At 38.8% G+C, this 450035-nt stretch overlaps 10 protein-coding genes and 1 long non-coding RNA gene across 23 annotated transcripts in view; 3 read left to right on the forward strand and 8 right to left on the reverse strand.

Annotated features, from left to right (window-relative positions):
* Positions 1 to 215, reverse strand: part of CBLL1 (Cbl proto-oncogene like 1) — a 12870-nt gene extending 12655 nt beyond the window's left edge. For both annotated transcript variants that reach the window (XM_027679314.1, XM_027679313.1), the window contains exon 1: positions 176 to 215. In XM_027679314.1, coding sequence (XP_027535115.1) covers positions 176 to 188 — 13 coding nt within the window. In that variant the 5' untranslated portion in view covers positions 189 to 215. The remainder of the gene's footprint in view (positions 1 to 175) is intronic.
* A 964-nt stretch (positions 216 to 1179) lies between these two features.
* SLC26A4 (solute carrier family 26 member 4) lies at positions 1180 to 27917 on the reverse strand. 2 transcript variants are annotated; one of them, XM_027679316.1, is made up of 21 exons: positions 27751 to 27917; positions 27245 to 27384; positions 24952 to 25062; positions 24459 to 24518; positions 23159 to 23349; positions 22529 to 22693; positions 19818 to 19970; positions 19629 to 19711; positions 18548 to 18695; positions 16051 to 16164; positions 15185 to 15262; positions 14894 to 14989; positions 13314 to 13420; positions 11890 to 11959; positions 11475 to 11567; positions 11277 to 11372; positions 9344 to 9574; positions 7864 to 7918; positions 7406 to 7551; positions 4535 to 4618; positions 1180 to 4026 (listed from the first exon to the last, which is right to left on the reverse strand). In XM_027679316.1, the coding sequence occupies exons 1-21, from the start codon at positions 27903 to 27905 to the stop codon at positions 4003 to 4005; spliced, it is 2400 nt and encodes a 799-aa protein (XP_027535117.1). In that variant the 5' UTR covers positions 27906 to 27917; the 3' UTR covers positions 1180 to 4002. The 2 variants fall into 2 exon arrangements, with proteins under 2 accessions (XP_027535117.1, XP_027535119.1); XM_027679318.1 differs by lacking the exon at positions 24459 to 24518.
* Positions 27918 to 33561: 5644 nt separating this feature from the next.
* On the reverse strand, positions 33562 to 56415 carry BCAP29 (B cell receptor associated protein 29). The gene is made up of 8 exons (XM_027679330.1): positions 56317 to 56415; positions 55949 to 56052; positions 52437 to 52537; positions 50169 to 50319; positions 46495 to 46630; positions 43788 to 43899; positions 36110 to 36210; positions 33562 to 34542 (listed from the first exon to the last, which is right to left on the reverse strand). The coding sequence occupies exons 2-8, from the start codon at positions 56038 to 56040 to the stop codon at positions 34504 to 34506; spliced, it is 732 nt and encodes a 243-aa protein (XP_027535131.1). The 5' UTR covers positions 56041 to 56052; positions 56317 to 56415; the 3' UTR covers positions 33562 to 34503.
* A 4663-nt stretch (positions 56416 to 61078) lies between these two features.
* DUS4L (dihydrouridine synthase 4 like) lies at positions 61079 to 70645 on the reverse strand. Its single transcript, XM_027679329.1, has 7 exons — positions 70529 to 70645; positions 70276 to 70410; positions 69910 to 70031; positions 66378 to 66495; positions 64789 to 64911; positions 63398 to 63624; positions 61079 to 61921 (listed from the first exon to the last, which is right to left on the reverse strand). The coding sequence occupies exons 2-7, from the start codon at positions 70383 to 70385 to the stop codon at positions 61674 to 61676; spliced, it is 948 nt and encodes a 315-aa protein (XP_027535130.1). The 5' UTR covers positions 70386 to 70410; positions 70529 to 70645; the 3' UTR covers positions 61079 to 61673.
* Positions 70627 to 252834, forward strand: COG5 (component of oligomeric golgi complex 5). Its single transcript, XM_027679319.1, has 22 exons — positions 70627 to 70768; positions 71585 to 71724; positions 72685 to 72742; positions 75664 to 75718; positions 75829 to 75898; positions 80978 to 81098; positions 144791 to 144921; positions 188975 to 189140; positions 190204 to 190316; positions 190411 to 190488; positions 204371 to 204452; positions 206770 to 206974; positions 207676 to 207837; positions 209612 to 209711; positions 227621 to 227731; positions 228941 to 229003; positions 229802 to 229905; positions 231230 to 231467; positions 240202 to 240278; positions 240764 to 240890; positions 241426 to 241505; positions 251191 to 252834. Exons 1-22 carry the CDS (start codon positions 70714 to 70716, stop codon positions 251303 to 251305), a joined length of 2451 nt encoding a protein of 816 aa, XP_027535120.1. The 5' UTR covers positions 70627 to 70713; the 3' UTR covers positions 251306 to 252834.
* GPR22 (G protein-coupled receptor 22) lies at positions 102018 to 108314 on the reverse strand. Of its 6 annotated transcripts, none has more exons than XM_027679324.1 (4): positions 108273 to 108314; positions 107666 to 107918; positions 105606 to 106659; positions 102018 to 103627 (listed from the first exon to the last, which is right to left on the reverse strand). In XM_027679324.1, the coding sequence occupies exon 4, from the start codon at positions 103600 to 103602 to the stop codon at positions 102301 to 102303; it is 1302 nt and encodes a 433-aa protein (XP_027535125.1). In that variant the 5' UTR covers positions 103603 to 103627; positions 105606 to 106659; positions 107666 to 107918; positions 108273 to 108314; the 3' UTR covers positions 102018 to 102300. The 6 variants fall into 6 exon arrangements, with proteins under 6 accessions (XP_027535125.1, XP_027535124.1, XP_027535129.1 ...); XM_027679323.1 differs by lacking the exon at positions 108273 to 108314 and adding an exon at positions 108066 to 108120; XM_027679328.1 differs by lacking the exons at positions 105606 to 106659; positions 108273 to 108314 and adding an exon at positions 108066 to 108120.
* Positions 252051 to 269663, reverse strand: HBP1 (HMG-box transcription factor 1). 2 transcript variants are annotated; one of them, XM_027679320.1, is made up of 11 exons: positions 269574 to 269663; positions 265483 to 265675; positions 264175 to 264409; positions 263139 to 263271; positions 262240 to 262351; positions 262011 to 262123; positions 261531 to 261687; positions 260827 to 260971; positions 258069 to 258398; positions 254650 to 254791; positions 252051 to 253162 (listed from the first exon to the last, which is right to left on the reverse strand). In XM_027679320.1, the coding sequence occupies exons 1-11, from the start codon at positions 269586 to 269588 to the stop codon at positions 253145 to 253147; spliced, it is 1593 nt and encodes a 530-aa protein (XP_027535121.1). In that variant the 5' UTR covers positions 269589 to 269663; the 3' UTR covers positions 252051 to 253144. The 2 variants fall into 2 exon arrangements, with proteins under 2 accessions (XP_027535121.1, XP_027535122.1); XM_027679321.1 differs by having other exon boundaries at positions 265483 to 265671; positions 269574 to 269623.
* Positions 269664 to 276718: 7055 nt separating this feature from the next.
* PRKAR2B (protein kinase cAMP-dependent type II regulatory subunit beta) lies at positions 276719 to 366462 on the reverse strand. The gene is made up of 11 exons (XM_027679332.1): positions 365963 to 366462; positions 335126 to 335161; positions 298272 to 298324; positions 297062 to 297145; positions 284822 to 284928; positions 282532 to 282685; positions 281212 to 281313; positions 280721 to 280795; positions 279913 to 279978; positions 279616 to 279754; positions 276719 to 278931 (listed from the first exon to the last, which is right to left on the reverse strand). Exons 1-11 carry the CDS (start codon positions 366282 to 366284, stop codon positions 278798 to 278800), a joined length of 1272 nt encoding a protein of 423 aa, XP_027535133.1. The 5' UTR covers positions 366285 to 366462; the 3' UTR covers positions 276719 to 278797.
* On the forward strand, positions 321790 to 329254 carry LOC113965639. The gene is made up of 3 exons (XR_003533592.1): positions 321790 to 321864; positions 322172 to 322243; positions 329229 to 329254. It is a non-coding gene; the product is annotated as an uncharacterized LOC113965639 (long non-coding RNA).
* A 23687-nt stretch (positions 366463 to 390149) lies between the features above and the next one.
* PIK3CG (phosphatidylinositol-4,5-bisphosphate 3-kinase catalytic subunit gamma) lies at positions 390150 to 423687 on the reverse strand. 5 transcript variants are annotated; one of them, XM_027679335.1, is made up of 12 exons: positions 423331 to 423687; positions 418582 to 418820; positions 415338 to 417353; positions 411020 to 411085; positions 410690 to 410915; positions 406784 to 406887; positions 405121 to 405267; positions 403795 to 403885; positions 400585 to 400715; positions 399855 to 399966; positions 397803 to 397960; positions 390150 to 392147 (listed from the first exon to the last, which is right to left on the reverse strand). In XM_027679335.1, exons 3-12 carry the CDS (start codon positions 417339 to 417341, stop codon positions 391866 to 391868), a joined length of 3321 nt encoding a protein of 1106 aa, XP_027535136.1. In that variant the 5' UTR covers positions 417342 to 417353; positions 418582 to 418820; positions 423331 to 423687; the 3' UTR covers positions 390150 to 391865. The 5 variants fall into 5 exon arrangements, with proteins under 5 accessions (XP_027535136.1, XP_027535137.1, XP_027535138.1 ...); XM_027679336.1 differs by lacking the exon at positions 423331 to 423687 and adding an exon at positions 422772 to 422864; XM_027679337.1 differs by lacking the exon at positions 418582 to 418820.
* A 25744-nt stretch (positions 423688 to 449431) lies between these two features.
* CCDC71L (coiled-coil domain containing 71 like) overlaps positions 449432 to 450035 on the forward strand; it is a 2621-nt gene continuing 2017 nt past the window's right edge. The window contains exon 1 of the mRNA XM_027679338.1: positions 449432 to 450034. Coding sequence (XP_027535139.1) covers positions 449559 to 450034 — 476 coding nt within the window. The 5' untranslated portion in view covers positions 449432 to 449558. The remainder of the gene's footprint in view (position 450035) is intronic.

A 450035-nucleotide genomic window follows, 5' to 3' on the forward strand; every position in this document is an offset into this window, starting at 1 on the left:
CGCCGCATCATGGACCACAATGGTGAGCGGGGGAGGCGGGGGCCCGGCCGGGCCGGTCCCGCCGCCGCCCCGGCGCCGCCCCCGAGCCCACAGACCCGCGTGGCCGCCCCTCGTCCGGCGGCGGGCGCGGTGCGAGCGGGACGGGCCCGACCGGGCCCCCGCCTCCCCCGCTCACCATTGTGGTCCATGATGCGGCGCGCGGCGCTCTGGGAGCGGAAGGGCGCGCCCGGAAGCGGCCGCGGCGGGGGTGGGGCGGCCGCCGGAGGACCCGGCACGGCGCGGGCGACGGACGGGATGGGACGGCGGGGTCACGACGGGAGGCCTGGCACGGCGGGGTCACGACGGGAGGCCTGGCACGGCGGGGCCGCCTCACACTGAGACCCGCTCTCGGCAGCCGCGGCGCCTGCAGTGCCGCGAATAGTCGGGAATAGGAGGCGCGACCCTGTGGGTTCGTGGAGAAAGGTGAAATTATAAAATGAGAGGGGTCTCTCAGTGCACAATCCACGGCGGCCCCCCCCGCCCCCGTTTGTAGTGCACACTGGAGAGGTCTGACACCGCATGGTCAGCCTTGAGTTTTAGCATGGGAACGGCAGATTCCTGACAATCGGGCTGTAGAAATGATGGAACGGTGAACCTCCACAGCACTCAAAAGCTTCACAGCAATGGAGCTCAGTAGCTCAGGAGAGGACTTAACGTAATTTCCATAAACTTGGCGTTTTGTAATTCCTATGTAACTCGGTAGGATTCTGTCTATATTTATAGACAGCGCTTCCATAGCGCTGAAGAAAGAAATATAAATAGAACTGAATCGTAGGTTATGAGTAGAAAATTGCCTCAAGCAGTCCTTCCCCAACCCTAAAGCAGGGATAACTCCATGCACTTCAGATTGGTGATTGTCTCACTAGAAGCCTCCTGGATTGGGATCTTGTGTCCCTGCAGACAATGTCACTCATTATCTTTATAGCCTCAACATTTAAAAGCTGCCATTTAAGTCTAACATTTATTGTCTTACTCCCACAAGGCAAACAGAACAGGTTTTCCATTTTGTCTTCGTTCCTCAAAACTCAGACCTAAGTGAGGTGTGACACTGATCCCTTCATTATATCCTTTATCTCCCCATAATAAGAATTAATAAGAAGACTTAACCCAAAACCAAACAAGAAACCCCCAAATATGCAGATGCAAGGAGCATGTTTACAGTGTGCACAACTTTATTTTCTAGTTAATGGATACAATTACTTTTTCAAATGCAGCTTTTTAAAAGAGTAAAGAAACTTAAAAATACATCTCCAGATTTAATACCTGACATGCAAAGACAGAACAGTAATACTCAAAATGCATACAAAAATACCGCTTCTTCATCCAACTGGAAAAAGATAAGCACACCTAGTTGTATTATGGATGTTTGAATTAGTACAAAACTGTAGAGAATTTCAGCTTTGTTGCAAAATCCATTATTTTGGTATCCTTCATTTTGATGGATACATAGAAAATTAAGCACATACTCCCTGACCTACTGAAAGAGGGATTTGAATGCATTCGGCGTATTACCCTCTTACCCTTCTATGCCACTGTAGGCTTTGTGTGAAATGCTGTTTTTCAGAAAACGCTGAATATTTTGTGCCAGTTAAATTAAGAACAGATACAGCCATGCCTGGAAGAACTATGCAGGCCAGAGACAAGTGCATTTCATCATACTTTATCACAATCACAGCTGAAATGTCATATTTAGAAAGGAACTGGAAGACTGTTGAATATTTAATTGCTTTTTAAATACCTGAACGGTCAGGAAATAGAGAAAGTTCAAAAAATAATGTAAGCCCACATGTCTGTCAAGTAAGAATCTGTGCATATGTTCCCTTGAGAAAAAAAAAATCACTGCTACCATTTTTTTACCATCTTTTCCATAGTATGTGTCCTGCATGACAATTAACTGAAAGCTCATTTACCAGTCCCTGGTAGAAAATTTTACTTTTTACATAAAATGTACATCTGTTTTAGAAAGGCAATACAGCTTCTAAGAAACATATCACTGGCCTTGTCCTTCTGTTACTGGCCTTGTGCACTGGCAAAAGCTCCTTGTAGTCAAGTTTAGAGGAGCTGGGGCCATGGTCTAAAAGGAACTTCAGGTCAGTAAGGTGGGCAGAAGTGCCACCTAGCTGGCAAATGGGAGAGGAGGAGGACAGGTAGCATTAAAAGCATGAATTATCAAATCACAGCCTGGGCCAAAGCATTAGTGTAAATAAAAATTATTAGTACCATCTGAAGAGGTGCTGATTGCTCTGATTTGCCTCATTCTTGATGGTGGAGATGCCCATCTGACATACAAATGGCCTATGTCCATTATGAATACAATGCTGCGTTTTACTGGCTTGGACATCACCTAAGTTCAAGCCTGTATTGTGTGTGAAATGAGAAACTTCACTGACTGTTGTGAAGGCTGAATTTTTTGCCTTAATTAAGAGAATAAAGATGTCAGTCTGGTGCTGTTACCTACTATGTAAGATACTGCCCTACTGACTGAAGTTTATAGGATTTTTTCCCCACTGATTTTGATGGAGTTCATTTAGGTCCTTAGGACAGAATAATTTATTTAGTGCTTAGCTTTACACCTGGGATTTCCCACTGACATTAACCTGCAGCAGAAATCTTTGTGCAGTGTGATGTACGAAAATTTCTCTGATGTAATCAAATAAGGAGACTTAAATATGTGAAGATACTGAAGCTAATTAGCCCACATTGTTAAAGACATTTTATAGCAGGGCATTTCTTACACTGTTATTTTTATCGGTTTCCTCACCATGAAGGGTTTTCTTCTCTTTAAAAAAATTAATGTAGTGCTAAAAAATTTAAGGTAGCAGTCTGTTTTACATCAAAATACATTTCTTCTTCATGAAAATTAGGAACATTAATTTCCTGCATATCTACTTTATATAGTCCGAAAGTAAGAATTAAGGTTTTGCAGGTCAAATCCTTTATCTTTTGTAAATGATTGCACTTGTGCGTTATGGACATTCAAATGTAAAAGAACAGCAGCAGTTTGATGTAAAATATTAAAAGAAAAAAATCTGCTATATAAAAAATATAACTATTCATTAAACAAAAAAATACTCCTATATTCCATTTAAAAAAACCATAAACCTCTATACTAGGTCACATTCTGCCTTTCTGGCTTGCACTCAGTAGCAGCTTGTTCTACAGATTCCATTAAGCACATGGGCACTAAGGTTTCCCTTAATTTATGTCATGATCTGCCTCTTGATGAAGGTTATGTAACCTAGCCAAAATAACCTGTGTGTACTTCATTTTAGGAATGATCATAAGTAGTAGTGCATGATTTGCCACAATGGGATTAATACAGAACTAATGAGCCCATATCCAAGTGTCTTTTGAAACTTATCCTATTTAAAATTTTTTAGTAGTTCAGTGCTGTTTTCTCTTCATGTGACTGTTTCATCTATCACCTGTTTCAGTGATCTAACAACCTGCAGCAATTTAAGGAATTGCTTGGAAAAAATGATTGTGACACAGCACATATTCTCATACTAATGTTCTACAATTCAAAGCCTTGGCCAGCTAGAACTCCTGCCCTTTCTCTAGGCATTGTACAAATACTGAACAAAAGGCTTGCCATCCAAAGATTTTGGTCTCTTCAACTCTCCTGGGCAGACCACAAAGGAGCGTTTCATCCTGTACACAATGATAAAAGTGTAGTGCATCTTCTGCCTGGCTAGTCCCAAAACTCAGTAAATCTTCTGTAATAATCTTCTGATTTTCTTTTTTATTAAAATGTATCATATTGGAAAGTGCTTGCTGTCCAGAATATTTCCAGGACAATGTTAGCTAAAATTTGGAGAGTTATAGAGATCTGTATCATTCAGAAAAACAATCAGGGTTTTCTTCCAGTGCAAAGATTGGTTTCATTGCAGAAAATGTTTATATAGTACTGGTGCGTAAATATTGCTGTGAGTTCACAGGCAGGACAGTACCAGAAGTCCATCTTCATGAAGCAAGTCTGCGCATAGCCTAGAGAAATGGTTTTTAAAAGGTGGAGAGAAACAGGCTATGGTTAGTTCTGAGTATACACCACCTGGGAAAATAACACGTTTGTGTATGTGTTAACTAAAAACTCAGTGAAAGTACAGAGAAAGTAACTTCGGTTAAAAAAAAGCAGATTGTGCAAGAAGGTGTCTGCTGTGTTAAAAGGAGGAATGAAAGGGGGATGTTGAGCGTAATTTTGGACTCTGGTGCCTCAAGCCTTATCAAGTCTTCTTTTAGGCACCTAATGTGTGTTTAGATCTATTTATAAGCCTGTGTAAGGCAAAAGTAGCCCTAAAGTGGCAGAGATGAGATGCTTATGCAGATGTAATCTACTACCATCTCAAGAAAAACTTCACTTCCTCCACTCAGCACTGACATCCAGGTATCCAGAGAGGATATTTATGGAGAAGATAACAGTTAAGGGCCATACTATCACAGCATGACTCAAAGCTACAGGCAGAGGGATAGACACATTCAGTTCTAAAATACGTACCTCTTCCTGAACATCAAGTTCATCACCAGGCTGGCTTGTTTCTGTGAACTCTATGGGTTCTTTAGACTCCTGCATGAGTGCAATCTTGGAAAGAAATTGAGAAACATGATGAGTTGCATGTTGTCCATATCACTGAAATTGATTTTTTACTCTGAAGTACCTTAAGATAACTTCCACAACTTACAAGAACTGTTGTTTGCTATTCCTTGATGAAGATGTTGATTTAGTTTGCTGAGAGGAACTTAAAAATTGCAGAGCTTTTGGTCTTGTCTCTGCTCACATGTCTAGTTATATCTTTGTAAAAATAATAAAAACAGAATCTATCTCTAAACTGCTGTAGTGTATACAGTGTAGACTGTATACACTGCATTCACAAAATGTTGATCTCTACTATAAAATAGTAGTATGCAAAAATTATAAAAAATAAAGTCCTGTCCTAGTTATTTCTCAGTAATACTAATTGTGATTGCTATTTATTCGTAATACTGTAATAGTGATTGCAAGGGAAGGAATTGTGGTGAAAAAAGAGGAGGACATTATAAGACCATTTTCCTAACGTGGGCCCACATCTTTACACGCTACAGAGTTTTCTGGTTATGTAAAAAACTACAGAATGCAACCAGGAAGTGCACAGAAAAGGGCAGTAGGAATGAACACTAGCTTGGAATAGCTTCTGTACACATCCACACCAAGTAGAATGAGATCGTAGCTTTGATCAGAGGTCTATGAAATATGAATAGTATTGGGAAAGGGAGCAGGGAATTCATTGCAGCTAACAATCCAGAAGTCCAGCAGGCTTAAACCAAACAAGAAATATTTGTCATATAACACATTTAAAAGGAGAGAACCCATCTCCACAGGACAGTGTCAAGCTAAAATGTGTGAAGAGGTTCCAAAAGGAGTATGACAGACACACTGAAGAAAACTCCATCTGTGACAATTAAATATAATGTTACAAATGCAACCCTCCAGCTGAGGAAGTTCTTAAGCTGCCAGTTGTCAGAAACTAGAAAGTGTGTCTTAGGATGAAATGTTCTCCATACATCCTGCTTCTCATGTTCTTTTCACAGACAAGCTCCTGGAGTAGATGGACCTTTCCTTTGATCTAGAAAAATATTCATGTACTACAGAAACTGCCTAACTTACTACACTCTCACTTTTTTTTTTGTTCTACAGTTCTATGTGAACCCACCCTTTAATCCTAAGGTTCATCTGCCAGGGCCGAGCAAGCTTGGACGGTGGCAGCGAGGTCCTCAGGACGTAGGTTTGGTTAGAGTGACCTTCTCTTAGATGGATGGCCTTACAGGGCTAAGCGAGCTCCATCTACCCAGGTTTGAGATTAGAGTTGTCCTTCTCCTAGGATGACTGCCAGAAGGCTAACGAGCTCATCCTGCCCAAGAACGTAGTGTATCTGGTCCTACGGTTTTGACCTGTCTGGCATGGGTGACCCTACTGAAGGCATGAACCAACACCAGCATAGCTCGCAACCATATAGGGGTACACAGGCTACATACCTGTTACAACAATTTCGGCAAGTCTTACATTTCCTGCTTTACTAACACATACCTATACACAATCTCAGGGAGAAATCCAGGAACAACCTCGCTCCTACCCTATTCACAGTCTTCTTCAGCATGATGCTCCAAAGGGCCACGGCAGACCTTGATGATCAGGACGGTATCTACATTCGATATCGTACTGATGGAAGCCTATTCAACCTAAGGCGACTGAAGGCCCACACCAAGACCTTAAACCATCTTGTCCGGGAGCTGCTTTATGCTGATGACGCCGCCCTTGTTGCCCACACAGAAGCAGCTCTGCAGCGTTTAACATCCTGCTTTGCAGATGCTGCTGAGCTCTTTGGGCTGGAAGTCAGCTTAAAGAAGACAGAAGTTCTCCATCAGCCTGCACCTCAGGAAGTCTTCCATCATCCCCACATCACCATCGGCCAGTCAGAACTCAAATCAGCCCAACAGTTTAATTACCTAGGCAGCCTCATCTCCTCGGATGGTAAGATTGACGGGGAGATAGACAATAGGTTAGCGAAGGCATATAGTGCTTTTGGAAAACTCCATAAAAGAGTCTGGCGTAATAAACACTTGAAGAAAAGTACCAAGATCAGTGTTTACAGAGCCATAGTGCTGTCTACTCTTTTATATGGTTCCGAATCATGGGTCATCTACTGCCACCACCTGCGTCTCCTAGAACGCTTCCATCAACGCTGCCTCCGTACAATCCTAAACATCCACTGGTCAGATTATGTGACCAACACATCTGTTCTCGAACAGGCAGCAATCACAAGTATTGAGGCCATGTTACTGAGAACGCAACTGCGATGGGCAGGGCACGTCTCCAGGATGAAGGACCACCGCCTCCCCAAGATCCTGCTTTACGGTGAACTTGCCACTGGCTGCCGCAAGAGAGGAGCTCCGAAGAAAAGATACAAGGACTCCCTGAAGCAACAACTCAGCCTCGGGCATATTGACCACCATAACTGGTCCACTCTGGCCTCTAATCGGGAGGCCTGGAGACACACCATTTATAACGCTGCTGACGCTTTTGAGAAAGCACGCAGGATCACCCTTGAGGAGAAAAGACAACGCAGAAAGAATCGAGCCTTGCAGAATATACCATCTAAGGAGTCTTTCTGCTGTGTCTTTTGCAACCGGACTTGCCTCTCTCGTATTGGCCTTTTTAGCCACCAACGCGCTTGCAAGAAAAGTGGGTAGAGCCCTTCCCAAATCTTCGTTCGCGAAGCCTAGCCATGACAGTTCTATGTCTAGTTTTCAAATGTGCCATGCTGTAATGGAAATTGCAGGAATGAGTGCTAGATGATACAAGGAAGGGAAATGTACTACAGGATATCCTTACCTTCTCAAATATAGGATCTTTGTTGTCACTGTATGTCATTTGATTCCTTATGTAGAGCACAGCATCATGGACAGTCAAAAAGAACATGTCTTTTCTGACAGTGTCATCAAAGAAGGCACTCCGTTCCAGCTGAGATATAAGGTTGTCTGAATAAAAGAAAGTTGTAATAGGTTTATACAATCTGAAGTAATTTAAAAAATATATGTCAAAATGGTTGCAACAATCAGAAATCAAACAGCCAAATGAATCCATCCATCACAGCTTTGGCTTGACTTTTACTTTCCGTATTTCCTTTAAACCCCACCATTCTTTGTGTCCCACAAGAGTCCAAAATGTTTATCAGCATGATAATTCACATATTTATTAGCACAAATGCTCCCACAGACACATCTAGTGATTCCTTCTTATCTTCACTTTATTCTTTGCATGAGTGATAGTAGCAATATTTGGGTATTTACCTTGATATGAAGCAAAGTATACTCTCACATCAATTCTCTCAAACTCTTTGATTATCTAAAAGAAAAAGTTTACAACAAGTACATAAATGAATAAAGTCTGTAAGGAATGTGTAGGCACACACACTTCATTTTTTTCTGAGTGTCTTCATTCTGAATTGTATATTCTGTTTCTTCATTGTAAATACGGTACTGCTGTACTTTGCAATACTTAACAATCCAGTTGTTAAGTGCCTGGTTGCTGAAGTGGCCTATCTTTGACTATGTAAGTGGAACTATTCATTTTACACACGTAAATGTTGCTGCCAATGAAGGTCCTCGTTCTGTTCTCATAATATGAATAATCATCTCTCGAAACAAGAGCATGTGGGCCTGAGCAAGCTTTTTCCCCCCCATGTATGTGTGATACAATGCCATCATTCGCTGGCACATGAAGGTTTTTTTACACAGATTCTTCCCTCATGCCATGCACCAGATGGACCTGTTCTTGGATGAAGAAGCTACATACGGAAAGAGTCATATCCATGCACCCCATATCTCTTTTGTCTCAGGAGCCAGAAATGAATTGAAACTATGCAGAAGGCTAAAGCAAAGCACACACCACTCCTGTATTTCACTGAGTTAAAAGGTGGGAGACTGGAATCTACTCCTGTCTCCCTGGTGTCAGGTAAGTCTCTTAGAATAGTGTTTTCAGAGGTGATTACCAATTCCATTCCTTTCTGTTCATTGATAAACAAGAGTCCTGGTAAAAATCTGATTTATATATAGGCTAAGCAGTCCCAACTGCAGAATTAAGTTAGTGAAAGCAGCAATCTGAACATACAAAATATCCTAAAATACTAAAGTCTGAACAATCTGGTCCTACAGGCTTGTAACTCGGTGCCAAAAAATAAGGGAAATACTTGGCCTTAATCTCTGCACCTCATTTCCCTCTCCCTAAACCAGGAATATTATCTCCTTATTATGTAGTGTGATGTTTGAAGATGAGTATAATGAATGTTGATGAAGCCCTTGATACTAGCCACAGAAAATACAAAGAAATTAATCATTCTTCCCTCCTTCATAATTTATTAATGAATAAATAAATCAGTGGATAAATACTGAACAGGGATGGTAAGATGAAATTTTTACTACCTCTGTATTGAGTGAGCATCATCCTGTGCCCAGATTAAAGTAGGAGGCATGTGGAAAGAAAATATATAACCAAAATATTTCATAACATATGCATGTAAGGGGACCACATTTTGCAGTTAAAATTTTTGAGTACTTGACTATGCAACCTTCATATTGTTTTTTAATGCATTTTTTTTGCCACCTAAAATACACACACACCAACATTTTACCTTTTGCTGTATAAATTTTGAAGGTATTTTTCAACAACAGACTTTTAAAAACTCGGAAATTAACTTCAGCTAACAGCTCTTGATTTACATAATACTGACTAGTTTCATTTTCATGAAACATCAGAAAAAAACGCCCTTACCGTTTTTATTGATCTCACAGCTACAATATCCAAGAAGGTTACTGCTCCAAAATCAAGAATGAGACTGTGAATGGGCACCTTGGGGATGTTTACTTTGACTGGCAGTTCTGAATTCCAGTCCACCTGGATCTCTACTTCTTTGGTGGGAACTTGAAGATCTTGGTTGTCTTCAGGATCCTCATCAGTCTCAAAAGCTTCATTATGAATACCAGGTTCACTGATGATGCCATTCTAATGTGCAGATAATATACATGGAATATAGAATTTAATCATGGAGAAAGTTTTGGAGTTACAGAAAATACTTCCCTGTGATACCTTCTGTTTCAAGAATGAACAGGACAGATACTTGTGACCAGCACCCCCTGCTCCCAATTCTGGTAATGTGGTTAGCATAACTAATGCCATTTTATAAGACAGGAAGCCATTCTCTATGGCTGAGCAGGTCATGTATTTGTTCCCTTTTCCCTTATTCTCACGCCTTGAAGTCCTGTAAATGAAGCAGACAAACCAAACAGATTTCTTCTTCCCCTCCCTACTGTCCTCAAGATTCCTGGGCACCAGACTCATTACTCCCTTCCTTACCAGCCTTGCAGGTCCCAGACACCTGGTTGTTCTTGATGACCCCATCACAGAACAAGGAAGTGTAACAGTGCACAGAGCGCTGTCTATAACAAGTCTTAAGTGGGAAATTCGGAGCAAAACTGCTGCTGGAGAGTGAGACCTGTGACACCCCCCCCCCCAGTGGTCAGGGACACCTCCACTGTTTTCTGTTTTCTCTGAGTATTGGTGACTCATCTTCCTGTATGTAATTTTGAAGTCTAGATTATGATTGTTACATTGATGCATCAGACCATCTGACCTGATCTGCGGAGAAACCCTAAGTTAAGTTAGGGTCTAGGTGATTAGAGACTGTAATTTAAGTTGTATTATAAATTCTATATTACGCTACTTATAAATTGTACTACATTAATCCTGTTTATAGAAATCCTGTGCCATTCCAATCTTTAATTCTGTGCTATACTAGTCACAAAATTCTGTTAAGAAAAATAAAGATATAATTGTAACTATAATTCAGTGTCATCACCATTCTGCAAGAATCCCTAAAAGAACCTGTCTGTCTCCTGTTGCATGACATATAATAATTTAAAGAAAAACAAGGTAGAGCACATAATTACTTCCTTTCCTTTTATTTATTGAAAGAGCATCTTCCTGCAAATAGGCCATTATCCAGAAAAATAAGTACCTCAGAGTGATTCCCTCCCTCAATAGCTTCATTTCTAGGAGATATTTGAGACCAGTATTTTCAGCTTTGAATTAGATTTACTATATATGATTCTGTGGTAAAATTACCAGGTCAAAAGCTGGAATGTCACATAAACTGAGCATTTAACTGCAACACAAATTGAAATATATACAGGAAATACTGCATCCTTCACTGAGAAAACCCATATCTAAATTCCAGTTCTGGAGATTTACTGTACTGCCCACAGCTGTCCACTTCTGTAAGCATTTAATTATTGAAATGCACAATCCATACTCGAGAAACATATGCCACTTTCTCTGAAGAGGATGTAGAAGGCTAAGTCTACCAGCCAACTGATACAGCTCACATGGACACATTCAAGAGCCAGCACCTTCACTGCACAGAGACAATCTGAGGTGGTGAGGGGTAGAGGTAACATCAGGGTATCTCTTGCTTCCATTCCTGCTAACACTATGACTGTCACAGCTGCCTGAATCTGTGGGGTCTTTGGCAGTAGGCACACTGCTCTGCCAAGTCTCCTGCAGGTCATAGACTTCCTACTATAGTAATAAGTCACACTTTTCATCTTTATTTTAAAGATTGGTACAGAGAAATTAATAATTAAGGCTAAAGTAATAAGCTGCAACAGTAATCCTTTGAGAAAGAATCAAAAGAAAAAAAAGGGTTTACCTTAGTAGCTTTTAATTTTCCCTTCTTGATTAGCTTTTGTATTTTCCTCAGTGCTTTGAGTCTCTTATTATATACCTTGACTGCATCAAATCCCACCTACAGAAAAAGAACCAAAATTATTTAACTTACCATAGATATAATTTTGAGGAAATCTCAGGGTGAGTTAAGAGGCTTCCAAACTCATCACATATCACTTACTGTGGATTTGAGGCTGCTTTTCAGTCCATCAATGTTAGCATAAAAAATTGGACTTGCAAACTTGAGAATCTTCACGCCTTCTGGTTCTATAACCTGTTGCCAAAGAATATAAGGTTTAGCAGCAACAACTATATTTTGACTAATAACAAGCAGTTTAACTATTTCAACAATTCAACTACATATCTAATTCACAAAAATTGCGTATATTTGCAGATAATTTAGCGGATTCAGTTTTCAGAAGCTTACAGCCCCAGAAACGATATGGACCAACCATCTGGATCAAGATGAAAATTTAATGCTGAAACTTGTTATCTTCAAGGACTCCACTTCCAAATTCAAGTCCACAATATGCAAAGCACAACTTTTTCTTACACTGACTTATGGACTGAAGGGAAACAACTCAGCAATGACTTACATTTTTGTAGTCCTTGACCTTCTTGTAGATGTCTGTGCCAGGAATGTTTCCAAAGCCTCCCCATGAAGGACTAACAGAGACAAAAAGAAAAGATATTGGAGATAAACGTCATACACGGGCACTCACAGAAGTGAAGGGATTGCTGCATACAGATTGTCTTAGACTCTCATAGTTTGTTTTCTAATGCCAAACTAACAGACTCATTGCAAAAGTGTTGGATCTATTTTGTGTTACTGTAGTGAATGGGCCTTTTAAAGACAAGGTACTTTAGTCTCCCCCTACTTCCTGCACCATTTTGATTTAGAGCTGAGTGGATAACTTGTTCAGTTTGTTTCCCGAACCAGAAAAATATTTCAAAAGCAGATTAATTTGGTTTAAATTAAAAAAAGAAAAAACAACCCACACAATTTTTTTACTCTGGAAAAAACTGATCATTTTTTTCAATTCATATCAACTGAAACAATACATTTACATTCTTTTCAGGTTATGTAAATCTTTTTGTCCAACCTTTTTAATTTTTATTTCAGTCAATATTAAAACCAAAATATTTTGCAGTCTCCAGTATAAATTTAACAGTTGAAGTAAATTGAAGTTTGTAAAGCCTCATCTCCCTTTTATATTTTGATTACATATATCTGAATTGAATTTGGGAATGTTTTTTTGAGGCTCTTCAAATTCCATTTTTTATAATCTACTACTGTGTAACAACTTCTGCAAGGCTTTACTTTTATGCATTTGCTGACAGTGCCACTATCCTCTGGTAATGCTAGTAACCATATCTGTGGACTTCAGGCTGAAGGTAAGGAGTTATGTTGTATTTTCAGACAAAAGATCAATGAAAAGTAACAAGATGATCAAATAAGGTACTTCAAATCTACCTTTTCTCAGCATTCTACTACTATACATTCTTTAAGCAGAAACAACTCAGCCATAAGCACAAAACTTTTTCTTATTCTCATGCTTTCTCTTGTTCTTTTTTTACAGGCATACAACCTTGCATAAGCACCAAGTGAAAAAGTTATTGGCATGTGCAACATACTGTAGTACTATTACCTGCTAAGAGTTACTATAGTGATCAGTTAATTACAGAAGCCATACATCTGTTTATATTTTATCTGGAATGTTCCTATCCCTTTCCAGAACTCAGCTATGTGGCTACATAGATAACATATGGCTAAGTACCACCAGAGTGGCCAACATGATATGAAATAAATACTGATAAAATAATGCAGCTTCTCTTTTATCAGTTTAATTAAATGATAGCACGCAAAGAGTGCTTTTTCTAAAAAAACAGATGTTTTTAATTTCAACATTTTTGTAAACCCAAGCAGATTTTCTGCCACAAATCATCTTGCTTTTCAGCATATTGTATTCCTTTTTCAAAATATAACACTAAGAATTACTTCTGATCTTGTGTTACTTACAACTGAACTCTCAGCACAACTGTCAGCAATCCAAACAAAAGGCCAGCAAGTAATCCCAAATCAAGTCCCAGAACGATGGATGCTATACAAGTAAAAACCCAGATCATCTGGAAAGGAAATAACAAATGTGAAGTCTCTTAATTATAACATATGACTCCTGGTCACACTAAAGATTCAGTAGACCAGACAACATGAGTAGCAGAAGAATTTAATTTTGGAGATGATTGCAGCACACTGGCAATTAGCTGACTTCCATACAGAAGTCTTCCTCTTCCTTCAAGATGTTTCTATCCATCACTATCTTATTAGGCATGGTTAGCTTTTTAGGAAATAAGGGGTTTCTTTAACATAACAACATTTTTCAAGGATCCAGTTACTTTGGTGAAATTAAAGGCGATGCAGTTAACCATTGCATTTACTTCTTTCTAATGGTGGCAATATTTGTTAATCTTTCTTTAGAAATTGGGAAGAATTTATTTTACCAGTATGTAAAATACTGTAAGATGCCCCACCTGCAGATATATAGAGAGGGGAGGGGATTACTCAGTGATATCTAAGAATCAGAACTGTTGCAAACAGAGGTGTTTCATATTAACAGGTTGATGGCACTCTCTAAAGCCTCCACTGAATATTCAGGCAGAACAGCTGAAGTGCACTCCTCAGTTCCTTCCTACGTCACTGCCCAGGCAGAACACGCAGTAGACTCAGTCTCTCAAAAAGCTGAGTGTTCGCACTTCTCACTGAAGTCAGGGGGATCTTTTGCCTATAAACTAGTAAATGATTGACTAAAATACCTCAGATCTGTCCAAGGCAGGTACTGCCCAATGACACTACCTGTAACATCTAACCACAGTAAGGACTGCATGGAGAAAATGTCTTCCATGCAATCTTTTCCTGCCCTAACAGCCACGGTGAAGGTCTATTCCATGGAAAACACAGTGGGAAATGTGAGCAAGTACCCTGAGATATAGTTATAGTGGTTCATAAGAAAAGTCTGTTCATACATCCCTTAGCATGCCAAATGAATCCATATTCTAGCTTGGATTAGTCTTGCTACAAGAAGAAAACATATTTTCTGAGGGCTACCTGAGATTATGCAGGCAAATAGGATGCTAATGTGGTAACAATATATGTACATGAATTAAGGAAAGGTCAGCTTTTTTGACTCAAACTGTGCAAAAGATAAAATCAGAATGGTAAAGGTGGCAACTGGGCATCTTTATTCTGCTTTTCAAGCCATATCAACACAAGATTGCTGTGTCATCACTGCACACAAATACCCTGATTGGCACCCTTACTTGGGGTATAGAGAATAAAGAAGATAGCAGAATACTATGTCAAACCCTAAAATGGGGAATTTTTAACTGACTTCATGGCACTTGCATTTCAAGGACGCACATAAAAGTTTTCTGACGTTAACTCTACAAAATCCTGTTTATGTGGTAGTTAGAGGAAACTTGATAGCATTAAAAAGCTAAAAAAAAAACCCAAAATCCCCACAAAACCAAACCAAACCAAACCAAGCAAACCAGAACCAGGAAAAAAAACTCCTGGAGAAAAGAAAAAATTAGGCCACTTACAGCATCCACTTTATTCTGTCTCCACAGACGCGGAACATCAAACACTTGCATGAACATCCCTTTCAAGTTAGCTATGACTACAGCTGCCAACACAGACTGTGAAGAAAAATGATGAAAAAGTGGTATTCAGAATCAAAGGTGCATATTAAGATAGTGCTCAACATTACACACTATAAACCACAGCCTTGTCTGTAATCAGTCACCATAGTTTATAGAGGGATATTAATCTTGCCCATCATAGTTGAGCATTTGCATCTGATGTGGCTGTGCTGCAGAGGAAGAGTACAGTACCTTTTGTAAGGGCTCTAGCAATTTCCCCAGGGCAACAATAGAAATCAAAACAATCCCAGCTGAGATTATACCAGCAACCTGCAGAGAATAGAGTGTTTATAGGAAATGAACTTATTAAGACTCTACCGTATCTTTCTAGGATTACAAAGACAAAGGTACAAGTAGTTGCACATTCATTTATTTAGGAACAAGAAGACCCTCCAAAATGTCATTGTGTTTAGGCATATGTGGGCAATCATTATACACACTTCAGCTAAATATAGGGAATTCAATCAAGCAGGTAGTTTAAACAACTACATGCAAGGTAGTAGCTCTTGGAGAGGTTACGTTACACAGATAGATGAATGGAGCAATCTGTGTGTCAGCTGGAAAAGAGGTTGCTGGATAAACTGTAGTTCTCCAATGTTAAAAAATGCAAAACTGTAGTATCGTTAAACAAAATAGCTTACTCAACATGAGAAAGATGGCACATGGGCTGATGGTGAATGGCAAATGGCAGCGCTGCTCAGGCCAGCACATGGGAGCTTCAATATAGCATAGCCAGCTGAGAGAGATTTCCTCCCTCATTCTGAATTCCTACTGTGACAAACTCAGTCCTTTAAGTGGGAATGAAATTCTGGGGAAACTAGAGTTGCGGGATTTCTGACCTCTAAGGTAACTCGTGTAAAACTTGATGGCCCTCTTCTGGCAGAGCTACAAAAATGATTCACTACCAGAGCACGAGCTGCTAGCTAAGATACCTGTGCCTTTCCATGTGCCAGCAACACAGTAATTTTAGGACTATTTTCATCCCTCTGTGAAATCTGTGCACTATCCAAAATTAAATTTACCTGTACTAGTAAGTACTAGTAAGAAGAGGTTATTACCTGAGTCTTTCCACCGGTACTTTCTTGGACTGCAGTCCGTGAAAGAGCAGTAGTTGCAACAAAACAAGAAAAGGCACCTGAAAAAATGTTGCTTAACCCAAAGGCAATAAATTCCTGAAAGATAATTGGATGATGCTGTAAATACAGATGTCTGAAGATAGTTCTGCAATGGAGAATAACAATAGTTTCTGCAGTAGTTGATAAAGTAGCTAGCATAATAATATTGAGAAGAGTATGAACTAGTAATAGCTATTAAATGTTAACACAAATTCCTTCTGTGACAGTGCACAAAACAGTGCTCTGTTTGAAAACCAATACAAAGAAGTTGGTATACTCCCCCTGACATGGACATATTTATCTGAGTATAAAGGTGTTTAAAGCTTATTTCCATCAATTTTCCTAACATTTCTAAGAATTACACTTGTATAATTCCATCAAGAAATCATAGTAGTATAAATTTAACTCCTAGGTATCATCAGCTAAACAAATTATTTTGATCAGTACCAAAAGGCTGAGTTTAGACAAGCCTTTAACTAATACAAAGCATTGTGTTATTAGTAGAATTAATAAGGAACTTTGCAAGAAAACACAATTTCACTGAAAACTTCTAGTTTCTTGAGCCAGAAGTTTTTCACTCTAAACATCCCAATGAACTCACACTGAGTCCCAAACAGAATTCTCATATATTAGCCCCAGAGTCAGAGATGCTGGTGCCTATTGATGCTCATTGTTGTGCGTAAATGCCAAGGACCATGGGAGCTTTATGTCCTGAGATCTGGGCCATTCATCTGCTGGGAAATAAGGAATTTGGGACCTGCCTGCAACCAACCCCATATAATTGACAGAAACATTGTTTTCACCAAGATGACACAGGCGCAGGAGCTTTTTCCTCACTGCAAACTTCTAAAAATATAATTTAAGATTTGAATCCCTTCTTTTCTCCAAAATTAAATTTCCTGCAAGTTTTTCATTAAGCTTCATCTAAAAGAGTAGGATTTTGAAGTCATATTCTTTAACAGAACAGACCTACATGATTCATGCCCATTCCTGTGTAACAGTTGTGATTTGTGAGAAAATGTTGGAAGTATAGTTCCTAGTGTTCTTAGGTCTTATTAATCTATGAATCTGTGAAGACAATATAAACACTGGCAGATAATAATATTGACTCATCCTTCATAATTATTTTACTACTTGCTTTTATCCTTCATAATTATTTTACTACCTGCTTTTATGATGTTATTTTAATTTCTCCTGATCAAGTAAACTATTTGCCCATCATTGGAGGCTGCATTTAAACTTTGCTATATGTAAAATTCATAGTATTGAAAGGAAGGCAATTTGCTTTTATAGACTGATTCTTCTACTACAATATTTAACAGTATTGTTAAAGCACACCAGTGCTGGCAGAACATATTCAACAACAGAACAGCATAAACAGCACTTCCAAGATCATGTATTATTGTTTCAGATTTATTTTTGGGCAACTTTAAGACAAAGCGTTACCAGATATGAACTTCGTGGATTGTAAACTGACGAACAGAAGCATCATTTTCTTATGGACTGCAAAACAGTGTTTCCAAAATCAAACTTTATGTAATCCATTAGTACTAAAATAAAGGACTCATTAGACAAAGTACTCAGCTTATCTATTTATGTAGTGAGTGCATTTTCTAATATGCTCAAAGGATAAAATTAAAAATTACCATAGATGTAGGACAACGAAGCTTTCTGACATTTTTCTTCCACGCCCATGGACAAGCCACAAAACCCCCAGTGAACATTGAACAAGTGCAGGAATCCTGTAAGAGCTGGTGACTGCACAGCTCATGTCACATTCTAGCTATGTGTCCTTAGAAACCAATGCTTAAAGCAGTTCAGCCATTTATTGCAGACAGTTACTCAAGGATGTTCACATGCTGGTAAGCATTAAGTTTTGTGAAACTGCAGGACTGATCTATTAGGTTACAATTATATTTATAGTGATGTAACTGGTGTCATGCTGAGAAGTACAATAATTTAATAACTGAAAAGTTCAACTGATACAAATCCTGCATGTAAACTAAGCCTAAATAAGGCTGTCCAAAGCAACTTCTTAGCTTGACATTGCCTTTCCCTTCCCCAGCAACACACCTCAAAATATGCCTTACAAGAGGAAATGAAAAGTAGCTTGCTAAAGCTGGCCATGTCAACTTGACATCAGCAGAAAATTCCCCTGTACAGTGCTTACCCTTTCAGAGCTACTGAAGTCACTAAAGCAACACAGAAGGAAGGAATTAGAATGAGAAGCCCATACTGAAGATAGAGCACATCTGGCTCATCTCTGTGTGGCCATTCCAGCTAATTTTTTTTTTCAATAGTTGAAAGAATTTCTCCTGTCAGACTTCAGCCCTCGTCTGAAAAACATGTGTGAATGGTGTTTCTTTCATTTGGCTACATAAGTCAACATGAAACAGAACTTACATTCACTATGTTTATAAATTTTTTTTGTTATACATACCTGGTTTCCATCAATAGCATAGTCATACTTGGTTGCATATACTTTTCCCACAGATACGGCAATAGCATAAGCAACAATAGCAATGGAAAAGGAGGCTGCTATCATCTGGGAAAACAGGCTGACATTTGGAGGTTCAGGAGGCAAAAATCTAACATTTAAAAAATATATTAGTGTTACCAATTTTGATTAAATTCTGTTCTTACTAGAATTGTCAAGGAGTTTGAGGTGGAGGCATACAGGTTGCTTATAATATGAAGTGTAATGTTTCAAGTTAATAAAAAGGTGGAAACAGGCCATTGACATACAGAACATGCTTATCTAGCTCACCATAGCCCAAATCCTGGTGCTATTAGTCAGCAACAAAGCTCCCATTGTTCTCAGCATGACTGAGATTTGGCCTTATGATAGCAAAGTGAAAAACTACATTTTTTGAAGCACTGAATAAAGAATGTATTGAATAGTATGATGAATTACATAAATATGTTAATGACACTTCATACTATTAACGTATTTCTTCAGAAGATCTCAAAAACATTTTATCCCCTACTGTGTTTCCACAAACTTTAATTAATCAAGCCCCGAATACCAAATGGAATGTGAAGGTTACTACTGTGAAGTGCTCTGAATCTTTCAAGTAGAAGTCTCTACCAGTGTAATACTCAGCATCCTTGCTCCTATGACTGTGGAAGTGACAAGATTGATTGGGATAACAGTAGTGGCATGAATATGAACCACAGTGGGATAAGTTAGGTCTACAGAAACTAAATCTATGCAATTCCTTATTTTTTTGACATTTTCCATAGTCACATAGTCACTTCATGAGCATGAAGCAATTAATTATCAGATGAACTTAATGAATCACACAGACATTCCCAAGCTCGTTTTACAGAAGAAGGAAAGCTATGCACTATATTTAGGTGGTATAATTGACAGAGGTAGAAGTAAAACTCAGGAAATCTTCAGATCTGAGTTCCAAACTCAGGTTACAGCTCTCAATGTTTCTTTCATGTCTTTTCTCTTAGCACTGTCATTTTTAGCCAATTAAAAGAATACCTATTTCCCAGAAAACAAAGACACTCACCCTCTTGGAATGCTCTTAACAATGCCTGCATTGTATTTTTTTTCCAAGTCGGCAGCATATGAAATGCCAGTGGCTACTATTGTCTGCAATAAAATAAAACAAGAGTTTTAAAACTTAAAAAGGTTTCTCATCTTCCTGTAGCTAGACCCATCTATTTTATCTGTTTTCAGATAATGCCCCTTTGCTTACCACAATAACTTCTATTGGTATAGGTATTGGTATCTTGTGTTTGAACCGATCATTCAGTTCTTTAACTACCATGCAGACAAAAATGGTGAGAAGTCCAGCAATAAGATCTGCAATGTTGGTGGTACTAATTTTTTCAAATGTTTCAATAAGAGTCTGAAAAATAAAAATTACAATGTAAAACATGCCCATGTCCACTTGAAGAATGTGAAAATACTCATGAGATGATCCAGATTCATGAGGTTTTGGAGAAGGCCAAGTAACTTCTTTGTTCAGGCTTGGAAAAGCCTGAGGGTAATGTATTGTCAAGGTGCTACAGAATCAGTAAATGAATTTAATGGGGAATTTAACAGAAAAAGCATAACTGCAAGAATTGTCCACATAGGGGGCTTCTGCTTCCTGATTTTTAGGCGATTAATACTAAGTAAGAAGAGTTAACTCCCTACCTGTAATTTACCTCTACCTGTATGGGAGCAAGGAGGGGAAGATCTACAGCTTCTTCACTTTGATTAATAGCAGGGAGATCCTCATTTTTCTAATCAAAAGAGAGCTACCAGATCCATGGGCAAAACTCTGGTTCACTACATGCCACAGTACATGTGGTCTGTGGATTACGTTTCCTATTTCCGTTGCTGACATACAGAGAATGAATATGAACACATAGGTCCTACCAGGCTGTGAAGAATCCTACACTTCAAAAAATGTCACTAAACCTCACTTTACAGTATGTTAACCCTCCCAGCAGAGTTCAGTCCCAGACTGAGTTGTGAGCACTCTCACAACTGGGCTCCAATAGGCAGCTGCCTTCTCTATCCTTGCTATGCCCTCGTTTGGTCCTATTGTCTATTGCAAGTAAGTGTACAGAGAAAACAAGAAGGGATGATTACAGAAAACCCACAAATACTCCTCTGTCCTCCTCCTAAGCATCAGGGTAGTTCTCACTTGCCTGCTGTCTTCAAGAAAATGTAATTATTCCATGCATAGTAAAGCAGCTGTAACAGAATGATCTGGTAGAAAAGGGGTTAGGAACAGACTTCTTGCATCCAGGTTAGCTACCTCAGTACTGAGCTGTTGGTTTAAAGAAAGGGGAGGTTTGCAGCAGCAGCATCCTTCTGAAAAGACTCCGGTTTTGAAATAAAACATCTAAGTGTTTAATCAGCTATGTTTTATAAGCTAAAGAAGCAGCCTTCCTGAAACACTAGATCAGATGCCCTCCTTTGGTTGACTGAAGCCACTTCTTGCTCGTTGTACTGTTTACCATGGACCCCAAATTCTTACTGACCATCTCTTGCACTGCCCCACTTCACAGGGAAACAGTAACTTCATAACTTTGGGCCGTGGATTCTGCTAATGTTGGATGTTTAGTGCTGCAGTTTGTTAAACACCACTTTTGAAGCAAGTCCAAAATTTGCTGAAGCTGACACAGTCAGTCACTGGTTGAGCAGACCAGAAATCACAATTTCTCTGCTCTACATGCATCTGCAAACACACTGACTTGGCTCACTTATAAGAACACAGAAGCTATGAACTTTAACCTAAAAAGTCAGCACTCCACTCAGGTTTGCAGGAGCTGGAAGAACCATGTAATTCCTTTTAAAAAATGTGTTCTACTAAAGGTAGTGCCCATTCAATAAACATAAAAAAGAGATGGAAAAAACTGCTGGATTAACAAGACCATCACCCTGCCAGGTCTGCTCTAGGGTATATTAGACAGTACTTTGTTGCACCTAATTTTCCTTTTTCTGAGGGAACAAGTTTTCATTAATTCTGAAAAGGCCCATAACATAATACTTTTTTCCCCCCAAATAATCCACATGATTTTTTTCTAAATTTTACCTTGCTGCTTGTAGTTATATTCATCCTATTATTGCTAATCTAGATGTCTGATGTATTTTTGTTAGTCTGGTTGCCAGAACTGGCATGTAAAATCTCTAAATACATTTCTTTTCCTAGAACAGCCTCTTTTAGAACCTGCTATTCTAATATGAAGCCCTATGGAAGATCTAAAATAGTGTTAACCTGATTAGTTTCATGCTGAAGTCAGTGACAAACTCAATAATTTTCCTGGGAAAGGATACTATTCTGTAAGGTAACACCTCTAGGAATTCAGTATTTCTGTAATGCAGCCAAGACATTTCTCCCTTTGATCATATTCTGTAAGATCAACAAATGGGGCTATGATAGCAACATTTAAGCTCACATTTGCTAACCAGCAGGTACCTGGCCCAAGAGTGGGAGTCCACATCCTTCTTTGGGTATTCACAAGCATGGCTACACAGTGGAATGGAGAACAATGCCCTCCACCAGAATGGCCTGCTTGGGACTGGCCAGCTTTGGAAGATGACCTGACAGTGTTAAGAAATGATGAAATATCCTTCACAGTAAGCCAGAAAGCAAGGGGTGGGACAAAAAGTAGTCTCCAGAAGTGAAGAACTGTTTTGCTGGATAATTACATTTAAACTTTATGTGAAAAACTGCTCTGCCCGAAAAAGGTGGCAATAAGACTTTCTGTCTGGGGAACCCTGAAAGCAGCTACTTAGAGCCTCACACCTATAAATGAACAGCTGCAGATCTTCATGAGAGTGAGAACTAAATGAATGCCCTGTACTTACCATATATATATGAAGCATTCCTGTGTGAAATGGAAGCAGAAGATAAGCAATAATATAAAAAATCTGTCATAAAACCAAAACAGATTAGAAGGGCATACTTACATATATTATGGAAAGGACACCATTATAATTTTTAGTTGAAACGTTCAGGACTATTTTCAATTGTGACACAAGCACTTGAAAAGCAGCTGCAGTTGTGAATCCTCCAACGAGTGGATCTGCAAGGTACCTCACAATGAAACCAATCTGAAGGACTCCAAATATTACCTGGAAAAATCATGAAGAATAACAGTTTGTTGAACAACAAAAAGGTACATTTTTATTTGGGGATTTCTTATGCTTTGTCTTTTCTCTTTGTTGATACAGAGTCTTAGGACTATATTCCCCCATTTCAGCCTAGTGTAGCTTAGTATCATCCATCCAAGGAACTAAAAGAGACCTGAAGAAAGGTGTGAAAGGAAGGTCCAGGAAATGCACCATTGCACTTAGTTCTTCTGGTCTGCAATCACAGGGCTATTCTGTTCTCTGTGCTCCCAGTCAGGCTGTCACAGATGCCCAGGATAAGAATAATAATCCCCCAAAAGCTCTTCAGAGTTTGAGATAACTTTACTCCATTTTTGTGTTTTACTACAGGAAAATGTCTGACTGTCCTAGTAGGTATTTTCCTGCCATAGGTTTTCCCATTAAAATTAAAGCACTGTCAACCTTGTATCTTCAAGTCAACTATTTTACCTGTAAAATTCCAACCAGGAATGTGAGAGTACTAGCAATCATTACTCTCTGTGCATCTCTGGATTCAGTGTCTATCAGTGTCCCCGTAGCATTAGTCCCTGTAGCATTAATGCCTTCTATGAGAAAATTCTCATCAGGGGCCATGCTCAATACAACAGATCCCACCATCAAACTGACTACAGGGAATGGACCTGTAATGACAAACAAAACACACTAAAGTTTAATATACATTGAAAAGAAGCTTTTATCAGACTAGGCAAGAAACTCTAAATCAGAAAAACCATGTAATATTTTAATTGGGCTACATTAGTAGTATTAGGGGGCCCAGAGCTGCAGCACTGCATACATGACACAAAGATACAACTCTTTTCTTAATTAAGTTGCATTGCTCATACAGGTACAGGTGCAGTTTCATGCTTTGCTTGAGCCAATTTAGGGCTGTACCAAGGCAAAAAGGGGCAACATGTTCAACATGTTCCAACCATCTCCCTTGTATCAGCACCACAATGAGAAAAAGCAGATCACCAATCCAGGTGAAAGCAACATTTATTTGAGTTTTGGGGTTTGTTTGTTTGCTTGGGTTTTTGGGTTGGTTTGTTTGTTTGGTTTTGTCATAGTTTTCAGCTGATCCAGAGTGCCACATAGCTACATGATCAGGGATCCCAACATGATGGTGGTGGTGGGACCACATCTTTTGGCAGCTGTGTGCTATTACATTGGCTAAAGATGACTGAAACTATACATTGGGCAAGATATAGAGGGAGTGATCATTGTGTCAGCAACACACAATGTAAAAGTAATCATATTTGTTGCAATTATTTATTAAAATTTTGCAGGAAAGGAAAATATCTCAAAACGTCTTAAAGAAGGATAAGTTAATTTTACAGATACCTTAGAGGACACTTCATGAATAAGAGTATTGGGAATAGCATAAAAAAAAGGAGTGCTTGATAATCTAGAAAGTAGGAATGCCACCATAAATAGACATAACAACTTAGATCTGGATAGCAAATGTGAGCTGATAGGGTAGAAAAAGGCTAACAAAGTTGAGAAAACATACAGAGGCATTTGAAGCAGCAGAGAAGAAAACCGATGAAAAAGCGTAATACCATGCCAAAGCTCTGGGGGGTGGAAACAATCTATTCTTAGTAGAAACGAACGACGACGAAAGACTAGATTTTGTTGGAATGAAGAGAAAGGAACTTCAGTGATCAAGCTGTAACAAGAATTTAAAATGTGAGAACTAATAGGAAACAAACCTTATATTTAAAAGTATTCAGAAAGAATCAACAAGGTTTACCCATAGCCTTGATGTGAGGACCTAGAGCGAGGCTGGAGTGCACACACAGGTTCTGGGTCTCCGCGACAGGAAAGAAGAAGATACTGTCCACAGTAATCAAAAAGGATGCAGCAAGTAAGGCATGTAGAGAAGACTAAAAGAGCTCTGTTTTAGCCATCTTGAGCTTTAGCTGATAGACAATATGTCTGTCATTCATACTGCCTACTGAGGCCTCGATCTTGTCATTTCTTGCACAGAGTGTAGCCAAAGACAAGATTTAAACTTCAGCACAAATTCAAGCAAAAAGCAGGGGCACAACTGAAGTTAGTTATTATGCACAATTGCCTGTATAGAGAACAAATAAGCCTTAATTTCCCTAGATCCACCAATATTAATGTTCAGCATAGCCAATTTGGTTCAGAAAGTAGTTATATTTTATGAAATATGAATGTCCACAGTAAGGATTAACATTTTGTAATAGATAATTCACTGTAACTTGAACACACGCAGTTACCAACTGAGATGTGCCTTGATGTTCCCAGGAAAAAGTATGTCAGGATGGGAAAAAAAGCAGAATAGAGACCATATCCAACAGGGACTGCAACCAGCAAAGCATATGCCAAACCTGAAATGATAGATCATCAAAATATCAGATTTAAAATCTCTCAGAAAACTCCTGTCTTTTCTAGAATAGACTTTCAGAAAGATTTACTCCTTTTGTCCAGATGCAATTTAAGAATGTGTTTTGTCTGTAAATCAGTTGCAGGCACATAGGTGAGTATCAATGACTGTAAATGACTGTATATCCCACACTGGTAGTTCGATGACTAAATACTGAAAGTTGTTCCTATATTCACACAGGTAGTACAATATAGAGGCTCAGATGGGAAGTTTAAGTGGGGAACATTGTTGCAAGAGTGAAAGGTCTGCCTCTTGAGAGATAAGGGGGGGGATATATGAAGTGCTCTAGTTACAGACAGAAATTTCAAGCACAGGCTTTGAATTATTGCACTACAAATATGCTTCAGTGTGTTCAGGCCCTGCGAAAATTAGGCTACTTCTTCTTCCAGTACCAGCTTATAAACTGAACTACCAAAAGTAAGTCACACAAATTTGAGAGTTTTGGTTCTTCTTCCTTTGTATACCTGTGCAAGCTGTCAAATCCAGCAAAGAATAATAAAAAAAAGTTGCCTTCAGTACCATATCCCACTAGTTAGCTCCCACTGCAGAGTATAGTATTCTCCTTCAAAGATGCTGCAAAAACCTGTAATAGTTCAAACAACTGAAGTCCTGGTCATACTACTATGACTGGTGGGAGGGCTGGAAGCAACACACACAGCTGTTGGGAGTTAAGGACTTCAGGGACGTCAAGATCCCAGAAGCCTCTTTTTCGGCAAATATTTTGGCCGATTTTCCCTATAATGCATGTTTTAAAATGTCAGAACTATTATATTTTTTTTAATTATAGCTAGGTTTAGATTTGCACTAATTTGGTTTTTTTTCCTTTTTTCTGTTTTTTTGGGTTTTTTTTTAATACATAGGTGGGATATCAGACAGTATATTTCAGAAATTGGTTTTTCAAATGGATTCTATTTGACAGAAAATCAAGCCACTGAAAAAAATAAATGAGGAGATTACAATCAGAGCATAATAACTGTTATAAGTCATATGAAAAGTCCATCTAGCCCAGTTCATTTTAAAAAGGCAGGGGAATCCTGTAAGTGTGCCACTACCTTCAGCAAAGATCTTCCAGTTCTGACACTCTCTTTGGGAATTTCTTCGGGAAAAAAATCACTTGTTTTATTCCTCAGGTCACCCCCTGTCTGAAGCAGAAGTTTGTAATGCTTCTTTTCTGCCAGTCTGTGCTTTCCTAGCATGCTCCAAGGGAACAGACAAGAGGGAGTACTTGTGGCTAATTGGGAATGCGTAAACTGCTTTGTTTCCGATGTAAATCTCTGCCCCCTTCTGCAAACGCTGAATTTTCATTGAGGTAAAGCGTGGGGTTGATACAGCTAGCTTTGCCTGCCTCAGTCCTCAAAAATTGTGAAAATAGTGTAAGAACTCTATTGCGATGAAAGAAATTAATGTAGTGGATGTGTCAGAGTTATAGCTAGTCTTGTTTTTGATGGATGCTGTCTCAGGCTGGATAGTTCAGCCCTTCGAGTCTTCCTTAAGTAGCTTATTTTAATTAATTTCTGCTTATTTCTGCCACTTCCTTATATGTTCATCTGCTGAATGCTTTACTAATAAATGCAATAAGGCAGTAAGAAAAAAATATTGCAAGCCATGTACCATGAAAATCCATCAAGTTTAAATTTTTTTTTAAATGCGAATATGCCACCACATCCTTAAGGGTTGTCTTCTGTAGATATCTGAACAACCTTACAAGGTGAATTTTAAAGGAGTAGGTATCAAAGTTGCATTATTTTAGGGCAATAACCAGATTTTTGTAGGCAGCTGCAGGAGAACTATAGACTTAGATAACCAAGAAAGAAATAAGATCACACAACCTATCTGATTCATCGCAATGTAATTAAAATTTTAAATATTAGAATGGATACTCTTTGAGTAAAACGCTTGGAAGAAAAGTTAAATACATCTTGATAGCATCTGAAATGAAATTTAAATCTTCTAGCCAAGCAGAGGAAAAGGAATAAATTAATTATTTATTGCAAAATAATACCTAATATCTAGTATTAAATAACAAGCCCCAGATTTGTAATTCCATCTGCATAACGTCCCTGTGTTGAGCCAGCTCCCTCATAGGAAGGTCCTGGAGAGTGGGGCGCCGGCGTGCCTGGCTTTACCTTGAAGGGTGGCGACGAGGCCGGTGCTGACTCCCGAGATGATGTCGCTGATCAGCCACTCTTTCGCCCGGTAGTTGGGCAGCCACTCCAGGATGGGCAGAAAGGACTTGGCAATTTGAAAGGCCCTTTTTCTAGAACATCTGCGAGAATAACAAGTAATGAACACACACCATGGGGCTGCAATTGGAGAGCCCCAAGAACCCCGAGACTCCCAAGCTGACAGAAAGTTGAGCTGAGCTGATGCACATCAGTCATCCCTTGACAGAGACTGACACTGTCGTGTCTTCCAGACAGGGACGGGGCACGTACTGGTGCCAAAAGTGCGGTCCCTGAAGGAAGCACCCTGCCGGCGGCTTCGATATGCTGAGGAGCAGGGATGGGTCCACCGACGAGTCTGGCGTTGTTCGGGCCACTCCATCCCTCGGCGGGTGAAGTTCGTGGGCGCCGGGACCGCGCGTCCCCCGGCGCCCCCGGGTCCCCTCCCGCCGCCCCGCGCCCGGACCCACCTGCAGGCCGCCTGCGCCCGCTCGCGGAGCGTGGGCGGCAGCGGCGGCCGCCGCTCGTTCTCCTCCTGGAAGCCCGGCTCGCTGTAGATGGGCCGCGCCACCACGTAGTGGCTGAGCTCTGCCGGCGGCTCGGCCGCCCGCCCGCCCGCGGCCATGGCCCCGCCTGAGCCGCCGGGCGGCGAGAAGCGCCCGCGCTGGCCCCCCCTGCCGGCCCCGCCGCCCTCAGCCCTGCAGCGCTGTCCGCGTCCTGAACCGCGGCTCCGACGGCTCTGCCCGCGCCCGCTCCCCGGCCTGGGGCAGGGCGAGCCAGCCCCGCCGCAGCCGCACTTATACGGCCGACCACGGCCCGGCGCTTTATTTACGGGCAAACAGAGAGACCCGGCTCCGGGCCGCGCCTCCGTCCGCCCTCCCCCTGCGGCCCCAGTGCCCCTTCGCCAGCCCCGGTCGGGCGGACTCTCCCCCCGCCCCCAGCCCCGGCACGTCCCGTCCCCTCGGGCGGGGGCTGCACTTCAAAGGCGGCGGCCCGCGGGCAGGACGCGGGCTGTGTCGGGGGTCACTGGGAGCGGGGCTGGCTGCACGCACACGGACCCCGCCGACAGGTGATGGCCTCTCCCCCTCCTCACCTGCTGCCCCGAGGAGTGTCCTGCCCGCCGGTGGCCAGAGCGCTCGCTGTTAGGGCGAGCCTAAGGGGCTGACATAGGACCGGCCGCCTGCTTAGCCGGCACCGAGCTCCCAAAGCCCTGCTGCATCCCATGGCCCAAGTTTTAGGAGTCGGCTCCGTGCATAGATACAAACGCCTAATAAACAACACCTGCTCTCCAAACCACCTCGGAGCTCACCCAGCCGCCCCGGTGGGAAGGAAAAGTGGTTTGAAGCCTGCAGGCTCTTTGTGTCACATCTGAAACGACAGAAGCTGGTCCGGGGCTGCAGCTTCTTGTTTGCCCAAGGGGCGGGCGGGGAGGGAATGGTCGTAGGGAATGAACTCCTTGGCAGCTCTGCTGTAATTTAGGCTTGGAGATAGAACTGGGGCTGAAAAAGTCAGTCCTGCATGCCGAATACTGCTGGCTACATTGTAGCTCTTCCATGCTACCTGTGGAAGACAACCTAGCAAAGATCTTGTAGGAGTGAAGCAAAGTACGTGTGTGTCCTACTCACCCGGGACACCTCTTGAAATCAGAATTAGTGTCAGTGTTTCAGCTAACACCAAGGAGGTGTCGAGGGCACACACTGAGGGTACTGCATCAAGCAAAGTATTTCTTCAACAAACTACTCAGGCGCGGATATTCTTCACAGCCTTGGTTTCAAAGCAGTTTAGTATAGTCCTAACTTCAGACATGTTGAAGCCAACATTACTAAATTGTAAAGAAGCTATTTGCTGAAAGTATGCTTTGTAGTGTTAAAACAGTTTTCTAATTCTGCAACTGGCTTTCCTTCTGCTGCATTGTAAGGAACGTCTGGGTAAACTGCTGAACTGTTTTAATCTGAGCAGTGTTGTACCTCGCAGTGAAGCACCCAGCTTCCCAAAATGAGTGCCAACATTTTGTAGAAATAAACACAAGAAGACTACAGTCAGAAGAATCTGAATTGACTAACTCACACTCCTTGCAAATTTGTTTCCTGGAGCATGTGTCTGCCTGAACAGAATCCCAAACTTCAGCACCTCAGGTGATGAGATGCTGTAGGAGCATCTGCAGGTGATGTACAGATGAGAACTCTGTATGACCATGCATATTGGCAGGACAGAAGGATACAAACTCGAGGACAAGAGGGTTCAAGAAAAAAAATCTCCCTCTGTGTAACACAATGCATTTACCAGAATTTGAAAAGACAATTGTTTGAGGAAGAGGCTTAAGAATGCAAACCCTAGCTCAGAATGGATCCCGTACACAGAGACCAATCTGTGTCAAATAAGACGCAATGTGTTTTTAAACTGTGATGTTGCTGATCCCATTCAGGATGCGTCCCCTTCCTCTGGAACATTAACGCTAGAATGCTCTTCCTTTATTTTTCAACTTTAGCTTTTCTGTTTGGTTGGGGTTTTTTTGGTTTTTGTTTTCCTTTTTGATAGCTTGAAATCTGCGCCAGTCTTCTGAATCCTTTTGTTTACTTTGCTACTATTTTCTAATTAGTTCATGCTCTTTTTGTACTTGGTATGAGATGAACAACCTGGGATAGATACACAGCCTGTTTCCAAGTCCCCTGCTTCACAGTATGCTCTCTTCTCAAGACCTTACTTCTAATGCCTAAGTCATGCCTGGAGAAGAATCAAAGCCTAAGATTTTGTCCTTATTGGCCAAGAATAACAGTTCCTCTCTTCCTTCCTCTCACATTGTCTCTTTTCTGTACCATGTCTTAAATTTAAAAGGAAAGGAGTAGTTTAGCACCTTCCCAGCTGATTTTGTTTCTTGTTTCTTCTTCCATAGTTACAGGAATATGGATTTAAACCTTAAGCTAAGTAAAATGTAGAGTATGGTCTCACCACTGAGGTGAGTTACAGTATCTCACAAAACACAATTATCAGCAAAGCTAATGCCTCTTCTGTCTGTATTTTCAAAGAGAAGAGCAAACCCAATCAGACTACAGTGACAGTCTGATCTCGGGCAGCAGGATGAAGGGTTTAAGTTACAACTATTTAAGCTGAGGGTCTTACAGACATGCTTTTATCACAACAGTAATTGGTGTCCAATTTCCAAAGTGAGTTTTGAAAGATGCTTCCCATTTTCATTCTCCCTAGTAGCTGGGTTTGTTATCTCCTCACTTCCAATAGACACACTAGTGCTAGTATCTTAACTCCCCCTAGCCACTATACGTAAGGGGGAAGTTCCTCCTCGCTAAACCCTGGGGCACCCACGTGTGTTTGGGAATCTGAACATCCCAGAAATGGTTCATGCAGACTACAGTCCAGCAGGGAATCCTTTAGCTTATGCAATACTAGACTGTATAGCCTGCTCCCTGCTCCATCCAGCACTCCCAAAGCTGGAGATGGAATAGCTATATAATTTTAGGGTAGACTTGCCCTTGCAGGTAGGTAGTAATAGAAATTTCCTTTGGACCACAATAATATTTTAGAGTGGACACAAAATTAGAGGGAATACAACCTCACTAATACATCTTGCAATGCCTGTCCCTAGTTGCACATTACCTCATGAGCAAAACACAAGTATTACATTTTATCATAGGAAGTGAAATATTCCACATTATTTCTGAACTGTGAAGGCTCAGTTCCAGAACTATGTTTTCAGACGTTCCACAATTAATGCACACAGCAACAGTCAGCACAGAGTACTGGAGGACTGGAATGACAAAACTGAGAGCTGATTTTCCAACTGATCTGTAAAATTACTTGTATCAGGTTGCATCAGGACCCAGCTGCCAGCAGAACAAGCACTGTCCAAAGGCAAGGCAAAATGAGGGTTTCTGTCCCAAAGAGTAAATTCAGAATTTCAAGGAACACTCAAGAATTGACGCAGGCGTAATACTTCTACAGTAACTTCACATTTGGAAAAAGAAATGTTATTTCAATGCAGAGAGAAAAGCTGAGCTTTCACCCTTTACAAAAAGCTAGGAAAGCACAGTGTCTTTTCAATGAGGCTACGTAGCCAGGGACTACTGTGGCAGCTAACACAGGGAGTGTTAATGCAAGGGTACATTTTCAGAAAAGACTAGGCACAACTTATGTTATTAAAGAAGATATATTATCAGATGTTTGTTGCAAAAATAGAAGAAGGGGGGAAAAAACCCTGCCTAGCTACAGGTGCTTTTATTTAAGGACACACCAAGGCATGCAGTTAGGTCTATTAATATTCAGGTCAGTTCTCATGCACCCACCATGACCTCACTGCTTTCTTGACTCAGCAGAAAAAGGGGTTTATGAAAAAAGATGGATAGAAAAAGGTGGATTCCCCACCCCTCAATTTTTTGAAAGCTACTATCAGGTAAACCTGTGCAAATATATTTACAATACTCTCTCCTCCTATGCTTCCCCACCAAAGTATGGAAAATGCACATTCCTGCCTTTTTAAAGAGGAGAAAAAAGGCTGCAAAACAACTAGACAATTACTATGACATTATTTAAAGAGCTCTAAATTCTTACTTCTGGAGACATACCCGGAATAAATCAACTGTCCAACATGAGTACAAAAGTAATTTTGATTCCATCAGTGGAGATTTAGCTTTTTTTCAGCTCTTTCCTACACAACAGACATAGTGACCAAAATCTGACCCAACAGCCTGAAAGATCAGGAGTTAAAAGCATGACAATTTGATTAATTCTCTCCCTGTGTATCAACCATAACTTAAAACATGACCAGTCAGAGAACTGTACTTAGAGTTGATCAACCCAAACTCCCACAGCCCGGAAAGTAAATAAAGTGATGCGAAACAATGCAAATGAAAAATATGCTCAAGGATTTGCCACGTACTAGGATTTACAGACATGCTATTTATACTTCTACTTTTACAAAAGAAACTTTGTTCTTTCCAAAAATAGAGTTCTACATAGCAGATATTACAAAACAATTTAAATCTGTGAACAAATCTGGGACTCTAAAGAGCTGAGCATGTGATAATGCAACTCAAATGTGTGTGACCATCCACAACAGACCAAGTACAAAAATTATGATGGTCATACGTTGCTCTGTGACAGGGAAATGAGAAAAGTGATACAAGTTATGGAACACGACAGAAGAAATGACTGAAGCCAAACTAGAAAGTCTGTGTGTTTTAAGCAATCTCTAATTAAGGGAACATTCCCTGTGGCCTGATATGCAACATTTTTTGTGTTAAGCTGTTGTCTCCTCAATAAGTGGATTCATGTCTGCCAAGTAGCCAGAAGGAAACTGTGAGGCTGAGGTGACTGATGTATTAGAGGGCAGGGTGCAAGTACCATGTGCTGAATGGCTGCTGCACATCTAAAAACACCCAGCCTCTTTTCAGCTTCTGAGGGAGCAGTGCGTACCACCCTGCACTTCTTCACACTTCAGTCATGACCTACACCAAAAAGCTGTGTAAAGTATTCAGACTTCCTCCTCAAGGAAAAGTATTGGTAATATCAGTGCACTCACAGCTACACATTTTTCATTCCGTTTTAATTTTTCTAAGATAAAGGATGAAGAGCGCAGTGAATGACATCTTTTAGTAAGCTGCTAATTTTCTACCCAATTATTTACTGGTATTACAGGAGGAAATGTTTGAAATTTAATGAATAGATAACAATAAATAATAAGCAAGTAATATTTGCTTTTGTTTGGTGTCTTAAAGTAAGAATCAGATGTGAGTTTTTTCATTCTGTTATTAAAACCAGCACTTGCTGTTATACCTCCAAGGCTTCCAACCATAGCCTTTGGATTTGACTGGAGATAACATTCCACCACAATTTTAAATATTTCAGAAAGGAGTGGGGAAAAAACCCAAAGATGCATTCAACTACATCACCAAAACATGTGTATGCAGGTATGAAAACCTGTAACTTTACCTGAAAGTTTTTATATTAATAAAAAAAATCTGCAGTGGCACAGAATCTCTGAAAACACATTCTGTACAACTTCAGCAAAGATAAAATATTTTTTTTAAATGTCTGCATTCTTATTTAATATGCTATTAAGCGTTATACTACTTGATAAGCTGTGTTTAAATTCTAAGCTAAACAAATTCTATTCCCAGAGCAATCAAAACTACCCCTATGAAGAAGACTGTGCTTTCAAGAAAAGTTAACATCACCAAGCCAGAAGTGTATTTTTTTCCTAGTAACATACCTGTTAACTATGATGAGATAGCATACTGGGAGAGATTTATAAGAATAAACCCAGAAACTCAGGAACTTAAACAATCCCTTTAATATAACAAACATATCCAACTTCCAAATATAAACTGGGACCAACTAACAAATAAGAAACTCAAAACAACTTTCTGAATACCAAAAAGGTCTTATGCAAAACAGTGCTTATTTATTTGAGGTATCGTATCCATGAAAACAAAACAAAACAAACCAAACTGTCTACATTTAAAAAGATTTTTTACTTAGCAAGGCAAAAGAAGTTAGGTGGTACATACAGAGTAAACAGATGTAAACAGTGTAAAAATACAGACTGCTAATACCAGCCAACCCAAAACTGAAATAACCCAAATATTAAAGAAAAATAAACCAGAGGCATGCAAAATATTGTTTGTCAAAATACACTCAAATCCATGTGGCTAAGTGGAAGTCAAAAGCTAGTGAGATGGATTTAGAAATGCAGTTTTCCTTTCTTTATTTTCCTTAGATTGATTGTCATTCAATTTTCCACTGAAGTGGAATGGCTGATGAAAAGCTTTTAACCTTCTTCAACCCAGCAGTAACTGAATTTTTAAAACTCCTAACAGGTGTTGAAAAGGAGGTTTAGATAATTGCGTTTTTATGATATAGTGTGATATACAACCTCACTCAAATGCTACAAGCAAATGGTGCATGATCTGTTACCCTTATGGGAGGCAAAAGCTTCGAAAACAGTCAAGTTGCTTCAGGTGGATTTTTGAATTTCTCCTCAGGAGAGCAGTGACAAACTCCATGGTAAATCCAGTACACCACCTAACATTTTATTTCAACACAGAACATTTTGGCAACCAAGATATATTAGAGGAATCTGAATAATGACCTGCAATGCATGTGCTTTTCAGAAAAATCAAGTTTTGTTTCAGATATGCATCAGGAACATAAACAGCACAAGGCTTTTCTCATTGAAGCAACTGTACTGATGCCATTCGTCTTAGTTGCACTTACAGGTCTTTCTTATCTTCTGCTTTATTTAAACTTTGCTGAAAAGAGACAGATAAATAATTTAAGTTTGGCCAAGATCAGAAACCACTGACTTCAGATGCTGCATTTTGCTCCCTTGCAGCCACACCTGATTTGTTCACCATACACCTTTCGAAGTTCCCATCAATACCACCCCACACAACACTTGTGCTCTGATCCCAGGATAGTCAGGGCTGTGCAACCCTAGGTCTGCTTCCCATTCATGTTACAACTGAACTGTGCAGCAAACTCAGCAGAAAGCATTTTCTGCTACCAACCGCTTCATCCCTGAGTGCTGCACCCTCTGTGTGCCCAGTACCTTCTGTTCTTTCCATTCAGAGGTAAACACAGAAAATGGTGAGGATGTGTGTTCTAGACCACAAGCCTGTTAGAAATGCAGCAGGACTACTATGGCTCATTACACAGGGAAGCACAACAAGGACAGGACATGCATGGTGGTCTTGATTTGAACACACAGATCAGTTGAGCAATCTCTGTAGTACAGGGTGAGGCTGGGAATCAGTAAGTGGTTTCACAAAGTGCAGGAAAAGATTACAACCACCTCAAATTTGCCTTTTTTTGTTTATTAATACAGGACCAAACAGCTCTTCTTGAAAAGCAGATCACCATAATTTTAACATCAATCACTTACTTTCTCCCAAAATCACTACTTGTAAAAAGGATAGTTTTCATTTTTATTGAATTTTGGTTGAGACAAGATGTTAGGCATGGAGCGTATGAACATCTGTCAGACAACTTAAAATAACAGAGAGGGCTCCCAGTTCTATCAGAAATCATCATGGCTAGGCTTCGCGAACGAAGATTTGGGAAGGGCTCTACCCACGATTCTTGCAAGCGCGTTGGTGGCTAAAAAGGCCAATACGGGGAAGGCAAGTCCGGTTGCAAAAGACACAGCTGAAAGACTCCTAATAATTACTGTATATTTCATGGCTGTATATTATGGGTATTATGACCATGCACATATGCAAACTCAATCAAACAGCTAACTGAACTTTTGGTTATGTGTTTGTTTTTTTGTTTTTTTTTTTTTTTTTTTTTAATTATTTTGTACTTCAGCTTGAATTTTATAGTAGCCTTTTTTTTAGCCTAGGCTGTTTGCTGTGTTTTTTGGTTTTCTATTCTTACATATCAACAGTATTGCAGCATTTATAATCCAGTATTGCAAAAACATGTTTAAAGAGCAAACACAATAAAATTATTTTTATAAATGATGTATATACTCCCCCCCACTACTACTCCTATCATTTTCTTACAAGATTTCAATTTGATCATCACATGCAAAACTATCTGAATTTTATTTCCCAAATGACAATAAAATTGAATCTAACAATTTTGACCTGAGCTTTGCCACCCAAAGTGCAAAAAATAAAAATGCTAATAACTTTGCCATTCTTGTAAAACTAAATTCCACTATTTTGATGAAGTTTAAGGACTGCTGCCCATTGTAACCTAATACTATACTAAAAATTTTGGTAAATTCTCTTGCACAGTAAATACCAAACAAGCAGAATTTTGCTGGTACAATTTCAAAACACAGTGCTTGTATAGCAATCTGGAGCCACCTACCTGAAGCCGTTCATATTCCTTCATCAGATGATCATATTCTCTTCTAACACCATCAGATTGCTTTTTAACTGCAGCCACTTCATTTTTTGCCTTCTGGAAAGCTGTAAAATATCAGAATTGGTGTTTTAATTATTACTTGTATTTCTGCAGATCCTCAGAGCCCTGGTTGTGTATTAAGGCTCCACTGCAGTAGACATTCCTTCCTCTAAAAAAGCTTGAATTTAAAACACAGCATCACAGATGTACACAGGAAGAGATGCTCAGGACAGGGAAAGAGAATGACTTGTGTTCAGTAAGATCAGCACAAGGAACAGGAAGGGTCTGTAAGACAGGTAAGGGCAAGACCAATAAACTGTTGAAAGAGGTGACAAGTTACGTCTGTTGAAAGAGGTGACAGTATTCTGTCACATTGCAGGAGACAGTTTTAGAAAAACTCCACAAAAACTCCCCAACTCCAAAATCAAAACTGTCAGCCCTCCTAAAATAAAGAGGGAACTCAAACACTTGGCAAGATTTTCACAAACCAGCTGAGACTATCTACAAAACACAGGGGGAAGGGAGAGAATACATTATTATAGGAGCACAGACCCCTCCTTTTCACCCTGCTCTTTTACCATGCATGAGTTAATTGATTAGAAGCATCAGTTTATGGATGAGAAGGCAGAAATGATGGTGAGAGGACAGACAACTGTGAACAAACTTTTCACATCAGAAAAAGTAATTATTACCCTACTCAATCTCAACACAATAAACCGAGAGATGTCTACGCTGCAGTACCAAGCAGCCCAGGACCTTACAATGTCATTTAGACATTTTCGTATTCCTCTGCTATAGGTATCTCAAGTATCATTGTATTTCTCTGCTGTAGAGCACAGGCATACTCTAAAACTTGATATATTCATGCTAAAACAAACGTTGCTAATGACATAATAAGGCTGGCTCATATAGCCACTTAAAAAACCCCAAACAACCAAATCTGATGGTACAAATAAAAAAAAGAACATTTGCAATCCAAAAATGTGGATCTGTCCTTTGACTGTGAATTCCCTGAGACAGAGCCTTCTTTCCCAGAGACCTCCAAGACACTCAAGAATTGCAGCACCTCTAAGAGCCTATTCCCAAGAAGAGGAGCTAGATCTGTTTGGTCTGAACCAGATTTCTCTTTGGTTGCTAGTTCCTGAAAAATCAGAAACTAGATTTGACCACTCTTTTATATGCAAAAAGGAAAATTCCCTCCCCATTTCTGCTATTTGTAATTAATTTGAACGCATAGATGAAAAGTGATTCTCATTTCAGAAGCCTGCAAGTGGTTTTCCAGTAATAGGACTTTTACCTAGCCTGAAATTCTGATTTACTGAAGTTAATAACACTTCTGTCTATTCATTCCAACACGATAAAAAATTCACCCCATCTCTTTACATCCTTTCTTTGATTTCCATACTCCCACACAGTTATCCTTCATCCTTTATGGCATTCTTGACAGCATCAATACAAATTTTCTAAAGGTATTGGTATTTGGAATAACTATAATTTCCACACCTGTGACAAATCAAACCCCAATGCATTTAGTCTTTCTCTGATCTTATTACTGTTTAAAATATTCAATAGTAAAATTTGGAAATCAATAAAATAAATTTTTGACAATTTGATAAACTTCTGAATTTTAAGCTGTAGACAAAAAACTGTACGTATATGCCATTTCACTTCTTCAAGAATCTACTAATTAGAAAAATAAATTCTGCTTTTGTTTGAACATTCTTATACATAGTTATAGTAAAAATTAATGAGAACTTATTTCTGAAGAAGTAGGAACTCAATGTTTTTGATCTGATACTATTTAGTTATTTGTAAGCAGCAGCACAGTACTTTAGTTGCAACTGAAAACTACTTTATCTTCAAAATATGAACAAAATATCTAAAAACATCTACAAATCAAGAAAGCTAACAAGCTACTGCATTGTTTTAATGTTTTGACCAAAACAGATGTATGACAGGAATACCTCACCTAACCCTAGAAGACGAAAAAGCAGGGAACAGATTGTCCTTTCCACCTGTGTTGGCTATGGACAAAAAAACGAAAACATCAACAAAACACTAAACCCAGACTTGTTCCTATTAGGACCACACAATTAAAAGGAGCATCGCATCTCTGACAATGTGAATTCCTCAGTACACCAATTTCTTTGGATGCCTTCTTGTCTAGCAACAGAGCCTGTTCGTATCTCACTGCTCAACTCTCCTGTACTGCACAAGCACTGCAGTGCAGCTGAGTCAATGGCACACGTACATTGTTTGTCATATGGACTGTATCATACGAACACGGATCCAGCAGGAAACAGAAAATCCTTTGTGTGCACAACACAGTCAGTTATTATTTCTGGCTTCCATCTGGCCTGTTGGTTTGCCTCACAGGAGACAGAACAGCTGCACTGGCAGCAAGCAAACCCCAACAGCTGACTGTTCCTACCAAGAAAAGGCATGAGCAGGCAGGAGGTGAGGATGCTGCTTCTACATTAATGCAACTAATGAGAGGAATAGTCAGTAAGTCCCAGAACTCAAATCCAGCCTCAGTACTGTGAGAGGTAGGCTATCCTTTTTCATTTCTTCCCCTTCCCTTCAAATAAAAATCAACAAAACATTCCTAGGGCAGTGTTTCAGTGGAAGACATTTGTGGCAAACTTTATCCCTTTACACTTGTGTTACATGTGTGACTGGAGATCCATAAACTAATGTAACATGTACAGTCTGGCAGAAGTAGAGAACTAGTCCTTCTCTCACCACATTCTCTGTATCCTAATCCAGCACAGATAGTTTACTTCATATTGGTCTGAATTCGAAGCAGGATGAGGAGGTTACCACAGCCCAGCAGCTGTAGCATTTCTATGATTCTCTCATTCAATGAGCATGGAGAAGCAAACACTAAAACAAAACCAAACAGCAACAAAACCAACTGATGATTCTTTGGGTGTTTTCTTGCACAAATACTAGTCCTGGTCTGACTAAATCACTTGACTTACAGTGCTTGCTACTAAGGAAACCATCTGGAACTTACATTAGCATTGCTCACAATACAAGCCTACAACCCAAATGATTTGGACTAGTTAAAGAGTAAGAAAGAGCCCCCTCTTTTAAAAGTTTTCAAGTTGAGAAAGAGCTATTCACACTTAAGAATTTAGGCATTTACGGCACAAAAGATTTGCCAACAAATACGCTTGTAAGGCTGGGAACAAAACTCCAGTCAAGTAATTCCATACTAATTCTGAATTCTCTTCGTAAGATATAATGGTCAAACAGAGTTTAAAACAAAAAGGCAGGGCCAAAAAAATCAATCACAAATTTGCTTCAAGTACCTTCTGTAACTGCAAATGAAATTTTGTTACAAAATGATATTAAGAGAATCTTCCGATGGCATAAACAGCCTTGTATAACAAAACCACGCTTGTGTATGCAGCGCCATCCCTTCCAATCAACTCTTATTGCGTGTGACGTCATGCAATGTCTCCCACCAAGCTTATGATCCCACAAGTAAAAAGTAAGGTTAAGTAAGACTGACTTTATTTCTAAAACCTCCCTCTGCCATTGGCTAAATAACACAAGATAGTGGCCAATTCCTTTAACTTGTTTTTTTTAAAAACTGGAGTGCATCAGTGGAGCTCAACATAGTTTTCATATATGGCACTAGCCTGCCTGGCAACACAAAGGCCAAGCTGAACTCTCCCTTGCAGCCAGTTTTATGAAATGCATTCCCAATGTCTGTATTGGTTAATTAACTAACACCTAATAATCTTCACTTTTAAGTGAAAGCTGTACATCTGTACATTCATACCTTCTAGAACAGTTAACAATTAAAAGCTATTTCAAAACCAGCCCTCCACATAAATTATTGCTCTCTTCCTGTCTCCTACAACACTATGCAACCATGAAATGAAAAACACTTGTGACACATTCTGTACACAAAACAAACCTCAAAGGATGCACGGAAGTTTCATCAGAATTTCCTCCTGCTGCACTGTATGCCTATGACAACGATATATAAATAGAGAGTATTTTCAGAAAAAGTTGAACTAAACTTCAAAAGCATCTAAATGACTTCGGTGAGCCAGCACATATTTCACGAAGTGGAATCCTAATGGAACAGATTTTGTCTCAATGTGGCACTACAGACTCAGCTCAAAGATGCAATTAATGCCACAGCTCAAATAACTGCACACAGAGATACTGGGACTTCAATGCCTGTTGTGCTACATCAGCTGCCAACAGAAACTTAAGGTGCATGCCATTTGCTATGAAATATTGTTAGAAAAGCGAGGGGTCAACAAGCTGGACAAGAGTCTGTCACCAGTCTGTTCTGCCACACAACTTGATCGATATTCCATGTTCTGTATAAATTTATGTTGTGTAAACAAAGCTGTAGCCTTTACCATATATTAGGAAAGTGTCACTAAAAATGATGTGACAGAAGTTGAAATAGTACAGCATTGCAGAAGTCTCCCTCCTGCCCAAAGGGTCCAATAATAACAAACTGACATTTCACACACATTTCCATAGTTTGGGATCTGTGAGCAAGAAAAGAAAGTTAATGCACCGCTAGCCCTGTTACTGCCCCCAGCCCCAGTCGCTGTAAGGACTGCTGCTTTATGACACTTCTCTCAACTCTAACTTCATTTTCAATTCCATGTAATTTATTTTCTTGTGGCTTTGTGGACAGTTTTCAAAACCTGGAACAATATCCTAGCATCTCTTTCTTCCCCAGAAAAATCCCTGTAGGTCCAAGATTAGCAGTCATACTGAGAGCCTTTAATTATCTGAATCAACATTTTGTTAGAAATATGTCTAATGTGTAGCAGGAGAAAAATTCTCACCTATGCTGCGTGCTCCAACGAGTATGTGTATTTACTTGTAGGTATCAATGAGACATTTTTCATCATATACAACTTTATCAATAAATTACCATCTCAAAGGTTTCTATACAGTCATGTTATTACATGTCTAGGTATGCTAAAAATGGATTTAGGCTCTCAAAGTGCTAGCCCCACTGCTGGGTGCTTATAAAGCCCTGACAACCATATGTGGAGCTGCAATAAAGTAGTGAGGAACTAGTCCTCTTCATTTCTGGAATAAAACAAAAAAAGGCATCAAGAGGAATAAGAAAGTCAAGTCTGAAAAGGAAGCAAATTTGGCTGAAATCTTTGTCATTTATTTCTAACCTTTCCTCAGATTTTAGTAATTTCACTACTCAGTCTTCATACTGTTTTTTCAAAGCACAGGAGGTGGAAAAATGTCTTCTTAACTTAGGATTTCACTTACAGTTAACTGAGAAAAGAAGCTGTGTTTCCTGTAAAAAGTGAAGAACTAGAGATGAGTGTCCTGAAAGTCTGCAATAATTTCTGTCTACACTATAATTTTAGTAAGAGGAGACATACAGTATTTTCTCTGCCAGTTGTAAATACTGACTCAAAACCTTAGAGAAAATTTGGATCTCCAGTGAAGTCATAGCACCGATCTGATACTAAACTGTGTTCTTAAATGTGAAGCAGCCTTACATTTAGGACTCCTCCTGGGTGCCACTCTATTGAATTAATCGACATTTCAACATGTGGCCCAGTATAAAATAATGTACCACCATGCATCAGTAGCTTAACATATGTCCCAGACCAGAAAAATGGATATTTGAAACTACCTTGTGAAAAAGATTAAACATGTTTTTTCTTCCAAACAGCAAAAAACCCCCCAAATGCAAAACCCCAACCAAACAAGAACAAAATCCAAACTTATTACTTGCACTGATACTATCGCTGAAAAATAAACAAAAAGAAAACCTCCGAAATCAAATCCAGTGAAGTTTTAATATTTATACTAGTTTTGCCTTGTTTCATTACTGGTGACACCCTTTACACTCTTCATTTCCCCCCCACAATTTCATGGATTGGACACAAAGGAAAGGTCACTTTAGTCATGTGAGCTTAGTAGCATGAAACAAGTAGTTTAAAAGAGGTAAAACAAGCTTTTATATCTCAACTTTCATTTTGTGTAATGCATTGCTCACACTTAGTGAGCATGAAACTCAACATTCACCTGCTCAGTTGCAGGAATTCCAAAAGAAAACAGTAAATTCAATGCACTTTCTCTAACACTCCGTAGAAACCTGTGTCTGTGGATGTGGGATTTGAAACCTTCTGGTTATCAGTTTGCTCAACATAACATACAAGAAAACTTACTTTTTGTAAGACAGACATACCTTAACACCACCTAGCTGCTGATAGTAATGCCTATGGGGTTTTTGGCAATGAGGAGGATGGCATCAGCGGAAGGGTTGTAAATATTTTCCTATTCATTCCTAAGAAAGACTCTCTCCCCCACCTTTGCCCTAACAAAAGATTCAAGCATGCCTTAATTTATACATGTTTTGCATGGACAACAGCTCACAGGGAGAATGCAGCTGAAGCAGCATGAGGTAAATCTATTTATTCCTTCACTTTCTCTAGCATTCCTGTCTGAAAAGCTTACATTATATTAGTGTTACATACCACCAGTTAGTTTAAATAAAACATATGCATTTAAATTTTCCATTGATCCTGTCACTTCAAAGGCAGTTTTCCCCCCCTTTCTTCAAGAAAACAGCAGGAGAGGGAAAACCCACTACCAAACCTGCCTGAGAATGTGAACTAATGAGACTCTCTATTTAAAGATTGTTGTTGCTTCAAGCCTAGCTGAAAACAGCTGTTCTACAGTTCTAGTTTGAATTCCCAGTGAAAAAAGACAACGAAAAAGGATACATGAAATATATGCTGTTATTCTTACAGCTCTGTAGCACTGCCACGCAATATGAAAGCAAGGCTATGTTTTGATGACAACACACAATCTGGTACCATGAAAATCTGTATTTTGTTACATTCTGAACATCTGATTAATGTTTACTAGATCACAGCCAGTGTTATCTTAAAAACACCAATCTCAGAGGAGCAGGTGTTCATAAGCATCACACACCTTGACAGATCCCAGTAAGACAGAACCAAACAGGTAAAATCTGCTTCTATCTCAATTTGGGTTGCCTATAAAGCAGTTTTGACAACCTAAACCTTAAACATGGAAGCTGTAACAAAAGTGTTATGTTACAAATTGCAAGGTATGTTTTCTTGTAGACAAAAAAAAACAAAATTAGAAAAGCTTAACACCTTAACACCTCTGCTGCAGAACAGATATAAATTTAGAATACTTGTCAAGGACTTTTCTGCTATCTGACAGAAACCCTATGCTACAGTAAAAAACCTCAACCACATACTTCCCCATTTCATACAGTGACAGTGGCTGCTATGTATGATATGAAAGATCAAACTCATGCCTATAAGCAACCTGTAATTGATTCCACATCCTGGTCATGTCACTGAAGAAGACAAGTCAACATCACTTAAATATATCCTTTCAATTTGTTAATAATTATAATTTAATTAAGGTGTTCCAATTACACTGTACACATTTCATAATGAAACATTTACTAAAATACAGGGATGGCAGTGATGTTTTGCCAGTTCCTAGTCAAATGTAAAGAAACACCATGCCAAGTGTTCTGGAAATGGATGAAGTAAGTTAATTAGTGCTATACCTAGAATACATTTTTGACGTTCAGTGTTGAAATCATCTTTTTCTTAATTGCAAAGAAGTCCTAACTAATACTTACCAGTCGATGTCTTCTGTAGTTCTGCTTTCAAATATTCAACTTCCTCCTTCAACTTTTCCTGAGTTGCTTCCTTTGACTCTTTCTTTTTACCGCTTCCTTGCCCGCCCAAGGCCTAATAAAAACCACAGTTGCTACAATTAGTTTTATTTTCATTAGTCTGACATTAATGCGAAACACCCAAAGAACGTCAACTTCAATCTTGCAAACCAACAGGTTTTATCAAATGTCAACATGATACAGGCAGATGATCATTCTAGAAAAAAAATCCCCCTGAATTAAAAAAAAAAAGGAGATAAAAAAGCTCAATGTTTTAGGTTGATAGTAATGGCATACACAGGAAATAATACCATTCTGTTACAAGTAAGAGTATTTCTGCATCAGGTGTACAACTTCTGTTTATGTTATAAATGAATTTTTCAGAAGATATATGCTGGGACTGCCAGTGACAGAACACTGTCATATTTATGTGCAACTTGTTCTAATAGTTTATTGCGATTTCTCTCTTTGTAGGTTTGCAGCTACTTCTTCCATCTTCAGAATACCTCAATATCTAGATCCAATTTCCAGTGAAATTCAAGAAAAAAACCTAGGAAAGGATTCAGGAAGAGCCCTGTAAGCACTAGGCACAAGAGCAATATCTTCCCTGTACTATAAAACTGCTGGCACTACTATACTTATGCATGTTATTAAGATGTAAGATTAGACCCCATCATTAGACCCTTTGCTCTACTTGCCTCTACTGCCCAACCACACATGATCTCTGTTATGAAAATGGTAAAAAAGTGGAAAATGCTTAATGGAAAAAAGAAAAATGAAACAACTGGATAAACAGCTGTTAGGTGAACTTGTGATAGCAGAGTTTACCGGGCACAGGTGGGATAAAGGGGGAAAGATTACTTTAAGAAGAAGAAAAAGACCGGTTTATCAAGATGAAGGAAAAGAACCTTTTCTAGAGACTGGTAAACAATCCATGGAAAAGAGCTGAAGAAAAATTTCCAGAAGCTATTTAATCAAAGAGTGGAGATTACATTGGACTGCTGGTAAGAAAACATTAGCCAACTGTCTCCTTTACTTTGTGATCACCTCTTTCTATTAATATGCAAATAGCTATTTCTGTAAACTTTCATCTTAAGTCCTGTGCTCCAAGGAATCTCTGAACAGGAGACAGTGCAGACCTCGCACACCAGAGTAAACTTATAGTATTTATACTTGCAGCCAGTGCCTTCTATGCAATTGCTCTCACCTCTCTCTGATGGCAGAATGAAGCACACTTGCAAATAAACACAAATGCAGGGGCCAAGCCACTGGATGAGAGAAATCTAAGCCACAGTATGTCTATAAAGTTAAAATATTCCAATTCCAAACACTTCACATGTCCGTCACAACGGAGATCCAGCCACAGCATGTTGCCTGGACCTGTGGCTACCAGTGTTTTTGCAAACTATGCAATCAAATACACAAACAGAAACAGACAGGAGTACAGTTCCCAGTTTCTGGCTATCGCTTACAAGCGGCTAAGAGAATGTGTTGCTAAGGGAATATGAAAGCAGAACAAAAAAAGAGGACTTCTGGCCAAATCCCAACAAAACAGAGAAGAAAAAAAAGTACCATAGACAGTAAAGGGACAAATTCCATGGCTGAGGGAGGGAGTCTGGATCATTTTGACAAAATACCAAATCACAAAATTTTGTAATAATTGCATACTCAGGAAACACCTAACGTGCTCTAATGATCCCTGTTTTACAACAGCTCTCAAACAACTGCATTTTTTTACATCCCTTCTTGTACTTTTTTGTCCAGAATCTGTTCTCTTTGTCTGAAGATTTATTACAAAAAAATTACAGTATTGGTAACCATAGACGCTGTGTTAGACAAACTCGAAGGAAACCTGTACACACGTGCAGTGAATTTTGTTTTGACAATGAGCCAGACTGACGAATGCTCTAAAAGTCTTCATACCCCACATATCTGCGCATTAGCTTATGGTTCGGTCTCTTCAAACAGAATTCAAACTAATCAAGGAAAGATTTCATACATTTATCTTGATTATCTTTGATTACTTCCCTTCCTGCATACAATTGTGTATTGAACCATAAAAGAAAAATGATAGCTTAATTTTCTCCATTCTTCTCATAAAAATAACATCTCTTTGATCCCTTGGTGGTTCTTTTAAGTAAGACTCATTAATACTACGGTAGTGTCTACTAAAAAAGGAAAGTATAAAAAGATACAAGAATACAAAATACAGTGACTACAAAATATCAATTTTACAAGACTGGAGAAAATCCTATTAAGAAGAAACACCCAGCATGAAAACAGCTGTATTGTAGGATTTTTCATCCTGCACTGCTATAGCCTTGACCTAAACAGCCAATTTTTCAGGATAAAAAGAGTTAAATTAGTGTCTCCCTCTACTTCATTACGATTAAATTCAGAGATATTTTAAGAATCTCTTAGTACTTCGATGAAATTTGTCCTGGAAAGACAGAACATCATTTATTTGGATTACTTCAGTTTCCTTTGTTAGTAAAATGCTACTGAAATTTGTTTTCAGTATTCTGAATTACATATTGTAAGAACATAGTTCTTCCTTTTTCCACCAGAGGGAAAAAAATGAACAAATATTATTCAGTAGCAAATCATCCTCATAGTATTTTGTACTAACTACTTGCTGAATAAGAAAATAACTAAAGAAGCTCAAAGATACCTCCTGCAGCCTTTCATTCTCGGCCATGTATTTTTTGGCTGCTTCAGTAGCATCATTTACTTGCGTTTCCAGAGCTGCATGAGATGCCATTTCTTTTGCCAACTGAGTGAGAAGGGTGACAGTACGTCTCAATACACTGTGAAGAAATACAGTGAATAGAACTATAATTCATATCATAATTTTTTTTTTTAAACAAAATCAAAACCAACAAAAACCAAAACAAACCAAACAAGCCAGAAAACCAAAGCAACCCCTTTTCATTTGCTGCATTAGCTATAAAAACAAAACCAGAAGAGAGCTGTTCAAGCACTTGAAGGGAAACATCCAGGTTCATCCGTGACAAATAACAGTAAGAGGAGAGACTGAAAGTATTTTCATCCATCAACATTCTGATTTTTACTTTATGCGGAACCTCCCTCCTCCTAAATATCCACATCCATTAAGGGGTCAGACATGCTTGCTTAAAGGCTGAATTACTCTTAATTTTAAATAGGATGGATCTCCAAATTCAAGACCCAAACAACATGTTACAGTGAGGAGTACAGTGCAAAAAAAAAAAAAATTCCCACAACTTTATAAAAGGCCTTACAAGAATAAAATTAGCAATGTGAGCATATTAATCTTCAAAGTACTTTGTCAATACAATTAAATCAAGAGCATGCATATGGCACCTCAAATCTAAGCTTTGCCTAGATTTGATCTAATGATTGCCTCTTTGCATCACTACTTTTGTTATTCATCTTGGAGTCTTTCAAAGTAGTACGTTGCTGAATCAAGCCAAAGTAACACTAAATTAAATTAATGCCTGTAATATAACTATGCAGCTGCTCTTCAAAGAAATTTGAAAATCCAAGTAATTAGCTTTTTCATAATTGAAAAAATATTAGTAGACCTTTTCAAAGTAAGCCTCCCCTCACCCCCCAGCTTCTTCACTGAAAGTTCATTTTCTTACTTTTTTGGGGATTAGTAAAAAAGTTAAGGTCCCCATGTCACTACTTTTCCAAGGCTTGGCATGTTTTACTATTGCTTATTAATTTATAGGAGTCATTAAAACACCACAACTAAAACAGAATCATAGAATCATGTAGGTTGAAAGGGGCTTCCAGAGGTCATCCTGCCCAGAGTAGGGACAGGTTGAGCAGATTGCTCAGATCCTTGTCCAGTTGATTTCCTGCCATCTCCAATGATGGGTGATTCCACCATCATTCAGGGGCCTTGTTCCAGTGTTTAACTGCTCTTGATAGTAGAAGTGCTTTTCTACCTTTTCTATCTGAGGTTCCTGACCTGTTACCTCTTGTCATTCCTGTGTGGATCCACTGAAATGAGCTCACTCCATCTTTTCTACAAGCTACTACTAGACAGACATAGCAACCAATAGGATTTTCCCTTCAAGGGCTCTTCTTTTCTGGCTGAAAGACAAGCTCCCTCTTCTCTCCTCAGAGGTCCCCGTGGGTCATCACAGCAAGGACACATGCCATCCTAAGATAACACAGACTTTTATGTGCCCAATCTGCTTATGTACTCCCCAGTTGCACCTGCTAGTGGGGGTGATGTTACATTACCCACTGACTATCGCAGAAGGCTCAGGGAATTGGGAGGCCAAACAGCAGAACTTATCAGTATGAAACAAAGCAACCTAAGGTTGATCATGAGATACTCAATGCCTCACTCTTTTCCAAATACTTAATCATTTGGTCCCAGTGACCAGTGGGCTAATGTTTTCTTGAGCTTGCCTTTAGTTTTCAGCCCTTCTTGTCCCTCTCCGGTTCTGCATGGGGTAACAGAGGGCCAAACAAGCCTTGGTAGGCTCTCCACATCTTCCAAGACATCAAGTCAGACTAGCAGATGGGTGTCTCTGTCCTACCCAAGGGACAGTCTCTGGAGACTATGACCCTTCTCTTTTCTCTGCAGTTTGCATATTAGGGCTCAGCTGGATCCAATACCTCCAAACACAGGAGACCATTTTCCTCATCCTTACCCAATGTTCCACAATTGTTGAACCACAGATGAAAAGCTTTTCTTGTCCTGTTATGTGTGACAAGCTCCCAGCCTCCTCCATATTGTGAATCTCTGTCTACCACTATTATGGAATTTTCCTATTGGCTGATGTGCTGAAATGAACTAAAACTGACCCAAAGAATAAACCAGGGGCATCCAAGTACCCGTTCACACCTACATGTGGTCTGAACTTGGTTGGGTGATGGTAGTAGCAGTGCAGGATAAGACAACCCAAGGAACACTTTCCTCACCTTCTCTGACAGACATTTTGCCTGTTTAAGAGAGAAGCAAAATAGCTCTACTAAGAAAAGTCCTTTCCTCTAGCTGCTACTGTAGGAGTACTTATTTCCTCTAAATTTTGGTGAAAGGCCAATAGCCCAAAAAAACACTTCAAGCAAATCTCTTCAACAGTAGAACTTTTATGCACAATAAAATCTGCTGGGGCCACGTGAAAAGTCTTCTTCCTTGAAAGCTGAGTGGGAGTAGGATCCTGGGGGACCAGCTTCCAGCTCTTGTGCAGGACACAACCCAGCTATTCCTCTTGGAGCAGAGATCAAAAACATATTTGTGCATATTTACTCAACCTTTCTAAAGGAAGACAAAGAACATGATGCATTCATATCACTATTGTGCAAGGCTAGAACCACCTTTGTTTTTTCCAATGTTTTCCTGCTCAAGTTTCATATTAATTTTTCTTTGACACTTTTTTATGTTCAACGCTCCTCAATGATCTGCTAAAATGGCAATACGTCACTCTAAGGGGAAGAAGTTTGTCAGAAGTCTCTGTGATTTTCTTGATCTGTGTTCTTCTTGCATATCTAGGCAACGTCAAGCAGCTCACTGAAGTAACTCAGAAGAGGACCAGCATTCTTTGCCCAGTCACCACAAAAATGTACAAATAGGAACTCATTTGACCAGCACATCCGTTTCGATTAATTCACATTATCTGTGTCCAATGAGCTCATGTGCTCCCTGCCCACTGTTAACACCAGCAGGTTGTTGTGGCTACTGATTCACAGGTTGTCTTGGCTGCTACTGCTGGGCAGTATAGAAGTGTCCTTTCCTTTACTTATTAGCTGTATTTAAACATCCTGAAAGGGACACCAGATTTAAGATCATAACACCATAGGAGGCAAGTTACCACAAAGTGCTTGATCTGAAATATATCTGAAACTTTCCTTGAAGGCTGGAATATTATCTTAAGTTCTTAACTTATTATCAAAAGTCTTAACTTTGAGCTTGAGATGAAGTGGTTGAAGTCAGGCTCCAGTTTTGCTTCTTAACACAGCAGGATGCAAAAATATCAGCTTGCAAGATATTAACATTATTTTAACAGTACTTTAGTTTCTGATTTTTTTTTATTTCAGTTTTCCATGTTCAAAAAAAAGGGTGTAATTTTAAGGAAGGAAATGAGTATTCCCTGAAGAAACTTCTGCAAAATATATGTTTTCTCCAGCATTCAAAATGTTTCTTTCCATGTGTCGCTCACACATCCTTCCAATCTTCAAATATTTGTAAGGTATTATTTTCCCTGATCTTACTTGCCTCTTATCCAACCTGGTCACACTTAATTCTTTAATCTCTTGAAATTGGCCTTCTGATCTTTACTTTACAATTTGTGCAACAGTTCCTGTAATAAACATACTGTGCAGATATTAGAAAAATCTCATACTTACAGCCAAAGAAATAAGGAAAAACCTGAGAGATAGAGGTTTCTTTGCGATCGAAAGAGTTTCATCTGAATGTGATCAAAGGCACTACTATTGATGTTTGCAGCCTTTTCATTCACGTGAACGGATGAGTACTTCCTGACTTCTCTAACAGCATCTGCAAACAAAACCAGTCCGTTCTTATTCACATCTGTGGGTGTGCACGTATGATAAACCACACTTAGTACTAGAAATATGTATTTGGACTTTCTGCTCAGCAAAGAGAAATAAGACAAGTAGTGGCACTGCTTATGGTATCTATACATTTTAAAGGCTGGTCTTGATAAATCACTGAAGCACTCCAGCATATTTCCAGAAATATGACAAACTATTGCCCAAAACATGCTTGAACGGTCATTTCTAACACTTGCACCCAGTCCCCAGTCCCCAGGCCAAAGCAACACACTACAAATGTTACCAAAGACCCCATAGTGTTGAAACATCACTACTGACAACTGAGTTAAAATCCTCCCCTGGACAAACAGTGAGAAATGAGGAAGAGAGGGGAAAAGAAGAAATATTTTCTCAAGTATTTCATATAGAGTTTGTTAGATAAGCATGTGTTTTAGTAATGACACAAGTGTCTACTTTATGCTTGAATCACAGAGGGAGAAAATTATTTCTGTAACATCCATCAAAATAGAAAGACTGTAGTAACACAGTAACATCAGTAGTAACCACTAACTGTAATAACATAATAAACAGAATGGAGGAGGTAAGCTACACCTCAGCTTTCAATCATCTTTCATACATCTTTCAGCTTCTTTTCATTCATCATATACTCCTGATAGTTCTGCAAAAGGGCTAATATACTGCAAACACTTTTCAAAGGACAAAATAATTAATTAGGACTTACATCCACACAAACCCCAAATCTAACCCAGTTAAGAGTTCATATTACAATATATAAACTTAAGGTCGTCATACATTCCTATGACGAATACAGCACCTTAAATCTCCCTCTGCGCATCAACAAATATACACATTTCATGACATCGTCAGTTCCTGCAGAGTATTTTGGCCATGTTATTAAACTGCTGCTGCATTTGTCTAAGCAAACAAAATCAATTCCAAAGAAAAACACATGTGAATATCATCACTTATGACTGCCTCTTTCATATGTCTAAGTTATTAAGAAGGGAAAAAAAACCTGAAGTAAAACTTCAAACAATGCATCACACACTAGGAGTAAACAAATGCATGTCCCTGTGCTATAGGAAGAGTCTTGTCCTGCAATAACCTATCACTTTATGCTATGGGGCAAGCATCTCATCACTGCTTTACTTTAGCTCAACTTCATCTTTCTGCAAAATCAATGACTATCACCAACTCAAAAGCAAACTTTGTTCAAGAGAGTAAATGAAATCCATTAGTTTTCAGTCTTAAGCCATTTACTGAAGATCTACTTATAATACTAAGCATAATCTTAAATAATGATTTTAAAAATTTATTTGTATTTCTGGTACATTTTTAATATTAAGAATGTAGTATTGCAGTCTGGCCTAACATTGTTATTTATGTAGTGCATCTGTATATTTCCCTCAGCAGAAAATAAAACCATGCATTTTTTCTTCCTATTTCAAGTAGCTTGGAATCAAATAGCATGTTCATTCTAAGGTGCTGGAAACACTTCTGTCCATGGAGAACTACTACTATCCCTAAACACAGGAGAACTATTTTCATCACTGAAAGGTGCTTACCTCACAAAGCAGTCAAGAAAGACATTACACGAAATAAATCAGGCATATGGTCACCATTCAAGCTCCAGTTTCATTAAAGCTTTACTCCTACTTCATGGACCTCAGGATCTACTCATAACAGAGGTAGCCAACAGCTGTTTTGTATCTGAACTGAGGAAAAGTAGTCAAATAGCCCAGTGTTTTGATATATTCTTCAACAGCAACAAAGGGAAAGAGTGCCATCTACTGCATAAGGCACAGTTCAGCCAAATTCTTGTGTGAAACACGTTCATTTACCTGTCTGAGAAAGTGAAACCAAGCAGCAGCCTAGACTCAGCCCCATTTTTCCTCCTCATTCACTACTATATTAGTATTGCATTTGGATTCCCAATGTGGATGCAGTATAAGCCCTGTCCTCTTTCATTCCATTGTATAACTTTTCAATAAATTAGCTGATTTACATTAGGCTTGAACCCTTTCAGTTAATTTACTGATACGAACTCCATGTACCAGGTTTTTCCCCCATTTCTTAAGAAACTGAATATTTAACACTTACCAAGAAACAAGACGATCAGTAAAACTATTATTGTAAGGAACATCTTGTTCCAAAATACTGCCATTTTGCTCCATAGAGGAATCATAAAAATCTTCTGCCATCTGTAAAACAGCACTGTGTTATTCAAAAATAATTAAGCAGTAAAAGAAGAGCATAACAACCTCACAGAAGAGAGCCTTGTTATTGATAAGAGACTTGTTAAGGTCTCTAAACAGCTGCTTTAATTGCAATACAATTTAGGAGTACACTTAACTTTTCCAACAATACAACTTGCTCATCTCTTTTTTATTTGTTGTCAATATAGGCAAAGATAGTTGGTTCAACTTAAAACACACCTGCTATCATGCAAGGAGTTTGCATTTCAGCTTTTACTTTGGCTAGAATTACTTGATGTTCAGTCCTGACTACAATAAACTTAGGGATGGGGTAAAGACTGTAAAATCCATTCCATCGTTTTTATTTCTATCCGCTTATACCCCTTGTTGCCAAATAAAATTAAAAGCTTCCATGAATTAGGATCATCTCTACCATCCTTCTTCAGAAGGCTTATCTTTTACGCTGATGAATCTGCGTAATTATGAGGTACAAAGACTGTTATAACAGTCTAACCTGTAATGACAACAAAAAGACAAGTCTTATGCTTATATTCTGTCAAGGGTTAAAATCCCTTTCCCTAGCATAAATTTGCTGGCTACAGAAGCAACTTCAGAGGCCCAACGGTGGTTAAGACAATTATTATTATTTTTTAAAACAATCATCTATTTGATATTACTGCATGGAGTGTTCTGTAAGAATTCACACTTGCGGCACAAACGAAGAACATCTGATGTGCTCAAATGAATTGCAACCAGTGATAACAGAGCACCTACTTGTCTTTTGCTGCAGGTTAAAATCAGTCCTACTAAACAAATGAAATAATGCCTAGTCACACATTAGGGATGTAACACAGACATGCTACTCACTGTCTGATTATATGAGGTAAAATTTCCAACTTTTGTTAATGCTATTTACATTTCACAGAGACTGTTAAAATTTGGCCTCTAACAAATCAGTTTCCAACCTAATAAGAATTTAACTTAAATTAGACTGTAGCATCATCTCCTATGGTTCTTTCTGAATGTTCACCAGAAAGGATTAAAATGTTTTAACATTGTGCATGCAAAAAGCTCCTTTAAATCTTTTAATATAATCTGAGTTCTTTATAGCAGACAGCCTCGGTCTGTATCAAACAAAAAGCTTACTTCAAGCTACAACTCAAACAAAGCCAACTTATAGACTCTTCAAACACGCAACTCTCCAAGCTCCATACTGACCTCCACTTCAGAAGTGACTCTCTGAGGTACGACCTTACATCGACTACACTGCCAAGTTATAATCAGGCTAAAAATTAGATCTCTTTACTGCAAAGTCTTCTTGTGTACTATTTTCCCACTTATTTTTCCTCAACAAGTATTGACATTTACATTTCCTAATGCTCCATTTCCTTTTGGTGACAAAAGTCAGATAAATATAATCCTTCCAAACTATAATACCAGTCACCACTGTGGATGTACTACACTTAGTAGTACAGATCTGTCTTTTTGCGTACTTGCATTTTTACACTGTCAATTTACTTGCTCTCTGGGAACTTAAAAGCTTGTTAGCAAATTTCAAAAAATTAACCACAAAAAAAAAAAGTGTAGGCACAAAAAAGACAGAGAATCTTTTTGAAGACAGAGAAGTGAATAAATCAAACTTCAAAGAAGAGCAGTTTCACACCTGTCAGTATCCACGCATGCTTTGCTGCTCTGACAGAACCAGCTCTCAGGCCAGCAAGATGAGTACAGCAGAGCTGTTACCCCCCGGTACTGTCACAGCAGCTAAATCTACGCTTTAACCCCACAAGATTCCTGCAAGTTTTATTAAGAAGATAACTGGCACATGGCACATAAGGGATAAAGCTATTTCACGCTTTCAGAAATCACTGTTGAGAGGAAAAGCTCAATGCTCCAAACAGAGCACAGGAATGTATCCTTTTAATATAATTTAAAGCCTTTCAGGCACACTGGATTCAAGCCCTGTTTGCGCCACAAGTGAAACATATTTCAGTATTCCCAAAGTACTCTGCTTGTGTCATCAGCCTGCAGAAATTGTTGCAGCAAGTTTCCTCACATAAACCATTAATAACCTGATGATTATGACTGCCATAATCCTTCTCCCCTCTTACATACAGTTGCACTTTTGATTAGAAAACAAGAGAAAGTATGAGAACTTAATAATCTGTGTTGAAATGCTTAACTCCCCACAAGCCAACTTGTAAAAATGGGAAGTTAAACTAGATTTTTAGAATAGTTTCAATTTCTGGATCTAAGGAAACATGACTAATTATTGGTATCTGCTGTAGAGAAGCCAGTCATTTTCAAGACTTCTGCAGGTTTAAGTAGTTAAATTCAGACTCTCCACACAGCAGGTTTTATTTCTTAAGATATTACAGTAAAAGCTGCATACTTCATTCTAAATACATCTAAAGATGCAGAAATTAAACATGCAACAATTTTTACAGAGCACTGAGACAGCAGCATTTTTAGTTCTTCTGAAAAAGCTTTAAGGTTTCATCCTATTTGGTTTGGGGGCGTTGTGAGTTTTTTGTGGTTTCTGGCTTTTTTTTTTTTTTTTTAAATCCTGATGTTCTGAAAAGAAATCCTAAGTCTGCTTCTCTTGCCTCTTGTGGAGAAGGTAGCTTTCTTCAAATCCTGTAAAGAAATTAACATTACCAAATTTGAAGACCTACTTACAGGAAACAATCTTAAGATAATGCTGTAAGCCAGGCCTTCGCAGAGAATAAGAGTAATGAGCATATTTTGTTTTTTTCTCTTACTATGTGCATTTATTTTACAAGAATTTACTGTTTTCTTAATGTTTGTGTTGTTCCAGAACTACTATAATTTCGTTAATCTATATATAAGCCTATAGAGGCCTTTATTTCAGTAATCTTGAACTTTCTGCATCAAACTCAAGTTCAGTTTTTCTAAACTAGTATCACAGATTTCTTGCAGCCCTTAAATGTGCTTTATGCAGCTTGCTTTGAGTATCTGACGTCTTTTATCTGTCCAGTACCCACAATGCCTCGTGTACAACCAAAACATAAAGTTGCTCGTCACAAATTTGACAAACGACTGCCGAAAAAGCTGAATCCTCCTCTCATTTTTTTTTTACTGCTAGATGCCTGCCTTCATGCTGGCTACTCGAGAACCCTGGGAGAAGCCGTCCCACCTGCTGAAACAAAGCAGGGGGGCTCATCTGGGCACCCCGACCGCTGTTCGGATGAATCAGCACTACGCAGAAATCATAAAGCTTCTTCAAGAGGCTTGCAACTCCTGATGATCCAGTCCCAAACAGCATCCCTTCAGCTTTGTTCACAACTAACGTAAGACGCAGCAAAGCTCCGTATTTACAAAAACGGAGGAGTAAAATAAACTCAAAGTGGTAAGAAGCACCAGCTGGGCTGCCCAGCAGACCGAAGACCTCCCTACCTGAGCGGGGAAATGAACGGCAGGCAAAGCACGAGAATTACTGCGATCTCGCCGTACAGGAAGCCAGCCACTGCCGTCCACTGGAAAGTCATGGTCCCGGCGGCCTGCGGGGGAAGGGGCGGCTCAGGCGGGCGGCTCCGATTTCCCCTTCCAAACTACCCCCGAGGCAGGGACGTGGGGGCTGGGACCCCGTGGGGGCCGGGATCCCACGGCCGCCGCACCGGCCCGCCGGGCAGGGCAGAGCAGAGCAGGGCCGCCGGCAGAGTCCCCGCCAGGCGGCCGCAGGCCCGGGGGTCCCTCCCACCGCCCCCCGCACGGCCGGGAAGCCCCAGGGTCGCCCTGTCCCCCCGCCCGCCCGGCCTTTGAACCTCCTCGGCGCCGGCGCCCGGCGGAGCTGATGGCGGCGCAGGGGCGTGAGCGGGGCCTCGCCGGCCGTGGCTGAAGAGGCGCGGGCCAGTCTCTCCCGCCGGCGCTGCGAGGGCGGGCGGGGAACGGGGGGTGTGTGCGGGCGCGGAGCCGCCCTCGCCCTGCCCGCGGGCTGTGGGCAGGAACGGCGCTGAGTGACACGGCGGGGGCGGTGCGGAGCTGCCGCCGGCCCGGCCGGGGAAAGGTGCGGGCGAGCACCGGGGAGAGAGGGTCGGTGCCCTTCGGTGCCGCCCCGTTGGAGCGGGGCCCCACCGCCCCCTCCGCCGCGCTCAGCCCCGGCCCGGCCCCGCCGGCGGGGCAGGTGAGCTGGGTCTGGCGGCAGCGCGGAGGTACCGAGGGGCCGCACCTCTGCTGGGAAATGCGTGGATCTACACGTTGAGAAAGGTGGACATGAATATTACCTTTCTTTTTTTTCTCCCCATCTAGGGAATGGTTGTAAGGATTTTGCTGCGGAATCCTGCTGTGATCATCCCACTGCTCCATGACTCGAGTTTATTCCATCTGGGACTTCAACTCTGCTCTTCTAGCTTTCTCAGTTTCTGAAGTTCAGTTAAAATGCTGCGTGTCTGTCCATCCCCTCTCCAAGCCTAACACTAATGTATTAAGACCCAGCAAATCTTTTTCTCGAGGAAAATAGGCCCACTATTCATAAGGACACCACCAATAACAACAAAGCAACAGTCTCAAACACTGTCAAACAGGCCTGTTTGGACCTCATGAATAAAACAATATTCCTTTAGAAAACCCTGTTCTATCATACTGTCCTGTGCAGTGTTTTTTATCAGCACACCAAGGCTCCCAAGGTATTATTTCCGTGCTTTGGTACTCATTTTCCCACTTCTTGACCATCTCTTTTGCACCCATCCAACTCTCCTTTGCCCCTGCATAAGGGCGCCCCCCTGATCACCTTGTGATCCCCTGATTCCTTTTTCCTGTTGATCCTAATAGATGCTGAGGTGCTGCCAGAGGAAGAGGTAACCCTGTCTACCTGGGCATCACCAGCCACCAACACAACTACCTGTTTCAGAGAATTCTCTTCCAATTAATTTCCATCAGAATGAGACATTAAATGCAGTGAATAGTAGTTCTTTGTTACTCTAATCCAGTGGAACTGACATGGTGTAGGAAGTTCTTGCATAAGCAGTTTTGAGCAGAGCTGTTTGCAGCTGCTCACAATCTGAAATTGTTTACTTGAAATTTCCCAAGTCTGCAGCCTGGGGATGGAGCCAGTGTGTTAACATTTTCCTAGCAGCTGCCAAGCAATGTCTGGATGAAAGGTTACATCCCAAATAATTGTTTATGCATAACAAATATTGGAGAGTGATATAACCAGCCATTTCAATCCAATCTATGCAGTGGCAACGGCCTGGGTTTTAAGTAATATTTCTAACATATTTTCATAAACATATTTGATCAGCAGCATAGAGAAAACATAACCTCTTGTCCTGGTTATTACATTTTAGCTATTTGCCTACAGCCACTGTACTTCACTGAAGCTGCTAAAGCGTTAATACACTTTCCCTCCTTTAATTCCAGTGCAGTTTCGATTTCTGAGCTGCTTACTCAGCTCTTACTAGCACTGTAAACTGTCCCTCCCAGTAGCCCAGCCTCATACTCACAGGACTATATTTGCTCATCCCCACTGCCAGAGACTTGGAGTCTGCTTTTTTACTTCAGTGGCTTCATAAGATCCCAGAAAAACTCACACTGCAGTGACTGCTGTGCACTTCCACTGCAGCTGATGTGTGTTCCCCACCAAACTGGAGTGAGATCAGAGGAACAGAGAGAAGCCCCCTGCAAACATCTGTGAGACTTCCCTTCTCCTGTTGAATGCACTCTGCCACTCCTGGAAGGAATTCTAACTGAAACTGTAGAAGTCTGGGTTGTTAATCTAAGGCTGCCTATCTTATAGTGAACCAATGTGTGATGAATATGATACCATACAATATATGCAAGGGCTGGCTGCTTTAGGGAAAAAACTCACAAACCTTAAAACATTACAGTTACAACTATGCGGACACGTTGTCCAGGCAGAACTAACTCATAATTTTATTACTCCATATATGTACAGAACAGGGGTCTGAGCTATCAAGCCAGGCCAGATGTTTCTTATCCCCACACATACCACACACGCCCACGTGACTGCTTTCAGTCATGAAGGACAATAATGCCTCAAGCAGCTTTCCAGCTTGACCTCATGATTCTTTTCACACTCACTAATCTTAGCTTTGGCTAGCTCAGGACCACGATACCTTTGCTTTAGTATTTTCTTCTTCTTTCATCATCCAGGTGGCTGGTGTTGTCTGTCTAGGTGCTCCTACACAAGGAATACCTTCTTCTCCCACCAATAAGGTGACAAAGTATTCAGAAGCAGAAATAGGAAATGCCTGTGTACTAGCAGATGGTTAGAGGACTGAAATCAGACTAATTCACTGCTGAAACAATGGCAAAGTTTAAACTTGTTCTATTCTACTTTGGCTCCTATGATAGCTGTCTCATCATCACATGCTGCGTTTGCCCAACCATCAACCCAAGACAGAGAAGTGACCTAAGAAATGTAACAATAGGGAATAGAGAAAATGGGATTGTATAGTCTGTGTGAGGGACCTGGGGTAATTGCAGCAGGGTAAAGCTGCAAGAAAGTACAGCTGTTATGAGCATATGGCGTTGTTGTGCAGGGTGGCTTAACATAAAGAGTGAGATCAGCTACAGGAGGCAAAGGTCCTAAATTAGGAAACAATGCTTTGTATCTTAGATTACTTGCGGAACAACTTTTAAAAATTTGAATATTAGAAAACAGGAAGACTGAGCACCTAGTGATGTTACAAGTAATACATACAAGGAACGACTACATCTAGTGGCTTTAAACTGGAAATTAAGACTTTTTCCATGTTCATATGGTTTACAATGAGAAATATGACCATATTCTAAAACAACACTGGGTATTAAATAACTCCCATCTTTAGCAATTTATGTATATTAGAACAGTATTTTGTTCAGAGCATGGCTTAAGACTTCAATTTTGCAGTTTATTCTACAGCAACACAGCGAATTGTGTTCAGATACATGCAAAATTCAAAAGGGAAGACATACAATTCATTTCACCCTCAAAAAGGGATGATAAACATCCGCTGACTTTTATGGTGGATAAAAGGCCAGATCAAGCACTCCTTAATTATAACCAATATTAACAGCAACCTAAGTCTTGTACTTCAGGCAGGAATCCCTGTGATTGATCTCACACAGGCACAACAACTGCTGCCTTCAAAATCATCAAGTATTCAGTTCCTAAATAGGTCAAGGTATTTGAAGTCCTCTAAAATTCAATTTTCCCACTACTAGAGGGAAAAAAAAATTGTGTTGATTATAATAATTTTTTTTCTCTGCTCCTTGTGGCTAATGGGACAGTTTGCAGCATGTAACAGTTGGTACCCAACATCATAAAAATCTTAAGAAAATGCTAACAAAGGGCTTAGTTAATACTTTCACAAGTCCTCTTCTACAATTCAGCTGTATAGTTTTACTTTTTAATTTGTGGCAGAAGGCTGGAGACATTTTCAGAACTGAGGAGAACTGAGCTGCACAATAATTGGATGAACTTGAGACTGGAAATTCGACAGCACAAAATACAAAGTCATGCAGTTGGGAAGTAAGAACTTTTTCTGTAAAACTGGAAGCTCATAATTTACATGATGAATATTAGTTGAGGAAAAGTGAGGCATTAGAAGAAGTATTATCTGCAGAAGATATTGCTGTGAGTTTACCTGGAATGTTATACAAATTTGTGCTCATCTAATGTCAAGAAAACATCAGAATCGAGATGAGTGAAAAAATAGTTGTCTGAAGGAATGGAGACACTATCATAACAAAAAAAGTTGCAGAGACTGTCTCAATTAGCCGAGGATAGCAAAGCACGTCTGTAGTTTTCCATTTATTAACACATCAGGAAGGTGATCGTATCAGAAGAGTTATGTAACTTTGCTATCTTAAATAGTGAACTAGACTTGATGACTCAGGTCACGCCTTTCAAACTTTTATTCATATGTCTAAATCAGACATATTCATAATGAAAAATGACCAAGTATTTTATGACATTGCATTAAAAAATTGAGAGAATTTAAGATATTTAAACTATTGAGTAGCATCAAAAGCAGCCTTCCCTCCTCAAGATTGTTGCATAATAAATAAAAAAAATAATCACAATTGTATAAAACCCAAGTAATTTATTTAGAAAATTTGGAACTATTCACAAGTATATTCATAGAACAATCACAGTCAAAAAACTAGGCAATTTTTGGTATGAATTTCTGTGTAAACATATAAAGAAAACAAATTATTTGATTACAAGTAATTGTACTGCACAGTTTTGTGAAATTTCCCTTGCAGAACAAATGCAGCTGGTGTGTAATGTTTATCATCCTATTCTAATTTTCACTATTTCACTCCTATACAGTGATTCAAAGCCAAGTGGCTGTCATGCTTTGATAAGCAACATGCCAGTGGGCAGAAAGGACTGCAAGAGCCCTACTGAGAGAATCTGTCAGCTTTTCTTTGACCTAAAAAGTTCTGGTGTGGTAGATGATAGGGATCTTGTATACAATTATTATACAGTAGATTAACAAAACTGAATTTAGTTTGATTGAACTCTCAAGTCTTGTGTTTTAGTTTCAAGCTAAGTTTGTACTTAGTTTAAACTGCCTCTTCATACTTCTTCTGCTATACGAAGTACGGAATTTTTCTAAGTTGTAAATAAGTTTAGAAAGTTTCAATCTGCAAAAGGAACATCTAATTTAAAAGAGGATAGTATGCTGGGTTTCAAAGCCTCACAGTCTTAAAGTTTGAAAATCTACTCAAATTTAAATTTGGCTTATGTCAGTTAAAGCAAAAACTTCTATAATTGCTCCCTTTGTATTCTTTTGGTCTGAAATTACTGGCATTATTTAGGAGGATTTTAGGAGGTTTCATGTAAGAAAGGCCCTAGTTTTGCAATAACATTGCTGTAAGCAATTGTCTGGTGAAAATTTAAATTACTGGAGCCTTACAATAATATACCCTCTATGTAGTAGTGCATTGTAAACTGAATTCCACATTTGTGGAATCTGGAATATTTTCTAGAGAGAAAAATGTACACATAAAAATACTAAAAAAATAAATTACCATTCTAATGATGTTATGCTGTGTTGAAAATACTTATACAGTAGATAAATGTGACTAAGAAGTAGGAACCCAATTAAAATTTTAACAATGTATCGACAATTGCAAAATACAAGTTTACACAGAATTAAAATAATTCCATTTATCACACACCATAATGGTCATTCAGGTAATCTAGTACTGCTGAGGTACTGGATAAAACATTAAAAACTTTTTTTTCTTGTTTTGAAGTTATCCGTTCCATCATGTACATTAAGTGGTGGTGGAAACATGTAAAAGGAGTTCCGTGCTCAAGAGCAATGTCAACCCAGTCCTGGATGCACTTAAAAGGTGTCTCTTCGTATCCTGCAAACATAGCTGGATTTGCCAAGAGTCCTCTAGCCACCATTATACCTTCAAATTGGAAATTAAAGCAGTAAGTTACATTCTACTTGAAATTTTATGTTAAATCTTCCTGTAGATTTTGTATAGCATCCCTGAGGACAACCACCCAAAGCTTACAAACAAGGAATTGGAGAACAATGGGGATTAGTATTACAGCTGTATGAGAGAAATCCATTTAAAAAGGCAGGCCTCAGAGAGTCTGCAACACCTATCAACACATTCCACATTCCAGAAATTTTGAAACAAAACACAGGACACAGAGTCCTTTCTTCCCTACTTTTGAAACTGCACTTAAATAGTATGTTTTTACTTGCTATACAAGCCTGCCCTTATAACATAAAATTACGATAGACACGAATATGCTAAATTTAGGATTTTCTTGTGCAATTCAAGTCTATTCACTGACCTACAATCCTTCTTCCAGTAAGAGCTCAATGGCTCAATTCAGTAAATATCAGGACTCTTGATCTGCAGTAAATCTTTCTGAACAAGACAACTGTAATCCCATATTGTCAGATAATGTCTACCCTAATTTTTCTGTGATTAAGAGACAGTTTTCCTGCACTGTTGATATATAATCACTTAGTATTTTCTTTAAAAATAAAATGATAAAAAATGAAAAATTTCTGTTGCGATTGTACCTGACAGAAAAAAACTTAATGCTTTATATTTTTGCTACTGAAGAAGGTCAGATGGACTAGGAGAACATTGTTGAGCATGATGCATTTCCTTCCTGCTTTGTTTTTGGGGGAAAGCAGAACGGCAGTTTGGTTCAACCAATTTTTGTTGTAGCTAATAAACCACAACAGTGCCAGCAGAAACCTTCCACACGAACTTTTCCTTCTACCACTGTTCTCTATCCTGTTGCTCTCTAATGTGGATACAGATCACCTCTTCAAAACATATACCAAAATTCCATATTGTCTTGAAACCACAGACAGTTGCAGGAATCTATTGTGACTAAATAACTGCAGAACACAAATTTTACGACTGAAATGAGAGTGCAATGCCTCACTGTGTCCTTGAAGCTAACCATCTCAACTGTTAAGTATCTGGCTTAACAGTATTTCTTTTTCCACTGTATTATTACTGCAAGAAATCTGCTCCCATGTTCAGGAAGTAGAGATTTCCAAGTGGAAGTTTACAGTCCTTTAAAAGATGATCAGTTCCATAACGAGATGGAATAAGTGTCTGAAAGTCCCCCTGAACTCCACTACTGAGTGATGAGATAGCATAATTAAGCAAAGAGCTTTTGTAATTTGCCACAGAAATCATTATTTTGTGGCTTTGAACAGCAGTGCTCTAGTGCTCTGATGATTACAAGTGATTCTGTGTATGAGTTTATAAGGCATCTAAAACATGCTCTTTCGTTTGTCTCCTCAAAGAGTGAAAATCACTCAAATCATGTCCTACTTACAGCGAAAATAAATACTTTGAAATCTGATTAGTAAGTTTACTTTGAAAATAGAGTATGTTCAATCTTACCATCTGCTTCTGTCAACTGATGAACACTTTCAGCATCTTTTAAAGTTTTAATGTCTCCATTAGCCACAATAGGTATAGACATGCTTTGTTTAATTGTTTTAATTGCATCATAATGTACAGGCTGATGCCTTTCTTCTATACTTCTCCCATGTACTGTAATCCATGAAACTCCAGCTGCTTCAGCTTTTTGACACAGGTCAACTGTTCTTTTTAAGTCCTCATGGATCCTAAAATTCCAAGGAAAGTAGTAAGTTACCTGGACTATAGGAAAAGCCGTCCTCCATAAGAAGTTACCACGGATTTGTATAAATAAGAGTATAAAGACAATATTATGTTGAAAGACAGTGTTTGGGGGTTTTTTAAGACATATGAGTTTAATGTATGGAAACTGCTATTTAATTTAGCATTTCCCAATTACATCACATCTCTGTAATATACATGGTAAATTTTATAGACATTGAGCAAGGGTACCCAAAAATTCCAAAACAAACACCACAATTTTGCATATTCTGTGAAAAAAAAATCCAACTTATAATAGTTCCCCTTTCACAAAGAACTGGAAACTGAGTTGAAACTTAACTGACAAATATGCAAAAGCCACACAGGATATGTGGTGAAATAGTGAATCATGGAATGGTCATAGAATCATAGAATGGTTTGGGTTGGAAGTGACCTTAAAGACCATCTAGTTCCAAGCCCCTGCCATGGGCAGGGTCACCTTCCACTACACCATGTTGCTCAGAGCCCTGTCCAACTTGGCCATGAAAACTTTGAGGGATGAGGCATCCACAGCTTCTCTGGGCAGCCTGTTCCAGTACCTCACCTTCCTCACAGTAAAGAATTTCTTCCTAATATCTAATCTAGATCTGCCCTCTTTCAGTTTGATGCCATTTCCCCTTGTCCTATTGCTACGTGTTCTTGTACAAAGTTCTTCTCCCGCTCTCTTGCAGCCCCCTTTAGGTACTGGAAGGTGCTCTAAGGTCTCCGTGGAGCCTTCTCTTCTCTGGACTGCACACAAAGCAATGCAAAACAAGTCTACAGAAGTTTAGAAACTGATGAACTGTGGAGAACAGCTCAAAAAGTAAGTTCTTGTAATGATACAGACTATGCATTGCGTTTCTTTTATGGAACCCTTTATCTTTTATCTTGTACTTTTATGTAGTTTGGATTGCAAGAAAACTTTAGCCTACAGTATTTTATCTGGGTAAGGAGTCAAAGGCTGTGCTAGTTCTGCTATCTAAGTTTGGGACTACTTGCCCCAGATAGTCACATGTAAGGAAATTACTATAAAGTGTAATACTACATTAACAGAATATTATAACTATTACACTAAATTGTTTCTTTAAAAAAATAAAAAGGATTCTTCCACATACCACTGAAGTTAGACCTACCTTATTTTAATAGACACTGAAAATTTAGGGTTGTCGATCTGATTTCGTACATGTCTCACCATATCTTTAACAAGTTCTGGTTTATTTATTAAGCAAGCACCATAACCTTCTGCCATGGCCCATCTTTAAAAGAAAAAGAACATTTGTATTCTAATTTGAAAAAATGCAGATCAATTTCAGTGAAATACATCAAATTTCTTTCCTTATGACCTTCAGAAACCCATGTGGTTGAATAACAAGAGATAGTACTAGCTGTACACTGATTATTTGTTTGCAGTTTCATACCATTATTTAGAGCCTGGTTCAGTCTGCATCGTGCTGTTAGAACTTTGGACAAGTTACTGATCTCTTTCAGTTCAATTTTCTGTCTGCAAAATGGACTCACAAGGAAGATAAATTAAAATTTAATCAACTTTAGATCATACATAAAATAAATAGTTTGATGTTTCCCCTTCCATTGGGTCATGGATTTCTTCTAAACAGAAAATTACTTTGGATTGAAAAGGAAGATTTTTGTAGTGCAAGCGAGGATATTATTTCTGTTCTCTCTCAACTACAAAACACTATTTTGATTGGCAGGAAATAACCTTTGTTTCCAGTTAAGAGCAGCACTTTTTTTCTTAAATAATTTTTTTTATAAAGGCACATGAAGTACACAAACTTTTGTTATTTTCAAACCAATATGCAGAAGAAACAAAGAACTCAAATGTAAGCATATATTTTTGGCCTAAAAGGTAGTTATAGTTTGGCATACTTAATGGTAGTAAGCTTAGGAAAAAAAATACACTTCCATTCCGAAGTCTCAGATCTCTCCAGAAAAGATTTTTCTCAAATACTGTAATTTTATGTCAAGACAACCTAATTAGAATAGAGAAATTAAGTATTTGTACCATATTATTATCTTTTAATTTCCTATCTTATTTTTCAGGTCTTCATTTAGAAAAACACTGCCTGACAAACATGTAATAGATGATTCTTTATTGAACCAGTTAGCAAGGATCTTCATTTGTTCATTACTACTCTGTTTCACTGTTAAGACAAGATCTTTATCAATTCAAGTGAGAAGCAGATCACTAATTCGCTATACTTATAAATCTCATACAAGATAGAAGAAATTGTTTTCTGCACTTCTTGAATAACATAACCTGTATAATTTTATATTACAGACTATCGTTCACTTGCAGAAGTTTGAGACATCGGGGACCTGCCTCACTGTTTTGGGAATTGCCACATCATTTCTCAAAACACTCTCCAAATTATTTGCAGCAAGCTCTTTTTGGTAATGCATATTTAACAGCTGTTGAGAAGGGATGGACACTTCACTTCTGAGCCAACACTGAGTATCTCAGAAATGAAAAAAAGGCAAGTTGGTAAATTGACATGCTTTTCCCAGTCTCACCATGGTGACAGGTATTTCAGAACACTCAGAACAGTGTCTTGCCACATAGACATCTCTGACAGGTTAAAAAGCTGTTTCTCTCTTGAAGTCTATTTTTAGGTTAAGACAGAAATTACAACGAAAATGAGGACCAGCATTCTTTAGTCTCAAATTATTTCATCATATTTACCCATGTTTTTCAAAACTTTACCTCTGAGGACAACCACAGTTTAGGTCTATTCCATCTGCAAAAGGACAGACGATACGTGCAGCATCACACAAAACCTGTGCTTCTTTAGCAGCAAACTGAACAATCAATGGATGATCACCTACTCCAATGAAAAGATATTTAGATTTAAAAATTTTCAGAAAATAAAAAGAACAAATTCTAAATTTTGAATGTTTGTTTGTGTATTGAACAGCTGTCTGACCATGGTCCTGGGCAACCAGCTCTAGGTGACCCTGTGTGACCTGGGGGGCTGGATAACATGACCCACAGAGGTCCTTCCAAACTTGACTGTTTTGTGGTTCTGCAAGCCCCAGATCACAAATAAATAAAGGCAGCTTACTAGGGGATACTAAATGAGTATGTCTATTAAGAGAGGTAGAAATTCAGACAAATATATGTGCCCTACAAAGCTGCTGGCTCTACATACACTTTTTCTGACTGAAACCAGTCAGTTGATTATATTCCACAAAGACCACCTATGAAACTAAGTATTCTCTACATTTCAGCAGCCTTCATGCTTCCCCTCCTAGCCTGCCCCTTCTTGTCTGCATGCTGCTCGTTTGCTGTGCTGACATGGCTGTCTGTCTTGCCAGGTGGGAAACTTGCTTACAGAACTAAAACCCTTCAGAAAGGAGCTAAACCACCCACAAGCTTTGCCCTTCCTCATCTCATCCCATCTTTTTCCTCTTCTGTGCCAGCATGGCTGGTTTTTATCCACAGTGTGATAAGCAGAGTTGGAATGAGCGCACATGCACAGAGGCAGCTTCAGCAGCTTTATCTCAAGTGAGAAACCAAAGTGTCAGTGCTCCTTAGCTTGGGTCTGCTGAACTACTTGTGATTTACTAAGCCCCTGCAGAGAGCCAGATGGTCATTTGGAACATGCTTTCCTCTTTTACAGCTACTGCATTACATTAAAGGCATCTAAAAATATCTCAAGCAGTCTTAGCACTCGCTTTCCATATAAACAATTGCTGCAGTTAAGAAGGGGGATATCTGAGCACTGATGGAAAGAGATGATCCAACAAATACACAAAGCAAGTGCACTTCCAGCACTGAAGAGACCACAAGTGCTTCTGAAGATTTTTTTTGTTTTAGAGGAAAGTAAATAGTTCTTCAAGTAGTGGAGCTTAAGTCAGAGAGGCCAGCAGTACTCTCTCAATCAAGCTGAGACACTTCTAGGAATAACCTAAAAATCCAGCAAGCAAAAAAACCCCCATATGTATTTTCAAAACAGCTACAGTGATGTAGCTGAAGATGTACATTGTTATAGCTAATATTTTAGAATAATCCTACACTCCTAGATTTTTTTTGTTGAGCATTAAGTGATAAAAATATTGAGTCTAGCCATACAAAATTTTTTAGCAGCAGCCACAAAGACCATGTATCTCTATCTGAGAAATACATAACAGAGAAACATTAACACAGAAGAAAATGGAAAACAGAAATTTCAAACATACTCCGCTAATTAGAAGACAAAATCCCCAAACAGCCAGCAAGTTAAACACAGAACCACAGAAAATGTATAAATGCTAATAATGTAAATACTATAATCTGGGCAAAGTATGAGGCAGAGTGTTTCAGAGGCTTATAAAATTAAGGCCAGCATGAAAGAAGGGAGAAGGGAAAAAATGTTGTTTATAATCCTTAAACATTTAATTCTGTATCCCTTGTTATCAGGTAGCAAAGCTAGAGCACGTAGCTGTAAAGGAGAACTTCCTTTCCCTGTCCCTGCACCCCTCATAATATACATTTCGGACCTGTGGAACTTCAGTGCCACCAGACTTCAAGTAGATCAGAAGTGTAACTAAATTTGAAGGGGACCAATTAGTAACTGTGGACCTTTGAGCCATATATACTGTCAGTTATGTTCTTACTCATTTATTTTTACACACAATGAATTATTCACACTTTTTTGAAGTTGATTTCTACTAATAAGAGTGTGTCTACCTCTGTTTCCCCATGTGACTTTTCTCTGTAACTGCTCTGTTCTATTTGAATAATGCACCATAGTAGTCAGTGCATTTCAAATAGTGAAATGTACTTCCCCTATCGCATATACTTATGAAACCACAAATTCTGTGGTCTGAATAGATTAAATCATCACGCTTCATAGATCCTACATGCTGATCTTACTAGCCCATTAGCACATTAGCAGCACTCTTCATTCTTCGTTGCAGCTTATACTTGTTCATTCCTTGTTATACTGTTCTACTGCAGTCACTTCACATCAGCAGATCTGTATCGTTCTTGCCACCTCTTCCCATGTATTTCATACCACTTATGCTTTACAGCCACAACACTCTACAACTCCTTATACTGCTTGGTTTTGTATGTGTTCTGTTTATGTTTCATTACCATGCCTGAAGCTTTGCTTCTCCCCATTGACCCCAGCCATGCTTCAACTTCCCAGTCTTTGTGCCTTCTTGCTCTCAACATCTCAAGTTGTCCATCAACAACCCCTTCCACTTTCCACTCCAGCTAATATGAAATCCTGCTTCTTTTATAAATCCTTGATTCCACCGTATCAATGCCTGGTCTATTAATTTTTTCACCTTTAGCATCACTCTTGATTTTGCTATAGACCAGAAAATTTTTCACAAACAACAAGTTAAATGTTTGTAACTGAAACACACCTGAAACAATTGCTGGGAAAAGAACCTTGCTGCCATCTTGTACTTGGTCTGGCTGGGATGGAGTTAATCTTCGAATTTATTTAAAGTTTGTTTATAGCAGCCTGTGTGGTGCTGCAGTTTGGATTTAGTGACAAAACCGGTGTTGATAATTCACAAACTGTTTTGGCGATTGCTGCAAAGTACTTGCACAGTGCCAAAGCTTTCTCTTTTTCTCACTCTGCTTTCCCCTGCCCCCAGCAAATAGACTGGTATGGGCAAGAAGTTTGTAGTGGACACAGCTATGACAGCTGACCTAAACTGGCACAAGGAATATTCCATGCTGTATAACATCAAGCTCAGCAACAAAACTGGAGTGGTACGGAAAGAAGAAAGTGGGTTGGGATGTGGAATTTGTGTTCCAAGGTGGCTGTTGCTTCAAAACTGACTGGGCATTGGTCTGCCAGTAGGAAGTGATTGCCTTTGCATCACTTGTTTTTTTTCCCTTTCCTTCACATATGAAGCTGCCTTTATCTTGACTCATGATTTTTTCCTGTGTTTGCTCTTCCTAATCTCCCTCTGTGCTGCTGGGAGGATGGAGGAGGAATGAGTGAGCAGCTGTGTGGGTGCATGGCTGCTGGCCAGCTATGTGTGGTCAACCCATCATGGATCTATGTCAGTTTGGAGGCCTTGATTTCAGGTGGAGCCAAGGTTTTCCACTATTTCATTTGACCCACTATCACTGGATTGTGCTTACTCTCACCTAGAATTTTTACAATCAATAAGACACAGTATACCAAAACTGTTTAACGATGTCAAGTTGTGACGGACTTCATACACTTGGCCGATTTGGCTTTTCACCACTTAAAACAGTCTGACAAGGCAATGGTTTATTAAAGACATACCTTTGTTTGTAGTGAATTCGCTGTCTCTTGCTTTTGCAGATCTCACAAAATCTGCTGCCACTATCATTGGTGTGTAACACAAATCGCAGCTGTATTTCCTTACCAAGGTTCTGAAAGCCAACCTGCAGACATAAGAAAATTATGAGGTAAATTGTAAAGGCATTTTTCTGATGAGCTATTCTAAAATGTTGTTGACATGCAGTACCGTGGGGGTGTTCAATCGTAATCGTAAGATAAAACATGTCCCATGTCTACCTCTGTCTTAAATAATTAAAGAAAAAAAAGATAATCACACTTGTTTTTACAGTCAAGATAAACTTCCTCAGAGAAAATACACTGCAAACAGCTGACATGACAGCTACTCACTTTGAATAGCGGACCATGGGGGCACATATCTTCACAACTTGCCCAGAACGAAACAAATCCATGGGATCTTTTCGTTGGCATTCTTTAGCTTCTGTGATGTCACCAATCATGTATAATTAACAGTCCTTTCGGCATCTGGAAAAACAAACAGCGTTTGAAACGTAAGTAATTCAGTTGCTTCTCACAGGCCGTGCTGCAAACATCAAAAAAAAAAAAAGCGTTCCGCTGAAGCGTCCCGCAGGACGTCGCTCACTTGCACAGCGTCAGGAAAAGGAACTCCCTCCGCAGCCGAGGCCCCGCCGCGTCCCGGCTCCCGCGCCGCTCCCGCCGGGATCACCACGTGCCGCCGCCACCGCCCGCCCGCTCCGTCGCGCGCCTTCGCCATCATCGCCGCGCGCCGCGTTCCGGGAGTGACGCGCGGGCTCCGGCACCGCCAGCATGGAGGAGGCGGGGGCGGCCCCGGCCCCGGCCCTCGCCGAGCTGCGGGCGGACGGTGAGGCGCGGGCTGGGAAGGGGCAGTGCCGGGCACAGCCCCCGACGGCCGCACCGCCCGGGGGGGCCCCCCCCCCGCGGCGGCCCGGGGAAGACGGAGGGTCCTCGGCGAGGGCGGTGTCGGGCCGGGCGGGCGGAGCCCGGGGAGGGGCGGGCAGGGAACCCCCGCGCTCTGGAGGCACGGAAAGTTTCGGTGGCGGGGGAGTAGCGGTGGCCGAGGGTCCGGGTGAACTTCCTCTGCCTCCCAAAGGGAAGGAGTGCACTGGAAGGAGAGGCGAGGGTGCTCGGTGGAATTAATAGTCGGTGTCTGGGAATCCGAGTCTTGCTTGATCCACAGTCATCATTGCAGTATCATTTCTTAATGGTTTTATAAACTCACACTGCTGTGAGAGTCCGGTATGATTTCATGAAGTTGTGCCTTGTGCCACGTGTCAGTTGCTTGGAGGTGACTGGCGTGTGTTTGGTTATGGGTACAAGCTCAACAGCCTCACCCTGATTAATGCTGTAAAGTTTCAAAAAGAAGATATTGACACTTTTTAGTGTTTTCCACTCAAGGTTGTCGGCAATAAAGGAACAGGAGTCTTTACCACCATTTACAAAAAAATCCCAAAACAGCAAACCCAACCCCCAACCTCATTTATTGGCTCCAAACCTGTTTCTCTTGGTTGTGGTGCCTTCTCACGTTTATATTATGTGATGAAGATAACATACACTGTGAAGTTGGAGGAATTGAAGGTCAGATAGCTGTACGTTCTAGGTCCATAAATATTATTTAACTGTTCTGATGCATGAATATAAAGTCTAAATCTTCTTTCAGAATGTTATGCTGACTTCTTCAGAGAAGACTTTGATGTGAAAGCTTACACTTCCCAGTCTATCCATCAGGCTGTGATAGCTGAGCAACTGGCAAAACTTGCCCAAGGTATCAGTCAGTTGGATAAAGAGCTGCATTTACAAGTAAGTTTAAAGCATACCTGTTATTCTGGGGTGATGGATGTAAAATATTCAAAGACTCAGTAATCTTATGATCTTGTAATTTCTGAAATTGCCCAGTGTGCTCTGCAAGTAGTAACTAAAAGTACAATTTGCTCCCAAACTATTAGTGATTCTGAAAACTCAGTTAAGCCCACACTTCCTGTCAAGAAGCTGCATACAGTTTCAGTTGCTGTAGTCTGTATACTGAGATACATATCTCTGCAGTCTCTCTGTGTGCTACTCTTCCTTGCAAGAATGTTCCTTGAGTCTTTCTAAATGATCATGTCAACTAACAGGTGTTTTGGAATGACGTTGTGAGCAGATAGGGAGAACTTACACCCTTTCATCCTCTGCTGGAAAGTAGCTAGACTTACCTGTAGCTAGGCGAATATAAAACCTATGTTAACACACCTCTACACCTTTAGAAAGGCTTTTGAGTTTCAATAGTAGAAGACATTTTCTATGTGGAAACTATGAATCCACAGTGGACCTTGCAATGGGTTTGTGTGCAGTTTCATAACCTGCTTCCTGTCTACCCCTGCCCCTCTTGGCCAGTTCTTTGGGAACTAGTTTTTAAATGTCATAAATAGAAAAAAAAGTGAATATACATTATTGTTGTGAGATTAGTAAGTTCACGTTTACAATTATGTATGAAGGTGTGTTGAAATGTGATTGCTCTGTTGACTTTAATTAAGTTGTCAGGTACGCTGCAGTTACTTATCCTCTTCTTGTTCTGAGCTTGCTGCTTTTGTGAATTAAAACTCTTGTGTTCTGAAAACCCCTTCATCTTTAAGATGTACCTGCTTTTTTCTGTGTCTGCCTAATGTAGGGATGGTGATACTTAAATACCTAAGGTAGGAACGATGACAATATATTTAATCCTCATTTTAGGTGCATGGCCCCATTTTTCTATGTTGATTTCTATATTCCGTTTTTTTCAAGGTTGTTGCAAGACATGAAGATCTGTTGGCCCAAGCAACTGGAATTGAATCCCTGGAAGGTAGGTACTGTTATATTATTCTTGCTATTCCTACAGTGCAGGAAGCATTTTTAGAATCTATGCAGGGAATATCATTCACTGCCAACTTTGGCCCCTCACGTTGAGGCTAGAGATCTGACTTCTGAGTAACATGTGGCAGCTTTTTTTTCGATGTCAGTAGATGGAGCTCCAGGGAGAAGATTTGGCTGATACTTATCTGTAGTAACTGCTTCGCAGGAAAATGTGTTTCAATAATCAGTTCTGAGGAACTTTAGTAATCAAGCCTTTTTTGGCCTTTTAAAATATTTTCCTAAATAAGCCTAATTTTGTTGCAACATTGGCAGATATCTGTTGTCGTAAGCACCACTTTATGTTACATATGCATGTGATGCATAGTTTGCATATCTTAACCAAAGAGGCTTTAACACATAATCTAAACTGTGTTGAGATGTTTTTTCCTAGTAAGGGGCTACTAAGTTAGATACATACCTTTGTTTTATTCCACTGTTTTGAGATCTGGTTTTGAACATAAACTGCTGACTTTCAAAGACCTTACTTAGGAGCCACTGAATCTGTATAGAAAATGGTTGCAATATATTGGTCTCATGCCAGGAGCTCATTAAACCTGCCATTCTACTCTTTATCTCTTGCTGGGAACTTCATATGGTTTTGTTCTGGTTTGGGGTTTTTTTTGTGCAGACCTCTATAAAATGCTAAATTGCGTATCCTGTCAGCTCCAAGCATATCCCCTTTTCCCCTTCCATTTTGTAACTTGCTAAGTAATTTATCTTTGCTCCTTTTTTTGCTTTCAGGTTTTGGCATAACCAGTGTTTCTGGTTACTGACAGTTATAGTATATCCTTACCCTTTGGAACTTCTTGGATACAGTATTTGATTGTCAGCATTTGCCTATAGCTGTAAAATTAAACAGGTGGCTATTTAATCTAGCAATGGTAGCTCCTGAATAACTTTTCAAACAGTTGGAGAATCAAGCGTAGAACACTGAAATATGTGTTCATTCTCCAAATAAAAAGTAGATAGGAATGTGTAGTAAATCTTGTGATTGATAGATACCGTTCAGTCATGATCTTCAACAATTTGTGCTCAGTGAAATTGTGTTTTCTGAAATTATGGTTGTTTCTGAAGGCATTCCTTCCTAAAATTGCTCTGAGGAAAGAATGATGTACTTCAAAACAACTATTCAGTTAGAAAAGTTTTCTGTAAGACAGGTGTGGTAAATAATGCATGTTTTACAATAATAAACCCAAGTACAAATAAAATCCAATTCACCTAAAATTTGTTGAAATTAATCCATTTACTTAGGGCTATGTTCTTAAAGGAAACACTGAGTCAATCTTAATGAGAAAAGAAAATGTGGATATCAACAGATTTTTTAATTACGAAGTTAGAAATGCATAGCTTTTGGTATGTTTGTCAAGAAAGTTAGCAATTGAAGATCATGGAGCTAATTTGCAGCATACATAGTCAGTTGGTTGTATGAATCTCATTAAATATCACCCAGCTTGTAGAATCCTTTCTTTTTTGGGCCTGCCCACTTTTTTAATGATACACTGATCTGGAATACATATTCTTCTCTGTCTAGTGGTGGTTCTGTAGGTATCTTGAGCTGCTTGTTATCTTAAGATAGGCTAAATGATATCATCCTGTATCTTCCACAGCCTATGGAGAAGGTAGATTGCCTTTTCACCCATCCTTATTCTGCCCTCTGGGAAGAGGCCTGCTGTATGCTTGACAGCAATATCACAGCCATAGGTGCAGCAATGTTGTGCCACTGGCCCCTCCCCCATTATTGCAAAGTAGAGTAGAAAATGCAGCCTATTTTGCCAACTTTTCACTGTATCTCATATCTTCATCCTCTGATGTGGGAGAATTGCATGCTGACCATTCCATGTATAAATGCCAGAGAACCCATCAGTCTGTCACTAAGCCAAGTTAATAATTCTGAAATAGGGAGAAGATGGAAAATTACATATTTATACAAAGTAAGTGAGATATAGTCACAGTACAAGACAACCTGAATGTAACTATTAGCAGTAGTTTTGTTTGTCTTCCATCTTACTGTATCATGCTGCAGTTTTATGTAATTTACTGATGACATACTTGCAAACAGGGCTCTACAAAAATGTAGTAGGTTTGAGTATGCTAACAGTAACTGGAACAAAAATAATTTCATAGGCCTGGGTTTGTGTAACTTAATTAAATTTTCAGCAGGCTGATTCTGTATTGCAAAAATGACTGCTATCCTTGACTACTTTGTTTGCAATTTAACAAGAAAAAACAAGCATGCTTGTTGGCTTTCCTTGTGCTGCTCTGCCAAACTAATCTGGAATAAACATGATTAGGGTAGTTTGCTCTGTTTGTAATCTAAATTAGATGACCTTACAATGACATTGATACCTTACTTTTTGCTAAAGATGCTTATGCAGAGGAAGAAAACCTTAAAGGAGAATTTTTTATTTTCTCAGTCCTCTTTGTCCATTGGTTTCTCTGAACCATCTAGTCACTATGTCAAATAAATAGTGTTAAATAGATTGGGCCATTTTTGTGTATCATTTTCAGGTGTTTGTGCCAGGTTATATGCCTTTGAACCACAGCCCTAATCGTCATTCTTTCAGAAAGTAACATCCCCTAAATATTATTTGAAACTTCACAAGTGATGGATTTTGGAATAATATTTCTTCTGTATATTTATGTTCTCTATCAATAAATTTTCCATAACATTCAATAAGTGACCTATTACCTGCTCAGTTTATTCCCTAATATGCTGCATTAGTCTGTATGAATGCTTTGTTGCCAAGGGGGAAACTGTTTTGATTTTTTTTTTTTTATGCTATGGTAGTCTGCAGTAGTTACTATGATCTGAAGAAAAACTCCTTGTAATTGATGAGTGTTCCGTGTAAAAAAATCTGCTTTATTTTGCAGGTGTCCTCCAGATGATGCAAACTAGAATTGGTGCTCTACAAAGTACTGTTGATAGGTATGATGTTGATGATGCCGTTCCTTCTGTGATTAGAAAGTATAAATTCTTATGTTCTATAATGCTATTTATTAATCCTGTTACAAATAAATTTCTCTTCTTATTTTTAGAATTAGAGTCAAAATTGTTGACCCCTACAACAAAATAGTGTCTCGCACAGCTCAACTAGCAAAACTTCAAGTAAGTTGCATTAAAAACATATTTAAAAAAAAACCTTTTTGAACCTGTGTTATTTCACAATTGTCACAAATGAGTGGTCTTTTTCAACTCCAGTAGCCATTAGTTTGTTGTCAGTATTTCTCAGTGAAAATCAGTATTTGTGTGTCTCTTCATGAGCTACTGAGAAGTGCTTTATATTGCAAAGTAGGAAAATGACCTTTGCACTTGCTAAGTGAGAGATGGAGGGAAGGGTTATCTGAGTACAGATTAATTAAATTCTCATTACTGCTTGTGTAATTTCGGTATTTAATGGTATGGTACTGTTGTGTAGAAGATGCTTTTTGCCCCTAAGTTAATGCAAGTTTGGCTGCAGTTTAGTAAAGAGTTTGGGAATTAATTCTTGCGAAATAGCAGGGATGCAACTTAAGGAGTCATTTGTGGTTGTGGAGTTTTGTAAGCCCACATTCATAGTTGTCCCTGTCATTTAAATATAAGTGGATTCTACAGGGGAATGTAGATCGCTGTTAGAGGATAGCAGTGAAACAGAGCTTATCACAATCATGGTGAGATAAGTGTCAAACACTTCCATGGATAATTTTATAACAGTTGAAAACTATTCCGTAGATCTTCAGGAGTCATGTGTCTGCATTCTGTTAAGTTTATGGTTTGAAAAGCAACACAACTCCCACCCCACAAGTGTTTAGTGAGTTATTGTTTGAACTATTTGTCTTTGCAAGTTTACCTTAGCTTTGCAGAACTAGGAACTTATCTTTTAGTAGCTGAATTTTGAGCTGTGGATGTACACTCAAGTAGATTGCCATCTGCAAGTGACTGCTGTTGTAGAGTAGATTAAGCTGCAGACTCATGCAGTTTCTAGTCTGGGGGCTGATGGAGCAGCTGCACTGCTCTCTTGGCTGAACTGCTCTTTTCTACATCAATTTCAGTACCAGTGAGGTTCAACAGGAAGCTCTTAAAACTCTGTTCAGCCAGTTTGGCTGGCCACTTATCCTGCTGTTTTCAGTTCCAGCTGTTACAGTTTTTGTCACTGGGTAAAATTCCGTGACTTCCATGTGGTGGGTTAGGTGCAGATTTTTTGTTGTTCTCTGAGGTATGTTGAATGTGTGGAAAAGATTGTGGGAATTCGAGGCTAAAGATGAAGGTAATTTCTGCCCTGCCCTTACACAAAGTCAAACTGCAGAAGGACGTCTGAGAAGAATGAGTCCCTCAGCTTAGGAAATGTTTCTTGGGTGCTCTTTGCTTTCTCTTGGCAGTAGCAGGGTTACATGGGTTTTCCTGTGGTGTGAAAGCAGCATCCATCCAGGGTCAGCATTATTCAGGCTGTGCCAGGGGATTTGTAATATCTGGCTTTTCTTGCTGTAAGTCAGAAGCCTACTAGTCTATCCTTCCTAGCATTCAAATCCACTTGGATGGGTACCTCAGTGTGTACAGAGGAATGATGATTCCAGCTTTTCTGCCAGTGAGAGTCCATCCTCAGTATGAGGGCAGCTCTCCCTTCCTTATGTTGGCCGGTACTGAGCGAGTACTTTATGTTGCGCTACACTGCAGGTCAAGACACCTGAATTATGACATGAAGCTGGACTTATGGAGAACTGAGTCAATAGGAAATCTCAGCTCTTCTGCTTCCCCAAGATGCAGTCCTGTGGAGTCCTTTACCTGTCTGACTCATTTGTTGAGGATGGGAGGGGAACAGCCCAGGACACAGTTTGCTTCCTGGCGGTGGCAGGGCTTAGGACATGAAATTGCTTCTAAATGCAAGACTTGTGGCTTGGGACATTTTCAAACACAGTAATTATATCAGCTGATGTACAATTAGTAGAATAAGTAGAAAAAGGTAGATAGCTAGTAAAAGAGGTTGCTTCTATCAAAATCTGTAGGGTTGGCAGGTATGTTTTGCTGAAATGTGTGGTGTTGCAGGGCCTCTTGTACTCGTGATGGTGTTATTTTAGTGCCTCTCCATTGATTGCTGGGGGACTACTCACAAACTGAAGGAATATTTGACTTGCATAAAGCTAGATTTTGCCATCCTTAATTGTTTTTAATATAGTACAACATTCTCACTTCAAGTAAAACTTCAAGTCTAGTCCTGAATTCTAAATCTCTGCTGTGTGATTTTGTATATTATGTCTTGCTCTTCTTTTAGAACTTCATGGCATCCCAAGGGAGCAGCAGACTCAGCAGGCTTACTTCCTGCTTTAAATCATACTGTCCTCTTCTGACTCTTTCCATAGTCGATCACAAGCTAAATGGGAGTAGTTAGCAGCTGAAATGTGTAGACAGAGAGTTTGTCCTTCAGAGGGTTATTTTCTATGCAACTCTGTTTAACCGAGTGTTTCTACATGGTCTCTTGGTTTCAGATATCTTGGTGTTTAAAAATACTTACAATACCCAAATGTTTAAAACATTTTAAAAAGAATAATCATTCTTTATTTTAAAGTTACTCTCTCTTTAAAATATTTACCAGTAGTAGCTTGCATCCTGATGCTACTGTAAATAAATAGTAAATGTAGTCTGAAGATAGTGGGCAGTCTCCTCTTTCTTCAGGCTTCATAAACAACAAAATATACACATTGAAGTACCTTGCACATATGACTTACACACTGGCACATTTTCAAGTGTCCCTCTCTTTATAATTAAGTCTTCTTTCAATAATTTCTTTAAATTAACTTGAGATTAAAAGTAAGAGGCTTTTCAATGTCTTGAATTGTAAGCAATAATGTCTGTTATTGGTAATATGTTGTTTTAAACTTCAGGAGATAGCTAACATGTAACCTCAAAAAGAATGGGTTTTTATTTTTGATTTTACTTAAACCAATGTAACCAGGGCCACTAGCCTTTTCCAAATTAATTCTTGTTTCAACAGTGGAATTCATTTCTTCTTGGTTGAAAGCATCTCCTTTAGAAAACCATACTGTATCAGCTCAGGAATGGAATGTTTCCTGAATTAATTCAGACTTCTGTTATGGAGGTGGTCAGGTTAGAGGATCTGGCATCCGTGAACAACTCCACTATTAGATATAATTTTTTATTTCTGTTACATGGTCCTTATATATTGCATTCTTTTACAGTGACTGGGAGTTTTATTAAGTTGAACAGCTCACATAAATGAAAATACTTGGGTGAAACAGGTTCTTTGTCAAGGGCACATTGCAGTAGCAATCACTGTGAAGTTGAGCGCATCTTCAGTGTCTTTGGATTTTTCTCCTCCTCCTAATTCACAGGGCCAGAATTTTTTTTTCTCCTGTATCTAAATGTAACTTTTCCCATCTCATACTCAGTTTGATAGTTGTTTTAAAAGATTATTTCTTGGGACAGGAGATAATGAGCAGCAATTCAATGAAAAAGACATAATCTTTTGGCATGTAAAGTAAAAGATGGTCAGAAAATAACTGAACTTAAATTCTTAGGGAAAAACGTTAGCGAGAGGTACACAATTGGATTAGAAAGTAATTAAATTTGAAAGCAAAGTAGTAATACTATGGCCTCTTTTTTGGCAAAGCATAGTGCTCTATATAAAAAGCTATTTTTGATTCATCTTGCAGAAATTTAGTTCACAGATAGGAAAGTGATATGTGGATTAAGATTTTTCTAATTAAAGAAATGAATTAATAAAAATTAATATATTAATCTCTCAAAGCAGTATAAGCCCACTTAGTTCTCACTAATGGTAATAGAAATCATGTGGTTAAGTTGTCTTACAGTGCTTAGGAAGCTTGCACTTCAGACTGTGGTAGAGAGCCCAAAGCAGAGAGAATAATTGGGCTTTTCACTGATTTGCCTCAGGGGGGCTTTTTCTAATTTTTCCTTTTTGTTCTGTCTAGATGTTTAATAAAATTAAACTATAAATATTTGTGTTTTCATTGTTTTGTGCTGGCATAGGGAAGAGACTATTAAGTTGTGAATATTGGTTGAAATGATTCACTTGTGTATGTTTTCCTGTTACACTTTAACATTAGTTTTCAAGAAATTAATTGAGTATGAAAAAGAGGTTAAAAGTCTTTTGGATACTAAATATTTTTTAAAGTAGTTTTAAATTAATTTTTGATATCCATAATTTTAAAACTTCAGGAGACTTTGCCTTCACTACCAAAGAAAGTACTTCTAGAACAACTATGTCTTAACTTGTTCCAAATTTCTTACCATTCTTGTTAATCTGATTGCAGATGTTGGACTGAACCTATGACTGTAATGAAATCTGAGTGACATTTCTGAATTCTAGTTTAGATATTACCCACTCCAGAATGTTGCCGTTCCCATAGCATGTACCTCCTAACCCCACTGACCCAGTCCAGTCCTAGAGGAACTCTACGCTTGATGTAACTCTTACAGTTTCTCTATTATTATCTGTTTCAAGATCTTAGTTGAGTGAACAATTATGAAACTATTATGTTTGATTCAGATGTGCCTTTTTTTCTGATTTGGTGCTAATGAAAACATATACAAATGTGTTTCCTAAAAATTTGTGTCTTACATCCATCCTCCATTTTTAGTCAAGAATGTCATGTATTTAATAAGAATATGAAAGAATGTGAACTAACAGTTGGCTGAGTGAAGGTCACTGGCTTTATGAAAGTTTTGCTGAGAATTAATTTTTATGTATATTCCTACCATAAGAGCCAATATTGTAATAACAATTTAGCCATTAAGTTTTATTGTCCTCTGAAGTACATGCTACCATTTTGCTTATTTTGGATCAATATTTGATTGGCAAGGCCAATTTCCTAATTTTACTAGAGCTTAAAGAGGGGAGGAATATTGAGGACAGATGTACAATATAAAATAAAGCTCGCTTCTAGTTAGAAATAGAACATGCCTCTGTTGTTGGGTTCTGAGTTGCCTTTGTTTTTTGCACAGCTGATGACAGTGTAATCTCAGTAGCCCCATAAATGTAATTACCAGCTTTAGAAAGTATTGGTCTTTATAACATATAATGGTGTTCAAAATTCTGAAAAAAGGGATTTCAGTGTTCTAAAGTTCCTTGGTTTTGTTCACATACATATTTCCTATTTCCACATTTGTGGCCTAGCATTATGTGATCCTGATATACTGATAATAGCCCCTAATGCTACAATTTCCCTGCAGGCTGCCTGCGACTTGCTGCGCAGGATAATACGCATCTTGTATCTCAGTAAGAGACTTCAAGGACAACTGCAAGGAGGAAGCAGAGAGATAACAAAAGCTGCCCAGAGTCTCAATGAACTTGGTGAGTCCTTCTCAGTTACTTTTAGAGGCATTTTTAGCTTGCAGTCACATGACTCACACTAGCATTTGACTTAAAGAAATACTCAAAACTTTTTGCTGTGGTTTTTACTGTCTACTTCCTGATTTAAACTGAGAAATGGCATGGACAGAACTTATTAATACTTTCCATTTTTCCATGTGACTTTTCTAGATACAGGTATTTAATAACATGAAAATTCTGTGATAATAACTTGTGTTCTTTTGGGCAACAATTTCTTTGTGAAGCAATTTCTTTTTGTTTTATGTTTGTATAAAATGCCTTTAGAGGCAGCAGGTGGGTATTTGGCTTTTGGAAGACATAAGACATAGTTTAAATTACAGTTCACATCCTAAAGAAAGTTATTGGCCCTGTGACCTTTATGAAAGCCGAATGATACACAGGTACCTAACAGAATACAGATACTGGGAGCATCCTGGTGCAGTAGTGACTAATTACCCTGTATTTTATTGACGTTATAGGAAGAATGATGAGATAATTCTCATGAATCATGTTACATTGCTACATTGTTTTCCGTACTTGAGCTAGTTTGGGAAGTTCCACACTGTGCTGCAGGATGCAGTGAGGAGCATCCCATTAGTCTTGGAGATCAGTTGGTGGTGGTGTATATGGTATCTTGCCAACTGTTTCTCCTTTGAGTCAATGGTATTCAAATTTCACCTTCCAAAAATAGGTTGTGGGAGGGCTGAACTATCAAATGTTCAGATCATCCTGAGGTTTATTGTGCATATTTGTCAGTACTGCTCTTTTTATACTATGTAATCAAAAAATTATTAGACAATGACTTAGTCTTATAATTGGCAGATGCTGTGTTGCAAACGGAAAGTCTTTATATTTATTTGGTGTATAAGTTTGACTGGAGCACTTAAGCATCAACTGCAGCATTCTAAGATAGAATATTTTTTCTGATTTTTTAAAAATTTTCTTTCCATTTTGGTCTCTGTTTATGTATTCAGGATATATAAAGTAATACAGTCTTTGAACTACCTGAATACAACTCTTCTGGGATGGAGTGCTAGATCTTATTAAAAAATTAGTACAATTTAATGGTAAAATCTGAGATGTGTATCTTGTGTAGCTTTTAGGGTTTCTTTCTTTGAAAGAAAATACCTTTTACTACTCTCCTTCCTCTTTTATTTTTTTATTTCACTCTTTCAAAAAAGAACTTGCACTTTCTTTTGTTAAAGTGCCACAGTCTTTTGAGTCTCTTGTTTTCAAATACTTGGTCTTTTCCTGAAGCTTAGCAAAATCTGAGTAATTTTTGTTAAAGATGAAGGGAAATGTGTCTCTTCAAGGGAGCCCTTTTGAGTTTCATCCTATGGTCTGTGGGGGTAGCCAAGGCTTGTGGTCCTTAATTTAATCCTTGATTCTACATGGTTTATGGCCAGGTAAAGTCTTTTATTTGCAGGAATGTAGCGTGTTGCAAGGAGACTGGGTCTTAGGGTATGGCTGGGGCGTTGCTGTGCTATGCTATGCTTCTGGACTTGAAAGGTGTTGGGACATGTGAGAGATCTGTGGGGGGGGGGTGGTGGTGGTGTGGGACAGGAGAACGGTGAGGCTGTGGTGGCTTGGGGTGAGTTGTGGAAATGCTGTGCTGTAGAAAGATGGGAAATGTGATGCAGTGCTCAGTGGTGGCAGGAGGGTGGGAAGCATCGGAACAGACAGTGGGCACTGGTAATTCGGTGGTGAGATAGGAACACTTTGGGAGGGCTTCGAAAGTACTACAACATCTGGTGGTAGTAAATAGGTGGTGTGAGAGCCTGGTATTGGGTAGGAACCTCATGTCAAGGAGGCTTGCTTTTGAGTTGGGGTTCATGGCCAAGATGAATATTAACTTGTGGTTTTAGCCAGATATTTCTGAATATCTCTTTCATCTCATTCAAAGAAAAAAATCTTCCCATTGTTTATTACCTTTCTGTTGTATGTGTGGTGCAGTATAATTTCTGCTTTGTCAAAATCAGCGCACTGTGATCTCACTGTGAAAGGTTTGCACTTCCTGTGGCTATAATATACCTTCCATTGTTTATAAGTTATTCTGGGTAGAATCTTGGGATAACGGGCAATTTATTTTTATATACTGTTATACTCTGTGTGTATGTTTGGGGGACACAAATGTACATGTGCCTATTTAGGTATATGTATTCCACATATATTTCTGCAGCAAATCTATGTTAGTTCACTTACAGCTTTTACTTTGTTGTGTCTTGAAGTTTATTTTGCAGTGATAGGAAAAGCTATGGTAAAAATATAAAGTCTTTGAATTAGATAGAAATATGGGTCAATCAGAGAAACTATAAGAAACAATTAGCTTTTACTGAGAAGGTTTTTTTATTGGACACTCTAAGTTGCTAGTAGTCTGCAGATCTTCAACTTCAGTGGATGATGTTAGGAAGTTTCTCTGAAAGCATTTGGTAATATTTTGACTGAGATCTCTACGTAAAGCTAAAGTAGATCTCAAATTCCTCTGTGTTGGAGTTTCACATTCTTTGAAATTAACTTTGCACTTTGGCACAGTAAGAAGGAAAACTTAATTTCCTATGTAATTTTAGAGAATAATTTGTGTGTGTGTGTATGTATATATATATAAAATTAAAACCCGGACTTCTGCAACTCTTCCATCTCCCAACATACTTGGGTTCTCTAGCAAAGTAGAAACAGAGTTGTGATTGTCTATTGAATTAGCTGTTAGGTGCTTCTCTAGTGATGATTCTTCACATTATACAATTCAATTCAGTGTATAGATAGGTAAAACAAGCAATGGTATTCAAATGTCACACAGTGCCTAATGCAGTGAATTATATGCCCTGACTACGCTCCTTGCTGATGTTTAAATACAAATATTTTATCAAGTGGAAAAGAAACATTCCTAAGCAAGATTAAACAATAGAATGTGACAGGAAAATGGTACGCTATATACAGTTCCTTTCACAGAAGAAATTCTGCAGGCATTAAAATATCTACTTTCTTCCATGTGGGTATACAGAAATTACTGTCTTTAACAGCAGCCAGTAACTTATCAGATTAAGTTGAAAAAATTCTGAGTTGTGAAGCAAATGGCCAGCATAAGCATGGGCAGGTTGGTAATTCCATCTGTCAGTTACAGAGCTAGCTCTGGAAAACCAAGGATGTCTATTTTTCCTTGCTGGATACCTATAAATGATGTCATCATTATTCATATAAATGCTTAGACTTCTTTTAATGATCATAAACTCTTCATCTCTGTATATGGTTGTATTATAATTGACGTCACAGCAAGTTAATCGATTTGTTTGAATGACCTTGTGAGCATATATTTGTAGGCAGGCTTTTGCACCAGCCATAATTTTGCTCTTTTGTAAACTCAGACTGAGCCTATGACTAAGCTATGCAGCCATAAAATAAAGGAGAAGGAATCTATTAAAACACAGTTTTGGGTGTCTTCAGTATAGAAGTTGCTCCAGGACAATATTTCATGTAACTTAAGAGAGGATGGACAAAGGTAGGACAATGACCTTACTTTAAAGCTAAATAATTGTAGAGAAATGGCAAAATATTGTTAGTTACTGAAGTCTAGCTAAAATGGAGAAAACCCTGTGTATGTACTGTGTTCCCATTGTGTTTTAACACCAGCCAGCAACCAAGCCCCATGCAGCCTTTTGCTCTCTCATCCCTGGTGGGACTGGGAGGAGAATCTGAAGGGTAAAGAAAGAGAGAAAACTTATGGGTCGAGATAAAGACAGTTTAATGAGTACAGCAAACCCATGCATGCAGGCAAGGCAAAACAAGGAATTCATTCACCAGGCCTAACATGGCAATACAAGATTTAAGGGAAAGTCAAGAAAATGTATCTTGTGAAGAAGTGTAGCTGTGCTAGAGAAAACCGAAATTAGTTAGGATATGCATGATAATGGGTGAAATACAATTTGAAAGAAGCTATCTGACAATGCCTGGAAGGCCTCTTTGTAGCTGGCATAGTATAGGTGGTGGTAGCTTGGTCTTCTGAAGTGCACCCCAGAACCAGTGACATCTGCACAAAGGTGACAGTGATCTTGAGCCTGAAAAATTGTCTTGTGGAGACTAGAAATAAATTGGACTTAGCACCTTTCTGGGGTAAATGATGTGAGTCATACAGGATTTAAACAAGAAAAAGCCTGGATATAGCTGGTATGTCCATTAGAATAGAAATTAGAGGCAATGGAAGGAGGAAAACAACCTCATCTGCCTGTGATTTGCCTTGGTGGGACCTTGTCTTGTTCAGTATTCAGGTTTCTCTGTTTCAGTGGGCTTTTCTGGTGTTACTACTACATCTAATACCCTGGAGTTTCCACTGAAAAGGAACATTGTTGTAAAGACTGTGAAGTTATCTATAGTACTGCAGCTCATCACCTAGTTTGTGTCATACAGTAATACAAAATATTGCTTAATAGAGGGAGACAATATGGTCTGTGTTTTTCCCATCATTGAAAATGACATTAATTAGAGCAAAATATTTCCAAATACTTTAAACCTAAAAAGTCTATTTTCCCCCTTTTTGTTCTCTGTTGCTGTTAAAACATGGACCTATTTCACAAAAAAGGAGAGCATGTTCCTTTGTGTACATGTATGTTGTATATATATGTATATAAAGGTTTATAATATTTATAAATACAAATATAAACAATATGTATATTCATCCTAATGTATCTCAGTTGCTTTTGAGAGTAGTCTTGTCGTTCTTAGTGGTTATCTTTAGGAATTCCTGGGGGGAGAGATTAGATTCCAGAATCTAATGGAGATCTTGCTTTATTGAAAATAGAACTTACTGCCACCAATTTTGTTTAGACAATTCAAACTAACTTGACTTCCATAAGCAAAGAAACTCTAGAACAAATAAACTATTTGTCGGAGTCTATAATATAAAAGTACTATTAAATAGTTGGCCACAGATTTATCAAGAATGAATCCTGTTTAACCAACTGTATTTTCTTTGTTGGCAGCATAACAGGCCTTGGGACTAGAGAGATCAATGACTGTCTTGTAGTTTGATTTAAATAGGGCTCTTGACACCATTGATTTAAATAGGGCTCTTGACACTGTGTCACACTAGCAGGATCAGCAATAGAATCCTGATGAAAATGTGCAGTGAATGCAGGAGTTTAGAGAAAGCTGTACCCCAAAAGTCTTTATCAGTTGTTCACTGTTGCCCAGCAATATGTCAAGTGGGGTGTTGTTGAAACGTGTTCTGCAGCTGGCTAGTGTTTTCATTCATGGTTTGAGTGATGTAATATGGTATATATGCTTATTAAATTTACAAGCAATAATCAAGCAGAGAAGAATGGTAAGTGTGTTGGGAAACAGGATTAGAATGAAAAATATTCTCAGTGAATTGGAGATACGTCTTAGCTGAACTGATTTCATTTCTCTTCCGGGCAAGTGCTAAGTCCTGGCAATAAGTAGTTAACAGAAGGAACAGGAGAAATGACTGTATGGGTAACAGTTCTGCAGAGATGAAGATCAGTGGGTAGAGGAACTGAATGTGTGTGGCTCTGGTTTGGAGAAGAAAGGTCTGAGAGGCAGACCTTTTCTTTAGATAAATAAAAAATTTTCAAATGGGAAGGGACTAAATGGCTCTCCATATCCACTGTGATTGAAACAGTAAGTAAAGGGGCTGAAATGTAGCAAAGAAAATTTTTACCTTAAATGTTAGGAAAGGTTTCTGTCGATAATGATAATTTCAGGGGAGCTGTGAAGTCAGTATTTGAAGCTGTTTAAAAACAGTTTAGACAAAGCATATACCAGGAATAAAATCATAAAGTCATGGAATAGATTGGGTTGGAATTGCTTTAAAGCTCATCTAGTTCAATCCCTCTGCAATGAGCAGAGACAATTAGATAGGGGTGGTTTTGCCTTAAAGTAGGAGGACTGAGTAACCAATCCTTTGTTCCTCCTGGAGATGCTGCCCCCACCCCCAACTCTGTTAACAGAAAATGTAGTATAGGGAAGTTTGGGGTTTTTTTGGTGGTGTGTGTAGTTTTTTTGTTGGTGGTTTTTGTTTGCTTGTTTTTTTTTAATTGGAATGCTCAATGTAAAATGTGCTTCAGAAGTTGGTTTGTCGGGCATTGTGCCCAGATACTTCTGGGATTATTATTAGGACAGTGTGACTGGAAAATTCATGCCATCACTTTAGTTCAGCCTCTTCTTATCACTCCTTTAGATGAAATAGTAGATAAATATCCTCAAAGACCTTCAGCTTGCCCCTCTGACACAATTACTTCTCTTCTGGTTGTGACTGACATTCACATAAACTTCACACAGTTCATGATGTTACTTGAGTGTTGCAAAAACTGACCCTCAAAAGCTATAATGTCAGTGTTGTCTAGGAGAATGCAGTGAACAGGAAAAAGGAAGGTGATACTGACTATGTGAATTTGAATGTCAGAATGCAAACTGCTTGACTGTTTATAAGAAAAATGTTAATTTACTCCTGTAAGTTTTTTAATATTTGGGATCAGTGATGAATATTGGTTTGCGTTTTTCAAAATACTAAGCGCTATTAGTCAGTATTCGGGAAGCAACAGTTCTAATTTGTTGAAAACTTAAACAACTAATTTTAGTAGTAGGTGTTCCCACTGGTTTGTTTTATATCAGTTAACCATTTCTATTGCAAGATAGAATTACCTTTAGTGTTTCCCCAGTATGCCTTATTAATTGAGCATTAAAGTAACATAAATAATCTGACTAAAACACGGAGACTTATTCTGAAGTGATTGCAGATTGGTTGACTGTAATATTTGTTCCCCAGGTAAAATATTGTTGTGTAAAAGCCATTTCCTTTTAACTGCTGCAGTTATTGAAGTAACATTAAATATGTGTTATGTGTCTGTACACAAGTATCACTGAACTTTCGGTGGTAAACTGTCTGAACACCTGCCATGGATACTATGGCAGCTCCCTTTCACTGCCACCTTCTTCCTGTATCCTGTTTTTTTCTCTTGCAAGTGATAATTTACCGTGTATGATTGCCAAGCCAGATCTTATGTTGAGTGCTATTAAAGTGAGGATGGACTTGGTTACTCATGTCAGTGTAGTCTTCCACTGCTAGTGCACGGAGCAGACAGATTTGTTGATATTAATATTGCCATGCACATTTTCTCGTAAGAATCAACACACATCGATCTGGAGGGAAAAGTTGCTTTCATGGTGCTTTTTCTTAGGGACTTAGATGCATTACAATTGACTGCCTTGTGCAGGACCTAAGTGTCCTCTAGAATAGTACAGCATATGTCTGTGTAGCACAGTGCATTGTTCTGTAGGGGTAAGTGAACTGATTTGATTAATAGAAATTACATGGCTTTGCTCGCATGACTCTTTGCCTGGGGTAATTAGTCCTGCTGAGAATGACTGAATTATATTACTGGCTCAGAGCCATCTGTATTATTTTTGAGTGCCACTGCTTCAGGTGGTGCATCTGCATCCGTAGTAAGTGCAAATATCCCGCTAAAACATTTTTCTTCTGTCCCCGGTGGTGTTAGCAGTAACACTGCCAGACCTTCACTGAAATTGTTTGGACTAAAAACTATCTGTGCCTTTCTGTACCTGAATGTAATCTCCATGTTCTTCAATTTCATGTTGTCCCTTTCAGTTGAGTTGTTTTTTATTTTGCTTTGTTTTGTTTCTCCTGAGGCTCTGTTGCCATAAGATGGAAGATTTTGCAAGAAGTAGTTGCGCAAATTTTTATTCTTAGTATTCCAGGCCAAAAAAACCCCTCTGGTGGGAAGGTGAATTTATTTCTTGTTGACTTTTGAAATAAAGAAAAATCTTGATAATATGTAACAAGTTCATTAATTTGAACAGTTGATTGTAAGATACCGAATTAATGTGCGTGTAACAAAATTACTTTCAAAAATTAATACAGTTTTTCATTTTTTAGTGAGAGACCAATGGTGTAAGACCTCTTTATCCTCTTAGAACAAGGCAGAGAGAACATATAGGTTTCACCATCAGCTTGTGCTTTGCTGTGACTAGGAATTCTAGCTTGGAAACCTGGTGTTAGACAAAGCATTTTAGGTAAATATTTAGTATGTTTTACTTCATCTCTGGCATGCATTCCTTTTCTAACCATTTTCAGTAGAAGACATTAAATAATTACAGGAACATGAGAGAAAAGACTGAAGTTTGAATTGATACAAGAAAAAAATGTCCTGTTGAATTTTGTTCTTCAGCATAACCTTTAAATTACCAGGCTTGAATTTACATTTCAGGTTTTTTCAGGTTTTTAAAAATTTGATTTTGTGTTAATATAGCTTCACTGTAGTTTCATTTCTGTGTCGGTTTTCCAAAGTCATACCTATTCGAACCTATGGAAATGTAATTTTCTTTATGCATACAGTTCTAGAAAATTAATCCAAGTATAATTGTGACAATGGGCTTTCTTGATGTCTAGTTTCCTTTAAACAACTATAAACAAGTTTCAAGTTTGCCATATTGAGTGAATTGTGAAACTACTTTTTCATGTAAGCATTAAGCTGATTCCTACTTTTGATGAATCTTTTAGCTATAACTACTCAAAAAATTAGATGTTGCTGTATTATTAAGTATTTTGTAATTTCAATCTCAAGTATACAGACCTTGTCAGAGGATCGGAAGTGAATTACGATGTGTTCAAGTTGCCTTTACCGTAGCATGTGGAGTATTTCTAACAGTTTTTGCCCTTATTCCAGGCCCATCGAAGACTTTTTTCCGTCTTTTGCTTTTTCTTTCTCTCAGTTACAGATGTCCACACCTTTTGTTCCTTACATTTCTGGAAAGCTTTGTACTTTCAAACTCCTTGTCTTCCATTACCCTGAATCTGATTGCTGCTATTTCATTATTAATATCAGTTATGATTGTTATTGTCATCTAATGTATAGAAGTTTTGGTTGTAGGCCAGTATTACATTAAGCTAGGTTTCAGCAGGTACAGCATAAAATCTGGGGCCTGACAGCTCTGATTTATTTCCTTCTAACAGTTCAGAAACTCCAGTGGGAAAGAAATGGCAGTGGACAATTACTAAGGAAGCGGAGAGGGGATGTGATGGACTGCCACAGTGTTTTCTTCTAGAGGAGGAATTATTATCAGGACAGCAGAGAAGCTGCACCCATCATGCAGCTGATAAGTTGTTATTCATTTAAACTTTCTTGTGTGTGGTCAGGCACCTGAGGCAAGAACAGTGTTTGCCTTGGTAGCACATTCAGTTCTGTGTTTGAGATTGAGCCAGTACTTCATATGAACTGCAGTATTTTCCATTTGCTCTGGTAATGTATCAGATGTTCTGGGGCTTTGAGAGCTAGAGGATTTATCTGGAGTTTGTAGTCCCACGGGGACTTAAACAGAGGGAATTGGGAATTTTGAAAGATGAACTGGTTGGAAATGAAGAATAGAAGGAGTGATGTAAAGGGAAGTTATGAAAGGTCTTGGCAATTACACTATCCTCTCTTTTCTCATTAATGGGCTTACATGTAAAGGCCAGGTCTCGTAAGATAGGTTTTTTCCAGTTTTTGTTTGTTTATTTTGCAATTAGTGAATTTAAATGTGTAATTCTAAATTCTGAAAACTATGCTTACATTGTTTCTTTAATTACAAAATTCTCCTTCTACTCTCTTCTCAAAAGTATTCCTGTAGAGCAGAAAAGAAATGATACCAAACCTGTTTCCATTTTACTGGTGAGGGTCATTTGTTCCCCACCAGAAGGATGGTATTCCAACAAGGTTTAGACCTTGTTTTTGCTTTACCTCTTGACTATTTCAGGTGTTTGAACAGTAAGTATTTTTATGTTTGTTAGCTAAGGTGTGTCTTAAGAGTGGAGATGGGAAAGGATTTGAGGGAACCAGCAACACATACAGGCTTGTAGTTATGAATGCTTGTGTTCAGCCAAATACAGGATAAATACAAATTCAGAGGTTTTTTTTGGTATTTCTAATTGGTATGAAACTGTTATTGTTGTGTAACTAGTACAGATCTTAGGGCATCTTTGAGTTTTGAGACAGAGTATTGTTACTGGATAGTCATAATTTTAAATAGAACTACATAATTAAAAGTAGAAAGGAAAGCTATGGGTTTCAGTTTCCAGGGGACATACAGATATTATCAAGACCCAAAAATATCTGCAGGCTATGTCTGTCTGCCTTTGAATCTAGTAATTTTTTGTGCACTGACTTTAAAAAGTCTGTATTAGTTAAAAAAAAAGAAAGAAAATTGAACAGACCAAAGATGTGAAAAAAGTTTAAAAGAAATATTTCTGACTGAGAGAAGGGAAGAGAGACAGATGTTAGTGGTGAATCTCTGAAAGATTATTTTTATGTGTCTTGTAAATTACCAATATATTGTAGGAAGTATGAATAGGTGGCAAGACTTTGAAAATAATTTGTATTGTCTCTTACGTATTACATAAACAAAGCAAAAGATATCTACTCAGGTATCTGTGTATGTTCATGAAAAGAAAGGCAGGGTGGATTACATAATTTCAGAAAATAGATAAACTCAGGGATATCAACAAAGCAGAGAGATGTCATCTCTAAATTGGTGGTGTATTCTTACTGTATTTCAACAGGTATAAAAGCTTAAGTAAACAATTAACAGCTAGGACTGTACCTATTATAAACAAGTTGGTGACACTAACAACTATTATGGAAAAGTTTAGTTCTGTAGCTCCATTTACAGCTGGAATGATACAGCTGAAGCTGTGGATCCAGTTGTGTGTTCTATTCTGGGTAGAGGTTCTGCAAGGAAATGGCAATTTTATGTTTCAGGTAGGTCTGCATGTGCACCATCTGAAGCTGTGATAGGAGTTGGCATTTATAACTTTCTCTGTTCCCCTCTTCCTTTCCTGAGCATTTATATACTTGGAAATTCAATAGTAAATAAATTCAGGGTAGTCCTCCCAGAACCAAAGTAGTGATCTCTAAGGTGAGCAGATTTGGTGGTTTGAGTTCAATTATGATCACTTCCCCATGGGAAGGTATGGAGAAATGTCACATATTTTTTTAGGTATGTGGGTTGAGAGTAGCTGGGAGGATGTGCTTCTTTTTGTTTATCTATGGCCAATGGTGCAATGAGTTGTTCAGTGGTCAAGGAAACAACACTGAGAAGCAGTTCATAATATTGATCTTTGTCTTTCTTTTGGGACTGAAGCATTTATTAGTGTATAATCTGGTGGTTGTATAGAAGAACATGGTTCATTCAGAAATAACACTTCAGAATGGTATGTCTGAGGAAACAGAGGTTTTTTTTCTTTTTGAACAGTCAGAATCAGCAACAGGGTGAGAGAGAATAGAAATGGATGAAATGGACAGGTAACCTTTGATCACCAAGGAAAAGAAGTGAGTATTTGCTAAGAATGGTTACTAGAAGATCAAATAATGATGGTAACAAATCATGTTTGGAAAATTTCATTGGAGGTAATAGAAAGAGAAGTTTCAGTAGAAGTACCTGTAAGTTTATATAGATCTGAGAGCCAGCTAACAAAACCCAAAAGATGTTACTTTCACAACCCACTGAATTAAACTAGAAAAATAGAATCATTGCTGTCAAAGCGTGTTTCCGAGATGTGTGGAAGGGCGGTGTTGGGAGCCTAGGCTGTATGTCCTCTGCAGCCAGTGGTAAACAGTCAACACAGGAATTATCAACAAGGAGAAACATTATTTTGGATTCTCTTATAATAAACTTACTGGATTTGGAAGCCACTTGTTGCCAGAGTGGCAAGTCATGATGCATAGGGCAAATTGAGAGTAAACTCAGTGTTTAATGTTTCATTTTTGGAAGAGTTAATTTTCCAGTGCAGAGGATCTTCTTTTCAGTAGTTGGGGCAAATGTATTTAGACAAACTTGAAAGCTGAAAGCTTGCTGAGAAGACTGTATTAGATTGTGAAATACTGGCTTTTTGGCAGTTGAGAAAGAGGGTAGTCCTGGCTGAAGGCCTATTCTAATGTAGTGACAAAGCAAACACAATAACCACAATTGGAAAACAATGTATAAACACAACTGAGTGCTATTACAAGTATAGAGTATAGATATGAAAAATTTAAAATACTGTAGAAAAATCCATTACTGACTGGAACCAGAAAGACAGCTATCATGGAACAAACTTTTTAATGTACTTGTTTCCAAATTGTTCATAAAAATTTAGAATAGGAGGATTTTTCAGTAAATGCTCTTGCTATCTCTTTGGAGGCAGGGTAATTTGTTCTTCCAAAGAGTAAGAATACATTGTAATCCAACAACGAGTAAGGAGGATGGTATACAAAAGTATTAAGTTCTCAGAACCGTTAGTTTTTAATACCTTACTGAATGGAGAAGGAGAAAGTCCAACTTACGTTGTTCCAACATTCAGGAGGAGAAGTGCAGTATTTATGTTGAAATCAAGGTCAGGTAGATAAAAAGCTGCTCTAGAAAAGTAGTAGACAAGTTGAGTTCATTTGAAAGAAGAATTCAGGGCTGTAAAGCTGAATTAATGATAGTCAATTACCTTTTTATGAAAAATATGGATTGTCAAACAAATTTGTGTGTTTTGCTTAGTTGATTAAAGAAATTGTGTAGATGCACTGTAGATTTATTTTGTGTGCATAATCCCTTAATTTATTGTTCCCCTAAGTAGGTATTTCAGTAAGCCGCCATCTCCTCACCTCACTGTTATTCTACATTCTTAGTAGATAATTTGTTACTAGGGGAGCTGGAAAGGAGGAATAGGGGTAAGTAAGGTACTAAACTTCTGTAAAGCTTTAGAACTTGACTGCATTCTTGCTGGGATTGCTTTACCAATGTTGTTTCTGTTCTCGCATTTATACAGCTGTGTCAAGCAAATCTGTACTTTGGAAAATTGCATAGGGAATTGTGCTCTACAGATAAAAACATAGTTTTGTGGTTACCTGTTAATAAATGCAATTATACGTATCACAGTAGGAGATTAAATGTGCTGTTCTTCTTGAAGATTAAGACTGTAGAGGTGCATTCATGGGGAGAAAATAAAGGGCTGCAGAAGGGCTCTTGGATTATCAGAGAAAGAAATGACAAGAGCTAAGGGCTGGAGAATGAGGCCTGGCAAATTCAGAAGTATAAAATAATTGAAAAATTAGATTATATAAACAGTTTTGTTGTAATTTCTCAAGTAAATACTCGTTGTTCAAATCTTAAACATAATAACCAATTTTATTCTGTTAATTTCTAGTTAAAGGGTGAGCCAGTTCAGGCTAAAAAATCTAACCAAATAGCTAAAAAAAGAAGACTGAAGACTAATCTTTGTTCAGGTCCTGGATGGGAGGCAGTATCCGTGTAACTGTCATTTCTGTCTTGCCTAAAAGATCATTGAAGGTGTTACTGTATGTAATACAGAGTAATGAGAAGTGTAAAGTAAGATTTCATTCATCATAGGAAAAAGCTTTAAAAATAGGCTGTTTTCACAGGAGTAGTTTTTCCTCTTTGACTCCCAACTCGTGCACATAATTTTCAAATATTGATCAAGAATTTTATGTACTCTTCTCAGTTATGGTTTGAAACATAAAGCAATCCAGTTGTATTACATGTTTACCATTTGGGTCTAACCTTCAGTTATCCACAGGCATTAAATCTGATTATCTTAAAGGTGTTATCTTAAAGATGAACTCTCTTCAACTGAAAACCAGCAGAGTCTCATATCTTTTTCCATGTAAGTTCAAGGAAAGATATGAAAATCTAACCTCATTAAAAGAATGAACTTCCCATTATCTTGAGAACATACTGTTTCTCTGACAGGTCTGCAATTCCATGTCCCCCCAGTTTTAGCTGACCTGACTCGCAAACTAAAGATGCAGTAGAAACATGAAAAAAAAATTGGCGCATGACAAAAAAAATCAGTGACTGAATCAAGTGATTCCCACTTTTATTCTACTTTAAACTGCTCTGGAATCTTCACTGTACAACTGAGGCAAGATTTGTTAGGAGCTTCTTAATATATTAATCGTTTTAAAGATGTCTTTAAGTTGTCTTCATGTGCACTTTTTTGTACTTCAGTGTTTGATGCTACTGCAGATGAACTGTACAGCTCCTTTTTATATTTATGGACATATAATGTCATATGGTCGAAATTATTAATCTTAAATGTTTGTTCCTGATTAAACATAGAAAATGAAGTGATTCACTCAATTTGAAAATTTTGTGTGATTTGATGTTTGCTTGGTAACTGTTCAGAAGATGAATTTTTAAATAAATTAACACTTTTGTTTCTATTACATGGAAATATGCTCCTAGAAAGTCTGTTGTCTCTGAAAAAAAATCTCATGAATGCTTTACTTACTGATGGCAGTAGCATTAAATATGCTAAATCTTATTTTAGCTCCATATTATGTGCAGGTTTGTGATATTTTGACAAAACACAAAAAAATTAGTTTTCCATTGCATTCTTTTTTTGGGTTTGGTATGCTATTGTTGGTGAACCAAAGAACTGTGTTAAAACCTTTCCTTTGCCCACAGGCTCTTTTCATAGAATCATAGAATGGGGTTCGTTGGAAGCAACCATAAAGGCCATTTAGTTCCAGCACCCTGCCATGGGCATGAACACCTTCCACTAGACCAGGTTGTTCAAAGCCCCATCCAGCCTGGCCATGAACACTGCTAGGGATGGGGTGTCCACAGCTTCTCTGGGCAACCTGTTACAGTACCTCACAGTACCTCAGAGTAAAGAATTTCTTCCTAATATCTAGTCTAAACCTTCCCTCTTTCAGTTTGAAATCATTTCCCCATGCACTGTTGCTCCATGCCCTTGTAAAAAGTCTTTCTCCGGCTTTCTGTTAGGCCCCATTGGTACTGGAAGGTGCTCTAAGGTCTCCCTGGAGCCTTCTCCAAGCTGAACAACTCCAACTTTCTCAAGCCTGTCTTCATAATAGAGGTGCTCCAGCCCTCTGATCATCTTCATGGCACTCTGCACTTGCTCCAGCAAATCAACATGTTTATTGTGTTGGCGCCTCAGAGCTGGATGCAGTACTCCAGGTGGGATCTCATGGGAGAAGAGTAGAGGGAGCATCACCTGCCTCTGCCTGCTGACCAGATTCCTATGATGCTGGTGAGGCCAAGGATACAGTTGGCTTTCTGAGCTGGGAACGAACATTACCAGGTCATATTGAGCTTCTCATCAACAATTTTTCACATCTTTTGTTTTGTTCGTTCTCATTCATTGATAGGTCTCACTTATTAGCTATTAGAGCTGTTAACAGGAGTAATAGATCTTCCTCATTATTGTTAAGGTGTTTTACAATAGCAGTGTTCACATTAATCTGTTTTTTTGTGATGATACGTACATTGCAAATAGTGTTCCTTTCCCGTTTTCTTTTGCCTTATGCACATTTTCAGCCCATAGTAATTGCATAGTGGTACACAAAGTATCACTGATATTTGTAATTTACTAATGTGGGAAGCTGTCCTTTTTTATTTACTTCTCCCTTTTTCCTTCTCTGTTTATTTGTGACAGGGATTTATGAAAAATATCTGAATTAAGATTTGGAAGAAAACCACGGTACATAGTAGCAATAGGTTACTGTGCTTTCCCCCCCCCACTGATTTGAAGTGGAGTTTAATTTGAAGAAAAATCTCACAACAGATTGTGAGAGATCCTGGTACAGTTAAAAGTAAAACCGTGCTAATATTGCTTTGTTAATAACAGTCTGACATAGCCAGAGTGACAGATTTTACAGCAATGTTGTTTCACCACTGACATTGATTTGTTTATCAGATACAGTATCAAGGTAAACTGTTACAATATGCGGTAGGAAGTTAGAGATTGTATTAGGGTAACAGAAACCGAAAGTACATTTCCAAAAACCCAGCTTGAAAAGGAAACAAGAGTGTGCTGTTTGCCAACAGCTTTGTGCTGTCAGCCTGCCTGCCTGCTTGCCTGGCTGTGCAGTGTCAGGAATCAGAATGGCGATATACAAACACTTATATTCAAAGGATATAATTAATTCCAACTATTAAAAAAATACATTTTAATAATTTCAGGTTCTGTTCCTATCACAGACCTTTCGCTGTGAATCTTCTGTTTTTTCATTTTCAGTGAATTCCTTTTCATTTTGTGAGAGTTTCTTTGTAAAATATGAAAACAGCTGGTACAATAATCTATAACATAAATGTACAGGAAGATATTTCTTCCATTCTGGTTCAATTTATAATAATCACTGAAGTGTGATTTTAGCAAAGAACATAAAGATGTTTAATGATATTTCTCCTTCAATGTATTACTCTACAAAAATAATTAAATTGAGATAAAGAAGCAGTAATTGAAAACATACTGTGGTAGTGAAACACACTCGAAGCATCCAGACAAACTGAAATTATCTGACTAAAGGGAAAATTCAATAGCCTTTTTTAAAATTTATCACTGGAAACAGACACTGAATAACCTTTCAGGTCTCTTCTTGTAATGCATGCACTCTACAGACCTTTGTACTCAGTAAAACGTATACTTTATCTGTAGGAAAAGAGGTAGTAGAATAATGCATGCCCTTGTTTTGTCTGTTATCTGTTTATAATTTTTTAAATCAAAAGCCTTTGTTTGTCTCATTCTCCCTTCTCCTCCCAGCAACTTTGGCACAACCACGTATCACACTCAATGATTCAAAGATAAGTTCTTGTATTTTTGTCTGTTATAATCTAAAAAATAGGGTTAGCATTCTTTCCACAGCAAGTGCATGTTGCCCTCCACTTTTCTGTGGTCCTGATGACCATAGCTGCCTTACAGTGGTTCCTTCTACCTTCTGCCCTTTTCCTCTTCACCTATTTCACATTCTTCTTATTTAACAGTTACTAGCTGTGAGTGATTTTGATTTTCCTGCTAGTCAGTTATGTGTTTTTTAGTTGTTTTTTTTTTTCAACCTTATCCCAGCAAAACAAAACCCAAACCTTGTGTTTAATTTTGCTTCTTGAATTGCACAAGTGTTCTATGAAATAGAAAAAGGAGAAAGTAGTAACAGAGTCAGATTCTTCTTTCCTCTTGGTGTAAGACAATGAAATTCAGTGATGTTATGGCAGAATATGTGAAGTGGGGGTGGAATTCAACTGTTACAAAGCTGGAAGGTTTTAAGACAGAAGCTGATTGTCCTTAGCTGTATGTTGGAGGTATTTTGTTTGAGCAATGGGTGATGGAAGAGTAATTTAATGTATTCTAGGTTTTTTTAATACTGCATTGAAACTTTGCTAAAGAATGCTGTATTCTCTCCTTTCAAAAGAGTTTAATGGCAATTGGCAACTGAAAGTTTCTTCAGAGGAAACAAACACATGTCTAGAATATTCAGTTATCAATGAATTTTGATGACTAGCACATACATTGATGTTGAAAAGTATTATGTGGACTGCAAATAGTATATGTAATGGTTAACATAGTAGAAAATTTTTTCCTTGTGTCCAGGTAAATCTTATATCTTGTTGAGTTTATTATTTCATTTAAAAAGAAAAAAAAAGCCCAAAACCCAAGGTGGTTGCGGGAAAGATAAGATATTTAAGTCTATGCATGGTGGGACATAGTGCTTGTCTGTCCAGTGCAATGATGCTCTTATCGAAAAGTCCTCTTACGAATATAAAATAGGTGCTGAAGTTGAGCCTCACTTTTGGTGTCTGTGGATATATAGTAATTATGTGTTACGTACATGTGTGTATTTACGTAACATTGAAGGGAGATGCATTGATCTGATGTGTATCCAGATGCATACATTTTTAATCTAATGTATTTAGAAAACACTGAAGTGACTCCTATTCCCCTGGCACTAATAAGTAAACAGAACTTCTATCTATATAGCAGTACCTTATAGTCCATAAAAATTGTTGCCTGCTGGAAACTAGATATTTGTGATGTATTTACATTTCTGTACTACTGGTTTGCGATGTACTAGTGTGTAGAGGTGTGCTTCTTGAATATTCTAATAGATACTGACACTGTACTCATCTCTTTTTTTTTGGTATTTTCAGTGTGGGATAACCTCATTTTACAGTGTAAAATTGAATGGAAATGCATTTGCAGTTAGAAAACAACATAGTAAGCTAATACTTCAGGGACAGAGAACATGTGGAAATTGGCAGTGCTTGCTTGTGTTTCTGAGATGTATTTGCTGGAATTAGTATTTTTGTAGTCCTGTACAATTCTGCTTGCCTTAGGCTGAGCGGTGTGAAATGTAATTGAACTAATGACTCACTGTGGTGAGATCATTTTTAAGAATGTAGTGGGCTTCTGATTGTACAATACTGTGGCATGTATTTGCCCTTTTTTCTCCAGTGATGCTACCTCTTTTTTGCATTCTGTTTTAGTCTATCTGTCAAGCACCCACGGCACACCTTCATATCCCTCTTGAAATCCTTTTCTATGTCTGTAGGATATGCAGTGTGTCTTCACTATTTACTCTTTAATTTTGTGTTGTTTGGGTTAAATCTGTTGTGTGGTATAGATCATGTATGATTCTGTTTTGTAATGGCTTCTGTGTGTATATAGGATTGCATGTATCCTTTCTTATATTGCTCCCTGCTGTATGCAGAATTTTCTTCTGCAACCCTCAAAGTGTACTCCAGCATGGTATAAATCCATTTTTCTAAAGTTTAATGAAGATGAAAGATAATAAATGTAAGAAGGAACTTGCTTATATTCTTATAGGCAATGAGTGACTGTGATCGACATAGCCTTTAAAACTGGACTTAATCTCTTTGACTAATTCCTATGCTGCACTTTCTCTTTGCTATGAAGTGCGTCTTTGTTGCATCTGACTTTCTAATGAATGAGCTTTAGCACTAAACGTGGAGTTCTTGAGGATTTATTTAATTTCAAAAAGTAAAGTCATATTGTCAAGAAACCTTTCAAATCTGAAAGCTTTTCTTACATGCTGATTTCAGATAAGGATGTAAACTTATTTGTGTTTTGTGTTCATTATGATTTCTCTTTTCTTTCTTTTTAAATAAATGAATAATATTTTTGATATAAGAATGCTTTATTGGAAATGATAAGTAGTCAGTGAAATCATGTTATGCCGTTAACCCTCAACATCCCGCTTTCTCCTCCTTCTAGTGTTCAAAATAGAGAGAATAGCTTGAAAGGGAAAGGAAGAAGAGCTACAAAAAAGAAAAAAACAATAGTTTCTACTTAGATATTTTGGGTACATTTCTTTTCAGAAGAACTTATTCCCGAAAGAATGTTTTTGAAGTGATAAATGTAGAGCATATGGGGGAAAAAAAAAGCTTATTGCATAAAACTTCTGCAGCCTCTCAAATAAGGATTTCAGTTCTTGAAGGAAACTAGGAGTAGCTTAGATGAAAACAACACAGTAAATGGATACAGTTGAATGCAGGTGTCATTGGGCTAGTTTTCACAGAAAAGCTGGTGAAATTATATTTGAATATATGTTACACAGTAATTTCAGCTAATCAATTATTATCAATCAGATAACAAAATTTCTAGGTAGAATTTGGATGATCATAAATGGCTATTCTTTGTAGAATATGGAGCTGTAGTATTATTTTTTGAGTGTTCTATTCTGGTAAGCTAAAGCCTGAGCCCAAGTAAACTAAGGTACATTACAAGCACTGGGATTTTTTAACCACAAAACCAGTTTTGGCAATAAACATATGATTAATAATTTAGGAATGTAACAAAAAAGAACCTTTTGTTCCCGTAAAACAACACTTTTTTTCCGTATATGCAACTTCAGAAAAATGCTTCAGAAATCCTCATTTTCTATGTAATAGTCTAGTCAAAGTAGCTCTCATATTCAAGGCTCTGCTCTGCTTTTCTTTTTTTGTATAAGTTAATACTTATTGAGAATTAACCTTTTAAGTATACTGGTAGCTGGTGACACACTGATCAGTATATGTAACAAGACAAGTGAAATCATGCTCATTGATTATGCAGTTTTTTGTTTTGTTTCCCTTTCCTCCCCCCCTTTAACTGGTAACTCATTCAATCAATGTAGCCGCTGTTCATTGAAATTACGAAACTTTTGCGGATGGCATGGTGCAAACAGCTTGTCAAACTTGTTTGGGTGAATATCTTAATTCTTGCTTACAGTGTTAGGGTGGTGGTAACTTCTTAACCTTTCTTGATTCTTCAATGCAGGTTTAAGAAGAAATAGAAAAAGAGAATGTAGAAGAAAGGTATACCATGGTCACCCAGGAAAAACAAGAGTAGAGTAGCTAGCAGTATTGGTGATTGTAACAAAGTAGTTGCATAGCTAGAACTGAACATCATTGAAGGAGAAGTGAAGTAAAAATAATAAAAGAGTTATTGAGAGCAACAAAAATTACCATCATCTTTAGCTGTGGCACTTAACAGCCATATCCTTCTATGTAGATGGATGAAAGTGATTGAAAAATCTCAGTATAAAAGGTCCCCATGTCACACTAGAGGTCTAGCTAAACCCCTTCAGATTTGCATAGGAATGTTGGTTGGTTGTCTTTTAGCATCAAGCCCAACAACTTTCTTGTCCGTGTTTTTTTCCCTCATTTAACCTGTCCTTTGCCCTTAGCCCCTACTGTGTAATTATTCAAATGTAGAAACTGTGGATCTGAGATTGTATACATAAGACTTTCTACTTTTCTTAAAAATACTTTCAATTTTTGGACGAGCATGAATTTTTTCCCCCCATATAAAAAGTAACTGATTCTAAACCATTAACTGAAGGACATCATGTAAATGGCTTTGTCTATATGTGCATGCTAGTCACATGCTGGAGAAATTTGAAATAAGTAGCTATCTAAATATGAGGTCAAAATGTGTCCAGGTTGTAGCTGCATAGCATTCAGAATACCTCTGATCAATACTATTTACGAGTTAAATTTAAATATACCGTATCATGCAAAATGTTGTATTGGTGCTCCAGAAAAGTATTCCCAAGTGCAATTTTTCTTTAAAAATTCCTTTATCCTTACAGAGAAACTGAGCCATACAAATATTTTTAAAAGTTTGCACTTCTTTAAGGCTATTTATTTTCTAAAAAAAGAGGACTTGAATATTTTTGACAAATATACACATGGTGTTACGCTAACAAACAGCCATGCAACATATATCTTACATAATGAAGAAATTGAATATACAAGATCTAATCTATTTAACATACATATTGAAAATATACAGTCTCGCCAATAGTTAAAAAAGTTTTTTTTCTTATTTGGCAGTATTTTTCTACAGTTTGTTCAAATATTCCGTTTGATGTGTTTTGGTGAATACTGAAATCTAGTCAGTGACAACCTGAGGTACTAAACATTTCTGCCTTACTTCATTGTCTTCAAAGGTAATCTTTTTGTTCCTTTTAGGCTCTATCCATGAGTTGTGTATTACAGCATTATTTGGCATGGGATCTGCTTCCACTATTGAAACCACTCGCTTTTTCATCTTACTTTTCAGAACTTTCTGAAACTTTTGCCTTGTGAATGCATAAAGTAGAGGGTGAAATATAGTTGTTCCATATGCCATTACTAGAAAACATAATCTCAACTTTACCAAAAGGTCACTTGGGCCCAAACATAAGATGGTGGTGTTTAAAACAGAAATGGGTGTCCAGCAGAGAAGGAATGTTGAGATAATCAAGAGGGACATTCTGAAGACTCGCTTTTGCCGTTCCCGTCGCTCCCGGTGCCGTTTTACAGCTCGGCGCAGAGCAATTATGACAGACACAGAAGTCCTTACACCAAAGACAACATTTTTCCCTCCACCGCTCTGGGACACATCTGTAGTCTCATGCTGGGTGGTCAGAGAAATAGTTTTTTTCTTTCTGGCTTTCTTCTTTTGTCCTGTTGTAAATCTTGTACCAATCCGAATATTTAGGGCCTGGAGTATTTTGGTGTATGTAATTAGCATTACTACAACAGTGAAGAAAAATATTGGAATCTGAACGAGAATGTGGTAGTACATTCCTAGTTCAGTGTGGTACTCATTTGTACTCACACACAGGAGTGTCTTATTTTCCCAAGTACTTGCACTTCGAAGACTGAAAAAGTTGACTTCAATGAAAGGAATCAGGAAGGAAAAAAGTGAAATGATCCATATTGATGTCATTAATATCACAGCCCTTCCCATGGTCAGAATTCGATTGGCAGGTTTTACAGAGATGTCGTATCGGTCCAGGGTGATAGCAAAGACGTTGATTGCAGTTGAAACGCTTGCAAAAGAGACACAAGCCTCGTGGAAGCAGCAGATGAGAGCAGTGTTACTCTCCAGTGAAAGCAGAAGGATAACTATAGTTAGAGGAATACATCCCACACAAATTATTACATCAAGTACATGAAGGTTCATTGTAATTATGTTACTGACAGAATTGATTAAGTTGGATTTCATACAGTAAAGTACCAGCACGGTGAGGTTGCTGCCAAGTCCCAAAACAATTTCTAACATCAGAAATCCAGTGAGAGAAACTTGAAAGCTTAATGGATATGACAGTGGTCGGTACATGTTGGTATCGATGTCATCAATGGCATCTCGAACTGTAATGTTAGATTCGGACTGCATGTTGACTTCCAGAATGGGGGAGAAACACATTCTTTTGTTGCAGTTGGTTTTTCTCCTGAAAGGTGAAATAAAATATGGAACTATTTGATTTCTTTTTTTAACACTTATTTTAGACAAATCCTGGGGAAGGAGGAGGGAGGAAAAGCAACTATTCTTACCAAACTCTTCATTTACAGTATGTTTAGAGCTTTAGTTGGCATGGACTCAAAAGCCTGAGGATCTAGAATAAGGTCTTTCCTTTTAAAAAGAAAGCAGGATTTGTTTAAAAAAGAAAAAAAAGTGAAAAGCTTCCACTTAAGGAGGCAAGGCTTTGTTTATAGTGATGTGGTTTTTCACAAAAGGCCCATTTGTTGAATAAACTGTACTTGTGCATAGCCTTTGTATTGCTTTGAGGGTCATTTTAGGAGCAGGTTGTTAAGTATTAACAAATTAGTGCTCAAGATCATTTAAAAAAGCTCTTGTGGAAGAAGAAAGTGATAGGAACATGGAGGACTGTTGCTTATGTATCATAAAAAGAACATTTTAATAATTTATGCCAATTAGCCACCTCTTTTTTATGTAATCTACAGTTGTGTTGTGGGCTGAAATGGAAGTTCTATAATTCAGGAGATTTTTACAGAGCTTGATATTTTCTGTTCACTTTTCTCTTTTTATTTTTTATCTACATGTATGATGCTTGCCACTGCAACAATCTTATATAAGTATATAAAATGCAAATTTATATGGGTTTGGGGAAATGGAGTTTATTATAAAATACTACATTTCCTTTTTCTGATTTGAATATTCAATTTCTTTAAGAAATCAGTGCCTACATGGAGTGGCTGAGTATTTAATTTTATTCCGGAATAGATTTAAGAGAATAATTTTAGAAAATAATACTTAGAAAATTGTTCCTTTTGGGTTTTGGTTTTGATTTTTGTTTTGGTTTTTGGTTTTTGTTTTTGTTTTGTTGTGTTTTTTTTTACAAACTGCAGTTAAATCCAGCAGATTTACATACATAGCATGTTTCTCTTAGGAATAAGTGAGGTTCCAAAAAGTAGCATTTGTAACATCTAGGAGATTTTTTATTTTGTGGCTCACCTGCTTTGTTTTAAACATGCTGGTGAGTTGTAAATGGAGCATCTGCACGTAATACCTGATGTTTGCATTGTTTATATTGTCAGGCAGCTCTTGAGTTTATAATTGAGTGAATAAATAAAAGAGATTATTCAATTTCTTGTTATGATACTTGAGGGTTTATTTTTTTTTAGGTAGCTTTAAATTTAAGAGGGGACGTACTTGGCATGAAAATAACTTTGAATGCCGACCTTTGTTCTATTCTGAATACATTAAAATGGATAGCACTAAGGTGAACAAAAATGAGCTCTCTTAAAATGAAAGTATGAATTAAGCACACTTGGGATACAGTATGCAAATGGATTTCATCTGCAGTTCTGAAAAGCCTCAATTGAACAATACTATTAATTGCAAATTGTATGATGAAAATTCTTGTTATTCTTCAATAGCTATTTCACATGTGCCTTTTAAATAAAAAAAGATGTAAATTAGAATGTATTAATCTCAGGTGCGAAATGAAACAAAAAGTATTTCAGAAGCTTTGTTTCATTTCTAATTTAGGCAACCTCTATTCTGTTTATATTAACCCTCAGGAATACGATCTCCTCTATGTATGCTATCCTGGCTGTGAATGGATTTCAGGAAACCATTCCAAATGCATTGCTGGATAAATGAAGTTCTTTTGTATTAGCAAAAGCCAGGAGGAAATCAAAAGCAGATCTGCTAAAACAAATGACAGTCTCACCGTAGCATTATGCCAACTGAAATTTTGTGAAAACAGAGAAGTTCAGATGTGCAGAGTCTTAATGAATAGATTAAACATCACCTCCTTGTTGCATTGATTCTATTTCAGTTAAATAAAAGCAGAAACGTGAAGGCAGGGAGCTCATTTACCCAGCGCATCCATCGCCTGTCTGGGTAAGTCCCTGCTCTCTGCAAGTGCTGAGCAGAGGTGGGGGCATGGACTGCCGACCTACCTGTTCTCTGAGCCTCAAGGGCCTTTCAGATCGTGGCAGCAGCTTGTCATAAATTGATACATGGTGTCACTGAGAGATTTTTGACATGCACTGTAACCTGGAAATCAAATGGTAGCCGGGCTCTTATTTCATTCCTTGCAGGTTTTTTTTCCTTTTTTTTTGTTCCTGCAGTTCAGCGGCAAAAATTTCTGATTAAACACGGGGACTTCTTAATTGCCTCAGATACTTCTACAGAGCAGGGCATATTCTGCGTGTCTGTTCTGAGTTTCAAGCCAGCAATAACAAATAAACCTTCTTTTAAGTGATGTTAATTTCTTTCCCCTGTTGCATTTTGTAGCAGCCTGCTTTTATTTTCCAGGTTTAAAGAGAAATAATTTCTGATCTCTGTTTTCAGAGTGTATGTAGACATCCTTTAGTTTATGGTTGCGTATTTCTTTCTGTAATATTCCTGCTCATTACTTTTGAGTGATGGCTTAGTCAAAGAAGTTGCTATACATCATAAAATCCAGTTCATGTGCTTTGAGAGTAACCATGAGTTACCTAATTTGGTTTATTTTGATTTAAGGAGAATACATAGCATCATAAAATTGAGGGAAAAATATCCATTAGTCATTATGACAAATAAGTTATTTAATGAGTAGTATAGAAAAAGCTTGGTTAAATCTTTATTCAGCTTGCTGGTGAAGTGTGCATATTTTCCTTTTGAGATTTCATGTTTCATTGTCTCTTCATGCATCAGTAGTTTCCACAATTCTGGTTTTAAATTATAAATCCCTCTTTAAGAAATGCTCACCATTTTAAGAATCAATCATTGCACTCTTCTTTTAATGAAAATCTGAGCAGATGTGTTAGTCTTCCATGTATATTGTTGAAGTGTCATGCACGTAAATGGTAATACAAGTGTGTTCCATGTTTTGTTTCTAATTCCTTTATGTCTTAAGAATACATTTTATTGATGCATCCTGCTGCTTGTAGGTCATACAGCTACAAAGATACCCGGTCAACTGCATTCTTCATATTGTCAGTTGTAAAACTGAATTAGTTGCTGCATGCCCTTGTGAAGGGGAGGAAAAAAAAGGTTAAAAGTAGGGCTTATAATTTCAAAATAAAGTAATGCAAGAATATATTTTCTAATATCACTTAATTCATGAATAACAGATCTCTAAAATTGGACCTTACAGTTTACATAGAAAATCAGTTAGTGTGTTCTCTATTTGCTAGTAAAGTCATATTCTTCCTTCAGCTTACATGAATTTAGTTGTTTTGGACAAGTTTCCTGTTCTCTGGATAGTGCAGGTTATGAAAACCCCTGACTAGAAGCAATAACTGTTGGATATAGAGTGTCTGTGACTACAGCTAGAAAATGTAGTTTTATAGCTCTGGTGAGCAGGTAGTTTATACGTACAACTCTCTTGTCTTTTAATGAGAAACTGAACACAGTTAATGAGCCTTATAGGAAATATGCTTTTGGTTAATTTGCACACTGCTACAATTCCCTTTCTTGAAATAAATGTTCAGCAAATCCATGCTCTTAGTAAATGGCTTGAATATACAGGATAATGAAAGAAATGAGTTTAAAAGAAAACAACAAAAAAGGGAGATTTCTTAAGCAGAGATTAGTCATATTAGCCAACCTTCATAAAACAATAAGTATACACTAATTACAGACTATCTGATCCTTCGAAGAGTAACTGAATAAATCTGAAGCATATTTAACTGCCAATATTTGGAAATACTGCTGAGGGAAGAAAAACATATTCCCAATTGCATTATGTGGTTGTTTTCCCAATACTGTATGAGCTTAAACTGTACTGTCTTTATGTTGTATGAACAAAACAGCGTCTTAATATTCTATAAGACTTTCATACAGAACAACATTTTTCTACCATTGTATTTTTAATGGGGAGAGGGAAATAGCACTTGAATATTTCCTGACCTCAAATATAACAATATATCAGTACTTAATATAAGTTGAATCTGATCTCTTGCTTTTTTCTCCTGTTTTTTAATTTTGTTAAATGTTGCTTATTCTGTATACCATAATAAGGAACAGATCTTACCTCCACTAAAGATTTGGTAAATTCTCGATGCAGGTGAAGCAGTTCCAGGTTGGAGGGATTCATTTTGTTCACTTGTTAGCAGAGTAGAAGGGAAAGAGGGTAATAAGCATATCTTCAAAAAATGACCTTAATGAAAATTTGTGCCTGTACTGTGCCATTGTTTCAGCATACTGCTAATGTATACAACTGCTTTAGTTCTGGTTTACAGGCTGCTGCAGTCTCCCACTCTTCCTACGGTAGAATCAATAAGCATCTGAAAATGCATAATGAAAGTAATTTAACATACTGAAGGCTTCTTGTCTCCAGAGACACCACTGAGATTCAAGCTTTCTAAAAAAGAAGAGCAGTGCTTCTGAGAGGAAAGCTTGCGATGGGCAGCTTTTGCAGAATGACAGCCTACCTTGTCGCTTCTCCTCACTGCAGAGAGATGCAGTGCATTCACTAATTTTGATTGGTCAGTGATGTTGGGCTTAAATTGTGCTTCATATATGGGATTGATGCCCTCCCTCCCCCCGATTTATATAAGGATTCTTTTATAAAAGGACTAAATTTACAAATGATTTATGAATTCTGGAATATATTAAGGGTATGCCTGTTTTATTTTTACCTTTTCACTCTTTACTTTGTGTACACTGGAAACCACATGACACTGAAAAAAAAAGGATTAAACGTTTATTACTTAAAAAGCTTCCAACAATCTATATTTGAATTTGCCTGCTTTCCATTTCTGAGGGTTTTTGGTGGCTTGGGGTTTTTCCAGTTTTTGTCCTAAGAACATCTCTGAAATAATGCTGCTTCTTTAAGCCATGCTGGATCTCACCTTACATGTTTGTATGCAAGTGGTCGCCTAGGTCTTCTGTTCAAGAAATTATTTTCAGCACAACTTGGTACCTGCATGTATATTAGAAAAATTAATGTTAGGATTCACAGTGATTATTCAGACCCTTAAAATGACTTGATAATTTAGTTAATTCATGAATCAGAAAAGAATGATTTTTAGGATCCATCACCATGTACAGTGTATGTATAGTGGTGAATGTTGTTAATTTTGTTGAAATGTTAACTTCTAAAAAAAAGTCTTGTCTGTTCCTCATGAATTTTGCTAAAGACTTAACAGGTTTTTGTAAGGATGTCTTACATGATGTTCTTGACCTTCACTTTGCAGGAGGTGTCTTCATTTTCACTTTTTGTTTCATAACTTATTTCTGAGTCTGTTCTATCAGTATAGACAATGCTCACAACCACATAATGAGAAATGTAGCACAATATCTGTTCTGACTAGTACTTGGCTAAATAAACCTTGGGAATAAATTCAGTATAAATCCCAAAATAATATTTTTAAAAATCTGTTTGCTGAAACAAGTAGTTAAAAATACCTGAGTATAAAATGTTCTATGGATAGTTTTTAGTCTCAAATGAGTATGGGGAGTGTGGGGCTTTTTCTTTTTTTTTTTTCTTGTTTTAAAAGATTTTTAATTTTTTAAAAAAATTTGATAAAGTATTAAATATTAAAGCAGGGTTCTTAAATAAGCATTTATTAAGATGGCAGTTTGGGTCAAATTTTGATGGGCTCCTTTGTTTTTAAGTTGTTAATGCAATTATAAAATGCATTTGTGTAACTCAGACGTGTTTATTTTTTCTCTTTACTTTTTTTTTCAGACATCGGTCCAATATGTTATTTATCTTTAGGTAATGGCATACTTTATTTATTTTTTAAGATGGTTGCATATCCATCTAGCATGCTTCCTGTTCTGTACTCCTTTACATTCAGAAAATATGTAAATAAAGGTTGCAGAAACTTTGAACAAAGATCAGTAGGTACCAGCTGGCTATGCTGAGTAGCAACTGATTGAGCCCTTTGAACTGTCCCTGTATCCTCTACCTCCCAAGAGCTTGAAAGCAGTGATACCAGCATAGCTCTAAAGGGTTGATGTGATAAAGAGGATTCCTGAAATGTAAGCGTAAATACTAATATATTAAAGAGGTTTACTTGCTTCACTTTCAGTGACTTAGGATAAGTAAGGAAACCTGTCTAATTTAAACAGATGAATCTTCATCTCCCTTTCTAATTCTTCAGTGTGTGCCTGAACAAAGATGGAGGTATTGGATGAACTGTACTGTTAGGAAGAAAAAGATGTACACACGGAGGAAGATTGTAACAGGATTTTGGATACAGCATGGATATATGGTTCAAACACAGGCAAAAGGGTCACGAAAGACTACCTGTATCACAGGAGGTGATATTGGCAGAAGTTTTATCTGCAGAAAGTGTTTGAGAGAAATGATAAGGAGCTGAGTTGTGAACATATATTAAGCTTGAGTTTTCTGGAGAGAAAATCAGGAAAAGAAGCAGTACCATATGGAGGCAATCAGGAGTAGGTGGATGGGTAGACATGCTTATAAGCCATTGCTGTGCAGATGCTAGTTAAGATGGTGTGAACAGATGACATCATCCTCAAAGGGTAGATAGGGAAGAGTGGGCAAAAAGAGCCATGTGCAGGCACCCAGCATAAACAGAAAAATGTGCTGTTCTTATACCTGTTTCTGTGTCAGTACAGAATGGAAGAGAAAGAATTTGCCTTGTATTTTGGCTTTTAGGGTAGTGAAAAGTGAGGTGAAAGGATAATGAAAAGATAGAAACATCAGGGAACAGCAGGAGTCCTGAACCGGGAGACTGATGGTGAAAGGTCTTAGGACTGAGAATGGCAACACAAGGGGAGAGGGAGACCCAGATGGTGACAGAGAATAGAGCTGTGAAGGGTTGAGGCTGCTGGGTCTGATGTGGGGGGAAAATAAATGCAGAGGCAGGAGCTTGAAGCAGAGTGGAGCATGAGGGAACAGAGGCAAGTGCATTTACATAGACAATGAGTACACAGGGGTAGAGAGAATGGCAATTGCGATAGCATACACCCCTGTAGTACTTTTAATTCAATTCAGGAGTCATAATTATCTGTTAGAATATGTTCTGCTTTGCTGGGAGCAGGAAGTCCAAAAATACGGAAGTCGTAGAGTATTTCTTGGTACTCTTCCACCTTTTATCTACTGTCTTACTTTCTACACAGAGGAAGTAGTGTCCTAGCATTGACTGTTACTGCATTCCAAAATGGTGGTAGGCCATCTGTAGATCTGGAGGTCTAAACTCTGCTGGGGAGTTGCTAAGATCACCTTGAATGCAGCTTCTTGCATTACAGTGTTTTAAATAAGCTTACTTTGTTAAAAAGACTCATTAGGATCACAAAGTCTAGCAGGGCCAAATGAAGTACCCAATTCTAATGTTTGCTATCAGAGTCCTTGATTTTGGAGCTTTAGCATTCTCTTAATGCATTTTAGGTTTTAACTTTACATAAAACCTACCGCAAACTATCTTAACATCCAGATGTCCCGGGCGTTCATGAAGATCTTTATTGGCACAGTTGGGAGACTCTGTCTGCTCACTTCCCTTGTTCTCTGCATTGTTCTTTTTTCAGTTTCTATGATTATGCCCCCTGAATGCTTCAGCAGCACTTTCTTTCTTTGTACTGCATGTCTTGTTTCCTAGCCTGAATCTTGCTGCTCATTTGGTGACTGTTTAGAATTTTACTGCTTCTGGGTCTAAAAATGTCATGTATTCTCATATTTGCAAGAGACTTGGGCTCCTAACTCATACAAATTTTTTTGTGCCACGTAATGTCTTTAGAGCTTGAATTACTTTTGAAAATGAATATCGGGTGATTTTGGACATCTTGCCCTGGGGTTGTTATTCAGCATTATTTACATGGTGCATCTGCACAGTTCCAGCTGGATAGATCCTTCTGTACCTTGCACTTACCTACTCTGGGCAGTGTGATGCCTAATTCTAACATAGCTCTTCTGGATATTTTATGGTTTATATCTGTTCTAGCAGCTTGTGATCCATATCTAAAACATGTTTCTTACCTTGTTGCATCTTAGTTTCCTCAATAGTCAGTTGCAAAGAACTTTGTTAAATGTTGTTGAAAATCCATATCAGGGAAAAAAAGCAGTGGATAATAGCTGTTTGGGTTTGGGAGTTGCACTGATGTGTCCTTGTTATCCTGAATCTGTAAATGTGTTCTGCTTTACCTGATACTGAAATTATGGCTTGCTGGCCTGGATCATATTGCAGCATGCTTTTATGTTGAAAAGGTGTAAATCTGATTCTCGTGCAGTACACAAGTTCTAGTCATAAAGGTTTTATTATTATTTAAGAATGATATGCTGAATAGATGACAAAAAAGTCTGCTAGAATTTGTATATAAGTACCAGTCTGAGTCAGAAATAACAGTCTTTTCTTTCTTTTGGCACAAGTACTTTATTCTCATTTCTTTATTCTATCAAGAACTGTTCTAAGGCTGTTATTCCTTTTCTGTAGTAAAGACTGACATCCACAAAATTAATTTTCCATTCAGTGTCCTATTCTTAATGCTTATTTTTTCTCTCTTATTGTTGATTGCCATACAGCTTGCTTTGTTTTGTTATTTTTCTGTAATGACTTATTTAGGTTGGGTTTTGAGTTTTTTCGCCTTTCTTACCTCCATATTTCCCTTGTCAGGAAACAGTCTTACACATAGGACATTGTTGATCTTGATTTCTCCATTTTAGAATTACATCCATAGAAAAATCTGGATTTTCCAGATTAATTATAGGTTGTTTCACTGTGCTTCCTCTTGTGTTTGCAAAGATGAAGACCTTTGGAAGCAACGCAAAGGCGAGTATTTTTACACTGATATTAAAATATATTATACATAAACCATATATATAAAATACTATAATAGTATATATATTTTGTATTTTTCTATGTAATGTATGTAAATTCATTTTTCAAGATTCAGAGTTCATGTTAGCATAGCAGCCTGAGTACGGAAAAGTTAGCTACTTATGCCACGAAATAAGAATGTCTTATAAGATTCATTTGGGTTTGTGTAATTGTTAGGCATAGGTTATTTGTTCAGTAGTATTCCATGTTAGTTCAGCTGTTGACCTTTTCAGCACTGGCAGGTTCTGTACTCATGAGGAAATGTGTAAGTTACAGAATGCCCTTTAGCTATTTAGACTGAAACTGTATCTTCTTTTAGTTTTGCACGACAAGGTGATACCAAAGAAGAATTGCAAAACCGGTGCTGGTTATCATTCATATGTAGAGAAAGTATCCTTTTCATATCATAACAATAAATTTGGTGAAGTGATATAGCTAAATCACAGTCTTGGTGTATTATTGCACAATTATTTCAGTGAAAAGAAAAAAGTATTATCAGTTATTCTCAGGAAGAAAGGATGGCTGGTAAATTTAATAGTAATTTAAATAACATCAATCTGACTCCAGCTTTTCCCCATGGAGGTGATTTGTCCTCTAGTATAAACATTCATAGTTAACGGTGCTGCATCTCGTAGTAGTTCTTGGCAAAGCTTTAATTAACTGTAAAATTGAAGATTTTTTTTCATTTTTCTTTAAAAATTGTAATATTGCTGTGAATTTAGTTTTTCCTTCATTAAAATTGTGCTTTGACTACTCTGAGAATTTGAGAGATTTCTGTTTTTGTAAAATATTCTTAGCTCTAAGTTGGCAGTTGTACTGAGTTCTAGTGAGGGTTTCCATATTATGGAAAGGCTTTTGGAAGTTCTGGCATCATATAATTTGCATTGCTTTGAACATACAAAGAAAAAAGCCACCTGCTTGCGTTGTGTGAGCTTGTGCAAGTGGGCCTGAAAGAACGTTGATTCCCAAAGTTGGAAAGTAGTTTAGCATGGTAGCTGGAATGTGCTGGAGCTGGAGTCCTTACCCTGTGTGACTGTAGAATGAGGAAGTACTGCCTTATGGTTTGAAGTCCCAGATGGTTGCTTTCCTTGCTTTCATCAAGATATTTTGTATGTTGGAAGAAGTTTTTGGTATTATTCCCTGCTGCTGTGTGGCTGTGTCTCCAAGTCGTAGCTCCTGACAGCTCTGTGCTAGTGCATCGCAGATCAACATCGATATAGACATGTCAGTAAGCTTTCTGCCTGGCTTATTATATAGTGCACTGGATTCACTGGTAGCTGAGCTTAAATGCAGGGTTTAAACTTCAGGATCTGGTTCAGGATTCTCCATCAGATATCTTTGTTGCTGTGAATGTCATGCCTAGCCAAGTATGTGGGATGGGCAGCTGTAGCAGCACTAGATACCCCATTACAATCCCCTGATGCAGGAGTTGGGTTACAAACCTTCCTGCTGTAACAGCAAATCCCTTATGTGGAATTGCTAATTTAAAACAAAGTGACAAAAGATGAGGGTTTTCTGTAGAGTTGTTCATCAGAGATCTTGGATGGACTTCGCTTCTAGTAATTTTTTAAAATTGGAAGGGAGTACCATTTTCTCTTAATTAAGACAAACTGTTCAGATGGCATGCCTAGTAGTGACAGTTCTTCTAGCTGAAATCAAGAGACAAGTCTTATGATCTCAATTGCCCATGAGTAAAGAGTGAACACAACATGAATAGGTATCACATAAATTGTGTCCCTTTAATTTTGTTAAGATCACCCACAGTGTAAGGTTTACTACTAGGGTGACTTTATACATTGCAGTTTTGCTCAGCTCCTTGGCTGGTTTGGTTTGAAGAGCTACAAAAACGATGTGAAAAAGATCCAGTAGGCTTACTACCCTTAAAATCAAAGTTCAGTGACCACACACAGTAACTCTGCATGTTTCTACATAATTGCAGTGACAGGAGCATACTTTGCTTTCTTCTGGCAACAAAATAAAATCTATGGATGGTAGTTAGATTCCCTTTCTTCTTGCGAATGACAGGTGTAAGTGGTTAAAACCATGTCAGCCCCTGCATCCAGTTCAAGTGTAGGAAGTTGTTCACATCAGTCTGATAGAGGTGAACTAAGTTAGTGCAGTGTGTTGGATTCACATTTACTCTGCTAAAGAAAGTACTCAATTGATGTGCATGTTGATCTAAATTGAGATTTATGTTGGTATCATGTTCAGTTTATTTTCTTTCTTCCTCTGTTGTTTGGGTTCAGTCATTTTCATAATCTGTATCCGTAATACAGTTAATTTTTTTTAATTGATTATTGAAAAATACCTCTTATTTTCTTCAGTGGATAAGTGAAGGAGAAATATAATACCCATCATATTTTCTGGGGTTTTAAAAAACATGTATATTGTAGCTCTAGAGTCTAACATAAATACCTAATCTATGTTAAAATGCATGCATATGCATGCATATGAAGAGCTAATTTTGTCTGTGAAGCCTTTCAAATATCAAGGATTTTTGTACCTAAACCATAGTTTCAGTTTTTTTCCATCTTCTAAAGTATTTTTAACTTTACTGCATAATTGTTGTCTTTGAAATCACTTACTGTAATACTGAAGCAAACCAGAGCTTGTATGAAAAATGCTTTCATTTGCTATTTTTTGGGAGAAGGCTGAGAGCAGTAGTGTCAGTGGTATGTACGAGAAAGGAAATACTGTTTTGTTTTGTATGTAGTTGATGCCTGGAAGTGGCTTTGCAGTCATTAGGCTTGAAGCCTACATTTTGTTTTGCTAATAAAATCTTGAGAAATTGAAAGTGGTTGGAAGTGTAACATTTTTATTACACTGATGGATGATGAACAAATACATGTTTATGGAGAAAAAACTTGTCAAATTCTTCATCATCCTTCACTGTGTAATACACTAATCTGTGTAATAAATTAAAAAGTATAGGTAAAATGAGTTGCAGTGATAGGAGCTATGAAGTGTAGTTGGAGTAAGAAAGAGGAAGAATGATTTGCATTATTTCTTGCACCTTTCAAGGTGAGAAGCTTCACTATTACTAGGTAGGCTGGCAACTCTTCAAATTGATAGCTTTGGTTAGGAGCTCCTGGAGGAAATGTGGAAGATGGAATATAGCAACTGAAACAACCGATCAACAGGAAAACCACGTGAGTTATTACATACTGACTCTGCCTGTTACCATGCTGTTTTTCTAAAAAAGAAATTGCCGTTCTGATACAAGTAGAGGTCTCTTCTAGTTCTCATTCTTTCCACAGTAGATACGGTGCCCAGTGAGAAATTACTCCGTCTGAGAGACAGCTGGATATGGAGAACATTATTTCTCTTATTAATCAAGCAGATTAGTTTTAATGTGAGGAAAGAATAAAAGGAAAGGAGAGTCTGCCCTTTGAAAGTGGTTACTATTTTAAGCTTGCTGGTGGTTAGATTGGAAATGTTTTTCTTTAAAGTTGTTTAATGTTGTAATACCTTTTCTGCTGTCTTGCTCTTGAAGGAGAAACAAAAACTCAGCCAGCCTTTGCTGTTCCCCCCCACCAGGGCAATTATTTTTTTCCCTGCAATTTTTTCATATGTTCTTCAGAAACTTACTTTGTTCACTGCCATCAAAAATTTCTAGGCATCTACCTGTTTATTGGATTCTTGCTAATACCCTATTTAACACTCCCACTCCAAAATCTTTAAGCTGGCATTATCACAATAAGCAATACAGGTCTAGGGTAGAATACTTCAATGGGGATTTTCCGGTGGTTTTTGAGTGCATCTGTATGTAAGGACTTTATGGCTCTCAGTTAAATGCATACCCTGATAAATGTTACAGGCTGTGATGATAGTGAGTACTTCAGACAGTTTGTGAGAGTATAAAAGCCACTCTCAGTAATCTTGAAGCCTGTAGGCAAAGCAGCTATTGCAGTGTACTTTGTGGCAATAAAGATTGATATTAGACACAGAAGTTTTGTTTGTATTCAGTACCCTTAATCTAGAGCAAATTTATATGGACAGTTAGAGATAGTGGATTAGCATTTAAACTAAGGATTTTAGCTGCTTGTCCAGTGTCCATGACCGCAGTGCCTGAGCATCCTGTATCTGCTTCATAGTTTCTCTTCACATTATTCTGTTTTGTAGAAAAACAGTTCAGTTCTGTGCTAGAAGCCTAGGGCGGATCTGGAAAGTCTGTCTGTATTTCATGAATCTATCCAGTCTCTATAATACAAGACCAATTTCTTTCTGAAGAATGGACAGACTATAGAAATTTTCCACATTTATTCTCTTAACAGGTCTTTAAGCACAGATTTTTTATGTCTAACTAGACTTGACAAAGAAAGTTAAGCCAAGGCAATGCTTTGGAGTAATAAGGAGAGAATTGGGGTTTGAGTGAAAAATAGTTCATCTATCTATCTCTCAAGACATTAATTTATTTTTTCTAAAGTAAAGTAATGTATTGGCAAAGTCAGAATATAAATTATTTCTTGCACTAACTTTACTTCTATCTAAATTGCTTTAAGCCCTCAACTGCATTGGAAGGGAGGTAGGAGAGCAAAACAAACCTCCAGAACATGCAAATAATTAATGAGATTTTAAAAAACATATTGATGAAACACTATAGAATTCTCTACTTCGTCATCCAGCTTTTTGAAATTAAACCCTCCCCTCCCACATCTCTAAAGAAACAGGCCTTGCAGTATGCATGGAAGATTATTAAACACAGGACAAAAATACAGAAACCTGTTTGGAGAATATTTCACCTGGATTTTGACTTTGGGGAGTTGTTGCTTCCACCATCAACTAGGAATTTAAGGGTAAATATACTTGATAAACAAAACCTATAAACATATAGGACCTATATGTTAAACAAATCAATATTATGAATGGAACAAACTGGTTATAGTGCTTTTATGTTTGGTACTTTGGGTTATGCCATACTGAAAAAACCTTTTCATTATTATGTAGGTGCTTTGTATTTTGGTGCATTTCTGCTTCTCTTATCCTTCCCAATACCACCTGTATCTTACATGTTTGTGAGATGTGGCAGGAGGAAGAAGAAAAGATGCCTATTTAGGATGAGCTGGGCATGGAGTTAGTAGCATGAATATTTGATGAGAACTAAAGGAGTCTCACGCAAGGACAGGGAAGTTGTGAGAATTGCTGTAAGGGTGACTGAACTGCTCTTCAGATTTCTTTATATAGGCTTCATATAGATCATTTTTTAATGATATTTTTCTATAAATGGACTAAGAGTGTTGAGTGTTGAATTTTATGATCGCTTTTGTACAAAACTGCTAAGAGCTTGACTTGTAAACCTTGCTTTAAGTTTTTGGGATTTTGAAAAAATTCTTCAGCAATATCAATATTTCTTCACTTTGGTATCACAATGTAATTCCGTTGGGTACGATTGCCATGTATGGCAATTTGCTGGATAGCATCCTGTGATCAGCTGGGCACAAAATTGCCTTGAGTAGATTTGCACATCCACAACACAAAGAAATGAGAATGCAAATGGGATTGATCCCAAAAATTTCATGGACCAGCAGCTGCAGAGAGAACTGTGGACTGTAGAGAGTCCACATAAAATTGCTAATCTGTAATTTTAAATCTTTGTTTAAATCTGTGATTACGATGCAAAGTTTATTTTTCTCTTTCTGTGCTTGCCTGAAAGCGTCTGTATTTTCAAAGTATGTTTTAAGATTGCCGAGAGCTGCTAGTCATAGATGATGAAGAAATGAATTCACCAAATCACTAATCTTTTTAATTTTTTAGATTCTTTTTAGAAATACATCCAGCTGATATAATTTAATATTCTGTTTTTGTGCAGAATCTTGGCTAATGCATCTGTTGAATGAATAAATAAATGGGAAGAAATGCAGTTTAAATTCTGGCAAAACCTATTTTTATTTTTTGCTTGTAAAATTGGCAGTAATATTCTACACTGGGATAGCATTATTGGTTACTGACACAGTGGAATAATAGTAGCAGTTAGAAATAAATTTGATTGTAGTTGAATTTTATAGCTTGAGCTTTTATTTATTATTTTTAAGTAATTTTAGCACCTGCAAAATAATGCAAGGTTCTGGTTTCTCATTTGACAAATATTATACATTCACAGATTAATGTATAGCTTCTAGTCTCCACTGATTACTATTATCTAGGAAGTGCTTGTTAGATGTTAAAGCAGTGAACACTGAGCAGGTCATAGATTGGGCCAGCCTGTTCTTTGACTGAGACTCAAGAAAGCAACCAGGCAGCTATTGTATTGTATTGTATAAAAAAATGTATTCCTTTGACTGCCTTTTGTCTTTTGAATTCCTACTGAGTTAGTAATTTATTTATTTGTTTTGATATTTGAATGATATTTGAGCTTTTAATGAGGAAATTCTGTTATGCTGATTGTGAGAGAAGAAAATCGTATCCCAATAGTTTTAATTGCAGTACCCAACTCTTTGCTGTTCAGTTTAGCTGATAAATACTGGGCTGCTCAAAATGCCTGCTGTGTCCACCTCCCAAGGCCTTCTCAGCACTGTTCTGGATCCTCTACCAAACCTGGGATTTTGGGGTACTGATTCAGCGGGCACAAAACACTCTGGGTTGCTCTTGAGAAAATCTGTGATTGCTTGACTTGATTAAAACTGCTGTCACCACTGCCACTGACAGGCAGCGCTCACTGCGGGGCTGACTTGTACAGCTGAACAGTGTGCACAGACTTGTTATCCTGTAACTCCTGTGATACCTATACCATGGTTATATTTTGTGTGAATGTGTATATGTATATAAAAAAGTATATAATATTTTTAAAATTGAGTTAATTCTCTGGAAGTGGTATGAATTTGCACTCTTTCTGGCAACAGAAACAGTATAAGCATTCTCCTAATGGAGATTCTCCAGTGCATAATGCATTCTCCGAAGTGGAATCCTACTTGCAAAAAGGTACCAAGAAGGAATGCTGAATTTAAGATAATTTACCCTTAGCCCAGAGGCTTTCCAAAATGAGCTTTTCTCCAAGGATGGGTCTGCTGCAATGGCAATGGAAAAATAAGTTCAAGCCGTAGTTTGAGTGGATTTTGACTCTGGTTTTATTTATTTGCACAATGGTGATAATTTTTTCTCCTCTCTTCCAATTAGCAAAGTCTTTCTTTTGGCATTTCTTCTGCTTAAATGTGTCAGAAGTAGTATCATTATCTATGTGAGGATTGGGAAGGAGAAAAGACAGACGCAAATCTATTTACAATACTAGAATCAATCTCTGCTGAAATTTAGATTTTTGTACTAATGAAGTAATGTCATTCCTGTCTTTTTATGCTTTTAATCTGAAATAATGTCATAGAATCATAGGTTCATTAAGGTTGGAAAAGACCTCCAAGATCATCAAGTCCAACCTTTGACCAAACACCACCATATCAGCTAAGCTACAGCACTAAGTGCCACGTCTGGTTGTTTCTTGAACACTTCCAGGGATGGTGACTTTACCACCTCCCTGGGCAGCCTGTTCCAATGCCTGACCACCCTTTCATTAAAGTAATTCTTTGTGATTTGGGATTTTCACTTGTGTAACCAAGCCGGTTCCTAAAATTTAAAAAAAATTACATAGTTGAAAGTGTAAGAAAGGTCTTTTCTTCACCTTTCCCACTTTGGTAGACTTCATAACTCTCCATTTCTTCTCATGGGTAGAAATAAGTCAAAGAAAAAAAAACCTGGGGAAAAATTAATTAATCGGCTGGGCATAGATGAATCATTGGACAAAATCCCAGGACAGTATTAGTAAGGAGACAAAGAATGATGCTTCTGTTACAACACTGTTCACAGGACTTGTGTGGTAAACTGGATTTAAATATGAACTTGTTACTTGGACAAGTTACTTGGTGTTCAACTTCTTCCCTTTATAAAAATGCTTAAAATGGTAGCCAAAATTGCTGTAAGATCCAGAGATGGGAACTGTAGGCAAGTGCTGTCTTCTAAAAGTTATTAAAAAAATGCAGTCTCTATCATGTTTGAGCAATTTTACAAACTGCAACCTTGCATGATGAATGAAAAGTAGTAGGAAAAATCATTTCACTTTCAAGCTTCATGCATCAAATGCTCTTTTAAATCTCATGAGAAAGTGCTGTAGCAATTGCATCTGAATGTGGTCCTTTCCTTTCCTTAACTATTTAAAAGGTGAGCATCATTGGCTGTGTAAATATACAGCTTTAAAGACCTGAGGAAAAACTACTGTGAAAAACAGAATCTGGGTAGACTCAAATACTGCAACTTCAAGACAAGATTTTAAACAGAATGTACTAGAACTAGTTTTAAGTAATTCTCCCTTAATAATAATAAAATATACAAATCTCCATGGTACCCCACCACCTTTGTGGAGAAAATGGCAGTAAGGAAAAAATTTCCACCGCTCAAAGGATCTTTTACAGTTACAATTGTTAAGAAAAAAATTACCAGTCCATGAAACTCACATAAAGTTTCTCTCTCATTATTTATTAAATATTAACTTGTTTGAAATGTAGACTGTCTTTCATCATTACCTACAGAGTAGCACTTTACTCATACTTGAAGAAGGAAACATCTGAGTGTAAACCATTCTGTGTAGTTGCACATGGTTTAAAAATTATCTGAAAACATTATATTTTCTCTGGCTCTTTTTAGACTTTCCTTGCTTGAACTTATGTTAAAGTAAGCATGACTGAAGAAGTGGTGTTGAAGTCATGTTCTCCTTTCTGTTTATAATCTAGATATGATCTTTGATACATCAAAAAATATTAATTATTGCACTAGTACCCATAATTACTAGAATGAATTCTCTGCTGCCTACCTCAAGCTTAAAAACCTACTTTTGTAGTTGCTCATGGTAATATAAGAGACAAAATTATAATTCTGCCATTGTGAGTGTAATGAATACTGCTCCTATCTGTATTACCAAGGCGCACACATCTCTCTGGTGAAATGTAAAGCATGATGTTGACTTTCTAGTAAAAAAGTAAGTATTACAGGTAATTCTCTTATTGGTGTGTGCAAAATGTGAATAAATCGGATCTATGGTAGAATTTTCTTTATTTAAAGTTTCTGTCATACTGTTATGCCACACTTGCAGTTAAAATAGTTATGCATTGAGTTATAAGTAGAGTGATCTGGTTCTCAGACTGAACATACCAGGCTGGATTTTGAATCAATTAGAGCATTTTTAGGTCTGGAGAAGTTTATTTTTAATCTCCAAGGGAATTCAATAGGCAAAGATATCTGACAGTTTCTACTTTATGTTTATTATAACTATATGTCGTCTTGGACAAATCCTTTTTTACCTTCATTTGTGGACGGATTAAATAAATCGGCAGCTTGCTTAGGTTCAGATAGAATCTAAGAAAAGCAAAAAGAAAAGGCAGTTCTGCCTTGGAACATTACTGCAGCCCTTTCACCCATCTGTGAATTGCAGTGAATGACACTTTTTTTTCTTTTTGATCTGAAACTTTATTTATAAAATAATGGTCTACTGTTCTATAGCAGCACAGAAATCGGGGTTATGAAGCTGATTCAGAGAAAGGGTAGATGGAAAGAAGAACTGGTATACATACCTGTAGAAGGAAAATAGTTATGCTGCTCAGTTTCCCTGGATAAGATATCCCACTTGAGAAGGCACGAGTGCAGTGATCCCACACCTAGGGAAGTTCTCTGAATTCTTGCTTGGAAAATAACAAGTCATTGAACTCCTGAAGTTTCTTTGCTCGAGCTTCTGTTTCTAGCCCCAGTTTCAGGTTTGAAAGTCTGAGCTGTGAAAGTTTTGGTTCACCGGTTTCACAAATTCTGAAGTGCTACTTATTTAAGGCAGGTTGAGGTAGTTGCACCAATGTATTATGTAATGTTATACTCAAAAAGATTCTCCACACCAAGGTACTCAAAAGAGAATTTGGTTTACATTGCTGTGTTGTAACACATAACAGGTGACCTACTTTAGTACTTTCTACAAGGGAACACAAAGAACAACACTATGTTTATGTGCTTTGAGATCTTCCCACACATTTCTCTGTCCTTTCTTTCTTTAGGTTTTTCTTCCTTTTTTTGTATTCTATGCCCAGAAATGAGAGATTGAAATAAAACAACTTAACAATTTTTTCATTTGATTGGTGTACAAAATGTGCATAAATTTCTGTATAATGTAATCCTAAATATTCATTTTCACATTTCTTTGAAAATAAAAAGGAATTTTTTTTTTACATCCGTGTCTTACAAATACCTCTGTAATTGTTTGAATTTTAGGGGTTTTTATATATCTCATATAATTTAAAAAAAATTTTTAAAGAAATTTTTGGATCTTTTTATTTAGTTTTTAGGGTTTTTTTCTTGGCAAGGGAGGAACTTGACCTCTGCATGATTGACTGTGAAAAATGTATTATTAAAATTGATACATGCAAAATGCTATTAAATGTATAGCTCTAATAACACTTTTCCCCTTGCACTGGCCTTTTCTACTTTGTAATGAAACATACTATTGTAACCAAGTCAGATAGCATAAAATTTTCAGGCAGTAATGTTTTCCAGATTCGTGGCATCTGTTCAATTGGCGTTTATGAAGCACTTTTAGATACTGAGATGAATGAGGCTGTGAGATGTGTGTGTGAGATGGCACTGTTCGAAGGAGCAGCATGTCTAAATAAATGCATCTTGGACTTCTATAAATTCAGTTGTACACAAACCATCCTAAGTAAAATAGCCTATGAAAAGCAAAACATAAGCATTCAATTCCTTGGATGCCTTTTATTGGGAGAACAGGTTTGATAAAGGCACAATATGTTGCAGGCTTTATTTCACAGTTCTGCCAACACGAATCCAATCTGAGCTAGAGCACAGCTGCTATTCCTGCCAGTCCTCCTCTCTCTCCTGATGGAGCTTGATCAGCGTTCTTTGTTTTCTGTGTTCTCTTAAAACGAACGCTGTTTAATGATCATCACTAATGAATTAGTGATGTCCTGTTCAGGGACTGTTATTTATAGAGTGCTTCCCCCCAGCATTAAAATATTCTTTACTGACACAGTATAGGGTAAGGTAATGAGGAAAAATAGATGTGAAGTTGAAGATGGATTGTGATGGATAGAAATACATAGAGAAAACTAGATGTTCTTACAACAATTGTGCTATTCTTTTTATCCCTGTAACACAGTTACTCCTCCTCCGCCCCCCACACAACAGATTTGTAATGAAAGAATAGAATCTTGTGCAGGCTGCAACTCCCAGAGGTAAAACCCACAGTACTAGACTTCCATCTGTATAGCCTATTTTGTTTCAGAGAGATTTCATTTAGTTTTCCTTGGTTAAATTAGTCTGAAATGCTGTCTTTGCAAGTTCATTAAAATTATTCTATAATGGGTGTCTACTGTAGTTTTCGAAGTTTTGTATTCAGTTTCTTGGTGGTGGTTCTTGCTATTTACCTGATGTTCTCGTCATCCTTTCTGCCATGTCCCGATATCTGTCTTGTTCTCTTGCCTTTGCACTCGCCTTCATGGCCAGTAGTGTTACTCCTGACCTGTTCTCCATAGAAGTCTCTTTCTCCCTCCTCTCCCACCCCCATAATAAAACACTGGAGTAAAAAAAGTCACCTGTTTTAGTTACATGTAATTGGAGTGGGGAAAGGAATCCTCTTTGGTTGAATAATATATTTTTAGAGAATTTAAGAAGATTATTTCACCAGAATACTTATCTGTAATGTTCACATTTACCAAACATAGCCCTTACTGATTAGTAAAGGCTTTTATCTGCTTGGAGAAACCTGGATTTGAACTAAAGCTATACATGTTAAAAAAACTCCAAGCTTCCTAGGGAAGGGGATGGTGCTTGGTTTTGTTTTTACTCTTCAACCAGCATGTTAAAATGTACTGAATCAATACTTTGAATCAATACACAAGTATTGGATAGTTTCTTAAGAGCAGTTAGGAACACAGGAGGCCTAATCCTGATGAGATCTGTGCACGTGGATCGTTTAATAACCTGCACACCTACAGAGGCAAGTAAAGCTGCAGTGCCGAGTGTAGGACTGGGCACAGGCTGGTGAGAACTTTGCTCTCCTGACACGGAGCGAGCACTGCATCATTGCTCCACAGACCAGGAGTGCTCCAGGGGTTACGGACTTCTGCTCTTCTCTGGCTTGTAAAACAGTGAAGCATTATCCCTCTCCTTTGCCAAGTAATAAATCCCTCTCCCTCTAAAACATGAGCAAATAGCTGAATTAGGTAAGTGAATTACTATGAATATACAGAGGATCCACCTAAGCTACTTTTGTGAAGGGCAGTGATTGAGCAATTGAAGAAGACTGATAACAAGTATTATCTGAATAATCTGAATTTGTCTAATTTCCATTTAGAAGTTCCTTTACTTTTCCCACTCAGAGTTTACCCTTACTGAAGGTATTTGTTTCAATAACAGATAATCTGACACTTTTTCTTCCAAGTTTGTTACTTTGTTCAATTCTGTTTTCTAAAGAATTTCCACTTCTGATTTGAAATTTTTCAGTGCTTTTGCCACAACTAATTTGTGCATTAACTTCTTTATATGTTGTAGGCATATGCTAATTAGTACTAATTAGTTACTGAGTAAATGGAAATCAGAATAGATGTTAACTGCTGACTAAGATGGTGAAAACTTGATGTCAGTACAAACCAAAATTTTACCAAAATTTCTGTATTTTATTGCTTTAATGTACAGCTTCATACACACAGTGAATTAAAGATTGACTTCAATCTCTGGTTAACTGATACAAATTGTTCTTCTGTGGTTCTTTTCTCCTTGCATCTCTGCCACGCACAGGTACTTGTTCCTTGCATGGGTGCTGATGAACATGTATCCAGGGGAGTGAGGCGCTTATGCTGAATGATGGCTGAAAGCTGGAGGGGTCATCTTCAGGAGAATGCATGTGTGGGTGTAGAGGAGGGAAGGAGATGACGTGGCTGGGAGATGAGGAATGGAGAGAGCCATGGCAGCCCATGGCAGCTGGAATTCAAATTGTTAGCATAAACTGATGTGGAACTGAATCACAAGAGACTTGGGTCTGGTACCAGATCTCAGTATCTTCTCTTTCTTAAAATCTGTATTAAGGTCAGATTATATACAAGTAAGTGTCTGAATCATTGCTGTTCCCTGTTTCCCCTGGAGGTCTCTGAAGACTTGGCAAATTCCAGAGAGGTGAGAAAAAGCTGACCTTATGACACAACTCAGAAAGAGTAAATGGAATGACTCTTAACCTGGGCCAGTTGAACATTTGCTTATGACAGAATAATTTTTGACTAATGCTATGGGACATAACGAGTAAAAAGGACAATCTGCAATCTAATCAGATTTCCTGAAAATAATTTTTTCCAATTAAATTTTGCTTTATCTCTGTTGTGATAGCATTCTTTAACACTGCACATAGATATGAGGTGATCTGCATGCTGTGAATTGAGATTACCATGGTATCTGTTATGATTTTAAATACATTTTTCTAAATGTGAATGAGAAAATTAAAGAAATGAATTTTACATGGACTCAGACAAGAATTGAGCAGAGCCATTTTGCGAACAAAGCATGTATCTTCCTTTTTTCACCCCTTTGTCATTAATTTCTGTAACTACAAAAGGTAGTAAACTAATATGATTTTTTAAAGTAAGATTACAAGTCTGATAAAGCTTAACTGTATTAATACTGTTGAATTCTGTTGGTGAATTCTGAAGTCTTAAAATAAATTTTAAGAAAAAAAATCAAGTAAAAGATAAAAAGACAAACACTGAACAACTGGAATGATAAGAGTCAATGGCAGAGCAACTTTTCCTTGTAAAGAATGGTTTCATCTTTGTTGTCCTCTTTTGTAGAGTTTATTCCATCCCAAACCTTCCAACTATCTTCATATTTGAGCTGGAAATCTTTTGTGAACATAATATGTTGAAGAAATTATGGTATAATTTTTTCCTGAACACCCCTAATTTTTATTGTGATTTCCTTGTCCTGTATTTTTGAAACTCTTATATAATTCTTCATTAGCTGTTTTTGCAGCACAAAATACCCTGTCTATCAGAAGCTGATTTACAATTCCATTCTTCATCCATACACCAAGCACCTATTGTTACTTTTTGAATTTATAATTATGTCTTGATGTCATAAAACAGTGTAAGTATAGTACATCTAATATAAGTATTAATACTATTTTTAAAACTTATGGGACGAGAGAAGAACAAAAGAGAGTGGCAGTTTGTATAGTCGCTGGGTCAGGGTGTAAGGGATTCATGGAGAGGAGCCCTGCTGTGTGAGCAGAAGCAGTGAATTGGAGCGAAGCATCAGACAATTATCTGCAGTTTTCTTCCTTGATCAATAGGCAGGTGCTTCTTAGTCATATTGATCCTTTTTGGTTATTTAATGTACTTTCGTTTTATGAGACCTATACAATCATTAAATGGAGTAGTTTGAATTGGGTTTGAGTATTTTCACTTGCTGTGATATTGTTTTTAACATACTGGGTTCATTTACTGGTTATCTGTACTTTAGCTGCCATTAAGATGAAAATAGCTCATCTCCAAAACCAGGTAACTGTCTGTAGACAGGTGTCCCACGTTAAATCATCTGACCTACTTGAGAAAGTTGCACAGACTCAGTATCTCTCTTTCAAAATGTCAGGTATTGTCCAGTAGTTTGTTTTTATTATATGTATTCCCTTTAGTTGTCGTCATCGTTGTTTGTTTACTCTGAAAACTGGGGAAATACTAATTCACAGCAGAGTGATTTGATTGCAGTGTGAACTGTGCTGAAGATGAGTTTGCTTATAATAGACTTTTTCTGAGCAGCAGCCCATGCACTGCTGTGTGACAGCATCATTCTTAATTCTCATCTTGCTGTCTACCTGGCAGGGTGTGCTTGAGGGGCTACCTGGAAATCAAAATAGGTGCCTCTTACAGAGCCCAACTGGTGAATATGCCGATATCATGCTCTGTCAGTGCTGAGGTGCCTGCGTAGCTTAGGGCTGGTCTACATTAGAAAAGCTTTGCTGGCATGGCTCTTCCAGGTAGTCCTTTCAGCATACATGTAGTGGTGTAAATGAAATTTTTGCCAAGTCAACCTGTGTTAGCTCTGGAATGAAATAAGATACATTACACCAGCAAAAGCCCTTTTGTGCACTTTTGCTTTTTGCTGGCGTAAAAATGTAGACCTTTCACTTCATCACAGTTATGGTGCAGTAAGAAAAGTTTGTTATCTAGAGGTGGATTTAATATATATTAAGAATAGAACATAGAATAACTGTGTTACACTTAGTAAGCAAAGCTAGTGAAAAATACTTGGTGAGTCATAATGAATACTGTGAATCCTTTTTTCTATCCCTCTTTTTTGTCCTCAAAACAATTTGATAGGGCTGGTTTAACAGATGGGCAGAAAACCTATCACTGTGTGTTGGAAAACTGTTTCCAGATGAAGAACAGTTTTCTTAAGTCATTTGCACTCCTGTTCTCTTTGTTCAACATTGACTGAACTAGTCAAAACATTTTAAGCATATTAAGCAATAACATATTAAGCAAGTCTATAAAATAATTAAATTGAAACTAGAAGCTAAGAGTCCTTAGAAATATTTACATTTATATTTGACTTAGTATAAATCTTATGATAACTACTTTTGAATCTTGTGGGAACCTTGTGCTGAAGATAAAGTTTGTTAAGGTTGATGTGCTGTTTCATACTGAAATATTTAGGATTATCTCCTAAATTTATTTCTAAACTGAGAATGAGCTATGCTTTCACTGCTGTAGATGCTCAGATATGATGAAGCATATGATGTCTCTTCAAAGAGACATTTTGTAGAGTTATTAAGGTGTTTTGTTTTTCATGGACTATTTCAGTTCATTTCCTTGTACAGCAATTGCACAGCACTGCTGTGCCTGAATTCAGGTGGAGGTTTTAATGGTTCTTCTTTGTCTGTTTTGGTCCTGGTCTCTGCTGTTAAGAACTTTTATGAGTCTGCCCTCTGCATGTTCTTTGGGAAGACCCAGACTCTTAAAATTTATGTCAGGTTAATAGTCTGCATAATTTTGCAGAGTATGAGCAAGTACTTGGCAGGAAGTGCCAGAAAGCTGTGGCAGATTTATGTTGTGCTCTGTAGTCTCAAAACAGGTTCAAAGGACACCATTGATAACAGGTGACTAGTACTACACCATTAAATAACTCTTCTGTGGTGATGAGTCAGGTAGTTATCAATTTCTAAACACATTTGCAAAACAAAATCCTTTTAACAGAAGAGGTTTTGAAGTTTTTTGGATCTGTGATTTGCTGAAATGCTGCTAAAATGTGTACGCAGATTTTGGGGTGTTTTAATTCCTATCCCCACTGTGTGAAAGGGAGTAGGAGAATCCTGTAATTTATTTTACGTCTAGTGTCCAGTAAGTCTCAAGTCCTTGCAGTGTCTCTGCTATGTTTTTCCTTACACGAGAGAAATCTCTGGTCTGCAGTTTCTTCCCCATTAAGATGCTCTCTGTCTTACCTCTGCCTGCAGGCTCTCTCTGCAGTTCTCCTTTGATTCCTCTCAAGCCCTTGCTGGAGGGGAGCCAGCAAAGTGATCACTTTTGGGAGGAGGTAGTGAGAGAAGTGTAGCTGAAAAACAGCTCCTTAATCTTTCTTCATAAAGCATGTCACTTCCAAGTGGGGATACTATAGCATCCTTTGTTGTCAGGCCCAGACTTCTCACGCTGTGCCCCTGTTTTTTGAAAAAAAAACCCTTTGAAGATCTATCTCAGGTGCTACGTGTTCTCTGGAAAGGGTAAAGACAGTACTGTGCCTCCACAGCTATTGCCAGCTTGTAGCAATGAGATTGAAAAATCTCATGCTAATTATATTGTACGTAATTCCAAATTTTTAGATGCCATTATCAAGATAAAGTTAGAGAATCTGAACTTCAAAGACCCCATTTGGTTCTCCGGACTTCTGAAAACCTGGGGAATGCAGAGCAACGGTTCTGTAGAAGTTCAGAAATAGAGAAACAAAGTAAAATAGACATACCAACATTGTTTTAGAAAACTTAGAACTGTGCCATGGTTTCTTGAAGACTGACTGATTTTTTAACTCTTGACACAATTGTTGCTGATGTTTCTCTGTCATTTTCTAGGGAAAGAAATGGGAGTTAGGTCTCTCTCTCCCTCTCTTCATCCTCTGCTTCCTCTTTCCTGATTATGCATCAAATTTACCAGTTTTACTTGGCATAGGGTAAGGGAGTCTGAGACTCACAGCAACATGAATGGTTAGTTGGAGAGCACAGGTGGAAGGAAGAGCATGCATGCAAACAGTCATTAAACTCCCAAAATATGGGTCCTCAAAGACATACATGAAGCATGAGGAGATACTCTGAAATGTTCTGCTTTATCAGACCAAGGATTTTTTTTTTCTTTTTCTGTTTTTTATTTACCTCAGAAATGTACTTCTGGTGGTTTATGCATTTTATTAACTTAACATCATTCCTTCTGTGAGGCCAGACAGACATCCCTCCTCTTTAGTTGCTGTGGGACCTTTGATATTCAATTTGAGTTTTTTCACCTCATTGTATTTCTAAAATGGGAATTGTGTTCTGCTTATTTTACCCCTGCAACAGACTTCATACAAAACTTTTCTGTCATTTCTTGTAGTGTATGAATTGTGAATGATTATTTGTAAATACCCACCCCTCTTCCCCTTTTTTGTTTTCCTTTCTACTTACAAACCACTACTTGTTGTACATGAGAAGATGGAAAACTGGCATTCTCTAAATAAGCCAATGGAATTATTTTCCTATTTCCTGTTATCAAATACAAAATTTTATTATTGAAGCCTGATGCTCCTAAGGAGTGCTCTGTCTTACCTAGAATGACTTTGAAGACCTGTCTGATTTCCCCTTATGCCAGCAATTTGCCTTGATCCCTAATGCTGCTTGCTGAAGTCAGATCAAACATAATTAACTTTGTGGTTGAAAATGAATCTTCAGGAGAGTTAGATGAAACTTGTAATTGTTGCTTTCTGGGAAGGTTTGACATATTGAAGTCCAGTTTTCATCCAGTTCATGACAAATAGGCCTTACTTGCTTTTTCCTCCAAAATTATTTCATAACATAATATGACATAATTAAAATATATTTTTTCTTTAAATAGAAAGCATTAGCTGCTTCCAAACAGTTACTGAAATGTCTTATAAAATGCATTTAATTTTGAATTCTCATTTATGACAGCATAAATACATGGATTTATAAAAAAGCCAGTGCATTGCAGAGGCTACACTTTCCATTCTTAGATCCTTTGTGTAAATGAAATGGAAATTTTGTTAAACCTGGAATACTTGTACTCTTGTGGTCCTAGAGCCTTATTCCCTCTTCAGTGCTTGCCCTTGGAGAGTGAAGGAGCTGAGTTCCATGGGAGCTGTCCCAGCAGACCCAGGTAGCTGTGCTGGGTGTCACGGGAGGACCCAGAGTTCTGAGGACAATCTGATGGGTGACTGTGCCTCTTTGAAGGGTACCACTAACACGAGCATCTCTGCGGCCAGTCCTAATAAGTTCTTTTATTTACAAATATGTTCTGTGTAATGTCTCCTGAAATGCAGTCAGCTAATCCTGCCTTTTTAATTACTTGCAATGACTTTAATTGGATCAGAAAACAGAAAAAGATAAAGAGTAGTGATGCAATAGAGTTTGCACTGTGGGAGGAGTCCTGCTGTGAGCTCCCTGTGCCTCCGCTGCCTCCACTTGTGGTGCTGTCACCTGCCTCCTTGCCCTGCCGCAATGCAGGGTTTGCTGTGATCCAAGTACTGAGAAAGCCATGTTCATTTAAGATCTTCATTAGCTGGAATTTTTCAGTGTTTCAGGCTCTCAGGCCTTGCAAAAAGCTTTTTGTACTGAGAATGACTGACCAGTGTTGAACCCCAGTGTGCTGTCGTGTCTTGCTGATGCTTTTGGAGTAGTTAGACCTTAAGGCTCTTCTGATGCTTTGTATTTGCCACTTTCTCACCATTTCAGCAATCCAGTAAGTACACCAGTGTCTTCAAAACCAAACTGCTTCCTTTACTAAAGGGCATTGGATAGGTTAGGTTAGCATAGCTGCTTCTCTTGAAGTCAAGCCAACCTTCGTAACTGGCTGGTTACTGGTGGCTCTGGCTGCTTTAGTGGAAGTTGGGTTTGGGAACCAGTATCCTAGAGCAACTATTATTGCTCTTTACTTTCTGACCATCTCTGTCCACACAAGTGAGGCATTTCACATGTGTCTCTGTGTGATGTACTTCCAACTTTAGGAGTTCTAACTTTTCCCTGAATGGCTATTTCTGATTTTTCTGTTATTTTAACCCCTTTTTTTTTTTCCTTAGAAGTTCCAATGCACAAAAAGTAATCTTAGGCCATACCCCCAAAGTATCCAAGAGTTCATGTGTTTCTACAAATGCTCATGTTGCAATGCTTTTCTAGTGTATTTTTTCCTAAAAGAATGTCCCTTTTCACATACTTAGTTTGCAAATAAAATGGCAAAAAAGGTCATAAAATCAATTAATTGAATTAAAAGTTTTATTTGATAGAATACTCACAAACTGTTGTTGTTTTTCTTTGTTTCTCTTTCCTTGCATGGTGTTTAGAGTCACTAAGGGTCAGGCTCAGCACTGCACTGTGACTGGCGTGCCTGCTGTCTGTCAGAAACTCTCTGTTGGGATTCTTGTGTCAGAGAAGTAGTTATGTAGCATCTGTAGTTATGTAGCATCTGGTAAATCCATTACTTGCTACCCCCAAGATTATCCAATGAAAAATATATGGCAAACGCTCCTCCAATAATGTGAGGGTGGAGAGGTCAATCAGCTGTTAGTGGCCACCACCTATAAATGAGTTTAAAATGGCTGAGGGAGAAATGTGATGGAGGTGTATAGAATCATGAATGCTGTGGGAAGAGCAAAGAGACATAATGAATAGTCAGCCCCTTCCATTACAAGTCCTAAAAGGAGTTGAATGAAACCGTTGGGTGGCAGGTTCACAACACAAAGTTGCTGCTGCATACAGCGATTTCTTTACTTCAAGATTGTGCTCCTATATGAAAGTTGGGAAATTGCTTTCCCCTTGATTTTTTTTCCCCTGAAGGAAGAGGTGTTTACTTTAAACAATGGTAATGTTACTTTTAGAGAAAATTCTGCTTCTTTCCTGATCTTGAAATGATTCATGACTATCAGCAGTAAATTCCACAAATTATGCTTTGTGAGGCTTGAGAAGAATCTGTTGCCAGACTAAATATTATTTAGAATTAGAAGAACTGTAATAAAAACTATGCTAGAATCATATGAGTACACAATGAGTCTGTATGTTTTCTCAGTTTTATTTTTAAGTACTAAATTGCTAAACATCTTTTATCCTTCAAGCAGTGCATTTTTTTGTCCGTTAAACTTTTTTGTGTTAATTATTAGATACAATTGGCTGACAGATGTAGGTAATAATAATTGGCTCATAGATAATTATGAAATTCTACAAAGAAAATATCGTCATTATTTAATAACAGTTACTCTCTAAATTAAATGTTTTCACCCATCTGTTAACAATTTGTGCCTTTAACAACTGAAAGACTTGCTTGAACTTAACTGGTTGCTTCCCTGGATATGCAAACTTTAAAAAAAAGTAATTTATATTTTTAGCATTTAGCTCATTATTTTGAACTCTGCTACCAAAGATACTGATTTTTAATTTTGATCTCCGTGGCATTAATGACAGTAGAACTCAAATGTTTCATCAGTACTATATCTGAGAAGACTTAGCTTTTCATTTTTATCTGTTTCAAAATAATAGGAGAATAACTGTGGCATCTGTTTATGTCAATATTAAATAATTTTGAGAAGACAAGTCCCGTTTTATGAAATCTTTAATCCATGGTAACTCTCAACCTTCGTACTTGTATGTGCTTCCTAATTTTAACAATATAAGTGTGTTTTCTGTGGCGAAAGTCATGGTCAGTGTACATGCAAGATCATAGACTAGTAGTGATGAATCAGAACTATTCTTTTAGGTTGTCAAAGAATTTTTGCAGGTAGCAGACCAAGTATGTGCCACAGCTGTCCAAAGGCAGACATGGTGCGTGCATTCAGCGATTGTTCCCTTTCGTTCCATGTTTGAGGAGCAGCTGTGCAGGGACGCTCTTCCAATTCCCTTTCACTGGTGTTCATAGCTGGGCACTTACTTGGGTGTGAGACCTCTCAGTTTTGGGGGCTTTGGTGAACACTACAGAGCAGCTCCTGTGAGGTGGGTTGAGAGGGATGTAGCATTTCCTTCAGTGTCCTTGTGCCCTTGTTAGTGCATGTACAGCTAAACATTATAATAACAGTAAACTTTTTTATCAAGTTGCGATGACTGTTGTGGGGGTGACAAGAAAGATTTAAAGCTGCTTTCTGTTTTCATCCAAATCATACAAGATAGAAGGTATTAAAGCATCATCAGAGGCAAATGCTGTTAAATACTTTTATAGTTGTATTGGAAGGTCAAAAGACAGGCACCTGTGAAGGCTAACTTTAAATGCAAGTACTTGAAATATGAACACTGTTACATTCAGTTTGGCTTTCAAACAACATTCTTTTCTTGCCTATCTTTTTAGTACTGTTGATAAGTTTTATTATTGCTATAAGAATTGGCAAGAATTCTAGCACACTGGGCAGATTTCTGCCATAGGCTGATTTCTAAATTTCAGAAAGGCTTTGCTGTAGGAGATAAGATGTATTTCATCAGGTTTTAAAATTTTGCAGTTATGTTCAAATTGTCTACAGAAGCACTTTGAGTAACACAAAGTTCAGTTTGTTCTCCCACAGAGTATCAGAGGTACATAAAACCTGTGTGATTTATAGCCTCTGCAACTATTGTCAACTTATCTGTTGACTATAAAGATGATAAAAACAAGTAAATCTGCAGCCAATTGCAGGAAGTTATTGATGATATGCCAAGTGAGAAGTGGGAGGAATTAAATGTGCATTTATTAAAGACAAAAATTACATGTATTCTAGAGTACCGAGGGAGTTAACATAGTTGATACAAAAGAAAATGTAGTTCTGCTTTTGCAGAAGTGTTTTCCTGAAGGTGTAAGTATGAAAGGGGTGAATGGTGGTGTTGAAAAGAGTCAGGAGAGACCCATAAGGAGAGAGGAATATGAAAGAAATATTTGCAGCTTATATATATAGTAAAGAAAAAAAGTAGTATTCCCCTTTATCCAGGGGCCTAGATAGCATGACTTTATTTATTAGTTTGATTTTACAGCACTGTAGCACTACTGATCTTAAAGTATCCCCTTACATTTACAAATGTGTGTTAGAAGTGACCCCTGTTCTCTCCTATGCAATCTGACATATTTGGATGCACATATTAGTGCAAAAATAATGATAAAAATGATATGTCACTAAAATGAGAAAAATGAAGTGCAATTAGAAATACCTAGTTCAGTGTGGTAATAGTAGACTTGTAGACCTTTAAGTCTGTAACTGTCTGTGTATACCTTTACCCAGATGTAAAGTATTCAAGAATTAGGTCATCAACCATTAGCATAATGAATTAAAACTCACAAATGAACCATCTCTACTGCCTTCCTTCAAGGACTGATTCAGCGAAGAGTCAACCATCTTTGCCATCTCAGCAACTGGTGGGATGTTTAAAAGAAGTTATTTTTGACTAAATTCTTGAGACACATCATCATTTTCCTTCATTTTTTTTTATCATGACATGTGTCTGTTGCAACATGGGCTGGTACTGATGGAAACTGAATCATCACACCTTTACATAATGCTCTATATTGAGAACTTCTACTTAACTATTGAACAATAACATATTAATAGTATTTAAAAGCTGCCAAAAAGACTAGTATTTTCAGGTCAACATGTAAATTTAGGTTATCTTTTACATCTTTCTGCTCATAACTATTTTCCTTGCTTTCGTGGCTTTAGTTACAACGCTAACTTAGGCAAACAAGAGACAGCCAAAGTCATATACCTTCATTTAAATGAGTCCTTGTGTTTGCTCGGGAAAGAGACAGTTTCCTTCATCCACTCCATTTGGAAGGGCATAATTCTTTTACATGGGTTTATGATGCAGTTGCAATGTATTTTCAATGCAATTATCTCTGGTAGATGTGAGAGTACATTTTTTCCATCCTGCTTCATTTTGTATACTGATGTGATGCTCCATTTCAAGGAGGACTGCTTATTGTTCACCTGTTGAGATTTTAAGAAATATTTTCCTGACAATAAAAATCCCGATTACTGTCTACTTGAAATTTATTAAAAACAAGCTTTATTATCCCCTTTGTTTTCCAGTTTTGGATGCTCTCCTGAAATTTGAGCAGAAATGCCGTTGGCATCAGTAATGAGCAAACAGTGCAAAGCTGTGGGCTTAGGTGGGGGTGGGGAGAAACCTGTCAAGGTGGAAAACATATGATGGCACTGCATTACTCTTACAGATTAATAAGACCAAACTGTATGATCTGATTTGTATTTGTATCCTTTCACTACATTCCTTCGCATTTTTCTGTATGTTATCACTGAGCATACTGTCATTCACTCAACTCTTTCAAAGCATAAGTTCATTTCTTCTGTAATGCCCCACTTGGGCTACATCTCTCTCCTGTTCCATATTATCCCTTTCTGTCCCCCTTTCTGTTTCCATCTTTTTCACACATGCTGTACATTTGCTTTGCGTCTGTGATGCTATGAAGTCTGTGCAAAACTGAAATAGGACAACTAGATTTTTACTGGCAACATATTTTATTTTTACCTCACTCTAAAAAAAGTCCAAGAAGAGTATTGACTTGTAGAGGTATTATTGCTTTGTAGGCAGAATAAATTTGATTTTGGAAGTCCATATGTGTCTGAAGAGCAGTTCCTTATCTGTGCAGTGTCTAAATTAAACTTCAATGAATTTATTAAGGAGAAGTAGGGGTTTTTTTCTCTGTTTGTTTTTAATGAAGAACAGTCTTAATTATCAGAATAAAATATGGACTTTGTAAATTATATAGATACTGGGTTTGTTTTCGTGATGATAGATTTTGTTTCATGTTACAGACCTCTGGTACTTGTAATTTATAGCCATTGGTGTAAGAAATTTTCATTCAAATATTTTCTATTTTTAGGCCATAGCTCAGGTAGAATATTTAGGGTGAAGTTGGTTTCACCTCCACCCAAATGATAACGATGAATGGCATGAATATTACAGTTCTTTGTCAGTATCTTATCACAGAGACTTTAGGAAAAAAATTGCAGTTTTAATTACTAAAATGTTTTGGGAGCTCTTGAGGAAGTTTCTCAAACCAGCTTGTTTTGAGGAAAGGCTTAAGATCAGGGTGATTTTTAAAGTTCTAGGTCCTAATGTTTCACAGTTTAGCAATTTTAATTATATTAAAGTGTAATGTGTGCATTCCTGAAGGTTAATATCCTCCATAGGTATGGTGTATGGAACCACAAATTGTGCCCACATGTCTAATCAGAATTTCCACAGTGCTGTAGCTTATGTCTCTTGCCTTTTGTTCTATCCTTGTGCACCTCTGAGAAAGGGCTGTCTGTCTTTTCCTGACCATCTGTCAGGTAGCAGAAGATGCAGTTAGGTCTCTTCTTAGTCTTCTCTTTTCTAGGTTAACAAACTCAGTTTTCTCAGCCTCTCCTCACATTCATGCTTCAGTCCCCTGTCTTGGTGGTTCCCTGAACTCACTCCAGTTTGTCCGGATCTCTTTTACTGGGAGGCAAGGAGTACAGGGCCTTAAAAGTGCCAAAAAATAAGAATAATAACTTCCCACAACCTGCTGGCTACACTTGGTCCAGGACAGAGCAACCTCTGCCACAAGTGTGTACTGCTGGTTTATGTTAAACTTTCTGTCCATTGGGTCTATTTCTACAAAGCTTCTTTCCAGTCAGCGAGCACCCGACCTGCTCCTGTGGACAGGGTCAAGCCATCCCAGGTGAACAGGGATTAACTCACTTTTGTTGAGCTTTGCAATGTTTTTGTCTGTCCTTTTTTTGAGGTTGCTGAGGGTCTTCAGAATGGCAGCCCTGCAGCGTACTGAGCTCTTCCCCTGAATTGCTGTCACCCATAAACTCACAGGGGGTTAATTCTGTGCTGTCGCTCAGGTTACTGACTATGACATTAAGCAGTATCAGCCTCAGGGCTGATCAGCCACCGTCTGCATGTGGGGTTGCTGCCTGCTCCCCTTTGAGCCCGCAGTCCAGGCAGCTGAGGAGACAGTGGGCAAAATTGAAAGTAGCAGGCTTAGTAGGTCGTGGTTAAGTAAGGTTGTGAGTCTGTATTCAAGGATGAGGGGGAGGGATGGGGGAGATCTAATGGTGCGTGGGAGGGGGAACCTTAAAGGAGTTCAACAGCTCTTGCTTTAGGCCTAAGTGAGTGTGGGAGTCGTGTGGTATAACTTGTGATTAGACCTAAGTAATGTTTGTCTTGGTGTGTTAAGCTATTTTCTGAATCATGGCATTTTCACAGGAATGTCTCCAAAATTTGGTTCTCATTGTTAAGTCAGTGATGATGATAAAAATAGATATCAAACTCATTTCCATCAAATCCAGATCCCGCGTGGCATCTGATTTTCAGCCCAGAGAGCAGTAGGAATTAACTCTTCCATCAAGAGAACTTAAACACAGCTTTAATATAATGTAGCAATAGCTAGTCAGTCTTCCTCACTGCTCCTCCGTAATTGTTATCAACTTGGGGTGTGTTTTTGGTATTTCTGAATGCAATCTGGAGAGAAAAAGCAAGTTTCCTCTGTAGATAGGATTGGACATAGATGATTATTAAAGCACTGCTACATATTTTAACACAAACCATATCCTATAAAAAAACCAGGAACAGTCCTTTGGAGGAAACAAAGCTGATCCCAAGTGCAGAATGACAACCTGCCTGTACAATGAAAATTTTACCCTTTGTTTTAACATGCTAGAAAAAATTCAATTTTTTCATACCTACATGGTCTGTAAAATTAGAGTGTTGAATTCTCAGTTTTCTTCTGAAGTAAAGCTTTAATCAGGTAAGATAATTCCCCATCATTGGAAGTGTTCAAGGTCAGGTTGAACAGGTTGAACAGGGCTTTGAACCTTCCACTTTGATAAAGTGGAAGGTGTCCCTACCCATGGAGGGGGCTTGGACTAGATGATCTTTAAGAGCCCCTTCTGACCCAAACCATTCTATAATAACATAATGTAGATGGCAGGTCTGTTTTATGGTACAAGGTAATGGTGTTTAAATGAGCAGTTCAAGTTTTGCTTTCCACTAGTTTGATTTTGGTACTGTTAACCTTGTTTCTTTAAACCAGTCTTGGCATGTGATTGATGTGAAAAGCTGTGAAGTGCTTTGCTTTGTTTTTATTTTTCGTGTCCCCCTTCACTAGGGACATCTATCAGATTACTAAACCTGGTTGTCTAATACATTCTATTTCCTTTTCTGGACTTAAACAACAGCAATGTTGTAACGTGCTGTCTGACAAAGCAAATGGAAATACAGCACCAAAATACAGTTTCTGGCTCCATCAGGACAGTTTTGACTCACTTAATGTTGCCAAACAGCTGAAAACTGAAACCTTATGTATTATGCATACAAGTAGTTAATTTTTAAGATGGTAGATATTGGTTAAGTAAAGACCAGATTTCGTAGGGAGTTAATGGCATTTTAGTGGCACAGAGAGATTTTATTCTCAGTTGTTTCACTGAAGAAATGTTAGCAGGAATTTTGTCCTATAGGAAAAGGAAAGAAAGATACCAAGAGTTTTCCAAGAAACTGACATTTTAGTAAAATAAAACTTTCTTCCTCTTTAATAATGAATTCATAATACCTGCAGAAAAAATCCAAATTAAAAATATAAGATTAAAAATTAATAATTTTGTAAAGTATATCTGAAATATACAACATTGTATATGGCACATAGTGTAGAGCAATTACATTCTTGTTTTGAACACTTTACAAGGCACCGTATACAGTTTTTATAGGAATAAACATCTTTTTCTGAAGAGCTCATGTTGTATAAAATGGCTGTAACATGTTGTTTCATAGTAACTGTAGTGGAATCCCTTCCACTTGATTTAAAGGCTTAATATAAGCCTTACTTCAGCAAGTACTTTGGTGCCTGGTGCAGAGTGTGGGGCAGTCATTTTAGCCTAAGTGGAGAATTAGTCTCATTAAAACAGAACATGAGTAAAGGTTCTTTTTGGAAGCATCAGCTTCCAGTTTAAAGACTTAGAAATGTGCCTACTCTTGCCATTCCCCACCTGCCCTATGCATCAATTGCATGGCAAATTTAAGTGCCTTCAGGAAGCAGACTATTGTCCTTTAAGTTACATGTTTGCCTATTCCACTTACAGACTAGGTATGTAATATAAAACCTTAGGTTGCTTTCACCAAAGGGTGAACATAGGTTTTCTGCTGGGGAATTGGGATCTCACACTCTAAGACTGACTTTGGTTTTACATTACCTGCATTGATGAAAACAGACAAATCGGCATATTCAGACCCAGCAGCATCCTGGGTTCGGATACGAGTGAGGCAAAGAGGATCTTGTCCTTCCTTTTCAGTAGCTAGTGCTATAACTGACATTTCCATTAAGACCATGGAAGCTTCTGTGCTGGATTAGATTTGTGGCTCATTTGAATTAGTAAATCACTTTGAGGTACGTAAGAAGCAGATGAAAAAAAGTCAAATGGATTCTCAGCAATTCTAACAAATCAATCCACTCGGGTTTTTTGTGATTATATCTAGGCACTAGTATAGGACCAAAGACTGAACTTTTAATAACCTCCTTGAAAACTGAAATTAATTGCCATTACTGAATACTTGTCCCTCATAGGAAAGATGTTATGTATTTTTACAGTATCTGTCCAGTCCCTCCTAATTTTGTGTAACAGAAATAAATATTGCAAATAGCAGTTTAGATTCAGTTTCATGAACATCTTCTACCAATGTACATATGAGCTTTTTACAATATTTCTTGATAATCATGTAGCCTCTTGTCTGCTGCATACTTAAATCACAGCAGAATTCGTGGGTATCATTTAGATCTGTTGACTTTTTGAAGTTTAAATTAGCAGTTTCTTAAAAAATTGTAATTTGTCTTCATTATGGAAAAATAACAGTATCTTCTTAGAGTACAGATATCACCAACATTCTCTGCAACTAAGACTGAAGAAACAAAATAAATAACCAGTGCAAAAGAAATAAGCCTCAAACCTTCCTCAAACGGGCAAAAAAAGACCTATTATTTTATCATTCTATGATTTTATTTAGAATTTCAGAAATGGCTTATTTTCCTTTAGTACCCTGCCCCTTCCCAATCTCCCATAAAACACCTCCTAATTTGTCGTCGGATTCTTGCATTTGGGGGGGGGGTGATGTGTGTGCAGATCTTAGGTGTTTGCTCCAAGGGAATCTACTTTAGATGTTCTGAATTTCTTTCTTTCCCCCTCTTTATTGTTGTCACTGAGGTTAGTTCTCAGAGCACAGAAGGGTTTCTCTTTTGACTCAAGTAACCTCCTGTGTGATGCAGCCTAAACTCGTTGGTTTATTACTGGCTGTCCTGTTTTCCTCTTTGTTAGGGGACCTGATTCTTCTCAGTAGACTTCTCTTGCTTCTCTAATTTCTAGCAAAAGCTCAAATTCAACTCGGTCTATATAAAGAGCCTAATACAGTCATTGTGGAACTCATATGGATGCTTCATAGTTATCTCTGTTCCAAAACATATTTTAATACTGAGAAAAAGTCTTAATTCAGATTCTTTCCTATCTTGTTTCTATATTATCACAAAGAATATTTGAGGTTAAAAAAAGAGATCACATAATAGAAAGATTATGTGTTGGTGAGTCACTTAGATTAAGGAAAGCTAACTGTGTTGCTCAAAGTATTGTTTTTCTACTTAATGTACTATGTACATTTTGGATTTGTCTCTGTGAAACTCCTCTTATATAACTATCTGGGAAATATTGGTTTGAAAAATGCATTTTCAAGGAGCATCTCAGACAGTAGATTAGAAAATCTGTTCAGGTTTTATAAATCAAGAAAATTTAGAATTGTAGTGACAAAAATATTTGTTTTATTAAGAAATACAAAGTTCTAACCCTTTGTTAGGCTAGGGTAGATTATAAATGTCACTTACTCCTAGGTCTTAGTGTATTCTGCCTTGACATACCGTATTTTTGTTCAAGAAGAGGATTCAGCAGGCAGTCTGTATTTTAAGTCCTTAAAAAGTAATTTGCAGCTGTGCTTTCCAGCTTAATAGGGTGTGATAGAAGGGAAGCAATACCAGCACCCTATGGGAGAGTTAAGAATTTGCCTTTATGTTCATGAACCTATATAAAGAGGTAGAGTTATCAGAGGGATGAGAGAGGTAGAGGAATGATTTTAGGACTAAAACTCTCTCCTCTAATTTCCTCCCTGGCTCTGCTGAGCAGAAGTGACTGGGGCAGCAGTCTGCATGTTGTGCTGCTCCATGCGAGGGCAATGCCTTGGCATGTGTTGCTATAAAATATTTAGACTCTGATTTGTTTAAGGCACAAGTCTTCCCAAAGTTAACAAAATGTTATATATGTGCTTTTAAAATCTGTTAAGGGAGAGATGTCAGTTATAAATACTATAGTCACTAAATCTGTTAGGGTTAATATAGTTTTACTCCAGAGCTTTAAGGTTAAAGTAGATGGAAAGCTGACAAGTTTTAAACTGGGCCCCAGTCCCCAGAGTCTGTGCCAACCGAGGAATGAGCCATTGTGTTAGCTTAATTCCTGACCAGAAGACACAAATACCTTACAGTCCATGTCCCGCTCACCTCTGATCATGACCACAATGTTATTGACTGACTGTGCCTGGCAAGAAATAGAATAATGATCGCACAAGTGCCTGAAGCAAAATCCTACATTTGCTAGTCCCTGGGTTAATAACTGGTAGTATCTTTGTTGTATTTCACTTGACAGAGTTTTTTTTACTAACTAGAATCGACCGGTTGAAATGTGCAAGTTCCTCTGCAATATTTTAAATAAACTGGATCCTAAATGCACAGACGTCCTGGCAATGATCTGGCTGCCCTTGTGTCAACTGCCCTTCTGCTCGGTTTAATTGTGCTGTCCATGACAGCACCATCACTCTCGAGAGTACACAGGTGTAGAGATTTCTAATATTATGTTGTCTGCTTGGACAATAAAAACTATCAGAAGGCACATACCCTGCCTGTATTGCAGCTTCTGCTCTCACACAGGAATGGCACTTGCAGGTGTTTCTGCCACAGACCATCCTGTCCTTATGGAAACTGCATTTCTTTTGAAAAGTGTGTAATATGATTGTTAGAGCTTCCCTACTGGTTAGAATAGCAACTAAGAGCATCCATAGTCGGATGTCTAGCCACTGTTTTGAAGTCCTGCTGAAATGCATTGTCCCAAGGCATTTTGTTAGGATTGCAGGAAATTTGGAACAAAGCTGCAGATTTTAGCAGTTTAGCAGGAGGTGGCTGGCAGTCTGAGGCACAGATGGAGGTTTTTGGAGAAGCCAAAGCAGCATGGTCTTTCTGTTCTTTTCTTAAAACCATCAGAAGGATTAGATTTTTAGCACTTGAAGTGACTTAATTTAGATTTTGAGATAAAACACAGCAGGGAGAAACAGTCTCTTTTTTAGTTCTCTTCCTCAGATTTTTCTGTGGATTTAGGATATCAGAACTATATTATAATTTTATTTTGTTTAAGGAGCCTGGGATTGCAGAATATGATATTATGCCGTAAGTGAACTCCACAGCAGTTCTTGTATTTGTGGGATATAAATTTTTGGTAATATTTGCACCTTTTTTAACCTCGTGTTGCCAAGAAACTTCTTCAGAGTTTACTGTGGCAGTAGACTTAATCTGTGGGTAGTTCTTTGCTCTTTTTTTTTTTCTGTGCAGCTGAAAGGATGGTGGCGGAAAACTAGTCTTCACATTCAAGACAGTTGCTCGTTGGAACTAGTGGGAGTTTAATATTAGTTTTAATGAGTTCATATGCAAGGCCACCTGTAGAGATGCAGCTTAGTCACAGCAAAAAGTTGCAGGGAAGTAATGGGTAAGTGTGGGTGCTGTAGCCCCTGGCAAAAGCAGCTTTGTAAGCGCACCTGCATATAGGGCTTCATTAATGGCCTGTGCAGTGTGATGTGTGCTATCCTGCTGCTTGGCCGTCCTCTGACTCCTCTGATCCATTTTTAAACAAATGCATGCAGACAAAAGCATTTGCAGGCCTTTTTTTAGTAGGCTAAAACCCATTGACATAATGTACTGTTAAGAGAGATAATTTCCTTTATGTCTTTCTAAGCTTTACAGTGGTTTTCATGTGCAGGTACAGGGATGTTCTCTACATAGCTGTGAAATGACTCACTTGGAATTTTGTGTTCAATTGTGAACATGTGATTGCTAAAATTAATCTGAGAATTAGTTTATTGTGAATAAACAAAAATAAAAGGCTACCAAAGTGAAAGGTTATTTGTCAAAGATTTAACAGTTTGGTGAATTTAGGTCAAATTTTTAAGTCTGTGCCTTAATAAACTTTCTGGGAAGACATAAAAGGAAGATAACTTTATTAGGAAGTCATAGAGGGCTGGTTATAAGTGGAAATAGTGGAACATCATCTTATGAAAGAAGTATCTGATACTGGGTGAAATGCCTTGGCCATTATTTTATTAGTTTTATTTGTTTCTTTCAAAAGAAGCAGTGGACAACCAGCTTGATTAAACAAAATGCTGAAATATGTGTAAATGAGAGTAGTCCTGCGTTGTCTTGGAGATAAGCAGTAGCGTAAAGGACTAGGCTACCTTGACATGGGGAATTGAGTTATTTTAAATCCAGAAAGATCAAAAAGGAGAAAAAAAAACCATTGAGAAAAGTTCAGTTTGAATAAATTTTATTGCTGCAGTTGCCAGTCCAGCCCAGTAATCTGTAGCTACTCTGCTGATGGTGGTTTCCATAGTGGTAATAAATTTTGTGATGATTCTGTGATTAGAAAAGAAAAAATATATATTCTTTTCTTCTCTTGCCATTCTTCTCTGTTTGATTCCAAATGTGTAGAAGTGCAATTTAAATATTTGAAGTATAATTTAAATTTTTTAACGTATAATGCATCTTTAATTTCAGACCTTAAAACAAATTATGCTAATTCAAATATGTCTTTAGAGAAGTTTAACAATCTAGTTACTGCTTTGCACCTCTTTGACAGTCTCTGGGTCTAGAGAATTACATTGAAGTAAATTCAGTGTATTCAATATCCAGGTTTTCTTGAGTAATAACCCTTTGATTTTCAGTTTTTCTGGTATAAGACGTTACTTTGATGTACTCTATTGTCAAGTGTTGTATACAAAAATGTCCCTTGGAACTGACTGTAATTTTGAAAGGTTTTAACATGCTTAAAGTGTTCCATTATCCCATGTCATGCTTATCAATGTTTTGTTGCTTTTACAGATTATCTTTCTCAAGGAATAGATCTGTCTGGAATAGAAGTAATTGAAAATGACCTGCTTTTTATTGCAAGAGCTCGGCTTGAGGTGGAAAATCAGGCTAAAAGGTTGCTTGAGCAAGGTGTGGAGACTCAGGTAAAATACACTTTCTTCTTTACTTCCTTTCAAAAGTGGAGTTGAGCTTGATTTCCTTTGCTTTGTGTAGCATTGTCTAGTGGAAATTAAACGTGAAAAAAGTCTTATGTGAATAATTCTCACACATGACAATATTCAAAGAAATTGACAAAACTGGTCTTGTACAGCATTTGCAGGAAAAAATTTTGCAGGATCTGACCCTGAAATTTGGGAGAAAGTAGGTGCTGATATGAAGACTTTAAATGTAAACACTGTCACAAAAGCTTGATGCATTAAACACCATGTACTACACTGCCAAAATTGCCAAGCTGTATAGAGAAATACGAAAAATGCAGTTTCTTAAAACTATAAGAAGATTTCTACATTTTAGCTGTACAGAAATATATTGAAAAGATTTGAAAGATTTTGCATTAAAACTTTTAAGAGCATTTTAAACTTTGAGGTAAATATTCACTGTAGGGAATATAAAAATGAATATGCATAATTACATTCATCCATATTAAATGTAGTTATCTACATTTTAATAACCTGGCTACATTTATTAACTATTTGTAGTATCTTTATTGCTATTTTTTGTCTTTTTAAAATGCAGTGTTCTTTTGTCTATACTTTTTAGAATTCTTTAAAAATGAAAGTATTTTAAATCCCCATTTCTAGTAAGAAGAAAAATCTAGTACAAGTTTCTATCAAATTTGGATTTTAAATTAGAGAACAAAGAGGCTTAGAGTAAGACATTTTTATGCAAGAGTTAAACTTCTCTGTAAGTCGATGTGGCATTTGTTTATACTGTTGAAGGTTGATATGAAAATAGAATGTATACAGAATGGAAAACCTCTTCAATAAATTGGCTTGGTTAAACAATTGAGGATTAAAATTATCAGTATGTTTCAAACTTTTTCTTAGACCTCTCATTTCAACTAATTTTCTGCAGTAAGTCATGGTTGTGGTAAATACCCTTGACTATTACTGATAGCAAAGCGGTAGATAAAATCACTGTCATTTTTCACCTGATTACAATTCCAGTGTTGAAACTCCTGGCTATTTGAGAATGTTGTCAAGCTGTGATTATACTCATTGCAAGCTATGAAACATATAAAATGTTAAATAAAAATTGACCAAAGATACGGCCTAAGAAAAAGCAAGTTGACACTTATTTTAAATGTAGCAAAAGTCTTCATCCGTGTGTACTCCTTCTAGTTTTTCATGTCAGATTTGACCTTCTCTAATACTTTTCTCTTCATATTAAATACTAAAGTGAAACTGACAAAGAAACCCTGGGGAAATCAATCCCACTCCACCTGAAAAATTGACAGATTTATTAGGTGTTCCAGGCTGTATCCAGGTAATCAAGAGATTATTAAAGTATATGCCTGTTGTGCTTTAGCCAGGGGCCTGTTTCCAACAAATGGAAGATTGTCTGGAAGAAAATTATTAGTGCTTAGTCATATCAGAAGTGGGGATGTTTTCATGAAGAGGTGTTGGGTTATGCTTCACAGATTTGTTGTTGGATATGATTCGTGAATTTAATGTTGGGAAAAATAGTGTGCTTTAGAAAATGCGCATGCAGGCACTGCCTAAGAAATCTAGACTTTGAAATATGACTAGTAGATCATATGTCTTTGATTCCTATTATTGTAGCTGTGTGTTTTATTGACAAGCTGATTTACATTTACACCTTCCACACCCTGAGATTTCCTATAAGAGGACATGGCATCTTTGTCTTTTTCCTGCATTCGATACTACAGAATTCTTCAGATGGACTGTCTTCCTGCTAGTGTCTATTCTGGTATCCAAGTCTGTACCTTTGGAAATAGTGCATCTCTTTTTTTTTCCAGGTGGTTCTTCACTTATTTGATATTCATATCTGCAATTGCAATTCTAGTTTTCACCTTTGTTTTGATCTGCTGTGTAAATAATACATGAGATCAGTTGCCTACGTAAGAGTGAGCTGTATTTCTGTATTCCATCTAGCACTTTTCAGCAATGCCTTAAGAAGAGAGTGTACCTTATGTCTCCATTTCAGAGTATTTCAGTGTTCACCTGGAAGAGAAGTGGGAAGTAGAAATACATAAAAAAACTATAAATATCTCCTTTTAAGCAAAAGGCATCACAATTTGGCGAATGCTTTCTCTAGAATTCAGGTTTTTTTCGGAAATGCTGCTAGAAGTTACTCTGACAAAAAGAACAGAACTAAAAAGTTTAAACTGGCATTTTCAACATTTTTATTTATCTCCTTTGGTTAGGTTAGAAACTATTTTTGTTATTTTGGTTATTAATTTAATGATGTATAAACTAATGAGCTGTGCATAGATTTCCCCAAATAACCTTCAGCAGTAGCACAGGAAACCAGATTCTTACACCTAAGTAATACATTGTCTTTTTCTCTACAACGTAATACATGTTTTTATAGCATGTTCACCACTGTGACACTTGTGTATTTCTCAGAAGAAGTGAAGTCTCTTTCCCCCTTCCTTTGGAAGTGTGGCATTAGCCATTGACTGCTTCGGAAGTGAAGGCTTCAACTCATGTTCCCCGTGGTATCTTAAAGCTGCCATCTGGGTTAAAATTAGAAGTGTCTGTCAGTGTGTCTAGACTTAACAGGCTTTCATAGAGCTGCCAACCATACTTGTCTTCCTAACCCTTTTAGAAAGAGTAATGTCTCTTTGCTATTGTTGACAAAAGTAATACAAATAATAGCAAACCCGATCACACAGGGGTACCAGTGGCTACAGGCAGGTTTTTTTATTGTCATATATGCTTTGTTAGCCACTCCTAATGTACATAGCACAGATTGATGATTTTTCGTGACTCACAGAACAGTTTCAAGGAAATAGATTCAAACCCCTGTCCTTACTGTTTAGTCCGGACCTCCTCACTAACTTTCCTTCACACTGTAAGCAGGTTAATGGCAGATAGCATAGAAAGCAGGAGAGACTCCTTTAGCAGAGATGCATTGAGAACTTTAAAAAAAGTCACCCTTCTAAGAGACAGCAATGTTTTCTGCTTTAAAAGGAAAAAAAAAAAGAGGTACAATATCCATCTTGGAACCACCTGAAGCATCCCCAGCTTTCTTTTGCTCCCAGGATGAACCATAGGCTGGAGAATCTGGATTTGCTCTTGGCACCACTTCACACCTATTTTCAACAGCAATATTGTGTAAAGATCTGAATAATAAGAGATTACTGGGAACAAGAGAAATTTGTTAAGATCACCGTAGCTCAATTCCAGGTAGAACTGTTTTTTCAGACACAGTGTTGGGGCTGCTGTGCTTACAAAGAAGAAACGTTTCTCTGCAACTTAGCTCACCCTTCAAACTCTTTCTGCTATATACTGACATGCTTAATGTCGGCCTTACAGCCAGGGATGACCAGACTTAGTTCCATCTGCTAGTGACAGCATTGGTAGCATTAAGAGCCAGGCCATGTGTGTGCAGAAAAGAGTTGGAAAAGAGGATTATGTATAATTAAAGATTGATTAAAATATAAATATCCATATAGGTCAAGCAAGATGTGGTGTGGAAATGAGAGTAGAACTCATATTTCTGTGGGTTTGCACCTTAAAAAGTTTGTCCTTCTGTGTGTTACAGAAACATTCTGTATCTTTCATCATAAAGAGTAAAAATTTTCTTTCTTTGTCTCCTGAAGGCATCTGTAGATGTAAGACTACTTCTTTTTTGAGGTTTTGGATAAATTATGTGATGTTTGTTGTCCAATTTCCCTTATTTAAGGTGTGGGAAAATTTATTTACCTGCCTAGCATGGATCTGGGGAGAATTAAATTCACTGATAATTCATTGAAATTGTTCTGGTGATCATGTAGTGAAGTGTCCTGATCATGTTAGAGAAAGAAAAAAATAAATGTAAACTTAATAACTGTCCTTTGTCCAAATGCATGTTAAATTGTGTCTGCAGGTTTTTTTTAAATACATAGATTTATTTTTTCCAAAATTATGAGCTTTGCTCACAGAATAAAGGAGAGGGGGAAAAAAACCCCAACATAAATAAATCTAAACTCTAATTCTGAAAGATATTCAAATGCTGGATTTGTATTCACAGGATATAATAGGTAAACAATATTATCTGAACAAAAATTTTTCAGTTATTCATTGTAACATCTTTGTACTGTCATCATTTTGAGCATATTTGGGAGAATTTTGAGTTTTCATATTGTAACTCACCGAGTAGAATTTGTTTTGTGAATTGTTCTGTTTTGAATTCTTTTTCATACTGCACCATTCCTATAAGTTGTTGTCTCTGGAACAAGTACAGCTTTTTTTTTTTTTTTAACATTAAAAAATTATTAACTAGATGTATATGTAATTGTTCTTGACTAATGCTATTCAGTGCCTGAGAAAAGTGATGGGTGGATGAAGTGTCTGCATAATTAACCAGTTGTCTGGAGGTGATTATCCAGAAGTTGCTCAATTTATCTCAGTTCAGATTCCCTACACTAGGTGTTTGTATAGTACATCTTACAATGTTATGGAAAAATTGGTGAAATTAATCTGAGATCTTTCATAGACCAGCATTTAATCTCTTGTCAAGGATCTCTTAATAGGTCTCTTCCTTATCCCCAAGGGATTGGAGGGTAAAGTATGCACATAATTGACCAGTTTTCCAGACACAATCATCAAGTTGCATAATTTATTTCATTTCAAGGCCCTCTGAGCTGAGTGCTTATGTAGCACAACTTGCAGTGTTATGGCAAGATTGGTGAAATTAATCTTTAGTGTGTTCAATCTAATGTCAAGGATCTTAAGCAATACATGCTCTTTATAATCCTGTGGCAGCATTTTCCAGTTGTGCAAATACACTTGGAGGTGTTTGAGATATTTAGATATTAGGAATGGCTGGCGCTGGGCTCCATTTTTTACTTTTTTGATGAAACATGAAAAATATGATAATGTTGCATTTTTTAATTACTTCCTATTATTACTGCCCAAGGTGTGGATGGTTCTTGGATCATGACTCTCTCGGCAGGGTCCTGTGATCTTGAGTTTCAATCTTGCCTACTTCAGCAAGAGTATATATTTCACTGAAACATCCTTTTTTCTAGATTAGTTTACAATATTTTTACACTTTGATTTAAATCAAAGTATGCCTGCTTTTTTTTGTTAGTTTAGTGTCATCTTCAGATGAATGCTTTATAGTAAAATGGACTGTGTAAGTGTATGAATATGCTGTTTAAAGTTCTTGTCTCTATGGAGAAGCGCTTGACTGCAGAGCAAAGTCTAATGTCATAGGAGGATGTCACTTTGAGTGTTCCACGGTTGTGTTGTGGCCTCTTTAATGTTCATCTTTAGTTCATTTAGTTTAGAATCTGTTACATTACCCACACTGACGTACTAAGCTAGTCAAAAGCAAAATTTTAGCTTCCAGATGTTTTTGCCTGCCCTTTGCTGCTTTTACATATTAGCTTTCATATTTTGTCATACCTTTTAAATGATTTAAGCCCTTGTGTACTTCAGAATGTCAGTAGAATTGATTGCTGTTATGTAGATATGCATAACTGCATATGTGTGCATAATTACAAAATAATCATTAGAATAGCAAATAAAGTATAAAAAAATAAGAAAAGAACCCCTCCAATTTGGCACACAACCATTCGTCTTTTTTATCCATATACTGTTATTTACCCTCATAAAAAGCCTGGAATAACTGGAGTTGAAATGCTACTTTTTTTAGTCATAGAGTAATCATTGCTTTTTTCATTTTTTTTTTTTCTTTTTTTGTTCTGGCATTTATTTCTACTTTGAAAGCTAGTGGTTGGAATTTAACTTCATCACTGTCAAAAATTTAACCAATATAGTACACTTTACACAGTAGTTGTTATGTTTCCTTATTATTCCACAATCTTGATTCCCTGGGGGAGATCCTGATGGAAACTAGACTGAGACAGTTATTTCATAATAAAGTGATTGACTACAATATGATATAGAAATGGAAGGCATTTTTGATTATTCAGTTTGAAGTCAATTTCTTGAATCTAGAGTAAGAAAATGAAGTCTTATCTGTAAAAAAGGAAAATTGGAACCTGCTTGCTACTTTTGGCATAAGGTGAGGATGGTAGCTACAGTTGACTTTAAATCGTCTAGTTTTGCTGAGTGAAGGCAGAGTACGAGATCCAAAGCTCTGTATTTAAATTCATTTTAGCCACCCATTTTACTGCTTTTTCTAATTCTACTGTAGACAGAGAAGACTTATTTCAACATGCCGTAGCTGTCATATTGGCTTTCATTGTGAAAGATTACAGTGGCATTTGAGTCTGTTTAATTAAAATCTTACTAACTTATACTATTTCTGTTCTTTCTTTTACAATAGCTTAGTATAGAGAACTTTCACATAATATGTTTAAATACCTTAGCAAGTTTTACTCTATCCTAACCTTTAAGTTTCTTTGTCATAGAAATATACTCATGTTGCATTATTCAATTTTATTTTTCATCTTCAGTCTTATGCTTATGATTTTCATGATCTTGTTAACTTGCTAAATCAGATTCCTTCATCTGGCCATCTGGTGCATGGCACTACTGAAGGAGTTTTCAATAAATCTAAATTATTTTTTCCTTGAACTGTTCTGTTAAGATGTGATCCAGCATAGTATGGCTCATCTGACAACCAAAAAATACCTTCCAAGTATGTATTCTTTATATCCTACATCTGAATGGTGAACTTCATGGGGATTAACCAAACCTTATGAAATTTTCCCTTGACTATTCTGGTCTAAAAATAATTCATTTTATCTTAAAGTATGATCTAATGGAACTGAAGTGTTAACTGTGCCTCAGTAATTCAAAATCACCAAGCTAAACACTAAGAATGAATTTATACCTCTGAACTCTGGATTAAAATAAACCACAGATTTCTCTGTAACATAATCGGCTGATACTGATATAACCTAGAATATCCTTTCAGTTTCCATAGGAACAGATGATAGAATGTTTTGAATCTTGGAATAGCTAAAATGAAAGTCTGACTTCAAGATAGTTCACTTCTATTTTTCAGCTTGCAACCTCTGCATGTAATGGCTAAAAATGTGCCTTAAAAAAGAAAGGTGAAATATTGGCATAACACATATTTAAGTGGTTTTAAAAATAATAAAAATAATATTAAAAATAAAAATAAGGTGGTGTTGTGCATAATTCTTCAGGTATTACCTCTGTGTTTTGTTATACACATACAAAAAGTATTTTCAATTCCATAGGAGAAGAGAAACCATTAATTATTCAATTTTGTTAATGGCTCATTAAATGTTGTAAAACAACAAAAAAAATCTATCTTGTTGGTCATCTCTAAATTTCATCTCCAGTCATCGCTTCACCTCACTGCATTACACTGTATAGGTGTATTTTCTCATTGGAATAATTTGTGCAGCACAAGAAAACTTCATGTAGCCAGAAAGAAATGATCAGCCAAACTTAAACAGAATATATAGTGTGTTATTTAGGTGACTTTAGCAAAACATGATTATTGAAGAACAGGCAGATGATTATTGAAGAAAACATGCTAGCCGTAGAAGTACTTGTTTTATTAGATGTTTGACATCGCTTTAACAGGTCATGTTGCTAAATCAGAGAAGACATGCTTTTAGTGTAAAAATATTAGCAAGATTTAAAAGATACCTCTTTCTTTGAGATGAATGGATATCTAACTCCAATATTTATGTAGAGGGAAAATATGGAGGTCTTGTTAACAAACCATTGAGAGTCTGAATGTCTGTAACCTGAGGCATCGTAAATGCAGGTGGAAATGATAGTGTGTGACTGACTGTTCAGTACTTGGGCTCTTTTTATTTGCTGTACCTCCAGCATTTAACATATTTGATCTTTAAACATTTTATATATAGAAATTAGGATGGTTATGAAAGAAGAAAAAAAAAGAAATAACAAAGAAGCAAACAGGGAAGAAGTAACAAGTTAACTGTGATTCTCTTTTCAGTGAGAAAAACATTTTCGGTCTGAGAATGGATCTGCACTGTGCTAATGTAGTTCAAATAGTAACCTTTTTCAAGTGTATTCCAAGCCTATTTTCAACTGCCATTAATATAGAAGACTCATGAGAGCTGTAGTTTTTGCAACATATGGGCGAATTTAATAGCAACATTTCGAAAATAGAAGGATTTTTAAATCCTTTCCTGCTCAGTATTAGAATATTATTACTGTGGTAAATGTGCAGGGGACCCTGTGTCACATGTTACTTTCTGAATATTGATAGTTTTTCATTAATGATTCTGGTTTGCAATTTTGCAGCACTCTTTAGGAAATTCCTCACAAAGTGTGTAGTAGGTGGTTTAGGAAGGTATTAGAAAACCTCACTGCCACAGGTGGGCAAATTTGGTGAAGTTCTGAATGACAAGAAGTAAACAGGCAGGTTCTTAACGCAGTATTTGAGTTCACAAGTTTCTATGCCTTAACATTTAGACAACACTGACCCTTTTTAACAGGCCTTGTTTCATGAAGATACCTTTTTTCCCCCATATGAATGTAACATTTTTTTCTTAAACAGATCTTGGAAGCCTCTATTTTCTCACCCAGTAATAGCAGCAACTGTAATTGTTCAACTTTTGAAGTACTTTGCAGTTAAAGTGGAAAAAGCATTGTGACATGAATGTAAATTTTAGTTCTTTAATTTATGTTCAGCAGAAGGTTTCCTGGTGTGGGAGTGAGCACAGGGGGCTCACTAATTGGGCATGGAGGAGCCCCTTACCTTCCGTCAGCCACTTTTCCCAGTTTAGCAGCTCTTGCTGAGAGCCTGCCTTCCCAGCTCTGGGCTGTTCCCTGGCTGTGCAGCATTCTCACCTGCATTTGACTCCACATCCACTTCTGATAAACTACTGCAATATTCAGGGTCAATTTTGGCTCTTATAAAGATGAAGATTATTATGTACCAGATACTGAAGTTATGAAGTGTCTGTTAGTAAAACAAACAAAATGCACAGATTTTCCTTTTTGTGAGGAGGCAGTATGGGGAGATATTGTGTTACAATATATTAGGGGTATGGTTTTGCAATCAAATTTAATTAGTTTGAGGCTAGAGAACATTTTTTCCTGGTCCTTTGGATTTATGTTTTTTTCAAATCATATTAAAGCAAAGAACTGATAAGTGGAACAATTATTGTTTCCCAGATTCGGATTTGCATTGCCTGACTACATCTGGGGTGGTGGCAATGACAGCAGCTTCCGTCACAGTACCTAGGCATGTCCAGGGTTAGGGCATAGAGCCATCCTACCTTGCTCCATTTTTCAGCTGGATGCTATTACACAAAGGCCTCAAAATGCCTTCAAAAGCATCCAAATTAAGAAGTCCTCTCACACTGGCCATCTTGCAGTATTACCGCTATTGATTTCTAAGCTGTGACCCCAGCTGAACCCACCACCTGCCATCTGAGAGCCCTGTATTTGTATTTGAAGCGATCCTGCGGACTCCCATGGCCCAGGCGAGCCCGGCAGAACTGGGAACTGCCACCTCCTTTTCTGTTAGTGTCCCCTGGACCCTTCTGGAGGAGGGGTTGGCTCAGAGGTTTGGGTTACTTGGCCAGGGGAGTGATGTTTCTGCTTGGTCATCTGTTAGCACTCCTGGCTGTTAATTGTATGCCTGCTGGACACATGTTCCACAGAGTAGTCTGCAAAGCAGACAGCCCCACTGAGATGTTGTCAACAGCAAATGGAGCATGAAACAGCCTTCCCTTTTCCCTTCCCTCAGTGGCAGGTTGCACACTGTGGTGTAAGGAATTCGCAGTTAGTTGATATGAGGCATTTTAAGCAAATATTGAAAATAGAAGAAAGCAGGAGACTGCATTTTGAGGAGAAACCTGCTTGGATAGACACATGCATATTTAATCAGTCTTCAATAATTCATATAATAATAATGTGATGCATATGGTAATACAAGTGTTTAGTAATGGTTTTGACTGAAATTTTAATACCTAATTGGGAGTTGTTGCCTTTTACTTTGTACCTTAAAATTCTTTGGGAAAAGGTAGAATTAGCTTAAGTAAATTACTCTAATATTACTTCAAGTATGTGTGTTATACATATTTAACTGAAAATAATTAATTCCTGAAAGTCATTAAGTTTTTCTTAACTAAAAATTGTATCTGATTTTGTACAATATTTTTGTGCTGTGACCTCTTTCAGTGCCTTTCCCAGAAAATCCATTGCTATCTAAACTGTCGTCGTTTCCTTTAGTGTTTTTCTTCTGACAGGGTACTGCTTTATATTTGCTAGTCTGAATTTAAAAAAAAAAAAGATAGCTGCAGCAAATAGCATAAAATGCTGATTTATGTTCTAAAAACAGCAAAAAAGGGGGAGACGTTGGGATTGGTGCTCAATTTTCTAGTTTTCATAACAGTTTAAACATTTGTGATACTTTATTAAAATCATGAAGTTAAAGTTGTATCTTTCCTTTCTAACTTGATCCATTTTTATAATGCCATAAAATTCCTCAAGTTTTCATTAAATGGACTTTGGAGAATTTTGGTAGCATCTCTTTTACAAGCTCTTTAACCAAGTGTGGCGTTTTTTTGTGTACAATAAGATGAAAGTTGTTTCAGCAATTACTTGAATAATCAGTAATTTACATCCTGAGGCAGGTCCAGCATTTCTGCTGTGTAAACGTGTTGGAATTGCAGAAGAAAGGAAAGCATAGTTGTCTTTGGAGATATCTCATTCAAGAAATCCAAATATGCAGATTTTTGCAGGTCCCCCCAGTTCATTTGCAGAGCCGTAGTTTTGCCCCACTTTCACTTTTGCAGAGTGAAAGGCTTTTTTATAAGTGAGGAGGGAGCGATGAATTTCTCATTGAATACTGTTGGGAAAATGGGACTACTTGGGAAGTACCTGAGCATACATTTTTAGAAGCCCACATTTTAGGGAGCATCTCTTCAGAATAATAGAGATAGCATAGTACCAAAAATAGTCATGAGAGTGTTTTATCTAATCTAGCCAGAATTAGTTCATGCCAAAATATATCCCTTGTACTCTGTTTGCTGAACCACGCTGAAGTGTGCATGACTGTTGCTGCCTCTGTTAGTCTTATGGAACATAAGCATGGAAGTGAGTGCCCACGCCACAAGTTAGATGGGGCAATATGTTGATGTTTTCGTTCTGTTCTCTTTGATCACCAAGCATACGTGTAACCAGTTTTTGGGTGCTGATACATATTCCCTCTCCTGAGCTCAGGTGGTGCTCATGTTTGTGCAACTCTTCCCCTCCAGGAGTGGGGAAGAAGGGCAACTGGAAGGTGAACTCCATTCAATCTTTCCCTTTCCCTCCTCCAGCACTGTATATGAGCAAAGCTGAAATGTATATGCATTTGGGGAGGAATGTGTGCTGTAGTGGGAGTTACCAGCAAGGAGGATGGGAGGGTGCCATATGTTCTCCTGCACTGCAGGTTTTACTCTTCCCTGGAGACTTGTTCTAAAAGCCTACTGATTTCTTGTCCAAAAAATGTAGTTGTCGTGCTGTACTTGATCAACATTGTAGAAGATTTGGCTGTTATTGCTTAGTGTTGCAATCCTTGTATTTTTTTGGGATGTAAGCACTGACTTAATTGAGAAAAGCCCAAGTCACCTTGTTCTTTGTTATTGATGTTAGGTGAAGGATTTTCCTGAATTCAGATCTAGGCCAGTATTAATTTATTATTGCTATTGGTTTTTTTGTGTACTGCATATTAAAAACCATGTTCCTCAAGCATGTACGTATCACTCAATATAAACTTTTGGTATGACAATGTTACTCAGTTGCTTTTTGCTGCAGTTTTTTTTTCTGCCTAAGGAGATGTTAATGCATGAGGCCTTTTTCATTCTGTCTGTCTTTCTACTTGACTCTTGTTTTATCCCCTTTTAAAATGCTAACTAGGAATCTGAATTTCAAAATTGTCTGCAAATAAATATAAGCAACCTTTTGACAGACTGAGGATTTTATCAGTTGCTGTGTTGTTACAGCTTATTCTTCTATACATTTGGGAAATTCACTCCCCTTAATTTAGCATCAGCCCTTCCATGATACCTAAGAATTAAATTTAATCTACCTCATGATCAAGGATATTTTTCTTCTTAATAGCAAATAGCATTCCTCATGAAGACTCTCTGCCCATGTTTTCGTGTATGGTGCAGTGGGAAAGCATCACTGTGTCAAGTTTGTGTTGCTTCAGTGCAGGCTATAAAAAACCCCATAAAATTAATAAATTCACGGAGTTCTACAGTGAACTGAGAAATCTTGTGCTGGTGTAGTCTGACCTGTACAGTGCTGGACACAGACTTAAATTCATTAGATGTTGAGCTGTAAGGTGTGAAGAATAAAAACTGTTATGAGCTGCAAATTACATTCTAAAGCAGGGGATTTGATAACTAGTTAATTTTTATTGGACTGAGCAATATTGAATTTATTTATTTTTATTTATTTTAAAATAAATTGTATAGCCACGTAAATAAAGTCGTCTTTCTGAGGTGGTTGTCACAGCAAAACTGGTGACAAAAATAAAGTGGATCATTGAAATAATGTCCTGGCATGTAAACATCTGAAAATTGATCCCATGCATATTATTTAAAAAGACACATTTGTTAATAATTGGGTCTGTATTTATACTTTATGTTCTGTAGTCAGTTTAGAAATCTTACAATTTTATAGATTATCTTTTGGATTTTCTCTTCAGAAGAGGTAGATTTTATCTTAATTCTAAGACAAGTGGCAAGAATTTTTAAAAAATGTTAGATTGTTGACTTCAACTAAAACGTAGATCTTAGATTAGTTTTTTTTTAATCCACAACTGAAGTCTTTTTCCCTACGCTGGAAGTACCTCATACTTTATGCCTTCATAGTGGTATATGGAAGAGGGAACTTAATCCTACATCTTGATACATAACTGTACTTGCATATAATTTCTCTTGCACACTAAACTTTTCCTGTAAAGATTATTTCCATTGTGTCTGTATACAATTTTTATGAACAAGTGATTCATTCCCTTTTTTTTCTTGAAAATTATATTAGTAAATAAAGTGTGCCCCAGGTAAAAGTACTAAATGTTCTGAAACACTGCTATGTTTTTCACACATAATACTATTATGTATTCCAATTTCTATAAGGGATGTTTGCATCTTTATTGTCCGTACCACACTGTGGCCTTATTTGTATTTCACAGTAGTTGAGTTCACAGTTTATGTATCATTGAAACAAGGGAAAATACCAGGGGGATACCAGCTGAATTTTAATAATGGATGAGGAATTGAATTGTAGTTGCAGTAGTTTTCCTAAAGCTCTTTTAGTTAAGGGTCTCTGTCAACAGTCCCTTTGAATATTTTATATGTACTGAAGTTTTTTACCTTGGCTCTGAGTATTCAGAGGAGGTCTGGCAAAGCTGATAATACTAGTCATCATTTTTTAGCATCCATTTCTACCTCTAGGTTTGTGGGGTTTTTGGGATGAGGGAGGAGCTGGGCTGAATTAAAGTTATGGTTCTAATTATTGTCCTCGTCTTATGCATTAGGCCCAGGTTGTTCCCTACTGTCAACTAACACATCTCTTTTGTAGACAAAAACTTGTTGTGCAGGTTTCATACAAGTGGAGACTTTGACACAGAATTCATGAAAACCTGTCAGACAGTGTGACTGTACATATGTGCTAAGAATATTATTTTAACTGAGAATTTATTGAATTTTGTCTCTGAGGATCATTATTGTTTTTGTTTTGAAGTCACAGGGAATTTTCACACGAACTAGTGTAAGTGTATATTACACATCTTAGAGAACCCTACCAACCCAAACTGTTCTATGATACAATTTACATAGCATCCAGTTATGCAGCAGCATCACATGTGAAGCTTAGACTGGAGCACTAGGCACAGTGTCACAGTCAGCCAGTGATGTTGAGAGGTAGCCTTTTTTATATTCCCTGGAACTGGGATAAAATTACAGACCAGTGTTACAGGCACTGTATTAATGTTTTTAATTAAAGACAGAGGTCTTTTTTTCTTCTAAAAATATGTGCCCCTAAACCAGAGACATTTCATAGTTATTGTGAGTGGAATTCATATTCCATGTGCCTTAATATGACATTTCAGTTTGTACAGGCTACAGTGTCTTTGCTTTGTGAATTCTAAGCCTGGCTGCCTGTATAAATTGTGTACCATGATGGTCTGTTGTCATTGGCAATTTTAATAGTCCTGTCATCTCTTCTGTCTTTTTTAGATCCATGAAGAATGTTGAATAGCACCAGAATTAGGACAGACAGTGAGAGACACAGGTGTTCCAAGTGTTGTACCCTTTCAGTTTTGAAGTGAATCATATAAATACTCTTTCAGTAGGGTTATCCTACCCTATTCTTTATGTCCGTCTTATGGCAGTTCATGTTTGCTTGGCTTAACTAAGAAAGAGTCACTTAAAATAGTCTCAGCCTTGCTTCAAATCAAAACATATTACATCTTCTATTCAAAGGTATGTTTCTCTGTCACAGAAATAAATTACTTCAGTTTGGCATGAGTTGTTTCTGACAAAGCCATTTTGGCTATTATTTAGCACCATATTAAAATTTACTTGTGCATATCAAAAGGTAATTTAACTGTGCAGTCAAATGTAAATAAGTTATTACTTTGTAGCAATAAGAGTTACAATATTACTGTGCTGTCTGATAGTACAGTTTTGAAGAACAGAAACATATGAGATGCTAATTTCAGAATACCTCCAGTGTTAATGACTTTGTTATATGAGAGCTTTAAACTCCTTAATGTATTGTTTGGGTTTCAACTAAAGTTTCTGGGAATTTGCTCAAGTAGGTTGGCAATTAAGGTACTTTCTAGATGTAATTAGTGGAGCATACTGTAATTAATGAACTTGCAATCACAAAATATAGATGTGTTCCTAAAGTACAACTTGGATAATGAAAACATTTACAACCTATATCATTCATGGAAAACAATAGTACTCCTTAATATAATTTGCAATGAATCAGTGAACTCTTTTTCTCCTTCTTCAGCCCCCGCTGCTGGCAGTTATTTTAAGATGAGAATTAACACTTACGTATATACAGCTCCTGTAAATTAGATGGATTAAAGAAAGCACATTTTTGACAATGCTGAAGTACCTTTTGTAAGGTGGGCTACACATCAACTGTAAATGTGTAGCAGAATTCTTCTATAATAAATTGTTTATGGAAAGCCTGGGTCACTTGCTAGCTAGAAAGCATATTATTCTACTTGTTCTAGTCTTTTACTTCTGTATGTAGCTGTACATATCCATTTAAGAAGTGGGAACAGACATTTCTGTGGGCTACTGTAGTTGTTTCTCTGACACCCAAGTGAGATGATAAAATGGAACTAGCATCATCTACTCTGAAACTTTTTAAAAAAATTCACATAGTTAAAGACAGTTTCTGACCAGCTCTTGGTTGTAGAAGTATGTGCATTCTAAAAGAGTTTCACTTCTCATTCCCTTCCCTCCCCAGATGTTGGAGAAAATACATCTACTTTGAAAAAAAAACAAAGGGATGTAGAAGATACTAATGTAATGATGTAAATTTGGAATATGGCCAAATTCAGAATACTCTAAACTGTGCTCATTCTGTCTCAGTAATAGGATTTAGAAGAATTTAGGAAAAGAGCACAGGAAATTTTAGGAATATGAAGCCATTGTCACAAGAATAATATTTGAAGTATTGAGGTTATTTAGTTTATTAGGCAAATAAGTTGGGCAAGTAGCATATGGGTAAGCATATAAAACAGTGACTGCTACAGAGAAAAAAAGGTGGAATCTGTAACACTTCAGAGCATACACTAGTTGTCCAATAGAGAGTTTCAGAATAGTAAGCCACTCCTACAACATGTTTCTGAAAAAAGGCACAGCAGTAAGAAAATGGATTTGTTAAGTATTAACATCATTACCTATGAAGATGCTAATACAGAATGCCTTTGAAACAGTGACATTTAAAATGTATGTTTCAAGAATTTTAATTTTTATCATTTATGGACAGTATTTCCATTTAAAATCTGAAAAATCTCTGAAGAGGTCTCTGTATCTCAGAAAAGGTGCAGGCATCTGCCTCTCTTAAGAAAGATGGAACTTTGTTCCTTTTAGTTTTCAACATTAATTCACACTCAAGTGAATTAGTCAAGTTAACGGAAAATCAATGGTGTATTGTAGAGGCTTGACAATACTTTTGTGTCATGAGGAGCTTTGGTTAATCATTTTACAGTTATATTTAAAAATAAAGTACACAGTCATAATACTAATTTGCTCTGCTTTATCAGTAAGGCTAGAGAACTCAAAAAAATGCAAAAAGAGATTAGCAAAAATTGCATTACCATTGTTTTTGTAATAAAAAAAGGAAAAATTGTTAACCACTAGTAACTTCTTTGCTTATGAGAATATTAGACTGCATGTGCCTGCATTTAGGACAAAGGACATGCTAGGATGTGTTTTACCTCTTGAAAACAGCAAAGTACTGACCCAAGTGGTATTATTGTGGTAAGGTGTTCACGTGGAAGTGTTCTTGTATATTTTGCAATTTACTTTTTTTCAAGGATATCTTCAACAGCATTTCAGTGCTTATTACCTGTTTCACAGGCATTGATGACCTTTACAACAATGTGAAGGCGTGTTTATATATGACAACTGGCTAGTCTGGAGAAAAAGAATGGATTATTGTCAGGAGGTTATAAAGTTCTGCTTTACTACCTTCTTACACAATTTATTAAGTAAGATAACAATATTTTAACAATGGCATTCTTTTAAAATTAAAACTCTTTATCATGCTTTAATATGTCCATAATGCCAAGACTTGGCTGGCATACATGTTGTCAAGAGGTCAGTGGAACATTACTTTCAGTTGTAGCTTAAGTGTGCAGTGGTTACAGTTTAACTAAGTAAGGCAGTAATTTTGGTATATTGTTCAATTAGGTTCCCTTTCCTATTTAACTGGCATTATGGACCCATAGAAATACAAAAAGTTCTTGAGTTCTCAGATTCGTATCTTCTACTCAAATTTTTTCATGAAAAATAAGCATTAAAGGACACTTTAACTTATATATATAAAATTCATCCTTGGTTTCTCATTGCTGCAAGTTAAACTCATTGCAGTCTACAAATTCCTCGTGAGGGGAAGAAGAGGAGCAGGCACTGATCTCTTCTCTGTGGTCACCAGTGTCAGGACCCAAGGGAATGACCTGAAGTTGTGTCAGGGGAGGTTTAGGTCGAGTATTAGAAACAGGTTCTTCATCCAGAGGGTGGTTGGGCACTGGAACAGGCTCCCCAGGGGAGTGGTCACAGCACCAAGCCTGACAGAGTTCAAGAAGCATTTGGATGAAACTCTCATGCACATGATGTGACTGTTGGGGATGGTTGGGGATAGCAGGGCTAAGGGTTGGACTCGATGATCCTTGTTGCTCCCTTCCAACTCTGCATATTCTGTGATTCTGTAACATAAATGGTGTCACAATGTTTATCCAAATGGCATTATCACAGGAAATAGCTATAATTAGCCCAAATGTTTCTCTTTTAGAAGAACTTGAGGGTTTTTTGAGTTTATTTTGATACAAGTCCCTGAAAAGCTCATGCCCTTTTACTACAAAATCTTTTGCCTCTCTTTTTTCACTTAAAAGAGCAAACTAAACAATACCTGACCGTAATTAAGTCCTCTGTCATGCAGATGACCCAAACAAGTATTTATCACCCAAGAAAATTATGTAAAGTCCCTGATCTAGAGGTTTCGTTAAAGTGATATCATATTAGGTGTCAGAAAAGTTCCACAAAGTTCAGAGGTGTGAGGAATTATGAGAAAATTTGTGTAGGGCTAACCTAGGGCTAATTTAGCTTGATCCCAACCATCTGGAGTTGTGAAGTCAGAAATTTCTGCAAGAGTCAAAAATCTGTGTGCTAAACACACGGTTTGATGATTGGTTTTGTTGGGATAGGCTATCTGACATTGAATGAAGTGTAGGAAAATAGGTATTCCTTTGTCTGTAGCAATATAAGGGAATGGACCTGACTCTGAACAAATGCAAATTTTATTTTTTTTACATGAGGTCCAGATGGTTTTTGTACCTTCTTGAGCGCTTTTAAATGCAGAATTAAGACTTAAAACTTGTAGTAGAAACAAGGCTGAGCATTGAAAATGATGTTTTTGGTTTTTCTTAATGAAAACCATCCTGTGTTTTAGGATATAAATCCATGTTTAAATTACACCTCCTTGGAGAGTCATCTTAATGCCTGCTGATGAAATGTAACACTTTATTGAGGCTAGAACCAATCAACATCCTTTAGTACAAGAATTGAAATGCAATTCAACTGTACTGTAGTACAGTTTACCATACTAGATCAGGATTAGGGTTACTCTTTCAGTTCTCATTGCCAGTTTGGAGTGGTTGCATAGGACTGTGCAACACTTAGGCCTGGGGAAGAAGCTGATGTATTTTAGGATTTATTCATACATTATCAAATCGTCCTTTGATCCCTTAAGAAGGTTAAAGAATATTTTATTGCCCTTGAGATTTGGTATGCGGACAGACACAAGCATTTTCCCTGATGTAACGATTCAACAAGCAAAGTTCAAATGATCAATAAAAACCCATAATTTCTGCAATGCTGCCTTATGTTCTTTGTCAGCAAACAAGGAGAGTGAACAACGATTCATCACCTCTCTAGAGAAACAGGACAAGTCAATAAGGCAAGTGTAGGATTTTTTTTTGACTGACATTAGATCATAGGAATCCTTGCCATAACTTGTCTTAAGTTTGCCAAAAAAAGGGAAGAAATTATAGTCTGTCCTTCTAGAATAGTACAGTTTTTTAATACATTGCAGATTGTGCACTTTGTCTCTTAAAAATAAAACCTGTTTTAAAAAAAATTGTATTTCTGTGACTCCCATTTTAAATCACGGGGTGAACAGAAATGCCAGCACTTTAGTATGTTTTGCTAACAGATACCTCTCCAGGGAAGAGGCTCATGAACCAGGATTTAATTCAGAAAAGAAGTCTAAATTACTATAATCAGTGAATTTTTATTCAGATTGGTGATAAATGAGCTGATACTTTAGAACTTTAATATATGTATCAATGTCTGTAAGGATTCTAAGGATCAGATGGATAAAGAACGAGCAAAATATCTAAAGCCTTCTTAAGTGATGACTGTCCATTAGGAACAAATAAACATCATTTTGTTCCAAACAACAGAGCCACTGCTTCTGTGGCTGTCCTGGATACATGATGGATGTCATAATTTTTTTCTTCAGGCTTAGGCAATAGATAGAAGGCCTGTAGGAGAGATACCCATTTGTAAATCAAAATCTGGATCTAGAATCTATCAAGAGAGTCAGAAAGTGTGCCTGGGATGGCTGGGAAGCTGTGGGTGATTCCAGATGATAGCATGATTACAGTGTGTTACTGACTTCTGTTGGCTAGAGGTTAGAGGGATGTAGTGTTTCTGTAACAAAGAAGCCTTTATCTGCTTATTAATCTTACAGCCTGAGAAGTTAAACTGTATGTAGTTGTTTATTTGGCTCAAAGCTACCTCTGTGTTTCTGCATAGAATGAGATGTTACAAGACAGCTTGCTGTGGAGTGGTAAAAAGCTGGCATGTTTCTACAGTTCATTTATTTTGCATGTTTTGTATAGCTTTTAGAGCAGTCTTCCCTGTCTTGACCCTCTCACAGCTTGTTGTCTGAATGTTTTGACTGTGTTTTGGTGTTAAATATTTGTTGATAGATGCTTTTCAGTAAACCTCTTGTGTTTTAAATATATTCAGAACTTATCTCCGTCTGATACTAGACCAACTGGTGCTGGAGTCAGAACTCCTAATCAGATGTTTATTATTATTATTGTAATTGTTAGAAGTTTATGAATATACCAGATATTTCCTTCCCCAAAGAACTAGCTGTGCAAAAGCAGTATTCAGTAGCAAACCTTTTAATGGACTGTGCTTAACCATGCTGTGTTAATGGGCTGTTTTAAGTTGATTCAACCACTGACAATTTTTGTGTAAAGCTTCCCCTCTAGAATTCTGCCAAAAAATAGTAGTGTGAGACAACTTGAAAATACTCTGACTGCTATGTGCTTATAATTTGGCTAGATGCAACTTTGGAGAAATACTCTTAGGCCATCTTTGAAATTGTTTCTTCCCACCCAAAAAAGGAAGCCATTGTGCCTTGGAGAAGAGTATTATTTATGACCTGCTGCAGGCAGAGGATACAGAGTTTTACTGCTCTACCACAGACCTGCGCATGGTATGAGGATATAGAAAGCAAAACGGAGCTGCTTTTTTTCTGAAAAGCTGCAAGAGAAGATTTGTGGAATATGTAGTTTCACATACATACACATATGAAGGCTAGGAAGATCCAGTAAAACCACAGTAATCTTTCTCACATTTTGGAGAAATGTGCTGTAGATTTTTGTGGAAAACATGTTTTTCACATGGCTTTCACAACTATTTCATGGTACACTCTCTTTAGAATCTAACACCTTTTGAAGAGATGTTGGTCAGTAAAGAAAGACTTTATAATTAAAAAGTAATCTTGTATTTTCACTTACCTTTAATTTTCTCTGGAATAATTAGAAGTTGTTTTGTACCTGTTAGCTGAGCATTAGAAAAAATAAAGTAGAGGAGGGAGAAGGCAAGGAAGGTGTCAAAATAGCTGAAGGTACAGTAGAATATAATCTGTGGTTATAGTGAATATCTGTGGTAGGCTTTTCAGTGGAAAAAACCCACAATTTTTATTTCCAAGGATTAAAGCACATAGCTTTTATTTAATTTTGTAGTAAGTCTTTATGTTATTTGTCTTAATCCAGCCTTATAACAAGCAGCAACGTGTCATCAGAATAAGGACATAAATTACAGTTATATTTTCTTTGTTTTGCCCCTTTTCTATCAAGCCAAAGAGAGTTGGGCATTCTTTTTACCTTTTCTTGATCCTTGGCTCATCTTTTTCAGTTTGGCTTTTAGGATGCTGCTGTTTGCCTCCTCCTTCCCAGCTGTTCACTAGAAGATTCAGGATTGAAGCCAATTCCTTTGCTTTCCTACTTTATTACCAAAAATGGCAAAATTTTGCCAATGTTGTCATTTTCCCATTTCAATAATAGATAATAAAGTTGCACATGGTAGTTTTTGCATATCTTCAATTTTTCGAGTGTGGGTGGAATACTATTTCAGGCTCTTACTCTGAAATGCTAAAACATGAAAGACTGTATTATGGTTTTTTTTTCTATGATAACCAGTATTTTTAGCTTATTTCTGATTCATCTGAATCTGAGATAAACTATCAAAGGCACAGATACAAATGGTCATGTATATGCCCTGGGTTTCCTTGCTCTAAACTCCTTGGGAAGACGAAGTGTTTCCGACACTTGCTGTGTAAAGAAGAGGGGGCAAACCTCCCCCAACTTCTGGAAATGTATGTTTTTTCTTTTTGCATTTTGCCAGAGGAGGAATTTTCTTGACATCAACTGTAATTGAGTTTGATAGGGACTAGTGTGGAGGACAAATTCTGTTGAATGTAAGGACATCTAAATACTCTATTGTACAGAATATTTTGTTTTTATTGCATTTTTAAATGTTGTATAGCTTTATTAAGAAAACGTTTGGACAAGAATTTTTTAAAAGACAAGTGGAGAGCAAAAACCTGTTCAGAGCCCTATACTATATCCAGGACCAGATATAGACATTGTGAGGAGTTACTAACATTACTAACATGACAGAGGTACCATGGTAATTAAAAAGAACTTCGAGGTGCTGGGTTAATTAATTAATGGGACAGGAGCACAGATGGTGTTCGCCTCAGTTTCTGCAGTAGCAGGAGAGGAGAGGAGTAGGAAAACCCGTCTTATCAACAGGTGGCTAGAGGATTGGTGCTGCTGGCAGAATTTTGGTTTTTTCAACCACGGGGCAAATTCTATGGTACGTAGCCTGCTAGAGTCAGATGGGCTTCGTCTATCTAGCAAGGGCAAAAGAACTGTAGCCCATAAGTTAAGAGGCTGATCAGGAGGGCTTTATACTAGGTTTGAAGGGGGAAGGGATTGAAACCAGGCTCTCCAGAGATGAGCCCAAGAGTGGAAAGCCAGAGTTAGAGGTGATATCAGCAGCCCAGCTGAAGTGCATGTACACTAATGTACACAGTTTGGGAAACAAACAAACAAGAGGAGCTGGAAGCCATTGTGCAGCAGGAAAGCTATGATGTAGTCACCATCACGGAAACATGGTGGGATGACTCGCATGACCGGAGTGCTGCCATAGGTGGCTACAAGCTCTTCAGAAGGGACAGGCAAGGTAGGAGAGGTGGAGGGATGGCTCTGTATGTTAGGGAGTCTCTTGACTCTATGGAACTTCAAGTCAGTAACAATAAGGTTGAGTGCCTGTGGATCAGAATCAGGGGGAAGGCCAACAAGGCTGATATCTTGGTGGGAGTCTGTTACAGACCACCCAACCAGGATGATGAGGGACTGGTGGGAGATGTGGTGATCAGAGGCCATCTGGGGCACAGTGACCATGAAATAATAGAGTTTTCAATACTCAGAGATGCATGGAGGGCCATCAGTAAAACCTCTGCGCTGGACTTCCGGAGGGCAGATTTCAGCCTACTCAGAAGACTGGTTCAGAGGGTACCTTTGGAAACAGCCCTTTAAAACAAAGGGGTCCAGGAGGGATGGACATGCTTCAAGAAGCAAGTCTTGAACACACAGGAGCAGGCTGTCCCAGTGTGCCAAAAGGCAAGCCAGCGGGGAAGACAACCGGTCTGGCTGAACAGGGAGATTTTGAAGGAGATTAGGGGGAAAAAGACAGCTTCCTGACTATGAAAAAAAGGACTGGCTACTCATGAATAATTTAGGAATATAGTTAGATTATGTAGAAAGAAAATTAGAGAGATAAAGGCACAATCTGAACTCAATCTTGCCACTTCTGTTAGGGATAACAAGAAGTGGTTTTACAAATACATCAATAGCAAAAGGAGGGACAAGGAAAACCTCCATTCTTCGTTGGACATGGGGGGGAACATAGTCACCAAAGATGAGGAAAAGGCTGAGGTACTTTACACCTTCTTTGCCACAATTTTCAACAGTAAGACAGGTTATCCTCAGGACAACTGGCCTCTGGAGCTGGTAGACAGAGACAGGAAGCCGAATAGCCCCCCTGTAATCCAGAAAGAAACAGTTAGTGACCTGCTGAGCCACCTGGATCCTCACAAGTCTATGGGACCAGATGGGATCCATCCCAGGGTGATGAGGGAGCTGGCGAAAGAGCTCGCCAAGCCACTCTCCATCATCTACCAACAGTCCTGGCTCAACTGGGGAGATCCCAGATGATTGGAAGTTGGCAAATGTCGCACCAATCCACAAAAAGGGCTGCAAGGAGGACCCGAGAAACTACAGGCCTGTCAGCCTGACCTCAGTGCCCGGCAAGGTTATGGAGCAGATCATCCTGAGTGCAATCACACAGCACCTACAGGATGGACAAGGGATCAGACCCAGCCAGCACAAGTTTAGGAAGGGCAGATCCTGTCTGACCAACCTGATCTCCTTTTATGATCAGGTGACCCATCTGGTGGATGAGGGGAAGGCTGTGGATGTAGTCTACCTGGACTTCAGCAAAGCCTTTGACACCGTCTCCCACAGCATACCCCTGAAAAAGCTGGCAGCCCACGGCTTGGACAGGGGCACTCTGTGCTGAGCTAGGAACTGGCTGGAGGGCCAAGCCCAGAGAGTGCTGGTGAATGGTGCTGCATCCAGTTGGCGGCCGGTCACTAGTGGTGTCCCACAGGGATCAGTGTTGGGACCAGTTCTGTTTATTACCTTTATTGATGATCTGGATGAGGGGATTGAGTGTACCATTAGGAAATTTGCAGATGACACTAAGTTGGGGGGGCTGTCGATCAGCTGGAAGACAGGAGGGCTCTGCAGAGGGACCTGGACAGACTGGAAAGTTGGGCTGATTCCAATGGGATGAGGTTCAACAAGACCAAGTGCCGGGTCCTGCACTTTGGCCATAACAACCCCGTGCAGCGCTACAGGCTGGGGACAGAGTGTCTGGAGAGTAGCCAGACAGAGAGGGACCTGGGAGTTTGGATTGACAGGAAGCTGAACATGAGCCAGCAGTGTGCCCAGGTGGCCAAGAAGGCCAATGGCATCCTGGCCTGGATCAGGAACAGTGTGGCCAACAGGACCAGGCAAGTGATTCTTCCCCTGTACTCAGCACTGGTGAGGCCACACCTGGAATACTGTGTCCAGTTCTGGGGCCCTCAGTTCAGGAAGGATATTGAGGTGCTGGAGCAGGTCCAGAGAACAGCAACAAGGCTGATGAAGGGACTCAAGTACAAGTCCTATGAGGAGAGGCTGAGGGAGCTGGGGTTGTTTAGCCTGGAAAAGAGGAGGCTCAGGGGAGACCTCATCACTCTCTACAACTCCCTGAAAGGAGGTTTTAGCCAGATGGGCGTCAGTCTCTTATCCCAGGCAACCAGCAGTAGGACAAGAGGACACGGTCTTAAGCTGTGCCAGGGGAGGTTTGGGTTGGATATTAGGGAGAAATTTTTTAGAGATAATCAGACATTGGAATGGGCTGCCCAGGGAGTTGATGGAGTAACCATCCCTGGAGGTTTTTAAGATGAGACTGGATGTGGCACTTAGTGCCATGGTCTAGTAACCATGGCAGTGTTGGATCAAGGGTTGGACTTGATGATCTCGGAGGTCTTTTCCAACCTGGTTGATTCTATGATTAATTAACTGGAAGTAGTAAACTCTGGCACACCCTGTTAATGATTTGAAGGGATCTGTAGTTTTCACACCAAATTAACATTGAATAATGTAGCGTGTGTCCAAATTAACATTGAATAATGTAGCATGTGTGTGTCTTCCTGCTCCAACTTCGTGATGGAATCATGCGGCTTACACTATTCCTCCTTTAGTTTAAGATTATCTCCATTCTTATTAATGAAAACATATGTGACTCTCAAACAGTTTTGTTTAAGAAAGACTCTGAATTGTGAGTTACTATAGATTTTAAAGTGAAAGAGAAGAATTACATATACGACTCAAGAATCAGTAAATCAGTGTAATTGTAAGTGTGTACATATAATCTCTTACGTAAGTAAAATTGTATAATCTTCAAGAACTAAGGGATGTTTTTGTAGAGGAGATGTAATCTGATTTAAAGAATGAAAAAAAAAGATTAGCTAACCTATCCATTAATTTATCTATTAGGTTGTTGTTTTTATGTGATAGAAAATGTTCATCTTTCGTTCCTTGCCATCAGTAATGGGTGCTTGCTGTAGCGTAGGCTTACCCACTCTCCATTGGGGATGCACTCCTGAAAAATGTAATTCTAGTGTTTCAGCAGATAGCAAAGCAATTTTCCCTGTCATAGGCAATGTGACAGAGTGCAGATGCATGTGAGGACTTCAGATACACAGGGACAATATCTGTGTTGTGGAGGACAGACGAGCAATGGTAGGATTTTCAGGATTGTCAGCTGAAGGCAGTGCTGGTTTAGCAGCAGCTGACTTTTCTGACCAGGCTATCACTCTGAAAGAGCGAGCTCAGCTGCTTCCTACAGGAGGTTAATTGTCCAATTTTCATTTATTACTGTGGGCATTCTTGCATTCTGGTACATTTTCACTGCAAATCATCTTCCTCAGAATAATCGAGATCAATTAAAGCAGTCAGCGATGAAAATCTGAAAACTGGGGGTTATTACAATAATTTGCAGCAATATGGGATATTAGGTAATGGGTGATGAAAGTCCAAAACTAAACATATTGATGAAACCACTAGTGAAATGTTCCTTTATCACTTAACAGTCATGTTACTTGGGAGTGTCAGCAATTAGAGGTTAGGCTAATCATGAGTTAGTACAGCACCTGTAATTTTGGAACATGTCTTGAAGAGTAAAAAATCTTTTAAATACTTCTTTTAGGATTTACAATCATGTTGCTATGTTAGTATTTCATATTTCTGAAATCAAATGTTTTTCTGAGGTAACAAATCTTTTGGTCTTCTAAATGTATTGACCGAATTTTACTTTTCCTTCTAGCATCTTTGTTAAAACACATTAAATATTATATAAAAATGGTAATGTGTCACAGGAATATGGAATACAAGAAGACAACTAGTGTACCACGTGACAGTTCAATGATTTAACTGTTGTTCCTAGAACTTCTGAGCTACCACATTTAATCCTTAAAAGGAAAATTTTAGAGACTGTCTAGTTTGGATTTCAAAAAACGAATTGGATGTTAGAAAAGAATATGTAGCTTACTCTCTTCTGGAAAAGGGAAATACCTTTCTGATAATTTTCCTGGAGTGTTCAGTAGAGAATATTCTTCCACAGAATATTCCACCTCAGTGTAATTCTTTGAGTTGTAGATTTTAATCAGCTGATATATGTGCTTAGGATGATGTGCTCTAGTGGCAATTAACCTTTTGTCTGTGAGCCACATGTAGCCCCTCAGGACAGTGGACCCAATCTGATATCTGCTTCTGAGAATTCACTGTATGCCAGGCCATGCGGTGATGGCAGCTGCTTCCTATGGCTCATGTCTTTCATAGTGCTCCCCCAGTATATTCCTATGTGGAGGCCTTTCCTTTATGTTGTGTGTATGAACACAGACCCACACTCACATACTTTCTTGGTGTCCTAGAAATGCCTGATAACGTACATGTGCTGAGTCTACCTTGTGATCGGCACAGGTTTCTCAAGAGTGAGTCCTGTCAGACCAGCTTACTTTCCTTCTGTTTATGGGTGATTGGTTTACTGTATGGAGGTGTGAAAGGTGGGGTCTGATATTTTGTCTGTAATACTTGCACCTGTGGCATTTTCAAATTTAGACTGAGGAAGGATAAAAATCTGGATGAAACTGCTACAAGATCAATGCAGAACGGTTTGGAAAACCGTACACAATGTCGATTCTGTTCCAAAATGGAAGAATGTATCAAGTAAAGTTCTGCAGGGATTTGCCCCAGGGCCAGCACTATTCAGTGCTTGCATTAATGGTCTGGATGATGGAATACAGAATATACTTATTAAATTTGCAGGCTGCACCTGTCTAAGGAGGATTAAGAGGTCTTGTAAGGACAGAGTTAGAATGATCTTGAGAAGTTGATTTGAAAACGTAGGGTGCTATTGAAAAGGAATAAGTGTAAGGTACCGTATGAAGAAAAGGAAAAAGGGAAGAAAAGCATAGCTATTTAGCAGAAGCAGCTGTGTGAATAGTAGACCTTCAGAAGAGGATTTTGAGGTTATAGTGGATTACAAGCTGAATATCAGCCATGTCATGCAGATACAAGGAGAAAAATATTGTACTGGGAGGTGTAAACAGAAGTATACATGGAGTAATGCCCGTGCTCTACTCCTGTATAGTGACCCTTGTGCTCTGCTTGGTCCTGTGAGTTCTAGTAGTTAATTCAACATGTCAAGAGGGATGTGGATTATCCCGAGAGATAGTCAAGTGGGGAGCAATGAAAACTAGACTTACGAATAACAGTGTGGGTAAATTTCTGCTAGATGTTTTATATTTTTATCTGTAGATACCATTGTTTTAGAGGAGAGTAAGCTTGAGTTACTTCTGAAGATCTTTCCAATCTGTGTGGTAAATTTAGTAGCTTATTGATGACATGGGGCCCTGGAACTGACACCAGCACCCTGATTGCAGTGGGTGCACACATAAGTGATAGTTCAGCTGAATGTACCTCAGGACCAGCATCACATCTCTGACACGCACAACACTACTAGTGTGTGTGCCTTAGTCTCCTCATAGAGTAGGGAATGTGGCCTATGGCCTTTGTCTATACCTGCACAAAGGCAAGAGGCTTCTCCAGCCAGAACGGCTGGGCATCCCTGTGTTTGCTTTATGATTTACAGTTGACAAGACACTCATATTTTTAATGGATTTGAAATTTCACTACTGAAAAATGTTTGCTGCTATAAACAAAGCAAATCACCTTGTTGACAATTTAATACCGTATTTCACACACTGATAAGTTATTTCACTCACTGATAAGTTTGTAAATCTGTTGACATACCACTTGATGGGGTCGAAGGGCATTCAATACCAGCAGTTTGCTCTCTCGTGTATATAGACCAGCAGCATGCTTTGAAAGTGAAGAAAAAAAAAAAAGGAGAATCATTGTGGTTTGTCAGAATGCTGGAAATCTGAATGATTTTAGATAAAAGGTACCTGGAGCCCTCTCATCTGCAAAGTGGCTGGATGTGATAAGCAAACCACAAAAGAGACATATAATGTTTATGTTAAATAGAAGATGAAGAAACTTTTAAAAATAACTAATAACTGATAAAATTGGCTGAAGAAAAAATGTGTCAGGTTTGAAATTAGGAAAACAAGAATGTTAAAATAATTGCTGGTTGGACTGGCAAAATGGGTATTATGTTTGTTAAGTAGAGCAGGGAGGTATTTTGGGTCTTGGAAAAAAAGAGTGGTGTCTGAGAAAAGGATGCTCCAGTGATGAGTGCTGTAGAGATCCAACCTTGAATATTGTATTGTCCCAAGTAAAAGTGTATGTTTCAATAATACTAGGCCTTTAGAAATATATGTGAATCTGTGTGCTTAAACTATCAGTTGATATTTGCTATAGCTTTTAAATTAGAGCATGAGGTTGAAATGCAGTGCATATGTTTGTAGTTTCCTGGGACTCTATATGTGTCTAAGAAATGTTTTGCACACAATGTCAGGAATAATCAAAGAAACTCTGTTGGTCCTTTGAGGGGTAGTGTTCTTTTAAGATACTGCAAATAATCTGAAAGGATCCAGTCAGGAATTTCTCTCAAAATATTTGTGCTGTGCTCACCACACCCACTCGCTTAATATAAGATTGCGTTGAAAAGGTTGTGTGCAGATGTAGAGATAATAGAGTCATGTAAAGAAAGGGTATACTAAAGCTCACATCTTAGGAACTTAAATGCATGTTATGGATAGATAATTTTGTGTAGGTAGTTAACACATGTAACCTAATAGGTTCCACTTTCTATATTGGAGGTTGTTTCTTGAAAATGAGTTATACTGGAGATCACTGAAGATGGACATGGTAATTCTGTAGGTTGAGTGAAGCTGCAGAACTTTAGCAGTAAGGCATAATGTAAATTTATACATGAAAACCTCAGTGTACTGCAGAACTTAGCACTTGCATTAACAGAGCATCATACTGTATTAATAAACTGAAGGGGACAGTAGACAGTTTGCTTCAGTTGTCAGTTCCCCACATCTCTCCATTCCATCACCTTTTCTCCACTGGTGATACTGTAATTATTTTTAAACTGTAATTGTAGGGTTTTGATTAAATTATTTAATGTGTGACATTATTAAAAATGTGTATGATATACTAGTGATCCACTTGAACACAGATAAAGCACAGTATTGCATGTTGAAGATCTGTTTCTGGGAATTCCTCTGGACTTCTATTAAAAAAAATTAGTGAACTTCAGTCATCAGACATTTTGGCAATAGTCCATGATTTAAATGGCATTTTAATCGCTATTCAGGATGTCAGAAGATGAAGACAACTTTTTTATATTTAGCGTGGTAATTAGAGGTACTAAATTATGTATAGATAACGTAAAAGCTAAAATATTAATTTAATTTTCTCCAGAAGTGAGTATCTGATATCACATAAAACTTATCTAATGTCTAAAAGAGACCTTGTGTATCTTTTAATATCTTTACATTTTGTCAGTCCGCGTGGTTTTATTTACTGGTACATAACTAGAAAAATACAATTTTTAGCTGACATGCTCGGCTGTCATCTTTTGTTTAGTCCTTGTGTAAGCTGTTACAAATGGGTGCATGTTTTGTAATGGATCAGTTAATTCAAAGATAGTAGTAAATTGCAATATTTAAGTCAATAAACATCTCGTTTGATCATGTATGTTGGCCACGTTTCCCACAGAAGGAAACCAGCTTCCAAGATTGAAAAACCTTTATGCATGTTCCAGAAATTCCCTGTGCCAAGTTTCATATTTACTGCATATTGTTACCAGATGTACGTGGCAAAATGGAGCCGCTCTTCTCTGGCATTCTGGATTTTCTGTTTTGAGCTGAAAGACTGGCATTTTCAGTAAAAGTTTACCTGAATTTGATCTGTCCCTCTACATTAGATAACGCTATAACCCACATTACCAGAATTCCTTACCGTTCCTGTTGCTGTTGTCCCTATAGCACCTTTGTGACAGAAGTGAAGTAGCAACATCTGAGTTTTGCAGGTGAAGAACAGAAGCCCAGAGAGAGAGAGAGAGATCATGCACCCCACTTAAAAAGCTTCCAGGTCTTACCATGCACAGTAAGGATTGTGGCAGTGGGGAGTGTGGTGTGCGGCTACAAGAGTGGGGTTTGCAGTACCATTTCAGTCTTCTGTGTGAGATAAGTGAGCTGAATTAAGCACTTGGTGAATTAAGCACCAGAGAATGAGATTTGCAGCAGAGAATGTCAGTATATCAGAGCCGAACCTCAGCACGCATTTGCAGCTCTTCTAGGGGTGGTTTTGCTGGGATTCACCAGCCTCTGCCTTTCCTGAGCATAAGTACCTAGGACTTCCTTATAGGCCTGGGTGACTGCTTGTTTGACTGCACAAGTGAGGAAAACAATGAAAGTGCTGGTGAAGAAGTGTTAAAGCACTTCAGGAAGTGGGAACAAAACCCAGGGTCACCCTAAGCCTGAAGGGCTTTGCCTTGTGTCTCCTTTGGCAGGGAGTGACCTGCCCTTGAGCATCAGGCAGAGCTGGGGTGCTCGCACACTGCTGTGGCTTCCAAAGGGCTTGGGACTAGGGCATGGCACTAGGTCATCTTACATGCTTATCATTTACCTGTGCAGACAAGACAATTCATTTGTGCTTAGAGGTTGGATCTATTTAATAAAGATGGTGTACACCCAAGGGATGTGATATTCATGTGGCAAAGGGAAGAATAACTGTAGTCCAGTCTGGGCAGTGTATTTGGGAAGTGTTTGGCTCATTTTGTGAGTTTAGGCCTCAGTGACTTGCTGAAAATCACATCTTATATGGCTGAGTCTAAACTCTAGTAAGTAGATTTCTTTTTCCTCCCTATAACTTAAAAACAGACTTAAGCCATTGAAAAAACTGCTGTTTCACAGACTGTTCATTAATTGTGCTGCTATAACTTCTTACCCAGGAATTCACATGGTTGAACGATGGTTGATGTTAAAAATAAGCATGCCCATACTCTGGTGATTTAAACCTGCAAAGAGGGAAGGGACAACAAACAGCATCTTTTAGTATCGCTTCCTTTCTGCTACTGCTCTGACTGTGATGCAGAAGCAATTTAGTTAGGCATTCCCCTCGTCCCTGCTTTCTTTTTTTTAATTTCCCCTTTTTTGCTACTCAACGTTATTTTTTAAAATAGAAATAGAGAAGGCAGAAGCAGTGATTGCTGAAAGAAAGTACTATGGAAACCTGTCACGACAACAGTTTCAAATGAAAGTGAATCTTCAGCAGTTTAAAAAGTCCAAGTATTTGTCAGATTCTAGTGTCTCCTCTTCAGGCAGAGTTGATGAAGGAAGTGCATAGAGCAGTGTTGAGAAGAAAATACATATTCTTGCCTTTCACTGGGGGGAAATGCATTTCTGGGCTCAGCTTTGCTGTTGTATATCCTGCAATAGACTTCTTACCTGGGACCTAAAACTGCTCAGTTGTGTAATCTGTTATAATGCTCTAGTAGCAATATTGTCCTTTGTGGTTGGTGAGACACGTTTGCTACAAAATCTAGCTTGTAAGTGTTTCCAGCTGTTTTGTTGATTGGTTTGGGTTTTTTTTAAAGTAGACATAGGCAGAGGAATTATTCAGAAAGCTCAAGAGGTGGTGGTGCATACAGAAATAACTAAATAAATATAGCATACATTTCAATTCTGGATGATTGTATATATTTTCCAGATGAAAAATGCAAAGCATGATGTGAATGTATTAGATCCCAAATCAGTTGATATTTGTTCTGTGTCCTTGCTAAAGAAAACACCATCAAATATGCTTCATTGTTGTTACTATAGCATGCAGAAGGTAAAAAATGACACAAATATGGTACTGCTAGTGATGTTATGATTGATAGATTGACTTTGGTCTGTTTCAGCACTATGCTGATGCATAACAGTGTAGATATATCTATATGTATTATGCACATTATTGTTTCTGAATTCAAATAAATGTTTGGAATGCCAGTGATTAATCACTTAAATATGACACTTCCTGGGGATGTTCCAAAAATATAAATTCAAATACCCAAATATTTCATCTTCCTGTGGTCACTGAAGTTTCTGGGCATACTTTGTAGTGTTTGGTCATCATGTTCGTTGCTGCTAGAAGTATTAGAAAGCAATATCTAATAAATAGAGAATACATAAGGAAGATTTATCTTTTTTAAAAATTTTAAAAATACTGCTATTCTTAAAGAAAAAAAAAAGACTTGTTGGTGGAGAAGTCATTCTGAACTAGTAGATTAATCTTTTATACTGTGTAAATTTAGGAAAATAGAGGCTTTCTTTTAAAATTAACAGGGGGTTTATTTTCACATTTTGACTTCAACTTTTTACTGCTGAGTTATAAAGCCTTGACAATAAGAGACATGGTGATAGTCTCTTTTGTCCTGTGAGATCCTGATCTTTCAGATTTTGATGAGTCTGTGCCATTTATTAAAAGATGCATACTGAATTAGAAACAGATTATGGGATTGTGCAGACTTTCTCTGCTTTCAGCTGTGATATAGAAAGCTTTGTATCACTTTGCCATTGTGCACTTGCCCTATATAGAGGTAATTTAGGAAGCCTAATGCAATTGATGTCCAACTGTGACATGGTAAAAGGAAAATTCTTCACTGCTCCTGGCCTGTCTAAATGGTTAATCAAAGTGGATTGACAGATTATGTGTCTGGGTTTTTTTCTTTCTTTCTTTTTTTTTCTGTGTAGGTGTTGGTGACTCATAAATGCAGAATTAGACTAAAAATCTGTGACTGGATAATGGAGTATTTGCAAGCACTTTATTGCACTTTTCAGTGCAGCACAACAAATAGCCTTCACTTTCCAGCGTTTATTTGTAAGGATTTATTATTGTGTGGCCCTACTAATCTCATAATTTCTGCTCCTGTTTTTATGATAGTGCAAGAAAGTGGTTTATAAATAGTTTCTATAAATGGGTATTCCTGAAAATGTGTCTGATCTGAACAATATTTTTATATAACTGTCTTTTATGGTAAAGTAATAGGTGAAAATTGAGAAGTCATTAATGTTTTATATCCCTTCACTCTGCTATGAATCATCACTTAGCTGTTTGCCAAAATCTTTGTATTCTGTTTAGTGACAATTTTATATGAGGATCAGCTGGATAATTTTTAAATTCACTCCTGGTCCTTTTCTTTGAAGATTCATAACAATTAATTTGGCCAGTTGTCAACCAAACATGAAAACGTAATCTTCAGTTGTAGATGATGTTTTAAATACATATTAACTTAGAGTTAGATAATGCTTTTTGAAGAATTTGGATAGCGTCACTGGTCCAAAAATATTAGATACTAAATAAGTTCTAAGAAATTAGGAGCTATGCAGTGTGTGTATGTGAGGGGAAAGAAAAAGAACACTTTAGAAAGCTATTAAAAATGACCTTGTGTTTTAGATCTCCCCATTAAGACTAGTTTGGTTTGATACCAATTCGTAAATGTCATTTGTGATCACTAAAAATTAGTCCTCATAGAATATCCATCGTGAAAACACAGGAATGTTTAATAATATTGAGTTCAGCTTTCTTTGCAGACAGAAGTTATTTCAAATTAGAGGCTTCTGCATAGTCTGCTTCTGTGTTCTGGTTGTCCATCTGTTTAGGTGGTTTCTCTGACCTGGAAACATGTCAACCATTATGTCTTGGACAGCTCTGACCACACTGAGAAACTGAAGCTGCAGTAAGACTAGATAATACCTACAAGGACAAGAATGTATCTGATTCTAATACTTTACGGTAATTATTGCAAATATGATAATTGATTCATCTGTTTATTTGCAGAGAGACATGGGTCACTGCTATGAACTGCTCAGCTGTGAACGGCTTTGTAAATAAAATATGCTGTAGGGGTAGAATGGAGGACACTGGGAACTGTCTGTGTCAGTACGGAAACTGGAAACTAAGTTTCGGAGTTGAAGGTAACTCCAAAGAGAAAGATGAATGAAAGGAGCTGTTAGGAGAACAAGACTACGGAAAGGCTGGAGGATGGACTCAGAGATGGATAAGGTGGAGCTGTGAAATAAGGAAGTGGTGTTTGCTTTGCTGCAGATGCAGAAAGGCAGGCTAAGATTAGATCTTGTTGAAAATAGTTGAGGTAAGATTGGAATGAGAACCATGAAGGTTTTTCTTTATCAGACATAGCAGTGTTTTAATTACATGGGTCTAGTCATTAAAGAATGAGATTAAATAAGATAGTCTTCTTCCAAAATCTTTGTTCATTTGATGTTTTATACTAAATTGATTAAAATATTTCTGATTTGGTTTAAATAGTCAAAGGTAAAAAGTGTGTATGAAATTCTGCTAAATTCCAGGGATGCAGCTGAGCAGAGACTGATCTTGGCTTTGGCTGGGTCTCTGTATAATCCATCCCAGTCTTTTTAATTGGTACTTTTGTGTATCTGTCTTTCTTCAAAACTGAAGCTACACTGAGGTTCTTTTTCTCCAGATAAGATAGTATGTTATTGTTAAACGCCTCTCCCAGACTGTAATTTTATTTGTGGTTTGTACTGTTGGCTGTTGATTGTTAACAGGTTCTGCAGTAATGCAATTAGGTGATCCAAGAAGAACATACAGAGCATTAATAAGCCACATCTGCATAGAGCAGAGTGAAAAATATGATCGACTAGCCACGATACTCATCTAAATAAGATAATATAATTCATTTTGCCTCTTTCTCAGGTTAAAAATCTGCTTTGTCTTAATCTTCTTGGGAGAAAAACGGTGTTTCATTGTATTCTTGATCTGCTACTCTGCCACATGAAATTCTGCATTATTGTACATTTGGAGGTGTTCTTATGGTAAAATAGGTTTAAACCTTTGGGTTAACTTGAAATGGCATACAGAACTGAACAGAATGTTGCATTAGAAAGGAGAAATCTTGCATCAAAATGGTACAGTTCTTAGATGATGAATGATGTCCTCTGTGTGGAAGAAGAGGTGCACTTAACTGCTTTTTCTTCTCCTCTCTGTCCTTCTGCAGGTAGCACCCTCAATAAATTCCCATTTATGTGAAGGTTTCAAAATGCATTACTGGCTGATAACTGAAGTGAGGGGTGGGGACTTGCCTTTTTCACTAGTAGAACTGGATCCCAGTGCATGTGCAAGCTGCAGGCAAAGCTACGTGCAGTATTTCTTTTTCTTTAGGTGACTTCAGATTTTTTTCCTTCGTAGTAAAGTTTTTGCATAATATAGCATTGCCCATTTGTTTTCCAAGAGACTGACCATTTATTTTTTAAAAAATACTAGAATTATAAAATGTATTTATTTAAATGTAGAATCTGTAGCAAAAAGAGGCCAATCTTGTCATGCTTCTCCCAGTGGACAAATTTACAAGAGGACCTGGAAGACTGATATTGCTGTCAGGGCATGAGTAACACTACCAGCACTGAAGAAGTGTTTGGTGTGTATACATGTGCTTGCTTTCTTTCAAGCTGGCTTCAGTGAAACTCAATGAAAACGACTGCACGAGTCCATTGTTGCATTTTCCTGGAGTGAGAAGAACTAGGAAGGAAAAATGGAGCAGAAAGAATGTTTTCTAGCTCGTTCCTGAGCAGCCAGTCTGGTAAACCCTCCTTTGAGCAAGCAGGTGAATTAGTTCATCTCCAGAGGTCCCTGCCAACCTCAACTATTCTGTGGTGCTGCAGTTCTTCACCAAATTACCTGCAGACTGTCTTGTAGGTGGGTGATACAATGAATTTGATCTTTGTATTAAGAAGAAAAAAAATGTTTTGAAATGTGATCCAACAGCAAATCTGACCTTGATGGAGGTCTGTCTGTGACTGACTATGAAAGTATTAACTGAAAAGAATTTAAAATAAAATAACTTCTTAAAGTTCATTCCTTTTAAATACTTGAGGGCACTTCAGGGCTGTTGACAATATATGCACAGATTCCAGAAATGAGATGTCGTCACTTGCATAGGTAATTATTATCTTGTTGCAAAGACTAGCAGCAGACCACGAAAACTTGGAGGGTTTTTGGTAAATATTTAAATCATTCAGAGCATACCATTTAGGATATTCTGTTTGAAATTTTGGGGTTTTTTTGTAAACAGAGAAAAAAACATGTTATAACCCTTCAGTATTAAGTCTTAATGTTAATTGTTAAGACTGAGTTAAAAGTAAAACCTGACATTTCTGTTTTGTAATGTCTTTGTTCAACCAGCTGGTGGAGGGAGCATGTACATAATGATGATGTGAGGTAGGAGAAAACATCTGGTCACAAGCTTCTGTCCAAATATCAGAATTGGTAATGAGATTTTGTGTCCTTATACTTCTGTTCTTCAGTGGTGAGACTTGAGTCGGCAGGTGCAAGTTGAGATTGCTCAAGGACAGGAGAGGTGCTGCAACCTTGTCTTCTTTCTGCTCTCTGACCTTCATCAGAAAGGAACAGCTGTGTTTTTAATAGAGAAGCCACATCTTCAGATGTGAACTGGTTTATTATCAATAAGGGCTTTAGAGATTGGTCAAGTTGTGTAAGAGGTGAGAGAAACATTTTAAGAAGCCTGATTTGGCTCAAACACTCCCATTTCCTTGTTGCCTGTTAGTTTTTATAATTTTGTATCATTTCTACTCTGAGTTTATATTCTTCCTACACTCAAATACAACATTGTAGGATAAAATTTGTAATTTTTATGGGCTAGTTGATCTAGCTGATCTGTCCTCAGAGGTGCCAGATAGTTTCTTTGAATTTGCTGTCACATTGATAGCCTAAGGCTTGGTAAACTTTGGAACACTGCTTGATGTTTCATGAGATAATTCTTTACAACAGTTCCTGATGCCTTTCTGTTCCATTAGCTCTTAGCCATCTGTTGCTTTGATTACACTATTATAGTGAATAAGTGTTTTGGCAAGCTATTTAGCTGTGTTGAAAAATCTTGTTTCTTTGCTTTCTAGTATTTTATTGCTACTGTTTCATTTTTTTTCCCCCTCAACCTTTGTAGTGCAATGCTTCTTGCTATTTACTTATTGCTATTCTAAGAAACAAAAGGCTGACCTAGTTTGAGGACATGATTAGGTTTATAACTGTGCTTTATCGCTGTTTTCCTTCATGTGAAAGTCCTTCTACCAGAAGAAGTTGTGTATTCCAAACATGGGCTCACAGAAGGTAGATATTATAACCTAACCATATTTAAATATTTAGCTTTGGGACTCTTGCCTCTTAAGGCTTAAAATGTGCTTTTCTAGTCTAGCAAATGTGTTACGTCAGTATTACCTATTACATTTCTGTAGAAAATCATAATATCTTAACTTCTCATTCCTCCCAAAACTGCAAAGGCCAAAACAGGAAGAACTGGAATATCATTAGAAGGAAGCCTGTATTCTCTGGCTTTACATTGTCAATTTGACCTTTTCATTTATTGCTCAGATTTTAGAGATGAACAGAGTAAAAGACAGATGGGATGATAATGAACATAGAGATGTGCTTCCCTAAGTAGGCTCATTTTCAGGAGTAGTGATATACCAATTAATTTTCTTGAGGCATGGACTTTTGGAAATGAAATAAAATACTGTTTTTACACTGCAGCTGAATTTCATTGCCATTTAATTTCTACTTTTAGATTTTTGTTACTTTTCATTGAAATTAAAATAGTTGAGCGATATCTCAAAGCAAGAATTCCAACAATTCTTGGTAAATTATTAGTTCTGCTCAGTAGGTCATTTTGTCTTGACGGTGACTGAAGTGGCCAAATTTTCTTCACTGCTTACCTACCTGCTTGAGCTCTTTAAATTGAACTGCAGTTTTTTGTGGAGTAACTTCTTATTTTTTCACTTTTGATGTCTGTAAGAAATGATTAAGAATTACTTGTAATTGGTAGCTTCAAGTGCTTACAAACCTTTCTCCATCCCTTGATCTTCAAGTAGTACTAGTCATTATTTATGGGAAAATTATTTGAAGAAGGCAGCTGTTGTAATGATAGCAAGATGGGGAGAAGGGGCAAATACTATAAAGGAAGATCTGACTGGGGATTTTCAGTCTCACAAAGGGGTCTCTTTTGGACCTTATAAAGCTCTACTGGGTTGGAAATAGCAACTGCTCTCTCATACAAACAAAATAAGCTGTGTGAAGTAAACTTAGAAAAGTAACTAAAATAGTTCCCAATATAGCAAATCTTCTATTAAATGAAATTAGTTAATATTAAGTGCCAGTCAAAGATACTTATAAGTATAATCTGGAAACTGTTTTTACACTTACTCTGGAAAGACTGCAATAGCTTTTTGTATCCCCTGTCAGAGAATGTACATTAATTTATCAGCTGGTTATTTCAATGTGTGTCCTGTTCTAGGGTTACTGTGTTTTAATGCAGATTATTTATTGATGGCTAGGGAATGTTGTGGTATTTCTTGCTTGCCGTGTTGTCAGACCACTCTGTTTAAGCGATTCCTGGACTAATTAGTAATTATGGATCTTCCTTCAGCTAAGCAACATATATAATTCTTTTTGTGGTGTACTGCTTGTGTATGGGATGTGGCAGCACATGGAAATCACAGCTGTCGAGTAGTATATATACATACATACATATGCATAGGCATGTGTGTGTGTGTGTGTGTAGTGAAAATTTTCATTTGAGTTCCTGCCACAGCCTTTCCTGAACAGGGTCATTAGTTCTCTGCAGAATGATATTCAGTCAGAGTCACTGTTCTGATTTTAATAAGCAAAATAGAAATGTTCTTGTGTACATTAGTAGCTATGGAACATAATTTCTAAGTGAGGAACTAGTCTGAGTTTGACTTCTCTGTATGCAGTCCTTCCAAACTGTAACGTGTAAGAACATTTCCTTGGAGAGCTGTTCTGATTGTTGGTAGTGGAGGTACTTGTGAAATTTAACTACATGAAAGTTAACAATTAGTTACATTTGTAACACTACTTCTTCATGAAAGTTGTAGTAATTGTCACAAATAGTATTGACCATAAATATTTTTGCCAATCAACACATCTTCATTTGAGAGGGAAGTTGATAGTCCGCACAGGTGAAAACCCTCAGGCATGGGATCTTAGGGACAGATTTGCACTGGATAAAGAAATAATGATGTGAAGTTCCCTAAGACAGAACTGGGTGGAGAAGAAAGATCCACGTGGTGAGTCTGATACCCTGAGAAGGTGGAGTGTGAGTTTGGAAGCTGTGTTTGTAGCACTGGAGCCAATCAGTTTTGCCTGTTGTTCAAGTTTCTTGGTTTTAGTTCAGCCTTATGCTAGGAATCTTCCTGTCCCCAAATTAGCTCAGTGTCATTACCACACTCCCTTTTGAGCACCAGGCTTGCTCATTCAAGCTGTGTTTCTAATGATGAAAAAGCATCTTGCTTTTTTATTAGCCATGCTTTCATGAGTTTGTTCTGATAACACTAGTGGCAATTGTAAAATAAAAGATTAAAATCTTAGACATTATACAATAGTTGCAATATTGGCAGTTGATGGAAAAAAATGACTTGGTTTCCTCCTAGGAGGTATTTTCAAATTAGAATTGTGATATGTATTTATTTAAATCTCTAATTACATTTCTATTTAGTCTTCACAGGGTTATTATCTTTGTGGGAAAGGAAGTGATCAAAAGGGGTTCTGCTGTGCAGAATGACTGCTGGTCTGGACAGCATCTTCTGGGTTATTGAGTCTGGTTGCTTTTGAAAACAGCCACGTGATATAATTGTGAAAAACACACATTCTACTAATGACTGCATGACACTTATTTTTCTGCTTGTCTGTGATTGTCTAAAGAACCAAATGTGATGAGATGGGATAAAATGAATCAAAAATTATGTTAATAAAATGAACAGTTCTCATTGATAGGGAAAATGAGCAAATATATCTGGTATGAACATCTCTTCAGAGTTGCTGCTGAATGAGTATCTTTATGATTTGCTAAAACATAAATTGAAGTACCCAGACCTTTTTTTCAAGTGGTGGCTGATACCACCCTTGTGACCAAGCTATTTAATGTATTCCCTGAGGGATGCTGAGAAACCTTGATGTTTTAAAATATTTGAGAGAGTTTTTCATGGTAGAACTAGCTTTTGAGCAAGTTGATTTTTCTTTTATTTCCTTCATATGTTGAACTGATGATTCACTGAGCCTTCGTAAGCTCTTAAATTTGTGGAATTTAGTTTCAATGTATCTGTAACATATTATGTTATGGCATGCCAGATGGAGAAGTGCTTTGAGAGGAGAAGGGTATTATTGGTGGACTTAACGCCATCTCTCCTTAACTCCCTGATTCATTATGATTTTTGCAATCTGAGGATCACTGTTGTTAATCTTTGAGTAGTTAGTGTTGTGGGCTTACAGTTTGTGGGGTTACTGTTTTATTTCACTTGTGTATGATTGTGTGTATGCACTTTATATTATGCTCTATTGCTAATATATTACTAAATGCTGCTCTGTTTTTCTTTGCCCCCTGCTCTCTTGATTGCCATAGCTTAAAGTTTATAGCATATGTACAAATTTTTTTACTATGCTAATTTGTTGTGTTAAAGGGTTTTTTGTTGTAAGATACAACCTTGTGAGAAGCAGAAATGAGTCTTGTTGTTGGTCTAACTGTCCATACACTTTTACAAAGCAGAACCAATCTGCTTTGTGTTTGGTAAAAACTGCTGCTTCTGAGTCTTTATTCATAAAATAAGACACTTAAAGCAAAAAGTAATGTAGGATTTTATGGACAGAAATTCTAAGGAGAACACTTCAAAATTGCTAAGTGTAGTTGCCTGCAGTGGCAGACAACTTGGTTATAAAATACTGCTGATGAACTCTTTAAATTCCATCTCAAAAATAGTTATATTATTTTCCCTATTGTTCCTGTTGCATGGCTGTTCTGAATATTATTCTCTGATGTGATTCCATTTTCCATTGTAAATCACTGTTGTAGTCAGTTCTTTTTAACTTTGAATGCATGCTTTCCATTTGATAAAAATTGTGTCAATCTTTTGAATCTCAGAACTATTTAGCTTTAAGCTTTGTCAAATAGAAGGAAAATGTTAGGGACAAATTCTTATCAATGAAGTCTGTTGGTAGTGGCAAATTCTGTAATACTGATTCAGAACTTTTTGTATAGTGTGTATTATGATAAACAGTTTAATTTTAAGGTGTGTATGCAAGCATGAAAATACAATCATTTGTTTCCTTCCTGCTCTTCAACATTCTCTTTTCACATAATTTTTTTTCCCAAGAGATGCTTCATTTTCTTTTTAACATATTGTCTAAACCTAGAAACTAGCTGTGCATAAAAATTGCAATTCTCTGAGGATTAGTCTTAAACCAGCAATGGACTGTTACATAGCCTGTACAGGGCATATAAAACAAAAACTGTTTTTTGAGGTGAGAAAACTACTATATATGAAACAAAAAAAAGACACTTTGCTGTACATTGTCAGGAATTTGATGTATCTCTAGTTCCTGTTATACAAGGTGAATACGTGAGCTAGAATCCCTGTCTGTGGCCATGTCCACAATTTAAAGCAAATAAGAAATAAGTCTCTTGCATAATCTTTGTTCCATTCTGATTTTGGTACTAGATTTGGAAGACACTTTGAGTGAATAGCAGGTTTCCTATGTGTTTTGGTTTGACAACCTTTGGCTAAAACCAGTTCTTTTGAAATGTAGTTTCTTTTTGACCAAGCTCTGTCAAAGCATGGTTTTGTGTCTTTCTTGACCAGTAGCTGCAGAGTTAGTTTGCTAAACTATGATATGGGACCTCTGAGATTTGTCTTTTGCTTGCAATTATTTGTGCCCGTACTGCCTGTTTGACAGGAAAATAAATATCTGGTCATTGATTATTCAAGGCTGGATAGTGCCCAGCTCACCCTTTGATGCTGTTCTGCTTTTTTTTTGTTATTTTATATATGAACATTAGAGCCTGACTGAAATCCGATTGAATGCTTTCTCTTACTGGAGTAGTAAGGTATTGATTTTGTATTACTGACTCTCTACCTGGTTTCATAATTTTGTAAATATTCTGTAAAAATTAGAACAATTTAGAAAAGGCTGATAAATGAGGTGTGTCTTTTCTGTCTTTGATTTCTTCCTTTCAGTTTCATTCTCATTCTTCCTTCCAGAGTCTTTTCATTCTATTCCCCATCCTCTTCCCATTTTTATTTTCTTTCTCTTGTTCATTCTGTCCCCAAATTCCCTCCTTGCATTATACTACTCTTCATTTTCTGACATCCCATTAATCTTCCAGTCTTTATGGCTTACTTTCCCACCTCCACAAGCACACCCACAGGATGCTTAGAAATTTTACAGCATACCCAGTTGTCAAAAAACTAAACCTACAAGTCCCAGACCCGTAATACTATGCTGGGAATGCTCATTAACTCCCACACTGTTTGGAAAAAGAAACCAGTACAGTTAGTATAAGGTCTGCAAACCATAATACATGCCTAATACTCCGCTAAACCTGGAAACTCCTCATTGGAGCTGGGGAAGAAGATGGGATCTGGCTTTTTTGCTTCAACTGTGCTTCTGATTTTTTCCAGAAACCCTAGAAAGAGTGACATGAACATGTAGTTATAGTGGTGTGACCTCTGAAGCATCAGGTTTGAGGAGAACACATTGTTCACCAATGGATCAGGAAACCTGTTGCAGTAGGTGGATGTACCAGCCAGTGTATCCTCTGCACAGAAGCTGCATTGTGTCTTTGCTGCCCTGGTTTCAGTGCGAGTTGGAAGGTAGATAGTCACGCCCTCTTTCTTTGACTCAGAAGTGTGTGTCTGAAAAAAACTGTGACCTGAAGAAGATGAAGCAGAGTTGTGTTGGTTCTGCAGCAGACCCCTTCAACGTTAGTGGCTCTACTGCTGCAGCCACAAGCAGGAAGAAAGCAGTGGTGAAAGGTCTCACTGCCAAAGCCGAAATGGACTTGGTAGTGAGAAGTGCCTGTGGTCTCAGATGCTTCTGTCCAGTCTGGGTGCCAGGATTTCTGTCAGACCATGTTCTTTACTGCTGGCAGAAGTCACTGAAAAAAATGACGAAAGACTGCATCTCTCTAATGTGCGTATGATCAACTGATCGCCCCCTTCGATAATTGCCTGTGAATGCTAATTAAAAAAGCAGTATTCAGTGTATGGATGACAGTGCTTTGTTTTCAAAGGCAATAATTTGAGGCTTTTCTCTTGCTAAATAGCACCCATGCCAGTGTTTAGTGTTGCTCAGTGGAATTATCATCAGATTCAATCTTAATCAAAGGTCTCTTAAAAGTGGACCTGAACAGTTTTTGGGTAGTTTTCACTCTCCTGTGTTGTCTGTTTGTTTGTTTTTTTTTTTGTTTTTAGGCTTTGGAAATAATCACTGTGTTGCTTTGTATTCTTAATTCTTCTGTGAGGAAGATGAAGTTATAATCAGTGTTAGAAATGTAGAGATACAAGCTTAAATTCTACAGTAGTCAGTAGGAGGGGCTTGACCTGCTTGCTTCTGCTTATCCTTCATTAATACTCCTTTTTAAGTATCACATTTAATTAACTTTTCGGCACTGACAGTACTGTAACAAACACTGCATGTTAAAACAATATTACTAGCTACACCATAGCTGCATACAGCTGTGCTCTAACTAACCCCAGAATTACTGGATCAATCACTGATAACCCACCCCAGGTTAGGTATTGCCAGCTGTGCCTCCAGTTCCCTTTTTTCCGTTTGTCGTATTCAGAGGATAGCACCAAAGGAAGCCAAGTAAAGCATTGCTAAGCAGTCAAAGGAAATCAGTCCTCTCCTTTACCCTCTGTTCTCTGTTACTCAGTAAGGATGCTGGTTACTTAAATGAGATGAATTAGCAGAACTGAACTTAAAAGTTGAACTTACCCACTAAAATGATGTCTCACCACGGATAAAAGCCCCCAATACTACAGTTAAAGATAACAGTTATGTTTTAATATGTTCTTTTTCCAGAATCCTACTCAAGTGGGAACTGCTCTTCAGGTTTTCCATAACCTTGGGACTTTGAAGGATACCATTGCTAATGTGGTGGATGGATACTGTGCAGTTCTGGAGGAGAACATAAAAAATGCTTTGGATATCAAAGTATTGACCCAACCATCTCAAACTGTTACAAGAGGTGTGATACTTGTTTTACAGAGAATATCTGGGTTTTTTTTGACAGGAGTACAGTATGTTGTCAAATGGAAGAAACTCTCACATCCAAACCTGTTATAGGAATGTTTCCCTGCTTGCTTTAACCAGTAGAGGGTGGGAGTAGGCATATCTCAGAAATCATCTAATTTGGCTTTGTAAGACAAAATTGAGTCTGTCTGTTATGGGGCTCAGAGTTTTACCTTTATTCCTCCATACCTCTCTCTACTAACTTGCCCAGAAAATTGTCCTCATTAGTTTACAACTTTGCAGCATTTTCTTAGCATTTTCTCATGGAAATTGCTTTCTGCTTTCTTGGTATTGGTGATAGAATCACAGATAGAAATTATTTGCAAGGAGTGGAAGAAGCCTGCAACTACATTGTGATACTTTTGTCAGATAGAAATTGTTTCAAAGCAGAATATTCAATATGAAGGAATGTTGCACTATTTAACCTTTAGTTCCCAGTTACCTCAGATACCGAAGAATAGTGAGGAATTGGGTGGGCAGGCAAATTTGAACTTTGGCAATATGAATATCTAAAATTTTTTTTTAAAAAGTTTTGCAACGAGCTGGAGGTCCAAAAATGTAATAAAGAAATGCAGCCCCTCTGAAGAGAAGTGATGGTTTAGAGGCTGCATGCCCTCCAGCTGGAATATCTCTTCTTTTAGAGTTGGTCTATACTTTTAAGTACTGAGCTGGTAATTACCTATATTTTTCACAGCTGGTCTCTCTGCCGTTTCACTTTGGTATTACAGCCTGCACAACTGCTCACTGGCATTACCTTGGTGTTTCTGTGGAGGTCTGAACTGTAGAGTGTGTAACAGTGACAAACACTGAAATATCTCCACTGAACTTCAGAGTTAGTTGACTTCTCAGTTGAGAAAACTGAGGCCATTCACAAAGCTCTGTTTTGAAGGTGTTTTAGGCTGCTTTGATTTAAAAAAATAAGTCTTTGTCAAAGTGCATAGAGATCTATATTTTTAATATTTTAATTTTCACATGTAAAAGCTGAAATGTGCTGCTTTGTGTTTTTAAAAACCATTTAGGTGGCCCAGGAAGAGCTGCTATGCCAACACCTGGGAACACAGCAGCTTTTCGAGCAGCCCTCTGGACAAACATGGAGAAACTCATGGATCAGATCTGTGCTGCATGTGGACAGGTACTCTGTAGTTAATTCTTGTTTGTCTGGTCATGCAATTTTGGATATAAGAATTCAGGTGTTACTTTTCCTCTCAATAAATTCTTTTTTACAGGTGCAGCATTTGCAGAAAGTATTGACAAAGAAAAGAGATCCCGTGTCACATGTCTGCTTCATAGAGGAAATAGTTAAGGTAAAGTTTTAATTTAGCTTAATATGCTTTAGTAATTCTGTTAAGGAAAACGTGGTGAGAGAATGGTTTTGTTTACAATTTTACAGTTCAATTTTTTTTTAAAATTAAATTGATGAGAAAGTGTTGAAAGTCAAACTAACGTTGAAAGATATATTTGTGGTCTGTGGGTTATTTCTGTAGGATGTAAACATGTTCTTTTTGTAATAATTTCTTTTGTTTTGTTTTAAAGGGAGCTGATAAGGCACCACTGTCAGTTTTTATTATGGATCATTAATGTCATTCCATAATACCATGTGATTTGAGTAATTAATTAAGTCTGTTAGTTTGCATAGGAGAATGTGCCTTCATCCATCACTTTCAGCCATCTGTTTCTCACTTCTTGACAATTTCTTCCTTGAAAAATAATCATGGCTGTTCTTTTGAATACCTATTATTTTCCATTCAATTGCATTGCTTTATATTCATATTTGGGATAAATTGATTAATGGTCTCCTTCAGTGTTAGGAACAGGATTACTGAAACTATCTTATCTACCTTTGTAAAAGCAGTGTTCCTGCTGACATCTCTTTTCCAAGAGTGTAACTGGGTTTTTAATTTACATTGACTTAATTTTTGAAGTAACTTGGGGAAGCTCTTCATATGCAAACGTGGACTTCCCAACAGTGAAAGCAAATAATGAAGGTTAAATACAGCATTTAATTTTATCTGTCCGTTAAGCCCATCTCCAGAAGATGTTGCACAGAGAATCACTTTTTTATGAGGCGCTTCAAGCTTCTCTTTCTGTATTAAAAAAAACAAAACAAAACAAAAAGCACCACCAACAAAAATAAAACCTAACCAAAAAAAACCTCCACAAAACTCCTCAAAAAGTTTATAAACTTTTAGCATATTTTCTTCATTAAAAAGTTTAATCTGGCAAAAAATATTTATTGCTGCCTGGATGGATTGGCCTGTCAGTGGATCAGCAGGTTTAGAGAGAAACATAGAAACCTGGAGACAGACCAGAAATTTGAAAGGCTCAGGAAGAGTTTGTATGGAAAGGGAACTTAGAGAAATAATCTGTTGGTGTTCATGAGTGCCTCCCACCCTGTGCCCGTGCATCTCACTTTCACTCTTCCATTCCATAGAACAGCACTTGAAAAGGAGTTTTTCCAGTTGTTGAGGCCTCCCTCTATTAGAACTCTCTCAGCATGACACAGTACTGCTGATGACACTGATGCTTTACTTACTTCTTGCCTGAGATGGTTCAGAGTATAGCACACTGTTTTTCTTGGACATTCTCACAGTTACACCATTTGTTCTAATGTTCTCTTGAAAAAGGTACAGCACCAGTGTGCAGATGGGTGAGGTCACACCAAACAGTAGTTGTTGTTTAGACAAAACTATACAAGTACTACATGCTGCTGAAATTCAAGAGTATATGTACAGATGGCTGTATGGGAGAGTATGAATTGTTTTGTACATTGAAAATAGATATAAATAAAAAATTGGTATTTTGCCATTTACTAATGAAGATTCCCTCCATTAAACCAAACTGAAACATGCTTTTGTCAGCAAGTGTTCTGGAGAGGGAGAAAAGTTGGATTTTCTTTATTGTATTCAATTCCATTAATAAACTGAGCAAATGAACAAAACAAACTAAAGGTACTAACATTGTACCCGTTTGCTAGGGCAGCATGCCCACTCCAGAAGATAGGAAAACGAATCATCCACTCTACAGTCTGTGCACTAATTACTGTTACTGATGTCAACATTATTATTATAGTCATCTTCTGCAGCAGCTGCAGTACCACTTTGCCTGTCCATCTGCTTCCTTGTTTTGATTACTGCAGTGCAAGTATCATCCTAGGAAGCACAAGAGAGGAGGAGACCCAGCCTTTTTAAAGCACAAGTCCTTTAATAGCAAGGAACCTACTTGCCTTTTTTTTTTTTTGTAGTCATCATTATCCTTTTCTATTGGGGATTTTTTGTGTCTTTCTCTTCACAGATAGCACAGCCTGCAGTTTTTCTAATTTTGTATTATGATCTCAAATATGTGCTTTCTGGCCTTCTAATTACCTGTTACCATAATAACATTTAGTAGTGTTGTATCATGTTGTATCCAAAAATGTATTTTAAAAACAGTAACTAATTAATTAAAGGATTCACAAAAACTCTCTGTTAAAACAAAAAAAAAGGAACAAAACAAAACATGACAGATGGAGAAACTGAGGTACAGAACTTGGAAAATTTATAAATACTGGAGTTCAGAAAGAGGGCAATGACAACACCTGCATCTTTTCTACCCTATGGTTTCTCTTACAGAATTCCCTTTCAATTTTTTCCAACATTAGATGTGTCCAAGAGTTAAGTGACGTACTCAGGCTTACTTGAATATCATGGAAGAATCTGGAGATTAAATTTATACTGCACTTTTTTCCACTCTTTCCCTTTGCAGACCTAGATTTTGGTATTTTTCCTTTCCACAATAAGAATTTAATGTAATTTTGAAAAGCAGTCATGCACTTGATAGTACCTTCTAAAAACTGCTGCATTTCATACTAGTAATGACCTATAGATTTATTATTAATCTGTACATATTAAAATTACATATTTAATTTTTAAAAAATCTATGAACTATTTAAAGGAGAAATACATTTTGTTTAGGACTGAATGGTCATTTTTGTGGGTTTTATGTAAGAAAAAAAGGCCTTTAATGACTGGATTTTAATTGAGCAAGGCTAAAATAATTCAGGCTTCGTGGAGTTCCGATTTCTAGTTTGGGGGAAAATGAACAGAGTTTTCATTGTATACATTTTTTAAAAGATAGGATTATTGCTTTCATTTTGTTAAGGGTAAAAATTAAAATTCCAGTTAAAATTTAAATACTGTAAATTTGATATTTTTGTCCACCTAATGACTGGTTATTTATATTACTTCTTTCAATTGCATAATTCACCTTCAGAGAGCTAATAGGCTACTCCAGTTTATTCTGCCTTATTGCTTCTCTCTTTCAATGTGTGGTGACTAATCCTTCTTCAGCTGCTGTAATACCTAAACTACAATTGACTTCAGCGTAAGTCGCAGCAGAACATATCTTTCTGTGACAGCCACCTTCCTAATTAGAGATAAGAGTCCCTCTAAGCCCCTTGTAAAAAAGTTGAAAATGATCTCTGATCCTCATCTATTTTGGGTCCTTTACTCCTACATAGGCATCAGGGAGCAGTTCTGCAAAGTGAGAAGCAGGCTGAAAAACAGCAAATCATTTTGTAGGGGGGATTTGGGGTGGTCAATAGAAAGGGTGGGCTGGGGTCTCTCTGCTGGGCCAAAAGGTACTGACTCCCTGCGAGAGGCCAGATCTGCCCTTGATTGCCTTTGGATGTCCCATTTGTTAGCAGCTGAGGCACATCACAAACCCTGTCATTTATGTAAGCCTCTGGGTGAAAAAGTGAGCTGAGAGTTGTAGGGAGTGTTATTATGTACTTTGTGGAGGGCTCTTATCATTGCTTCTGCTGATGAACGTTTGGTGAGTAAGCAGGCTATTTTCCTGAGTTGTCAACACTGGCAATATGAGGTGTTAACAATACAGAAGGAAATGTCCTCAGCATTACATAAGATAAAGAAAATAAATGGAAAATATAGATGTATATTGACAGAGTGCACTTACATTTCACCTTCTTATTTCTCCTCCCCGTCCAAACTTGTTAAAAAATGTTGCTGCTTTGAAATTGTTCACATCTATCATCACATATTCACATTCAGTTGACCCAATTAAAAAATAATCCCAAGTGGAAAAAATTGAAAAATAATCTAATTATTGCCTTATGAGAATTCAGAAAATATGATTATTTTCACCTATTATTACAAGTATGTTATTTATTTTTCAGTGTTTTTTATAGGAGCAGAATTGGATTACTTGCTCATCATTTCTACTGTGATTTCTGTTATTTAAGCAATAATGTGGTACTTTGTGGAGATCTAAACACAAGTGGATGAGCAGGTTTTTGATCCAAAAAATATGAAAGATACTCTTTATTTCAGACCTAGAAATTGCCCTGCTGAATTCACTTGCAGGATTTTTGAGCACTTTCTTAAAAAATCAAGAAGGCCATAGCAGTTAAAAGTCCTGATTCTCATTTTGAATGGATCCGTGTGCCCAGACAGACACACTAAAAGTAATTTGATTCTAATTCACATGGGAGGGTCAGAGCCTGTGCAGTGGTTTTCTAATGACACTACGCTTTCTCTAGAACTTTAATTCTGTTTCTCTGACAGAAATATGCAGCTGTGAAGAAAAGGGATGCTGTGGAGGTTGTGTGGGTTAGTAGGTAATAATGACCTTCGTTCTTTTTCACTTCTGTTTTGGTGGCGTTTGTGCAAATTGCAGATTGGTGATGACTGCAAATCATTAAGTTGGTTGGTTTTCAGTCAGCCTGCCATTGGAAAAGAAATACATTTACCAGAAGTGTCGCCTTTTATCATCGTTCTTGTCAATCTTACCTGAGCAGCTATGGGCTGAGCGGACGTGGTAATGAACCACCCCTTTCATCCTTGGAGCAGGGATGGAGTAGTCAAGGTGAAAGCATAGTTTGAATTGAAGCTGTACATACTAAATCACTTCTCTGGATAGAAGAAAGCTGTCAGATCCCTTGGGTAGCTACTGGCTTTTGAACACTAAGTTCATTTACTTCCAGTTGATGCATATCTTGCAGGAATATGGAAGGATTAATTAATGGTTTAAGTAGTTTTGAAGATATAGGGCACTGTTTAATACCTAAGTATTTCTGTTCTTTACAAATTAGGTTTTCTGAGGAATCACATAAGAATTCTAGTATTCTAGTTGGGAAAATGCATAGTCTTAACTTTATTTTCTAGTTAAGAAGGTTATATTTAAAAAAAAAAGCAAAACAGGTTTTGCTTTAAAATGTTACACTACTGCTGGAAGTCTAGAAACTATTACACCTTGGGTATAAACTGATCAACCCAGTGTAATGAAATTCTATGCCCTGCAGTAAAACAAAAAAATCAAGGTCATTTTTAAAATCACAGTGCCATTTATTGACATCTGTTCACCTGTAATGTGTAATGTAAACAACATTAGAAATTTAAATTCACTCTTATTTTAAGAAATTTAATCTTGACTAAGAATATAGAAAAGATTTATTGAAAACACGCTTGGAATTTGTCTGTTTCTTTACTGATTAATTGGAGGATGATGGCTTTTTGTTCACAGTCTAACATTTGGCAATTGTGTTGCTATAGAAATAGTGCAAATAGATTTCCTTATTTCTGTCCCAAAAGATCTTGCTGTACAGAATTGTTAAATCATTTGTATTGTTGCTTTATTGGCGGAAAAAATATTTAGATTGTCCTTTAAATGTCTTCTGTTTTTAGAGCAACATTCACAAGTCCCGTGTTTCTTTACGGCAGAGCCTTTGATTACAGATAGAAAACACTGTATGTATTAGTATGCAAAGCCTGATTTCAGGAGCCTGCAGCAACTAGCTGCATGGTAATATTCACTATATTGTTTTACATTTCAAAGAGGCTTCACAATAAAGATGTTTTTCAAATTCTACTCAAAGTATCAAAATTTCTACAGGGAAAAATAAGTTGGAAGTGATTGTCATGAAGTGGGAGCCAGTTTAGAATCAGTGGGTCAGATTTATTATTTGAATGTTAAAATAGCTATTTTAGACACACACAAATATGATAATTCACAGATGGGAAATTATACTCATTAAGTTCTAAATTTACAGTGTGGAGGAAATAGAGACATTTGTGAAAATAAGTATATGTCCTTTCAGCATCTTCTTGCATTCTTGTCTTTTACTGAATAAGGGGGGTACTTTCATTCTCATTCCTTGAATTTAGATTTAATGTCAGATACTAAATAGTTATATTAAGAGCAGAGCTGAAGAGATTTCATTTCATTTCAATAATAGCAAAGTTAATTAATAGTTTGATTTTTTTTTTTGTTAAATGAAGTAAGCTGATCTGTTTTTATGTTTGAGGAGGCTTGAAATCAGTCTTCCAGGATGCAGCATTAATATTATTGTGTAGTAACTGAATACAGATCTTCTAATATCTTTGCTCTGGTTGTACTGGTACTCAGCCCACTATTGTTCAGTGGTTTTATTAACTTACTAGTAGCTGTTAGTAAAAATGGGTTATACTTTTTGAACTGGGAAATCAAATTACTTTCATGTGAGTAAGAAGGGGTTTAGCTCATGAATTCTGTCAGTCTGTAGTTTTTTCCATAATCTTGCAAGCAGGCAACATTGTATCTAAATTTCAAATCTATACAGCTGAGTAATAATGTCGCTTCACACTATTAACAAGTCTCCTTATGTGCTGTAATGCAACACACTAACGATATGAAGACTACTGAAAAAAGAATTAATAGGCAAGTATAATTTCCCCCCAGAGAGTGGTGATCAAAGTATAGCAGGAGTTCAGTGGTGAACGTAAGGGGTCAATATGGGGTCCAGTCTTGTTTAAGACCTTTATTAATGATCTGGATGATGAGGCAGAGTGTACTCTCAGCAGGTTTGCTGATGACACAAAATTGGGAGTAGTGGCTGATGATCCGGAGGGTCATGCTGCCATCAAGAGGGACCTCAAGAGACTGGAGAAATGGGCTGACAGGAACCTTATGGAGTTCAACAAGGAGAAGTGCTAAGTCCTGCAGCTGGGGAGCAACCACCCCAGGCACTAGTACGTGCTGGGGGCCACCCAACTGGAAAGCAGCTTGGCAGACAAGAGCCTGGGATCCACCAGTTGAACATAGCTAGCAATGTGCCCTGGTGGCAAAGAAGGTGAATAATATCCTGGGATGCACTAGACAAAGTGTTGTCCGCAGCTTGAGGAAGCGATCCTTCCCTTTATTCACCATTGGTGAGACCACACCTGGAATACTGTGTCCAGCTTTGGGCTCATCAGTACAGGAGAGACATGGACACACCAGAGAGAGTCCAACAAAGGGCTGCAAAAATGATGAAGAGGCTGGAACATCTCTCCTGTGAGGAAAGGCTGAGTGAGCTGGAACTGTTCAGCCTGGAGAAGAGAAGGCTCAGAGGGATCTCATCAGTGTACACAGATACCTGAAGGGAGGGAGCAGAGAGGGTGGAGTCAGGCTCTTCTCATGGTGCCCAGTGACAGGACCAGAGACAATGGGCGCAAACTGAAACACAGGAGGTTCCTCCAAACATCAGGAAACATCTTTTTACTGTGAGGGTGACCGGGCCCTGACACAGGTTGCCTAGGGATGTTGTGGAGTCTCCCATCTTGGAAGTGTACAGAAACATCCTGGACACAGTCCAGAGCAGTCAGGTCTAAGTGGCCTTGCTTAAGTAAGGGTGTCCAACCAGGTGACCTCCAGAGGTCCCTTCCAACTTCAACCATTCTGTGATTTGTTGACTTGCAGCTTAAAATCTCTGCCAGTCTGCTGCTTTGAATTTGGCACCTATTAAATATAGACTTTTTCTGTCTTAGACTAGCAAAAGTGTTAAACTATCGAATAAGTAAGTATTAACTATTAAATTTTTACATTTAATTACATTTTACATTTAATTTTACAATTAAATATTAAATTTTGCTTGTATTATTGGGGGAAGACTCAATTTTATTATTTTACAACAGAAAGATTTACTTAAGAAAACCTTATCTTAAAATACAGTTTGCTAGCTTGTATTCATCTATAAGAAGTCTACATTCAATTTTGCCTTCTTGGGCTGGGACAGAGAGCAGGATGAGCTAGCACTGTCTAAATGTCTCCTGGCACTGGCATTATGCAGTATTATTACACAGTCTTAATTATTTTATCTAAAACCCCTTCTGTTATAGGAAAATAGCACAGTATTACTGTTTGCGAAGAGTATTGACAATAGTAACTTTATAGTAATAGTTGAAATGAAGTAGTTATATAGGGTGAAAACATTTTTAACTGATTGTTGGTTATGGCCCTGATTCAGCAGAGCACTTAAGTACATTCTTAATTTTACATTAATAGGGTATTCCATGGAAGTCAAACAGACTACTTCCATCTGTTATTCTAATAAGAATAAACTTTACCCAGTTCACATACACAATAAAGTGAGCCCCACTGTTGAGAAAATGCATTGCCGTTTGTGATCTAGCCTGCTGGGCGTATTTTGTCTGATTTATGGGTATAATTTTCATGAGAGAGTAATTCCTATGTGAATAGTGTGTGTGACTGAGTACCAAATTTTTAAACAGCATGGAAAAGGGTAAAATTGCAGTGGATAGGCCAAAGTGGAGTTTGATTGTTGTATTTTTCTATTTCACTCTACACAGATGCAAGTGGGTTCCCTAGAAATAGCATTTTCAAAGTAGCTGAGTGTTTATAGTCCGTAGCTCTTTCAAAAGCATCTTTCTGTTTCCCTGGTTGTGGACAGATGTCCAGCAGGTCAGAATGACAGAGGGTTGTCCTAGTTTATGTTACTGGGCGGTTGTTCAGTTCATTTCTGAAAACAATTAACAAGGGGAAGACAGATCTAAGCTGTCTTGCACTGCCTAAGGAATTGCATAGGGGCTACTAAATCATATGAGCGTCTGCTCAGCTGATCAGTTTTAGGGAATAAAATAGTCATTGGGCACAGGAACAGCAGTGACAGTATTTTTAATTCCCAGTTTGGGTTGGTAGATTATTAGTTTATGTAGGTATACTGTAGGTATAGAAGCATTTTCACAACAGATTTTTATATTAGAAAGGAGCCGGTTATGGGGCTGATCTTAACCTCCCAACCATTTTGTAGTGGTGCAAAGTATGATTTATGTGCAGATTTTCTCTGCTGTGAGATCAAAATAAATCTGTGAACAGATAGTACCATTAATTCAAAAATGCTGAGTTAAATGGATCTGTTTTTGGGGGAAAGTTCTGGTTTGCCATTATAGTCTTACAGTTGCTTGCAATTAATGTTCATAGATTTAATTTGGTTGTATTCCATGATGAGGAAAATACGTATATGTCGACCTGAATCTTGCCCATCGTGAGTTTTAGATACCATCAATTACAGTTAAGGTTCCTTTGTTGAAGAAAGAACATATTGCCTGAAAAGAGGAAATAGCATTTTATTTTATGCTGAAGTGCAATAATTTCCTTCTGAGAGACTTTCAATTATGTACGGATGTTTTATGTAGGCTTTCTGTATATGCAGTGTGCACCTGAAACAGCTTTGCAGCAGATAACAATACCTCTTAACTTCCAAAGGTTTATGTGTTCTCTGTGTTATTAAACACATACACTGATGGGGTGTGGGGGGGAATATGACAGAACGATGACCTTTTTCCAGTGTTGTTGGTTATGGCATAGGAAGCTGTTGGAAAATGATTGCTACAGAGCTGAAAAGATAATCGGATGCAGTTCATTACTCATCTTGTCAGCTGCTCCTGCTACAAGGGATTGTATCACAAGATGTTAATCTGCTTGTGACTAGATTTCAAAGCAAGCATTTTTATTTTGGAGGGGGTGTATGTAATTTAACATCCTTCAATTTTATTTCATTTTCAGAAGCAAGAGAAATGGAAAATTCCTGATTTAAAGTCTCAGAATATTAATTGATAGAAATATTAGTACATCCTTGTGGGTTCTGTTACAAAAATATGATGATATGCTGCAAAAAGCAATTTAATTGCATAAGTTGTTCTTTTTAAGCTGATTCTGAGGTTGAGTATTCCTTGAATAGTGGAAGTTAGTGTGCTAGCACACTTCAGTGTGTTCTGCAAGACAACAAGTACAGACACAAGACAGATTTGGACCATTAAGAGTCCTATCTACACATTGGATCACTAATGTGGATGTACCCAATGCTCCCATACATTGTCTACCAGTGGGATATTTGGTTTAAGTGTAGAGGAGGACCATATTCATTAGTTAACGCTCTGCAGATGGGAAGATGACAAGAATGCAATTTTAGCTAGATGGCATTTTCTAAAAGTGAAAGGCCCAAAAGAACAGTTACTTTCTGATACTATGTTGCTCACAAAGCTATATGAAGCATAGGGGAAGGCTTATAAACTTTCCATGATATTAAGATGAGCCAGTAGATTGGCTGTGTACATTTTAGGGAAGTGATACTGCCCATTTCTCTTCCAGCTTCATCCTGTTTATCTTGTTAAGTCATTGAAGAAGTTGTCCAGTACAAGGGGCATTCCTTTAATTTTCTGCTGAACTGGAGAAAAACGCTCCCTTTGCTGCCATTTTTGTGTCATTTACTAGTATTGATTGTTGTCAAATGGTATTGCACGTTACATTTTAAATAGTTAAATTGTAATTTTCATTGTGAACTACAGGCATCGATGTAATCTCTGTTAGAATACATTATTTAAAAAATAAGCAGTGAGACACTTAAAAGTAGTTTAAAAAGTAATATACTAAAGTAATATACTAAAGTCTAAGCAAAAGAAATTACAGATTTAAACAAAATAAATTGTTTCTGGATGCTCATGGTTACATATGGCACTTCTTACTCCCGCAGGAGTATCTCATGCTAATGCCTTCCTGTATTCCAATTCTGGTAGCTACAGTCCACCCACTTAAATACCCCCTGGTGTATGCGTAGGCACCAGTATTCTCTGGTTTCTGCCACAAACTCTTACATGGTCTTCTCTGTGCTATTAATCAGCAACTATATTTCACCTCCAGAGAGACTGCATCTCAGCACTGGGCAAAGTGAAATATTGTATCATAGGTTATAGAAGCAGCCAGTAATGACTCTGTAGATAGTAGTTTTAGTTGATTCAAAACTGGGACATTAATTATTTTTGCCCCTGAACATTTTTGACTGAGTAGTCAATCAGTATGAAATGTTACTTGAATTTTCCATGTAGCTTTTCCTGTCTCTCTCTCCTCATACATAATACAGTTGTCTAGCTGAGACATGAGGGCCTTCTTCACTACAAAATTTTGATAGTTAACACCATTTGCCCGGGTCAGAAGACACAAGCTGATGGGCAGAGGCTTAAGTGGTATGGCTGTGGCTACCTATGCAAATATGTGCATGACAACATAAGTATGTAAGTCTGACTTATAATATATAGACAGAGGGAGGTATATACAAAAGTTAAATATTTTCACTACAACATTAAATATCATCACATGTATGTTACTCTTATTTGTTACCATGTTGAATGTGACAGCTCAGACAGGAATGTCAATGTGGAGAGGTACATACCTGTTTTTTTTTCTGGGCCCTTTAATCATTGTGCTTTCTACTGAGACTGTGCAAGAGATGTAGATGGTGATTACAGTAATGAAAAAAAAGTTGTTTGAAAATGCACTGTAAATATTTTTCCACCTCCATTTGATTATTTAGAATTTGAATTCAGTTACCACGCTGAATAGGCAAACATTTCTCCAGGTTGGGATAGAGAATATGAAAACCAATTAATCTATAACTAATGCAAAAGGCTATTTCTTTTTAGTAATATTCATATTCTAAATTTGAAACTGTGAAATGAAGAAGTAATTTCACATTTATGCTATAGCAATAAATTTTCCAAAAAGAGATTCAATGTGGTGAACCTTCTGATTCATTTTTTGATATAATAATTTTACTTTGCCCGTTTATGAACGTCAAGTACAATTTTACAGAAAATACAAACATAACTATAAAATAAGTTACTTCAATTTCTGAATCCATTATTGTCTTCAAGCAGTCAAAAATGAGCTTCCATAATCCCAATTTACTTTAGCATTTAGTGTTAATTATCATACATTTTATGAGTCCAAAGCATGAAAGATATTCTCTCTCAATTCTTAACCCATGACCCATAAACTTTATCTTTCTTTTCTTTTTCTTTAAAGATTAGGGGTAGGATTGGATGAATTCCTCATGTAATCACAGAGTTTGTGATGATAATCCTACTTTTTATTATTATTACTTTTAAATGTATCAGTGTTCTTTTGACAGATTTCCAGGGTTTATATTAATTCTTTAAGATGATAGGTTTTTTTTTTTACTGCAACTTGTGCTTGAACTTGCAGACTAGATCTTCAAGAGGAATGCAGTGGTACGTACTTATGGATGAAATTTTAAACACCTTCATTGCTTTGCATGCTACTCTCAATGCAAGTGAATAGAGTGCATTTTTTGACCTTTGTGGTAATTCAGTTTTACTAAGCAAGTTTGCAGATGACACAAAACTGGGAGGAGCTGTTGACTCCCTCAAAGGCAAGGAGGCCCTGCAGAGAGACCTTGACAAGTTAGAGGGCTGGGCAATCACCAACTATATGAAGTTCAGCAAAGTGCTGGATTCTGCAACAGGGATGGGACAACCCTGGATGTCCGTACAGACTGGGGAATGAGATGCTGGAAAGCAGTGCCACTGCTTTCCCCAGGGCCATCCACCAGGACCCCAAGATGGCAAGTTGAATATGAGTCAACAGTGCCCTGGCAGCCAGGAGGGCCAACCGTGTCCTGGGGGGCATCAGGCAAAGCATCGCCAGCCGGTCGAGGGATGGGATTGTCCCACTCTGCTCTGCACTGGGGTGGCCTCACCTTGAATATTGTGGCAGTTTTGGGCACTACAATATTAAAAAGATATTAAGGTATTAGAGAGTGTCCAAAGGAGGTCCATGAAGATGGTGAAGGGCCTTGAGAGGAAGCTGTATGAGGAGCGGCTGAGGGCGCTTGGTCTGTTCAGCCTGGAGAAGAGGAGACTGAGGGGAGACCTCATTGCAGTTACAACTTCCTCATGAGGGGAGGAGAAGGGGCAGGCACTGATCTCTTCTCTGTGGTGACCAGTGACAGGACCCAAGGGAATGGCCTGAAGTTGTGTCAGAGGAGATTTAGGCTGGATATTAGAGAATGTCTCTTCACCTAGAGGGTGGTTGGGTGCTGGAACAGGCTCCCCAGGGAAATGGTCACAGCACCAAGCCTGACAGTTCAAGAAGCATTCTGAGAATTTAGAGTAGTTGGACTTTTATATTTAAAAGATTATCTTCTCCATTTTGTGGTGCTGGGCAGTGCAGAATTTGAACTGACATGATATTCCTCTTTATTTTTTTTCTGTTTATCATAACTAGAGTGATTTTGTCAAACTGGTTAATGTATGCAGTAGGGTCGGTGGATGACATGTGTACCTTGCAATGAAGAAAACTGTGCTGTTGAGAGCGAGTTTCCCCTTCCCATGAAAACACTGGACAGTCTTGCAAGTAGTGGGCAGGACAGTATACCCATCCTCATCTCCTGTAGTTTTTTTTCTACTTGAAGCATGCAAACAGGGACAAAAAAACCAGAAAGCAAAATCATACTTCAATGCATGACCGTTAAGTACCAGATGTTGGGAGCAGTAATGAAACAGCCATTGCCTCCCTGTCCTTTTGGCAACAGTGTTTTCACTTCTGACAGCAAGCCCTGTTGGCACAAGGCAGTGAAGAGTCAACTGTGAGGTTTGCTGTATTTTCATGTGGTTTATGTTTTTAGAAACAGGAACTCTGTGTGCAGCAGAGCAGCATGCAGTGGTGTTGGTCCCTGGTCGGAGTTTGCCAGCACGTTTTAATGGCAGGAAATAATTGCTGTGATGTAGCTGGCATGAGAACCCCCACGGAATGTGAAGGTCACTGCAGTGCAAAGAGATTTTCTAACACGTCTCCTGAGGTGTGCTGCTTTGGGCTGCACTTGTACCCCTAGAGAGCTGGGAGCGTTTCTGTCAGACGTGGAGGAAAATATTCCATTGGAGACAAGACCAAAGCTTTTGTTTTTGTTTCCTCCAGTACTTTTTCTAGCTCTAAACCTGAGAGAAACTTCTCAGATTTCATTTACTTTGTTTTTATTCTCAATGATGAAGAGCAGCTTTGACTAGAAGCACTTGCATTGTTTAAGATTTTTTTAAAAGAGTATGTTTCAAAACTTGTATTTCTTTTGTCCCTTTGTCTTAGGATGGCCAGTCTGATATTTTGTACAAATTTTGGACTGCAGTAACTCAGACACTTTCCTCTCAGTTTCAGTCAGCAACAGACTGTAAGTATTCACTATAAATGATGTGTAGTGTGTTCTGTAGTTATTTTGAATCTCTGTTTTCAGTAAGTCCTTCGCTCATTATTTCCTCTATCAGAACTATAGCAGTGGTTCCCTCAGTACAAGGTCTGTGAATTAAAAACTTCCTGGTTTTGTAACCAGACAGGACGATCCTCCTAAACTGTGGTTGAATTTTCAGAAAGAAGTATTTGCTGTTTCATTAGGTAGTTATTACCTAATAACAAAAAAGTATTTTTATGTGGAGGTAAAATTGGTTGGAATGGTAGATTATAGTTCCTAAAGCAAAGGGGTTGGCCAAATTCAAAACAGTAATTTGATTTTAAAGAGCAATTCTTACAGTCTTTTCTTGTTATACACTGATTGGTTGTAAAAATCTGATTTTAGACATTTTTTGGATACCTTTATAAGTAGGAGTTGAGTTTCTTCAAGACCTTCATGTCTGAATAAGATAAATGGCTGCTGTTTTGACTATACACAATATTCTGTACATATGTACAGATAGCAGATGCAAACAAGGAATATTAAATAAAAATAATGTAAACATAAGACAGTTCTATTACTAGTACATACTAATGCAGCATGCAGTTGGATCATAAGTGATTTTGGTGCTTTCATAAACGTATCTTTCACGTTTGCATGCAGTGTATTAAATTAGTCTTTTGCACATAAAGTGCACGAGATGTGCATTTATCTTTGTGATCTCAGCTATTGCATTGGCCCTTCAAAATTTGGTCCTTCCAGGCTTTATAGCAGCAGCATAATTTTGAGGCTGGTGGATTCATGTTCACTGGTTGCTAAGTAACTAGATGATCACAAAAGAAAATGTATTCATCCTCTGTTAAAACATATTAATTTTACTGTTTTCCTTATGCATTACTTTAACAGCAGAATGTACATACCCCGAAACTCCTGTGTTCAAACCAAACATGTGCTACCTGTTTTCAGCACTCAGTTTTAAGATTATAAAATTGTGACATCATTAATGGGATCAACCTACATTACAGAACTGAGGGAACACTTACATTTTGTCAGCTGTACTTTGTCTAACATCTGTCCAAAACTATTTATTACTTGCTATTTTTAAACATGTTTTTTATATAAATGTTTAGAGGTGGTTTTGAGTGGGAATGATGTTTTTACTTTTTTTTTACTTTTTTACTTTACTTTTTTTTACTACAGCTGAGTTTTGGGGAAAAAATGTTTAGAGTGAGTAGACTTTTTATGTAAATGAGGCATCTGTATGAGAATGTTCATTTTTAACATGCAAATTCCTGGTGATTGAATCAACTGACATCAGTCATAGACTCTGGATCGTATAGATCAGAGGAAGCTTAGATATTATCAGAAAAAATAGTGTAAAAATAGGAATTCATGGCAGTTTACAGTGTTTGCTGATAGATCGTGATATGCTTTTGTGAAGTTGGGACAGTCTTTATAAACTTAGCTTCATGACCTAAAGTAACTCTGAGCTTGATAATAATAATGTGAATCCTCCAGTATTCAAAATTAGAATATATCTGAGTTGAAAGCACAGGCTGGGTGAAATGGGGCAGATGTCTGGAACCTGAAAAACCTACAAATGAATGGAACAGTGTTAATCTCCTAATGTAATGGGAAATCCAGAGTATGAGTGATGTTAGGTCAAGATTAAGAGTTGCTAAAACAGTTGTACATTTGTTTCATTTCCTGTTACTTGTGGCAAGCCTTTCAAGCTGAAAATAATGCTGATTTTTCTTCTGGCTTTGTCATTCTTTGACAAGTTTAGGAATTGCATGTTAAGTACCTCGTTTTAAGAACTGTGTGCAAAAGCATATGCTTCTCTCATCACATTTCTGAAGCCTTTGGTTCATAGGACTTATCTTTTTTTGCTTTAAATGGATATCTTCAAAGTAGCACAGCCCCACACTTTTCTTCCATCAAACTATTTTTAGAAAATCTCTAGATTTAGAGAGTTCTAATCACACTTTGGCCTTAAATGCATGATGATAATTAAGTTTGATACCAAACTTTTCACAACCATGATTACCATCTTTATTGTACGAATAAGTTTTTTATGTCTAGTCTTCCAGTTGTGGATTTTATGCTGTTGCTTTAGATACATACCTTTGTCAGGTACATTTAATGTGATAGCTCTTGCCACTTTGAAATTAATATTAAATTATTAAATTATTAATATTAAACTTAGGACAACACTGTGTAACACTAATTGATATAAATGCAAGGATAGAGGTTGTTTATATGAGTAAAAAAAATTAGTTTGAATTTCACACTGTGTATTGCTTACTGCTTTATTTTGCAGCCTCTATGTTTTTGAAACAAGCATTTGAAGGAGAATACCCTAAATTGCTGAGGCTTTATAATGACTTGTGGAAGCGCCTCCAACAATATAGTCAAAATATTCAGAGGAATTTTAACACAAGTGGAACTACTGATCTTTTTGCTGAGCTACAGCAAATGGAAGAAGATGCACAGGACATATTCATACAAAAAAATGAAGATTACGAGTAGGTATTATGAACTGTAAGGCTATAAAACATAAATCTTTGAACCCTGTAAGAAAACAGAATATTTTTATAAACTTACTGTTACTCAAATTGTCAGAGCGGGAAAATTTTTAAGGGTTTTTCCCTCTCTTTACATTATTGCTTTAATACTTTTTAGAACTGTAGGGTTTTCATTAGGCTATGTAATTAACAGTGTTGGGTTGTCTTGTCTTTCACAAAGTCTCTGACTTTTGAACAGGCTCTATCTTTTTGTCTCTTTGGGTGAAAAAAATAGCAGAATACTGAAAATTCAGTTTTGTATGCATTGCGATTACGGCAGTAGCTTTCTGCTAATGACACTGCAATCATTTGAGTGTGACAAATGCTCACTTGTTATGATTCACAGTTTTTAGTTTATACATCATAGAATAAATGTGATCTAAGTGGTAGATATCAGAAAGATCAAACTGAAACAGGTTCATGAAGTCTATTAGGACTTCTAGGCTTATATAAGAAAAAAATGAATATTTAATATGAGAATTTTATTGACTTAAATACATTCTTGAGCAGTCAGTGGGAGACTTATAAGAATGTTTTTCAAGTGTATATGTTTGAAGAGCAGAAGGAAAAACAGGTTCAGTATTGCAAGGTTTGTATGGTCTGGAAAGATTTAATGCTATTGTGTATTTAATTTAAAATGTAATTTTTTCTTGTACCCAAAGTCCAGAAAAGGCCTTGAAAGATTCACTGCAACAGTATGAAGCTGCTTATTTGTCAAAATCCTTGTCTCGACTCTTTGACCCCATCAATCTTGTCTTCCCTCCTGGAGGTCGGAATCCTCCCTCTTCTGATGAGCTTGACAGCATCATTAAAACTATAGCCAGGTATGCACATGCAAGGCATTGCAAAATGTAATACTCAACAAGTATCAGTAGTTTTTCGTAAGTTACCATTTTAGAAATGAGACTTCCTTAGCAGTAAAAGGTTGATTACTCTGTAATTATAAAACAGGTTAGTGTAAAAATTAAGTAGGATTAAGGATAGGCTAGGCTAGGCTAGAATAGCATTGCATGGTGGAGAATAGTTCAGCTGGAAAGGACCTACAATGATAATCCAGTCCACCTGCCTGAACACTTCAGGACTGACCAAAAGCTAAAGCATGTTGTTAAGGGCATTGTCTAAATGCCTCTTAAACACTGACAGTCTTGGGGCATTGACCTCCTCTCTAGGAAGCCTGTTCCAGTGTTTGACTACCCTCTTGTTAAAGAAATGCTTCCTAATGTAGAGTCTGAACCTCTCTGGTGCAGCTTTGAACCATTCCCACACCTCCTCATACTGAATCCCAGGGAGAAGGGCTCAGCACCTCCCTCTCCACTTCCCCTGCTTAGGAAGGTGTAGAGAGCAATGAGGTCACCCCTTTTTATTATTATTTATAAAAAATACTACATTTTATTATTTATTTTCTGTATTTTGTTTTTCTGGAATAAATGAAATTTTAATTTAAGTTTTAATTTGTAAGCTTATAAAAGATCAGGATATTGTAAATACAGATATTGTAAATGTCTGATATCTTAATTATTCTGACTGTCTCAAAGAGAAAATAATAGTTGCTTGATTGCAAGTGATAATACCTCGTGTAAGTATTCTGTTAGAGTAAAACAGCAAGATAATAGGTAGAGACGACTAGGTAGAATTTGTAGAATGAGATACATAAATTACCAGTGGTGCATTTTCCCTCATAAGGTTTTGGTAAGGACTACTATGTGTAATAATTCTGAAAATGATGGGCAGCATTCACAGTATATGTGTGCGTGTATGAAATATTAAGTACTGACACTGTACTTGTGGCTGGGTGTTGCAGATGCTCAGAACATGTCTGTTGTGGTGATTGATGTTATTTTGCTCCTTGCAAAGAAGAAAGGAAAACAACATGAAAATTATGAAATCCCAGCTGAGTTTTCCAGAGTGACCTTTAGCTAATGATGTTTGGGGCCTGCAGATTGAGTTCTTGGAGAAGGTTATTCTAGGTCAGGGTGCCTAGTGATTCTCCAGCTCTTGGGAGAGAGTAATCTCATCACCAGCAACGTGACAGTTCTTGTGCTGGTCTGAATGCAGCCCCAGCCAATGGAGATCTGGGGAGGTTCCTGAACAAGAAATGATGGAAGTGATTTAGAAGTCTTTTCCTTCTTCGTTTGTTCCCTCTCATTCCTTTGGGGCCTCTGTTACTGTACAGGATTGCCTAAAACACGGCTTATTACTTGTGTCAAGCTAAGGCGTCCCCTGGGTATTTCTGCACAGCTCATGTAATTCTGGAGTTGAATGACTGTGTATTCACCTGTAATGTTTGAAGGCAGCTGCCAAAGCCTGAATGTAGTTAATTGCTGTCAATATTTTTGAATGGCTTACTAATAGTGATTTCATACTGAAGTGTCATTCCTAAACTTTGCTCATTTTTACTAGAATAGGAACACTGAACGTGAAATTCCCAAATGACTTGTTAAATTGTAAACTGAATTACTGTGCGTGGAAAGACTTGGTTGTATGTGTTACTCTCTCTGAATTGACGTGCCACGTAACTACGTATTCATAGTTAATTCTTTATTGTTTAAATACAGCACTGTTCAGTTGTTAATTAAGATTTGTAATCTTTGCTTCCAGTGAGCTAAATGTGGCTGCTGTTGATCCAGACCTGAGTTTAGCTGTGGCAAAAAATGTGGCAAAGACCATTCAGCTTTACGGTGTAAAGTCTGAGCAGCTTGTAAGTAATTTTAAATTTCTAAAAAGTACTGGGTTTTTTATGTACAGTGTTTTGGCTTTTGTAGATTTACAACATAACAATAAAGCAATTTAGATAGACAAAAGCTTCCAGTTGGCTTTCCACTGTAATTGGAAACATTTTCAGTTAAATTCTGCCTTCAAATAAACACAGTCTATTGTTAGAAGTAAAATTTGTTGGTATAACTCCAATTTGAATTTGCCATGTTAATTTTAAAAAATCAAAATTGTAGCTGTCATTAAGTAAAATACACAATTAAATCCAGTTTTTTGTTAATCAACATTTGATATTACATCAGTTATATGATGCATCATCTTTATGTTATTAAAATCTGGACTATTCAAATACAATTTTTCACTATTTGCAAGAATTTTTGGGTATTTTTTTTCCATATATTTATTATTTGCTATATATTCAACTGACCTTTGATTTGTTCGCATTTGTCAAATGTTTCCAGTCGTTTGCCATGCATTGGTATCTAGTGTTCAACTGAATAAAGGAAGGATCCCCAAAGCCTTATCCTTTGGTTAAGAGTCCCCAAAAAGCCAGTGAAAAGTACAGTGAATGTTGTCATCATTAAAAAAAAAAATTAAGATCAACAATTTTCTCTGCAAGTCTGTTGCTGAAATTTTAATGCTTTTTTTATGAAGAGATGAAATTAATTTTTGCAATATGCAGACCCACAAGAAATGACTAACTACTTGTATTTGTAAACAAGATTTTCTCTTAATAAACAACATTAATTCTGACAGCAGATTCAGACTCCAGCAACATACATTTACTAGCTGGTTTATTTAAGGAGAGATGCTTGCTAACAATTTTCTGTACCAATTGGCTACAAAACATTGCAGCAATTAAATTACTGTGATTTCTATTTACCTTTTACACACCTGCTCTCTCTGAATAGCTTTTAGAAAGTTGAAATTCAATAACACATCCTTGTTTACCTTGTCTGTTGGATGAATTGTCTTGGAAGTTTGCAAACTAGTGTATAGAAAAGGTACATAGGTGAAGCAGTCATGAAGGCCATAAAGAATATTTTAAATTTCAAAATAAAAATATATGTTTATATTATTTTGTTAGCTACTTAAAGCATAATGCTTAAGTTGGCTCTGCTTTTAAAGACACCAAATCATGGCTTCATATTTTCGGAGTGAAATTTGCTTATGACAGAAATGAGGATTTTTAGTAGGTTGCAAGAGTCATCATAAGTAAAAAAAATTACATTTGTGTCTATATATCATGGAGGGTAGTGTCAAATAATGGCGTTCAACTGGAAAAAAAAAAGACGTATCAGCTGTAACTGTGGAAGGACGAGGGTCTGTTGAGCTCATCATCTCTGTTAGAGCTTGATTCTGGCCACTGGCTTGTTTTGTGATCAGACAGCTGGCAAATTCTTAAGAAACCCTGGAAAAAGAGATACATAGAAACAAGCTAATAACTATATGATTTGTGGCTTTATATTAGCTGACCTTAAAGTAAGGGAACGTAGGAGTAAAGAGGGAGTCTGAGCCCTTAAACTTCTTGAATCAGACAACTGAAAATGCAAACCTGAAACTTTGAAAAGCTAAGTGATGGAACTAGTCAGACTAGCAGGATGAACATGTATGTCCTTCAAGCACATACCTACAAACTGTAAAACAATATAAAAAATGTATTACGCGGCAACTTTTTATTTTTAAACTTTTTTCTTTACTTGCTGATACACATTACAAAATTAAAAATCAGAAGTACTCAACACAGTTGCCAAGGCATAGGTGTGAGTGCCATCTCTGAAGTGCTGGAATATCATTCCTAGCCTCCAGCTGCCTCTCCAGCAGGTTATGGCTCTCCCACTTGTCCTGCACTGTGCTTGCCAGCCCTGGGGATGTAATCTAGAACATCTTAGCCTTTTTTTTTGGTACCTATTTTTGGGCAGACAGATTGAGCTTGAAATGTGCACCATGTGTAGAACAGGAGCTATGTCAGACAGCACTGTTTCATTATGTTTTAGTGGTGTAGCCAAGAATGCAATCTTAATTCAATCTTTCAATCCAGCCTCCAATGATAGCTTTCTAAAGCTGAGAAGGGTGACCATGTAACATATCCACCCAGATGCTTCGTGTCTGATAGCTGTAGTAGAGCAGTGCTAAAGATGGAAATTTAATTTCCTGGAGGAATTTGGATTTGAGTTCTCTTCCAAATTAAAAGTAAACAAAAGCATCTCAGAATTCTCAGTGAAGAAAGATGGGGGTGGGGCTTTTACAAGTAATTAGAAAAAAATTTTTAATGTTGTTGTAATATTGCAGGTAGATTTGAATGGTGAAAAACTGAAACGTGCAGTCCTAAAAATATTGAAACATTCTGATGTCAGGTTTTTTATTTATTCAATTTCTCAAAAGAAGGAATTGCAATTCCCTTAGATTTCATCACTGTTTCTCCAGATATCTTTAGATAGGATAAAAAACAAGAAAAATGTTACTTAAGATTCAAAAGATTTTACCTTTGAGCAAAAGCAGCATCTAGCAGTCTGTACATATAGTACTAAGGCAAAAATGTGTAAGAAAAAATGGCCTCTTCTTGTAAATCCAATCTTCTTGTAAATCCATTTGTGTTACTTGTGGCTTTGTATGCTGCTGGCTTTTGGTTTTCATCTTTCTTCACACCAAGAACTTGCTCTTGCTGTGCCTGAGACCTGTTATTATATTAACCAGTTCAAAAGCTTTCAGAGCAGATATAAGTAACCCTCTGGCAGCAGTAGGTAGATATATTGTGCTTTTGGGTGAATCTTCGCTAACCCCTTGCTGAGGCTTGATGCGGTTGGTGTATGCCATGCAGCATTCAGAATTATTGTCCTAATTTTGCTCAGTGTAATTGCAGATGTTCTTACTGTACAGAGTTTGAAAGGGTAATTATACATTGCACTAAATTCAGAAAAATATTTGTTAATTTAAGAGTAATAGCTTTCATCTTTACCACCTATCCTGTGTTTTGTTAGATGATGCTGAGGAAGGGTGCTTGTTATATTTTCTCTGTTCCATTATAATTTTGTCTCTTCTTACTCGTATTTTCCTGAAATGAGGTAGCCCAAACATCTTCATAATCATTAGAGACACCACGAGATTTCTGTTTAGTCACCATTTCTACATCCTTCTCATTCCAGATTGGAAAAGAGATTAACAAGTCCGATCATCATGTTTTGCATTTTTCCTCTTCTTGTAATCCATTGCTTAAACTTAACATAGCAGCCTCTTACTGAGCCAGATTTTGTTCACTGGCCACTCTTCTTGCAAGTGAGGTAGCCCAGATAAAAAAAAACACTAACTTTTCTCCTTTATTTAAGAGTTTTCCAGAGGGGCCATCCATTCCCATTTGCAAATACCGTAAGTTACCTGTCTTCATTGACACATGCAAATGTTGTGCTCTTGTTTAACTGGCCACATAAGGAGAATTAGCTCTTTCATCAATTGGTTACAATAAGTACAGTGGAGGGAAAAGATTTGTGAGAAACCAGTAAGTTGAATTTCCTGAAAACAAAGAAAAAGTTGAGTAATTTGCGGATTTTATGAGAATCCATGCTCCTTAACAAAAGATAGGGGCTCAAAAACCTACTTCCTAGAGACATTTTTACCCATTTGTATAACTGATAGTTGAGAAGTGCAAAAGAGAGCTTATATCTTACCAACATCGTCATTAGATGCCTTTGGCATAGCAGCAGTAATTTTGTGGCAGGATTCTCTAGGGCAGTGGTCTCTAAACTTCTTTGGTTATGCATCCCTATCACTATAAACTTTTTGATCATGCACCCTCATTATGTGTATATTTATTTATTTATAACTTTTATAGATGTACTGTTGAAGTTCTGATGTTTTCATGCAGCATCCCACTGGATTTTCTTGCTTGACTCATGTGGTACAGGTGCCCCACTTTGAAGACCACTGCTCTAGTGTAATGCTCTGCAGTAATCATCCATAATAAGTGAACAGATTTTGTCTGTTCATTTTTGGAAAGGATGCCTGGTTGATTGCAAAAATCTTTTGAATTCCTGTTTGATTTCATTCATGCACTACTTTAAAAAAGATTTTCTCGTTTATTTATATAAAAATGAGAAAGAGAGTCACCTGTTGATTGGAATTAAAACACAACTGTGTTTCTGCGGTTGATTACCTGTAATTTTGTCATTTACTGAGCTGAATTTTAAACGTACTTGGTTTCTGTTATAATTAAAAATCTCTTTGTTGCAACTTTGCAATCACTGTGTTTTGGTTTGCTGCTGATAGCTATTTCTTTTATTGATACTTGAACTGGATGTCTCATTGAGAGAAGTCATGAAGCATTGAAAGCTAAAAGCTCTGAAAGTTTACAAGATATGTAATTTTGCCAACAAGCAGAAAAATAAATTGCAAGATCCGTTGTCCTTCTAGAGACTGAAGATGGAAGAGCCTTATTTGGTCCTCTAGTCTATTCCCTTCCCAGCACAGGACTATTTCAAACAATATTTATTGTTGGGGGTTTTGTTGCGTTCTTTCTGGTTTCAGAGTGATGATTTTAGTTATCTGAATGTAAGTACTGTATGTTCTCTTACTTTTGTGCTGTTTTTGTTCAGCTTGTCATGTGGGTGGATCGAAATACACTAACACACCCACCAAGTGCACAGAGATGAAATGTGTTGTGCTGTGAACATGAAAATGCAGTTGTTTAGAGAAGGTGTGATTCTCCTACTTTTTGACCTGGAGACCTCTACTAGTTTCCTCCCTAGAGTTGCAGTCAGACTATCTTTATTAATTGTGATCAGAGTCCCATAACAATCCTTCCTGTCTTGTCTGATGGAGGCTGTGTCTTGCTGCCTCCTCCCACCACAGGGCATCACTAGAGAAGTCATCAGAAACAACGTGACCTGTCATATTTTAGCCAATAAACAAGCAAAGAGTCATTTGCAGAAGCAGGATTGTAAAAATCAGGTTGCCTACTTGCTTTTCAGAACAGGGAAGGGTGACTGTGCTGGCAAATTCTGGTGGATCAAACTATCTTTAAAAACATTTTTGTATGTGGATATGTAATGATATGCTTACATGATTTAGGCAGACACAAACTCACTCTACTATGTTCCCAGATGGCAGAGCACATTTTAGCTCTGCTTCAGTCTGGAGTGACCAGCTTAGCCGTGGCACCTTGCAACAACACTCTAATTCAGCCTGGAGCACAAGCAGGGAAAGTTCACATCTAAATGAGGTACAGACAAAGCAAGAATCTGCATGACCGTGTTATACTAGGCAGATTTATCCTAAGGTTAGGGTAGATAAGGCTAAAATCAGTGGGAGCTGTGATTGCCTGTAATTGGAGAGTTTCCTAAATATGGAATATTGTATTTTATGGAGTAATATGTTTGTCTAAAAAAAGGGATCTTTCCAACAGACAAGAGGCTGCAGGCAGATGATATAATGGAGATCGTTCCCACAGTCAGACTTGTAAGCAGTCATAAAGAGGAAGCCCTCAAAAGGTAGAAATGGAGAGTGGGTGTAATGAGGGAGGAAGGAAATAGAGAATTTGAATAATTTTTTTATTCTCTTAACTAAATGTGGTTGAACTGATGCCATACATCTCACAAAAGCTGATGAATGAGATGGAGGTCTGAAATACAGGCTGTGGGCAGTGCTCTGGGAGAGCTACCAACCTATCCTTTGCCCACAGGTCATGATAGAGGCTTGGCTTCTCATAAGCATTTTAGCCTGTGAAATGGTTGTGACATTTTCTGATTATCAGGTTTGCCTAGCATAAACCACTCAGAAACTTTTAAGCGCTGTGCAGAGAGCACAGTCCTTCCTGGCATTTTGAAGAATTCTTCCCTGGCCTTCTTAAGAAAACAGAAAATGATGCTTGGTGTATTTTACATATTTTGAAGTTAAAATGCTAAAGACCCAGTAATAGAAGCGAATTTTGAGATTAAAGATTAAACAGAATACATATCAGTCTCAAAAATTAAGAGTCCCTGCACCAAGGTTCAGATGGTTGTCACATATCCTCACAGGGCAGGACATCGATCCACATATTGACAACCTCTACTGCTGGACGTGCCAAATAGCAAAATGAGAGAGAACTTGTTATGTTGATCCCAAAAACAATGGATCACTGTACACTTGGGACATAAAGAAATTTGTGTGGATTTTCTTGGGCGAATAAGGTTTTAAGATTCTGGATTGTTTTGAGGGAAAAGTCAGCATCAGCTAATATCTGTGATACAGAGTAGGCAGCCTCTTTCTCACTACCCTGGATATCGGTGGTATATTGAGATTTATTTACATCTACTTAAGTAAATACTTGAGTTATGTATTGTTATGCATGGTTCTAGAGTGTGCACCAGTAGCAGAGCACTAGAGCAGTAATATCAGCAGTAATATGTGGGTACCTGCCAAGTACAAAAAGTTTCTTGGGAAGTAACTGGGAAGCTTTGATTTAGCCTGATCCTGTTTTTGAATGCAATGGTGAAACTGGATTTCAGGTGTAAAACAACTCTGAATATTTAACCGGATTAATGTTTAAATGTAAAGTGACTATAACATAAAAATTCTATTATTAAAACTAATATACATTATTTCTAAACTTCTAAAGGTTTACTGAGATTTACTTTTCAATTAACTGGTACTAAATACTGTAATTGGGACCATGTTATTGTAAAGTATTATTGTCATAATGATGAGTAGCATGTACTTGATGACAGATGTTTTTAGTGCATTAGTATTTAAGAAAGTAAATACCAAAAAGAGCATAAGAAGTAGAAAAATGTAACTGTTCATTGCTGTGTCAGCCCCTTCTTCAGGGTCAAACACTATATACATATGTAACCCAATCACTGACTTCTTGTCCCCAAATGGTCTGGGTTTGTTTTTCAAAGAGGGTATGGCTGTGGAAAGAAAAACATAACTGTCCTCAGAACAGTAAATGTAAGTAAGTAAATGAGCTTGATCTCATCTGTTTGAAGGCAAATTAGTATCACTGAGGCTTGTTCTGATTAGTGTTGGCCTCACTTCAAGGATCAGCAAAACGTGTTTGTTTTTGCCACAGAAAGGCTGTGTATTGAATTGCTCCACGTGGTCGCCCTGGTGTTTATGTTAATGTCTGCTTCTCAGTTCAGAGGACAAGGTCAGTAAAGGTTTATGATTGACACTCAGGACTTAATTTGCCATCCCAGCTGTGAATATCTCTCCGAGATGGGAGATAACAGTGATGTCTGTACCAGAGAGCAAGAGGTGTCTGGGAACACCCCTGTGGCCAGAGGGGCCAGGCAGTGCCTCACAACTGGGGAGGTCTCCTCTTCCCCAAAGCACTGTGGCTGCCAGAGCCCTTTTGGCAACAGTCTGCAATATTGCCTCTCCTGAGCCGTGGCTGGAGATCAGGGAAAATAGTTGTTGGCCCAGGCCAAGAACCTGCTAGTGACTGTCCTAACAGCTTAGCGGTACAGACGGTCACGTGCCAGATCCAGGGACTTTTCCTGGCACCATCTGATTTACTGCTATGGGTGTAGCCAATATGTGAATGAGACTGAACAAGAGCGACATGCAAAATCTGTTCAAGAGGAAGCTTAAAATGTTGACAGATTGGGGTAATTTTTTTTCTTGCATCTGGAATTCATACTTTCTTCCTTCTGCTGTGAATAAATCTCTAAGGCAAAAGTTAGGAGATGCTGATTTCTTCTGTAGTAACACTGCTTTTGGTCTTAATATTTTCTTAGATTTACAGAACTACAAAATACATGCTTTCCTAAACATGTTTTTCCCTCTTTATGTATTGTCAGCTGTACCTGACTTATTTTCAAATAGCATTTGGTGTTTCTACCAGAGTTTAGTCCTTGAAAAGAGTACATTGTGGCTAATTGGCAACTGCACATACTGCTGGATGGGTGCAAGAAAACTTTTGGATATTAACTCTTTTCAGAGTTCAACACTTTCTTCAAGTAGCCAGGTATTTCTTTGAGCCAACTCCAATGACACCTTTTTGGATGCCAGTGCAACCAACCCCTTCTGTAATTTAATATTCTATTTTTAGTGAATGTAACGGATGGAGAATATCTATCTATCTGTCATGTTCAGATATTTTTAGAGCACTGATCTTTGTAATGCTGATCAGCACCAAATGTATTACATAAGATTAGCATCAAAATATATACAGTGGAAAGTCAGCTCTGCTGCAGTTGTTCTTAAATTATTTTTAGTATTGCCCGCAAAACTTGTGTAGCTCAGTGCATTGCCCTGCTGTTGTACTCTGTCTCTACTCTGTAGGAATCATTTTAAAAGATTAATTTATCTCCTCTCAGACCTTTGCAATCACAGGTCTCCTTCCTGAGGCTGCAAATAAGATTGTCAGTCAGTGATACACATTACAAAGGTTTTAATAAATGCCCACTTTCCACCAGGACTGAAACTGAGACAAACAATTTATCTCTCATCGTCCTTCAATCCAGTTAATATTTGAATTTGTGATTTGCAGGTGCAAGATTCCAAATTCTGCTTTACTTACATCCTCAGCTAATGTTGTGTTCTTTAATGCTGCTCAGGTGGCTTGATTTTTTGCAGTTACTCATAGTGATTTTTGCAATTTTCCACTTTTGGTGGATACTCAGAATTAATATCTCCTTATGAAATATATCTAGTCCACTAGCTAACCATTTAGGGTAGGAGTAGATTATTTTGAGATTTTTTGAGTTTAAAGAGGCAGACTGAGAGAACAGAGCATATTCTTTTCACACCACTCGAGAAAATTTATTTTTGTCTTTCAAATTTTCTGAAAAAAGCTGATCCTTGGAGTGTTTTTAAAAACTAGTTTGTAATTACTGAGGTTTAAAATAGATCTCAACTTTCTGCACATCTATCCCATCATCATAACTATTTGTAGCAGATGAGTTTTGATTTTTTCTCATTACTTCTTTCTTATGATGCATCTGATATATGATAGTCAATAGAAAAAAGGCTGCTGTTTGTTTTTTGATGATGTAGTTTTGAAAGTGTAATGCTACCATGCCATGGCTTCACAGATCTTTCAGCATCTCTCTTCCTGAGATTGCAATTAAATGTGCTCTGATCTTGGTTTATATTATTACTGTTTAAAAATAATCTCTACTTTATTAATGCTTCTCCTCAGTGGTTTGTAAACATTTGTTGCAGTGAAGAGAATGAAGAAAGAAAGACTAGAATGCCAGGTGGAATACAAAAACAACAATTAGTTCAGCTTAAAACATTGAGCTGAGAAAGAGACAGAATCTTTACAAGGAATTTTCATAATGTCATTTGTAGAAGAGAAAGTGTCTGTCATGCTTGATCAGGGCAACGAAGATTTAAATAATCTGTTTTCAGGGAGTTATGGAGACGATAAGCAATATGAAGGCATATTTTGTTCAGAATCTAAAAGGCTAAGTGTATTATAACTTATCCAGGGACTATATTGGAACATCTTGGCTTAATCAGTGAAATTATTAAGAAAAGTAGAAATGCAAAGGAGGATGGGATTTAAAAGTTAAAAATATTTCAATGAGAAAACACTTAGATGAGAAGGATCAGTTCTTAGTTTTCTCTGAGTATTCATGGAGATAGGAATTTTGTTCTGACTAGGAACAGACTAGTGTTTGACTAGGAAAAGGCAGAGAGGGGCTGGACTAAGCAAACTCTCCATTGATTTTTCCCCAGTCTGCCTAGTGACAAGAAAAATATCCATAACATGTTGCAAAAAAGACAAATGTTGATCTAGGAGGGCTATAATTCTGGTTTCTTCTTAGGGAAATGAAAAAAAATTAAGATCTCATTTATGAAAAAAAGCATTCTTTCAGTTGGCATTAGTCATATGTATTTCAAGAGAAATGTACCTTACAACTCCCAAATCCGTTGTTTTGCCCATTTAATTTATACAAGTTCCTCAAATGAAATACTCCAGAGTAGCAAGAAAATGGATGTGAGCTGCATCTCTGTTACGATGTTTATGTGGTTTGGGGTATCTGTGATTTTTTTTTTCCCCACCCATCCTCTTATTTGACATAGCTAAATTTAACAAGCTGAATAATTCAATGAAGTAGGGGAGAACAGGGTAGAGAGGGAGAGAGAAAAGACGTCCTGGAACCAAATTCTTCCAGTGAAGGGATAAAGATGCACTGGAATTCTGGCACCAGATTTAAACTCCAGCAAATTTATGAGGCCTGTGATGGTTTTGAATTGAAAAGCATGATGAATCCTCATTGTAATGGCATACAGTGAATTTGTGATTGCCTTTTTTATTATGTGATCTTATAAGAATTAATCCATGTCTCTTATTAGATGGTGTTACATTGACTTGCGAGCTTTCATTTGCGGGTGAATCATTATTCAGGACATATTCCAACAATGAGATTTGTCTGACAGTTCCAGGGAAATGTATCTAGTCCTCCTGTCTCAATGTCGAATATTGTGAACTTCGGAGGGAAGTATGAAATCTAATAAGCTCACAAATCATCAGGAACAGTAGTGAAATGACACCTCAGGAAAGGTTTATGTAAATAAAAGGTCAGTTACAATGGTATAAGTAATGTGAAAGATTATATTTTCTCCACTTCTTTTTTGAGGTACATGAATTAATTGTCTTATACCAGTACCCTGAAGACATGGTATTACTGTCAATGAAAAACTTGTATACATGCTATTTAAATGAGAGAACCCAAAAATATGAATTCAGTGTTTGGCACATTAAAGGAATTCATTAATAGGTATTTAAATAGAATGTGTGGGAGGCTATTATATAATAAAATAATTTCAGAATAATTACTATTTCACTGTACAGTAATAAAAGCTAAAGATGGCAGTAGGTCTAATTTAAAAATAATCAAAAGTCAGGTAAGGTTTTGTAATTTATTTTTTTTGATGGAAAGATGAGAAGAGCTTTGTTGAAACAGTCATTAGGAAGCTACTTATATTGGTCAGAGAATACTTAGAAATGTCTATCTGATAAATCACTTCAAAAAGCATTTAAACTTTAAAAAATGGAATTAAAAATCTAGAGGAGGGAGTTACATGAAATAACTTCATGAAACATTCTCTTCTTTCTCATGTTGTCTTTTGCTGGTTAGATCGTGACTCACATAACAAATGTGTGATTTTTTTTTAAGGTATACTGGCTAAACTCCAGAAAAAATCATCCAAGCATAAAAGCTGGTTTTAGGAGTACTGTGTACTTCGTTTTATCTTGCTGAGAAAGTGGTTAAAAGATTTCTTTATATCTTGTATGTTATTTTGTTTACAGGTAGAAAAAGAGCATGATTGCACAATCCTTACGGTATTTTGTTACATTAAGCTCTTAAGTTATTTCATACCAAATTAAATGATTCAGAAAAGGATTTTGTTAAAGGTATGTTGATATGGTAAAGGATTTGGAATTTTGCAATTTTGGAACAACTGTAATGAGAGTTGGACCACGTAAAGTTCAGTTATAAACTCCTGCAGGGTGGAAGTCTAATCTCAATTAATGCCTGGACTTGATACCACAAAAGGCAATTAAATAAGTTGATTGTATTTTTTATGTATAGGTGAATATCACCCTAACATGTTGGACCCCTCTCCTGTGTCTTGGGGATGATGTCTGCTCTTCAGCTCTGGAGATGCATTCTCAGTAGTTGGTTGAAACCAGCAGCTAATGGGATTTCATATAAAATATGATTAATCATTCAGTCATTAATTTGGCAAGCATGAAAAACTCAATAAGCTGTTACAGTCAGAGGTATCAGGATCAACACACATTGTCCTCAGACTTGGGCTAGCTGGATAATACAAGGAAAATAATTTTCAGAAGTTGAGAAATTATTCCAAGTGTTTCAGGTTTAGGATTCTCTGAGATTCCTTAAAGGAATTCCTTAAGCGCTTTCTGACACCAGTTGTTTTAAAGCATCTCATTATTTAAGCACCATGAACCATTACCCACTTTTGATTACTTGTACAGTGCTTTTCTTCTCAGAGGATTCAAAGACTTGGAGATAAATCCTGTCTTTTCTATTACAGAGAGCATTTGCTGTTTTTCTTCTATTTCTTTGGCTTTTGAAAATATTAAGGAAGAAATACCAAAACAAAACAGAAATACCCCTGACGGAATGGTTCAATGATTGCTGCTTGTTCTAACATGAATAGTATGAGTATGATGTTCAGTCTTTTTTCCTGGTCAAGGACTTAACAGTCCCTTCAAATTTTTCTTCCCAAAATATGACTGTGTTTTATATAAGATTTTGAATTTCTTCACTATAGAGCTCCTTTTCTATATTCCTAGAATATTAAATTTTCATTTTTCCGAGGAAGCTAAATAAAATAAAATAAAGAGATATTCTGGAAGCTACAAGAATGTCCTGAAGGTGCAATATCAATGTTATTATGTACATTTTAAATTATTGCCTGAACTCAGAGCTTATTGCTTTCTTTACATCTTGAAATATTTCTTCTTTGCAAAATTAGAAGCCATTCCAAGAACATAAATTCTTACTTATGATTTATTCTTAAATTTTAGTTAATGTATTTTTTTAAAGCAAAACATTTATTTTAATTCATCCTCATCAGTCAAGGACCTTATTTGGTCTGACACATTCATTCAAATTCTACACTTGGAACCTCTAAATTATGTCTCTTCTTTTTGCAAATTATCCTTTAAGTAGCTAATATATTAAGTGGCATAGCTAATGGAGTTCAGATTCTTCTGTGTTTTTCTGCTAAATGGTTCTTTTTTTTACAAAAAGTAGTGAACTGATCCTACCAAACTTCTGTGTTTCTTGGGTGGAAAGAGATTGTAAAAGCCTCCTTCTGCAGTATGGAAAACATTAAACCTAATAGTAAAGCATCCCAATTATTTGTAGTTTATGGGAGAAATCCCAGAGCCAAGCCCTATTGACGCAGAAACTCTGTAAATGAATTCTGTGCTTTATAATAAGTTGTTATGATCAGGCAGGAGGCCAATAACCAGATGGATTGATTGCCTTCTGCCAGAGGTATGGCAATATCAGCTGCCTCTATTAGGAATGTATTGATTGTTGACAATGTCAGCTTGGCAATTGTAGTTCAGTTTGTGCTATCGAAATATGTTAATCTTGTGATCCTGGAGTTAGATCGAATGCTTTGTGGAAAAGCACTGCTTTAGTCTTATTTTAGGGTCTTCTCCATACTCCTAAATTATGGTGCTGTTTCCTGCTCTAAAGAGAATGCGTTTGCTGAGGCTGTTTTAGAGAAATCAAATAAATGGAGCTTTCCAAAACTGTCTGTAAGGATGCACACAAGACCTTAGTTACTTTGTGTGAAACTGAGCTTTTTCATAAAATGTGTAGTCTGTGAAGGGAGTAGTAGCAAACCAGCTCACAAATCAGTGTCTCTTCTGAGCTTCCACCTGTTGAAAGAGGGGAATGTTAGTCACTTTGAAGCATTAAACAAATTATAGGAAAATATGTATCAATAGTCTGAGCTTTTCTATAAGAAAAAGACAAACTTGGTTAGCATTTTTTATAACCCTAGGGAGAACTGATGATTTGATTAATGGCCTAATCTAAATTCTACATTCATTGCTTCATAGTGAAAACAAGATTTTAATCCAAAAGCAGTCTTACCATAGCACATGTCTCAACATGTGAGATAAATCCATGCTGTCAAATTTCATGTCTGTTCTTAAGTATTAAACATAGAAAAGTGTAAAATCCAGAACACTTGATCTCATTATTTCCAAGACATATTTCCAAAGTAGGTCTATGCAAAGGAGTGCAAATACATTTATAGGGTGAGAATGCATCTGACATGATTTCAGGCACTGTTGCTACCTGTGTGTATCTGTGGTACTGCTTTAGATTCCCTTTATAACTAGTGAAGAGAAGTAGGTCCACACAGTATGCATTTACTCTCTCCCTAAAGCAGAGTCTTTAAAAAGGTGAATTACTCAATAGAAGTTCTTATTTCTCTGCTTAGTGGTTTCCTGCAGGTTGGTCAGGTGAATCATTCCTGAAATTTTCTGTGTTGGGCAATTTATTGACCCAGAGTGAGGCATCTGCAGCCTCTGCAGGTGAAGCAGTGTAACCATGTAGATGCATTGAAAGATACAAACTAAAAGAAACTGTTTTTCAGAAGGATTTCGGGACTTGGTGAAAGCACAGTGCCAGTCATGGCTTACAGTTTCTCCACCATGTCAGGCTGAAGCAAATTAGATGGCCTTAAGTCAGCTTGTTCTGCTTCATGACACATTCTTTGTGTATTGTCTTCTGGAAGTGTCCTTTTTTGTTTAATAAACCGCCTAATCTCAATCTACTGCTTAGGCCTCACAAAATGTTCAATTAGGTAAAAAAAACCCAAAACTCTTCTGAGCAGCTTCCTCCAGCTAGTCAGCTGCTGGATTGAACCTGCAAATTACAACCTCCTACTTCAGAGAACACCCTCATATACATGTCAAAACGACAGTATTTTCCAGTGTTTCTTTCTCATTTTAGTTTAGCAGCTGCCCTTTGAGTTTTCTTTAAATGCTGCGTGGGACAGAAGCTCACGTTCACATTTTTTAGGGCACCACAAGACACAGCCTTTGTCCTGGTGCCTGGATGCATGATACAAAGTCCTGGCTAGTATTTGCTGGTGGGACACTTCTGTGCCTCACCCCTCTCTTCCTCATGAGCATCTCATGTTTGGCAGTGTGATTGCATCTCCTGTTGGCAAAGGGAGCCCACACTGACGTGTCACCCATTGTAGAATTGCTGCTTTCTGGGGAATGGGTGTCAGTGCTCTGCTACTGCCCATGAAATTACTGTAAATAGTAGACAGGTTGGAGGTAAAAGCAGAAACAATTTAACCAACTAAAATGAAGAGCGTAAGAAATCCATTGCTATACTTAAGCTGAGTGGAACAGTTACAGTCCTTGTTACTGTTCATTCCGATCTGGCTTCAGCATAGCTTCTTTTCCTGTTTTCAGCTAGCATGCTTAAGCCAGTCTAACTCCCAGGGTGACTGACAGCTCCCTGGAGATGAGATCTGGCCTTCAGCTGCGCTTTGTCTTTTACTCGTTTCCCAAAATAGATTCTGATCTGGGATGAAGTCACTCCTTCTGTCCTCCCTATTTCTGTTGAGCATAAATTCACCCTCCTGGCCTTCTGCATTTCAGGATATAACTGACTGACTAAAAAGGCATCAGATTTTGTCATCAAAAAGAAGGCCTGTGGACTCTGTCTTTCAGCTGAGTGGATGTTGCCAGGTTTCACACTTATTTAACTTAACCTATTTACACAATGCAATCCCCAGTGGGCAGATAACAGAGGAAGAGTTACATTACTACCAGGTTTAACTGCATAACCTGTGTCTAGCACAGAATTTTAAAAGTACTTTCTATATAAAAGAGAGTGATGAATGTGAATCATTGATAGAACCTGGTAAGATGGAAGGTAAACTGAGGGAGGTTTTGTAACTGTAGTAAATTGGCCATAAGCGTGGTTTATGGGAACTCGGGAGATACAGTGATGGCATTTTTCCTAACTGGATGCATGATTTTACAATGGGTATAAGATGTGTCAAGAATTCAGTCTGAGATATTAGAATATTGGAATAATGATAAACTATCTGAAATCCAGATTCATGCCAGTGACAAAGAGTATGTACGTGAACCATATTGGATAGAGTGCAAACCTTCTTGCCTCGAGGCAAGGTCCTTGTGGTGACAGCAAGAGAGACTTCTCCTGTAAGTGGTAGGGTACAGGTACCCCATGCAGATTCCAGGTGTTCCCATGATGGTAGGACACAGCTACCCATGTAGGTGCCAGGTGTTCCCATGGCACACCTTCAGGAGAAGTGGTCCTAGGAGCCCTGGGCTGCCCAGTTCCAGCTCTACAAGAGTAGAGTTTTTCAGTTCTCTTGGCTTTATACCAGTGATTTTAAGGGTTCAACACATCTTAACTGACAAAGTTCAAGTTGATTAGTTTAAGGAAATTTAATATGGTAAAGAGTTTTAGAAAGATTGGTTGGTTTTAAGGCATTTTTAGATTTTACCTGTGAAGCTGCTGTGCCCTATTGCTGACTGGAAGAGTTTCTTGTTACTGCAGAAGGATTATGTTTGTACTTGTTAATGGGTTTACTTACCAGTTAAGCTTTTTCACCAGCAGAAGAGACACAGTCTAATGTCTAAGAAAAACAAATTTCTTTACAATGAACTCTGAGGAACTGAAATTTAAGTGTAATTGGGATGTAAAATTTTGACAGTTTACTAGTATCTTTTATGTTTAATAGTTGTAAATGTGCAAAAAACTCAAATACACTACCGTACTTAAAGGTGTGGAAAAAAAAGGTTATTTATGTCTGGGAGGGTGGTCAGCTGGGTGGATGGGTCTTTCTTTGCACAGCTGTTTTGTTATTAATCTGTGAAGCTGTTAAGTGTGAGAAGCAGAATTCTCGAAACAAGTCAGGTCTGTCAAATAGAAATATATGGGAGAAAACAGGGATGTTGATAGCTCACATGGCTGTTCTCATCAGGAAGGCAGGAAGATGCTGAGATGATGTATTTGTCAGCTAGTTTAAAGTTATACTTCGATGTCAAATAATTGAAGATACATTGAAAAAGATCTTTCCCTCTGCAAAGGCCTCAGAAACCTATTTATCCTGAAATAATCCTTGAATTTGAAGAAAGGGAAACGAACTGATATTGTCACTATAGTACTGTGAATAAATTCAAGTTCCTCTGTGCTTGCAAGAACTTGTCTAAATCTGCATTTTTGGCAGTGCTGGGTAATACTAGGTAACTGTGCTTGTATGATGTCTGTGTTTATGCTGTGTGGAAGATATGGGAAGTACAGGAATAGTCTTTCACTAGTAAAGATTCTTAAAAATTTTCATATTATGTTTGTTTCTTTTGTTCTTAAACAATTATTATTGTATATTCAGTTTTATTTTAGGAGCTTTCTGTAGGACCTACACCTGTGTTTAAAGATGCACTCCATAAAGTCTCTTGACCGCTTGTTCAGTGAGTTGAACATATTTTTACTGAGAGATTTTTGGAGCTAGGCATCTTCACAGGTTTCCTGGAGAATAATTCTGTGTCCTGAAATATATATAACTAGTCAGATAATTATATCTCAGTAAAGCCTTCTATTAATAGCTATTCTTGCTTTAATGTTTAGATATACTTCTAGAATTCACATAGCCTTTTGTCAATTCTTTGTATTTCTGCAGCTTTCAGTGCACAAGAAAATTTCCATTTGTTTCCCAGTTACAATTTATCATGTTTTAAATTATAAATATATGCTGTGGTATCCTTACGGAACTGTTCCATAGTTAGTGGCTATTTATGTATCATCCTGAAACTTTGATTTCTGTGGTAATAATAAAAAATGCATGCTTTGAGCAGTTTAAATATGAAGAAATAATTTTTTTATTTTTGCTGAAAGATTCATGGATAGAACTCTCTAATGACAGATCTAGCAGTTTTGGTGCTGGCGGTTCTACTTTTCTGTTGACTTATAAGCCTCTAATGTGTACAAAGTTCTAAGCCATCTATTTGAAAAAACAGAGCTTTTAAGGAGAGGTTTGAATGGTTGTCAGAAGGACACACTGAGAATATACAGAAAAGTGTACACTATTATACAGAGAAGCTGCTGCTAGTTTATCATGCATCCTCAGGTAGGTGATTTCACCTGACTCTTAGATTACAAAATTGAAGTTATGCTGGGACTAGGTATCTCCAGGAGGTCTGGGTCTCAGTGCTGTGGTTTGGGAGCTGAGACAGTCTCTCGTGGTTCCTGTTGCTGTTCAGTTTCTTTTATCTGGAGGTAGAAATCCTATGAATCTAGACAAGAGTTAAATGGAAGAACATTGGGTACTGAAGACTTATGGCTTTCTGCTGTGATCTAAGTTTAGTCTGGGGTGATGCACTGTTTAAAGAGTTGGTAGTAACAATTTCTGTGATCACTGCAGCTGTCTACTCAAGGAGATGCCAGCCAGGTGATTGGGCCACTCACAGAGGGACAGAGGAGGAACGTGGCTGTAGTTAATTCGCTGTACAAACTGCACCAGTCAGTTCTGAAGGTAGGCTTCTTTTGGCATTCTTCTTCCTGCCATTGTGACAAATAGTCAATATTAGAAGAGTGAAAGATGTGTTTATAGAGAATAATCACGCATCACAGCCATTACTTTATGAACATAAACAATTGAACTCTTTCTACTTTTTCTTGTCTTCGTACTGGTCAACCTGATAGCCCTTGTCTGCATCTGTCTCAGCCCAAGCATATATTTTTTAGAAGAACCTCACTGCTTTCCCACAGTTGTGACTAAACTGAAAAGGTGAAGAAAAAGGTGAAATCAAGAAAAGCAACACCTCTGTACATTATTACTGTGACCACAGTCTAGCCTGGAAATTTTTCAGGACTAAGCACAGTTGTGAATAATTCCAATTTACTGGTTAGTGATGCCAGTGGGTACACAGTCTTTGTAAACTAAAATAAACAGATATATTGATAGTTGCAGTTAATTGTGTTTGAATTCTAGCCTGATTAGAAAAAAGATCATGAGTACTCCTGACTCTGGATATGTTTAAAGAATGTTAAAAAATGCTAAAAAGCCCATAAAATTTGCTTTCATTTTGCAGACAGATGGTAGATCAACTTTTAAGTCTGCTTTCTCTGATGTATTTAGTAATGAACCTCATGTGTCTTAGTGTTGGAGGGAGATCTGATATGATTCAGTCTTTGAGTTCAGTACTTATCTGGCTTAAAAATACTATTGTATAGCATGTTTGTAACTGTAAGAAAATTGGTAGAATATTTCTTCATTTCATTCCTTGACTTTCAATTCTAATATTTTTGTAGCTGTACATAAACAGTTATTTACAATTGGCAGTATAATAGTCATAATACTGAGAAAGAACAACCATTCTTTCAATTATTTGCCACAGAGCTGCTTGTATAGTCCTCCATGAATTCTATACTTAGCAGTGGGAGAATACACCAGTTATTTTTATTCTGATTTTGTTAGCCCTTCAGCTAAATTTCAGCTTAACTCCATTGAATCATTTCCTTGCCAGGGCAGAAGCAGAGTTGATAGGAGATTTGAGAGTGAAGGAGTGATACTGGTGCATTGAAAATTCTGTCTGTGTAAAACACATATGAGAGTTATCTCTGTCTATGTAAACCACTCATTAATAGGGATAAAGCAGTATGTTTTGCAATGAAGCTGAATATTATGGATCCTAATAATTTGTTGAATTCTGACTATTAACAATTATTTTACAATTTTTAGGTCATTACCAATCAGAGCTCATTTCCAGCAGCCGCTGAGCAAACAGTCACAACTGCCTTAAAGGTAATTGAATGTCCATATGCTGCAGGGATAGGGGTGAGCTTTGCTTTGTTTTTACGTTTAAAATAGGCACTTATTTCCCACATATTATTTTGTGTCAGTATATTTAGTAACAGGTATACAAATATTCTGACATTTCTAATTTGTTATATCTGCAGCTACATATGTGTTGCGTGTGCCAAATCACTGCCTGAGTAGTGTTTGTATTCAGAATATTCTTGTAATGGTCAGAACACAGATGTCATCTTGACTGTGAAAATAAACTTCTCTTTCCAGCATTCACACAGCAATTGCTGGATCCTTTATCACCCCCTTCCTCCCTGTGACAGATACATCAAATTATGATTTTTATGCTACCTGGTACCTTCCTGGAGGGGGATGCAGGTGGCAGTGCAGCCTCTGTGGGTGACAGCTCTCCACATCCGTCCTGCTGGGCGCTGACCTGGGAGAGGTTGTGTGCAGGGGAATGAAGGGCAGCTTGTGTCTGGGGAATTAACAGCTGAATCAAATGTGTACACCAAAACATGTATGCCAAATCAGGAATGCTGAGTTGTTGTGCACCTTTTTGAAGGAAGGCTTTACACAGAAGTAGCAGACAGCTTCATTTCTGCACTTTACTGGTAAAATCAATTAGAGAGAAATGTTATGTTAGGCTTTGGTCCTTCTATTTAGCATTTTTTAATGCAGAATAATAAAAAGGGCTGATAAAATGAACTGTTTCTCAAGGTATTTTTGAGGTGTCAAAATGCAAATGCTTCTAGTTTTGGTTCCTTACTTGTGCCTTTTTTTTTTCTATTTTAGGCAGTCCATGATCTAATGGGTAGTGCTGTTCAGCCGCTACTGAACTCAGTGGGAGATTCAGTGGAAGCTATTATCATCACTATGCACCAGGAAGATTTTTCTGGGTAACTAGAAATATCTCTTAAATTTACCATTGCTCTAGTAAGATATCCTGCATATGCGTAATAGATTGTTGTTGCCACAATGTCCTTGAAGCAGAGTGCTTGTTTGTTGAGAGGAAGGTGATGCTTTATGGTCAATGAACAGAGAAAGCAGAATTACACCTACCTATTGAAACAAATTAATCAGGTAGCGCCTGTCTTCTTCCTCCCTCCCCCTCTTTTTTCAGATCTATTGAGTAAAATTCATTTTAAATAGAAAAAGAAAGGCAAGCAGAGGCCATTTTTGTGCTTTTAAAAACTGCCTTTTGCTTTTGAAACTTACTTTTGGTGGACAGTCTTGAGAACTGTCAATACTCCTGTGTCTCAAAGCATATAGCCTCTGATGAAATAGTTAATTTTGACTTTTTTTAAATTTAAATCTCAAATTTAATATGTTATGCTATTTTCCCATAACATTTTCATTAAAATTTGCAGTATTCTTTATGCGTAAAGAATCTTATCTATAATTGAGACTTCCTCCCTAAATTTTGTTTTGGTTGTCATGTCTGTTCTGGCATTGCTTATATCATCAGTTGCCCTGCTTTCTGTCTTGGAAATTCACTGAAAATAGTATATTTTCAGAGGCGTTTTAAATTTTCCCTTTGACTTTTTTTTTTTAACAATATTTTATTCTCACCATCTTTCTTTTGGCACCAGTAGCAAAATACCTCTGTAGGTGGATGAACTGTTTCCAGCCAAAGGCTGTGTTTTGTTAGATAGCCTTTATGTTCAGGTTCCTGAGTTTGGAAGAGCTCTTTTGCCTGACTGTGAGTCTGAGAAACAGAAGGGGGATTGATTTGTGTCCAGGGGCTTCTGTGCTGCTTCTGTGATATTGACTTTATAATGCTGGGTTTGGAGGAATCTAGGAAACTAATTCTATACAGACAACAGGTTTGGGATAGGCTAAACTAGTAACCCTGTGACATGTGTTTGTATTTTACGATCCATTATTAGAGTTTTAAATCAGCAACTGGGATGTTTAAATTTAGGGGCTGGATTTGGGGTTTAGGCTCTAAACTGCTGGAAGCTCTTCAGGTTGAGTAGGAGTGGGGGGATTTCCTTTATCTCGTTAGGATGAGAATGGCTGATAAAGAGATGTTTTTTGACTATGGTGTCAGAGAGAGCTATATGCTCCTTATGCTAAGTAGAAATTAGACTCTGCAATTCATGCCATCACTGCATGGGGTAGGAATAAAATTAAAAAGAATCCAATAGGTTTTAGCTGTGTTTTAAAGATGAATTTAGCTACCCCTATTTCTTTTTCTTTTCTTTTTTTTTTTTTTACCAGATCATTATCCGGCTCAGGAAAACCAGATGTCCCTTGTTCTCTCTACATGAAAGAGCTACAGGGTTTTATAGCAAGAGTCATGAGCGACTACTTCAGACATTTTGAGTGTTTTGACTTTGTCTTTGATAACACTGAAGCCATGGCTCAAAGAGCAATTGAACTTTTCATTCGCAATGCCAGTCTAATAAGGCCCCTCGGTGAAGGTGGGAAGATGCGGCTTGCAGCAGATTTTGCACAGGTACCCTCAGTACTGATTTCTGTTTTTTAGTGTTACTTCACTGATTTCAGTGAAAAGTGTCAATACTTTTGCCCCCATCAAAGTATAAACAGGCAGTTGTAGAGATTGGTGCATTCCAGGTCTAAACATCCTCTCTGATAGGATACTGGATCCTGATAAATGCATCCACCAAGTAGTTGAAGATCCCTCATCACCGTGAGGCGCATTCAGGGTGATCTGACAGCTTCCTGTCAAGTGACTGTTGCATTTAAATTCAGCTGCATCTTGACATTTTATCCCACTTGACTGACCTCTTTGGCACGTCCATCGTTTGCCACCATTCATTTCCTTCATCCTTTCTCTCTCTTGGAATGGAATGGTGTGTCACTTTCTTAATCGCTCCATATATCACAGTGCCCACAGTGGTTAATGGCTAACTCAGCTGCTTTGCAGTGAAGGAAACAAGCTAAAGAAATACCAATATCCTGGGGAAGAACAGCCCTATCGGAAACAGAAGGGCAGTTTTCATGTGGAATTCTCTTCGTGATCCCATGGACTTACCTGCCTCTCAGCTTTACCTAACTCCTGCACTGGACTAAAATGCAAAAGAAATTGCCAGATTCATATCCACTCCCTGTCTGTGTTATCTACTATATTAAAATTTAATTAGTAACGCTGTGTGGTTAACTTGCCAAAGAGTCAGGCATCCGCTAGATTAAGCTGAGGGTGCCGGTTATTATTATCCAAGTGGAAAAGGGAGTTAGCGCCAACTGTCTGCATACTGAGTGCTGCTTTTGGCTGGTAGGTAAGTGAGGTAGGAGAGGAAGGCAGGGAGGGAAAAATTGGTGCCACCTCCACTCCTGCTTGTGGCTTCTTTTTATCATTTGCCTGTGAGTTACATACTCCTGAGTAAAATTTTTTTATTCATTACTCAAAAGTAGCAAATCAGCCTTTAACCAGAGAAATTAAGGGGAAGTTCTCAATTGCTTTCAGTGAGAAGGTTCCATTCTCTTCTGTATTTTGAAGACAATGGCATAAAATTGGAAGAAAAAAAAAGGACACTTGACTTTTCGCGTGGAAGGAATAGAGATAATTTTTGTAATTTATGCTATTTATACTGATTTTAACTGAAGTAAGTCATATGAATTTGGGAAATATCTTCCCCTGGTTCTACAGTAAGAGCATCTGATCTAAGCAGCTGTTATAATCTAAAAATATTGCTTATTTATCATTTTTTAAACACTGATTTTTCTCGTTCTGAGATAGGCTGCCTTTTAAGTGAAAAGTGAAGGTATGTTTTCATCTGAGTGTAGACAAATTTGCATGGTCTTCCCCACTGTGCTGAGTATAACTCCTGGATGGACAACTGTGTAAAGATGTGATTTGTCTTCTTCTGTACCATGGAATCAAAAAAAAAGGGGTTTGAATTCATTCTTGTCTCCTGCCTTCAACTATTGCTTCATCTGGGGGCTGCCTTGTGTTTTTCTTATCTTCACATTGCACCATATTCTTGCCTTGTTTAAAAATGGGCTTAAGACAGGAAATATGTCTGTGTCCAGTCAGCCCCATACAGCCAACTCAGTGCTCACTCTGCACCCTTGAATGTCTCTGTGCAGAGCTCCTCAGGGTGTGCCAGGCTGCACAAAGGTTGTAGTGTCCAGAATGGCCTGGGCACTATATTCTGTTGCTTGGCATAACGGAAAAAGGACTGAAACATTTTGTATGTGGAAGCTGCCTTATATCCATGTGTTCTGTGATGTATGTGCTCCTCCCAAAAACCTGGTGGGTTTTGGGCATGGGTCCATGACACCAGCTCCTGGTAGCCCCATGGGAAGGTTCTTGTTGCTCTGACCCAGACAGGAGTTCTGGGCACATTTGCCTAAATGCGGCTATAATCCTGATCAGGACTAGAGGAGGTTGCTGCTACTCTGGGCTGAGGAGAGCAGGGAGCAGGTATTTAGCTGGACTGCTGGCTTGATGGGAAGTATAAATTTTTCCAAATGGCCATAAATGCTGTGTGCAGGACTCTTTTCAGTTCCGGAGGAACCCAGAGGGAAGGACCTGCCTGGAAAGGCACTGTGTGAAGGCCATGGTTTGTTTATAAACTGTTTTAACTTTTCTTCTGTCTTGTAGTTATTTTGAATTTTCTCTACTCAAAAAGGTTTACATGTTCCTGCTCAGAACTGACTTTTGAGATCTAAAACCCCGTTTGGTATTTTGGGGTTGTTTGGAAACAAAAGACCTGGGCAGAAATCTGTCCAGAAGTTTTGGTTAATTTGAGGTTCAGTTATAAACATACATGCAATAAGTCAAATAATGGGTATCTCATGTGCTTGTGCACATTTCTTTCAGGGCACTCAGAGTTACAGCTGCCTTATACTCAGCAGAATAGCTTTGGCTAAGAGGCAGATTTGAAAATTTTTGCACTGAAAAAGTGTTTTACTGATAAATTGCCTCAAAATAACAGGTGTCTACACAGAAGAGAGAAAACAGATTTCAAGTTCTCTTCATTCAGAACTGGGTTTGGTGAGGTGCATAACAGCCAATTTTCTTCAGTGAGGCTCAGCTACTTAGGAATTACTGCTGTAGCTCTCTTGAATTCTGTCTTACCCTGTTTTCAGTGTCAGTATTGCATTTGGTTGTCCTATGCATTGTAGATTTTTCAGCAGTGAGATTAGGTGTGTGCTGTAAGACTAGTGTGGCAGCTGTAAACAGAGCTATGAGAGGCTTGAAATATGCCTGAATATCATTAATATGATTTCATGTAAATGAGTGCTTACGGGAACACAGGAACATTGCAAGCCCTAGGAAACGTGTGTAACACTACAAGGTTTTTATCGCATACTATGCTATGTTCCTTGGGAGTCTCATTTGAAATATTTCCAGTCGACAGGCTGAATTCCCCTCTTTACATACTCTCCATTTTTATGCAGGCAATTGCGCAAGATTGCTTTTCAGTTCACTCCTCTGTGTTCCCGAATGAGTTTGCTTTATTTGGTTTTGTATTGTTAAGATGCCCAGAATTCAGTATTCACGTATTTAATACCAAATTTCACTTTTTAATTCACTACTAGTCAGACTGAAAAAAATGTTCTCCTGGAGGCAAGCAAGCCAGCAAGCCAGCAAGCCCTGATGGTTTTCAACATTTCTGTTTCTGGGGAGTACCAGTTCTTTTCCAGAGGACCTCTTAACTTTGCTTGGTATTCAGAGTTGTTATAGCACTTAGGCATACTTTGGGCTTGTGGCTTGTAGTTCAGGCCTTCCTAAAACCCGATGGAAGTGCTGGACAATTCAGCAAAGCATGAAGTGTAAACACAATCAGTTGAGGAATTTATTTAGAAGAAATGAGGAATCTACAGTAATATTTGGCATGGAAATTAGTAGTCTGCTACACGGAGTTTGTAAGCTGATACAGGAAAATAGCTGTTTATTACTAGCAAATTCAAATCACAACTGCATTGAAACAAACTAGTCTAGTAATTGCAAAGTAATCATTACGCTTCATGACATGAAGGCATGACACGATTTCCCGTCTATTTTGGAGCAACATATAAGGCAGGAGCCACTGTCTGTGCCAAAAACTCCGTCTCATGTCATGACTGATTATTTTCAGCCTTGTAGAGTGAACTATTTTTATTGGTCCTTTTTGAGGTAATACTTTTCTGCATATGCTTTCCTATATTTCTTATCTAGGTGTGATTTATAGTTGGGGTTTTTTGGCATTGTTCAAGTACTGTGTTCAACCAGTTTTGGTGGGATATAGTTAACACTGCCATCAATTCTTCAGGTCTTTCTCAAAAAATTACTGCAAAATGTTTGGGGTTTGTTGAATTTTCCTAGAAAAATGATTTTGTGGTAGAAGTTGACAATGCTAAACTCTAGTGTAGAAGAAATGTTTCTATCTGCTGGCTAGCCTATGGTCAGAATATGGTTTCCTGATTCAATATGTGGCATTAAAAAGTAGCAAGAATATTAGGCATTTGGATTTTTAAAAATGTAAACAGATTTGCTCATTTGATCAAAAATAATGATAAAAGTATAAAAGTGCTTTTTCTCATTTTTCTTAAAAAAATTCCTTTTTAGTTTGTTACAGAGAAGTGAAAGCAGCAGGATGCTGTAATCACAGTTGTAATCATAAGGACAGAAACTACTAAAGCTAAAATGCATTTAATGTTTAATGCTAATTATCTTCCTGGAAAGAGGGAATTACTTTCTGTTGTGTGTTATTTTAGAGGTGTTACAGCTGAAGGATTTACTTAAGCGTCAGCTGTTTTGGAATTGCTGCGCTGGAGAGAAATCAAATTCCACTTCCCTTGCAGGCCAGCCTCTTTCGTATAATAGTTCAGGGCTCTTCTGCTCCCTTGCTTGTTAAAGCATTCTGTTCTGTTGAATGGCTAGAAAAAAGCATTTTGAGTTAACATTTAAAAACTTGGAATTCATCTTGGCCAGGAGGAAATGCAATTGCTAAAAATTTAATGTTAAGATTTTCCAGCTGAAAAAACAGCGGTTTAATAATGAGAGATCCTGAAAATACCACAATAGGCTCTAAACAATAACTTCACTATGGGGTTTTTCAAAGCGCTCTTCAGTGTATATGCATTATCTGTATCTAGACTGCATATTAACTTCACCCTTGAGTTGCTGAACATAATCCAATTAGAGAAGCCAGGCATGTGATGTATTTTTTACAATATGGCCATCCAGTGAATAGTTCAACAGATAATTGACCACCTAGCCATGGGCTATGGCAGAGTCATGTGAGAAGAAAAGATAATATAGCCTTTTTGGGCTTAGAGAGCAAGAACCATTGAGAGGAAGCATATGTTGGGCAGGAGTCTACCACTGTGTTCTGCAAAGCATAGCAAACTAACATGAACAAAAGCAATGAATTTTGAACAAAGTTAGAAGAAACGAGTCATTAGGCCTTCTTCTGTTCTATCTGCTGCTTCCCTTTGGCAAGCATGTACATTTCCTACTGCTTCCCTTGGATCCTGTGTTAATGATTATCTCACTTCAAGCCTCTGTGGTTGCAAATTACTGCTTGGACACCTGATTTATCACTGAATTTAACCTGGATATCTGAATTTTCAAATTTGCAGTTCTGGAAGGGAAATTTGGAAAAGAAACAAAAAATACTGCTTTGCCCTTTTATATGTAAATTCTGCAGGACGTGGCTGTGTGAAAGGCCTTGCACGCATAATACAAGTACTGGCTTGTCGACAGCCGAAACCATCACCCAACCTGTAAAAGCTCACCAACATGCTTTGGAAACTGTAGCTGTGTATCATAGCAAGAGCTGCTACTGTATAAACATGTTGCATGAATCAACAGTTGATGCCATTTCAGGTGATGACAGGTAGCAAAACCCAGCAGTGAAGTACACTCGATCTGCCGCCCGATTCCAGCACCTTAAAAACAGCAGCTGTTCCAGTGGAATAGTTTCTCCCCAGCACTTGCTCGCATCGCTGGCATAATGCTCAGCAGAGACACAAGAAATGAATGTAACAGCAGAAGGATGCTGTAGCATCATTGACTCAGACGAATACTTAAAATTAAAATGAAGAAAACAATCTTAGTTATTATGTGTATTATACTTCTTATTGGAGAGATTGGGTTATAACACATAGCAGACTAGTATTGTAAATTAGAGAAAGAGTTTCTGTGGTTTCTTTGCATTTTTACCACATTAGTTTTCGCTCATTCCCACTCTTCATGAGTCAATTTGAGATAGTATAGTATGTGGCAAAGCTTAAAAACAATATTTTTCTTTGGCAACTAGTACTTCACGAATCAACCATCTGCTGCCATTAAATCTATCTAGTTCTAGCGGTACTAATAATTTCCTACGGTTAATAAAGGTTGAAGATGAAGTAATAGAATTTTCCAAGGTAAATTTTCTTCTTTAGTACTTAAGACTAAAAATGTTGATTTATGGAAACAACAAAGTATATTCAAGAGAACTCATTTAAATTTGTTTTAGTAAGGAATTGGTTAAACTGTAGAGAGTTTCACTTACACCTCATTGCTTCATATTATGTTTCAGGAGTGAAACAATCTTTTAAAACTTATTAAGCAAAATTATATTTTTGCTGTGCTGCTATTTCTTCCCCTCATGAGTACAGTTTGATCCACGCATTTCTGTTTCCACAAGTCAGACTGGCAGTTTGTTGCCTTTTATCAGAGTCTCTAAAGAACCTAAAGGAATTATGTTCTCCCTGGTCCCTCACAGCTACAAGCCCACAGCTCCCACCAGAGCTGGGACACCAGCTCCTGCAGGATATCAGTTACTTCCAGCTGCCCGCAGCCAATACTGACGCCTGAAAAGAAGCTCTGGAGAAATCAGTCTTGCTCCCATTTGGTTTTCAGGGTCTGTAGGGTTCTTGTAACATGATGCAGCAAAGCATACTTAATTATCTCCTCCTTTTGGCTCCCTGCTCCTGATGGTGTGTGGCAGACTGGCCTCGTGGCTCCCATTTGTGCTCAGAAATGTCTGGGGGAACCTGGGGGAGCAACATATTGAACTTGTTGTAAGGTTCATCGCAGTCTGGAGTTGGAGCACCTCCCTGCAGCAATCCACAAGGAGAACCTTCCTTTCCTGGGTGCGTGCCCTCTACCTCGCTCCCCTGGATTCAGCGCACGGCACCGCACCTGATGGCTCCTTGGGCACAGGGATGTTGACTTCCCACCTGCCTAACTTGGGCACAGTCTGGTGGACAGCGTGCCTTCTCAGGAACTGTGAAACTGGGTAGCACGTGCTCTGCAGCCCAAAGAATGGGTACCCCTTGCACCTGCAGGCAGGAGAGGTGACTTCCCCCTCAGGCTGTGAGGGGGATGAGTCAGGGTTCCCAGCTGGCTGCAGAGAGAGGCCTGGTCATAGCCTAAAGATCTGGGGACCAGGAGGGCAGCAGACAGGAGGAAGCTGGGGTGTTACCCAGGGCTGGAGCCTTATTTCTGCTTCCTGGATTTTTATTCACTTTCTGCTCCTGTGAGTTCCTGCAGATTTCAAGTGTCCTGGAAGTGCTTGATGAGGGTCATGTACTCTGAGAGCCCTAGGCTCAGGCAGTGGCTGTGTACAGCCCCTGGGATAGCTCTCTGGGACATTGCCCATTGCCCTCCAAAGCCACCAACCTCTCCAGGTCTGCAGAGGAAGACGAAATGCTTGGGTTTCCCAGCTTTGTCTAACTGAATTTTGTGTAGGTAGATACTCCCACAGCATGAACCACCTGACCTTTTTTAGGTGTCCACCTTGGGGACAGATGCATCACCCCGCAAGAGTGGCTGTTTCTCTCCACTGGGTATGAAGAGAACCAGTAGATGTTGAGAAGTAGGTGAGATGACTCCCATCCTGCCACCTGCTTTTAGATATGGGTGCCTGAAATATATGGCCTTGATTTGCATTAATTGCTAATTTAATTTCTTCTGGGTTTAGATGAACTATGGCATCACAGTTCACTACACCATGTTTCTTGTTTATGCTGGAACCCCAGGATGGTTACATGCTCTTGGTGAAGCTGGTGGCCCAGCAACCAGCTCTGAGGAAATTTGGCAGCTGGAAAGAATCATATAATAGCATTAAGGACTTCACTGTAAATAGTGTCATATCACAAACACTTTGAAAGTCGTTCAGCAGTATTACTTAAATGGGAAACTCGTATGATGGTTTTGATCTTGTTACTTATTTTAGCTGTCATCCTTTGAAACTTAGTTTAATTGTGCATTATGTGTAAATCAAAGACTGAGTAGTCTTTCAAGTTGGGGGTTTTAAAAAGTGTACATGGAGAATAAAGCTTGATCCCTCACTTGCTTAACACTTCAGGAATGCAAAAAATAAAGACTTAATCCATATCTGACTAAAATTACCTGTGGGGTTTTTTGGGTGGGGTTGTTTGTACTGATGTGCATATTAACTGAAATTTTGCTGTGTAATGTTCAGTCTGGGATCCAGAAAGGAAGTTCTTTCTCACTTCTGTGTCTTCACTGTTAATGAAGAGCCTGTGACAGAATTTAGACGTAAAAACCCAAGTGGAACCTGGCTCTTGTTCAAAAGAGCAGGAGAACTTCAGTGCTTAAAAAACAGAAAGTGTTTTGAACTTGTTTGTTTTTAAAGATGGCTGCTGTAACTCAGAAATCAAACAGTATGAAAATAAGTATGAAAATAATACTCTTATTCTTTCCATATGACCCTGTGGCAATAGGTCCCAGCTGCCTTCTATCTAATCTGCATAGGTTTTGTGCCCCAAAATTTGGGGCCCGGTGTTCAAGAAGGAATCATTTTAACCTTGTCCTTCACCAAGGGATAGGGTGCCCAGCTGAAATGGGTCTGCAATGTAAATGCTTTAGCAGTGGTTTGTGGAGACTTGCCTAGATTTGCTTTCTTCCCACAGCTGTGGTCAGATTTTTGGGATATTGACATAAGTGCTTCAGCAGGAAACTCATCACCAACAAAATATACTTGCTGCAAGAAACAAAGCTTCGGTCTCAAAAAGCTCATGAGACCCCTTCTGTTCTTATCCACAGACTGACACTGTTGTTTTTCATTAAATGCTTACTGTGTTGCCAAGAATTAGGCAAAAGTCTCGGCTTGCACAACATAGTATTGAAAGGAAAAGATAGCTTCTTGTCTTAATTCAGCCACTGGGAAGAAGTCACTGACTTGGTCCGCAAGTTTGGATTATTGGTTAAAAGCAGGCCACTTCAGTACCAAATTTTATGTTTTGGGAGAATCTAATTAAAATGGAAATGTTTGGTTTTACAGATGGAGTTAGCAGTAGCACCGCTGTGTCGGCGAGTCTCTGACCTAGGAAAATCTTACAGACAGCTGAGGTCATTCAGGTGAGTTGCAGTCGCAGTATGACTAAACTGCATTTCTGAACTGATTTATTACCTCGTGTTAGTTCTGATTGAACTGAGAGCTTTTTTGGCAACACCCACCTGCAAATTAGAAATAGATTAAATTTCTTTTAAATTTTATGCAGAGTATAACTATGATTTAACAATCTTTGTCATGCAAATGTTGGCCAAATTGTACTTTTTTGTGTTGCTTTCAGTACATCTTCTGTATGACAGTGAGTTCTATAATTACCTTAAATGTTTTCACTGAAATATAAAATTTATAGTCCTGTGTTGATTAATTACAATAGGCAACTGCTGTAAATTTTTACAAACTGGACCTGTGTTGGAAACCTAAGATGCAGAGTAGTGGCAAAAAATTAGATTATTCAATCCTAATGCAATATTGCCACCACGTAGAAGCATTTTTCTAATGCATAAGATAAGCTTTTTCTTCCTTTCACAAGTATATTGTTACATTTTTCCAGACCACTGCTGTTCCAGACCAGTGAGCATATTGCCAGCAGCCCAGCTCTGGGAGAGGTTATTCCATTCAGCATTATTCTTCAGTTCTTATTTACAAGAGCACCACCAGAGTTAAAATCACCCTTCCAGGTAATAGGATCAACCTGTCTTTCCTTTTCAGATGCCCTAAGGAGAAATGAGCGTTGTAGTTTGCCCTAGCTGTTTTAATTAAAAATTATTCAAGTCCGTATTTTATATGATTTGTGGGCATTTGTTTTTATTGTGGCAAATTTGTTATGGTCATTGACTTAATATTTTGATTATTAACAGTAGGAATATGTTGACCTGATATTAAATATACTCTCAATTCTTTACTATTCTGTCAGCTCATAAAAGAAATCGCAGATCTTTTCCCAGACTGCAGATTGCCCAGATCCTACTCATCTAAGATGCAGGAAATCTAGATAAAAAGCCCTGTCAGAAATGGGCCATCAGCTGAAGTAGATCACCTCTGAGCTCCCAGATAACATTAATTGTCTCTGATTCCTTAACTCTTTCTGCATCACTGCAGTATTAAGAGAGCCGCACGTGGCCTTCATTTATGTCATCTTTGATTCTGAAATTGGTGTATCTGTTTCCTTTTTCACATTTGTGTGTAATTGGTGTTTGTGTTTCTCTGTATCAGAGGGCTGAGTGGTCCATTGCCCGTTACTCCCAGTGGCTCGATGATCATCCATCTGAAAAAGACAGGCTCGCTCTCATACGGTAAGAATCATGCTTCTTTCTTCTCTACATTTATGATAATGGAGCAGTAACTTATCTGCACACTAAGACTGGTCTTGAAAAGTAAAAAAATGTGCCTCAGGAGATGTATCATAAATACCATTACCCTCTCTCTACTCGTGGGATGAGTTGCCAAATGGCAGAATATGTAAACTGAACTTTCCCCTCCACCCTCCCATACCCAAGCCCTCCAGTGCTTTTATAAGGAGCACATACTCGTCTTGCAAAAGAAGGAAACCAGGCACAATGAAGGTTTAAATTAATACTGAGTTTTAGCAAAACTGCCTCCCTCTCTTACTGTTGGAAAGTCAAGGCTGCAGCTGTCCTGTCTTCTGTATAAGGAAAGAGAAGCTTTGAAAGCTTAACCAGTGTAAATGTAGGTAGAAATCTAAAAATGGGAGACCCTTGTTACACCCCTGTAATGTTACTCTTCAGGAAATCAGCCCATGATTCACAGGGAAGTGACAATTACATCAGATTTTTAAAATCTTGCTTTATAGCTAAATACTATTTTGCAACTTAAAATGTTAGGAAAAGTTAGAAGAGTCTTGTTTTTCAAAACAAGCAGATTTTTTGAAGTATGTTAGGGAGAACAGATGAGTTGTATGAATGTGACAGGGCCAGCCTGGGGATCCTTAGGATTCAAGACTCAGGTGATCATTTGGCTCCTAATGGCCTAAATTTTCCAGCCATCTTCTCAGTGACCTCAGTGTCACCTAGTCCAGTGGGATGGGAAAAGCTGTCACACATAGCTGCAGCAGGCTCCATCTGGCCTGGGAGCCAACTCTGTCCTTGAACTTATGTGCGTGGATGTTGCCAGCTTTTGCTGAAGTGATAGAAGCTGACTTTTAAGTTCCAGCCAGCAATGGTTGTGCCTGAGAAAGTCAACCGTTATCTGTCCACACTTCTGAAGCAGCCAAGAGGAGTCTGCTATAAATATTTACAGTTCCTGAAGATGATAGCACCATGCAGTCCCATGTAGTGATTGGGCCAGTTAAGGAAATAACTGGTTGATCACCAGTAGACGTTAGTAGATTTATTTCTGAAATATTAAAATACAAACAGTGTCTCTTCATACTTGTATTTTTTTGAAAACCATACATGTTGTTAATCTAGTTTGTGTACAAAACTAGGTTTTCTTGAATCTCCAGCCATGACACCTTGAATTACAAGGGCATGAGTAATAGGTACAGGGCCGATAGAGCTGTATATGTAATTAGTTATGAATATTTTGATTATAATTTCCATCCTGATAGTACTGACAAAACTGGAAATGTTGAATTTCAGATATATTGGGGAAAGCCAAAAATGCGAATCATTTGAGAACTGATGAGATTTTGTTTTCTTCAGTCCTTTTTCACAAATTCGAAAATGCCATTCTTAAATTGCCACAGATTTTTGTCTTTGCTTGCAATTAAATTTCATCCAGACTGATTCAGTTAATGGGCTTGCTGGTGGTCATGTTCAGACATTGATAAATTTCTCTGACCATGGAGGTATTAAGGAGCAAACCTTGGGACAATGGTTTTAGGCAGAGACAGTAACATCCATTAGACCAAATAGTGAAGCTGGAATACTTAAGTTTTTCCTTTCAATCCTTTCATTGAATCCTTTATTCATTTTGCATGAGATACCACTATTAAAATATTTTAACTTTGTAATCTCAATAATGTACTGCTACAAGGTTATCACTTGGCAAGGTTATCACCTGAGCATTTTGCAGTGAGGCTGTGGTTCCTTTGCTTCGCACTGTGGAGTGCTCAGACACTGCTTGGACATCCGTTGTCCCAGGGCATGGAGAGGGCAGCTTTAAAGATCTGCCCTTCCCAAAGGCCTTTGTTGGCACTCCAGTGGCTCTTCCCTGCTCTTGCTATGCCAGAGCTAGTCTGTTTGTCACTGCCCATGCTTGACTGCTGTTCCATCCACCCATAGCTCAGCGCTTGCAGGTGCCACTCCTGCAGCTTTGCTGAGCCACAAGTTAACTGCACTGGGTTTGTCCAGCAGACTCATCCCTCAGGTGTTTTAGTTGGCAGCTCGTGTAGCACTGCAGTCTGGGAACAAGGATCTGGGGCTGGCCAGCACTGAGATGCAATGAGGGAAGGGGATGGTTCTCTTTTGCAGACACCAGTCATCTCTGTAGGTACTGCTGTGTGCACTCTCCTTTTCACCATCTCCTCTCACACCTGTAAGACATTTCTAAACAGGCCAGTTATCCATAGGTAAGACAGTCAAGCAAACATCAGTCACTAGTATGACCATATCTCACTCATATTTTGTTTAATATTCTATTGGGAGACTTCTGAGCCTGCTCTTCGTGTGTCTCATATGAACCTAAGTTGAACTACAGGAGTCTTGCTCTTTTATTAGTCACCCTCTTCAAGCTTTTTCTGCCTGTAGTAGTTCAGCTGTGCTAATTGAAATTTGGATGTTTGAAACCTTCAGATCCCTGCACTGGACTACATCAAGATATTATCTCACGTTTGCTGCAACCTTGCAAATGGTAATTTTCTGCAACTTCCCTTTGTAACAACTGTGCAATTACTCTAGGGACCTGCTGCTTAGATATTAATTTACTTGTGTTACCAGGATCCTTACAGCTTCACATTAAAGCTAATTGGAGTGCTTCTTCCGCTCTGTAGGTCTTAAATGCTTCACTTGCAACATGGTGTGAATGGTATTAGTACCATTCTGAGCGTTTTTGTGCATTTCTTTCTGCTTGTATCCAGCATGAAGGGTGGGATTTACCTGGCCAGAGGTATATTTGCTAGACTCCCTTTATGGTCAACAGAGAGAAACAGGTGCTGCTGGGGCTGATTCATCTCATCCTGAAGCAGGTACCTAAAATAGGTCAGTTGCATTGTGTCCTGAAAGCTCCATTTTCTCTGCTCAGTGAAGGGAGTGAGGGCTGGGACACAGGAGCACTCTCAGGCAGCCAGCTGCCTTGTAGACATTTAAAGTTAGGTGAGATGACCCTACTGCAGGCATCCTCCCTGAGCAGGGATTGTGTTGAAAGGAGCACTCCTTTAAGTGGCCAGGGCATTTTCTTCTTTGTAAATTAAGCTTGAAAACTCAATCTTTCTTCCATAAAAGAAACCCTATAAGACATGGCAGGATTTGAGCCAGCCTAAATAGTTTATCCATTCGAGGGCCACTTTCTTACCTTTACCATTACAGTGTGGGTTAAGTCCCCTTGAAGCTCACCCTTGCTGGAGCAGGGTTGAAAAGCAGGCCCAGTGAAGGGTTCATTTTCATAATGAGCTGATGTCCTGATCTGGAGAGTGGCTCTGACCGCAAACCAGCCAGGGGCAGGGACAAATGCCAGCTCTTGGGCCACCACAAAAGGCCCCTCTGTGCACTTGGTTCAGTCTCGGGGGGCGCAGCAGCCCGACAGCTTTGCCACAAGCAGGAGAGCCACGCTGGGTCATTGCTCTGCTCACACCAAGCAAGAGCAGCCAGGAGGGGTGGCCAGAGCCTGCCGGCGCCTCCGAGCGCTCCGGGCCAGCGTCGGGCCATTCATTAAAAACCCTCAGCGACACTGAGGCTTGTCTGTCAGTGCACGGTCCTTGTGACCTCTTTATTATGCACTCTGGAGTAACCTGGAGATGTCCCCTGCCAGTCTGTTGTCCTGCAGGTGATGCTGTTGGAGATTTTACTGTCTGTTTTTACAGTAATTTTTATAGCACTGGATTAAATAGACCTGGTGTCAGACAGATGTGCTCTTGCACAGCGTATTTCCCATTTTCTGCTTTGCCCTGAAGTTTGCAGAGCAAACAGACTTTTAACAAAGTACTAAAGATAAGTCTGGCCCTGGGGTCCTTCAGCTGCTCTGCTGATGGTTCAGGACAGGAGTGCACAGGGTACTACCCCACTGCTGAGCAGAAAGATGATCCCTGCCTCCTCCAAAGCTTCCAGTGTAAATCAGGCTCCATTTGACTGAGGCAGAGCCCAGGAGGGGAGCGCTAGTATTCACGATTCCATATAAAATTAATTAATTAGAGTAATTCTAAATGATATGCATTAAGATCCCTTAAGAACCACAACCCAAATCGTACTTTTTTTTTCCTTTTAACTGTAGATATAAATCTTCATGGGTTGAAATAACATATTAAAGAAGAACTATCTGGGTCTTATATAATCAGCTTGTCCTGATTTCCAAGAAAGCTCATGGTTTTGCTCATGCAAGTGAAGTAATTTAATAAGTGCTTTAAAATCCTTTTCCTTATGTGGGAGGGCACCTTAAACTTAGGGTTTTTTTTTTTCCCTTACTTCTTTTGGCATTTTTAATGAAGCATTAATATATGCAGAACATCCCACCAACCCTCTTTCCGTGGCTCTCTTTTACAAACAATATTTGTAATGTATACCATAGCTTGTCTTTAAAATAGAAACAGATTGCTGAACAGGTTTTATGTCCTTTATTAGACTGGAAGATGCTGAATTTAGGGCATTATTTAGTCTAATCTCTTCAAGAGTATGTTTTGTATATTACATAAACAGGGTTTCTTCCATCTTAAACATCGATAATAGAACTATAAATTACATCTTTTTATATGACAACAGCTGTGATCTCTTCTGTGCTGGAGACCTGATGATACTGCTTTCACCCATGGTGCTGTTTATTTTTCCACAACTACTCAGGCACTGGTGTTTTTACAGTGTCCTCTACAGGAGTGAGCCTACCTTTTTAAAGACAAAATTTTAGTGCTAAACTGGTGCATCTGAATTGAATTCTGTACTACCAGCATGTTTACAAAAGCTTGTTTGAGCTAGGACTGGTAAAGTTTACAAAAATGTCATCATAAATTCTGCATTTCAAGTGTTAACAAAGCCTTTAAACTCATTTATCTCCCCAAATGAGGTACAGTCAGGTAGGCATTTCAACAGCTCCAGCGATGTGTATTGCCCAGCTCAGCAACTTCCTGCACTGTCCATATTCCTCTGTGTTGCAGTCCCAAAATCCCCCCCTTAAGACTTGGTAACTCTCTTCAGAGAAACAAAACTCTCATCCCAGATGAACTTCTGGAATCATATATACTCTATTGACCATTGCTGCCTTCAGATACCTCTCCCAGCCCATTCCTCCTTCTCACTCTGGAGCAACCTCATCATTATTCTCTAGACTCCAAACATCCTTTCTACCTGGATTCGTGATTTGTGCAATTTTATTACCTGGACTTTTTTGTTACCGGTGTGGTGTTCCTAACAGAGTGGACAGACTTCCTGGCCTTCCACCATGGTGTCGTTACCACAGCCAGCAATGCGAAAGAGTTTCCTGAGCTTGACCGTGGTTCCCTTGTCACCAGGAAGGGTGTGGAGCTTCAGGTGACTGCACTGCCTCTTCACTCCCAGCCTTCAGCAGCTGCAGCAGCTTTTCATCCTCCCACTCAGTGTGAGGCCCCTCAGCTACTTTCCTACACCTGCCCATATGGGAGCAGGTTCCCGGGCTTCCCATGGGGAGCAGGGAGTACTCTAGGCCAGTTCACTTCACTGAAAACACTGTTCTTTCAGTGCTTCAGGTAGAGTTGCTGATAATGAATGGCTTTTTAACATTCAGCTTCAGAGTGTTTAAATACTTTTATTGGGCATGCAAGTGTGGGACACAGGAAAATAGTGAATGCAGTTAGTGTGTTCAGAAAGCTTTTATTTTCATTGCTTAGTGTAAAGATGTACAAGGTCTGTTTTAGAAAAATGCCTGAGAACTCACCTTATAGTATTGATGGAGTAGTAATTACTGGTTGTTTTTTTGAGTGGGTAAGAGAATTAGTTAAAATGCTCCTGGGTGGGTCATACTGGTGAAGTTTGTCTCTTTGAAACAATGCAAGCAAAGCCACAGTAAAAGAGCAAGTGCAGCAGAAGGGAGCTGACAAAGACAACTTCTGTCAGCTCTTGGAGGAGGATCTGGGCAGTTCTGAGGTCACAAAACAATTCCTTTGAGCTGGTTTTTACGTTGCAAGAGGATAGTGGCTGCCACTGATGAACTTGGTTTTGCCAGTTAAATCGGATTCTTTTGGGGCAGGAGAGAAGGAAAAAGACATAAAAGCTGCTGGAAGGTGTGACAGTGGGACTCTAATAGTGGTGTTTGGCACTTAGCGTAGCCTAAATCTCATTCCATCTTGTTTGATCTGATGGGAATAACAGTCTGGCTAAGGATTATCAAGGGATGACATTGAGTGGTTTTGGGTGCTGCTTTTAGGGTAAAGCTTCTCCCTTTCATCTCTCTGGTTATCTCTGTAATCTTTTTCAAGGGCTTTTTCAAAGCAAGGAGATAAGTCAGAGAGGGATAGCAGTGTTACCATCTGGATAATGATGCCAACCCACAACTTCACCAAGAGGTGTCAGAGCTTTCTAAGTTAAGCAGGTCAATATGGTTTTTCTATTTTCAGCTTTTGATGACTTCAAAAAACTATTTGGGCCCAACAAACTTCTGAGTATATAGACAGGAAAAGACAGGGACACTGGTGAGTGGAAGGGGAAGGATTTAGCAAGATGAATGCCAGTTACAGTAAGAAAACTGTCACAGGAGTTTCTCGACTGTTTTTTTAATACAAGGGACTATTCTTTGTAGCAACTAACTAACATCTAACATGTTTACTGATAACTGCTGACCAGAGTACTTGATTACTGACCTGAGTGGAAATGTGAAACACCTCTGACTCTTCTGAAGCATTTCCCCTCATCATGATGGCATCCATGAGCCTTCTTTGCCTCCATCTCCCACCTGCTGCTCAGTTTGCTCATCCCATCTGATTGCCACAAGAGGCCAGTTCATGTATGCCACAAGAGGCCAGTTCATGTAAAAAGCGCACTTTCCTGATGTTTCATTCCCCAAGTCTACTTCTTCTCTTTAAATCTTGGGATTTAAAATGTACCTGTGGATGTGCATAATCGCTCTGCCATTCATCATGCTGATGGCCTTTGCTGAGAGTGAGGTGAGCTGCACTCAAAGCACTTTCTGGATGCAGCAAGCAGTTTTTTAGTTACTGCTTCTTTCCCTGTAGACCCTGTGCTGCTTCCCAGGGACCATTGGGAAGGAGCAGGCTGAAGGTTTTCAGGGAGCTGACCAGGTGCAAAAAGTCAGCTTTATTTTGGCTAGATAAAATAAATATTCTTTCCCTGCCTTTCTGGCTGCAACAAGGGATTGCTTCTCTCTTGCTGTTTGTTGATGTGCAAAAAATTCAGGGACTCCTCACAGTGTGTTGGTATCTGGTGTGGACTGGTGTGGACTGCTCAGCAGTAGGTCACTAGTAAGTTATCAAAACTGTAGAGCTCTCAAGTGCACTAAGGCCAACACTAGGGACTGTTTCAGTGCTCAGTCACTTTATTCTTCTGAAGCCTCTCAACTTTCCAGTAATCCAGTCCATCCTCTTACATCCCTTCAGTCTCAGACAGTATGCCCTGGGCTTCAGCAAAGAGCGACTCTGAAGTCCAGCTGCTGCCTGGGGACGTCAGGAGCTGTGGTGGGTGGTGGGCAGCTCCTCGGGCCTATGCTTGTTTCATTTCCATCCCGTGCTCAGAAGGAAAGCTGCCTCAGGTTCTTTGGTTGCACAGTTGCTTCACTCTCTCCCTGTCAAACTCCATTAGCAGGAGATGCATGAGGGGACACCCAGCTCCTCCTGTTGTGCTCTGGCAGTGAGGCTGATGGATCAGCGCCTGGATTTGATGAGAATGGGAAGTGCTGGCAGGAGCAGGTGCAGCCCCAGGACCAGCTCATGGGGCCAGGCTGTCATTGCTGTCACTGGCTTCTCAGAACCCAAAGCTCAGACTTCTCTCTCCAGCAAACTGAGCACAGGCTCTTGGCCTCAGGAGCATCTTCCACTTGTTAATAACTGAACTTTGTTGGAAATTCCCAGCAGTGCTCTGACACAGATGGGTTTGAGTCATTGAGGAAGGGTCAAGCCCTTGCTGATTCAGCAATAGCTTTATTCACAGGCAACCAAGTGTATTGTGACTCTGCATCCTCCTTCCATCTCTTCTGCTTTGCCAGGTTTGGTGGGCTCATCTGACCCTACCCAGAGCTGCAGCACCACACAGGGATCTTGGCTGCTCCTCTCTTAACATATATTCCAGGAGAAGCCTCTGTATGCGTGAAACATGGGCTGAATCTCCCTCTTTAATGCTTCTGCTTTCCTTAAGCCTTGTCTAATTAAATGCCTATTTACTGCCTATTGCTTCCAGCTGCCAGCAGGCACGTATGGGTGAGCAGTGCTGCCTTCAGTCCGTGAACTCTTTGGGTGGGAATGCAGTGTTTCACCAAAAGCTCATCTTTTGGGAGTAGCAGGAAACATAAATCCCACTCTGCCTCAACAGCCCACCATCTTCCAGCAGTTTATGTGTATTTATAGGCACAACACTGCAGTTGCTCTGTGTTACCATCTCCCTTAACCCCTGTGCCCCCCGCTCCCTTCACCAGATGTGCATGACAACCATCTGCCTTCCCACAGTGTGACTGGGAATGTTCCTGTTGTGTTACCAAAAGCCAGTGGGCCCTCTCCCTGGCAGAGCAGCTGTGCTGGTGTGTCCTGCACATCCATGAAGGAATGCATGTGACAAAACCCAGGACTGCCCCCCCCCTCAGTGACCCAGAGTGACGTTTGCAGCTCTGTCACTTGCCTTAGCAGCAGGACCTGCTGCCCTCTGGGATGGTGCCTGGGAAGGGCTATGATGACGCTTTGTATTAGCATTGCTGCTGTCACCAACCGGAACAGGAACAGCGAAGTACCAGGAGCTGTCTTGTCCCAACTTGAAGTGGGGTCTGTGGTTTGTGCATGTGTTTTCTTAATGTTACGGTTTTGCTTTAAATAGCACAAGTATAAAAAGTTTTAGAAGAAAACTCCAAGATTATTTTATCTGTTACACAAAGAAATAGGAGAAGCAGCAAAGGAGAGGAAAATTAAATTAGAAGCCATATTTATGTGTGGCAAGACTAACTTCGCCTACTTAATGAGACAGTAAGCTGGAATCTGAACAGATCAGCAAAGTCTTTGTTTTATAAATATGCTGTCATTCAACAATACTGTGTACTAGAACGTTGGCTAAAAGGTGGCCCTGTGTTGTAAAGCAAGTTATGTACATACGTCATCACAGTTGCCCCTTTTAGCTTTGCAGTGTTTTATTTGTGCAGTTCACACAAGAGGACTCTATGGGTGACATCCTGTGACAAGGTCTAAGAAAGCCACATCCAAGCTGCACCTCGCACGCACACTGTCTGTGGTTAGCACAGTGTTTCCCCGAGGACCGCGGTAGTTCAAAAGGCTGTGCCAGGAAATCACCTGAGGGCACCGCAGTTGTTCACCAGTGCCCCAGTTTTCATGCTCCAAGTTGCACTCTTGGCGTCTGCAGCAGCTGGGGACTGTTCTCTCCCTTCCTAAAGGCTGCCACTGTGCCTGAGTCTGTGCGTCAGAGCTGTCATTTCAAGCCATCTGCAACGTGCTGCTGCTTATTTAAATGTTAACTTGTTTGCTTCTCAAAACATGCAAGAAAGGAGAAAAAGATCATGAAACAATTATATAGAGCTTTGCAAGGCCTTTCTCACTCACTTCCTTCCACAGAAACAAGTAAGGACCATCTGATGAAAATTCTGCAGGAGGGAAGAAGGCAATTAATTTCAGTTGCAGATCCTGAATTTACCAAACTTAATTGCTTTAGCTACTCTTCTTTTTTTTTTCAGTGGTGCACTGGAAGCTTACGTTCAATCAGTCAGAACAAGAGAGGGGAAGGAATTTGCACCAGTCTACCCCATAATGGTTCAGCTGCTGCAGAAAGCCATGTCAACCCTTCAGTGAGCACACTTGGAAAACACTCTCGACATATGGAATGGACACATTCACAGTCGGGGGTCTTTGGTGCCACAAATGTATTTACGGTTCATGTAAATTATTCCCAAATACAGAAGCTTTACAATGAAACGTGTTTACCTACTTCATCTCTGAAACTTGTCTTCTTGCTTTACTTTCACATTGCAGGAACTTATACAGAAATATTATAAGGAAATTGCACAACTTTTATGTGCTGTAAGTCTACATCTAATTGAAACATTCTTAAGCATTCCTTTTGAATTTAGAAAAGTGTAAAATTAGAACTCAAATATTACAGTATAATTGCTGAATATCTCAAATAAGGAAGCAGCTCTTTTCCTACAAGTATGGTTTAAACAGTTGGATACATTTTAGCCTTATTCAGAAAACTGAACTTCTGAAATGCTAGAATCATCAGTTTCCATCTAAAAATCACTAATTTTAACAGAAGGAAAAATATTTATAACTAACCTAAATGATTCTCTATTGCACTGCTACTTGCTTAGAAATAATTTATATTTATTTCAACTCTCTTTTTGCTTAAACTGTAATAAAGAACATTGACTATCGAATCTTGAAATCAGTATTTGAAATTCTTCAACATCTTCCTAATGGCAAAGCATAAAAATATACTTTCGATGGGTTCATGTAAAGACTTCCATGCAGAACATGCTCACTGCTGCAGGGCTGAATTAGTGATTGGTCTTCTTCATTTTATAAAATACACAACACCAAATTTTAATGAATTTATTTGAAATAATATACAAGAATATAGTGTGCAAAAATCTTAGGGGCAACATCATGTAGACGTGTCATAAACTGAAATTTACAGTTGTGATTCTTAAAAAAAAAACAACGCACAGCTGTTTAGTACAGGAAAAGCCATGATTGTAAAAGTTCACAGCAGAAGCAAATTGTAATCCTAATGCAGCTGCTCTAATTTTAGACAGTTGGAGAAGAAAAAAAAGTAAAGTGCAAGTGTTGCACGTAGAGTTAAGTGCAAAGTTTGCCCCCACCATAAAGATGTCTTATGGCAAAATAAAATATTGTAGAATATGTGGCAAAGACAAAACACAGAGTTATAACTATGATGGTGATGGTATCAACAGCACCATTTTTCTTGAGATAACGCTATTTTTTCGTTTCATCCTCTCCCAGGCCATTGTTTCCACCATGAAATGACAGCTCTCACTAGTGCCAGCTGATGCAAAAATACCTCCCTTGTGGATACGGGTTTTATAAGTGGCATCCCAAGCAGCAGCTCCTTTGCTACATCACACCATGCTCTCCATTCCCACACGTTCTGGTAACTTGCTGGCAGCGGGGCAGGCTGGGAAGCTGGAGACTGATAATACACTTTGCCATTTCAGAAAACCCCAGGCCCCATAATTGCAATTAATAATACGGTTGTGCAATACATATTAATCAGCAATAAGAATCAATGTATACAAACAGCTGTTACATATTTTAAAATTCCCCTTTTTGTACATTTTCTTTTAAAAATAAACATTTATACACATCTCCTTCGCCTCTTTCTAAAGTACTTTAGCACCACAGGATATCCATTTTCAAGCCTATATTACCTGATACATATATGAAGTTTGGAAGAAAAATAAGGCAATTTGGTTTAAAATGCTGATAGTTTTAGCTTACTTAATGTTCTATTGTAAAAAGCAAATCTGCACTCCGATCATTTCCAACTTGATGGTGCCAGTATTTTATGGTCACACAGAGTCACAAAAAATAGTAAGACCTTGATCTTTTGCATCTTCTTGCCATTGAGCAACAGCCATTTTGCAAACACAGAGTTAACAGAAAAATTCTGGCTTAATGCTGTTGTGAGCCCTGAGAAAAGAGAAGAGAAAACCAGGTTAGCAGTTACCAAGCAAAGGGGAAGCAGATCTAACCTTAAAACTAGCAAACACTTGTTCTGAAAGCCACAAGTACTTTTCACTGGTCAGTTATTCAGAAGAAAACAAAAAGGCCAAAACCAGACATCAAGACTTCTCTGTCACAGCCTGGAGTCCACCAGTCATTAGTAAGGTAACCAAGCTGCAAACATTTCAGTTCACTGAACTAAAATAATTTAAAAAGGCATTTCCTGATGTAACACTGAGGTTCTACAGATCCTGTTCTCTTGGCCTGAAGCCCCTGAGGACAAGGAAAATCCTACTACAAGGCAGTGTAAGAAAGCCATCCTTCCTACTGAGGCCAACTCATCACTACTCCTCTCAGCTACACAGAAATGCCTCTGAGTTGCCTGAAGCTCACAGGTGAGTGTGTGATCTCACCATCCAAAGCCCAAGACTGCAGTAGTGTAAAAGCAGAAAAAATAAAAAGTAATATTTTAACTAAACCCACAAGGAAATCTAACATAAGATGACACTGTTGATAAAAACAGAATGCAGTGAAAAAAAACCCAGCTTTTTCCTAGCAGCTGGGATTTGGTGGAACCTTCTGCAACAAGGGACTGGAAACTCAGCAAAACGTACAGCAGAAAGAAGCAACTTAAATGTAGGAGCATTTCTTATTCAGTCTTAAGGCAACACTTGTATATACTCTTGAGAAAGCAGCCTCATTTACACATGAAAGGAAGGGGGGTAACTTGAGGATGAAATCTTACACCACATGGATGGTTTCACCAACCATGAAGTCCACACCACACTTCAAGCTCCTGCCCAGGCATAAAATGGCTGATGAAAGCACTTGGCATTCTGTGCACCTCAGTGATCTCTCCTTCCAACCTACTCCTCTATTTGAACAAGCTGAATCTCCTTTTTTTTGATGTGTGCTTTATATGATGGTTCAGCTTGAAAGCCGTTCTCTGTAATACATCCACCACCTACTAATCCACACCTACAATCTTAGACTGATGGCTTTCTACAAAGTGCAAAACAAATTATTTCCCTACAGAAGTAGCGTTATCTACTGTATTTATTTTACACTTAAACGCAGTCAGAAGTCAAAGGGATTCACCGGGAAAAAATTATTTTGCTCCCTTAATATCTTCATATATGCTGGTATAAATAAGGATTAAAAAAACAGAAAAAGGTAAAGAAAAAGCTTTTACTGAACAAAAAAATTTTAGGTACAACCTTATAAACTCATTTACTTCGAACAAAAGGTCATGTGCCCTTCCTCCACATTTCACAAGCACACTCACTTCTCAGTCCAACAGAATTCACAAAACTCTCAAAATATTCAGAGAGAAAACCTCTCCTGAAGAAGGTCTGGGCTACCAAGCATGCAACTTATACTGCACAAACCCCACTGTAGCTACCTGTATGAACACATATAAGTGCATAGTGAAAAAGACTGCTTCACAAACATACAGAATTTGTTCGTTTTCTTTTCCAACAGTCAGGATTTAAACGTTTCTGCTCTTCTGCCAAGGCCTTGGCTTCTAGTGTATACATCCGTCTTTCCTCATTTTTCATCTTCTTCCACCTGTCCCCGAGTATCACACTTATGGCTCTGCAAGATAAATGTTTACAATGTGGTCAGGACGGTGCTAAGAAATACCCTGATTTGTTTCTTTTTTTATCTGAGAACTTTAAAAAAGACAGAAGTTAAATGGGGGAATAACACACAAGGAAAAATCAAGTGTAGCATTTTTAACAATCATGTTTCTGGTTATATTCTCATCACTCTTGTAACAGTTAAACAGCTGAGACTTCTGTGTTAGCTGAGCATGGGTCAATGCACATTCTAACATTTCAAAGGGTGTACATTTGAATACACAGCAACTGGCATAAACCAGCAAAATAGGGATGTTAAAAAAACCACCACCAAATGGTAACTCACATTTGTTTTGCTCTACTTTCATATTAAAAGATAATATGACAGATTTGCTGAAAATATGTTCTCTAATAATTAGGGCAATGAACTGAATATGACCTCAGCCAAACAAATATTTGATTAACTCCAAGCCCCAATGTCTATTTAATCAATATGTGTAGCTTCCTCCACCTTTAATCCATGCTGGGCAGAACACAATGGTAAGTTCCCATTCCTGTGCAAAGGGACCCATTTGTTCTAACACATCTATCACCATTTCCAGAAGCTAAATTAATTCCTTTCCTACTCTCTCTAAACTCTAGGTCTTTTGAGAACATTTCCCTTTATTATCGTGCCATATTGCTTAACTGCACTCCCAAATGTTGGATCAATATCCCATTAAAGCTTTAACTCCATCCTTCAGCTGAACAAAAATCTCTAAACAACAGCTCTTTTATCAATGACAATTACAAGCTAATGAGTAGTTTGAACACTTTGGCTTCAGATTACAGGGATGAGAGTTCTATGATGGGCTTTAAGAAAAAGGTGGACACAACTAAGTCCTTTGCTTTCTACTATTAACAAGTTCCTTGCTGGCAGCAAAGCTATTCATAGACTTTCTAACTGACTGTGGAGTGTCATCAACCATTTCCATAACATGACACATACAGCAATTCTGAAGGCTTTTCTGCACCACACCAAGAAAATGGATTTTGAATCCTGCAAGACTTTTTGGTACCATTCAGACTTTCCCAGAGCACTCAGGGAGCACAGCCTGACCTGCACTGGGGCTGCCCTTCAGCCTGTGCTGTCACATGCTCTGGTGACTACTCAGAGCAAACTCCTCAAGCTGCCACCAGACCCCACCAACATCAAACCCATTTGCACAGCCTGTCTCTTTGGCGATGGAATTTCTGGTTTTATATCCTAACTGAGAACCAGTATCTTTGGTCTGTCATCAGAAGCAAACACACCCCAGTTTAATCAGCAGATTTTTCATGTTTTGACAGTGTCCAGAGGCAAATCAACAGAAACCTGTCTGCTTTGGGTCACCAGTTTGTACTGGGTCACTCACACCCCCAGGAAAGAACATGGTGACCCAGAGAGAGGAGGTTTGCTGAAAAAGCAAATCAAAATGCACTATGAAATCTTTGTGTTTCAAAACAAAAATATTATTTTCCTCATCTTTAGAAGGTTCACTACTCAAATTATTCAAGGATTTCTGAATGCACAACTAAGTCCAACAACGGTTACAGTGAGAATATCTAGAAAATAAACAAGTGCACCCTAACACCAGTTTCTCAAACATGGTCTTACAGCCCACAGTAGTTTTAAGTATCCTGTGACTCTTGACTCCTGCTTTGTTTGTTTACAGCTCTCTCTCTTGCTCACATGGCTTGAGAGCTTCTTTGTCTCTGAACAGACTGTTGAACTCTGAATACCTCAAGTTCTGTCCTGTCTTACAGGGGTAAGAAAAATAAAGTAACTGTAACAAACATAACTCCAAGGTATAGAAGTAACTACTACATTGTAACATCTACTCAGTAATCTGAAAATGACACAAACTTACATTTAAAAAAAAAAGAGTTGTCTCTGAACAGCCAAATAAATGCCTCAGCAACACTTTAGCAACAGTAGCTAAATTTCTGCAACATCAATTATCCCTAACTCTGTTTGTGCTGTACTGTGTTTTATGTATGCCACGAAACTGCACCCAAATGCACTGCCTTCCAAACAGGGCAGTGAGCAGTGAATGCATTCTGAAGCTCACTTGTAACTTTGTCATCACTTTCCTTCAAGGTAAACCTCCTCACTGAAATATTCAGCTTATTTTCACATCCATGCAGCTGCAGCTCCAGTTCACGGCATCCATTTGAAATCAGCATTCTCAATTAAATGTATAACCATCATAAAATTTCCTGGCTGATATTCGGTTCCATTTCTCATTGATAGTTGCAATGAATGTGAAGGCAGCAGATCTGCTTCACTGAACTTACTATAAACATTACAGAACATCATCACTGGGATACACAAGACTGGCTGGGATTTAAGGATGGGCTGTTTACAAAGCAGGATTTTATTTCTCAATAGCAGTTACAGCCTCCTTACTAGAACATTATAAAATAGCCAAAACCCCTTTCAAAGCACTGTCAACTTTAATTTTTCTACCAGATTTAGTACTAGAATTTTTATGTCACAATGCAAAGTTTTCATAACATTACATACATTAAAAAAATCTAAGATCAGTGCGTGTTCATGTGCTTTAGTTTCTATTTACATATGCATAATTAGCACAAAATATTATTTAAAACATATGTACTAGAGATCTTTATAAAAAACATTTAGAAGTGAATGTACCTATAGATTAAGAACAGAAGAACAAACTAACAAAGACCCGTCCCCCAAACAGTCATACAGCTCTTCCTGCAAGTTTCAGCAGATTGTTGAATGCCTTTAGGACAAGCAAAATTTGGCAATGTACTGTCTGGATTAAGATCTTTCAGATATCCTAACAATCAGTACTCCATTATTCAAAAGGATATACAGACTGGAAATAAATGCTTCTAACTTCATGAACAATTTCCAATATTATGTCAAGACATAATTAGAAGAACCAGAAATTCCCTTTTTTCCATTACAGCACACAAGCAGAGCACTTCCTCACTCATCAGTGAAAACAAAGACTGTTCTGCATTTGTGACTCTGCTGATGCACACATATACATGTATCTGTTGCTTTACCCAAATGCTTTCTCAGAAATTAAGTTTGCCAAAATTGGCTTGTATCAAGTTCACTGCATACTGTAAATATTTACAGTCCACCCCTAAATTACCCTTCATGTTAGCATCTTTCAAAACTTGTTCTTAAAACAATATACACACATTGTATTTTAAATGCAAAATTCAGGCCACAGAGGGAGAGAGAGATTCTGCTAGCTCACCCCTAATAGCAAAAGTACAGTTTATATCATTACCTGTTGTCTTTCCCTGGATACATCTGAGTGTATTCAACTCTGTATTTTTTGGCAAAAAGCATGAAGGCATTCATTGGTCTTTTGCACTTGTTTGGAGAAGTGGCACTCACAGTACTTGCAGTCCCTGAGCTGTGGCTTTTGCCAGCTTTGCTGTACAAAGGATTGGAGGAAAGATGTGACGATGCAGGAGAGGCACAGTTTTTATTACTGCATTCTGATCTCTCAGCATCTTGATTGTTTGATCCTCCACAGGACAGAGACGCGCGGCGCTGGCGGGCCATGCTGCTGAGCACATACACTGCAGAGGAGTCCATCGGTGTGAAATCGTAACTACAAGAAAAAGACATCATAAAGTGATCCGATTAGGGATTTTCACGTAAAATCCCTAAAATATCTGTTCACTCTTCAAACTGTACTACATTTCTAGTATCCTGGTCTCTTTTGTGTGATATAAAGATTTGTGCTTGATGCAGATGTCAGTGCGAAAAACAAAAACCCACAACAAGAGTCTGGCAGATAGATTAGTATTTTCTTCAATGTGATGGCAGACTGCAACTTCACACGTTCTGCTGTGTACTTTCAACTCCCCCACCTGTGTATCAATTAACTATACACTGTCTTCAAATTCCATCGTCTTTTGAAATACACTTCTTTCTTTCTGCTTCTGTCCTTACCATAAATCAAGCCTGGTCAGTGAATGACAGGTACTGAAAGGGACAACTGATGTGGAAAGAATAAGCATTGAGTTCACTTGCGTATACATATTAAGGACAGATATGAAAGCACTAAATTAAAATAAATTACATGCATTGCTGTGCAAGTAACTTCTCTCGGCAGTTAAATACACACTATGTGACACACAAACCTTCCACTGAGATAACACCACTTTTTAGAGCCCCGTGACGTCTCACCATTTGGTGCAGCGCTGACAAACGCCTGCCCTCTAGTGACAAAACCGCGACATTCCTCGGCATTTCAAGGTATTTGAACAGCTTTGAGGAGTTGTTTCCATAGTATTTAGACCTCCAAGTACTCCAAACTCTTGCAATTTTTAGTTGACCGACAACTACAATTAACCTCTAAGCGCTACTGAAGAAGTGTAATTCCACAGACTATCTGTTACCATCTCCAGGTGTGCAGATACAGCCTAGGAAGCAAAGGCTATGCTGTCTTCAGCACACTATATCGATAGAGCACACTTGGAAAGGTGCTACTCAATCATAAATCACTAAGTTACCACCACAAAATAAACACAAAACATACATATGCTAAGGCTCCACTCACACACTGCTCAATGTGGCTAATAATTGCATAATTTAAAGTCAAAATAAGGGCTCTGAAAAGCTTTTTTCTGAACACGAAGTAGAACTACTAGCAAGGAAATAACTGCATGTGGTAGTCCAGCCCCAATCTGCAAAGGTAGCTCCTTTTGTGGGACAGTACCACAAGGAAGAGTGGAGCCTGAAGGGTTGCTTCTAACATCCTTAGGAAAGTACAAAGCAGCGAAGAAGGGATAATGCTGACAACCTTGCAGGCTATCACGAGACAAGGAGAAATGACCTCCCTGTTCTACAACAGTCCAGCACTCTCCCTATTCCCAATCTCCTTCCCTACTCCTCATCTCCTTCCCAAAACACAGCAACAGGATTTTGTTTTTTAATTCTTCTGTCCTGTTAACCACAACTGCTGCTGCACACTTCCTTCTCAGTCACTTACTCCCTTCTTCCCAGAAAGAAAGGCAAGGAATTTGAAGTGTTCAGGCAGAATTCAGCTGGGCTGCAGGATTAGTAAGGAGCCAGAAGTCCAGTTTCTTCAGTGATATGTAGCTATAGTGATTCTAACAGCTCTCTATGCATGCAGTTCAGAACAGGAGTTAGTAAGAAGAAAAAAAAAAACAGACAGCAAAGGAGTGAAGCCAAGCAATCTGAACTTGCTTTCCATGCCAGATTGAAATCACACAAGAGCTCCCAGGGCTTGAACTGCAAATGGCATTTTAAATTCCTTTTTTTCTACTGTAAAAAAACCCAAAAAGCAACTGGACTAAAAACAGATGTTAAAAAGGCACTAACATACAGGAGAAGATGGATTCTACTAAACCTAGAAATCTTAAAATAGTATGGAAAAAAATCTTTAATATTTCGTTTGAATCTTAGAATCACTTATTTTGGACAGGACCTCTGAAGGTTATCTGGTTGAACTTCTAGCTCAGGAAAACCTCGAAGTTAATCAAACTCTGAAGTTAGGTAGGTTTGCTATAATACAAAAGAATCCCAAGAAAAAGAATATACAAAAATAGGAAGTAATTATGAAAGTACTATATTCTAAAGCCATAGCACAAGCATTTATCACTAAAAAACTACTCAGATAATTAAGATACGTAGCTGCATAGGAAGCACAAGGTTAACAGCTGGCAGACATACTACTATGGGAAAATTGTACTAGGTTTTTCAAACATAATTCACTTTACCTGAAGAATTTATACAGGTAATATATATATTTTTACTGCTCTATCCAATCTGGCTTAAAATATTATAAAAAGAGGCTGAAGAGTTATTTTATTCCAAGGTACTACTTTGCAGTTTAGTGGAGTACATCATTACACAGCTTTTCTAGTCCTGAGTATTCATTTTTCCTATCATTTATCTTATATTACCAAAACTATTCTCTCTTTGCTCTATATAATGCTTCAAATTCTTCTAGACTTAAGGTGCCTACATTAAATACAAGAACCACTGAGGCCACTTTATCCAAAAATTACCTTTTAAATGTATCAAAAACACCTGAATCATCAAAGTTAATGGCATCAGGGTGTCCAGGAGGTAGACACAGATCTCCAAGATGCATTTCACAGCATGGAATGCCATGCTGTACCACAGTCAAGCTTGGATAAAAAGATGACCAACCTGAAGTGGTAAAGAGTTAAATTAGACAAACGGCCAGACAATCTCTCCGGTTCTTCATGGAGCAATCCTATATCTCTAAATTACATAATTTTATAAAAATGTTCTGATGTAGTTTCTTTCACCCAAAAGAAAAATCAGAAACACTTAATTAGGGAATTCTTACTGCAAACAGTTCATTTTTATCTCAAATAAAATCTCATTCTAGCAAAAAGTATCAAAACCTGGAAACTTTTACCATCATAAGTTCCATGTCTAGCAAGTGAGAAAAGCCTCTTATTTGGAGCTCTTTCTCCCCCGCCCTCCCAGTTTTTCTGCTTTCCTGAGCTCCATTTATATATTCGATCAAATCTTCCCTTAAGATATAGGCAGTCTTCCTGTAGCTTTATGGCTTTACAGTTTTGTTTGTTCAAATTCTGGATTTCTTTACAAAGACAGTAAATTGTTTCTACACCACAACTTTCTATCAATTTCTTGAACAATATGGGATGCCAATAAAATCTGTAATCACTTACTGAGAATATTTTAATATAAAACCAACCGTACTTGTAGTATTTCATACCTTTATTTTTAACATAAAATGGATGGTCGAGTCTGCATTCTACGGTAAGCAAGCCATCCTCCACTGTGCCAGGATCAAAAGTCAGCTTCAGCACTGACTCACCACAGGAAATACTTTCTTCGTGAGAAATCAACTTTAGACCATTGGAACCATAGTCCTGTAAACACACACACAGTTCAAAAAATTTCCCCCCAAAAAAGCCTATACCTGTGTATACTACAGGTGTATATTCATCATCGTACACTGTACACCAACATTTTAATTAGTATTTCTATCTTGCTGATCAAGATGATGTAACATTCAAAACATACCTAAATGAATTAAATTCAAGTACTTTATAGTAAGATACTTGAATAGCTCTAGACATCTTAAATGTCAACCTGTCTTCCTGAGATGGCAATTAAAAGCACAGGGATAATATAAGAATCTCTAAATATTTGCTACAGGTATTGAAATAAATTTATTAGAACTTATAGTTACCTTGTAAGGGCTCACTGGGAGATCTCCCTCTTTTCCACAGCTTTCAGATCTTGCAAACTCTTCAACATCCTGCCATTCTTTATTGCGTCCTTTATGAAAGCACAAACGAGAGCCTAACATTTTTTCAAGGGAAAAAAATTAGTGTTAGGTAAAAAAGTCCTTCTTACCAAAAAAAAAAAAAAAAGACAAGACAAAACAAATACTTATTTGATGGTACGTGTTATTTTACCTTTTAGAAAACAATGCCAAACAGTTGAGGGCCAGGAATGGCACCATCCTAAATCATCATCATCTGAAAGTGATGACATGCAGAAAATGCCAGATTCTGATTCACTATTCGCCTATTAAAAAAAAGCAAAACAGTGTTGATATTTTACTGCAGAAGATTTAAGATTTTAGGGCTGGTCTTATATGTCTTAAGACAGTCACTAATTGCACCTGTGGCGTCATTTTGCCTCAAATACCAATAGGAATGTAACACAGAGATTTAAGGAATGCAGTAAATATGAATGGAGCATTTTCATCTCCTTTTCTGAGATGCATCCCGAAATTTTTGGGTTTCATTCTCTGAGATTCATTTTTACACACCTATGGATTATCTAATGCTTAGGTGTAAGCCTTTTACAAACTATCACTCTTTGGTCATCCACAGATTCACTCAAAGCACATGTTACTCTATGGTCCAATTACTGGAAAGCTGCAGGTTCAAGCTGGTTCCAGATAAATCTCTTGGAAAAATTCAGTACCATTAACAGACAAGTTTCAGATAAAAATTAATACTCAGGAAAGGGAGACATGGGACAGACAGTATTTGTGCGTCTAAAAGGAGAGAGATCCATATTTCCTTTTGAGGTTGCAAATGAGTTAAGAGAGTTTTTTAAAGCTTGCTACAGAGGGAACTACAGCAGTAGCAAAGTATTCTTAGAATGTGATCTCTTCAGAAAAAATGTGAACTCTATGAAGCAGCACTACAAGCCTACCCTGTGTGGTAAAAAGAAACAGAAAATCCAGCTTAAATAGAAATGGTATTGGTACTAAACAGATTATTTTTTAAACCAGTTTCCCTTTTCAAAGAACTTAACTCATTACTCATACATCTTCATTTTAAAATGTTTCAGAACAACTCACCCTTTCGTGTCTGACTGGTGTTTCATCCACATCATTCTTGGAAAAGTTAGGATCGTTGTTTGAAGATCCTGGTGGAGGACGTGCATAGGAATGTAAACTTTTGCTTGTAGCTATTATGTGAACAGGAGATGATCTACAATAAAAACAAGTATTTTAAAATAGCTCAGATTAAGACAACTTGGGACTTCGCTGCCGTTACTCCAAAATGCTTTTATTGCAAATATTTCTGTTTGAGTGAGCTGAACACCAAATAAACCTCCCACACACTAGTATTCAAATGGGATGATTAAAGAGTGCAAGCTCAGGCAAAGAGAATATTTAGCATAACTCCTGCGCAGCTTCTATACAGCACCCAAATGACAGTATTACTTCCACAACAGCATCTCACTGTCACAATGCTGAAGTTTTTACAAATATATTGAAGTGAATACCCCATTCTTAAGAGTACACAAAGACATCTGCTCTGCCCTAATAATTAAATCTCAACTGCATTACTATTAACAGCACTGCATTTAATTTTCTAAATATAAACCTAAGACTAAGATGTAAAATGAGAAGTGAAGCCCACAAATTTTCAGGATTCCGCACTGCTGCTCACAGCCTTATGGAATTTACAGATCACAGACCTGAAACAGTTAGCACTAAAATATACTTTGCATTAGGTTTCCAATTAGCTCTGTTAAAAAAAAATCCAAAGTCAGTGCACTAGAAAGCATTAGGAATTTAACACAACAAATTCTTTTTAATTTTTCATCTGCTGCTTCACATGAAGTAAACATCCATAATTTCTGGGCCTGCTTTGACTAGGCAATGTCGTTATATCATCCCACCTCATTCACGGGTGGAAACTAAGCAGCTTTTGCACCAGACTCTGAGATGAGTCCTGTGCATACTTTCACAGAACAATAAAGATACTAAACAGATCAAAGAATAGAGCTCCAGTTCAAATTCAGAAGGTATAAAGAGTGAAGGAAATGTTTCTGGAGACACAGTATTACAAATCCCCATGGTTCAAAATTGAAAAGAATGTCAGTACCTGTTATAAAAAGCGCATTGCATCAAAGGACTCTGAGGACTTGTGGCTATATTTGCTAATTCTGTCAACCAGTTCACCCCATTCTCACAAGAATAAGCATTTTCTGGATTGCTGTTTGAGGTATGTTGGCTCCATGAAGGCCTTGAACATTCCTGATGTGAAACATCAGCACCAAGCTGAAAAAGTGCAGGTGGGGTAGAATCTGTCTGCACAGCCTGTAATTCAGGAAGATCATCTACAAACAAAAGCACAGATTACCATAATTATACCCAATTCTAGTTGACATCAAATATTGCAAATTTAAATAAAAAAGGAACCACAATATTTTTATTGTTTTGTATCACAACTACCAACATTTTACAAATCCTATTCGTAATCCTGACAAAATGGCCACAGAAATAGCAACACCTCTAGTCTAGCGTACAGTCACACAAGAAATTTAAGAAAAAAATAAGTAACTATATAAAAATGTAGTCCTGGTACCAGTTTACACAGAATTGTACTGCAGAACTATGCAAAAGGTAGCATAGTTACACGCTTAACCGAAATATCAAAACATTCAAGAAAAGGCAACTAAATTAATCTGTCCTAGCAGGTGTAACATTAAAAATTATCAATATCAAAGGCTATTCAAAATAAAAGTTTTCCTCGTTCCACCAGGGAACTGGAATTAAGTAAGTCAGAAATCATGAAAGCTGAGTATACAGCCTGGTAGGGGTGAATTCCTGTCAGTAACCTACACCTTCCACATCCCATACAGAATAGCAGAATAGAGCCCAGCATGTTAACAGAAGCCTGTGTTATGCACTGCTACGTAACTAAGTTTCATTATTCTTAACCACTCCATGAGTTCAATTAAATGTGTTAATATTTCACCGATTATATCAATACTTTCTAATGTACATGCTATTTTTCTCCAGTACATAAGAACTGAAGTTAAATGTTCCTCCAGCCCAAAATCTTTATTTGCAGCAGATCTAAAGCAGCATAATTTCTCTTTAGGAGGAGCTCTTGAGCGTTGTGTTTGTTATTCTTGTGCCAAAAAATTGTTTCTCTGGGGATTAGTAGCAGAAATTTGTGGTTCTGAGTTCAAGAAAACATTTGAGTCAACAGGTCAGTGTGTAAGAACTGAAAATGGGTTAAAGGGAAAAGTGACTTCAAAGTAAGACCTTCAGATGTCACAATTCACTGTCACATTCCCTGTCCTACTTAAGTCAAAAATCAGCATCAGCTTCCAGTAATTTCAGTACAGGAAATCTGCAATGAACTTCAAAATTCAGCTTCTCTTGAAAAAGTCATGTTATTTACCAAGTTCCATGTGCTCATCACAGGATGCATATCCAGGAGAAGAGGGCAGGTTTTCATTACACTTCAGCAACTCCAGTGACTCGTTCATTCCCGAAGTTCTCTTGTCCACTACCAGAAGGAGTTTCTGAACTGCATTAGGCATTTGATTTGTCTTCACTTCCCACACCATGTTAGGATGCTCCAAAGCATCTGACTTTAAAGAGACAGAGGTTAAAAACTTGTATGCATGGGAACTGGTTTAAGTTGCATCTGACACGGTACTTCATTACCAGAACTCCACAGTCCTTTGAGTATCACAGCATAATTTAGGGAAGTCTACAGATGATCTTGTACAATCCCTGCAGAAAGCAGAGCTAACTCTGAAGTTGGGAGGCTGCTTGGGGCCCTGGCAACTTGAGTTTCTAGTATCTTGAAGGATGGAGATTCCCTGACACTTCCTGGGAACCTGTTCCAGTGACCACTCTTGCTGTAAAGAAGCCATTCCTTACACACATTTGAACTTTGCTTGCCACAGCCTGTGCCCACTGCCTCCAAGATCTGAGGTTATCTGCTCAACCACCATTCAAGCCAATGTAAACAACATTCACTGGTACCCTAAGCCTCTCATCCCATCACAGAAGGCAATCAGACGGGTCAGACAAGATTTGACTTCAGCTAATCCATTCCAGCTATTCCCTAACCCAGACAATTTCTTGCCTTGTAAGACATGGTTGTCAGGAGGATTTGCCCCATAATATTCCTCAAGGTTAAGGTTAGGCTGGCCAGCCTGTAATTTCCTCATATCCTCTTCCTTGAAGCCAGATGTGACATTTTCTTTCTTCCAGACATTGGGAGCCCTCCTGCCAACAAATCCACTGCCTTTCGGAGACCCTCCTCACAAGGTGTCCCTGCCCACAGCAAGGTGCTTGATGATCTTTAAGGTCCCTTCAAGCCCAAAACAATCCATGAATGACACTGGCCAGCTCCCTTGGAGGCATCCATCCAGTGCATGCCTCACAGAACTGGCCTGCCCCTGACTTGCTCCTCTTCTACTGTACACAAAGAAGTGTCTCACTCTGTCAGACCCATGTGGTTGCACCCAGGGACTTGCGGAAGCTGGAAACAGGCCTTGCGAATAAAGATCAAAGCAAAAATGTTGCCCTCAACCTTGTGACATCAGGTCTCCTGTGCCACTTAGCACCAGCCCCAAATTCTCCCTAGTCACCATTTCACCACTGTGGCGTCTCCACAGAAGCCTTTTCCAGTGCCCTTCACATCCCTTGCCTCCAGGTGCAGTCTCAAGCACAGTGGACTGCAAACATCCTGAACAGCATTGCAAAGGGAAAGAAAAAGAAGCCTTTACTAGTAGATTTCACTGCAGTTTCATTTCCCTAAATCTCAGCACTGTAACATTTATCCCAAAAGCATTATTTTAAATTATCTTCAGCAGAGCACTGCATGCTTATTCTACACAACCACTGCCTCTAAAAGCTGGCAAACAAGGTTATCCAATCTTTAGTAATTTCGTTATCTACTAGGTTTTTTCAGATGATGATGAATTAAAGCTACTATAACATGATTACCTTGTACTTTAATGAAGTGTCATTGAAAAAGTAATCACAAGACCCTCATAAAGGAGCAGGAAACACAGCTCAGTAAGAAATAAAATCTGAGAAGTCTACCTCCATGTTCATGTCCACTAAGTAAGGCACATTAAAAAAATAAAAACAACAGCTAAAAACAGTCTAATATTTTCACATCACAAAATGACTGGGGTTGGAAGGGACCTCTGGAGATCATCTAGTCCAACCCTCTCACTGCTACAGCCGGTTCACCTACAGCAGGTTGCATGGGATTGTGTCCAGGAGGGTTTTGACTGGAAAATTTTTAACCTTCTCATCTCTTAATCTTTCAAATACATGCAAAACTTAGAGAAACTTGCATGCCACACATAAAAGAATGTTTGATTCTACTCAAATGGCACTACTACAAAGCTAGGTCAGTTTATTCTGATTTTAAGGAGGTGGAGCAGAAAGTTTATTTGATTTGAATTTGTTTTCATTTCTGTGGCCAGTCAGTGACATTAATTTCACCTCCAAGAAACATCTTTAATGCAAATTATTCCTCTATCACCCATGTGGGACAGTAGAAGTACAGAACACCACGAGAGCAGAAAGCTCAGCCATTTCTGCAGAAAGCTCAGACCTCAGTAGAACAGGTCAGGACCTTGAAGATTATCTCCAACTAATCAACTCTGAAAAGCCACTCCTTGTTTTTCTGGCTTGTGTACGTCCTTCCTTTCCCCCTTTCTGCTTTGCTTTTTGCTCTATTTTTTCCTCTCTTCTTTTCCCATTTTCCAGCCGAAATGAACAAGCTAACTTATTTTTGTAACGCTACCTTCTCCCTTCTTCCTGCCAGGTGCCAAGATTTGAAAGCACCTGCCCTGGTATCCCAACATACTGAAGGTCAGCAATAAGGTAGAGACACAACATGCTAATCTGACAAGAAAGATACTTGCTTGAGAAATGAAGTGTTCCTCCAAGTCACAAGAATTTCTCTAAACCAAAGCCACCCACGTACAAAAGCCAAAAAATCCTCTAACAAATGAATTACAAAGAAATCATAAAAGACTTACAAAGAAAAACAAAGAAAGTGCCCAACTTTACTTTTTAATGTTTTTATTCTACTTGATTAAAGCCTGTTATGGACATCACGTGTTTCTCTTGTCCTTAGCCTTTCAATGTTTTAGAACATGAAACAGAATGGTCATTAATTCGTCTGTAAAGATTTTTTAAAATTCAGCTTCATGTTCAAAACTTGTTGTGTCAGATGTTTTTTGGAAACATGCTTCACGGGACTGTAATTACTACTGTCGTCTTTAGAGGCTAAGCGAAATTATTTATTGTTTTGTGCTTTAAAATAACTTGTCATGCTAAAACAAACAGCAGTATTAACAAAGACATTATTAACTGAACCATGTCTATTTCTGAGGGACAAAAATAAATGTGTGACAAGAGTAAATAAAGGCTGTGGCTGAGAAGGGGTTCAGCAGGAACTGGGCAGCATCCACCCAAACCGCACTGCGCAGGAATGCCTGGGTGGAAGTGCTTCCCGTGTTTTTTTTTCCTCCTGGTATTTGCCCTCCTTCCCCCAACCCACCGCCGAAGACTGAGGCAACATCTAACGCCTGAGCAACGCGCTGGATGGAGTTTAATTTGAACAGCTTCTCCAAGCAAAACACAGCATACTGGCAAGACTGGATCTATCCCAGGGACTTTTCCTGGCGCAGCTGCTTTAATCAGGGATCCCCGCTCCTCATTCCCGGCCGTGCCAGGGAGCGAAGCGCAGGCAGAGCGTGATTCACCATGTTTTCCAAGCCCGGGCGGCCCGTTCGGGTGACGCAGGGCGGGCCGCGCTCCCCCCGGGGCACAGACACCCCCCGGGGCCCTGAGGGCGACGTTCACAGCCCGATCCGGGCCCGGAGGTCTCTGGGCACACCCGGGGAGCCCTCACGGATCCCCCGAAACACCCCCGGAGCCCCCACGGCTCCCACCGCCCCCCCACCCATCACGTGACCTTGTTTACACCCGCGGCCACAAAGCGCATGCGCGCTCGGCCCCATTCATTCGAACTGCGTAACAGGGGCCCGGGGGGGCCCCCCCGCCCCGGCCGCCGCTCCCCCCGCGGGGCCGCCTGGGCCCCCCGCACCCCGCACCCGACCCTCTGCCCCCACAGCCGCTGCCCCCGCGCCGGACACAGCGCCCTCGCTCTGACAGATCGCGGCGAGCAGCCGCTCCCCTAGGGAAAACAAGTGGGGGACGCCCGCCCTGCTCCACTTCTTTTCGGGTCTGCAGGGCCCGCAGGGGGGCCGGCGCACCGCGCAGGTTTCATCCCAGCGGCGCGGGCCGCTGGCGGCTCCGCCAGGCTGATCATGGAAGGCGCCCAGTAAACAATGTCCGGGGCTCCTTTCGCCGCCAAAAGCCTGCCCTCGCGGCTTCCTCGGCTCGGCCCGCGGCCGCCGCCGCTCCTCTCCAACCTCGCGAAACCGGCCCGCCCCTCGCGGGCGCCTCGCAGCCCCCAAAAGCGGCAGCTGCAAACTTTGTAGCACTTACCGAACCCGTCGCCATTACCGAGCTCCCCTCGGCTGCCCCCCCGCCCCGGCCCTGCCGCGGGTCCCGCCCACGCCCAGCGTTGCTCGGCCTTTGAGTGGCCAGAGACGACGTTGCTCAAGCCGTAGCCGCTTCCTATTGGCCGCCCGGCCTGCCTGTCAGGAACTCACCCGGAGGGCGGGCATGTTTTGACTCTCCCGCGCAGCGGATTGCACCGCGCTGCACATCAATCACCCGCACACGGCGTCCCGATTGGCCGGTGCCCCCGCTGACGCGCCGAGGGGCACTCTGGGAGTTGTAGTGCTCGCCGCCGCCCTTCCTTGCCCGCGGGGCGGCGGTGAGACCACAGCCCCCAGGGTGCCCCGCGCGGCGCCCGGCGGTGGTAAACAAGCGGTGTAGGGACACGTGTACCCGGCCCGGGCCGCGCCGCGACCCCCGCCCGCAGAGAGTGGGTTCTGTGGGATCCCCGCTGCCCCCCGCGACACCTCCGCGTGTCAGCGCTGCACCCAAACGGGCCGCGCAGCGCCCCGGGCACCGCCCCGGCGCGGGGGGTGAGGGAAGTTACTAAAGGTCAGGCAGTGAGTCAGCACAGTCGGCCCTGCCCCGGCCTCGGCCCTCCCGTCCCTTCCATTGAAAAAGCACCGGCCCAAAATAAAAGTTGGTGAGGGGGGAAGAAAAATAAATTAAATTCATGCAGGTTTATAAGTCCAGTAGTGTCTCCCGTACATTCCCATACATTTATTGCCAAAATAACAACGTGGTTTGGTTAAACATTACTTTTGACAGAGAAATGAAACTACAGATACTACGAGATTTGCCCACTTATCCAGTTACTGGGAGATCTTAGAGACAAAGCTCCTCCTGAGGCCACGTCCTCGTCACAAAATACAGTAATTACTAAGCATGACGTGATACAAAGCAAATGTACAATTCAGAAACAGTCAATATTTTAGAAACTGATGGAGAGTTTCAACATTTTGCAGCTGTTTGGATTTTTTCAAGAAAAGCATTTCTTTCTTATCATTCCAATAATGAATATGTGTCCTAAATCCTGTCTCGGAGCTTTTGCTGTAATTTGCTATCTGCAACAGCTCTGCCTTTCAGGCATGCTAACACAGCTGTGCAAGAAAACAAGAAAAAAAAAGTTAGCACAATTAAACAAGAACTGGTTCCGTGTTCGTTGTCCCATGACAAACGTGGTTAGTGGCCACTAGAGGGAATGCTAGATTATTGTTCCCACAGGCCTACAAGGGTAACACAATTGAAAAGAAAAAAAGAAAATTAAATCACGTACACCGAAATTGTACTTAGCATTGAAACACACTCAGTATGCAGATGTCATTGGCACATCAGTTTAAGATTTGCCTTTTCCAAGAAGTTTCTCTGTTAGTAAAGTCATTGCCATCTGTAGGCACTGTTTGGAGAGATACATTACTTTGAAAAACACACAGTATCTTCTGCACTGTGAACTGGAAACTATTATTTTTTATATGCAAGTTAGCTTTAAAAAAAGAGTAGAAAAGCCAGTGCCATGGAATTTAATTCAAAATCTTATGTGCTTAATGACCAAACAAACCTACCCTTTACAGAACATTTTCCCAGTTTGAAAACACAAGTTAAACAAGTGCCTTGAGGAAAAATCTTAATATTGAAATTCAAATATTAAGCGACTAGACAGCTTATTATAACATCAACTGTCTACCCCATGTCCCACAAGCTCACATTTTTCCTATATTTACAATTCAGGCTTTTCCTAAATAACTGATATATCTTTATATAAGAAAGACTTTGTGGCATCCTCTCTCTCAAATACATTTTTTTAATAAATAGAAAACTGGTAAAGCAGGAATCATCTTTTTTACACCACTCCACAATAAAATTAATTTTAAAGCTGTGCTACTTCCCCTTTCTCTTTTGATCTCCCTTATGTAACTAAACAGCCTTTAGGCCCTTTTGGAGAGACACTTGAGCTTCTGGGGCTTTTAATGAATTTCACTGCTGACCCTGCATCACCAGATGGAGGCTTGGCAGAAGACCTGTGCATGCAGATGTCTCCCTTCTGTGAACAGGCTTCTCTGCTTACGGTGCAGCCACTTGCAAGGTAAAACTCACAATTTACTCTTCTGAAAGCTCCCCATGCCACAGTGTGGAAGACAGAGAGGGCAGAGGCTGGATCAAGCAGATACAGAAGATATAAGATCCTGTCTCAAGTCCCCTCAGATTCTTCAGAACAAGTTTGCTGGCCTAAAGATTCATATCATGTTATGGAGCCCATTTCCACCCTGTTATGTACTTTTTGAACCCAAAACACCCAAACAAAATAGCTGCACAGCTATTTGCTGTGAAGGCTCACAGTTCTCTACAAAACCTTACAAAAGTGTTAGATGTGAAGCCCAGTCCTTTGAGATCCACTGGCCCAGATTCCAGACATAGGTCTAGACAAGTAAATACCACTGCTGAATTAGAGCCTTGATATCACACTGGAATCTATAGCATACCCAGAAAGCACAAAAATATGAATCCTACCTAGGACCAAGATTACAATCTTGTAATGATGAGTGTCTGAATTGTTTTGAGATTCTAAAAAGAGACATGTAAAACTTTCTTATTTTCAAATATACCTTTTCTTCTTTGCATATAGTAAATTAACATTTATTCAGTGGGATGTAAGAGAAAATGAATCAAAGGACAGGTAGTCCATGAAGTAGATGACAGCAGAAAACTATCAAAGCTTACTTATTAACCCCCTTGGTTCAAGGCAAATATGTATCATCTGAATTTCAGAATTAAGATTATGTCAATGCCGTACTCCTTGAGCTGTATGTCTAGTCTCTAATTAAATCATTACACCCCCTCCACACACCCTACCTCGCCTTAGTCCATGCCCAAAATGAATGGGTGCTCAGAGAATGAATCAATACTGTGTAACATAGACACTGTTGGTAGCTTTGCTGATTCAGTTGCTTCTGCTGTTGTAAGAGGTAGAAAATAAGGTGGGGGATTGGGAAGTGTTAGTTGGGAGTTCCTGTCACATTATGGGTGCAGAAGCACAAGAAGCACAAAAAAATCAGCAGAGTCTACACTATTAGAAAATACTGATTAATTTGCATCTTAGCTATTTACTTCTTAAAATTGCCAGCCACAAAGTTAAGAAACCACAAGGTAGATTTTTAAAATGAGTAATATTTCAAAGTCATATTAATAAAATGTTATATATTGGGTTTGTGCCTATCTCCACTTTTAATCCCTCCTGTCCAAAGCCAATCCTGCCCTTATGACACAGCTGTTACTACTGACTCTCTGAAATCCAGCATATCATTATTTTAATTCTACTACAGGTGCTTTCTCATCCACATGTAGACATCCACCCTCAGTAATTAACTAATAGTCCCCTGGACATCAGAGGAACCCTGCTCACCATAGCTTCCACTCCTACCCAACGTGGCAGCCTCTGTTCTGCCAGACCGTCTCACACCAGTTTTCTCCTGTCACAATGACTCCTGTATCTCCTAAAGCTATTTGTACTCATTCCCTCTTCTCACAGCTGTTTGTGGCTGACTACAATGGTGGTAGGCTCCCTCCACCTTCCTAAGGACAACTCTAGGCATGCCCATCCCCACATTTCACCTCTTCAATTTCCTCACAGAAGATGCTGTTGGGAATGAAAAGCAGAGGAACAAAGAACTTGTTGCTCTCAGGAATTGATTTTTCCCTTGAGTGCTAGACGGGAAACTTCACTTGCTTCCTGCAGTCTGTTCAAGGTGGGGAGAAATGGAATAAGTAACAGGCCAGAGATGATTTTTTTCTTCTAAGACAGGTCAGGAACTAATGAGAAATTTATTTCATGTCATTAAGGCACAGACTCCAGTTTTAGCTAAATTTTATCATCTACAAAAATAAAGCAAGACAAAGATGACAATAGTATTAGGCAAAAAACAAAGGCTTGATGTATTGTAAAAACAATCCAGAAGAGCGATAAATAAGAAAACCATCTATCCCAGCTCAAAGCTTTCAGAGAAACAACTCAAGAAGAGATTATAGAAGATCTGTAGGTTTTCTTTATGCTGATTGGTAAATTAAAATGCCCGGGAGTGTTTCTGGGCACTGGAATACAATCATCTGTAATGAAATTTGTTTTAGAATTTTTTTGGTAAATGGTAAATTTTTGTGCAGGCCAATAATAAATAATTTCCGGATAGGGTTTGGGAGCTACCATAGGCCAAGAGCTGTTCTCAGTTGGACATCTGTGTATGACCATCCCTTATGGAAAGCTGGAAAAAAGCTTCCAAGACAGCTTATACATGAGCCCAGACAAATACTGGAAAAAAGTATGAGTGCTGGTTATTCAATGCGTGTACCAGCAAATAGTCTCAGGCACATAAGATTTCCTATGATAGATTTAACCATACAGATGCAGCAAAAAACTAAAGGTAGAGTGAAGCTACGGTTGCTTAAGATAGTCACACCACCTGACTCCACAAGGACAAAGCAACAAAGAGAAAAAGAGGATAGAGCTTTGTGATAAGTTGGATGGCTTTTTCCAGATAAGACATTTATCAGAACTGAATTTCCAGAATCTTCAGAGATATGAGGGAGCAGGTCCCAGAAGCTCACTTGGCTGCCAGGACATTAGTCATCCACAGAGACCTGCACAGAGCGTTATCATCTCCCAAAACTTCATAGCTGCTCAGATGAAATAATTCAATACCTTCAAAGAAGAAAGGATGAAGTATTCATATCATTCCATTATGCTCTTTTTAGGCTGTCCTAATTTAATTTATGTCAGTAAGAAAAGGTTGAGTCAGCAGATACTGTCACAATGGCCTAGTATAACCTAATGTCAGAGTTTTTCACATGGTTTTGACTGGGCAGCTTCTTTTGTGTAATAGCTTGGTCTTGGTCTCTTCCCTGTTCCCCCTATACACACATATGCCTCTACCAGTTCTAAGGAAGAAACACAACCCTACCCACGGTATTCCCACAGCCATGGCAATGCCAGTACTCCACTCCAGCACATTCTGACTTGCTATCAGAGAAGAGACAAGGGTGGGACAAAGGGGATGGGGAAAAGCAAGTTTCTGCCCAATGGACCAGACCTAGCCAGTCACTCCACTTGCCTTACTGCCACTGGCTCTTCACATGGCTGTCAGAAGAAAGATCTTTTAGAGGGAAAGAGAGAAATGGTGTGAAGGAAGAGACAATGTTGAAATTTAATTTTCTTTGGGCTTTTCATATCCTACCAAGATTATTCAGGCAGTCAGCAGCAGAGATCTGTATGTACTCAGCATACAAAGAGGCTATTCCTCCCACATAAAACTGCAAGTAATAATTGAGAACTACAGACACAGGAAACTTAAAAAAAAAAAACAAAACAAACAAAAAAAACCAACCCACACCTATAGCCTTAGAAACTCAAAAAACCCCACCAAACAGCACACCTATAGCCATCACATGTATAATTGGATAAAAGAGCTTTGAACTAGCATAAAAACTTTAGCAAGAGCATGTCCATGCTGTGGCAAATTGACTTTCAGCAAAGCACTTTGTTCAGCAAAAGCTATCAGATGCAGTAAGCATCTGAAAAAAAGAAGACTAGGAATTGCCAGTTCTGTGGAGGATGACCAGCAGATACTGATTTTGCACATCTGGGAACTCTTGATATTGAATAAACAATAATGTTTGCCACGGCAAGTGTGTCATGAACTACAAGAAATGGCACAATCATGACATAACTATCCCAGAGTCACCTTACAGAAATCTTAAAGCACCAAACATTTCAAGCAAAACCAAACCAAACCAAACCACTAAAACCAAACACACCTTTTCAGCAAGGACCAGAATAGCCTTTACTGAATAAAAAAGACAACATGAGGGAAGAAGATGGAGTGACAGTGGTTTAGGTAGTAAATGGTTTCACAACACTCTTCAGAGGTTTGCCTCAAGACTTCCACAATTGGTCACTTCTGGACCTCATACAGGAGATCCAGAAGGGAATGATTTCAGAAGTGTTTATTTCAGATGACTTTGAATTAAATCTCATGGAGCACAATGTCATTTGACATTTAAAAAGTGATGGCATCAGCACTAGGACCAAGGAAGCTTGCTTTCCTCAGGGTTTGTGTCTTGTGATCGACTTCGGAGCTGTGGTCAAATTCTTTTCCCCCTGATTAAGGCATTTGTAAACAAACACTTGCTGCCACGTGGATTCTCTTTCACTTAGTAACATGTGAGCCATGAATGGCTCTCCTACAGGATTCCTCAGGCTTTTCTCTCCTCACTCAGTGGGGCATATTTTCAACAAACTTTCCCTCCCCCCTTTTTTTTTCTATTTAGAACTTAACCGTCTGTCAAATTAATTTAAATCATGTGCAGAATTATAAATCACTGTTAAGGCTGGGGAGAAAGGAGAGAGACAAACCAACACATAGGTGCCAAGTAATTGCCAAAGTACCATTCCTTTAGTTACCTGGCTACAAACAAGGACAAATCAAGGATAAAAATCTTTAATAACCAAAGCAAGAACACAGATAGTCTCATAAGGTAAACCTGACATAGTATTGTTTAAAATTATGAGAATTATCTACCTTTTCTTGAAAGGTCTTTAAAAAAACCAGTGACTTGGTATGATTTCCTTCTTAGGATGAACACTCACCACATTTATGATATGAAGACTGGCATGTTTGAAGTGTACGTATGAACAGATAGATCCAGGAGAGATCCCAAGTGCTGACTGATGAACGATACAATGATTTGGATGAAACTTAAAAAGTGACAATTTATTACTGTCGGTTAAGACGCCCTGAATTCATCAGCAAAGAAAATTCCAGAAATCATCCAGTGCCAAGAGCAACACTATAAAACTGCTCCAACATGAAGCTGTACTTTGGGACTCAGAAAATCCAAAGTCACTCCACAGCTTTTTCCCAGCTATAAACTACCGAGCAAATCATCAAATACAAAGTAGTTATGACAATTACCACACCAACATGTTGTCTCTTCTGAGTAGACAGAGCATCCGCATAATGTCATTTATTAAAATCAACATGAAAGTGTTAAGAATTATGAATTTTTTTAATAAATGAATATAAATAGGTCACTTGTAACTTTATGATAATGGAATTAAAAGACAACAATATCAATAAACATAGATTTTTATATATAAAAGTGTTGTTTATTGTAAGGAAACTTTAAATATAACCAACAATATTGAAAATATCATGACTGGCATTTATGGCCTTGATTGTAGTTTACTGCCGTACAAGTAATTTCTAGCATTTTTCTTAATCACATCAAGCCAGTGCAAAATATAGGTAGCTTTTAGAAATTAAGCATACAGAATGACAAGAGTGTAGATTTTGGTTACCTGACATTTCCTTCTAGTATAACAGGCTTCTCTTTTTTTCCATAAATCAAAAGTACAAAGGCAAGTTATCATATGTGCAATTATTCACACCAGGTTTCTAGGTAAAAAAAACCTTACATTTGTAAATTTTGCTCAGATTGTACTTTTTTACGAATCTGACATAATTTATACCATACTGCATGATATAAATGATATATTATCATATTATATAATCATAATTTCATATACAGGTATGATTATATAAATTGTTAGAACATATCACTAACTGTAGGGTAATGATTGCATCAACATACACAAATGTATGGCATTAGAAAAGTCATTATCTAAGAAGGAAAGATGTTATAATTCAAGTGTTTGAAACAGGGCATAAGCAGCCTTCCACCAACTCTTGCAGTGTTATTTTGGCAGAACTACTGCCCATTGCCAGTATGTGCACGAGTTTTCCATGTACATCAACAGACAGGTAAGTAAGCAGTATTAAAATTGGGCTGTGCCTGAAATTTCCAGTCACAGACTCTTGTAAGCAATGAGCCCTGTGCTCCTAATTAAGATGATATTCCCTCTCCTCAGTCTCAGAAGGTATCCCATGCTATTATGGTTGAAGACATTACTTTGTGATGACCTACAGGTTTTTAAAAGCAAGACATGTTGGGTTTAACAGTAACAGATGTGTGCAAAGCTTTGGAAGTACTGATCTTTTAAATTAAAAATACTTTTGCGCTTCCTGATAAGGATTTTCAAGGACAAGCTTAGTTTAGCATGGCTTTCAATATCAATCACTTCAGTAATTGACTCTGATCTTTGATAGCTAAGATTAGACTGCAAGAAGAGAGATATACAGCGATCATTTCATTTGAAACAGGTAAAAGATTTAACATAAAAAAGGTGAGATCTAAAAAACAATTAACTAGAGAACGAGCATAGATAGAGAAGACAAAATGCATAAATATAAAACAAGGGAGAAGGAAAACAATATAGGTTATGTATGATTAGGTAGAACATGACAATGACCCATGCCTTTGCTTTGAAAGCATTAAGGTTAATTTGTCAGCTGTCCTCACTCATGTACAGAATGCATATAACTAATAAAAAATGCGTTTATTGCAAAGATACACAAGTCCTCTAAATTGCATAAGATATTACAATGTCGTGCTGAAACATGACATATTAAACAAAGAGGACTTTAAAACAAATTACAAAATGTTAAAAATCAGATTTGGGTCATGAGCGTTACACAAAACGCATTGTCATGCTTTATCATACGATTAATCTTGTGATTCACTACATCTGTGATAAATGCAACATAAAATCATGACAATTGTAATAGAAAGTAATATCTACTGTATATCTTCTGTATTAATACATATAAACACTTTGTGTGCACTAATACTTTCAACATATCACATTCAAACTAACAGTCTTTCCAGAAAAGTTGTAACGTTTTTGAAGAACAGAAGCTGGTTTAACAAGTTCATCGCATGTGAGTTTTTTTTTTTAAATCTGTTCTTTATGGAAAAGCTGTGATAAAGGATTTGATTTCCAAAGGTGCTGTGCTTATACATGTCATCCTAATAGCAGGTGGAACCATCAACTCTAAGCACTTTTAAAAATCAACTCCACAATTTAATGAATTGCTATTTTGTTTACTAGTATTCCCACTGTAATAAGTAAAAAAACCAGAACAAAACAAAAACAAACAAACAAAAAAACCCCCAACCAAAATCAAACCAAACCAAAAACCCCAAACCCACTCTTAAAATCACAGAAAATGCTTGGCATCTATAGGAAGAGAGACAATTTCTCAGTGGACTAACCACTACTGTGCTATATTCTCATAACAGATCTTGTTGCTCCACTGTTTAGTTCATGCACTGGTATCAGCAATGTCCATGTTTGTTCCAAACAGAGCAACTAGCTGCTCTTCATAGTTTGCAATGTTTCTTTTCAGAATTTCCATACAAGGTCCCAAAAGCCTTTCAAATGCCTGCACGTCCATAACTAAGATAAAAAGGGAGAGAAAGAATATGATGTGCTCATCAGTTACAGACACTAACCCTGATATTTATGACATTCCAATGTAAAATTTTAAATGACAACAAAACAGATACTACTGTATAATTAGAAAAAAATACTTAGGAGCTAAACATCAGACCCTGAAAAGCAATGTATGCAAAGGGTTGTCTATGAGCACAACTCCTATAGTCTTCACTTTTCCTGTGCCTGAGATTATAGTGCGATGGAATGATTAAATTAACAGCTGGTGAAGACAAAGAGTTTGTTAAGAGCTTAAATCATGGTGATAAAATGGGACAGGATTTTTAAGAGTTATTTCTTAGATGAGTCAGTCTACTGAGAAAAGAAGTACTTTACCTTTCTGCAGACTATGAGACATTAATCTGATAGTTATAAATGGTTTGCAGCAATACTCTGCACAATTTTTAATTCTGTGCAATAAGAGAAATGTTGGAGAATTTGTGTTTAATAGTATTTATCGATTGCAAATAATTTGTGCAGCTAAATAACATAAATAGGAATGCACAGCAATAGCTGATGTACTTAAACAGCCTTATTTAGGTAAATGTTATTAAATCTTATATTCTGGAGAAAGACAGATAAATACAAATAAAACCAAGTAGATTATGTATTATTTTATATTAGATATAAAATATTATTGAACTATACCTAAACATTTGACAGTGCCAAGAGCAAATGCAGAAGCAGCTCGTGGTTTGTTAGTTACAAGAGCAAGTTCTCCAAAATATTGTCCTCTTGAGCATCGAGCTATTTCAACTGCTCCATTCTCTTCTAGATCTTGTTTACCCTGAAATATCATGTAAAAAAGAAAGAAAATTATGAGTATGAGGAAGAGACTTGCTGAACTCAGGACTGAATAAGCGAAGTTAGTGACAATGGTAGCATCACCCTCTAACACTTACAATAAGTCAATATAAAAAAAAAAAAAAGTTTAGGGATGTTTACCTTCCTTGTCATTATAATCCTTACTTCTCCAGATTCTACAATGAAGAAAGAATCAGCCAAGTCACCCTGTGCAAGACAAAAAGTAAAGTGAGTAAAGGAAATATAGTTTCCCTTTTAGTTTCATTAACATTAAAATATTTGCAACCAGTGCCTTGAAGCTCATCTTTTTGATACCTGTTGCAAAAGAAATCACTTTTAATGTGAAAACCATGCTCTGGGCACATAATCAAAACATCTATATGGAACTGCCAGCAAGGACTTTTCATGGAACAACATAGCTGACTGTGCCTTACACAAAAACCAGAAAATAAATGTTATAGAAGATTTTTAGGATCCTTAGTACTGTTTCTCCACTTCTGTATTTCTTCCAAATTATTTCACTTACCGAGTTTCCAGTATAAAAAGCCTCCAAGGGCTATTTGATATCCAGTATTTATCTTGGGGTAAGACAATCTCAGTTGCCTATTCTGAAGAGTTTATTTCTGCATTCTTTTTCAAAATATTACCGTATTTTAACAATAAAAGCAAGTTAAGTCCTCAGAGCTCCTCAATGGAAACATGTTTACATAGTTTGAGTTTCTAAGTATACTAAAAGTGTTGACTCCTTTATTATACCAACAAAGAGGGCTGTTTTTCAAAGTACTGTAAGTGAAAAGTTAGCTTTTGAAATGAAATAATCACCTCTCTTAGATACAATATTCATTGGTTTTGTTAAGGTGAGAAAGAAAAATATAGTTTAGAAGTATGCATTGTCTATAGATAACATACCTATTGGAAAAGAGAAACTAAAACTAGAAATAAACTGTACCTGAGCAATGATTTGTTCTCCATCTTTGTACACTTTGGTACCAATCACATCAACCACTTTTAAACGCTCAGACATCTTCATTTAGAAAGAGAAAATGTAGAAATATTTAGTTAACATTATTATACTATATATTTAGAAAACACTTTCATATTTCTTTTCATGGATCTTTGCACAGAATAGTGTATCTTGATTTTCCTGCTTTGATAACCATTAAAAAAAGAACTGCTGAACAATGTTCCAGAGGGTATATTACAGTTTTAATAGCCAGGTATTTTGATAAACTTCCATTTTTGTAAGAAATCCCAAATCTTCAAAAATTATTTTTAAATACAATATTAACAATAATTCTTTATCCCAAATTTAAAAAACCGCAAAAGTATGCAAACTTTTATAGTAGAGAAACTTTGAATTCCAAATTTAAACTCTTGAAAACGAGAATCTTAGCAGACACCTCTGATACAGCCATCAAAATAATTCGATAGAAATCTTACTTCTAAAGATTTAAGGAATGGCAATGACTCAATAAAACTTTCATACATTCTTCTCTTTTTGGCATTATTTTTTACAATGATTCTTCGGAATGTTACCCTGTCCTGAAAACACAAAAAGAAAAAGAGAGTTTATTAAAAGAAAATATGTGTGTGCTAGCAAATACTTTAGAAATGGCTGAAGATGTTCAAATTACCCCATTTTAGTCACTCAATAGAGCTGTCAAACTACCTGGCCAGTCTCTCCCTACAGTTGCGAAAGATTCCTCTAGAGGTCAATCAAGAGCTCCTAAAGTTAAGCTCCTGATCTGATTTTTGTTATGAAAATCTCTGCCCTTTGGCAGAGAGTACATGCTAAGTTCACATACAGAGGGTAGAGAGTTTACATTAAACTGCGAACACTCAGTGTGTAATTTAAGATATTTAAGAAATCTTCAATATTTAAATGTTTCATTTACAGAGTTTATTTATTATCCTGAGGTCCCGCACATATTGATATGTACTGCATTAGGATTTTATATTATTATATAAACAAAACCAAAATACATGGGTTTGGGTCTTGGGTCACAGTCCACTTTCTGCTATTTCAGCAGAACAAGATTCACTGCTGCCCTAAACAGCCAACTGGACATTCCTCGGTATTTGGCCATGCAAGTGAACCAGACAGATGCAAAAACTACATGAATGCTGTTTTCTTCTCTTGATTTCATATGACTGTATTGTGGTGACAGAGGGGAAATGCACTGCAAGCCTTCACTGATACAAGTGGGACTTACTGGCCAATACAACCCAATTCAATTTAAAGCCATTCTTACAGTGTCCTTATAAAATCCCCAAAGTCACATGGATTAAGCTGGTGGAAAACCACGTTTCATTCAATGGGAAAATGTAATCTTGGATCAGTCATTAGATTGGTATGTATATCTTGAAGAAGATGGCCATTGCAGTTTTACTCTTTAGGTAAATTCTATTACTGTTGTCAAAGATCCAGTCAGTATAACCTCATACTGGGAATTTGACTCTGGAACCAAAGGTGTTTCCAATCAAGATATGGGGGAAAAAAGAAAATTATATGCAATTGCCAATTGGGTAATTATAATTAAAATAAAATTAATTTTTTTTTTAAAAATCAGTGTTTTCTTAAGCCTCAGATTTGCATCCGTAGATTCTGAAAAAAAACCAGCATTGTGTTAGGAGTTCTCAGAATTTTTGGAATTAAACTTTCTGAAACTATGATTTTTTTAAAATGCTGATAATAGCACGCCAGTGCAATTTATATAAAATAGTTTTTTTAAAATAGCTTAAAACAAGTATTCCACTTACCAAACCCCAGATGGCACCAGGAGAGGTAGCTATAATTGTAGCTGCTCTGGGTGTATTGTACATTAAGGCCAACTCACCAAAACATCCTCGGTTATCATAGGTTCCAACACACCTCCCAACACCATCGCATTTTACATAAATATCATATGTACCTCTGTTAATAAAATACATAAATACAATGAGTAGAATCCACTATATTTTTTATACCATGAATTCCAAAGATAAAGTATTTGAAATGCACATTTGTTTGTTTATATGGTGTTAAATACCTTGTAGAGATATCTCAATGACTTCCATAAATAATAAAAGTGGGCTCTTTTTAAAGGGAAGGATAGGGCTATTAGTTTTTACATTAACTCAGTTTAAAGACAGACTGGATGTACAGTGATCTATTGATCATCAGAACTTATTAAAAATTAAGATTTAACTTACTATCTGTTTCTTAATTTCACTTTAACCACACTAAACACAAATGTCACAAGTCCTTGGAAAAATTGTTATTACAAGATCACTGAAATAATAATACAGGTTATTTAATATTTTAAATATTTTACAGTAGTAATTTATAATGAAATAAATAAAGGAGAAGCAGGAAACAGAAGGAATGTACCTGAAAAGCAACATAAGGTTATGAAATAAAGATATACACGAGTCTAATATATTGTGCATTTCTTCTCCTGAGCATTAAATCAGTAACTTTTTTTTTGCTTTGGGAATGCAGTAAAATCTGGTATCTTGTAAAACATGATATTATCACCCCCATTAGTGCTGAGCCATCATTTTGTTCAGCACTGAATATTTGTATGCTATGTGTTGATAAATCATGTGAATGTAATGCAAAAATCTGTGCAATTATTTCACTGATAAGGGACATAGAGGTGATTCACTGCACTTAAAAACTGCAAGGCTGACAGAATATTGTGAAGTCCCTGCAGCCTTTTGCATAAGAGATGACAAACTGTAACCTCACAAAAGCTGAAAAATACTGTCTTTCCACTCAGAATCTTGATACACTTCCATGGTCTTCTTATTTAATATTTCAGGTAAAAGAGTCCTACAACAATCATCTAGTCCAACTACCTGACCGCTTCAGGGCTCCCAAAAGTTAAAGAACGTTATTAAAAGAATTGTCCCAATACTTCTTATATACTGACAGACTTGGAGCATATGACAACCTCTCTAGGAAGCCTGTTCCAGTGTTTGACCACCCACGTGATAAAGAAATGCTTCCTAATGTCGAGTCTGAACCTCTTCTGGCACAGCTTTGAACCATTCCCATCAGTCTTACCACTGAATATCAAGAGAAAAGCTCAGCATCTCCCTCTCCACTTCCCCTGCTCAGGAAGCTGCAGAGAGCAATGAGGTCGCCCTTCAGCCTCCTTTTCTCCAAACTAGACAAACCCAGAGTTCTCAGCTGCTCCTCACAGGACATTCCTTCCAGCCTTTTCACCAGATTTGTTGCCCTCCTCTGGACACATTCAAGTAACTTCACATCCTTCTAAATTGTGGGGCCCAGAACTGCACACAGTGTTCAAGGTGAGGCCACACCACCACGGAATACAGTGGGATAATCACGTTTTTTGACCGTCTGGTTGTGCTGATCTACACTGATCAAAAGCCTTTGCATTTCTTTTAGAGTTCTAGCATAATCTTCCTATCAAACACTCCCAGAAATCACTGCATTAGCCTAAAACTACAGGTACAATTAAGAAAAGGTGGTTTGGGACAGCCTGGCTGGAACCCGTGCCAACAGACTAGTGAAATATGCCAAAATAAATCTCTTCCTAGCTCACTGATTTCAACAGTAATGATTATCTTGGTTACCTGCTTTGTCCATACAGATCTCCAAATGAAAAGTAAAGACTTAGCTCCTCGAGGTCTTATAATATTCATGCAAGCAAGAAAATCTACAGGTAGTACTGAAAAGCAGTAAGATATCAAATATTGAGCTGTAAAACTTTTCGCATTGTGTATTGTGTTAGATCTCTTTCCGTGTTAAAAAACAAACCAAACCAACCAAACAAAAAAACCAAAACAAACAAACAAACAAAACAACCCCCCACCTTTGGAATCTAGCAATACATAACAGGAACATATTTCCATATAAAAAAATCTGCCGCCTTTTAGAAACTGCTCTCCATAGCTCAGACAAGAGCTATACTGGTTCACATGTGCTCTTTTTTTTTCTCCCATGCAGATATATGTAAGAGTTTAATACAAGTTCACAGAATATAAGTCTTTCTGAATGACTTTTGCATTATACTTTGTGCTATAATGAGACACAATTCACCTATCAATGACGTAGAAGTTGTCACCATCATCCCCTTGATCAATAACATGTTCCCCTCCTTCAACCAGCTTTTCAAACATTGCATCCAACACCTGAGACATCTGTTCCTGTTTAAAAGAACACAAAGACAAGAAATTATCTTCTGCTTTTAAACTTTACTCTTCAAATTAACTAACTGGCCAGCTTCCCAATATGCAGATAAAAAATGTTAATGGGTGGAAAATATTCATGCTACAGAAATGTGTGGATCAACAGAAAGACAGTTTCATTTAGTATTCAGTGTTATCTTTTTCCTCTTCCAGTGTTCAGAGCACAGCTTCCCTTCTTGTCCTTGCAAGTAATAAAATAGATCTTCCCTACTCATGACCATCCAAAGAGAGAATTCTCAACTGAGTAATGTTATACCATTGAAAGAAAAAAGTGTATCTCTTATTGAATATGATAAACTTACCTGATTTTGTCTTCACAATTATCTCATAGAATTTAAAGTTTCAAAATGATTGTACAGTATTTTGAAAATCTAAATTATGTAATGCCTGCAGAATGTTGGGCCAGATGTAATAATAAAGGTCTGCAGTGCTTTGGTTAAGTATGTAAATGCTGGACTCATTGGGAAGTAGAAATTTACACACAGTTATAAAATTACTTTGTTAATTTGAATGGAATACAAATGTTTAGAGAGAAATGTTAAAAGACAACAACATGTGATCACCTGAATTATAACAGTCTAATAACAAAACCAAATCACTAATTACATAATTTGTGTTGTTTGGTGTAAATTTGCTAAAACTTGACTATTCACATCTAAAAAAACCAAACACAGCTCACTGCAGATTAACAGTGTGGCTTCTAAAAAGATAATTTAAAAATTTAAATTTTATTTTCAGTTTATCCCACAATATACCTAAAATTCTACCAATAACCACAAAATTATACTTTACTTGTTGAAACTTATTAAGTACGTATTATACTGGAAAGAGCAGTTTCTAGTGAAAACCATGGTAAAAGAAAAGCCTGTAGATTTGCAATGGCTCAATTCATAGCCTTTCCAGTCACTGAAAGATGGATGGCATTTGCCTTTCTGGAGACAACCAGTCTAAACCAGTCCTGTAGAGTCTTTCTGCAGCCCATGGACAGAGATAACTATACAAGATAGCTCAGAATGAATTTCAGCCTTGTGCTGTTGAATTTCTTCACTTACTGAAAGCTTTTAAAAATATTAGCAGTACCATGTTATCTAAGTCTTTTTGAAAAATGGAAGCTAAATAAAATTTTACTTCACAGAGTTCACTGTGTGTGGGCACAAAGAACAACGGAATGGCAGCATCCATCCCTTGTACAGCTGATCATGGTAAAGTACAGTAAGATATCATGCAGCCCTCCTAGGCCAGCAAAGAATCATTTAACTATGTCTCTATTTAGGTGGTACATTTGTTAGTATAGACAGGTATGTATTTGCAAAAGAAGGATCATTGTAGGTATCAGTGAATGTGTTATAGTCCATTTCAGAGAAAGAGAAAAGTGTGTGTGGGTGCCATTGGGAGAGACTGAAAATTAGGGGCAGGACTTGCCTTTTAAAAACTTTCATGTTTAAATAAATAGGTAATATTACTTCATTTTTTACAGTCCTCCCTATGTGAATTAAAAGAAACTCCTACAGAATCTGCAAAACTGACCTAACCAGTTAGTTGCCTAAAGCATTTGAAGCAGCACCTTCCCTTTTCTCTTGCTTTACATCTGAGTTTTCAAAGTGGCTCTACAACCAACAGCCCTTGGCTGCCATTTGAAAACAAGTAAGAATATACAGAATGCTCCACACTTCACGGAGGCTAGAGGCTATATGTTATCCTCTAAATGCAAGTAATGCAAGAAAAATGGATTATAGGGGCCTCAATCCTTGAAAATTAAAATACTTTAAAAAAGATGGTTATTTGATGTACTGGAGGAATAATACATACAGTTTAAAATCTTTATTCAGTGTGCTTCATCTCAGATTTCTGATTAAAACATTTTCAATCTCATAATTATGAATAAAGTTCACTAAACCACGACTTCTCCGGAATGTAGAATTCAGAGTACAGAGTAGAATTCAGCAATACAACTGCCTTTTAAAAATGTTTTAAACACTTGGAGGTATTTATAAGTTTGAGAACAGTCCATTATCTGCTGAAGCACTGCACATGTATTTTAACTTTCTAAATAAATTCCAACTAACTTAAAGACAAGTGGTCCCTTTTCTAAAGCTTTCCATTTAAAACTAAAACAGAGCAGACTGCAATAACCAAACCAGGAACACGGTCTTCGCTTTTACCATGAGAATTACACAACTTGCTTGCCCAGTTTGCTCAATGCGAATCCTCTTGAATCTCTGCCAGACTGAGGCTCAATTTACTGGCACCCTCTGTAGTTACTTTAAAAAGATAAAGATGGGTAATTTTAGATTTAAAAAGCAGATTTGTTTCATAAACAGAATTAATTCTGGTATTATGTAAAATGGTGCAATCTAAACTCTTTTCTTCCTTAAAGCAGTTCTATCTTCAAAAATACATATAAAATGAAAACAGGATGAAGTTTTTTATCAGTGTTTGTAAAGATACTGTATGTAATGTTTTGGCAATTTGTTAATTTATATTCTAAAGACTGATACTTTAAAAACAAGGTAATTTTTTAAAAAGAAATACAATTTATCAAGACTCTGAAGTATTAAATATGTATGTTGTGCAACCTTCGTGACCTCTGCTAAAATTTCACTATCTTAATACAGCATCAGCCAACATAATAAATCCCCTCGTTCACCTAAAGTGGAGATGACATGGTTTTCTTCCCTCTCTTAGACGAAGATGGTACCTTACCCTAGTTTTATACCAACTTAACTATGCACTGAACTGTGCTAGTGAAGTTCTTTTGCATATTTAGATCAGTCAGAATCAGAGACTACAACTGTGAAGTACAAACTCAACAGGACCAGGGGATGGATTCAAGCACTGACATGATATAGCCTGGTTTGCTCTGGTGCAGATGTCAGCACAGCTGGTACAGTTCCAGCTTGTGCCAACTATCACCCCTCCTGACAAACCATGGTCATGGATTGGAGGAATGACTGAGCCAGAGCTTCTGCACAGTAAAGGCAAAGCCACACTGGTTAGTTGCTTGGTTTGGTGGTGTTGGGAGGAGAGGAAGGTGCAAGAGAGTTTAGCTGTGCGTATGTATGCCATACTGCACTGCACAGTCTCAGGGACAGAGAATGTCCTCTGATCTAGTTTGTTGTTAGAATGGAAAATTTCAAAATAACCTACTGCAGTCAGTCAAACTCTGCCTTTGGACATCTTTCTTAGTTTCCTGACAAATAAAATCTGTCTCCAAAACTGGACACAGTGCTCCAGGTGGGGTCTCACAAGAGCAAAGGCGATGGGCAGAATCATCTCCCTGGACCTCATGGCCACACTGCTTTTAATGCAGCCCAGGACACATTTGGCTTTCAGGGCTGCAAGTGCACATTGCTGGGTCATGTTGTGCTTCTTGTCAACCAACATCCCCAAGTCTTTGTCCCCAGGGCTGCTCTCAATCCATTCTCTGTCCAGCCTGTACTTGTGCTTGAGATTGCATTGACCCATTTGCTGGACCTTGCACTTGGCCTTGTTGAACTTCATAGGGTTCACACAGGCCCATCTCTCAAGCCTGTCAAGGTCCCTCTGGATGGCATCCCTTCCCTCCAGCATGTTGACTACACACAAAGTTTGGTGTCATTGGCAAACTTGCTGAGGGTGCACTCAATCCCACTGTCCGTGTTGCTGAAAAAGACGTTAAAAAGTGCCGGTGCCAGTACTGACCCTTAAGGAATGCCACTCTCCACTTGGACATCAAGCCATTGACTGCAACTCTTTGAGTGTGACCATCCAGCCAATTTTTTTATCCATCAAGTGGTCCATCCATCAAATCCATGTCTCTCCACTTTAGAGACAAGGATGTCATGCAGGACAGTGTCAAATGCTTTGCACAAGTCCAGGTGGATGACATCTGCTGCCCTTCCATCAACCACCAACTCTGTAATCCTGTCATAGAAGGCCACCAAGTTTGTCGGGAATGATTTTTCCTTAGCAAAGCCATGTTGGCTGTCACCAATCACCTCCTTATTTTCCGTGAGCCTTAGCATAGTTTCCAAGAAGATACGTTCCATGGTCTTGCCAGGCACTGAGATGTGACTGTAGTTCCCTGGGTCTTTCTTATCTCCTTTTTTAAAAGTGGGGGCTATGTTTCCCTTTTTCAAGTCAGTAGGAGCTTCACTGGACTGCCATGACTTCTAAATTACAATGGACAGTGGCTTAGCCACTTCCTTGAACAGTACCATCAAGACCCATGGATCTCATCAGGTCCTTCAGCTTCCTTAGATGTTCTTGAACCCAGTCTTCTCCTAGAGCAAGTGGTTCTTCATTCTCCCAGTTCCTGCTTTCACCTTCCACAACTTGAGTGGTATGGCTGGAGCACTTGCTGGTGAAGACTGAGGCAAAAAAGCTGTAGAGTACCTCAGCCTTCTCCATGTCCTGGGCAACCAGGTCTCCCCTGTCCTTCCTGAGAAAACCCACATTTTCCCTAGTCTGTCTTTTATTGCTGACATACTGAAAAAAGGTTGTCTTGTTACTCTTGATGTCTTTGGCCAGTTTTACTTCCTTACCATCTCCATGGTTGTTCAGACAATTTCTCTGTATTCCTCCCAGGCTACCTTCCCCTGCTTCCACCCTCTGTAAGCTACTTGTTTATTTTTAAGTTTGTCCAGGAGCATCTTGTTCATCCATGCAGGCCTCCTGGCATTCTTCCCTGCTTTCCTCTTTGTAGGGTTGCATTGTTCTTGAGCCTGGAGGAGACAATCCTCGAGTATCATCCCACTGTCTCGGGCCCCTCTTTCTTCCAGGGCACCCCTCTATGCCATGGCACTGTACCAAGGAGGTCCTTGAAGAGATCAAAGTCTGCTCTCCTGAGTCTAGGGTAGTGAGCTTGCTCCTAACCCTCCTCATTGCCCCAAGGATCTTGAACTCCACCACTTCATGATCACTGAAGACCAGGCTGCCCTTGAACTTCACATTCCCCACCAGCCCCTCCTTGTTGGTGAGGACAAGGTCCAGCACAGCACCTCTCCTCGTTGGCTCCTCCTCACTTAGAGAAGGACATTAACATCAACGCATTCCAAGAACCTCCTGGACTGCTGTGTTGTCCCTCCGACAGATGTTGGGGATGGCTGAAGTCCCCCTTGTGGACCAGGGAATGCGAGGCTGCTCCAATCTGTCTGTAGGGGATCTCATGTACTCAGTCCTCCTGGTTGGGCAGCTGTAGGAGACCATCACTATAATGTCACCTGTCCCTGCCTTCCCTTTAATCCTGACCCATACGTCCTCTGTCAGCTCCTTATCCATCCCCAGATGGAACTACGTGCACTCCAACTGGTCATTGACAAAGAGATCAACGCCGCCTCCTTGTCTCCTCTTCCTGTCCTTCCTCAAGAGCCTGTATCCTTCCATTCCAACACTCCAGTCATAGGAGTTGTCCCATCATGTTTCTGTGATGTCAGTAAGGTCACAGCCCTGGATAAATAAAGTGTGTGCAAGCCTGCTGTATTGCCATTCCATAGCTGAAATGTACAGAATTGTGTGCATGTTTACAATCAGTTATAAAAGACATGATGAGATCCAGAAGAACAAAGCCCCAGACAGGAATGACAACTGCTTTACCAAGGACATTCCCCTGGAACAGTGCGTGATTCCATCCCTCCTGCTAGGTCAAGTGAAAAAGTCTAACTAAACGCTCACTTCTCCTATCTTTGTATCACACAAAGCACTGTCCTCTAGATGCACGTTGTTTTATTTGAAATAGTACGTTAACCTCAATTTCTCTCCAGTCAACAAAACAAACATAACACTCACATCTCAAGATAATTCCTTGAAAAAAAATAGTTAGTGAGATAATGGACATTAAGTATAATTTAAACTACATTTTATTGGCATAAAACTTTCACAGATTAAAAATCCAGTCACTTGTATGTCCTTGCAAGACAGATTTTGATTCATTCAGGAGAGCTGGTAGACCATGGCATGTCCTTCCCAAATGTCAAAGGCTCTTTTAACTGCCAAACTACCAAGTGCTTTCCTACTGCTGTGCCAGGTACATGTCTTCTTAATATCAATTTATAAATTTACTGTGAGCTATTTTGTAAAGGAAAAAGGACAAAGTTCTCCGCGCTAAACTCAAACACTGGGGCTTCCAAGAAGCACTGGTGTTTAAACTGCTGATATAAACATTTGTTGTTTGACAAAGTGCTACCTGAATCAATGAAGACACTGTAGATAAAATGGAAAGTAGGACATGATCATCACTGGTAGTCATGACAATGACAAATATGGAAAGTAAGTTCTGAAAATTTTCCTTTCCCACTATTTAAGAAAAGGAATTTGAGAGATAGAAGGCACAGCTATATTTCTACAATTAAAATGATGTGGTGTCTAACAGCAAACCAACATAATCTTAATCTGGCATTTGACAGGAGCCAGTAAAATCCATATATTAAGATGGGTGCAATAAATCTCTAAAGTAATGGATGGTATGTTGGGATTATATATGCTTGGAAATCCCCAAAAAGAAGGATGAGTTTGCTGCTGGAGTGCTCCCTGGTACACAGGAAATCTCAGTTAATTTCCCTTTTAGATCCAAGAAATCCTGCACAATTAAGTGGGCATAAGATTGCCTTGCACTTTAGTAAAACAGTAGCCTATCTCATATGACTTGTAAAAATTATAATGTTCTGAGACACAACCATAAGCCTATCATGAGAACAAAGTGAATCCACACTTCTTCTATTGTCCCTGAGTTCATAAACCACTTCATGCTTTCCTCCTACAACCATTCTACTAAAATGAGCCCCAGTTAAAATGGCATCCTGCTGGCCACCTTATCCTCACTATGTGCAATATAAAATATCAACGAATTAATATTCAACATGATATTAAGAAGTCAACAAAGCAGACAGAATACCAAAATAAGGAGCAAGAGATGGGGAGGATGAGGGGAGTGGGGGGAAGAGAGGGAGAAAATGTTGGTAAAACAGGCAAGGAAATCATGGGAAGAAAAGGACTTCTTAATCAACAAGTCAGGACCTTGCAGAGGAAGAGTAGATCACAGAATTCATGTCTACACCTCTCTGCATTTGTTTTTCACAACAGAACCATGTACATACACTCCTCAGAACTCTGATATAAATGTCAGCAGCAATATTGATCCAATTCAAAATATTTAGTTTCCTTGTGTAATATCCACTTGTAAACTAATTAAAAGGCATTTATTTCTTCACTATCAAAGAATGTACTTTGTATTTCAATGTATAATCAATATTTTCAAGCGATAATATTTTTCTTGAGAATATACCTTGACCTTTCTCTACATGTGTTAAATATCATGCACATGCCCATCAGTCAGGCTCAGTAACATATTTCATACTTTGTAACTAGCCCTCTGAGCTAACTGGTTGATTCTTTTTAGCAGTTTGTTGAAAAAAATTAAAAACAGCAGAAATAATTCAGAGTTGCAAATAGTTTCCAAAATTCTTAAGCCAAATATGAAGGTACCTTACATTGTGCCATTCTTTTGCAGAACATCTTCAACACCTGATTAGAGAATCACAGAATAATTTAGGTTGGAAAAGACCTTTAAGATGATTCAGTCTAACCATTACCCAGCACTACCAGGTCCACCACTAAACCATGTCCCCAAGGACCACATCTACACGTCTTTTAAATACCTCTAGGGATGGTGATTCCATCACTTTCCTGGACAGCCTCTTCAAACGCTTTCACAACCCTTTTGGTGAAGATCTTCTGTTAGAAGTTACAAGGAATGCTTTGGCCTTAAGTATAAGAATCCACTATTCATAAAACAGTTACATTATGCTCTCTTTCATCTTCCTTCAAGTTAATCAATTCTAATTGATTAATCAATATTTGTGCTCTCTTATACTAATTCCCCAGGTACATGAGTGGCAATATGCCCAGAAATTGCTACTGCTTATTTGTGAACAATATGTATAATTTATTATCTTTTGTAAAAGGGTCAAGACCTATTTTAAATATTCTCTACAAGCATTAGCAGGGCAAAGCTCTCCAAAATAAAATTTCCCTGAAAGAGAATAGATGATCTAACACTACTTCTGAATTTTTGCAAAAGAAAGGATTCAAACTTTACATGCAAGGGCGTGGCATAGATTTGATGGTACCAGTCCATTCAGCCACGTCATTACTCTGATAAAAGGTTTCTCAGGTTTTTTAACTGCTGCCCTATTGGCCATAAAAGCCAAACTAAATAGCCTGCTGGTAATCACCCCAGCAGATTTTCCTCTTAAGAGATAAACCCAACAGAACAACAACTCTGAATTGCATTGTAAAAAGGAAGAGTAGAAGGCTGCCTTGGACACTAGATGAGCTGCTGTTGCTATTCCTCCTGGTGACAAAACAGTTTTTAGGCTGAACAGAGAGAAATTTCTGTAATAGCGACTTAGGGCTTGTCCTAATGGCTCAAGACATTTGTTCACCATCTTGTTTTCTCCTTGCTGGCTTACACAAAGTGGAAGTGGAGGGGAAAGAGGGCATGCAGCTTCGGATTCCACTGCTAGTAATCTCCAGCATCTGGAGCACAAAGGAGGTTGTCTGGTAACATGCTGTGTGCATGTAGGTAGAATAAGCAGCCTTGCACACCATGGCAAACCTAGGAGAACAAAAATAATATGGTTTCTGGCAATAGGGTGGCAGGCAACTGAGAAGAACAATAAATAATATTACGGTCTAAGAGGAAGAGGTTTTTCTGGGAAGAAGAACAGGAAGAGATGTTTTAAAAGAGGAATGAGTTAATCTAATATAGGTTACATTAACAGCATGGGGAGAAGAACACAAACATCTGAATAGACCTTCCTCTTCTAATTCACTCATCCACATGGTTCTGCTCCTAGAATTTCTCAATTCTTTTCTGATCTGGTCCTCTAAAACTAGCCAAACACCTCTGCAAAACCTTTTTCCCTCATCTTGTTGCAAATGCATGTTTCAATCAATATTTTTCTCTTCAAGTAATTTTTTCAATACTGTTACACACTAGCTAAAACTGATATTGAGTAACAGCAACTAGATGGGAAGGCAAAAAGACTGCTAACATTGCTTTAGGGAATTTAAAAGAGTTGGCCTTTAAAACATAAGTGCAGCTCAGGGAAATGTAACAGAACTGCTGTACCTTCACACTACTATATTTTCAACCAAAGCCAATATGTGAAATATTGATATTTATAAATATTTCTGTGTAAGTTTACCTGTCTGATATTCAAAAAGTGCTATAGGTAAATGCAGGCTCAAGACAGTGTTGTGTGTAGTTGTCTCAAAGTCTGGAGGTTATCTTTTTGTCCTCTCTCTCATTTAGCCTCATGTTCAAATGGTTCTGCTGTTCTTTAATTTTATGTGATGGCTCTTGTCTGTTCAGATGATACCCTTATCTCATCCTTCCATTCAAATTACAATACAGTCTGTGAGGGTGGGATGAAGTTTTAAGAAAATGTGGACTCCACTGAGCATCATGTACTGAACACAATCCTGATCACACTATAAGACATTGTAATTCTGTATTTGAGAATGGTGTTTGACACCCTGCTAAAAGGCCACCAGGGAAAAGCCATTAAGTGCTTTACATTGTCTCTACCTCCATAACTGATCTCTGGAACAATGAATTTGATACACAGAACTATAGCAGAAAGAGGCTGAAGTTCAATGCAAGGAAAAAAAAAACCCAACAGTGGGAGTAGGAGATGCTATCAATACAAAGCTTGACTTTTGTTCCAGACTTGAGCTTTAGCAGCTAAAGATGTTATCTCTCTCCAAGATGAAGGAGGTTTTTGCTAATACACCACTCTGCAAACTGCAGCAGCTCTTATGCTGCAGGGTGGAGGAGCAGAGGTGAAGAAGAGAGCTGGCATAGGAACATTTAAATTACTGCAACTACAGTGGCAGAGCCCTTGAGTCACTGCCTAGAAAGAGAACAAGAAGGAGGAGTGGGAGAAGTCCCCTGAGGACTACAGATCCCGGCTCCACAGAAGGAGCATGCCAGACTTAAGAAGGCTACATTTTAATACCCTTGCTGTCTTCAGAGCTCAGTAGTTTTCCAGTGTCTTTTATAAGTAAAATCATTATAATGAAAAACTCTTCTACAAAAATTATCTTATTCCACTTCCCAGAATGCTGTCTGTAAAGAATTTCAAGCAGGAGGAAGTGTTCTTAATCCAGTGGACAATCTGAGCAAAGGTGGGTGAACAAGACTTGGGAGATCCCAGGAGCAGATTTCAAGGCTTTGGATTGCAGAGATCCACAGGGGGAGAACTCAGCTAAGCAGTCTTCTGCTAAACGCCTGGAACGGGCTATGGGAACTCTTAGCAATTACAAGTAACTGATTCAGAAGCAAAACCTAAAAAAAAAACGTTCAAAACATCAGTATTGAGACACCAAGCACAGTCCTGAGAAGACCTTCACAAACAGGAAGTAACCCCTCAATATTTCTTGGAAGAATCCATCCCTGGAAAAAGTCCGTCAAGTGTCCACACTGGCGTTGTGTCTACATAACGTTACGATACAGCTGATTTGATGCCAACAGATCCCTATCCTGCAGACCAAGTGGCTGATGACTATTTACACAGAAGATCTAGTTCTTGCTATAAGGGCAAGCAGATCCCATCCAGAGGATAGATACTGTAAGCACTATTAACATCACAGTAGGTTCTAGGAGCACACGATAATCCATTGGGTCACAGGGCTCATAAGAGAGAGGTGCTCAGAGACTAACCAAGAGGGGCCATTGGCAGACTAATGTAGTGATGGTCCAGACAAGTGGAAGCCAGGACACAGAAACAATAAGGAAAATATATAATAAAGCAATTTCACATCCAGAGCAGACACCCACAAACAACTTTGTATCCCTGAAGCTATTCAGAAAAATAATTCAGGAGTAGAAGGGGTAAATCTCTGCAAGACTTTAGCTTGAAAAAGTATAGTGGAACAGCTGATTAACTACCTATTAAACAGATAGCATGATGGAATTAGGAAATCTTCTGTATTAGGATCCCTAGTGTCCCAACAATGCACATGTATTATTAGCACCCACGTTGAGACTTCTGATGCCCTCCTATAATGCTAACTCCAGGGTTCTGCAAAGCTGGGAGTTTGTGGCTCACTGCTCTCCTCAGGGCTTCTCTGGGAAAAGGTACCTAGGGTCAGGGCTCAGCCTTTATGCAGACAGAATCAGGAGCTGGAAACCTGCAGCACAGATTAATGTGATTCTCTGTAAGAGCACCTGATTTCTGAACAGAGCTGCAGACTGGCCTTTCCATTAGCTACCTCTTGAATCAAATTTTAAACTTTCTGTTCTAATACTTAAAACTCTACATAATTATTTTCATTTCCCCCATGCTCCCTCCCCTGACAGCATCAAATCAATTCCTTTGAGAAAGCATTTGGTGTGCTGTGAGTCATCCCAACCTCACTATGCATGTTTTGATTGATACAATCACCTCTTCCCTTAAACAATCCTGTGCGTTTTTTTGGTAGCGTTATCACCTTTGTCTGATCCAGAACGCTCATTCAGTTCATTTAAGCTTTCATAAAAGCCCATAGTTATTCTTATAGGCAACAGAAGGAAATTATTTGCATAGAACAACATTATCTGAAGCTTTTTTATGCTATCTGCATTAAGCGAAATAATAATGTAAACACTTCACTATTGCCTTTCTCTTTCCCCCTATTTTATAACTCGCTTGTTCAATTACATCCAGAGTTAAACTGTAGGCTTTAGGTGTAATTTTCTGTTTTGAGGGAGCACTCAGCACCTTTTGGATGCTAAAAAGTAACTAGTAGAGACAACTTAAACATTCCAGTTAACTGATGCATTTACACACATCAATGTACAGCATGATTTAAAATAAGAAAATACAACATTTTACAATCATAATAATGCATAGATTCATATTACTGTACTTCAAGATTATCATCTAAGGTGGTGAACAGAAGACTATATGATGTATCGATTATAAAAATGTAATTTCTGGAATTTATGAAACAGTCAAGAAAGCATATGTAAGAGCTTACAAAAGTCAAATCTGTAAATTTCTGTTCAAAAGCTCGAGAATTAATTCTTAGTAGCAGTGCTAAATGCTGTTCATTACACAGAATTTCTTACCGGGTCTAGGTTCTTAAAAAGAAGAATTTCCTTGCACGCCTCCTGCAGTCTGTTTCTTTGATCATCTGTTTTGGGGTGAATAATCTGAGGGATATAACAAAATCTCTTAAGGTGGTTATCATATAGCAGCACTAGCTGAAGGACTGAGCTAATTCAGCTCTGCATTTTACGCAATATTTTGGCCATGCTTCATAACACTTTCATTTTAGAACCTTCAGGATTTGAATAAACACTCAATGATAACATGGTATCACCACACCATTAGCAAATGTGACACTGTTGTATTTAAGCTTACAAGATCTTTACACCTGTAGAATCCAGTTCATTTCTGCAAGCCATTCTGGATGCCTTTATCTACACTATAGTTACATAAACATTACTCTAGTACTCTCTGATCGTATTTGGGGCATGCATGTTTTATAAAAAGCACCACTGTTATATTCAGTCATTTGCCATGACTACTTCCTAAAGAGTGTTTTGTGAAATAGTATGTGTGTAAAATTCGTATCAGAAATTTCACAGAAGAAACAACAGACTTGACACTATCCGAGCGAGTCAGAGATTTACTAAATTACCAATGTGTGGTTCATGTGAGTATCAATCAAGTTGCTCAACTCATATGCTTCAAAAGATATGCTAAGTATAGCTGTGATAGTATAGGGTAACCTTTTTGACAGTGTTACAAACCAGAAATTAAGTAGAACATAAACAATTAAACTTCTCTTGAAAGTCATGCTATTTCATCTTAAAGCGAAATAAATATTTTTAAAAGGGTGACACAAATAAAAGAAATAAACACAGTTCATTAGTTATTGCATTGTACACCTAAAAATCTTAGCAATTTTATAGTTTACCTTTTTCTGCCTTATGAAAAATACTAGAATATTGAGGAAACTACTGCAAGATTGTGAGGACACCAAATAAGTGTTTTGAGGAGCAGGTGCTCTCTACATAAATATAATTGCACAAAAATGTTTCCTTAACCACATATCACATGTTCGGTCATTTAGAATAATACATCAGGTCCTATATGGATGACTGTAATCAGAATTTTCAAATGTTCCTTTAACACAAAAACTGATGAGCTTACTGAAGTATACTATAATAAGGATGCTTTTGGAAAGGAATGATAATGCTGGTTGCATTTTTCTTCTTAAATTTGATGCCCAAGATTTGAAAAAATAAGTAGTTGTCTCTAAGCATTAAGTACCCTAGATTCTGCGTCGTCCTCTTCCTCATCAGGATTGTAAGCTTCTGCACACACTGAAATAAAAAAAAAAGTATAATCTTAATTCAAATTACATTACTGTTTCACAAGATTTACAGAACAGAAAATGAATTGTGTGGCACAGGAATAACATGCAGTAATACACTCAATAGAGAAGATACTGCTGAGAGGGTCCATAGCAGCTCCAAACTCCGCGTGAAACAAAGCTACATTTGTATAATTTTTGGACATGTTTTCCTTGGTTTGAAAGACCTTTAATATAAGTTTCTCACCTAACCTCTTCTAAATGATCTTATCTTACTATCAGAAATTTTTTCTGATGTCTAAGTTAATTATTTCTGGTTAGAATTCAACCTATCCATATAGGATGGAGAGATCACATAATTCCCTTCATCTGTGTAGGTTCAAGGTGGTTTGGGGTGTGTTTCTTTGGTTGGTTGGCTGGCTCAAGCTGCTTTACTGGGGTTTTTTTGCATACTTGAAAACTTTTCACTCCTTCCTACCTTTTACTTTTTAGGCTAAATAATTCTGGTTCTTCAAGTTTTTTCCTTACAAGGCACATTTTTCAGCTCTCTAACTCTCCTTATTGTTATTCCCCGAACTCCCTCCAGGTAGCCCCCTTCATTGAAATGTGATGCTCAAATCTGGACCCAGTATTTGAACAGAGCAGAGCACTGAGTATAACACATGAATTACTCTGCATATTTTGCAGGCTGTATGACTATTTCATCCATCATGCCTTCTTTACAACAGGTTGACTGCATTTACTCATGTAATATTTATGACATATATAATTTTCAAAACTTAACCACTGCTTAACCACCTGTCCTATGCCTGTATAAGGCTGTTCTGTCCAAGTGCAGTACCATGCACTTAGGCTTGTTAAATATTACCTTATTTTCAAAGCCATTTCAAGATAATTTTCAATTCTAATCCTGTTACCTGGCATCCTTCCAATCCCTTCTCAACTTTGTGACAACTGCAAATTTAATAAGCATATTCTCTAAAACATAATCCAGATTATTACAGAAAAAAACAGAATAGTGTCTTAAAAAACTCTAGCAGAATATGGATGAATGAAACAGCAGTAGCTGCTTGGGGTTTACCTTATCCAAACAGTTTTGCAGCTATATCCCATGCAACTTACATTGAAACACTGCTTCATATTCCTTAGCTTGTTTATAGGGCAGTCTTGTAAAACAGCATTCAGAAGTTTCTTTAAATGAAAATGTAGGACACTAGCTCCTTTTCTTTTATCCACAAGTTTTAATCTCTTGTTATAGGGTATTAGATAGTTCCAACAAATCCATGCTGATTGCTATCTGTTACCTTCCTCCAGGCATTTACAAAACAAATATTTGTCTGTAATTTTTCTAGGAACAAAATGATCTGTAAACCTATGATAGGCATATTCTCTCCATAGCTCCCCCATCCTTTTAAAAATGAGTTTTTCTATTTTTCTGGGAGGGTTTTCACACCTATTTTTTTTCTTCAGATTCTTAATGGCTATTGCTAACAGGGCTGAGACTAATTCAGACAATTCTTCCAGTTTCCATGTATAGAGTGCCTGAGGCACAGCTAAATTGGGAACACCTAACACATAAGTTACTGTTTGATTTTTCCTTTCTCTGTTCTAGGCTGTTTTCCATATACTCTAGTGGAAACTGATGTGCTTTTGTTAAGCAGCAGAGCAACACCTTCCTGGAACATGCTCTTACCAGAAATATACTTCCAGAACAATTTCTGTTACTCCTCATGTACTTACTACTACACAATCTTTTCTTGTTCATATTTTTTGGTCTTGGCTTCTTTGATGTGTTTTGGTTTGGTTTTTTTTCCTCTACATCTTTTTCTATTCTTTTGTACTTGTTCTGAATAATCCAAACTGGTTTTAATTTAGTGCATGGTTCCTTCTTGTGCTTGATATAAATGAAGTGCTTATATTTTAGACAGATTTATTTCACTATGCTTTTTGTCCTTCTCCTGTCTTGTCTCAGTTTGCATTTTTTCTCTTTATAATTTTTCTTTGAGGAACAAACAATTCTTTAATTTCTTTTCTCCAGACTCCTTTTTCAAAGAGGTTATGCCCACAGTCCTCTCATACCCCCTTGAAACCTGTTGTTTTGACTCTTTTACCTCATTCCCTCCCTGAAATCTGTGAGTCCTGTCATCACAGGGTAACTCACTCGACCTGCCCTATTCTTGCAACAGCTTCTCCCTTAGAGTTGGTATCAAATATAATAGCTTCCCTTTTGATTGCTTTTCCCACCATCTCAAACTTTGGTTTTAAGTGCACTGCAAAACATGTTGGGCAGTTGGTATTCTCCTTTATCGGCCTCCAGCAGATGACTGATTGATTTAAATCCCTCACTATCACCATCCCCTGTACCCTGACAATAACAAATACCCTGAGCTATCTGATCTCTTTGGTGGTCTGTGCAACACCTGTGTAACAACGGAGCCCATAAGCTTTTCCCCTGTTAGTATTACTCAGAGCATTGGCACGTCTAACTCCCTCTACGGTTGGGTCACAGCACAAGCGTCTGAACCAAAACATACAACAGCCTCTTCCTCCTCGCTGTCCTCTAACCACGTCTCTCCTATGCTAGTTCAGCCACAGTGTTGTTCATGGATTGAGATTTGGTGTCCTCTTGTTTATTCCCCATACTTCCTATATTATTACACAAACAACTTATGAAGTAGTGACCCCGTAGACACATTAACCTCCTCATTACCATACCCAATTAAGATGATTTCATGGTAAAGCATTTCATCACGTGTATTATACACAGTCCCACAGGAAGTCCTGGTCCTCACTGTATCATGCACTCAGCTAAAATGTCAACTTTTTAAAACTTGGCATCTTCAAAAACTTGGAGAAATTTGACATAAGTCCCTGACTGAAAGATTCCTGTGCAGTTTACTAGGAACTGGATTTGGTCCCAAATAATTACAAATGCCCACAAAAGGAAGTCTGCAATCTCTTGAACAACTATAGTACTTTACCTCTACATAAACAAAATTCCTACCAACTATTTAATGGTACTACATTTTATAGTTACTACAATCTTGTCAGAAATAAACTTTCGGGGATTTTATTTAAATAGCAACAATATTAACATGCCAAGTAAGCACCATATAACCCATCATTACCTAAATCAGTACTTTGTTTCAGCTGGTATCAGGTTCTGTGCTCTAGTGCACATATGTGTACATGGGAGCCAACAAATCTGTGTCACAGTCCAGTGTGCTGCTGGGTGTATGAATAGTCTACCTCAACCTGATGTACAGGTACATCCTTACCTCTGATAAAACCTCTACATCAAAAAAGTTATACAAACCAGGAATTTAATAGCTTTGATATCATTATCCCAGAACTGACAGGTCTCAGAGGGCCTGGCTAAACAACAGTCTTCCAGACCACACAAAGGAAACTGAATTTAGCCTCATCCATGCCCATCCTGATTCATCTTATCCAGTCCCTTTCACATAGCCTGAAGCCAGGATCAGTCCAGAAACAGAGTGTGTTCCTGAGCTATTCTGTGTCAGTTTGTGTCTCTGCTCTAAGGTCACTCTTCTCTGCTAGCAACTCATTTCAGTCAATCTCATTAGCTACTATCAGCAGGTGCCCTCATTAAATATTTCTTCTCTATCACTGGTTACAGACAATATATTTAAGAACTGCAGTTTCTTGTGCTAGTGCCCATACGTCCGAATTCTAAAAGGATTTCTTTTTATCATCTGTGATAAGAAACTTAACACTTGTGGTTACAAATCTGTATTTAATTTTGCCTTGGCTTATCTTTTTGCCATAATCAGGGATGCATCTTTCATTAGAGTCACAACTTAAAAATTATACCAATGCTGTGATCTGCTGTCTTACGGCATTTCCTTTCCTTCATTGCTTATTTCAGTAACATTAATTTCTAAGTGCATGCCACTAGATGTCTCATGGAAAAACTTGATACATTTTATTTTGGTTCTTAAAATACAGCCTCTGACATTACTATGGTCCACTGAATTTCATGACATGAACACTGGGGTTTGGCACACAAGAATCCCACTGACATAAACCATCTAAAGCTAAGTAAGATGCCTCTTAGGTAAACATCCACATATGCACTGGATTCCAATTACAGGCAATGCAGAGAAACCAGCACATTTACGAAGAGATTTATATGATCTGTATTACATGTCCAGATAAAGATGAGATGAATTAAAAATGTGACTAATTGGCTGAGATAAATACTATCCCTCTTGAGATGAGTCCTAGTAGTTACAAGAAGCTGCAAGACTGGTTTTCCCCACTTCTCTATTTAGCATATATTTCCTGGAAAACAAAGAATTTCATCATATGATGATGATGACAGGTTGTTCATGCAATAGCACACCTTCTGTATTCATTTTGTATATTCTGTGGTCCCCATCTCTTTTGTCTAAGCCTTGACTGGCACCACAGACATTAATGATTCTGAACCATTGCACTGCTGGTGGCTGCAATACTCACTATGTTCAGTATTTTATTTTTCTACCTCTCTAGCTCATTCCACGCTCCCAACAGTACCTGGTGACTTTATCACGCTCAAATGTCCTGCCACATTTTGCTACAAGTCACTGCTGAATGCAATACATCATTGCTCAAAAAGCAGTCCTAATACTGTTCTTAGGGACCTATTTCATCCCATGCAGAATTATGGCATTAACAAATTGTGATACAAACACTCTACATATTTCTCCATTGGTTGCTAAGCTCAACTAAGTGAAATTATTTTTATTTGCTTTTTCCAGGTGAGGGTTACATTTCACATATATCCATCCAAGATGGATATAAACACAAACAAGCTCAAATACATCAATGCAAAGTATTTGTAGGAAAAAATCTGAACTGTCAAAAGGCAGTGCATTATGAAAATACACATGCAATGAAATCTGCACACAACTCAAGATGGATTGCTTTGTCAGCAAGAATAGGTAAGCTTTTAGAATTTCTAACTCATCACTCCAAGTGATGAGTGGTTTTCAGCTAGTAAATATGTTTTATATTCAAAATCAGCAACATAGTCACTTCAGACATGAATGAATTCTAAAATGAAAATTAACATGCAGTTAGTAATTGTAAGATCACAAAACATGTTAGTCATGCTCTCTCTATTGCCTTGACGTATCAGGAAATAAGGTTATCAATACATAAATGAATGAAAATTCACATATAATTACTGAATATTTTATTATACTCAAAACATGGCAGGAAAAATAATCAAAATGTGTGTACCCTTTCCAAAGTACAGAACCTCTGAGTCATAAAGCATATTAGAAAGAATTTCTCAAGAGAAGAAGAGCTTTGGAAATATTTTTTCATCCCATTAGGGGCAAATCAAGACCACAGTTTTGCCAGCATGACTATCAGGGTGGAGCATGAAAATAGACCACCTCTACCTGCTGTAGTTACACCAGCATGTCTTACATCTGTACAAACATCCCTAACTATGACAGCTATGCCCATCCCCTCATACAGCAAAAACGTCACTTCCCCAGTTTAACTCTATGAGAATTGCTAAGGTGACTTAATGGCAGTGTGAGATTTTTTTCCAGTTTGTCAGGATTTACTTCTCCTGTATGAGAAACACGGTGCACAGAGACCCCTTGCACGGCAGGTAGTAGTTTCAAACTAGACCAGACAAATACTACTGGATCTCCAAAGTTTCTGTGTCAGAAATCCATTTTTTTAACATCTCACCAGTTCCTACCACTACAGGAGGAACTAGAAAGAGAGCCCCAGCCCCCAAAATCCCAATTCCATAATTAGTTTTCATTTAAACAAAAGCAACCCTCTGGGGTGATACCAATGAGAAATAACCAGTTGTAGTCTCTGATGATTGCAACTATCAAGTACCATATTATTTCTATTTTCCTAGATTTGACTGGACCACATGGAAGATGAAATTGAAGAGCTGTAAGTAAACATAAGGACTGAAGAACACCCCAGAGAAAGGAGATTAACTTTCTCCTCTATCTGAGCATACAATAAGATGAGGTATCATTTATCTGATTCCATACGATATAATAAGGCAATACCAACTGGCTCTGCTGCTGAGACCCACCACTTGTGCAAAACCCTGGACATATTTCAAGAAGTTAAGTTTACTTTAAATACAAGCTCATTTGGAACAAATCAGGATCGGTGTGGCTATCATTTCCCATGATACTGTCAGAAAGAAGGAGCCTACTCCTGATGGGGTCACTATACTGAAACTTCATCTAGGCATAATTAGGTGAATACACAGAATGCCTAATACTTTGCAGTTCTGTGTCATTATTCTTTTAGACATAGAACATTTACATTACAAACACTACCCAAATTGGAATAAAAGTATGCATACTCAGAAAAAAAAGGTCTGGCAAACACAGAGACATGCATATTCTAGATATTTCCTCACAAGCAATAAACAAAAATTGAAGAAATTCCCCTCCAATCTACCAGATTAGGGGGTAACAACTTTTGAGCGGTTGACTACATAGCACAAATCACTAAGTGCTCAGAACACCAGTCTAAAAATCCAGAGCTGGATAAAATCCAGGCAGCTTGTTTCTTCTTAATTATCAGGAAGGTGGTCTTCAGTTCATTAGGCAGGAATTGATTGAATCAGAGTCTTGGGAGCACTGCCAAGGCAGTCTGTTTTAGTATCGGCTGCTCGTGCAGGACAGTTCCACTCTTGCTTTCAGTGCACAGACTCAAATTCTCCAAAGACTGCCTCATAGTCATAGTCATGAACACCCACCAAGCACCAGGCTTGTGCTCAGCTATGCAGCTCTGTGGCAAAACCTTCGCCAGAGCTGAAAGACCTTGCTCAGCTTGCACTATATGCTTGAAGGAAATCAAAAGACTCACACAATCAACTTTTCTACAGCATTTTCTCTTGGCCATCTGCTACCAATGCTATTTCTAATGAGTAGAACTACAAGCTATTTCCTCCAGCATTTCTAAATAACATGAAGTGTCTAATATAATACGTAGCATCTTGAATGAGGTTCATGCCAACAGTGAGTCACAAAGCCTTCCAAGGATTCTCCGTTCAAAAGTCCACATGGGTTTATTCATATTTCACCAATCCTCTCAACAAAGCAGGAATTTCATCAAGATGGTACTGATCACTGTGAAAGCCCATTTGAAGAAACATGACAGCCCACACAAGACATTTTTCGATAACTATCCCTGTGAAGTTATTCTTGTGTGGGCAACCTTTGCACAAGTTCCCTAAAATTATTTGGTATGTAAAAGTGAAAATTTAGATGTGTTAGACAACAGTACCTTTTTCTACTTCAGAGTCCAAAGCACTCTGCATCACAGGTAGCATGCTCACTGCTGGGTCAAAGATGCACACTCTGCCCTGAAATCATAGGGGTTTGAATCACTAAATAGGTTCCTTCACAGAAACTGTCTATTCAGACTTCAGCACAAGGAGCTAAAAGACTTTCCTATTTTTAAATAGGGCACGAGAAAGGACCTTTAACAGAATTTCCCTAAGGACTTGCATAGTACTCAGTCCTCTTTCTAGTCCTATTTCAGTTCTTTCCATAATGGTGTAATTTGTCAAGATGGAGATAAAAAAAAAACAGCCAGGCTTCTGGCTGATGGTAGGAGACAGTTTCACTTGGCATCTCAGGACATGCTTGATTTCATCTGTCTGGCTGGTGAAAACCAGCACAAACACACATTACAGTGTCCAGAACACTGCACGTAGTTATTAAACAATAAAATCATTACAAAACTAAAATGTACTTCCACTAGAAAAGTTTGCCAGTATACACCATGGACTATAGTACTTACTCTATAAGCTTTCCCAATATAGCATATGGAGTAGCAAAACATATAGCAACATATTGTACTCCGATGTTGACTTGTATAACCTTCTGTTCCCATTCTCATACAAGTCCCAGCAGTTCACAGTGCTACAGTGTGTTATTTGGGATGCAGCTAAAATATGCATAAATATTTGACAAACTCTGAGCAGACACAGAGCTCTTTGCATACATTTCAACTTTATATTTGCTAATACTACAGAATAGAAACAGAAATGCACCCAGCTCTTCCTACCATATTTAGCACTTCACAGACATCAATTGCAGATATTTTTTCTTATTGAACAGTCAGCATTAGGATGATATCAGTGTCTACATTATTTTCCCACCAGAAAAGTCATGCCTTACATACAATGTGAGCAAATATAAAATGCAGCTATTAAGAAAACATATTCTGAACAATGGAAAGTAATCTTTTTGCTATTTTGTAACCCATTTAAAGTGGGTTAAAAATGAAAACTGTGTGCAGAAAGAAACCAATTTACAAACCTAGTAAAACATTAAGTTATCAATAGAGCAGAACAAAAGAACAGAAAATGGGAAAAAAGTACAAGTAGAGAGAAAAGCCAGAAAAGGATGTACTCAAATTCTGGAGGTATGAGAAGACATTGATGGACAAATGTAAGAATCAGTAAGACATAGGACATTGTGGGTAGAAAGAACTAAGAATTATTGGAGAAAAAGAAAAAAATAACCTAAAATCATAGAAGTAATTTAAGTTTATTTGGGTAGGTTTTGGTAGCTGGGGGGGCCTGCAGGGGTGGCTTCTGTGAGAAGCTGCCAGAAGCTTTCCAATGTCTGGATGGAGCCAATGCCAGCTGGCTACAACATGGACCCATCACCAGTCAAGGCTGAGCCCATCAGCGACAGCGGTAGCACCTCTGGGATAATGGATTTAAGAAGGGGAAAGAACCTGCTGTGAAACAGCAGCCAGAAGAGAGGAGTGAAAATACATGAGAAAATCTGTGTTACAGATCTGCAAAGAGTTATGAAAGCTAATGAAACAAAAAGGTGGTGGTTGTTTTAAGGAACCACATATTATGGCTTTTATATGCTGGTGTTTAAAGACTAACAAAAGATCTTGATAGACTATAGGAAGAATATATGAGGGAAAGAAAATTATTAAGAGTGACACACAAGGAAAATAATTACTGGTGACTGGACATGTAAAGATATGAGAAGATTCATGAAAGTAGAAAAAATTTAGATTAAGGGCAGGCAACTGAAGGTGACTTCTAAGACAAAGACTCATGCAAAGAGGGACTGTAGGGAGAGTAGAGACAAGGTCAAAACTATTGACTCTGACAAGCTTGTCTCAGTGTCCTACCAGCAGACTAAACTGATTTGTCCAAGACAAAGTGAAAAACCTACCAATAGCAGGTATTACAGTATGATAGTATGGTATATAGCACGATTGATATATTCTGATCAATCATCCAGCAAAATGGGGAAGGTAGAGATAATACCAAATCTAGAATACTCCTATGAACCTCTGGGATGATATCTAAGGCATAAATGCAAGAGTTCCTCAGAGGCACATGTCAAAGCCTGTGATCCCACATAAGGGGTAGACTTGGTTTGGGCAGCTAAGGGAGCGCAAAATTCAATCTCAAACAGGCTTCACAGAATACCCTGCATCTATATGGCATTCAGAATAGCAAGCTGAGAATAGGCACCGAAAAAGGAGGTGGAATTATCCTTTTAAAAGAATGGTTGCTATAGCAAAGTTACCTTTGGTTTTCACAGCTATGGGACCAAGGGAAGGAAGCTTGAATCTACCTTTCCCCTTTTCCAGAAGTGCCCTACATTCTACATTACAAAGTACTCTGTAAGGAGATGCTCCTCAGTCCTCCTTGGCCCAGGCTGCTAAGCAAAATGAAACTAAGGAATAAGCTAATGGAACTTGTCTCCTGGAATTTTATTGTGCTGATTTTAGGTGGCTTTGGTCAAATGGGTAAGTCATGCTCACATAATCCTCTATAAGAAATATGATAAACCAAACTTACTAAACAGGTTCCAGATACAACAGGAAGACAGGTAGACAAAAACATTATGGAAAATATTTCTGCCAAGTTTTGAAATGGTTGATTTTGAACATCTGTTTTCTCAACAATTCCAGAAAATTAATTTAAGACTTTTTGCTGACAGGATTCTTTTCAGAGAGACAAAGGAAGTTCAGAAGACAAATAAAACTATAAAATAATATATATGCTGTTTTACTTTTTTGTAGTCAAAATATAAACTGCTGTTATGAAATAATACTGGTAACTACATACTGAGGTAAGAAAGCAAGCACCCACACAGCAATCAGTACATGCTCGCCTGCATTTGTAATGATGCGGACAACTATAACAAGCCAAAAGATGGGCTACAAATATTATCATTTCAAGAACAGGGACTGTAATCATCCTGAGAACACAGATTACCACATTTATATTTCCTAATAATACAAGTTGTCCATGACTGTGTGACTGCTTATCAATCAGAACAAGAAAGAAGGCATTGACGTCTCACAGAACTGATCTTTTCCTAAAAGGTAAAGAACCTCAAGCCTCCACTCCTTCAGCTAACAACCTGTCACTACTTGAAACTATATTTCTCAGAAAGTCCTTAGTCAATGGTAAATACAGTGTACTCTAATGAAAAAAAAGCATTTTTTATTTTCAGCTTTCTAAACACCCTCCATCTCTCCCACACATACACATTTGGTACCATTATGAACTAAATACTACTGTATTCAAAAGACTAAATGGATCTAAACACAAACTGATCAATCTTTTTCCTGCATACTGTAAAGCCAGATTTATTTCTTCTTCTATCTATAGATATTGCAGACATCCACAGTGCTGTTTCATTCCCTTGTTTTCTACTATGACAAGACACAAAAAGGCTGGATGAGGTGTCACCAACACACATAGGATGCTCCAAGATGCATTATGCTGGTCACCACCACGTAACTCCATTTTCTCAGTACCTAGTTAAAACCACATCGCACTTGAAGAAAAGATGAACCCAGGAAAAACTAACATATGTATGTAGAAGTTCACCGATGAACACAATATGACCTCAAACAGCATCAGACTTGTAAGACAGTTGGTTTCAATTTCCCAGTCTACTCCATACCTAAATGACTGTGATGACAAAAGCATCCTTGTCCACATGCAGCTGACCAAGAAAGATAGTGCTTTTTTCACTAGAAGAAGAAAGGACTAAACTGCATGAATGGCCTCCTCACTTCAGCAACAAATCTCTAATAATTACATCACATTATCTTGGAAAAAGCTGACCATATCTCCACAAATACTTTGCTGCTATATTCCCGTCCCTGTTCCAGTATTCTCCATTTTCTGCAGAGTTCCTTGTTTTACACAAACCTCAACCCCTAGTCTCTTGCCTTAATACACAGGATCTCCACTGGGACCAGGTCTTGCATTCCCCTGCACAACCACGGCCTCGCACCGTTTCAGCAGAAAAGGAAACTGTCAGACAACAGAAGAAAGCTCACAAATGCACATACAGCAAATTTCTCAGAAACTGAATCCATGCCAGAAAACCTCTGAACAAAAGTGGACTTGCCATTTTGAAAACGAAACATAAAATTCTAAGTTAGTTTCTTTTGGTCAACTCTGCATGCAAAACAGATCCACACGTGAATTATTCTTACTGAATGGAAGGAAGGAAAGATTTTTATTTCTATTTTTACTTAATGAGAGGAAAGATAATAACACATATCTCCTCTGTAAACTACAATTAATTCCTTTAAATTTGGGGGGGGGAATAAAAATCCTAATGTGAGCTAGATACGTCATATTTACTGAAACCAATATCCTAGGAAATCACATATCCCAGGTAACCACTTTTCAGAACAGCTCCTAGAGTTACAGCACAAATTAAACAAAGAGTTAATATCTCACTTTGCCAGGTGCTAGAATTCAGGCTTACAGTGAAGTTCTTTTCTCCCAGAAAATGAAGTACCTACAGCTGCTTTTCAGCAACAACTCTGTTAAATATCAAAGAATAAATGAACCCTTAGGGTGAGACACAGTGACATCTAGCTTCTTTAGCCAAAACAGTTATTTGTAACAGAATGTTCTTTTAGGGATCAAACTTAGAGGTAATGATCAAGGCCATAGAGAAAGATGAAGGAACCCCAAGGAAATTATATTCCTTTATAAATGCCCTGTGTGTAAGTAGCAGTGCTAAAGAACTTCTTGATTTAATTTGTATACAGTTCCCTTGAGACTTCCAGAAATTTCAGGTTTAATGATTAAATAATCATTTCATATAAAAGTTACCAAGATAACAGCACAGCTAGGAGATAACAAAAATATCCTTGTTGAATGAACCAGACTGCTGAGGTACTCACTGCTGGTATGCTAAATAAAGCTATTCTAATTCTAAAGAAAGAGAAAACAATAAAAAGCAATAAAAATTAAAAGTGCTGCAAGTAAACAGTTCCAGGCTTGGACTACTGTAATAAACGAATTTGAAGGTACTACACCTGGTGTAACCATTTGCACATCAACATGGGTTTTTTGCACTCTCAGGGGCCTTTCCGTGCGCAACCGGTAAAGCAAAGGTAACATTATTTACAACTAGTTGAAGTTCTCGAAGTTGCACAATACACACAAGCCAGTGTATAGATCAATCAAGTCTGGTGAGCAATTTTCATCTTAGATTACCCTCAGAAGAAGCATGTGCACCCAAACATCTCTCATTCTCCTCCTGAGCCCTGCAACAGCACAGCCTGGAAACCCTCTGCTCAGGGAGCTGCTCCCCTGGAATGGCCCTGGAGGTCCTGGTGGGCAGCTGCTGACCACAAGCCAGCAGTACCCCAGTAGCAAGGAGGACCAGCTGCCTCCTGGGCTACAGGAACAGGATAAGTGATCATCTCTCTACTCACTAGACCGCATCTGGAATACTGGATCCAATTTGGGGGCCTCCAATAAAGGAAAGACACTAAGAAATTGTAACGAGCTCAGCAGAGGGTCGCCAGGATGGTCAAGCACTTGCTGTGTGACCAGAGTCTGAGGGAGACGGGTTTGCTCAGCCTGGAGAGGAGACAACTTTGCAGTGTCTGACAGCAGCCTGGCAGTACCTATGGGGAGGTCCCTAATTCTCTGCACACTGGTGTATAGTGGAAAGATGATAGGCAAAGGCATTAGTTGAAAAAAAGAGAGTTTCAGGCTGGATATATGTGAAACTTTTCATCATGAAGCCAGTTTGGTGGTGGAGCTGGCTGCCCAGAGAGGTTGTGCAGTCTCTCTCAGTCCTTGGAAGTTTTCAAGAACCAGCCCTCACTGACCTGGTCTGATTTAAAAAATGGCCTGTTTTGATCTGGAGGTTGGACCAGAGACTTCCTAAGGTCCCTTCCAACCTGAATTATTCTAGCATCCAAAAGAATTCCATCATTGGGAAATTATCTTTTTTTACTTTGAGTCCACAAGTATTATCTGTAGTTTCAAGTCATTTCCCTGATGCCATCAATTACCTGGCAAAGGCTACCTTAACAGTTATCCAAACCAGTAACTACAGGAACCACTTTAGAGCATGTCACAGTGAAGCTCAAGGCTTTTTTGTCATCATTAAGTGAAGGACACATTTGATGTCACTGTTCTTGAAGACGGGTGAAAAAACTGCAGACATTTCCTGTCAGATTTTGGCCTCATCCTGTCATATGGAAAGTGTTGCAGAACCTAGAGAATAGTGACCTGCTTGCTGTGTAGATTTATCAGACTACAGTGAAACTAGAACTGGAAGTAAAATCTAGTGTGAAATATCAGAAAAATTCAGCACATCACTTGTCACAGGAGACATTGAAGCTGGGTAGTTGACCAGAAGGTAAACCATAAGATTCCCAGTTACTATAAACTAGAATTTCATGTTCTAAAGTCAACAACTGATGATACAAGGATTGATTTCCAAATGCTTGTCTTCAGAACCAGATGCACAAAGCAAAATCAATAATGTGAAGAAACTGAAAAGTCTGAATAATAATGGGATATACAGAAGCATGATCATTAAAATATGGAAATAATATTTCCAAATGCTTAACATGAGCAGCATCTACCTTCAGCATGCTGGTGGAAACTGCAGGAACTGTAGAGAGCCAAATGCATAAAAGACAAAAATGCTATTGATTGTAGCTCAGAGCACATTATTGATGTTTATGTCCCAATGCCCCTAATATTAGAGGGACCAAAGTTCAATACTGTTTTAAGATAAAGAAACTTCTTTTTCTGTGTAGGTCATTTGAAATTATTATTTTCACAGAATCACAGAATCAATAAGGTTGGAAAAGACTTCTGAGATCAAGTCCAACACTTGACTGATCACCACCTTGTCAACTAGACCATGGCACTCCTGAACACCTCCAGGGATGGCGACTCCACCTCCCTAGGCAGTCTATTCCAATGCTTAACAACTCTTTCTGGGAATAAATTCCTCCTGATGTCCAACCTCAACCTTCCCAGCACAGCTTAAGACTATGTCCTCTTGTCCTGTCCCTGGTTGCCTGGGAGAAGAGACCCACCCCCACCTGGATACAACCTCCTGTCAGGTAGGTGTAGAGAGCGATAAGGTCACCCCTGAGCCTCCTTTTCTCCAGGTTAAACAACCCCAGCCCCCTCAGCCACTTCTCACAGGACTTACCCTCTAAAACCTTCACCAGTTTCATCGCACTTCCCTGGACATGCTCCAGCACCTCAATGTATTTCCCGTAGTGAGGGGCCCAGAACTGAACACAGGGGTCGAGGTGGGTCCTCACCAGTGCTGAGTACAGGGGAATGATCACCTCCCTGGTCCTGCTGGCCACACTATTCCTGATACAGGCCAGCGTGCCACTGGCCTTCTTGGCCACCTGAGCACACTGCTGGGTCATGTTCAGCTGGCTGTTGACCAGCATTCCCAGGTCCATTTCCACTGGCCCGTTTTCCAACCACTCTTACCCAAGCCTGTTAGTCAGAGAAAACTGGATTAAGACAACACAAGCTCTCCATAAGCTGCCATCTTTCAGAACAAAGAATCTGATAAATCGCAAGTCAGAATCACAATGATGAAAATAAACACTTTTGTTTGTTTGTTTTTCAGAAAGTCCACATTCAAAAAACTATGATTTTTCTTCAGCAATTCTACAGACAGTAAAATGGCAAAAGATGGCATTTCTCCTAAGGAAGTCAACAGATTTCAGAATGACTTTATTACTGGAGAGCAACACCAGACCTGCAGACAACTGATACAAAATACCCATGGGGTCTCCATATGTTTCAATTACAGAAATCTTAAACTGACCTTCCACTCACCTGAGCATAATCTGACAAGAACATTGGCCACTGTAGTGCATTAAACACTCTCCTTTCCAGCATGAGGTGGAGAACACCCAGGCACAGCCACTGTCTCCAGAGAACATAGGGGAAAAAAATGGCTGAGGTCACACCCTGAAGTGAGATATAAATGTCTACCTACTTAGCAATTCAGCAGTAGAACTGAGGCATCCAATACTAGTGCTGGTTGAATTAAAACCAGAAAAGACTGAGTCCTCACTATTTGCATCAAGAATGCAATAATCCAACAGTGAATGACCATTACGTCCCTCAAAATACCCACAGCTGCTTTTCTCCCTTCTAAAATAAGATGCATTTCCAAATGACCACCACCACCCACCACAGAAATGCCCGAGAGAACATTAATTTACATATCCACATTCACATTGTGGGGACTATCACACCACTGAGGTCTAACATTATTTCTGTTGTTAAGGTATCAATGTTGAGGCTCAGAGAACCATAGTACTACAACAAGTTAAACTCACTTTCCTGAACTTTATTGAACAAAGTGCTGTATGTTCCTACCGAGAACAAAGTGTCACTTCCACAGAAGTACTCCCCAAGCAGTACCAAGGGATCTGACAGAGCTGTAAATCACATAGTTGCTGAAATGGAGAAAGATGATATATGCTTAAGGTATAATATTTGGTAAGCCTATATATATATATATATATATATATATATATATATAAAAGCCTTATACATATATATATAAAAAAGCCTTATATATATATATACACATATACACATATATATATATATATATAAGGTGTATATTTGGTAAGCTAGTGCTATGAAGTCAGTGGCAATACGCAAGCTTCATCCGGGTGACAAGACTTAGTGGAAACTCCATGGGCCCCACTAGTCTCCTCTTAATCAAGACAAGTGTGGAGAAAGATACCTCCTTGAGGAGTCATCTTAGGAACTGCATCCCAATCAGTCTGGGCCCAGAGGTGCACAAAGCAGTGCTTGTCCCTCGCAGTGACCAAGAGGTTCACCAAAACTTTAGACACCTGAACCAGGTGAGGCCTTTGTGGCTTTCTCAGCTCCACTGCTGTGCAACACAGGCACCAGATCTCTTCCCTTGCTGAAATTAAAAGAACAACAAATAGAGCACTTACCAGGAACGCATCACTTTCTAAGCAATAAAAATACTTCTATGGATCAGAGATGGAATTCAAACCTCTCAAGTTCCACAGCAATAGACAAATTATAAAGACATTACTGCTTTAAACAAAGAGAACAGGATCCACCATGCAGAAGAAAATCTGCCTAAGCAGAAAGCCGTTCATCTCTGCTGTCACTACTGAATATTTAATGACTTAGAAAAGGCACAGTGTAAGAGGGAAGATAAAATTCAGTGAGCTGTTAATGAAACAAAATTTTAAGATCTTCCTGATCATATAAACCCATTCATAACTTGTCAGTATACTACACTGACCTTTGAAAATTATAAATTTAAAAATATCAGTCAAACCTTCATAGAAAAAAAGTATAAATATTACCACAGGTTTCAGTGGGCACAGGAGAAGACTCTCAGAATATTTTTAGGCCCTCATGAAGTTAAATATTATTAACATAATACATCCATAAGGATGAAGGCAATGACAGTAGGACTACATAAGAATTAGAGACACCAAGTAAAAGCACTGTACAGACAGCATGGGTAGCCCATGGGACACAGAGAATGGCACATATACCATGGAGAGAGCCTCTGCTCCCTCATGCTGGTGTGTCTGTCCCCTGTAGTCCCCAGCCATTCCTTATATCTGCAATAATATAATAAAACAAATAGACATAACAGGGTCCTTCAAGACCTGAAAGAAGATGGGAGCACATGGTTCTGGGTCTCCACTCCCTTACCCAGGTACCACCCAACAACTCCATCACCTTAAGTTCTCCATTGTGAAAAACAATCTTCTGAAGTTTAAAGACCATAAAGACGAGGTACAAAATGCTTATGTTTAATATAGTTTCAAGAAGGCAGGGGATCTTAGCTGAATGGATTACAGCTACAGGCTTTTGTTCCAATCTGTTTTGTAATGTTTATCACTGTAACAATATATTGTGATACGCACAAAAGAGATAGTGCGAATAAGATTGGATTTCTCAAAGAAGCAAATATTGGAAGAAACGAAAGTAAAAAGAACCCTCAAAAGCCTAAAAAAAAGTTTTCTAGTGTCTAGTGTGGTTGTGTGCAAAAGGAAATTAAAATTCTAACTTATATTTCCCAGTATGCATGTTAGAAGGTAAAGAGATACAGCAGACAGTTCCCAAAATATGTCTGTGGTTGTAGCAACTAAAGGATCAATGACTCAACTTGAAAACAGATTTGTAAGTCTTCATTGGACACAGTCCTCCACAAAAATAAGAGGACAACATGGAGCAGTCATGCCAATCCTACTTCAAAATAAAAACAGAACACAAAATAAAAACGTAGGTTAAAAACCCCCAAAGTTCTGATACTAAACATTTGTTTATTAGAGAAAGAAGTGTACATGCATATCCCTGATGGCTGGTAACAATTTGCATCTATTAATCCAGCCAGCCCAGTGTTACATTATTCCCTTCTATTAAGCCACTTACGTATGCTCTATCCACTTGCCTCAGTGTGCAATTTCATAACCTAATCATTAAAGTGTGTTGATTTTATCTTAGGAAGGAAGGACCATGGTAGTTTTAACTTTGCAGTCATTAAAGCAACACAAGGAAGAAAAATGGAGAGGTTTCAATAAAAAGGAGTATTCATTAAAAATGGCAACGTGGGCATGTAAATGCAGAGTTCCTGCTGGCACCACTTGTATGATAAATGTGCTAAGAAATCCAGTCGTTGGATGTGATTGCAACCAGCCTATAAATAGACACAATTCTAATTGCTCATATAAATAATGTCTTTGCAAATGATCCCTCAGTCATATTGTTTTCTGATTAAAGAGCCCTGTATGAAAAGTGTGAACTGAATAGAAACGCCCCTGAAATTTGCTTCCTCTTTTGGACAATACAACCACTTGCAATCTCAACCTCCAGGCAACCAAGCACCTTCATTCTCATTGAAATCGGTGGGACATACTTAGCATGTTTTAAAAATAAGGTCTAGTCCTGAATACAAAGGTTTAATAACTTTTCTGATAGAAAACGTAATTCACAATCAGTCAGTTTTAACTTTTGGTAAACAAGTTTATTTTCTACTCAATAATTCAAACTTAATGCAAAGCTTTTAACGACAGATTTTAAAGCTGTTTTGTCACATATGCAGTCATTAAACTAAAAATCACCTAAAACTGAAACTGATTTTGCTTCAGCCTTGAAAATGTTGCAGATATTGAAAGAATGACATAATGGCCAGAGATGAACCACAAAATATTATATCCTAAAAATTATCTCCCAGAAATTTATGGGTATGTCAGAATTATGGCTATCACTGGCATTTTTCAGTAACCAAAATTATCTAAGTCCAGTTGCTTAAAGAATCAGAGAATTATTAAGGTTGGAAAAGACCTCCAAGATCACCAAGTCCAACCTTTGAGCAAATTCCACCACGCCCACTAAACATATCACAATGTGCCATGTCTACTCATTTTTTGAACACTTCCAGGGATAGTGACTCCACCACTTCCCTGAGCAGCCTGTTCCAATGCTTAACCACTCTTTCAGTGAAGAAATTTTTCCTAATATCCAATCTAAACCTCCCCACTGCAACTTGAGACCATTTTCTCTTGTCCTGTCACCTGTTACCTGGGAGAAGAGCCCAACCCCCACCGCACCACAACCTTCTTTTCTCCAGGCTAAACAACCCTAGCTCCCTCAGGTGCTCCAACCCTTCCACCAGCTTTGTTGACTTTCTCTGGACATGCTTCAGCACCTCAATGTCCTTCTTGCAGTGAGGGGACCAAAACTGAACACTGGTGCAGCCTCGCCAATGCTGAGTACAGGAGGTAAGAGCTGTTTAATAGAATAAAAACATTCTGTAACTTAATGAACTTCTGCTTTTTGGGAAATCTAAGGCTGGCACATTCACTCTAGAAAAAATGCAAGTCAAACCAAGCATTTCAAACAAGCAAACAAGTGTGCACACACAGCCACAAAAATGGCATAATTTACTATTAAACAGATAGAAGAGAAGCAAAAGCTGTGTGTGAGCACATGCATTTGAGCATGCACACACGTATTAGTCCTCTCTCTTCTCCATACACTCTCTTCCATCCACAGACACATTCTATAGTATTTAGAGACTGCCATGGGCTGACCAGCAACCCAGACCAAGACCTCTCTGTTCCATGTATGCTCTGATGCTAGATGGGCAGAAGGCCACTGTTCTGAAAGTCTAAAACAAAGTAATTTCTTTTATTTTCTTTTCCCTTTGAGGCCAATATTTTAGCCCCTTCCAGGCACATCATTCATAATCGTTTAGAGTAATTACACAGATTATTTAATTTCTAACTTTTTATTTATTCAAGACACTGAGATACCATTTATACGTTTCAGGATGTCATGACCAGCTGAATGTCCTTGTGAATTCAATTAAAGTGCTTTATGTGTAAATTTGTCAGCACAGCTTTTTGGTTTTTGTCAGGTGACAGTAATATGGGGTCAGAGCATTCACAGGAATGAACTTATTCCTGTTACTTTAAATCTACAGTTTCTTGACCATTATACAGTCAAGTTCTGTGCAGAAGGTTTTAAGCAACTGGCATCCAGAGTCAGGTGTGAGAATACCATGAGCTGAACGCATCAGCAAGCACAGAGTATTAGCATAGCAATATACATGGTTAACACCTCTGTCAGACTGCAGCAAACCAGCCTCTAATAGCAGGCAGTCTTTGTCTCCTTTATGCAGCACAGCTTTTGTGTCATCATGCATTTAATCTTCTTTCCCTTTTAAGACCAGGTTCTCTGCAGAGATGGGAATGTGCACAGTGCAGGCAATGAGGATGTCTCACACCCAACAAGCACTGCTGCTGGGCACTTGGTGGTAGGCGTACCACAAAGAATTTGAAATCCCATTTAACATGTACTTTTTGACTGCATCAAACATAGGCTTCCTACTCCTCTCTTACAGGCCCTTATTAACCTGGTGTATCAGCTACTGTCACATTGTGTTACTCCTCCCTGTCTCTGCTTTGCTACTGTGACAGCTGCGTGACCACAGTTCTCCCACAGTCCTTTAAGTATTTTTCCTCGCCATATTTTATACATGGATTGTGCTTCTTGAGCTCATCCATAAGAATTGTACCACTTTCCCTTCCTCATTCTTGCAGAAGACCAATTTCCTGGATGGTATATGAAAGAAACCAACTGGGTTGGTCTAATAAGCCCCATACATATTAGGGTGAAGTATGGGGCACTCCATATTTGTCCTTCCGACGTGGTTTGACTAGTACAGGTAAAAAATTCAATTAGCAGAATGTACAGTCTTCACCAACGTGCAATAACATATCGATGTTTTTGGGCACTACTGAACCACAATGACAATTTAGATTCTACTCTGTAATGACTCATGGACAAACTGATCCCAGGAGCACACCTTAGGAAGATCTTTCAGATTAGGATCTTGTATTTTTCAGTGCAATTATGCCACACAGTTGGTGTAAGTATTCCTTTTCTTCTTGTTTAGTTGTCTTGCATTTGAAGCATTCCTTCAAACTAATCATGAGAAAATGTGATTGATTCTGTGATGCATCTAAAAATCCTACAGAACAGTAGGTAAAGATTACATAGGGAGACATTTTTGCTGGTTTTTATAAATACATACACATTTTTGTCTGCTGATGGCTCATTCTTTGACTTCATCTATTTGAGCCTAAATCCCAATTTGGTGACGGCTGACATTCCCCAAGAACTTATTCCCAAATGGATAGCACAAATTGGGTGGTTCATTTAAAATAAAGAATAAGATTAGTGTTTATCTCCTCAGTAAAGAAAATGTCTGAAAAAATTAAATTGTGCCCTGAATGATCTTTTATATTAGTACATTACTATGATGAGTTATTAGTATACACAGTATATTACTATGATGGGACAGACAAAAAATTGAACAAAAGGGTAGGTGTACTTGGCTCTGGATCTACCAGAATAGCTGTGAAATTAGTTCTCAAACCAATGCTAACAGGAGAAAAAGAAATAAGGATGTCTCTTGCTGTTGCTTAGTGGAAAGAATAGGAGGGAGTGGAAAGTAATTGTTTAGGACTCCTCCCTTTCAGTGTTGTTAAGTCCCCAGCTCACAGAGCACAGTTCTGCTCCAATCTGAAGCTGTATTTCCAAAACACTGTGATAGCAGGGAAGATAAAGGCTGACAAGTAGGTGTTGAATTTGTGCCTTATAAGATACACTCATCACTTACTAGACTGCACGCACAGGAATTTTAAGGGTATAAACTCCCAATTTTATTGCAGTGCGTAGCTGATGTTCAGTGTGAAAGATGGTTTCAAAGGCTGCCTGAAGCTTTAAGGTTAAGCTGATGTGGGGGTCCCTCTTCTGTGACTGGTTACTTGAAACTGAATCTCTACATTTTCATTATTTCCTTGCATACGAAAAGGGAAAAGAGTTAGTGTTACCATGCAATCTCACGTTTAACAAGAAAACTAAACAAGGCTTTAACATTTCCACTTAATATTTCCTCTGACAAGTTCATTTGTCTTGATTTTCTCATGAAGTTCTGTTATCTACTCTATGTAATAAATACATACAATTTTCTTCATGAGTGGATTGTAGCATACAGCAATTTCTCATTCTGGCATGCTCATAATAATTCTTCACAATAATTGTAAAGACACCAGAAATCAATCTTTCTCACTTTAACGCGAAACAGTGATTTAGGACAAGAACGGGAATTATTCACCTTCTTGTTATAGCTTAAAAACAAAACCCTTGAAGACGCATTGCATTAATACAACAAAATTTTATTATTTTTAAATTTTGTTTTACTCTAAAGAAGAAAAGGGTTTTAATTCTGGTGAGAGAGTTATAAGGAAGAAAAATAATTATAATATTTATTCAGAGAAATTTCTGAAACAAACTCAGGAGAGACTTTCAAGTTCATGCTCAGTTCTTCAACAATTTTCTTGCCATTTTATACTAGAAAGCTACATCTTCTCTGCTTTACACATACATGAACACCACTGCCATACAATGGCCAGATTATTCTCCATTTGCCATGTGATCAAGCACCATGGGTGGAAGCAGGACTCTTCTTGGCTCAGTCAATGTAAAAATTAAACCAGAAGAGAGATCCCAAGTCCAAAATCTATTAAGGAGATTCCTTAACAGAAAGTTAATAATCAAATGGGACAAGTGGGAGCACAAGTTGTGCACGCAGAAAGATGTCTTTAGCCCCTTACTGCAATATGGCCTGCAATGCTTCACTGTCATTTCATGCTGCTGCAACACAACTATGTACAGTACAAACACAGTTATTCATGCACTGCTCTGCCTCAGCTGTTTGTATGCAATGGTCACTCAACCATCTCCATTAGTTTCTATCTATAACAGTAAACCAAATAAAACCAATGCACAAAGAGTGATGAGCTAGGATCCACAACTGTTAAATACTGTATATAAAAATGGTTCACTCTTGAGGAGAAAAGGCAACACACAAAGAACCGTGTCTTGCAGAATATACCACCTAAGGAGTCTTTCTGCTGTGCTTTTTGCAACCGGACGTGTCTGTCTCGTATTGGCCTTTTTAGCCACCAGTGCACTTGTAACAAACGTGGGTAGAGCCCTCTCCCGATCTTTGTTCGCGAAGCCTAGCCATGACAATGATAAAAATGGTATAATATAGCATTAGTGACTTGCCTAGCAGTTCTAAGGAACTCAGCTTGAAAGAGCATACATACACATTAGATTTAAAAATTAGATCTCCAGTGAGTTTTCAACAGCAAAGACTTTTCACATATTTATGTAAAAGAAAGAAAATCTGAAATGCAAAAGCAGGCATTGCCTACTGTTGAAGAAAGCAAATCTGGTTCTACAATAGCAACAAAACCATTACTGTGAAGTACCAATGTTTGGCTAGTAAAGATGTCCAACAGAGAAGCATGAATGGCTTTGGAGGCACTTATAGGACCGACTGAAGAAAGACTACAAATATTGATTACAGAGACCTTTATCCTATATTTCTTACCATGCTACAGACTTTCTGTATCCTCTAAAGTAGATATTGGAGAAGAGGATCTCAGAGATACATGGTAAAGCCATGAAACAAAGACACTGTGGAACTGGATTACGTGGCAGCAGGAAGATGGGTGCAGGAAATAGTGAGCATTTGAAGGCAAGAAAGCCTTGGGCTTGCACTTTGACAAAGGACATTTTGTTTAAACAACTGAGAAGTACACTCTGCAGCTCAAGGCATTGCTTCCTATGAAACATACAGAACTGACATGGAGCGTTTAGTAAGCAAAACATTACACTGCTGTTAATTTTATACAATGTGCATAAATGGCATCTAGTGTTTTAAACAACATAGTATTTAGCAAAGATAATTAAATATATAATTTCCCCCTTTCTTTCCACAGTATTTAAAAGAAGCAGTACTTGTCAAATACTAAGCCAAATCTGAAAGTCAAAGGCCAAACCACTTGTATTATGGTGTTCTACAAGAAAACTTGCTAAGCAAAACGTTCCACAAATACTGTTATCCCATTTTGAACAACTCACTATGTAAAACATGCCTTGTCTTACTCATCTTTTATCCTTCAGAAGAAATCTTCCATAACACGAAAGTCAAACTACATGAAATCACAGATGGAATGGAATCGTTTCAGAAAACTGGTAAGCAGATACTACGGCTTACACAGTGGAGGGAGCATACCTCCCTCACTTAAACACAAATGTTGAAGAACAATATAGCACAGCAACCAAATTGGAGCTTATCACAGATGCAGATATGGAAATATTTTAGAGAATAAAGATCAGAACTATTAAATAATAACTATCAATACTCACCAGCTCCAAAATAATGTTAAAATCCTTAATCTTTCTTTCAGTAATGAGCATGCGTACTCATTCAAAAAAATAGCAATTATTTTATTTGTTTCAAAATCATGAGTTACGAGCATCCTGATAAAAGCATTGGAAGATTATTAGCTTATGCAACCACGTTTAGATTCTGGGGTGTTATTTGGATCTCTGAGGTTATCAATAGTGAAGGTTAAAACAGAAGCAAGTTAAAACAGAAAATACAGTATGACCTACAAGTTGAACACAAGAAGAATTTGTTGTGCATCCAATGTTAGGTAGAGACCAGAGAGGAACTATTAATCTGAAAAATCTGGCTATAAAATGAAGAGAAATTCAAATACAGAGAGCAATGTATTTTATATCAACTAGTTCATATCACTTACTGCAACCTGAGAACATCCATGAAGAAATCTTAGTAGATTTATTCAACAGTCATTGACATGTGCAAACTACTGCTTGCAGATAAAAACAGCCATACTTATTGTTATTAGTATGAACATTTGGCCTTATTTTTGATAGAAAGTCTGTTTTTCTGAAAAAACGTGTTTTTTCTGGAATTTATTCTCTATTACTTAGTTACACAGCAAGATCACAATCTTCTCTTTGTCTATAATGCCTTTGTTTGGTCATGAAACAAATATTAGATCCTGCATTAAAGCATTCTAAGTACAAGAATGCCAAATACTAGTCTGTCTGAACTAAGAGGGGAAAAAAAAACTTGAGCTCCTTAGATAGACCTCTGTCTAGTCTCATGCAGGAGACTGCTGACCTGAGTACCCAAGAAAGCAGAAGGAGCCAGGCCTCCAGCATGGTCCCTGGCACAATCTCAAACAGGACTGTTCCCAAATAGTGGTATGGCTGAGGCCACACTGCTGGCTGCAGGAAGGGCTTAGCATATAAACACAAGCTCTACTGTGGTACTTTCCCACACGCATCTTATTTACAAGTTATTCACCTAAAATGAGTTTAAAGGAATTGGTCCGTCAGTCTAACTACTTGATACCTTGCTAGCTCTTCCTCAACTGTGTGGGCAGCAGTCCATTAAGATGAATTTGATTCATGTTTCAACACCAATCTCTGGTTTATATTTCACATATCTGAAACAAGATAAGCCCAAGTAGCTGAAAAAACTACAATGATTAATTTTATTGATACAAAAACACATGCAGAATACTTTCCAAAGACAGTACTAAAACAGCAGGAAAATCCACAATTTTCCATGAAGGGGCATATACAGTAATTAATGAACTCAAAACACATTTATAACTCTCCTATTTTCTAAAGAGGTTGCAATCTAACTTTTCCAGCTTGTGCAATTTAAAAATAATTACTCTGTACATTTTAATTTATAAAGTGCAGGCAGGAAATTGCAAGGAGATCTAAACAAACAAAGAAATGAAACACAGATGAAACCTCAATAATCAGCTAACCCATCTATCTAAATCATCTATGCACTGCTGCAGTATGAACCACACCTCTATTCCTGCAAGAAAAGGTCTTACCTTTCCTTAAAACTTCTGAGATTACACAACTTTCCTGAGCAGTTTAGTCTATTGCTTTACTAAGTGCTTAGTTAGAAAGTTTTCCCCAAAGCATAGCCTAAATATTTGTGTGTGTGAAAATTAGGCCAATCACTATTGTTTATTTCCTTCATTCCCTGTCACCTCCTTGGGACAAATATTGAGAACCCTCTCTATAGCAACCTATTGCAGAGCACAAGGCTTAGGTACTTATTCCTACCATCACCTCTCTCTCCCTTCTCTTGCCTTCTTTCCTCCCTTCCTCCACCACTTCAAACTTTGCCTTACAGTATGCATCTACTAAATCTCTTCTTCTTTTATTAAACTTAGTGTTAAAGTGTTATGACAAAACAGCTTAAGCACGGCCAGATCTAAAACTTGGTATGACATTAATTTGCAACAGTTTGCCTATTTTTGTAGCTCAGCTCCATAAATGGGCTCTGAAAAATTCATATTCAACCTCTGGAAGAGTTATGGCACACATGCAATGCAACTGACGGAAGAAGTTCCACAGGCACAATCTGTCACTAGAACAGCCCAAACAACTGAAACAGGAAGGAGGCAGAAGAGCTTCTGAGCACACAAGCTCTTCTTCAGATCTGCATCAAAAACAACAAATCTCAAGGTAACATCAGGTCAGGAACAAGTACTCCACGTATAACGTCACGATGTTATTTTATCAGATATTCTGAACAAAATCAATGGTGAGAAGTGGAAGTAAATATGCATGCTCTCTACGCATCCCTAAGCCTGTATTAATGCACCATTTTTCTACAGGAACTTTTCTCAAATTGCCAGAAAATATAAAAGGAGACTACACAGAACAAATTAAACTTGTTTATGGGACTGTCCCATTTGGAGCAGAACTTGTGAAGTGCACAGCAAATAAGCTATGCAAGAGAAACTAAAGGAAGCTGGATCACTCGATTATGGACTGGGTGGGAAACAGCTTTTATCAACTAACTTTCCACAGACCCAAAAGTGTTGGGGGACAAGTAATTGAGATCAGTTCTTCATACTCAAGAATTAGAGTCAGCAGTGCCCTGTCAGCCAGGAGGGCCAACCGTGCCCTGGGGGGCATCAGGCAAAGTATCGTCAGTCGGGCGAGGGAGGGGATTTTTCTGCTCTACTCTGCACTGGGGCAGCCTCACCTTGAGAACTGTGGGCAGTTTTGAGCATCTCAGTACAAGAAAGATCTAAAGCTATTACAGACTGTCCAAAGGAGGGCTACAGAGATGGTGAAGGGTTTAGAGGGGAAAGCCATATGAGGAGAGGCTGAGGTCACTTGGTTTGTTCAGCCTGGAGAAGAGGAGACTGAGGGGAGACCTCATTGCAGTTATAATTTCCATGAGAGAGGAAGAGGAGGAGCAGGCACTGATCTCCACAGTGAACAGTGACAGAACCCAAGGGAATGGCCTGAAGTTGTGCCAGGGGAGGTTTAGGTTGGATATTAGAAAAAGGTTCTTCATCCAGAGGGTGGTTGGGTGCTGGAACAGGCTCCCCAGGAAAGTGGTCACAGCACCAAGCCTGACAGTGTTCAAGAAGCATTTGGATGATACTCTCAGGCACATGGTGTGACTCTTGGGGATGGTCCTATGGCTAAGAGTTGGATTCGATGATCCTTGTGGGTCCCTTTCAACTCAGGATATTCTACAAAACACGTGCTTTCAGCAGGACCAGACTGAAGCACAGCATTCTCCTTGATCCAGTGACTATAAGGTGCTACAGCTCAGTGCGCCATGACCATATTGTTATACAGCAAAGGATTTGAGTGTTACAATATGGTACCTGTAAGACGAAAGACAATATTCTCTGTAAGGACTGGGGAGTACAGATTATACAATGCAATTGTGCAAGATCGCAAAATAAAGACAGGAGCTTGTTCTCAGCAATTAGCAATTGAGGCAGCTGCTATTACAGAACATGGCTGAAAAGGCACGGCTGCAGAGGAAAGCTTCGTGAAACAGAAGCGGTGACTGCCTTGCAAGGGGAGCATGAAGTAAACAAAGGGCATGTCCATTCACACAACAATGTACGATATATGTCTCCATCCATGAATGGCTGCAGCCCTGTGGAAGTCAGCACAGCCCTATGATCCCCCTCAGCAGGCTGAACTTAGGGAAGATATTCTGCTTCTCTGACCTCCAGTAAGCTACAACATGCCACACTGATGTGCTGCCATAAGCTTTGGTGCCCCTTCTTCACTGTGCTCTGTTCATGCAATGTAGATACACCCTCAAATTCTAACAGCACTTTTTCTTCTGGTTTTCCTCACTATGACAATGACAGCTTAAGTGCTAACAGAATTTTAGTATTAGATACTAGTCAGCTATGTCCCTGTTTATTTAAAAAATGTGATATATTGGGCATTTTAAATTTTGGATTGACTATATGTGTGTGACGAAGAACAAAGATGAATTCAGCATTATTTGAATTCAATTGGGGATTATTCATTACTCAGAACAAGCAGAACCAGTAACTCTGCTTGAAGAACTGGAATTACTGGTTCATCAAAAAAAGTTCTTTATTATTCTTTCTTCTGTCACTATCACTTGATATGCTTCTACAACAATACTGCATCCTACCTGAGCATTTCCAAGGGGAGTTTACAGTTACTTCATTCCTCATCATTATTTTTGGTACAACTCCATCTTATGCCTGACTGCATAAAAGAGAATAGCACTTCATTTCAGTAAGCTGCCTTTCTCTGACAATTTTTAACATGCCACAGGAAAGTGGGTGCCAATCTTTTTAAGAAAAACTCAATATAATTGAGTTGATTGAAAATCACAAGTGAAATATTGTTCCTAGAGACATCTTCTATTCTTGGCTAACAGTATTGATTTGCTCTTCCTAAATACTAGTTTATATTTAACCATTGTACTCAATATCACCTATGTTCTTCCATACTTGTAATTTCAGAAAGCAATTAGCTATTCCTTCACTAACAGAACTCCCATGGTCTAAATGCAGTAAAATTCACAGTGTTTCTTAAGTAGGTTGTCACGTTTTCTATGGAAATTATTAAATTGAAAGCTAGCAGTGATATATGTAAATGCTACTGTGGGCATGACTAATCCACCGTCCACACAATGGTTCAGAAGAACGAAGACCGAAACTTCTATTTTGTCACTTTCTTCCTAATGGCACCTTACACAAAGACGAAGAATAAATTGTTCTGGCAAACTTGCTCCCATATTTTCCCTTTTATGAGGGCTGTGCAGAACCTCCCTCCTCCTGTCTGAAAGGATGCCACAATGCACCCCTACGACAGGCAGAGGTGCGAGCCCTGTGCGTCAGACACAGGGGAGAGCTGAGAACATCCATCTCCGTAGCCGCATGACAGGGGTACAGCCAACTAGGGCAGGAAGGGCCATGGGCCAGTCGCACCTTAGGGACAGCCCTGTAACCTGTAACCTTGTAACATGACCTGTGTGTAACAAAGTGTGCAGGTGTGTGTCCAGTCTCTGATGCGGTGACACTGTCCTGCTCCCAGCAGTGCAGTCACAAGCCTTGAAGGCCTGAAGACAGCCCACCACTGATGTACTCACTATTCACAACGATGCTGTAAAGTACTCACTAACTTGTGTGTGAAGTGTTTCACTCTGTGTATGAAGTATTTTAGTTTAGAAAAGACCTTTACGATGACCAAGTCCACCACTACACCATGTCCCTAATGCCACATCTACATGTCTTTTAAATATCTCCGGAGATGGTGAATCAACCACTTCCCTGGGCAGCTTCTTCCAATGCTTTGACAACCATTTTGGTAAAGAAATATTTCCCAATATCCAGTCTAAACTTTCCCTGGCTCAATTTGAGGTCGTTTTCTCTTAACCTGTTGCTTGTTACTTGAGAGAAGAGACTGCCCCCCAGCTGGATACAACCTCCTGTCAGGTAGGTGTAGAGAGTGATAAGGTCTCCCCTAAGACTCCTTTTCTCCAAGTTAAACAGCCACAGCTCCCTCAGCCGCTCCTCATAGGACTTGTGCTCCAGACCCTTCACCAGTTCTGTCACCCTTCCCTGGACACTCTCCAGATCCTGAATATCTTTCTTGTAGTGAGGGACCAAGAACTGAGCACAAGATTCAAGGTGTGGCTTCACCAGTGCCAAGTACAGGGGAACAATCCCCTCCCTGGTCCTGCTGGCCACACTACTCTTGATAAAAGCCACGATGCCACTGGCCTACTTGGCCACCTGGACACACTGCCGGCTCGTGTTCAGTCGGCTGTCGACCAGCACTCCCAGGTTCTTTCCCATTCAGCAGCTTTCTATTCTGTCCCCATCCTGTAGCATTCCATGAGGTTGTTCTGACTGAAGCACGGGAACCAGCATTTCACCTTGTTGAATCTCACACAATTGGCCTCAGCCCATCAATCCAGCCTGTCCAGATCCCTCTGCAGAGCCTTCCTGCCTTCCAGCAGATCAAGTCCTGCCCAATTTGGTGCAAACTGACTGAGGGTGCACACGATCTCATTCATATAATTGATAAATATATTAAACAGGACTAGCCCCAATCATAAGCCCTGGAGAATACCACTAGTAACCAGCCACCAGCTGTATGTAGCACCATTCACCACGACTCTCTGGGCCAAGCCATCCGGCCACATTTTTTTACCCCACAAACAGTACACCCATTCAAAGCATGAGCTTTCAGTTTCTCCAGGAGAACATTGCGGGAAACCATATCAAAGGCTTTACAGTCTAGGTAGACAACATCATAGACTTTCCCTCATCCACTAGGTGGAAGAGGCTTAGAAATTCATCAGTGTGTTTTGATTAAAAGATTTACTTATTTCTGAAAATTCTAAAACAACTGAAAAAAATCATAGGTTTCCCATTAAGTGTTTTCTCCTGACTGAGTTTAACAGAAAATATTTCTAACCTGTAGAAATTCTTGCTGGAAAATATCTAAATAATAGCAAGGCTTGAGTAGACGTGAACTAAAATTACTTCTTTACCAATTCAAATTAACTACTATATGTCTTAAACAATTCTATGATCACGGCTTTTGGGCATCTCAAGCAATTGAGAAAAAAGAGAATGTTGCATCTTCTTTGTTTTCTTATAACTGTTTTAGAAGTCTAATATTTGTCGAGTTAAGTAAAATGAGTTTTGGTTCTTCAAGAAACTTTCATACTTCCATAAAAAGAGGTGGGAGAGACAAGTCACAAAATGTGAAATTTTGTGGAAATTACCACAGTACATAAGTGTACATAGAAAAATAATTTTAATTTATGCACCTGCTAAATGAATTAAACACTTTGTTTTCACAGGGCATAAAAACCGGCCTCCTTTCTCAGCCTTTCCTCTTCAGCTAATCAGCCATGTACTTCAAAGTGACAGCTCTTTGCAGTGTGTGGAAAGACAAAATATATTTCCAATTTCAACAACTGCAAATTTAAAAAAAAAAAAGTTGCACTGAGATCTTCTCTAGTGTCACATGAGATTCTCTCTCTTTCTCACTTAGGTTGACGGCTGACGCAGTAGGTGCATAATGTAAGCATCCACTTCCTTATATTGTGCTTCTCTTTTTCTTTGGAGAGGTCCTTGCCAGCACCTATGGTAAAGAAGCCTGAAAGATTTTACTTTCTCTGCTTTCTTCTGTTCTTTCCTCAGTAGTGGTATCTCCTTGATCACAAGTTTATTCCAGATATACCTAAACCAGTTTCTCCCTGGAGGTTCAGTGCTGATGTACTGTGCCTGTTGACTATGTTTAAATTATTTTTGTTCAGAGCTTTGTGGAGAAGGTGGCAAATAAATAAAGTTACTTCTCTGTAGTGGTTTGAACCAGGTTTTCCCCCTGAAACTAAGAAAGTGGTAACCCCCAGGGGGTGGTGACCCTTGGGGCTTGACCAATCAGTGCTCCTGCAAAATATAAACATATCTCTGGAGACCGAAAAGGAAGCAGTGGTACTTTGGTGAGAAGAAGAGGTGGCCATGTTGTAGAGGCCACGAGGAGAAGGGGCTCCGGCCCCTTAGGGGCCTCTGCCCCCCCCAGCCCCCAGTTGGGGGGCTGCAGGGACTTGGAACAGTGTTAGTTGGACTGAGTGCCTGTGGCTAGGAGCTGGGAGAGTTTTCTCCCCTGTAAGCAGAAGTGGGAGACGCTGGGAGCAACGACGGAGCAGCAGCGGAGACAGCAGCGTCCGAAGAGCAGTGGCAAAGAGCCAACTGATAAGGACCAAAAGGAGCAGCAGAAGCCGGTATGCAGCTAAGACAGACACAGAGGTGTCTGAGGAGAAGGAAAAGCAGCAACAAGACAAGAGACCCGAGCCAGCAGCAGGAACAGAGTTTCGCGGGGTAAGAACTGGATAAACCAAAACCCCCAAACTCGCTAGAAACCCCTCCGAGAAAGAGGAGGGGGTGGTGGACTGAGAGGAGTCCTAAAGTGCAGTATGCACTGCTGAGAGGAGCTAAGAAGCTCATGGCCTCCTGAGAGCTCAGCCAGGACGGCCGAAGGAATGTGTGTGTGTGGGGGGTGACCTTGGCCCCCCCTGCTCCAGCTTCAGAGAAGCTGGCAGCCATCTTTGAGGCAGAGCATGGGAGCTCTGCACAGGGGCTTGATTTCCCCTGAGGATACCAGACCGTCACGGAGACCCCGGTGCTTCGTGATATGACCATGGTGTAGCGGCCGTGTCTGGGGTTACGCAGCCCATGGAAAGACCCCTTGTTTGGAGACGGGGGCCGAGAGAGACTTGGAACCCTCCCTCGTGTGTGCTGGCAGAGAGCCAGCAACTGTTTCTGGTGGAAGAGAAGAAGAGAGCCTGCTGCCTAGAGAGGAAGACCTGCTGCTCACAGACTGGAAGGGGTCTTTTCTTCTTCTTCTCTCCTGGACTTTTATTTGGAGGGAGAAGAGATTTGGCCCATTGTAAATATTATTGTCATGGTAGAGATAGATATAGAGTTAAGATTGTTTGTAATGTATTATAGTATTTATTCACGTGTATAGTCTTTGTAATATATTCCTTCCCCCATATTGAGTCTCGTGTTTTTGTCTGGAAAACCCATCTCACATGGGGTTGAGATGTGGGAGGGGGGCTAGAAATCAGAATTGGATTTTGGGCCTTGTTAAAACCATGACATTCTCTTTCCCATTTGGTTGAGAGAACAATACTTAAAACTTCATTTATTTCCTTTCCACAGGTTGAACGTGGTATTTTGAATTTCAATATTGTCTGGGGAGAGGAATGAGGAAGTTATGTCTGTTGTTAATATGCCCTTGAGTCTATCTACCATGTCTTAGGTTAAGAAGGCTAACTCACTGCAAACCTAGTTAGGTCTTCTTTCCTCTGTCAGAAGCTTAAGCAGATACAAAACTGAAGTAACTTTATAGACTTATCTATTTCTTAATTTAAAAAAATTATACATTTGTATATAATACTAGTAAATGGGTATAAAATAGCCTCTGTAAATATTATCTATCAAGTATAAATTTAAGCTCATTATGCAGCAAACCCATGCTGGTTTTGTTGCATTAGTCTAAACTCCTGCCAGTATTTAATGAGGTAATTTACTTGTTTATCTATCTGTCATGGTTTAAAGGAAATTAAAATTTATCTCATCCACAGCAAGAAAGTATCTGTCTATATTCAGAAACTGCTTCTCTTGGCCACCTCAGCTTGTTCAGGAATTTCTTCTAATTTTTCAGCTCATGAACATATTCACAGCTTTCTTTTCCACTTCATGCTTCTTCTACCTCCATGTTCCGCTTTTTCCCCCATCCAAGTCTCTTGATTGCCTCAACAGTTGTTATCCCTTCTCTTCATCTCAGTGCCACCAGATTTTAAAGGAAAAATAGAGGATTAGCTACTTACAGCTGTGTCATTGTTCATTCTAGCTGTATTAAGTCTTTATAATCTCCTCTTCTTGCTAAACTCTTCTACTTAAGACTATGATATTTATTATCTCCGTGCATAGGCTAGAACAACAGAGTGCATTATTAACTAGCCCATGTGTAGCTATGTCATCAGCACTATGGTATATGTGTATTTTATGTACAGAGCCCACATTGCATATACACACATAGATGTGAATAAACACACATAAGAGATACTATACTAGGCAGCTCAATAGATTTTAAGAATCAGAATTCACAATTAATTGATCCTAGCTTACTTATACCTTTATTCTCTACATACCAATGACAGTACATTAATATATTCACAGCATGTTAACAGGAACAGCTGTTAAATAATAAATGCCTTTCTGTATTATTTTCAGTGAGTGCTTCAGCAATTAAACTCTGGTTGCCTAATTTCCAGCTCAGTTAGGAAAAATAACTGTATCTTATGCAACCAAGTAAAATACTAGGCATTACCCAAAGAATAACAGAAACATCAAGATATCCACTGTAGAGAATCACTGCTCTCTGTGAGGAAATGTGTCATCTGGCTTTTCCCTGCTTATCATTGCAAGAGCTCAAAAAGCAGCTTTTAGCAGAATAATCTAGGAGCCTTTGCTGCAGATATCATTGGATGTTTTGCCTCAGCTGGTGTCAGCAGTTCAGTTCTTCCTCCATCCCACCACTGGCTCAAGGCAGACACTACTTCCCCTCTTTCAGATATAGTTATTTGGGAGCCACAGCACAGGTCAGTTGGAAACCCAATGCAAATCAACACAAAAATCCCTCTTGTATTTCTGTTTTATTAAAATCAATGCACCCTCAGGCAGCAGAACTAATAGGTCTATGCCAGGGAAGTAGAGACAACCAGTGGGCAGTGGCACAAGAAGGGCAGGGACCATGAAGTGACAGACTCTCAGAACAGTCTGCAGGATCACTAGATCAGATGTACATCAAATCACATGCTATAGCTAACTCTCCAAATATCCATCACCAACTTGGAGTAATGTTCACCAAAAGCAAATCTTCAAAAACACGCAAGAATCAACAATCTTGCACATTTCAAATTTTAAAGTAACTCTTAGCCAAACTGCCTAAAATTAAGAGAAATTCATATTTGAGAAAAAAAACCCCTACATTTCATTTGGTCTGCCTCTCATTTCCGAAACTTTGATTACAGAAGCTACCAAGCATAAAAAAAAACCCCAACAGCTACTATCCAGCTTTTCCACTTGCAAGGTATCCTGACTACCTTAATCTACCCAAACAATTGTGCCATTAGAAAAAAACTATCTAAAAATATGGTTAGGACTGCAAACATCCCTGTGAAATGTTTTTATTATCACCATAGTAAGTCTGATTTATATTTTTAATTTTATATTTGATCAATCATGTTTCTTAAATGCATTGTACCTCTTCAGTACTCATTTACATTTAAGAAGAAAAGAAAGAACTATCATCTTCCACAGACTTTCTTGTTTGAAAAATAGTTATTTTAACTATTAAAGCTGCCAGCAACTTAATAAAATAGTACATATAGTAGACTGCAGTATTACCTTGTTCCAGCTTGAAGTGTATTCACACGATTTACATCCGGACAATACCATACAACCTGACGCATTATTCTGAATAAGATAACTATTTTATCTCTCCACAACAAGACCAAAACGCATGAAATAATAATTACCCACAGAAATTATTTCCCCAATAATTGTGCAGAAATTTCAGCCTTATAACGATTTTAGTTTCATTTCAAAAAGAAATGTTAATTTAACATTAAAGAAACATTAAAAATAACTGGCTAGGGTTTTTTTGTGCATGTACTAGCTTTTCAAACAATCAGACTCTCCTACTGAAATGCAAAAGCTTAGCACACATCTGTTAGGACTGCATTCATTAAAGTCAGCTATCAATCAGTCACAGTAGAACTTTCCTTAAAAATATGAAATGTGATTTGCATAGAGCCCTGCTCACTGTTACTGAGCGCTAGTTAACGAATCACCGCTTTCGTTTCAAGCTACAGTACCTCATGAAGTACTGTCATTACTTAAAGCACGAGAATATTTGGAATTCATTACATTTTCCTACTTTGTGCTACATATGTGAGGGTGGTGAGGCACCAGAACAGGTTGCCCAGAGAAGCTGTGGATGCCCCATCCCTGAAGTGTTCAAGGTCAGGTTGGATGGGGCTTTGAACAACGTGGTCTAGTGGAAAGTGTCCCTGCCCATGGCAGGGGGGTTGGAACTAGATGATCTTGAAGGTCCCTTCCAACCCAAACCATTCCATTATTCTATGATATACCATGCACCAATCCTGTAAATGCAAACTTCGATTTTTCTACACAGTTCCTTAGTAATCCTGAGGATTTCCACTAATATTTTTATATTGACAAGGAACTATCTGACTGAGGTTGTAACCAGCAAAATTAGAAGTCTGGATAGACTTACTGCATTATCAAACATGAAATTTATTACATTTATTATTTAAGAATGACCTGAAGTTAAAACAAACTCTTATGAGTCTGTCATGAGTTTCATTACATTTAGTGGTGACTTTTGTGCCACATTTTCAGATTCATAGTACTTTAAACAAACAAGGTTCAGGTTCTGGGCCTCATGCTTCAGGAGAAAAAGACCTAAAATCTAAGCCTGCAAGATATGACACAGCAGAACAATAAGGAGAGGCCAAGAATATTAATTTTTAATTAACTAATTAATTTAAATTTTAATTATATGTAATTTGGAGGGATCTGTTACATGTAATGGAATAAGGTAGAGTCCTCTGAGCCAGCAAGAACCAAGTTAATTTGAAGAAAACACAAATTGGCCCCAAGATGGGCAGGTGCACTCCTAGGACAACACACCATCACCACAGCAATGGCACTTCTAGACCCCATCTGCCAGCTCTGCCGAGCAACGCACCATGTACACAGTTTGGAAGAACAGTGAGTTTTTTTGCACAGTTGTACATTTCTTCATGCATAGCAATCACCAAATTGCAGTTTCAGGTTGTCTATAAAGTAAGGTAACCCTGCATAAGATTACATTCAGGTCTTGCTTTCAGTTCAGTTCTGTTAGGACTAAAATTATTTTCTCTAAAGGAAAAAAACACCTTAGGTTTTTAATAAGTTTCACAGCAACAAGAAGGGTTCATGCAAGTTCTGTGACCTGAAACCTTGGCTACAGTTTTTAGTAAAGCAGATAATAAATTAGAGGTTAAGTCAGTCATCTTTAAAGAACTCTGACTAATGTCATATTACGTTTTACATGACAATCACTGTCAGTGTTATGTTTCAGCTATTATGTAGACAAATGAAATTTCATTCAACTTACCTGACGCGCGTCTGGTGAATCGGTTTATCGCTGGAGCTGAAAAAAAAATACAACATTTTGTTTATTTTTGTAGTGGTCTAACACACTTTAAACATAACAATGTTCATCATGGATAAGCTTCGCAAACGAAGGTTTGGGAGAGGGCTCTACCCACGTTTGTTACAAGCGCGTTGGATAATAACAATGTTATACTTCATTCAAAGTGTTAACGATTATTTTTGTATCTTTAGAGAAACCCAAGTTAAATTCACACAGAAACTTTGAAGCAGCTTTGCAAGAGATGATACATAGTAACTAGTTAGCTTTCAAGACCATTTTCAGCTTTCTAAGAGTTACTGTTACTTATTGCTGTTCTTGACTGGATGTGAAACATTCAAATCTGCATTTCCATTACTTATTGAGTGTACAGTAACTGGCATCTTGCAAACAATAACGCAAGCAGGGATTAAAAAAAAATGTAGAAAAATCTACTTTACTTTTACAAAATGAACCTATTGGAAATATGGCACCAATGGTACTCCTATAGACAAAAAGACTAATTTGCAATCCCATCTAAAAGATTGACTTTTGCTTTGGCTAACCTTTAGAACTCCTTGGGTAAGTCAATAACAATGCCAACCCCCACCCAAACCCTGGTGCAAATGTTTCATAGTACCATCCTGGCACAACTCCAGCTGTATGCTGCAAACATTTGTAATCAGACTCCTGTCTTGTTTCCAACTGGGATACACTGCAAAATGCAACTTAAAGCACATGGCTTGGCATCTACTTCATCTCTAGGTTTACCAACTTCTTCAAGAGCTACTGCAGATAAAACAGATAAAGTTTTATGTTTTGCCTTCCAAATACAACCTTCAGTCTTCTCCTAATTAGTATAAAACACTGGTCTAGAAATCTACTTTCATGTGATATATTAACTGCTGGAATAAACAGCAAGAAGAAATCTGAATGACCTAATTTCAAATGTGGGCAGCAGCTACATTAAAAATGTATGCCTTTACAGTGCTTATTAATATTCAGCCTTAAAAATTGGTCTTCATGTTTACACAGAATTGAAACATGAATAATATCAAACTTTTTTATTTTATCCCACTTAATTTTACATGGCAGTTACGCATCATTTTTTGAACATCTAAGCCAAGATAAAGAGAAAAAAAAATTGCTGAGAAAACAGGAGAGACAGTAACAGCCTGAGACACAAACTGATTTCTTATTCCTTTGGGGATGAAAAAAACAGAGGAAAGCTACAATTTATGAACCACAGTCGCAGACGGTTTGTGCAAACGGATACAGTAGTGACAGGTCCAAGTGGCAAAAAATACACTGGGAAACCCAACTACAGAGGTTTTGAGTGCTAGTCATGAGCAAGGAAATCTCTGGTTAATAAGATATCACAAACCCCAAACATGCATACAGATGAACACGAGAGTAATGTAACCAGCAATGTTATTTTTAAACATGAATTCTAATTCCCCCCAACAATTTTTTTTTAAATAAAAAAGACAAAAAATATAGACACATTTTTATTAAAGCAATTAAAGCAGACACCATATTTTATGCAACTGCTGTTTTGTAATACAGGGGCTGTTTCATTCCTCAAAACCATTTATTTTGTCACTACTGTTACAGGCCAAATTTATTTTAGGGCATCAGTCATGACTGTCACCATCAGACTGCTGAGTTGTTTCCTCAAGCATGTAAATTTGCAGCAGGTCTTAGCAGATGTGCTCATATAAAAAAACCCAAAACTGGAATCTGACATATTTCTAACAAGAAAGAATAAAATAGTGTTTTTCTCCCATTCAAAAGCTTTCCCCAAACTCAGGGAGGTCTTTGGCTGTCAGTTCTGTACATAATCTGCAGATATGAAGATTTAACTCCTCTAGACAGCTACCTCAGCACATTTTACAAAAAAAACCCAAAACAAACCAAAAACCAACCAACCAAAACCAACAAAAAAATAGACCATTAAAAATAAAGAACATCTAGCACAAAACTAACATAATTTGAAATAAGTTACTGGGAATGTCAAAGAAGAAAGTTCTTTTCCAGCTGCATAATTCTAAATTCACTATTCTATTTGGCTGCAGAGAGCTTAATTTATTGTACAATAGATTTTAGAAATTATTTACTGTTAGGAAAAAAAAGCAAGAATGTCAGAACCTTGATTAGCAACCATTTTTGAGCTCATGTGAATAATCAGTGTTTCAGCAGTAACCAGAAAAGGCCTTCCTGCTCAGACTGGGATTTCATGGAGGTCATCCAAATGTGTTATCGGGAGATTTAAAAGCAGCACCCACAGTTACTTTTTATGGAGCACGTTGAACTACTCTCTATTTTTCTGGTAGCAGATCACAATACTCTTTTGTTGTCCAGAAAGATGAAAGAGTTAGCATACAAGAAGGTCTCAGAGAGTCATCAGCCCCAGAGAAATTTAGCCTGTGAATTTTCACTACAAAGTAGATGCATGCTCAACCAGGTCACTACAATGTCTGGCAGGATAAGCATAGTAAGGTGGGCAAAAGCATTTCACAGACCCCCAAAACAAATACTAAATTATCTTTCAAACATGTCAGGAGGTTAAAGCCTTGGCTCAGAAACAAATGGATAAATCAATGGCAGAAGTATTCAAGGAGGGATAGCAAACACTCCTCCTGGAGTCACACAGCATCAAGAGCAGCAGAGAGATTCCCAGGGAAGAAACACTACTTATTCTGCCTGTGATCATCATCTTCCCTGGCCATCGTTTTTTTAGCCACAGTCCCTACTGAGTTCTGAGTTAGGCTGACTTGGTTTTGGACCACGATGACTATCTTGATTCACATGGCTCAAGTGAAAGTGGTACCCAGAGAGACAGGGATGCCAAGAGACAGTCTTGGCATCCAGACTGAATTATCAGGCAGCTTTGAAACCCCACTCACAGGCCACAGGAGTATTGCATTTATATGCCTGGGTTCAAGCCCCAAGCCACGTCCATGCAAAAGAAGTGGTGCTGAGGCACTGTGCTTCCCACCCTACTACTTCAGCCACTGCCCAACACCCCCGCTCCCCTCTCTCCTCTCAGCCATGTCCACAAGCAGGTTCTTGGGACTTTCAGTGCCTGTCTGAAGGCACAGCAGAAAGCAACTGGCTTTGGGCTCTGGGGGCTGCCCAAGGACTGCTTCCTACAATGTGAAACCCAAGCAGCCTTGTCAGTGGGCTACCCCATCCCCAGTAACATGCCACTAGCAACACTGTCGACACACACCAGTTCACATCTCCACAGTTTTCCAGCAGGGGGAAACTTGGAAAAGGAATGGGCTTGAGGCTGCTAAGTTAACTCTACAGAAAAAATATCTTAAAGGTTATAGTGACATTGTGTTGAGGGCTGGTTGCTCAAAATGATTCAATAAACCAACTTGCTAGAAAAAAACCACAGTAACTTACAGCTACACACATCCCTCTACTAACTCATGCAAAATGTGAGAGGAACAAAACCCATGGATTGCAAAACCTTGTGATTGCAAAAGTCAAGGATTTTTCCCAATAAAGGGCAAACTGGCATGTAGATAAATTCAGAACATGTCCAATGACATTTAATATTTTTTACAGTAACAGAAAGAGCGCTGCTCCACAACAAATAATGTACTGCTGTGCAGAGAGGATCTTGTTTACAGGCAAGGTGTCACTTCAATATTAAATATGACTCTTCATGTTCTACTTAGTCTCAAACAAAATCTATTACAAACTTCACAGAGGAAAATTATCTGGGGGGGGGTGTGCAAGAAATTACAGAGGTTTCTATCCTGATGAAGTCTTGATTAAATTACCACTTGAAACTGCACAAGCTATAGATCCTTACGTGACATGTTCCAGTTCTTTCATTGTTAGCGCTACATAAGAGAGAATTCCGTCTGCTGGTAACCGAAATTCATGTTTGAAAATCCTTGCTCAGAGGACTGCACAAAGGTACAGCTTTTAAAATATTTTGGGCAATACAGATTAGGTAAATAAACAGAAATCATCTGCAAATGATCAAGAGAGGCTGAAGTATTTTAATACATCTATTCACCAAAAACACAGGATTTAAAAACAACATCAAAGTACATGAAACATACTAGATCTTTTTCCATCACTCAACAACTGTCTAACCATTGCTCCTTTCCCCGCTGTACTTTCTGAGCATTAGGCAGCCACCACAACAGTCCTGCAAAGCAGACCATAAAAGCAGCAAAATTTTGTAAGTAGAGGAGGAAATGGGAGTCTATGGGATGGTTTGCAGAGCACCAAGACTACGAAGACAACACTAAGAAAGGATCCCTAGCTGAGCAGCCTCTAGATGGTTAACTTGTTCTGATAGCTTGAGCTGTCCCTTTTTGTAGACTCCCAATTTAAGTGTTTTTGCTTCAGAAACTGCCAGAGATTCTTGTGTCATTAATGTCACCTGGAATAAGAAGCCAAGTACACTGCAGACATTAGATATGCAGCCTTCCTAAAAAGTCAGGGACTGTCAACCTGGGATTCAACAAGGGGCTCTGCTTATCAGGGGCTGTTAAGGACATGCCTGAGCACTCTGACAACCAGACCTGCAAACTGGTGATTTCTGCAGGTCTGCAAACCACAGCAAATACACAGCCCCAGGCTGTTCAGCGGAGTGCACAGAACCCCACGTGTGGCCAAGCAAGGGTGAGCACACCACATTCCCTGCAGCCCCTCCAGTGCAGGGAGGGCAACAGGAGACTGCTCAGTCTCCTGTCACATTCATGGCAACCCAAGGCAATGCTCTTTTAGAGCAAAACACACAAAGCCAAAATGCCTGCTCTGAGTGACGAGGGTTGGCAGGAGATTAGTGATTAAGCTTCAGTATCAGTAAAAAGTAGAACGCCTTTCACAAGCCTCACTTTCAATTAGCCACTGTAATTGCTTCATATGGCAAAGGGCTAAACCCCCTAAAAAATAAGAAAAACCCAAAATAAATAAACAAACAAACAAAAAACCACACACACACACACATTTCTGCTATTACATGTTTAAAACCCTCAAATTTGGCAGCCCATAGCCCCAAAAAGCCATCTCTATTTACACAACAGGAATACTGTTAATATCTTAATGGAAAGACACAAACAGAAACATGCACACCACAGTGTGCCATCTTTGTGTGGAAGATGCAAATGCCCCAAGTGAAGTTAGGAAACAAATGTCATAGCCAAATCATACATTTTTTTTTCTATCCTGTTGAGGGTAAAGCTGTGTTAAAACTCTCAAGGACCTCACTGAGGCCAGTGGGTCAAACCTAGTCCAAATTTGAAGAATAGACTGAGAACCTGCTCTCAACAGACCGTATGATTTTATACCATTCAACTCTTGTGTTTTCAGAAGAGTTATCCCTGATTTACCAATGTCTTTTAATCATATACCTCAAAATACCAGGCCAAGTTTTAACCGGTGAGAATCATGGGCACTACATGCTCCACCTTTTCAGTATCAAGTATATCTGTTTCTAAGAGGTCTCCCAACTTTCAGAAAAACTCTGAATTATGCTTACTGCAATCATATTCCTATATTATGCAAATTAACATTAGCTCATCTTCTTTCACAGATTATTAATTAAAATGACCTAATCAGAACAAGAACAAAATCAAAACTAAACAAATGCCACTCTAAAATATATGTTTTAGTCAGACTTATGTTTTTATGTCCCAAATGGAAGAAATACAGTTAACTCCCCATTAACCAGGACAATGATAGACTGGGACAACACAATAATAATAATAGTAGTAATTTGGAGCCCCTCTAATTTCCCTCCATCACAGGAAACTTTCACCTTAGTTCAGGAGTATTTCAGGTAGAATGATTTTTTCAGATTTTTTTATCTTATGAGACGGACACAAGATCATACAATTATGTTCATGTACCTTTGCACTGATAGACCTCATAAAATCTCAAGGAAGGCAGGACAAACATTCACTGACAGTTTGAAGAAATGACTCTGACAAAAGAGGGAGTTGTCAGGTCTATGGAGAATGGTTCTTGTCTTCTCTCTGTGAAAGGCCATGACAGCTGTGAGGAATGACAAGAGGGGATGAGCCCAGCAAATACGCAGCTATTATTTGGAAGACAAACAAACAGCCCTGGCAATACAGTAGTTAGACAGAGCATAGCTTTCAAAATAAGTGTGTTTCAATTTCTGGAAATTTAACAGCAACAGCAATATTTTAATGATGAAATACGTGAGATATATTTTACTATTTCTCTCACCAAGTAAGTCAGTCTCAAAAGATGATTTTATTACTAAAAACAAAATTGAAGAACAGCAGCATATAGGCTTGGTCTTTTCACAAGGAAAAAGGGTAAATCATGGCCACAGAGGTGCAAGCTGTTAGTAACAGTCAGCCAAAGAACCTGAAAGGTTAGACAGCAACACTGCTGCCAAATTTCCCAAAAAACGAACCTTAACATATCAGGAAAATCTCAAGTCCACTCCCAAACTCTGATCTACACCTTGGGGAAGAATACCCATAGTTCCTCAAAGGGTAGGATCTGCACACAGATGGATCTGGTTCCATCCAAAGAAAGGTGAATTGCTGGAAGGCGCTGCAAGTACATGCTTTCAGGAAGAGTGTGCTCCCTAAGGAGTCGGGACTGCTCAGTACCGGAGGAGGCAGAATGCACACAGACACACATTCATATACACAGCAATGTGCAGGCAGCGAGGCATGAAGGAAATGCAGGCTTTCAGCAAATCCCATAGACAGGCTGAGAAGTCAAAGATGAGGGAGAAACAATGCTATAGTGACAGTATTTATGTGTTACTGAGAGAAAAAGTGAAAGCCAATAATTTAGCTTTTGCAAGAAAAGTAGGTGTTGGTAACAGAAAAATAGCTACATCTGATGGGATGCCCTAAGATTTATTTATTTTTTAATTAAAAATGAAATCTACAGATTTTAAAACCATCTGTACCATAACAAATACATACATAATTATTATTGTCTCTGAAGACATCAACACATCTGTAAAAGAATAAAAATATACAGAAACCAGAATATTCTGTTATTCCCATTTTTATAATATGCAACAAAGTAAACTAAACTTACATGAGGTTGTAGTCCTAAAATGCATTTTGTTAGTTAAAATGAAATTTTGACATTTTCATTGGCTCTATAGTTTACTTCTTTTAATTTTTCAGTCTGGAAAATGAGTTCCATTTCACTGTAGAATACTTTCTCAAGAAAGCTGGGAAAGCCTTGTAGTCACAATAATTTGAAAACTAGACCAGATGTTGTGCAAGGACCTTGCATTCCTTGTGATTTAACTTTGGAGCTCAGATTTCCACAATTATGTGCTAGTTCACTAGGACTGCCCTTCAAACCCAGCATCACACACTTTCAAGGGCTGTACTACCACACAGTAATAAGACACAAATTATTTCTTCAAAATCCAAAAAGCTTGACTTGATAATTCACAACAAAAAAGTTCAGTAAAATTTTTAGCAAATTGATTCATTGATTATTAAGCTGTCACCACACAAGAACATGAATTAAATATGTGGATAAACACCTTGGCACTTGCTTTGCTGTGTATCCATTTAAACACGTCACTATGGTATCAGGAAAACAGCAGTGCTATAAATGAAGTCTCTGAAAACATTTAATAAACAGAGAAACTAGCATATTATTTCAGGATTTTTATATTATTTCCAGGTTATAATTAATGTTGATGTTAAATAAAGTTTTTTTAAAATGATACTAAAGCAGCACATTTTCATTGTCATGTTCTGACATAAACATATAGCCAACATTAAAGAATGGTTGTGGATGAAAGGGACGTTCAAGATCATCTTGTTCCAATGCCCTTGACATGGACAGGGACATTTTCCACTAGACCAGGTTGCTGAAAGCCCCATCCAACCTGGCCTTGAGCACTCCCAAGGATCGGGCAGCCACAACTTCTCTGGGCAACTTGTTCCAGTGTCTCTCCTCCCTTACAGTAAAGAATTTCTTCCTTCGATGTAATCTAAAACTACCCTCTTTCAGTTTAAAGTCGTTTCCCCCCGTCCTATCGTACTTGAAGGTCTCCCCAGAGCCTTCTCTTCTCCAGGCTGAACAACCCCAAATCATTTAACCTCTTCTAATAGGGGAGGTGCTCCAGCCCTCTGATCATCTTTGTGGCCTCCTCTGGACTTGCTGCAACAGCTCCATGCCCTTCTTATGTTGGGGACCTCAGAGCTGAACACAGTATCCAGGTGGGGTAACCTGCTGGTCACACAGGTTTTGATGCAGCCCAGTATACAATTGGTTTTCTGGGCTGCCAGCACACACCGCTGGGGTCATGTTGAGCTTCTCATCCACCAGCATTCCCAAGTCTGCCTTCTCAGTGCCACTCTCAATCCATTCTCCACCCAGCCTGTATTTGTGCTTGGGATTGCCCTGACCCATGTGCAGGATTTTGCACTTGGCCTTGTTGAACTCCATGAGCTTCACACAGGCTGACCTCTCATGCCTGCCAAGATCCCTCTGAAAGCCATCCCTTCCCTCCAGCGCGTTGACCACATGCACAGCTTGGTGTTATCTGCAAACCTGCTGAGGGTGCATTCAATCCACGTTACTGACAAAGGTGTTACACAGCACCCAATATTGACCCCTGAGGAACACCAGTCCTCACTGGGCTCCACTTGGACATCAAGCCGTTGACTGCAAGTCTTTGACTTCTCAAATATGATGGATAAGTGGCTTAGTTACTTCATCTGCCAGTTCCCTCAGAACCTATGGATGCATCTCATCAGGTCCCATTGTGCACCTTCAGGTTCCTTAAACGGTCTTGAACCTGACCTCCTACACCAGGTGGTTCTTCATTCCCCCAGTCCCTTCTCGGACTTGAAGCCTTCTGCAACTTGTGTGCTAGGGTCAGAGCACCCGCCAATGAAGACTGAGGCAAAAAAAAAAAAATCATTTTGTACCTCAGCTTTCTCCACATCCCAGGTAATCAGGTCTCCTGTTTCCTCCTGGAGAGGGCCCACATTTTCCCTAGTCTTTCTTCTATCACCAACATATCTGTATAAGCTTTTATTGTTGCCCTTGACATCCCTGGCCAGATTTAATTCTCTCAGGGCTTTAACTTTCCTAACCTGATCCCTGGCTGTTTAGATAATCTCCCAGGTATTCCTCCCAGGCTACATGTCCCTGCTTCCATCCTCTGTAGGCTTCCTTTTTGTGTTTGAGTTTGTCCAGGAGCTCCTTGTTTATCCATGCAGGCCTCCTGGCATTTTTACCTGACATCCTCTTTGTTAGGATGCATCACTCCTGAGCTCAGGGGAGGTAATTCTTGAATATTAACCATCTTGATGGCTCCTCTTCCCTCCAGGGCTTTATTCCATGGCACTCTACCAAGCAGATCCCTGAATACCCAAAAATCTGCTCTGCTGAAGTCCAGGGTATCGAGCTTGCTGTGCACCCTCTTCACTGCCCCAAGGATCTCAAACTCCTCCATTTCACAGTCACTACAGCCCAGGCTGCCCTTGAGCTTCACATTCTCCACCAGCCCCTCTTTGTTGGCCAGAACAAGGTCCAGCATAGCACTCTCTTTGTTGGCTCCTCTATCACTAGAAGAAGTTACCATCAGTGCATTCCAAGAACCTCCTGGATTGCTTACGCTCTGCTGTCTTGTCTCTCCAGTATCAGGGTGGTTGAAGTCCCCCATGAAGACCAGGGCTTCTGAATGTGAGAACATCCCTATCTGCCCATAGAGGACCTCATGTGCTCAATCTTCTGGCCAGGCAGCTGTCACAGACCCCCACTATAATGTCACCTGTCCCTGCCCTCCCTTTAATTCTGACCCATGAGCTCTTGGTTGGCTCCTCTTTCACTGAGAGATGGAGCTTCATGCACTACAGATGGTCATTGACATAGAGGGTAACACCCTCCCCTCATCTCTCCTGCCTAACATCTTCCTAAGGAGCCTGTATCCTTCCATTCCAACACTCCAGTCACAGGAGGCCCATCCCACCATGTCTCCATGATGCCAGTAAGATCACAGCCCTGCAGACACATGCACGTGTTGTTTATCCCCCTTGCTGTGCGCACTTGTGCAGAGGCAGTAAAGTTGGGCCCCCGATGAAGGCGCCTAACTGGCTGGAATATTGCCACAAGTTAGTTGGTTATTTAACCTGTCAGAACACAAACCTCAAAAGAGAGGTAAAGAAATCTCTCCCACTTTATCAGTTAGAGAGATTTAAGATCTTATGAATAGTTGATGCTGTATGTAATTACTAACACTGAAAATAAAAAGATGAAATGCCTGCCTGATATGTTAGACCAATGACCCAACGCAGTGAAATGGGCTGTCACAGCCCATTAATGGGAATCAAACACTGCTCTTTTCCCACCCAAGCAACTTGTCCAAGATTTGGGGTGCTTTTTTAATTTTTAAATTTATTCCTTCAGAATTATGTCCCATGTTAGAACATAAAAGTGAAGACACTGATGTATTGAGTTTTTCTATCTTAAATGCGCATTCTGTTACCGAGCATGTTTCCCTTAGAAATTCATCCTTCTTACTGTTTGTGACCTGTACACTTGGTCGTTATCTCATTAAAAGTAATCAGTGATCCAGATAAGAAGGAAAAAACACCAGATAGACAGATAGATAGATAGATAGATAGATAGATATAAAATTCACAGCAATATTTCTAATCTTCTGTTACACCATGGGGTAAAAAAGTTAATTTGTGTTAGAATTTGTCTAGGCACAAGCTGAAGATGTGAACCTGTGAAGAAATTCTGGCTTGGAGTACTTGCTGCCCTCAACCCCAGGTTACTCAGGATATATGATGAAAACGAGTAGTATGTATGAGAGAAGATTTCTACCCACCAGAGAAAATATATTTTGAAATCAAAAAGAGATATAAAACTGACCATAAAAATACTGACGGAATATATGTATGAGGGAGGTCAGCCTTCCTGGGACATGCCCTGGATTCTGCTTTGTAACAATTCACCAAACTGCCTATTTCTGCCTAGCAGAGTGGGTGGGGGTGGTTTAGTTTGTTTTTTTAACATGATCACTACACCCCAACACCACTTGCAGTAACATTCTTCCTCGCTAATGTATTATCATCTCCAAGGGATACTCTGCTATAGCTATAGCATAGTTTACAATTGCTACTAAACAATCTGACACAACGTCAGTAATGCTTTTATCTTCTTACCATCTGTAAATGACTTCTTTCCACTTGAAATTTCATAAGCTATTTTAAGAATATTGTGGTTATTTGCTTTCTAACAGTGCTGCGTAGGCATTTAGATCCATTTCATGTTCTCTCCTGCTTTCTAATTTTGCTGCCTGGAGCATATTTACTAATGTATGCATATTCCCTATCAGAACAGGAGAAAAACTGGTCATTCTGCCAAAGCTCCACCAGCAATGCCCAAATCAGTTGGGTGGTGCTGCTCATCTGTAAAAGTATCAAACTGGCATTTTATATGACATTATGCTTCAGGTTCACCATCTCATAAGATGAAGAAAAATTTGTACTTGTCCTTGAACTAGTATTTCTGCCAAACTGAAAACTAACAAAGATTTTACAAGAGTGACCTGTTCTGATTTCCTGATAGGCAACAGCTTCCCTTAACCATTACACAACAGTGCTCTAGATCCCTTTTTTTTTTTAACAAAATTTTGGCCTACGTCTTTTGTCTCTTGACAGTACCTGCAAGATATATTTATTACAAAGGAATAACGTTGCAATCTCACTGATGGAAGTGGGTTGGAGAAGATGTCATGACTGTCAGTATTCTTCTCTGAAAGAGTACACCTTTGTGTAGAGTTTATAACTATCTCATCTATTTTATAGGGTTTAACAACGGTGAATATAACTGCTTTTTCCCATACACATTCATACTAACTGTGTTTAATCCAAAGCCTCAAACCTTTTAAGACTCAGGCTTTCCTACTATTTTTCATGTTTTTGTCACTTTGCTATTAGGTTATTACAACAAATCCTACATGGGCAAACATCATTAAAATGTTCTGAAGCAAAGATTTTATACAAAGACTCTGCCTGGTTCCTAGGACTACCTTGGCAGAAATGTGTGGTACAAAGTACCTCGATGGAGAAGTATATGAATATGTATGATCTGCAATCTGCATTGCCTGCTTATTCACATCCTGGTGAAATTTAAGATTTTGGACTTGATGTGTATTTTAAAGTTTGCATATTTTAAGAACATTACGTACTTAAAGGGAATTTCTCTTGCATCCATGATAATTCATTCTCAACCACTCAGATCTAAAACAGACAATTTTGTTAGCTTTCAGATTATGAGGCAAAGCACACTTTCCCCACTTGTTTTTAGAGAAAGGTTGAGAGATGTACCTTATCAGAAAGCACAGTGACTCTAAAAGAAAAAAAAATCCCAAACCCCAAGTGTTACTGCTTGAATAATAAGAATAATGATATGAAATAATAGCACTGCGACTGTTTCAGAAAAATAAAACAACCAAACAAAATAAATACAAGCATCTAACTAAAAAAGTCATGACCAAAAAGATAAGCTCTTAAGGAATATCCTGTCCTCACTCCTAGCATATAACAGAAGCTTGTGGATGATACTGATGGCAGGATAGCACTTGCTGGACTCTAATGAAACATCTAACAGTCCGCAGGCAGAGCATATCAGCCATTTCCTAGTCCGACATCTCACTGGTTTAACTACAAATAACATACTTCTCACCATTATAGAAACTGTCCATTGTCGGCAGCCAACAAAACCAGTTAGTGAAACAACACCAAAAAGAACAACTCCCAGTGTCCTCTCACCAGCTAGGAACACACCCACTGGAGTCACTTCCCCAAGCTCATACCCCTTAGGTCTGAGTATAGTTTCTGAGAACAAGCTTGGGATACTTTTGGGGTTTGTTTTTCTGTTTCTAGTTAATGCTTGCACTCTAAGGCTACAGACCCTGGCAGCAAAAGCCTGGGCTACAAAAAACTAGTGTAGGGATCTAAGAATTTGAGTCAAAGATAGAAGAAAGAGGAGAGAAGAGAAGAGAAGAGAAAGAAGAGAAAATCAAAAATATTTTACTGCTCACTTCCCATATACGTGCAATGGAAATGACAGCAAGCAGCTGTCAGGGATTACAGGGAAGCTGTCAGCCAAAGCACCCTGCGTGATTAGGCCTTTACAGTTCTCAGGGGCAAGTGAATGAAGCACAGCTGGTGCTGGCAGCTGCACTCACTTCAACACAGGCCCAAGGTACCACTGCAATAACTGCTCTCATTTACTCCTGCAAACATGCAGGCCAACACGAGCCCAGGGAGAAAGCGGGATACAGATTCAACCTTAACAAATATAAGCATTTCAGACAGACAGTCAAAACCCCTACCCATATCCACAAGATTACTGATGATGCCCTAACTATAGAGACCCCAGGTGTGATCCATTCATGAATGGCTTTATGAGTCAAGAAAGGGCATAAAGAAAGCCACCAAAGAATCCCTGGTGACAGTGATACCTAAGCAATTCCACAGGCATCATCTTGAGTTAGCTGCACACTGGCCTGTTGACATTGCACCAGCAATGCAGGTGCTACCGAAGATGTGAAATCTGCTAGAGCAACCAAAGGACTGCAGATAACAGCAAAAATCTATCAACAACATGACTTGCAATAAAACAAATTATTGTTCTCTCTATTGATAAAGAACCATACAGAGGAGCACCACATAGACATATCATCCTGTGAACAAGAAGAAACTTACGTAAGCAAAGTGCATTATCTACTGTTTTTCTGTTACTCAGAAGGGTATCAAATGAGGATCCCACAAATGGCACCTCCCAGCCATTTGGTGCAGCTGGTTGTCATTTTCCCCTGAACTGGGCAAATAAAGAATGGTGGCAGTTAGGGATAACCACACTCCAAGTGACCAAGCGGCACCTTCCCTTGTGATAGCTAGCTACTGAACAACAAAGAACATGGACCTCATCTCCATGATCATCACCATCCTGATCCCGAAATTCTCTCTTGAATGGCTAGCTCTCAGTTTTGGAACACGATACCCCATTGTCACTATCTCTCTTCTCATAAATGTTGGAACATGTTGCAACTCATAGCACAGTATGTTGCACAGCCCAGTTTCTGTCTTGTAGTCAGTCATGATACAACTGTGCCAGCGTTTATATGACCATGATCCAACACAAACCCAAGCTGCTGCATGTTACTGTCCCAGTGCCAAGATGCAAACAGCAAATAGCATATAGATGGTATAATGCCTTTGTTTAGGATCTTTTTCCAGGCCTACACTCATATCAAACTTCTTTCTCTTCCATGGTAACAACTTAGAACTTCCCCAGAATATTCCAGGATTATACCCCAGACTACATAGAATGTGTTTAGAGAATGAATAGAGATCTCAGCTGCCTAACTTGGTGTGGAGATTTCTGTGCCCCAAAGGTAAATTTGTCTATAATGATGCCAAATTTTGCCACTTGAGCCCTTTTATATATCTTGTTTTTATTCTCAAACTGCTTCCTACTGAGTCGGTACCTGTACCTCAATTATGGAGGCCAAACAACTCTTTTCTCAAGTGAATGGAGAGGTCAGAGATCCCACAGCGTGAACAGACCTTATGGACAGGTTAACAGGACGTGTCTTTTCCATCCTGAACCAATCAACCCATGCAAGTGAGGGGAGGAATGGCAAAGGAAGCTGCAGATGCCGATTTATTTCAGTATCTTCCGTTGTATTAGTGTGAAACAGAGATTACTGGTAGTACCTGAACAACAGCCCCTGAGAAAGGGGGTGGTCAAAGTACAAATAGTAAGATCTATCTTCTTTTTCTTATACTGCAGTAGCATTAAAAGCATTCTGAGATGATTTAAAGCTGAATGACATTATGTCTTATTGCTCCATTGCTTGTGGATGACATTCAGAAATGTCTAGTAATGGCAAGTAGTGGATTTTCCAGCACTATTCCATTTTGCTCAATAGTTTGGGCAGCATTCGAGAAGTTGCATCTGTTGTTAGTAAACTTCAGCATCACAGTCACTTTCACATTCATTTTGTTCTTCTCCTGGCTAGGAAAGCTTGAGAACATTGCCCTGACTTCCTTCAGTAACTATCTGTGAGATTCCTACCAGGGGCCAACTTTCCATGACTCTCGATAACAAAACTCTCCAACAGGCTGATTCGCCTTCAGGCGATGAAATAATTCTTGGCATAAAATAACGGTCTTCCAATAGATGGCTTTAAAAAAAAAAGCAACTCACTGTGCTCCCAGATTGGATTCCCTACCAAAATTAGATGTGATAATGACACCATTACCTGAAATACAGCTAAAACCAACCATAAAAAACACATGTGGTCATGACCCAAAGATGAGTCTGCTTGACATGTCAGACTAGCAACTCACACCTCTGAAAAAAATATGCCCTATTTTTCAGGCCATGCCATATTCCAAAAGCAAGCACTAAAAGCTCTTCTCTTGAAGCAAAGTCGATGAGCAAACAAGCATGCTAAAAAGCAGATAGGGTGCCTGACTCTGACCCAGTGATCTGGATATTCAAATACCCACAAGGACAGAATAGAGTTTCTTCTTTAACTTACTGGAACATGCATGCTTTACATTATACTCTCAGCAGAAAAAAAAATAAAATTCCATTTTTGTAAATTAAATTGCAAATTTCTAGCATTTCTTCCTTGCTTTGTCAAAAAAAAAAACCAAAAACCAAATACAAAAAAAACCCAAAAAGCAAATCAAACAAAAAAAAATCCCAAACCAAACACAGAATGCTTCAGAATGTTTCTGAAATTAAAGGACACTCAACTTCATAAATTTAAGATAAACATTTCCAGCATCCACATTAGGTTACTACAACTTAAGATGAGGAGTACTCCTGATGACTGTTCTTTTAAAAATTATTTCAGACAGGAAAAAAAATAATTCTACTTTTTGTGCTAATAGTGGATTTAGAAAAACCTGTACAAACAAGGACAACTTTATTTAAAAACAAACAGACAAACAAACATACAAAAAACCCACAGAACAAAAAATTTATTCATCCTTTATAGGCTGGGTCTATACATGCCCTTCTCGTTAAGTGTGTTTAGTGTGACCAGAAGAGCATGTAGGTAACACTGGATTCTGTAATAGTTATATGGCAAGAGTCCATATTAATAACCACAAGCTGCCTTTTGTATAAACAATTCAGTAAATGACAGTATGAGTTAGGAACATCAAGCAATGCAATCTCTTCAGTGTGCAGACAAGACAGTTCTGCACTTCCTTCTTGTGAGGCTGAGCTTGGGCAGCCTGCTCTGGTTGAGAAGGGCTGGCTGTTGGGGATGCAGCTACCCAAGGCCATCTCCAGCATGTTCCACTCCCCACAACAGCCGATCCGTTTTGGGGCGGCTGCTGGCCAGGCAAACAGCTTTACCTTTTCCTGCTCCTTCAGGCTCGTAGAATTTCCATCCCCAGTGTGCCCTGTGTTTGGGGGATATGCCTCTGTTTCCATTAGAGCACAATGCTACACTTACCAACAACCTCCCCAGCACCCTTCTATGAGAAAACCTGGGAGAAGTCAAGCTGGCCCAGATACAATCTACGGAGGACAACAGCAAAATTCACTAAAGCTCTCTTCAGTTTGGTACATTTTTAAGGGTAATCTTCCTAGCCTAAACAAACCACACAGGTTTCCTCCATTTACAAGCAGTTTGCTGATTGCTCAGGTATTCCTGCATATTTCACTCAAAGATAAATCCATTATTTTCTACATTTGTCCAGAAAAAGATGATGCATCAGACAAAAATTTCTTAAATTCTAGCATCAGGTGGGCCCTGGACTCTAAATACTAGAGTATTGCAGGCAAGCACTGCTATATGAGCCCCTTACAACCCTTCACACACATACTGCTACAAGGCCCCTGAAAGTTGGGGGTGGCAAGTATTCCATGTTACTATGTTACAGGCACCAGCGCAAATGACTCAAAGGCACAGAGCAAATCTGCAACACAAAAGGAGATTTAACCTAAGTTGTCTTAACTCTCAGAGCCCTATTTTTAATGCAGGATCATTCTTCTTCCTTAAAGGATGCTTATCAAGGGATGAGATTAGAACAGACCAAACCTTAGCCTTCAGTCCAAATTCCTTTGTCTTGTTAATTTCATGCAGATCCACAGAGCATTAAAATACAATCTTTTCCCCCCACAATTTTTAAGTATCTTTTATCACTGCTAGGATATGAGAAAAGTTACCCTCAGTTACTATACCGCACTACATACACTCATTTAAAAACGTTTTTGTCAGTAATTTGACAGACTACAAGAGTTTCATCAGGCCAGTCTGTAAAAAATAGACATGTATGTATTTCCTAAAGCGTATAGTTTCATAAGCCCCATAGGTGTTCCTGTATCATGACCTTAAAATTTCTAGAAGTATTACAGATGAACACCATCCAGTTTTACAGACATGCCAATAATTCTGATTAACATGCCTCTTTCATTTGCTTCACAGCTCCAGTGCAAAATTCTCCTTTTTGCTTTTAAAACAAGAAGTTCTTAGAAATCAAACCATTTCCATAAAATATGTAGGATTTGACTGATAGAAAACAGCAGTCAAATAATAGTAATACATATTATCTTAGATATCAAAACTAATGATCACCAAAAATATTTTTTTTTAAACTGAGAACTATGATTAAACTTTCAATACAAACACAAAAAGGTAAGAGTTCTGTTTCATCTCGCAGTCTCACTGGAATTTGTGTTAACTTTCCAGTTACAAACTACAAAACCTGAACCTTCTTCCCACTCCCTTATATATGCATTTGATCCTCACTCTAGTAACACAATACCATGTCAAACAATAATTGCACGAAGAGAAGTTATCCTTAGAAAACATTGCAATTGTTGAATCTCTAATATACAGTTTGTGCAGGAAAAGCTAGTTTTACAGAAAAAACAAACTTTACTACCTGAAACGTACTCCATTAAAAACTCAAACACCAAGATAAAAGCTAAGTTCATCCCTTTGACTAAAAAAAAGAGGGTAGTTCTACAGCTCTATAAACTGCTTTGTCCTGGAATGCTGAAAATAAGTTAAACAATGTCAGTTTTTAGCCAGAAGTAAATATAAAGTAGGGTTTCCGGAATTAATGTGTAAATCTTATTGGCTCTGCCTTTACATTATTGAAACAGCACACATGTTTATATTCTGACCTTTGTACATTTTCCAGATGAAAACAAAAAATCCAATTAATACTTTTCGGCAATGACCAGGCTCCTGTTACTTTCTGAGTGACAGTCAGTCAGGTAACTGCCCCAAGTGGCACAGCAATTATATTTCTATTCTTAATACTTAGGAAGAAAGAGTGTGCTTCCACTGAACCTGGCCTGTGAATTTTAAACTGGTTTCAGTGCAAACCATTCAAACACTGGAAACGAGAAAAGGTAATTTCATTTTGCAAGTGATATATCAATTTCTTAAAAAACCCCACAAAAACAAACAAAAACCCACAAACAAACAAAAAACCAAGAACAACAACACCAAAAATCACAAATCAACTGAACTTGCTGAACAGTTTTCATCTGAATTTAACAATGAAGAAAGCCTTCAAGGAAGGAACTTGCCACTAATTCGTGAAAAGTAGCAGCTGATAAACTAGTATCTATCATGAAGGAAAGGTCACCTAAACTCGGTCTTGGCCTGCCTCACATGTCCTGCCAGGTGATCAGTACTAGACACTCCCAACATCAGTTCCAGGTGGCTCTGACCAAGCTCAGGTGCTGCCCCTACCTAAACACTGTGGTGCACCTTTAGTAATCTGCTTCTTCCTGAAGACTAAACATTGCAAGGGTATTTTACACACTCTGTGCTATACACCAACTGGCTCTTTCAGGCCACCAAACATGGATTAGCTTGTTTTTACCCCAGCTGAAGTGAACTTGTACCAGCCAACCAGAGAGCTATAATAACTTCAGACTATGATTTTGACACTATGATTTAAAGAAACCATAAAGGTGCCAGTTTGTATGTTCAGGGCTGTGTAGTCAGTTTTATTAGTTCTTCACAAGCAACTGTGTAACAGCTTCAGCAAATAAAACATAAAAACTTAAAAAAAAAAATCACTGAAGAGGACCTTGCAATAAATATTGAAGGTGAGACAGATTGCAACTTACAGATCACAGCCTCAAAAAACTTCTTTCTCAGAAGTTAAACACATCTTAGAAAGCACAGAAAACTTTGGTCTCATTAAAAGAACAAAAACAGTTTTGCTCAATGGTTGAATTTCCCCATGACAGTGAAGTGATGCCCTGGTTGAGACCTTGCAAGTAGGGGCCTCTAGGAGTGCCCACTGGGAGAGTTACCTCCTGAGGGGTGGGACCACAGACCAGCTCCCAAAAAAGGGACCTTGGGTCTGTCACCTCTGAGCCAGAAAAGGTAACAAATGGCCTGCTTTATTTGGGAGAAGTACTATTAGGGTCCTTAACCTGTAGGATTTAAGGACATTTCTTTTTGAAGCTCATTGGCATGCTTTGTTTTGATTCTGTCAAGGATTCAGATGCTATAGTGGCAGAACTCTTCAAGAGTTAGACATTTTTCTAACATGAAAAAGCATATTTCAGAAAGCACCCAATGAGGTACAGGCTGATACCAAGATCACTACAATGACCTGGATCCAAGAGTACTTGTTTCCTCTTCTGAAAGGCCTATACATCAGCTCACTCCCAGATGGTCTTACGTTATTTGGTGCTACAGCTATAAAGACAGTGAATGTCATGCTAGAATTGTAAATATCAACCTGCCTCCTTTCAATTGAGAAGCGTGATCACACACATTTCCATGATTCACCTTCCATTACTGTCAAACAGAATTGCAAATAATACTTTATCTCAAAACGAGAGAAATGGATGTTAGTCCCTGCTTGAGCTTCTGGATAAAGAACCTTCCTAATTTCATACATTGAGAAAAAAACGGCAAAAGAAGGAAAACAAAATGGCTGATACCCTCTTAACAGCAACAAAAGTTGAAAAACAGAAATGTTGCTATTGTCTTTTACTCTCTCTTACTACCATTTTTTTCTTTTGTTGTTTGTTGTTGGTTTGGTTTTCTTTTCATTCAGTGCATGAGAAAGATCCTTCATCAAAAAAAACTAAAAAAAAGATGTTGAGATGGAAGAAGTTGCCACTCATTGCTGTACTTTGGTGCTCCATATAACTTGCCCAGGAAAACTCTCTTCGCTGGAAATGGATCAATGACATCCAACTTTGCCAGTAGCATCAAACTCAGGTCTGTCTAGCAATTTTTACAGAAGTTCTTGTTGAGAAACTCCCAAAACTCCCCAAAAACAAAGTCTGAGAAGAGGACAAACACCTACACATCTGCATGGAAAACACATCTTTCTCTCAAAAGCTCCAACTGTTCTTTGACTAGATTTCCTAAGATCCCAAGACTTCCCAGTCTCCTTATACCTGCCAAACCTGGTATCTGTGCTAATGCAATAATTTGAAGAATGGACTTAAAGAATGCATTACATCGTTCCTCCTTTTTTTTCAGGTTTTTTTTGAGGCCATAACCTGAAATAATTACAGACAAGCCATGTTCATATGACAATATATTCCAGATAGACAGCAAACTAGGGCACACTTAAATCAATTCCATTTCATTCCTGATTCTAAGAATGCAAAACCAGAAAAGTAAATTACTTCTTTTTGCAAGGTGGATAATGGAAATGAATCTACTTCTACTCCCACGTCTATTGCCAGCAGCAGCTACATTCCAGTAGAAGGGCAAAACTGACAGATTAGGAAGAAAGATGTGCAGAAAAATACTGCAGATAAATTTTTAACAAGAAGTGAATTTAGTAGTATCTAAGAATAAGTAACCATAAGTTCTTTCAAACAATTTTTTATATGTGCACTAGCCATTAAATAATATTTCCTGTAGGCTGAAGCAACAGGAAGGAAGGCAGGCTGTTAACTTTATATTTAAACTACCTCACAGATGCTTCAATATTGTAGTGGTGAAAGGTATATCGAAGTTTCTCATGTTTAGAGTACCTATTAAAAACCAATAGAGAGAGATAAATTATCAGCTAAAAGACGTCCTTTAGAGAAAGATGCCTGAACATTACTCAAAGGTATTGAACGAAATGGCTGGAAAGAAAAAACACTATGCATTCAAAACAGGAAAACAAAAGCCCCAAAACTAGAACTAAAGCCAAAATGATGACTGGGGTCCAGTACTAAAGAGACTCATGAGGAAACAGATCAACAAAGCTACCGGATCCTAACTCCTCAGTTTCAGCAGAAATTAGGCATGACTGCGGGGAAAAAAATTAAACCTATCCCTCTAATATTTAATAGCATCAGTTATTGAGAACATAAATTTTTCAAAACTGATTCATAATGAAAAAATGGTTTTATTACAATAGTAGAAAACATTGTATTTGAAGCCTTAAGAAAATTTAAACATATGTCTATAGCACACAACTATTTCTGACTGCATGACAAGTATGACAAATATTGTTTTGGAATAGAACAAGAAATCTCAGGACAATTCCAGCCCTCCATTAGACAAAGTTTTTGTCATATTAGCCACTGTTAATACAGGACGAGTATTTAAACATACTTACCAGCTTTTAGACATTCATTTCCAAAACCTTAAATAGCAAAATTTCTTGATCAACACCTAATAATAATGGCCCATCTTCGCGAACGAAGATTTGGGGAAAGGTCTTTTTACCTTTCCAGCCTGCGCAATGGATTTTTTAGGTGAGACACAGCCTGCGCTGAACTGAGCCCACCCTTTTAATCCTAAGGTTCATCTGCCGGGGCCAAGCAAGCTTGGACAATGGCAGTGAGGTCCTCAGGACGTAGGTTTGTTTACAGTGTCCTTCTCATAGATGGATGGCCACACAGGGCTAATGACCTCCATCAGGCCAGGAGACCGGGGACTAGAACCCGTGGTCGCAGCAGTGAAAGTCCTGCACGCTAACCACTAGGCCACCAGGGGTCTCAGATCAACACCTATTTCAAAGACTAATACTAGTCTGCATTTGTTAGCAAAGGTAATTTCTGGCTCAATGATGGAGTTAAGCATCAATGAAAAGTGTTACAGCTTCAGAGAGAGGATCTAAAAGGGAACAAGTTCAGCGGTAAAAGTAATGTGAAACAAATTAGGACCAGATCAGTGCAGTGACAATACATACTCATTTGTGAGGTCATCCAAAAAAAGGCCATGATAGCATTGTTGTGGACAACATGAGTTCAAGTTAATCCATACCCTGCAACACTTACAAATGCCTTCTAACTCATGGAAATGGATTTTGGTTTTGTTTTTTTACAAATTATCATTAAAATCAGAATGGGAAAACACACAAAGCCTTTCAGTCTGTGCTCTCAGGCTAGCAAGTCTGGATGCTTACACTTGGTTCCAGCTTGTATTCATCCCAACATTGAGAATTCTGTACATCTTATTTATAGTCTACACTGAGGCTTTCCAAGGAATGTTTTCTTTCCAGTGTTGGGCAAGGATTTCTTTTCTTCTTGTCTGGTATGTTTTACAATAGACATGTCTGCTAAAAAGTTACAACATGAAAATACTATCCCTATTTATAAGAACACATCACAGGGATTCAGAAGGGGCTGATGCTGTTAAAAAATCTTTACACAAGCAGGACGGTATCTGGAATGACTGAGCAGGAAAGATCATGTTACTTCTCTTCCCTTCAAAATCTATTTTATACAGCAATTTTCTAGTCCCTCCATGATGAAAGTCTTCATAATATTTACTAATTGGTCCTTTTAGCCCAGCTTTACAAAAACCACTTCAATCATGTCACTGGAACAGTCTGTGTAAGAAAGCTGTTCTCATTTTGAGCCTTTACCTGCTCAAGCTCTCAGCTTCAAATTCTTACTCAGATGATTTTTTCTTAATATCATTAAGCAGAGCAATTTAAGAGTCAAAGACACAAGTGAAAAATACTTTCTGTTGTTACAGCATGTTTTTTACCACTCCAGCTTCCATTTTTTTTATTGTTCCATTCCTTATAATTTTCTCATTTTATCTGTGGTCCACAAATTACTTTTCTAAGCAACAGTGCTAAAAGGATTCCTTTTATGGAAAAGATGGCAAACTGCCATATGGTTGTTCAGTTCACTCTGTGGATGCCTTGTGCCTACAACCTGCATTTTACTCCCAAGCACTTCAGACATCCTTGCCTGCCTCTATCCCCCTTCATTTCACATCTCCCACATTTTCATGTGACAAGGTATCATTTAAAATGCTGAATAAGGCACTGGACATTTGATTAATATCATCTTTTTGATGTAACCCCCAAACTGTATGTCTCCTGGGTTACTTGCTGCATCAATTTAAATCTGGATTCATGTATTACATTGCCCAGAGATTGCAAATAGAAATTCTGTGTGAGTACTTCTGCTATTTTTATAACCAAATGCACAAAAACTTGAAACAGAGCTCTTCAAATATTTAAATGAAAACCCAAATTGACAAACATGATGCTTTTCTTCAAGGAAAAATGTAATACCAGACAATTAGAAAAGTAAAAAATGAAGAGAAAACAAAGGGACATACAGCCAAATTTCCTCCTTTTCAACAACTTTTGTTTAGTACTATGAATGAAAACTGATCTACAGACCAAAAAACACATTCAATAAAGATCAAATAATAAATAAATAAATAAATAAAACAACCAAGTTTGTAATTACTTGTCAGGATCAAAATTCACAGTAAGAACATCCTGTTCAGTTCCATGCAGTAAACAGGTTATCTGTCATTCCTACTCAGCACATGAAAGAGTTAGAAAGAGTTCCCTGAAAGGTTTTCAGTATAAAAACTCTATATAAAGCTATCTAGAGTTATCTCTATCATCACCCAATGTCCCAAAGAAAAGAGGGAAAAAAGTATATATTTCCTTTAGAATTTTCATAAGACTGCTTTCAAACAATACCATAATTGATGGATGTGTATGGTAATACCTATTTACAGATGAATATATTTCTTTTAACAGGGTTATCTGGCATGTAGTAACTCTCACATATATATATATGGATTTCATCTTTCATGCACCCACATCAATATACCAACATACAATATAAAAAAGACTATGTGATAAATGTATCAACCCTAGTAAGATCACCTCTTCTTCTTCTAATTCATGTATGTCAAGACCTATTCCAGCAGCAGAGAACACTGAGCCATTTTAAATGGCTCTTTTTCCCAAACTCCTCTCTCTTCTTTATTCACTTTTTAAAAATCACTCACCTTTTTAAAGCACAGAACTTCTGTATAATTACACTCACTTGCAGCTCATAATAGGAGCTCAAACCTGGAGTGGGAATAGTTTCTCTACAGCATGACTTTAAAGCATTTCCATTAAAATAACAGTTGATGAATAACGATTGTAATTTGTACTAAGCACTAAAGAAAGGGACATTTCGCCATGTTTGTTATGCACTGTTCAATATTTAATTTTTCCATCGCACTAAAACCATCTTAACTCTCTATGAAGACTGCAGCTGCACTGACGTGTCTATCAACTTTCTTGATGATGACCACTACTGTTATCTTTTGAAATAGAAAATGGTCGAATACAGTCTGGATTCTCCATGAGAAACTTGAGTTGAAACTTCTGCTAGAATACAAGTGTTACAAGGCTCCAGCCACGGTAATAGCACAGATGACCGTGTCAAAATATTTAAAATATCTCTCAGCATCAAATGACCAACTTCACATCTGTACAATTCACTGACCACTACTTTTAGTTAAGTTTGCATTTATGTTCTTCTGAAATACATCTGTAAGCCAAACAGAATTTCAATAGAAAATTCAGGACATAAATTCGGGATCTCTTCTGCATGAGGAGAGCAGGGTAGAGAAAATAAGAGCAGAGAATTTAATGTGTTCTCTCAGTCACATGTGCTGTCTATTCTTTTACCTTTCTCCTCTTACTTCACTTCTGCCTCTCCTTCCTCTTGTTTTTACCTTTGCACTTTCCTTACCACACACCGAGTCCTATTCTACCTCTATGTCCTCCTTCCACCTTCCCCTCTTGTTTCTTTCATAACTATTCCAACAAATGAAATTTCCCAATCTAGAGGTCATCTTTGATATTGGAATGCCAGAAGCAGAGCAGCAGCCCGTACCTTGACTAATCTGTACCTTGTGACCTAAATGTGTGATTTCCAAACCATATGTTCCAGATTTACAGGAGCAGCTAAGGCCAGTTAGTCTGCAGAGATTTGACTATTTAAGGTAGATTTCCCTCAGATAAGGGAACTGGACAGAACTAGTAAACATAATGAAATACTTTCGCATAACAGATTTCAGACAAACCCCAAGTTCTGTACGCATTTTAACCAAGCTTAACTTCCTGACAGATGCATGAAGTACCTCTGTTCAGGTTACAAACACTAGGCTATTATGTTGTAGGAGTACATTCTAAAAACAGGCACTTTCTTAATGTCCAGAGATGTATCTTTATTCTGTTCACTAAGAAGGGGAAAAAAATAATTGCTTTTCCATTCACGTAAACGCATAAACAGGAGTAAACACAGGGAACAAAGAATGCAAGGCTTCTTTGGGAAACTGAACCGAAGTCAGCAAGTGACACAATACTCCTAGAGCATTCCTGAGTAAGCCAGTTTTCCTTTAAAACAGACATGATACATGCAAAAAACCGAGTGTTGGTGTGCAAATGTTAGTACTGACACTGTTTATACCTTATAATTCATAATGCAATCATTACAAACCCATGCCAAAAAAATTTCTGTCTTCCTATGCTTACTGAATTAATGCTTTTTCCAAGCTGAACAATCAGCCAAAATCAGTTTCAAGTTGTTTCTTTACAGAAAAAGAAGCTGGAGACAAATTCAAATATTTTTGGTATCATTCTACTACTTTTCTGTCCTTAGGTCTTTGGAATTTTCTCCTGCTTCTCTTCGATACACAAACTTTAACGAAGTATTAGAGATCAGAGACACCTTCACTTATGCATGCTTTGTTTTGAGCAGGTATGCACAAATACTTTGGAGTAGAGGATGCTATCATTTCAACTAAACTATTAATACAAACATACTTTTTTTTAAAAAGTGGTTAGCAAAATATGCTTTTCATCTACAATCACAAATATATGCACATCTGAGAGGGAAACATACTCCTTACTACAAAAACTACTAAATGTTATGTATTACAAGTTCACATTTCTAGTTGCTTATAATTTTGTCAAACTAAATTTTTTGGACTACAAATCTCTCAATCTGAATAAAACACCTGCATCAGATTAAGGGATTAAAAAAAAAACACAACTGCCAACTTGCTCAGGTTTACTTTCTAAAATAACTGTTAGCAGAAAGAAAATATTTTAGTTTGCTCCTGTCAAAATTACTGGAAACCTTTATTTAAAAAAGTTGCATTATTCTCAGAATTTACAACAAGCATTGAAAGCTTTGTGGTTTTGTGACTCTGTACACTACTGAAGAGTAGCAAGAAGCCAACCCCTGACCACCAAGATACCCACTCATGCAGATGGAATTCTTTGCTCTTCCAGAAGCTGTCTTCTTCCCAAACCCCCGTCCTGAACGGTCTCTTTGCACACATTATGCTCTGGATGACAGCAGGCATAGTCTGGAAAAATGCAAGGAGATACAGCCCAAAGCCTTGCCAAGGAGTGCACCAACAATGCCGTGCTCACACACTCACAAGGAACTTGCCTGTGGTTGGAAACTTGCCTCTCCTAAATTGCATCCACAGTAAGGCTGCTCCAACCTGGGTCCAATTAGGTTTGTCCTTATAACCATACAAATAATGCTTTATTTCTTTTTGTATATCAAAAGAGTGACTGTAGAAATTATTAGAACTTAATTTCTAATTTTGGCTAAGCACATAATAAATAGTAATGCTTTCAGCCACCACTCATCATAACCCAGATTTTAATTTGAATATATACATTTTTAAGAAATCACATTTTTCTATATGGTCCCAGATTTAATGATATCCTTCTACAACCTATACATATATTTATATTTCCCCCTTGCTCTTATTTATCCCTTCCGCTGCTCTAATCTTCCCATTATCTACACATTACAGACCTACAGGAAAGTTACAAACTAATCAGAACTTTCTGATTTTCTTTAATTTCAGGAAGAAAACTGTAAATTAGTTTAACTGTACCGATGAAGTACCATTTATCATCACAAAACTGGCATGAATGTGGTTGTGTGCAGAGTTTTCTCTGATGCTCTGGTTGCTACAATTTACCTATTATTTCAAAATTTCTATGAACAGTACATAGGTAAAGCAATTCCAACTGAATAAAGGAACTAAAATAAAGACACGCCTTTAAAATTGGTATTGTAAGCTAGAATATGTTTTACCTAAGTAGTGATTTCATATAATTTAGGCACAAACAGTGGGTTAAACCAAGATACATACTTGCATTTCCTAGCTCAAGTTTTCAAAGAAGCAACTCAAAGCAACCAATACACCAACAGAAGCACACGGGGGAGGAGAGGGACAGCTGTAGTATTTTCCTGTTAAAATACACCACTATCTGAGAAAAGACACCAAAACAAACCAAAGTAAAACAAAACAAAATAAAAATAAACATAAGCTACATGATGCCAAATAATACACAAAGCACGGCGATTTTTGAGTTTAAAGAACAGCACTGTTACCTCTAAAAACTCCTCTACTAATTCATATTAAGGCAAGATGAAATACGAATTTTTAGCTATAGCAAATACTTTAAAACAGCTGCTACAAATGTCATGGGTTATTACTCACCAGAATAAGTCTCAAATCAACATATAAGTGGTAATGTCAAAAGTATAGTCATTGTAAAAGAACAAATGTTTTACTGAGCATTTTCAAATTTTGCAGACAGTGTAATAAATCTTAATATGCACTTCAAACCTGCAAAAAGTTAGATGAATTTTCTAAAAAGGGGCTCATTTTTATGTATATGTCTGTCCTATTCAATACAGTAACTGCTACTAGTATTAGTAGGAATTAGTTGTTGTCACTGATTAATGCTAATACATCCACATAGGACAATTAAATATATATTTTTAAAAAAACAACCAACAAATCAACTAGAGACCTAAAAAACATTCCCAAATTAAACAGGGTGTTCCAAAGGGGATAATCTAAATGCTCTGAACCTAAAGAATGTAATTTCAGAGGTCACCTTAACTCCATGTGCCAATTCAAAATTATGACATCAATACAACAAAGCTCTCCCTCCAGACAAGGTAACTGCTTCTACCCTTATGTGATTGTCTGTAACTGATGTAAAGGACGCGGCAGAGACCTGAACAGAGTTTAATTCAAAGTTCACATATGACTCTTAATCCCAAGTACAGCTTTTTTTTCTTTTTCACACAGCTTATGCCTCAGCTCATCATTTCTGAAACAGGATAATGCTGATGTAACTTCCACAATACATTTCAAGGACAGAACTAATACTGACAAAGAGTTCAACTGCAGGGCTTGTAGGTATTTAGAAATATTTGGTGAGGAAAAAAAAGGTTGGAGACAACAGCACTTAAAATGAGCTGTCAAAAACGTTCTGTTTGAATTAATTAGGGAATACTCTCAGTCTGATATTTCAAGTGTACTGCTTTAGCACAGAAAAGATACCACCACCAGGTCTGAGCTCCTTCCCAGAGGTTTTCATTTTACATTTGCTCATCAACTTTTCCAATTTGTTGTCCTCTCCTAAGAAAGCAGTATGCAAACAGGACAAATTGACTCTACAGAAGCAGTTTGATTATTCATAAAGGCAAAAGAAAAAAAAAATCCCCCAAACTTAAGTTCAAGAATTGTTACTTAGAGAAACAGAGAGCAAAAGCATAAAAGAAATATGCTTTTAAATTGGTATTTAAACACATTAAAAATTATTTGAGTACAAGCCTTTATGCCTTCAGTTATTAACAAAAGGCTTAGTGGATGCATTGCTATGTTACCTTAGAAGAATATATTCAGGTAAGACATAAAATCTGAATTTAAAATATACACTTCTGCACAATACACACATACACAAACACACCATTAGTAATCATTTCCTATAACTTACTTATTATTAACCTTCCATATGGTCTCACAAATATTTTCATTTTTTTGTTACTTTAATCAATAATTATTTAAACTGACAAATTACAAGCCATAATAAAATTTAACTTTCAAAATATATTAAAAATGTGACCTATTAAAGGGTTTTTGCCAAATAAGTAAATGAACTAGTTAAACTAAGAGATTCTAACATGTCCCTTAATAAGAATATTGACAATAATGGCTTTCCCCTTCACAATCACAAAAAAAAGACTATCAAGAGAATCATGATTACAGGTATTCGTTAGCAAGCTTCTTAAAGCACTCTGCAAACTTTTACATATGTAACACATACATGCTTATAAATCAAGCTACATTTATGCACTTCCCTCCATACAACATTCCAGTTCTCCATTTACCAGTGAGTCTGTGTAATCATAATTAACGTTTGAAACCCAGGTCCTGTGTTAGTGAATTAAGATAATTTTGTTCTTCCCCATTATCACCGTTTCAGTTTCCAAAGACAGCAAATTTTCAGATTTTTACTAATCTCAAGTAATCAGCATTAGAGTTTAAAATTACCACATAAATCTGCAGAACCTGATTGACAGATTCAAATTCTCATTAAATACACATGGCAGAGCTGCAAATAACAGATGAAAAGAATGGTGACTATCTTAAGGTGTAACATGAAGCATTTTGAAAACTTACCGAGTTCTTAAACACCCATTTGTTTATCTACATTTCCTGGTAAAACGCACAGAAGACATCTTTTTAAAAACTGCACTGATATGCAATTAGCAAACATCTCACTTCTGCACTCTGCTAAGTAAATCTACCTCCAGCGTGACCCGGAGGGATGAATGCTTTGATGAGATACACTTCAATTTCAAGCTATTCTTAAAAAAAAAGACAAAAGATGCTCGGACGCCACCTCTTCCCTTATTGACTGGCCTCTCAGTATCTAGCGGTACTGACTGACCCTTCAGTCAGGCTGCTCGTGACAAAAAGATGAAGCATTACACACCCTTCAGAGACAACTACGACCCGTCCCATAACCCACAGCAGCCGATGGATCGACATGGTCTCTAAATAAAGCCTGTCAGCCACACAAAGATAAGGTGCAGAGAGGTGTCACCCTCAAAAATACTGCACATGTTTTATGCTGTCACAACCACGCTTGCTCCACAGGCCCTTCTACATGCAGAATATTTGATCCTGGCTTTCAGGAAGAAATTGTGTTTTAAATTGTGCTCTACTATTAAAAACGTATATAAGTACGCCTACGTAAAATGCTTAATCAAGCGCGTTAAAACAGTAACATGACCATGAGAGGTGTTTTCTAAAGCAGAGTTACCACTGCGCTAATTACAGAACGCAGATTTGCTCTCTTCTGCTGTAATGAAAAGGAAATACAGAGATCTTTGTCAGGGCTATCACAGGTTCATGCACTGTAAGAGATACAGCTGGTGATACCTGTGTGCCCAGCATCCAGCACCGCCGAACAACAGGGGGAAGCCCGGGAGGTTAAAGTTTGCCGCGGGATACGGGAAATCTCCCGCGGGCTCCGCCGTTTGGCGTCAGCGCGGGCGGGAGGTGCCCGCGGTGCCGCCGCTGCCCGTGCCCGCTCACCGAGCCCACCCCCGCACGGCCGCCGGGGCTGCCCGGGGGCCGCTCCTGGCACAGCGAGCGGCCCATGGCCGGGACCCCCTTCCCTGCCCGGCCGCTCATCTGAGCCCGGGGGCTGCAGGAGCCCCCCGCCCTCCCACCCGCCCGGCGAGGCGGGGGAGCCTTACCCGGGAACTGCTGCGGCGGCGGCGGCGGCGGCGGCTGCTCGTCCTCGCCGCTCTCGGAGTCGGTCTGCATGGGCTCCTCGGCGAAGTTGACCCCGCGGGCGTCGGGGGGAGCCCGGCGCTGGCTGCCCCTGTCATGGCCGGTGCCCGCCTTGCGACCGCTCGGCTCCTTCTCCGCCGCCGCCTTGGCCGCTGCCGCCTCCTCCTTGAGGCGCCCGAAGTACTGGAGGGCGAACTCCAGCAGGTCCCCGGGCTGGCTCCGCAGCACCTCCACCGTGAAGCCCTGCAGCAGCTCCGTCAGCCCCGCCGGGATGGAGATGCTCATGCCGGGGCCGGCCGGGGGGGCGCAGCCCGGCCGGGAAAGGGGAGGGAGAGGGGAAGGGGAGAGGAGAAGGAGGAGGAAGAGGAGGAGGGAGGGAGAGCCCGGGGCCGGGGGTCGGCGGCCCGGGGACGAGACGCGCCTGGCGGATCGCCCGTGGGCAGCGGGAAGGGGCGGGTGGCGGCGGCGCAGGTGGGAGCGGGCGGGGGGCGGACCCGCGGGGGGCAGCGGCTCTCGCAGCCTCGGCGGCGGCGGCGCCTCCTCCCCCCGCGCCGGGGGAACCTCGCGCACATGTGACCCGGGAAACCATGACAACCTCCCGCCGGGGACTGCGGCCGCCGCGCCCCGCCCGCGCCGCCGCGGGGAGCCGGGCCCGCGGCCCCGACCGGCGGCAGGGAGGGCAGGGCAGGGCGGCCGCCTGCATCTCCGCATCCCCGGGATGACCTCCCGCCGCCCGCCTCGCCGGGCACCGCGGCCTCCCGGCACCCCGGGGCTCCCGGGCTTTAGGTGCCTTCTCCCTGCGGGGAGGTCCAGGCATCCAGGGATTCTTGATGAGCGGACGTGTCCCCGCTCAGGGAAGGACCGCAGTGCATGTAGCGTTTCATAGCTGGTTCCTGCTCTGCTTTTTCACAGCCATGCACCACCTTAAAGCTGTTCTCCACATCATTCATATGCATAGATGTGCTGTCTATTTATATTCGTCTATATTACTTAGGATGAGAGGGGTGATGTGCTAGCAAACGTATCCTGTTTGTCTGCTGGTTGTCTAAGGTCCATGAAAAATTTAGCTGGAGAAAGAAACGATTGTTAGAAAAAGGGGAGGAAAGTCCAATTTAAACACTGCCAAGTGCCAATGCTAAGCATAAACACTTTTCCAAGCCACGCTGCAGAGACACTTAGCACAGCGATAAGTGGGTGCTGCTTGTCATCACCAGGAAGCTTAAATGTTTAAGTAGAGTAAGTAGCAATTATGGGTGCCATGTTTTCCGAGGCTTCACTAAATGCTTCTTGAAAGTGAGATCTGTGGAATGCATGAAGACTGCATCACCCCCTGGTTTATGATCACCCCTAAATATTGGCCAACGTTTTGGGGTTCCAAAAAATATCTGTTGCAGTCTTCTTTTTAACACACCAAGGAAATTAACTGCTAAAACGTCTAAGGCTGGGACTACTTGGCTGTTTAAAAATTGATTTCAGTTAACATTAAGCATTACTCAAATTGCCTTGAAATATACTTCATAAGGGCATAGGGTAAGATAAGCAGTCAAAATGTGAGTTTGTAGTAGCAAGATACTGAAAGACCTGACCTCAAGAAAATGTGACAGCAAAATACAGTAATCCCTACAACGCTTTTCACGCAGATAGGTATCTCAAAGCCAGTTTTAAATTTAATTAGTTTCCAAGTGGAAATGCCCGTAGTGTATGCCTTTTCAAATAGAGCTTTGTTATAAGTTGGGTCTTCAAAGTAGATAGACCAGTTGAATTAGCAAAGTGAGTGAACCATGCCAGTATTGGTGATATTGCTGCCCTGCAGCAGGCAAGAAACACCTTTGCCAGTTGAGCTGTGGAATACCTTTGAGCAACATCTTGTGGCTTCATTTCACCCTGCAGGAAACGCCTACAGCTAGCCATTATAAAGTACTTATTTGAAGTTAAATTCACTGATGTTTATCACTGTCCAGCCTGAGGACCATCTTCAAGTTCAAGCTAAGTCATGTTGGGGCAGACCATGAATGCTCTCCAGGCTGCAGAAGGTTGCTCCATCAGCAGGCTCTAAGAATTGCTGCAGTGTCCAGGGGGCTCCCAGCACACTCCCACTTCTTGCCATGCCCCGGTGTTGGCATGCCCTGACCACAGCTGCCTGTACAAAGCTCTGCTGGTGCAGCAACTAGCCACACACGTTACAGCGGCTGGGATTGAAGTGCAGCAGGAGAGCTGACATCTGTGCTTTACAGACAGGTGCATACTGTAGTCACTCTAGAGGGTGGTTTAGCTAGAAATGTCAGATTGGCTCATTTGCAAGTTTAGGAGTTTAAAAACCTTCTCACACCACCAAGAGGGCTAATCTGTTTGTGACCAGGCTCAGAGATACCTAAGCTTTGAGGAAACTCCCAAGAAGGGAAATGTTAGTAATTAGTGTCTTCTAGACACTAGGTGTTCTGTGAGCATACAATATTTCATTTACTGGAGTCTTCTGGGACTAAAAAGGTTGTCATCCCTGACGTTTTTCCTTAGCCAGACAGGGCACTCTATTCTTCTAGGAATTTACCAGCAGCATAGCACCTTTTGCCGTCTAATCAAGGACTCCCCTAGCTTTGCCAGAGCCTCCCATCCTCCAATATGTGAAAGGAGATTGCTTCTCTGAGGACTTCCTGAAGAGCTAGCCTTTGATGTTTTTATGCAAAGCTGGGATAATTTGAATAAGAGATTCCTGAGTGGCAGCACTCTAAAGAATGCTTCTTTTAAAAAAATTTTTCAAAACAGCCTAAAACATTTGTGTCTATTGAAACTTGAGTTTTGTGTATCTCAAAGGATGGCAGTGAACTTTGTAGTTCAAGTTGGTGTCATCTGGTTTCCTTAGATACTTTCTGTTCCAAGGATCTTGCATTGATATTTAAATTGCTTTTAAATCCACATAAGGAGGACAGCTGTTGAAAAAATGTGTTATGTCTAGCAGAGTGAACAGTTAGATAATGAGAGTATCGTGTTGGTTCACACCTCTTCGATGAGTTTTATTAGTTGCTACTAATTTTTATATGTCATTCTAGTTCAGCTGTAAATATCTTCTTGAAATGAAAGAGAATATAAAACCTTCAAAAATCCACCTGTACTGAAAAAAAGATTGGACAGAACATTCCCCTCACAATTCCCAAGGAAACAACCTAAAGACTTTGTTGTCTTCTTTCATCCTAGCCAATAGATGCACTCTTCATAACACACTGCTTACCAGCTTTGCATGTCACTCTGTCCCTTCACCTGGTTCAAGGCTGTGAAAAACTAGAAGACTAGAGCTAACAGGTGAGAAATAACAAGCACTGTGTCTCCCGCAGGACAATTTCAGCATGCTTCAGAGCAGTGGTTGACTGCTCTGTCAGAGATCAGAGAATGAGATCTTTTCTGATCACACAGAGGACAATGAACAGAGTGCAGAACAAAGGAGTGTCAGACTTCCAGGCCTTGTCTTTACCAGGGTAAATGCAAACTTGGTACATTCTGTAAACCTGAGCTAACAAAGTCCATCCTACAACCAAATACAAGCCTTTTTTTCCTGCCAGAGGTCAATGTTTTGCCTTGTAGGAACATTCTTTTCCAGTCCTTACAGACATGCTCCCAAACAACCACTTGCAGCCTGCAATGCAGTAGGTGCCATACAGAGGGGGCAGAAGTGTGCACTTAACATCCTGAGTGTAAGCCTGCATAAAGCCCTTTCTGTCTTATGGAAAGTAACTTTTGCTAGCACTCTAGTGGAGTACAGGCTTTTAAACCCTGCTCTTAGTTACCTTGTTGCAGGCAAGAGGGACTAGTAACTCCCAACTGCGGTTCGCAATGGAAAGAGTTTATACTGTACTTGAGAAAATATAGGACAAAACTTGGCCCTATACCTAGTACAGCATAGTGGGAAAAGACTGACATTTGCTTTTGGGAGACGTTACTCTATGTATTTCCTGTGTTTTAAAAATCATTTTGTGTTATCTTAAATCTTTTGTCCAGGCTTTTGAAATTTCAAATGCAGATGCACTTTGCATACTGCATGACTAAAAGGTGCTGCTGAGAATGCATCTGCAAATCCCTTCATGCTTTATATTTACTTCAAAATCCATTTAGCTATATGGCAATGTTTTTTCTTGCTGGCTCTTGGTCAAGCAATAGCTGGTTTGTAAGTTTTGAACAACTACAGTTCATAAGAATAATTATGTACCAGTTTCTGATCTTCCAAAATACTTTTAAAATGTTACATGTATTAACTTTCCTTCTTTAATTTTTTTTTTCCTTCCTTTCAGCTCCTGCTGGCTTACTAGGCAAATCTGGCTCACACAGTTTTTTTACTAACTGTTTTCAATGGCAGTCATTCAGCCACAGATTTTCCAGCAATAACAAAACTTGCAGTTGTGCAGATTCATAGTTTCCCACTTTTCTACTTTTCTCATTAGAATGTTGTGTCACTGTCATCATATTACAAAATCCATTGCCAAGCCCAAATCTATATATCAGAAAAATGTTCAGTTCTACCAACAATATAAGAAATTAGTGCCTGTAATGCATTAATCAAATTTGAACACATTCCTCATAATTCTTCCTTCAACTGAATCTCCTGTTCTCCGTATAATACCTTTATTCTACCTGTGCCTATCGTTCTACAGATTCAAAATACTTAATTCTTCCTCTGCCTAATGTAAGTCTAGAATGGCAAGAACCAAGTAGCCAGTTACATACTCAAGTAAAATTGTTATTTATGCCAATAAAGGTTTTTCCTAAGCAAACAGAAAGGCCAAGTTCAAAACCTGGATGGAAGGAATTCAAATCAGAAAACAGAATTGTGGCAAAGCAGTGTTAATGAAATAGCTCCTGCCATTTTCAGTACCAATGCACAATGAGTTTAAGCAGATATATGGTTTGAGGAGTTTCCTCACACAAAATGTCACCTGCTAAACCTTGAACGAATGTTACTTTCCTCTCCTTTGTATCACCTTTTTAGCACTTGTATGGCTATGTAGTCAGTGAAATGGAATGCTTGATAGAGCTGAGATGAGTCATCATGCTGTCAGGGAGAAAAGAGCAGAAATCACAGCTCAGGAGGAGGAGTATCAGACTATCAGCAATTCAAATTCAGGTTGCCTTATGTTGGTCATGAAACCAAGTCTTCCAACAACCTCATCTACTGAGATAATACATTCAGAAGAACTGCTGAGCATCACGTCTTCTGACATCAAGTCCCTTACTTTTCCACTCACCGTAGTTCTTTTTAACCCCAAACTGGATTTTCTGGAAGTATGAGCTTTGTGATTTATTGCAAACTCTGCTTACATCTGTTATTATTCAGTAAATGAACAGCTGTTGATTTCCATTGAAATCTGTTGTTTGTGGTCCTTGATATTCAGAAACCACTGGGTACTGTCTCTTAGAAAATTGGTCCTTTTTATGTGGGCACTCGTTTTAGGCACTGATAATCACCTGTAATTTCAGAAAAATGTTACTAGAATTTTTAAAGACAATATAGTCAGTGCTGAATTTGGGATTAAAAGTAAACCTTCTCATTTTAAAAGCAACAAAATAAAATGACAATGTAGATATAGTAGACTTCAGCTATTTTGAGGATCTTATTTCATTGATGTCCTATTGCTTTTATAAAAATGGCATTATACACTGTGAAGACAACCTGTTAAATGGCTAACAGAGACATCTCTCCAAGTAGTTGACAACAGAAAATCATCATCAGATGGAGAAGTTCCCCAGGAACTGATAGTAGGCTGTTTCTGTTAACACCTCCTGTAATCACACAGGAGCAAGTAGAAATGTTGCTGATATAATTTCCAGATGACACAAAACCCAGTCAGAACGGTCACATCAGTGAGCTCAGGAAAGCATGGAGTGATCTGGGTGACTTGTCCATTTGAAGAAAATCTTTCTTTCCACAGCTACATATTAAGTCATTGACTTCAGAAGAAAGAGTGCAAGATGCTTTTACAGACTGGAAAGACTTTATCTTGGAAAGCAGTGCTTCTAAAAGGGTTTGGGGATCAAAATGGAGAAACAGCTCAACTTCAATTTCCAGAATAATTCTGTAGAGAAAGGGGCTAATGAGATTCTTGCTTATTTCAAGAGGGAGACCAAAAATAGGAATCGGGAGTCTTCCCTCTGTAAAGCACTGCTGAGACCAGTAAAAAAACGTACAGATTTGGTGTTCATATGTTCAAAAGGATATGGATAAATAGGAGAGGTGCAGAAAAGAGACACAAGAATTATTCATAAGCTGAAGGAAATGCCTTGAAGTGAAAAGACTATGAGAGTTCACAGCCTTTATCTAAGCACTTGTTGCTATGCTCAGTAGAAGAGGCTTATATGATCTAAGTTATGAAGGACATCAGTCTCGATAGTCTAATAGCACCTTTAAGGAAAAGAATAGTATCAGCCTTGCCTATCAGAAATGGCTCAATGTCTTCTCTTGGAAAGTCAAACTCTTTCATGTCACTAGAGGAACAAATAAATATCCCAAAACATGCAGTAGTTCTTAGATCTTATGAAATATGACGCAATAGTTAGAAAATCATAGTACAAATATGCTTTTAAAAACCTACAGTCACCCCCATGGATGCTTGGGTATTATTTAAATGAAAAAGACCTCTAGTGAATGGGTAGTTTTGTTTAATTTTCCCTTGATGGAGCTGGGTAATCCAATTATTTTTGAAAAATTAACTTTCTCCCTGCCTCTTCTCCTCCTATTAGTCCTGAGCTTAGGTATGGCATCTTCAGATCATCTACTTTGTGGCAAAAACAGTGAACAAAGGAGTAGAAATAGCTGTTGGACGAAGAACAACCCTACAATTCCATGCCTTGCATTTCTCATTAACTGTCAATGTTCCACAAAAAACAAAAATACCCAACCCATTATGAGAATTAACTTAGGTTTTTTGGTAGCTAATTTCCAAAAGGAGGGGCTCAGAGCTGTGGAGTCTCTGCTTCTAAATGATGTCTTCTAGGAAAGAGGCAACTTTTTCAGTGGGCGTTAACTGTTGGGCTTTTGGTTTGGGTTGTTTTTTGGTTTTGTAGGTTTGGGTTTGATTGTCTGGGGTTGTTTTGGTTTGTCTGTTTTGTTGTTTTGGTTTTTTTTCCTGATAGATTTAATTGTTACTCATTATTTTCTTGAAGAAATGATTATTTATTCTTGGCAAGAGAAATAAAGCATCTGCATAAATATTGGTTAAAGAGGACAAATAAGCACCAGCTGAAATATTTTCTTTAGCTAAACCTTAATGCAGCAGTAATGTTCCTACAGGCTTTCGTCCTGGTGAAAACTGAGAATAGCATTAGTGAGTAAAACCACCATTCTGACCCTAATGTGTTTCTCAATTTGAGTGTCTCTGCACACTTATAAACAGCTTGGGTTGGGTAAATATGCACATTGGACTGTATGACAGGCACTTCAGTGTGTTAAAGGCATCAGACGAGATGGGTTCAGGTGTTGCCTAGTCTGCGAGGAAAGACGTGTGCTTCTAGTTGGAAGAGCTACAACTGAGAGAAGAACCTTGTTTCAAACTAGCAGACCTCAAAGGACAAATGTGGATGTGTCAGAGCTGTGCACTGGAGTGCCAAGTCTCCAGTTTGTCTCAGAATGGTTTGTTTATATGAACTTGTAGATGTGCATTTGATTAAAAATAATCTAAATGTAATGACCTTTACAGATCCTGGAACAGAAGCACTGTTTTTTTTATCTCTCATATATGTGTGTACATGTATAAATAAATACACACACATTTGTCTGTATATGACACTATTGTTTCTATTTTGGCAGAACCTAAAGACCCCATCATATTAATCTCTCTATGAACGCAGTGTAAGTATCTTAACTCAGCTGACTTGCAGTGAATTGAGACTTGCTATTTAATGTAGACTAATGGATCATCAAAGAAAGTGTGTGATTATTTTTATACTTTTATAAAAACCAGAAATATTTATATTTTTAAAGTAATATTCATAATTGCGCCACCCTTTCAATATTCCAACTTTAGCCCCAGGAGTGAAATATAAACAGTGCCAGACATTCATTCCCATGAGTTTTTCATCGTTGTTTTCGACACAATCTATTTTTATTCAGTTCTATGGGAAATGCACACACTTTGTGCAGTTGCCAGAATGTGATTTCTCAATGCCCCTTATTTATTTCAAATTGGCTTTTTTCAGATTCAAGTACTTTTGCAACAGTACTTTTTCACGTTTTATCATGTAAGTGCTCCTTGCTTATACTAAACCCATTTGCTGAGGACAATGGTTACATATGTGGAGCTGAAAGGCCAGCCACATAAGTTAGCAGAAGCCTCCCACAATGGCTGTGAGAGTTGGTTCTTCTTCCTTTTTCAGAGTCTGCCGTTATTCATGTCCACTCCACCTAAAGGCTTCAGGGCAGAACTTTTGCTTTGTTCAGATTCTGCTGTGTGTATCTGAGTCCAGCAGTTGTTGGGAAGATGGTGATGGTCTGCTGAAATCCCTCTCTCTCTGTCTACATTGCAGGGCAGTTTGAAGGCTGCTCAAATTCATACCAGAGTAGTCAGTGGGAATCATCCATGAGCTGGGGCTAGCCAGAACACAGCAAGCTTCAGTTTGATTTACAACATAGCCATTGCATAAGGAGCTATGAAGAGGTTCAAACTGATAATATACAAGAGAACAGATTTGGCTGTGGAATCTGCCCCATAAGGACAACTTACCTACATGAGGACATGGTCCTTAGTCAACATATTCACTAAAATTTGCCTGGTGCTTTCCAGGTCAGTACAATTTTCTGCACTGAGATCACTTTCACTTCATGGATTTTTTTCTCTCATTTACTTTAAGAGTTCATTTTTGTGTCAAAATCAATCTGACAATGTCCTTACATCCATACAAACCATCCTGGTTAAATCACTACCTTGAGGCCTAGTCAAGGACTATCGTATTCAGAGAGAGTTGTGGTTCCAGCACAGTCCTTTACAAAGTGCCCCAGACACTTCTGCATATAAGCAGGGCACCACTGAAGAAGACCTTTCCCAAAGTCCCTTGCAGGGCTGTGTAAAGGACATTTTAATACTTGCCTCAACCCCAACTTGTCTGCGTTATGGCACCATAGAACCTGCACCATAACATTCTGCATAAATACCCTACCCTTATCTCCCAGCCTTCTCCAGCAAAGCCTTCAAACAAATAGGGAAAGGAAGAAATGTGGTCCTGAGGCCAGATATTTTGGTCAGCAGTCCTTCCTACTTCTGCTATCTGCCTCGATATCTGCCTGGTAGCTTAAATGTGAGCTTGTTCCTGGAGGTTTGGCCTGAATGCTTGCAGAGAGGGTTGGTAACGCCTCGTAACACACATAACAAGGATGCTTCCCTTGCCCTGTGGATTTCATCATCATCCTTCTGCCATCTAGATGATGGCACAGCTTCTTTGTCCTGCTGGGACTTGGACCAGAAGCAGATGGGTTTGGTAGCAGCTGGAAAGGCACATGGACTACCGAGGTGCAGGAAGGTGAGAAGGTTCATTACTATATCCTGGGTCCATTGCTGTGGCAATGAGTCAGGAAAAAAGACTGCAAGGTTACAGTTCATACATATTTTCCTTAACAAGTCTCTTTAACTGATACCATTGCCTAGGCCTTTTAACTCACAAAGGCACCAGGCAAAAAGTAGCCCTGTCAAGGCCTGACAACCTCACAGTCTTCGATGAAGGAAGATAAAATTCATGAAGGAAAGAGGAGAAATATTTTGAAATCTGGCACTCATGGGGTGTCAGATTTCCATGAAGGCGCATGGAAGTGGAGCCTCTCAAACTGGCAGTGTCAAAAGGAGCCTCCCAGTCTAGGTTCTTCCACAGACTTCATTGTGACAGAAGTATTTTACCCTGAAAAGCCAAGGACTCTCACCAAGGAAAAGTACACTGCTGCCCTTCCAATCAGCCTTCAAAATAACTGTTTTCCAAGATGGTTTACCAACTCAATTGACCAAGATAAATTTACATTAGGCATGAACTGCAGAATGCTCCCTTCCTCTGAAAACAAAAACAAAAGGAAAGGAAACAAAATTGAAAAAAAATATAGTATAATCAGGAGCTGCAGGGGCTGTAGGCTTGTCCCTGGTAGCACCTCTGGCCTGTCAGGAACTTCTAAGTTCTGGGCTCTGAACATGTCAAAGGATGGTGCCTATTAAGAGACCTGGCTCTGAGAATAAGACAAATCTTTTTACCTCACAATTTTTATAGATTGTCATGAGCAATCAGCTAAGGCATCCTAGGACCCCTGAGCTCAAATGGGTCTGTGCAGAAAGCATAGCTTACAAAGTCCATATGGATCTGCGTGCTTCTCAAAATCATATCCCCTCACTTTCCTGAGTTTCCTTCTCATGAGCATGTGCCTTTAAAATCCAGATTTTCCCTGGTAAAGGGTCCTAGAACAGGCCACTGGAGTGGAAACACTAGCACAGACTTCAAAACAGCTGGTCTGCCTTTTCCATAAGAAAGAAAGAAAGGTGAGTGTTATTGGCCCAGAAGAGTCACTTTTAAAGGTAGGAGTCATTCATGAAGCATCTCTTTGTCTTTGGCAGTCTTTGATAATTAGGTCCTTGTTCTGATGTTCTTTTTCTGAAGGTGAAGATGAAGGAATGCAGCAGGAATACAGACACAGAAATGTGGAGATCTTTGAGTGAGAAAATTCCCCTTGACCAACCATAGCCCTGACAAGACCAGTCATTTTTGTAAGTCCTCAGCTTTTTATCCTTCTCAAAAATGACAAGATGCAGTGAGAAAGACTGCAATATGGATACTTCACGGATTCCCTGAACATAAATAGAAGAGGAAGATGCAGACAGTGGATATCCTGCTTTACTAACGTTACACAGCCAGATTGTCCTGTGGGAGCTCACAGCAAGGTCCAGCTGATCTTATTGTAAGATAGGATAATAATTATGGAGAGCACAGAGAGATTCTTGGTGTGTGATCAGTGCCACACTACCAGCTTGGCCAGTTTCCAGTGTGATACTCACAGGCTGAGATCTTTTACCTAATCCATAAAGTGCTAGCCTAGTTTTATGGTCCTCCCCATGGAATTGATTTCACATGGATTAAGATAAATGGAGAAGCCCAGTCATCACTGCAGCTGGGGTGGGAGGGAAGGAACATGAGCTGGGATTGCATTGGTGTCCTCACTTGTCCTGGGATGGTCCAGATCAGGCACATCTGCAAATCTGGTGTGTGCTTAGAGAAGTCACACAGCTCTTTGTGAGTCTCCACCATTTATTGCCCTTTCAACACAGATGCAGAGAGAAGGAAGCACCATAACAGGAGGAAGGGCTGACTCCTTGCAGACCTTTTCTTTGCCTGCACTTCTGTGTGTTGTTATATATCTGGTGTGGGCAGCACTGTTCCCTACTTGACATCACCCCAGCTGGATGGCAAGACAGGAGGAAAGGAATGGGGAGGAAGGGCAGAGCAAGGCAGGCTGAGACAAAAGACATCATATCCTGGCAGGGGGCATCCTGGAGAACTGTAACTAATCATGTCCTGGGCTCTAATGCGCCCAGTTGCAAAGTAAATTCGGGTTTCTTAGTAACTGAGATTTTCCATGTTTGATAGCCAAAGTAAGAGCAGTGAACTTTGTGCAGTAGAGATGCTCTCAGTGAAAGCTGGCAAGCAAGGGGAGTACAGAATTGCGTGCTTCAGCCTCCCCAACCCTCTCTTTGTGAGGGGAAGCTTTGGTACAGAGATAGGCACACGCCTTCGTGCCATGGAAACTGCACGACACTCTTAAATGACAGAGGCCAGTGTAGACCCAGTATTGATTGTGTCATAGTAAACCTGATTTGCATTCACAGAAAACAGGGCTTGGATTATGGCTACAAGCAGCATAAACCTTCCATGTCCTGCAGTGTTTCAGTGCATCATGTGCAGAAACAACACAGAGCTCATTGAAGATGCTGGAAAGCTGCTGCCCACTGCAGATAATGTTGGAGTCAGGTCCTATCAGATTCATATTATTGTCTCTTGTGATATGGTAAATTAATTAGAGGTGAGAAAGAGATATGTCTCATATGATAAAGAAATATGTCTGATTTGAGAAAGAAATGTCTCATAGTCTTTAAAATAGAGAATCACAGAGTAGCTGAGGCTGGCAGGGACCTCTGGAGATTCCCTAGACTGTGTATTTTGGGTTGTGCCTGTTGCCTCTTGCTCTGTGACTGGGCACCACTAAAAAGTCTGGTACCATCTCCAGGATGAGCAGTCTCTGCTCTCTCAGCCTCTCCTACAAGCCCTTAATCAATGGTAGTGGCCCTCGTCTGGACTCACTTTGGTATCTCCACATCTCTCCAGTACAAGTACAAGTCCGAGTACAAGTATTGGAGAGCCTTCATCCTGTCAAGGTCCCACTGAATGGCAGCACAGCCATCTGGTGTACCAACCACTTCTCACAGTTTACTGTCTTTTGCAAACTTGCTGAGGCTGCACTCTGTCCCACCACCCAGGTCATTAACAGAGTGCAGCCTAGTACAGGGTGACCCCTGGGATATGTCACTGCTGACAGTACCCAAGTTGTTTTCAACTTGGATAAAGTAAGGGTTTTGTGCCTGGAAGGGTTTTAATTTCTGCTGCTCAAGAGATGGAGAGTTAAGAAGAGCTCTTTTAAATGTTTATGGAAGAACATATTTCATTGGAGACAGGCTAATAAGTGCTACAATTTATTTTGAAATGTCTACTATTTTAAAATATCTACTACTTAGTAAAGCGTGAAACATTATTTAATTTTAAACATGTGCAGCATTTAAGATTTGGATTTTTAAAACATGTAGATATTTTAAAATTACTCCATTGTGTAAACAATTCCTTGCTTAATAATGCAATGTCTTGAAAAAAAATCTAAATAATTTAATTGATGGCTCTTATTTTCTTTTTGTGTCTCAACCATTGGCATTCCTCAGTTTAGATGTCAACATTTCTATGCCTGGAAGCTGGAGAATAAAAATAGTTGCACACTAAAAAGAGGCAGTGCTGAGGGTGAAAGGTCCTGATCTTGCAAGTTCTTGCTCATATGGAAACTCAATGGGACTACTTGGGTGAGGAGAAATTACTCCCACAGCAGAAATTACAAAATGAGGCTGAGCTTTGCTACTAAAATGGTAATAATTCAAACATGGAAAAGATTATTCACTCTCCAATGAAACAGGACGAGCCCAAGTGTATAAATCCATGACTTTTAAAGAATTGACCACAGCTGAAACTCACTGGAAATCTGTTTTGAAAACAGATGAGAACCTCCTGCTAAGCAGTTAGACTGCAGTGATGTTTTAACAATTGGGTTTTTTTTAGGGATTTTGTATTGAACAGCTGAGCTACAGGGATTGCAGGCCTATTTGGAAGCCAACTATGTATTCATGTCAATATTAATAATGCCTTGGGCTAGACAGAAAGCTTGAAAACTATGTGTTAAAATAAATAAAAAGCAGTGCATTTTTGGAGTTACTTCATTCTGTGGCCTTAAAAAGAGTCTCCTTGGCATAGTGAGATGACCTTATCCTTAAAAAAATGGTATTATATGTCAGAAATGTCTTTATTTCCTGACAGAGTAGGACAGAAAAACCACTTTTATTCCAAGCAATCCAGCTTGTTCATATGAAACGTAAAAAGAATGAACACATCAGGACATCTTGAGATAAGGGTGAGTGCCTAATAGCTGTTTTCAAGACAAAGAGCACTCAGTTAAGAAACAGGGTACATGTCAAGGAGGTTTTAAAGCGGAACAGCTCAAGAGAGGTTAAAGAATATCAAATAGGCTACAGAACTCTATCTCTTCTTTCATACTCCAAGTGAAAAGGAAAAAGATCCCCCAAAGCCATAAAACTTTTATTCTCAAGCCCTTTTCTACCTGGAGCACCACCTTCTCTGGTTCTGAGCACCTCTATGCTGATTTTCAACTGAAGTTTGCTAGAAAAGGCAGCACCCCACTTTCAGGATTCAAGGACATCTCAGTTGGTGTGACCAGACCCTGCATGAAGACTCTGCCACACCTGGCCAGTTTCAGAGCCATTTGTAGCAAAAGGCATTTGCCACAGCAGAGGGTCCATAATTCTCAATTCTTCAAAACATCAGAGCTAATGTAATTGCAGCTACTACTTCTCAGCCAGCAAAAGGGCATCTAAACTTCTAAATTGCTGGTCCCATTGCTCCTTGCTCCTTTTGAGACATTTCTAATTTTCCCTCTGAAAGATGATGATCCTATGAATAATTAGCTAACTTCTTAAATTGCTTCTTACCTGTTGTTTGTGGAAGATACTCCCTAGCTGTAGGTTGGAAATTAAAAAAATTCTCCAGCTCAAAGCTCTTTGCTTAGCACATATTGGTGGTTCTCTCATGAAGTTAATCAGCAATACAGAAATCCTTCCTATTGTTCCAGTGCACTTGATTCTTCTTCTCCTCCTCCTTTTCAACTAGAAAATAAATGGTTCTTTGACCATATCTAATATAGCCTCTTACATGAAAAGCTCTATAGAGAGTTTTCCCTTTATGTATGTGTAGACCTACTTTTAGTCAATGCTGATTTCCTCCCTTACTTCTAGTCCTCTCTGAGCATACTTGTTTTATTTGGAATAAATCAGAGCAATTACCTTCTCCAGATCTCAGTGGTTTCCTCTGTTGTTCTCTGTCATGATCTTTTAAGTAGTTGTGTGCCTACAGACCCTTGTGCCTGGCCAGCTTTCACTGTTGGATGGAAGTCTGACATTTTATTGCTCAGAAGCATTTTTGTAAACAATCCATTTCCAGTGTAAGACTGTAACTGATTAGTTTCCTTGGGAAAAAGATCAGAAGCCCTGAAGAAATGGAAATGTCATGTTCCTGTGTTGGTTTAAAGCCTGTTCTTGGACCTTGTTGATGACCAAGTTACTAAAAACTGAACCAGTCTGTCTGAGTGTACAAGGATATAATCCATCATAAGAGATTCACAGTGTTGGTTTTTTTTATTTTTTCCTGGATGAGCTCATTTTCTGAATAAAGTAAACCAATATATTCCATTAAATAGGTCTCTCACCATTGTTTATTTGCAGGCCTGTTCTTTAAAGGATGAGCCAATTCCCTCTCAAATGCAGCTCATTTGTCTGTGACCCACTCTGACAGCTGTGACAATCTGTTTGTCACAGACCCATTGGTATATATAAATTTAGATATTAAAAGTAGCTGGAGGTGGAATAGTCTTATTTGTGGGTTTAGGACCTTAAAACATGGTGTGAAGATTCACACCTGATTGGTTTTTTTAAAAACAATGACATTATTTTTAACTTTGCACTTCAGTGAGTTCTCTTACAAAAGTGACTCTTACCTGGGAAAAAATACTGCCCTGGAAAGTGCCACTTATCCTCCATGTTACAGTATCCAGTATGATTCTATGGCAGTGTGGGAACACATCAGGCTGAGGCTGGTAGTGGGCAGTTTGCCATTCTGGGGCGAATTGTTTCTGGCTCGGTATCATATGCCTGAGGGTGGCATGTGTCTTCTCAGGAAGGACAAATTGCTCTCCTTCATGTTTGGCAAGCTCCTTCTGGCATGCCAAAGAAGCCTATATTTAGTACTGATACTGTTTAGCCAACAATCTGGGAAAATTGTCATGATGATGCGACTAGAGATTTACCGAGGCTGTTTTCCAAGAGCTGAAGAAGACATGGTTGAAGTGGGCTTTGAATTTCCAGCTTTGAGTCTTGTTGCTCCTATTTTCTTGGGGAACAGTACATCCTGCTCCCATCCTGCAAGCCTGCAGTGTTGCAGCTTGAACTAGAGCTCATTTATTCTGATTTGGCATTGGTGGGATTCCTACAAAGCTGGCTATTTTGATATACAGCTTGGTATCCAAAATTTTGCTCTCCATGTTCTGTTGAATCCTGGTTGCAGCTGCCTCCTTTCCTGCTATCCCAGTGACATGTTCTGTCCTGGCTACCTAAAGCTCATTTGCTCCCAGGTGTGCCGAAAGCAGAGATCCAGAGAGCAGCAGCAACTGTTCTCATCAAAACCTTCTTTGCCTGTTATCTGCAATGGGCATGTGACATGTACAATTCAAAAAGCTCCTGAGATCAAAGGCAATGTGAGCCCTGACACTCCCTGTGGGAATTTCACCTCCTCTGTTCTTTCCCCTTGTGAAACAGCAACATCACAAACCTGCCAAAGAAGTGCAGAGATTATCTCAAATGGGAATATATTTCTTATTCATCTTATTTCCATCTCAAATTTGCCACAGGGACATTCATTGTTCATCAAGAGCATCTGAAGATCCTTCTCCTGGAAGGCCATGCCTATGGGAAACATGGTCTTGGTTATCTACTATTTGTATTAAGTTGAAGTTACATTTTCAACTGGTAATTTACTCCGTACTTAAGCTTTGCATACATAGCAGTGCTAGCAAGAGTGTGAAAGAAATTACCTCTTGAGGAAAAAAAAGGCAAATACCCAATGTAAACATGATTTTATTGCCTTTACTTGGACTATGTGAAGGAATGGAGATCCATATGGGATGAGCTAAACTAAACAGACTTTTTATTAACAAAACTTTTCAAACACATGCTCTGCTCACAACTCAGCTGAAGATACATGAAAAAAAAAAGATTAAGGAGGGCTCTAATTTCCTATTCCTTGCTTAAAAAAATCCATGTAACTATTTGTTTGTGTCTTGCCACACATTCTCATAAGCAAAGGAGTTCTGGAGTTATCCTTAAAAACATTGTCAAAATGTACCATAATCCTTTGCTTGGGCATTTAAATATTCTCTTCCATCTGAAGCAAGTGTTGCTTTCGGTTCTTGTAGCTATAGCCAAAACATGAAAAATCATCTGTGCTTGGGTTGGCTGTATTGGAGTTTTCTCTTCTATATGCTAAGTAGGAAGTTTCCAGGGCTGGCTAATATGGCACACATTTTCTCTTCATTTGTGGTTTCCATATTGCTGGCAGCACAACAAAGAGCAAGGTGTTGCCTTTTTCCCTGTATGTCCCTTCTGTGCACATAAAAATTAGATTGTTCTGCTGATTCAATTACTGAGAGGACAGATCATCTTCTTAGACTTCTTGTCACAAAACTGACATTTCTTCTGGAAGTTTTAACTGATTTGACACCTCTTAACATGGTACAATTTCTAGCTTGTCTTCTAGTGAACAAATGTTGATTAACAATTCTTGGCATTAGAAACAACTCACAGCTTTTGCTTATTTTCAGTAGTTCAGGGAAGGTCTCGACAATCTTAATTTACTTTGATTAGCAGATGATTGACTATTTTTATATATTTCTCAGCTTTCTGTCCATTGGGCCAAGAATAATCTGGAGAGCAGGTTGTGCATGTCTGAGACATCCACCCTGTACAGACCTGTTAAATCCCTCAGATGTTTGTTGTCGACAATTGCTTTACTAAATTCACTGCAGGTCCCTTATCTAGCAAACACTGTCACACGGTAACTCATGACTATGAACATTCTCAAGGTCATAAACTCTCTCTAGCCCATTTATCTGCCAGGAAGGTATTTGCTTGCATCTTCCAATGGAGCCCTTTTCCTGTGACTTAAGTAGCATTGAGACAAGTGCAAGACACAAACCAGTTGTTTGAGGACAAGCTAAAACACACTCCTTTTTTAGCCTGGTATAAGGCTTTGTAAACCAAAGATTTTAGGGAAAAGTACATGGTAAATTAACAAGAAACATATTACATCTGACAATTTGTAGAGACTAAATGGGATACATAGATGTGAAAAAGCACTGAAGATCAAAGTTTCTTGCACTATACACCCTCCCCTCACAGACGGGAGCTTTGTGGGGCTCTGTCACAGCCTGATTTGCTGTATTGTTGGCTTCCATTTGTTTGATTGAATTTGAAAAATTACCATAGTAATCAACTATCAGAAGGTAATGGTTTCCTCTGAGTTAAGAAAGAGCAGCCGCCAGCTCCTGCTGTGCTCTGTTGGGAGCACGGGGCATTGCCAAGCTCAAGTTCTGGTTCTGGTGTTTTAAACAAGCAAAACAGTCTCTATTTTTGATCATTCTTGCCAGTGAAGTGCACAGCCCACCTCCCCCGTTTGTACCATTTGAGAGATCCCCTGAGTATCTTTCTGCAAGCCATTGAGGTGTGTTAGTTGTAATGACGAGGCAGTCTGTTTCTGCAGTCCATATTCTAGAGCTAACTTTGCCTCTTCCTTCCAAAATTCTTTGGTAGCCAAGAATACTTTGTATTTCTGCAAGTTAACCAGCATTCCTAAATCATCCTCAACGACTGATTGTCTTAAAAGATTCCATGTTTCATTGGTCTCATTTTTCTTCATCTCTAGTAGGCACTGAGCAGTTTGGGAGGAATTTTATCTGTGTTTCTCCAAATGTTGGGGTTTTTTTTCAGCTATCATGATATTTTTTTCTTACAGACTTCTCTGTTTTCATGCCATACTTTAATGTCTTTTAAATCATTCCCTTCGTGGATTTGTGAAATTTCTGACATCTGCAAATATTTTTTTTCCCTTTTGAACGGAAACGTTGCTGTATGGGTATCTGCGCCCTCATTTATACTCACAGAGCTTATCTCCGTAACAGTGCTGCTCTCCTTGGTGCCAGCAAGTTGTCTACTTCTAGTAGTGTTTAAATTGTGTTTCAAGGCTTGTGGTGTCCTTTTAAGTATTTGGGAGGTCTTTCTGTGAACTATGTGCCATCTGCTGTATTACAACAAATCCTGTTACAAGGTGTACTGTGGTTTCTATGTCTTTTTGACAAAATGGTGCATTTAATCATTTTCCTCTGATGCAGTTTCAGGTTATATTCTCTTGATCTTGTAAATAAAAAATATTTCTTGTGCTTTATCTTTGATGCTGTTGTAAATTAGGATACTGCAATTATGAAAAAGACTCTTCCGTATACATATATTTGTTGGCCTATCTCTTGTGGGATGATATTCTAAAGGGCACTCTTGGAAGTATTGCTTTACAGAGAGTAAAGCAAGTAACCTCCTTCTCAGAAGATCCAGCTGCTGATGCCTCTAGCTAGATTGATCACAGTTTTGTATTGCATGCATACATGATACCAGCTGGGATAACTAGACTGTGGTGACCGCACATTATTGCTTTTTTTTTTTGAGTCTTGATCATCCTGGAGAAGGGCTGTATTTCTGTTACTACGGCATTAAGATTTATCCACTTTTCCAGCCAAACGTGTATTCACTATAAAGTTCCTTTTCCACCTTGAGCCCATTGATAATAGGAATCAGGAGGGTAAATACAGAGCATTAAACTGGGAAAAGCTTGGTCTTCCGGTGTTTTGCACCTTGAAGCATATACACACAGCTTTTCCTCATTCCTTTTGATGTTTTTTTCCTTTTCAGAGTCAGGAGGATTTTTAGCAAGTTCCTCCCAGTGTAGGTATTGACAGCATCTCCAGCTACCTGTACTTTTGATGCTTGGTTCCTTTGCTGACATTCAGCTGGCTATACGAACTGGACAGTCTATGCTGGGTTTAGACCAATCAACAGCAACAAGAGAATAGAAATGAAGAATTAGGGTGAAGATCCTGAGCAAAAACAGCAGGGGATAATCATCCATATTATGGTTTTACCTACTGATAAAAAAAAGGGAAAGTTTAGATTTTATAAACTGCATTTATTCTCATTGAATAATCCTGATAACAAAGTAATAAATGATAACAAAGTAATAAATAACATACTTAAATGCCATGAATCCTGTAAAAGGGCCTTTCAGTAACATACTCGTATCTGCTGAGGTCTAAACCCTGATGGTGGTGCCGGCTGTGCCTTCAGAGCCCTCGAGAGGGGAGAGCAGTGCCAGTCTCTCATCAGACAGAGGATCAGGGATCTGCTTCAGAGTGAGGGGGGCAGAATCTGCCATCAAACGGTTTTTGGTCTGCTCTTTAGTGCAACATGCTTACCTCTGCCTCAGAGTACACAGCTCATCCTGGCACGTAAACCCTGACTCTACATCCATGTTTGCCAGGGCTGCTGTCACCATGTCCCCGTTGCCCTGGGAAGGCCACATACTCCCCACAAAGCTGGTGGCAATCTCCACAGTACCTTCAAGCCTGTGGTCTTGTTAGAAGCCACTCTTCACCCTTGCTTTGGTGTGCTATTGAAATGACAGAATCCCAAAGATAGTCCTCTGAAAAATTAACATGCGTTAATTAGCATCTCCCTAGAATGCAAGATTTGTGGTGGCATGAAGAATAATGCCTTTGCATGAGCCAGCGCCTTGAAACAAAAGGTCCCTGCCTGGAGTGGTTTGGTTTCAGATTTCTGAAAAGTTACTGAGATCTCCTGGGTGTTTTATCTTCCAGGTAGGCAGAATTACTGTTTTACAAGGTTTGGAAAATACATCATATTCTGTGGAAAAGAAGCAGGTTTGTAAAAGAGAGATCCTGTCATGAACTTCATCAAAATGAAGGATAACTTTGGCTGGAGGGAGAGCATTTCCTGAGGAGACCTGTTTATTTCACCAAGATTCTTTTGTGCAGACATCTGACAGCTGAGCAGAACATCTGCCACCCTGCATCAGAGACAGAGTCTGTCCAGGCCAGTATCCTGTTCCGGACAGGAACAGCTCCAAATGCTTCAGAGAAAAATGCATTTCCATCATGATGGGAAATAACTTCCTCATGTGATGAGTTTAATGCCACTCCCAGACACTTGTTGGTTGATTTGGGGAAGAAGGACTAGACTAGTTGTTTCTTTGCCTTTTGTTTTGTTTTGTTGTTTGTGGTTTTTTGTTTGTTGTGTTTTTGTTTGTTTTTTGTTGTTGTTGTTATTGTTAATCTCAGGTTATTTAACTGTAAATATACTGAACAAAATTCAGCTCTCGCCATATCTTGAATTGTTAATGAACTCTATCATGGAACTGCATTATGGGAGCAGATTTCTTAGGTTATGAAACATTCATAGCCCACATAGCCTTTTGCAGGATAACTTTTGATAAAGGAAGATACATTCAAAGGCAAAGGAGAATCTGGTACAAAGTCTGAGCTGTAGTTTTAAAACTGTTTTGTACTACGGGTCATTAACATTTCTATTTTCTTTCTCTTTCTCCTTTCAGGGCTCTTGCCTGGGTATTCTTCATTACATTAGATTTGACCTTTCTTTTTGTATCTACTCAATGCTTCTCTTATAAAGAAATGCTGCTATCTAAAGGTTATTATTGTCCTTTTTTTTTTCCATGCACCTAACAATGGATCTGTGGTAAACTCTGGCCATAGACACTAGACCAAAGGCAGCTCTGAGAGTGTGACCAGCACTTGCAAACAGTGACTCCTGATGCTGAACACCAGAGTGATCGCACCCAAATGTGGGATGTGCTCTCACTTCCTACATACAGCACTTCTGCCATGCACAGGTCTCTTTTGTCAGCTAAAATTAACTGGCACATGTTCGTGGTAGTGCTGCTGCTGTTTCCAAAGTGACAGCCTCTTCTTTTGCATCCCCAGGAGAACACCTGAGAAACGGCGCATCTTTCTCTAAATGCTGCCTCCCTGCCTTCCCCAGTCTGCGGAGGGCTCTTGCCACGCCGAGTGCTGCTGGGCACCCTCTGAAACAACAAACCCCCATTCCCAGAGTAGGAAGGAAGAAGTTTTTCCTGTTAACTGTCCACTTGCTTATTATCAACAGGCAGGTCATCAGCCTCTCTCTTGCTGGGTATGAGACCTACTGATGCTAAAAAGCCAGGAAAAACCATGTCCTTCTGACTGTCTCCTATCAGCAGACTAGAACAGGTCACCAATGCCCCTTTTCTCTAATGACATAAGTATGTACAAACCTCACGTGGGTATAACCATGTCATTTGTATTTTTGGTCAGTCCTTGTTATTAACCACGTAACTACAGACAAACAGTTTCTCTTTCTCTCTGCTTTCTCTTCTCCAGCATGAATCTTATTTTCTCCAAGTGTGCCACAAAATTTAGAAATGGATTAGTACCTTTTCTGGCCAGTTCTGCCTCCAAAATGCAGAGTGGGGTGAGCACAGCAGGAATCTCTTCCTGCGGACTTCTATCCAGGAGAATCAATGATTTCTAGAGTGTTGTTTCTAACATACACTGTGTAAGTTGCAATTAGAAGATTCATGAAAGCACATCAGTGCTTTTCAGAAACTTTAGTATTACTGGGATGCTCAAAGGGCACACGGACCCTGCAGATGGTTTGGTATCCCAGATTTTAATTTTAATAATGTCTTATTTTCAAGACATGTGCCTTTTGCAACCAGACATGCCTATCTTGTGCCTTTTGCAACCAAACATGCCTATCTCGTATTGGTCTTTTTAACCACCAACGCGCTTGCAACAAACGTGGGTAGAGCCCTTCCCAAATCTTCGTTCGCGAAGCCTAGCCATGATTTTCAAGACTACTTTACACAAACTACATTATAAAGTCATCAGCACAGTCTGTAATCTACATAATCCCTGGCACTCGTGGATTTGCAGAATGCTGCTGGTAGATAAGAAAAAGGTTTATAATGAAAAATACAAGAGTTGTAATTTCCACTGATATTCTTCTCAATCAGTTGTTCATATCTGTATTTCTGTAGAATTGATCACATTTTAGAAAAAAAAACCTGTTAAACATGTTAAATGAGGCTAAATAATCTGGTAATGATGATTAAATACCTCTAACAAGTGCAAACAGTGTTTTCAATGAAGATCTAAATGTAATCATGCTGTACACCTTAGCTCCATTTCAACTTCTCTCCCTGTCCTGGAATATAATTAGGATGGAGCCTTGGGGACACACTCATCACTAACCAACATCTTGATGACCTTGCTGGAGCCAAAGCATATGTCAAGTCACTACCAAGTCTGAGGCACTGACTCCAAGAATAGATTCAAATTTCCACTGTTAGGTGCAGTAGTAACGTGAATTAGGCTACCAAGAAAATATAACACATCTTAAAGACAAAGTAGCCCTTAAAAGCAACTTTCAAAAAATAATCTTAAAACTGTCTGGAGACAACGATGATAATTGAGACCCCTCTGCATGCTGTGTTAGAGCCTCTGAAAAACGTGGTTAGTGACTAATTTACATCTCCTGATTTATAGCCCTTAAAACCCAGCTATTCTGAAGGGTCAGTGTGTTTATGCACTGGAAGACGCAGGAAATTCTGGTTCAGCCTCCTGTTCTGGTAGTGGCGTCTGTGCTAAAGCTCCAGCTCTCCAGGCCTTGGGTATGTAGCTGCCACTGCAGACAGGGATGGCTGCGTTCTGCACTGGGACATGCAGATGTGTACTCATGCCCACCTCCTCACCTGAAAAGCAGTTCCACTCCACCTGGAAGCTGCACTGCCTCAAACCACATCTCTGTACTGTTTCTCCCTTGTGTCAGGGCTTGCCAGAAACAAAGTCAATTGTGGGTGGAGGTTTCCAGAGGGACATGAAATCCAACCGATAACCAGCCGTACGAATGTGCAGCTGTGTACAAGCACAGGGCCAGTGCCCAGGGCTTGCTCTGTAGGTAAAAAGGAGATTTGGCAGCTCCAGAAGTCAGACTGGCAAACATCCAGCACTTAGAAGACACAAGGCAGCCTAGCACTGCCCAGGCAGCCCAACCATAGGCTACATGGGCAAGGAAAGCAATGAAGAGTCTGCAAATAGCTCAGCACGGAGGTGCTCCAGATGTGTGTAACAAACATTGTATACAATTCAATACAGCCCATTGTAAAGTGCTGATAAAAATCATCAGCCTAAGTTTAGTCCTGCACTAAACTGCTTTCCTCGGGTACAGATTTCTCATAGACTTTTTCCTGCTTCAAGAGCGCCATTTCCCTTGAAGTTGTGATTAGCATTTATTTCCCCATGCTAGAGTTAAATTTAGCAGTAGATCTACTTAGTTTTTGAAATTAGGAACTTACTAAAATCTTCTGATCTTTCTTTATAGAACAAACCAGGAATTAATAAAGTGCTCTTAGAAAGTGGCAATATTCTATTCAAATTTTACAATTACAATAACTGCAATTCTAATACTATACACTATTAAAATTTAAGATATCTGACATCGTACAGAGTTATTAATGTGGAGCTAAATCAATTCCTCTGAGTGGGACTTTGAATATGATTTCTAACTGAGATTAAATAGTCTTTAAGAAACTGGATAAAAAATATTTACATGTATTTTGGGCTAAGCTGCTTGTTCATAAATAATAATCAAATGAATAGAACATGTCCATTTATTTCAGATCTATAAAATACAAATCTAAAACCATAATTTTACAGACAATATTCACCATTTAGTTTACATTTTAGTATGGTCTTAAGCCTTGCACAGAATAATAATGTATCAGAACAACAAAACAGTCTACATTTTAACCTTACAGATTTCCTTAACTAGAGTCTACCATATACATAAAAAATAGTTGTGCACAGTAACCAATTAAACATCTACATTTCAAGAATAGATTGGCTACATCTCATAACTGAGACACCAATTACAGTACATTTATTAAAAATCCTTCAAGAATGCACTCAGTAGTAACAGTATTTAAAATAATAACTATTCTGAGAAATGATCAAAGCAAATGATAACAGAATTAAAAAAATTCAGTTAATCATTTATATGTAATGTAAAGCCCATGTAACACTACAATAAAGCAAGAAATTACATGGGCACAAGTGCAAAAAAGCAATATTGTAAGCCATCTTCTCTCTTTGGTAAAAATCAACTAGCAGGAAGTATACCATAATAATTCAAGTTAAAGACTAATTCAGGCTATACCTTTTTTCCTTTCCTACCATAGGCAGACTTGATGATTTGCAGGCATCCTACAGTAGAGAAGTTAAAATTCTACTTAACACTGCCCATTTTCTCCTCTTTTAAGTTCAAATATTGGAACTAAAGATAAGGATTTTTTTCTTTCATAAATAGCTTTTCAGTAGTATAGTCTCTTAAGGAATTTAAAAATAAATAGCAAAATATACACAATTTCAAAGATTACATTTAATTCCTTCTAGGTATATCCTGAAAATATATTGCCAAAGAATAAATAACTTTGGGTTTCTCAAATATTTGGTCAAATGTCAATTACTCTTATATAAGGAGTTTTCTCTGAGGGATAAGGAATTACCACTGCTTTTCCTACAAAGCTTTTACTATACAGGTGAAATTGTAATAACTTTACAGTAAGAACAGAATCTGTAACATAATATGGATGTTCACCATTAAAAAGTACAATAAAAAATCTTTCGAAATTAAACCTTCAGAATTTCATGTTCAAACCTGAGGAACTTCCAGGTAACTATGAAGTTGTCCTGGCAGGAAGGACAGTCAAGCTCAGTTGTCTGTGTCAGGAGGCTACAGTAACAGTAAGGCAATTTCCTCCAGTGGTAGAACCAAAGCTCTTTTCTATTGACAACATATTAAAAGTCCAGAAAGGACAAATGTTGAGGAAGGGACAAGAGAAGGATGTTGGTTAAGAACACTTGAGTGTAAGTCATCCTGAGACAGGCATGGACTGCCTACAGGGATTTTACTATAACCATAGATTATAAATAAATTCTTCTGGTTTTGAAGGACTTGAAAATTAAGGTAATGTCACAGGGGATTTGTAGGTTATCATTTCACTCAAGCTCCTCATATTTATCTGAAATTATTACCAAAGAAAACATGAAAAATGCAGGCCCCATCAGCAAAGCAACTAGTTCATAGAATCCATCCAGCAACTTGAAGTGTCGTTAAAAATTAAAAAAAAAAAATTAACTGCAGGAAGATCTTCTGGAGGGACAGAGCAAAGTCCTTGCCTTTTTAGATGATCCATTTAAGCTGCCAGCAAATTAAAGGCTATTTTGATTGCTCATTTATTCAGACTTCATAAATAACACGTAGATTCACTAACCTCTTATTCACACCCACAGCTAATTTATATAAAATATTAAGCAGAATGCTTTTCTACTCCTTGTTTGATTCCAAGCACAAGATGTAAAAACCAGTTAAATTGCACAGTCCAGCCCTTATCTCTGCAAACCTCTATCTGATCAAGGAAATGCTTTTTGGCATCTTCTTCACTTTTCCCTACTGTCAGTGCATCCCTGATATATTCAATATCTTCTTTGCTGGTTAACTGGGGCATTCCAGTCATTAGCATCATGGAGAACAGGATGATCAGCAGGTTTGTGTGGTGTCGAAGAGCTAAGTAAGCCTTCACACATATGTCCTACGAGAGAGAAGAGTTTTTTGTTAATTAATGAGAAGAGCAGAGAGGGATTGGGCAGGAATTTCACAGGACTCCCATTAACCAGTGCTGTTCAATCACTTATGTCAGAGGGAGGAGACCCAACAGAGCCACTCACCTGAGCAGAGACATGACCTGCTCACCTCTGCATCTGGTGTTCAGTGTGACTTCATTCATCACCCCACACTGGGGCAACGAGTGCTGTTTTGGTGTACAAAGCAACAGCTCTTCCTAACCATACATTAATCACTAAAAACCTCAGCTTCACCAAGATCTCAAATTAATTTCCTTGCCATATAATCTCCTGTGGCTGTTAAAAGAGACAGCAATAAGTCATTGTCTTCCTTTCCAACTGGGATGTTCCCATTTAAAGACCATGGCTGGAAAATGATACTGGATAAAGCAGGGGACTGCTCTTCATTTTGTATAGATGTCTATTAACTTTGCAGTGGTGACAGTTTATTTAACGAGGAAGATTTTTCAGGCCTGGTGTTCTAAGAAATATTTCCAGCTGACAGCTCTAGTCTTCAGGCACTCTGCCTTGCTGTAGGACTTCTATCTTTATGTACTGTCAAACTGGATTCCACAGACTTTTTTTATAGCATTTTCATTTCCATGTATAAATAATCTGTGCTTAACAACATAACCTTTAGAAGAATGAAATATCTACAGCCTGGAAAAACATGCAATGCTTTTTTAAAATAATATTTAATGATAAGTGACTAACATATAAACTGAAATTATTTCTTTTATTAAATTTATTACTCATTTACTATTAGAAATAAGAACAATGCAACAAAGACATCAATCATCAATCAAGTAGAAACTAGGCCTGCAATGCAGAAATGTAAAACCATGAAAAATATCTCTATGAAGGTTGTTATTAATAAAACCAAAGCTGAAGCAATGCTAATTTTTACAAAATTAAATATTCAATTTAACCTTTCCACAACTGTATATTAATTTATTGAAGAATTCTTAGGAAATCTAAATATTTTAATGTAAACTTCCATCAAATCCCATCAGCCCTCTAGAATGCTTTTTTTTTATTTAACAAGATGTGTGGGTTTTTTCATCCTCTGATACAGGAAGATGTGCACAAATAATCTTAACATCTATCACTGTTCACATCAGCAACACCAGGACACCCAACCAGACAGGTCAGGAAGATATTAAGGAAGGAAGATGATGTATTGAAGAATTGTCTGTACAATTTCTTTTTTTTTTCCTATTGCCTGGAAACTTAAATTCCTCACTGTTTCCAAAAAAATTCTGTCCTGAAATAAGATCATATTTATGAACTCCAATGTTCTAGCAAAGCAGAAGATAAATTGCAATGGTCAAAGTACAATTTACAACAGAAAACACCATCATCTTATCACGGGGAATAGTTTCTCTCCATGACATCAGGAGAAAAATAAGAAAAAAAAGAAAAAGATATTTTACTTATGCATTATCAACTTCAAAGAGGGAAATCTTGTCACAAGAGTTAGTCTGTGTTTTGTTCCCTTTGAAAGAGATGAAAGCTCTTTATAGTTACACCAAAGAAGGTTTTACATTTCTGTATGGATGATGCATCTCTGCTCTGGGTGTCTGAGAGAGAAAAACAATTATGCAGTCAAAAAGAACCTGGCATCACTGCATCTCAAAGGCAGTCCTTCTAGGAATTCAAAAGATTTGAAAAATCTGCATCTGCCTGTTACACTTATTTATTCAGACAAGAACTTAATGTAGTTTTGAATTAGGATCTTCCAAGAAAATGAATTTTTACACTTCTGGGAGAGGCAGAGAGAAGCAAAAATAACACAGACAGTCCATATGTGTCAAGGACATGTGCATGTTTACCCTGGGATTAAGAAGAAAGCTACTAACTAATCTAAAGCCATAGGCAAGATGAGAGGAGGTGAGGAAAAAACCAAAATCCCACTGTCCAATAAACGATAAAGAATAATTATTCTGAGAGCTTGAAACTGTCCTAAATACTACTATCCTAAAATTCAGGCATTTTTGTAATATAAAGTGTCCAAATTCTGTTACATCTCTTCCCTGCACAGTATATTCCAAGTAAGTATTTTTCAATGATGAATTGTCTACCCTTCAGTTTTTTATCACCTTTGTTTGACAATCAAATACATGAGATTTTGCAAAGAAACAGAAGAGTTTGTACTGAAAATACAGATCTCTGTACTACCAAGTCAGGAGAGTAATGAAAAAAAAATGAATTAAGTAAATTAAATATAATCAATAAAAACGCATGATTTAATGCAAAAAATTTAATATAAAAACTATCAAAGATAATTTTAGGCAAATTATTAATAGGTTGGTGGACAAAGCACAAAAAAGACTACGAAGATCTCAGATGAGGCTTTCTCAAAGGCTTCTAAAAGTAAGAAGTGAAAAAGTTATGTGTTCATTGGAGTAAGAGAGTTGATGGGTTTCAGCCAAAGGTTGGAAAGGAAATGCCACCACATATGACACAGCAAGAGAAATCTGGGCAGTACTAAGGCAGCTGAAAAATTCATAGACAAAAGAGAAAAATACTTACCTTCTCAGATTAAGTTATGCTTAAATATATGTTTGCAATGAGGACAAAAGCCCATCAAACAGTGCTTCCTACTAAGCATTTCTGTGATGTCATTAATAACCTCTGGCCTCTAATTTTCATTAAACCATCACAATGGACACAAACAAAAATGGAAACAAAATTTAGATTAAGAACTTTCTATTGAAAGGAGCTTCATTGCTAGTTCCAGAAAGGTTGCCAGGCCATTGACAGCCTCAGAAGTTCACTGATAACAAACTATACTCTTCTGCAGTGAATTCCAGACAAAATTAATCGTCATTTTAACCTCTGGTGCCTGCAGTATGAGCTATGGCTACATCTGTATGGACTGTGTCTAATCAGTAACAGAGAAATAAAATTTTTAAAAAGTAGATATTTTAAGTTATTAAAAACACCAAAGCCTTTAAAAAACAAAGGAGTCTTCTGAAGTACAACCTCTTTTAATGTAGCTAAAGTACAAAATAATGAGAGATGCTCTTAAAAATTAATGAAGGATAAATGCTGAGACTTTTCCATTAATACATGAATGAGTCAGCAGGCACGCTGAATGAATCCCTCAATATTAGGAAATATAATGAAATGAGTTAGTTGAAAAGTGAAACTATAATTTTCTTTATTTTTTTTACTCTGGCCATGTAATTAACACATACCTTTTTTATAGCAAAATATGTGATGCAGATCTTGCTCTATGTTACTATTTTGCTTGTATGAAAGTATTTTAACTTCCTTTTTACTGGTCTTTGAGACGGAAAAGCCTTTTAATGTACTACCATAGTGGTTTATAAACAGTAGCTGTTGCAGCAGAACTATATATGAACTTATATTTTTTGGTGACTTTATTGTTGCCCATGCCTAAATCATCTCACTTAAAATGCCCGGGCCACATACCATGGTCACAGCTCTCAAAGGCAAGGCACATTTATCACCTTTTATCTGGTTAATGACACTAACAGAAATGACAGTGGTGCTATCACAGCATTCCTAAAATGTCTGCATTAGTGGGATGAAATTAGAAATTAATTTTAGAATTAGTACCAGAGTAACAAAATGTGTATTTAGTCAAATCCAAAGCAGGGTGATGGAGGCATGATATATTGAAGAGAAGCTGAGACCAAAATCACCTCCAATTGCTTTTGGCATTTGGGCTGCTGAAGTAAACGTCGGATATTCCCTAAAGAGCCAGATGATCCACATATACAAACACAACTTTACTTCATTGAAGACATCAACAGGTCTTTCAACTCTGTTTGAAAGTCCACTTTCACACTTGAACCATATTCTGCTTCCAGAAAAGAGGTCTTCTTTGAAATAACACACCTCAGAGTGGTGTTTCAGCCCCTCACTTGCACATGGCTACATCTGCAGCAACAGCATCATTCCTGTAGGCAGCACAGCTCACAGGCTTCTCTGAGAGCACGGGCTCAGCATCCCCTTCCCATCCTTAAATCTTTTGAGCTACAAGCCCCCTTCAAAACACTTGCACTGTGATAAAGCTAGTCCTTGCAAAATGAAGACTCAAATATTGCACTTGGTTCTTCAGTTATTTTCAGAAGTGTGGGCAGTGACTTCAATGAAAAGACAGTCGGGTCTTCTCGTGGGTCCTTCCCCCGCACCCCCACCTTGTGACTGCCTCTGGTGGACAATGTGATTTGTCCTAAGATAAGAATACCAGGTGGGAATTGTCCTAAGATAAGAATACCAGATGGGAATTGCAGGGGGAACTGTCTGGATGCTCACACAATGAATGCATTCCAGAGATGGGGGAGCAGCGATGACTGCGATCAACTTTGGTACACATGCTCTGATTTTGGTACACATCATCCTGCAAAAGGGTATAAAAACTGGGCCAACTGGGCAAACTGGTCTCCTGAGGCTGCAGGCAGCTTCCACCCCTGGCAGGGACACCTGCAGGGTATGCTCAGCTGTTAAATGGGGAACACTCACTTTTGTACGAGTGAGTAAAAGTGCTGAGATCCGGTCACTTAAGGAGATACAATGCTAAAGTAGTTACAGAGAGGACCCACCTCGTGTTCTTATCTTAGGACAGTTCACACTGTTCATCATAGACAACTGCAAGGGAGAGGATGTGTGTGTAGGACCCAGATCTGCTATATAATCATGTATATGTTCAAAGGGACATAGTCACCATCCAACAGTGAGAATCTTAATTAGGTACTCAAGTTAGAAAACCAGACTCCTGACTGGGAATGGTTCACCCACAGCAAATCCAGAACATAAAAGTTAGGCTTTTGCTTTGACTCACACTCTGCAGGAGACTATTCTTTTGATATTGTAAGGAACCTGCTTTCTAAATCAGGCACTTATTTGAAGCCTCTAAAGATGACCACAGGAATAACACCGCAGACATACATTTACTTCAGACTAGCCATGCTCTCAACCACTTCATTAAACACGCTGAACAGCATTTTGCTTTGCTCCCTCTTTGCCCAGGTCCTACAGTAGCTTGAATAATCACAACTGTTTTGGAAGTGCTCAATTTCAAATAGAAGCTGCAATTGAATAGATTTTTAACACCATTCTTTTCTTTCAGAGTTAAAATCTATCCATGCACTTCACAAAACCGGCATCTAACATAGTTTAGGGTCACTACAGATTTTTATTCAGATGCAGCAGTCTGAGCACTAAAACTTGAGGGCAGAATCAGTAGGGAATCACTAGCAAAGCCAGCTGAGGAATGCCTCACACCTGCTCGCACTACACAGAGGCTCTGCTTAGTGTCATGAATTTCCTCTAATTTCACAAGCACTGAAGTCCTCTGCAAAGTATTTTCAATCTAGGCAAGAAACAATGAAAGCACTGCTTATCTGGTCTGCTGCTAACAAGCTTTTCAATGTGGTTTTGTAGATGTTTGAATTCTATTTCCCATAATCCTACAAATAATTTTTGCTCTTAATTGGGCCTAAAATATCCCGGAATTGTATTATGATTCATTGCATTTTACTAACATAATGCCAAGGAGCCTAGACCTTTGAAAACCAAGGCGCTAATGTTCATTTCAGAGGATAAAAAAAACATTGCTTAATTGATTTGCAGCTAGATACTCATTCTTTTACCTGAAATTTATGGAAATGGAGACTTGTCTTCTTTCCGGAAGTCCCCATGACATACAGGAAATCTGGAGTCAGCACAAAAGGAACTCTCTCCTTATTAATTCCAAGGAAGCTTTTATAATTCCCAAGAATATGACCAAAATCAATATGGAAAAGGTTACCTTCATAAAGAGAAGAAGTAGTCACAGTCACACTCAAATACAATACACTGCCAAGAACACTTACTTGTATTTACAGTAGTTCCAAACCCTCTTTTTTGATATATATGATCACTCTTTAGTTCAGCAGAAAAGACAATTTTCTCTCTTTTTTTTTCTTGAAATAGATAATTCTATCCTTTTGACAAAATTACTTTTTATTTATCTTTGGTAGTTGTTAAAAACCCAGCAGAGCTGTTGTATTTTCTAAATATACACTCACAGCTTTTCAAAAATCAACCAAGGAAAGCCTGTGTCTCAGATCCAAAACAATCAGGGCATCACTACACGGAAAAGGCTTGAGGGTTGTTTCAAATACCCATGGGATTCTGGTACTACCCATCTCCTTGGTATACGTCATTGACTACAACATGCTTCTTCCTCACAGACCTGCATTAGCAATCTCTAAATCACTCTATGTGCAGAGTAACTCTCTATTGTCACCCCTTCTGATAGCTTTGAGAGAGCAGTAGGGTATCAGTTCCCACAAAAGCAATGAAAAACTTCCCTTTAAAGGATCTCTACATCTACAGGACTGGAATTTGCTGCTACTCTTCAGATTACTTCATTACTTTCCCTGGCAGCCAGGTTAAGGATAAAAGAATATGGTTACTTAAAAACACAGATTTGTAACAGTGACACATGAATAAAAAAATATAAAACATCAAATTATGTAAGATGATACTTAGGAGTGAGTGATCTGTAGGTGGAAAATCCTTATTTTAAGCCAGCTTCCAAGTTCCTCCAACCTACCAAATCTGACTCCCTGCAGACCTCTCAGACTGACATCCTTCTCGCTTCTCAGGCTTAAGATAGCCCCCATAAAAGACTCAAAGGCAAACCTGCTCCTGACCATAGCAGAATAACACTTCTCTGCTTCTCTGTCTACTGACCTATGACTCATGTTCAGCCTATAGGAACTAACACTGTATTATATTATATATAATGTTGAAATTAAAGCATTCTTTTGTTGTCTTTTCCTCAAGGACTTCTGCTGAACTTTTTTACTGTAGTCTTCAATTAGCTAATTTCTGCCTTCAGGGTACTTCTCTCTAGCAAACTGGCAAAATTTTAGCTATCATATGATGAATATTACATATCCAGCCTTCTAACTAAGCCCTAAAGTATTTTCCTAATTTTCCTACAGACTAATTATGAAGCAAGAGGATCATGAAACTAAAAGTGAATTCCTTAGACCAAATAAAACTTCTCCATATGTACTGCCCGTTCTGGTGTCCTTCCCGGGACTTCCATAGGTAAGTAAAATTAGTATGAAACAATGTGCAGCTACAGAAACAATTGTCAAAGTTTATAGTACAAAAAAATTGTGGTTTTCTTCAGAAGGATTGCAACTTTCCCCCAGACTTTAGCAGCAAAACCAATACACTCCATGTACACTTATTTCCTAGGATTTTTTTACAATACATAAAGCAATTATGTTCCTCAGAAGTGTAAACATCTGAATTCTGACATACAGTTCCACTGAATTCTGTCAGAACCACATCCACACATCAGCAGGTGAATAGCTGTCTGCTTTATGAAGTTTTTCTGGTGTTTAGATTTTAGATGTAGACACTAAAAAACATTGTTTTACATTCCTCATGAGTTAGTTTGTACCAAAATGCTCCTTGAAAAATAATGGCATTATTAATGATAATATCTAGAGCCTGTATGAAGGCCAACAGGGGTGACAATACATTTCAATGTCACAGGAGGACCCGAACATGTAAGCAACACTGACAGAACTGGATTGTGTCTCTTCATTATTTGTTAAATGCCTTATTCATTAAAATGAAAAATAAAGGTAGTTAAGTATAGACAGTCTATACTTCCATGAAATTCTCACAAAATAACCCACCTGTTTCTGTAATCATGATGTTGTCATTGTGCCTGTCACCTATTCCAAGTACAAAGGTTGCCACACAGTATCCAGCACAAGAGTAAACAAATCTTTCCACAGCTGCCTGAAACTAAAAATAAATCTTAGAGTTGACAAATGCTTCAATGCTAGACACTAAATGCAATAATTCTCAGTTATGTACCTTTCTGTTGACATGTATCTATCAGCAGTTAGACAAACTGTCTTATAAAACACACTGCTGCACAGCAGAGATCACGATCACAGCCCCGCACTGCACGCCCTGTGCTGTGTGAGCAGGCTCTCTCTCTCAGCACAAAGAAAAGCAGTATATAGTTGCTCACACATTCCGAGGAAGAAAAGCTGGCAGAAAGCTCTAGCTGGTCATTGGACCTGCCCAAGCAAAGGACTTGTGAATACCCAAAACTGTATCTAAATCCTCTAAAACTACACTGACTTTCAGTGTTCTTAGATGTCCTTTCAATCTTCTCCTCATGTATCACTTCTAACTTCCATTGACAAAGAAGTAATTTCAAAAGCATCTTGTCTCTCAGGAGTCTGGCTGCCAGCTGGATGCTAAGGCTCTTTCACAGACACCTGCAGCTGAGTGCAGGGAAAACAAATGGATTTTTCAAACTCCTGTAAGTAACAAACACAAACATATGGGCTCTATGCCCCTAAATCAGTAGGGTACATCTGAAAATCCTACTTAAAAATTCAAAGAACTCACCTTCTCTTCAATCATGCATCTCTCTTTGAGCCATTGGTTTAGTATTTCATCCTTAAATGCACCAGTGTTCCCAACTGTGCTCTGTTGAATTTTGGCAATTGTTGTAGCATCTTTCACAATTTCAATCATTCCTAGAGAAAGTAAGGAAGAAGTTAGAAGAAGTTACTGAATTTATATCAAAGCATATTAAAAATATACAAAATTAAATTTTAAACTGGGTTTTAAAATTGACTACAGAACTTCATAGGTTGTGAGCAGAGATTCATTTTACAAGCAACAATGGTTCTTGTTCATTTCCAGCTGAAACCAGCCAGAGCTCATAAATAGCCTGGCATCCTACAATCCTCCTCTTTTAAAATGGAAAGTATCACATGATGAGTGGGGATCCTCTGCATAAGGCTTTTCCCCAGGAGAGGAACTACTCCTGTCCTGAGCCCCATTCACATTCTCTGCAGCTTCTCTCCAACTTCACAAATATGAGGAGCTGAAGAAAAGCTTCAGTGTTGCAGCAGTCTAGAGATGCAAGTGTTGCCAGGGCTGTGGCAGAGGAACAGAGCTGGCCATCCTGCAGTAAATCCAACTTAAGCTTCAGTGTTCATATACACAGAAAGGTTCAGAAATACCAGTACACAGTGAGGAATGGCAATGAGATTGCTGGTGGAAAGCTCTGGCTGTCAGGGCTCACAGGTCTGTCCTAAAACTGAACAGACCCTCGCCAAGGCAAATTGGCACATCACAGCAACGTGGTGCAGAAACAAGGCCTCATACTGTCCATGACAACATGGCATGTGATGTAGGGGAAGCTAGAGGGAAATGCAGGAACAGAGACTGCAACACAACTCTACACCGTAGCCAAGACTAGCAAATACAGACTGCCCTTGGATTGGGCACACGTGCATGGGGGGGGAAGTCAGATTTTAGTTGAGGTTATGAGGTAATTGGCAACATTTTATTTTCCTCCTCTGGTTCAAGTTCAACAGTGTCTTCTAGCTTCAGGTCCAGCTCAGAGATGAGCAAGCAAAGAAAAATATCCCTTTCTCCTCAAAGCGATTCAAAGCAGTTTCTGACTTGGTTTCAGTTTGACTCTCTCTGAAACAGATCAATTTATTTCTATTCACAGACCTTTTTCCTTTTTGCAATTACTGCATTATGTGCAAATTTTTCAGTCACAGAATAACAACTCAGTAATCTCTTCCTGCCCTCCACTCATGACTGAATTCATGGTTGAATACTCCCTGAAGGTATCTCTTCTGTCTTGACAGTGGCCTGGATTTGTTTGTAATAAAACTATTGTGGAAATATGACCTCTGAAACCCACCATCAAGACCACCAAATTAAAAAGCTCTGCATTTTGGTCCGTGCTTGCCAAGTTGTTGTTTTTCTCCCGGGAGTGAGCTCCAGATCACATTCCAGCTGTTGAAAAGGTTTTCCCTGCCTGTGCTCAGAAATCTCCCTCTACCGGCCAACAGCTCCTTGATTCCGGGGGCGCAGAGCTGGCGCAGAAGGCATCTTCTCTAACTAGGACAGAGGTCCTCAGCTGGGCTGCATTCGGCTGGGAGGAAGTGCAGCAGTAAATGCACTATGCGATGGGTTTCTGGGGATCTGTGGTACTAAAGCAGATGACTTTTTAAGAGCCAGCTTGAACTGCCCTGAAATTCGGCAGGGATGCAGCACAGTAAGTAGTGATAATTGTCTCGCAGAGCTAGGAACATACAGATGCTCAAAGGGAGGGAGAACAGGGTATGATCTTTTACTAGTGATACATAGAAGAGAAAATTCCTCCTATAGAGCAGAAGTCTATTTGGCAGCAGCAGTGGAGAGGACACATGTTTCCAAAACAAACTGCACTGAATGGAGATGTCTTTAACAGACTGAGAAAGCCCTACAAGGGAGGGGATGCCAGCCCCAGGTGTAAGACACCTGTTTCACCCTGTGCTCAGTGTAGCATGGGATACTGTCCTTATGTCAATACACAGAAACTGCCCAAGTTCCATGGAAATATTAGGAGGGAGGGAAGAAGAAGCTTGTAAGAAGACTGCATGTGAATATTGTGAAAGAACATTTGCATGCCACTACTCTTTGGTTTTGTTCCAAACAAGCATAAGCTCTACATCAAAGTGTCCAACATCGGGTATTACTAATTTAGGCTGCAGGTATTCCCGCAAGCCAAGCAGCAGTGTTTACATGATTAACCATGCCCCTATTGTGGTGCTAAAAGGAGGCTAAATTCTTACATCTCTTCCATGCATATAGGAAAATAAAAAATTATTTCCTTAAAGAGACAAAGGAATGGGGAATCAATTAAGAATTCATGAAATAATTAAGTCTGTAGCTTGAATATGAGAATGCTGAGATCACTAGCAGAACTTCTCTTTCTTCCTCCATTTTTTCAATAAATTACATTGTCTTAAGATGATTTTAAACAAAATCATACAAAATCCTAAAAATCTCTCTAAAAAATTTACCACATTTAAAAGAGGAAAAAAACCCAATCCTCCTTATATTTAATTAGTATTCTGATTTACAATGTTCCATTTCCTTTATTATTAAAATTCTATCAATATGTATTATTCAATTCTACAACATTTATATTAGGAGAAAGGAAACCCTCTTATGTCACACTACCAGGTATTTTATCAGTGAGTTTCGGTTTCCTGCATTGCTGAGATATGCTGAAATTTTATTTGCCAATGGATTTTAGAGAGCAAGTGCATTACAGACGTATATTAAAAAGAGTTCTTTATTTTACTGGGATTTCTTACTTGATTTCTCTCACTATGAATTCTGAAAAATAGATCATCACGTTGTTGCTTCCATGTAGTATAGGGTATGAAGCTTCAAGTCAGGAAAAAAATGTAGATGTTTTGCTCTTTTCTCTGTTTCATTCTTATCAACACATTAAATCGTGTCTTGAATAAGTCACTCACTTTCACCGCTGTTTCCTACTAAATATTGTTATTAAAGAGAAACTTGCAGCATCACCCAAGCAGTTGGACTTGCACAGGAACCACAGTTAAGCTGGTGCAGCAGCTCAAGGACATTCATCAGAAGGGCAGAAACCACTGCCAAGATGCAAACGAAGGCTGCTCAAAGAAAATGTAATAAAGTTCTATTTATCTTAGGACTACAGTACATATTAGATTAGTTCTCCCATACACGACTTCGGTAAATATGATATTTTGAATTTCTAATTACAGTGTGATCACATACCTATTTTGTTCCCTGTAGAAATACAACCATATGGTAACAAACAGAGGTCCAAGGATTCTGCTTCCCAAATGGATTCCATAATTCGAAGAATCTAGTAAAAAAAAAAAGTATATGCTAAGTTATTTCAGATTATTTGAATGTTACGTATTACTCATACAAATAACACTAACCAGATTTCTGAGATGGGGCTAAACTTACATGGCTATTGGACAAATTAAGAGACAAATACAGAAAGTGTGCAGCCATTCAAGATTATCAGTTACAGAACCAGAGTTTGTATTTCTCATCTGTCCTGTGACTGGGCAATCTCTACCCCTTTATAGTATTAATAAATATATTGTATAATTTCTACATATGCTGTGAGGTTGAATACATTAGTAAGTATGTCCATTTTTCCCCATAAATATCCCCAAAAGTACTAACAAACCAGTTTTCATAACAATCACTGAAATATTACTACAGTAATGCTACCTACCAATTTCTTTTTCATTTAACTTCACCCATTGCATAAATAAATGATAAAAATGCTTCATCAGAAAAACAGGCCATCTTTCACGAAGTAAGATTCCATCTCTAGAACACCCAGATGTGATGTATGGCATATGGCAAGAAAAAACAGGGTTACATTATGGACTGGGTCTGGCTGGGATGAAGCTCATTTTCTTGAGAGCAGCTTGTATGGTGCTGAGGTTTAGGCTGGTGACCAAAGCAATACTGGGAACACACTGATGTCCCAGCTATTGCTGAAGAGTGTTTGCTGAGCATCAGTGCTGCCTGTTCCTCGCTCTGCCTCACTGTGACTAGATCAGGGAGGGCACAAGAGGCTGGGAGGGGACACAGCCAGGCAGATGACTCAAATCAACCAAAGTAATACACCATGCTCAGCAATACAAGAGGGAGAAAGGGGGTTAGGTAGGTTAACCATCCCCTGTGCAGGAACTGGCTGGACACTGCTCTACCCATGGGATGTGGTGACTGACTGCCTTAGCATCACTTTTTGTTTTCTTTCTCTTTTCTTCCACTTCTCCTTTGCTTACTAAACAATTTTTAGCTCAACCCACAAGTTTTCTTGCTTTCACTCTTCCTTTCCTCTTTCCCCATCCCACTGGCATTAATCCACAAAACAGTAACATAAGAAACTGCAGTACAAGAAAGATGATCCAATGTTGATAAGAATCTTGCCATACACAATTTAAAAAACAAAAGACAACCTCATATTTCAAATGGACAGTAAAGATAAGGTACATACACTTTTGAAAAGGAAAATTATGTTAAAGTATTTTAAAATATTCACATTATTCACTTTATATGTTTTAGCTATCATACCTGTAAAATGAGCATGTCCTGACGGAGGTCATCTCCATGTTTGAAGATTATGCCTATGGTTTCATTTGACAGAGCTGTTGGATCTGCACATTTAAACTCAAGCCAGAGGGGCTTCTTCTTAGATGCCATTACTTTACATTTTTCTATCTGTGAAAGACACATTTATTGCTTGCTAGCCATTGTACTCCAACTAACCTTTTTACACAGCAGCTACAGAATAGTTTATCAACTTCCAATCAATTATACCACAAAAAACACACTGAAAGTACATGTAAGGAACAGTGTTCAATTGCCATATAAAGCCCTTCTGAACCTGCACAACTTTTAACCACTGCCCACGATAAAGGAAAAAGTGTATCTTGACTCTCCAAAACTGGATTTGGCATGTAAATCTGCTTCAGACAGATTTAAATCAGGAATAGAGATTCTGACAAAACTGGCAAATATGGACCCTCAAAACAGGACTTCAACAGGTGCTTCGCAAAACCGGAACATAATCATTGTCCAATGCAATTTACCACATTATCCACCCTTGTGACTCCTAGCAATTACATTCCATATTGCTTGACTCAATTCCCTTAGCAAATTGGTCAAATTCATGGAGAAAATGGCATTTTTGAAACTAATGTAACATAATAATTCGTAAAATAAGAAAATTAATTCCCTAATTTTATTACATTTTTAATCTTGATAAATTCAGCACTGCAATGACTGAAACTGCATTACTTCAAATGTTTTCTCCAGTAATTATGGATAATACAACTGCAGTATACAACACTTTCTATTCTGGAATTCCTGATTCATCATTGAACATTACTATGTACAATACAGCCATCTAAAACAAAAAAATAAGCAACTGCACATTAGTGTTTGAGAGCTGATAGAGAGAGATGACATAGGAGATGAGTATTTTAGAATATTCACATTTCATAAACTGAAGTTCTGAGCCTGCAGTTTAAAGCAAAACAGTTTTTACCACCCTTGGTTTCAAAAAGGAAAGAAGTTTTTAAATCTTTGAACTTACTAGAAACGCACTGATTTTGCTTCTAATACTTGGTTTAGACTAGTACCTCAGCCATGCACAACTGGGAAGTGTTTAATTCTCTCAGCTTGAAGATAGACGAGCCTATAGCCTGTTTGCCAAGGCATAGGTTTATTTAACAGAAACATGGCCATATCTAGACCTGATGATACCTAATATCCAAATGAGTACCTGGCTATTCAGCAATTCCTTAAGTTGGATGGTCCTTGGCTAAGAGAAAAATCAAGGGATTCTTTTCTTGTGGGGTCCTTGCTGCACATCAAGTGACTCCAAGGATCTTCACTGTGCCTCTTTACGCACACCTCCTATTGCATAGCAAATGCATGATCCAATTTCCTTTCACTGCATTTCACTGGATTAAACTAATGGAAAAATTATAATTGCCGTTTAATGATTAGAATTTCATGGGTTGCATTTTTTGTAGCACATGGTGGCATATCATTACACTTAGGAAAATTGTAATAGCTCTGGGAACAAAAACTTACTGAGTCCATGAAATGGCATCATATTTACACTGAAATAAGACCTTTAGACATATTAGCAAGATTTTTTACCAAATGACACATACTTGCAAACACACTTTTTTTAAAAAGGATTTTCAGAAACTCAGAGTATACTTACCACCAGGGCTCCTGCTCTTAGGCCAGGATCATATGGAACTCTAAAACTTTCTGGAAGTTTGCTGCTCTGTAATTTTTCAAGCTTTTGTCTCAGCTGTGCAATAACTGCAATGACAAGTAAAAAACCACAATGAAATCAAAAGTTGGACGGCAAAAAGCTTACAGGTAATCAAACTTGTTAAGTATCATGATTTGGTTAAAAAGCTCTGCCTAGCTACTTTTTAAATTGCTTTCCTCATGGATCTCCTGATTTGAAGAATGGAGGAAGACTCTTTAACTTGCACTATCAATGGTCAGGGTTGTTTCAGATACCTAAAGTCTTCAAGCACCACACAAGTCGTGTGCTTTCTCTGCAGTGTTAGAAGCACTGCATAGTACTTGGTGTCCTTCTGAAAACTCAAGAGATTACATTAAAATGTCAGCTTTCATTTAAAAAACAAAACACAGTAGAACACACAAAAATACTTTGCCCTTATAACTGACAAGAAATGCAGACACTCGTGGCTTTTGAATTCTTGTTAAGAGACAACACAGAGGTACTGAATTTCCTATCCTCCTAAAACTGGTTTCATACTGCAGCCCTGTTAATCTCACATTCCAGTAAGAAGAAAATTTGCTGCATGTATATATGAACAAGAATTTTACTGTTCATATCTGAACTCAATCTTTTAATTCATAAAACTTCAAGCTTCTGAATCTTCAGCTCAGAACAGTACAGATTACACAACATATGATGTACTTTGTTCATCTCAGCTAGCGGTGTTAGCAGCACAAGCAATACACTGGTTATTACCCTGCATTAGGATGAAGACCTGAACACTGTTCTAAAAGAAACTGTAGCTACACAGCAGGGGATGCATATACATGTTCGAGTAATTTTGGAGATAAAAATTAAAGAGCAAAAAAAACTGTACTGAGAAAACTAGACATGGACCTGGATACTTAAAAGAGGATCATAATCATAGAATCATGGCTTAGTTTGAGCTGGATGGGACCTTGAAAGGCCATCTAGTCCAACCCACCTGCAGGGACATCTTCAACAAAACTTGCTCAGAGCTCTGTCCAACCTGACCTTCAGTATTTCCAGGCATGGGGCATCTCCACTTCCCTGGGCAACCTATTCCAGCGTTCCAACACCCTCATCATAAAAAATGTCTTCCCTATGCATAGTCAAATCTACCCTCCTTTAGTTTAAAGCCATTAACCCTTGTCCTGTTGCTGCAGGCCCTACTAAAATGTTTGTCTCCACCTTTTTTATAAACTCCCTGTAAGTACTGCAAGACTGCTGTAAGGTCTCCCCAGAGCCTTCTCTTCTCCAGGCTGAACAACCCCAGCTCTCTCTGCCTTTCCTCAGGAGAGGTGCTCCAGCCCTCTGATCATTTTTGTGACCCTCCTCTGGACTCATTCCAGCAGGTCCATGTCTGTTCTGGACACGGTGATCCAGGTGGGGTGTCACAAGGGCAGAGAAGAGGGGCAGAATCACCCCTCCCAACCTGCTGCCCACACTGCTTTTGATGCAGCCCAGGATACTTTGGCTTTTTGGGCTGTGAATGCGCATTGACAGAAAATGAAGACAGTTTAAGAGCTGCTATCAAACTAAGAAAGTCAAGCCAAAAGAATTAGCCAAGAACTCACAGAACACAAATGTTACACATAAACTACAAGGTTTTACAAAAGAACTACCTAGCAGTGCCTGGTGACCATTTTCTTCTGGTAAAAAATAAATCTGACAGCAATACACAGGAGCTACTAAGTGGACTTTATAATTAGATACTTTTCAAAAAAACCACCAAAACCCACAATAACCAAAACCAAACCAATTAACCAAAAAAATAAAACCCCTAACAAAATCCTCTCCCCCACAAAAAAACCCCACCTAGGTTGTAGTAACTTGGGTCATGAAACAGCTATCTAAAACGTAACTATAGATTTCCTAGAAAAATGTAGCTTTACTTCAGTAAGTCTCCTCATTGTAATTAGTGTAATTTGAAAACTGTAGGCCAACCAATTGAAGCAAACAAAGATAAGGAATTAGCTGATTTTAAAACACAAGTAATGGCACTTGCTAAAACAATTTTCAAGTTGATCTGGCTTAAGAACAAGGTGTTATGCATTTTAAGAGATGAAACAGCTGCACAGACACATTTCTGGGAAACAAATTATCTAGCACAGTGGTGATGAAAGCAGACAATCCCATGAAAGATGTAGTAGTATTATCATAAGAATTTATTTATTTATTTATTTATTTATTTATTATTACTTGCTATGTTCAAATATAAGCAAAGAGATTATATGAAAAGTTAAAGAAACAGTTTGACAGCATGATTGCTACTGGAATAGTATGGACCTAATAGGAAGGAATTCATCCTTTAAAAAAAATCCACAAACACTGGAGGAAGAAACATATATATACAAGAATTAGACTGCATGACAGAATGAAATGAAACAGAACAAAACATTCAGACTGAAAATATGAACAACGATGAACATAGAAATGACAAGGTAAAAAAGAAGCAATAACCTAAAGAATAAATTTTAGGATATACATTTTTAAAAACATAAGAAGTAGAGGGGGTTTGTAGGAAAAATTATGTCCTCAATAATCTGAGAATAAATTACATTACGTATAGAATTAGTAGGACACTCCACATTTTCAGGAAGCCTTATTCAGTGAAAATGTCAATTATATAAGTCATCTTTCAATGTTCTGCTGTACATTACATACAAAGATTCTTTAACTTCAAAACCTCGTGGGTGTTAATGTGATTGCTTTCTCTTGAAACTTTTCTTCTTTGCCCACATATCCTTCAAAGATAATGTATTATGGAAACCACTGCTGTTACAGACATGTACATCTGCAAGGATGTAAAATTTCTTTCCAAAATACGGAATTCTGACTAAATACATTTAGGTTACGGAGTATTTTAAGATAAATTTAGGAAGTTGATTAGAAACAATGTTTTATATATGGGGCTTCAGTAAGCCACTTAACTCATACTATGTGGTAACATAATAGATATTACATAATATATTGAAATGCATATTTCCTTTAATTTTCTCTTGAAACACCACCACACCCACTTCTGCATAGCCAGGGTGGAAAGGCTCTCCAATTCAAGGAATTCCTGGCCTGGAACATCCCAGGCTGAACACTTGGGAAGAGGCAGTCTCTCTACAGCTTTAAGAGTTTTAATATTATCATGTCTTCTTGCACTTACCCCAAACACCAAGAAAGTAACAAGAATGATGATAGACAAGCTTTCAAGGAAGTTGGGGGGGGAAAGGCAGGCAAATCCCAGAGGTAAGCAGGCACTGCATGATCCTACTGTGGCTTCCAAAGCAGTGCTTCCAAGAACTAGAAATAACAATACCACATCCGTGTCTCACAGGACAAATGCTCCTCAAAGACATGCTCAGTATATTCAGCCCTGATCCACCACCAGCTTCTTTCATGGCATAGCAGAAGCTGTACTGGACTCCTCCACCATCTTCTTGCCAAGAGTCTTTTAGTGAGAGCTTAGGGTAAGGTTGTGTTTCTTGGCAAGTGTCACTTTTTATTTCCAGTTGATATTTGTGTCCTGGATTGTTTCTTTCTTCAGTGCTGGCATTCAGCTAAGGGTTACGTACAAGAACTTAGCTGTTTGCCAGTTGCATGGCGTGAGGTTCAAGAAGATAAGCCAAAGCATGGGAAAGCACTGGATGTCTAGAACATTGATATTCTTCCCCTTCTGGGGGAAGGTTTAATCATTATTAGCTTACACACACATTTTAAAAGAAAATTATGCCCTTTGACAGTAATTTATCCACAAATTTTCTAAATAAACAGTACAATTTGCTGTCTAGTTTTTCAAACCCAAAGAGAAAAAACAGTAATATTACCAACAAAGAAATGCCTGTTAGCAAATACCTTGAGAAGTAACATCATACTTTTCTGCAGAAACTGATTTTATCTCCATTGTGACTTTGTGTAGCAATTCAATGACTTGAACCTGCTTCATGAAGTCGTGCAGCATCGCCTTCCCACAGCCCCTGAGATAGGCCTCGAGGATGACCGCAAACCTCTGCTGGTAATGCATGGACTGGGCAATCTCGCTTCTCAAGAACCAAAACAAGAAGTGACCAATTCTTTTGTTCTGGTGGTGAAGAAAAATACTGCAATCAGTACATATTTCTTGACAAAGGGTTTTAATAATGCCAGCAACTTCAGCTTAAGTTGGCTGTATTTTGAAGTACTTACCCTCAAACCACGTTTTAGCAGAAATCTGGCTAATGCGCTGTCATGATATGGCTCAAATTTCACAGCCTGAGTAATACAAACAGAAGGCATGTTATTAACACATTTAAGATCCCAATGCACTTACACTTATGCTGACATCTGCAGAACACACTGCTGCAGGAGTAGAAAATGTGTAACAAAGCAAGTCCTTTCGAGGTTTCTCTGTATCTCATTCAAGAAGCACTTTTTCTTTGCAACAGGTTCTTTTCAGGTTTATTATTAATGTGACAACCAGTGAGGCCGAACTGAGCACATGAAGGAATGTGAACAAAACAACATCATTCCCAGGCTGTAGAAAAAGCTAGCAAGATCAGGAAACAGTCTGCACTCTGACTGATGCTGAGAATGCTTGAAATTTTTACTGCCAGATAAAATAACATATTTGTAATCATTCTTCAATAAAAATACCAATAATAAAGTACTGGTTTTGGACAACACCTGCTACTTCAGGAGTTAGGCCCCAGGGTTCACTGCTGGGTTCTCCAGAAAGCATGAGATACAGGAGCAGCTTCTCAGAGCACCTATCTGGCCTTTAACCCCTAAATGAATCACAGAATCATAGAATCAACTGGGTTGGAAAAGACGTTAAAGATCACCAAGTCCAACCCTTTATAACAGAATAAAGGCTCTGATACACATCCTGTACTAATGGAGTACAATTAAGAGGAAGACTTCACCAGAGCTTTTTTTTTAATGACTCTGTGAGAACAGATGTATTTTTTTCTCTTCCAAAAGCTGCTCCCCTCCACCCAAGCCCAAAGACATTTCCAAGCTACTGCCAAAAAAGCGTGTGGAAAAAAAGTCAACAATTCTTTTCAGGTGTCAGCATTGGAACTTTTTTGCTGTTATTCTCTTCTTCAACCCAATAACCACATGAATTGCTCTTCCAGAAAACTATCGCGCTCCACATACTGGGCTGTGCCAGGGAACTTCTCCATTTCAACTCATTTTTCCAGCAACTTCTTTTCTGTTGCTTCAGGAACTCATGTTTATAAGAGCTTTGTATTAAGATTAATGGTGGAAAAAAAGTATGCATGTATATCCCATGGCAAGAAAAATAAATAAGATGCATACAATCTCTGAAATAGAGTCAGAAAATCCTGTCATGGACTGAGGGGGTTGGTGAATGGCTTCAGGTTCTGGAAATAGAGTGCCAGGAAGCAGCCTGTAAGGAGATTAAAGGAAAACAAAGGGATGCGCAGAGAGCCGGGTGCATGTAGTACGCTCAGCTTTCAGAAGCAACTAAGTATGCAAACCTCTAGCAGTAGTTATTCAATAGAATATAATGGCTCTTTCAAGATCGTTGCAGTCTGCAGCTTGCAAAGAAGCAACCAAGCCATCAGCAAAGGTCTGCTAAATTCATCAAACAAATCATAGTTTTATAAACTCTTAAAAGTGCTGTGGCACACAGTTGCTTTTTTATTAAAATATCAACATGATTTCTGAAATGTAAATCTTCCTGTGGGTTTATTCAACAGAAAAAAAATCAAGCTTTTTCAGTCAACCTTCTAGAATGAACCAACTTAGAAAAAGGTCATAAAGACACGTTCTTTCCAGCTGCTGGCTAAGAGACAGACAAGAAAGCCAAGCACCAGACTTGCCCTTCTCCTGTATCATAATTCTGCAAGAACTGTCTTGACTGCCTCCGCAATACTGTTCCATTTCCCCAAACAACTTCATCTTATTTAGGAAAGATGATAAGCATTCACAAGCATAAACTGATTTTATGATATATAGATCCTTTTACTTTGTGTATGAGATTAGGAGGTATGAGGGTTTTTAATAAAAATTAATTTTCACTGCAGTAAGGTGCCCAACAGCAATAACTATCACATAAATTCAAATGGATTTGCTTACAGTTCCAAGGAAGCCTATTAAAAACCTCATTCTGGTATATACTATGCTTAATGTTCTCAATGCATGTCCTTGAAAAACAATTTAAGACTGAAATACAGCCAAACAACCAACATTGCTCCAAAACAAAGCCTCCTCATTAAAGTTGCAAATATATTTTCAAAAAATAATATTAAAAATGTATTATGAGCATCCTTATCAAGCTGATGTTTTAGAAATAATTATTTTTAAAAGTCAAGGCCATTTTTCTTTTTTCCTCACAAAGTGAAACATCAACTTTTGCACAGCAACAACAAAAGCTGGCCATTAAAAGATGTCTGCTGGTAATTCATCAGGTCCCTGCACATATCTTTGCCTTGTCAATTCAGCACAAGAACTTTAGTCACTGCCATATCATGCATTGTAGTTGTTGGTGTTCGTCTTACAAAGGATTTTGTTGCATTTTAACTATCCTATCCATGTTCTATCAACTGTACAGAGAATGACAGACCATTGCAGGAAGCTAAATAGGTTTATTTATGGTGTGGCTGCTTCTATTTGGTATAAACCTGGGGGGAAATAAAACGCTTGCTTGATTTCTAGGAGAAGGTAAAATGGAGGCAAAAAGAGGGCAATAAGCCACAGAGCTTTCATAAAGGCATGCATTTGAAAGGTGATGACCATTTGCAAAATAGACATTTCAGATGTGTCCACTGAAGTAAAGGAATGGCTGACATCCATTCTCTGAAAAACATAGATTTTTATATACATTGTGGTACCAAAGCTTTCCTGCAGGATGCTGACAGCCTACATTCCACTGTTAGCTGAGAAACAAAGACAAGGACAGCAGCAGAGAGGTGAAAGTTGGAATCTAGCATTTTTTTCCTTCCTAAGGATAGTTATCTTGTAATTTCTTACATCTCTTACTAAAAATGACACAGCTAAGTTAAGCCACTATGATTTTATGCTATGGTACTTTATTTAACTGTTAGAGAGATTTATTCTTTTTAAAACTCACCAGATTTGTACTTTCTGAAAACAAACAATTTCAAAAACAAATGGAAAAAAACCCAGTACTTCCTCCACTCTCTCAGGCATCTGGATAGCAACCAATCACCATCCCAAACTCCTAATTTGGATACCAAAAAAAGTGAATAAAATTGCTGAGCCACATGTAGATAGCAAAAGCTCACAAGCCAAGCAGATATATATAGCAGCAACTATGTGGGAGGCCCAATGAGGTAACCGTAGCGACTCGTTTGGTTAATGCAGAAGTGCATAAATTCTGCCTAATCTTCAGACAAGCAAATACAAGGCTAGAAAGGTTTTGTTTAAAGCACTACTGATGTGCAGCAAAATCTGAGCGACTAACTTCCATTTTCCTGGGAACCCAGGTGCTCTCTAAACCCGCAGAAATTAAAAGCCCCATCCTGCAGCTTCCCCAGCTGTAGCTGTTCCATTTCTATTTTCTTTTGAATTTTGAATGCCAACTTTGTCCTCTGATTCTCTGAAAAAAGTATTTCCTGCTCTGAGGGACGACAGCCTTTCCACGCAAACTAGAGCCCTGCCAGGTGCAGAAAGCCTGTGGAGTCGCGTGACTTCAGGGGCCAGGCTCACCAGGAAGAACACGGGGTTACAGCTTCCATCAGTCACTAGAGGAGAGGAGACTTTGCTGCTGCCCAGTGACAGCATCGTGTTGAGAAAAAGCAACCAAACCAATGTTCACGTATAGCTGATATAAACCTTCCCAACGTTTCATCTGGTAGATCCACACACAAAGCACTTCAAATCAATACAGCATTGCCATTAAAACCACAATTTTTCACCCAAGTTCCCAGAATGACTTAATCTTATTATGTAGTCCTAGCAACTCTTTAATTACTTTCAAAATTTTTTTTGGAAGCTTCTAAATAAAATTGGTCCCCTTAACACAACAAGACTGAAGTCTGCAACATACTGTGTAACTACACTGGTGTTCTTGACCTAAAACTCAACCCCAGATTTTTCTTCAGGCCTTGCCCATGTCAACCTCTGCCTTTACTTTCTGTCAACATTCTTTTTTCTAAACTACTGGTAAAGTCGGTCAACAACTCTTCAGTGCTGTGTGATTCAGACCTGATATGAACAGGCTTAAAGACAGCACAGTTAGGATTTACTCCCACCACAGCTTTGCTGGCATTAACAATTTTCAGAAAAACTTACTACTGTAAACACAAGATGCAAATTGTAAGACAAAAGGCAATGGTAACACAGAAACAATGACACAAGCAAAACACAAGAAGAAGAAAAGTATATTTTGTGTTAACCTGGTTACTACCACTGCTTTGACTAAACCCTGAAGACTTCAAACTTAGGGATTACTAATAAGACCTACAAAAATGAGAATCGTGATGGGATATGCAAATATTCCTGCAAGGCAGAGTTCAAGAATGCAAATACACCTTACCTGCACAAGCTGTAAAAGATAATGAAGAACATCATCATCTTCTAAACTTTCCAGTTTTTGAACTGCCATTGCTCGGACATTTTCATCTGAAAAGTTACAGTCCAGAAGTTGCATCGTGAGTCCAACATCTAAAGTGCTCTGATCCCAAACCTCTTTTTTAGCTAGCAACTGGTATGTTTTGGCCACTATTTCTTGTTGTCCCCATTTCACAGAGCTAAGCAGCTTAGGATATGCCTTGGGGTGCTTTATGCTTTCATATCTGAAGTGCCACAACAGTTCTTTGTCCTCAGGAGAAAGTGGATTAAGTGGGTCAGTTGCTATGATCTCTTCAAGTTGTTTGCGAAGCTGGTTGGGCATTTCAGCTCGGGTCCTGTCCCCTTGGGGGTCTGATGCTATCCTGTGCTTGGGCAAGGCAATTGGGTGACAATATTTGTCCAGCACAATAGAGATAGCCATTGAGTTTTCTTTATCTGGGTTAGTTGCTGATGTGAGTTTGTCTGCATTGATACTTCCTTGTTCTTCACCCTTGCCTGGAATTTTCCACATGTGGAGCACGTACTCCCCACTTCGTAGCAAGAAACGGTGATCTATCAACAAAAGATTTACATAATAGAGAAGCTGGGTTTTGCATTTTGTATCAGAGTTGGAGGATTCATGTGACTGAAGGTTCGTCTTTGTGGAAGGCCCCTGTGCTTTGCCACAGTATATCTGAAGATTCAGAAGTGCTCCTTTAGGCAAATCCTTAATTTTGATATCAAACTCCAGCCAAATATTCCATAGAACCTCCTCAGTAAAAGGCTTCGATGAAGTTCTCCTCTGTGAAAGGAGCTGCTGCCCATGCTGAATGTTAGCTTCCACAAACACAGTAAGATCAGTATTTCTTGGTAAAACTGGAATATCAATGCCAACTATTTTCACCCTAAATTTCCTATTACAATCCCACAATGAGATAGTGAAAACTCTCTCATGGTCTTTTCCATCTATTGTCAATTGTTCGTGATAACCTGTAACTCCTGTACAGTCATCCACCAAGGGCCATTCTTCCTTCTGAACCTCATCCTCATTCGGGTCAGGGGGATTGTCTAGGACAAGGTGGATTTCTTCCCCATTCTTAAGGCACTGTCTTATCCAGTGAAAATCTTTGATTGGTGTCTCTCCAATAATGTACTCATCTCTGCCACAAACCCTGAGAACAAAATCCAGCTCGCTATGATCTTCAGGAATGTCCATCAAAGATTTTTTCTTTGCCATTTTGGTGAAAAAGCTGTGAAGAATCATATCTGGAGTGTCATCTATTGACACTTTAATTTTTTGACTAGTTGTTCCCCTATGTATGATTATGAAAATGTTATTATTAGTGATCTTTTTAAATAAATATTCTGGGAGTGGCTTAGATGTAGTCCATGGGTGCATTGCGTACAATTTAGGATCTCTGCAGGCTACCTCTATCATTCGTGGAGTGACTAATCTGCGACGGGTAAATTCTAGCTCATCATCATGCACATTGCTTACATCAGTGACATCATAACCAATTAAATCGTTAAGCTGCCGCTGAAATTCCTGAACTTCTTCTGATGGTTTTTGTTTCTGGACAACGTAAATCTTGCCTACCTTTTTCTGTAACACTTTCCAGTACAGTATGCAGTCCAGTGTCTGCAATACTTGGTGTTTATCATAAATTTCATACCATTGCCCTTTCTTCTGATACTGCAGGACAAACTGATCTGGGGTGAATGCATGGTAGAAGTCTGTGGTTTGACTCATCTCTATTGCACGCATCCAAATCTGAGCCTTCATTTGCTCAACCGTACAGTTGCCAGCTATTTCAAGTAACATCATTTCTGGTACTTTAGTATGTTTATTGCTTGTAGGTAAAACGAACTCGATGGATATCAGTTCCATTGATGAAAAACTACTCGATGTACAATGAGGTTTCATTCTTCTTCTCCTTCGTTTGTTTTCCTCTCTCATAACAACAGGCTGTTCATGATCCCCCAACTCCATGCCAGAAGAAATCTAGCAAAACATACAAATTCTTGATTACTTTTTCATTTACATTTATCTTTAATTTTTTAAGTCTTGCTAATTAAAATCATAGGCCAGTCAGAATCCTGCCATGTATACACTTACCATATTTCTGCTTCCCCTTAATTTCTAGTCACAAATACTTGATTTACATGGATCAACTCAGATGTAGTCTATTCAATTCAATACAAAATATAAATTAAAAAAAACCCAACAACCAACTCTACAGTGATTAAATAATTAAAATGGAGCTTTTAGACATCCTTCCCAGATTTTACTGAGGATAAGCAGTCTGAGTGCACGACCTCCACACTGATTTGTTCTTGCTTCTATTTGATCAAGCACTGATTCTTCTGCGGCCTCATCTGTTTGATGGTGTTGATGTTAACACAAGTGGATTACATAGAAATCAAAAGACACACTCTCGTGTATGAGCAGAACACGATCTCACTGAGCTCCAGGAATGGCAGAAAGTAACAAAAATTGCAATATTTGCAGACTGGACAGACATGAGCTTATTCCCAGTTTCCACTGTCTCTTTTAACTGATGAAGAATCAGGACTTCCACCTAAAAACAGCCCTTAGGATTCAAAAGTCAGGAACTATTTCTGAAGACAGATATTTAACATGCATCTAAATTCAAGGCTAGTGTCCTTAGATATGCTTCTTTTGAATAAATCAATTCACCAGACTGAGAACATCCATCCATTTCCAAAGTACACACTTCCAGTATGAACTAACAGTTTATTACAGAAGAAAAATCTCCCAAGCTGATGCAAATTTATTACCCTATACATCAAATCACACCTAAAACAATATCAAACATAAGTAGCCTACCTTATTAGCATTCAGTAAACAAAATATATTGTTGCTCTCAGTCAATCTCCATTGAACAATATTGAAGTGGAAATTATTCACCGAGAGCTTGAAAGCGGAAAGCAGTGCTGATTGAGCACACTCGCACAAGCCAAGCTACCACAACATACTGAACTTCCTTTCCAAACAACACTTTCTACACAGAAAATCTTTCTCTATCTGCTGGAGAAAAGTAAAATCGGTGTAATGATGCCTTAGCAGATAATAAAACAAGCAGATAAAAATGTAAAAGTTTAAACTGAAGCAACACAGCATGCTAACTAAAATTCTTTTTTCAAGTTCCGGAACACAGTGAATGTGGTCACGCCACCTCTATAATTGACAAAGTAGAAGGAAATATTACCTGCTTATAAAACAAAGGCTGAATTGCCGAAGACGACTCATTTGTTTAATTTTTGAAGTTCCTATTTTTTTAGTGGAAGATCATTCACACAAAACGTTTCTTTGTTTAAGCTGTTCTGCTTTTCTTGCTTGCCCTCATATCCAGATGCAAAGGAAGTGCTGCACTTACCAGGAAGGAAGTTTTAACCAAGTTGCTTATACATACGATTGCTCATTTTAAAAGAAGTCAGAATGCTTTTCCTGTTATAACAGCAAAAATACACCAACAGTACACCAATTTAACACACATGCATAGAAGACATGCCTAAATCCTTTTAAAAATAGCAAAGAATAATCTGGGCAATAAATGTAATGAATTCAAATAAAACATTTAAAACCAATACATTTTTGAGAGATTACTTTATATAAGAGTTAAATACCAATACTAGATAAAAGACAACTAAATCTGCAATGTTTCATTACTTTTATTTTCATGGTGACAGCTGTTTGAGGTTATCAACTTAAATTCACTAGAGTTTTTTAAGCCAGTCTCTGTACGGGCATCACGTGGATGTTGTATCTGCCGAGGACCTTGCATGGTAACGTCAGCAGTAGAACTGCTGGGCAATCTTAGCCCTAGTATTTTTAACTCGTTCATTTATGATTACAAACACACAGTGAAATCCACTAGAAATGATGACTTAAGATTCAGAAAGAAAATAAACCACATACTTCCAACTCTAAGTCTTGTGGTTAACTATAACCTGAAGAGCTGTTCCTTTACTAAAAAAAATGCCCACAGAAAAAAATATTTGGGAAAACATGGTCATAACAGAAAGAAAAGACAGAAAAAATTCTAATTGTATCCTTTTTCCTTATGACTCTTCCAGTGAAATACTGACCATTTTGAAGAACAACAAGTAGTATATATCCTACACTGGTACATATCCTACAAAAATTATGACTCTTGAGAAGGAAGAAAAAAATATGAAACAACTGAAAGGTCTTTTAACAACAGTGAAGTTGGTGGTGCCTTTTCCTTTTCTTTAACATATTCACACTTCCTATTTGTAAGACACTTTTTATTAAAAAGTGAAAAATAACCCTCCCTCTGCATTGGTGAAAAAATCTGACAGCCTCTTACATGTCTCCAGTGTGCCATTCTCAACCTCTGAAATTAACATTTTACAGGGGTTAAAAAACAGAAAAATGCACTTCCCCATACACACAGCTCTTCTTTCTCAGAGAATCATTCTGCTTGGCAATCAAGATTGATTTGTTTTTAGAAGATATTTTTCTCAGGAAGTGACTTTGGGGGAAACACACTTTGTCGCAGCTCCTTTTACCTTTTAAAGCCAGTATTTGAATTTTCTCATAGCAGTGGCGAAGTTACCCTGAACATTTTGTCACTGACGTGGAATCTACTCATCTTGGCCAAGACACTTCCAACACTCATCCTCCACCCATGTGCAGCCTGTCAGCATTCATCAGCCACAGTCTCTGTGGCATCTCAGAACTACACACTGCGTTCCTCTCTCACATTGTATAATTTCTAAAATACAATGTAGTCACATATTTTTCTTCATTTAAACATAAGCAACTGGCATCAAGGATTTTTTCATGCCAACAGGCTGCATAGCCCTTGTTTTAAAGTCATTATTCTGCCCTTATATAAGTAAATCTGGACTCATTTCAGTTTCATTAGGTTCTGCAAATCTAAGAAAGCGTCCAGATTTAAAATGTCCTCAGGTTGCTGCTATGTGCTATGCACCCAAGGACTAATTTTTCAAACACATATACAACAAACAGTCCATCTTCTGCTAAGCTCTTCCAGCACTACTCCACTGATCGAGACCGTCAAGACAATCAAAGGCAGCATCTCTACCTTATGCAGCAGAGAGCTATGCTGCACAATGCGCAACAAATGCAGCTGTTTCACACTCTCATCCACTTACAAAGGCAGGTAGTGCAACACAGTGAAAGATTCAGATATTCCTCCCCAAATTGCATCAGGATACAGCACAAAATGCGTGGCACTTCTATAGCTGCCCTGCCTATACAAGGCTGTCTTTTCTCCCAAATTCATTTGAGCTGTGACCTGTCATGTCTAGTCCAGCCCAATCCAATTTCCATCTCCAGTTGTGCTCTGGTCCCTTTTCATTAGCTTCAGAAGGCAGTTCTTGGAGAGACGATTGTCTCTTATCCATCTCTGCAGTGACAGACATAAAAGTGTCCTTAAGGTGACACCAAACTATATCCATTCTCAGCTAATCTATGTGTTGGGAAAACCATCTCGCCTCACGCATATGTGTCATAAAACTTTGATGTTAAATCATTTAAAATAAGTTCCTAAAACCTTTGTCATGCCAAAGCTTTACCTACAGTGTTGACAATTCTATATGTCTACCGCAACAACACCCCCAAAAAAGGGAGAAAAAAACCCATTTTTTTATTTCTAATTCTAATGAGCCTCATCAACCTTGAATATCCCTGTATTAAGAGAACTGTCCTACCACTGGTCCACAAATCTTGATGCGGTGCAATGGAGCAGGAGGAGGTGGGTCTGTAGAAGGTAACCAAGGCAAGTAAACAGCCTTGCCTTTGTCTCCAGTTTGCTCCTATCTCTTCACCCAGGTCAGCAATCTGACCATAACAAGAACAACAAAAAATTTGGTTAATTTTCAGCTGGATCAGTTCCTTTATCTGACTCATCACTTGCAGGAGTGGTAGGGTAGTGAGGGAAGAGAAGGGAAAGGAATGGAGCCAGCACAGTTGAAACATGATTCACAGCAGAATTAGGAGATAAATTAATGAGTAAACTTGTTAAATGATTTGAAAACACTGGATGAAAGGCGCTTTGAAAAGACAATGTGGTATTATGATGAATTACTTCATATATTCAGCTAGAAGAAATTCAGGACAGCTGTCAGTCTTCACTGCTCTGTTAGGACTGCATTAAAGTTCTGCTGGTTACTATTATGCTTATTCTACATTACCTCCTGCTTCTGGTTTAATCCATCATGTGGAAACCTTATTTTAAAATTATTCTTTTCACTTTAGTGTGAACTCCTTCCCAGGCAACTTAACCTGCAAGAAAATAAGCACCCTCTACCAGAGTAGGAATTACCTCGTGTGTACATTGTGCCAATATAACAATCACAGAATCAACTAGGTTGGAAAAGACCTGTGAGATCATCGAGTCCAACCTTTGACCCAACACCACCTCATCTACTAGACCACGGCACTAAGTGCCACATCCAGTCTCTTCTTAAACACCTCCACGGTTTTTATGTTCACAATTTTAGACAAAGTTAACATAAAAAATAAGTTTAAAAAAAAACCCCAAAACTATCATGACACGACCCAAAGCTTTCTGAGCAGCATACTACATCTACTTGCCTGCACTGTCCTATAGCAGGAGACAACTTTGCATTTGCTGGACAGGAATAAAATACATCTTCCCTACACCTGCTGGTGATCCAGCGCTGAACTGTGCAGGTAAGATACACCACTAACATATTAAGGATGAACGCAACAACAAAAACCCACTTTGCTCAGTTTGTCAGATCCTCTAGCAACTACTAGCTCTCATGGGAATTAAATCAGTGCAGGTTCCCATTTGCAAGTAAACTTCACAGGTAATGCGGTCACATTTCTCATCCAAAAGTATACAAATCAGCAGATACAGCTTGGTCCAGAGATTGTTAGTCAATCAGACTGCTATTACAGCTGTATCACTTTCAGGCTCCTCCTGCCTTCACTACAGACCTTTGCATATTTTGGTTTCTACATGAGTTATCTATTTGGGGCCGATTCTGGAACAAACAGTAACTTCTGTCCAGCTCCGAAAATTTAGGTAAGGATTTCAGCCAAGTTCTAGTTAACTGGCGTTACACAAGCCATAGATAATCTACCTTCAAAGCAACACTTCACCGAGTTTGGAAACACGGAGATGGCAGCTATGGTTCCTGCTGGGACACGCTCGCCGCTTGGACACTGCCTGTCCTGTCAGTTTGTGCCCAACGCTGATTCCCAACGCCGTGATCTGACCGACACCAACAACCAGTTCCCGAATGCCCTCAGCTATTATTTCAGACGATTTGTGGCGCGGTAAGGTTTCATGGTCTGCATGTACCAGACAGACACAAGAGGCTACTATTTGCTGGATGAGGAAATACAGTTATTTACTGTTTAAAAGCGGAGCTGACTCACAGATCTTAAGACCCGAGGGAACTGCTGCCACTGTCTAATGTGATCCTTCGCTTCGCATTGTTTCATTGAACGTTCCAACAGCTTCCTCGGTGGCTTTTCCATCAAACTCCGTAACTCCTGTTTGGGCCATGACGTGACGTGAAGCGGGACCGAGGCCGCGCGGGACCGGGCAGCTCGGGGGGCTCAGCAGCGCCGGGGGCAGCGGGGACCGCGGGGCGACCCCAACCAGACGCACATGCCCTGCGGGAAGAGGCCCCGAGCTCGGGAACGGCGGGATGGAGCCGGGGCTACCTCCCTTCCTCCCTCCCTCCCTCCCCCGGCCCACCGCCCGAGCCCCGAGATGGCGGCCGGCGCCGCCCGCAGCGCCCGCGGGAGGGCGAACCTCGCCGCGCCCGGACTGCCGGGGCCGGGGGCGCCCTGCGGCGGGCGCGGGGCCGGGCAGGTCCGCCCGTGGCCGCCGCGGGGAGCGGAGCTGCACCGCCACCTGCGCGCCCGGGCCTCCGGCAGGGCCGGCCTGGGGCGGGGTCCGCCGCGACCCCCCCGGCACGGAGCTACTCACCGCAGCGGCGGCCCCGGCCCCGGCTCCGGACAGGTGTTCGCCTCAGCAGGAAGCGGCGCGGGCCGAGGGCCGGCGGGGAGGCTCCATGGCCGGCGGGAGAGGCAGCTCCGGAGCCGCCGCCAATCACACGCCGGGCAAAGAGGGAACCGGCTGTGGGGCCTCCCCGCCCCGCCCGGCCCCGCCGCGGCCCCGGGGCACCCGGCCCTGGCCTCTGCTCTCGGCGCGGCCGCATCAGCCGGAGTGCGGACAGACCCGCCGGTGGCGTGGAAGCACCACAGCCGCGGTGCGGGTTTACTCGTCAGCACAAGTCATGCAGGATGTGCCCTGGTGTCAGTACAAGCAGCAAATCCCCCCTGGGAGGAGCTTCCTAGGTATTCCTTGCCCAAGGCACTCCCGCAGTGACCCCCGGGCTGCGGGCAGCTCGTTCAGGGCAGGGACAAATCAGTTTGTCTAAGCTGCCCTTCTCCTTTGGCATGATTTTCATACTGTCTGACTAAACGTCTTCTACAGGTTAAGCATCTTGCTTATTTTTTTTTAAACTACTTTTTTGGTCGAAGTTGCTGTGTTATTGTTTTTCTACTATTTTCCCATCTCCAGTCTGGGCAGTCCTGGATCTCTCTTTTTAGGTCATGTTCCTGAGACCTCCTGTGATTCCTGTAGCTCGCCTCCGGGTTTTTGCCAAATGGGCCACACTGTTTTTTGGAAAGCACTGCACAAAACTGGACATAGTAGTATTCCAGCTAAGGCCTTGCCAAGGCTGCCCACAGCAGGAGGAATAATTCATCAGCCTTAGGGTGCCAGGGCTCCAAATGCAGCTCAGGAATACCATTCACATCCAATTCAAACAAACAAACAACTCCCCCTCACCACTCTTTCCCCACCCGGGCTGCTGTCTGTTTGGCTCTGAATATGGAGCTCAGTGTTTCTGTCTCCACAGCTCTTTTTTGGAATGAACAGCAAAACTTTCCATGATTATGTTGAGATTTATTTGAGCCAGATCATGCAGTGAGTGTCACAGATGAACCCTGTATGGCACAGAGTGCACACACTCGCCCTTAGAGCCATGTTGACATAAGGTCACATCTTCAGGGAGCACTGCACAAGACCACAGGTTGCCACAAAGACTATTATTAACTTCCACAGAAAGAAAATATCAGAAGGAAATAACTAGTAAGTATGTTACACATACAGATGCTATTATAAAAAGTTGGATAATTGTTGTTATAGCATGGATGGATTCTTTCAGCTTACAAAATCATCTGCATGACATTAAGAATCACAATACTAGCCTGAAGCAGCAAGTATTTGAGGAACTATTGTATAAACGTGGAGTTTCTAATTGAGTATGCATTATATTGAACTGTGGCTATAAGGAATCATAACTCTGTGCTGGCCTCAAGTTCCTCAAGTTTTTACAAAGGTGAAAACAAAACAAAAGCCTTTTACAGCTATCACGTGATGTGTGTGCAGCATAGGGGAAACACAGTGAAGACTCACTTCATGCCTGATTTTTCCTCATTCAGTGGGTAATATCTGTCAAAGAAGTTCAGCTTTGCACAACATGTGTATTACTGAATGCTTTAAAAGACATTTAAAAGCCTTATCAAAATAGGAAGTCTTTTTTTGTTGTTGTTGGCTGGATCCCCAGATGGATCACTCTGGGAACACAAGTGTAGCCAGTTTGGAGACTAATCCTGTTAAAATCCATGGGCTTTATTTGGGGATGCACAAACATATGGAGATTTGAGCAGCTGAATAAAAAGACTGTCATTTGTCAAAAGACAATTATAGAGGGAATAATATACAGCCAGAGCAAATGACACATTTCATGTTGATTTCAGCCAGAATTGTGTAACATATTTTTTTAAATAGCTATAAGTCAACATAATGTTATCTGCAATGCAAGAATAAATTATTTTGCTAATTATATTTGAGAAAGATCGGTAAACTGAAAATCTTTGTCTTTTCAGGGTTAAGTTAATAAAATACTAAATTTTTGCTGTTAATCTTCAGCTTGTCTATATATAACACAATTTTCTTTATTGCCTTTTTTGGCAAATCAAGTAATACAAATTTTCCCGTAAGCAAGGATGCTCTCCTTGTAGGTTGTATTTTCTTTGGAAATACACATTTTAACATTATTTTATTCCTATTCATTTCCAAATGGGACTTAAAGCCTTTCCCATAAATTATCTGTTCATTTGTTGGGTTTGGGTTGTTTTTTTTGTTTGTTTGTTTTTTTAAGTCAAAAACAGCCTGTACAATAAATTGAAATGCATATTTTACCATATCAAAAATGGAACTTTAGAACAGTCAGGAATACCATGGCTTAATGAAGGAAGGTGAAGAACACAATTTGATATTTAAATGAAGGTGATTTAATCAAAATTAGTTATGCAAAGAAGCAATCATTTTGCTAATATAATCTTGTGGGGTGCAGTCAAAATGCAATTATTTCCTTTATGTTCCAGCTGTAATAAAAATATGACAAGGAATCACTGTCATGATCTTAAATGGGAGTTTTGGAGGTTGGAAAAATGTAAGATGGTATCTTTTGTGTCCTCTGCACAGTCAAACATCAGTTTTTATGTTCTTTCATGGAGAACTGCGATAAAGAATAACAGCCACATTAAATGCTCAGCAACAACTTTATATACTGACATATGTTGGAACTGGATATGATTGTTCTGTTGTCATTGACAAACTGGGTTCATTACAATTTAGGAAATAGTATCTGGTAGTTTGGGTTCGATTTTATTTTCTATATTGCCAGCAGAGAAAAAAAATAAATGCAGAAACTTTGTAGGTCTTCTAACAACAAAATCAAAGCCTGCTTGCCTAGTTCCAGCAATAGCTACATTCAGTTTTGTAATTGCTTCTTTATGTAAAGAAAATGGGAAAAACACCTTGTGGGATACATTGTGCATCCTCTTGGAATGGTAGGTAGCTTTCTCTTTTCTTGGAGAATTTATAAACTGGAATTTTCTAATTGGGTGTGAACACTTTTTGGTGCATTCAGTAGAGGATTTAAAATAAGTAGACAGAATCTCTTTATCTTACAGCTTTGCTGTGGAAACTGATCTTGTAAATATGAGATCAGTTGTATTGACATCATTGCTGTTGATTTGTCCATATGCACAATCATGTGGTAACTTTGGTATCAAAAATAAGTTTTTCTTATTGCTATAACTTGCCAACAAACAGAACAGGAGTGAGATGAATTTTAATTTGGCTTTTGTGTCATGTTCTAGGTGAGGTAGCTGCTTGTGTAAGGGGTATAACTAATAGTTAAGTGTTGCCTGCAGATCTGTCCTCCATTCATAGTTTTGTCATGGGAGAGGCAGCTCTTCTTGTGCTGGTTCTGGGTCATGGCTTGGGGAAGCAGTAGAAGGCTCTGGGAGAGTAGAGGGGATCCAGAGAAGAGCAAATTAAGGGTGGGTTCTTGCTGCATCCCCTCTGTAGGGATGCCAGCAGGCAAGTAAGTCCTCTGTGAGATGTCTCCATCGTGAGCTTGGGTTCCAAGAGAGAGACCGGGTCCAGGGGAATCTTTTAACATCTGCTGGGCATGAAAGTAGCTTTGTGGCCTGATCCAGAAATGATCTCTATGAATCTCTGTAGGCAGAGCAACGTCAGGAAAACTTTAACAAGAAAAAGGGGAGTCTTGCCTATCTCTTTGCCTTCTCCTCCAAGAAATACCCACTCTTTTGTTTTCTCCTGATAGACTGTTGCTCATGTGATCAAGATTCCGCACAAAATCCCTCACTTCAAAAACCTTAAGCTTCGCAAACAGGAAACAGCAAGTGTTTATAAGCCTTCAGAGGTACATCTGCTGAAGACTTTGTCTCCCATTTTATTGATTTAGGCTGTTATACTTCAGAATAGGTATTTAAAGCACAGGGGTGGGAGTGCAAGCTGTTTCCTCTGTATCACATATGTACACACATCAGCTGAGATGTAAAACTCACATAATACCTCTTACTGGCTTGAATGCCTATTTTTGTCTGTTCATATGTGTATGAGTTTGTCAGAGAAGGAGGTACTCCTCGTGGTACCAGTGTGTGTAAACAGATCTTTAAGATCACTGGTTATTCTAAAGGGGTGGGGAAACTCAAAAGATTTTGTGGCTGCTGACAGAGGTCTCAATATTAGGGGATGTTGATGCAATATTGCATCATCTTGTGGTGTTGGGACTTAACAGAGGAAATGAAAGAGGTCAGAAATAGAAATGTAAAGAAAAGGAGTTCACACTTCCAACAAGGCCTCTAGTCTAATATCAATACATTAAGTACTGTTAAATATAAGGTACAGACAGGAATTCCTCAGTCTCTGAAAGTTTCTGACACTGAAAATAATTAGTCTTATTTGGCAATATGTTATGAGGTTTCTCTAGACAAGCTCTCTGAACGGTGTTGCTATGTTATCTTCCTGTCCTGATATTTATTGCTCTTAATCTTTGAAAATTTCCTCAGCTGTGTACTCATTTGTTGGTGCATCCTCCTGTCTATGAGGAGGTAAATATATTTACATTGCACAGGACTTATGTAAGGGTAGACTTTTATCAGAGGATTTCTGTATTTTTGTTGTTGTAAATGAGTAATGTAAAATGGTTTCCCTTTAAACTACCTCATTGCCTCTCCCTGTATATTGAAGTAACGTGTCCTTCAGACACAAAACTGTTTCTTACCGGAGTTTCAGGCACCCCACAGGCTAATTGATCTGCTATCATAATACTTGGGAATACTGAAAAGACATTCAAGGAGGAATCTATTTGTTCCACAGAGTTTAGTTGAATACAAATTCAACTTCAGAAAAAGCTCTTTTCCAGCCTGATCTTTTCTGGAAACACATCCTTAATCTTCTCAAACAGCTTTAACAGGTGGCCTCAGCAGAGCGTCTGGATCACCACATTTGGGGTTTTTATGGGACTGAATAAAAGAATTTTGTTAAAAAATACGGGATCCCTTGTACAGGAAGCCTGTGAGCAGAACTCTCTCTTTCAGGAGGAGGCTGGGGATCCTGTTGGGATGTCAGGGTTGAATCTATGACAGCACTCCATATACAGGAGACAGTACCTCATCATACTGGTACCTTTTTTAAATAAACACCTTCCTCACATTGAAATATAGAGCTTCTTTCTTTACAAACAAATCAAAGCCTTGACAGCCAGCCAGCCAACACAACCATGATGAGTAAAAAGCCAGTTTCAGACCTTGAACTTTGCATATTTGCTTCCTAGAAATGGAAGCTAAGTAAAGCTATGAACCAAAACTTCCACATGGGAAGTGTCAACCCTTACACACAAAATGAAGACAGCACTATGCTGTAGATATTAGTGCTTCATCACATGTCAGTCTGGTCTGTATAGATGGCCCTCCATTGTCTATGTCAGCCAGGGATGGTTAAGGACAAACATGGGAACATTACCCAGATACTAAAAAGCTGGTATTGCCAGACATCCTGTGTATTTTAGGATTCCCTGAGTTACCATCACAAATATTGCATTATCTATAAAATGCATCTCCCCATATTTCCCTACTAGCAGTGGAAAGCCAGGCCTCTCCATCAAACTTTTGCAAAGCCTCTTTAGTTTTTTGCATTTCACAGCATGAAGCCTGAGCTATTCAGCAGGGGAGGACATACTAATTGAGCCCAGTTTGAGTGCCTTGTGGAAGGCAGTAACTGCTGCCAACTGCTGGTCAGGGTCTGGTCTTCCCGCCCTTCCTGTGCCGAGAAAGTAAGCTGTGACTTATTCTCCCCTGATCTGCAGTTCTGCACCCCGAAGCCCAAAGGGAACTTAACAACATCTGCCTGTGCACCGTGATTCAGATGGAGTCATACCGCCTTGGGTATCAGCTAGATACCTGCTACACTGCCTACGTGTGCTAGAAATTATATCTCCTATTTCTGCAGTTAAAATATGTCAGATGGCCAGATCATGCTTTCCAAGGCACATAGGACACCTATCCCAAGTATGTTAGTCGAGTTAGGCCAGCTTGCCTGCATGCAGCTATGTATCTGAAAACAGGCAGGGCATGGCACTGGATTTCTTCGTAGTTGTTCACCTGGCTGTCTCTCAGCTACCGAACAGACATCCTACGATAATAATCTCTTGAACAACATTCAGCGTCCCTTTGATGCATTTCAGAAGCTACGGGAAGTCTTCTTAAATTCACATAATGAGGCAGACATGCAGGAACCAGTGGGGAACAATTGTTCTGTGGGCAGTATTTTTCCCATGTGTCTTCAATAACAAAATGCTTTGGCTGAGATGCTGTGATTTTCGTCCTTGAAGAGAGTGTCCTAGTACTGGATAGACCAGATGTTGCAGTGTTTCCAAAGTACAACAGTACCCCCAAATATGTAGTAAGTTGACGTGAATAAGGATATAGAGATGAGGGACACACAGGAGGATACTAGGGAAGCTGGTCCTTATGAATGGGCTCAGTGCTGTTGAGCTGGCCCTGAGGAAGGGAGACCTGCTGGCACAGGGCTGCATGGTCCCTTGGGTGTCACCACCTGTGGAGGGAATGGGACTTCTCAGACTTTCCTCCAAAAGTGAAATCTGGAAGAGTCTAATGACTACTCTATCTTGACAGGCTAAGCACTGGAAATGGCAACCACACTTTGACTAATAATTTTCCATGTTTTTGCCTCTGTTTCAAGTAATTGGCATCACAATAGTCGTAGATGAAAGGGACATTTGAAAAGGTGTTGCTGGGACTTTAGGAGTTGAGGGTTTGCATCTAGGAGGTTGCTAATGAGGGGAAGCAGCCCAGAAGACCATGGTTTGACTGTTGCATGCCCATTACATGAATTGCCTGTGTTAGTAGCTCAGGGAAGGAACAGTATTGGCTGAGTTAACTCAGTTTCACTTGGATAAACAGCAAGATACTTATAGCAGTGTCCATCTGCTAAGAGTGAAGGCATGAAACTGATTGATCTGAAATCCCACATTCAGCTTACAAGATGCTCCAGGACCAGTGAGGTGAGTACCATGAACTAACCTTACTGAAACTTATGGCAGATAAAATGTATGGAGGCCAATGACTACACAAGCCATTTTTAACAAAAATATTATTTAGGTGATACATGGTCCATGCAGAGGAAAAAAAGATATATTTTAGGGTTCCATGTAGTTAAGGGATAAAAGTGCAGACCCAAGAATACTGGAGGTTCAGGAGGGATTGATACAGGGTACATACAGGGTGCATGTGCAGTGGTGGCAATATTTTTGTTGGCAGTCATTTCAAAGGAACTTGGCATTATCCCGTTTTCCAGCCTTAATTCTATGACAAGACTACAAAAAGAAGGGATTCTTTTTGTTAGTGATTAGGGAGGAAACCAGCTGTTTGCATCTGAGTTAGTCTGATAATCTAATTTAACCAAATTATGTATATTGAAACACTGTGGAATTTGAGATAAGCAAATCTGTCACAGGTCTTGCAGTCAGGGAAAAGAGAAGGTCTCATGTTTGATGTGCTCAGAGAGATACATGTGCAATTTTTGGCAGCGTAACTTGCCAGGCAATTGAACACCAGTCCAGATTCAGCCCATGAAAGAGGCTTTAGATCAGCCTTTGGAGGTGTAGACCTATCTATGAGGAGTACCCAGGTGGCATGAACCCAGACCTTACAGCTGACCACAAACGCTCTCTGTGACATCCCTGTGCCAGAGCTTTGGTACTGAACCTCTCTGACCTGCCATCCCCCCCAGGGACACGGCCCTTGCTCCCACTTTTCCACTGAGGCAATTAAGTGGGTCACCTTTAGTGGGCACGAGGCTTGGACCTGGCCCTCCCCAGCCATCACTGCCCTGCTACGGTGCCACAAACAGCGGCATCACTGGCCAGGCCAAAGGATGCAAAGCCTATGGAGTTGCTTTGCAAATGCAAAGCCTTGGGAGTCGCCCCTTCCATTTGCCCACCTGCATCACCGCCCGCGGGAGTGACGTCATCCAACCCACGGTCCAGGATGGCATTGCGTCACGCGCCGGGACAGAGACCCTGGTGCTGTGGGGACACCTGCTGGGCCGACAGGAGCATCACCGAGGCCTTGTCCCGGCAGTGTGACAGCCAGAAGGGCTCTGGATTTCTGCCTCAGCCTCTCCCTGGCTCATCCATGGGATGTGAAGAATAATGTTACTCACCAGAGTTACCCATGGTTAACCTGTATTTAATCTAACCCATAGTTACTTCATTTTTTTCAGTCATTAATATCTGAAGTAATTAAAGATCCTTAGGGTATGGAAATACTAAGTATTGTGTGTGTTTTTATGGAAGAGAGGTGGTGACATGATTTTGGCGCATCTGTGCTGCAAGTACGTGTGTCATCCAAAATGAGTGTTAGCAGAGCTTTCACATCCCACCCAGTCATCAGGTAAATTGTGTCAGGTAAGCACCTAAATCCAGTTCTGGACATCCAGTTCTCGGCAGAGAGGAGCAGGATGGGAAAAAGAGTGACTTCTCTTGCTGAGGACAGGCTCCACGCGAGAGCTCAGTCTGTCAGAGGTGCTGTGCCAGAGCTGCCTCCCAGCTGCCCACCACATTTTGGGCCGAGGCTTCACTAGAGCTGAACAGACAGCTTGGGTTAAGGAGCTCAGATGGGGACCTGGGATCTCCAAACACTTTTCAACTTGCCTCTGCCAGGGATTACAGCTGGGGGTGCCTGGCAAAACCCACCTATCCAAGGGTGCCACATAGACCAGAGAGGCTTCTGATATCTCAAGGACATTAATATGTAGGTCTCTCTCACACACAAGGTTGGTCTGAAATTGGCCCTGAGGAATATGTGTTGCTTGACAGGGTGGCTGCTGATGCTGGGGCTGGTTCAGGCCTCCTGGCTGCTGTCATCTCCCAGCAATATAAATCTTCCTGACTCCATTTTAATTTCCTTTTTTTTTCATCTTCCTGACTTCATTTTCTGCAAAATATTTCCCTTCCTTATACGCGTACCCAGGAGCATGAGCACTGCCCTTTCCGCAAGTCTGCACTCTCCCTTCTCTCAGCTGCTCAAATGGCTACATTTGAGGAACTTACATACTTTCTTTCTCCTGCTGCATGAACCAGATTTCCATTCCAGGCATGAAGGTCTGCATGAGTGATATTAGAAATACTGATCCAGCCATGTGTGATGTCAGGCATCAAATGGAAGCCTAGCCTTTTTCCTCAAACCCTCTGCTTTTCTGCAGCCATCTTCTCTTCCCAGTTTCTCAGGCAAAAGCCTTTGAAAACTCTTAAATGAAAGCTGCTGTCACTTCAGTTGTTGGACACAATGGGATATCTATGACAGAGTATTATCTGCCAGAATATCACCATGGAACATGGTAAAACTCTGCACCCTCACAGGACTAGCAGATCTGATGGGTTACTGATGAGCCAGCTTCTATTGTAGCTCATGAGATAATAGTTATCCCTATCACAGGAAAACAGAGTCCAGGACAAATTATTAAATTCAGGTGTAAAGATTCTAGTCAAGATATTGTCCAGTTCAATAAAAGAAGTCAAATGGTTATGGAATATAAATGCTTTTCCACTAATATGAGAAGGGGATCAAGTTATTCTATATTCAAAAAAGAGAAAGAAAAGCATACCAGTGAAACTGCATGCTGACTTATGGGAAATGATCTTTTAAAAAAGAGAAGTTTCTGATGAACAATATGAAGTTGAATGGTATGCAGTAAGCAATACTAGTTTCAACACAAGGCTTTTCTGGAGCAAATTGAATGTTTTAAGAAACATCCCCATATTACAACAACCCCCTGCAGTGCTACAGGCTGGGCACGGAGTGGCTGGAGAGCAGCCAGGCAGAAAGACACCTGGGAATTTGGACTGACAGGGAGCTGAACATGAGCTAGCAGTGTGCCCAGGTGGCCAAGAAGGCCAATGGCATCCTGGCCAGTGATTCACTCCCATCCTGGAAGTGATTCTTCCCCTGTACTCAGCGCTGGTGAGGCCACACCTGGAGTACTGTGTCCAGTGCTGGGCCCCTCGGTTCAGGAAGGATATTGAGGTGCTGGAGCAGGTCCAGAGAAGAGCGACAAGGCTGGTAAAGGGACTCGAACACAAGTCTTATGAGGAGAGGCTGAGGGAGCTGGGATTGTTTAGCCTGAAGAGGAGGCTCTGGGGAGAGAGACCTCATCACTCTCTACAACTACCTGAAAGGAGGTTGTAGCCAGGTGGGGGTTGGTCTCTTCTCCCAGGCAGCTCTCAGTAAGACAAGAGGGCATGGTCTTACGCTGTGCCAGGGGAGGTTTAGGTTGGATATTAGGAAGAAATTCTTTACAGAGAGGGTAATCAGACATTGGAATGGGCTGCACAGGGAGGTGGTGGATTCTCCGTCCCTGGAGCTTTTTAAGATGAGACTGGATGTGGCACTTAGTGCCATGGTCTAGTAACTATAATTCTATGATTCTGTGATGATCTAGCTTTAAGTTGAAAGATAATATTTTAAAATGTTTGACCTCTATTAATAAGTTTAAAATATATTTAGAACAGTACCAAATGCAAAAAAAAGCCTCCCTGGATTAAAAGATTTTCCAGAAAATCTATGTGAGTAGGTAGAAGCATGAGCAGACCCTTTGGAGCTAGTAGTAGGACAACCCTCCCTGCCTCCCTGTCCTCAGTTACTGGCAATGGAAGAGGGACTGTATTTGCTAAGTTACAGGTGGTCTTGGCCCTTCACTGTTTAGGAAGAAACCTCAAATACCACTGAGGGCACAATAACTTATTTCTAGCAGGGAGCCTCAGTGCAGGGAACTGCTGGGAAATGTGGCTCTTGGACACACACTTGGTAGGCCTAAGCTGAAGAAAAACCTGCTGTAAAGTTTGTTTTCTCTCAGTGAAAAGACAGAGACAGGAGAGGAGAAGCTGGTTGTTTCCCTCTAGAAAGAGAAAATACCTGCCTTTTGTCCTGGTTTGGTTGGAGTAGGTGTAGCTTGCTGACATGTTCAGCCAAGGATTTTCCACAAGGGCACGTTCCTGCCTTCAGTCTGTTCCTGCCAGATACAGAGACAGCACGGGCAGATGAGCTGTCCCATGTGGGGGAAAAGATCTTACTGTGTTCAGCCACTCTGCAGTGATGGGAGACAGTACAGCTGGGCCAAAGGCAGGATGGTTCTTCCTACAACACTAGTGAAGCCAATGTCATCTGTGTTGCTGCTGCATGCAGTGACCTCCAAAGTATCTGTGAGAAGAAGAAAGGAATTTATGTACAGAGGTGGGATTTAGGCATTGGTGGTATACAACAGACACCCAGGAGGTCGATGACTCAGATAGGGTGGGTTGGGATGTAACACAAACAGGGAATGTCTTGTGCTCACAACCTCACAGTGAAAAATGGTAAGAATTAGAATGAGGACATTTTAGACTGTGATGAAAGAGTATAGCACTGTACCGTGAAGACGGCATATTCCCATTCGTTTTCAGTCAGTTGTGTTATTACTGTTTGTCTCACGGTTATTTTATGATAGGTAGCTATTTTATGGTTTGGATTCAATGGCTTGTCTTTTTGCAAGTGCTCATACAGCCACATGTCACATAACCAAATAAATTCATTAAGTAATTCAGTGTTAATGAAATAACCTTGATATTATTGAAGTCTTTGCAGGCAGACAGCTAGCCAGCTGCTAACAACTATCTACAAGTATGTATGCTGAACTTAAAACTGGATTGCTGCTGTTTGGCATTAACTGGAACACTTCTGACTGTCCTGGCACACAGGATACCTGATTCCAGCATTTTCCAGTGTTTCCCACAGGTAACCAGAGCAAACATCTGTACAGCATCTGCCCCTGGTTGGCCCACATTCTGTCAAAAAATCTTTAGGGAAGTGACAGACATCTGTGTCTTCAGGGTGATAGCTCCCGTGTTCTCCCTTTGCTTTGTGTTGATCCTGATGTCCATTTGTCTTGGGTGAGGTGTTATTACTCTGTCATTACTGGTCTTTAATAATTTTTTCTGCTTGTAGTGGATAGAGAAGAATTCTTTTGTGTCACTTCAGTGCAGCTAATGCTTAGAAAATGGGAGAGTACACTGTACATCAGCGCCTGGAAAAATCCAAGAAAGCAATCCTGGAGCATGCACACTACCTACTGTAGTGTATTTTTAAAACAAATTCAGAGCATCTGAAACTAGAAGGCCTTTTTTTTTCTTCAGTTGAAGATTCATACATTTTCCATGGGCGTCTTAGTATTTAACTTAGATGCCTAAAGTAAGTATGTGATTACAGCCTTCACTTGCTGCATTAGGACAAGACAAGTTGGATATTTTTGTCAGCCTATTTCCTCTTGGTAAACTACTTGGTTCAATAGGTACTACCTTATATTAGCATATTCCCAGTTAAAACTGGTTATGGTAAAAATCTAATTTTCTTCTCCCCTCCCCCTCTTCTAATTATAGTCTCTGAGACTTGCTTATGGGTTACTTCAGTGATGACAGATGCCTTTTACCAATATTATTCCTTTTAAAATTAACAAGTGCAAAGTTTGTAAACAAAAATCACAAGTTTCCTTATAGGGTTTAGCTTTCACATGCTAGAGGGAAACCCTGGGCCCCTGTCTGTGCCATGCTTCTCATCCTCAAATTAGGCCACCTTGTTACAGTATCCTTCAGAACTATAATTTTATCTAGCTCTGTAATGTTAATTATTATTTTCATCATCATCAGTACAGCAACTGCCACTTATGTACCTGTAGGAGGATCAGCATCTCAAGGCTATTCTCTGGGCTTAATCCTGCGGAGACAACCAGGCTTGTCACTAGCACATCCAGGTCAAGGCCTGATCCTGTGGTGCGATTTCTTTTAATAGTGCCTGGTAGATTATTTTCAGCCATGAATTTGTCTAATTATTCTTTGAATCATGTAAGCTTTTGAAACCCATGGCATCTTGCAATTAGTTCCACAGCTCAATTATGCAGTGCATAGAAAAGTGTCTCTTTTGTTTGCCACCTGAGAATTTGATTTTATGCCTTCTAGATCTCATATGATGAGAAACAGCCCACAACCATTCCCCATTTGTCTTTCCCATAAACTGTGTTTCACAGGCTAAAAGTCCAAGCACTCCTACTACAGAAACCATCCCATTGCTTCTTCACCACGTTAAATTTCACATTCATAGCTTTTCTAGATCTGCTCTGCCAAAGGGATGAACCATGGATTTATGGTTACTTATTGGTATTTCTTATTTTGTTCTCCTGTCCTTTCCTAATAATGCCTTTTCACTTAAATAATGTATCACCTGGACTTGTTTGCATCACAGAGAGAGGAGGATGTTTGATTTGCACCTTGCTAAGTCTCATGCTACCCAAAGATTTAGGAAGAACTGTGAGAATAGGTATCCTCAACACATGGTCCAGTGCTACACTAGAGCCAATAAACTCAAACACAAGCACAGAAAGGATTGTCCCTCACTGGGTGGCTGTGATTAATCTTTGCTTGCACACTGTGTGAATACATACTTGGCAGAGGGATGGTAGTACTGTTGCTGCCTACCTGAAACTACTGCCGTGGTGCTTTCCAAGCAGTTGCCATTGCAGTGCAGGGACTTTCATAGTCATCTAGAGGCACTGAATCTTTTGTACAATGTTTGTGAAACCAGAGAGAATGTTTTCACCAACAGCAACTACAAATGGTCCTTCCAAAAAACAATGATTGAACCCCACATTTCTAGTTAATCCACTGCAACACATTCAGTTTCACTCTTGATCTCTTGCCTTTATAATGTGTTTAACTATGTGCTCTATCCTGACTGGATAGATAGATTTAGGCTGTGAGTTTGTGGTACTAGTAATGCAGTCTATTTATTAATAAAATTAGGTTCTTCTGGGCTATTGCCCTTAGCCTTTCTGTGTGTCTCCTTAAAAGAGTTCCTATTCTCCTTGAAATTCTTTCCAGAGTGATCTAAACCCCAGCTGCTGGTTGCCAGACCATGTTCATTGCACAGGACACTCACATTGCTCCTGAGCAGATTATGTTGTGAATGCTAAAAATTCACGTGGATTAGGGGAAGCCTGAGCACAGTCATGGAGGAGAACTCTGTGGCCTTTCAGTTGCTCCAGAGCAGCAGCACTCCACCTACTGCTGATGCCAGCCCAGCTGCTGGCCTCTACTTGCCACCACCACCTGCGGTAATAGGATCTTTTCTCCCTCTGCATCCAGTACTAAGAGAGGGGAATGGAAGCATTTTTCTTGCACCCCCACAACCCTTGCATGGGGAAAGAAAAGAGGAGCACCACCATGCCACTACACAATTTTCAGCCTGCAGCTGAATTCGCAGCACTTCTGTTACCACTGCTGCCTGAACCTCCACTAATGCCACCACCTAACCATGTCAAGTGGCAGGAGGCAAGAAGTGCACTCTGATACAACGCAACTAACCCTTTTCCTGTAGACTGATGGAGTGGCATGATTTGGTGACAGGTCAAAGTAAATTGGAAAAAAGAGACAAAGAAGAAAATGAAAACAGTTTAAGAGCAGAAGGAACTGCATGCAAGAGAAATATTATAGAGAGAGGAAATGAAAGGTGAATGAGGTTTGTGTGTGTAAAAAAATGAGGCATTAACTGGACAGACAGGAGACGTAGTAGCTGAGAAGGGCAGTGATACACATAACAAAACAAGGCTGACCCCAATAGCCCTTGGGAACAGAGAGGAAAATTTGGGAATGGTGGGAGCTATTTCTTCAGGTCACAATTTATGGGGCTTGCTGCACTAAGGTGTTGGGTGTAGCAGTAGTTGCAGTCCTTGTCTCTTCTCAAAAACAGTGAGAGGTGAAACTTTGGAAGTTGGTGGTGGCAACTCTCACACTGTTGATGTTGGTGTTGGAGGGCTGCAGCCATAGTGGTGCTGGTTCTTCTACTTGTTTCTGCCTCCCTTTACTTGGGTATTAGAGGAGAAGAAAATACAGAAGACAGCTAGGAGCAGAGCTTCTTGTTCATTGAGAGTACTTGGCTTGCAGGGCAAAAAAAGAAGCCAGTACTACAGCTGGCCACTATCACAGATGGACCTTCAGTCTATCCCAATAAGCTTTTGTCAGAGCCATCAGTGCCTCTCCCAGCTCCAAGGAGTTTGGCCACCTTAGTCAAGCTCAGCCTCTTCACTGGTAAAAGCTGTTGCAAAGGAAATGAAGAGAGGACCTACTTCCCTCTGGAGCTGCTTTTATGTTAACGCTCTTTGGTTTGCAGCTGTGTCTGCACCTCCTCTCAGACCTTCTCCTTCTGACCTGGACCTTGACACCCTGGCTTGGCCTCAGACTTGATTCAACATGACAGACCTCCTGGCTGATCAGTGGCCTGAGGCTGACTCTGATCACTGCCTCCAGACCTGCTCCTGATCCGGACTCATCATCTCAATTTCCTGACACCTCATAGATGAGGCAGTGTTGTTGTCATCCTCAGCTCCTGGCCTCCATGCCTTCCCTGGTGGAGCAGCCTGCCTGTGCTGTCCCCAACACTGTTTCTCTCACCTTACAGAGCTCTGCATTTGAAATGCAGAAACTGTTAGATGTGGCAAAGTATATTTCCATGTCAACTGAGCTTGGGCAGGAAAGAGGGGTTTTATCCTGAAGATATGTATTATATATGTTCAAAATTTTAAAAATATTTTATCCTGCCATAGACATCAGAATTTTCAGAATAGTTATTTTGGTGATAAATTTAAAGCAAGCAACAGCTCAGGACTTAAAACACTTCTGGGAGACCATGGCTCATGTTTTTCTGCCAGTGCATGATTAGTCAGGTCTACAAAATGCAGTAGTGCCAATGAATTATACTAAAGAAATCCTACACTGTATTAGCCATAGTTTGAGACAACTGGGTTGAGTGATAACAGGAGAGTTCAAGTCAAACATGGACATGGCAGGTAACCAGTAGCTCTAGTCTGTACTAGGAGCTATATATCCAAATGGTTTCCCAGTGAAAACTCTTTAACCTAGTTTTGCTAGCTTTGTTCATCTTTAATATCAGCACATGACATACTGCTGAAATATAACTCCTTTTTACTGGCCATAGCTAAGTGGTGCATCTCTGGATCAGAACCTGGAGATGCTGTTTGAAGTGGAAGTAACTAGGGATTGGTTCACAAGTATGAAGTGGTCAGTGACTTCTAGGAAAGATAATGAACTGGAATACGGTCCATACGGAGGGACAGGAGAAGGCTGCATAGGAGCTGAACTGATTTATCAATGGCCAATTTGTTTTTGCCACCGATCTTTCCACTTCTGTTCTGGGTGTTACATAAGTGATGTAGGTTAATTTAAAGAGAGACTGGTGGTTGGAACTGACCAGTTTTGACTGAAAATATATCTACAACTGTGATAGAAATAATTTCATTTTAATCAAGATTCCCAGAGGACTCCTATCTAAACTAAGCATAACATTTCTCTAAAATCAATGGAGATAAATGGCTGAAATGCCCATATCCATGCTGACAGCTAGCCTACACCAGACACTTCAGTGATCTAAAATACATCTGATTTAGTTTGCGATCAGGTGAAGCATTTTCTTGCAATCCACTCTGCTCATTTTCTAATCCCTTTCTAATCTTTCCACTTCTGTATAATTGGACAGCTCTCCATCTTCACGTGTTTTAACCCCTCCTGGCACAAGAACTGTCTGTTAGGAAATGGCTGCCACCGGGGAAAGCCATTCTACAATCTCTGCCTTGGTGAGTTTGTGGGGTTTTTTTGGTTGGTTGGTTTTGGCTATTTGTTTTGGGTTTGTTTGTCCAAATTTTATGCAAAGAGAGATTATGTCTGGCAACCATTTTCAGCAATGGTTCATTACCGATAATTGTTACATCAGTCCTGGAGTCTCAGTCTCAGCTTTTTAGTTTTCTCTATTGTTTTTTCCCCAACTTATTTTTCCTTTGCTATTGTATATGGCATGTACCTATCAAGATCTACATATTATCATTTTTATTTTGTAACTAAATTGTTTGATTCTATAAGCATTGTGGGACAAAACAGAACATGCAGCAAGCAAAGCAATCCTGTGTTGTAGGATATTGTACTGTATTAGTCAGTGGGAGGAAGTGGTGCTTTTGGAAATACCGGCTCATTTTAGCAGGAAGCAAATGGGCAGGAATTTCAGTGATTCAGCTTTCAGTCAGGGAGGGACGACCAGGAAGAATCTGGATCAGGAAGAAGCCAGAAAAGGAATAGAGAGTATGAGGAATATGAAAGGGAAGATGGTTCTGGGGCATATAATATGTAATGCTGAAGATAAATGTGGTATTTCTCTGCTACGATATGTCCAATCCATTGCTACAGAGCAGAGAAGCCAGTCTTTGTTTCAGACAAGACTTAAGGTTAGCCTCTGGCATCTTCATTTACGCTTCTAAATAATGTTCACTTTTTCCAAAGTGATGGGCCATTTGCAGTTCTCACTGCCTGCAAGGGAATAATGAAAGGCTCAGGCCATGAATTGCAAATGCCAAGCACTGAGCAGCTCCCTCCAGACAATGCATTAACTTCAGACTTTAGGCTCCCAGTGTCAAAAACTTACAACTCAAAATGCAGATGTAAAAGAATGCTAATGGACAGTGAAAATTCTGACTTAATTAGATGGCTTTAATTAAACCAGTAATAACCTGTATGTGGATACCCTTAAATGTGAGCAACAATGCCTCTTTGAGCTTAAACTGAATAGGAGTCAGTATAAACTAAACTGAAATGCCACACAAACTGGAGTAACTGACGACACTAGGGCTTACCATGGGTTTAAGTAAGTCAGTAAAAGATTAAACAATTACCATTTCTTATTTAGAGGAGCCTTCCAAAGGTAGCTGAAGGGAGTGGGAATCAAATATACCCAATTTGTTAACTCACTTTTTCACTTTACAGTTAAAGTTTGGGGCACTCGTATATTTTGGAAAATATTTAATGCAATTGCTAGTTGATAACACTCATATATATCTCTGTGAGAACAAAGACATTAAGAAATTAATTTCTTAAAGATTATTTTTAAATACTGGTAAATGAGCTACTTATCCACCTGGAGCCGTTTCAGGTTCAAGAGTATGAATGAACTCGCCTTTTTTGTAGAGAACCTTTACAATAATGCAGATCGTGTGTAAGGTCAGAACCTCAGCTAGTAGCAGTCACTGTGCCTGTACTGAAATGAAGGATATCTACAGCTACAGAGAATCTGTTCTTTCATTTGAAAATCTAAAAGCCCAGTTCTCAAGGTATTATCATTCTATTTTTATTCTTTCTTCCTAAAAATGTTATTAAAAATGGTCAAAATAATTACTGTGTTCACATTATCCAATTTTGATATTTATTATGTGCTGGCATGAAATCACACGAATTTTAAAAGGATTATAAAGAATGCTATCAACCAAGTGTTACAGAACTATAAATTATTAGAATATTTTGGGAAATTTTTATAAATCACAGTTGAGGGGTTTGAACTGGATCTGCATTGAATAACATTAAAAATGCTTTTAAGGAATAGAAAATGATACAGCTAAAAGTCATATATCATGGCTAGGCTTCGTGAACGAAGATTTGGGATACAGCTAAAAGTAATATGGGTGGAATTCTAGCAGGTGTAAGTCGGGGCAAGATATCAGTTTAGTAAAGGAATTCAGCTCATGTGAGGTGACGTGGCACCAGCGCATTCCCTACGCCAGGTCTCCCATGCCGGCTCCCAGCGCTGCAAACAGGGGCCACTAAAGCCCCCTGCCCGTCTGCGGCGGGGACACGGGGCCCTTGGCAGGAGCAAGGGAGCAGTTCGGAGATAAGCCTTCCAGGCTTTTGAAGCCCATGCCTATCTTGGAGAACAAAAGAGAGATTCAAAAGGAGGTGTTAATGCTAACAGCCAACATCTACATGATAATTGATTGCTTACAACTTTCACTGAAACAGAGAGATCAAGACCCTTTTTCACGTAAAGCGTCTGAAGCTTACTGTTTTCTGCCCTGTGAAAGTGCCAGAGGCGACCTGAAAAAAGACCAGTTTCTGTCACTTTCCATTAAAACAAACAGCGGGCAGTAAGGTTTGCAGGATTCATTTGGACAAAGAGAACAAATAAGAGCGAGCCTGACTAAGACGTGGTCCAGTGACACAGTGAAGCTGCTGTAAGTATCTATTTAATAAAGCTGCGTCCATATGACATACAAGGCCGAGCTATTATCAACTGCCTTGCTCTAATTCACTCAAAGCATTTTGGAGGGTATCTTCTCTCCATGGACTTTATGCTGGATCATGTATTGTGTCCTCCCTAGGCCAGCATAAAACATAAATCCAGTATAAACATTGCATTGTATCCTGTGGCAAGTTAAACAAACAAAAAAAAATCAATTGCAGCTCCCTCTGTTCTGGAGTGAATTTGTCCTGTCAGCTCATCTGGTAATGCACAAATCTGGTAGGAAGGAAAACGGCAGCACAGGCTGGAGGGTATCATGAAAAGAATTTCTGAAGTGACGTGCTCAGCCACACGGTATCAAGAAATAAGATCTAATTAATGAAGTTATTAAATAATAACGCTAGTAGGCATTAAAAAATGTCTGGTTTGAGACAAGTGACTGAAATTCACATTTGTTTTAACAGTGACAGTACTTTAAATAGGGTGCCTCAGGAAACAGTGTGATCAATATTACAAGATGACATGGTCTGTGATGTGTGAGAACCATGTTCTTGAGCAACATATTTCTTATGCTGGAATTATATTCAGAAAGCAGTACTAGACTGACCCATTTTACACCTTTGATAATACTGAAAATACACCACTTGGTCCCATATTGGAAAGTAGTCGAGATTATATTTCTGTTTTATAAATGAGGATTATCATTTGAAGGATCTACAGTAAGGAACATATTTTAGACAGAAAGTAACTGAAGAAATAGAAGAAGGAGAATGTTCCAGCAGAAATTATACCAGCAGAAAACAGAATTTTAAAAAAGAAGATGAAAAGAAAAAGAAGAAAAAGGGGAAAAAAAAGGCTTTGCCTTTTTTGTCAATGGAACCATAGATTCACGGTATTGTGGAGGTTTGCTGGGACATCTGCAATCATCTGGTCCAACCCCACTGTTCAGAGCAGGGTCAGAAAAAGGAGGCTGTCCAGGACTGTGTACAGTAGGTTTCTGAACAGCTCCGAGAATTGAGACTCTACAACCTTTCTGTGTAACCTAGTCGAATGTACAATCTCTCTTAAAAACATTTTTTCTTGTGTTGCTGCACACCCTGGTGACATCTTCTCTTGGTGACAGTTTCTGAACAATGGCACGTCTCCTGCAGGCTGGGAGACCACCTCCCACTGCTCTCGCTCCATGCAGTCCCAGCACCCTGAGGTCTGCAGAGCTCAATCCTCCTTCTGAAGCTTTATTTGGAAGCTGTCCTAGAATGAAATAGGTAAGAACGCAAAAGAAATTGGAATAGGTATTGTGAAATAATCTAATCTGTGGAAGCATTTATTGTATAATCAGAATGGGGGGGGTTTGCTTTTTCCCCTTGGTCTAACATATTCAATTTCCAAAACCTGCATTCTCTACCTACACCACGTCCCACTATTTGATTACTCACCTTACCAACTTACTTGGTGAAGACAATATGATGTATGTCTCAGCATGTCTCTTTTGCACTGACTTTGCACAGATGACACAGTGGTTAGTGTTACTTTGTCTACAGTAACGTTAACATCCCGTGAACTACTGTAGGAGTAGAAAACATAGAACATTTGGTAATAATACAGTCAAAGACAACAGGAGAGGTAAAACAGAAGGCTTAGATGGACTGAAAGGCATAAGAGAAAAATAAGATGAAATAAAAACAGGATTAGCAAGAAAAGTTTTCACATTGGATGTAAAACCCAACGGCTTCTTAATGTTTTAGATCAAGAGACCATTACCGACCCTCAAGACTGTAGGGACCACCGACACAACTATTATCAGCATTTTTCAATTGCAGGGCAATGACAAGACAAGTGATGCAGAGTTTGTATGGTTATGTGCATCACATACAGATAACTTCCCAGAATGTGAAAAAAGTTAAATGTTAAACAGCCTCTGCTGAAATATCTTCCAGCAGTGCTCTCTGTATCACAAAGCATGCTTCTTTGTGTATTTTTATTTTTACTTTTCTTTCGGGATTTTTTTGAATGTATCAAAGTCTTCTGCTAAAATATGTTAGAGAATTTTTCCTCTTTCAAACATTACTGACAATGAATGCTATTAAAATAAAAGCTTATTTTAAAAAAATCCTTTCTTCCCTTCTGATGTAGTCAGTCACCATTTTGAAAGACTATTTTGAAATTGTATTGAGGCAATGAACAAAGTGAATAATGAGTATGTAATGATCAGAGCCAGTGGAATACACTTTACCTCAGGCTCAATCCTTGCTGTGCCCCTGCCAGAGTGTGGTTCTTGACTGCTGGTGGATTTTGTAACCTCTGCATTTCTTTCTCTGCAAATGCTTTGTTACTTTTTATCTCAAGAATATGTTCTTTAATTGCTGCAAGCTGATGAAACAGTAAGGCTCTGGGAGAGAATACTACATTTAATTGATGTGGATGCCCTCTTCCATCTTCTAACAGGTCCATAGAGTACAACCAGCTTTGATGCCCAGTTCCAGGGTCCACCTAGTCCAGCTTCCATGTCTGTCAGAGGCCAGAAGAGGAAGGTTAGGGAAAGTGTGTGAGAATTTTGCAAACATTGAGTTACTTCCCTAGATTCCTTCGTTTCCTAGCCCTTGGCTTATGGCCTTTCTGAGCCCAAGGTTTTCATGTGCAACAGTTATTGGTGGATTTTTTTCTTCCAGTCATGTCTAATCATTTTGAATAGTGTGCTCTGTAATGCCTGTAAATGTACTAGGGTACATTTTTCCATTTTGGGACCCACAACTTTGCTGGAAAATGAGCTCCACAGAGGAATTATGAGTCATCAGAAAAAAAAAAAAAGCACGTCTTTTTTGTCATTTAGTTTTCTGCTTTAGAGCTTCATCTGCTTCTCTATCATTCTTAGATTATGAAAACCAAGACATAATAATTTGTTATCTGCCTTCTTTGTACTATCACAGTTTTATAAACCTTTATCATATTCATCCTCAGCCATCTGTTTTTTTCAAGTTGAAGTCTTAGCCTATTTAATCTCTTTTCATGGAGAAGCTGTTCCATATTTTTACTCATCCCAGTTGCCCTTCTTTGTATCATTGCTATATTCATTTAGAGATGGTAAGACTAGAAATGCACGGTATTCAAGATTCGTGGAGGCACAATGGACTTGCATTCAGCAGAATGCTCTCTTCTGTTTTGCTTTCTATCCCTTCCATAGTGATTCCTAACACCCTATTTCCCTTTTTGACTGCAGCTGTGATTTCTACACACAGTGATTCTGCATTTTTTTTCCTCAAATAACTACTTGAGAAACTATTCTTGTAAATTATTTGCCTTTGTCTGTTTTTTAAAGTATTTTCAGGAATTTTGCCAGTGCTTGTCTGAGCACTTCTCAGACACAGGAACCTGATGACTATTGGGTAACATCTGAAGTTTAGTTGCTAATGGGTGTGGAGTCATGTTTGCACTGCCATGCAAACTTTCCTGAAGTATGCTAAAGACATTTAGGAATCAAATCAACTGAAGCAGGCTGCCAGTTAATGCAACCTCTCAATAGCAGAGGTAAAGATATAAGAAAAAGACATTGGACAATAAGCCTGTTCTTGCCGATGTGGGTAGAAGAGCATGAGTACGCTGGAGGAAAAGTCCCAGCAGCATAAGTGGTGCGACTTAATATCCAGAATTTTAGGATTCATCAGCAGGACTCAAAATGGTGGGATCATAAGATTGTTAGCATTTAAAATAATTATCAGTTACCTGTGAGTTTTTGTGGTACTAGAAAGGAATTTTTAAAAAAAATAAAGTGTCCTTGTTGTGTAGCAATTAATGTACCAATATCTCAATTGCTACTTCACTCGTCATTCTCAAGAATTCTATAAAGAAAAGAAATTCTAGCAAATAATTGAGAACAAAGATTACAGGTGTTGTTTTTTACTCCTCTCTGTTCCAATGTAGACATTTCCTGTATTTTTAGAATAATGATTATTAGAAGATGTACAGAAAATTAAGTAATCGAGTCTAAACATCTTAGTCAAGCCATTTTGATCCACTTTTTCATTTTACTCATCTATTAAGGAAAGGCAATATTTACTTATATAACTCATGAGTACTGTGAGTGATAATTAATGCTTATAAGATGTAGTATGATTGAAATGAAGAGCTATACACTTCCAAAGGATTATTAATTTTATTATAGTTGTTATTACTGTACTGAGCTATTGGAAGTTACTAAAAGATAGCCAATTACTGTGGATTTTCTTGAGTTGACTTTGCAGACTATTAAAAAGAGCAGAAAACTCACTGCAGAAAACTCATAATGAAGTTGTAAAAGTGAGATTATATCCCATGCCTTAAAATGGTATTGCCCATCCTGGAAGTAAAAAAATCCAAATAATGAATAAATTCTGATTAAGACAAAAATGTGCTGATCTCTCTTTTCACTTATAGTTATAGTGACTCATTTACTGCTTGCTGAAAATTCCCCCTCTCTGTCTCCATGATTTTTGAGTCATATGCCAGAAATGTTTGTGATTTCTGGAAAAAGGTTATGGCCAATGGGCAACTGGATTTCTGCAGTTTAACAAGGGCCCACTTGTCAGGTGAGCTGCAGAATTGGATAGTTTGATAGCTCCTGCCACTGAGAACGTGAGCACAGGTCAGCTCATGTGGTCCAAGTGATGAGCCACTTGCTAAGCTGTGGTGACCACATGGCTGCGACTCTCATACACCAGAGTGTGACTAACAGCAGCATGGCTGGATCAAGAGATGCCTGTCCCTAACGCTTCCAGCTCTGGGCTTTTATTCTCTGCTTCATAGGACATCTCCCTCAGTTAAACCAATCTGGCTACATGACTGTGCTTTACAGCACAGAATGCTGTGAAATGAATCCGATAAAAAAATGGCACTAACACCATCATTTTGGAAAAGGTTTCCTTTTAAAAAATAGGTCATTCATAAAGCTGATTTAGAACATGGCTGTACCTCGAGATTGTCCCCATAAAGATTTAAAATATCTTTGTTAATATCCACTCTAAATGGTTATTTGGATTAATATTCTTGAGTTTCCCATGAACACAGGTTGAATTATACTGTGAAGAAAATTAATTATTTCCACTGACAGTAAGGAATAATTTCTTACGCAGAATTTCTGCCTTCTACTTGACTGGATTTCTAGACATTCCAATTTAAGTTCTTGATGAGTTGAGAATAAAAGATTTCCCTATCCTAAACTGAAAGATTAATTACAGAACAAAGAATGTCTACAAAGAAAAATGTTATTCCTCACCCTTTACCAATGCTGAGAGAAAGTAATTAGTTAGGGGTCTAATCAAACCCCCAGCAGGATTTGTAGCGAAAGGTTAAACCATTGCTGTCCTTGCTGACACCTTACTGTTCTGGGTGGTGGAAAGAGCTCTGGTTTAATTGCAGCAATCCAGGAACCTAACAGGACACTCTCCCTATGACAGCAATCTCTGAAGTATTGGAAAGCATGATCTAGAGGGACATGGGATTTCACAACAGCTGACAAAATTGTGCAATTGTAGCAGTGCTGTGCAGGAAGAAATGGTGCTGTGGATTCAGAGAGGTGGTGACTCTCAAAGGGCTCAACCAGTGCAAGTTTTAACTGCTTCATTTGGGACGTGCTTTGTTGGGATATCAAGCCAATTCCACTGATGCCGCAAATATTTCAGTCTTGACAGAAAGCATCTTGGGAGATAAGGACCTGGGGGTCTTGGTGGACACCAGGTTGAACATGAGCCAGCAATGTGCCCTTGCCACAAAGAAGGGGAAAAGTATTCTGGGTTGCATTACGCAAAGTATTGCTTGCAGCTTGAGGGAAGTGATCTTTCCACTTTATTCAGTGCTGGTGAGGCCACACCTGGAGTCCAGTTCTGGGTTTCTCGGTACAAGAGAAACATAGACACACTGGAGAGAGTCTAAAAAAGGGCTGCAAAGATGATGAAGAGGCTGGAGTATCTCTCCTGTGAGGAAAGGCTGAGCAAGCTGGGACTGTTCGGCCTGGAGAAGAGAAGGCTCAGGGGGATCTCATCAGTGTACACAGATAACCTGAAGGGAGGGAGCAGAGAGGGTGGAGCCGGACTCTTCTCATGGTGCCCAGTGACAGGACCAGAGGCAATGGGCGCAAACTGAAACACAGGAAGTTCATTCCAAACATCAGGAAACACCTTTTTATTGTGAGGGTGACTGAGCACTGGCACAGGTTGCCCAGAGAGATTGAAAGCACCCACAAAGATCATTGAGTCCAACTCTGCTCCTCACAGGAATACCTAAAACTAAACCATATGAGAAAGACCATAACTGAGATGCTCCTTGAACTCTGACAGGGTTGGTGCTGTGATCGTTTTGCTGGGCAGCCTGTTCCAGTGACCAAGTACCCTCTCAGAGAACTTTTTCTTGATGTCAAATCTCAGCTTCCCCTGATACAGCTTCATTCCGATTTCTCAAGTACCTCCAGAGGTTCCTTCCAACCTTGACTGTTCTGTGATTCTGTGACTTATGATGTTGTTGACTGACCGGCCTACAGGTTCATGTTAAAAAACCCCACTGCAACAGGACGGATGTATTTAATATCATGTGAAGGACTCATGGTTCCTCCTCCAGGAAGCTTGCCCATTGAAGTGTCCAACTCGACCCTTACTCAAACATATTTCAGTCACCAAACCACCTTCGTCGACCTCCCTGTGAGGATCCTCACCCTCGAAGCGAGGCGCGATGCCGGCACACGGCTCAGAGCTCGCCCCGCCACGCGGGACTGTCACGCCCTTCCCTGCGGGAAGGGGCCGCCAGCTGGGACACCCTACTGGGGATGGGGGTCTCAGGGCTCGGCGTCGCGCTGGGGTCCGGGCTGGCCGAGCCTCGCGGGACCTCCGTTGCGGGGACCGGAGGCTCCAGTGCCCCCCCCCCACCTCCCCCCGCGGCCACCGCCCCCGACGGGGCGGGGCCGGGCCCGCCCGACGCGTTTCGAACGGGCCAACGGGCGGCGCGGGGGGGGGCGGGCGCGCGCAGGCCCCGCCCGGGACTTTAAAGCGCCATTTTGTGCTGGGCGCAGGACATCGATCGTCGCTCACACCCGGCGGGCGCCCGGCGACGGCCGGAGCCTGCCCTCGGCGCTGCGTCCGCGCTGCCTTCTCGGCGTCTGTCCCGCCACCCCGTCCCTCTGCCTCCATGACCCGCAGTAGGAAGCAGGCGGCGCTGGAGAGAGGAGCTGGGAAGATGAACCCAGAGGCGGGGAGCGCCGCGGCGGCGGCCGCGGGAGCCCGGTCGGCGGCGGCGGCGGCAGGGGCAGCTGGTGGCGAAACGGCGGCCGCCGCCTGGGGGCTGGAGGGGGAAGCGGAGAAAGTTGTGTACTCGCGCTCGCAGGTCTCCTTCGCCGGCACCAAGGCGCTGGGCGACGCCCTCAAGCTCTTCATGCCCAAGTCCACTGAGTTCATGAGCTCGGACTCGGAGCTGTGGAACTTCCTCTGCAGCCTCAAGCACGAGTTCTCCCCGGTCATCCTCCGCAGCAAGGACGTCTACGGATACTCCTCCTGCCGCGCCGTCGTCCCCGACCCGCCACCGCCCTCGGAGCGGCCCCGCCGCCGCGCCGGCAAGCGGCGCCTCCCGGCCGCCGACGCCAAGCGCCGGGCCGGGGCGGCGGGCGGC

Source organism: Neopelma chrysocephalum, unplaced genomic scaffold (assembly GCF_003984885.1).
Source record: "Neopelma chrysocephalum unplaced genomic scaffold, ASM398488v2 Primary Assembly neopelma1_45, whole genome shotgun sequence".
In the NCBI taxonomy this organism is placed as follows: domain Eukaryota; kingdom Metazoa; phylum Chordata; class Aves; order Passeriformes; family Pipridae; genus Neopelma; species Neopelma chrysocephalum.

Excerpts from the sequence above, each read along its gene's own strand:
- PRKAR2B (XM_027679332.1), bottom strand. The coding sequence starts at position 366,284 with ATGAGCATCTCCATCCCGGCGGGGCTGACGGAGCTGCTGCAGGGCTTC. Across the intron at positions 297,146-298,271 it reads AGGACGACGCAGAATCTAGG|ATTATTCACCCCAAAACAGA; the intron begins GTACTTAATGCT and ends TATATCCCTCAG. Across the intron at positions 279,755-279,912 it reads GGATTATAATGACAAGGAAG|GGTAAACAAGATCTAGAAGA; the intron begins GTAAACATCCCT and ends ATGATATTTCAG.
- SLC26A4 (XM_027679316.1), bottom strand. The coding sequence starts at position 27,905 with ATGGCCGCGGGCGGGCGGGCGGCCGAGCCGCCGGCAGAGCTCAGCCAC. Across the intron at positions 24,519-24,951 it reads ATCAAGGCACATCTCAGTTG|AGACCCAGAACCTGTGTGTG; the intron begins GTAACTGCGTGT and ends TTCCTGTCGCGG. Across the intron at positions 18,696-19,628 it reads GTTAAGAGCATTCCAAGAGG|ATTTTTGCCTCCTGAACCTC; the intron begins GTGAGTGTCTTT and ends TTTAAATGTTAG.
- COG5 (XM_027679319.1), top strand. The coding sequence starts at position 70,714 with ATGGAGGAGGCGGGGGCGGCCCCGGCCCCGGCCCTCGCCGAGCTGCGG. Across the intron at positions 189,141-190,203 it reads ATCTCAAACTGTTACAAGAG|GTGGCCCAGGAAGAGCTGCT; the intron begins GTGTGATACTTG and ends AAAACCATTTAG. Across the intron at positions 240,279-240,763 it reads AGACAGCTGAGGTCATTCAG|ACCACTGCTGTTCCAGACCA; the intron begins GTGAGTTGCAGT and ends ACATTTTTCCAG.
- DUS4L (XM_027679329.1), bottom strand. The coding sequence starts at position 70,385 with ATGATTGGTGACATCACAGAAGCTAAAGAATGCCAACGAAAAGATCCC. Across the intron at positions 64,912-66,377 it reads AACTGTGGTTGTCCTCAGAG|ATGGGCCATGGCAGAAGGTT; the intron begins GTAAAGTTTTGA and ends TTTCTTTTAAAG. Across the intron at positions 61,922-63,397 it reads TCAGTTGACAGAAGCAGATG|GTATAATGGTGGCTAGAGGA; the intron begins GTAAGATTGAAC and ends TCCAATTTGAAG.
- GPR22 (XM_027679324.1), bottom strand. The coding sequence starts at position 103,602 with ATGTGTTTCTCCCCCATTCTGGAAGTCAACATGCAGTCCGAATCTAAC.
- HBP1 (XM_027679320.1), bottom strand. Across the intron at positions 260,972-261,530 it reads ATTTTATGTTAAAAATAAAG|GTTGGTCATCTTTTTATCCA; the intron begins GTATGAAATACT and ends TTACCACTTCAG. Across the intron at positions 258,399-260,826 it reads GTTTTTGATACATTTAAAAG|TTACGATTTCACACCGATGG; the intron begins GTAATTTTTGGA and ends TTTTTCTTGTAG.
- BCAP29 (XM_027679330.1), bottom strand. The coding sequence starts at position 56,040 with ATGACTTTCCAGTGGACGGCAGTGGCTGGCTTCCTGTACGGCGAGATC. Across the intron at positions 50,320-52,436 it reads ACTGATCGTCTTGTTTCTTG|ATGCTGTTAGAGAAGTCAGG; the intron begins GTAAGTGTTAAA and ends TTTTGTTTGCAG. Across the intron at positions 36,211-43,787 it reads ACTACAGAAGACATCGACTG|CTTTCCAGAAGGCAAAAAAT; the intron begins GTAAGTATTAGT and ends GATATTTTACAG.
- PIK3CG (XM_027679333.1), bottom strand. The coding sequence starts at position 422,873 with ATGGAAAAGCCACCGAGGAAGCTGTTGGAACGTTCAATGAAACAATGC. Across the intron at positions 410,916-411,019 it reads TGCTAAAACGTGGTTTGAGG|AACAAAAGAATTGGTCACTT; the intron begins GTAAGTACTTCA and ends CTTCACCACCAG. Across the intron at positions 405,268-406,783 it reads TAAGAGCAGGAGCCCTGGTG|ATAGAAAAATGTAAAGTAAT; the intron begins GTAAGTATACTC and ends TGTCTTTCACAG.